The sequence below is a fragment of the Hyla sarda genome, chromosome 1, assembly GCF_029499605.1.
Source record: "Hyla sarda isolate aHylSar1 chromosome 1, aHylSar1.hap1, whole genome shotgun sequence".
Classification (NCBI taxonomy): Eukaryota; Metazoa; Chordata; class Amphibia; order Anura; family Hylidae; genus Hyla; species Hyla sarda.
In genome coordinates this window covers 134,851,823-135,428,538 of record NC_079189.1, presented here as the reverse complement: position 1 = coordinate 135,428,538, position 576,716 = coordinate 134,851,823, and the positions used below count along the sequence as shown (strand labels likewise).

The window sequence follows — 576,716 nt, the reverse complement described above, 5'->3', positions numbered from 1 at the left end:
AGATTGCTGTTCGCAAGTGTAAACCATCCAAATTGAAGGAGCTGGAGCAGTTTTGCAAGGAGGAATGGGCAAAAATCCCAGTGTTAAGATGTGGCAAGCTCATAGAGACTTATCCACAGCGACTTGGAGTTGTGATTGCCGCAAAAGGTAGCTCTACAAAGTATTGACTTTAGGGGGGGGTGAATAGTTATGCACATTGACTTTTTCTGTTACTTTGTCCTATTTGTTGTTTACTTCACAATAAATAAATAAAAAAACATCTTCAAAGTTGTGGGTATGTTCTGTAAATTAAATTATCTAAATCCTCAAGCAATCCATGTTAATTCCAGTTTGTGAGGCACCAAAATACGGAAAAAGTCAAAGGGGGGGGGGGGCTGAATACTTTTGAAAGGCACTGTAGTTCACTGCAATAAATATCTATTGCAATGAACTGTCAGATTGGCATTTTAGCAGTGCAACCTGCCTTTAACAGGCTGTAAAAGTAATGTCATGGCAGCCACAAAGGCCTTCAGAAGGCCTTGAACTGCCATGACAGCAGATCATCTCCCAACATCATTGAGGGCTAATGGAACCCCAGACATTACAGACATGTTTTGTAACGGTGTAAAAAGCACTGTCAGCTGTGACATCAGCATCTGGATGATTGTACAACCAGCATCAGAACTTGTTCCAATGCCAGTTATAGACCATGTTAAGTGCATTGTAGGTATGGCATGATATATTTTTTCCTATTGACCCCAGCTAAAATCTGGACACAGCAGGGGAGATTTAGCATTGTGTGGCTGTGTGTAGTCATTCCTCCTGCTCTTTTATTTTTCTTTTGTAGTGTGTTTTGCTTACTTTGTTTTGTAGTGTGTTTTGCACAAAATAAAAATCCCCTCAGAACTTGCTGTAGGATGTCACTTTTCTAAGGCAAGGCAGACATGGTATGAATTTGCAGGTTTTTTGGAATGTTTGCATACTTTTTTGCACTTTGCAGGCTTTTAGCTGAGACCCCTGGCTGATGATTCCAGCCTGGGGATGGACAGTACAGAGCGGGATGACGTCACAATCCTGCTCCGATGCTGGTCCCCCTTCCCATGACATACCCATAGGTCCTGGGGAGGGAAGGGGTTAATGAGTTAAGTTTACCTATTGTATAACAGGTTAATTAAAATTTCAATTTTCTTAAAAAAAAAAAGAGAAAAGAGAAAAATTAGTATCATGTTGCCATTTTAAAACAAACATCTTTAAGGGCTGAATTTGGTGTCTAAGGGTAGGTTCACACTATGAAATCTCCAGACGGAAAAATGAGAAAGAAAGGGGAGGACTGTAGTGACCAGATAGGGCAGCAGAATGTGTAAGCATACCTCTGTGTTAAGAATTGTTTCAACAAGAAAGAACTTCTTATGCTGGCTACAGGAAAACACATTTATAATCGAACATTTTAGCACTTTGGGACATACAGATGGATTTGTTGGCTGCAGAAGACATGATGCCATCTCAAAAACTTGTCTAACAATCAACAACAGTAACATTTTGCTCTAGTCAACTTGCAGGCACTAACGTGTAAAATTTTTACTTTATTAAGTTGCAGAACTGCTATATTTTACTCTACTTATAAATATAAGATTTTTAGAGCAGAAACTTCAAAACTGTATAAGCCTTTTTAGCAATGACAAGGCAATCTCCCACTGATGGGTCCCTACATCGACAAAAAAAAATGTCTCCTAGAGCGACCCACCTCTGTGCCTGACCTAAGCTCCTGATACTGCTGACCATATTCCTCTTAGGCTAAGTTTCGACTAGGTTTTTTGTCCTGCACTTTTTGTGTGGAAAAAAAATGCCAGAAAAAACACTTGAAAAAACGCGTCTGGCGTTTTTTCCGGTGTTTTTTCATTTGTGTGGAAATTGCATTTTTGGTACCTTGGCAGTTTTTCCAGCCTTTCTAAGTTGTAATTTCCTTTGTGGAGTTCTACTTAAACCCGCCCTGGCGGATGCATTTTTGGCTTTTTTCTGGTTTGGAAGGCATTGTTTATTCAAAATGTCTGCTCCCAAAGGAAGATTGGTCCCCAATGATGCTGCAAATTGTTTGCTGTTGCTATTGGCACGCAGGATCGAGTTGATGCATAGGGTTTGTGTGTTTTATATATATTTATTTTATGGTGGAAAATTTAAAAAAAATTATAAACTGACTTGTTTTTGTGGGCAATGTTTTTTTTTGTAGCTTATTTCTCGTAGGAGACACAGATTCTGGGTCCATCCTCTACATTGGCGGATGTCTTATGAAGGCAATTTTTCCTTTTGGTACCGGACTTTGAGAAGGCATATCCTTTTTTATTTCTATATTTACCTATGTTTATTTATTTGAACTGTATATATATATATATATATATATATATATATATGAATTATTATTATTATTTTTTAATCAGCAAACCTGTGTACCAACCTAAGCAATAGGAGGTTGTTTCTTTATTTTCCCCCTTTTTTTACGTACCCTAAAAATGTTTCAGATTTTACACGAATGTCAATTTTTTCTTTTATAGTAGTAGAAAAAAAGGCCCCCAAAAAGGTGCCAAGTACATTACACTAGGAGACAACAAAAGTCTCCCCACATAAAGTGGGGGTGAATGGAGAGTCTATAAAATGGCAGCTCACCTGGAACGTATTTTAAATACGCATATAACCTCAATCAGAGGTACAATAGAGGATCCTGTGCAAGCCCGCATGTCTCAGGATATATCCGGATGGAGATCCTGTAGTCAAACTGGATAATGCAAGAAAAAGATGACCTTCATGCAGGCGCTCAGGTGTCCAGAGGAAGCTCACAACCAAGTCATTGAAGTGAATTAAAGTTCAGGTTTATTGGTTCAAAGCAGCAATAACGCATTTCGGGGTGTACAAACCCCTTCTTCAGATTGACAGTTTAATACAGTACACTTAACAAATGGACTTTTTATAAACACACTGATTGAAAAATAAAATGGTGGCAGGGTCAAAGGTCAGAGTAACAATACATAGATATCAGTGTAAAATAACAAATAAAAACGGTATCCTATACTTATATATAATATACTTGCCATACACAAGTATGGGTAACCATAATTAACTATAAAAAGCAGTTTACATTTATTGTAGGAAATAAAAGTTTTTAATTCTATCTGGTGTGAAGGTGGAAAGGAGACTTGATGCACATCTTCTCCGTCACTATTGTGCGTTCCACAGCATGTCAAAAATTGTAGCGTGGTTCGGCCCTGTTTGTAAACAGAGTGAAGGAGTGGCGCATGGGTTGCTAGGGACACATCACTATGAAGCGGGTCCCTGCATGTATTATACTGCAGAGTGAGCATTAATCTGTCAATCTAAAGAAGGGGTTTGTACACGCTGAAATGCGTTATTGCTGCTTTGAACCAATAAACTTGACCTTTAATTCACTTCCATGACTTGGTTGTAAGCTTCCTCTGGACACCTGAGCGCCTGCATGAAGGTCATTTTTTTCTTGCCTTATCCAGCTTGACTACAGGATCTCCATCCGGATCTATCCTGAGACATGCGGGCTTGCACAGGATTCTCTATTGTACCTCTGATTGAGGTTATATGCGTATTTAAAATATGCTTCTGGTGAGCCGCCATTTTATAGACTCTCCATTCACCCCACTTTATGTGGGGAGACTTTTGTTGTCTCCTAGGGTAATGCACTAAGCGCCTTTTCTTGGGCCTTTTTTTTTTTTTTTTTTAAACTTAAATGTTTATTAAGAGTTTATCATAAATGAACAATACAGTCCAAAATATCAAACATAGATGCAGTTTACAAATATTTATAGATACAAATATTTATAGATGCCTTTTTTTACTACTTCTATACAGGTTCTTCATCCGGCACTTCTGGTTTTTGGACTTTGCTGGCAGAGTTTGCCCACTCAGCGACTCAAGACCCTGGGCGACTTTTGCATCTACTACTCGCCTCATCTCTACTACTATGGATTTCAAGAGTGTTTGCCTAAACAAGCGGAATCTTTTCTTCCAGACCTCCGTAACAACCCCAAATAATTTCCCTGCACCTGGAACTACTACACCATGTTAAGGTAACATAATTACATGTGACTTTGAAAATATGAGAAAAACTTTTTTTGAACTAGAGAGACTTTATATTGATGAAATTCAACACCATTTGGACAGTTCTTTTCTCAATACATACATTACAGAAAAAATCATACCAAGAGGTTTGAGGCTCCGCCCAGAACCCTCCTTCAAAAACTATAATATCTTCTGTAATATATGGGATGACGCACTCAACATCTGCTCCACCACACTTCTCATTTTATTGATTGAAAATAGGAATATCCTAGTGGATAATATAGCAGATGAAATAGACACATGCCCCATTGATCTTGACAAATACCATCATCTTAGTAAATTTTCTACTTGGAATAAAAATCTTACAGCTTCAATTCTTAAAATAGAAAAAGATACACAAAATAAAAAACTAGGCAAATTATCCAGAGACTGTGAAGATTATGCAACAAATAATGTATAGTACTGGCTCAAACCAGACAAAACAACCAACCATAATCTCAAATATGCCAATAAATCTAAAAATTCCTCTAATACAACTAATATACCATCCATCAAGAATACACATAAATCTAGAGATTCACACCACAATAAAACCCATTCCGTTAAATCCAACCATAATCAGCCATTGAAAACACAATTCACACGAACTTTCACATCCTCTGTCTGGTCCCAACCAGTACTCAAACCCCATACCCCCATTAACCATCTGTCTACATAAGACCTACCACAGTTTTTTTAGGCCTACCCTCAACCATTACAACCCCTTTTCAATCGAACCACACTCTGACCAAACCACAGCCTCTGCTTTAAGAACAAAAATAAAAAGAAAACTCAGAAAGAGAGGGTGTAGAAGCGGACGAGCTAGAAGAGAAAGAAAATAGAAAAAGAACATTTCCACACAATCAACAGAAATGAGTACAGTTAAAATATTTAATTTATCTTCCCACTCCCTATCACCTCTAGAAAGAATGGTGTTGGAGAAAGGTCTTTCTTTTTGTCCAACCAGCGACTCAAATGATTTTCAACTTTTTCTTGACTAAGGCTGCATTCACACTGCGTTGGAGTGTACGGCTGCCGGATCCAGCTGGGGCAGGGGAAAACTGTGCGCTCCCGTACCCCAGCTGGACCGGCGCCAAACTCCATTGACTTTAATGAGCCGACCGGAGTCAAACAGTGACTCCGGTCGGCTAATTTTTGCCCCATATCCGGTTTTGTGACCTAAAACTGTACGCTCCAACCACAATGTGAATGCAGCCTTACACACATTTAATAGAAAACTCACAATTAAACACCATTTTAATATGGAAGATTGTCCGGGTAACCCCACTAACTCCAAAAACCCTACCCCTTCCAATTCCCTCTCCCCAGTGGTAATTCTCTACTACTCCACCCTTCAACATTAATTTACGGCCGAAATCCAAGTTCTATCTCCTACATCATCAGCGTAATTACGTTCTTTACATTAGTAGCCAAAGACTTTGAAAAACTCAAATCACAGTCTGCAAATTCCAATCTCTCTGGAAAAGAAAACTATGCTCTGAAACAATTGTCTACTAATGATAACATAGTCATTAAACCCGCTGATAAAGGGTCTGGAATTGTCATTTTAAACAGGGATGATTACATCACAGAAGCACTTTTGGGCACTATTTTTTGGACACTATTTTTTTTTATAAACAATTGTCTTTTAACCCAACAAGAAAATTCACTAATGAATTGAAAAACTTGGTTACCACCTTTTATGATAAGGGGCATTTTAACTAAACAAGAAATGGAATATATCTTGACCCCAGAACCTGCCCTCCCTATTTTTATTACCTCCCTAAGGTATATAAGGACCTCATAAACCCACCTGGAAGGCCGATTATATCAGGCATTAATTCCATCATGGCAAATTTGTTGCTTTATATAGACATCATTTTACAAAGGTATGTCATCACCCTAGAATCTTATTTGAAAGATATGACAGATTTTATTTCTTCTATCCTACAATTAAAATAGGAAAAACATTTTCTATTTGTAACAATGGACATCATCATTGTATACAATTATATCTCATCAACTAGGCCTGAATGCCATTTCATTCTATTTAAACAACGAAAATACTATACCTACCGAACAAAGAGATTTTGTTTTAAAAGGAATTTAATTCATTTTAATAAAATAACTACTTTTCATTTTTAAATCATATTTATATACAGCAAAAGGGCACCGCGATGGGTACGTCCTTAGTGCCTAATTTAGCAAATGTGTTTGTTAGACGCTTTGAAGATACTACATTATATACCCACCCACTATTTAGCCACTGTAAATAATATAAACGTTACATTGACAACATTTTAATTATATGGGATGGCTCACCTTCTGATCTTACAGAATCTTTACATTTTCTTAACACCAACGAATTGGGCCTCATTTTCACACATGAATTTTATGCCAATAATGCAGAATTTTTAGATGTTTGTGTTTTTCATACTAAAGACAACCAACTCAACACTTTTTTAAAAATGTGAATAGCAATAGTTATTTAGATTTTAGGAGCTGCCACTACAAAAAATGGCTTCTCAATCTACCGCACGGTCAATTTAAGAGAATTCGCCGCAACTGCACTTTGGAAACAGGTTATGCCCAACAGAGCAAACTACTTACTAGTAGGTTTCAAGCCAAGAAAATACCCTAAACAAGTAGTAACCTCTGCAAAAAATTGTGCCGACAATGTTGTAATTTCATTACCACGTATTCCAATAATAATAAGGATATTACATTTATACTTGCTAAATATTGAAACATTCTCTTGAATGACCTTTTTTTTTTTTTTTACAAAAGAATCCTCTACCTAAGCCAGAGGTAAAATTCTGACGAGCATGCTCTCTTAGGGACATACTCTCTCAAAATAATCTTAAATTATTGCGAAAACCCCACCTCTAATTTCCTTCAAAACAACGGCTGTTTCAAGTGCAACCATTTGCACTGCGTATGCTGTTCTAACAACACACATGGCAAAAGAATTTCACTTGGAAGTCCCTAAAGAAATTTTCACCATCAAATCATATATGTCCTGCAAATCTCAGTATGTAACTTACCTTCTACAGTGTTTGTGCGGCCTTCAAAATATAGGCTGTACAGCACTTTTACTAATCTAGTCTATTCTGGGTATGCTTATAGACCAGCGTATGTGGTAGTCTCCTGTCTATTGTGCTCCTAATTTATCAAAGGTCTCACAGCCCTTGATAAATTCTGTGCTCAGACTTCAGGGTCTACAGCTTAAACTGCATTTAGACCTGCTCCAACATGGTCTGACATTTCAGCGTATTTTGGGCAGATGCGACTTGTCGCACAAAAGTCGCACTTGATGAATTCAGCACAAATGCATTTTCCAATGCATTTCCGTCTAAAATAGACTTGCATGCATCATGTTCTAAAAATCCTCTACAGCAAAAGTCGCAGAAAAGTCACACATATTTAGACTGCGACTTTCTGTGAGACAAATTTAGACAGGAAAAAGCAGTCTAAATCCTTTGATAAATCTCCCCAGTGTCTAAGAAATCGTGTCAGCAAACCCCCTAGTAATGTGATGCTCAAATATCAGTTACATAGCGTGTCATGGCATGCATCTATATATCACGAGGGCATGTTTTCAGACTTTAAATTAATAGCCATCGAACAGATCGACAAAGATGTCCCTCAGCGTTTTAACGTACTCAGACAACGTGAAACTTTTGGATCTTTAAATTGCGCACTTAACAGCCCATGGGTTTAAACAAATTTATTGAGAGCAACCTGTGAATGTTTTTATATATTAGCTCATTTATCTTTTTAATATCCTATTGTATTGGTTAAATCTATCAACATTTCCTTTTTAACTTTACTTCGAATGTAGCCATATTGTACGTAGTTGGATGCAATCATTCATTTACTTCTTATGAATGTCTTGCTCTTCATATTTGTAAGTATATTTATATATATATATATTTACTACAGCTTTTATCTTTTTATTTATTTACTATATGTACTAGCTGCTATATTTATTTTCTTCCATTCATTCATTCATTCATCTAGTCTATTAGGTGGATAGAGCATTCCCCCACCCATGTTATATATTTTTTGCCCACTATTCACTATATTTCTATATATTTTTTTATGAACTGTTTGCCTGTTATTAATTATTGATGAATAATTATTAATACTAATATTATCTATTACTTATCATTCTCTGCTGATAAGTCAGAGATTCGTCTCACCATTTCCATTCTTTCTTTATGAACCTATCCCTAATAACTATTTACTATACATTTACTGAATATGTATGTCTATATATATATATTATATAACTATAATTTTATTATCTCTTATCCATATACTAACACATATGATTAAGTTCCCTTTTCATATAGGCAAATCATGGTTACATGTTTTCCCCACCAGCACCATTCTGCGCATATAGACGAGCTGCCCACTCACTCTGCAGTATTATACATGCACGGACCCGCTTCATAGCGACGTGTCCCAAGGAGCCCTTGCGTCGCTCCTTCACTCTGCTTACAAACAGAGCCGAAGCATGCTGCAATTGCTGACATGCCATGGAGTGCACGTGAGTCACGGAGAAGATGCGCATCAAGCCTTCTTTCCACCTGCACACTGGATTGAAAGAAAAACTGTTATTTCCTACAATAAATTTAAGCTGCTTTTTATAGTTTTCTATACTTGTGTATGGCAAATATATTATATATAAGTATAGGATACCGTTTTATTTGTTATTTTACACTGATATCTATGTGTTGTTACTCTGACCTTTGACCCTGCCACCATTTATTTTTCAATCAGTGTGTGTATAAAAAGCCCATTTGTTTGTTGTACTGTATTAATCTGTCAATCTGAATGAAGTTCATCTTTTTCTGCATGAAGGTCATCTTTTTCTTGCCTTATCCAATTTCTTCTTTTGACAATTTTCTCAGCATCTTGAGGCTCTCGTTGACTCTTCAGGAGACCTACAAGAGGAAGCCAATTCAACCTGTGGTAAGGCTCCTCATCACATTAAGGTATGTATTATTTTAACCCCTTTTTAATGTCTTTGCTTAAATGTGTACTCCGCTGGAAATTAATATTTTGCAAATCAACTGTTGTTCGAAAGTGAACCATATTTCTAACTTACTTGTATGTTAAACTTCTAATATATCCAGTAATTAGCATCTAATGTATGCTCCACAGGAATTTGTATAGTTCTTAACATTCTGAACCCATTGCTCTCTGTTGACACCTCTGTGTGTGTCTCTGGAACTGTTTAGTGCAGGATAGGTTTGTTGTGTTGCATTTTTTATTGCTCTGGAAATTTTGCGACAGAGACACAGGGGGCAGCAGAGAGCACTGTGGTCTGACTTAACAAAAATACCCAAGTTCCTGGGGCGCATACAGGAGGTGATATTTTTTTTTATCAGATATAAGATTACCAAATATGACAATCTTTCGTTGCAAAGTTGTTTATTAATTTTTTTTTCACACTGGAGTAAAACTTTAATGTTTGATGTATTTCTTTTACAATTTTTTTTTCTCTTTCAGATTCCTGGCAACTAGAGAATCTTTTCCATTTTTTTTGTGGGCAAAACTACAATAGCCAATATAGAAGGAGACATGTGCTCTGATTTTGGAGGAGTTGGGACCATCTGTGATGCCGGCACCTACTATTGAAACCTGGCTCCAAGTAGCTGCTGGTTTTGAACAATTAGCAAATTTTCCAAACTTTCTAGGTGCAGTGGATGGTAAAGATATCCGCGTTCAGAAGCCGCCACATTCTGGTTCTTTATATTTATATTTTTCTATAATTCTTCAGGCTGTGGCTGACATTTACTATAAATTTGTGGAGGTGGATTTAGGGGCATATGGGAGCTCATCAGATTAAAGGGTGTTGCAGGCCTCAAAGATTGGGCGTCAACTTCTCATGAACCAGATTTCTTTGCCCCCTCCCAGACCTCTCTATGGAACCTTTGGAATCCAGCTCCTTTTGTAATGGTGTCTGATGAGGCTTTTCGGCTCTCCACCAACCTCTTCAGACCATTTTCAAAGCAAGGCTTAGATTCCAGGAAGAGAATCTTTAATTACCATCTAAGCCGATCCCGAATGGTTGTAGAATGTGCTTTTGCCAAAATGGCAAACAAGTGGAGAGTTCTTCATACTGTAATCTGTTTAAATGTAGAGACCATTGATCAAGTGATCAAGTTCCTCACAACTATGTCCGAGACCATGGTGGTTTGGCGATAGATTTGAAAGAAAATCTTGCATCCTTTCCGACCTCGATCATCTGGAATACATCTGGGTCATATTTAAAGGGGTACTCCGGCGCTTAGACAACTTTAGATAGGGGATAAGATGCCTGATCGCGGGGGTCCCACCGCTGGGGACCCCCGTGATCTTGCACGCAGCACCCCAGTTAAAATCAGTGCCCGGCGCATATTTGCTCCGGGTCTGATTACCAGCGACCACAGGGCCGGTGGCGTGTGACGTCATGCCTCTGCCTCCGTGTGACGTCAAGCTCCGCCCCTCAATACAAGCCTATGGGAGGGGGCATGACAGCTTTAAGTGGCTTACATGTGCAAGTTCGTTTTGCAGATTATTTTTTGAAGGTTTGGTTCCCTGGCAACAGGCGTGTCTTCCTGTGAGTTCATCTTAATGTTTATTTTTTTAATTTTTTTTCTATTTAGTATGAAGCAATGCTAAACAAATTTTATTTTTGGTGTATGTTCTCAGGTATGTCCTTCAAATAAGGATATACCGGCTAATGTCTCAATTTTAAAGGAGATGTCCTGTGCAGACTATTCCTATTCCATCCTGCCCAGGCTGCAAAAAAAAAGATAAAACAAACTTTCATTTACCTTCCTACATTCCCCCGGAGCTCCGCAACAGCTGATTGACCGGGCTGTCTACTTACTACTTCCCTTAGCCTGGGACGTCACACAATGCTTCAGCCTATCACTGGCCGAGGTGGGACATCGCTGTGACTGGTGATAGGCTGAAGTGTTGTGTGACGTCCCGGCCCAAAGGAAGTAGAAAGCAGACAGCCCGGCCGACCGATCAGCTGTTGCAGAGCTCCGAGGAAACATAGAAAGGTAAGTGAAAGTATGTTTTCTCTTTTTTTTGCAGCTCGGGCAGGATGGAATAAGAATAGTCCGCAACGGACATCTCTCTTAACATCATTTTGAGGGTTAGTCATATGTTACTTTTTATCTACCACAGTAGTGCACCTAAGCGTATGTATCATTCTATATGTTACACATCCACACTGTTACGCCGAGTGCTCCGGGTCCCCGCTCCTCCCCGGAGCGCTCACGGCGTCTCTCTCCCTGCAGCGCCCCGGTCAGTCCCGCTGACCGGGAACGCTGCACTGACATGGCCGTCGGGGATGCGATTCGCACAGCGGGACGCGTCCGCTCGCGAATCGCATCCCAAGTCACTTACCCATCCCGGTCCCCTGCTGTCATGTGCTGGCGCACGCGGCTCCGCTCTCTAGGGCGCGCGCGCGCCAGCTCTCTGAGACTTAAAGGGCCAGTGCACCAATGATTGGTGCCTGGCCCAATTAGCTTAATTGGCTTCCATCTGCTCCCTGGCTATATCTGATCACTTCCCCTGCACTCCCTGGCCGGATCTTGTTGCCTTGTGCCAGTGAAAGCGTTTAGTGTTGTCCAAAGCCTGTGTTACCTGAACTCCTGCTATCCACCTTGACTACGAACCTTGCCGCCTGCCCCGACCTTCTGCTACGTCTGACCTTGCCTCTGCCTAGTCCTTCTGTCCCACGCCTTCTCAGCAGTCAGCGAGGTTGAGCCGTTGCTAGTGGATACGACCTGGTTGCTACTGCCGCAGCAAGACCATCCCGCTTTGCGGCGGGCTCTGGTGAACACCAGTAGCCTCTTAGAACCGGTCCACCAGCACGGTCCACGCCAATCCCTCGCTGACACAGTGGATCCACAACCTGTAGCCGAATCGTGACACACACTTTTCATCGGGTGTAGGATGCCGTTGTGGCACTTGTGGTCTACTGCAGGCATCCCCGATTGTATGCATTTTATACTGAGAATTGCCCTTAGCAACGGGCCACTAACGCAGGATCCGCTCCCTCAGCATAAATGCACAATTACATTTGAGGTTGAGCATTTCCTGCCATTTAAAACCATGTTTTTTTTCTTGTTGATTTAAAAATGTATCAAGATCAGGACAGGTACTTAAAGGGTGTATCCACCATAAGGTGATTTTAGTTCATACCTGCCACACAGTAATAGACATGCTTAGGAAGGATCCACACTTATCTTCGGGCTAAATGGATATGTTGTGAGATTACCATAACGCTGAGGCTATCTTTTTGAAAACTGAGTATTTCCTGTTGGATTTCGTTCTCTCAAACTACACATCCCATATTTCCTTGTTTGTAAGTGTGAGGTTACTTTCCTTCCTCCCACATATCAGCCACCCCACCCATTGAAACACAAATGAGCTGCATTCCATTCAAAAGTCCAGTGTTTTCTAACCAGGGTGCCTTCAGCTGTTGCAAAATTATCTCCCTCCCACCCAGTGGGCGCTCTACCCATTCAAGCAGGACAGGCTCCCTTTGCACACCTGTTTAGTGATGTCACATCTCGTCGTACTGCAACCTGGGAAAACCCCAGACCTGAGTAATTTTTTATGCTGTTAAAAATAAATATTAGGGCGAAAATCACCATCACACACATCCACACACAGGTACAGACACTATATTATGAACTACACTAATTTTACAGCTCCTGTAGCATAGTCAAATAAAAAAAAATCCTGGAATACCCCTTTAATAAAGCCTGATAAGCTGTATTGAACAATAATAAATAACAGTTAAAATATTTAACCAAATGGATGTGATGTCCGGTTATTTGTATTTTATGTTTTCTGCTTTTGGTCCTGTTCAGACATTAGGTTTGTGTCTGTACAGTTTCTGTGCTAATTCTCCCTGGTTTGTGAAAAGTTAATCCTTTAGCACTTGGAGGCTACATAAGAACTCTTCAGGTGCTGCTCTCTGGCTGGTAATTAGATCTGTACTCTGACCATGTCTTGTTGATTATGCACCTCATGTTTGTCTGTTTGGACACATGTCCGGAGTTTTAACCATGGTTATCTGTCCTGTTTGATATATATATATAGATTTTAGCCTGCTTTTTGTTTAAGTGCATTTGTCGGGTTTTAGAATTTGTGTATGTTCGTTTTGCAGTTTGCTTTGTGTTGCCTTAATCTCTGTCCACACTGTGCATTATGTCAGTCCTGTTTTGACCTTTTGATCCTGCTACTCCTAGGAAAGAATCCTGTTCTGAGCCTTGCCTTGTGCTATTCCATTCAGCTGGCCAGGAGCCTATTTGGCTTTGGTATTTGTGTCCCTCCATGCTTGAAGTGGGGTGTCTAATGTGTTCCTGGTTCTGAGTCCAGTGTGAACAGTACTCTTTATTCCCTGATCTGTTTAGTGTTCTGACATTCATAGTAACATAAAGGAAGAAGAATGTCCAGCGCACACACGTGTAAAACTGAGCTGCTTTATTGCATAGTTGCCATGGGAAACATCGGACACTCCGGTAACGTGACGCGTTTCGGCCAGCAAGGCCTTAGTCATACACATGTTACAAGCACTTAGATCGTTTATATATGCAGGGTGGAAGTGTCCCAGGCGGGGCTAAGCCCCAAATCATGTGACATCCCACCTGCACATATAATTACAAACAATGTTAAAACGTATGTATCAAATCTTTATTTCAGCACATCTATAACAAAATTCATTGTATAAAAGAATTAAGACATTGGTAAAATAAATCTTATGCACCAGTTGTGTATGTCTGGTTCAAAACCTAGAGAACCAGACTCCATCCTTTTAAGCATATATCAGTTGGTGATACAATACTAGCACTAGGACCCAAAGGATTATAGTGTTGAACTGAGAGAACGGTTATTTAACAGAGCAAGAGATGCAGTTTGTTAAATCTCATGACAGAGACGGATATAAAGAAAGGGGGGGGTATTATTTCAATCATCATCTTTTGTACCCATGCAAACATGAGAAAAGAGGGGGGGAGAGAGAGTGATATACTGAACAGGCGACTGGAAAACGCGAGGCAACTAAGACATGTATAGTAGTATTCGAATTATAATAATGCCACGGTCATAACAACCCACTTATTTAATAGTGCAAGATCGTATCCAGTCTCCTGTTCAGACCTAGCGGTATCCTAGTCTCAAGGGTGAGAATCCAGTATATTTCACGATCCAACACCTTCTGTCTCAGGTTGCCACCTCTCAGTGGTTTGTCCACCCTCTCAATACCTTGTACCACCAGACTAGAGGTATTTCCACCATGTACCTCAGCACAATGCTTACTGACCATTGATACGTGTCGTGCCTGAAAATGTGCAATATCTGATAGATGTTTACGTACTCTAATTTTGAGTGGGTTAATGGTACAACCCACATATTGCACATTGCAGGCGCGGCACGTAAACAGATATACAACACCAGCTGTGTTGCAATTAATGTATTGTCTGATGTTAAATGTCTTATTATTGCTAGTGGATGTAAATGACACTGAATTGTTCATGTAATTACAACAAATACACTTTCTAGATCCACATTTGTATGTACCTTGGCAATTGAGCCAAGTAGAGGCTTTTTTCGGAGAGGTAGAGAAGAGGCTGGGGGATAAAGTCTGGCCCAAAGTTGGGGCTCTCCTGGATACACACCTAATGCCCCCCTTCAATGCCGTCCGAAACTCAGGATCTGTGTGTACAATCGGCATATTCTTTTTAATGATGTTGCTGATTATTTTGAACTCAGTACTGTATTGAGTAGAAAAAACTAACCCCTTCTCCCCTGGTCTGTTGTGGTATGGCCGCTATATCGATGACCTCCTGTTTATTTGGGGGTCCGATATGGCGGTCATACAGGGGTTTGAAGAGTTCATGAACTCAAATGAGCTTAACCTCCATTTTACTATCGGCCTGGGGAGTAATGTGGTTAATTTTTTGGATCTTACTTTGCGGGGTGACAGTGATACCGGCAATATCATTACATGCACATTTAGAAAATCTACTGCAGTAAATTCCATTCTGCATGCCGGTTCCTGTCACCCCTCACATGTAATCGAGAACTTACCCACAGGAGAAATGATCAGGGCACGCCGCAATTGCTCGCTCGATGAGGATTTTTCGAACGAAGTGGTTGCTATTAGCAACAGATTCAAGCAACGCGGCTACCCTGAATGGACTATCAAAAAGGCGCACAACATTGCTATTAAAAAGGGTCATTGTGATCTAATAAAAGATAATACCCATAGCAAGAAAATCCATAGCCTTAGTTCACCTGTGGTTTTTTCTACTCAATACAGTACTGAGTTCAAAATAATCAGCAACATCATTAAAAAGAATATGCCGATTATACACACAGATCCTGAGTTTCGGACGGCATTGAAGGGGGGCATTAGGTGTGTATCCAGGAGAGCCCCAACTTTGGGCCAGACTTTATCCCCCAGCCTCTTCTCTACCTCTCCGAAAAAAGCCTCTACTTGGCTCAATTGCCAAGGTACATACAAATGTGGATCTAGAAAGTGTATTTGTTGTAATTACATGAACAATTCAGTGTCATTTACATCCACTAGCAATAATAAGACATTTAACATCAGACAATACATTAATTGCAACACAGCTGGTGTTGTATATCTGTTTACGTGCCGCGCCTGCAATGTGCAATATGTGGGTTGTACCATTAACCCACTCAAAATTAGAGTACGTAAACATCTATCAGATATTGCACATTTTCAGGCACGACACGTATCAATGGTCAGTAAGCATTGTGCTGAGGTACATGGTGGAAATACCTCTAGTCTGGTGGTACAAGGTATTGAGAGGGTGGACAAACCACTGAGAGGTGGCAACCTGAGACAGAAGGTGTTGGATCGTGAAATATACTGGATTCTCACCCTTGAGACTAGGATACCGCTAGGTCTGAACAGGAGACTGGATACGATCTTGCACTATTAAATAAGTGGTTTGTTATGACCGTGGCATTATTATAATTCGAATACTACTATACATGTCTTAGTTGCCTCGCGTTTTCCAGTCGCCTGTTCAGTATATCACTCTCTCTCCCCCCCTCTTTTCTCATGTTTGCATGGGTACAAAAGATGATGATTGAAATAATACCCCCCCTTTCTTTATATCCGTCTCTGTCATGAGATTTAACAAACTGCATCTCTTGCTCTGTTAAATAACCGTTCTCTCAGTTCAACACTATAATCCTTTGGGTCCTAGTGCTAGTTGTGTATCACCAACTGATATATGCTTAAAAGGATGGAGTCTGGTTCTCTAGGTTTTGAACCAGACATACACAACTGGTGCATAAGATTTATTTTAACAATGTCTTAATTCTTTTATACAATGAATTTTGTTATAGATGTGCTGAAATAAAGATTTGATACATACGTTTTAACATTGTTTGTAATTATATGTGCAGGTGGGATGTCACATGATTTGGGGCTTAGCCCCGCCCGGGACACTTCCACCCTGCATATATAAACGATCTAAGTGCTTGTAACATGTGTATGACTAAGGCCTTGCTGGCCGAAACGCGTCACGTTACCTGAGTGTCCGATGTTTCCCATGGCAACTATGCAATAAAGCAGCTCAGTTTTACACGTGTGTGCGCTGGACATTCTTCTTCCTTTGCATTTCTCTGGATCCAGTCCTGGTCCTGTCCGTGCGCTGAAGCCCAGGGTAGAGCCGGTTCGACTTGCTTGTACCTTTCATAGTAACATAGTAACATAGTTCATAAGGTTGAAAAAACACCAGAGTCCATCAAGTTCAACCTATAACCCTAATAAGTCCCTATTGAGTTGAGTTGATCCAGAAAAAGGCAAAAAAAAAAACTCATACTAGAGGTAAAAAATCCTTCCCGACTCCAAATATGGCAGTCAGAATAAATCCCAGGATCACCCTTCTGTCCCTATAATTCTAGTATACATAACCGGTGATGTTATTACTCTCCAAAAATGCATCCAGACCCTTTTTGAACTCTATTACAGAGTTCACCACGACCACCTCCATTCCGGGAGAGAATTCCACAGTCTCACTGCTCTTACAGTAAAGAACCCCTGTCACGATGCCGGCTGGCAGGTAGTGGATCCTCTGTGCCAGAGAGGGATTGGCGTGGACCGTGCTAGTGGACCGGTTCTAAGCCACTACTGGTTTTCACCAGAGCCCGCCGCAAAGCGGGATGGTCTTGCTGCGGCGGTAGTGACCAGGTCGTATCCACTAGCAACGGCTCACCTCTCTGGCTGCTGAAGATAGGCGCGGTACAAGGGAGTAGGCAAAAGCAAGGTCGGACGTAGCAGAAGGTCGGGGCAGGCAGCAAGGATCGTAGTCAGGGGCAACGGCAGAAGGTCTGGAAACACAGGCAAGGAACACACAAGGAACGCTTTCACTGGCACTAAGGCAACAAGATCCGGCAAGGGAGTGCAGGGGAAGTGAGGTGATATAGGGAAGTGCACAGGTGAACATACTAATTGGAACCACTGCGCCAATCAGCGGCGCAGTGGCCCTTTAAATCGCAGAGACCCGGCGCGCGCGCGCCCTAGGGAGCGGGGCCGCGCGCGCCGGGACAGAACAGACGGAGAGCGAGTCAGGTAGGGGAGCCGGGGTGCGCATCGCGAGCGGGCGCTACCCGCATCGCGAATCGCATCCCGGCTGGCAGCGGAATCGCAGCGCCCCGGGTCAGAGGACGTGACCGGAGCGCTGCCGCGGGGAGAGTGAAGCGAGCGCTCCGGGGAGGAGCGGGGACCCGGAGCGCTCGGCGTAACAGTACCCCCCCCCTTGGGTCTCCCCCTCTTCTTAGAGCCTGAGAACCTGAGGAGCAGACTTTTGTCTAGGATGTTGTCCTCAGGTTCCCAGGATCTCTCTTCAGGACCACAACCCTCCCAGTCCACTAAAAAAAAATTTTTCCCTCTGACCTTTTTGGCAGCTAAAATTTCTTTGACCGAGAAGATGTCCGAGGAGCCGGAAACAGGAGTGGGAGGAACAGATTTGGGAGAAAAACGGTTGAGGATGAGTGGTTTGAGAAGAGAGACGTGAAAGGCATTAGGGATACGAAGAGAGGGAGGAAGAAGAAGTTTATAAGAGACAGGATTAATTTGACACAAAATTTTGAAAGGACCAAGATAGCGTGGTCCCAACTTGTAGCTAGGGACACGGAAGCGGACATATTTAGCGGAGAGCCATACCTTGTCTCCAGGGGAAAAAACGGGGGGAGCTCTTCTTTTCTTATCCGCGAACTTCTTCATGCGTGATGAAGCCTGTAAGAGAGAATTTTGGGTCTCTCTCCATATGATGGAAAGGTCACGAGAAATTTCATCCACAGCGGGCAGACCAGAGGGCAAGGGAGTAGGGAGGGGGGGAAGAGGGTGACGGCCGTACACCACGAAAAATGGGGATTTGGAGGAAGACTCAGAGACCCTGAAGTTATACGAGAATTCGGCCCATGGGAGGAGATCTGCCCAGTCATCCTGGCGGGAGGAAACAAAATGTCGCAAATAATCACCCAAGATCTGGTTAATCCTTTCTACTTGTCCATTGGACTGGGGATGATATGCAGAAGAAAAATTTAATTTAATCTTGAGTTGTTTACAGAGAGCCCTCCAGAATTTAGACACGAATTGGACGCCTCTATCCGAGACAATCTGCGTAGGCAACCCGTGAAGACGAAAAATGTGTACAAAAAATTGTTTAGCCAACTGAGGCGCAGAAGGAAGACCAGGAAGAGGGATGAAATGTGCCATTTTGGAGAATCGATCAACGACCACCCAAATAACAGTGTTGCCACGGGAAGGGGGTAAATCAGTAATAAAATCCATACCAATCAGAGACCAAGGCTGTTCGGGGACAGGCAGAGGATGAAGAAAACCAGCGGGCTTCTGGCGAGGAGTCTTATCCCGGGCACAGATAGTGCAGGCTCGCACAAAGTCCACAACATCCGTCTCCAGAGTCGGCCACCAATAGAAGCGGGAGATGAGTTGCACAGATTTCTTGATACCCGCATGACCTGCGAGATGGGAGGAGTGACCCCATTTGAGGATTCCGAGGCGTTGGCGAGGAGAAACAAAGGTCTTTCCTGGAGGAGTCTGCCTGATGGAGGCAGGAGAAGTGGAGATCAGGCAGTCAGGTGGAATGATGTGTTGCGGAGAGAGTTCAACTTCTGAGGCATCCGAGGAACGAGAGAGAGCATCGGCCCTAATGTTCTTATCGGCAGGACGAAAGTGAATCTCAAAATTAAATCGGGCAAAGAACAGAGACCACCGGGCCTGGCGAGGATTCAGCCGTTGGGCAGACTGGAGGTAGGAGAGGTTCTTGTGGTCGGTGTAGATAATAACAGGAGAACTTGATCCCTCCAGCAGATGCCTCCATTCCTCAAGTGCTAATTTAATGGCTAGAAGCTCTCGATCCCCGATGGAGTAGTTCCTCTCCGCTGGAGAGAAGGTCCTAGAGAAAAAACCACAAGTGACAGCATGCCCGGAAGAATTTTTTTGTAGAAGAACAGCTCCAGCTCCCACTGAGGAGGCATCAACCTCCAATAGGAAGGGTTTGGAAGGGTCAGGTCTGGAGAGGACGGGAGCCGAAGAAAAGGCAGACTTGAGTCGTTTAAAGGCGTCTTCTGCTTGAGGAGGCCAGGACTTGGGATCAGCATTTTTTTTGGTTAAAGCCACGATAGGAGCCACAATGGTAGAAAAATGTGGAATAAATTGCCTGTAATAATTGGCGAACCCCAAAAAGCGTTGGATAGCACGGAGTCCGGAGGGGCGTGGCCAATCTAAGACGGCAGAGAGTTTGTCTGGATCCATCTGTAGTCCCTGGCCAGAGACCAAATATCCTAGAAAAGGAAGAGATTGGCATTCAAACAGACATTTCTCAATTTTGGCATAGAGTTGGTTGTCACGAAGTCTCTGAAGAACCATACGGACATGCTGGCGGTGTTCTTCTAGATTGGCAGAAAAAATTAGGATATCGTCCAGATATACAACAACACAGGAGTATAACAGATCACGAAAAATTTCATTGACAAAGTCTTGGAAGACGGCAGGGGCGTTGCACAGTCCAAAGGGCATGACCAGATACTCAAAGTGTCCATCTCTGGTGTTAAATGCCGTTTTCCACTCGTCCCCCTCTCTGATGCGGATGAGGTTATAGGCGCCTCTTAAGTCCAATTTAGTGAAGATGTGGGCACCTTGGAGGCGATCAAAGAGTTCAGAGATGAGGGGTAAGGGGTAGCGGTTCTTAACCGTGATTTTATTAAGACCGCGGTAGTCAATGCACGGACGTAGGGAGCCATCTTTTTTGGACACAAAGAAAAATCCGGCTCCGGCAGGAGAGGAGGATTTACGGATAAAGCCCTTTTTTAGATTCTCCTGGACGTATTCGGACATGGCAAGAGTCTCTGGGGCAGAGAGAGGATAAATTCTGCCCCGGGGTGGAGTAGTGCCCGGGAGGAGGTCGATAGGGCAATCATAAGGCCTGTGAGGAGGTAGAGTCTCAGCTTGTTTTTTGCAGAAAACATCCGCGAAGTCCATATAGGCCTTAGGGAGACCGGTTACTGGAGGAACCACAGAGTTACGGCAAGGGTTACTGGGAACCGGTTTAAGACAGTTCTTGGAACAAGAGGACCCCCAACACTTGATCTCCCCAGTGGACCAATCCAGGGTAGGGGAATGAAGTTGAAGCCAGGGAAGTCCAAGGAGAATTTCCGAGGTGCAATTGGGGAGGACCAAAAGTTCAATCCTCTCATGATGAGATCCGATGCTCATAAGAAGGGGCTCCGTGCGGAAACGTATGGTACAGTCCAATCTTTCATTATTTACACAATTGATGTAGAGGGGTCTGGCGAGACTGGTCACCGGGATGTTGAACTTGTTGACGAGAGAGGCCAAAATAAAATTTCCTGCAGATCCAGAGTCCAAGAAGGCCACTGTAGAGAAGGAGAAGGCAGAGGCAGACATCCGCACAGGCACAGTAAGACGTGGAGAAGCAGAGTAGACATCAAGGACTGTCTCACCTTTGTGCGGAGTCAGCGTACGTCTTTCCAGGCGGGGAGGACGGATAGGACAATCTCTCAGGAAGTGTTCGGTACTAGCACAGTACAGGCAGAGGTTCTCCATACGGCGTCGTGTCCTCTCTTGAGGTGTCAGGCGAGACCGGTCGACCTGCATAGCCTCCACGGCGGGAGGCACAGGAACAGATTGCAGGGGACCAGAGGAGAGAGGAGCCGAGGAGAAGAAACGCCTCGTGCGAACAGAGTCCATATCTTGGCGGAGTTCCTGACGCCTTTCGGAAAAACGCATGTCAATGCGAGTGGCTAGGTGAATAAGTTCATGTAGATTAGCAGGAATTTCTCGTGCGGCCAGAACATCTTTAATGTTGCTGGATAGGCCTTTTTTGAAGGTCGCGCAGAGGGCCTCATTATTCCAGGACAATTCTGAAGCAAGAGTACGGAATTGTACGGCATACTCGCCAACGGAAGAATTACCCTGGACCAGGTTCAACAGGGCAGTCTCAGCAGAAGAGGCTCGGGCAGGTTCCTCAAAGACACTTCGGATTTCCGAGAAGAAGGAGTGTACAGAGGCAGTGACGGGGTCATTGCGGTCCCAGAGCGGTGTGGCCCATGACAGGGCTTTTCCGGACAGAAGGCTGACTACGAAAGCCACCTTAGACCTTTCAGTGGGAAACAGGTCCGACATCATCTCCAGATGCAGGGAACATTGGGAAAGAAAGCCACGGCAAAACTTAGAGTCCCCATCAAATTTATCCGGCAAGGATAAGCGTATCCCAGGAGCGGCCACTCGCTGCGGAGGAGGTGCAGGAGCTGGCGGAGGAGATGACTGCTGAAGCTGTGGTAGTAACTGTTGTAGCATAACGGTCAGTTGAGACAGCTGTTGGCCTTGTTGCGCTATCTGTTGTGACTGCTGGGCGACCACCGTGGTGAGGTCAGCGACAACTGGCAGAGGAACTTCAGCGGGATCCATGGCCGGATCTACTGTCACGATGCCGGCTGGCAGGTAGTGGATCCTCTGTGCCAGAGAGGGATTGGCGTGGACCGTGCTAGTGGACCGGTTCTAAGCCACTACTGGTTTTCACCAGAGCCCGCCGCAAAGCGGGATGGTCTTGCTGCGGCGGTAGTGACCAGGTCGTATCCACTAGCAACGGCTCACCTCTCTGGCTGCTGAAGATAGGCGCGGTACAAGGGAGTAGGCAAAAGCAAGGTCGGACGTAGCAGAAGGTCGGGGCAGGCAGCAAGGATCGTAGTCAGGGGCAACGGCAGAAGGTCTGGAAACACAGGCAAGGAACACACAAGGAACGCTTTCACTGGCACTAAGGCAACAAGATCCGGCAAGGGAGTGCAGGGGAAGTGAGGTGATATAGGGAAGTGCACAGGTGAACATACTAATTGGAACCACTGCGCCAATCAGCGGCGCAGTGGCCCTTTAAATCGCAGAGACCCGGCGCGCGCGCGCCCTAGGGAGCGGGGCCGCGCGCGCCGGGACAGAACAGACGGAGAGCGAGTCAGGTAGGGGAGCCGGGGTGCGCATCGCGAGCGGGCGCTACCCGCATCGCGAATCGCATCCCGGCTGGCAGCGGAATCGCAGCGCCCCGGGTCAGAGGACGTGACCGGAGCGCTGCCGCGGGGAGAGTGAAGCGAGCGCTCCGGGGAGGAGCGGGGACCCGGAGCGCTCGGCGTAACAACCCCAGTCTGTTCTGGTGTAGGAACCTTCTTTCCTCTAGACGTAGAGGATGCCCCCTTGTTATTGATACAGTCCTGGGTACAAATAGATCATGGGAGAGATCTCTGTACTGTCCCCTGATATATTTATACATAGTTATTAGGTCTCCCCTAAGCCTTCTAAACTAAATAACCCTAATTCTGATAATCTTTCTGGGTTCTGTAGTCCTCCCATTCCCCGTTTTACTCTGGTTGCCGTCTTTGAATCCTTTCCAGCTCCACTATATCTTTCTTGTACACTCGTGCCCAGTACTGTAGACAGTATTCTATGTGTGGTCTGACTAGTGATTTGTACAGCGTTATAATTATTTCCTTGTCGTAGGCATCTATGCCCCTATTGATGCACCCCATGATTTTATTAGCCTTGGCAGCAGCTGCCCGACACTGGTCACTACAGCTAAATTTACTGTTAACTAAGACTCCTAAGTCATTTTCCATGTCAGTCGTCTGAGTGTTCTCCCATTTAATACATAATCCCAGCCTGGATTTTTCTTCCCCATGTGCATTACCTTACATTTATCAGTGTTGAACCTCATCTGCCCCTTCCCAGCCCAAACCTCCAACCTATCCAGATCCATTTGTAACAGTGCACTGTCCTCTATAGTGTTTACCGCTTTACAGAGTTTAGTGTCATATGCAAAGATTGCTACTTTACTATTCAACCCCTCTGCAGGGTGATTAATGAATATATTAAATAGGACAGGACCCAAGACGGACACCTGTGGTACCCCACTAGTGACAGTCACCCAATCAGAATAAGTACCATTAATAACCACCCTCTGTTTCCTAACATTGAGCAAGTTACTTACCCACTTGCACACATTCTCCCCCAGCCAAAACCATTTTATGCACCAACCTTTTATGTGGAACCGTATCAAATGCTTTGGAAAAATCCAGATATACGACATCCAGCGATTGCCCCTGGTCCAGTCTGGAGCTCACCTCCTTATAAAAGCTGATCAGGTTAGTTTGACAGGATCAATTCAGTTAACCTGTTCATCCCCTGTGTCTCCTGGTTTTGTCTGCTGTATACTTATCCTCATTTCTAGTCTTCATATTCATATTATCACATCTGCCATTCATCTTGATTCCGGTTTCTGTACTGTATGTTAATATGCTATATCCTGCCTTGCTTGTATTTAGATATCTGTTTGTTCATTCCGTTATGTTCCTGACTTGTTCCCCGACATGTACAGTTCTGCTTGTTTTGTTGACTTCGACGCCCGTGCACTTTAGCGTTAGGAAGGGACCGGCTCCAAGTTGTCGATCCATCATTTAGGGCGGATAGAGGAAGTAGACAGGGAAAGTATTCTTATGGACAGCTTTAGGGCTCACTTCTCCCTGCCATGACAGTAGAAAAATATGATTATTCAGGAAACCAGTAACACCAGTTGCAAGTAATTGTTCCTTAATAAAGAGAAGGGTAAGATTTTTTTCCTTCATTTGTAGAGCTGTAGAGGAGTAGAGAGGGAAAGTAATTCTAATTATGGATACAGATTATAACATATGCTTGAACATTTAGACATCTCTTTAATGTATGTGACAATCAGCTTCTCCAACTCCTGGGTGATGCTAGGTAATCTCTTTATTTTAATTTTTACAATGTATTCAACTATTTACACAATCAAGCTTAATATATCTGAATTCATATGGGAAATCTACACTGCCCCAGTAATTACATAAAAATATAATTACTCATTTGTATTCATATTTATGTACAGACTCCACTCAATTACAAATGCTGCTAGTATGTAAAGTAATTATGAATTACATTCTTTAAATTAACAATTTAATTATAAAAAAGTTCTTTAGAAAGTATATATAGTTTCTCAGCAATATTCAGTTTTTGAACTTTTTTCATATATCTAAAATTAGATGTTCAGAAACTTTACTGTAATACATTTATCAAATTCTCCCAAGATGTTTTTATACCTAAATTGCCTATAATAATGAAAAATTATAGAAATTAAATGTAGAAAATAGAGCAAGATTATATGGTAATAGAAGACTTTTTTACTTCCCTCTCAACTTTATTTATAATAAAATGAGTGAATTTAACCCCCAGGCTTCCCACCACCTATGCTTTCAGTGCATACATAATCCATTCAGGAAGGGGATAGGAGGGACACAGAGGTCTTCCACACAATCACTGTTGGGCCCCCTTTGCCACAGACCTAATAGCATTTGGGTCGTCTGCCTCTATGGGCAAAATTTATGCAACTGAAAATCCATTGCTTATATTTGAATGTGTTTCTGCAAGTTTTTTCCGCCCAGGAGGAGTAGGAAATTCCTAATTGTGAGCATAATACCCGGTGTATTATGCTACAAGTCCCAGCAATTCTACAAGGCTCCCAAGAGTTACTCTGCATCTCCTCTACTCTAATCTGCGCTGTGAGGATGATAACATCTACTCCTGCATCAGTAAAGACAGTTATCCGTAACCTGGCATCAGTGTATTACTTATTCTGCACCTGGCCCAGGAGAAGCTGCCCTATCCTCGGACCGTGTAGGTTAATGGTGCCCTGGCATCACGAAGTGATACATCTAAACACCCCAAGCCACAATCGTGCACCACCCACGTGAGCACTATTGTGCTATCACACATTTTTAAAAATGCTAGGAAAGACACAAAAAAAAAATGTTTCTCTTTTTCTGGATAGACGGGCCAGAACATTGTGCTGCCTCTATACAAATAGTTTTTCCTTACCCTGGGGATTTTGTCTGCATTTACTGTATGGCTGTATACTGGGAGTTCTTGCAGTCCCTCAGCCAGTACATATATATGGACTAAGGTACAGGTAACTTAAAGTGATGTTCTTCCCTGTGGTGTGGCTGGGGTGCACTTCCTTTGCTGGTAATTAAGTCTTACCTATTTATTCTGATAATGTACAGGGTGGGCCATTTATATGGATACACCTTAATAAAATGGGAATGGTTGGTGATATTAATTTCCTGTTTGTGGCACATTAATATATGTGAGGGGGAAACTTTTCAAGATGGGTGGTGACCATGTCGACCATTTTGAAGTCAATTTTTGTTTTTTCAATAGGAAGAGGGTCATGTGACACATCAAACTTATTGGGAATTTCACAAGAAAAAAAAATAATGTGCTTTGTTTTAATGTAACTTTATTCTTTCATGAGTTATTTACAAGTTTCTGACCACTTATAAAATGTGTTCAATGTACTGCCCATTGTGTTGGATTGTCAATGCAACCCTCTTCTCCCACTTTTCACACACTGATAGCAAAACAGCAGGAGAAATGCTAGCACAGGCTTCCAGTATCCGTAGTTTCAGGTGCTGCACATCTCGTATCTTCACAACATAGACAATTGCCATTAGATGACCCCAAAGATAAAAGTCTAAGGGGGTCAGATCTGGAGACCTTGGGGGCCATTCAATTGGATATGTGAAATTGCTACATGATGATGTGTTTCCCTCTATATGCTCGGAAGCTGGCACTTTCCCTGAGTTTTTCGAGCAAGATGGTGCCCCACCACATTATGGGGGTCAGGTCCGAGCATTCCTAGATGAACAGTTTCCTGGAAAGTGGATTGGTCGCTGTGGGCCAGTTGAATGGCCCCCAAGTGGTCACAAACTTGTAAATAACTCATGAAAGAATAAAGTTACGTTAAAACCAAGCACGTCGTTGTTTTCCTTGTGAAATTCCCAATAAGTTTGAAGTGTCACATGACCCTCTTCCTATTGAAAAAACAAAATTAGTATTTCAAATGGCCGACTTCAAAATGGCCGCCATGGTCACCACCCATCTTGAAAAGTTTCCCCCCTCACATATACTAATGTGCCTCAAACAGGAAGTTAATATCACCAACCATTCCCATTTTATTAAGGTGTATCCATATAAATGGCCCACCCTGTAGTTGCGTGGGAACCATTCTAGACTCTCTATTCACAACTTGTATGCCCCCACAGAACTTCCAAGATGGTGGCGGGAGTCGGATGTGTACGCAGACATGCTTGGTGCTTGTGCTATGGAAAACTCCATTCAGTATGTGGTTTTCTGCCTTGGCTGTTACAACACATGAGAGAACCATGCTCAGTGGTTCTCAGTTGCACATGATGGATTCCGGTCCTGTCTCTTGTTTTTGTTTTTTTGTATTTTTATTTGGTACAGCCCTTACATGTCTCTTTTCTCTTGCAAGTACCTAGCCCACCAAGGAAAAGAAAGAGAAAGGCTAAACACAACACATGTTCTTTCAATCAGCAGCCATTACCAGAGACATAGGACCAGGCTGTGTGAGCATTTTCTGAAATAGTTCAAGGATCAACTAACTGACACTTTTCAGGAAGACAGGTCTGCATTTCCTCACAACCATCAATCTAAAAGACCTAGAGCTAATTCTCCAGCCTCATCATCTCAGTCTGAGGTCCAAGTGTTGTCCAACAATGATATCAGCTCCAGGTACTCAGTCTCAGATATTGAGGCTCCTGAGTTATGACACGTGCTCAGCAGGTGAGCGCACATCATACCGGGTGGGTCCCGGTTGCTATAGGCAACCAGGACCCACTGCTAATGCCGTACATCGCCAATCGGGCTGATGTCCGGCATTAACCCTTTAGATGGGGCGATCAAACTTGATCGCCGCATCTAAAATGAAAGTAAACATTGCCAGTTAGCTCAGTGGTGCTGTTCAGGACCGCCGCTGTTAAATTGCGGTGTCCCGAACAGCTTGCAGGACGCAAGGTGGATCCCTACCTGCCTACTCGCTGTCCGATTGTTGAATTACTGTTCCATGCCTAGGATCAAGGCAGGAGCAGTCGAGCGGCGATAACACTGATCAATGCCATGCTATTGCATGGCAGTGATCAGTGTGGGAAATCAGTGTGTGCAATGTTATAGTCCCCTATGGGGGCTAAACCATTGCAAAAAAATAAAGTGTTAATAAATGTGATTTAATCCCTTCCCTAATAAAAGTTTGAATCACCCCCCTTTTCCCATAAAAAAAACTGTGTAAATAAAAATAAACATATGTGGTATCACCGCATGTGTAAATGTCAGAACTATAAAAATATATAATTAATTAAACCGCACGGTCAATGGCGTACACGTTAAGAAATAGCTTATTTTTGGTCACTTTTTATACCATAAAAAAAAATGAATAAAAAGTGATCAAAAAGTCAGATCAAAACAAAAATGGTACAGATAAAAATTTCAGATCACGGCACAAAAAATGAGATCTTATACCGCCCCTTATACAGATAAATTAAAAAGTAATGGGGGTCAAAAGAGGACATTTTTCCAACGCATTCATTTTGGTGTATGTAGTTATAATTTTTTGCTAGTAGTAAAATAAAATCAAACCTATATAAAGTGGGTATCCTTGCGACCATATTGACCTACAGAATAAACATAAATAAGGTGTAATTTTTACCGAAAACTGCTCTGCGTAGAAATGGAAGCCACTTAAAAAAAAAATTTCAATTTTGCCCCACAAATAATTTTTTTCTGGTTTCGTCATAGATTTTGTAGTGAAATTATTAATGATATTACAAAGTAAAATTGTTGGTGCAAAGAAGAAGCCCTCACATGGATTTTGGAAAATTGAAAATGTTACGACTTTAAGAAGGTGAGGAGGAAAAAACAGAAGCGCAAAAATGAAAAATCGCCAAAGAGGGAAGTCTCTCAAATAAGGATGTTGCTCATAAGTCAAAAAGAGAACAGATTTTTATCTTTCCTGCCAACAAATTTAAAGTGTTTGCCTCTCATCAGATTTTGAAAAAATCTGGCTACAGATTCTATGGCTACAGAAGGGCTGGAAAAGGCCGAAAAAAAGAATGATCTGGAGACAAGTTTGAAAACTGCTTACAAGTTCGACCTGGGGCATACATTAATCAAAGAGATCTGTGTTCCTGTTTGAGAAATCATCCTTGTTGCCAGATCCCAAGGACAGGATGGTAGACACCTTATGGGAAAAAGAGCCTATTCCTCCACTGCATTTGCTACTAAAGTCACTATTTCTTTCATTTCACTGGTCAGAGCTCTTAGTCAGTTGAAGTAGGATCTGGAGGAAGGTGTCTCCAGAGAAGACATTATCAGCAGTTTACCTATCATGAAATCAGCAGCTGATTATTTTGTGTGATATTCCCCTACTAAAAATGTCCTATAAGTCTATAGCCTTTGCCTGAAATGTTTAAATGAAGAGAAAGTAGTCTCTTTTTCCTTAGACCAAGAAAACACTTTCATGCTTGAATATGTAACTAGACAAGGTGTTTGCAAAACTAACAAATAGAAAACAGTTTTAGTTTTGACAATACAGTATTCCCCATCTATTTATGTGCTCACATGAAAAACAGGCATGCTTAATTTTGCAATTAAACAATAGGCCTCATTTGCTAAAGGTAATCTGACTAAAACTATTTTTTTTAAAAAGGCTTGTTTTGATGATTTCCCCACCTATAAATACAAAACTACAAAAAACTGGCACACTTGAATCTGCACTTAAACAACCATTCACCAAAACTGTTCACAAATTTTTTTTCTCTTGACTGTACATCAAACAAAAAAAAACTGGCACGCTTGCAAGGTATTCTGGGCTACCCTGAGGTCATGTGTTCCTCCTTTCTTCTCCTATTCTCACATGGCAACGAAACCAATTTACCAAGTTCGACCGAAGTGAACTGGTCAAAGTTTGCCCTCGCACTGAACCAAACAATTCTTCCGGAAAGCATACATTAATCTAGCCATACCCCCTTTTTGGGAAATAAACCTATGAACATGAACATGTCCATTAAGTCACAAAAACAGTATACATTAACAGTAAATGGCATTAACTTGCTGCACACCAAACGTAACTGGTCACTGGGACAAAAATGTGGTGCATGATAAATATTAAATTCCTTCTAAGTGTAAACCCTGTCTGAGTTCAAAAAAAGAGGAAACTAGGGGGGATGCTGCCCCTGCGCCATTACATTTATACATAGCTCTAAGGAGATTTTAAAAAGTACTGTAAGACTAGCTACACACTCATCCAATAAATTTGTATTATTCTAGATCAAGAAATATTTAAATAATCAAAAATTATTCCTCAGGTTGATTCCATCATGAGATTTATATGTTCATATCTGTAAGCACATGTTTAGTTTTTGATAAGAGAATTCTTTAAAAATGAATATGGGCCATAGAATACAGCAGAATAATAATTTTCTACAATTTATTTATATTGAATAGAATTTTAACACTATGTAACTTTCTGTTCTCTTTTTTTTTTTTTTTTTTTACTTATTTGGTAAGTATTTTCATATTTGGGCTGTTTACTTTGCTAGGGCACTCTGATAAACTCAGAGAGTAAGAGGATTAGAAGGAGAAGGAAAAGTTCAGCAATGGAGGCAGAGAGCCTGCTTTCCCAGCTCCCCTGCCTCATCAATATTCACTCCACGGCCTGGTCCCTTCTGTTGCGGGGATGATGATGAGTGCTCTGCCACTCTGCCCCTCGCTACACCTGTCATCCAGACTTTCTGTCACGTATGGGCAGGGAAGGAGTGCTTGCTAAGCTTATCCGCGCCCCTGTCCCTGCCTACTTGTCCGCCTATCCTTAATGATAGGCCGGCAACTGGTCGACAATCCCTTCTTAAATAAGTGAGGGGAGTCAAATGTCAACACAATAAAATGCAATCCTGTCTGTTGTCAGGAGCAACAGGGAAACAAGCAACTAACAAAGACAATCTAAACATACACACATAAAGTCAATGTCAGTCAAACCGAGTCTAGACAGGAGTGGGAAGAGGTGCCGAATCGCTATAACAAAAGAGAAGTCAGATAGGAAGCCAGAAGTCAAGTTGCCAGGTATACAAGGGAATAAGGAAACGCTAGCTACTCAGGGAATGACCAGTTTCACAGGCATCTTCCCAGTGTCTGATGCCTGGTAATATAGGGAGATGCACATGTGGTCAAATCAGTAGCTAGCCACTCAGACTGCAGGGCGTAACCCGGCAACCTTGCAACAACACCTTGTCAGCACCTGTTAACCCTGCTGGTGCTGACAGTACCCCCCTTTTAAGAGGGGCCACCGGACCCTTAAAACTGGGTCTAGGTGTGTCTGGGTGAGAATCGTGGAATTTCTTAATTAAAGTAGCCGCATGGACAAAAGAGGCCGGAACCCACGATCTCTCCTCCGGACCATAACCTTTCCAATGAACTATGTACTGGACAGAATTCTGTACCCTTCTGCTATCCAGTATTCTAGTGACCTCATACTCGAGCTCTCCATCAACCTCAACCAGAGGAGGCAGACTCGGGACTGGAAACTGAGTAGGAACAGAACGTTTTAACAAGGAGCAATGGAACACATTATGAATCTTAAAAGAAGATGGTAATTTTAATTTGTATCTCACAGGATTAAAAACTTCAATTGCCAGTTTCTTAGACGGCATCTTGAGACCAAGATTTTTCGTAGATAACCACACTTTATCACCAACTTTAAATTTTATGCCGCAAGTACGTCTCTTGTCAGCCGATTTCTTTTGTAGTACTTGGGCGTTTTCCAGGTTCTTCTGAACCTGAGCCCAAACTGTGCACAGTTTACTCATAGTGGTGTTGACCTCAGGGTTATCCCTATCAGTATAGGTAATGGGTCTCTTAGGAATAGATAATGGACACAGCTCCCCTATAGGACGAATCCGAGGAGTCTTTGCTCGGGCATGCACATCACAAGAAGCAACAAAAGCTTTCACATCCCTGTTCAGGGTTGACCACCAAAATCTCTTTTGAAGCAATCTCCTTGTACCATGGATACCAGGAAGACCTGCTAACGGCGAACAATGAGATTCCTAGATTATACGGAGGTGAAACTGATTAGGTACAAAAATTTTGCCTCTAGGAATCTCTGGAGGAACCAAACCTTGATTACTCCAAATTTCCGATGTTAAATCGGCAGATACTGCAGAGATAACCACACCTTCTGGAAGAATAATCTCAGGATTAGAGTCTATAGGCTGAGAAGCGCTGAAACTTCAAGACAAGGCATCAGATAAAAGTTCAATAGCACAGACATAATCTTGGTGTGGGGGCAAAGCAGAGGAGGCCTCCTCAGAAAAAAAACTCACAAAAATCTGAAATAAATTCGGGTTGAATACTTTTACCCACACCGAGAGTAGCAAAAGAGTCGGTAATGCATTTGTTAGAACACTCAGATCCCCACTTGATAAGTTCCCCTGAGGTCCAATCAAAAACAGGGCTATGATTTCTTAACCAGGGTAAACCCAGAATCACATCTACAGACAAATTTTTAAGAACAAAAAAGGTGATTTTTTCAAAATGCATAGAACCGACCAATAATCCCACTTCTGGAGTAGAAAAACTGACACAACCCCCTGACAAGGGTGTATAATCCACTCCAGAAATGAGAATTGGGTCCTCCAACCGTCTCAAATGTAAATTTAAAGACTTAATACATTTTAGATCCACAAAATTAGCAGCAGAACCAGAATCAACAAAAGCTTTACCAAATAATTTTCTCTTTTGAAAACATATTTGCACTGGTAACAAAATTTTTGAAGATAAATTTGGAGGTACCTGTGCGCCTAAAGATCTCCCTGATTGTCATTTAGGCGCTGGCTTTTGACGCAATTCTGGAACCGATGTCCTTCGTCTCCACAAAAGAAACATGTGCTTTTCTTCCACATGGATTTTCTCTGCTGAGGGGAAAAATTCCCTATCTGCATAGGTTTCTCGGCAGAGACATGAGGGACAGGAAAAGATGGAAACAAGGAAGAAGGAGAGTGAGGAACAGAATTAAAAGTCCGCTCTCGCTTTCTTTCTTTCATACGTCTGTCAAGTCGTATAGCTAATGTCATGGCTTGTTCTAATGAGTCAGGTGATGGATAACTTACAAAAGCATCCTGAAAGGCGTCAGATAATCCTAGTCTGAACTGACACCTAAGGGCTGGATCATTCCAACCTGAAGCCGTGCACCACTTCCGAAAATTCGCACAGTACTCCTCTGCTGTTCTCTTTCCCTGCTTAAAGGGTACCTCTCATCAAAAAAAACTTTTGATATATTATAGATTAATGTAAGCAGAATAACTTTACAATTGCATGTTATTAAAAAATATGCTTCTTTCTATTTAATTTTCCACTTTGAAGAAATGACCACTAGGGGTCTCCCTACCAGTCCTGGCAGCAAGCATTTCAGACTCATGCTGGAGTCCTAAACACTACGAGCTGCCAGTCTGCTTTGTTCACAAAGGAGAACACTCAGAGCTGTCAACCTGCTTTGTTCACAGACTGTTTGGCTGTGAACAAAGCAGGCTGGCAGCTCTGAGTGTTTAGGACTCCAGCATGAGTCAGAAATGCTTGCTGACAGGACTGATCGGGAAAAATACAATAGAAAGAAGCGTATTTTTCATTAACATGCTATTGGAAAGTTATTCAACATTCATTAATCTAAAATATATCAAAAGTTTATTTGATGAGAGGTACCCTTTAAGATTGACTAGCTTTGATTCTGCAAAGGCTGCACGGTCTGGCTAATCATAAAGAAGGCCCAAAGCAGAAAAAAAAAGCCTCCACTGAACTTAATTCAGGAGTTGAGGAAGGTAAGGAGAAAGCCCACTCTTGAGGGTCTCCTTGCAACAAAGACAATATAAGTCCTACTCTCTGATCCTCCGTGCTAGTGTGGTCTCAGGCGAAAATATAGCTTACAACTCTCTCTGAAGACAACAAATTTCTTTCAGTCACCTGAAAAACGGTCAGGAAGATTAATTTTAGGGTCACTTGAAACAGCTGGAGGACAGACCACTGACTGACCATTAGCTGTCAACTGAGCCTGAATCCTCTCAGCAAGAAAATGCACTAACTGGGTTACTCCCTGCATTTGCTCTACTAAAGCAGTCATTGCTTCCATCATAGCAGATGCAGGTAGTAGTTTGGGCCTGTGAAAATGTCACGTATGGGCAGGGAAGGAGTGCTCGCTAAGCTTACCTGCGCCCCTGTCCCTGCCTACTTGTTCGCCTATCCTAAATGATAAGCCGGCAACTGGTCGACAATCCCTTCCTAAATAAGTGAGGGGAGTCAAATGTCTACACAATAAAATACAATCCTGTCTGTTGTCAGGAGCAACAGGGAAACAAGCAACTAACAATGTCAGTCAAACCGAGTCTAGACAGGAGTGGGAAGAGGTGCCGAAGAAGTCAAGTTGCCGGGTATACAAGGGAATAAGGAAATGCTAGCTACTCAGGGAATGACCAGTTTCACAGGCATCTTCCCAGTGTCTGATGCCTGGCATATAGGGAGATGCACATGTGGTCAATCAGTAGCTAGCCACTCAGACAGCAGTGCGTAACCCGGCAACCTTGCAACAACACCTTGTCAGCACCTGTTAACCCTGCTGGTGCTGACACTTTCAAGCAAAGCGCTCATCCCCCACTGGCTCTCATGTCACGGAAGGGGGCGCACTGGAGCACAATATGAATAAAAGAATAAAAGCATAGAACTCTGCACAGAAGCCACCAAAAAGAGTAAGTTAACCTTTATTTGAAAGCTCATTACCCACACTATAACACAGTATATTGGATTTAGTGTGGGTTAACCAGCTGTCAGATTCTCTTTAACTATAGTCTGGATATTCTTTTACTCCTGTCTCCTGGTGTCAAACAGGTTCTCAGATGGTGGTTGTAAGCAAATTGTTTTCACAAGGGGAGAGCCCTAGTGACCCCTCAACCTTAAGTCCTCCAACTTCGGTTAGGATGCTCATGTAGGGAACCTGCGTGTCCAAAGGAAGTTGTCTCAATTGTTCAGAGTGCTCCCTTCCAATCTCAGAAAATTAAAGGCCATCATACTAGCTTTGTACCACATCACAAGCAAGTCCAAGTTCAATTGGACAATCTTACAGCTGTGTATTACCTAACCCCTTAAGGACCACGGGTTTTTCTGTTTTTGCACTTTTGTTTTTTCCTCCTCACCTTTTAAAAATCATAACCCTTTAAATTTTGCACCTAAAAATCCAATGATGGCTTATTTTTTGTGCCACCAATTCTACTTTGCAGTGCCTTCATTTATTGTACCCAAAAATCTATGGCGAAACGGAAAAAAACATTAATCAACGAAATTGAAGAAAAACGCAATTTTGTTACTTTTTGGGGCTTCCGTTTCTACGCAGTGCATTTTTCAGTAAAAATGACACCTTTTCTTTATTCTGTAGGTCCATATGATTAAAATGATACCCTACTTATATATGTTTGATTTTGTCGTACGTCTGGAAAAAATCATAACTACATGCAGGAAAATGTATACGTTTAAAATTGTCATTTTCTGAGCCCTATAACTTTTTAATTTTTCCGCTTATGGGGCAGTATGAGGGCTCATTTTTTTGCACCTTGATCTGAAATTTTTAGCGGTACCATTTTTGTATTGATCAGACTTTTTGATCGCTTTTTATTCATTTTTTCATTATATAAAAAGTGACCAAAAATATGTTATTTTGGACTTTTGAATTTTTTTTGCGCGTACGCCATTGACCGTGCGGTTTAATTAATGATATATTTTTATAGTTTGCACATTTACAGGCGGCGAAACCACATATGTTTATATTTATTTTTATTTACATGGTTTTTTATGGGAAAAGGGGGGTGATTTGGACTTTTATTAGGGAAAGGGTTAAATTACATTTATTAACTTTTTTTTAACGCTTTTTTTTGCAATGTTATAGCTCCCATAGGGGGCTATAAGACTGCACACACTGATATTTTACACTGTTCATTGCAAAGCCATAGCTTTGCATTGATCAGTGTTATCGGCGGTCGATTGCTCAAGCCTGCATCTCAGGCTTGGAGCAATCAATCGCCGAATGGATGCTCCGGAGGATGGTAAGAGGAACTCTGCTCTCGTCCTAGCTGATCAGCCCCACTGAGCAGCCAGGAAGTTTTACTTTTATTTTAGACACAGCGTTTAACTTTGAACGCCGTGTCTGAAGGGTTAACAGCATGCGGCCCCGCGACCGCGTGACCCTGCGTTATATCGCGGGAGCCAGCCAAGGACATACATATACGTCCTTGGTCGTTACAGGGTTAAACAAAGAAGGATGAGGAGCTTTTCATTGGAGAAGGAGTGCAACCTGCTAATGAGATGGGCAGAGAGCCTTTTTTTTTCATGACGGCAATTAACTTCTTCCCAAAGAATGAGAACTGAACCTCAGAATATTTGCTCAATTCACCAAGAAATGGGGCCTGCCATTTCTAGATATAATAGCTATGAATCACAACTTCAAACTTTCCCACTTCTGCTTTTATTCAAGACAAGATCTTCCATGGGCAGTAGACAGATTTTCTTTGAGCTGGGAAGAGGTATTTATGTGCATGTTTCCTCCAACTCCCCTAATACCTTGTATCATGTAAGCCAGACAAATTAACAAGCTTCAAGTTAAATAGTGTAACCCTTATCTTCAGATATTGCAGGTGTTTTTTTGTACAATTCTGGCGGAGTTCTTACAAAAAGTGTCATCTGCTGTCAATCTGGACTCAAAAGTTCTGTTGTTCTAGACCAGTCCCAGGATATCTATATAATCCATGCTGGATGTAAAATATCTTGCTACTTTTGTCTAATTTCAGGTTCAAAGTCAAGGTAACAAAGTCAGTAAATATTCATTGGCAAGATGGAGTAAGGATGTGACCATGCAAAATTTTTCGTCTCCTCTTTCTCTACAAGCGTTCGGACTGCAGCCTTATTGGCTGAAAAGTGTTAAGTCCCCATAGGTCATATCTGCAAGGCTGCCATATGGTCATCATCCTCGACATTTATGAAATATTATAGGATTGATGTACTTGCATCTGTGGATTCAGCCTTTCAAAAGAGGATTCACATTGAGCAGGGATAGAGTAAAGCCCTAATCTTGACCTCACCCTCTGTCCCTACCAACTTGCATATCCATCCTAAACAACAGGTCCACAACCACGAGGAAGTTCCCTTTCTATGTACGGAGCCGGCGAGAGACAGAGTCAAAACAATAAAATACAAAACAGTCAGGGAACAGCTGTAGGCACACAAAACTAACAGAAATAAATCTAGACAAAAAAACAGTAAAGCAAGGTCAGACTAGCCAGGCACGAGTCATTACAAAAGCATTCTAAAAGTTGCTGCTATACTCTGACACCACCCATTCATCAATGATTCTGCCACTTGACTGCTCATGCCTGGATCTCAGGCACTGAGCAGTCATTCAGCAATCGGACAGCGAGGAGGCAGGTAGGGACCCTCCTGCTGTCCTGTAAGCTTTTCGGAATGCTGCGATTTCATCGCGGCGATTCCGAACAGCCCCCTGAGCTAATCGGCAATGGTTTACTTTCACTTTAGATGCGGCGTTCAATTTTGAACGCCGCGTCTAATGGGTTAATAGCATGCAGAACTGCGATCAGTGCCGCGCACTATTAGCCACAGGTCCTGGCCATTGCTAGGTGCCGGGCCCGACCCGCTATGGCGCGGGGCCACGGCGTGGCCCCGCGTTATAGACAGGGAGCGGGCTGAGGGCATACAGTTATGCCCTCCATCCCCAAGGAGTTAAACAACATAAAGGGATTTTAGAAGATAATGATTTTTTGGCATCTGCCCAAGCATGGCATCATACTTCATGTGCTATTGCTAAAGAAAGATTTGTAAAAGAATGTAGAGACAAAAAGGAGGTAAGTGACTGTATTTGTATTACAAAGATAAAGACCTATCGCCGCCATATAATGATGATGATCCTAACTGTTGGATATGTCCCCATTGTGGTCAGCAAAAGCTGACCTCAGCAAAAAAACTCTGCTTCCCTTGGCCAAACCCGGCCTTTAAATGCTCCACCTTGTACTACCACAGCCCCTCCCTATACTCCAAAAATGGACCCCACTTAAAATGCACCCGCCCCCCTATATCCCATTCTACCTCCTTCTAGTGGTGGCCATGTTGCTGCACCAACTTCCTGTGCTGTCAGCCATCTTGGTATACCCGAAAGTACTGCTCCACCCACTTCCTATGCTGTCAGCCATCTTGGCTTGCCCAATCTACCTACTCCCTGTAATGGGCCCTCATCCTGTACTACCAAACAGGGTGCTCAAGCACTTCATCTTTTTCCAGTTATGACTCAGGATGGGGGTTACTTTGTGCCCAATGACCAGGTCACTGGCTTATACCCAAACCAACCCCAACCACACCCAGCCCAGTGCCCACCAGAATGCCCTGTATTGGATCCTGCTAATGAATGCTGGTCCACACCAAGAACTCTGAGTCCTCCAGCCCAAGGTGAATCCCATGCAGGGTTTCAGTCTGTTACCAATGATCATCATCATCAGTCTGCCGTCAATGATCGTCATGATCATCATCATCAGTCCCCAGGAAAGATACCACTTTCACCTGTTAATACAATCACACCTACTGTGGTGCAATTTCATGAACCTTTCAATACCTCCAACAGTAACATTTACCATTAAATCAAATATGGTGCCTGAAAAATTTTAACCGGCCCTTGAAACAAACATCTGGAATAGCACCTTACTCCGGGTTGGCATGGGTTCTATGGAAACCCAGCGAGTGCAAGCTATAGTTAGCCCTGCAAATTCATATCTTCAACATAATGATGGCCTTGCTGCTGACCTAGTACATGCAGGGGGGCATAGCATACAGCGTGAGTCTGATCCGTTGGTAATACAGCATGTTGTTGGTCCCAGATATTCCTCTGACCAACATGCCTGCATGGGACGGCTTCAGTCAGCTATACATCGCATTCTTGATTTGGCTGCAAAGAAATACATTTTCACACTGGCCATTCCACCCATCAATTCTGGTCTCTTCGGATTTCTTTCTGATATCTGTGTAATAGTGGCCAGTATTAAACAACACAAGCCAATACCAACATTGCAAGAAATCAGGCTTATCATACAAAACAGCCCAAGCTCTGGTGAAAGCTGTAAACTTGTTCAATCAACCTAACCTCTTGGGTAAACCCCCAATGCTACATGATGATTCAGATGACCTACATCATGGCTTACCTAAATCCATACCATCTAAACTCTTGCCCATACAAACTAATGATTTCAGAGATCTCTTGCATGGTTTTGGTGAACCCAGTCCACCGCAAACTATGCCAGTACCACTTACCCATAGTGGTGAAAATAAAGGGTCTGAAAAACCTCTTTCAGAGACTCTTCATAAATATGTTCCCTTTACCCCAATGCAAGTAAATAATCTCCTAACCCAACTCCCTGACCCAGAAAAACAGCCAATGCCTGTCTACAGAAGAATCAAGCAAATCCAACAAGCCTACTCATCAGTATGGAAGGATTTATATAATCTAGTCTCTATAAGAACTGGAGACACCTTCTGGCCTATCATTTCCACCAGTCTTGATAGCTCTGTTATTGTGGACGAAGAGACATACTCTTCTGGAATCTAATTCTGCCGACAATTACAAACCTGGGCCAGAGACAGACTAGCTTCAAGTTGCACCAATGTCTCTGATGCCTCTCAGGAACCTACGGAATCACCTGAAAAGTTTTTCTCCAGACTACTTAATGTGTTCCAGGATCAAGGTTGTGACCTGGGAACCAAATTCCATAAGACACTCTTCATTAGCACCTTTGTTACTGGTCTCCATGATCCATATGTGGAACTTGAACCAAAACAGCTCTTACTCAAATTGTCAAAGCTATTGAAAAACAAACTGAAGCTGCACCTTCTAAGGGTGCATGCACACTATGTTTCTTAAGATACGGGACCGTATACGGCTGGGGTGAGGGGGGCGGAGAGTCGGGGGCAGGGCAACCGCACGCTGCCATATGCGGTCCTGTATCTAATGTATTTCAATGAGTGACCGGAGTGAAATGCTGCCTGCGGTCGGCTCTGTTTTGGCTCATATACGGTTTCCTGACCGGACCTACAAATGTAGTCAACAGCGTTCTTAGGTCTGGTCGGGAAACCGTATACGGGGCACAACGGAGCCAACCGGAGGCAGCGTTTCACTCCGGACGCTCATTGAAATACATTAGCTACTGGACCGCATACGGCAGCGTGCGGTTGCCCCGCCCCCGACTCTCCGCCCCCCCTCTCCCCAGCCGTATACGGTCCCATATCTTAAGAAACGTAGTGTGCATGCACCCTAAGAAACGCTCAGATGTGGCAGTCTGTCAAGATGCACCAACGATGTTTAATGCTGCAGCGCAATACCCGGTTCAGAACTATGTCCCTCAGTCCCAAACCGTTCCTGCTCAGTATCGTGTTCCGAATTATACCCCTCGAAGACCACCCATCAGAAACATCACCTGCTATAGATGTGGTAAACTCGGCCATGTTGAGCGACACTGCAGAACCAGACTTCCTCCTTCCAACTATCGAATGGATTCAGCCACTGCAAAGCCAATGATGTCACAAGACCGTCATAATATGGACCAACATCAATCTGGACCTCACCCTGGACACCCACACCACTCCAGGATTAATCAAAAATGGACACCCGACAACAGAATGACAGAATCCAGCTAATCATGTCCCATCTAGAAATTATCAAGAATCTGCATCTGAGAATAATCCTCCTCCTACTATTCAGACTTCCAGCAACTACCTTATCGTCCTCTTCAGGACAATGGCAAGCCTGTGCCCACACTGATTTCTCAAGTACCTACTTACACCAACTTTACTAAATCAGGACATACCTCTTTTGTAAATCTTACAGTCAGTGGCAAAACTGTTCCTTTTCTAGTGGACACAGGTGCAGCCAGATTTGTAATTTGCTCCAAAGATCTACCATGTACTTCCCTTATGCAATACTCAATTAACCAATCCAAATATTACATGATGATTTTGATATGATAACTAACCTCCCCTTTATGTCAAATGTAAAAACGAATGTACTTCCGTGTAATAAACAGAACTCTCTCTGGGAATGCTCTGAGAACTCTTGGGAATAGCTGCTGAGTTTCTTGCTGAGAAAGAGTTTTATACAAACTTTTTTGTCTGGTGTATATTTTTTGTGTCAACACTCAGCAGTATACAGCAGCAGTCACGCACATTTTAAGGCCTAACCAGCAGCCATCCTTGACAATACCACACCAAATTAATGATTAGCGCATTTATCGGCGTATAACACGCACTTTTTAGGCTAAAATGTTTAGCCTAAAGTCTACCTGCGTGTTATACGCCGATAAGCCGCTGCAGTTCAATGATTTAAATGGGGCACTTTAAATCAATGAACTGCAGCGGCTTTGCAGGTGTGGAGACCTGCCGTCGCTGTCGGCTTCTCTGCCCCTGCCTGTCCTGGGGTCTAGAGCCCTGCTGCCGGCCCTTCTCTTCCCCTGGCTATCGGTACAACTGCCCGTTCTCTCCCTCTGGCTATGGGGCAGCGGCGCCGACAGACAGGGGGAGAGAAGGGGCAGTGGCACCCATTGCCGGTGCCGCTGCCCCGTTGCCTCCCCCATCCCCGGTTGTAACATTACCTGTTGCCGGGGTCGGGTCCGCGCTGCTTCAGGCATCCGGTGTGCATCCCCTGCATCGTTGCTATGCGCTGCGAGACGCAATGACGTCACTCGTCATTGCGCCGCGCCGTGCAGTGCATAGCAACGATGCATGGGACGCACACCGGAGGCCTGAAGCAGCACGGACCCGACCCCGGCAACAGGTAATTATACAACCGGGGATGGGGGAGGCAACGGGCAGCGGCGCCGGCAATGGGTGCCGCTGCCCCTTCTCTCCTCCTGGCTATCGGCGCCGCTGCCCCATTGCCGGCGCCGCTTCTCTCCCCCTGGCTATCGGCGCCGGCAATGGGGCGCTGGCACCGATAGTCAGGGGGAGAGAACGGGAAGCGGCACCGATAGCCAGCGAGAGAGAAGCGTGCAGCGACGGCCTCTCTCCCTCTGCCTTTCCTGGGGGTGTATCGGGGTATACGCATGCACACACACGCACCCTCATTTTACCAACGATATTTGGGTAAAAAACAAATATCCTTGGTAAAATGAGGGTGTGTGTTATAAGCCGGTGTGTGGTATACCCTGATAAATAGGGTAATTAACATCTACAATATGTCTACTTTATGTTTCCATCATTTGATAAACATTCTTTTACTTTTTTAGAATGTTTGAAGGTTTAGAAGTATAGCAGCAAAATCTGATTTTACAGGGACCAGTTCAATTCTGAAGTGGAATTGACGGGCCTATATGTTAGATACCCCCATAAATCACCCCATTTTATAAACTGCACCCCTTAAAGTAGTCAGAATGACATTAAAGAAGTATATTTACCCTTTAGGTATTTCACAGAAATGAAAGCAAAGTGGAGGCTGAATTTAAAAATTTCCTTTTTTTGCAGATTTTTTATTTGAATCCATTATTTTTCTGTAACACAGTAGGTGTTGACAAAGAAATACAACTCAAGATTTATTCCCTGAATTCTGACGTATTTAGAAATATCCCATATGTGGCCTTTATGCTCTACGTGTCTCTCACACAGGTCTCAGACATGAAGGTGTGCTGTGTGGATTTTGGGGCATCCTTTTAGTTTTTTGGGAGACAAGTTGATGCTTTCATTGGTACCATTCTGGGGTACATGTGACATTCTGATCGTTTTTTATTTTATTTTTTGTGAGGTGGTATACATAAAAAAATCTATTATGCGGTTGTTTTTTATAAAACAAAAATGTAGGTCTTCGTCTTGCAGTATAAATGACATGTTAACTCTGCAGGTTTATATGGTTATGGTGATACCAAATTTCTATACTTTTTTCATTATTTTAGTTCATTTATAGCATAAAAACTATTTTTGTAAAAAAAAAAAATCATGTTTGTTAGTCGCCGTATTCTGTGAGCCATAACTTTTTTTTTTTCACTAATGCAATTGTGTGAGGACTCTTTTTTTGTGGGACGTTTTTGGGGGGACTATTTTTGGGTGTGTTTTGGGGTGTAATACATACATATATATATATATATATATATATATATATATATATATATATATATATATATATGTATATAATTTATTTAATAATTTTTTTCAAATTTTTTTATTTTATTTTTCACATTTTTTAATTTACATTTTTTCCCATTTTTATAAAAAAAATTCACTTTTTCACATTTTACTTTTTTTTTTATTTTTTTTTACTATTATACACATAATTCAATGGAGTACACATCTCTACTCCATTGAATTATGCCTATGTCTGTCATAGACATAAGATAGATCAGTCACTACCTTAGGTAACGACTGAACGGTTGCCATGGCAACAGAGGCTGCTGTCTGTCCTCCAGTTGCCATGGCAACCACCGGCGCTCTGCTTTCATTTTGCGGAGCGCCGATCGTTGACAGAGGGAGCTCCCTTCCTCTGTTACCCTAATCGACGCTGCGGTCACAGTGACCTCAGCGTTTACAGGGTTAAATCAGGATCGGAGCGCAGCTCCAATCCTGAGTGCTGCAGGTGGCATCCCCTGACTGGGCCCCCCTCACCACTGAGGGGGAAGGAGGAGACCCGCACCAGATCCCTGCTATCGGTCCGTCTGTACCGACGGACCAATAGCAGTGATCGCAGGCCGGGGACCTCTGCGATTGGTCCCTGGCCGGCTTCAGGGAGGCCCGGCTGTGCAGCACAGCCGAGCTCAATAAACTGTCACAGTGCGGATTTTCATCAGGTAAATGTACCTGATGTTGCAGGAAGTCACCATTAATCATCAAGTACATGTAGAAGGAGACAGCTCAAGAAATAACAATGTAAGATATATATCCGCAAGGCGGATGGGGTATGCATTTTGATCAAAAAGTGTGTTAAGAGCCTCAATTTTTTGACCAAGAGTGCTGCTGCAACCTTCTTTTTTTGTATATATTATATGTAATATTTATATTTATTAGGTATGAAGTATAAAATTAAAATTATTGTAACAAGGGGCTTCAAAAGCCCTAATATGGTATCGGAAACAGATTTTCTCAGTCAGACAACTCATCTTAAAATGGAGAAACAAAGAATGATGACAGCGCAGCACTCACCCTTGATAGTGGTTTATTCAGATCAACAATGCACAGGAAAGTGAAGATTCACAGTACAGTGGGGTCCGGGGGGGAGGACCCTTGCAGTAATGTTTCGTGGCAAAAACCGCTTGGTCACGCCTTACAGACCAGTGTGCACAGCCAGGTAATATCCTCTTACCTGGCCGTGTCAGAACTACGCCGCGGTGATTGACACTTATGCGCACCAATGGAATGCGAGTGATGCGCTACTAGCTGTCCAACACATCTACGAGTGGAGCAAACGGGTGTCACTGTGAGCACAATGTATGTAACTCCAGCTGTTCGTAATGTGAAAACCTGATGGGCGCACGGCGCGGCCCGGAATCAGGCCATGACATAGCGGCTCCGCTGTATGTCGCAACAGTGGGCAGGGGGAAACCTGATGCCATAGTGGGCATGAGTATGTGACCCTCCAGCTGTTGCAAGCGTGACGTGCAGCGCTCATCTGAAGAAGGACAGTTAGTGTTGCTGACAGGGTTGGAAGGTAAGGATACATGTAATAGAAAATAGATACATGTTTCCCCGGAACATATTCTCCTGTATGGAGACTGCCTAAAAGATACATATTAACCAATTGAAAACACAAATGTATACAAACATTGCTATACAGTGGTGACTTCTGTATGGATCCTGTCCTGTAAGACAAAAAGAGGGAAAGGGAAGACAAGGGAGGCATACGGCAGAAATACGCTTGAAATTGTTAATGTAATCAAAAACTAAGGACCGGGTCAGCAGAAAATATTAAGTTCATTTCTTTCATTGAATCCTGCTGGGCTGATTGCGTTCAGTTTGGAGATACATTTGGCTTCTTTGTTTAATAAAATGTTTTCTTTATTTTGTCCAGAACGAGCTGATTTCACAGTCTCTAGTCCGAAGAAAGATCGAACCGACGGGTCACCTCCATGCAGGTCCCTTACATGTTCGGAAATCCTTGGCACACCAGTACCCAACCTGGTAAGTCTGAAATGTTCTCTGAAACGCACAAACATAGATCTTGTGGTAGATCCTATGTAGTACATTTGACAAGGACATTTAATGTAGTAGACAACATGGTTTGTCCTACAAGTGATGAAGTCTGTGACGTAGACCTGATTGCCCCCTATTTAGTAATTTTTACCTGGGAGAAGAAATTTACAAAAAGAACAACTCCCGCATCTGTAGTTCCCGATAGGACTAGACTCATTCAGCCAAGTTCTTTTGGGTTCTTGACGTGTCTTGTAGGTGCTGCGTACTAGGACATTTTTAATAGTTGTTGTTCTGCGGTATGCCACCACTGGTTTATTTTCTGCAATTTCTTTTAGGCCAGGGTCCTCTTTAATTAAATGCCAATGCCTGTGGATCGCCTGTCTGATCTCATTGGCCATGGGGCTGTATTTGAAAGAAAAGGCGAATTTTTTATCTTCATCCTGTGGTCTGGGTTTTATTTTGTTGAGCAGGGAATTCATATTAAAATGGGAAAACAAATAACATCTTTACTTATATAATGTGTCCTGTGGTTGTTACTGCTCTGAAATGAAGTTTTGCTTTTCCTGTAAAAGAATTTTTACCATGTTATACCATGAGAAGTACAAGATTTACCTTGCCTTATTTGGAGATAAAATAGAATGTTTCTTTGTGAATGTTTTTGTATCTTTTATTTAATACATCCTTCAGAAGAATTGTTCTAACAGTCAGGCTGACAATGAATGTAGTAAGTCATAAGTCATTAGATCATCTAAAAGCAATTAGAATGCAGTGTCACGGTAACAGATTGTGCTTTTTACATTGTATTACTATTAGAAATCTGCATCGCACCAATTTATTTACATACCTGTCTTTCTAGTTTTTACTCTGTGTGCTTGCAGATATATTTGTGAAAACTAGATATCTGGCATTTATCAATATCCAAAGCAAAATTATTCATACCAACACTCCTTTAGAATAATAGATTTACAAGCAGAGAAATACCCATAAAAAGGGTGTAGAAAATAATATCAACAATGCCTCCTTTTACAGAAGTCTGAACATTTTGAAGTAAGCACACACTTTAGTAAATTTTTGACCCTTTAAGGTCGGGTTTACACGGCAGAATTTCTGCACTGAATTCTGCATAAAAATTCAGCATGAATTTATAGCCAAATCACTTCAATAGGATTCCGCTATCCCGTTCACACAGCAGAATTTCTGCTGCAGGAATTCCATTAAAGTGAGTTGGCTATAAAATCATGCATAATTTTCATTCAGAATTCCATGCAGAATACAGTGCAGACATTGCAGTGTGAATCCAGCCTTTGGGCCACATTCACAGCAGATTTGCTTTGGATTTTCAGTTCAGAATCTGCAGGAAGCCACGGTAAACACCTTCTCAAGGAAAAATGAACATGTTGAAGATTTTCAACCCTGCAGTATGCCCATTCTGTGACACTGCGGAAGATTTCCATCACTGATTTTACCGCTTTAGTAGCACAATCAGCATGAGGATCTGTATGTGGAATCGCTTTAACCCCTTCACAACCCAGCCCATTTTCACCTTCAGGACCTGGGCATTTTTTGAACATCTGACCACTGTTACTTTAAACATTAATAACTCTGGAATGCTTTTAGTTATCATTCTGATTCCGAGATAGTTTTTTCGAGACATATTCTACTTTATGGTATTGGGAAAATTTCACTGATATTTGCATCCTTTCTTGGTAAAAAAATCTAAAAATGTCATGAAAACTTAGAAAATTTAGCATTTTTCTAACTTTGAAACTCTCTGCTTGTAAGGAAAATGGATATTCCAAATAAATTACATATTGATTCACATATACAATATGTCTTCTTTATGTTTGCATCAAAAAATTGACGTGTTTTTACTTTTGGAAGACACCAGAGGGCTTCAAAGTTCAGCAGCAATTTTCCTCAAGATTTTCAAAATCGTACTTTTTCAGGGACCAGTTCAGGTTGGAAGTGGATTTTAAGGGTCTTTATTTTAGAAATACCCCATAAATGACCCCATTATAAAAACTGCACCCCCAAAAGTATTCAAAATGACATTCAGTAAGTGTTTTAACCCTTTAGGTGTTTCACAGGAATAGCAGCAAAGTGAAGGAGAAAATTCAAAATCTTCATTTTTTACACTCGCATGTTCTTGTAGACCCAATTTTTTAATTTTTACGAGGGGTAAAAAGAGAGAAATCACCCTAAAATTTGTAACCAAATTTCTCTCGAGTAAGGAAATACCTCATATGCGTATGTAAATTGTTCGGCGGGCGCAGTAGAGGGCTCAGAAGGGAAGGAGCGACAATGGGATTTTGGAGAGTGAGTTTTTCTGAAAGGGTTTTTGGGGGGCATGTCCCATTTAGGAAGCCCCTATGGTGCCAGTGGACCCTCCCACATGTGACCCCATTTTGGAAACTACACCCCTCATGGAATTTAATAAGGGGTACAGTGAGCATTTACACCCCACTGGCGTTTGACAGATATTTGAAACAGTGGACTGTGCAAATGAAAAATTTTTTTTTCATTTTCACAGACCACTGTTTCAAAAATCTGTCATACACCAGTGGGGTGTAAATGCTCACTGCACCCCTTATTACATTCCGTGAGGGGTGTAGTTTCCAAAATGGGGTCACATATGGATATTTATTGTTTTGCGTTTATGTCAGAACTGCTGTAACAATCAGCCACCCCTGTGCAAATCACCTCAAATGAACATGGCGCACTCTCCATTCTGAGCTTTGTTGTGCGCCCCCAGAGCACTTTGTGCCCACATATGGGGTGTCTCCATATTTGGGAGAAATTAAATTACAAATTTTGAGGGTCTTTTTTCCCTTTTACCTCTTGTGAAAATGAAAAGTATGTGGCAACACCAGCATGCCAGTGTAAAAAAAAATTTTTTTATACACTAACATGCTGGTGTAGACCCCAACTTCACCTTTTCATAGGGGTTAAAGAAGAAAAAGCCCCCCAAAATTTGTTAGGCAATTTCTCCCAAGTATGGCAGTACCCCATATGTGTCCCAAAACTGTTGCCCTGATATACGACAGGGCTCCGAATTGAGAGAGCGCCATGTGCATTTGAGGCCTAAATTAGGGATTGCATAGGGGTGGACATAGGGGTATTGTACGTCAGTGATTCCCAAACAGGGTGCCTCCAGCTGTTGCAAAACTCCCACCATGCCTGGACAGTCAGTGGCTGTCCGGCAATACTGGGAGTTGTTGTTTTGCAACAGCTGGAGGCTCCGTTTTGGAAAAAGTAGCGTACCAGACGTTTTTCATTTTTATTGGGGAGGGGGGCTGTGTAGGGGTATGTGTATATGTAGTGTATTTTACTTTTTATTTTAGGTTAGTGTAAGTGTAGTGTAGTGTTTTTAGGGTACAGTCACACGGGCAGAGGTTCACAGCAAGTTTGCTGCTGGGAGTTTGAGCTGCAGCGCAAAATTTGCGCCATCTCAAACTTCCAGCACTCACTGTAAACCTCCGCCCATGTGAGTGTACCCTGTACATTCACATTGGGGGGGACAAACATCCAGCTGTTGCAAAACTACAACTCCGAGCATGCCCTTTGGCTGTCCGTGCATGCTACGTTAGGAAACGGACAATGTTTCCCAACTAGTGTGCCTCCAGTTGTTGCAAAACTACAACTCCCAGCATGCCCAGACTGCCCAGGCATGCTGGAAGTTGTAGTTCGGCAATATCTGAATGATCAGATGTTGCCGAACTACAACTTCCAGCATGCTTTGGCAGTCTGGTATGCTGGGAGTTGTAGTTTTGCAACATCTGGAGGTCCACAGTTTGGAGACCACTGTATAATGGTCTCCAATCTGTTCTCTTCCAGATGTTACAGAACTACAACTCCCAGCATGCCTGGACAGACTGAGCATGCTGAGATTTGTAGTTTTGCAACATCTGGAAGAGCACAGATTGGAGACCATTATACAGCGGTCTCCAAACTGTGGACCTCCAGATGTTGCAAAACTACAACTCCCAGCATACACAGAAAGCCAAATGCTGTCTGGGCATGCTGGGAGTTGCAGTTTTGAAACTCCCAGAGGCAGCGGTGAGATCGCTTTACGGCGATCTCACTGCTGCCAATGAAGATGCCGCCCTGCTGCTGCAAACTCACCGCCGGGACGCACCACCGCCGGGACCGCCTGGAGGACGCCGCTCGCGCCGGGACTGCTCTGGACACCGCATGGCCGGGTAAGTGACGCGGGGGGATGGGTAAGGGACCCTTAGCAGAGTGGTGTGTGTCGCGCTGCTGAGTATTCTCATAGCGAAACACTGCTATCAGCTAGTCAGATTTGACTAGCTGATAGCAGCGATTGCCTGGGGGGGGGGGGGGATGAAACCCCCCGTGGTCGCATGGTAAGATGGCTGGCGATCAGTGATAGCCACCATCTTACCGGGCGCTGCGGGATGCTGCGAGTAGCGGCAAAAATGTTCATGACGTACCTGGTACGTCATGGGTCGGGAACACCTTACCACTCATGACGTACAGGTATGTCATAGGTCGGGAAGGGGTTAAAGGGGTACTCCGGTGAAAAACTTATTTTTTTAATCAACTAGTGCCAGAAAGTTAAACAGATTTGTAAATTACTTCTATTGAAAAATCTTAATCCTTCCAGTACTTATTAGCTGCTGAATACTACAGAGGAAAATCTTTTATTTTTGGAACACAGAGCTCTCTGCTGACATCATGACCACAGTGCTCTCTGCTGACATCACTGTCCATTTTAAGAACTGTCCAGAGTAGGAGAAAATCCCCATAGCAAACATATGCTGCTCTGATCAGTTCCTAAAATGGACAGAGATGTCAGCAGAGAGCACTGGGGTCATGATAACAGCAGAGAGCACTGTGTTCCAAAAAGAAAATAATTTCCTATGTAGTATTCAGCAGCTAATAAGTATTGGAAGGATTAAGATTTTTTTATAGAAGTAATTTACAAATCTGTTTAACTTTCTGCCACCAGTTGATTTAAAAAAAAAAAAAGTTTTCCACCGGAGTTAACTTTTAAGTTATGTGGAGTAAAACGTCTACTGCTACTTAACTTACTATTGGGGCTTACATAGAGATTTTTCTATCAGTGGCATTGTAAATTATGTACTATTATTATTATTTATTTATTTAATCTTTGTATAGAAGCATTTATTCAAGTATTTTTGATATTACATTGAAAAGCCTATGGAGAAAAACACATATTTTATAAAGGGGTCTGATTGCTGGGACCCCTGCGAACTCCGTGCAGCACCCAGCATTCTGAAAAATACTTTCCCAGTGGCAGGAGCCCTGCAATCAGACATCTTATTCCCTATCCATAGTGAAACTATTTAATATTTTACTATAGGCTCCCAACAACCATCTTGCGCATCATTGATGGCAAAAAAAGATGTAAAAAAATCCAATGAAAATGGAACTCAATGTTGTGATTAAAGGCTGTCTTAAAGGGGTTCTCCATTTGTAACATTTCTTAGCATAAGTGACACAATAAACTGGTCGCAAAGTTTTCCCCAATGATGAGCTGTGATTTTTGTGAATGCTTGGTAGTGACTATTCAGCACCACCACAGGCAAAATGAGGCATTGCTCGGGAACTATATTACATTAATGGATGTAATGCAGGGCAGGATAGGAAATGTATTTCAGAGCACACATTGTAACCACTCTTCACTCTGGCCAAGGGAAGAGGATCCAAAAATGAGTACCACCAACCTCCCCAATAAACTAAAATTTACCTAACAAAGTATTTAAAATGGGCTTTCTAAACTGAACAAACCTTTTAAAGAATCTTAAAATAAGACTTAGAAATTGTAGCTTGTCATCAGTGCATTGTAGGGTTCTGGTTGATTGTGTGATATGTGTACGATCTCTTGCTACTAAGTCTAGTAGAAGGTTCTTAGAGAAGCAAACCTGGACTGTGATAAAATAGCATGGGTCTTCTATTGCAAAGCTATAGTTCATTGTATTTTCTTAAAATGCATTAAGAGCTTAAAAAGGAAGCACTTTCCATAGTGATGATAAACTATGGAATGGCTATTTATGTAATTATTATTACTGCAAATAGAATTCAAGTTCACTTGTAAGGTCAAGTTTACTAGGGGGAATTTGATGTCTTTTGATGCAGAAATTAGGAGTAAATAATAGAGGGAGGAAATGTTATTCCTCTGTTGTATTCCCTGCTTTTTTGATAGACATTAACCAATATTAGAAACACTTACAATTGGCTGCATTCAATATTTTTATGTCTGCATGACGCGCACTATATAAACATTAAGGATTGTTTTACGGAACTGTTTACATAAACATTTATGTGATTTGTTGAAATGGTGTTGTTGAATTGTGAAATGTGAACAAAGTATACTGTAACAGAATGCTATGTGTGCTCAGCAGCAGCAAGCAAATGTAAGATCATCGCTTTGACTTGCTGATGAACACCTCAATAAAATGCTATTTTTATCCATATGAATGTCACAATGTCTGCTTAAAATCATAAAACAGGATAATATCAAGAGAATGAGCTTAATCCGACATGTCATTTAAGCAACTGCCTTGAATATTTCAACAATCTGTAAATAGATTAATTCAATCGGGCAGAAATGATGGCAAAATTAAAGAAACTCTATACAGTGATCCCCCGACCTATGATGGCCCCGACATACGATCTTTTCAACATACGATGGCCTCTCAGAAGCCATCGCATGTTGAAGACAGCATCAACGTACAATGCTTTTATACGTCGCATCATCGCATAAACGGCTATCCGGCAGCGCAGACTGTTGCTGCTGGATAGCCGTTTAATGTGCCTTGTGTGTTCTGGTGAGTGTCACTCACCTGTCTCCGATGTTCCAGACCATCCTCTTCATGCTCCGCTGCATGGCCGTCGCTCTCCTTTGTCGTCATTACGGCGCCCCACATGCTGTTCCTTCATCCAATAGGAAATGGCGTGCTCAGCGACGTGATGACAGAGAGCGACGATCCAGGGCAGTGACGGTGGTCCGGAGCGGCAGTGAAGGTCCGGAGTGGCGTGGATATCCCGGGGATGTGATGATGGTGATCGAGAGTGACGATCCAGGGCAGCGGTGACGGTCCAGAGTGGCGGGGACACGTGGTATAACTTTCTATATTATTATTTCATGGATCTCCCAACATACAATGGATTCAAATAACGATGGTTCATTTGGAAAGAAATACCATCGTATGTTGAGGGATCACTGTATAAGGCTAGAAAACTTCTTCACTCTTTTATTAAGTGGAACATTTTACAGAATGTATGTTAAATTAATAGACCTAAGGCTGGAATTCCACTTTTTTTTTTTTTTTCTTTAAACGCCAAGAAAAACGCCAATTCTGCCGCATGGCGTTTTTTCGGCCAAAAATTTTATGTGGCCAGATGTTAGCTGTAAATCAATGAGAAATCGCAAAATTCTTGTCTCCATATGAAAGGAAATTGTCTCTGTAGTGCTACACATACTGTACATATTTTTACTCATTAACGAGCCTTGAAACAGGACTAGGGATTCTAAAGGCCTGTTTTACACAGGCCTATTATTGGCCAAATTAACGTTTTTATATGATCCATGTAAAAGAGTCAGCGGTTTGCTAGTAAAGAAGAAAACGTTCATTAATCTGCTGACCGGCTCTTTTGTACAAGCCTAAAAATCATTGTTATCGGCCCCACACTGCCCTGTGTAAACATGGGATATGTGGCTGACAATAACTAAATTATAGACCACAAGCATGATCCTGATATTGTTGATGATCAGCGAAATCGGTGCTCGTGATTGTGCCCTATTTTACCATTAAAAAGGCCCCCAAACCAAACCTAGACAGCCATATAGTAGAAGTTTTGGAGTTCATTTTCCTACAAAGCAGGACACTAGTTGGCTGGGTGAGATGCCTTGAACACAGCATGTGGCCATATTTGTTTTGGTATAAAGAGTATTAGGCTAGGTTTCCACAAAGGTTTTTTCCGGAGATTTTTTTTTTTTTTTTTATCTTTTCTGAAAGTCCTTCCTTTCATTCCTTTTGAATCCACTTCTGACTTTGGCTCAATAACTGCAGTAACAGTTTTCCAAAAAACGGCAGAAAAAAAAACCTAGCCTAACAGGCTATTGTTACATGTGCTTTACTAGGGACCTGAGAAGACTTTGTTGAAAACTGAGATGGTTAGGTCATGACAGACAAGCAGATTAGTCATTTTCAAGACTGATAGGAATAAGTGGAGAATTAACCACATATAAGCCTAGTTAAAAGTTTACTATAGCAACCGAGAAAATGGTATGAAATGTTTCGAAAATTGTAGAACAGATATAATGATGCATGAGACCACAATAATAAAAATAAGAAAGAAAAATATTTAGAATATGTAAAAAAAAAAAATGCATATTTTGAGTCAAAGCCAGAATTGCAATAAATAAGAAAAGGTAATATAACAAATTGATTTATCCTTCCTCCTTTGGGTTAAAAAAAAACTGCAGTAGTTTTTGTACACAAAAAGTAAAAAAAAAAACTAGCCTTTAAAGCGTACCTGTCATAGTGCAAAAAAAAGAAAAAAAGTGATATGTTACTCAGGACCCAATCCTGATCATGTGCATACAATTTTTATGTGTCTCGGACCAATATATCCAGAGATATAAGCATTTATCTGCTGGTGAGTTACTTTTTCATTGTGCAGGCTGGAGGGGGCGTGTCAGTCTGTCTCCCTCACAGGAGCAACCCTGTGCAGTCAGCCAATCAGTACTCTACTCTGTAACCCTTTCCTCTCTGGTTTTATGCTGTGTCATGTGTCAGAGGAAGATACTTGGAGCTTGCCTGCAGTAATCAGAAGACATTATGGTGAATTCATAACAGGATAAAATGTATAAATATAAGAATAGATCTTTATAAAATTAGTGCAAGGATTTTTTAGCTAAAAGTACAGCATTTTTATGAATACATGTTCTATCTGTTTTATCTTCTCCTAGTAAAGCTGGATGCTAATCAGCATAGCTGTCACTATGTGTGTCATTCATCTTTCACAGACTCCTGAATGTCTGATCAACTTCTTTGTCATTCAGGAGTCCGAGAAAGCTTTGACTATTTCAGCATGCTGAGAGTTGTAGTTTAGTAACAACTGAAGCTGCAATGTTTGTAAATAACTGTGTTAGAGCAGTGTTGCCTCCAGCTGTTTTAAAACTACAGCTCCCAGCATGTCCACACATCCTTTATCTGTAGTTTTGCATACACAATAGAAATCTCTTATACTGGATACCGGCATGCTTTACGGCCGGTATGCAGTATGCTGTAAAATCTAGACTAGTCTGTCTGGCTAAAAGACAGGCGACCCCTAGTGGTGGCTATTTTGAGCTTGAATTTCAGGTGAAAATGTAAATTTTTTTAAAAAGGTGTATATTGTGAAATGTCATTTTATAATATGCAATATGCATATTGCAATATATGAAAAGTTTTTAACAATGACAGTGCCTCTTTAAGAAAGGAAACAAAATGGTTGCTCTTGTTAACCCAATATTTTGTGCAATTCTAAATGAAAAGAACTCTTTACAAGAGTTTTCATCCAAATGAGTATTTGTTCGCTTTCATCTCTAAATATATAGATAAACATCAAGCAAAATTCAGTGTCTGTTCTTTGATCATAATCACAGTCTCTTAGTGACAAATGCAATTATCACATCTGTCAGAATTTGCAGAGAAGAGATTGAGGGAATAAAAGAAAAGAGGACAGCGCCTCATGTGATACCGTAAAATTAAGTAAACCCAGGTGGATCCCCCAGCAGGGTGTGCTCTCACCTGGTGACCCTCTTGGGGGTTGAGCGTGTCTCCCCGTTTGAGGGGTATTGATGAGGTCCGTGCTGCAGCCGGAGGTGCCTAGACCGGTATCCTGGGCAGGAACCCGTAGAGTACTTGAATAAGGAAGGAAAAAGGAGGCCCTTATGTCCAGCGCTGCTCGGTCCAGAAATGGTTCAGGGAGGACGTAGGTTTAAAATGATTTATTTATACATAATAAATAAAACTATTTTTTAAAATGCATGCAGGCAATAACGCATTTCGGGATCAGCATATCCCTTCTTCAGATACATCTGCAATCTGAAGAAGGGATATGCTGATCCCGAAACGCGTTATTGCCTGCATGCATTTTAAAAAATAGTTTTATTTATTATGTATAAGTAAATCATTTTAAACCTACGTCCTCCCTGAACCATTTCTGGACCGAGCAGCGCTGGACATAAGGGCCTCCTTTTTCCTTCCTTATTCAAGAATTTGCAGAGAGTCTGAGACTGTCAACTCCATTCCAGGTACAGAGCGGCAGATCCCGGCACATAGGTGCTAGGGGGATAAAATTAACAATATGTTTAGTTATGCTGATGCTGTTTGTAAAATTGTGACAGTGCCTTTTTCTGTTAGCAGCTGAAGAGTCAATCTGGCAGTGCTGAGCTGCAGCAGCGTGCTTCCTCCCTCTCATCCTGCTTTGACTGATTGGTATACAGGACTGAAAGCAAAGCCTTGTACATCAATAATGCAGAGCAGGGTGGGAAGGGGGAGTGGGAAGGCGTGCTGCTGTAGCTCAGCACCACCAGATTGACTCTTCAGCCACTAAGAGAAAAGGCTATTTTACAACTATACAAACAGCGATCAGCAAAACTAAGGGTAATGTTAATTGTATCCCCTTAACACCTATCTGCCGGAATCTGCAGCTCCATATCTGGAACACTGCTGACATTTTCCCTTTAATGTTTCTAATGCATAAAAAAAATGTTTCTAAGACAGATTTCTTGAACTGGTTAGTTTCCTAGCAGGAATTTCCCCCACAAATGTAACTAGTATAATCAAAATCTTTTCCTTCAGTGTAAATGCTGTAAGTGAGTTGAGCTGCGTTATCCATGTCATTTCTGGGTTAAAGTGACAATTAAGAGCATCATCTTCTTTAAAAACATTCATAGACTACTCAACATTGAAACTGAAGGACAAGCCATTGATAAGGAGACCAACAACACACTAGAATGCCAGCAAGAGGTGCACAGAGACGAGTCTCTGCATGGATACATCATCAGACGAATGATCCATAGTGATCCATTCTGTACTGTGACTGAAATTGGAATTCACAAACCAAGCCTACAACATTGAACAATGCTTACACAAACCCAAGTACATTCAGCATGGAAGAACCTGCCCCAGACAATCATTAATACTGTAATCAGTTCTGCACCATGCAATAAAGGTTTTTAAAGAAAAACAGCAAACAGAGATCTTGAAATTATAAGGAATCAATGAAATTATAAGGAATCGATACAGTAAGTTAATTAGAGAATTAATACTTTTTATGATACAGAAAATAATCTTTTATTTCTAAACCGCTAATCCCTTTTTGTCTGAAGTGATATTTCCTTAAGATCAGTGCACATGACACATCTAAAAAGACAACAAGTAAAGTCCCTTTCAATGGGAAACAATTTCTATTTTGCAAGCCATCCGTGAGACTTGCACTTTTATTTCAGAGTATGTTTAAACAATTATGGATAAACTATGCATGTGAATAAAAACCATGTGTGTTTATTTACACAACCAAGTGTGGTGTATTGGCACAAAACAACATATTTTAGAATATACAATGTTTAGTTGAATATTTTGAATTAGGCTATGGTCCCACATAGCGCTAACACAGCATTTTTCATGCTGCACAAAATGTGCTGCGCAGTGGGAAATATGCTGCATGTTCTGCGATGAACATGCACACAGGGCTATCCAGTGAGTACTGAAATACCCCATATGAGGACGTAAAGTGCTCTGCGGGCGCACTACAAGGCTCAGGAGTGAGAGCACATCATGTACATTTGAGGCCTAAATTGGTGATTTGCACAGGGTTGGCCGATAGTTACAGCGGTTCTGACATAAAAGAAAAAAAACACCCAATGTGACCCCATTTTACGAATCTACACCCCTCAAGGAAGGTAATAAGGGGTGCAGTAAGCCTTAACATTCCACAGGTGTTAAAATTGAATTTGAAAATGAAAAATATGATTTTTTTCACTAAAAAGCTGGTGTTACCCAAAATTTTTCATTTTCACAAAGGGAAATAGGAGAAAAAGCCCCCCAAAATTTGTAACCCCATTTCTTCTGAGTAAGGAAATACCCAATATGTCCATATGTGGACATAAAGTGCTCAGAAAAGAACGAGAGCGATTGGGCTTTTGGAGAGAGAATTTGGCAAGAATTGAAGGCCATGTACATTTACAAAGCCTCCATGCTGCCAGAACAGTAAAGCCCCCCCCCCACAAGTGACTCCCCTTTGGAAAACTACACCCCTCATGGAAAGTAACAAGGGGTTCAGTGATCATTTACACCCCACAGGTGTCTAACAGATTTTTTGAACAGTTGTCCCACATGGTCCCTGAGTTAAATGCACATGCACATGCACATGGTCCCTGAGTTAAATTCCAGCCAAATTCTCTCTCAAAAAGTCCAATGACGCTCCTTCTGCTCTGAGACCTGTAGTGTGCCAGCACAGCACTTTACATCCACATACAGTGGGGCAAAAAAGTATTTAGTCAGCCACCAATTGTGCAAGTTCTCCCACTTAAAAAGATGAGAGAGGCCTGTAATTTTCATCATATGTATACCTCAACTATAAGAGACCTAGTTAGAAAAAAAATCCCATTGTCCGATTTTTAAAGAATTTATTTGTAAATTATAGTGGAAAATAAGTATTTGATTAATAACAAAAGTTTATCTCAATACTTTGTTATATACCCTTTGTTGGCAAAGACAGAGGTCAAAAGTTTTCTCTAAGTCTTCACAAGGTTTTCACACACTGTTGCTGGTATTTTGGCCCATTCCTCCATGCAGATCTCCTCTAGAGTAGTGATGTTTTGAGGCTGTCACTGTGCAACACGAACTTTCAACTCCCTCCAAAGGTTTTCTATGGGGTTGAGATCTGGAGACTGGCTAGGCCACTCGAGGACTTTGAAATGCTTCTTATGATGCCACTCCTTCATTGCCCAAGTGGTGGGATCATTGTCATGCTGAAAGACCCAGCCACGTTTCATCTTCAATGCCCTTGCTGATGGAAGGAGTTTTTCTCTCAAAATCTCATGATACATCACCCCATTCATTCTTTCCTTTACACAGATCAGTTGTCCTGGTCCCTTAGCTGAAAAAAGCCCTAAAGCATGATATTTTCCCTCCCATGCTTCACAGTAGGTATGGTGTTCTTTGGGTGAAACTCAGCATTCTTTCTCCTCCAAACACGACGAGTTGAGTTTTTACCAAAAAGTTCTACTTTGGTTTCATCAGACCATATGACATTCTCCCAAAACTTTTCTGGATTATCCAAATGCAGGCCCGGACATGTACTGACTTAAGCAGGGTGACATGTCTGGCACTGCATGATTTGAGCAGCTGGCGGCGTAGTGTGTTACTGATGGTAGCCTTTGTTACTTTGGTCCCAGCTCTCTGCAGGTCTTTCACTAGGTCCCCCCTCCCGTGTGGTTCTGGGATTCTTGCTCACTGTGATCATTTTGACACCACAAGGTGAGATCTTGCGTGGAGTCACAGATCGAGGGAGATTACCAGTGGTCTTTTATGACTTCCATTTTCTAATAATTGCTCCCACAGTTCATTTCTTCACATCAAGCTGCTTTCCTATTGCAAATTCAGCCTTCCCAGCCTAGTTCAGGTCTACAATTTTGTTTCTGGTGTCCTTCGACAGCTCTTTGGTCTTGGCCAAAGTGGAGTTTGGAGTGTGAATGTGTGAGATTGTGGACAAGTGTATTTTATACTGATAACAAGTTCAAACAGGTGCCATTAATACAGGTAACAAGTGGAGGACAGAGGAAACTCTTAAAGAAGAAGTTACAGATCTGTGAGAGCCAAAAATCTTTATTGTTTGTAGGTGGCCACCATAATTTGCAAATAAATTCTTTAAAAATCAGACAATGTGATTTTATGGATTTTTTTCCCACCTCATTATGTCTCTGATAGTTCAGGTATACGTATGAAGAAAATTACAGGCCTCTCTCATCTTTTTTAGGTGGGAGAACTTGCACAATTGGTGGCTGACTAAATACTTTTTTGCACCACTGTATGGGGTATTTCCTTACTCAGGAGAAATTGGGCTTCAAATGTTGGGGCCTTTTTCTCCTTATACCCCATGTGAAAATGAAAAATTTGGGGTAACACCAGCATTTTAGTTTAGTTTTACGGCGCACTGTTCAATAAACCTGTGAGATGTAAGTACTCACTATGACCCTTGTAATGGTCCTTGAGGGGTGCAGTTTTCAAAATGGTGTCACATGTGGGGGTTTCTGCTTTTCTGGATCCATGAGGGCTTTGTAAACGCGCAACTTAAATTCCAGACCACACATAAAATGCTGGTGTTACCCCAAATTTTTCCTTTTCACATGGGGTAAAAGGCAAAAAAGCCCCCAAAATGTTAAGCCCAATTTCTCCCGAGTATGGAAATATCCTGAATCAGTATATAATTTATTTGGCATGTCCATTTTCCTTATAAGCAGAGAGTTTCAAAGTTAGAAAAATTCAACATTTTCAAAATTTTTATGAAAGATTGGTATTTTTCCACAAAGAAATGATGCAAGTATCGACGAAAATTTACCACTAGCATAAAGTAGAATATGTTACAAAAAAACTATCTTTGAATCAAAATGAAAGGTAAAAACATCCCAGAGTTATTAATGCATAAAGTGACAATGTTCAGATTTGCAAAAAAGGGCTCGGTCCTAAAAGATGTACTCCGGTGGAAAACTTTTTTTTTTTTTAAATGAACTGATGCCAGAAAGTTAAACAAATTTGTAAATTAAGAAAATTAAAAAATCTTTACCCTTCCAGTACTTATTAGCAGCTGTATGCTACAGAGGACATTCTTTTCTTTTTGAATTTCTTTTTTGTCTTATTTACAGTGCTCTCTGCTGACACCTCTGTCCTTGTCAGGAACTGTCCAGAGCAGGTTTGCCATGGGGATTTTCTCCTTCACTGCACAGTTCCTGATATGGGCATCAGGTGTCAGCGGAGAGCACTGTGAACAAGACAAAAAAGAAATTTAAAAAGAAAAGAATGTTTTAGCATACAGCTGCTAAAAGGTACTGGAAGGGTAAATATTTTTAAATAGAAGTAATTTACAAATCTATGGAGCAAAGTAGGAAAGTAGTCAGCTCACCCGGCCACCGCATGGCAATGTAATCCTCCAAGGATAAGAAGAAAGCAGGTAGATGCCAGCGATTATGAAACTTCACCTTTATTGGAACCACGTAAAATCATCGACATGGAGAGACATCAATAGGACAAACATTTAAAATTCCAGGAATCAGCGCCAAGCATGACGCGTTTCAGGTCATGTGACCTTTCATCAGATGCATGGTGGGAAGCAGAAGGGTGGGGGAATAAATCCCAGTCTCCTAATGGAACAGGTGAGTAAAACTTCTATCCTATGAACCAGGGATTAACCCTGCCCGTTCCAAAAATAGAGGCACCCTTCTGCTATACATAACAGGTATAAAATCATAAATCATTAAACACTTATAACTATAGTTATAAAATGAGTGCAAACAATATATATGAAACCTGTATATTTTTTAAGGAGACACAAAATGTACATTTGGAGGAAGAAGGTTGCAAAAACACTAATAATTATAAATAGTGATACAATAAATAATAATATATATAAGGCATCAATTGCAACCTAAAACTATTTAGTAATGAAGGATGATGTCCGATTTTAAATTTAACCCATGTGGTTGAAATGTGCGCAAAGAGTAAATCCAAAAGATTTCCCTGTTGCGTAATGATTTGATGCGGTCTACACCTCTGTCATGTGAACAAACTATTTCAATAACCGAGAAAGAAAAGTGGGCTACATTACCATCATGAACATTTTTAAAGTGTTTGGAAACATTTGATGCGTTAGTGTAAGAACTGCTGCCAATAGCTCTAAGATGTTCTTGGATGCGTTTTTTCAAGGTTCTTTTATTGCTGCCGATATAAGATACATTGCAGCTATTGCAATCTATTTTGTATATTACGTGAGTGGATTCACAGTTAATAAATTGTTTAATCGGCACAGAATTCGAATCAGGAATTGGAATCGTAGAAGTCTTGGCAGCATGTGCACACACAACGCATCTAGGTAAACCGCATTTGAAAACCCCATTTAGTTTAATCCATGAACGAGAACCAGCAGCAGAAGCAAGTGGCAAGGCACTCGGAGATAAAAGATTACCTAGATTAGGGGCCCGTCTACTCGAAAAATGTATGCCATTTTTTTAATATTTATTAAGGATGGTATCCTGACATAGGATAGGTAGAAATTTATTAACCCCTTCCCGCTATTGGACGTATGCATACGTCCAGGCGAATTACACGTTCGCGCAAATGGACGTTTGCATGCGTCCAAGCGATCTCCTGCTCTGCCGCGGGCAGCGCAGGAGATCGCGGGTGGGACTCAGCTGTCAATCACAGCCGGAGTCCCACCGCAGCTGCCGGGGCCGCGATCACGCCGGTCCCGGCAGCATTAACCCCATAGATGCCGTGATCAGTTCTGATCACGGCATCTACGGTGTTTGCAGGGGGAGCGCTCTCCCCCTGCCCATCAATCGCGGCGCCGCGATAAAATAAGGGGGATCGGGGGTGTCCAAGACACCCTCGATCCTCCTTGAAGAGATAGAAGTGAGGTGGCAGGGTTGCCACCCCTCCTATCCCTGCTATTGATCGGCGGAGCGGCCGACCAATAGCAGACTGGGGGCGGGGGGGTTAAAGTTCGGTTCCCCATCGGTGTCCGGGCACAGCGGGGGGAACCGTGTAATAGCGGCGGCGGCGGCAGCGGCGGTCACTTACCCGGCGGCGGCGGCTGTGATTACAGCGGCGGTGGAGGTAAGTATGACGCCGCGTGTCCAGGAGTCTGTTGCCTAGCAACATCTGCAGGGCGACAGTTTAGAGAGTGGTCTCTAAACTGTCGCCCTCCAGATGTTGCAAAACTACAACTCCCACCATGCCTTGACAGCTGTTTGCTGTGTTGGCATGCTGAGATTTGTAGTTTTGCAACATCTGGAGGGCCACAGTTTATAGACCACTGTCAGTGATCTCCAGCCTGAACCCCTCTAAATCTTGCAAAACTACAACTCCCAGCATTCAGGAACAGCAAATGGCTGTCTCGGCATGCTGGGAGTTGTACTTGCGTGCCTCCAGCTGTTGCATAACTACATCTCCCAGCATTCCCTTTGGCAATCAGTACATGCTGAGAGTTGTAGTTCTGCAACAGCTGGAGGCACACTGGTTGGGAAATACCGAGTTAGGTAATAGGTTCTATTACCTAACTCAGTATTTTCCAACCAGTGTGCCTCCAGCTGTTGCAAAACTACAACTCCCAGCATGCACGTTCTGTCAGTGCATGCTGGGAGTTGTAGTTTCCCCCCCCCTCCCATGTGAATGTACAGGTTACATTCACACTGGCGACGGATTACAGTGAGTTCCCTGCTTCGAGTTTGAGCTGCAGCCGCAGCTCAAACTCCTAGCGGGAGACTCAGTGTAATCCGCCGTCAGTGTGAATGTAACCTAAAAACACTACACTACACTAACATAAACCACCACCCCTTCCACCACCACCCCTTCCCCCCCAATAAAAATGAAAAACGTATCCTACAGCAGTGTTTCCAAAACGGAGCCTCCAGCTGTTGCAAAACAAAAACTCCCAGCATTTCCGGACAGCCATTGACTGTCCAAGCATGCTGGGAGTTTAGCAACAGCTGGAGGCACCCTGTTTGAGAATCACTGGTGTAGAATACCCCTATGTCCACCCCTATGCAAATCCCTAATTTAGGCCTCAAATGCACATGGCGCTCTCTCACTTCGGAGCCCTGGCGTATTTCAAGGCAACAGTTTAGGGCCCCATATGGGGTATTTCCGTACTCGGGAGAAATTGCCTAACACATTTTGGGGGGCTTTTTCTCCTTTTACCCCTTATGAAAAGGTAAAGTTGGGGTCTACACCAGCATGTTAGTGTAAAAAAAAAACAATTTTGTACACTAACATACTGGTGTTGCCCCATACTTTAAAATTTCACAAGCGGTAAAAGAAAAAAAGCCTCCAAAATTTGTAACGCAATTTCTCCTGAGGACGGAGATACCCCATATGTGGGCGCAAAGTGTTCTGGGGACGCACAACAAGGCTCAGAAGGGAGAGTGCACCATGTAAATTTGAGGTCTAAATTGGTGATTTGCACAGGGGTGGCTGATTTTACAGCGGTTCTGACATAAGTGCAAAACAATAAATACCCACATGTGACCCCATTTTGGAAACTACACCCCTCACGGAATGTAACAAGGGGTACAGTGAGCATTTACACCCCACAGGTGTCTGACAGATCTTTGAAACAGGGGTCTGTGAAAATGAAAAATAAAATTTTAATTTGCACAGCCCACTGTTCCAAAGATCCGTCAAATGCCAGTGGGGTGTAAATTCTCCCTGCACCCCTTATTACCTTCCGTGAGGGGTGTAGTTTTAAAAATGGGGTCACATGTGGGGGGGTCCACTGTTCTGGCACCAGGGGGGGGCTTTGGAAATGCACATGGCCAAATTCTCTCTCCAAAAGCTCAATGATGCTCCTTCTCTTCTGAGCATTGTAGTTCGCCCCCAGTGCACTTCACGTCCACTTATTGGGTATTTCCATACTCAGAAGTGATGGGGTTACAAATTTTTGGGGGTATTTTCTGCTATTATCTCTTGTAAAAATGTAAAATTTGGGGGAAAACAAGCATTTTAGTGTAAAAAAAATTTTTTTTTTTTACATATGCAAAAGTCGTGAAACACCTGTGGGGTATTAAGGTTCACTTTACCCCTTGTTACGTTCCCCAAGGGGTCTAGTTTCCAAAATGGTATGCCATGTGGTTTTTTTTTTCTGTCCTGGTACCATAGGTGCTTCCTAAATGCGGCATGCCCCCAGAGCAAAATTTGCTTCCAAAAAGCCAAATGTGACTCCTTCTCTTCTGAGACCTGTAGTGCGCCAGCAGAGCACTTTTCATCCCCATATTGGGTGTTTTCTGAATCGGGAGAAATTGGGCTTCAAATTTTGGGGGGTATTTTCTGCTATTACCTTTTTTAAAAATGTAAAATTTGTGCTAAACCAAGAATTTTTGGTAAAAAAAATTTTTTTTTTTTTACATATGCAAAAGTCGTGAAACACCTGTGGGGTATTAAGGTTCACTTTATCCCTTGTTACGTTCCTCAAGGAGTATAGTTTCCAAAATGGTATGCCATGTCGTTTTTTTTTGCTGTCCTGGCACCATAGGGGCTTCCTAAATGCGACATGCCCCCCGAGCAAAATTTGCTCTCAAAAAGCCAAATATGACTCCTTCTCTTCTGAGCATTGTAGTTCGCCCGTAATGCACTTCAGGTCAACTTATGGGGTACCTCCATACTCATAAGAGATGGGGTTACACATTTTGGGGGGTATTTTCTGCTATTAACCCTTGCAAAAATGTGAAATTTTGGGGGAAACACACATTTTAGTGAAAAATTATTATTTTTTTTTTACATATGCAAAAGTCATGAAACACCTGTGGGGTATTAAGGCTCACTTAATTCCTTGTTACGTTCCTCAAGGGGTCTAGTTTCCAAAATGGTATGCCATGTGTTTTTTTTTTTGCTGTTTTGGCACCATAGGGGCTTCCTAAATGCAACATGCCCCCAAAAAAACATTTCAGAAAAACGTACTCTCCAAAATCCCCTTGTCGCTCCTTCGCTTCTGAGCTCTCTACTGCGCCCGCCGAACAATTTACATAGACATATGAGGTATGTGCTTACTCGAGAGAAATTGGGCTACAAATTCAAGTATAAATTTTATCCTTTTACCCCTTGTAAAAATTCAAAAATTGGGTCTACAAGAACATGCAAGTGTAAAAAATGAAGATTTTGAATTTTCTCCTTCACTTTGCTGCTTTTCCTGTGAAACACCTAAAGGGTTAAAACGCTTACTGAATGTCATTTTGAATACTTTGGGGGGTGTAGTTTTTATAATGGGATCTTTTATGGGGTATTTCTAATATGAAGACCCTTCAAATCCACTTCAAACCTGAACTGGTCCATGAAAAATAGCGAGTTTGAAAATTTTGTGAAAAATTGTAAAATTGCTGCTGAACTTTGAAGCCCTCTGGTGTCTTCCAAAAGTAAAAACTCATAAATTTTATGATGAAAATATAAAGTAGACAAATTGTATATGTGAATCCAAAAAAAAAAATATTTGGAATATCCATTTTCCTTACAAACAGAGAGCTTCAAAGTTAGAAAAATGCAAAATTTTCAATTTTTTCATCAAATTTGGGGATTTTTCACCAAGAAAGGATGCAAGTTACCACAAAAATTTACCACTATGTTAAAGTAGAATATGTCACGAAAAAACAATCTCGGAATCAGATTGATAAGTAAAAGCATTCCAGAGTTATTAATGTTTAAAGTGACAGTGGTCAGATGTGCAAAAAAGGTCTGCGTCCTAGAGGTGAAAATGGGCTGTGTCCTTAAGGGGTTAATAATAGATTTAATACTAATAAATTCTAGACTGTAAGTAGTGGTAAAGGTAGGCTTCTATGGAGACGTATTTATCCAAGGGCCTCATTCCTCGAGGCTTACGTCTAAAAAAAATCCCCACCATCAATATAAAGGAGGAACACCAAACAATGTGGAATGACGCTCTGAGTGAATGTTCTGCTAAATTGATTAACGTCCTGGTTTTATCCCAAAAAGAATCACTTGTGCAAGTGAAATCGGATATAAAAAAAACGCAGGACTTTCTTTCTCCCCATGCTGGTACCACCCTGTTGTGTGAACACGACTCTAAATTAAAACAAAACATAGCGAATCTCGAACAAATTATTAAGGAAACCAAGAAAAGCTAATTTCAAAGGGACTTGCAGGATCACCAGTCGAATAAAGTTTACGTTCTATCTTGAAAAAAGGTGATAAACCCGGTTATCACCACAAGAGATATCATTCTAGAAACCAACGGGTCACCTTTAGTTCAGCAGAATCGGAGGCTTCCGATACACAATCCGATGCTTCAGATTTCACGGCTACGGACGACCGTCCTGTTTCTAATTTAAATGGCTCCACCAGTGATTCTAAGAGATCAAAAAACGCAGGCGGAGGGGGGGCCGCAAACACAAATCCAAGAAGGTCCACCAGAGAGTTCAAAAAGCATCACAAGTAAGCCCAAATCTGGATGTGATTGTTTTGTCTCCATTAACTCTTACCTCCTCGCATCTCTCTGTTTTGGCCAAAGGACTGGGTTTCTCACCATCTACCCACTTTAACGTATTTAATACTATTTTGGACATCAACAAATTTGTCAGAACTTTGACTTTAAAGAAACATTTTGATATTGTGGACTCTGTTAAATCTAATGCAGTTCCATTGTCTAGTGAGGTTTCCACGGCATCACACGAGTCTCTTAACAATAATTTTTCTTCCTTCCATGACCAAAATGTGTTCTGTGATTTATTGTCATTGGATTTTGAGACACGGGACATGTGACCACAGTGTCCACCTCACCGTCCTTCAAAATTAAAAATCCTGTATTTTATCCTGTTGGCTCTAGGAGTCCTTACATGGACACCTTTCAAGACATGGTCATGAAAGAGTTAGTTGAACTTAAATCAATTAATCAAAATCTGAAAGAACTGCTCTTAAGGATTTGAGAGGTAACAACAATTGGGTTATTCGATCAGCTGACAGGGGGGGGGGCGTTATATGTATGGATGTAGATCTTTATTGTATGCTTAATAAGCGTATACTAAATGATGAGGTCACATATACACCAATCACATATAATCCCACCACTTTGTTTTCTTCTAAACTGGAATCGTTACTTAGATATGGTTTATCATTAGGGGTACTATCACAAAAAGAGTTTGATTACATATGGGTTTCTAATCCCATTACTCTAATACTTCATTCTTTACCAAAGATTCACAAGGGCCAATTCCCGCCTCCTATGAGACCCATAGTGGCGGGTATTGGTTCCCTTAACGAACCCCTTTGCGAATGGGTAGACTCACTTCTCCAACCCCTTGTCTCTACGTGTCCTAGCCACATTAAAGATTCCCAACACTTACTTTCGATAATGAATCAAATTGAATGGCATACTTCTTACTCGTGGCTCACTATGGACATCGAATCCTTGTATTCTTCTCTCCCTCATTCACTTTCACTTCCAGCAGTGTCGGATATTATTTACAATTTTTCCACTTACAGTGAGGACTTGTGCCAGTTTGTTCTCGAGGCTTTGAATTATATATTAACTCATCATTTCTTTAAATTTCAGGATCAATACTATGTTCAGAGGACGGGTGCCTCAATGGGGGCCAAATCCTCCCCTTCAGTGGCAAATATTTTTGTCCACTGGTGGGAGATGCAATATATATTTTCTGACATCAACCCCTTCTTTTCCAACATTGTTTGGTACGGAAGATATGTTGACGATGTCATCATAATTTGGTCGTCCTCAGAACACAGTGCTTCCTGTTTTGTTGACTACATTAACAATAATCCTCATAATTTGTTTTTTACATCAACCTGGCACAGATCCGTCACTCCTTTTCTGGACATTTTACTTGATAGTAGACAGGGACGTGTTCACACTTCCACATACAGAAAATCGACTGCAGGTAACACCATTCTGCGCGCAGAGTCATGCCATCCAAAACATACGGTTTTAGCCATTCCGGGGGGGGGGGGGGGGGGAATTGACTCGTGCTCGCAGAAATTGTTCCACAGATGAATCTTTTCAAATTGAATCGTATAATATTTTCCATCGTTTGGGTCAGAGAGGTTACCAGCCCTGGTGTCTGAACAGAGCCATACGGAAAGTTTTACAAAAATCTAGAGATAGTCTCCTTACACCAAAACCTAATCAAACATTTTCGAATACGGTATCGAAGCCTACTGTTACGCCGAGCGCCCTCTCGCGAATCGCATCCCAAGTCACTCACCTGTCCCGGTCCCCGGCTGTCATGTCCTGGCGCGCGCGGCTCCGCTCCTTAGGGCGCGCGCGCGCCAGCTCTCTAAGATTTAAAGGTCCAGTGCACCAATGATTGGTGCCTGGCCCAATCAGTCTAATTAGCCTCCACCTGCTCCCTGCTCATATAACCTCACTTCCCCTTCACTGCTTTGCCGGATCTTGTTGCCATTGTGCCTTGAGAAAGCGTTTACTGTGTTTGCTATTACTGTGTTCCTGACCTCTTGCTATCTCCATTGACTACGAACCTTGCCGCCTGCCCCGACCTTCTGCTACGTCTGACCTTGCCTCTGTCTAGTCCTTCTGTCCCACGCCTTCTCAGCAGTCAGCGAGGTTGAGCCGTTGCCGGTGGATACGACCTGGTTGCTACCGCCGCAGCAAGACCATCCCGCTTTGCGGCGGGCTCTGGTGAATACCAGTAGCAACCTAGAACCGGTCCACCGACACGGTCCATGCCAATCCCTCGCTGACACAGAGGATCCACATCCAGCTGCCGAATCCTAACACCTACCTTTACCACTACTTACAGTCTAGAATTTAATAGTTTTAAATCTATTATTAATAAATTTCTACCTATCCTATGTCAGGATACCATCCTTAATAAATATTTAAAAAATGGCATACATTTTTCGAGTAGACGGGCCCCTAATCTAGGTAATCTTTTATCTCCGAGTGCCTTGCCACTTGCTTCTGCTGCTGGTTCTCGTTCATGGATTAAACTAAATGGAGTTTTCAAATGCGGTTTACCTAGATGCGTTGTGTGTGCACATGATGCCAAGACTTCTACGATTCCAATTCCTGATTCGAATTCTGTGCCGATTAAACAATTTATTAACTGTGAATCCACTCACGTAATATACAAAATAGATTGCAATAGCTGCAATGTATCTTATATCGGCAGCACTAAAAGAAAAAACGCATCCAAGAACATCTTAGAGCTATTGGCAGCAGTTCTTACACTAACGCATCAAATGTTTCCAAACACTTTAAAAATGTTCATGATGGTAATGTAGCCCACTTTTCTTTCTCGGGTATTGAAATAGTTTGTTCACATGACAGAGGTGGAGACCGCATCAAATCATTACGCAACAGGGAAATCTTTTGGATTTACTCTTTGCGCACATTTCAACCACATGGGTTAAATTTAAAATCGGACATCATCCTTCATTACTAAATAGTTTTAGGTTGCCATTGATGCCTTATATATATTATTATTTATTGTATCACTATTTATAATTATTAGTGTTTTTGCAACCTTCTTCCTCCAAATGTACATTTTGTGTCTCCTTAAAAAATATACAGGTTTCATATATATTGTTTGCACTCATTTTATAACTATAGTTATAGGTGTTTAATGATTTATGATTTTATACCTGTTATGTATAGCAGAAGGGTGCCTCTATTTTTGGAACGGACAGGGTTAATCCCTGGTTCATAGGATAGAAGTTTTACTCACCTGTTCCATTAGGAGACTGGGATTTATTCCCCCACCCTTCTGCTTCCCACCATGCATCTGATGAAAGGTCACATGGCGCTGATTCCTGGAATTTTAAATGTTTGTCCTATTGAAGTCTCTCCATGTCGATGATTTTACGTGGTTTCAATAAAGGTGAAGTTTCATAATCGCTGGCATCTACCTGCTTTCTTCTTAATTTACAAATCTGTTTAACTTTCTGACACCAGCTGATTTAAAGAAAAATGTTTTCCACCGGAGTACCCTTTTAAGGTGAAAAAGGGCTGCGTCTTTAAGGGTTTAAGTAAACCACCTACAGGGCTTATGCTTTTCTACCAAAATATTATAAAAGAAAAGTAGCTTCTATGTGATTTATAAACTGTGTATTTACCTAATTTTTTAGTTATCTAAGTGTATAAGAAAATCAAAGGTCTCAAACAAAGTGGCCACAGTAACAGTGCTTTAATCTGGCAGTATTCTTTTGTCTTATTTTTAACACTGAATAAAGAGAATTTTTAAATTTCAAGTAGAGCATTGAATTTATTCCAGATGGTGGTAACAATAACAAAAAAATGAATAAACAAGTGGTGACCTTTTTGTTACAGAGAATCCATAAGTAATGACCACTTCATTATTATTCAACACATTTATTTATGTAGCAAGATTCCTTTGTCTCTTTCAGGATTTGGTGCCAGTAAGACTCATCAAGCGGAGACTGATTATTATAGAATTGTAAAACGCTAAGCTGTTAAAGATAATTTTACAATACAGTACCACATACATATATTTTTGTATTATAATATAGAAGGAAAAAATGAGGCTAGAGCTTAGTAGGGATTAGATCAGGGGATCTCAACATATGGAATAGAGGTGTAAATACAAACTTATTTCACACTGGGAGGATACAGACATAGCTCAGCCCACTCCCACCCCTCCTGATGTGCCTTACAAAACAATGAAATAATGAAATAATATAAGGCCTATAATGTGACACATTTCAGAGGTTATGGCCTAATCCATAATCCCCTATATATACATACACAAATTAAATAAACAATAATATTCACCAATGGCAATCCTCCATGCAATAAATACCTTAGGTCTTTAAAAGAGTTAATAGATGTCCTGTATCTTTCAAGTTTGCAGATTGGTTAGTTACAAATCTCTAAAGCTGGTGATCCACATACAGTGGTCCCTCAACATACGATGGTAATTCGTTCCAAATGACCCATCGTTTGTCGAATCCATCGTATGTTGAGGGATCTGTGCAATGTAAAGTATAGGAAGTTATACTCACCTGTCCCCGCCGCTCCGGACCGCGTCCTCACCGCTCCCAATGCTGTCCCAGGGGCTCCCGATGCTGTCCCGCTGCTCCGGTGTCTTCTTCGGGATCCTCCGGCTTCTTCCGCATCTTCTGCAGGGTCCGTGCCTCGCTTTCTGATGACGATATTACGCTGCTGCACCGGCACCGCGTGCGTAGTGACGTAATAACGATGCCGGAAAGCGAGGCCCGGACCCTGGAGAAGATACAGAAGACATTGGAGGATCTCGAAGTGGACCCGGAGCAGCGGGGATAGGTAAACAAACCTGTCCGGGATGCTTAAACTGCTATCCGACAGCAGCTTAAGCATTTTGCGCTGTCGGATAGCAGTTAATGCGATGGCCCCGACATATAAAAGCATCGTATGTCGATGCTGACATCGACATGCCATGGCCTCTGAGAGGCCATCGTATGTCGATTTTATCATATGTTGGGCCATCGCATGTCGGGGGGTTACTGTACTCCAATAAGTTCCCACACACAGAATTCATGATGGCTATTACTAGGAGGTGGTTTGGTCCTTATACTGTAGATCTTAGAAAGAAAATAAAAATAAGGTATACTAGGGTTAGATCTATAAATATAATTATTTTCTCTCTTGAGAAGGCGATGCTCAATAAGTGAGGATGGGCTAGCGCTCCTATGTGTCTGATAGGACAGGAAAGAGTACAGAGGAGTACTTCCAGATAGGAGAGAGCACAGAGGAGTCCTATCAGACAGGAGAGAGCACAGAGGAGTCCTATCAGACAGGAGAGAGCACAGTGGAGTACTATCAGACAGGAGAGAGCACAGAGGAGTCATATCAGACAGGAGAGGGCACAGAGGAGTCCTATCAGACAGGAGAGAGTACAGAGGAGAACTATCAGACAGGAGAGAGCACAGTGGAGTGCTATCAGACAGGAGGGAGCACAGAGGAGTACTATAAGACAGGAGAGAGCACAGAGGAGTCCTATCAGACAGGAGAGAGCACAGAGGAGTGCTATCAGACAGGAGGGAGCACAGAGGAGTGTATTCAGACAGGCGAGAGCACAAAGGAGTGCTATCAGACAGGAGAGAGCACAGAGGAGTACTATCAGACAAAAGGGAGCACAGAGGAGTGCTATCAGACAGGCAAGAGCACAGAAGAATACTATCAGACAAGAGGGAGCACAGAGGAGTGCTATCAGACAAGAAAGAGCACAGAGGAGTCATATCAGACAGGAGAGAGCACAGAGGTGTACTATCAGACAGGAGAGAATACAGAGGAGTCATATCAGACAGGAGAGGGCACGGAGGAGTCCTATCAGAAAGGAGAGAGTACAGAGGAGAACTATCAGACAGGAGAGAGCACAGTGGAGTGCTTTCAGACAGGAGAGAGCACAGAGGAGTACTATCAGACGGGAGAGAGAGCAGAGGTGTGCAATCAGACAGGAGGGAGCACAAAGGAGTGCTATCAGACAGGAGAGAGCACAGATGAGTACGATTAAACAGGAGAGAGCACAAAGGAGTACTATCAGACAAGAGAGAGCACAGAGGAGTGCTATCAGATAGGAGAGAGCACAGAGGAGTCTTATCAGACAGGAGAGAGCACAGAGGAGTACTATCAGACAGGAGAGAACACAGAGGAGTCTATTTCAGACAGGAGAACACAGAGGAGTACTATCAGACAGGAGAGAGCACAGAGGAGTCCTATCAGACAGGAGAGAGCACAGAGGAGTACTATCAGAGACGAGAGAGCACAGAGGAGTACTATCAGAGACGAGAGAGCACAGAGGAGTACTATCAGAAAGGAGAGAGCACAGAGGAGTCCTATCAGACAGAAGAGAGCACAGAGGAGTCCTATCAGACAGGAGAGAGCACAGAGGAGTACTATCAGAGAGGAGAGAGCACAGAAGAGTACTATCGGACAGTGCAAATTTAAGTTCAAGAATAAATCGGTCCAATATCACAAGAGAGCATAATATGCACAGTGTCTCATGACCCCTTGTAAACACCACAATAATAATCCAGACTTATTAGCACCTACCCCTCTGGGAAAAAAAAACACAGATAAGTATAAATTACTCATTACAGAAATGTTTAGAATTTTTGGCATGAACACCTTTTGCCTAGATGGGCTTAATTAGGCTCTAGAACAGGTGTATTAGAAATCATTTATCAATTTATAATTCCTTTATCAATTTATTATTTTCATACCTTTATTGATATTTTATTTATTTATTGTATATACAGATCATTTTATATAGGTCTTATACATATAATGATATTTTATTGCACATTAAAGTTTGCGTATCATTGAAGGTACATCCTCTTTTTATAATATCCTCCTATTTAGATCATATTACTAGGAGGGATTTTTTGTAATAACAATCTGCCTATATATTAATAGTTGTCGTGGTCATATATAACTGTATACACTAATTGCACTTTGTGACCGTTTCTTCGCATGATGCCTGCAATAGGAACTGGCTGCTTAATGCACTGGTTTTCATCCAGAATGCTTAGCATCTGTGGCCAGAAGCTAGCTATGGAATGCATGACATGAGATGGGGGCGTTCCATGTGACATCACCACATGTGGCATTATCTGGGGGATCATTATATGCCTGGAGCAATGCAAACACTTAGTCCAGCGGATTGCAGGGAGGAACACCATTGGTGAATATGATTATTTATTTTTTATATATATACTATCCTTTTTACCATTGCTTATTAATGACAGATGAAGGAGGATTATGCCATAACTTCTGTTACGCATTACATTGTAGGCCACATTTTCTTTTATTGTTTTCTAACTTTTATGGTCTAATAAAATAATAAATTAAAATAATACCATTCTTATAAAGGGCTTTGGGATTTTTAACTTAGATTTTACCTATTGTTTCTTGCTCTACACCTGGAATCCCCAGAGAGTACCCACATTGACCCATAGCACACCTATAGGGGGAAAGTGAGATATGTCTGGATCCCCCCGTGTGAAGTAAGTTTGTATTTACAACTTTATTCAATAAATTGAGATCTCCTGATCGTATACCCACTGAGCACTAGCCCTGTTTATACCTTCTATGTTTTATTGTGTTATTCAGACCTGTTTGAATGGGACCCAGGAATAGGCCAGGGCTCTCCACAGCTTCCAATGGATGATGGGGAAGGATTGCTGACATGATGTGAAATACTCTTCTGGCATATAGGTGTTGTGGTAGAACAATTATATTTTCGAAATCTCAGAATATATATATTTGTCCAATTAAAATGGAAAATATGTTTTTCTAAATAAAATAGAAGAAAAAATCAAGATATCAGTAAATGCTTAGAAAAAGGTTCTTGGTTTCTCGTTTTCTGTCTTTTATGTTTGGTCAAAATTTTTTCAAGACTGGACTTCACTAATGATAAACAAAATTGTACATCAAGTTGATTCCAGCTTTCTTAACTCCTTTCTGACCCATGGTGTCGATTTATGTCATAGGGCGGGTGACAGAGTATGGAGCGGGCTCTGCAGATGACACATGCCCAAAATGACATCAGCGATCACTTGACATCTTGATAGTGTATACAATATCCACATAATTTATGAACACAGCATGCACTACTTTTTGTGAATTAATAGTGTTTAAAATAGGGATGCATCAATATATTAGCCATATGTCAATTTTGCATCCATATATTTAAGTTTTGTCATAAATTATTCAATTCAAAATGAAAGTGTTCTATATATGCAATAATGATGACATATAATCGTAATATGACCTGTAATATGGCCATGTTCTGATCCTTATTCCGCACATTTGTAAATATGCTCACATGATACAGGCCCCTACTTCGATAGTCCTTTACATGATTTAAATGTAAATTGTATAAAGCTTCAATTCCCCACCCCAAACAGTGGATATGTAGGGGAATTGACCACTTGCTTCTGGATCCACCCAAATGTCACAGGCAGGAGACTCTAAGTCACTCTATGATCAGCTTATTGTCAGGGGATCCTTCTAAGGCTATGTTCATACGGTGGAATTTCTGTGCAGAATTTTTTTCATTTTTTTCATCTTATATTTGTATAAAAAAAACTTAGACTAGTGATAAAATGCTATTCACCAATTTAAATATCATATAATATTCTGTTTATTTAAAAAAAAAATCATAACAAGTCTTAATGAAACACAATATCAACATTACGTTATATTTTAATAGGCAGGTTTTTAGAAACCTTATGGCACGTTTCATTTTAAGTAAATAACCCTGCAACTTCCCAGGAACATCATAAATCTACATGAGTACATGTGTTTCTCCCAGAGACCAGTCTGTAGCTTCTGTACTATGGGGTTGAAAGTTAAAATAGGAAAAAGTAATTTCAGGAATATAAATATGGAACAGTGTATGAGAATATTATTTAAGGCTTGACAAGTGATCTGTTGTATGAGGCAATATGCCAGGCAATGTTTTCTCTAAATCTATTTGTTTTTCTTTCACCTTTGCATCATTCAAAAAGAAGTTTTATTTATACTTTCACTTTTATATGTTATTACCTTTAATTTAATTACCTAATAATAATAATTACATCATTTCACAAATGTTGCTATATTGTCTTACAGCAGTCTTCCTCTCAGTATTTCCTAGTCTGAAAGAAAACTGATTGTGTAGTTGTAGTGGTAATTTGCTAGTTGAAGAAGTCATTATTAGTTGACACTTTGGAGATTCTGAGTCTGACGTCACTAGGACCGCATGGACATGTCTGTCCCTATAGAATGCCATGTCTGTGGATCGGAAATCCGCCAGAACCTTGAACAAGTTCAGTGTTCTGGCGATATTTTTCTAGCGGATATTCCAGCAGGAAAGTCCATCTTGAAAACTCTGCAGTGTGCACTGTGCAGTGGAATCCCATTGCCAGTGTGTGTTTTTCTGGATAACCCTTTTAACCCCTTAAAGGGGAACTCCGGTGGAAACAAGTAAAAAAAGAAATGTTTTCAAATCAACTGGTGCCTAAATTTTAAACAGATTTGTAAATTACTTCTGTTAAAAAAAATCTTATTCCTGCCAGTACCTATTAGCTGCTATATAAAACAGAGACATTTGTGAATTTCTTTTCAGTCTGACAACAGTGCTTTCTGCTGACACCTCTGTCCGTGTCAGGAACTGTCCAGATTAGAATCATATCCCCATAGAAAACTTCTCCTGCTCTGGACAGTTCCTGACACAAACAAAGGTGTCTGTGGTCAGACTGGAAAGAACTTCACAATTTTCTCTGTAGTATACAGTATCTGTAGTATACAGCAGCTGATAAGTACTAGAAGGGTTAAGATTTTTTTTATAGAAGTGATATACAAATCTATTTAACTTTCTTGCACCAGTTTATTTGAAAAGAAATGTTTCCACCCGAGTTCCCATTTAACCCCTTAAGGACCACAGGTTTTTACGTTTTTAAACTTTCGTTTTTCCTCATCACCTTCTAAAAATCATAATGATTTCAATTTTGTACCTATAGACTCATATGAGGGCTTATTTTTTGCGCCACCAATTGTACTTTGTAATGACTTCACTCATTTTACCACAAAAATTTGGGGGTCTTTCGATTCTATGCAGTGCACTTTTCGGTAAAAATGGCACCATATATTTATTCTGAAGGTCCATATTACAATAATACCCAATATATATAGGTTTTTCTTTATTTCACTACATAAAAAAATTATAACTACATGTACCAAAATGTGTATGTTTAAAATTGTCCTCTTCTGACCCCTATAACTTTTTTATTTTTCCGTATACAGGGTGGTATGAGGGCTAATTTTTTGTGCTGTGATTGTTAGTTGTTATCAGCGCCATTTTTGTTTTAATGAGACTTTTTGATCGATTTTTATAAAATTTTTTAGAGTATACAAAGTTACCAAAAATACGCAATTTTGGACTTTGGAATTTTTTTTACGTGTACACCATTGACCTTGTGGTTTAATTAATGTTATATTTTTATAGTTCTGACATTTATGCATGCAGCGATACCACATATGTTTATTTTTATTATGTTTTAAATTTTTTATATGGAATTTAGGAAAAGGGGGTGCTTTAAACTTTTAATAAGGAAGGGGTTAATGTGTTTTTGTTTTTTTACTTACGGGATCGCGCTATGGGGAGGGGGCAATCCGCCCCACTGGACCACCAGGGAGTGTTCAACTTTGACAGCGATGATCTAAAGGATTAATAGCCGGCTGCGGCGATTGCTGCATGTCGGCTATTAACGCCAGCCCTCAGCTAAAAGAATCAGCTGAGGGCCAGCCAGTATGAAGCAGGCTCAAGTCAGGAGCCCATACTATACCTGGGCACATGGACAAGTATACACATTCATGGTCGTTAACCAGTTAAAGACGAAGGGTGTACAGGTAAGCACTTGCAATCCATACACTTAAAGGGGTACTCCGCCCCTGGCATCTTATCCCCTATCCAAAGGATAGGGGATAAGATGTTAGATCGCCGCGGTACTGCTGCTGGGGACCCCGGGGATCGGCGCTGCGGCACCCCGCTATCATTATTGCGCAGAGCGAGTTCGCTCTGTGCGGAATGACGGGCGATACAGGGGCCGGAGCAGCGTGACGTCATGGCTCCGCCCCTCATGACATCACGGTCCGTCCCCTTAATGCAAGTCCATGGCAGGGGGCGTGACGTCCGCCACACCCCCTCCCATAGACTTGTATTGACGGGGCGGGCCGTGACATCACGAGGGGCGGAGCCGTGAAGTAACGATGCTCCGGCCCCTGTATTACCCATCATTACGTGCAGAGCGGTCTCGCTCTGCGCAGTAATGATAGCGGGGTGCTGCAGCAGCGATACCCGGGTCCCCAGCAGCGGGACCCCGGCGATCTGACATCTTATCCCCTATCCTTTGGATAGGGGATAAGATGTCTAGGGGCGGAGTACTCCTTTAAGGACTGAAGGTGTACCTGTACGCCCTGGTCCTGCTATCGGGGTTTGATGAGTGCTCATTCAAGTCGAGCATGCTTCATACTCGGTGGGTCCTGGTTGCTATTAGCAGCCAGGACCCACAGATAATGCTGGACATCTCACTTTTCAGAGAAATTATAATTTGAAAATGCTTCTGCAACCCAAGTAGGTAGTCATGGGGGGACAAGATTTCCGTTCTGTCAGCCCTGAATGACATGTTTCTCGTTATCTGTAAGTAGTTCCCTTCCATGACTATTTATCCAGGTTCCAGCAGCATTTTTGAACTATGATTACTCTGATATATCTGAGCATTATTTTGTCTCAGGATTGGGCTGCCTGCTCTAGTTTTAGGATATATTTCCACACAGGAAAACTGCCACTGCAGTTTTTGAGCCAAAGTCAGAAGTGGATTCAATAGGAAGGAAATGTAGAAGTCCTTCCTTTATATTTTCCATTACTTTTAAATACATTTCAGGCTTTGGCTCAAAAAGTGAAGCGGTAGTTTAAAAAAAAAAAAAAAGGGCAGAGAAAAACCTATGTGGAAACCTAGCCTTATACTGCCCTTGGTTTGAGCAGCACTAAACTGGTGACAGGTTCCCTTTAATGCAGATTTACCTTGTAGCAAATATGAGAAATCAACTGGCTGACCTGTTTCATACTGTCTATACTTTCACATCGTAAGTAGTAATTGACTAATTTCTTTGGTTTGTTGGTGAAGTTATAAAGCCAAGCTGACCTTCATCTAGATGATAATTATGTCCTGTTTGCTAACAACATATTTATTTAGTTTCATAAGTGATTAAAATTGCCTATGTCTTGTTTTCTGTGTAAAAAGCACACAAGATTCCCTAATAAATGCGATTAGAGGGAGAATGAAAATTTTGTTTACACAACGTATATATTTAACTGCGTAAATGCAGTTTCCTAGCCCCACACATATGCTTTAGTAACGCAAATTCTTTAAGTCGCATCCCAGTTAATCATTATTTCTGGACTGAAAGGTCTAGTTGACTGAAGACTATTTGGTTGGTAACCTGGAGATTTCTTTATAGGGGAATAAAATAACAGGAGAAGACAAAACACTATACAAATACCATACTTCAAAATATTAGAAACCCTAGGGAAGCATAATAACATTTGTGATGTATGATTGATCTTTATTGGCAGCAGGGTGCATTAGGACAAAGAGGTCATCCTCATAAATGTCACAATGAGTTTGTAGGTGTAAAACAACATTAAAATCAATGTATTGCAATTATAACAAGACGCTGGGCAGTTTATATAACATGTTACAGTGACTAGCCATGACATTAAAACCAAAGAAGTGAAGTGAATAACATTGTGACAATAACATATATGTTAGGCAGCTGGAGAACAGTCAAAAGGAAGCTAAAGGGGCATTTCGGCCATAGACATCTTATCCCCTATCCGAAGAAGGACCCCCATGATCCCCGTGCAGCACTCGCAGCCGGGCTGCTGCTCCAGTCTGGAGAGCTGACGTCACGCCACGCCTTCTCTATGCCTCCTGTAGACATGAATAGAGGGGGGGGGTGGCGTGATGTCACGAGGAGGCATCTCCTGTCCCGGAAACACAGAGGTTTCCAAGACTGGATCAGCAGCCCAGAATAGAATGCAGGTGCTGTACGGAGATCACGGGGGTCCCAGCGATGGGCTCCCGTGATCAGACATCTTATCTCCTATCCTTTGGATAGGGGTAAGATGTCTATGATCCTTTAAAAGGGTATTCCCATTGGAAAAATGTATCCTCTGTCCTCAGGATATGCTATAACAAACTAATTGGTGGAGGACCCAAAACAATCCTGAAAATGGGGATATGGTTGCCACCATAATAAATGTGTGCACCATGTGTGTTCAGCCAGTTCTCTATGCATTATTCCTGGGGCTATAAACATTTTCTAAATATACCAACAGATAAAATTATTGATGTCCCGATAATCACCGATACCAAGTACAAGTACTTTTATTTTAAAGGGAATCTGACACCAGGTTGACAGTTTCTGGCGCTACTAACCGTGCTGATATGTGGGTTCTTGTTGTGTGCAATGGAGGCGGCTGCTGTAGTATGAGCGAAGATCTCTCTATTCTCATTGGACATAAAAGGGAATTTGCATTGGCGGCGAAACCGATGTCTCCAAAGCGATTGTGCTGACGTTCACATGGTGAGCAGCGGTAGAAACCGGGTCACCTGCACTATCTACCTATGAATACAAGTTAGTGCAGGTGACTCTGCTGTAAGATTGCCTTCAATAGTAAGTAGTATCCCCTTGTATGTAGTATAGATAGTAGCAGACATTAGTAGCAGCCCCCCTGGGGACCGCAGGCCCCCTCTTGTAGACAGCAGGCCCCCCCACTTTGTAGACAGCAGGGTCCCCCTTGTAGGGAGCAGATCCCCCCTTGTAGACAGTAGCCTCCCCTTGTAGACAGCAGCCCCCCCTTATAGACAGCAGGCCCCCCCTCATAGACAGCAGGCCAGCCCCTTATAGACAGCAGACCCCCATTATAGACAGCAGCCCCCCTTATAAACAGAAGCCCCCCTTATAGACAGCAGCCCCCCCCCTTATAGACAGCAGCCCCCCCCCCTTATAGACAGCAGGCCAGCCCCTTATAGATAGACAGCAGGCCCCCCTTATAGACAGCAGGGTCCCCCCCTTGTAGACAGCAGGCCCCACCTTATAGACAGCAGGCCAGCCCCTTATGGACAGCAGGTCCCCCCCTTATAGACAGCAGGCCCCCCCTTATAGACAGCAGGGCCCCCCCCTTATAGATAACAGCCCCCCCTTATAGACAGCAGGCCCCCCTCCTCTTTCAGACAGTGTTCACCTGCGGCTGTCCCGTTCTCCCGATCGCATGGAGGAGCATGTGACATACACGTCACTCTGCTTCCTCCGTAGCATTACGCTGGGTGCAGGGGAGCAGGAGTGACGTGTATGTCATATGCTCCTCCATGGAACCCCATGATGCAATCGGGAGAATGGGACAGCGGAGCAGGGCCGCACAGCAGCAGGTATCGGACATGGTATTGGGGGCATTAAACGAGTCCCTGATACCATGCAAATATACTAGTATCGGCATCGGGACATCCCTACTTAAAATCAATGTCATGGTTTTAGATGCTTCTAAGAAGCCAATTGACATTGATGATTTGAGGCAACATGTGGCAGTATTTTTAGTCCTGCTTAGTTCTTTACTTGACATTATGGGGAAATTAAAAGAGATCAGCCAAGACTGATCAATTTTTAACCCCTTAATGACACAGGACGTAAATATACGTCCTTATGTGGTGGTACTTAACGCATTAGAATGTACATATACAATATATATTTACAAGTTTAGGGGGATCCATGGGATTGGCATACTATAGTGACTCTAAAACAAAATGTTGACACTTTGTGGGCAATTTACTTAGACTGTCTTTTCATAACCTGTCCATTACAGCTGGGCAGAATTTATTGAGAACTGTTGGCCTTCCAATAAATCCTATGCACCTGCTGCTGCCAGCATTGCAGCCTAGAAATTTATGCCAGCTACAATCTTACCTGTCCGGGCTCCAGCGATGCATCTTCCATCTCTTCCAGTGAGCTGTGTCAACTCAGGTGTCTGTGACAGTGACCCTGCTAGTAACAGGGTCGTTCCTCACTCTGTGATGCTCCTGTCTAGTCAATCAGGAGATGGGGCAGCTGGGCCAATCAAAGGAGGCATTATCAACCATGCCTCTCGGAGGTGAGATATTTACATTTTTTGTTTGTCTCAGCTATCTTTACTGGTTTTCTGACCTCAGCTTGTTTTAATATTTAACCCTTTGCCTTGCGTTCCTGACTTATGTGCCTGACTGTTTCCATTGTTCGCTTGTCTGATCTTCCTGATGCCCCTGCACTATTCTGGAGTAGGGATTTTTGCCCAGTTGGGAGTCTGCTGTATAAGGCTCCTTGTCACATAAGCAGAACAGAGATTGTGGGCCACTAGGATGGCCCTCTTCTCTGTCCACTTGGCATAGATTTCTATTATGATTTATGCCAGCTACTGGCAGTGTGACAAGCCTTGTGGCCTACAATTTCCAAATTTTTGGCACTTTTATGTCAATCTTGTCCCTTTTCAAAAGCTTTTCTTAGCAGCAAAGTGGTAAAAAAAATTATAAACTTTTTTGTGCAAAGGCACTATTGCTCAAAATTCTTCACCCCCTATATTCTTCATATGCTTTCATTTTTTTATTGACAGCCTTTGTTTCTAACAAAGCGCTCATTGACAAACTTTACACTGTTATCATTAAAATAACTCCAAATAGAAATAGAAAGCTGAATGTTAAACAGAAAATGTAATATTTCACAATGTAAATGAATTGTAAAAAACTCCTTATGGTTCGTACTGGTATAAGCCAATTGTTACGCCGAGCGCTCCGGGTCCCTGCTCCTCCCCAGAGCGCTTGCGGCGTTCTCCTTTCTGCAGCGCCCCGGTCAGACCCGCTGACCGGGAGCACTGCACTGACATTCACGATGGGGATGCGATTCGCATAGAAAGACGCGCCCGCTCGCGAATTGCATCCCAAGTCACTTACCCGTCCCGGTCCCTGGCTGTCATGTTCTGGCGCGCACGGCTTCGCTCTCTAGGGCGGGCGCACGCCAGCTCTATAAGATTTAAAGGGCCAGTGCACCAGTGATTGGTGCCTGGCCCAATCAGTCTAATTAGCTTCCACCTGCTCCCTGTGTATATAACCTCACTTCCCCTTTCCTTCCTTGCCGGATCTTGTTGCCTTGTGCCAGAGAAAGCGTTTAGTGTTGTCCAAAGCCTGTGTTTCCAGACCTTCTGCTATTGCTATTGACTACGAACCTTGCCGCCTGCCCCGACCTTCTGCTACGTCTGACCTTGCCTCTGCCTAGTCCTTCTGTCCCACGCCTTCTCAGCAGTCAGCGAGGTTGAGCCGTTGCCGGTGGATACGACCTGGTTGCTACCGCCGCAGCAAGACCATCCCGCTTTGCGGCGGGCTCTGGTGAAAACCAGTAGCAACCTAGAACCAGTCCATCGGTACGGTCCACGCCAATCCCTCGCTGACAAAGAGGATCCACATCCAGCTAGCCGAATCCTAACAGTAGATCCGGCCATGGATCCCGCTGAGGTGCCGCTGCCAAGTCTCGCTGACCTATCCACGGTGGTCGCCCAGCAATCGCAGCAAATTGCCCAACAAGGACAGCAGCTGTCGCAGTTGACCGCCACGTTACAGCAACTTCTGCCACTGCTACAGCAGCAACCATCTTCTCCGCTAGGTCCTGCACCTCCTCCGCAGCGAGTGGCCGCTCCTAGCCTCCGCTTGTCCCTGCCGGACAAATTTGCTCGGGACTCTAGACTCTGCCGTGGCTTCCTGTCTCAATGTTCCCTACATATGGAGATGTTGTCGGACCAATTTCCTACAGAACGGTCTAAGGTGGCTTTCGTAGTAAGTTTTCTGTCTGGAAAGGCCTTGTCTTGGGCCACACCGCTCTGGGACTGCAATGATCCTGCCACAGCCACAGTCCAGTCCTTCTTCGCTTAAGTCCGTAGTGTCTTCGAGGAACCAGCCCGAGCTTCTTCTGCCGAGACTGCCCTGCTGAACCTGGTCCAGGGTAATTCTTCAGTAGGCGAGTACGCCATCCAATTTCGTACTCTCGCCTCCGAATTATCTTGGAATAACGAGGCCCTCTGCGCGACCTTTAAAAAAGGCCTATCCAGTAACATCAAGGATGTGCTGGCCGCACGAGAGATTCCTGCCAGCCTGCAAGAACTTATCGATTTGGCCACCCGCATTGACATGCGTTTTTCTGAGAGACACCAGGAGCTCCGCCAGGAAAAAGACCTTGATCTCTGGGCACCTTTCTCACAGTATCCTTTGCAATCTACCCCTGTGCCTCCCGCCGAGGAGGCTATGCAAGTGGATCGGTCTCGCCTGACCCATGAAGAGAGGACTCGCCGCAGAGATAAAAATTTATGTCTGTACTGCGCTAGTACCGAACATTTCTTGGTGGATTGCCCTATTCGTCCTCCACGTCTGGGAAACGCACGCACGCACCCAGCTCGCGTGGGTGTGGCGTCTCTTGGTACGAAGTCTGCTTCTCCACGTCTCACTGTGCCCGTGCGGTTTTCTCCTTCTGCCAACTCCTCCTTCTCAGCCGTGGCCTTCTTGGACTCTGGTTCTTCTGGAAATTTTATTCTGGCCTCTTTGGTGAATAGCTTCTGCATCCCGGTGACCCGTCTCGTCAAGCCGCTCTACATTTCTTCGGTCAACGGAGTGAAGTTGGACTGCACTGTGCGTTACCGCACAGAGCCCTTGCTTATGAGCATTGGACTGCATCACGAGAAAATTGAATTTTTCGTCCTGCCCAACTGCACCTCTGAAGTCCTCCTCGGTCTGCCATGGCTCCAGCATCATTCTCCCACCCTTGACTGGACCACCGGGTAAGATCAAGAATTGGGGTCCTGCTTGCCGCAAGAAATGCCTCACGTCTGCTCCCAGTCCCGTCTGTCGGGCCTCAGTGTCTCCTCCTGTGCCTGGTCTCCCCAAGGCCTATCAGGACTGTGCAGTATCTCCTCATAGCCCCCGTCCTGGTGACACTCTGCCCCGTGACAAGCTTCACCCTCTGCCCCCCCTCCCCATTCCCACTTCTTCTGGATTACCGGACGCTGATGTAGCTACCCAGGACTTTTTTTTGTTCCAGAAAGAAACTCAAGAGTTACATAGTTACATAGTTACATAGTTAGTAGAGTTGCCCCCTATGTTCTCTTCTCAGTTAAAGGGACAAGGAGACAAAGAGAGGGGGAGACCTAAGGGGGGGGGGGTACTGTTACGCCGAGCGCTCCGGGTCCCTGCTCCTCCCCGGAGCGCTCGCGGTGTTCTCCTTTCTGCAGCGCCCCGGTCAGACCCGCTGACCGGGAGCACTGCACTGACATTCACGATGGGGATGCGATTCGCATAGCGGGACGCGCCCGCTCGCGAATCGCATCCCAAGTCACTTACCCGTCCCGATCCCGGCTGTCATGTTCTGGCGTGCGCGGCTCCGCTCTCTAGGGCGCGCACGCGCGCCAGCTCTCTAAGATTTAAAGGGCCAGTGCACCAGTGATTGGTGCCTGGCCCAATCAGTCTAATTAGCTTCCACCTGCTCCCTGTGTATATAACCTCACTTCCCCTTTCCTTCCTTGCCGGATCTTGTTGCCTTGTGCCAGAGAAAGCGTTTAGTGTTGTCCAAAGCCTGTGTTTCCAGACCTTCTGCTATTGCTATTGACAACGAACCTTGCCGCCTGCCCCGACCTTGTGCTATGTCTGACCTTGCCTCTGCCTAGTCCTTCTGTCCCACGCCTTCTCAGCAGTCATAGAGGTTGAGCCGTTGTCGGTGGATACGACCTAGTTGCTATTGCCGCAGCAAGACCATCCCGCTTTGCGGCGGGCTCTGGTGAAAACCAGTAGCAACCTAGAACCGGTCCATCGGTATGGTGCAAGCCAATCCCTCGCTGACACAGAGGATCCACATCCAGCTAGCCGAATCCTAACACCAATTTTAACATGTCCTGCTCATTGACTGGTGGATGCTATTTGGTTGGTCTGTTGTCCACCCTTCTGCTTAATCTCTTTCCTTTTGTCAAAGCATCACTTCCTAGACCTGTCCTCTATAGGACCTGTCCCCTACATCTTCCAAAGGGCCTACAAGATCTCAAATAAAATTGATTGACTATTCCAAAGAATGTTCATATTGGTCTAAGTATTAACTTTTGATAATGTATTTATTACAGTAATAATAACATATTTATGTTTAATATTCAATGTTCCACTTACATTTAACAGTGACATTTTCTTTTACACATGTCTAGCTTACTGATTACTCTTCTTTGGAAGTCTTTTATGTATTGCATTTTCCTTTTTTTTTGTCATTCATCACTTATAATTTGCCTATTAATCTCCATCAGTTTTCAAAATAAAGTAAAGCAATTGTTTTGACATACTAGATTTCTTCTTCAGTACCTTTACAGGTATTATTGAAATATTAATCATTAATCATAAAATAATTATCCCTTTCCAAGATAAAGGACAAATGTTTCTAACCCCAACTGATCAATCTCTATCATGACATAAAATAATAAATATGGTTGAATATGTATATCTAAATCTTAGTAATCACAGTTTAACAGATTAGGAAAAAATATAACTTTGTGCAGATCTCTTTATTTTTCAATACTATATTGATCTTGAGGTCCATTTGTGTCTCTACTCTGTATTTATTCATTGCTTCTTGTCACGATTCCGGCTGGCAGGTAGTGGATCCTCTGTGCCAGAGAGGGATTGGCGTGGACCGTGCTAGTGGATCGGTTCTAAGTCACTACTGGTTTTCACCAGAGCCCGCCGCAAAGCGGGATGGTCTTGCTGCGGCGGTAGTGACCAGGTCGTATCCACTAGCAACGGCTCAACCTCTCTGACTGCTGAAGATAGGCGCGGTACAAGGGAGTAGACAGAAGCAAGGTCGGACGTAGCAGAAGGTCGGGGGCAGGCGGCAAGGTTCGTAGTCAGGGTGGATAGCAGAAGTTCTGGTACACAGGCTTTGGACACACAAAACGCTTTCACTAGGCACAAGGGCAACAAGATCCGGCAAGGGAGTGCAAGGGAGGAGATCAGATATAGCCAGGGAGCAGGTGGAAGCCAATTAAGCTAATTGGGCCAGGCACCAATCATTGGTGCACTGGCCCTTTAAGTCTCAGGGAGCTGGCGCGCGCGCGCCCTAGAGAGCGGAGCCGCGCGCGCCAGCACATGACAGCAGGGGACGGGAACGGGTAAGTGACCTGGGATGCGATTCGCGAGCGGGCGCGTCCCGCTGTGCGAATCGCATCCCCGACGGCCATGACAGTGCAGCGCTCCCGGTCAGCGGGACCGACCGGGGCGGTGCGGAGAGAGAGACGCCGTACGCGCTCCGGGGAGGAGCGGGGACCCGGAGCGCTAGGCGTAACAGTACCCCCCCCCCTTAGGTCTCCCCTTCTCTTTGTCCGGTAACTGCCTCCCCTGGGATGAGGACACCGGGAAAGGATGGAGGGATTCCTCAACGGCAGGCAGAACAGCAGGAGTGGGAATGGGGAGGGAGGGCAGAGGGCGAGGCCTGGCACGGGGCAGTGTGACACCAGGACGAGGGCCATGAGGAGGCACCGAGGCTTGCCTGACTGGACTGGGAGGGGGGGAGAGGCACTTCTTAAGGCAGGCAGAGTCCATAACGACCTTAGGGAGACCGGATACAGGAGGAACCACAGGGTCACAGCAGGGAGTACTGGGAACCGGTTTAAGGCAGTCCTTGAAGCAAGAGGTACCCCAGCTCTTGATCTCCCCTGTGGACCAATCCAGGGTTGGGGAATGGTGTTGAAGCCAGGGTAGTCCAAGGAGAATTTCGGAAGTGCAATTGGAGAGGACCAAAAACTCAATTTTTTCGTGATGATTTCCGATGCACATTAGGAGGGGCTCCGTGCGGTAACGCACGGTGCAATCCAACCTGGCTCCGTTGACCGCGGAAATGTGGAGTGGCTTGACAAGACGGGTCACCGGGATGCGGAATTTATTCACCAAGGACTCCCGAATAAAATTCCCAGAGGCACCAGAGTCCAGGCAGGACACGGCTGAGAGGGAAGAGCTGGCTGAAGTAGAAATCCGTACAGGCACCGTGAGACGTGGAGAAGCCGACTTAGCATCAAGAGACGCCACACCCACGAGAGCTGGGTGCGAGCGTGCGTTTCCCAGACGTGGAGGACGGATAGGGCAATCCACCAAAAAATGTTCGGTACTGGCACAGTACAGACAAAGATTCTCTTCCTTACGGCGATTCCTCTCTTCCAGGGTCAGGCGAGACCGATCCACTTGCATGGCCTCCTCGGCGGGAGGCCTAGGCGCAGATTGCAATGGAGACTGTGGGAGAGGTGTCCAGAGATCTAAGTCTTTTTCCTGGCGGAGTTCTTGATGCCTCTCAGAAAAACGCATGTCAATGCGAGTGGCTAGATGAATGAGTTCATGCAGGTTAGCAGGAGTTTCTCGTGCGGCCAGAACATCTTTAATGTTGCTGGATAGGCCTTTTTTAAAGGTCGCGCAGAGGGCCTCATTATTCCAGGATAGTTCAGAAGCAAGAGTACGGAATTGTATGGCGTACTCGCCAACGGAAGAATTACCCTGGACCAGGTTCAGCAGGGCAGTCTCAGCAGAAGAGGCTCGGGCAGGTTCCTCAAAGACACTTCGAATTTCCGAGAAGAAGGAGTGTACAGAGGCAGTGACGGGGTCATTGCGGTCCCAGAGCGGTGTGGCCCATGACAGGGCTTTTCCAGACAGAAGGCTGACTACGAAAGCCACCTTAGACCTTTCAGTAGGAAACTGGTCCGACATCATCTCCAAGTGCAGGGAACATTGCGAAAGAAAGCCACGGCAAAACTTAGAGTCCCCATTAAATTTGTCCGGCAAGGACAGGCGGAGGCTAGGAGTGGCCACTCGCTGCGGAAGAGGTGCAGGAGCTGGCGGAGGAGATGGTTGTTGCTGCTGTAGCTGAGACTGAAATTGCTGTTGCTGTGACTGGAGCTGCTGTAGCTGCGACTGGAGTTGCTGTGTCATGGTGGTCAAGTACGACAGCTGGTGATCTTGTTGGGCGATCTGTCGGGCTTGCTGGGCGACCAGTGTAGGGAGGTCGGCGACAACTGGCAGAGGAACTTCAGCGGGATCCATGGCCGGATCTACTGTCACGATTCCGGCTGGCAGGTAGTGGATCCTCTGTGCCAGAGAGGGATTGGCGTGGACCGTGCTAGTGGATCGGTTCTAAGTCACTACTGGTTTTCACCAGAGCCCGCCGCAAAGCGGGATGGTCTTGCTGCGGCGGTAGTGACCAGGTCGTATCCACTAGCAACGGCTCAACCTCTCTGACTGCTGAAGATAGGCGCGGTACAAGGGAGTAGACAGAAGCAAGGTCGGACGTAGCAGAAGGTCGGGGGCAGGCGGCAAGGTTCGTAGTCAGGGTGGATAGCAGAAGTTCTGGTACACAGGCTTTGGACACACAAAACGCTTTCACTAGGCACAAGGGCAACAAGATCCGGCAAGGGAGTGCAAGGGAGGAGATCAGATATAGCCAGGGAGCAGGTGGAAGCCAATTAAGCTAATTGGGCCAGGCACCAATCATTGGTGCACTGGCCCTTTAAGTCTCAGGGAGCTGGCGCGCGCGCGCCCTAGAGAGCGGAGCCGCGCGCGCCAGCACATGACAGCAGGGGACGGGAACGGGTAAGTGACCTGGGATGCGATTCGCGAGCGGGCACGTCCCGCTGTGCGAATCGCATCCCCGACGGCCATGACAGTGCAGCGCTCCCGGTCAGCGGGACCGACCGGGGCGCTGCGGAGAGAGAGACGCCGTACGCGCTCCGGGGAGGAGCGGGGACCCGGAGCGCTAGGCGTAACACTTCTTGTGATTATGACCACTTCCATTATTCAGCAACAGTAGGCACATAACACGGTTCAAGCAAAACGTTTTGTCACTTGAGTGACACAAGATCCATAGGAAGGCACACCAGACATGTCTAGTGGCTAAGTAAAAAGAAGATAAAATAGACCTAAAAATCAGAATTTCTGGTAGGAAATTGGATAGCACCCAAGGACCTTGGTGGTATAGGACTTAAAAAAATTAGAAATAACCTGTTAAGAGGTAAAAGGTTTGTCAATCCTGACAAACTAATACCTTTTTTCATCAAATAAGTTTTGAACTAGACATGGGTGTTGTAAGTTTAGATATGTTATGTACTATGGTGTTAGGGGTTCTTCAAATAATTTTGCCCATAAGGTAAAAACACATATAAAAATATTCCCAGCTTCCATCGATCCTCTGCTGGTCCCTACTGCTTTCCCCGTGATTTCTGTTGTCCATTCCTTACACATAGAAAGTGTAGAATCACCTCCATTACAATATGTTCACCTATTTGTTTTATTTCGCAGCAAATGCACAAATCACAGAAATGACAAAAAGCAATAATTGCTTTATAGCTAACTATTTTGGTTTCATAAAACACCCTTCAGACAAATGTAAGTTAATTATTTTAGTTACGCCCCTTTCACACTGATGTTTGTGGGCAATTTCTTTTTTTGTGCCTTAATGGATGTTATTTTTGATGGAGCACAAGGGCTCCTGATGGAGGGCACACTGCCATGTCACAATAGCAGTGTGAAAGAAGCCTTAATGGTATATGTTTTTCCATATGAAGTTGAGAAAAAAAATATGGAATTATAAAAAAAAAATACTTTATGTTTTTGTTTTATTTTGTCAGCATCTTGCCTCACCCACTCAGCCCAGGCCAAGAGACTGCAAGAGACTGCCAAGGGGTCTGTTCCTGACAGTCTTCCAAGTCCTCTGACTGGGAACACTGGTGTGTGGTGCTGTGCGGTGGTCATTGCTGCCGTAGCGCCGCGGCTGTGGGCGTGGCACGGCCTAGAGCCTGGGGCTAGGTCAGGCAGCATTGGGTCTGCTCTGACACTGCGCCGTTCCCACTATGGGCACTGGCATTGTTGGTCGCCGCCCAGTGCCCCACCATTTTTTTTGTTAGGGAAAACATTCCGAGACTGTGCCTTGTCATGTACCATTTTTTTTCACTATAAGTTTTTAATCGAAATGTGGACTATATTCTGTACAGGACATCAAGTTGATATGCTTCTCCTGAAGCAAATAATGTTTTGCTCCTTGGAAAGATGCATTATCGTTATAAAAATTAGTCCATCATCAAACCCACTTTCATTTGAAGAAAATGTGACTGAAGCCATAGGGTGAGATTTGTCACTGAGCAGTTTTCTGTGAAATTTTTCAAGACACTTTTGTTGCAGGTTTTTGGCAGACATGCGCATAATTTATCATATAGTTTCAACCATTGCGGTATAATTTTGCTTATTTTTTTTTTATTGCAAATCATAAATTAATGGCCACTGCATCTAAAGTGGGCTACAAAGACAAATTTTCAGAAATCACTTACCGTATATACTCGAGTATAAGCCGACCCGAGTATAAGCCGAGACCCCTAATTTCAACCCAAAATCCCAGGAAAAGTTATTGACTCGAGTATAAGCCTAGGGTGGGAAATACCTCATCCCCCCCTGTCATCATCCAGACCCGTCATTAACATCCTCATCATCCCCTTGTCATCATCCCACACATCCCCCCTTCATCATCCCCTTGTCATCATCCCACACATCCCCTTATCATCCCACACATCCCCCCTTCATCATCCCCTTGTCATCATCCCACACATCCCCTTATCATCCCACACATCCCCCCTTCATCATCCCCTTGTCATCATCCCACACATCCCCCCTTCATCATCCCCTTGTCATCATCCCACACATCCCCTTATCCCACACATCCCCCCTTCATCATCCCCTTGTCATCATCCCACACATCCCCTTATCCCACACATCCCCCCTTCATCATCCCCTTGTCATCATCCCACACATCCCCCCTTCATCATCCCCTTGTCATCATCCCACACATCCCCTTATCATCCCACACATCCCCCCTTCATCATCCCCTTGTCATCATCCCACACCCCCCCCTTCATCATCCCCACCCCCCTTCATCATCCCCACACCCCCCCCCCCTTCATCATCCTCTTCTCATCATTCGCCCTCAGTGGTCTTCAACCTGCGGACCTCCAGAGGTTTCAAAACTACAACTCCCAGCAAGCCCGGGCAGCCATCGGCTGTCCGGGCTTGCTGGGAGTTGTAGTTTTGAAACCTCCGGAGGTCCGCAGGTTGAAGACCACTGCGGCCTTCAACATGCGGACCTCCAGAGGTTTCAAAACTACAACTCCCAGCAAGCCCGGGCAGCCATCGGCTGTCCGGGCTTGCTGGGAGTTGTAGTTTTGAAACCTCCGGAGGTCCGCAGGTTGAAGACCACTGCGGCCTTCAACATCATCCAGCCCCCTCTCACCCCCTTTAGTTCTGAGTACTCACCTCCGCTCGGCGCTGGTCCGGTCCTGGAGGGCTGTCCGGTAAGGAGGTGGTCCGGTGAGGAGGTGGTCCGGGCTGCTATCTTCACCGGGGGCGCCTCTTCTCCGCGCTTCCGGCCCGGAATAGAGCCGTTGCCTTGACAACGACGTATCTGCGTCGTTGTCAAGGCAACGTGACTATTCTGAGGCCGGGCCCGAAGCGCTTAGAAGAGGCCTCCCCGGTGAAGATAGCAGCCCGGACCACCTCCTCACCGGACCACTTCCTTACCGGACAGCCCTGCAGGACCGGACCAGCGCCGAGCGGAGGTGAGTACTCAGAACTAAAGGGGGTGAGAGGGGGCTGGATGATGTTGAAGGCCGCAGTGGTCTTCAACCTGCGGACCTCCGGAGGTTTCAAAACTACAACTCCCAGCAAGCCCGGACAGCCGATGGCTGCCCTGGCTTGCTGGGAGTTGTAGTTTTGAAACCTCTGGAAGTCCGCAGGTTGAAGACCACTGCCGGTGGGGGAGTTCACTCGAGTATAAGCCGAGGGGGGTGTTTTCAGCACGAAAAATCGTGCTGAAAAACTCGGCTTATACTCGAGTATATACGGTATATTGTAAGTAAAAAAAAAAATGTAAATCTAAATGATGCACAAAAAACAAGCAAATTATAGGTTTTCCATTTATAACTTTTTCTTTTTTTGTATACTTGCACTACATTTTTTACATAGCTGGCACATCTTTTGCATTTCCATTTTAAAGGCGCTTTATAATCCTTTCCATTTATTCAGCTGCTCAGTACAGTCTCTAAGCAATTTTCTTTCTAACCATAGACTTGAGTAATGAGGTATACCCTAAGTGTCCCCTTTGGAGTCACTACACATATCCTGAACAGTCCCAACAACAAAATTGCCTGAGGTAGATCATGGCAGAATGAAGGCATTACAAGTCCCTGGTAGATCCCTTTAAAACTTTGGAAAAACACTGTAGGTTGGCTACCAACAGGGCACATTTATCTGGCCTGACAGGAGGTCCACAAAAGGACAGATTGCTAAGGGGCGCTGGAAATTGTCATCCCTTCAGTCTCTTATGTAAGTTTGGAAGTAAGAAGTAAGGCTGAGTTCACTTATGTCCAGCATCCGGCATAGGTGAACTCAGCCTAGATCTGGACGCAACTGATGCCAAAACTGATGACAAGTTGTCATCAGTTGTATGCCATCCGGAATCCATTGTTTTTGGACGGTGGGCAGGGGAATGCTCTCCGGGATATCCAACCATTCTTTATCAAAATTGAGATGCTGGATGATTGAGGGAAACTATGCCGGATGCCGAACATATGTGAACCCAGCCTAAGAAGTTCTTCAGGTCAGGGCAAAGACTTTACACAGGAGTTATACAGAATAGACATGAATGGAGGGGACGTGGAACGATGCCATGACCACGGATGCCCGAAGCCGGCGTTCTGAATATAAATGTTCAAAAAATGCCAAGGTGCTGGGCCGAAGATCACAGGGGGGAGGGGGGAAGAGAGATGGAGATCCCGGTGGCTGGGCCTTTCATGATCAGACATCTCATCCCCAGACATGTTATAGGAGATAAGCAAACAAATGCAGACGGAATGTTTCTTAAATCTAATGGTTTACAATAAAAGCGTATTTACTTGTCCATTGATTCTATTACTTATGGACTATGCAATAGAAATATCTATAATGATTATGGATCTCCTGCAATTTTAAGTGCATGTGGTGGAATAAAGTGTAAAAATAAAATATAGGAGGCTAAAAATATTTAGTATATTCAATCTCAGTTTGAAATAATGCTAAAAATACATTTAAAATGCCCAGAAACGAAATATTTATAATTAATATACATTGTATTTTTAGCATTTTTTATTTTATTTAAAAGCTATGTACACCTTCCCAGTTACCTATTGGTCCACAAATTAGCAAACAGTACACAGGGGTTACAGTACTTCCCCAGCTTTATGTTGTATAGTTGAGCCATAGTGTAATTGAGCTGGCCCTGGCAGTGAGGATGCACCTCCTATTCTTACCTCCGCTCTCATTAACCCCCCCCCCCCCCCCCACACTAACGCCTATCCCCCTACCTTATTGGGACACTGGGTGCCTGCAGCCTATTTTTTTCCTCAAAAAAATTAGTTTCATTCTGAATTTATTTGCAGCGAATCGCTATTAAAAACAGATATTTCTGGCCTACAGAGAGCCTCAATAGCGGTGTAGAACACTTTGCCTTGCTGTAACACGCTGTGTGCTGGGTTAGTGAAATTATACTGTTATTCAGTATGACATGCAGATTCTTTTGGAAATGTCCTTCATGTCATGAGAATGTAGTGACAAGAGTTACCTTCCATTCAGTACTTCTTATCTGTCTTTTATGGATCAAAATTATTTATTTAAATTCTATTAAATTTTATTTCAAAATTTGCAAGTCACTTTTCATGAATTATAAAAAGTCTTTAAACAAAGTATGCAAACTACAAGGCGATCAGATAAGTGCTAAACATTGTTATATGATGTGTACTACAAACAGAGCTGTAGATAGCTCATTTTGCTCCAGAGGCGAGAACAGAAAACTGTGCCCCAGCCACCCACACCTCCCCCCACCCCCATTTTGGCTTGGGGCACCCCTTGGGAAAAAAAATTAGTAGGACACCCAAATAATTGTTTTTATATGTTTTTATGTAGATTACAATACATTTTTATGCAGCAACTCACAAATGACATCGACTCACTGATCAGATTCATTCTCTTATTTTCTTCTTCCCCATCTGGCACAGGACATCTTGATAATCTGTTTCAGCCAAAACTCTTAGGCAGAACCTGCAACACAAACATATTAGTATTAGGCTCTGCACTTTTCCAGCATACATCTTTAAACAAAGTCTGCTAACTACAAGGCTCTTATAAGAGTGAGAAGATAAGTGCTAAACATTGTTATATGATGTAATGTGCATTACAAACAGAGCTGTAGCTAGCTCATTTTGCTCCTGAGGCGAGAACAGAAAATTGTGCTCCCCCCCCCCCCCCATTTTGGCTTGGGGCACCCTTTGGAAAAAAAAATAAGTGGGACACCCTTACCGAATGATCAGAGTCATTCTCTTTTTTTTTTCTTCCCCATCTGGCAGGCTCTGCACTTATCCAACATTATCCTCCCCTTTTCCCTACAAATGACTCCGGCCTCCTCCAAACAAAATGCCACCAGCCTTCCCACAACGCACAAGGGGGGAGATTTATCAAAACCAGTGCCGAAGAAAAGTTGCCCAGTTGCCCAATCAGCTACCTTCTTTCCTTTTTAACAAGGCCTTTGCAAAATGAAATAAGAAATCTGATTGGTTGCTATGGGCAACTGGGCAACTTTTCCTTTGCACAGGTTTTCATAAATCTTGATAAATGTTTCCCCACATAGTGACAGAGGGGTGTACAATGCCTCAGTATAATGTGTGCTGGACCCCACTTGCGCCCCCTTGCAACAGCGCACGTGAGGCGATCGCCTCACTCACCTCATCGGAGCTACAGCCCTGATTACAGAACATGCAATTGCAAAAAATACAAACTTCAAAAAACACTAAAATCTGTTATTAAATTGCTATCAAAAAAGAGGTAGTATTATGTGTGACAAGGTCATCAAGGGTGGATTTAAAACGGGGGCAGTTTTAGTAGTAGAAATTTCTGCAACAACCCTTTCCATAAACCTGAGTGAGGGGAACTCTAAGATTAATGTTAAGCCACCAGTTGGTTTCAAATTTTTTTATCCAGATTTGTAATTTTCTTCTACTTAAAAAATCTTAACACTTCCACTATTTGGAGCCGGAAAAACCATGGCTGCTGGCACCAGACTTGCCCTCCAATGTGTCCTCAAAAAAAGATTAAAAAAAATAAAAATTTTTAAATTAAATTAAATTAAAATTAAATGAATAAATCTCTTTAATCTCTTCAATTATGGCACCATATGGTCTCCCGACCCTGCTGCTACATCCAGACTCTCTGCGGCAGTGATTCTAATAGTGACGCCTGTAATCTGCATGTGATTTATTTATTTTTTACAAAATTTTTAAATAATATTTAATATAATTTAAACAAATAATTGCTATACAACCCACTGACTGTTGACTGGGGGTGTCAGATGTCACTTGGGATAAAGTGGATAACCAAGTTAACCAATTAATGATGGCAGATGGGTTGCTGGTCGAGAAACGATCGCTAGCTGATACCGGGAGCTCATGCCTCTCGCTGCGACTCCTGCTGCCACTCCCCCCTAGTCTGCTTCAACCTCTGCCTGATGAATTTAGGCATCTGCCACAGTATCTAGGACCATTACAGATTAACAGGTACAAAATAGCACACAACTTAGATGTACAGTCAGGTCCATAAATATTGGGACATCAACACAATTCTAACTTTTTTATGAATTTGAAATAAAACAAACAAGATGTGCTTTAACTGCAGATTGTCAGCTTTAATTTAAGTGTATTTACATCCAAATCAGCTGAACGGTGTAGGAATTACAACAGTTACATCCCACTTGTTAAGGGACCAAAAGTAATGGGACAGAATAAAAATCATGAATCAAACTTTCAATTTTTAATACTTGGTTGCAAATCCTTTGCAGTCAATTACAGCCTGAAGTCTGGAATGCATAGACATCACCAGACGCTGGGTTACATCCCTGGTGATGCTCTGCCAACCCTCTACTGCAACTGTCTTCAATTCCTGCTTGTTATTGGGGCATTTTCCCTTCAGTTTTTTCTTCAGCAAGTGAAATGCATGCTCATTCAGATTCAGGTCAGGTGATTGACTTGGTCATTGCATAACATTCCACTTATTTCCCTAAAAAAAATCTTTGGTTGCTTTTGCAGTATGCTTTGGGTCATTATCCATCTGCACTGTGAGCCGTCCAAGGAGTTCTGAAGCATTTTGCTGAATATGAGTAGATAATATTGCCCGAAACACTTGAGAATTCATCCTGCTGCTTTTGTCAGCAGTCACATCATCAATAAATACCAGAGAACCAGTTCCATTGGCAGCCATACATGCCCACGCCATGACACTACCACCACCAAGCTTCAGTGATGAGGTGGTATGCTGACGATCATGCGCAGTTCCTTTCCTTCTCCATGCTCTTCTCTTCCCATCACTCTGGTATAAGTTGATCTTGGTCTCATCTGTCCATAGGATGTTGTTCCAGAACCGTGAAGGCTTTTTTAGATGTTGTTTGGCAAACTCTAATCTGGTATTCCTGTTTTTGAGGCTCACCAATGGTTTGCTTCTTGTGGTGAGCCCTCTGGTGAAGTCTTCTATTGATTGATGACTATAATACACATATAACTCCACAATAGAAGAAAAAGAAAGTGGAGCGCTCACCATTCCGTAGCAAACAGGTCACTACAATAAGATGATCCTTGGACCGAGCATGGATCTGTGCAGGGACTCAGCAGCTGGTAACCGGGGGGGAGCTCAGGCGTCGGGCCACGGACCGTTACACGCCCCTAGACGCTTCGTCAGGCCCATTGTAATTGGGATAGTGAGGGAATAACACATACCTGGACATGGAACAGCTGAGAACATTACTTTTGGTCCCTTAGCAAGTGGGAGGCACATATGAAAACCGTTGCAATTCCTACACTGTTCACCTGATTTGGATGTAAATACCCTCAAATTAAAGCTGACAGTCAGGGGTTAAAGCACATCTTGTTTGTTTAATTTCAAATCCATTGTGGTGGTGGTGTAAAGAGTAAAGTTAAAATTTTAGAATTGTGTTGATGTCCCAATATTTATGGACCTGATTGTAGGTATGTGGTATGCACTTATGAGGGCAGAAAAATGCGCTACAGTATGCCACAGCCATTTTCGCACACAGCTGTGTGCTTCTTCCGGCCGGAAGAAGCACACAGCTGTGTGCAAAAATGTCTGTTAGCCTCTGAGCGCTCTCACCTTATGTCTCCCTGCCGAACGGAGGATCCGTGATTTATCTGACTACAGGGACGGTGAGTGCAAGTTCACTCTTCCTTATTTATTGGATACTCTGATAAAGGACTTGAATATCCATCCAAGAAAAATTGTGTTGAGATTGGACACAGTCTTCTCAAAAATTTGTGGGAAGATTTATCAAATCTCCTCTAGAGAAAAAAGATTGCTTCCTTTATTTTTCAAAGTTCTTTTTTTTTAATTAAAGGAACTGCCTGATTGGTTTCTTTGGGCAACTTTTCCTCTGTATGGGTTTTGATCAATCTCCCCATATGGCTTTTGAAGAGGTTTTATTTTACATTTTGACAACAGATACCTTTCAGATTGTAACAATAGGCAACAAGCTGACAAAGATTAATTCAAGAGACAGAAATGCACAAAAAAAATTCTTAGAAATAACAGTAATAACATTAGCACATTCAAATAATTATTAATGAGTATAAATATACATTCTAAGGTGGATAAAAAAAACTGTAAATACAGACACACAGTGTTATCACATGTTCACATGTTCCCTTTTAATCTGTATTCTCAGCTGTTTTTAGCTCATATGAGGATCAAAAAACCGAGAATGAACACAGATGAACAAAATGGGCCAAGTCTATGCATCCCAAAAAAAAAAAAGCTGTCCAATTAGTCATAAAATACTGTAAATGCATCCAGTACATAAAATGATAATATAGATAAATACCATAATAACACTCTTTGGCTTCTTTCACACTACAAAATCCTCAGTTTTTAAACATCCGTAGGAAGATCCGTGTGAAAATCAGCTGAAAACGGCAGTAACAAAATTCTATACGTCTGTTAGAAAATCCCATTATAGTCTATGGGATTTTCTAATATCCGTATGAATCCGTTATAGTCCGTTATTGATAACGGACGTTAGTTTGTTACGGAAGATAGTTATGGAAGAAATAGTTTGTGAACTAACAAGTGTTATTGTATCTTATTGATTGGATAAGTCTCCTACAAGAAAGTGCTAAAGTGTGTCTGAATTGGGATAAAGAACCTGTGCCGGGTGGAGCTCCCAGTGGACATTGCACTGAACACCCAGGTGTTAATTAGACTGCTCTGCTTTGTATGTTTGAGGATAGTTCCTGATGTAGACTGTTCCATAAATTCACAATTCTTATGGTAAAGAAGGATTGTCGCCCCTGGAGACTGAACCTTTTTTCTCCAGACGGAGGCAGTAACCCCTTGTCTTTTGACATTTATAGTTTCTGGTTTCATTGTCCTAATGTCTTTACATTGTGGATATAGCAATTGAAAATATGGCAAGTTATTAGCAGTAGAATGGTTAAATAAAATATTAAGAAACTTTTGGTGAGATGGGTGGCAGTGATGTTTTGCTGATACATTTACTGCTAATGGAAGAAACTAGGGCTTTAAGAGCATATAATGAAGTAATCCCACTGAGCACTGAGGAAACAATACATGTGTCAGAAACAAGCTGTGTAATTTGATGAAACAGCCATCAAGTTCAAGGTAGACTTAGGTGGGTGTAAGCTGGGCATCAGGACCTGACTGTTCTCTACATGGTGTAATTCCTGGGAATATGTTAGTGTTAATAATATACATCATCAGGAAGCAGAGAGTATAAAGAAAAGCAGAAAATCTTAATAACCTAATTCTTTTAAAAACCTGAAAGCACCATGTGTGATAATTGTTTCATGAGCAAAGGTGAGCACAGACGATTGGGCATCTAGGGAGAATTAGACACTTGATAGACATTCGGATGTAGCTTAAGAACGGCAAGTCAGTTTGTTTTCTAAAATAAGTTTTTGGGGGGAGCAGTTGTGCATATCCACATCTATTCAGAGTGCCTGTTGAATGACTGGTTATAGTAAAAAAAAAAAAAAAAAAAAATATATATATATATATCTAGACAAAGAATAAGTCAGCCAGCACTTTAGTTGATACCAAACTATTAAATGGACCTGGCCTACAGGTGCACGCCAGGTCCATTTAATAGTTTGGTATCAACTAAAGTGCTGGCTGACTTATTCTTTGTCTGTATTGCACATACGGGGGAGTGGCTACCTCCATGTTGGCCTTGCACCCCACCCACCTCTATCAGGTGTGTATATAAGGTGGCTTGGATGTTCCAGATCCTGCCATGCTTACTGAACTGTTCACACAGAGGCATATTCACAGTGTAGGGTCCGTCCCAGGAGGCTACCTTATCGCGGTGGGACGGTCCAAGCTATTTGACCGCCGGCGGAGACAAATTTGCGAGCTAAGTGCCTCACTATTTCATAGTTTCACATTTGCATCTATTACACCATAGCTGTATAGCTCTCCATGTTTTAACTGCATATTCATGTTGCACCTATATCTTTGTGCTGGCAGTGTGCTGCTGCATTCTTCTGTTGCTGTATATATATATCTATATATATATATATACACACACACAGTATACATATATACAGGGTGGGCCATTTATATGGATACACCTTAATAAAATGGGAATGGTTGGTGATAATAACTTCCTGTTTGTGGCACATTAGTATATGTGAGGGGGGAAACTTTTCAAGATGGGTGGTGACCATGGCGGACATTTTAAATTCGGCCATTTTGAATCCAACTTTTTTTTTTCAATAGGAAGAGGGTCATGTGATGCATCAAACTTGTTGTGATTGGTTTTAACGTAACTTTATTCTTTCATGAGTTATTTACAAGTTTCTGACCACTTATAAAATGCGTTCAATGTGCTGCCAATTGTGTTAGATTGTAAATGCAACCCTCTTCTCCCACTCTTCACACACTGATAGCAACACCGCAGGAGAAATGCTAGCACAGGCTTCCAGTATCCGTAGTTTCAGGTGCTGCAAATTGGGCAAAACATAAATTGGAACAGGACCCTCAGTTTACGCAGAAGATTTTGTTCAGTGATGAGCAAACTTTTATGTGAATGGTGAAGTTAACAATCAAAACTACTGCTATTGGTCTGTCACTAACCCACATTGGATAGATCCCTCCAAGACTGTTGGAACACAAAAATTGATGGTATGGTGGGGTATATGGGGTACAAAGATAGTGGGGCCATTCTTCATCAATGGAAACCTCAAGGCAACTGGATATGTGAAATTGCTACATGATGATGTGTTTCCCTCTTTATGCACTGAAGCTGGCACGTTCCCTGAGTTTTTCCAGCAAGATGGTGCACCACCACATTGTGCGTGTCAGGTCCGAGCATTCCTAGATGAACAGTTTCCTGGAAAGTGGATTGGTCATCGTGGGCCAGTTGAATGGTCCCCAAGGTCTCCCGATCTGACCTTCGTAGATTTTTATCTTTGGGGTTATCTGAAGGCAATTGTCTATGCTGTGAAGGTATGAGATGTGCAGCACCTGAAACTACGGATACTGGAAGCCTGTGCTAGCATTTCTCCTGGGTGTTGCTATCAGTGTGTGAAGAGTGGGAGAAGAGGGTTGCATTGAAAATCCAACACAATGGGCAGCACATTGAACACATTTTATAAGTGTTCAGAAACTTGTAAATAATTCATGAAAGAATAAAGTTACGTTAAAATCAACGCACATAATTGTTTTTCTGGTGAAATTCCCAATAAGTTTGATGTGTCACATGACCCTCTTCCGATTTAAAAAACAAAAGTATGATTCAAAATGGCCAACTTCAAAATGGCTGCCATGGTCACAACCCACACTCATATATACTAATGTGCCACAAACAGGAAGTTAATATCACCAACCATTACCATTTTGTTAAGGTGTATCCATATAAATGGCCCACCCTGTATATATAAAATACATTTCCTTTAAAGGAAATGTATTTTCTAATGTTCTAAATGGATGTGTACTCACGGAAAATTGTTATTTCATTGTATGTATGACTTTCATCAGCTTTCAATTCAACATCAAGAATGAATAAGTTATTAGGATAATACAGAAAATGTATAGAAAGAGAATTAAAAATGTACACATCAATATGAGTCCTATTTTTTATTCAGATGAAGAAATGATAAAAAGAAAAGAAGAATAAATATATTTTAACAAGGTTATTTCAACATCTGTATCAAACAGCATGAGTCCATGAATGTCCCTCTTCTGATCTGGGCATTGTTTCACTATTCTTCCTATTATAAACTTGGACAAGTATTTGCAACTGGCTGCTACTAAAGAGAAAATCAGCCAAACTGATATTCTTACATAGCATGGAAACATGTCAGAAGATCTCGTTTGGAGTTCTTAGGCTCTGAAGATTATTCATTTTGAGGGTTCAAGGGCCAGGAAGCTCCTATGTGCATAAACCTCAATGTTAAGACTACATCTGTTTTGTTGTAGGTATTGCATTTAATATAGGCCAGGGTCAGCAAACATTTTTCACAGTGTTCAAATTTTGCAATCATATTCCTGTAAAATTATATTTCTGGAAAAATGTATGTACCCCAAAAACAGTTGTAGGATCCTCAGTGATAGCTGCAGATATTAGCCATAGATTTCTAGTAACAGTCTTTAACCCACCATCATCAGAAGATACCAAGTCTTTTCCTTTTAAGAAATAAAAATACACAGCTTAATTAAGCTCCATTTTACTGATGGCCGCAGGTCCATTTGCCATATATTTCCAAGCAAACATAGTATGTTTTCTCTTCTTCTATTCTAATGGATTTGTATTCACCAGAGCTAGAACTGCTGATGGATCATCCGGGGGGATTCTGAAAAGGTTAAAACCATCACTGATGTCTATACATCCCAGTAGGGCGTATGGACAAGGTTGTCTGAGCAACACAACCTCTTTTGGATCTTAAAGGGGTTATCCAGGGAAAAACTTTTTTATATATATATGAAACGTGTCTCGGGAACCGCCCAGTTTGGAAGCAAATCCCCATAGCAAACCTCTTCTAAACTGGGCGGTTCCCGAGACACGTGTCATCAGAGAGCACTTAGACAGAAAAGAAAAACCTTAACTTCAGAAGCTCAGAAGTACTGAAAGGATTAAGATTTTTTAATAGAAGTAATTTACAAATCTGCTTAACTTTCTGGAGCCAGTTGATAAATAAAAAAACTTTTTTTTTTGTGGATAACCCCTTTAAAGTAGACCTCTCAGCAGGAAAGTAGGGCTGTATATATGCACATGGCTGAATGGAGCTACACATAAGGATTCTGAGCATTCTTTCTTTTTTTTTTTTTTTGTATCACTATTGTCCTTTCCAGTGCTGAGATATAAGCTTTTTTGATAACATGCTAATGAGGCACAAGTGTATAGTGGGAGTTCCCTAGCATGGCAAATGCCTATACCCTTGTCCAGCCCATCTTTTCTTTATCTAGTGGTTTTCAGTAAAAAAATGTAAGTGGACCCGAGCTTGACTTATCTGGGTTCTTGCAATACTGTGAAATGCCTGGGGCACTTGCGCCTCATTTACATATTAATAAAAAGGCTTATATCTTGCTGATGGAGAGGACCATTGGAATAAAAAAGGTATACCATGAGTCATGATGACTAGCCTTATCTAGTCATGGGTTTATTTACACCTCTGTTTTCCTGCTGACAGGTCCACTTTAAAACAAATTTTAATCTCTGGTAAACCAAAGATAATTTAACATTTTTATATTAGGCAACTGCATATATATATATATAGCAGCTCCCTCATGTTATCAAGATTCGGTACAATCTGATAACTTATCGATTAACTTTCAAGCCTACAACATTGTGAAACCATCAGCAAAAGGCAGGTTAGTGTTTCTTTAGCCTATCCTGCCAAATAAATAAGATATCACAGCACACACTGTGTCTGTTGACGGTCTAAAGGGAAGCCTCTCAAAATGTGAGGCCTCTAAGGAGACCATGTTTTCTTATCATCTCCAACTCGTAAGGAAAATGATTCCCAAAGTAGAAACATATAAGAGAATTGCCCTGAATGTCAAAGGTCACCATGCACTTCAAGAAAGCCACTGAAGAAACTGGACTGAACTGTTTTTTTACCACTTGTAAAGCTTTACATAACATGTGATGCTATTAGTGTACCTGGAAGCTGGCTGGTGTACCATGGTGGCATTTGAAGACTATTTGCTTACTAATCACCCTGTCCCTAAACTATGGGATACGTTTCATTTTCATTACACCAGAACAGTAGCGTTTTGTTAAATTTGTTCGTAAGCATTCTTCATCGACTTAGAATCTATTACGGACATTAGGAACACTAGTGGTAGTCAATACTGTACTAAATTTACAACTTTCACAGCACAGACCATAAATAAGAAAAATCTTTCTTCACATTACTCTGGCATTCTCTCTATCTCCTCCCCCTTACTTCTCCCGGTCTTCTCTTTTCTTCTCTCATTCACTTTGCTGTGTGTATGCAGTAGGGTCATAAAAGAGACAAGGAATAAAGAACAATTAAAGAGGTAGCTGAACAAACAGAACCAGAGGAAGCTAGAAGGGAGGGGAGCAGATTGCTGTGTGAGCTCTTGGTGCTGCAGTCAGAAATATTGGATACTAAATCCACTGAATGATCTGCCTTCTAAACATAGGCAGATAGCCTTCCTTCTATTCTGTACCTATTGCCTCACAGATATGCTACCGGGATTCCTTATTTATCTAGCCTGGATTACTGGAATGAACTGTAAGTAAATAAACTATAACTTCCTATATCAATGTACCCATGATCATACAATGAATATCCCTCAATCATAGACTGAATTACCATTTTTTTAGGCACCAAAAATAAACCTAAATGTCAATGGAATATACAAATTAATGTTAGTTTTCTAGCATTGGAATGCCTTGGGAGGATGTATAGAAGAATGCAATTACACGGAGATAACATGAGTAGATTTGGATAGAATTATGTTATGTGCCTCTGTGGCTCCTTTGATCAAAAACAATGTTTTGGGTTTGTCATGTAGTAGTTACATATATATATATATATATATATATATATATATATATCACTGCAGGTTTTCATATATTGCATCATGGGGTAATATGTAGTATTTATTTAGTAAAGCGGCTTAATGTGAATTTTAGAAAGAGGTTAAGTTAATATGCAAATCACTTAATACCATTTTTACATTGCCAGAAGTGAAAACTGAACCTCCTACTAATGGAATAGAAATTAGTGACTGGAATTTGTATTGCTGTTTAGCTTTGTGAACTTCTAGTGCCCAGACTTGCCTATCAGTTATTTGTCCTTTATACGGAGTAATCTGTTGCTATTCCAAGAGATTGCCTTCTTGTATGCAATAATAATAAAAAAAGAAGCTATAAATGCAGTGCTGGAAATGCAGCCCTTCAGTTGAAATTAAATTCTTAGGTGGCATAATATCTGGTGGAAAAAGATCCTATGTCATTTATATTTGTCACAATAGTTAAGTTCATATAATATTTGATGACATGCATTCTTCTCACCTCCACTCCTCTTGGCAATCACAGTAGTAATATGTGTTTTATTAACCCATATTTAACCACTTGAACGGGCTCATCTGCCAATATACATTTTCAGAATGTTTAGTAGATATAGATTTGACAGCTATAAAACTTCTGCTCATTCGGTTGCAACATTTTTTTCTGTGATACCTCAGGCTTCATTTTTAATGTCATTTTTTTAATGTTTTTTAATGTCATTTTTTTGTTGTTCATTTTATATTAAAAGTACAAAGTGACACTAAAATATTTATATTTTATTCAATTGTATCCTCTTTCTGTTATGGTCAATTAAAAAGGGCATGTATATAAGAGGTAAGGCCATAAGACTAGTTTGGGCCATTTTTATGTTTATTTATTTTTGAGATTTTTTTTTAAATTAAACATATATGTATTGTAAGGATTCCTCCTTGGGGATAGCTCTGGGATCGTCCTGGACACTGACACGGGACACGTTTCCACTCAATAAACCCGCAGACAAAGGTTATTCATGCAGGGGAAAAACAAACATAATGCAGGAACAAAATAAAATCCCAGACCGTCTGATCACTGACTACACATATCAGCAAGCCCTGACTACGAACTGGCGAGCTACCCTCAGCCATTTAAACATGTGACTCCTGCAACCTGTTACTCACAGTTCACACCACTTCTTGGACCACTCACAGATTCCAGCTGTGTGCTTCCTCAACAGGGTCTGAGTGTCTCCCCCTACAGCAACATGCTGTTTCCCAGGGAGAGCACAGATTAGACTGAGTCTCCATCTTATATACACCTCCCTTCCCTGCTGCCTCATTACTTAAGAAGTAGGTGAGAGAATCTTCAGGGTGAGCAAAGGAAATATACCCTTTCCTTGTCACCTTATCACAGTATATAAATGGATAGAGATCTATATCTACATATATTTATATTTCACATATTGCACCCTCCATAAGCTCCTAAAAGACATGTTAGCCCCAGTTACAGGGGGGAAATGCAACCCTCTGACACCTTCTGCATAGCTGACCTGGGTCTGATGAGCAACCGCAACTCCTCAAAATACCTGACAGAGGTGTTCACATGATTGCTAGGCCAGGAAGAAATATGGCTTCCTGCTAAACTGTATACACAATGATCATGAAGGCAAGTATAGTGATACACCCTCCTTGCTTTCTCTCTTGAGATCCCAGCTGTCAATGACAGCCAGTTTTATACTCTTGCAGTATCCATGCTGCCACAACACTCTACACAGATATTCTGAATTGTCCAGGCACAGTCAATTGCTAAATGCTTCGACATTTAAAGTCTTCTGGCAAGTAGTTAATTCAATTGTATAATGTTTTTTTATTTTTTTATTTTTTTTTAGTTCATTTGTTCAATCAATCCTTTGAAAGTTAGATGGGAGTTCAATCACTTTGACTGTAATTGCCAATGAGCTCCTCATCCTAATTCTTGACCACAGAAGGCAAACAAACTATAGGTATTCACAGAAATTAAAGAGATTTATGAGAGGATTTGACGCTCATATTCACTGTGAATGAAAACAACAGAAAAAGCCAATTTCTGTCTCAAGAAAGTTGATTATCTAAGCTGCAGGCATTTTGACAATGGTTAGACTGGGATCCAGGGTCTCAGCAATTCCCTGGTTCACATTCTTAAAGGGGTACTTAGGGGAACTAAAACCATAGACCATCCTTCCCCTCTCATCAACCTATTTAATTGCCTAAATATCATTTGTTAGCTATATAGAGCAGTTTCCCCTCTTTGGTTGTCACTCACATGCATGAAGTGAGGGAATGACATTATCTAGCCATCCACTTTGTCTCTGTCCAAATCCCTCATTGAAAGCAGCCCGCACGATCATGAGAGACACAGATCATGTGGTTTTTGCCCTGCACCGATGAGTCATGCTCTCTTTAGTGCCTCAAATTGGAAAGTGTGTGCAGCCTTAACCAATCAGACACTAGACCTGTCTCTGCAATTTAGATTAGAAGAGTGCAGGCTGCACTCATAGAGGGAACTAGCTTGCAGAGCTGCAATGATGGATTACAGGCAACAGATCCAGGTAGTGTGGTGATTTGCATATATATATATATATATATATATATATATATATATATACATACACACAGGGTGGGCCATTTCTATGGATACACCGTAATAAAATGGGAATGGTTGGTGATATTAACTTCCTGTTTGTGGCACATTAGTATATGTGAGGGGGGAAACTTTTAAAGATGGGTGGTGACCATGGCGGCCATTTTGAAGTCAGCCATTTTGAATCCAACTTTAGTTTTTTCAATAGGAAGAGGGTCATGTGACACTTCAAACCTATTGGGAATTTCACAAGAAAAACAATGATGTGCTTGGTTTTAACGTAACTTTATTCTTTCATGAGTTATTAAAAAGTTTCTGACCACTTATAAAATGTGTTCAATGTGCTGCCCATTGTGTTGGATTTTCAATGCAACCCTCTACTCCCACTCTTCACACACTGATAGCAACACCGCAGGAGAAATGCTAGCACAGGCTTCCAGTATCCGTAGTTTCAGGTGCTGCACATCTCGTATCTTCACAGCATAGACAATTGCTTTCAGATGACCCCAAAGATAAAAGTCTAAGGGGGTCAGATCGGGGCCCACGATGACCAATCCACTTTCCAGGAAACTGCTCATCTAGGAATGCTCGGACCTGACACCGAAAATGTGGTGGTGCACCATCTTGCTGGAAAAACTCAGGGAACATGCCAGATTCAGTGCATAAAGAGGGAAACACATCACCATGTAGCAATTTCGCATATCCAGTGGCCTTGAGGTTTCCATTGATGAAGAATGGCCCCACTATCTTTGTACCCCATATACCACACCATACCATCAATTTTTGTGTTCCAACAGTCTTGGAGGGATCTATCCAATGTGGGTTAGTGTCAGACCAATAGCAGTGGTTTTGTTTGTTAACTTCACCATTCACATACAAGTTTGCCTCATCACTGAACAAAATCTTCTGCATAAACTGAGGGTCCTGTTCCAATTTTTATTTTGCCCATTCTGCAGCACCTGAAACTACGGATATTGGAAGCCTGTGCTAGCATTTCTCCTGCAGTGTTGCTATCAGTGTGTGAAGAGTGGGAGAAGAGGGTTGCATTGACAATCCAACACAATGGGCAGCACATTTTATAAGTGGTCAGAAACTTGTAAATAACTCATGAAAGAATAAAGTTATGTTAAAACCAAGTACATCATTGTTTTTCTTGTGAAATTCCCAATTAGTTTGAATTGTCACATGACCCTCTTCCTATTGAAATAACAAAAGTTGGATTCAAAATGGCCAAATTCAAAATGGCCGCCATGGTCACCACCCATCTTGAAAAGTTTCCCCCCTCACATATACTAATGTGCCACAAGCAGGAAGTTAATATCACCAACCATTCCAATTTTATTAAGGTGTATCCATATAAATGGCCCACCCTTTATATATATATAATAGAACAGAGCCAATTCTCCTCACCATTAGATCAGTTAGAATGCAACAAGACAAAGAATAAGCCAGAAAAGTAGCCAGGTGAAGAACAACAAATAGGAAGCAAACAATGCAGAAGACAGGTGTGTACTCAGAAACAAGGTTGGGATCAGTCAGAAGTCAAAATGCTTATCTATATATATATATATATAGATTAGTTAGGAGTAGCCGTATTAGTCCAGTGATGCAAAAAGCAAAATCATCGGTAGTTGCAGTATCTTGTAATACCTTTTTTATTGGACTAACAAGATTTTGTAGAGACAAGCTTTCGGGATTCCTCCCTTTATCAAGTCATAAGCATTTCTGAGCTCACAAGGAGAAAACACAGGTTCTATCTCACAAAATATGCAGGGGTTAAAACAACATTAGTGGAGAATGGACATTAAGTTGGGCCATAAATTGTATAGCAATAGGACGATAGATACAGATAAGGATGAGGAGGGGGGGGGGGGGGCTGGAGAGCAGAGGTGAGAATAGTGGTTACGCTGGACAGACAATTTTACTACAGAACCATAGACTGAAGATAAGACTAGACAGGGGAGGGGGAGCAGGGGTGTGATGGTGTTAGAGCAGGGAGAGGGTAGAGAGTTTAGCAAAGGTTATAGGAAATTTTGATAATGGGATAAGAAGCTTAAATCCACATTAAGTCCTCTGTTCTTGGAGCCAAAATGATAGTTCTTTATGACTCCAAGAACAGAGGACTTAATGTGGATTTAAGCTTCTTATCCCATTATCAAAATTTCCTATAACCTTTGCTAAACTCTCTACCCTCTCCCTGCTCTAACACCATCACACCCCTGCTCCCCCTCCCCTGTCTAGTCTTATCTTCAGTCTATGGTTCTGTAGTAAAATTGTCTGTCCAGCGTAACCACTATTCTCACCTCTGCTCTCCAGCCCCCCCCCCCCCCCCTCCTCATCCTTATCTGTATCTATCGTCCTATTGCTATACAATTTATGGCCCAACTTAATGTCCATTCTCCACTAATGTTGTTTTAACCCCTGCATATTTTGTGAGATAGAACCTGTGTTTTCTCCTTGTGAGCTCAGAAATGCTTATGACTTGATAAAGGGAGGAATCCCGAAAGCTTGTCTCTACAAAATCTTGTTAGTCCAATAAAAAAGGTATTACAAGATACTGCAACTACCGATGATTTTGCTTTTTATATATATATATATATATATATATATATATATATATATATATATATATATATAAAACTCAACGTGTGTGTGTGTGTGTGTGTGTGTGTGTATGTATGTATGTATGTATGTATGCATGTATATATGTATGTATGTATGTACGTATGTGTGTTCCACAAAAACTTTCAAACGGCTAAAGAGATTAACATGAAACTTGGCACACAGGTTACTTATATGTCAACAACAAACATAAGATAGGTAATTTAACCCTTACTCACCCCCATTTGCCAGGGGCGTGGCTTATGTTTAAAGTCCCATGTAAGTCAATGGGAAATATATGTTACTCCATAACTTCCAAACGGCTGGAGATATTTTGATAATACTTGGTCACATGTTACTTATATATCCACTTAAAATATAGGATAGTTAATTTAACCCTTAACTACCCCCATTTGTGAGGGTTGGGGTTTTAGTTTAAAGTCACATGCAAATCAATGGGAAATGTATGTTCCCACATAACGGCTGGAGATATTTCAATAACTGGTACACATATTACGGTTCAGGATAGGAGGTCAAGATAGGAGGTCGGGATAGGAGGTTGGGATAGGAGGACGGGATAGGAGGATGCGATAGGAGGACGTGATAGAAGGACCGGGATAGGAGGTCGGGATAGGAGGTCAAGATAGGAGGTCAAGATAGGAGGTCGAGATAGGAGGACGGGATAGGAGGACGGGATAGGTGGACCGGGATAGGAGGTCGGGATAGGAGGTCGAGATAGGAGGTCGGGATAGGAGGTCGGGATAGGAGGTCGAGATAGGAGGTCGAGTTAGGAGGTAAGCATAGGAGGTCGGGATAGGAGGTGGGGATAGGAGGACGGGATAGGAGGACGGGATAGGAGGACGGGATAGGAGGTCGGGATAGGAGGTTGGGATAGGAGGTCGGGATAGGAGGTCGGGATAGGAGGTCGAGATAGGAGGATGGGATAGGAGGACGGGATAGATGGACGGGATAGGAGGACAGGATAGGAGGACAGAAAAGGAGGACGGGAAAGGAGGATGGGAAAGGAGGTCGGGATAGGAGGTCGGGATAGAAGGACGGGAAAGGAGGATGGGAAAGGAGGATGGGAAAGGAGGATGGGATAGATGGACGGGATAGGAGGATGGGATAGGAGGACAGGATAGGAGGACAGGAAAGGAGGTCGAGACAGGAGGACGGGAAAGGAGGTCGAGATAGGACGACGGGAAAGGACGACAGGATAGGAAGACGGGATGGGAGGACGGGATAGGAGGACGGGATAGGAAGACGGGATAGGAGGACGGGATAGGAGGTCGGGATAGGAGGTCGGGATACGATGACGGGATAGGAGGTCGGGATATGACAACAATATATGAGGACGGGATATGAAGTCAAAAGCTTCCTCCTTTGTTTATTTTCCTCCCCAACAAGGATTAGGAAGGAAAAACTGGGCAACGCCGGGTACTCAGCTAGTATCAATATATAGAGACAGGGACCAAGAAACCTTAATCAACATACAGCATCCTACAGTTAGGGTCCTCTTTAACCTCTTGGGGACGCCCTGCATCCCCAATCCTTAAGGTAATTCCGGGTCAATCGGCTCCCCGGTGACCCGTGAAAAAAGGATGATAGGTGCCGTCCGAGATGGCACCTATCATCCTTTAGCAGCAGGAGGGAGGTGGCACTGGCCGATGAATCAGGAAGCCTGCTGTGGGGGTGTCCCTAACAGCACCCGCTCCGCCCCTGTTCCGGAGGGCGAGAGAGGGTGTTGGGAGTGTGTACCTGAGGCTGGGGCCCCCAATCCCCGGCATTGGCAGCAGGATCGAGGTCCCAGCAGTGGAGACGGCTGCGGCAGGCAGGAACTTCGCGGCAGGCGGTAAGTCTGGCCTCCTGCTGTTGCTAAGCAACAACTCCTAACATGCACACAAGGGCATGCTGGGAGTTGTTGTTATGCAACAGCAGAAGGCACAACTACAACTCCCAGCATGCCCTTTGGTAGTTTGGACATGCTGGGGGTTGCAGTTGAGCAACAGCTGAAGGCACATTTTTGTGCCTCCAGCAGTTGCACAACTACAACCCCCAGGATACATGGACAGCCACGGGAATGCTGAGAGTTGTAGCTTTTTGCAATAGCTGAAGGCACACTGGTTGCAAAACACTGAGTTTGTTACCTAAATCAGTGTTTCACAACCAGTGTCCCTCGAGCTGTTGCAAACTACAACTCTCAGCATGCACTGAAAGACCGTACATGCTGGAAGTTGTAGTTTTGCAACAGCTGGAGGCACACGGGTTGCAAAACACTAAGTTAAGTAACAAACTCTCAGTGTTTTGCAAACAGTGTGCCTCCAGCTGTTGCATAACTACAACCCCCAGCTGGGAGTTGTAGTTTTGCAACAGCAAGAGGTTTGCCCCCCCCCCCCCCACCATGTGAATGTACAGCGCTCTCACTTCGGAGCCCTGTCTTTTTTTAAGGCAACAGTTTAGGGGGGTATTGGGGTATTTCCGTACTCGGGAGAATTTGCCTAACAAATTTTGGGGGGCTTTTTCTCCTATTACCCCTTATAAAAAGGTAGAGTAGGGGTCTACACTTGCATGTAATTGTAAAAAAATATATATATATTTTAACTAACATGCTGGTGTTGCCCCATACTTTTCATTTTCACAAGAGGTAAAAGGAAAAAAAGACCCCCAAAATTTGTAATGAATACGAAAATACCACATATGTGGACGTAAAATGCTCTGCACGTGCACAACAGGGCTCAGGAGAGAGAGCGCACTTTGTAAAGTTAAGGCCAAATTTGGGGATTTGCACATGGGTGGCTGATTTTAAATAAATATCCACATGTGACCCCATTTTCACAGAACGTGAAAAGGGGTATAGTGAGCCTTAACACCCCACATGTGTTTTTCATTAAAGTTGGATGGGAAAATGAAAAAAAAATTCACAAAAATGCTGGTGTTACCCTAAATTTTTCATTTTCACAATGGAAAATAGGCAAAAAGCCCCCCAAAATGTCTAACCTTCTTTCTTAGTAGAGTTAGTAGAGTAGAGTAAGAACATACCCCATATGTGGATGTAAAGTACTCTGCTGGCGCACTACAATGCTCAGAAGAGAAGGAGCGCCATTGGGCTTTTGGAGAGAAGTTTTATCCAGAATTGAAGCTCCCATGGTGCCAGAACAATGGACCTCCCCCCCCCAAGTGACCTCATTTCAGAAACTACACCCCTCACGGAACGTAATAAGGGGTACAGTGAGCATTTACACCCCACAGGTGTCTGACATGTTTTTGGAGCAGTGGTCCGTGAAAATGAAAATTTTAATTTGCACAGCCTAATGTTCCAAAAGATCTGTGAAATGCCAGTGGGGTGAAAATGATCACTGCACTCCTTATTCAATTCTGTGAGGGGTGTAGTTTCCAAAATGGGGTCACATGTGGGGGGTCCACGGGGGGGGTGGGGCTTTGTAAATGCTCATGGCCCCCAACCCTCACTCCAAACAAATTATCTCTCCAAAAGCTCAATGGCGCTCCTTCTCTTCTGAGCATTGTAGTTCGCCTGCAGAGCACTTTGCATCCACACATGGGGTATTTCCATACTCAGAAGAGATGGGGTTACAAATTTTTGGGGGGCATTTTCTCCTATTACCCCTTATAAAAATGTACAATTTGGGGGAAAACCAGCATTTTAGTAAAAAAAAAAATACATTGCCATCTACACATCAGATTTTAACTAAAAGTCGTCAGACATCTGTGGGGTGTTAAGGCTCACTGTAACTCCTGTTACGTTCCTTGAGATGTGTAGTTTCCAAAATGGTATGCCATGTGGGGGGTTTGCTGTTCTGGCTTCCTAAATGCGACATGCCCCCTAAAACCATTTCAGTAAAATTTGCTTTCCAATAGCCAAATGTTGCTCCTTCCCTTCTGAGCATTGTAGTGTACCAGCAGAGCACTTGATGTCCCCACATGGGGTATTTCCATACTCAGAGGAGATTGTGTTACAAATTTTGGGGGGTATTTTCTCCTATTATCCCTTGTAAAAATGAAAAATTTTGGGGAAAAAATGCATTTTAATGAAAAAAAATTTCATTTACACATCTGACTTTATCAAAAAGTCGTCAAACACCTGTGGGGTGTTAAAGCTCACTGTACCCCTTGTTATGTTCCTTGTGTGGTGTAATTTCCAAATTAGTATGCCATGTTTTTTTTTTTTGTTTTTTTTTGCTGTTCTGGCACCATAGGGGCTTCCTAAATGCGACATGCCCCCCAAAAACCATTTCAGCAAAATTCACTCTCCAAAATCCCATTGTCGCTCCTTCCCTTCTGAGCCCTCTAGTGCACACATAGAGCACTTTATATCTAAGTATGAGGTATTTCCTTACCCGAGAGACATTGGATTACACATTTTGTGGGGAATTCTCTCTTTTTGCCCATTGTAAAAATTCAAAAAATGGCTCTACAAGAACATACAAGTGTAATAAATGAATATTTAGAATTTTCTCCTTCAATTTGCTGCTATTCCTGTGAAACACTGAAAGGGCTAATAAGCTTTCTGAATGTCATTTTGAATGCTTTGAGGGGTTCAGTTTCTATAATGGGGTCAGTTATGGGGTATTTCTCACAGAAAAGCCCCTTAAATCCACTTCAAACTTAACTGGTCCCTGAAAAATTCAGATTTTGAATTTTAAGCGAATTTTTTTTATTTGCTGCTATACTTTGAAGACCTCTAATGTCTTCAAAAAGTTAAAACATGTCAACTTTATGATGCCAACATAAAGTAGACATATTGTATTTGTGAATAAATATATTATTTATTTGGAATGTCCATTTTCCTTACAAGCAGAAAGTTTCTGAGTTAGAAAAATGCTACATTTTCATCAAATTTGGGGATTTTTTTTTTTTACCAAGAAAGGATGCAAGTAACAACGAAAATTTACCAGTATGTTAAAGTAGAATATGTAAAAAACAACTATCTCAGAATCAGAATAAAAGGTAAAAGCATCTCAGAGTTATTAATGCATAAAGTGAGAATGGTCAGAATTGCAAAAAAGGCTGAGTCCTTATGGTGAAAATGGGCTGAGTCCCTAAGGGGTTAAATGGGTACTTCACCCCAAGACATTTTATCTCCTATTTGATACAGTGCCACATAAAAGATTGGTGCATAAAATGAGAAGGATTGGGCAGGGGGAGAATGTGTGCAAGTGGGTAAGTAACTGGCTCAGTGATAGGAAACAGAGGGTGGTTATTAATGGTACTTATTCTGATTGGGTGATTGTTACTGTTAAAACCACAGGGGTCAGTCTTGGCTTCTGTCCTGTTTAATATATTCATTAATGACCTTGTAGAGCAGTTAAATAGTAAAGTAGCAATCTTTGCAGATGATACTAAACTCTGTAAGGCGGTAAACACTATAGGGGACAGTGCACTGTTACAAATGAATTGGATAGGTTGGAGGTTTGGGCTGGGAAGTGGCAGATGAGGTTCAACACTGATAAATGTAAGGTAATGCACATGGTGAGTAAACATCTGGGCTGGGATTATCTATTAAATGGGAGCACACTTGGGACGACTGACGTGGAAAAGGACTTGGGAGTCTTAGTTAATAGTAAATTTAGCTGTAGTGACCAGTGTCGGGCAGCTTCAGCCAATGCAAATAAAATCATGGGGTGCATCAATAGGGGCATAGATGCCCACGACAAGGAAATAATTTTACCGCTGTACAAATCACTAGTCAGACCACACATAGAATACTGTGTACAATACTGGGCACCAGTGTACTAGAAAGATATAGTGGAGCTGAAGAGGGTTCAAAGACGGGCAACCAGGGTGATACGGGGAATGAGAGGACTAGAGTACCCAGAAAGATTATCAGAATTAGGGTTATTTAGTTTACAAAAAAGAAGGCTTAGTGGCGACCTAATAACTATGTATAAATATATCAGGGGGCAGTACAGAGATCTCTCCCATGATCTATTTATACCCAGGACTGTATCCATAACGAGGGGGCATCCTCTACGTTTAGAGGAAAGAAGGTTTCTACACCAGCACAGATGGGGGTTCTCTACTGTAAGAGCAGTGAGACTGTGGAATTCTCTGTCTGAGGAGGTGGTCATGGTGAACTCTGTAAAAGAGTTCAAAAGGGGTCTGGATGCATTTTTGGAGAATAATAACATCACCGGTTATGTATACTAGAATTATAGGGACAGAACGTTGATCCAGGGATTTATTCTGACTGCCATATTTGGAGTCGGGGAGGAATTTTTACCTCTAGTATGAGGGTTTTTTTTCCTTCCTCTGGATCAACTCAGTAGGGACTCATTAGGGACTCATTAGGGTTATAGGTTGAAATTTATGGTCTTTTTTCAATCTTATGAACTATGATACTATGTTACTATTTTACTTCAGAAATTCGTACAACGCAAAGCACACCCTCCTTGACCTGCAGCATCAGAATGGCATCCCTGAACATAGTGTGATTTGTGACGTTGTCACACGTTGGAATTTTACCTCTATATGTTGGATCGACTATACAAACAGAGAAAAGCCATCCCCGATTTCGTGATGATCCAAGCGGATAGGGGTACTCCCCTATGTAACTTGAATGTCAACCAGTGGCAGCTCACACGTGACACCTGCCGTTTGCTCAGGCCGTTTGAGGAAGCCACATATTTTGTCAGTTGCCAGGATTACGGGATGAACAACATCATTCCACTGCTTCATCTACTACAACACATGTTGGAAACAATGGCTGGTCAAGGCACTGGAGATGTGGCGCCTATATCTCACTGCCACATGAGCCCTGTGGGGGCTGAACTGGAGAGGGAGGGGCACAGTGGAGCACAGTTTAGGTTTCGTGAAATGGGCGTTTTTTCTAGTCATCTGACAGGAGAGGAGGAGCAGGAGCAGACAGAGGAGCTAGAGGGTTATGAGGAAGGTGAGACAGAAGACCCAGACACACCGTGGCAGTATGCAGTGGAGATGGAGGAAGGGAGTTCCTCTGAGTCCCTTGCATAAATGGCACGATGCATGCTCACTTGCTTGCGTAGTCACCGCGGAATTGTCACCATTCGGCAGCGGGATGACTTTTGGCTCTCAACCTTTCTCGACCCTTGCTTCCTGCACAAAATGGGGGCCTTTGTTACACCCACTGAGAGGGAGGACAAACTGATCTACTACAGAGACATCCTATATACTTAGTTGGCTGATGCCTATTGGCGCCATCATCCATCCTCTCGCAGGTGTGACTCGGGGGGCCCTCTGCGCTCACCTTCCACTGCCATGGCTGCTGGGGAGATGTGGGGTGGCCGGAGCAGTACCTGCTCCATCAGCAGCAGCCTGAGTCTACAGTCGCTGATGAGTACCTTTCTTCACCCGCATAGTGAAGCAACTCACCAGCAGCAGGTAGACCTGGAGCAGGACCTGAACCAGCAGGTGGTGGCATGCCAACACACCTTGAAGATCCACTGGACTTCTGGGCAGGCAAACTTGATTTGTAGCTGCAACTAGAGTTTGCTCTGCAAAAGCTGTCCTGCCCAGCTAGTAGTGTGCCAACAGAGCGGGTGTTTAGTGTTGAGGGGGCCATAGTAACCCTAAGGAGAACTCATCTGTCCACGAAAAATGTGTAGCATATATATAGATAAAAGATAAGAACATAAAGATGGCGCTATCTAAGTGCCGTAAAAAAATATATATGGTAGGAATACGTATTATAATAGCCAGTAAAACTGGTTACGGTGAATGCAGATAGGTAATGCTATCCCACTCACCTATTTGTTTTGCGCTGCAGGCACAGCCCTGTTTCTCGCATGAATGGAATACAATGTATTCTTGCAGTCCTCTGGCAGCCCGGCAGCCAGTCCCGAACAGCAGTTATGTCAGTCTTGAAGGATAAAGAGAAGTGGTTCTTGGGGAGGGCTGCTCCAGCAGTTCCCAGGGCAGGAACAAGGGGATGGTATCCGCGGTGCCTTGAGGGTAGGTGGCAATAAAACAAGTGTCTTGATTGATAGACTACTTGTTTATTCAAATAACACAAACCATAAAAACAGATTCGTTTTTTTTAAAAAGAATAAAACAAACAGAGTGAGAGCAACGCTTTTCGCAGGGTGACCCCCGCTTCGTCAGGCTGATGTGGTCTGATTTATTGTTTGCCGTACTTATAGGAAAGTTCATTTGAAATTTCCCGGGTTGGAAAGTCACTGACGGAATTTTTCTGACGGAAGTGAGGTGGTGGTTGGTATGGTTGGCAGATGCATCTTGATGCGATAATTTGACACATCTTTACTGATGGCATTTTAGACAGACATTTTTCTGTTTGCAATAACAATAGAGCAATACAGCATTAAAAGTGATACAACAATAATACACATATTAATTTCATAATGATTAAAACTAGTGATGATGTTGAAAATGCATTTTTATATACATTTGTAATATAAAGCTAGGGATTCAGTAGCGGTCTGCAGATAGCCAGTGCGGACTTTCATCTATAGGGTATGTATGGTAGGAACAATTTCATTTATTTTATGTTTTGTTTTTTTAATTTCATTTGATTGTTATATAGAATGTTAGACTGCAGGTTTCAGTGTATTCTCTGACTGTGTTTTTTTTCTCCCAGCCAGTCTTGCAGTACCCATAATGAGTATGTTACACTAGCGATCGCAATGTGTAGTTGCGATTGCAGTGTGTATGTTGCAATCACGATGTTTGATGGCAGAATGTTGCAATTTAAATCTGCATGAAGTGGAGGTATTTGGAAGCATTTGTTACTTTTTGTTACTCATATGTGCGATCGCCACACACAGTGGAGGAAGGAGAGAGCATTCAGAGCCATTGAGATTCTGGTATCTTGTAGCATCTTTACATATATTAGAGTTTAGGGAAAATCTTTCAAAAATCAAACAAGCAAACCAGCCATTTCTGTGTGCAATCTAAAAAAAGCTCACAAATTAAACTACCATCCATTCCAATTACCGGAACACCCTATGTATACACTGCATCCCCAGCATTTTGTTTTTTGAAAGATGCTGCTGCTGCCACCTCTAGGCTCTGTCATTGTTCCGCCATGTGTCTCCTTGTTAGACTGGGTTTTTTGGTCATACAGTATTAGTTCTAAGTAAATGCCGGGACATAAAACTTGGGAATATAATATAAATTTTTAATTGAAAAAAAATCGATGTAATCTTTTCAAGACTGAGGCCCTATCGTCATCAATGTCATATTACATGTGGAATTATCACAAGAATCCAATTAAACAGCTTGGAATGATAGCAATGAACCATAACTGATTAAATGAAACACTTGCACTTTCACAGTCAGGGGGACGCTGAGAGGCCGGGGCTGAAACAGATGGTATTTTGCCTGGCGGAGGACCACCCACTCGATGCTCACCAGAATGGGTAATCAAAAAATGTAAATACATTCAAATTAAATTAAATTAAAATTACATAAAAAATCTGCCACACCCAGACGCTCTTTGGCAGTGATGCCTGCAATCTGCATGTCATACTGAATAACAGTATTATTTCACACAGTCTTCCTAAGACTCTCTTTGTGTGTTAGGACAAGGCAAAGTGTTCTACACCCCTATTGAGCCTCTCTGTAGGCCAGAAATAGCCATTTTTATTAATGATTTGCCACAAATAATTTCGGACCGAACAAATTTTTTTTGAAAATCCAATTATTCAGAAATTCGCTCATCTCTATTTAGAACACTGGGTTCCCGCGGTGGGGGTTACGACGTCATGCCACACCCTCTTGTGATATAACACGATTCCCCCTCCATTCATGTCTATGGGAGGTGGCGTGATGGCCATCACGCCACGGGAACTCAGCACAGAGATCACAGGGGTCCCAGCGGCGGTCACCCCATGATCAGACATCTTATCCCCTAAGGATCCAGGAGTCCCTTTAAATAGGTCATTAGGGAACCCTTGGCAACCTGAGTGCCCCATGTGGAGAACATAATTCAGAAGGGCCAAAGCTTATGACATAACACATGGCAATAGATGCAGCTGCCAGTGGAGACTCACAAAAATTAGGAGAGGTAACTGTACACCCCTGCTCAAACACTAATTAAGTGATTCTGTCTGACATTTACTTTGGGGATGGTAAAAAAAAAAAATTCCAGGATATCTTCAATGATTTGGATTATGTTCTCCAGAACTTGGATACAAATAAAATTCTGTGAATAAAGACATTGGTCCTGATTTATCAATCTGTCTGAGATTGAACCTTGAGCGATTTGCCCATAGCAACCAACTATGGCTTAGCTTTCATTTTACCAGAGCTCCTTAAGATATAAAACATGAGCTGTAATTGGTTGCTTGGGAAAATCACTCCGTCTCAGACAGATTGATAAATCAGGGCCAATTTTATTAATGAAAAATATTCATTGCCAATTGTGATATTGTAAGTAAATCAGGTAGTGGGAATCTGAAATTAAAATAAGAACAAGTACAATCACTAAAATATCAGCAAAGTATTGAGTGGGAGGCAAATCATTAAAAAAGTCAACTGAGATATCAACCACCTATAAAAGTGGGAGAGCAGTTCACAGGCATGCTTGTCTCAAGAATGTCCAGATAATGGAGACAAATTATCCCAAGATAACGCTTTGTTGTGGATACCATGAGATACAAGAAATCATTGTTTCAGTTAAGACACTTGTTGAGGCAAGGATACAGTTTACATCAATAACATGCATCAGGTCCTCAGGGAAAAAAAATATTATAGACTTTAAAGGAGAACTCCAGTAATAAAATGAACTTATCCCCCATCCGTTAGAATGGGACCCAGCTCTCAGTGAAGACCGCAAGCGGTAGACATGAAGAATAGGGCCCATCAAGCTTGGCATAGATCTGTGGGCGCACTGAAAATATCCCATATTTTTGTTGTCAGTGAACCTGATGACTAAAAGTTTAACACCTTCCAGGAGATGATTCTTTCATTCAATGTTCCAGTTTGAAACAGTAAATGTGAAACAATGTGAGGAGTATTTCAGATGATGTAGTAATGTGAGGCTGCAAAATCTAAAGATCCGGAAACCCCATGAGTTTAGGTCAACTTAGAACCAAAGAGACTTTATATGGATCCATAGAAAGACCTTTAAAAAATGTAACCCAGAAAAGGAAACTCTTGTTTTTTTAATTGGCATTTATAATAAATAAAGGATAAACTAAAGATATACCAATACATATTGGTATAGACTGCCTAAAAGCCCTAAATATTTCTAGTACCCATATTATGTGTTGAAAGCAGTCTTTCAGTTATCTCCTGCCTTAATCCTGATTAGGTTGTATGGTTATATGTTCCACATAGATCCAATGTGGAGAAATTGACCCCTTTAATATGACCAACATAAGTGAAAGAATATAAGTATTATTTACAATGATTTTATTTAAAGGGGTACTCCACTGATAAACCTATTTTAAATAAACTGGTGCCAGAAAGTTAAACAGATTTGTAAATTACTTCTATTAAAAAATCTTAACCCTTCCAGTACTTATCAGCTGCTGTATGATCCACAGGAAGTTCTTTTCTTTTTGAATTTCCTTTCTATCTGACCACAGTGCTCTTTGCTGACACCTCTGTCCATGTCAGGAATGGGGATTTGCTCCTGCTCTGGACAGTTCCTACAATGGACAGGGGTATCAGCAGAGAACACTGTGGTCAGGCAGAAAGGAAATTCAAAAAGTAAAGAACTTCCTGTGGATCATACAGCAGCTGATAAGTACTGGAAGGATTAAGATTTTTACCAGAAGTAATTTACACATCTGTTTAATTGGAGTATCCCTTTAACTCCTTGGGGATGGAGGGCGTATACATACGCCCTCGCATCAAGTCACTTAAGGAAGGAGGGCGTATCCATACGCTCTCAGCATTTTCGATCATTGCCGTTCGCCGGCAATCCCAGCAGGCATCTCGTGGCAATGCCTAGGGGGGGCCCTGACACCCCCCATGTCGGCGATTGCGGCAAATCGCAGGTCTTATTTTCGCCCGGAAAATAAGAATGACTGGAGCTGTCAGAGACAGCTCCGACCATCCTAAAAGATAGGAGCGAGGTGGTAGTGTTGCCACCCCCTCCTATCCTCTGCCATTGGTCGGTCAGGCTGACCACCAATGGCAGGGGGGGGGGGCGGGGGGTTTAGAGTTCATTTCCCCCACTCTGGCCACCGATCAAAGTCGGGGCAGAGCGGGTGGAAACATGGGTGGCGAGGGGGGGAACATGGCCAGCTTACCCGGACTGGCGGAGGCGGCGGAGGCGACGGAGGCGGCGGAGGCGGCGGAGGCGGCATCCCGGAGCAGCAGCGTCAGCAGGAGGAGCGGCGGACGGAAAGTGCGGCGGAGAAGGCTGCAGTGAAGATCGCCGTAAGTGATCTTCTCTGTGGCCTTCTAAAAGCTGCAAAACTAGAACTCCCAGCATGCCCATACAGACAAAGGCTGTGTGGGCATGCTGGGAGTTGTAGTTTTGCAACATCTGGAGGGTCACAGTTTGGAGACCACTGTGTAGTGGTCTCTAAACTGTGGTCCTCCAGATGTTGCAAAACTACAACTTTCAGCATGCACTGACTGTCTGGGCATTCTGGGAGTTTTAATTTTGCAACATCTGAAGTGGTACAGTTTGGAGACCACTATACGGTGGTCTCTAAACTGTAGCTCTCCAGATGTTGCAAAACAACAATTCCCAGCATGTAGTTCTGCAATATCTGGCCCTTCATATGTTGCAGAACTAAAACTCCCAGCATGCCTGGACAGTCTGGGCATGCTTGGAGTTGTAGTTTTGCAACATCTGGAGGGCTACAGTTTGGAGACCACTACTTAGCGGTCTCCAAACTGTTCTTCCACAGTTGTTGCATAACTACAACTCCTAGCATGCCCAGACTGTCCAGGCATGCTGGGAGTTGTAGTTCTGCAACATCTGAAGGGCCAGATATTGCAGAACTACATGCCCAGCATCCTTGACTGCCAGGCCATGCTGGGAATTGTAGTTTTGCAACAGCTGTAGGCACACTGGTTGGGAAACACTGTGCTAGAGTCTGTTTCCTAACTCAGTGATTCCAACCCATGTGCCTCCAGCTGTTGCAAAACTACAACTCTCAGAATGCACTGACAGACCATACATGCTGGAAGTTATAGTTTTGCAACAGCTGGAGGCACATTGGTTGGAATCACTGAGCTAGAGTCTGTTTTCTAACTCAGTGGTTCCCCACCAGTGTGCCTAGAGCTGTTGTAAAACTACAACTCCCAGCATGTACGGTCTGTCAGTGCATTCCGGGAGTTGTAGTTTTGTAACAGCTGAAGGTTTGGGGTGCCTCCACCATGTGAATGTACAGGGTACATTCACACGGGCGGGTTTACAGTGGGTTTCCTTCTACAAGTTTGAGCTGCGGCAAATTTTCCGCCACAGCTCAAACTCCCAGCGGAAAACTTACTGTGAACCCCCGCCTGTGTGAATTTACCCTAAAAACACTACAATACACTACTAAATAATACAAAGTAAAACACTACATATAAACCCCCTTACACGTCCCCCCACCCCAAATAAAAATGAAAAAAAGTCACATACGACAGTGTTTCCAAAAGAGAGCCTCCAGCTGTTGCAAAACCACAACTCCCAGTATTTCCGGACAGCCATAGACTGTCCTGGCAGGCTGGGAGTCTTGCAACAGCTGGAGGCACCCTGTTTGGGAAACACTGCTGTAGGGTTTTACTGTAGGTAACCTGGGTATGCCCCTATTGCAAATTCCTTATTTAGGCCTCAAATGCGCATGGTGCTCTCTCACTTCAGAGCCCTGTTGTATTTCAAGGCAGCAGTTTAGGGCCACATATGGGGTATTTCCATGCTCGGGAGAAATTGCACTACAAATTTTGGGGCAATTTTTCTCCTTTTACCCCTTATGAAAAGGTAAAGTTGGGGGCTACACCAGCATGTTAGTGTAAAAAAAATAAAAAAAATTTACACTTACATGCTGGTGTTGCCCCATACTTTTCATTTTCACAAGAGGTAAAAGGAGAAAATGACCCCCAAAATTTGTAACACAATTTTTCTGAGTGCGGAAATACCCCATATGTGTACGTAAAATGCTCTTCGGAAGAACTACATGGCTCAGAAGTGAGAGAGCGCTATGTACATTTGAGGCCTAAATTGGTGATTTGCACAGAGGTGGCTGATCGTTATAGCGGTTGTGACATGAACGCAAAAAAAAACACCCACATGTGACCCCATTTTGGAAACTACACTCCTCACGCAACGTAACAAGGGGTATAATGAGCCTTAACACCCTTCAGGTCTTTGACAATTTTTTGTTAAAGTTGGACATGAAAATTAAAAATGTTTTTTTTTCCCCCTGAAATGCTGGCGTTACCCCAAATGTTTCATTTTCGCAAGGGGTAATAGGAAAAAAGCCCCCCAAAATTTGTATATAAATACCCCATATATAAATACCCCATATGTGGAAGTAAACTGCTCTGCGGGCGAACTACAATGCTCAGAAGAGAAGGAGCATAATTGGGCTTTTTAAGAGAGAATTAGGCTGGAATTGAAGGCTATGTGTGTTTACAAAGCCCCCATGGTGCCAGAACAGTGGACCCCCTCCACATGTGACCCCATTTTCGACACTACACCCCTCACGGAATGTAACAAGGGGTACAGTGAGCATTTACGCCCCACAGGTGTCTGACAGATTTTTTGAACAGTCGTCCGTAAAAATGAAAAATGTAATTTTTAATTTGCACAGCCCAGTGTTCCAAAGATCTGTCAAATGCCAGTGGGGTATAAATGCTCACTGCACCACTTATTAAGTTCTGTGAGGGGTGTAGTTTACAAAATAGTATGCCATGTGTTTTTTTTTTTTTTACTGTTCTGGCATCATGGGGGCTTCCTAAATGCGACATGCCCCCAAAAACCATTTCAGCAAAATTCGCTCTCCAAAAGCCCAATGTTGCTCCTTCCCTTCTGAGCCCTCTAGTGCACCCACAGAGCACTTTACATACACATATGAGGTATTTCCTTACTCGAGAGAAATGGGGTTACAAATTTTGTGGGGCATTTTCTCCTATTACTCCTTGTGAAAATGGAAAGTTTTGGGTAACACCAGCATTTCAGTGTTAAAAATCAAATTTTTCATTTTTACGTCCCACTTTAACGAAAGTTCGTCAATCACCTGTGGGGTGTTAAGGCTCACTCTACCCCTTGTTACGTTCCTTGAGGGGTGTAGTTTCCAAAATAGTATGCCATGTGGGTATTTTGTGCTGTTCTGGCACCATAAGGGCTTCCTTAATGCCACATACCCCCAAAAACCATTTCAGCAAAATTTGCTTTCCTAAAGCCAAATGTGACTCCTTCTCTTCTGAGCATTGTAGTTCGCCAGCAGAGCATTTTACATCCTAACATGGGGTATTTACATACTCAGAAGAGATGAGGTTACAAATTTTGGGGGGCATTTTCTCCCATTACCCTTTGTAAAAATGGTACATTTGGGAAGAAAAAAACTGCACTTTAGTGAAATTTTTTTTTCATTTACATATCCGACTTCAACGAAAAGTCATCAAACACCTGTGGGGTGTTAAGGCTCACTGGACCCCTTGTTACGTGCCTTGAGGGGTGCAGTTTCCAAAATAGTATGACATGTGATTTTTTTTGCTGTTCTGGCACATAGGGGCTTTCTAAATGTAACATGCCCCTCAAAAACCATTTCAGAAAAATTCACTCTCCAAAATCCCATTGTTGCTCCTTCCCTTCTGTGCCCTCCACTGCGCCCTCCGAACACTTGACATACACATTTGAGGTATTTCCTTACTCGAAAGAAATTGGGTTACAAATTTTGGGGGCTTTTTCTCCTATTACCTCTTGTAAAAATTCAAAAACTGGGTCTACAAGAACATGCGAGTGTAAAAAAAATGAAGATTTAGATTTTCTCCTTCACTTTGCTGCTATTCCTGTGAAACACCTAAAGGGTTAACAAACTTTCTGAATGTCATTTTGAATATTTTGAGGGGTGCAGTTTTTATAATGGGGTAATTTATGGGGTATTTTTAATATGAAGGCCCTTCAAATCCACTTCAAAACTGAACTGGTACCTGAAAAATTCAGATTTAGAAAAATTTGTGGAAAATTGCTGCTGAACTTTGAAGCCCTCTGATGTCTTCCAAAAGTAAAAACATGTCAATTTTATCATGCAAACATAAAGTAGACATATTATATTTGTGAATCAATATATCATTTATTTGGAATGTCTGTTTTCCTTACAAGCAGAGAGCTTCAAAGTTCAAAATATGCAAAATGTTAAATTTTTTCATCAAATTTGTGAATTTTCACCAAGAAATTATGCAAGTATCCACAAAAATTTACCACTAAAATGAAGTAGAATATGTCACGAAAAAACGTGCTCAAAATCTGAATGAAAGGAAAAAGCATCCCAGAGTTATTAATGCTTAAAGTGACAGTGGTCAGAACTGCAAAAAATGCTCCCGTCCCTAGGGTTATACTGGGCTCCGTCCCCAATGAGTTAAAGGGGTACTCCGGTGGAAAACTTTTTTCTTTTTTTAAATCAAGTGGTACCAGAAAGTTAAACAAATTTGTAAATTACTTCTATTAAAAAAATCTTTAACCTTTCAGTACTTATATTAGCTGCTGAATACTACAGAGGACATTATTTTCTTTTTGGAACACAGAGCTCTCTGCTGACATCATGAGCTTAGTGCTCTCTGCTGACATCTCTGTCCATTTTAAGAACAGTCCACAGTAGGAGAAAATCCCTATAGCAAACATATGCTGCTCTGGACAGTTCCTAAAATGAACAGAGATGTCAGCAGAGAGCACTGTGCTCTTGATGTAAGCAGAAAGCATTGTGTTCCAAAAAAGAATTAACCTATAGTATTCAGCAGCTAATAAGTACTGGAAGGATCAAGATTTTTTAATAGAAGTAATTTAAAAATCTGTTTAACTTTCTGGCACCAGTTGATAAAAAAAAAAAAAAAAGTAATATGTAGAAAGCCTCAAGAATCCTTTTTTTTTTTCTTAATAAAACCCCAACCCCTGGGACGATCAAGATGACCTGAAAGGAATAAATGTTGGGAGAAGTCCCAATATGTGGTGGAATTTTGGTCAGAAGGGTTACCAACCTTATGCAAGTCAGAGCAAGTTACATGAATCTAGGTCTGGAAGACTGTGCTAAAACCATTAAAAAAAAAGCAGCATACAATCTGACCTATCAACCAGTCTATCCATGGACAATGACACCTGAGCCAGGGATCAACAAAAACAGTATACTATTTGAATCAGGGAAGACAAGAAACTAAATCTTTTCTAAATAAAGTGTTCACACTTGATAATGAACTGGATAGGGCAATAACAGACATAACCCTGTGTATATGGTAGCCCACTGACAGAGGTGACACACAAAGGATCCTGAAGGGGCAATAGTTTCATAGCAAAAGCAAAAATTCCACAACTCCAGAATCGACAAAAAACATACAAGACTTGTGAAACATCTTGGAATGTAAAGGTACAGGGATTAGTATCAGGAAAATAAAGAGTTAAGGTAAAAGTCGTCTCCAACATTCACTTTGGCCTTGGGATTTTCTGGTTTTATTGGAATGCAATAGACAGTTAGAATGAATAGTCACTTTTTGCCACAGTAGAGGCCTAGCCTTTGAGTAAAGCAATGTTTATTTATTTTTTATTTTTTTTTATCATGCAGTGGCAGGAACAGAAAAACAATTAATGGGCTCCTATGGTTTTACAATGGAAGAGTTATTGATGGCTTGAGCCAGACAATTAGGTACATTGTTCTTCATAAAACCTATCCAAAAACAAAGATCCATTCTTGTGGCTAGCAAGATGAGGTGGTCAAGAGCTGAGGGAAGCTTTCAATCTGCCAATAAACTATTAATGTGCCAAAGAATGCCAAAGTACTTAACCTAAAGTGGTACTCCAGTGGAAAACATTTTGTTTAAATCAACCGGTGCCAGAAAGTTAAACAGATTTGTTAAATACTTCTATTAAAAAATATTTACCCTTCCAGTACTTATTAGCTGCTGTATACTACAGAGGAAGTTATTTTCTTTTTGAATTTCTTTTCTGTCTGACCACAGTGCTCTCTGCTGACACCTGATTCTTGTATCAGGAACTGTCCAGAGCAGGAGAAAATTCCCATATTCCCAACAGTTCCTGACACAGACAGAGGTGTCAGCAGAGAGCAATGTGGACAAGACAAAAAAAGAAGTTCAAAAAGAAAATATTTTTTTCTGTAGCATACAGCTGCTAATAAGTACTGAAAGGATTAAGATTTTTAAATAGATGTAATTTACAAATCTGTTTAACTTTCAGGCACCAGTTCATTTAAAAAGAAAATGTTTTCCACCGGAGTACCCCTTTAAATAAAGTGACTTACAAATATGAGACAAAATGGAGGGAGGTTGTTTGAAATGACACTGACTGTTTAACCCCGTAACGACCAAGGACGAATGTTTACGTCCTTGGCCGGTTCCCGCGATATAATGCGGGGTCACGCGGTGACCCTGTGACATATCGGGTCAGTCCTGGCATTTAACTGAAGCCAGGATCCAGGGCTAATAGCATGCAGCAGCGATCGCAATGCCGCATGCTATTAACCCTTTAGACGTTCAAAGTTGAATGCCGCATCTAAAACGAAAGTGAAAGCTTCCCGGCTGCCCAGTGGGGCTGATCGGGACCACCGCAGTGAAAAGGCAGTGTCCTGATCAGCTGGGACACGAGCAGAGGTCCTCTTACCTTCCTCCGGCGTGTCCCTTCGGCGATTGATTGCTCCAAGCCTGAGATGCAGGCTTGAGCAATTGACCACCGATAACACTGATCAATGCAAAGCTATGGCTTTGCAGTGAACAGTGTATAAGATGAGTGTGTGCAGTGTTATAGCCCCCTATGGGAGCTATAACACTGCAAAAAAAAGTGTAAAAAAAAAAGTTAATGAATGTCATTAAACCCTTTCCCTAGGAAAAGTCCAAATCACCCCCCTTTTCCCATAAAAAAACCATGTAAATAAAAATAAACATATGTGGTATCGCCACATGCGTAAATGTCCAAACTATAAAAATATATCATTAATTAAACCGCACGGTCAATGGCGTACACACAAAAAAATTCCAAAGTCCAAAATAATGTATTTTTGGTCCCTTTTTATATCATGAAAAAAATGTATAAAAAGCGATCAAAACGTCCGATCAATACAAAAATTGTACCACTAAAAGCTTCAGATCACGGCGCAAAAAATAAGCCACATACTGCCCCATACGCGGTAAAATAAAAAAATGATAGGGGTCAGAAGATGACAATTTTAAACATATCAATTTTTCTGCATGTAGTTATGATTTTTTTCAGAAGTACGATAAAATCAAACCTATATAAGTAGGGTATCATTTTTATCATATGGACCTACAGAATAAAGATAAAGTGTCATTTTTACTGAAAAATGTACTTCGTAGAAACGGAAGCCCCCAAAAGTTACAAAATTGTGTTTTTTCTTCAATTTCATCGCACAATGATTTTTTTTCCCATTTCGCCATAGATTTTTGGGTAAAATGACTGATGTTACTGCAAAGTAGAATTGGTGGCGCAAAAAATAAGCCATCATATCGATTTTTAGGTGCAAAATTGAAAGGGTTATAATTTTTAAAAGGTGAGGAGGAAAAAACTAAAGTGCAAAAATGGAAAACCCTGTGGTCCTTAAGGGGTTAAAGCATTTGCCACATTTTTCTAAAATTATTTTATTTATATAATGCAATGAATTTGTGAGCTAGGATGTTTGCCAAGGTAGTAGTAACCATTCACTGCTTCATGTTTTCAGCTTGCTTGTTGGCATGAACTTTTAAGGCTTTAGGGGATTAACTTTAAACCCAGTCTGGACTCATTATCATAGAGCCAAACTATTGAGGTGTGAGTCAAGTGACAATAGAAATGTACTGAACTTTAAGACTATACAATGTGAATATTTTCTCAAGGTACAAATAATTTAACCAAGCTTCATTTTAATAAGATATTAACCCTTGGTTTTTGTAGTCATACCTTGATTATGTTTAATGTTTTTATTAAACAGCCCATTTGTTCTTATAACCAGTGCCAACTGCTCAATCATAAAAATATCGTGACCTTCCAAAATACTACACTAGTAAATGAAACTCAAAAGGATCATGGTCGCTTGTCTTTTCATAAACGTAAGCTGCTTACTGCAAATATTGCCAAGCAACGGTTTTATTACTGAAGTGAAATATTGTCAAGCATTCTGTACATGAGAGAATACTGTATAGCAGCTTTCACGAGTCCCTGAGGATTGTTTAGAAAGGTTTTTAGTAGAAATTTATTTTAACAATTTTTGGGGAGAAAAAGTGATGTGCATTTTCATAATGATATCATGTGAAGCTCAAACTAAATATTTATGCATAAAAGTCTTTAAAAGTCCATAGTCTATTGTTATATCATAGAAGCTGCCAAGGGAGTTTTTGTGGGACCCCTAGAAAAAGGGTTGGTACACTAGTTTGTGTAAAAATTGGGAAATCGGTAAGTGTCATTGAAAGTGAATGAAAAGGAAAAACATTGGCACTACCCAGTGCTATATCAAAGTCTCATCTATGCTATCTTTCTACAGCTGTCAATTTAGGAGCAGTTATAGTGTGCCTTACATATAATAGGTAAAAATACCCTGACATGAGGTATTTGCTGTTTTTATGTATCCATCGGTCATGCATGTGATAACTAGGGAATACAATTTTTAGATCATAAAGGATAGGGGCTAACTATCTGTTCATGGGGGTCAGAAAAAATTTCCATGTGGATAACCACTGATTTGGATGCAGATATTGGCAGGAATTTTAGCCTCATGAACATAGAAGCAAATCGCCATAGCAAACCTCTCCTGCTCTGGACAGTTCCTGACACGGACAGAGGGGTCAGCAGAGAGCACTGTGGTCAGACAGAAAAAATAAATTCTAAAAGAAAAGAACTTCCTGTGGAGCATATAGAAGCTGATAAGTACTGGAAGGATTAAGATTTTTAAATAGAAGTAATTTACAAATCTGTTTACCAGTTGATTTAAAAGAAATAGTTTTTCACCCCTTTAACAGTTCAATGGCACCAACAGCTTGGGGCATGAGGATACAGACAATTTTCTTTTTTGGGTTTTTATTTTTCCTGCTCTGGCGAATACACTGGCGAATGTCTCAATTTTAACATCAGTGCTGAGGGATTAGCCAATGTCATTGTATACATCTACCACAGTAGTGCACCTAAATTTCTGTATTGTATCTTTTTAAACATACATAACTTTTTGCTTGTCTTTTTGCCTTGTCTTTTTTACAATTGTACTTTGCAATAACAGTTTTCATTTTGCCATAAAATGTATCTCAAAGGAAAAACATTTAGGGCAAAATTGAAATAAAAACCTGCAATTTTGCAACTTTTAGGGGGTTTCATTTTTACATAGTACACTTTATGGTAAAACTGACATGCTCTATGTTGTGGCTAAATATAATTAAATGATACCCATATTTACATTGTTTTTATACTATTTACTACTTTTTTTTAAAGTTTAGACTTTTTTGACAAAACAAGTATGTTTTAAATTGCTCTTTTGTGACCTTTATTAGCTAACTTTTCTGTATATCGGGCTGTATGAGGGATCAATTTTTGCACCTTAATCTGTAGTTTTTATTGGGACTTTCTGATCTCTTTAAAAAAAATTCTAAAATATGAAGTTTTTAAAGATCAGCAATTCTAGGGTTTGGCATTTTTATAAGTGTAAGCTGTTCAGTGTTTGGGTTCATAAACATTATGTATATTAACAAGAAGGACAAAAAAGCTGCACTCACTCACTTAGATGTCTTGTCACTTCATTTATTCAGTTTCTTCATGCAGACAAAATCATGTAGAACAGAGGAAATCCATACAGCGGGGAGCAGATGCAGCAGATGCAGCTCTCACGTGTAGAGGGGGGCGTACCACGGAGGCTAGTTTTGCGTCATGCGTGATGCTTCTTCCTGTCAGATACTCGTCTACCTGTGGTAAGGTGATTACTTATACCTGTGTAAGGTAACCATAGAAACCATAGAAACAATAAAACACCAAAACATACAAAGAAGAGGGTTAAAAGCAAATAATCACTGCACAGGATTGTGATCTTATTTGAACGGGGATAGATCATTTTGTTCATTGAGTCCCAAAGGACCCAAAGCTTTAAGTTTCATAATCCACAGAGCATCTTTTTGAAGCAACTCTTCGTGGCGATCAACCCCATAGGGAACATTTTCTATTCGCTCCACACCTGCAAATTTTAGCTTATTAGGGTTGCCCCCATTTACATCACACATATGATTTATAAAGCGAGTGGCTCCTTTTCCAGTGCGGAACGAATATGTGTTCTCTTATTCGTATACAAAATTTTCTTTTTGTCTTTCCTATGTAAAAATAGCCACAAGAACAAATTATAGCGTACACAACAAAGGATGTTTGGCAGGAAATAAATTGATTCACAAAAATATTTCCTCCTCCTAGAATAAAATTCCTTTTCGCTAAATTATAGCAGCAATAACTGCAATTTCTGCATGGGAAATTTCCTTTAGGACTCAATTTTTCCAACCAATTTTGTTCTCTCTTTTGTACTCTACATTTCTCATTTTTAATGCAATCTCCAATAATTTTTTTGAGTGTCTAAATGTAACAATGGGTTATACCTCAGCTAACTCTTCTAAATCAGGATCATGTTCAAAAAGGTACTAATTGTTAATGATACTTCTTTTTATTCAGAAAGTGAAAAAATTTGTAAATCCAGCTCCAGATGGAGAAAAAATAAATAAAACTTAACGTTTAATAAACCATATTAAAAACTGGTAGTCACGTTAGTGGCAAGTGACATGTCACTCATAAAAACAACAAAAGTGAAACTCCGATGTGTTTTGAGCATACGCTCTTAGTCATGGCACTGACACCATGTCATACAGGGGTTTAAATAGACACTGAGCAAAGTCAGGAACCCACTGTGGGCAAAAACCTCCCCGCCTTCCAGAGCGGGAAATGACGTATACCAGAAGCAAAACCTTCAGGTGCAGAATAATCGAGGTAAGATAGGAGTTAATTAACCCTTTTCCAGCCACGTACAACCCAAGAAATGTTGGTGGGCTGATTTAAAACATTCGGCAATTCGTTGTATTAATATAGAGTTTGTAGATGTTATTACTAATGATGACCTCCTCTTCAGCTTCTACTACATTAGACATGTTACTATGATTCATAATTTAGTATTTTGTGAAATCATATCTTGTACAACAGAAAAAAACACATTAATAGTTGTGCAATGTGAACAACCTTCTAGACAATGTATTAGAAATATATAGTTTGAAATCAAGCATAGTGTCAATAACACATGGAAATTGCACAACATGGAACATTAAAGGGGTAGTCCAGTGGTGAAAAACTTATCCCCTATCCTAAGGATAGGGGATAAGTTTGAGATCGTGGGGGGTCCGACCGCTGGGGCCCCCCGCGATCTCTCTGTACGGGGCCCCGGCTCTCCGCCGAGATAGCGGGTGTCGACCCCCGCACGAGGCGGCGGCCGACACGCCCCCTCAATACATCTCAATGGCAGAGCCGGAGATTGCCGAAGGCAGCGCTTCGGCTCTGCCATAGAGTTGTATTGAGGGGGCGTGTCGGCCGCCGCTTCGTGCGGAGGTCGACACGCCCCCTTCCCGCGGGCTGTCTGGGCTCCGTACAGGAGATCGCGGGGGGCCCCAGGGGTCGGACCCCCCGCGATCTGCAACTTATCCCCTATCCTTAAGATAGGGGATAAGTTGTAAACCACTGAGTCACCACTGGACTACTCCTTTAAAACACTTAGTGGTTGTTCTATCCTACTCTTTTTCTTTTCATAATTTTGATCAAAATTAGTAGACTCTCATGAATAGTTAAATTATATGCGTGTTTAGTAAATCGGGGATTAAGAACACATAAACCAGATAATGTCTCAGTAAGAATGGTTAGGAGACATCGTTTGGTTTTATAGGGCTAGCGGTCCAGTTCACACACACGAGATGATGGAAATAGAAATACAAATAGATGAGTCTTGACTTATGTTTTAGTTCAGACTGTGAAAATAAAAAATGACGTACAAAAGATGTATAGTCCATGTTGAACAAGGAAAGGGCAAAAAAGCACGGGCCTCCAGCTACTCCACTAGAGAGGTGAAAAATAGGTAAAACTTGACTTTTAATCCATCAGGTTAAAAACAGGTTGTTTTTAACCTGATGGATTAAAAGTCAAGTTTTACCTATTTTTCACCTCTCTAGTGGAGTAGCTGGAGGCCCGTGCTTTTTTGCCCTTTCCTTGTTCATTCTATTCTGGGACCCGGCCCGCTGTTTGCCTGCCCTGCTCTCCGCACGTTACAGGAGTTCTGATCTTCCAGCATTGCAGAGTGGTGAGCTGAAATTATTTTTTCCTTCTTCTACATAGTCCATTTTGGTCTAGCCGCTTTGTGTTAGTATGTGGCCACTTTTAATTTAACCACTTTATGCATTAGATATTTTAACTGAGTATTCATATTACATGTTTTAGTCACCACAAAAGATATTGTTACACTAGTTATACCACCTGTTATACCAATAATAACAAACACAAACGGGAAAAGAAGGGAGAGAAAAAAAAGGGCACGAGGTGAAAAATAAATGAAAATATTTAAATGTTCCAATTATTATTGAATACTACTTGTACACTATACATATTACAGTAAGGAGTAAAAATAAATGTTGAGCTTATTGCAACCTCAAAAATTCAAATGAAGAGGGATAATTGAGATTCAGAAGCACACGGCAAAATGTCGCATACCGCACCTAAGTGTGAAATGTGACATAGATGTACCAACCAAGATTATAAGGCTGATATATGAGGAAAAGAAAAGGAAATCATCTTATAAGGTTATATATCACAAAATTCAAAAGATCAGAAAAACTCTGCATATGCAATAAAAAAAAAATAATATATATATATATATATATATATATATATATATATATATATTATAGATTCAGCACCAAGTTTCAAATTTTGTAGAAATACATGAGGTCATTTCTGTAGTTAAGACCAGTGAAGCTCTAGTCTCCATTCTGAGAATCCAAAACGCCTCCCTAGTACAGAGGGCATGCAACCAGTGACCTCCTCGTTTACGAGCGGAAACCTTTTCTATACCCTGAATATATGTTGTTTGACTTTTACCCTAATGCTTCTCTAATAGATGCCTTGTTAGCCCAGACATAGAGGAAAAGCCGAGGTGGGTAGAAAGATGTTTGTAAATGCGTCTCTTCAATTTTCAACCCGTGCATCCTATGTATTGCAATTTGCATGTTTTACATGTAGCACAGCAAACCACGTACTCGCTATCACAATTAATAACATTCTTAATTATGTAGGTAGTACCTGTCACCACAGATGTAATTTGTTGGGATCATGGCATAAGATTACACATATTACAATGAGACCTCCCACATTTATGGCTTCCAGTAGTATGGAGCCATGTATTCTCAAGTTTGTCTGTTGGAAAATTACTGGGGGATAAAATAACTCCCAGTGACTTTGCCTTTTTGGCCACACATCTCACCCCTCCTGACAGTAGGGTAGCCATGTCTTCATCTTGTAGTAGGACAGGAATATGTTTTTTGATTATGGGTTTAATTAGATCAAAATTACGACTGTAAGGAGTGGTGAACGTGGGAACATAAGTAGACTCAGATTGACATGTTTTAGGTGAATTTTTTAAATATTGTTGTCTAGTCTTGGAATCAGCAATGGATTTTGCTCTCTTTAGGAGGGCATTGCTGTAGCCCCTTTGTTTTAATCTTTCAGTGATTATGTCACTTGCCTGTTTGTAGAAAATTTCATTGGACGAGGCCTGTATATATTCACCTATAGAGAGATTTTTAGTGGTATGTTTAGGATGACCACTGCGGGCATGAAGTATGCTGTTCCCCGCAGTCAATTTTGCGAAACATTTTGGTGTAGATTCTGTGTGTGGTGTCATTGCCTATCAGGTTAATGTTCAGAAAATTGATCTCACATTTTTTTTGTATGGATGGTAAAACCCAGATTCATAGCATTGTCATTACAAAAGGACAAAAAAATCATCCTTGTGCTCCCCTAGACCCTGGCATATTAGGAGGAGGTTGTCTATATATCTCCCATACCATATGATGTTACTCTAATAGGGATTGCAATCTGAGAATAGACTTTCCTCCCAATATGCCATATACAGGTTTGCCAGGGACAGGGAGAACTTGGCCCCCATAGAGCAACCAGTAATTTGAAAGAAGAATGAACCATTGAAGACAAAATAGTTAAATTGTAAAATGAAGGCAATTACTTCCAAAATATATTCTCTTAGACAGGCACTGCATTCAGTATACTTTTCTAAATGGTATTTAATTGCCATATTGTGGTATTCAACTGTACAGAGATATCACGTCACACTTAGGTGCGGTATGCGACATTTTGCCGTGTGCGTCTGAAGCTCAATTATCCCTCTTCATTTGAATTTTTGAGGTTGCAATAAGCTCAACATTTATTTTTAACTCCTTACTGTAATATGTTTGGTGTACAAGTAGTATTCAATAATGATCGGAACATTAAAATATTATCATTTATTTTTAACCTTGTGCCCTTTTTTTTTCTCCCTCCTTTTCCCGTTTGTGTTTGTTATTATTGGTATAACAGGTGGTATAACTAGTGTAACAATATCTTATGTGGTGACTAAAACATATAATATGAATACTCAGTTAAAATATATAATGCATAATGCGGTTCCACTACGCTTATATATTATGCACTTTGGACAACCTGGAGCACGATAATACTCCGTTTGTTCGTGCGCATTAGCAAACACATGGGAAATTAAAGGTGGCCACATACTAACACCAAGCTGCTAGACCAACATGGACTATACATCTTTTGTACGTCATTTTTCATTTTATGTTCCTTCTATTATGCACGATGTGGACTATGATACCACTATGTGTATATGAACCTTTTTCACATCATCTCGTGTGTATGAACTGGACCCCTAGCCCTATAAAACCGCACGAGGTCTCCTAAGCATTCTTACTGAGACATACTCATTGGCCCTCATTTACTAAAGTCCAACCGACTCTTTTTCTCGGCTATTGCGCCTTAATTTTAGTCGCACAACCGACACTTTAGAAAACACTCTGAGTGGTTTTTTTTCACTCTGAAATGGGCGTGTTTTATGCAACAATGGGCATTTTACCCACCAAAAATATTTGGAGTACTTCCAAAATCACTCGAGAAAAAGTGTGAGTTTGCCACACAACAACCAACAGTAAAGAGGCCGAGTGAAATTCCAAAAATGGAGTGATTTCTACTAAGGGACTGTTTGCCATTGTGTTTTTTGTGAAAGTAACTTGTTTTATAACCTGAAAACACTTTTATGAACAAAATATTGAATGCTTTTGTGATAGTTAATGTTTATATATATTTTTTTCTTTTTAACACATTTGCAATATTAGGTTTAAATCAATTTAACATCCAAGCTGATAAACAAGGATAATTGTTGTAATGTTTGAAAAATTTTAACACATGAATACTTTTGATTCATGGAAACATTTTTAAACGAACAAGTCTAAATAATTTTCACTCACAAAACTAATTTCTTTAGCTTGGAGTTTGTGCAACACAATTAACTAGTGCGACACAAAAAAACGTGCGACAGAAAAATAACCGACATGTGCGAGAGAATAGTAAACAAGCCTGAAAAAAGAATAAACACTCCACTCTTAGTAAATCAGGGCTATTATCTTGTTTATGTGTTCTTAATCCCCGATTTACTAAACACTCATATCATTTAACTATTCATGTTAGTCTACTAATTTTGATCAAAAGTATGAAAAGAAAAAGAGTAGGACAGAACAACCACAAAACAAGTGTTTTAATATTCCAACACTACTAACACTATGCTTGATTTCACACTATAGAATTCTTATACATTGTCTAGAAGGTTGTTCACATTGCACAACTATTAATGCGTTTTTTATGTAATACAAGATATGATTTCACAAAATACAAAATTATGAATCATAGTAACATGTCTAATGTAATGGAAGCTGAAGAGAAGGTCATCATTAGTATCAACATCTACAATCTCTATATTAATACAACGAACTGCTGAATGTTTTAAATCAGCCCACCAACATTTCTTGGGTTGTACGTGGCTGGAAAAGCGTTAATTAACTCGGATTTTACCTCAATTATTCTGCACCTGAAGGTTTTGCTGCTGGTATACGTCCCAGCCAATGCTTGTCATTTCCTGCTCTGGAAGGCGGGAGGTTTTTGCCCGCGGTGGGTTCCTGACTTTGCTCAGTGTCTATTTAAACCCCTCTATGACATGGTGTCAGTGCCATGACTAAGAGCGTATGCTTGAAACGTGTCGACGTTTCACTCTTGTTGTTTTTATGAGTGACATATCCCTTGCCACTAACGTGACTGCCAGTTTTTAATATGGTTCATTAAACGTTAAGTTTTATTCATTTTTTTCTCCATCGGGAGCTGGATTTACAAATTTTTCCACTTTCTGTGATTACGAGGAGAAGCGACTGCTTTGTTCCGTGCTTCCGGACCCTATGCTGTGGTGTCTACTATATTGAAAAAAACTGTGGTGAGCTGATCTATCTTTCTCCTACCTGTACTCATTTTTTATACAGTTATTCATATTGGTGTTAACAAAGGAAAATACACATGCATTTTCATTTTTCCTCTCTTTTTTTCGTTTTGGTTTTAGTAAATCTTTCCTTGCTCTGCATTGTGCTTTTTGATAAGCTCTTTCTATTATTTTCTGTGGGTACCCGCGGATTTTTAGCCTGTCATTCAAATCTGTTACTTGTTCTTCATACTTGTCAGTATTGTTGTTCACTCTTTTTAGTCTAAGCATTTGACTATATGGGATGTTTTTTTTAACATACGGAGGGTGCGAGCTTGCATAATGTAGCAGAGAGTTTTTTGCAATTGTTTTCTGGAAACCAGATGTTTCCAAAACACCATTGATCAATTGTAGTCTTACGTCCCAAGAAATCTAGGGAACTATCCCCGTATTGACTGGTGAACATGTTTACATCATAGACTGTGATTAAATGGGTAACAAAACTAGAAAAATTCTGTGCTGGTGCCATCCCATACTATCAATATATTATCCACATAGCGCAGGTAATATTTAATGTGTTGCATAAAGGGATTGTCAGAGCAAAACACACACCTTTGTTCAAACACAGTCAAGAAAATGTTTGCATATGTACATGATACAGGCATGACCATGGCTGTGCCATATACCCTCATGAAAAAAAAAGCAGCAACAAACAAAGTGTTACAGTTCCGCTCCGTTCAGACTCGCCGACCGTGAGCGCTTTCTGTCCCCGCTATCGGCGGGGCTGAGATTCGCAGTGCGGGACGTGCCCGCATGTGAGTCTCAGCCCGTCACTTACCATCCTGTGCCCTTGCTCCCTGATGTCCCCACAGCTCCGGTGTCTGTGCCTCTGGCCCCTTGGGCATGCACGCACCGGAGCTCTGTTTCTTAAAAGACCAATACCCAATTAGTCTAAGTGTTTGCACCTGTCCTCTGGTCATTAAGTATCTGCTCCTCCCTGCTTCCTGGGCCAGATCTTGGTTGTCTGTCTTAGTCTTTGTTTGACTTAGCCGGAGTCTAGTCCTGTTCCAGAGTCTAATCTTGTTCCAGAGTCTAGTCCTGTTCCAGAGTCCAGTCCTGTTCCAGAGTCTGTGTGCCTGTCCCTAGTTCCGGCCTGTCCTGTTCCCGTGTGCCTTGTCCTTCAGCCTTGCCAGTCACGTCTTGCCTGCCACGTCCTGCCCACCATGTCCTGACAGTCTGTTTGTGCCATGTCACCCCCCAGCTACCTGTGTGGACGAGTCGTGCCAGGGGTAGTGACTTGGGTGTCACCCGCCGGAGCAAGACCATCCTGCTTTGCAACAGGCTCTGGTGAAGACCGGTGGCACCTTAGACCCCACTCCCTGGCACGGCTCAAGTCTCTATCCACACAGGCCCAGAGGATCCACCACCTGCTGTCCACCTGCAAAAAAAACAAGCAATTTTCTTACTACGGAATCTGACTCTAGTACAACTGATGAGTCAAGTAATACAAAAACTTTCACCAATAAAAATACAGCAACTACCCCCCAATCGAGTACATCAAGTCCTTTAGGAGGCGCATGCGTAGGGGAAGAAGAAGAAAAATGCGAGGTGTGGAAGGGACCAAAGAAGAGAAAAGGAATCACGTGGAAGAATCAGTAACTGTTCCTAACAATGTCATAAATTTAACCAACATACACCTGGATAAGGATTGTATTGCAGTGCTCTTCAAGGGATTGAACTTTGGGTTAAATGAAACTTTCAAGGCAGAACATTTTGAGGTTAACCTGTTTAAGGCAATTCGAATAATTAAAGGAAAACTGTCAGCTTGCTCCCCCCACACTAACCAGCAGTACTGGCTGGTAGTGGGGGGGGGACGCTGATCAGTTTGATGCTTACCATGCCCGGATCCTCCACGCTGTTTGCCCGTTATCTTCTTTCTTCTTGATATGCAAATTAGCTCCTGTCTTCATCTGGCACTGTGGCGTAACCGCTGCCCAGCCTGCAGCATCACCCGGCTTGTGAATATTCATGTTCTCCCTCATCATCTCCCTCTTCCCGCTGATTTCAGGACTCCACTGCGCATCTGCTGGCTTCCTGTCTACACCCGGAAGCCGTTTCAGAAATTCCTTGCATTAGGGTCACTTTCAGGACTCCTGATGCCACCTCCAGGCTGTGCCATTCAGCCACTATATGGTATCCTCATGCTTCAGCCACCTCCAGGTTGCGCCATTCAGACACTATATGGTTTCCATATATTGACTGTAGGAAACATGTGGCTATCCTTGAGTTACTCTACCAGCATTATTGCCATGTTGATACCAGACAAGTAATAAAAGGAATATTGCCAAGTACTAGCAGAAACAGGGGACTGTGGATACTGACCACCGGCTGTTGGAATTGACTGATTATCCCAGGTGGTAGATTTACCTTTTTGAAGTTCCTCAGTTCCAGTAGGCTTTAAGTCGTTCATTCTTTGTTGTGGTTCTTCAGTTGCAGAATTAAAGGAGGTTATTCAGGAAAAAAACTTTTTTTTAAAATATATATATCAACTGGCTCCAGAAAGTTTAACAGATTTGTAAATTACTTCTATTTAAAAAATCTTAATCCTTTCAGTACTTATGAGCTTTCAGTACTTATGAGCTTTTTGTCTAAGTGCTCTCTGATGACACGTGTCTCGGGAACCGCACAGTTTAGAAGAGGTTTGCTATGGGGATTTGCTTCTAAACTGGGCGGTTTCCGAGACACGTGTCATCAGAGAGCACTTAGAAAATAACAACCTAAACTTCAGAAGCTCATAAGTACTGAAAGGATTAAGATTTTTTTAATAGAAGTCATTTTGTATGCTGTTAAAAAAATATTGGGGTGAAAATCACAGAAGAATTGTGAAAAAAATGCCACACACAGGTACAGACACTATATTATGAACCACACTAACTTTACAGCCCCTGTAGCATAGTCAAATAAAAAAAATCCCGGAATACCCTTTTAATGAATTCCCCTCATTATGTGTAAATTACATTGTCTAGGGGGACCTGTTAATGTGTCACAGACCATCATCGAGGTAATCAGCATAAACAACATATTGCATTACATTGTCAGTGTTCACTGGAAGATGCTTTGTCTATAGAAAATAGAAGTGGAAGCACAAAATAAACAAAATGTTACAGTACTATATAGTCCTAAAAAAAACTCCAGCATTATAAGAACAGTATCCACTAGGCATATAGGCTTATTCATAATAAAAAAAAATATTTACAGAGACAAATGTGCTGTTCATGTTCTCTCTCTGACCCTTTTGGCTAATGTGTTAGTAATTTATGGATCCAAAATGCTTTTTATCCTAAAAGCATCTTTTTAAAATCTACTCCTCTCCCAGTTGTTGTTGCACATGCTTTATTATTTGATGTATCAGCTATAATTTAGTGTGTTCCGTTTATCACATTTTTCAATCCCATTCATCTTGGTATATTTTGATGTTGCAGCAAAGATTTTCCTTAAGGTTATAAGTTACCTCTTCCTGTGTATTATTGTCTCATAGCTGATGACAAGCTTCCTAAATATATGCTGAGCATCCATTACAACAGTAGAACCGCCTGTGTCAGCCAGATTTATTATTCTAAATGGTCATTCACTTGGGCTACAGAAACTAAATGTTACATTTTGTGCTTAATAGCAAAATGCAGTATGAAACTTTCAATGTAAAGGACTTGGGGGTATTGGTGGACAGGAAGTTATACTATTGTGACCAGTAGCATGCAGTGACTGCCAAAGCAAATACAATCATGGGATGTATCAAAAGAGACATAAATCACGTAAAAAAACATTGTTTTGCCTCTATATAAATCACAAATTCTGCCCGATTTCTTGCCCCTTTTAATAAGAAAGACATGACTGAACTGGAGTGGGTGCAGAGGAGAGCGATCAAAATAAAGGCTTGGGTAGACAGCAGAACCAAGACTTCAAGCTTTATGCTTGAAGTTATTTATTTTAGAAAAAAGATGTCTTAGGAAATATCTTAATATAAATATGTAAATGGACAGTACAGAGAACTTTCTAGTGATGCTTTAACATGTAGGCCTCTAAAAAAGATCTAAGGCACATTTTCATGCCCTTTTGTAGCCTCAGCTGCCCTGATTCCAATGCTGTTTTTTATTTTGCAGCTACAATCACTAAGTAAAACCATATACAGTGTTTTTCAACATACAAGATTAAAGTAATAACAAAATACAAAGAATCAGACAGACAATACCCTTAGTTTATGCAATCTGGGTGAGCCCAATGCTGTTTGACAGCACAGGTCTGAACACTTCCACGATAACCCTCTCTTTACCCATAGCCATACATGTTGCTGTACATTTAACCTCTTCAGGACATAGGGCGTATGGATACGCCCTGAATCCCGAGTCCTTAAGGACCGAGGGCGTATCCATACGCCCGTGGGAATTCCGGCCCCCACCGCTAGCCGGTTGGGGACCGGAGCCGGATGCCTGCTGAAATCGTTCAGCAGGCATCCCGGCATATCGTCCAGGGGGGTCATTATGCCCCCCCATGTCGGCGATCGCCGCAGATCGCTGGACAATTCAGTCCAGCGATCTGCGGCGATTCCGGGTCAATCGGGTCTCCGGTGACCCGGTGACCCGGAATTACTGGCTGTTCGGGGCCGTCTCTGACGGCCCCGAACAGCCAGAGCCTGCAGGGGTGAGGTGGCACTGGTGCCACCTCACGATCGCCCTGATTCGTCGGCCGGATTACCGGCCGACCAATCAGGGCGCCTGCTGCGGGTGTCACTCCCGCACCCGCTCCGCCCCTCTTCCGGAGGACGTGAGCGGGTGCGGGAAGACGACCCCCGGTGCTGGGGACCCCGATCCCCGGCGCCCCTGTTGGGATCGGGGCCCCAGGAGCAGCTGCGGCGGCGAGGGGCAGTCCTGCGATGAAGCAACAGCAGGAGGTGAGTTATAGCCTCCTGCTGTTGCTTAGCAACAGCTCCCAGCATGCAAAAAGGGCATGCTGGGAGCTGTAGTTATGCAACAGCAGGAGGCAGACCACCACAACTCCCAGCATTCCCTTATGGGCATGCTGGGACTTATGGTTTTGCAACAGCTGGAGGCACATTCTTTCTATGGAAAAGTGTACCTTCAGCTGTTGTCTAACTACAACTCCCAGCTTGCACAAACAGCTAAAGTGCATGCTGGGAGTTGTAGTGGTGCATTTGCTGGTTGCATAACTACAACTCCCAGCATGCCCGTTGGCTTTCGGTGACTGCTGAGAGTTGTAGTTTTGCAACAGCTGAAGGCACACTGGTTGTGAAACTCAAGAGTTTTTTTTTACCTAACTCAGTGTTTCACGACCGGTGTGCCTCCAGCTGTTGCAAACTACAACTCTCAGCAGTCACCTTACACCATGCACCGTACATGCTGGGAGTTGTAGTTTTGCAACAGCTGGAGGCACACTGGTTGTGAAACACTGAGTTAGGTCACAAACTCAGTGATACATAACCAGTGTACCTACAGTTGTTGCAAAACTACAACTCTCAGCAGTCACCGACAGCCAACGGGCATGCTGGGAGTTGTAGTTATGCAACAGCTGGATGTCCCCCCCCCAATGTGAACGTACAGGGTACACTCACATGGGCGGAGAATTACAGTAAGTATCTGGCTGCAAATTTGAGCTGCCGCAAACTTTCTGCTGCAGCTCAAATTGCCAGCGAGAAACTACTGTGAACCCCCGCCCGTGCGACTGTACCCTAAAAACACTACACTACACTACCACAAAAAATAAAATAAAAAGTAAAAAACACTACATATACACATACCCCTACACAGCCCCCCTCCCCTCCCCAATAAAAATGAAAAACGTCTGGTACGCCACTGTTTCCAGAACGGAGCCTCCAGCTGTTGCAAAACAACTCCCAGTATTGTCGGACAGCCGTTGACTGTCCAGGCATGCTGGGAGTTTTGCAACAGCTGGAGGCACCCTGTTTGGGAATCACTGGCGTAGAATACCCCTATGTCCACCCCTATGCAATCCCTAATTTAGGCCTCAAATGCGCATGGCGCTCTCACTTTGGAGCCCTGTCGTATTTCAAGGCAACAGTTTAGGGTCACATATGGGGTATCGCCGTACTCGGGAGAAATTGTGTTACAAATTTTGGGGGGTATTTTCTGCTTTTACCCTTTTTAAAAATGTAAAATTTTGGGGAAAACAAGCATTTTAGGTAAAAAAAAAAAAAATTTTTACATATGCAAAAGTCGTGAAACACCTGTGGGGTATAAAGGTTCACTTAACCCCTTGTTACGTTCCCCGAGGGGTCTAGTTTCCAAAATGGTATGCCATGTGTTTTTTTTTTGCTATCCTGGCACCATAGGGGCTTCCTAAATGCGGCATGCCCCCAGAGCAAAATTCGCTTTCAAAAAGCCAAATGTGACTCCTTCTCTTCTGAGACCTGTAGTGCGCCAGCAGAGCACTTTTCACCCCCATATGGGGTGTTTTCTGAATCGGGAGAAATTGGGCTTCAAATTTTTAGGGGTATTTTCTGCTATTACCCTTTTTAAAAATAAAAATTTTTTGGGAAAACAAGCATTTTAGGTAAAATTTTTTTTTTTTTTTACATTTGCAAAAGTCGTGAAACACCTGTGGGGTATTAAGGTTCACTTTATCCCATGTTACATTCCCCGAGGGGTCTAGTTTCCAAAATGGTATGCCATGTGTTTTTTTTTTTGCTGTTCTGGCACCATAAGGGCTTCCTAAAGGTAACATGCCCCCCAAAAACCATTTCAGAAAAACGTACTCTCCAAAATCCCCTTGTCGCTCCTTCCCTTCTGAGCCCTCTACTGCGCCCGCCGAACATTTTACATAGACATATGAGGTATGTGCTTACTCGAGAGAAATTGGGCTACAAATACAAGTAAAAATTTTGTCCTTTTACCCCTTGTAAAAATTCTAAAATTGGGTCTACAAGAACATGTGAGTGTAAAAAATGAAGATTGTGAATTTTCTCCTTCACTTTGCTGCTATTCGTGTGAAACACCTAAAGGGTTAAAACACTTACTGAATGTCATTTTGAATACTTTGGGGGGTGTAGTTTTTATAATGGGGTCATTTATGGGGTATTTCTAATATGAAGACCCTTCAAATCCACTTCAAACCTGAACTGGTCCCTGAAAAATACTGAGTTTGAAAATTTTGTGAAAAATCGGAAAATTGCTGCTGACCGTTGAAGCCCTCTGGTGTCTTCCAAAAGTAAAAACACGTCAATTTTATGATGCAAACATAAAGTAGACATATTGTATATGTGAACCAAAAAAAAATGTATTCGTAATATCCATTTTCCTTACAAGCAGAAAGCTTCAAAGTTAGAAAAATGCTAAATTTTCAAATTTTTCATCAAATTTACGGATTTTTCACCAAGAAAGGATGCAAGTATCGACAAAAATTTACCACTATGTTAAAGTAGAATATGTCACGAAAAAACAATCTCGGAATCAGAATGATAACTAAAAGCATTCCAGAGTTATTAATGATTAAAGTGACAGTGGTCAGATGTGCAAAAAACGCTCCGGTCCTTAAGGCCAAAATGGGCTCCGTCCTGAAGGGGTTAAAATTAAAGGGGTAGTCTGGCAAAAAAACAAAACACGATAAGGGATAAGTCTTTAATTGTGAGGGGTTTAACGGCTGGGACCCCACGCATTCTCCCGCCGGGCGCCCCGACTCTCTGAGGGGAGCGAATGCGACAGATGGCACCCACTCCCTTAATTCTCTATGGGAGCGCTAAAGAGACCCAAGTGCTGTACTCGTGAATCTCTGATGCTCCCATAGGAGGAAGACTTAACCAATGTGTCATGAAAAACAATGGAAAATAAATAAATTTCTGTCCTGAGAAGTAAAATCAGATACCATAATAGGAAGCCTGTGTACGCCAATGTTAGAATACATTTATGTATCAATTATTCAGCTTATTTTATGGACAACCAACAAGGCTTTCCACGTGGTCTTCAATAGCTCAATTACCCGGTAATGATAATTTGACAGTTTACACAGCATGAGGACTTCTATAATAACCGTCCTAAACAAGCCATAGCTCTTCTACTAGAAACCTATAAATAAACCTTTAAAGGAAACACAGTATGCACAGTTCTGTCTGGAATGCTTTTTATTTCCATAGTACTTACAGCACATATAATGTTATATTATACATTTAATCTACAATTGGGGAGACCATGACACTTGACAATACAACAGCACACATATATTGAATGCTAAGTCATGCAATATATATAGGCTTTTCAGAAACCAAGCAAGCATTTGATCTTATTACTAGATTTATTGGTATAAAAATGTATGAGTGATGCTCTTAATTAGAGATGAGCGAAAACTTCCATTCACAATGAATGCGAATATCACAGCGATTCTATCGCGAGAATCGCTTCATTAAACTCCATTTAGTGCGGTCAAGGCTCCAGGGCATCTAAAATGGTGGATCCACATGTGACGACACGAGGCAAGGAACTCTGGGAAGGCGGGTAGGCAAGGCAGGAAGGCGGGATGACCCTGAATCACATGCAGCATGCAGCCTATCAGCAGCCAGTCACCCCTGTGATGTCACAGCCCTATATAATCGGCAGGCATATTGCAGCTCATCACTTTATTCATCAGACTGCATAGAGATAGGACAGAAAACCTCCTGTGTGTGTTAAACAGATAAGCTTTTTCCAGCAGCGTTTCACCTCCTAGTCACATCAGCGTTCTGGTAGACAGAGAGCAGTGGGGTTTTGTTTCACTGAAAAGGATTTTTACTGCAGGCATTAACCTCACAGTGACTTTCTACAGCATTGTATTACAGAGAGGGGCAGATAGAATATGTTTGCTATGGGGATTTTCTACTACTCTGGACAGTTCTTAAAATGGACAGAGAAGTCAGCAGAGAGCACTGTGCTCGTGATGTCAGCAGAGAGCTCTGTGTTCCAAAAAGGAAATATTTTCCTCTGTAGTATTCAGCAGCTAATAAGCCCTGGAAGGATTAAGATTTTTTAATTGAAGGAATTTACAAATCTGTTTAACTTTCTGGCACCAGTTGATTTAAAAAAAAAAAAAAAAAAAGAAGAAGTTTTTTACCCGAGTACCCATTTAAACTCTCAAGGGCCTAGATACTGTGAAAGACCAGGGAAAAATAATCAACAGCTGGTGTTTTACTAACATAAGTTTTTTAAAGCGTACTGTAACGCATTTTTCTGCCCTCATAAGTAGTGATGAGCAGCAGGGGCCATATTCGAATTCGCGATATTTCTCGAATATATTGGCGATTATTTGTCATCATTACAATTTTTATTCTATATTCTTAATATTCGCGAAATCGCAAAGTGTCTATATTCTCAATAAAAATCTGCATTACGAATATTCGTGCTCAACACTATCCATAAGTGCATATCACATACTTACATCTAAGTAGTGTACTATTTTGTAGCTGTTAATCTGTCAAGGGCCTAGATAGTGTGAAAATCCAGGCAAAAGTAATCACCGGCCGGTGTTTTACTCAGATACTTTTTTAAGCATACAGTAGTGCATTTTTCTGCCCTCATAAGTGCATACTGCATACGTACATCTAAGTAGTGTACTATTTTGTACCTGTTAATCTGTCAAGGGCCTAGATACTGTGAAAGTCAAGGCAAAAGTATTCACTGGTTGGGGTTGTACTCAGATACTTTTTTAAGTGTACAGTAGCGCATTTTTCTGCTCTCATAACTGCATACCACATACCTACATCTAAGTAGTGTTCTATTTTGTACCTGTTAAACTCTCAAGGGCATAGATACTGTGAAAGGCCAGGGAAAGTAATCACCGGATGGTGTTTTACTAAAATAAATTTTTTAAGCGTACTGTAGCACATTTTTCTGCCCTCATAACTGCATACCACATACCTACATCTAAGTAGTGTACTATTTTGTACCTGTTAATCTGTCAAAGGCCTAGATACTGTGAAAGGACAGCCAAAAGTACACACCTGCTGCTGTTCTAGACAAATACTGTTATAAGCGTAGTGAATCGTATTGTACTCCCCTCATATACGCACTAAGTATGTCAGGCAGAGAAGTGCCAGGACGTGCAGAAAGGAGTGGTAGAGGCCTAAATTCATCAGGCAGAGGTCGCAGCAGACTAAGGGCGAGTGGCAGCAGGAGTCGCAGGGAGAGGCCTGAGCTCCTGGTATCAGCTAGCGGTCGTGCCTCCACCAGCAACCCATCTTCCGTCATAGATTGGTTAACATGGTCATCCACTTAATCACAAATGACATGTGATACCCCCAGTCAACAGTCGGTGGTTAGGTAGTGGAACAGGGGTTCCTGGAGACAGCGGCAGTAGCAGTCAATTAGTGTGGACTGTTGGTGGGAAAATTCATCTACTCGGCGGTGTGGCAGTTTTTCATCAAGCAGCCGGAGGAGGTTAACATAGCCACATGCAAGATCTATCGTCAGAAGGTGAAGCGTGACCAGGGTCCCAATGTTGGCACCACGGGCCTTCGTCAATATATGCTGCGCCACCATAAAACGGCCAAAGAGAACCGTGGCTCCGATGTAGTGGTCCAGCCTGTTGCATCAACCAGTGGCATGCCGCTCCCTCTTTTAGCCAGCCAAGGCTCCACCACCTCAGCCGAAGGAAGCTGTGTGTCACGCCATCCTTCTGTCGCTCCAGATGCTCCTGCTCCTCCTACTTTTAGTCAGTCATTCCGCCAAAAATCCATCAGCAAAGCCATGTCCAAGAGACAATAGTGTGCGCCCACTTATGTCGAGCCGAGGTGGAGAGTGCCAAGCCATCATTTCTTTGCGACGAAGGCAGTACCAGCCCTGCACAATTTTGTGGAAGAGAAGGTGGGCCAGTCCTTGAGCTTGCCTGTGTGTACCTAAGTGCACAGCAGCGCTGACATCTGGAGCTGTAACTATGGTCAGGGACAATACTTGTCCTTTACGGCTTACTGGGTGAATGTGGTTCCTGCACAGCCACAACACCAACTTGGACAGGTCGAGCCACTTCATCCTCCACGCTCTCAGGCCGTTGGTCCTGTGACAGTGTGCGACTTTGCCTCCTCATCCTCCACCGTGTCCTCAGCCTCCACTGCCCACACAAGTCTCAGTGCCCCTTCAGCATACCATGTGTGCAGGGCACAGTGGTGTCACGCTGTTCTTCACATGGTTTACCTTGGCGAACGGAGTCACACAGGGGGGGAACTGCTAAAAATTATTAATAAAGAAATCAAATCATGGCTTACTCCACAAAAACTGGAAAGGGGAACCATGGTGACTGACAACGGGAAGAACATCTTGTCTGCGTTGCGACTGGGAAGGCTGAGCCATGCGCCCTGCATGGCACATGTGTTCAATCTGGTTGTTAAGCAGTTCCTGAAGTTTTTCCCCCATTTGCAAGACATCTTAACAATGGGAAGGAAACTTTGATGCACTTCAGCCACTTGTACACCACCAAGCACACCCTCCTTGAGCTGCATCGCCAGAATGGTGTCCCCCAACATAGTCTGATTTGCAACGTTGCCACACGCTGGAATTCCACCCTCTATATGTTGGACCAACTATACGAACAGAGAAAAGACATCACCAGTTTCTTGATGATCCAAGCGGATAGGGGGACTCCCCTGTGTAAGTTCAATGGGAACCAGTGGCAGCTCATACGTGACACCTGCCATTTGCTCAGGCCCTTTGAGGAAGCCAAATTATTAGTAAGTCACCAGGATTACGGAATGAACAACGTCATTGAACTGCTTCATTTCCTACAACATATGTTGGAAACAATGGCTGGTCAGGGCAATGGAGACGTGGTGCCTATATCTCACGGCCACATGAGCCCTGTGGGGGCTGAACTGGAGGAGGAAGAGGGGCACAGTGGAGCATAGTTTAGGTTTCACGAAATGGGCAGTTTTTCTAGTCATCTGACAGGAGAGGAGGAGCAGGAGCAGCCGGAGGAGCTGGAGGGTTATGAGGAATGCGAGACAGAGGACCTAGACACACCTTGGCAGTATGCAGTGGACATGGAGTCCCTCCAAGTCACTTGCACAAATGGCACGATGCATGCTCAATTGCTTGCGTAGTGACCACCGAATTGTCACCATTCGGCAGCGGGATGACTTCTGGCTCTCCCCCTTATTGGACCCTCGCTACTGCCACAAAATGGGGGCCTTTTCTACACCCACTGAGAGGGAGGACAAACTGACCTACTACAGAGAAAGCCTACGTACTCAGTTGGCCAATGCGTATCAGTGCCATTGTCCATCCTCCCGCAGGTCTGTCTTGGGGTACCCTCTGCGCTCACCTTCCACTGCCATAGCTGCTGGAGAGGGGTGGGGTGGCAGGAGCAGTACCAGCTCCATCAGCATCAGCCTGAGTCTACAGTCACTGGTAAGTAGCTTTCTTCAACAGCATAGTGAAGCAACTCCTCAGCAGCAGGTAGACCTGGAACAAGACCTGAACCAGCAGGTGGTGACATTGACATGCCCATGCCAACACACCTTGAATAGCAGCTGGACTTCTGGGCAGCCAAACTTGATTTGTGGCCACAACTAGCAGAGTTTGCCGTGGGAAAGCTGTCCTGCCCGACCAGTAGTGTACCATCAGAGCGGGTGTTTAGTGCAGCAGGGGCCATCGTCACCCCAAGGAGAACTTGTCTGTCCACGAAAAATGTGGAGGGACTGACCTTTGTGAAGATGAATCAGGCATGGATCAGCCAGGATTTCCACCCACCAATGCCTGATGCCATGGTGACACACCAACACTTCACAAATATGGATAGTGCCAAACAGATTTAAGGCGCTGCTCCCCATTTACAAACATTCCTCTGCATCAGACCTTTTTTCACCCACCTTCGTCATCGGATACTGGTATTGCCACCCACCGCACCACTTTGTCACCACTTATGACTCCTGATGCTGCTGCCGCCACCTCCAGGCTGTCTCATTCAGCTACTATATCTTCTCCTCATGCTTCTGCCAACTCCAGGCTTTGCCATGCAGCCACTATATGTTCTCCTCATGCTTCACCACTTCCAGGCTGTGCCACTCAGCCACTATATGGTCTCCTCAAGCTTCAGCCAACTTCAGGCTGTGCCATTCAGCCACTATATGGTCTCCTCATGCTTCACCACCTCCAGGCTGTGTCATTCAGCCACTATATGGTCTCTTCATGCTTCACCACCTCCAGGCTTTGCCATTCAGCCACTATATGGTCCCCTCATCCTTAAGCACACTCCAGGCTGTTACATTCAGCCACTCTATGGTCTTCTCATACTGATGCCACCTCCAGGCTCTGTCATTGTCCCGCCATGTGACATGTGACTCCTTTTTAGATTTGGTCCTTTGTAACCACACGCTGGGCCCGGGACATTCAAACTTGGGAGTCTACTCTTAAATTTCAATGTCAAAATCTTCAATTTCAATTTTAAAATGTATTTTTTAATCTTAGGGATTGTGAAGCTCTATTGTCTACTTATGCTGCCCCTGGCTCCAGGCTGTGTCATTGTGCCACCATATGGTCTCCTTATGCTATTTGCACCTTAAATTAAACTTTTAAAATGTTAATATATCTAAAATCTTCAATTTAAAATGTCAAAAATATCTTTAATCTTCTCTATTGTGAGGCCCTATGGTCTTGCAGGCTGATGCCACCTCCAGACTGGGTTGTTCTGCCACTATATGGTCTCCTCGTGCTGCCACCAATTCCAGATCCTGTGCCAGATTAGGGTCTCCTCATGATGCTGCCACCTCTAAACACCAGGAAATTAAATTTAGGAATCTAATATAAATCTTTAATTTAAATTTAAAAAAATCAATGTAATCTTTTCAAGACTGAGGCCCTATGGTCGTCTATGTCATATTACCTGTGACATTATCACAAGAATCCAATGAAATAGCTTGGAGTGATAAGAATGAATCATAACTGATTAAATTAAACATTCATACTTTCATAGTAAGGGGGGCGTTGAGAGGCAAGGGCTGGAACAGGTGGTGTCTTGCCTGGCGGAGGACCACCAGCTTGATGCTCACCAGAATGGGTACTCAAAAAATGTAAATAAATTTAAATTAAATTAAATTACATAAAAATCTCTTGTCAGGATCCGGAGTGGTATGCGGGTTAGACACAGGTAGTGGATCCTCTATGTCAGTGAGGTGATGGCGTGGGCAGTACCAGGGGAACGGAATCTAAGGGGTTACTGGTTATCACCAGAGCCCGCCACAAAGCAGGATGGACTTGCAGGTAACCCCCAGGTCATTCCACCCGATAGCGACTCAACCTCACTGGCTGCTGAGTAAGGCGCGGTACAGAAGGACTAGGCAAAAGGCAAGGTCAGACGTAGCAGAAGGTCAGGGCAGGCAACAATGGTTCGTAATCAAGGGCAACGGCAAGGGTCTGGATACACAGGCAAAGGACAAACGGGAACGCTTTCACTGGCACAAGGCAACAAGATCTGGCAGGGACAGGAAGGGGAAGTGGATTAATATAGTGTAGGGAGGTGATTGCACTGATTGAGCCAGGCACCAATTAGTTGTGCACTTGCCCTTTAAATTTCAGAGAGCCGGCACGCGCGTGCCCTAGAGAGCGGGGCCACGTGCGCCGGGACGGGACAGAAGGAAGACGGGGCAGGTGAGTGACATAGGGCGCGATCCGAGAGCGGGCACGTCCCGTGCCTCGGATCGCGTCCCCTCCGGTGACACGGGAGCAGCACTCGCGGTCAGTGGTGCCGACCGGAGCGCTGCATGTAGAGGCACGCCGCAAGCTCTCTGGGGAGGCAGCGGGACATCTCTTTATTCTCTTCAATTTTGACACCATATGGTCTCCCTACTGCCACATCGAGGCTCTGCAGCAGTGATTTTAATAGCAATGCCTGTAATCTGCATGTCATACTGAATGACAGTATTATGCGTGTTAGTGCTCTACACCCCTATTGAGGCTCTCTGTAGGCCAAAAATAGCCGTTTTTAATAGCGATTTGCCGTGAATAAATTCGTTCCAAAATGAATTTTTTGGGAAAATCGGCCGAATCAAATTTTTTAAAAGTTCGCCCATCTCTATTCTTAACCTCTTAATGACCACTCACGTAAATGTACGTCCTGGTTTGGCAGTACTTCGCAAACCAGGATGTACATTTACGTCCTGTGTATGACCGCGAGCATAGGTGCTCGCGTCTTACACGGCAGGCTGCCGGTAATGGCCGACTTCCGCGATCGTGGGGATGTCCGCCATTAACCCCTCAAATGCTGTAATCAGTACAGATCACGGCATCTGCGGCAATGCACAAGTTAAAATGGATCATTGGATCGCCCGCAGCCCTGCAGCGGAGATCTGATCATCTGTAATGGTGGACAGAGGTCCCCTCACCTGCCTCCATCCATCTCCCAGCATCTCCTGCTCTGGTTTGAGATCGAGCCGACCAGAGCAGAAGATCACCAATAATACTGATCAGTGCTATGTCCTATGCATAGCACTAAACAGTATTAGCAATCAAATGATTGCTATAGATAGTCCCCTATGGGGACATAAAAAGTGTAAAAAAAAGTTGAAAAATGTAAAGTAAAAAAAGGGAAAAATCCCCTCCCCCCAATAAAATAGAAAATTGTCCGTTTTTACCATTTTACCCCCAAAAAGTGTAATTTTTTAAATAAACATATTTGGTATCGCTGCATGTGTAAATGTCTGAACTATCAAAATATAATGTTAATGATCCCATACGGTGAACGGCATAAACGTAAAGAAATAAAGAAAAGTCCAAAAATGCAGCTTTTTTGGCCCATTTTTCCCCCCAAAAAAATAAATAAAAAATGATCTAAAAGTTTAATATAGACAAGTGTGGTAAAATAAAAAGTACAGATGACAGCGCAAAAAATGAGCCCTCATACCGCCCTATATTTGAAAAAATTTAAAAGTTATAGGTGGTCAAAATAAGGCGATTTTAGATTACTGATTTTGTACAAAAAGTTTTAGATTTTTTTAAACAGTACAAAAATATAAAAGTATCTAGTCATGGGTATCATTGTAATCATATTGACCCACAGAATAAAGAACACATGTCATTTTTACCTTAAAGTGTACAGTGTGATAAGGAAACCCTCCAAAATGTGCAAAATTGTGGTTTTCATTTAAATTTCCTCCCTAAAAATTTTTTGGGGGGGGTTTGCCATACATTTTATGTTAAAATGAGAGGTTACATTACAAAGTACAATTTTTCACACAAAAAACAAGCCCTTATATGGGTCTGTAGATGGAAATATAAAAGAGTTATGGATTTCAGAAGACGAGGAGGAAAAAATTAAAACGCAAACATTTAATTGGCCTGGTCCAAGGTTAAAATGGGCTTGGTCCTTAAGGGGTTAATGGTTGGAGAAATTTGTTAAACTTTGTGTATACATATCAATGTATTATAAATTTACAAACTACAACATACGTATATTTGCATGTTCAAAATGAATCCCATTATCAGCATGGCAGACAACTTGAAAAAAGCTTTATCATACACACTGAATGTAATGAAGTAAGGTAGTGAAAGAGATCCAGGAAGACAATGAGAGAATTTACATTGATTAATTCTTACTTGTTGATAGTTGATTTTAATAGATGTGTCAAATTCATTAAATGGTTACAGAGCATTTGATAAATTTTGTGTAGGTAAACAATTTCTGAAATGTCACTCTTCACATACACCAAAAAGCTGGGCTGGTATAGTTTTAGAGACTTTTCAGTTGCTTTGTGCCTTTTTCTGCCTTTTTGCGCAGTTCATAAAACCTTCCCATATCATGTCTTATGCCAAAATAAGTGGATTGCAACATAAAATCAGCAGAAATGTGTAAACCAAAAGGCAGAAAAAAGGCACAAATAAACCCTGCTTGCGCCTTTTTTGCACCTTTTCTAGGCACAAAAAACTGTCTAAAGACAATGATAAATGTCGGCCATGTGTGCTGTTACAAGTGACGTAGAAGGAGTCATTAATTTTATCCTAATTAATTCATTTGTGTATACATCCGCCAACCTATTCGCCTGTTTCTGGGCATTGCTAAGGAGATAATGGTTTACTAAGTGCAGCCTCTTTGCTCATAGCCACACCTGCTGCACATTGAATACATCTGACATTGCTGCAATGAAACATTCTACATGTACAATGATATTAATGAAAAGCAGTACAATTAGGAAAGTGTTTAGACATTGCCGAGACTTATTTCAGTTCCTTGGTTGTACCAATAGAAAATTTAAGTGTAATTCATGGGATTTTCTATTCCTGGATCACAGTGAAGTCAAAGAAGAATCAATACCATTAAAATTGAAGTTAACTTTCTATAAAATGTAGTATTTTCAGTATTACAACTGGCAGCCTGCTTGGTATACAGAGCATCTAGCAGTACTCAGATAACCAAGAAGTGTCAGAAAGCAAGATTGCAACGAATAGAGATCATGTTCGGGTTTTTTCTTTCCTGTAAGAATTTCCAATAGAATAACAAAGATTATAATTCAGATGGGAAAGTCTTTTAAAAGATTATATCATTTATATTAAATGAAATCTACTAAATTGTTAAACGCACATAAAGAAAGTGTGAATGGCTGTGTGGACTGGGAGAAACAACAACTGATAAGTAATACCTAAAAGTGTTAGTGCAAATACTAAGACAATGGTAAGAACAATAAAGAAGAACACTCATAGATGAGGAGACCATATAGGGGGACATTTATCAATATTTGCTTATGTATTCCTTTTTTTTTAGTTATTTTTTTCTTACGATTTTTTTTGCTTATGTGCGACTTATTTATCAATTGCTTTCAGCCTGTTGATAAATTTCTTTCACGTAAGCAATTTTTCTTTTTTTTTACTTTGGTAGTGGCTTTTTCTGCTCTATGTCTGAGCTGGAGTAAATTTAGTAGGTTTTTTCATGCGATGCGACTTTTTTGCAACTTTTGCACTTGATAAATCTCTGACCACTGCAAGTCAAAAATCACTTTTTGCTTTGGTAAGCAAGATTTTTATTTTTTGCTTAGGACACTGAACATGCAAAAAGTCGCAGAAAAAAGAGCGTAGTCGCACGTGCGACTTTTTTGCGACAATTTTAAGCAAAAAAAAAAAACCTACTAAATGCTTTGATAAATGTCCCCCACTGAGTTTATTGACTTTTATTCCAGTGCCTCTTATTTAAAGGGGTACTCCGGAGGAAAACATTATTTTTTTTAGATCAACTGGTGCCAGAAAGTTAAACAGATTTTAAAATTACTTCTATTAAAAATCTTAATCATTCCAGTACTTATCAGCTTCTGTATAATACAGAGGAAGTTATTTTCCTTTTGAATTTCTTTTCTGTCTGTCCACAGTGCTCTCTGCTGACACCTCTGTTCATGTCAGGAACTGTCCAAAGCAGGAGAGGTTTGCTATGGGGATTTGCTCCTGCTCTGGACAGTTCCTGACATGGACAGAGGTGTCAGCACCTTGACAGACAGAAAATAAATTCAAAAATAAATAATCTTTCTCTGTATTATACAGAAGCTAAGAAGTACTGGAAGGATTGAGATTTTTTTTAATAGAAGTAATTTACAAATCTGTTTAACTTTTACCAGTTAATTTACCCCTTTAATGAATATAAAAGATGTTTACAAGAAATATACATATGACTGTGATGACCCCAAATGAAACCATGACAGCAATGTCGTTCCTATCAAATGATGGACAGCAATGGTGCATGATAGTACCTATTGATTTATAATGGGGTCCATTGGGTTCAATTGTGGGATTTTGGTACAGAAGATAGCACTGTAGCTTACATGCAGCTTTAATACACCCATGTGCATAAAGGCTTAGTGTTAATATACATATAAATGGTGCAGCTTTTGTATATGCGGAATTATAATAATATTCATATCTATGCTTATCATTTGCAGATAAGCAGAACAATCCTCAGGATGACTATCTGTGAAAGTATTGTGAGAACTCATCAGGAAAATTACTGTAAAATGCCAATTTATGAAAAGGCCAGAATACATTATTAGATAATATTATATCTTTAGTTATACAGTAAATATTTAAATACCATGGGAAGATAAGGAAAGCATATTGTTTTAATGTGGAACAAAAGCAAATTTAGCTTTTCCCTGATGTCTATATTTGTGCTCAGGGCTTAAAACGTTTCAACTTACCTGTAACCCCCTTATAATAACAAATAAATACCATATACATAATAAGCGGCTGGGGTGTGCCATAAATGCGAATGAGGACACGCCTGTTAGAGGGAAAAAAGCAAGACAAGTAGGTATAAGAAACATTTGATATACCACAATTACATTGCCAAAAACTTAAACACCTGTGACATTTCAAACCTAAGATTCGGAACATATCTCGCATAACAAGACAAATTCCACCTACCCATTTATTTGATGATATGCACTGGATCCTTGTGCTGTGACACTGCTGAGGCAGCACTAAATCGGAAAGAAAGCCCCGAAAAACAAGTAGAATTATAACCCAATGTTTTAGCTAAAAGTATTGTTAAAGAAAGATTAGAACCTGCACCATGAACCCTTATCTACCTATGACAAGTTCTTAAGTGATACTGACATGCTCCCATGGAAACCAAAAATGCAGCTGGAGCCGCAAGTATTACATCACCCGTGCACTCTGAACACATACCGTAATACCAAACTCAGAGGATTACAACTTGTCTCTAATAGCAACAAGATTACAGAAGGAATCTAATGACCTCTAGAGATGACAGGACTTTGCGGAATCATCGTGCCTGTAGATGTGATGGTGTTTGTGTAACCATATGATCGGGAGACTATCGTGATTAGACAGACATGGTACCATGTGTAACTGCAATAACCTGACTGCGGACCTAGAAAGTGGTAACTATGGTTTTCTGTGTGTGCAAAGAGCACACGCACAAAATCTATCTAAACAACAAGCTACTTACTTATTGTTACCTGGTCCTTACATTGCTTATGACATAGTTAGAGATGAGCGAAGTTACAGTGATTCGATTCGTCACAAACTTCTCGGCTCGGCAGTTTCTGACTTAAGCCTGCATAAATTAGTTCAGCTTTCAGGTTCTCTGGTGGGCTGGAAAAGGTGGATACAGATCCAAATACCTTCTCTAGAAGTAGATGACTGCTTCACCTCAATAACCTGAAATCTAAGTGGCAAAATACAATTGAGTAGGTAGGTAACATAAAGGCTTCCATGAACACCCGATGCCATCCTAGTAACATAGTAACATAGTTCATAAGGTTGAAAAAAGACCAGAGTCCATCAAGTTCAACCTATAACTTTAATGAGTCCCTACTGAGTTGATCCAGAGGAAGGCAAAAAAAAAACTCATACTAGAGGTAAAAATTCCTTCCCGACTTCAAATATGGCAGTCAGAATAAATCCCTGGATCAGTGTTCTGTCCCTATAAATCTAGTATACATAACCAGTGTTATTTTTCTCTAAAAATGCATCCAGACCCCTTTTGAACTCTTTTACAGAGTTCACCATGACCACCTCCTCAGGCACAGAATTCCACAGTCTCACTGCTCTTACAGTAAAGAACCCCTGTCTGTGCTGTAGTAGAAACCTTCTTTCATTTCAATTAAGGTCCCTTTGGACCTAATAGATCCTTTGTGAATATGCGTAACACTGTTTGGATGAACGACTATGCTCCACCAATTCAAGGTTATTATGCATGTTCATATGTAAACTCTGACACACCTGATGTCATAATATGTTATATGTTACTGTCACGATGCCGGCTGGCAGGTAGTGGATCCTCTGTGCCAGAGAGGGATTGGCGTGGACCGTGCTAGTGGACCGGTTCTAAGCCACTACTGGTTTTCACCAGAGCCCGCCGCAAAGCGGGATGGTCTTGCTGCGGCGGTAGTGACCAGGTCGTATCCACTAGCAACGGCTCACCTCTCTGGCTGCTGAAGATAGGCGCGGTACAAGGGAGTAGGCAAAAGCAAGGTCGGACGTAGCAGAAGGTCGGGGCAGGCAGCAAGGATCGTAGTCAGGGGCAACGGCAGAAGGTCTGGAAACACAGGCAAGGAACACACAAGGAACGCTTTCACTGGCACTAAGGCAACAAGATCCGGCAAGGGAGTGTAGGGGAAGTGAGGTGATATAGGGAAGTGCACAGGTGAACACACTAATTGGGACCACTGCGCCAATCAGCGGCGCAGTGGCCCTTTAAATCGCAGAGACCCGGCGCGCGCGCGCCCTAGGGAGCGGGGCCGCGCGCGCCGGGACAGAACAGACGGAGAGCGAGTCAGGTAGGGGAGCCGGGGTGCGCATCGCGAGCGGGCGCTACCCGCATCGCGAATCGCATCCCGGCTGGCAGCGGAATCGCAGCGCCCCGGGTCAGAGGACGTGACCGGAGCGCTGCCGCGGGGAGAGTGAAGCGAGCGCTCCGGGGAGGAGCGGGGACCCGGAGCGCTCGGCGTAACAGTACCCCCCCCCTTGGGTCTCCCCCTCTTCTTAGAGCCTGAGAACCTGAGGAGCAGACTTTTGTCTAGGATGTTGTCCTCAGGTTCCCAGGATCTCTCTTCAGGACCACAACCCTCCCAGTCCACTAAAAAAAAATTTTTCCCTCTGACCTTTTTGGCAGCTAAAATTTCTTTGACCGAGAAGATGTCCGAGGAGCCAGAAACAGGAGTGGGAGGAACAGATTTGGGAGAAAAACGGTTGAGGATGAGTGGTTTGAGAAGAGAGACGTGAAAGGCATTAGGGATACGAAGAGAGGGAGGAAGAAGAAGTTTATAAGAGACAGGATTAATTTGACACAAAATTTTGAAAGGACCAAGATAGCGTGGTCCCAACTTGTAGCTAGGGACACGGAAGCGGACATATTTAGCGGAGAGCCATACCTTGTCTCCAGGGGAAAAAACGGGGGGAGCTCTTCTTTTCTTATCCGCGAACTTCTTCATGCGTGATGAAGCCTGTAAGAGAGAATTTTGGGTCTCTCTCCATATGATGGAAAGGTCACGAGAAATTTCATCCACAGCGGGCAGACCAGAGGGCAATGGAGTAGGGAGGGGGGGAAGAGGGTGACGGCCGTACACCACGAAAAATGGGGATTTGGAGGAAGACTCAGAGACCCTGAAGTTATACGAGAATTCGGCCCATGGGAGGAGGTCTGCCCAGTCATCCTGGCGGGAGGAAACAAAATGTCGCAAATAATCACCCAAGATCTGGTTAATCCTTTCAACTTGTCCATTGGACTGGGGATGATATGCAGAAGAAAAATTTAATTTAATCTTGAGTTGTTTACAGAGAGCCCTCCAGAATTTAGACACGAATTGGACGCCTCTATCCGAGACAATCTGCGTAGGCAACCCGTGAAGACGAAAAATGTGTACAAAAAATTGTTTAGCCAACTGAGGCGCAGAAGGAAGACCAGGAAGAGGGATAAAATGTGCCATTTTGGAGAATCGATCAACGACCACCCAAATAACAGTGTTGCCACGGGAAGGGGGTAAATCAGTAATAAAATCCATACCAATCAGAGACCAAGGCTGTTCGGGGACAGGCAGAGGATGAAGAAAACCAGCGGGCTTCTGGCGAGGAGTCTTATCCCGGGCACAGATAGTGCAGGCTCGCACAAAGTCCACAACATCCGTCTCCAGAGTCGGCCACCAATAGAAGCGGGAGATGAGTTGCACAGATTTCTTGATACCCGCATGACCTGCGAGATGGGAGGAGTGACCCCATTTGAGGATTCCGAGGCGTTGGCGAGGAGAAACAAAGGTCTTTCCTGGAGGAGTCTGCCTGATGGAGGCAGGAGAAGTGGAGATCAGGCAGTCAGGTGGAATGATGTGTTGCGGAGAGAGTTCAACTTCTGAGGCATCCGAGGAACGAGAGAGAGCATCGGCCCTAATGTTCTTATCGGCAGGACGAAAGTGAATCTCAAAATTAAATCGGGCAAAGAACAGAGACCACCGGGCCTGGCGAGGATTCAGCCGTTGGGCAGACTGGAGGTAGGAGAGGTTCTTGTGGTCGGTGTAGATAATAACAGGAGAACTTGATCCCTCCAGCAGATGCCTCCATTCCTCAAGTGCTAATTTAATGGCTAGAAGCTCTCGATCCCCGATGGAGTAGTTCCTCTCCGCTGGAGAGAAGGTCCTAGAGAAAAAACCACAAGTGACAGCATGCCCGGAAGAATTTTTTTGTAGAAGAACAGCTCCAGCTCCCACTGAGGAGGCATCAACCTCCAATAGGAAGGGTTTGGAAGGGTCAGGTCTGGAGAGGACGGGAGCCGAAGAAAAGGCAGACTTGAGTCGTTTAAAGGCGTCTTCTGCTTGAGGAGGCCAGGACTTGGGATCAGCATTTTTTTTGGTTAAAGCCACGATAGGAGCCACAATGGTAGAAAAATGTGGAATAAATTGCCTGTAATAATTGGCGAACCCCAAAAAGCGTTGGATAGCACGGAGTCCGGAGGGGCGTGGCCAATCTAAGACGGCAGAGAGTTTGTCAGGATCCATCTGTAGTCCCTGGCCAGAGACCAAATATCCTAGAAAAGGAAGAGATTGGCATTCAAACAGACATTTCTCAATTTTGGCATAGAGTTGGTTGTCACGAAGTCTCTGAAGAACCATACGGACATGCTGGCGGTGTTCTTCTAGATTGGCAGAAAAAATTAGGATATCGTCCAGATATACAACAACACAGGAGTATAACAGATCACGAAAAATTTCATTGACAAAGTCTTGGAAGACGGCAGGGGCGTTGCACAGTCCAAAGGGCATGACCAGATACTCAAAGTGTCCATCTCTGGTGTTAAATGCCGTTTTCCACTCGTCCCCCTCTCTGATGCGGATGAGGTTATAGGCGCCTCTTAAGTCCAATTTAGTGAAGATGTGGGCACCTTGGAGGCGATCAAAGAGTTCAGAGATGAGGGGTAAGGGGTAGCGGTTCTTAACCGTGATTTTATTAAGACCGCGGTAGTCAATGCAAGGACGTAGGGAGCCATCTTTTTTGGACACAAAGAAAAATCCGGCTCCGGCAGGAGAGGAGGATTTACGGATAAAGCCCTTTTTTAGATTCTCCTGGACGTATTCGGACATGGCAAGAGTCTCTGGGGCAGAGAGAGGATAAATTCTGCCCCGGGGTGGAGTAGTGCCCGGGAGGAGGTCGATAGGGCAATCATAAGGCCTGTGAGGAGGTAGAGTCTCAGCTTGTTTTTTGCAGAAAACATCCGCGAAGTCCATATAGGCCTTAGGGAGACCGGTTACTGGAGGAACCACAGAGTTACGGCAAGGGTTACTGGGAACCGGTTTTAGACAGTTCTTGGAACAAGAGGACCCCCAACTCTTGATCTCCCCAGTGGACCAATCCAGGGTAGGGGAATGAAGTTGAAGCCAGGGAAGTCCAAGGAGAATTTCCGAGGTGCAATTGGGGAGGACCAAAAGTTCAATCCTCTCATGATGAGATCCGATGCTCATAAGAAGGGGCTCCGTGCGGAAACGTATGGTACAGTCCAATCTTTCATTATTTACACAATTGATGTAGAGGGGTCTGGCGAGACTGGTCACCGGGATGTTGAACCTGTTGACGAGAGAGGCCAAAATAAAATTTCCTGCAGATCCAGAGTCCAAGAAGGCCACTGTAGAGAAGGAGAAGGCAGAGGCAGACATCCGCACAGGCACAGTAAGACGTGGAGAAGCAGAGTAGACATCAAGGACTGTCTCACGTTTGTGCGGAGTCAGCGTACGTCTTTCCAGGCGGGGAGGACGGATAGGACAATCTCTCAGGAAGTGTTCGGTACTAGCACAGTACAGGCAGAGGTTCTCCATACGGCGTCGTGTCCTCTCTTGAGGTGTCAGGCGAGACCGGTCGACCTGCATAGCCTCCACGGCGGGAGGCACAGGAACAGATTGCAGGGGACCAGAGGAGAGAGGAGCCGAGGAGAAGAAACGCCTCGTGCGAACAGAGTCCATATCTTGGCGGAGTTCCTGACGCCTTTCGGAAAAACGCATGTCAATGCGAGTGGCTAGGTGAATAAGTTCATGTAGATTAGCAGGAATTTCTCGTGCGGCCAGAACATCTTTAATGTTGCTGGATAGGCCTTTTTTGAAGGTCGCGCAGAGGGCCTCATTATTCCAGGACAATTCTGAAGCAAGAGTACGGAATTGTACGGCATACTCGCCAACGGAAGAATTACCCTGGACCAGGTTCAACAGGGCAGTCTCAGCAGAAGAGGCTCGGGCAGGTTCCTCAAAGACACTTCGGATTTCCGAGAAGAAGGAGTGTACAGAGGCAGTGACGGGGTCATTGCGGTCCCAGAGCGGTGTGGCCCATGACAGGGCTTTTCCGGACAGAAGGCTGACTACGAAAGCCACCTTAGACCTTTCAGTGGGAAACAGGTCCGACATCATCTCCAGATGCAGGGAACATTGGGAAAGAAAGCCACGGCAAAACTTAGAGTCCCCATCAAATTTATCCGGCAAGGATAAGCGTATCCCAGGAGCGGCCACTCGCTGCGGAGGAGGTGCAGGAGCTGGCGGAGGAGATGACTGCTGAAGCTGTGGTAGTAACTGTTGTAGCATAACGGTCAGTTGAGACAGCTGTTGGCCTTGTTGCGCTATCTGTTGTGACTGCTGGGCGACCACCGTGGTGAGGTCAGCGACAACTGGCAGAGGAACTTCAGCGGGATCCATGGCCGGATCTACTGTCACGATGCCGGCTGGCAGGTAGTGGATCCTCTGTGCCAGAGAGGGATTGGCGTGGACCGTGCTAGTGGACCGGTTCTAAGCCACTACTGGTTTTCACCAGAGCCCGCCGCAAAGCGGGATGGTCTTGCTGCGGCGGTAGTGACCAGGTCGTATCCACTAGCAACGGCTCACCTCTCTGGCTGCTGAAGATAGGCGCGGTACAAGGGAGTAGGCAAAAGCAAGGTCGGACGTAGCAGAAGGTCGGGGCAGGCAGCAAGGATCGTAGTCAGGGGCAACGGCAGAAGGTCTGGAAACACAGGCAAGGAACACACAAGGAACGCTTTCACTGGCACTAAGGCAACAAGATCCGGCAAGGGAGTGTAGGGGAAGTGAGGTGATATAGGGAAGTGCACAGGTGAACACACTAATTGGGACCACTGCGCCAATCAGCGGCGCAGTGGCCCTTTAAATCGCAGAGACCCGGCGCGCGCGCGCCCTAGGGAGCGGGGCCGCGCGCGCCGGGACAGAACAGACGGAGAGCGAGTCAGGTAGGGGAGCCGGGGTGCGCATCGCGAGCGGGCGCTACCCGCATCGCGAATCGCATCCCGGCTGGCAGCGGAATCGCAGCGCCCCGGGTCAGAGGACGTGACCGGAGCGCTGCCGCGGGGAGAGTGAAGCGAGCGCTCCGGGGAGGAGCGGGGACCCGGAGCGCTCGGCGTAACAGTTACATTTCTTATGTTTATAAAATTCAATAAAAACATTGTGAAACACTCTAAAAGTAGAGGATGCCCCCTTGTTATAGATACAGTTCGGGGTATAAATAGATCATGGGAGAGATCTCTGTACTGTCCCCTGATATATTTATACATAGTTATTAGGTCGCCCCTAAGCCTTCTTTTTTCTAAACTAAATAACCCTAATTCTGCTAATCTTTCTGGGTACTGTAGTCCTCCCATTCCCCGTATTACTCTGGTTGCCCGTCTTTGAACCCTCTCCAACTCCACTATATCTTTCTTGTACCCTGGTGCCCAGTACTGTACACAGTATTCTATGTGTGGTCTGACTAGTGATTTGTACAGCAGTAGAATTATTTCCTTGTCGTGGGCATCTATGCCCCTATTGATGCACCCCATGATTTTATTTGCCTTGGCCGCAGCTGCCCGACACTGGTCACTACAGCTAAATTTACTGTTAATTAAGACTCCCAAGTCCTTTTCCACATCAGTCGTCCCAAGTGTGCTCCCAATTAATACATAAACCCAGCCCGTATTTTTCCTCCCCATGTGCATTATCTTACATTTATCAGTGTTGAACCTCATCTGCCACTTCCCAGCCCAAACCTCCAACCTATCCAGATCCATTTGTAGCAGTGCACTGTCCTTTATAGTGTTTACCGCTTTACAGAGTTTAGTATCATGTGCAAAGATTGCTACTTTACTATTCAACCCCTCTATAAGGTCATTAATGAATATATTAAATAGAACTGGACCCAAGAGTGACCCATGTGGTACCCCACTTATAACAGTCACCCAATCAGAATAAGTACCATTGATAACCACCCTCTGTTTCCTATCACTGAGCCAGTTACTTACCCACTTACACACATTCTCCCCCAGCCCAATCCTTCTAATTTTATGTACCAATCTTTTATGTGGAACCGTATCAAATGCTTTGGAAAAATCCAGACATACGACATCCAGCGATTGCCCCTGGTTCAGTCTGGAGCTGACCTCCTCATAAAAGCTGATCAGGTCGGTTTTACAGGACCAATCCATCATAAACCCATGCTGATATGGGGTCATACATTTATTTTTTTCAAGATATTCCAAATTAGCATCTCTTAGAAAACTCTCAAACAATTTACATACAACAGAGGATAAACTAACAGGTCTATAATTCCCGGGGTCACCTTTTGACCCCTTTTTAAATATTGTCACCACATTTGCCATGTACCAGTCCTGGGGAACAGTCCCTGTTACTATAGAGTCCCTGAATATTAAAAATAGGGGTCTGTCTATTACATTACTTAATTCCTTTAGAACACGAGGGTGAATGGCATCTGGACCTGGTGATTTGTCTATTTTGATTTTTTGTAGGCGGCACTGTACTTCTTCCTGGGTTAGACAGGTGACCTGTACTGGGGAGTTTACCTTATCTCGCTGTATTTCACCTGGCATTTCATTTTCCTCGGGGAATACAGCGGAGAAGAATTTGTTTAATATTTTTGCTTTTTCCTGATTCCCGTTTGTAATTTGTTCCTCATCATTTTTTAAAGGGCCAAATCTTTCATTTTTGACCTTTTTGCTATTTATATAGTTAAAGAACATTTTGGGGTTAGTTTTATTCTCTTGGGCAATGAGTCTTTCTGTCTCTATTTTTGTGGCTTTTATCTGTTTTTTTACATTTTTCTCTATAGCTTTGTAATGCTTCTTCTCTGCCGTCCTGTTTTAGTAGTTTAAATGCTTTATTTTTGTCATTTATTGCCCCCTTAATGTTTTTATTCATCCATATTGGTTTTCTTTTATTTCTGACCCTTTTGTTCCCATAAGGTATATACATCTTACAGTGAGAGTTTAAGATATTTTTAAAAGTCTCCCATTTAGTGTCAGTATTCTTGTTTTTGAGGAAATTATCCCATTTTATATTGTTAAGGACTTCTCTGAGTTGGTCATACTTTGCCTTCCTAAAGTTCATTGTTTTTGTGGCCCCTCGAGAGATTCCCTTATTGAAGAACAATATTATAATGTATTATATTATTATAATCACTATTTCCTAGGTATCCTTCTACTTGCAAATTAGTTACTCTGTCAGGTCTGTTGGTTGATATTAAGTCTAGTAGGGTGCTGCCTCTGGTCAGGCCCTGCACCATTTGGGACAGATAATTGTCTTCAGCTATAGTCAGAAACCTTTTTCCTTTATGAGATTCACATGTCTCAGTCTCCCAGTTTAAATCAGGATAGTTAAAGTCACCCATTATTATCACATCATTCCGATTTGCTGCCTTGTTTATTTGCCTTAGTAATTGATATTCCGTTATATTTGGTGGCTTATAGCAAACCCCTATCAGAATTTTTTTTTATCTCCATATATTTCTACCCATAATGACTCCACATTATTATTTCCCTCCCATATATCCTCCCGCTGTGTGGACTTCAGACTGGACTTTACATAAAGACAAACTCCTCCCCCTTTCTGTTTTGTCCGATCCATCCTGAATAGACTATAACCCTGTATGTTGACTGCCCAGTAACAGCAAACGTCCAACCAAGTCTCTGTTATACCCACTATGTCATAATCCTCCTCAGACATTATTAACTCCAGTTCGTCAGTTTTATTAGACAGACTACTGGCATTAGTCAACATGCAACTCAATGGTGTATGTTTTTTTTCCCTATGAAGCCTATCCCTATTAACTATTCTAACCCCTCCCTCCACTCCACCCCCAGGTACATTAATAAGTCCCCCCTCTCTATCTACACTATCTTCCCCCTCTATGTTGTAGGTTCCCTCACCCCAGTCCCTAGTTTAAACACTCCCCCACCCTTCTAGCCCTCTTCTCCCCGAGCACAGCTGCACCCTCCCCATTGAGGTGCAGCCCATCCCTAAAGTAGAGCTGGTAACCAACAGCGAAGTCGGCCCAGTTCTCCATGAACCCAAACCCCTCTTTCCTACACCAGCTTCTGAGCAACTTGTTTGCCTCCCTAATCTCCCGCTGCCTCTCTAGCGTGGCTCTTGGTACAGGTATTATTTCAGAAAATCTTACCTTGGAGGTTCTTGCCTTAAGCTTGCAGCCTAAGTCCCTGAAAAATGTTTTAAGGACACTTCACCTACCTCTTACTTTGTCAATGGTGCCAATGTGTACCATGACCAGCCCCCCCCCCCCAGCAACCTGTCAACCCTGTCTGTCCCCCTAATAATTGAGTCCCCCACTACCAATACCTGTCTGGCCTGCCCTGAACTCCTCCCTCCTTACTGGAGCAGAACCCCCCCCCCCCCCTGGCAGTCAGAGGCAGTATCTTGCTGCAGTACTGCTAGCTCTGAAATGACATCCCCCTCATCTGGCAACAGGGCAAACTTGTTGAGGTGTGCCAGATCAGGACTAGCCTCCCTGACACTTTTCCCTCTACCCTGTTTTGTAACTGTAACCCAGCTAGCTGCCTGACTGTCCTACACCTCCATACCACTATCCTCCCCCACCTCTACCCCAGAGAGTACTTGCTCAGTGAGCAGGAGACTCCTCTCCAAGTTGTCAATGCAGTTGCCAGTTGCTCCTCTAGATCCAGGATCTGGGCTTCCAAATGAACAACTCGCACAAATCCTGCACAACAATATGCACCTTTAAACTGCTGTTCAAGGATTGCATACATTGAACAGGATGTACACCGGACTGCATTTTCCAACATGGAGACCATACTAGTTATGGGGATTTCACAGATTAACAGCCAAAAGCAGACAGTAAATATTACAATTTAATTCTCTGTAGACCTTGTGAGTTAAAGTCTCTACAGTGTAAGCAAAGTAATACTCACAGTGATCTCAAACTCCTGCTTTCAAACTCTCAGGTTTTCTAACTCTCAAATTCCTCTCTTCCAAAGCCCACTCAGACAGAGCATGCTCAGACAGAGACCCAAACTAAGATTTAAGCACCTGTGTGTGACTAATCTTCCCCTCCCCCTAGAGGTAGAATGGAGGGGAAAAAAAAGGTGAAAAAGGCTATTTAAACTTATAGCAGTGGTCCCTCTATTTGCAACTTTAAGCACTCACACAATTATTTTTTTTTACTCATGCTCTGATCTGTCTGGTTTTCCTCAGCTCAAATCCACCACATTTTATGTGGAAACCTTAGTAAATATGTTGGGTTTTTGTAAAATTTTCGGGAACATGCCCCTTTTTGGAGACAACGCCCCCTTTCCACAGCAGCCACGCCCCTTTTACGGAAAATGTAGAGTTAGTCAGGGTTTTTTCAATTCTGGCGCAAATTCTGGCCCAAATTCTGGTGCAGACAGAATTTCTGGCGCAATGCGACAGAATCTCGCACACAACAAGACAAAGCATGTCGGGTTTACAATAGTAAATGAGGGCCATTGTGCTAATTATTTTGAAGGCTTTCTGGTGCCGGTTGGCTTTTTTCTATACAGACCTATTATTGACTGAATTTCTACTTTTAAAGGAAATCTGTCATCAGTGTCACCTGCACTAATTGTTCAGTACCGACAGGTAGTGCAGTTGACACTGATGACAACAGTGCTTACCTTGTCCCGTTGCGTGCAGCGGATCTCAGGTAATCTCCTTCGTTAGCTCCAGCTCTGGGCACCCGACTTGGGGCACGGGCGGAGCTTAGTGACATCACCACTACTGTTCTCTGCTGGGTCCCAGGTCCTGGGAACAGCAGCAGTGATGTCACTAAGCTCTGCCCATGCCACAAGTCGGGTGCCCAGAGCTGGAGCTAACAGAAGAGATTACCAGAGATCCCCTGCATGGAGCGGGACAAGGTAAGTACCGTTATCATCAGTGTCACCTGCACTACCTGTCGGGACCGACAGGTTAGTACAGGTGATACTGGTGACAGATTTCCTTTAAAGGGAGTAATACAATGAGTACATGTAAAGGAACAGTAACATAGCAATTAATTTGTACATTTATAAAAACAGTAACATAGCAGCTCCTTTAGGTACTTTGTAATATGAATCCAAGAGCACTACACAGCAACATTTATCAGCGCAAATAATTTTATAGTTAACTAGACTGTCCTACCAAAGTAATACCTCAATGCTTCATCTTCTGTAAATAACTTACTTATCTAACAACAACAAAAACCTTTTTTGTATCAACTCATTAATGGGGTACTCCGGCCCTAATACATCTTATCCCCTATCCAAAGGATAGGGGATAAGATGTCTGATCGCGGGGGTCCCACTGCTGGGGACCCCTGCAATCTGTCATTGGGCACCCACCTTTCTGAGCTCTCCGCAGTGCTGGAGGCTCCAAATGTGTAGCATGACGACCATGGGCCCGGAGTATCATGGTCGTCATGCTACACATTTGGAGCCTCCAGCACTGCGGAGAGCTCACAAAGATGGGTGCGCAATGACAGATTGCGGGGGCCCCCAGCAGCGGGACCCCCCTGACCAGACATCTTATCCCCTATACTTTGGATAGGGGATAAGATGTATTAGGGCCGGAGTACCCCTTTAAGTGAGGAAAACTAATAGTACCAAATGAAACATTTTAGGTTGGATACTTTTATATTGTTTAATACTGTCATCTTGGAGGAACTGTAATATAAATGAAACATTTAATTCATGTAATAATATAGTCAAAAAGATATCTGTCCTTGCTAAAAAGCAAACATCTACAGATTGTAAGAGGTGGTTTAAAAGAATAAAACATTATTTATTGCTTTTGTAATGTGAATTAAATGTATTTACTCATAGATTTTATTTTTCAAAACTGGATTGGTCTGTGTTAGCACCAATCTTAAGGTTTCAAAAAATGATGTATGTTTGCCATTCCGACAGTTCAATAACTAAGGTGACCTCTTTCATCTTTACAACTGATGTCACTGGAGGAGATAACCTTAGCTATTAAACCAAACCACACAGCCAGCCCCCTTCAAGCAGGTCACTAGTCACCTCTTAACATTTAATATGGAGAGGAAGCTGTCTGCTCTGTCAAAATAGAAGAAAAACAAAACTTCTGGAACTGCTAAAGAGTTGTGAATAATTGAAAAGTAAAGTATTTTAGTGAATGTATTTAATTCATGTTAAAAAAATAAATAAATAAACATATTTGTCTGCCATCGGACAACCCCTTTAATGGCTTTGTTTTGCTGGGGAAATGTAGTATTGAAATGAAAGAACATTCATGTAATAAAATGACAGCTTAGGCCTACCAAAGCAGGTGACCTATATGAAGGTCATGTGCTATAATCTGGCACTTGGAAAGGGGTTTTCTTTGTAAGACAATTCCTTTAATAAGTATAGGTTTCCCTAGTGCTAAGCAAACTTTTCAAAAGTTTGGGTTGGTGGGCTTGCCAAATTTTTTGATAATGTTTAGTTCGCAGTGAACAGGTTCTCCATCACCCGACAATGAAATAGGCATCAAAACACGTGTAAAACACTGCCTAGTAACGTGCAGTCACAGACAATGGATATGTAAATTGAGCAGGCAAAAATCTCAGGACCTACAGGACATAAGTAAGTAAGTGACCTCTCGTTGGACTCCTGATCACTTACATTACAACTCAGTATATTGGGTTTGGTGTGGGTGAACAGGCGGACAGCTTTCCTTTAACCCCTTAAGGACTGAGCGCTTTTTTACCTTAAGGACTGAGCCCTTTTTCGCAATTCTGACCACCGTCACTTTAAGCGTTAATAACTCTAAAACGCTTTCACTGAATATTCTGATTCTGAGATAGTTTTTTCGTGACATATTCTACTTTATTTTGGTGGTAAATTTTCGGCGTTACTTGCATCCTTTCTTGGTGAAAAATCCCAAAATTTCATAAAAATTTTGAAAATTTTGAATTTTTCTAACTTTGAAGCTCTCTGCTTGTAAGGAAAATGGATATTCCAAATAAATTTTATTTTTTTTCACAAATACAATATTTCCACTTTATGTTGGCATCAGAAAATGGACATATTTTTACTTTTTGAAAAAATTAGAGGGCTTCAAAGTAGAGCAGCAATTTACAAAAATGTCATGAAAATTGCAAAATCTGAAGGGACAGATGTTACAGAACTACAACTCCCAGCATGCCTAGGCGGTCTAGGCATGCTGAGAGTTGTAGTTTGGCAACATCTGGAGGCCTACCATTTGGGCACCACTGTAACAGTGGTCACCAAACTGTGACCCTCCAGATGTTGCAAAACTACAACTCCCAGCAGGAGTAGAACTTTTAGTAGAACTTTTTGTTTAGTAGAACTTTTTGGTAAAAACTCAACTCATCGTGTTTGCAGGAGAAAGAATGCTGAGTTGCATCCAAAGAACACCATACCTACTGTGAAGCACTTTACTTTCACTCTCATTTCTCCCCCCCCCCCCCCCCACCGTCATTTCCCTACCTGAGCCGTGATCTCCGGTGGATGTCTGCAATGATCGCCGGGATCCACACATCTTCTCCTCAGGTACAGGCCTCCATCTTCTCCTCCCCGTTCTGCCCGACATCAAGGGGTGGGCAGAATGGGGGGTTTCCATAGCAACCCCCTGTCCTGCGCTGCCATTGGACAGAACTCAGTTCTGACTAATGGCAGGGCATAGGAGGAGATCGCAGCACTGTGACCTCACTCCTATCCCTTAGGATGATCGGGGCTGTCACTGACAACTCCGATCATCCCTATTTTCCGGGTGATCGGGTCACCAGAGACCCAATCAGCCCGGAATTGGAGAAAATCGCATGTCTGAATTGACATGCGATTTTCTCCGATTGCCGACATCGGGGGGTCTCAACATGCAACATGCAACTGTAGAAGATGAGGAATCTACTGAGACCTGGCTCAATGTCATATCATCAGGTTCATCCTCCTCCTGAGATGGCCTAAGCAAATGGGTAGTGCCCACAGAGCTGCTACTGCCATCAACATGCTTACTATCAGAGGACATGGCAGGGGTTCTCTTTCCTCTTCCCCTTTCTCTGCCAACCATTTCTTTAAAATACATTTTTATAAAGAGATTTGAAGGTTATGTTTTGGGGTAATTAGGCACTCACCAAGTAGTAGAGTGGCAGAGAAATCAGTTAACTTTCACTCTCAATGCTTTTTTTTTCTGATTTAAGTTTAATTAAACCAAGAAAATACATGTAAATTGGCCTTAGATGCCTATTCTGTGTTCACTATGTTAAATACAGGTAGAAATACTATAAGTTTGATTAAACCGAAATAATACAGGCAACTTGGCCTAAAATGTGTATTCCATGTTCACTCTCAACACTTTTAATGCGTACTTATGTTACACACAGGTGGACACACTGTATAAAATATGTTTTCCATCTTCACTATAAACGCTTTTAATGTGCATCACTGTTAGAAGCACTTTAGCCCTCATTTACTATTGCAAACCCAACATTTTTTTGTCGGGCTGTGCGCCAGATTCTGGCGCATTGCGTCAGAAATTCTGTCTGCATGGTCACCGACATTTTCACAAAAACCCAACATATTTACTAAGGTTCCCACAGAAAATTTTGTGAATTTGAGCTGAGGAAAACACTACAGATCAGAGCATGTGTAAAAAAAATGCTGGGAAAAGTGAAAAATGTAGGGAATACCATGGAAAAAAAATTGTAGAGAATTAAAACCCACAAAGAAACCTATACTCCACTCTTAGTAAATCAGGGCCTATGGCGAGATTTATCAAAGCCTGTGCAGAGGAAAAGTTGACCAGTTGCTCATAGCAAGCAGTCAGATTGAGTCTTTCCTTTTTCAGAGGTCTTTTCAAAAATGAAAGAAACAAGCTGATTGGTTGCTAAGGGCAACCGGTCAACTTTTCTTCTACATAGGTTTTGATACATCTACCTCTTTGTGTTTGATTAAACCCAGAAAATACATGTAACTTGGCCTTAAATGTGTATTACACGTTCACTATAAATGCTTTAATGCATATTTATGTTAAAATACAGATAAGCCCACTGCTTTGCTCAGCTTTATCTGTATTGTAATTTGTGATTTTAAGGTTGGTTAGGGTCCCTTCAGATCCCCTGCAATTAGAAACTTATCCCCTATCCTGCGGATAAGGAGATAAGTTATCTAAGGATATAGTACTCCTTTAAATCACAATAAAATTACACCAATATAAGAACACACATTTTTCAATATACATGTCAATATTGAAAATATTTAGAACAATTATTAACAAAAATATGTTCTCTGTGGTGTCTTGTTCAAGCTAACACAAAATTTCCTTCATATAAATGGTTATTAACACATTATATGTGACATTGTAATGTTTTAAAAGGTATTAGCTAATTTACCAAAATGAGCCATTTGACAGCTTTCACTTGACCTCTGACATTAATATAACTACAAGTGCAAAAGGAAATTGTATTAATACTGAACTGTGATCACTCTAAAAGGTATGTAATAAAAGTACATGTAAAACAAATATTTCTGTGATGACAAGTGAGCAACCTAACAATTCTATAGTTTTGTAAAATTACAACTATCATGGCCGGGGGAATAATACCTATAAAGATGTTTGTTTAAGCTGGCATGCTGGCATGTTTAGTGAAATAAAACATTCCAGGCTGGAGTTCAAGACAGGTTTTATTTATAAACTCATTCAATGCTCAAGTACATACAATAAAACAAACTCAGAAGAACTGTTCTGTAGCTATTCACACATATGGTATTAATGCCAGAAGCCAAAGAAAAGGATTTTATACAAACAGGCTTTTCAAATAGGTTTGCATTAGAAATACTATGCAACCATATTGTACTAAAGCAGTATAAACGTTACACAAAAGCAATGCTATAATATACACTTCTCAAAAAAATAAAGAGAACACTAAGATAACATATCCTAGATCTAAATGAATGAACTAATCATATGAAATACTTTCATCTTTACATAGTTGAATGTGCTGACAACAAAATCACACACAAATTATCAATGGAAATCAAATTTATCAACCCATGGAGGTCTGGATATGGAGTCACACTCAAAATCAAAGTGGAAAACCACACTACAGGCTGATCCAACTTTGATGTAATGTCCTTAAAAGAAGTCAAAATGAGGCTCAGTAGTGTGTGTGGTCTCCACATGCCCATATGACCTCCATACAACGCCTGGGCATGCTCCTGATGGGGTGGTGGATGGTCTCCTGAGGGATGTCCTCCCAGACCTGGACAAAAGCATCTGCCAACTCCTGGACAGTCTGTGGGGCAATGTGGCAATGGTGGGCGGGCCAGTCCATAGCATCAATGCCTTCCTCTTGCAGGAACTGTTGACACACTCCAGCCACATGAGGTCTAGCATTATCTGGCATTAGGAGGAACCCAGGGCCAACCGCACCAGCATATGGTCTCTCAAGGGGTCTGAGGATCTCATCTTGGTACCTAATGGCAGTCAGGCTACCTCTGTGCCCCCCCAAGGAAATGCCACCCCACACCATTACTGACCCACTGCCAAACCGGTCATGCTGGAGGATGTTGCATGCAGCCCAATGTTCTCCACTGCGTCTCCAGAATTTGTCACGTTTGTCACATGTGCTCAATGTGAACCTGCTTTCATCTGTGAAGAGCACAGGGCGCCAGTTGCGAATCTGCCAATCTTGGTGTTCTCTGACAAATGGACTGTAAGCACAACCCCAACCTTTGGAAGTCGGGCCCTCATACCACCCTCATGGAGTCTGTTTCTGACCGTTTGAGTGGACACATGCACATTTGTGGCCTGCTGGAGGTCATTTTGCAGGGCTCTGGCAGTGCTCCCCCTGCTCCTCCTTGCACAAAGGTGGAAACAGCGGTCCTGCTGCTGAATTCTTGCCCCCCTATGGCCTCCTCCACGTTTTCTGATGTAGCGGCCTGTCTCCTGGTAGCGCCTCCATGCTCTGGACACTACGCTGACAGACACAGAAAACCTCCTTGCCACAGCTCGAATTGATGGGCCATCTTGGATGAGCTGCACTACCTGAGCCACTTGTGTGGGTTGTAGGCTCTGTCTCATGCTACCACTAGAGTGAAAGCACTGCCAGCATTCAAAAGTGACCAAAACATCAGCCAGGAAGCATAGAAACTGAGAAATGGTCTGTGGTCACCACCTGAAGAACCACTCCTTTATTTGGGTGTCTTGCTAATTGTCTATAATTTCCACCTGTTGTCTGTTCCATTTGCATAACAGCATGTGAAATTGATTGTCAAGGAGTGTTGCTTCCTGAGTGGACAGTGTGATTTCACAGAAGTGTGATTGACTTGGAGTTACATTGTGTTGTTTAAGTGTTCCCTTTATTTTTTTGAGCAGTGTATATTAATTGACATGAATAAGGTGATGATTAGCACTTAGGATTTAGGATTATGAAATTGTAACATACTTACACCGCATAAAGTTGAGCTGACAACAGGACTGGTTAACCTATCAGGTACACTTGGGCCAATCAGGCATGGGACCATCATCCCATGCTTTTTGAGCTCAGGTTACAGTGTTTCTGGATCTGCTGTGTTCTGATCACCCGGCCTACTATCTGGTTTCTCCTCCTGGTATTGACCTGACTATCCGACCCCTAGTTTGGTGTTTGACCTTTCTATGATACGTGATTCTGCTGTCTCTGATGGTGATCATGCTACTGACTTTTATTCTGTTCCTTACATGCCTCTCTGTTACTGACCTAGCTAGTTGCGGAAGCGGCGCTGTGCTCACTCACTGCACTATACTCCAGCCAGTGATGTGAATACAACATCACTCATTCATATTTTCCACCTAGAGTGGGGATTGGCCGGATGGTGGCAACAAATCACCGCTCTCAGAGGGAATAATTAATGGTGAATGGCCGGCAAGAGTACAGAGCAGAGCGAGCACTGTACAGATCCGCTCCACATCTCTGCAATAGAGAGGGTGCCAGAAGTGACACTTGCTGTGATCTGTCTCTTACTGCAGGTACTACTACTCCCAACATGGAGCACACTCTGCTCCATGCTGGGAGCTGTAGTACCTGCATTAATAGACAGATCGCAGTGAGTGTCTATTAATGACACTCTTCTGACACCTGTTGCAATCTGTCTATTAACCCCTTCCCGACCCATGACATACATGTACGTCATGACTGGGAAGGTTTTCCCGACCTATGACATACATGTATGTCATGCAGATACCTGCCACTACTAGCAGTATCCCGAAGTGCCCGGAAAATGGTGGCTAGCCAGCTATGTTGCCTCGGGACCTAGGGGGGTTTTGTCCCCCCCCCCCCCCTCACAGCGATCGCTCCTATCAGCTAGTCAAATCTGACTAGATGATGGCAGCGTTTCGCACAGAAAAATCCTGAGCAGCGCAGTGTGTGTTTCCTGATCACTGGGGATCGGGACACACACACTGCTTTGCTAGGAGACCCCAGTGTCCCTTACCTGTCCCCCTTCCCAGGTGTCCCTTACCCATACCGACCTGCCGATGCTGTGCCCTCTGTGCCCGCCGCCATGCTTTTGTTTCATTTTCATTTATTTATTTTTTTGTAAAGGAGCTGTTTAGTTGTACAACAGCTCACCCTAGTGTCCTAAACCTGTTACTGCATGTTTAGTGCACTAGACACTAGGGGGAAGCTGTTGTACAGAAGTATAAATAAAAATATATACATATATATGTGTGTGTGTGTGTATATATATATATATATATATATATATATATATATATATATATGTATATATAAGTGTATATATATATTATATGTGTGTGTATATATATATATATATATATATATATATATATATAGTAATCACTCCAAACGAAAAGAGCCAGCAAAGACCCCCTCTGTAAGTGCACGTGGTCAGCCAACTGGCAAGTCAGCAGTCCATAAATATGCAATCTCCACCACAGCACAAATAATCAGAGGTCCAGGATCAAGTAGAAAGGCTTCCAAGTTTATTCACACCATAAATGTGGTAGCGGTGCAACGTTTCGGCAAACTGCCTTTATCAAGCATGATGCTTGATAAAGGCAGTTTGCCGAAACGTTGCACCGCTACCACATTTATGGTGTGAATAAACTTGGAAGCCTTTCTACTTGATCCTGGACCTCTGATTATTTGTGCTGTGGTGGAGATTGCATATATATATATATATATATATATATATATATATATATGTATATATAAGTGTGTATATATATATATATATATATATATATATATATATATATATATATTCAAACTTTTATTGTTCCCCCCAAAAAATTAGATTTTGAACTTTTGTAGAAAGTTTGAAAAAATGCTCATAACAATGCAAGTCTTCTAATGTCGTAAAAAAGTATGTTGGCATTAACAAGTGGCATTAACAAGTGATGCCAGCATAAAGTAGACAAGTTGTGGATGTGAATTAATAACTAAATTTATTTGGCATGACTATTTATCTTACGAGGAGAGAGTTTCAAACAGAGAAATTCACAATATTTTAGAGTTTTTCACAAAAATCGCTTCATGTATCAACAAAAATTTACCACTAATATAAAGTACAATATGTCTCGAAAAAACTATCTCTGAATCACTTTGCCAGGTAAAAGCAGTTCAAAGTTATTACCACTTAAAGAGACACATGTCAGATTTGAAAAAACGGACTGGGTCATAAAGGCCAAAACTAGCTGGGTCATGAAGGGGTTAATGCAGGTACTATAGCTCCATAGCTCCCAGCATGGAGCATATTGTTAAGGAAAGATCACAGCGGATGTCACTCCTGACACCCGCTGTGATCCTCCTGTATAATGTATAGATGCGGGTGGCCGCTCTTCTATGGTCCCCAGAACTGACGTATATATACACCTGTTCATATTTCCCGCAGAGTTGTGATTGGTTGGAACCCTCTGGCCAATCACAGCTCTCTGCGGGAAATATGAATAGGTGTATATTTACGGCAGTGCAGGGGACCATAGAAGAGCGGCCGGCTGCATCTATACATTATACAGAAGGATTGCAACGGTTGATCTGTCAATTAGTACAGGTACTACTACTCCCATCATGGAACAGTGTGTTCCATGCTGGGAGTAGTAGTACAACCTAAAAAATGTAAATAAAAAAAAAGTGAAAAACACACACACTACATTTTTATTATTGTCGGCTATATTTTTTGTGCCCTGCCCGCACACATAAAATGATTCCTGTTTAAAAATGTATATAAAATTTGTTATAAAAAAGATACATTTCGTTAAATAAAATGTTTTCCATCACTACTTTATCTTTTTAATAATAATTTTTTAATGGTACCCTATGAAATTTTATTTAAAAAGGTATCTCCATCACTTTTTTTGGATCACTAAAGTCCAAAAAAGAATTAAAACCGCCTGCAAAAACACAAAAGGAGAAGTAATTTTTTTTAGACATGTAGACCAAAAAGAAGAATAGAACAAAATGATAAATAACCCCCATAGTGATCACATTAGTCTCTGTGACCAGGTGATGGGTTGTATTACTAGCTGTGTGTTAAGGGGGTATTCCAGGAATCGAAAAACAGTCCGTTTTTCTTTCAAAGACAGCGCCCTCCTTGTCTCTACTTTGGGTGTGGTATTACAACTTGGCTCTGTTCACTTCAGTGGAATTGAGCTGCAGAACCACACCCAAACTGGAGACAGGAAGTCTGTTTTTTGATTCCTGGAATACCCCTTATAAAGGTTTGATAAGTACTGATATTATTTTGACTTATTTATTTTTATCAGTGTTCTCAAAAGTTCTTTAACTATCGCTGTCCATATGTTATGAATATAATATTTTATCTTTACATTTCTCAATTGATTTCTAGAATAATTGTTACGCCGAGCCCTCCGGGTCCCTGCTCCTCCCCGGAGCACTCACGGCGTTCTCCTCTCTGCAGCGCCCCGGTCAGACCCGCTGACCGGGAGCGCTGCACTGACATCCCAAGCCACTTACCCGTCCCGGTCCCCGGCTGTCATGTTCTGGCGCGCGCGGCTCCGCTCTCTTATTTACAAAATTCTGATCTCTACCAGGTTTAGAAATAAATTGGCATAAGTATTCAGTCCTATCTGTAAGCAGTACCCTTTTGGATCTGGATATAGATATGAAACGTGCAAGTAAAGAAAATCCTATGGATTATCTGGGAATTAACATCACATCTAATATGGGTCTTTTTAATCTGATGGTTAAAATGAAGAAGATTGATATATGGAATAGACTTCCCCTGTCTTTGGCTGATAGATTAGCATTAATTAAGATGATTTTTCTTCCCCAATTACTTTTTCTTTAACAAGATCTGGATCCCAGATTATTGTGGACTAATAGAGTCACATAGATTAAGATATTATCATATATATATATATATATATATATATATATATATATATATATATATACAATGCATATAAAGTCACAAGGTATAAATTACGATTTGTTGTTAAAACTCACTATATTTTGGACTTTTTGGGAAATGGAGTACTAAGGAAAAAAAAGATATGACTTCAATTTAAAAGATGCTTAGCCATGAAATAAACCAGAATCAACTAGGGAAATTGGTAACAGGGTGGAAAAAAGAATTAGGAGAAAAGTAGGAGGAATATTGGGTGGAAATTATAAAAAAACATAAATATGGTGTCTATAAATAATAAAAACAGACAATTTAAGTTGAATTGGAAGATTTATATGACCCCAGTTGATCTACAGAGATATGTGATGTAATAATTGTTGTAGTTTATAATCTGTGTTAGTATATAGCATGAAAAACAATAAAAAATTCATATAACAAAAAACTTCTGGTGTATCATCTCAAGATGACAACCATTAGAATGATTTTTATAAACTAAGATATAAGTGCTATTGTTATAAGATGCTTTAGACAAACAAGCATGAGTAGCTCCAAATGTTATTCCAATGATTTAAATTAAAGGTAAAACTCACCAATGTACAAGTTTTCATCTTAGAAATTTGACACAAGAAGAATGTACTCTGATGATCAGGAACTTTCCTGTCGCTTGTTGCCAAGTTTTGTCACTAAGTGGTTACTATGGCTTAAAATATTTATGGTGAGAGTGGTTTATAGTGTGTCTTGGGCTTGTGAATGCAGGTGTCTGAAAACTTACAGCTATCCCTTTTTATTTTTAAAGGTCTTATTTTTTTTTTTGCCTTAGCAAGGAGAAAAGAGTAACATGTTTCTATGGGAAAGTTTATTATTTATTATCTCATTCATGCATTTACTTTTTAACCAAATAAAAATATGGTAGGGAAAAATAGATTGGTATTACAGCAGTATGAATGAGCCCAGACAATTTTCTTAAAGGGGTACTCTGGCTCTGAGACATTGTCACGATTCGGCTGGCTGGAGGTGGATCCTCTGTGCCAGAGAGGGATTGGCGTGGACCGTGTCGGTGGACCGGTTCTAAGTTGCTACTGGTTTTCACCAGAGCCCGCCGCAAAGCGGGATGGTCTTGCAGCGGCGGTAGCAACCAGGTCGTATCCACCGGCAACGGCTCAACCTCTCTGACTGCTGAGATAAGCGCGGTACAAGGGAGTAGACAAGAGCAAGGTCGGACGTAGCAGAAGGTCAGGGCAGGCAGCAAGGATCGTAGTCTGGGGCAACGGCAGGAGGTCTGGAACACAGGCTAGGAACACACAAGGAAACGCTTTCACTGGCACAATGACAACAAGATCCGGCAAGGGAGTGCAGGGGAAGTGAGGTATAAATAGGGAAGTGCACAGGTGAAGGTACTGATTAAAACCCATGCACCAATCAGTGGCTCACTGGCCCTTTAAATCGCAAAGACCCGGCGCGCGCGCCCTAGGGAGCGGGGCCGCGTGCGCCGGGACAGCACAGACAGGGAACGGGTCTGGTAAGCGGGCCGGGATGCGCATCGCGAGTGGGTGCGTCCCGCATCGCAAATTGCATCCCGGCTGGGAACATTATCGCAGCGCACCCGGTCAGCAGGTCTGACCGGGGCGCTGCGAATGGGAGAACGCTGTGAGCGCTTCGGGGAGGAGCGGGGACCCGGAGCGCTCGGCGTAACAGACATCTTATCCCCTATACAAAGCATAGGGGATAAGATGTCTCACCGCGGGGGTCCCCGCAATCTTGTATTCGCCACCCACCTGTTTGAGCTGCACGCCGCAGTGCCAGCTCACAAACAGCCGGGTGGCGACCACGGGGCCGGAGTATCGTGACATCACGACTCCGCCCCATGTGATGTCACCCCCCCTATGCAGGTCTATGGGAGGGGGCGTGTCGGCCGTCATGCCCCCTCCCATAGACTTGCATAGCGGGGGTGAGGGGTGACGTCACACGGGGCGGAGTCATGATGTCACGATACTCCAGCCCTGTGGTCACCATCCGGCTGTTTGTGAGGTGGCACAGCGGCATGCAGCTCAAACAGGTGGGTGGTGAATACAAGATTGCGGGGGTCCCCAGCGGCGGGACCCATGTGGTGGGATAAGATGTCTCAGGGCCAGAGTATTTATACTTATAAGGGCACGTTCCCATTTGGCGTATACGCAGTGTCTTTCATGCTGCGTAAAATCTGCAGAAGCAGCTGGAAATACGCTGCGTATCCCTCGCTCACCATTCACACAGGGATTTCCGGCAGCAGCCCTATGTGTGCAGTATGTTTTGGAGGCGGGGCCATGTGTCGGCATGACTGTGATGTGCGGCTCCACCTCCAAAACTCACTACACACTTAGGGCTGCCGTCGGAAATCCCTGTGTGAATGGTGAGTGAGGGATACTCAGCGTATTTCCCGCCGCTTCTGCAGATTTAGCACAGCGTGAAAAGTGCTGCGTAAACGCCAAGTGGGAATGTCCCCTTAATCTACAATATGTAATTTACTAAGCTATTAAGTAAAGTGAAATGCATTGACTGAGAAAAGTATAAATATAAACAATATACAAGCCATCTTTGTAGATTCATTAATAATTCTGAAGTTCAGATGTCCTGGTTTACTCTCCATTTTCAAAAAATTTTTAAATTCTTAAAGGGAACCTGTCAGTAGATATTACCATATATAACACATAGTTTCTCTGGTTGTAATCATGCCCTCTCAGCATGATTGAGAGGTCGGGCTCTCCTCTGTCAGCTTAGGTAGAAGATCGATGATGAGGGCTGTCAATCACGCTGAGGGGGCATGATTACAGCCAGAGAAGACAAGACTAGGTAAGTATAGCTTCCCACCCGGGGGACTACTTACAGGGCAAGCGGGAGAGACTTTCTAAATGCATATCCCCACCATTCCTGCGGACAGAAATGTCTCCCAGGGATGGTAAGAAAGAAGATTTTACCATATATGACACATTGCAATATATTATATATGGTAAAATCTACTGACAGGTTGGCTTTAAGTGCTACCCCTTCTAAATTAATTGAGAGTCGCGTGTCTCTTAATAAATCTCTTAATAAACGTCTGAGGCTGTTGATATGGCAGCCTCAGAAATCTGTGCCAGCTGTATAGATTTTTACTACAATTTATACCTGCTTTCAGATGCAGATTGCTGTGAATTTAGTGCAGGGGGGGGCAGTCCCTTTATACTGTACCACACCCCTTTAACTGCCCACTTTGGGTAGGGAAAACTTGCCTAGATGGTCTGAACATAAGACATTGTGATATACTTGGTATTAAAATTCCTGGAAATGTTAAAATCTGTCTGAAGTCTAGCATTTTGCCTTTTGGGTTTTGAATTGTGGCTTCTTTCAGTCATATTTCAGTCATAAATAGGCTTTTATTAGAATACAGACAGTGGCCCTCATTTACTAACAGGATCGCAACACTTTTTGTCGGGTTTTGCGCCAGAATTCTGTCTGCACCAGAATTTGCGCCAGAATTTACGCCAGAACCTGGCGCATAACCCGACAAAATAAAAATCACTCAGAGTGAAAAAAAAAAAAAAAACTACAAAAGGGGCGTTTTCCCGATAAAAGGGGCATGTTCCCGACAAAAAGAGAAAAAACCCTCCGAGTGTGAAGAAAACTCACAGGAAAACCTGTGAGTTTTGCTTCACAGAAACCCGACAGCTCAGAGCTGTCGGGAAATTACTAAAAACGGAGTAAATCCTGCTACCTGCAGCATGGAACAGGGTCTGTTCCATGTTGGGGTAGTAGTACAGGGGCTGAGGGATTGATCGCACCGGGTCTCACTTCTGAGACCCGTTCTGATCAAAAGTTATTAAGCAGGGGAGCGGGCGGCATGTTCCGATCCCCTGCAATGTACTGCAAACTTTCATTTTTAAATTCCCCACCAGAAGCCCTGAATGGCCGGGACTGAGGAGCCAATCAGGGCTCCTGGCAGAGTTTTAATATAGAAACTCTGTGGTGGGTAAAGATGTATAGAATCGTTGGGGGGGTATATATCTGGCCCCTCCAGCGTTTCTATATATCTTTCCCCCTGCTGCGCTATATCAAACTTAGTGCCCGCTGCGCTTGAATAAATGTACTGCCCCCCCAGCGCTATTATATATCTATACTGACCCCTGCTGCGCATATACTGACCCCCGCTGCGCATATTTATATATATATATATATATATATATATATATATATATATATATATACTGCCCCCCCAAGCTGCGCATAATAATCTTCATGTTCTCCCTCCCCTGGCTGCCAATGAATGAAAACTCTATTAGCGGGGGAGCGGAGGGCTGCCGCTCTCGCTGCTAAGAGTTTGTCATTCATAGCGGGCAGCAGCTGCATATCATGCTATGGGGGTCAGACATATGGATATATGTCTGACCCTCACAGCATCTATATATACAGGTGCCGGCTCACCTCTATGAATGACAAGTAAAGCAGTGCAGGGAGTGGAGGCTCCGCTGCTGCTGCCAATAGCCCCACAGCATGATATGCAGCTGCTGCCCGCTATGAATGACAAACTCTTAGCAGCGAGAGCGGGCAGCAGCCCTCCGCTCTCCCGCTAATAGAGTTTTCATTCATTGGCAGCCAGGGGACGGAGAACATGAAGATTAATATGCGCAGCTTGGGGGAGGCAGTATATATATAAATATGCGCAGCGGGGGTCAGTATATGCGCAGCGGGGGTCAGTATAGATATATAATAGCGCTGGGGGGGCAGTACATTTATTCAAGCGCAGCGGGCACTAAGTTTGATATAGCGCAGCAGGGGGAAAGATATATAGAAACGCTGGAGGGGCCAGATATATACCCCCCAGCAATTCTATACATCTTTGCCCACCACAGCGCTTCTATATTAAAACTCTGCCAGGAGCCCTGATTGGCTCCTCAGTCCCGGCCATTCAGGGCTCCTGGTGGACTGGTGGGAAATTTAAAAATGAAAGTTTACAGTACATTGCAGGGGATCGGAACATGCCGCTCGCTCCCCTGCTTAAAAACATCTGATCGGATCGGGTCTCAGAAGTGAGACCCGGTGTGATAAATCCCTCAGCCCCTGTACTACTACCCCCCAACATGGAACAGACCCTGTTCCATGCTGGGGGTAGTAGTACAAGCACTAATGTAGTCAGAATTTGCAGAGACTTTTTTCTGTCGCACAGAATACATTTTGTGCGACAGAAAAAACCTGTGACAGAAAGAAAGGGAAATTGGGCGACAGATTAGTAAATCACAAGGGAAAAAAAGACGAGTACACTGAAAAAAAAAACCTAACTGACACTCCAGTCTTTGTAAATGAGGGCCAGTGTGTGGATTTTTTTTGCATACATTACAAGGCTAAAAACTGTTCTGATCTGCACATACTTACCAAGTGTGTCCAGAACAAGAGTGGAATCTGAACTGCGGGTAGTTCATACAAGTTCCACAGTCCATAGAGAATATACAGCAGAACTCATCTTAGCTTTTTCTACATTCTATTCCAAGATTTCATGAGCTAGATGTTAATTGGAAGGACATGTGGCTCCCTGCAGCCCAGGGCCAGTTCCTGTGTGTGCTTTTTCAAAGCTGTAGGCTTCTGGGAACCATTAATCCTCCCATCTAATTCCTGTAATCTTGGAATCAAGTGAAAAAAATGTAATGCCTCTGTATATTCTGTTTGGATTGTGGGATTCTGTTGGACTGTCAGTTTACAACATTTAGGCATAGGATTTTTCCACATAGAATTTTTTTGGTGTTTTTTGCAAAACTGCCACTGCAGTTTTTAAACCGAAGTTAGAGGAGTTTATTCAACAAGAATGGGAAGTTTATAGCAAGGTCTTAAATCTCTCCTCCCTCATGGATCCACTTCTGGCTCAAAAACTGTAGTAGCAGTTTTCCAAAAAATGCCAGAAAAAAACCTATGTGGAAACCTAGCCTCACTGTAACCTGACTCCTGATTTTAGAGCAATTTTAGCATGTCTCATGGTTAGTGTTGATGTTGTGACTTATAATTGTGACGTTCACAGAAGTTTCCTAGACTAACATAGCCTACTGTGAAGGTAAAATCAGAACAGGTATTCTGGCAATTATTTACCCATTATTTTGTGTGGTGTACTGTAGTGTTTTAGGGTATATTCGCATTGGCAGGGGTTTATGGTGAGTTTCCCGCTAGGAGTTTAAGCTGTGGCGGAAAATTTGCTGCAGCTCAAACTTGAATCAGGAAACACACTGTAAACCCGCCCGTGTGAATGTACCCTGTACGTTCACATAGGAGGCAAACCTCCAGCTGTTGCAAAACTACAACTTCCAGCATGTACTGACAGACCGTGCATGGTGGGAGTTGTAGTTTTGCAACAGCTGGAGGCACACTGGTTGGAAAACCCTGAGTTAGGTTCTGATACCTAACTCAGTATTTTCCAACCAGTGTGTCTACAGCTGTTGCAAAACTACAACTCCCAGGATGTACTGATCCCCAAAGGGAATTCAAGGAGTTGTAGTTATGCAACAGCTGGAGGCATTTAACTGCAACTCCCAGCATGCTGAGAAAGCCGTTTGCTGTTCGTGCATGCTGGGAGTTATAGTTTTGCAAGATTTAGACGGCCACAGTTTAGAGACCACCGCACAGTGATCTCCAAACTGTGGCCCTCCAGGTGTTACAAATCTACAAATCCCAGCATGCCCAGACAGCAAACTGCTGTCTGGGCATGCTGGGAGTTGTAGTTTTGCAACATTTGGAGGGCTACAATTTAGAAACCACTGTATAGTGGTCTCCCAACTGGCCCTCCAGATGTTGCTAGGCACCACCGCCGCACCACCAGGGATCTCCCACTGCAGATGGTAAGGTACCGATATAGGGGGGTCTCAGGACCTCCTCCAGACATTGTCACGAGATGCCTGCTGAATGATTTCAGCGGGCATCCTGGTCCGGTCCCCGCCAGTCTGGGCAAAATTTCCACGGATGTACCTGTACGCCCTGTGTCCTTAACCCCTTAAGGACACATGACGTACTGGAACGTCATGTGTCCACTCCCGATCTATAACGCGGGGCCACGGCATGGCCCCGCGTCATAGCGGGTCGGGCCCGGCCTCTAACAACGGCCGGGACCCGTGGCTAATAGGGCGCGGCATTGATCGCTGTGCCGCGCGCTATTAACCCTTTAGACGCGGAGTTCAAAGTTGAACGCCGCGTCTAAAGTGAAACCGAAAGCATGCCGGCTAGCTCAGTGGGCTGTTCGGGATAGCCGCGGCGAAATCGCGACATCCCCAACAGCTTACAGGCCCCTACCTGCCTCCTCGCTGTCCGATCGCCGAATGACTGCTCAGTGCCTGTGATCCAGGCATGAGCAGTCATCCGGCAGAATCATCGATCACTTGTTTCCTATGAGAAACCAGTGATCAATGATAAAGATCAGTGTGTGCAGTGTTATAGGTCCCTATGGGAGTTATAACACTGCAAAAAAAAGTGGGGAAAAAAGTGAATAAACATCATTTAACCCCTTCGCTATTAAAAGTTTGAATCACCCCCCTTTTCCCATAAAGAAAAAACACAGTGTAAATATGCACGCAAAAAAATTCCAAAGTCCAAAATAGTGCATTTTTGGTCACTTTTTATATCATGAAAAAATGAATAAAAAGAGATCAATAAGTCCTATCAATGCAAAAATTATACCATTAAAAGCTTCAGATCACGGCGCAAAAAATGAGTCCTCATACCGCCCCATACACGGAAAAATAAAAAAGTTATAGGGGTCAGAAGATGACAATTTTAAACGTATACATTTTCCTGCATGAAGTTATGATTTTTTCCAGAAGTACAACAAAATTAAACCTATACAAGTAGGGTATCATTTTAACCGTATAGACCTACAGAATAAATATCAGGTGTCATTTTTACTGAAAAATGTACTACGTAGAAACGGAAGCCCCCAAAACTTACAAAATGGCGTTTTGTTTTCAATTTTGTCTCACAATTATTATTTTTTCCGTTTCACCGTAGATTTCTGAGCACAATGACTGACGTCATTACAAAGTAGAATTGGTGGTGCAAAAAATAAGCCATAATATGGATTTTTAGGTGCAAAATTGAAAGAGTTATGATTTTTTAGAGGCAAGAAGCAAAAAACGAAAATACAAAAACGGAAAAACCCCCGGTCCTTAAGGAGTTAAGGATCAGGGATGCAGGGCGTACCTGTATGCCCTGCGTCCCCAAGTGGTTAACCCTTCACTTGGTGATTCGGCATTTCTCTAGTCCTCTTGGTTTTGGCTTCGGCTTGTTCACTCTGATTAATCTGTTTGTTTGTCTCCCTCTGTATTAGTTTGTGTGTTTGTATACCTTTGCTATTCCTGACCCTCTACTGTGTTTTTCTAGCTTGTTATTTTGACTTGATGTTCCAGCATTTTAGTTAAGAAGGGACTGTGTTCATGGGTTGTGGATCCATAGTTTTGGGCAGATATTGCAGGACTTTTTTTTATTTATTTTTTTGCCCCACAAAAAATGTTTTGTGGGTTTCGCCATAGATTTTGTGGTGAATTGATTGATGTAATTACAAAGTAAAATTGGTTGCGCAAAAAACAAGCCCTCATATAGGTCTGTCGGTAAAAAATTTTAAGTGTTGAGATTTTCAGAAGGGGAGGAGGAAAAAACAAATAAAAAATAGCCTGGTCCTCAAGGGGTAAATAAAAGCTGCATGAATTGCCTAAACTGGCTAGATTATCTTTCAAAACAAGATCAGCGCAGGCTAACAGCCTCTGAATGCAACTATGAGTGATTACTTTCATAAGCAGCCAGGGCTGCCATTAGAAATTTTGGGGCCCCTTACACCGCTCAAGGCCTGGGATATATATATAAAAAGTTTTTTCCTGGATAGCCCCTTTAAGGGATTATGCAATAAAAGCAACTATTTACAGAGAGGCCTACCCAAACTATATGGGGGCTCCATATAGTTTGGGTGGGCCCCTCTGTTGATAGTTGCCCCCTTATGGTTGTTGTAGGTATTAGAAAGTTAAAGAAATTCTCCTTATGGAGTGATTAGGCATTATTAATGTAAGATAACCTCTTCAAACTTGATTTGATAGCCTAAATGGATACTTATTTACTAATAAATATAAGCTAGGTACTGTATATGAGTCGACAGTAATCGCCTAATGGAATTAGGTAGAAAAGTTCTACAAATCATGTAGGGTGCGTGGGTAAAGTCATGATTAGTTACCAAAACAAGCTACAAATGTAACTATTCTTAAATGGACACTGTCAGATCCAAAAACTTTTTATATGTTGTTACTGATAAAAATTAAGACCTTTTGTAATATGGTTGTTTAACTATTTTTTTATATTTAATAAAGAAAACAGCCCCTGAAAATCTTACCACCAGGGTTCCCCATGCCTACTGGGACACTAACCATTCCTGCAGCAGCATCATGCTTGTCCATGAGTCAAGAGATGACTCATGGACAAAGCTGCATGAGCAGACACACCAATCACCTCCCACCACCACAAGGAAGGATATGCCCTCTTCCCCTGAGAGGATTTCTAACACGGTGAGCTAATGAAAAGAGGGATTTTTATAATAAATATAGGTGAAAGAGGCATAAAAAATTGATGTACATGGTCCGGATTAGGTACTGAGTAACGAGTAACATATTGCCATAATAATTTTTTTTTGTGGGATCTGACAGGTACGCTTTAAGAAGAGCAGCACTTATATTTCATGAATATGTAGCGCTTAGTATAAATGTGCCATTGTTATAAACACATTAGCAAATATCTGTTGTTATTATGTTTGAGATTTCATTCAAATAGAACGAGTCTCCTGCCTCTTAAAGGAAAACTGTCAGCTTGCTCCCCCAGCATTAACCAGTAGTACTGGCTGGTAGTACAGGGGATGCTGAACAGTTTGATGCTTACCTTGCCCGAATCCGCCCCGCTGTTCGGCTGTAATCTTCTATTTTCAGTATATGCTAATTAGGTGCTAACTTGCACTGGCCGGGCTAACTGGCACTCTGATGTCAGCGTTTTTGGCCGCAGCACTGCTCAGCTCATCAATATTCCTCCCCTCCCTCCGCCTCTCTCTCTTCATTACAAAGTGGGGAGAAGAGGGAGAGGTGGAGGGAGGGGAGGAATATTGATGACGTCAGAGGGCCAGTTATCCCGGCCGGTGCAAGTTAGCACCTAATTAGCATATACCAAAAACAGAAGATTACAGCCAAACAGCGGGGCGGATCCGGGCACAGTAAGCATCAAACTAATCAGCGTCCCCGGTACTACCAGCCAGTACTGCTGGTTAGTGTAGGGGGAGCAAGCTGACAGTTTTCCTTTAAGTAAGATCAAGAAAGCAGGAGCGCTATAAAAGGCTTCCCCTTTTCCCTGAGGATAATCTACTTTAAGCAATGAGATGTACGTTATGTTCAGATTCCTTTGTGTGGGAGGAGAGTAAATGAGAGAGGATAATGTTGTCCTTGGGGAAAATCTTTTGGAATAATCTAGGAACTATAGCATATGGAAGTTCCTCTTTGCTATTACTTTCAGCTCAGTTAACCATTAATTTATATGACATTCATGATGACATTGTGGACATTGTGTTTGTTGAGAATAATACAGTGAAATGGTAATAAGGGTCTTCTAGGGGTGGTCTTTTCAAAGAATGCATAATAAATGATGAACTGAAAATCTATCAAAGAAAGTACATTCTAAGTAAGGGGTGGTCTTTTCAAAGAATGCATAATAAATGATGAACTGAAAATCTATCAAAGAAAGTACATTCTAAGTAAGGGGTGGTCTTTTCAAAGAATGCATAATAAATGATGAACTGAAAATCTATCAAAGAAAGTACATTCTGGGTAAGGGGTAGTCTTTTCAACGAGGTGATGTTTATGCAGGCTTCATTATATCCTTTTCACTTATAAGCTGCAGCTTGTTTCTCTACAAAGTGACACATAGCTCCATGTATAGCCAAGGTTTTGATTGTGAATTACTCCCCCTGTATTTCTTCATTTGTTTTTGCTACTTTAAGAAGACATTCAAATTGTTAAACAGCTGGAAACATGTATTAATAGGAAATCTGCGGAGACATGATATTGGCTTTAGTTTTTCAAAAGGAAGAATAAGCAATTTAGTGCTTGTTGTGCATATGTATATACATAGCTCATAGCTTTAGACGTTTAAAGTAATCACTGTAACTTACTTATCACACTAATATATATATATATATATATATATATATATATATATATAGTTCAATGCAGCACTCTAGTAGTAATAAAATGTGAAAAGGTTTTATTCCATCACAATGTGAACAGCATATATATTAATACAATTCTGAATTCTTGTGATGGCTTTGGCTGATTTAATAACATTTATTGTGAATGTCAGCCTTTTAATACCATATAATTGGCATTCTGTGCTGTTATATTTCTTGCGATATCTTCTTACAGATGTCAAAATTCCATGCAAGTACATGCTCCAAGTACACCTTATGTATTAACGATTAAAGCCATGTTTGAATTATATACTGTTTGAAATAGGTATCTGACTAATCTTGAATAAATTAGAGATGACATTTAGGTGAAAGAGAACATCTTAAAAAGTACAAGCCACCATTTTCTAATATATTTTCCTATCAGACTTGATAATAATGCCCCGTTTATTGAAAACCATATACAGTAGTGCAGAATTACTGTATAATCTAGAATTTTGTGGAGGGAATTTCAAGTGAGTTGCATTCCCGACTAATGAATTAAAGGTAGAGAGCTAAAATCTTAAATGGCCACTGTCAGATCCAAGCATATGTGCTTTAGAGTGAAACTACACAAACATTTTCATTAGGCATACCCAGCTTTTATGTATAAGAGGAATGTAATAAGGTGAAACCATGACTCCACATAGTGATGGTATAAGTCAGTTTTCATTTATTCCCCATTGACTTTTTTCTACATTTATTAGTTATACTTAAACTCTACAAGATTCATTTGCCATACATGATTTTTTATTCTCAAGGCAAGATGAGGACCCCACATACTGTATATAAAAGGGGTTGATTGGTTCCTGAAAAAAAAGAGACACAGATGTATTAAAATAAAATATATCACTCACATTTGTAGTCCTCTACCGATTCAGATTTTGTTTACAATCCACCAGCAATGCCGGTTATGTTGTATTTGGGGGCGGGGGGGGGGGGGGGGGGGTTGAATTGAATACGTTTTTTTCTATTCTATACCATGTGTTACCACAAGCATTTTGATGTTATAGCTGTTTACCTGTAGCATTCATTACACAATAATATCCTATATTCAGCAATACCAGCAATTTTCTTTTGTCAAAACTGCAGGTAAACTCTTTTTTAAGCTAAGCTGTTTGCATGAGCTTGAACATAAAAAAGTGTTTATGTAGCATAAATGTTACATGTGTGCCTCACCCTGCTTCAGCAGCTTTTTGTCTTCTATTCAACTCACCCAGAATCTTTTCCCATCAACGGCCTATAGCAGGGCTGTATCTCATGAGTGACATGGCTGGCCTGCCAGTCAGGAGATGTGAGCACTGGTCCAATCAGGTGTTCTTACTGGCAATTTCCTGTTTCTTGTGTTATTTGAGCACCTTGACCAATCTTCTGACACTGCTGATTTTGTACTTTGCCATTGTATAGGTTCAACCAATTGCATGTTTCCTGACATTGTCTTTGCCTTGTGATTTGTACTGCATTACTGTCTAGGTTTGACTCATTGCTTGTCTTGTGTTATTCTGTACCTTATTGCCTGTTTGTTGCTGACCGGGATTGTTTATCTTTTTTGACAACGCTGACTCCCCTGCACATAGGAAATGCCCTACAGTCAGGGCCGCCATTTCGGGTGGATTGTCCAAGTGGCTAAGGACAGGGGTATAGGCAGGCGTCAGTCTGTACTCCTTTCTACTGTAGATGTAACAGTAAAACTGCTCAGCAGTTACTATTATTAAAAATAATCCCTAAATGTTATCACAATAGATTCCATTTATTTGATCCTAAAATGTAAATATCAGCATGTTACACACATTGATGTCTTAAAGCATGTGAAATTTCATAAATGCATTTTCAAAGAAAAGTTCAGGATGTTTTTGTGACAGTAAAATACATGTATTTATAGGTTTCTCAAAATAGCATTTAATTGAGAAAAGAGTGTTCTCTCTAGAGGACAATTTAAGTCAGAATTCAAATAGATAAAGAGATCACTTTTTTTGTCTTAGTCCATCTTGATAGTTTTAATAGTTGTAAATAGTACAAATGCAACATGTAAACTTTCCACTGATGAACAAATGCATAAGTTCTAAGTAAGACTGACGTTCTGTGAGACAGTAAAAACATTATTGAACAGTGCTTAATATCAACTAAAATAATCCCATGAGAGAATTTCAATTAAAACATTTTCAAAAGTGTTTAGAAAAGCTTATTCACTGATCATTCAGGTTTTAATAGTCTTGGATGAATATGAATGAATCGATTTAGAATAGTGTTTCTCAAGCTCAGTCCTCAAGACAGGTCATGTTTTCAGGATTTCCTTAGTCTTTCACAGGTGATATAACTTCGGTGATGCCCAATTCACTGACCATAATTATATCACCTGTGAAAGAATAAGGAAATCCAGAAAAAATGTTCTATTGGGGGGTCTTGAGGGCCGCACTTGAGAAACACTGATTTAGAACTAATATAATTTATTTTAAGTCTGTATTCATCTCTATCTGAAATGTTTGGGATTCCCTTAAGTAATCTATACTTACTGAGCAGTGAGATATATGTTCTTTGCCTGCAGAGCACCCAGCTCAATAAATATGTGCCACTCAGAGGTAGAGTAAATGGCAATTCTGAATGCGTCACTATTTACATTCTGTCACTTACTAGCCTGGATGGTGTTCACTGAGCCAGAGGCAAACATTGTAGGCCTCCTGTTCAGTAAGTAGTTTGTACAGCGCACAAGCAAAGGGTGCCACATAAACTACGTAGAGTAGCTGGGACCTCTGTCATTTTAAGTCCCTGTCATTTTGGTAATTTCGCATGTCACTGTTCTCTAATTTTATTATATTTCCTTGTTTAAGCTTTCAATAATTTCCTTACCCATGCCATTATAAGTTAAAACCACATTTAGCCTTAGAATATCACTAGATGCAGCCAATAAGCATGCACATTTCACTTTTTTTTCATTGCCAACAGGGGATAGCCAGTCAGCTCATCACATTGAGTTGTGTCTACACATAGTATTTAGGCAAAATCAGCAGTGGGTTTAAACAACTGTGTCAATTGCATTCCTGTTTTTAGTAAAAATACTGACCAAAATACTGTATGGACCAAACCACTAAACTTCAGTCACTGATTGATAGTCCATTACCTCCTTTCTTCAGTATAGTGTAATGTGAAATGTATTCTGCATTTTCTCTGTCTGTACATATACTGTACTGCTATTTATCTGTACATGATATACAGTACTGTACTGCTGTCTACCTATACTACATGTGCTTTACTGCTATTTATCTGTACATGATATACAGTACTGCTGTCTACCTATACTACATGTGCTGTACTGCTATTTATCTGTACATAATATACAGTACTGCTGTCTACCTATACTACATGTTCTGTACTGTTCAAACTGTGATACATGTATTATAGCGCTACCTACCTGTACTTTATGTACTATACTATTATTACCTTGTAATTATCTACCTAAATATCTGCAAATATGAATATGGACACAGAGTGTGATATGAAATGTATTTAGCTGTTTATATATTACACACATATATCTGCGACCTTTACCTAAGGACTGTGAAAGTCAAATACCATTTAACCAGTAGATAGAGTACTCCACACAATAAACAGGCTCTAAAATGTCATGACCTTGTCTGCTTTTCTTGTAATAATGTTAACATCATGATGTATCTCTATATTTCTCATCTACCATAGTTTTGTGAAGCTTTATTACAGCAATAACCCTATTAGAATGCAACTGATCAATAAGCTCAGCTGTATTCCTTGTAGTAAAGAACATATTAAGCACAATAAATGTCAAGTATTTATGGTGTAATAAATAATGCAAACTCATTGATGGAGCATGGAGACCATTCTATAGGCTTGTTACAGTACAAAGTCTGTATAACTGCCTTGAAAAATAAGAATTTTATCTAGACAGCTATAAATTTGACATGAATTACATTTTACTCACCTCTGGATCTGATCACAATAGTAACAAAAATAATAAGATAAAAATAATAAACGTATGCATATATACCATAAAATTTCACTATGATGTCATATCCCTGTGTTTTGCAGATGATATACAGTATATCTCAGCAATATCCTTCCCCTATGCCCATGCTGGTCCTTTCCCTCAGCATAAGGGTTTATGCCCACTGGCATGGAGCCTGTATAGTTTTTTTTTTTAATAAAGTTGTACAGGCTTAATGCAAGGCTGTATTGACTCAATTGCTCTTCTGGTGGAAAATGGCCCAAAAGTCTTAGTCCGATCTTGTGATCTTGCCAATTGACCATGGAAGGAAAGACTCTAATGCTGAATAATAAGATTTTTTTTTGTGCTCCAATACAAGCCTAGCCTCCTCATTTCACTGTATGCAGGGCCATTACCAGGACCATCTTTCATTTCATCTTGGGCTCCAAATTGGACAGAGTAAAATGGACAAGGGTGAGAAAGATGTTATAAACATCCCCCCTTTTCTGCAGGCCATCTTTGTGCATGACACAGTTTGCAGGACTCTGACGACAAAAGAAGAAGGCTTGGTTCTTATCTGGCTTCATTCTGGGATGGAAACATTGGGACAACTCCTACCATTACAATTGGGAACCCCCCTGATACTACCAGAATGAGTGAATATCAGCTAGAGGCACTGAAGCACGACTTGTGGAAACCAAAGACTGTCCACAAGCTCATCTGAGCAAAGGATTTAAGAGAGCCTATTCCATGGCTCTCTGAAGCCATAGCTGAGACATTGTGAAAATCTCCTATAGGCTTACCAACTGCCACAGGGTCCTGGCATGGATGGCCATTCAGGAGGCTCTACTCCTTAGAAGTTTCATGCATGCCCGCAGTTACACCAGTTACTGCCTGAGGTGCCTATTTGCTAAGGAAACAACTTTGCACCTCTTTTGGCAGTGCTCATTTTTTTCGGACTCTGTTAAATTCCGTGGAATATGAACTCAGACACTCTGTTCCCAGGAGTAGCCTATTGTATTGCTAGGTCACTTATGGACTATTTCCTGGAGATTGCACAGTTGGGGCAATCCAGGGGGCACGATGCCTTATGAACTGTTGTAAGGGTGCTTTGATGTTTGCCAGGGTGCCTAACCATAAACTTGGAGAGGATGTCTGTCTAGGACTGCTGCAGGCTGATCTGGCGCCTGCTCTAAAACTATTCCATCGGGACCAGTTCCACTAGGTACAGTTAAGACTGTTTCCCTCAAGTGTTTTCTCTCTCAATAAAGTTTTATGTCTGTGATCTCCCTACCTCCTTCTTTTCCAATCCCATGCCCTACCAGTGTCTATTATTCTTTATTTTTGTTTCATAATGTGTGCAGGGATGTTAGTCTAGCGCAAGGTATGATGTATAATGTAGGAACACCTGTGCTGTGTGTTGTACTGTCGAACTGTGTATGGTAATTGTATACATTTTTGGGCACTAAGGAATATGCGGACAGCACCACTGCTAAAAGAAGAGAAACAACAGAAATGCAAAATATAGTAACAGGTATATGGGACAGGCAGAGGAACAGAAAAGTCCAGTGAGTGGTGCTCACATGTGAAAATAAGCAGTATTCCAAAACGTATAAAATACTGGGGGTACACTCTCCTCAAGCCTGAACTGTGGTATACTGTAGTGATCTAACTATATTTAAAATTGCGTAAAATTATCAGTCAGATATAGATCATTGAAAATGTAAAACATTTATTTACATAAAATAAGTTACACCCTGCAGGGCCCTTGCAGGTGAACTTGATCTAAAATTCAAGATTATAATTAGAGATGAGTGAATCAAAGCTGACGAACCCGAATTCGTTACCAATTTTTATGAAAAATATTGCCACGATTCTATAGCAAGACTCACTTCATTAAACTCCATTTAGTGCTGTCCAGGCTCCAGGGCATCTAAAATGGCCGATCCACACGTCAGTACATGGGGCCCGGAAAGCTGGGAAGGCAGGTAGGCAGGATGACCCTGAATCACATGCAGGATGCAGCCTATCAGCAGCCAGTCACCCTGTGAGGTCACAGCCCTATATAATCGGCAGCCATATTGCGGCTCATCTCTTGATTCATTACATTGCAGAAAGATAGGACGGACATCGCTCTGTGTGTGTGTTACACAGAAAACCTTATTACAGCAGCGTTTCCCCTCCTAGTCACATCAGCATTCTGGTGGACAGAGAGCAGCGTCTTTTTCACTGAAAAGGATTTTTACTGCAGCCATTAACCTCCCAGTCACTTTCTTCAGCATTGTATTACAGAGAGGGGCAGATAGCTGTGTGTTGCCTCATACATTTCAACAAGCTGCCTCAACTTCATAAACCTTAGCAGAGGAGGCAGGAATAATTTTTCAGAACAATTCTGTGTCTTTGTTCCACAACAAATCTGCTGGTCATACTACTATTCTAATGTATGTAGATGGTATAATACCCAGCTGTCCATTCCTAATAGTCTGTGAGAGAGTGCAATTTTGGGTTTAGTACACAGCTGTACTGCTGCTGGTGTGCAAAAATATGTATTTTTAAACGTACTGTAGTGCATTTTTCTGCCCTGATAAGTGCATACCACATACCTACATCTAAGTGGTATACTATTTTTTACCTGTTAATCTGTGAACGGCCTACATACTGTGAAAGGATTGCCAAAAGTAATCACCGGCTGGTGTTTTTCTCAAATAATTTTTGAAGCATACAGTAGCGCATTTTTCTGTCCTCATAAGTGCATACCACATACCTACATCTAAGTGGTATACTATTTTGTACCTGTTAATCTGTCAAGGGCCTACATACTGTGAAAGGAATGCCAAAAGTAATCACCAGCTGGTGTTTTTCTCAAATAATTTTTGAAGCGTACAGTAGTGCATTTTTCTGCCCTCATAAGTGCATACCACATACCTACATCTAAGTGGTGTACTATTTTGCACCTGTTAATCTGTCAAGGGCCTAGATACTGTGAAAGTCCAGGCAAAAGTACTCACCGGCTGGTGTTTTACTCAAATAGTTTTTGAAGCATACAGTATCACACTTTTCTGCCCTGATAATTGCATTCCCCATACCTACATCTAAGTGGTGTACTATTTTGTACCTGTTAATCTGTCAAGGGCCTACATACTAAGAAAGGACAGCCAAATGTAAGCACCGGCTGGTGTTTTACCCCAGTGCTTTTTTAATTGTACTGTAGAGAATTTTTCTGCCCTCATAAGTGCATACCACATACCTACATCTAAGTAATTTACAATTTTTTACCTGTTAATCTGTCAAGGGCCTAGATACTGTGTAAGTCTAGGCAAAAGTACTCACTGGTTGTTGTTTTTATACAGATACTTTTTTAAGTGTACTGTAGTGCATTTTTCTGCCCTCATAAGTGAATACCACATACGTAAATCTAAGTAGTGTACTATGTTGTACCTGTTAATCTGTCAAAGGCCTAGATACTGTGAAAGAACAGCCAATAGTATACACATGCTGCTGTTCTAGACAAATACTGTTTTAAGCATAGTGAAGCGTATTGTACACCCCTCATATACACAATAAGTATGTCAAGCAGAGTAGTGCCAGGAAAAGCACAGAGGAGTGGCAGAGGCCTAAATTCATCAGGCGCAGGCAGAGGTCGCAGCAGAGTAGGGGTGTGTGCCAGCTGGAGTCGCAACGAGAGGTCTGAGCTCCCGGTGTCAGCTAGCAGTCGTGTTGCGACCAGCAACCCAGCATGATTGATCGGTTCGCTCGGTCATCCACTTCATCTCAAGTGACATCCAACACCCACAGTCAAAAGTCGGTGGGTTCTACAGACTCAATCCTCAGTTGGCATGACATTCTTGCTGCTGCTGCCACCTCCAGGCTCTGTCATTGTGCTGCTCTATGGTCTCCTCATGCTAATGCTACCCCCTCCATGTTCTGTCATTGGATTGCTCTATGGTCTCCTCGTGCTAATGCTACCATTTCCAGGCTCTGCCATTGTTCTGTCACATGGTCTCCTCATGCTGATGCTGCCACCTCCAGGCTCTGTCATGCTGCTGCTCGATGTTCTCCTCATTCTGATGCTGCCACCTCCAGGCATTCTAATTGTGCTGCTCTATGGTCTCCTCATGCTGATGCTGCCACCTCCAGGCTCTCTAATTGTGCTGCTCTATGGTCTCCTCATGCTGATGTTACAACCTCCAGGCTCTCTTATTGTGCTGCCATGGATATTGCAAAACATAATTAAGGTGCTGGTCCCCAGTTTCAGAAATTCCTCTGCATTAGGGTCACTTTCAGAACTTCTGAAGCTGCAGCCATGTCCAGGCTGTCTCATTCAGCCACTATATGGTCTCCTCATGCTTCAGCCACCTCCAGGCTGTACAATTAAGACACTATATGTCTCTTTGTGCTGCCACAAACTCAAGGCTGTGCCATTCAGACACTATATGTGTTACGATTCGGCAGGCTGAATGTGGATCCTCTGTGTCAGCGAGGGATTGGCGTGGACCGTGTCGGTGGACCGGTTCTAGGGTTGCTACTGGTTTTCACCAGAGCCCGCCGCAAAGCGGGATGGTCTTGCTGCGGCGGTAGCAACCAGGTCGTATCCACCGGCAACGGCTCAACCTCGCTGACTGCTGAGAAGGCGTGGGACAGAAGGACTAGGCAGAGGCAAGGTCAGACGTAGCAGAAGGTCGGGGCAGGCGGCAAGGTTCGTAGTCAATGAGGATAGCAGGAGATCTGGAACACAGGCTTTGGACAACACTAAACGCTTTCACTGGCACAAGGCAACAAGATCCGGCAAGGGAGTGCAGGGGAAGTGAGGTAATATGGACAGGGAGCAGGTGGAAGCTAATTAGGCTGATTGGGCCAGGCACCAATCACTGGTGCACTGGCCCTTTAAATCTTAGAGAGCTGGAGCGCGCGCGCCCTAAGGAGCGGAGCCACGTGCCAGGACGTGACAGCCGGGGACCGGGACAGGTGAGTGACTTGGGATGCGATTCGCGAGCGGGTGCGTCCCGCTATTCGAATCACATCCCCGACAGCAATTTCAGTGCAGCGCTCCCGGTCAGCGGGTCTGACCTGGGCGCTGCAGAGAGAGGAACGCTGCGAGCGCTCCGGGGAGGAGCAGGGACCCGGAGCGCTCGGCGTAACAATATGGTCTCCTCATGCTTCAGCCACCTCCAAGCTTGGCCATTCAGACACTATATGGTCCACTCATGCTTCAGCCAACTCCAGGCTTTGCCATTCAGACACTAAATGGTCTCCTCATGCTTCAGCCACCTCTAGGCTGTGCCATTCAGACACTATATGGTCTCATTATGCTTTTGCCACCTCCAAGCTGTCATTCAGCCAGTATATAGATTACTTATGTTGCTGGGCCTGGGACATTACCTACAAATATTTAATGGTAGCAATAGCTAACTTAATTCTTCAATTTCTATTTTAAAATTAATCTTTTAATCCTAGGGATTGTGAAGCCCTAGTGTCTACTCATGCTGCCGCCTGCTCCAGGCTGTGTCATTCAGCAACTATATTTTTTAGTGATGCTGCTGGGCCTGGGACATTACCTTAAATTCCAATTCCAGGCTGTGTAATTCTGCCAGTTTATGGTCTCCTCATGCTGCTGCCACCTCTATGCTCTGTCATTGTGCCGCCATGTGACTGCTTGTTAGATTGTGCTTTATAGTCATACAGTATTAGTTAAAAGTAAACACCAGGACATTAAACTTTGGAATCTAATATAAATCTTAAGTTTACATTTAAAAAAAAATCTATGTAATGTTTTCAAGACTGAGGCCCTATGGTCATCGACGTCATATGACCTGTGGAATTATCACAAGAATCCAATGAAACAGCTTGGAGTAATAACAATGAACCATAACTGATTAAATGAAACATTCACACTTTTCATAGTCAGGGGGGCGCTGAGAGGCAGGGGCTGGAACAGGTGGTATCTTGCCTGGCTTGGACCGCCAGCTCGATGCTCACCAGAATGGGTACTCAAAAAATGTTAATACATTCTAATTAAATTAAATTAAAATGACATCAAAAAATCTCTTTATCCTCTTCAATTTTGACACCCTATGGTCTCCCTGCTGCTCTGTAGCAGTGATTCTAATAGCAATGCAATTTGCATGTCATACTGAATAACAGTATTATTCCACAAAGAACACTCCCTATGCGTGTTAGAACAAAGCAGGCTGTTCTACACCCCTATTGAGGCTCTCTGTAGGCCAGAAATAGCCGTTTTTAAAACAGTTTTGCCGCAAATATATTCGACCTGAAACAAATTTTCACGGCAAATTTGGCGAATCGGACGTATCAAATTTTTCTAAAGTTCGCTCATCTCTAATTATAATTAAAAGAATATTATTAAAATAATATGATATATACATTGGTATGCTTAACGTCCAAGAGTATAATAGATAATATCTTGTCATATGTATATATATACACTTAATTATCCATGTTATAACTCAGGCAGTACTGAAAGCAAAAGAGCAACAGTTCAAGCCGAAAATTCCTCCTTATTAAATACTGTGTATCTTTGTGCAGGTATATGTGTTATGTGTCAATAGAAGCGAGGGACTGGATACACTGTAGCAAATTAAAATCTTACCAGTCCCGGTGGGGTCCCTCGGCACTCTCACACTTACCCTCTGCGGGCGCACGGACATCTCGTCACTCCGGTTTGTGAGTCGTCAGTGTTAGTGGTCCTGGGGAGGGAGAGATCTGTTGCCAGCGTGATGTCTGTAGCAGCTTGCTGATGGCGGCGTCCTCGTGCGCTATGAGCGCTGCGCCTCAAGCTTTATAGTTGTAGATGAACCGAGTTAATTGCTTGCACCTGAAATACAATGTATACCAGCTGTACGTATGGAGTATAACCATAAGGTATAGGCTAGATGCATTTCGAGATATTCCTCTATCTCTTTTTCGATAGCGAAGTATTCCAAAACGGTAACTCATGTAATAAAAATATAGTATGGGCATTCAACCTATTAAAACTTCACTTTTATTCTTCTTTCATGATTAAATTCCATCCACAAGAGAAACTGGAACAACCACCCCAGCAGCTGCTGGAGCCGCGCACGAGCAATAGACTGTTTCGTGTCTCTACCGCTTCCTATGGCCAGTGAAGTGAAGTTTTAATATGGTGAGTGCCCATGTATTCGTTTTTTTAAGTGCTGCTTCTTATCCTGTGCTGCGTTGCATTTTGCTGTATGTATGTACATGATTATTGCTAATAAAGTTATTTTCAATAAAAAAAAGTCAGACTTTCTGTGTGCAAAGATATTCTCCTCTGTACATACAATACTAGTCAAAAGTTTAGGCACGTCTGGATTCTCTTGATTCAGAGACATTTTGATCTAAAGGTTCTAAGGGAATTTGTCAGGATATTTATGCTGCCAGAACCACAGGCAGCAAGAAATCCCAACAGACCCACTGGGCACTGACAACTATGTACTACTGTGAAACACTGCAGCATTTCAGAGAGGGACATAATCCATGCCACCAGGCATGCTGTCTGAGATATAGGAGGAGATTTAACAATATCTGTGTAGAGGAAAAGTTGACCTGTTGCCCATAGCAACCAATCTGATTGTGTCTTTCATTTTTCAAAGGCCTTTTTAAAAATGAAAGAAGCAAGCTGATTTGTTTTCTATGGGCAACTGGTCAACTTTTCCTCTACATTGGTTTTGATAAATCTCCCCCCACATAGTCTCTCCCATTTTGTGTAAAGGCAAAAGTACTATAAGAAGAAAAGAGAGAAGTGCTTCATGTGCAGAGATACAAGGACAGTGGGGGCAAATACTCCAAACCCCAAGGGGATGCTCTCACCTGGGTTGTTACGAGTGTTGCAACATCTATAAAGGCCTTGTATGAACTGTCCCTGTTGGTCCTGCAGCCACCCTTGCCCTCCAGTGGAATCCCAGTTCAACCAGACCATCAGGATCCTGGCAAAGCTATGTGCTGAATGTTGTGTATGGATAATGAAGAATGGACTTCTCTGCTAAAGCTGGCATCACATATCAAATATGGACAGAGAAGATCTACAATTTAGGGAACTACTTAACGAAATGCAGTTTTATTAAACAACCTGTATATGCAATGCATAGAACAAATGTGTTACGAGGGCAAAATTCCCAGATTCATACACAGCTGTGTCAGTAACATCCTCAAATATTTTATACATGGGCAGAAGTAAGTTTAGCCCTAAAAAAAAAGTGGCATACACTTCCTCTGCCAATACACTACATTTTACATGAGGCTAAGAAATGGGTTAATATAACTTTTATAAATGAAGAGAGAAAAGGTGAAAAAAAGGGCATCGAGATGGAGGAAATATTATTAAACAAACATGAAGATATCTTACCTTTAGTAAAAATGTTCATGACTTGGATGTAAGGTCAAAAGGAGGGAGGTCGGAGTGACATTTTTGGGCACCCTGACTGCCCTGTTTTTTACCTTAAATCCCATGATTCTTGTCTTTCTGATTCTGATTTTCTTGTCTTTATGTGATGTTATGCTCCTTATATTTTAAATAAAGATATATTCTTTTCGCCACGAGAACAGCATTTTTTTTTGTTTTTTTTCAATAATCCTGGTAGACTTGCTGCTGGTTATAAAAAGAAACTAAATCTACAGGATGTAATTGTAAGCCCTTTTTCTTCTGTTCCACATTCATGCTCAAGGGAAAATATAAGTGAAACATCAGGCTATTTTTAAGGTTATAAATTATTTGATATTCTCACAATATTAATCCAACCATTTTTGGTATGATACGTACATATTACATATTTTCCAATGTTTTGCTAAAAAGTTTTTTTCCCCAAATTTGACGTTTATGACATGCCAGTAATAAGCTCTTTACTGTAAATTTTGGAAATTTTAGTATAGGAGCCCTCACAGATTGGAGAGGCATTGCAAACAAGTGGCTACTTCCACAGAGGACAGCACCCACCGTTGGTGGCCTCATCTGCCAAGTTTCTCCTTGTTTTATTCTTATGATATGTCTGATTCACAGCTATACACCAATACACTATATACACTGCTCAAAAAAAAATAAAGGGAACACTTAAACAACACAATGTAACGCCAAGTCAATCCCATTTCTGTGAAATCACACTGTCCACTCAGGAAGCAACACTGATTGACAATCAATTTCACATGCTGTTGTGCAAATGGAACAGACAACAGGTGGAAATTATAGGCAATTAGCAAAACATCCCCAATAAAGGAATGGTTCTCCAGGTGTTGACCACAGACCACTTCTCAGTTCCTATGCTTTGTGCCTGATGTTTGGGTCACTTTTGAATGCTGGCGGTGCTTTCACTCTAGTGGTAGCATGAGTGGTTGTGTGGTCTACAACCCACACAAGTGGCTCAGGTAGTGCAGCTCATCCAGGATGGCACATCAATGCGAGCTGTGGCAAGAAGGTTTGCTGTGTATGTCAGCATAGTGTCCAGAGCATAATTTACTATTGAAGGGTTGATTGTCGCATACGCGTAATCTTGCAATAATATCCTTGTAATATGCATGTATATTATATTATGTGACGGATCACCCCATGTAAGAGATGTCATGACTGTTTAACGCTATGTTATAAATGTCTGTTATGTTTATGTTTTGAAAACCCAATAAAAAGATTGTAAAATAAAACATAGGGGTGCTACCAGGAGACAGGCCATTACATCAGGAGACGTGGTGGAGGCCACAGGAGGCAACAACCCATCAAGGAAGAGCACTGCCAGAGCTCTGCAAAATGACCTCCAGCAGGCCACAAATGTGCATGTATCCACTCAAACGATCAGAAACAGACTCCATGAGGGTGGTATGAGGACCCGATGTCCACAGGTGGGGGTTGTGCTTACAGCCGAACACCGTGCAGGACGATTGGCACTTGACAGAGAACACCAAGATTGGCAAATTCGACACTGGCGCCCTATACTCTTCACAGATGAAAGCAGCTTCACACTGAGCACATGTGACAGATATGACAGAGTCTGGAGACACCATGGAGAACATTCTGCTGCCTGTAACATCCTCCAGCATGACCGGTTTGGTGGTGAGTCAGTAACGGTGTGGAGTGGCATTTCTTTGGGGGGGCCGTACAGCCCTCCATGTGCTTGCCAGAGGTAGCCTGAATGCCATTAGATATCAAAATGAGATCCTCAGACCCCTTGTGAGACCACATGCTGGTGTGGTTTGCCCTGGGTTCCTCCTAATGCAAGACAATGCTAGACCTTATGTGGCTGGAGTGTGTCAGCAGTTCCTGCAAGAGGAAGGCATTGATGCTATGGACTGGCCCGCCCGATCCCTAGACCTGAATCCGATTAAGTACATATGGGACATCATGTCTCGCTCCATCCGCCAACATGCTTTATTCCAGGTCTGGGAGGACATCCTTCAGGAGACCATCTGCCACCTCATCAGGAGAATGTCCAGGCATTGTAGGGAGGTCCTATGGGAACGGGGAGGCCACACAAAATACTGGGCCTCCTTTTGACTTGTTTTAAGGACATTACATCAAAGTTGGATCAGCCTGTAGTGTGGTTTTCCGCTTTGAATTTGAGTGTGACTGTCACGATGCCGGCTGGCAGGTAGTGGATCCTCTGTGCCAGAGAGGGATTGGCGTGGACCGTGCTAGTGGATCGGTTCTAAGTCACTACTGGTTTTCACCAGAGCCCGCCGCAAAGCGGGATGGTCTTGCTGCGGCGGTAGTGACCAGGTCGTATCCACTAGCAACGGCTCAACCTCTCTGGCTGCTGAAGATAGGCGCGGTACAAGGGAGTAGACAGAAGCAAGGTCGGACGTAGCAGAAGGTCGGGGCAGGCAGCAAGGATCGTAGTCAGGGGCAACGGCAGGAGGTCTGGAACACAAGCTAGGAACACACAAGGAAACGCTTTCACTGGCACGATGGCAACAAGATCCGGCGAGGGAGTGAAGGAGAAGTGAGGTGATATAGGGAAGTGCACAGGTGATAACACTAATTGGAACCACTGCGCCAATCAGCGGCGCAGTGGCCCTTTAAATCGCAAAGACCCGGCGCGCGCGCGCCCTAGGGAGCGGGGCCGCGCGCGCCGGGACAGGACTGACGGAGAGCGAGTCAGGTACGGGAGCCGGGGTGCGCATCGCGAGCGGGCGCTACCCGCATCGCGAATCGCATCCCGGCTGGAGGCGGTATCGCAGCGCCCCGGGTCAGTGGAACTGACCGGAGCGCTGCAGTGAGGAGAGTGTAGCGAGCGCTCCGGGGAGGAGCGGGGACCCGGAGCGCTCGGCGTAACAGTACCCCCCCCCTTGGGTCTCCCCCTCTTCTTGGAGCCTGAGAACCTGAGGACCAGACTTTTGTCCAGGATATTGTCCTCAGGTTCCCAGGACCTCTCTTCTGGACCACAACCCTCCCAATCCACTAAAAAGAAGGTTTTCCCTCTGACCTTTTTTGATGCTAAAATCTCTTTGACGGAGAAGATGTCCGAGGAGCCGGAGACAGGAGTGGGAGGAACAGATTTGGGAGAGAAACGGTTAATGATAAGTGGTTTAAGAAGAGAAACGTGAAAGGCATTAGGAATACGAAGAGAAGGGGGAAGAAGAAGTTTGTAAGAGACAGGATTAATCTGGCGCAAAATTTTGAAAGGACCAAGATAGCGTGGTCCCAACTTATAGCTAGGGACACGGAAGCGGACATATTTAGCGGAGAGCCATACCTTGTCTCCAGGGGAAAAAATGGGAGGAGCTCTTCTTTTCTTATCCGCGAATTTCTTCATGCGTGAAGAAGCCTGTAAGAGAGAATTTTGGGTCTCTCTCCATATGATGGAAAGATCACGAGAAATTTCATCCACAGCGGGCAGACCAGAGGGCAAGGGGGTAGGGAGGGGAGGAAGAGGGTGACGGCCGTACACCACGAAAAATGGGGATTTGGAGGAAGATTCAGAGACTCTGAAATTATACGAGAATTCGGCCCAAGGTAGAAGATCTGCCCAGTCATCCTGGCGGGAGGAAACAAAATGTCGTAAATAATCACCCAAGACCTGGTTAATTCTTTCTACTTGTCCATTGGATTGAGGATGATATGCAGAAGAAAAATTTAATTTAATCTTGAGTTGTTTACAGAGAGCCCTCCAGAATTTAGACACGAATTGGACGCCTCTATCCGAGACGATCTGCGTAGGCAACCCGTGAAGACGAAAAATGTGTACAAAAAATTGTTTAGCCAACTGAGGCGCTGAAGGAAGACCAGGAAGAGGGATGAAATGTGCCATTTTGGAGAATCGATCAACGACCACCCAAATAACAGTGTTGCCATGGGATGGGGGTAAGTCAGTAATAAAATCCATACCAATCAGAGACCAAGGCTGTTCGGGGACAGGCAGAGGATGAAGAAAACCAGCGGGCTTCTGGCGAGGAGTCTTATCCCGGGCACAGATAGTGCAGGCTCGCACAAAGTCCACCACATCAGTCTCTAGAGTCGGCCACCAATAGAAGCGAGAGATGAGTTGCACAGATTTCTTGATGCCCGCATGACCTGCGAGATGGGAGGAGTGACCCCATTTGAGGATTCCGAGGCGTTGGCGTGGAGAAACAAAGGTCTTTCCTGGAGGAGTTTGCCTGATGGAGGCTGGAGAAGTGGAAATCAGGCAGTCAGGAGGAATGATGTGTTGAGGAGAGAGTTCAACTTCAGAAGCATCTGAGGAACGAGAGAGAGCATCGGCCCTAATGTTCTTATCGGCAGGCCGAAAGTGAATTTCAAAATTAAATCGGGCAAAGAACAGAGACCACCTGGCCTGACGAGGATTCAGCCGTTGGGCAGACTGGAGGTAGGAGAGGTTCTTGTGATCGGTGTAAATAATAACTGGAAATCTTGATCCCTCCAGCAGATGCCTCCATTCCTCAAGTGCTAATTTAATGGCTAGAAGCTCTCGATCCCCGATGGAGTAGTTCCTCTCCGCCGGAGAGAAGGTCCTAGAAAAAAAACCACAAGTAACAGCATGCCCGGAAGAGTTTTTTTGTAGAAGGACAGCTCCAGCTCCCACTGAGGAGGCATCAACCTCCAATAGGAAGGGTTTAGATGGGTCAGGTCTGGAGAGCACGGGAGCCGAAGAAAAGGCAGACTTGAGCCGTTTAAAGGCGTCTTCCGCTTGAGGAGGCCAAGACTTGGGATCGGCATTTTTTTTGGTTAAAGCCACAATAGGAGCCACAACGGTAGAAAAATGTGGAATAAATTGCCTGTAATAATTGGCGAACCCCAAAAAACGTTGGATGGCACGGAGTCCGGAGGGGCGTGGCCAATCTAAGACGGCAGAGAGTTTGTCTGGATCCATTTGTAGTCCCTGGGCAGAGACCAAGTATCCTAGGAAAGGAAGAGATTGGCATTCAAACAGACATTTCTCTATTTTGGCATAGAGTTGATTGTCACGAAGTCTCTGAAGAACCATACGGACATGCTGGCGGTGTTCTTCTAGATTGGCAGAAAAAATCAGGATATCGTCCAGATATACAACAACACAGGAGTATAGGAGATCACGAAAAATTTCATTAACAAAGTCTTGGAAGACGGCAGGGGCGTTGCACAGGCCAAAGGGCATGACCAGATACTCAAAGTGTCCATCTCTGGTGTTAAATGCCGTTTTCCATTCATCCCCCTCTCTGATGCGGATGAGATTATAAGCACCTCTTAAGTCCAGTTTGGTAAAAATGTGGGCACCTTGGAGGCGATCAAAGAGTTCAGAGATGAGGGGTAGGGGGTAGCGGTTCTTAACCGTGATTTTATTAAGACCGCGGTAGTCAATGCAAGGACGTAGAGAGCCATCTTTTTTGGACACAAAGAAAAATCCGGCTCCGGCAGGAGAGGAGGATTTACGGATAAAGCCCTTTTTTAAATTTTCCTGGACGTATTCAGACATGGCAAGAGTCTCTGGGACGGACAGAGGATAGATTCTGCCCCGGGGTGGAGTAGTGCCCGGGAGGAGGTCAATAGGACAATCATAAGGCCTGTGAGGAGGTAGAGTCTCAGCTTGTTTTTTGCAAAAAACGTCCGCAAAGTCCATATAGGCCTTAGGGAGACCGGTTACAGGAGGAACCACAGAGTCACGGCAAGGGTTACTGGGAACCGGTTTTAGGCAGTCCTTGGAACAAGAGGGCCCCCAACTCCTGATCTCCCCAGTGGACCAATCCAGGGTTGGGGAATGGAGTTGAAGCCAGGGAAGTCCAAGGAGAATTTCAGAAGTGCAATTGGGGAGGACCAAAAGTTCAATCCTCTCGTGATGAGATCCGATGCACATTAGAAGGGGCTCCGTGCGGAAACGTATGGTACAGTCCAATCTTTCATTGTTTACACAATTGATGTAGAGGGGTCTGGCGAGACTGGTCACCGGGATGTTGAACCTGTTGACGAGAGAGGCCAAAATAAAATTTCCTGCAGATCCGGAGTCCAAGAAGGCCACAGCAGAGAAGGAGAAGGCAGAGGCAGACATCCGCACAGGCACAGTAAGACGTGGAGAAGCAGAGTAGACATCAAGGACTGTCTCACCTTTGTGCGGAGTCAGCGTACGTCTTTCCAGGCGGGGAGGACGGATAGGACAATCCTTCAGGAAGTGTTCGGTACTAGCACAGTACAGGCAGAGATTCTCCATGCGGCGTCGTGTCCTCTCTTGAGGTGTCAGGCGAGACCGGTCGACCTGCATAGCCTCCACGGCGGGAGGCACAGGAACAGATTGCAGGGGACCAGAGGAGAGAGGAGCCGGGGAGAAGAAACGCCTCGTGCGAACAGAGTCCATATCCTGGCGGAGCTCCTGACGCCTTTCGGAAAAACGCATGTCAATGCGAGTGGCTAGGTGAATGAGTTCATGTAGATTAGCAGGGATTTCTCGTGCGGCCAGAACATCTTTAATGTTGCTGGATAGGCCTTTTTTAAAGGTCGCGCAGAGTGCCTCATTATTCCAGGATAATTCTGAAGCAAGAGTACGGAATTGTACGGCATACTCGCCAAGGGAAGAATTACCCTGGACCAGGTTCAACAGGGCAGTCTCAGCAGAAGAGGCTCGGGCAGGTTCCTCAAAGACACTTCGAATTTCCGAGAAGAAGGAGTGTACAGAGGCAGTGACGGGGTCATTGCGGTCCCAGAGCGGTGTGGCCCAAGACAGGGCTTTTCCAGACAGAAGGCTGACTACGAAAGCCACCTTAGACCTTTCAGTGGGGAACTGGTCCGACATCATCTCCAAGTGCAATGAACATTGGGAAAGAAAGCCACGGCAAAACTTAGAGTCCCCATCAAATTTATCCGGCAAGGATAGTCGTAGTCCAGAAGCGGCCACTCGCTGCGGAGGAGGTGCAGGAGCTGGCGGAGGAGATGATTGCTGGAGCTGTGGTAGTAACTGTTGTAGCATAACAGTCAGTTGAGACAGCTGTTGGCCTTGTTGCGCTATCTGTTGTGACTGCTGGGCGACCACCGTGGTGAGGTCAGCGACAACTGGCAGAGGAACTTCAGCGGGATCCATGGCCGGATCTACTGTCACGATGCCGGCTGGCAGGTAGTGGATCCTCTGTGCCAGAGAGGGATTGGCGTGGACCGTGCTAGTGGATCGGTTCTAAGTCACTACTGGTTTTCACCAGAGCCCGCCGCAAAGCGGGATGGTCTTGCTGCGGCGGTAGTGACCAGGTCGTATCCACTAGCAACGGCTCAACCTCTCTGGCTGCTGAAGATAGGCGCGGTACAAGGGAGTAGACAGAAGCAAGGTCGGACGTAGCAGAAGGTCGGGGCAGGCAGCAAGGATCGTAGTCAGGGGCAACGGCAGGAGGTCTGGAACACAGGCTAGGAACACACAAGGAAACGCTTTCACTGGCACGATGGCAACAAGATCCGGCGAGGGAGTGAAGGGGAAGTGAGGTGATATAGGGAAGTGCACAGGTGATAACACTAATTGGAACCACTGCGCCAATCAGCGGCGCAGTGGCCCTTTAAATCGCAAAGACCCGGCGCGCGCGCGCCCTAGGGAGCGGGGCCGCGCGCGCCGGGACAGGACTGACGGAGAGCGAGTCAGGTACGGGAGCCGGGGTGCGCATCGCGAGCGGGCGCTACCTGCATCGCGAATCGCATCCCGGCTGGAGGCGGTATCGCAGCGCCCCGGGTCAGTGGAACTGACCGGAGCGCTGCAGTGAGGAGAGTGTAGCGAGCGCTCCGGGGAGGAGCGGGGACCCGGAGCGCTCGGCGTAACAGTGACTCCATATCCAGACCCCCATGGGTTGATAAATTTAATTTTATTGATAATCGTTGTGTGATTTTGTTGTCAGCACATTCAACTATGTAAAGATTAAAGTATTTCATACTATTCGTTCATTCATTCAGATATGGGATGTGTTATCGTAGTGTTCCCTTTATTTCTTTTGAGCAGTGTATTAGACCCTGTGTCCATCTAAGGATTTCCTTTGTTAAAGAGGGATTCCAGCCATTAACAGGCTGCACCATCATGAATTATACAGCAGGTGAAATAAGAACACATCACCATTATCTCACTAAATATTGTTTCATTGAGACAACAGCACCTGCAAATTCCAGATCTTTTTGAAGCTCTCAACAAGTGGTCCTTGGCTCTTGGATAACTCTTCTGGTAGGGGAATATTTATAGTGAACATACAGAAGCTTAAAAATGCGCCTGTAACTAGCTCCATTGTTATTTTCTGTAATAATCAGGTTGTAATGGTCTTGAGACAAATCTTTACTTTTACCCATCATGCAGGGCCGGATTAAGAGCATCATGGGCCTGGTGCTGAGGATTTTGATGGGCCTACAAGTGTCTGTGACCCAACAGCTGGGTTGCGGCCATTTGTGGGTTGCAGTGCAACTCCATTTACTTACATTATGTGCGACACGTACGACAAACATATGACATATGTAGGTAGCCAGGTAAGTAGCTTGCCAGTTGGATTGTTAGCTAACTAGGTAGATAGCCAGATAACTAAGTAGAAGCATGGTAGAGCAACAAATCTGAACAGCGTCAAGGTGATGTGGTTGCAAGCGGGCCCAATCACAGCCCTGGTCGCTGGCGGCAGTAATCGACACAAATAGAAAGCGTCCCACAGCCTCCAATATAAGGTGAAAAGCAGTGTAGTTTATTTCCTCATATGTGGCAAGCAACGTTTCGACTGTCTGCACAGTCTTTATCAAGCATACAAAAGTGACCAGAGTACTATTATTTATGTGTGAACACACACAAAATCAATTACAGGGTAATTATAGCAAATCAAAGTGAAAAGGTTAAAAAAAAAAAAAAAAAATACAATGATCCAGTGTAAAAAAATAAAATACACATACAGTGATCCCTCAGCTTACAATGGCCTCAACATACAATAGTTTCAACATACAATGGTCTTTTCTGGACCATTGTAACTTGAAACCAAACTCAACATACAATGTACAGACAGTCCAGATCTGCGAAACATGTCAATGGCCGGAAGAACCGACCAATCAGAATGGACATTTACTGGTAAAACCCCTGTATTACTGAAGTGCATGCACTGACTGGCTGTCTGGTAGCGCCCCCTACAGTACAGGGAGGTATTACATGTTCTGTACTCTTTACCTGTACCAGGGTTAGCTGCTCCTTTGGACACCAGGTGAGGGCGGCTCCATGATACTTTTTTAGGACACTGTGTACTGTACAGGACCCTGAAGAAGCTCCTGTCCTCTACATAGACCAGTGTTTCCCAACGAGGGTGCCTCCAGCTGTTGCAAAACTACAACTCCCAGCATGCCCGGACAGCCTGTCCAGGCATGCTGGGAGTTGTAGTTTTGCAACAGCTGGAGGCACCCTGGTTGGAAAACACTGAAATAGACAGTGATTACAGCTCCCAGCAGATGTTTCTTATTTATGTGTAAGGATTTGCTTTATCTGTATTAGTTATCTACTTATTTTTATTTAATCCTCACTTTTTCCTATTTTCAGATGACATTTTGGGGCTTCAGAACCAATTACCAGGTTTCCATAGAGTTCTGGTCTCAACATACAATGGTCGTCCCGAAACCTATTAATATTGTAACTTGAGGGACCATTGTATGGATATATGCGTGCAATGAAATACAATGTGTTTAGTGTTATTACATTTACATATCACCAAACCGATCATAGTGAAAATATAATCATGATTAAATACGTATCTACAAGAGAATTAAAAACAATGGCGGAGAAGGGGTTAGGTCAAAAACACTCACCACATGTGTAAGTAATCATGGCAATGTGACAGGTTGTATACAGACGCTCACTGCCTCGTGAACATAGAAAATGTGATGCGGCCTATACACAGACCAGTATCACTAATAACACCACAATACAAGGGACATATAAATCTACCACACCATGACCACTGACTAAACAATACCACCATACTGTATGGAAATAAAAGCCACTATACACAGACCAGTATCACTAATAACACTACAATACAAGGGACATATAAATCTACCACACCATGACCACTGACTAAACAATACCACCATACTGTATGGAAATAAAAGCCACTATACACAGACCAGTATCACTAATAACACCACAATACAAGGGACATATAAATCTACCACACCATGACCACTGACTAAACAATACCACCATACTGTATGGAAATAAAAGCCACTATACACAGACCAGTATCACTAATAACACCACAATACAAGGGACATATAAATCTACCACACCATGACCACTGACTAAACAATACCACCATACTGTATGGAAATAAAAGCCACTATACACAGACCAGTATCACTAATAACACCACAATACAAGGGACATATAAACCTACCACACCATGACCACTACCATGACCACTAACACTGCTATATTGTTATTGAATAAAAACCAGTACAGAATACAAAAGATCAATAACCCTACACAGGAATAGATTTGAGCTGTACACAGGGGCTGCAGACCATATAGGTTATTATAGTTATATACTCACAGGGGCTGCAGACCATATAGGTTATTATAGTTATATACTTACGGGGCGTCTACTCTGTTCGGAGTCGCTCACTTTTCTCTTTCTTCTCCATCTGTCTGAGTCATCATGAAGATTTCTCCCAATCACAATTCGTCTTCACCGAATCTGCCAGACAAACATTTTAGGATTCTCGCTACAGCAAAATCCTCACCTCTATACAAACCCCCTATATGTATTGCACTGCCCCATATAGTAGTTCCTTCTGTGCCCTATATAGTATTAGGCCCCAACATTGTCCTCATACATTATAATGCCCCCTCTCATTGCCCCTATATAATATAATGCCCCCTCACATTGCCCCATATATAGTAATGCCTCCTTACATTACCCCCATAGATTATAATGCCCCCTAACATGACCCCCCCATATATAGTAATGTCCCCCTCACATGGCTCCCACACATAATAATGCCCCCCTTACAGGCCCCCCACACATAATAATGCCCCCCTCACATGGCTCCTACACATAATAATGCCCCCCTCACATGTCCCCCTCATATAATAATGCCCCCCCTCACATGTCCCCCACATATAATAATGCCCCCTCACATGTCCCCCTCATATAATAATGCCCCCCTCACATGTCCCCCACATATAATAATGCCCCCCTCACATGTCCCTCACATATAATAATGCCCCCTCACATGTCCCCCACATATAATAATGCCCCCTCACATGTCCCCCACATATAATAATGCCCCCCCTCACATGTCCCCCACATATAATAATGCCCCCTCACATGTCCCCCACATATAATAATGCCCCCTCACATGTCCCCCACATATAATAATGCCCCCTCACATGTCCCCCACATATAATAATGCCCCCTCACATGTCCCCCACATATAATAATGCCCCCTCACATGTCCCCCTCATATAACAATGCCCCCCTCACATGTCTCCCTCATATAATAATGCCCCCCCACACATGTCCCCCTCATATAATAATGCCCCCCCCCACACATGTCCCCCACATATCATTAGGCCCCCTCACATGTCCCTCTCATATAATAATGCCCCCCCTCACATGTCCCCCACATATAATAATGCCCCCCTCACATGTCCCCCACATATAATAATGCCCCCCCTCACATGTCCCCCACATATAATAATGCCCCCCCTCACATGTCCCCCAAATATAATAATGCCCCTCCTCACATGTCCCCCACATATAATAATGACCCCCCTCACATGTCCCCCACATATAATAATGCCCCCTCACATGTCCCCCACATATAATAATGCCCCCTCACATGTCCCCCTCATATAATAATGCCCCCTCACATGTCCCCCTCATATAATAATGCCCCCTCACATGTCCCCCTCATATAATAATGCCCCCCCTCATGCCCCCCTCATATAATAATGCCCCCCTCACATGTCCCCCACATATAATAATGCCCCCCCTCACATGTCCCCCACATATAATAATGCCCCCCCTCACATGTCCCCCACATATGATAATGCCCCTCTCACATGTCCTCCACATATAATAATGCCCCCTCACATGTCCCCCACATATAATAATGCCCCCTCACATGTCCCCCTCATATAATAATGCCCCCTCACATGTCCCCCTCATATAATAATGCCCCCCCTCACATGTCCCCCACATATAATTATGCCCCTCTCACATGTCCTCCACATGTAATAATGCCACTCTCACATGGCCCCCACATATAATAATGCCCCCTCACATATTAATGCCCCCCTACATGGCCCCCTCACATATCAATGCCCCCTCAAATGGCCCCCTCGTATATTAATACCCCCTCACATATTAATGCCCCCCTCACATATTAATGCATTACTTATATGGGGGCATTACTTATATGGGGGCATTACTATATATGGGGGCCATGTGAGGGGCATTATTATGTATGGGAGGCATGTGAGGGGGCATTACTTATTGGGGGCAAAGTTAGGGGGGCATTACTTATTATTACTTTGCCCCCATATAAGTAATGCCCCCTCACCTTGCGCCCATATAAGTATGCCCCCGTCATTTTGCCCCCATATAAGTAATGCCCCCTCACATAATAATGCCCCCAGCAAAAAAACCAAAAAAAAACTCACCTCTGTCTCATTCCCCCGCAGCTCCTGTTCTCTCCTCTTCTCTCCTGTGCTGACAGCCTCCGCAGAGCCGCTGCCGCACAGGAAGCCCGGGATGGAGTGACAGGACGGAGCCGCCGGCTCCTTCCTGTTACGTCAGCTGCCGCACCGAGCGCACGCTTAACGCTGTGTGCGTCTTAAAGGCGCACTCAGTGTTAAAAGCTGCGGTCGCTCGGAGATTCGGGACAGGTGGATCTGGTTCTGCTCGCGTCCCGGATCCTTGACCTGCTGGCCCAGTCGCAAGGGGAACGATAGGGCCCGCAGGTGAAGCATCCGGTTATGCACATGCTGGGACCGTGCCAGCACCGGTCCCAGCATGTTGCAGCCCTCAGTCTGTGCGGCCGTTTGTGCAGGCCGCCGGGCCTATTTTAACGTAGGGGCCTGGAGCTGCCGCTCCATCCGCCCCTACGTTAATCCGGCCCTGCCATCATGAGATGTGTCTTGTGTGACACCTTGATAATAAGACCTTTTTTTGTAGACCACCAGTTGGGATTGAACCAGCTGATATTAATTTGCACTGACAAGGGGCTGGATTGATTATTGAAAATTTATATATTTCAGCAGTTGTCTTGGCTTTCCATGCTTTATTATGCGAAAGGGTTCTTCATGTGTTCAATACTTTTTCCTTGTGTCATTTCACTTTATTAGACAAAACTTAATTTCTGAGCTTATTTGTTTATTTATTTGAATTTATGGATTACTCGTTTTTACCAACATCTGGTAAACATTTTGTGTCAATAGCACATTTGGAAATATATTCAGTAAGAAAAAAGGTGACATGTTCAATACTTATTTCATCCTCTGTATATGTGATTCCATCACTGCACGTGTTGTGGGAACAATTAGAGAGGAGGCAGCACTGTAGTACATAACTTGCTTTTTGTTTTGTTTTATATAATATTTCTAGTTGTCAATTTAGCAAAAACTGCACCAATAACTTTGCATTACCTATGTTGCTATTGATCTTTGTTAAGCTTACTTTTTGGTGTTTTTTATACATGACATAAAGAGTCAAAATGTTTGCAGGTAGGGCCCTTGACTACCATAAAAAAAAAAAAAGAAAAAAAAGAATGAAAAAAAAATGAAAGAAAAAGAATGCTGTGCACTAGTTATGAGGTAAACAGAGAACAGCCAAAAACAAACATAACATGCTATTCCTTAGACTTCTATTAAGAGCTTATGTAGACTGGCATAGAACCTAGTGAAAAAAGGTGACATGTTCAATATTTATTTCATCCGCTGTATATGTGATATCATCACTGCACGTGTCATGGGAACCACTAAAGAGGAGGCAATGCTGGAGTACATAATGTATTTTTTGTTTTTTATAATATTTCTAGTTGAAAAAAAACATTAAATTTAGGCCACATAGTTTGAGCATTATGGTATTTAAATAATGATAACTTGTTATGTTATAATGCTACTAAATCCAAAGGTGTTATTAATTTATCATTTATCATTATAGGTGTGAGTGAAGCATTTTTCTACACCTTTTTTTTGTGTGTTGGTAATTGGTCACGGAGCATTTGATACATTTTGCGCAGGTTACATTTTCTGAAATTTCTCTCTTTACATGCACCAAAAAGCTAAGCGAAGTCTGGGCTGGTGTAGTTTTAGAGACTTTTCAGTGGCTTTGCGCCTTTTTTGCGCCTTTTTACAAAAAGGTGCAGTTCATAAAGCCCTTCCATATAATATGTATTGCCAAAATCTGTGAATTGCAACTCAAAATCTGCAGAAATGTGGAAACCAAAAGGCGCAAAAAAGGCACAAATAAACTCTGCTTGCGCCTTTTTTGCACCCTTTCTAGACACAAAAAACAGTCTAGAGACAATGATAAATGTCGGCCTATATTCGTATAACAGAGGGTCCGAAGAAGAAGTAACGACTGAAACAGGTCTGTAAATTCCTCTTTTCAAGTTATTGCACTGTCGAACCCTCGTATATACAGAAAACAATACCTACACACATAATTCACAAATTTCTTCAGGGCTTTAATAGTGGTAGAAAAAGAGGAATACGGTCACTCTCAGAAAATAACTGATCAGTTATTCTTGCAAGTAGGTCAATTTTTTTCCTTGGGGACATTCAGAATTTTAAGCCTGTTACATATGGATATGTAGTTCACATGCTGTAAAACACTGGGGAAAATATCCTGGTATAAATGCATCAGATGAGATTTATTCCTAAATCCTTTACATACCCTGCTCAAGTTGGGAAGGGCAAAGTGAGAATGCACTGTTCGAAAAGGAAGGTAGGGATGGTTAAAGGTAGCGTTTAACCAGGAAGGGGTGCGATTGCTGGCGATCGCTAGTGCCGGCAGTCCAGCGCACTTTCCCCAAATCTCAGTGACCACGGGCTGTCTTGGGTCTACAACCTACAAAAGGATGTAAGTAGTATGTAGTGTTTATTTTTTACATCTACATCCTGTGGAGGGGGGCAATTTTATCTTTACTGGGGGGCACAGGACTACATATCGGGTGCACTAGTCTACATACAGAATGCAATTACCTACTGGGGGGCCTGCTTTCTACTACTTACTAAAGGGTCCTGGCTATCTACTCCTGGCTATCTACTCAGGTCTATCTACCTACTTGGCTTAGCACTTGGCTACCTACTGGGAGTATTTCTCTAGCTACTTGGGAACCTGGTTACTTACTGGGGGTACCTATCTGGCTACTGTGGTACCCTTAGCTAACTACTAGGGGCAACTACTTATGTGGTAACCTACAGTATCTACCTACTGATGAACAAATACATAAAATGAGCACCTATCTCCCTTCTAAGTGGCACCTGGCTACCTACTGGAGGGCATCTACTTACTGGGGGAACCTACTTACTAATAGAGGGATTATTACTGTTTGGAGCACTGTGTGTAAGGAAAAGGTAAAGATGGTGTTGGAAAAGTCTGTCCAACAAATTCTGCAGATATACTTTTTAGATGGGATAAGTTGTCAAGGTGGTCTGGGCCAGATGAAGAAGGGAAGGTGAGTGAATGCACACATCACCTGTGAGTCACGAGATGTAAGTACACTGTAATCATTTATATGGCCTGCATAGACTGGGTAGGGTTTATATCTACTGCTGTATGGTCACTGTGTGTGGGTATTTTTGTCTGTATAGGGTGTTCTCTTTAGATACAATATGGTGGTATTATTCGGGCACAATGTTGTTATGCTATGTGGTCAAGGTGTGGTAGTATTGTTGTTGCTTGTTTATTGGTACTGTTGATAATGCTGTTCTTAATGTATTGGTTTTTGATCTGTAACAGTATCATGGTAATATATGGTTATGGTGTGGTAGTATTATTTGTCTCTTGTATGCTGGTATTATTGGTAATATTGGACTTGGTATACAAGAGTTGCTCAGTAAAAGTATAATAGCAATATGTATGGCAAAAATATTTGTCCCTTGCATACTGGTATTATTTTATTATTTAGTGGCTGTATGACTATTATATAGAGGCATGTTATGGTATTAATACACCTAGAACATTTTTTTTTAGCAATGTAGACACTTTTTCAATTCCCTGGGTTATCCAGCCTTTAAGAAGTGATGACCTATCCTTAGGATAGATCATCAGGTTCCGACTCCTGAATCCCACTGATCACCTCCAATTCACTAGAATGTCCTATTTCTTAAAGTTTTCATATATAACGTGAGACAACACATTATTTATGGTAAAATCTTCTTCCTCCCCATTCACGGGGGGTGTTCCTGCCCGCAGGGATGGTGAGGATATATAGTTTAATTGTGTCTTCTCATCAGCTCATAAATAGGCCCCTGAGAGGGGAGCTATACCCTAGTCCCATCTTCTCCAGATGTAATCACGCCCACTCAGCATTATTAATAGCCCTTGTCACCACTCTGCTCCCTAAGCTGATGTAGCAGAGCATTGACATAGGCCATGGTCTGGTTGGCAATCACGCTGAAAGGGCATGATTACAGCCAGAGAAGATGTGACTAGATAAGTACTGCTCCCCCAGGGGCCGGCGGGGAACACTTTCTTACATCTCCCTGGGATGGTGAGGAAGAAGATTTTACTATATATAACGCTTTGTTTTATATGGTAAAATCTGATAAGTCCCCCTTAGACCAAAAAAACAACTTTTCAGCTTATGCTGTTTATATTGGGCATCTGCTGAAAATTCATTGATCTCATGATCAGCAAAGTTTAGAAGTCCCAAAAAATGTGAAAATTTTATCTTTCATCTTTCTTTCAAAAATCTTATACATTACGTAGAACGTACTCTTACATAAAAAGCAATTTGTCACTTTCTCGTGTATTTTTTATTATAGGTAGCCATAGAATATCTCTATATACAAACTGAAACTACATATCTTGCAATTGCCAATAAATATTTCACACTTCATAGTATACAGTTTGTGTACAGTCCATAACAGTTATTTAATCTCCCATAAATGTAATTTATTTTATTTTTATGTACGTTTAGCATCAATGATGTATTTAATTCTTGGACAACAAGTGTCAGGATCCGGATACTGTGAGGATACTGGTGGTGGATCCTCTGTGTCAGTGGGGTGATGACGTGGGCCATACCAGGGGAACGGAGTCTAAGGGGTTACTGGTTTTCACCAGAGCCCGCCGCAAAGCGGGATGGACTTGCAGCGGCAGGTGACCCCCAGGTCGTTCCACCCGATAGCGACTCAACCCCAACTGATGGCTGAGACAGGCGCGGTACAAGGGATTAGGCAAGAGCAAGGTCGGACGTAGCAGAAGGTCAGGGCAGGCAGCAAGGATCGTAGTCAGGGGCAACTGCAGAGGGTCTGGAACACTGGCTTGGGACATACAAGGAAACGCTTTCACTGGCACAAGGCAACAAGATCCGGCAATACTGGGAAGGGGAAGTGAGGTTATATAGAGAGGGCACAGGTGTGAGCACTAATTGGGCCAGGCACCAATCAGTAGCGCACTGGCCCTTTAAATCGCAGAGAGCCCGCGCGCGCGCGCTCTAGGGAACGGGGCCGCGCGCGCCGGGACTAAGCCATTGGGGAACAGGACGGGTGAGGAGACCGGGATGCGAGCCGCGAGCGGGCGCGTCCCGCTACGCGGGTCGCATCCCCACCGGGAACATTAATGCAGCGCTCCCGGTCAGCGGGTCTGACCGGGGCGCTGCAAGAAGGTGAACGCCGCGAGCATTCCGGTGAGGAGCAGGGACCCAGAGCGCTCGGCATAACAACAAGGTTGGCGTTTTCAGCAAAGGGATCACTCCCAACTACTATATAACTCAACTGGCTCTTAATATCCGGGCATACGGTAGATATCACTAAGCTATCCAATATGTTCAAACTCTGGGTGTTACTGAACACAGATGTATTTTATATTTAGCATTAAAGCCACATTTCAAAGCAATCACAATGATTGTTGCCTAGTCTAAAACATAATCTTTAATGTTAGTAATATTCACAATGGATATGATGCTGCATTAAAACCTTCATTTGAAAGTTGCTGCACAGGAGCAATAATTGTCCATCATAAAAACTGTTAAGTGTAAACAGGCTTTAAGGGTACATCTGCTGATAAATGGGGTAAATAGCAAAAAAAAATCTGATTCAATAGATGGCAGTATGTTTAAATATAATATAATAATGTATTCCAAAAAGTGGTCAACTGTACAAAAAACTATCATAACATAATTAGAGGTAAGAGTGGAGTAGTACCATGGAACAGTTATTTTTGGACAATAAACATTTCCATGTCTAATAGAGGCCGAAAACCATCATAGGAATAAAAAAAAAAAAAAAAAACTCAATAAACATAGACAAAAGGTCCTTAAATAACTGGATAGATGAATTAGTATTTTTTGCCATCATAAAGAGTCTAAGCTTTAACATTTCTATCTTCCATGCATGCGTGGAAGTTTAAAGTTCAACTCTTTAGTTAAAAACAATAGCAGTCATCAACATTTCTTTTATGTCTCTAAAAACTGCATCCTACAAAATTGTCCAATCACTGCAATTTATAGCATGAAAATCAATATCTACCATGTGAGACCACATTTATTAAAGCAGCTAAGCTGTGAGACTATATCTATTCCATATTTTGGACTCCTGGGATACACCGTGGATTACACCCAAAATTATTAAAAGAGCTTAGCGGTGAACTCAACCCTCTGTTGCTTGTCACTCAGCCAATGCCTAATCCACTCAACAATATGGGAATCCAAGCTCAATGACTGCATTTTATTGATAAGGCTTCTATGTGGGACTGTGTCAAAAGCCTTACTAAAATCTAGATAATCTAAAATCTAGATACACAATGTCTACTGCCCCTCCACCATATATTATTTTAGTCACCCAATCAAAAAAATCTAAAAGATTTGTTTGACACAATCTCCCTGAAGTAAACCCAAGAAGTATTACTTTACTGAGAGAGTAGTGAATGCATGGAATAGCCTTCCTGCAGAAGTGGTCGCTGCAAATACAGGGAAGGAGTTTAAAGGGGTACTCCGCCCCTAGCATCTTATCCCCTATCCAAAGGATAGGGGATAAGATGTCAGATTGCTGGGGTCCAGCTGCTGGGGACCCCCGGGATCCCCGCTGCGGCACCCCGCTATCTTACTGCACAAAGCACACTCGCTCTGTGCGTAATGACAGGGGCCGGAGCATCGTTACATCACGGATCTGCCCCACGTGAGATCACGGCCCGCCCCCTCAATACAAGTCTATGGGAGGGGGCGTGGCAGCCATCACGCCCCCTCCCATAGACTTGCATTAAGGGGGCAGGCCGAGACATCACGAGGGGGGTGGAGCCGTGATGTCACGATAATCCGGCCCCTGTATCGCCCATCATTACGCACAGAAAGAGTGTGATCTGTGCAGTAATGATAGCGGGGTGCCGTAGCGGAGATCCCAGGGGTCCCCAGCAGCTGGACCCTGGCAATCTGACATCTTATCCCCTATCCTTTGGATAGGGGATAAGATGTCTAGGGGCAGAGCACCCCTTTATGCATGCATGGGATAAGCATTAGGCTATCCTTCATATAAGATAGGGCCAGGGGTTATTGATAGGATTCAGAATATTGGGCAGACTAGATGGGCCAAATGGTTCTTATCTGCCGACACATTCCATGTTTCTATATGTTGTAGCTTCAAATTAATGACCAAAATACAATGTGTGAACTCAGGCCAAGTGTTGTATTGTGCATTAATATATATGCTAAAATTGATCAACTTCATCACTAGGCATGGTAAACACCTTTCTCCTTACATTATAGCTATACAATGGTATATGGCAGCTATTAAGCATTTGTCTTTTGCTATATTTACCCAAATACAGAATATACATAGCCTTATTTAATACATTTCCATCTGTAAAATTTACATTTCACAGCTAAGAGAGAGAACTCTTATTATTTTAAGGTGCAGAAATTGAAGGCATCTGAAACTAAACTCTTGTCCCATCTTATCTACGATCGGAGAGTTTCTATTCTCATATGCTGTGCAGCTGTTCCTGCATCCTGTTATATTATGAACAATTTCCCACAGTATTATGTCCAGCACACATGAGACCTGTTCCAGCATCATAAATCAATGACTTTCTATCCCATTGGATGTGTTGTTTTACAAATCATAATATCAACTGAGGTGATTCTAACGATTTGTAAAACTTTTATTTCAATAGTAAATATAGAATGTATTCTACTATATATATATATATATATATATATATATATATATATATATATATATATTACCTCAGCATCAAAAAATATAAGGAAAGTCACTGCATATGTTAGGGTTTTGACTATTATAATATCTAAGGAAAAATCATAAAAGGGCTAAGGCTCCACAGCAACATTTCATCATACACGATGGCACTGCCACATGACCTTAAAGTTTCCATATGGGGAAAAATTGTGCTAAAATGACGAGAATTGTCACATGCAATCTTTTCATTAGATTTCGTTCACACTATGTCCAGAATCTAGGTCACGCAGTAACTTATGCCATGGTGGGCCCATTCACTTTTATGGACTGAACGTAGTCTGCTAGTGACTATACTTTGTCCACTTTTTAATCATATACAGTTTTTATGTGGACTTGAAGTGGGAGGGGTGTATTAGTGGAATAATTGGGGCATAGGCTACTTTCACACTGCCATTGACACACGGCAGTGCAGCCCACGTGAGAAGGTCAGGGGAGAATAGCAGGAGACAAATTAGTGCAATCGCTACTCCCGCTGAAAAACAACGGCTCACGACGGACCCCATTGGAAACCATTGTTGCCTGTTGTACAGATAATGACCGATAAAGGCAACAGTAAAAAAGACAGCTTAAAGGGGTACTCCACTGGAAAACATTTTAAAACCAACTGGTCCCAGAAAGTTTAACAGATCTGTAAATTACTTTAAAAAATCTTAATCCTTCCAGTATTTATCAGTTGCTGTATACTACAGAGGAAGATCTTTTCCTGTCTGTCTGACCAGTGTGCTCTCTGCTGACACCTCTGTCTGTCTCAGGAACTGTCCAGAGCAGGATAGGTTTGCTATGGGGATTTGCTTCTGCTCTGCACAGTTCCTAAAATGGACAGAGGTGTTAGCAGAGAGCATTATGGTCAGACAGAAAGAAAATTCAAAAAGAAAATAACTTTCTCTGTAGCATACAGCAGCTGATTAGTACTGAAAGGGTTAAGATTTTTAAATAGAAGTTACATGCAAATCTTTTTAACTTTCTGGCACCAGGTGATTTAAAAAAAAAAAAATGTTATCGAGTGGAGTACGCCTTTAACCTCTTGGGGACTCAGGGAATATTTGTACGTCCTGAGTCCCACTCCTGCGATATAACGCAGGGTCACGCGCTGACCCCGTGTTATATTGGGTCGCTCCTGGCGTCTAATGGTAACCGGGACCTGGGGCTATTAGCGAGCATCACCGATCGCAGAGACGCTCGATATTAACCCTTTAGATGGGGCGTTTAAAGTTGATCACCGCATCTATACTGTAAGAAAAAGCATTCCGGCAGCTCAGTCAGGCTGATCAGGACCATTGCAGTGAAACCGCGATGTCCCGATCAGCTAGGATGCGAGAGGAGGGTCCGTTACCTGCCTCTGGCGCATCCATTCAGGGATTGATTGCTCCAAGCCTGAGATCCAGGCTTGAGCAATCCACCGCCGATAACACTGATCAATGCAATGCTATGGCTTTGCATTGAACAGTGCTGTCAATCAATGTGCTGCATGTTATATCCCCCTATGGGCAAAAAAAAAGTGTAAAAAAAAAAGAGTTCATAAATTTGATTTAACCCCTTCCCTAATAAAAGTTGAAATCACCCCCTTTTCCCATAAAAAAAAAAAACATGTTATAAAAATAAATATAAACAAATGTGGTATCGCCACATGTGTAAATGTCCAAACTATAAAAATATATAGTTTATTAAACCGCACGGTCAATGGCATGTGCGCCAAAAAATTCCAAAATTTAATAAAAAGCAATCAAAAAATCAGATCAAAACAAAAATTATACCGATAAAAACTTCAGATCACAGTGCAAAAAATGAGCCCTCATACCACCCCATATGCAGAAAAATAAAAAAGTTATAGGGGTCAGAAGATGACAATTTTAAACGTATCAATTTTCCTTCATGTAGTTAGGATTTTTTTCAGAAGTAATACAAAATCAAACCTATATCAGTAGGGTATCATATTAATCATATGGACCTACAGAATAAAGATAAGGTGTCATTTATACCTGAAAATGTACTGCGTAGAAACGGAAGCCCCCAAATTTTACAAAATGGCGTTTTTCTTCAATTTTGTCGCACAATTATTATTTTTTGTTTTACCATCGATTTATTGGTAAAATGACTAATGTCATTACAAAGTAGTATTGGTGGTGCAAAAAATAAGCCATCATTTGGGTCTGTAGGTACAAAATTGAAAGGGTTCTGATTTTTAAAAGGTGAGGATGAAAACACGAAAGTTAAAAAACGGAAAAACCCTAAGTCACCAAGGGGTCAACGGCCATTCTCGACAGGGCAGAGTGAAATTAGCCATAAGTAATTTTTTTGCACTTTGCGCATATAGAGGGAGCGGTATCAGAAAATGTGTACAGGAGGAGGGGGATCGCTTTTTTAAATAAATCATATGAAAACACATGCAAATTCAAAACCACACTACCAAGTAGTGAAAAATATTCACTGTTGCTCAAAAAGCACAAATGGTGTATTCACTAGATAAAACAGCTCATTAATTGTGTAAATTTTAAATTGAATCAATAAGCATATTTTCCAATGCATATTCACTATCTTCCACTTAATAAATCTCCGTAATTAAAATAACAGTGGACCTTACTTTGAGTCCTGTAAAGTATAAGGATGGATGAAAGTCACAAGTAGACTGCAGGTATACGTCAGCATATCTTTTTTTCAAGTATGCTGATTTATTTTGGCAAGGTGCAATGAGCTCGTATGTGGTGTGAACCAAGCCTGACATTGTCCTCTATAGTGAAACAATGAGGTTAAAATGTGTTGGACATACTGTATGCTGAGGTGAGAATGGTTGTATATCATCAACATACTGTGAAGGGATTATATACGGCAATGGGATCTCACATCACATCACAGAACTACTGTAAATTATATAAGGGGCAATGTTCTGGTAGGGTGCAACTACTATGTATAATGTAAGCCAAATTTTGTGCCCTATACTTTGTATTTTAGAAAGTATGCTGAAACTGAAGTTCAAAGGATGTTTTAATTATGCTAGCCATAGGTGGACCGATATTTAATTCCAATATTTAATTAATCTTGCAATAAAGAAAAAACACATAGGGAAAGTATTCCACATGCTGACTGCACTGTGTGAGGTGTGTTTTTTTTTGGAAAGTTTACACTATGTAGCATGAACTGTTTCCCTACATTAGACCGATGTTTATTCATGGGGGACCGCACTGTCTGAACGGTGCGGCCCACATATTGTAAACCGCATATACAGGAGAGAAGATAAATAACATAACTGCTCTCGCAGTCATGTAACCCATTAATAAAAAATGACTTTTTTGAAACATTAGAAACAAAACTATTGCCTTTATCAATCATAGTGCAACATTTACACCTGACTTTCCCACATGCGATAGTGCCATTATTCTGTTCTGCAAATTTATAAGCATTAGCAACCAAATTCCGCAGGTTCTTTGACCTGCGGAATGTGACACCCGGGTGGTCCGCCAGAACATCCCTCAAAATTGGGTCTCCTTTTAGAATATACCAATATTTGTTCATTATTGTTTTTATTTTTGGTGCCGCACAATTAAAGTTGGTAATAAAATTGTGGCTATAACGGTTATTATTAGGGTTATTTTTGGTCTCTTTTTTAGGTATTAATAAATCCCCCTGTTGGTACGATTTCACTCGATTAAAAGCCTTATTAAGTAAGGACTTAGGATAGTGTTTTTCTTTGAAACGACTTTGCTCGTTAAAATCAAAATTAGAAGTACAATTTTTACGGATTTGCAAATATTGCCCATAGGGCACATTGCGGATCCACTTTGGGTAATGGGAACTGTTGAAATCTAACAGGCTGTTAATATCAACAGGTTTAAAAAAGGTTTTAGTTTTTATACTGCCATCAGAATCCTTACTGAATTGTAGATCCAAAAAAATCAATAGAGGAAGAAGAGCAATGTAACGTGAATTTAAGGCTCCAGGTGTTCATGTTAAGTGTGTCCACGAACGCCTGGGCTTGTAAAGCAGATCCTGTCCAAATGATGAACAGGTTGTCAATATATCGTCCTAGTACAACCTACATCGGTGAGCAATATTGCATAAGTTGTACCTTATTTATTTACGGTATCACACTAGGAGCGCCGTCTTCCTTTGTCTATAGTTGCTGTTGAAGGTCCCTCCCCTTGGATTCCAGAGGAATTGTCTGTGTATACAGCTGCACCTGGCGTGGTATCGGCCATTCCCCTCATGGTAGCCTGCTTGCCTGTCTGATCGGGATACCCGGTGTGGAAGTTTTGCTATTAGTTGTTTTTATACAGTGTTTGTTGTTTTCAATATGGATTTTCTATTGGATCGTGAGTCTGCAAGAGACACTATTATCTCTCAACTTATTGGGAATGTTATAGTGGAGAGAACATTCGAACCTGAGACAAACCGCAATACATTGTCTGAATTGGATCTTAAGATATTGAATTACCTTTTTAAACAATATGTGGATGTTTGTAAATTAGAAATACAACAGAGTATTGATGTACTTTTTCTATCAAGATATGCAGCCAGTAATATTTCTCCCAGAGGACTTCGTCCTCCGATGGAATCTTCTTTTCCAAATGATGTTGTTTTTTCTCGTGATTGGGAGGATTTTCTTGAAACCTGTTCACAAGGAATGATTGAACGTTTGTGTATTAAGAGAAGCAGTTTGTCTAAAAACTATCTGCAGGCTGCACATAATATTAGAGGGTTATTAACACCATTTAGTCAGTATAGCATTTTTAAAAAAATGGATGCTGTTATTTTTAACATGTTAAAAAAGTTTGAATTAGAAATTATTAATAAGAAAGCACATAAATTTAATAGGGATAAGAATGACTACGCCTGCGGCCAAGTCCGCAAATGGCCCAGGTATAGCTAGAATAATTCTAAACAAATGGGATCTCATTATGATCAGGTTGCTGATCCCTCTGTGGCTTCACCTTTGGTCGATATTCCCACTGATGATAATGTTCATCCGACTTTGGTTAAACCAGTTTTGGGGGAAAAAATTGCCAATCCTTGTACGAGTTTGGCCATGAATAAAGCTCTAAATCCTAATCCAGTGGATGTGAATTTGAGACCACAAAATACAGGAGCAGTTACCAAAAAATATCTGAGTACTCATCAGAATAGTTACTCTAATAACGTTAACCCCTCTAAAAATAATCTGTCTAAGGGAAAATACAATTCCAAAAATCATCATGAACGTAATCCTTCTCCGAATGGTGGTCGTATGATCTATAATTCTAGATTTCATAAAAAACATCATACTCCGAGTGTGCCTACAGATTTTCGGCTGCCGACTTCTCCTGTTAAGGTAGCGTCGGTGTCAGATAATCTTATAGTACCTTCGAACTTTGTGACTATGGATGCGATTTCAGATATTGCTACTCCTTTGAACATTAACCAATTTGTAGAAAGAACACAACATATCAATGTGAACGAGACCCTCCCATCTACCCTTTCACTGCCAATTCTGTATTTGGTTCAGGTTCCAGTGTTACACAATAACTCGATTCACGGGTTACCGCAACTTGAATTTGGTCCACACATCAGATCCGACAATGGAAGGATCTAGTTGTGAGGAATCTACTTTAGAGGATAATATATTTAACAGCTCTTTACTTACAGTACATGATATTTCCTCTACAACTTTGACCCAGAGTCTGACAGAAACAAATTCTGAGTCTAGTCTTTTTTTAGGCTCCCGTCCCATAATTGCCAGCACTGTAACACTTCAACAAATGGAAGAAGTTGTAATATCGAACCGCATCACCCAATATTTCCAACCGATAGTAACAAAATCAATAAAAAGAAAATTTGATACCGAGGCTGTAGGGGAGGTAGAAAACATAGATCTAGGAGGTCCCATTCCAGAATTCAAGAAAAACAAGAACCTGTTATAAGAAATCTAGAGCTAGGGACAAATACCCTTGTCAATATTGTTAGGGATGGCGACGGTAAAATTAAGATTTTTAATCTTTCCTCTTATATTTTGGCTCAGAATGAAATTAATTTGTTATATAAAGGACTTTCGTTCTGCCCAGTTTCGTTACCCAATAATTTCCAACTTTTTTTGGATTTAAATAGTTTCATACGGAAATTGACGCTTAGCAGACATTTTTCCTTTTTAAATAAACACAACTCTTTGATAGAAAATGCACAATCGGAACAATCCATTGTGGGCGATCTATCTTCTTCTGATCCCTTGAATGAAACTTTAATTAACCCCTTAAGGACTCAGGGTTTTTCCGTTTTTGCACTTTCGTTTTTTCCTCCTTAAAAATCATAACCCTTTCAATTTTCCACCTAAAAATCCATATTATGGCTTATTTTTTGCGTCGCCAATTCTACTTTGCAGTGACATTAGTCATTTTACCCAAAAATGCACGGCGAAATGGAAAAAAAAATCATTGTGCGACAAAATCGAAAAATAAACGCCATTTTGTAACTTTTGGGGGCTTCCGTTTCTACGCAGTGCATATTTCGGTGAAAATTACACCTTATCATTATTCTGTAGGTCCAAACGGTTAAAATGATACCCTACTTATATAGGTTTGATTTTGTTGCACTTCTGAAAAAAATCATAACTACATGCAGGAAAATTTATACGTTTAAAAATGTCATCTTATGACCCCTATAACTTTTTTATTTTTCCACGTACGGGGCGGTATGAGGACTAATTTTTTGCGCCGTGATCTGAAGTTTTTATCGGTATGATTTTTGTTTTGATCGAACTTTTTGATCACTTTTTATTCATTTTTTAATGTTATAAAAAGTGACCAAAATACGCTTTTTTGGAATTTGGAATTTTTTTGCGCGTACGCCATTGACCGTACGGCTTAATTAATGATATATTTTTATAGTTCGGACATTTACGCACGCGGCGATACCACATATGTTTATTTATTTATTTTTTTACACTGTTTTATTTTTTTTATGGGAAAAGGGGGGTGATTCAAACTTTTATTAGGGAAGGGGTTAAATGACCTTTATTAACACTTTTTTTTTACTTTTTTTTGCAGTGTTATAGGTCCCATAGGGACCTATAACACTGCACACACTGATCTCTCATCCTGATCACAGGCGTGTATTAACACGAATGTGATCAGCATTATCGGCGCTTGACTGCTCCTGCCTGGATCTCAGGCATGGAGCAGTCATTCGCCGATCGGACACCGGGGAGGCAGGTAAGGGCCCTCCCGGTGTCCGGTCAGCTGTTCGGGACGCCGCAATTTCACTGCGGCGGTCCCGAACAGCCCGACTGAGCAGCCGGGTCACTTTCACTTTCGCCTTAGAAGCGGCGGTCAGCTTTGACCGCTGCTTCTAAAGGGTTAATACCGCACATCGCCGCGATCGGCGATGTTTGGTATTATCCGCGGGTCGCAGCCGTTGATTAGCGCCGGGACCGACGCGATATGATGCGGGAGCCGGCGCAGGACGTAAATATACGTCCTGCGTCGTTAAGGGGTTAAACACGTGAAAGTCACTGCTTCCTCTTCGTTTTATCCTATTCATAATGAAGGCCCCTACATTGAGACCTTTTATCAAATTGTGCCTATGGAACTTTGTACATTGCGAGACAACTACAATTTTGGTAATATACAGGATAATTTAACTGTGAATGAACGGCAGGCTGTTAAGAGTCTTCAGGATAATCCCTCTATAATCATCCGCCCTGCTGATAAGAGAGGCGGAGCAGCGGTCCTCGACCGATTCGCGTATATTGACGAGGCTCTCACAATCCTTTCTGATAATGATTATTATGAAATTTTGGATAGTGACCCCTCTCCTCATTATTTTTTGGAATATAACCAATTAATAAAAAGGGCTATTGATGGTAATCTATTAAATAAAAAAGAAAGTGATTTTTTGTTGGTCAAAAACTATGCATTACCTATCTTCTATTATTTGCCCAAATTGCACAAATCTTTAGTTTGTCCCCCAGGTCGTCCTATTATTTCAAGTGTGGGGTCCCTCGCTTGCAACCTATCACATTATATTGATTTGTTTTTGCAACCTTTTGTTATTTCACTACCCTCCTATCTTAAGGATTCGACCCAGTTAATTAGGGAAGTAAGTTATACTATGTTTCCGACCAATTTTCTGTTTCTTACTTTAGACGTTTGTGCACTGTATTCGAATATAGTCACTTCCCTCGGTTTAGGGGCCATTAAAGAGGTCTGTTTGTCAGATAGTAATTTTTCACCCATTCAGGCACTTTTCATTATTGATTCAATTTTTTTTTATTGGAACATAATATTTTTAGTTTTAATGACACCATTTACAGGCAATGCAGGGGCTGTGCGATGGGGACTCGATTCGCCCCCAGTTATGCCAATTTGGTCATGGGGCGTTTCGAGTCCCTTTTCATCGCACAGTCCCCTGTTTTCAGTCAATATGTCGCCTTTTATAGGCGATATATTGACGACCTGTTCATCATTTGGACAGGATCTGCTTTACAAGCCCAGGAGTTTGTGGACACACTAAACATGAACACCTGGGGCCTTAAATTCACGTTACATTGCTCTTCTTCCTCTTTTGGGCAATATTTGCGAATCCGTAAAAATTGTACTTCTAATTTTGATTTTAACGAGCAAAGTCGCTTCAAAGAAAAACACTATCCTAAGTCCTTACTTAATAAGGCTTTTAATCGAGTGAAATCGTACCAACAGGGGGATTTATTAATACCTAAAAAAGAGACCAAAAATAACCCTAATAATAACCGTTATAGCCACAATTTTATTACCAACTTTAATTGTGCGGCACCAAAAATAAAAACAATAATGAACAAATATTGGTATATTCTAAAAGGAGACCCAATTTTGAGGGATGTTCTGGCGGACCACCCGGGTGTCACATTCCGCAGGTCAAAGAACCTGCAGAATTTGGTTGCCCCTAGTGATGGTCTGAGAAGCAATCCCTCTAATGCTTATAAATTTGCAGAACAGAATAATGGCACTATCGCATGTGGGAAAGTCAGGTGTAAATGTTGCACTATGATTGATAAAGGCAATAGTTTTGTTTCTAATGTTTCAAAAAAGTCCTTTTTTATTAATGGGTTGCATGACTGCGAGAGCAGTCATGTTATTTATCTTCTCTCCTGTATATGCGGTTTACAATATGTGGGTCGCACCATTCAGATGGTGCGGTCCCGCATGAATAAACATCGGTCTAATATAGGGAAACAGTTCATGCTACATAGTGTCTCTCGTCATATTTGTCAGACACATGCAGGGAATTTTGATAGTTTAAAATTGAAAGTTATTGAGGCTATACCATCTGCCGTTAAAAAACGCTTCCAGAAATTAATTAATAGGGAGTCCTATTGGATTTTTTCTTTATGTTCCCACTTTCCTGAGGGATTAAATGAGATTATCGAGAACGCGAGCTAGCATGAACTGTTCTCCATCTTTTATATGTTTTACTTGTTAAATATTCATTTTTTTTATAATCTGTATATGTTTTTCCTGTTATTGTGTTTTATGCCAGCAATGTATGGGTCAATGTTTTTGTATAAATATCCCCAGTCCTCCCCTTTTCCCAACATGCCTGATGAAGCTGGTTATCCAGCGAAACGCGTTGCATGCCGGGTAAAATAAATCTGTTTTTACCTTGAAGTCTTGTGCGCCAGCTCTATCCTGTGCTGTCCTGGAGGGATCTGTCCTCATATCCCGACCTCCAATCCTGTCCTCCTATCTCGACCTCACATCCCATCCTCATATCCCGTCCTCATATCCCATCCTCATATCCCGACTTCCTATCTCGACCTCATTTCCCGTCCTCCTATTTTGACCTCATATACCAACCTCATATCCCGACCTCATATCCCATTCTCATATCTCATCCTCACATCCCGTCCTTACATCCCGTCTTGATATCCTGACCTCATATACCGTCCTTATATCCTATCATCATATCCCAACCTCATATCCCAACCTCATATCCCGTCCTTATGTCCCATCCTCATATCCTGTCCTCAGGTGGGACTGATTTGTTATGAAGATATTGTAAGCTTAAAATAGAATTGTACGTGTCTTTGTGGGACTGGGCGTGACCGATGCACAAAAAGGGTAGATAATAAAAGGGGTGGGGCTTAAAATGTGGGCTGTTCTTTGTGAGATGGGGTGTGGCTTGAAAGCCGGATTGACACATTCACTAGGAGATGCAGAGCAGAGCTTGTGGAGTAAGGTAACGGAAGTCCCATATACTTGCATGGTACTTGAAACAAAAAAATATCTCTTATATAAGGGTTAATTTAACTATCATATATTTTTATTTGACATATAAGTAATATGTGTGCCAGGTATTATTGAAATATCTCCAGCTGTACGGAAGTTATGTGGGAACATACATTTCCCATTGATTTGCATGGAACTTTAAACGAAAACCCCGATCCTTACAAATTGGGGGTAGTTAAGGGTTAAATTAACTATCCTATATTTTAAGTGGACATATAAGCAACATGTGACCAAGTATCATCAAAATATCTCCAGCCGTTTGGAAGATATTTAGTAACATATATTTCCCATAGACTTGTATGGGACTTTAAACAAAAACCCCAACCCTGGCAAATGGGGCTGATTAAGGGTTAAATCACCTATCCTATGTTTGTTGTTGACATATAAGTAACAGTAACATGTGTGCCAAGTTTCATATTAATATCTTTAGCCGTTTGGACGTGATGCTGGAACATACACACACATACATACACACACACACAAATTGAGTTTTATATATATATATACATATATATATATATATATATATATATATATATAGATAGACTAGCTGAGTACCCGGCGTTGCCTGGTTTTTCCTTCCTAATCCTTGTTGTGGAGGAAAATCAACAAATGAAGCATTTGACTTCATATCCTGTCCTCATATATTGTTGTCATATCCCAACCCTATATCCCGTCCTCATACCCCGACCTCCTATCCCGACTACCTAGCCCGTCCTCCTATCCCGTCCTCATATCCCGTCCTCCTATCTCGACCTTCTATCTCAACCTCCTATGTCGAACTCCTATCCCAACCTCCTTTCCCGACCTCCTATCTCGTCCTCCTATCCCATCCTCCTATCTCGACCGCCTATCTTGACCTCATATCCTGACCTCCTATCCCATCCTCATATGTCGTCCTCATAGCTGTCCTCATATCCTGTCCTCCTATCCCATCATGTTATCTCGATTTCCTATCTTGACCTCCTATCCTGACCTCCTATCCTGAACTCCTATCCCGTCCTCATATCCCGTCCTCATATCCCGTCCTCATATCCTGTCCTCCTATCTCGACCTCCTATCTCAACCACCTATCCCGACCTCCTATCCCGACCTTCTATCCCAACCTCCTTTCTCAACCTCCTATCTCGACCTCCTATCCAGACCTCCTATCCCGACCTCCTATCCCGTCCTGCTATCCCGACCTCCTATCTCAACCTCCTATCTCGACCTCCTATCCCGACCTCCTATCCTGACCTCCCATCCTGTCCTCATATCCCGACCTGTAATATGTGTACCAGGTATTGAAATATCTCCAGCCGTGAGGAAGTAATATGGGAACATACATTTCTCATTGGTTTGCATGAAAATTTAAACAAAAAACCCCGACCCTCACAAATGGGGGTAGTTTAGGTTTAAATTAACTATCCTATATTTTAAGTGGACATATAAGTAACCTGTGACCAAGTATTATCGAAATATCTCCAGCCGTTTGGAAGTTATGCAGTAACATACATTTCCCATAGACTTGTATGGGACTTTAAATAAAACCCTGACCCTGGCAAATGGGGGTGAGTAAGGGTTAAATTGCCTATCCTATGTTTGTTGTTGGCATATAAGTAACATATGTGGAAAGTTTCATGTTAATATCTTTAGCCGTTTGGACGTGATTGTGGAACATACACACACATATACACACATACACACACACACATTGAGTTTTATATATATAGATGATTTATAATAGCAATATACATGAACATGTCAAAAGTGTATTGCCCACAGTGTACATTAATAGTAAATGATATGTACCTGCTGTGCATCAAACTTTGAAAGGAAAACAATGTGGTGCATGACATTCAGTAAATTCCCTTTCTGACTTGATATGAGCTTAGATTTCTGATATAATTCACACCAGTTATTGGCATGAACTACATTTAGGGTATGTTCACACGTACAGGATCTGCTGCATATTTTTGCCGCATATTTTGTGCAGCTGATTTTGCTACCCATTAACTTCACTGGGTAGCAAAATCTGCTGCACAAAATATTCAGCAGATCCTGGGAACGTACCCTTAAAGGGGCATTCCGGCCTTAGAAATCTTATCCCCTATCCACAGTATAGGGGATAAGATGTCTGATCGTGGGGGTCCCTCTGCTAGGACCCCCACGATCTCAGTGCAGCACCCGGCATTCTGGGCCAGGTGCTGCTCCCAAGACAGAGACGTGCCGTCACACCCCCTCCAATAGACATTAATAGAGGGGGCATGGCATGACGTCACAAAGGGGCGTGATATGACATCATGTCTCCATCTCGAAAGCAGCACCCAGCACAGAATGACCTTTAATCTGTCAGGCCGTGGAGGCTTGCTCCCTTGTATGCAAAGTCAAAATTCTTGTGCAATTTTTTTTTTCCAACTCTTGTCCACCAAAAACAGGTGAACAGGAGTACAAGGGATCCCCCCCATATCTTCACTGTCCTTAGATTTAAGTACAAACTTTGTGCAATATGACTACCGTGCCTCTTTAGAAATGGCTGAAACACTAGAGGGGATCAATCCTTGCATTTCCGAAACGACTATTTAGACATGACAGCAAATGCATTTTCCTAAATCTCCCTTTCTGCTTTTCTCTTGGCTCTTGTTGCATGTAAATTAAAATACTCTTTAAACTAATTGAGAATATTGATCCCAAGGTTTCCATTCAGCTGTCTACCTGAGAATAGAGGTTTGCAGTAGGTGAGCCATTAAGTGCATGAATTATTGGCAGGCATGTGAGGTATGTAACACTGGTTACTGAGCAACTAGTATAACAATGTCCCAATGCATGAATTTTCTAATTTAAAATTAAGTAATTAAGCAATTTTGTAAATAGTGTTTCTCTTTTCAATAGTTTTTTAAATATTGCTCTTATCCAGACGTATATGTCTCCATGGTATCATACTACAAGCAAACTGTGTATCATCTGATCCTTTCTCTTTCCACTTCCTGACAATTACAGATTGTCTCACATCCATTGGGGTCGTATATGGATCATTTAACTATAATCAGAATCATCTGATGAACATTTCCCTCTCTCAAATGCCTTTCTTTCTCTATGATGCCGAGGGTCTTCTCTCCTACCCCTACTCTGACCCTGGAATCATCCACCTATAAGACATATGAAGACATGAACAGTGCAACTCACCAAGGTCACTTAGGAAAGTGCCAGATATTGATCAGTCTAATTCAATGAGGCTAATCTGTGTCCATGCAAGCTAATAAATTATGTGACAAATCTGAGGATAACTAAGAAGTTGTGTAATGTATTGCACAGTGTATTTGTTACTAGAGATGAGCAAACTTTTGAAAAATTGGATTCGATACGAATTCGATCCGATTCGATCTGAATCACTGCCGCAGAGTGGCACAATGACAGAGCCTGGAGGTGGCATCAGTATGAGAAGACCATATAGTTTCTGAATGACACAGCGTGGGGGTGTTGGCAGCATGAGGAGACCATAAGGTGGCTAAAGGACACAGCATGGAGGTGTTGGCAGCATGAGGAGACCATATAGTGGCTGAATGACACAGCATGGAAATGTTGGTAGCATGAGGAGACCATATAGTGGCTGAATGACACAGCGTGGAGGTGTTGGCAGTAAGAGGAAACCATACAGTGGCTAAATGACACAGCATGGAGGTGTTGGCAGCATGAGGAGACCATATAGTGGCTGAATGACACAGTGTGGAGGTGTTGGCAGCATGAGGAGACCATATAGTGGCTGAATGAAATAGCTTGGATGTGGCTGAAGCATGAGGAGACCATATAGTGTCTGAATGGCACAGCCTGGAGTTGGCAGCAGCATGAGTAGACACTAGGGCTTCACGATAGCTAAGATTAGAAGACAAATTTTGAAATTTAAATTGAAGATTTAGGGTGGCTAGTGCTACCATAAAAAATATTTTAGGCCCGGACCCAGGCCCAGCAGCATCAGTAAACCATATATTGGCTGAATGACACAGCCTGGAGTTGGCTGAAGCATCAGGAGACCATATAGTGTCTGAATGAAACAGCTTGGATGTGGCTGAAGCATGAGGAGACCATATAGTGTCTGAATGGCACAGCCTAGATTTGGCAGCAGCATGAGGAGACACTGGGGCTTCACAATACCTAAGATTAAAAAGACACATTTTGAAATTTTAATTGAAGATTTAGGGTAGCTAGTGCTACCATAAAAAATGTTTAGGCCCAGACCCAGGCACAACAGCATCAGTAAACCATATATTGGCTGAATGACACAGTCTGGAGTTAGCTGAAACATGAGGAGACCATTGAAATTTAAGATTTTTAAATTTAAGATTTCGAAATTGAAATTAAGGATTTTGAAATTGAAATTTCACCACTCTGCCTGACATACTTATTGCGTATATAAGGGGGTACAATACGCTTCACTATGCTTAAAACAGTATTTGTCTAGAACAGCCGCAGGTTTGTACTATTGGCTGTCCTTTCACAGTATATAGAGCCTTGACAGATTGACATGTACAAAATAGTACACTACTTGGATGCAGGTATATGGTATGCACTTATGAGGGCAGAAAAATGTGCTACAGTACGCTTAAAAATACTTATTTTTACCTGTGTCCCAGATTTCAAAATTCCTTTATAATCAGAAAATGTCAGAATACCACCTGACATTCAAAATAAGAAAATGATACATATGTTCTCTGAAGAAAAGGATCCTTCATTAGATGACAATATGAGTATTGTGTGTTCCAGTGACATTAGCTCATCGGAGGAACAGGAAAACATGATACAACTTAATTCTGCAACTGGAAAAACCACAAGCCTACTGGAACTGAGGAACTTCAAAATGGTAAATCTACCACCTGGGATAGTCAGTCAATTTCAACAGCTGGTGGTCAGTATCCACAGTTCCCTGTTTCTGCTAGTCCTTGGCAATATTCCTTTTATTACTGGTCTGGTATCAACATGGCAATAATGCTGGGAGAGTAACTCAAGGATAGCCACATGTTTCCTGCAATACATAGTCAATATATGGAGACCATATAGTGGCTGAATGACACAGCCTGGAGTTGGTTGAAGCATGAAGAGAGACCATATAGTGTCTGAATGGCAAAGCCTTGAGTTGGCTGAAGCATGAGGAGACCATAAAGTTGCTGAATGACACAGCCTGGAGCTGCAAGCAGCATGAGTAGACACTAGGGTTTCACGATCCCTAACATTAAAAGATTAATTTTGAAATTAAGCAGCATCAGTAAACTATATATTGTCTGAATGAAACAGCCTGGAATTGGCTGAAGCACGAGGAGACCATATAGTGTCTGAATGGCACAGCCTGGAATTGGCAGAAGCATGAGGAGACCATTGAAATTTAAAGCGTACCTGTCAGATCCATAAAATTTAGCTCACTAGTCTGAATTCCTCTCAAATGGAGGGGGCGTGGCCTCACTGTGCAGGTATCCGCCCCCTCCCTCAGTATGCTGTCTGCTCACATCTCCCCTAGCATTAGCAAAACTACAACTCCCAGCTTGTCCTTACTGACAGTAGCGCGACACAAGCTGACAGTGTGAGGATTTTTCCTCCAGCCATGAGCCCTGTGCTCACAGCTGTCAATCAAGGAAGTAGGTCCATGACATAGGTGATGATGCATGGACACAGCAAGACTAAAATGTGTCCAAGCAGGCGGGGGGGGGCCTGGGGGCAATTGATTGACTGGCTTTTTCAGTATGAAATATTGAAAATGTTCTAATGAAAGAAATAGCTAAACTTTTTGGTTTTGCATGCCTTACAACATATCAAAAGTTTTTGGATCTGATTGATTGATTCATTTAAGATTTTTAAATAGAAATTTAAGATTTTTTTTTTCTTGAAATTGAGGATTCTGAAATTGAAATTTTAACTCCCAAGTTTTAGTGTCCTGGGCCCCGGCGTGTGAGTACAAAGGACCAAATCTAACAAGGAGTCACATGGCAGCACAATGACAGAGCCTGGAGGTGGCATCAGTATGAAGAGACCATATAGTGGCTGAATGACACAGCGTGAAGGTGTTGGCAGCATGAGGAGACCATATAGTGGCTAAATGACACAGCGTGGAGGTTTTTGCAGCATGAAGAGACCAGATAGTGGCTGAAGGACAGAACGTGGAGGTGTTGGCAACATGAGGAGACCATATACTGGCTTAATGACACAGCTTGGCTGTGACTGAAGCATGAGGAGACCATATAGTGGCTGAATTGCACAGCCTGGAGGTGGCTGAAGCATGAGGAGAGACCATATAGTGGCTGAATGGCACAGCCTGGAGTTTGTGGCAGAATGAGGAGACCATAAAGTGGCTGAATGGCACAGCCTGGAATTTGTGGCAGCATGAGAAGACCATATAGTGTCTGATTGGCACAGCCTGGAGTTTGCAGCAGATGAGGAGACCATATAGTGTCGGAAAGGCACAGCCTGGAGTTAGAGGCAGATGAGGAGACGATAGGGCCTCACAATCTCTAAGAATAAAAGATTAATTTAGAAATTTCCATTAAAGATGTATGGTACCTAGAAATACCATAAACATATATAGGCAATGTCCTAGCCAAGCAGCATCACTAAAGCATTTAGTTGCTGAATGACACAGACTAGAGGTGGCAGCAGCATGAGTACACAAGAGGGCTTAACAGCCCCTAAGATTAAATGATGAATTTTGAAATTTCCATTGAAGATGTATGGTACCTAGTGCCACCATAAACATATACAGGTAATGCCCTAGGCCCAGCAGCATCACTAAAGCATGTAGTTCCTGAATGACACAGACTAAAGCTGGCAGCAGCATGAGTACACAAGAGGGATTCACAACCCCTAAGATTAAATGATGAATTTTGAAATTTCCATTGAAGATGTATGGTACCTAGTGCTACCATAAACATATATAGGTAATGTCCTAGGCCCAGCAGCACCACTAAAGCATGTAGTTACTAAATGACACAGACTGGAGCTGGCTGGAGCCTCAGTAAACCATATATTGGATGAATGGTACAGCCTGGAGGTGGTTGAAGCATCTGTAAAAAATATATTGGATGAATGGCACAGCCTGGAGGTGGGTGAAGCATGAGGAGATTATATAGTGTCTGAATGGCACAGCCTGGAGTTGGCAGAAGCATGAGGAGACCATTGAAATTTAAGATTTTGAAATTGAAATTAAGGATTTTGAAATTGAAATGTTAACTCCCAGGTTTTAGTGTCCCGGGCCCTGGCGCGTGGGTACAAAGGACCACATTTAACAAGGAGTCACATTTCACATGGCCGCACAATGACAGAGCCTGGAGGTGGCATCAGTCTGAGGAGACCATATAGTGGCTGAATGACTGCCTGAAGTTTGTGGCAGCATGAAGAGACCATATAGTGGCCGAATGGCACCGACTGGAGATGGCTGATGCATAAGGATACCATATAGTGGTTGAATGAGACAGCCTGGAGGTGCAGCAGCATCAGGAGTCCTGAAAGTGACCCTAATGCAGAGGGGACCAGCACCTTAATTATGTTTTGCAGTATTCGTCGCAGCACAATGAGAGAGCGTGGAGGTGGTAGCATCAGCATGAGGACACCATAGAGCAGCACAATTAGGGAGCCTTGAGGTGGCAGCATCAGCATGAAGAAACCATAGAGCAGCACAAATAGAGAGCCTGGAGGTGACAGCATAAACATGAGGAGACCATATTGCGGCACAATGACAGTGCCTGGAGGTGGTAGCATCAGCATGAGGAGACCATATGGTTGCACAATGACAGAAAGTGGAGGTGGTAGCATCAGCATGAGGAGACCATAGAGCATCACAATGAGAGAGCCTGGAGGTGGCAGGATCAGCATGAGGAGACCATAGAGCAGCACAATTAGAGAGCTTGGAGGTGGCAGCAGCAGCATTAGGAGACCATATGGTGGCACAATGACAGAGCCTGGAGGTAGTAGCATCAGCATGAGGAGACGATATGGTGTCACAATGACAGAGCCTGAAGGAGGTAGCATTAGCATGAGGAGACCATAGAGCAGCACAATGAGAGAGCCTGGAGGTGGCAGGATCAGCATGAGGAGACCATAGAGCAGCACAATTAGAGAGCTTGGAGGTGGCAGCAGCAGCAGCATGAGGAGACCATATGGTGGCACAATGACAGAGCCTGGAAGTAGTAGCATCAGCATGAGGAGACGATATGGTGTCACAATGACAGAGCCTGAAGGATGTAGCATTAGCATGAGGAGACCATAGAGCAGCACAATGATAAAGCCTGGAGGTGGCAGCATCAGCATGAGGAGACGATATGGTGCCTCAATGACAGAGCTTGGAGATGGTAGCATTAACATGAGGAGACCATAGAGCAACACAATGACAGAGCCTTGAGGTGGCAGCAGCAGCATGAGGGCCATGCCAAGTGAGCGTTGAGTCTGAGGAACCCACCGACTGTTGACTGGGGGTGTCGAATGTCACTTGGGATAAAGTGAACCGATCAATCACGGTTGCTGGGTTGCTGGTTGAGACACGACTGCTAGCTGACACCGGGAGCTCAGACCTCTCACTGTGACTCCGGCTGCCACACGCCCCAACTCTGCTGCGACCTCTGCTGCGCCTGATGAATTTTCTGCTCTGTCACTCCACTGTGCACGTCCTGGCACTACTGTGCCTGACATAATTCTTGTGTATATCAGGGGAGTACAATATGCTTCACTATGCTTAAAACAGTATTTGCCTAGAACAGCAGCAGGGGTGTACTATTAGCTGTCCTTTCACAGTACATAGGCCCTTGACAGATTAACAGGTACAAAATAGAACACTACTTAGATGTAGGTATGTGGTATGCAATTATGAGGGCAGAAGAATGCGCTACAGTACACTTAACAAAGTACCTGAGTACAACACCAGCCGGAGAGTACTTTTGCCTGGACTATCACAGTATGTAGGCCCTTAACAGACAGATAACTTAGATGTAGGTATGTGGTATCAGGTATGCACTTATGAGGGCAGAAAAATGTGGTACAGTACGCTTAAAAAAACATATTTTTGTAAAACACAAGCCGGTGATTACTTTTCCCTGGACTTTCACAGTATGTAGGCCCACGACAGATTAGCAGGTAACAAATAGTACACTATTTAGAGATGTAGGTAAGTGGTATGCACTTATGAGGGCTTAAAAACTCCGTATTTTTGTAAAATACCAGCCAGTGATTACTTTTGCCTGGACTTTCACAGTATCTAGGCCCTTGACAGATTAACAGATACAAAATAGTAAACCACTTAGATGTACGTATGTGGTATGCACTTTTGAGGGCAGAAAAATGCGCTACAGTACGCTGAATAAACGTATTGGAGTAAGACACCAGCGGGTGATTATTTTTGGCTGTCCTTACGCAGTATGTAGGTGTTACGCCGAGCGCTCCGGGTCCCTGCTCCTCCCCGGAGCGCTCACGGCGTCTCTCTCCCTGCAGCGCCCCGGTCGGTCCCGCTGACCGGGAGCGCTGCACTGACATGGCCGTCGGGGATGCGATTCGCACAGCGGGACGCGCCCGCTCGCGAATCGCATCCCAAGTCACTTACCCGTCCCGGTCCCCTGCTGTCATGTGCTGGCGCGCGCGGCTCCGCTCTCTAGGGCGCGCGCGCGCCGGCTCTATGAGACTTAAAGGGCCGGTGCACCAATGATTGGTGCCTGGCCCAATTAGCTTAATTGGCTTCCACCTGCTCCCTGGCTATATCACATCACTTCCCCTGCACTCCCTGGCCGGATCTTGTTGCCTTGTGCCAGTGAAAGCGTTTAGTGTTGTCCAAGCCTGTGTTACCTGAACTTCTGCTATCCATCTTGACTACGAACCTTGCCGCCTGCCCAGACCTTCTGCTACGTCTGACCTTGCCTCTGCCTAGTCCTTCTGTCCCACGCCTTCTCAGCAGTCAGCGAGGTTGAGCCGTTGCTAGTGGATACGACCTGGTTGCTACTGCCGCAGCAAGACCATCCCGCTTTGCGGCGGGCTCTGGTGAACACCAGTAGCCTCTTAGAACCGGTCCACCAGCACGGTCCACGCCAATCCCTCGCTGACACAGAGGATCCACTACCTGTAAGCCGAATCGTGACAGTAGGCCCTTGACAGATTAACAGGTACAAAATAGTACACTACTTAGATGTACGTATGTGGTATGCACTTATGAGGGCAGAAAAATGCGCTACAGTACACTTAAAAAAGTATCTGAGAAAAAACACAAGCCAGTGAGTAGTTTTGCCTGGACTTTCACACTATCTAGGCCCTTGACAGATTAGCAAGTTTAAAATAGTACATTACTTAGAGGTAGGTATGTGGTATGTACTTATGAGGGCAGAAAAATGCGCTACAGTACACTTAAAAAAAACATATTTTAGTAAAACCTCATCCGGTGATAACTTTTGCATGGTCTTTCACAGTATCTAGGCCCTTGAAAGATTAACAGGTACAAAATAGTACACAACTTATATGTACGTATGTGGTATGCACTTATGAGGGCAGAAAAATGTGGTACAGTACGCTTACATAACGTATTTTAGTAAAACACCAGCCGGTGATTCCTTTTGCCTGTATTTTCACAGTATTTAGGCCCTTGACAGATTAACAGGTTTAATATAGTACACTACTTAGAGGTAGGTATGTGGTATGCACGAGGGCAGAAACATGCAGTACAGTACACTTACAAAAACTTATTTTAGTAAAACACCAGCTGGTGATTACTTTTGCCTGGACTTTCACAGTATCTAGGCCCTTGACAGATTAACAGGTACAAAATAGTACACTACTTAGATGTACATATGTGATATGCACTTGTGAGGGCAGAAAATTGTGCTACTGTACAGCCGGTAATTACTTTTGGCTGTCCTTTCACAGTATGTAGGCCATGGGTGTCAAACATGCAGCCCACAATGAATATATTTGCGGCCCGGAAATTCTCAGCGGCCCCGCGTTAAGTTTAAAAACGCTGGGGCTGCCGGGAGATAGCGCACGCCGGGACGTCACTGATGTCCCGTGTGCACGCCCATAGCAACAGAGGCATGGAGGAGCGGAACATGAAGGGGGAAGACGCGCGCTGACCAGCGGCACGTCAACTTCGGTGCTCAGACCACCGCTCCTCCGGTCCCGGGACCTACTGCTATGGCCGGACCGGAGGAGTGGTGGTCAGAGCACTGAAGTAAGGCAGTACACAGGCATACAGCCTCCAGCCATACACTGTATATGGCTGGAGGCTGTATGTCTGTGGGGGAATATACTGCACCTAATGTGGGGAACTATACTGCGCCTAATGTGGGGGAACTATACTGCACCTAATGTGGGGAACTATATTGCACCTAATGTGGGGGAACTATATTGCACCTAATGTGGGGAACTATACTGCACCTAATGTGGGGAAACTATACTGCACCTAATGTGGGGGAATATACTGCACCTAATGTGGGGAACTATACTGCGCCTAATGTGGGGGAACTATACTGCACCTAATGTGGGGAACTATATTGCCCCTAATGTGGGGGAACTATACTGCACCTAATGTGAGGAACTATACTGCACCTAATTTGGGGAACTATACTGCACCTAATGTGGGGATCTATACTGCCAACCTTATGTGGGGAACTATACAGCACCTACTGTGGGGAACTATACTGCACCTAATGTGGGGAACTATACTGCACCTAATTTGGGGAACTATACTGCACCTAATGTGGGGATCTATACTGCCAACCTTATGTGGGGAACTATACTGCCAACCTAATGTGGGGAACTATACTGCACCTAATGTGGGGGAACTATACTGCACCTAATGTGGGGAACTATACTGCACCTAATGTGGGGAACTATACTGCCAGCCTAATGTGGGGAACTATTCTGCCAACCTAATGGGGGGAACTATACTGCACCTAATGGGGGGAACTATACTGCCAACCTAATGTGGGGGAACTATACTGCCAACCTAATGTGGGGAACTATACTGCCAACCTAATGAGGGGGAACTATACTGCCAACATAATGTGGGGGGAACTATACTGCCAACCTAATGTGGGGGAACTATACTGCCAACCTAATGTGGGGAACTATACTGCCAACCTAATGTGGGGAACTATACTGCCAACCTAATGTGGGGGGAACTATACTGCCAACTTGATGTGGGGTAACTATACTGCACCTAATATGGGGGAACTATACTGCACCTAATGTGGGGGAACTGCATTGCACCTAATGTGGTGGAACTATACTGCACCTAATGTGGGGGAACTATACTGCACCTAATGTGGGGAACTATACTGCACTTAATGTGGGGGAACTATACTGCACCTAATGTAGGGAACTATACTGCACCTAATGTGGTGGAACTATACTGCACCTCATGTGGGGGAACTATACTGCACCTAATGTGGGGAACTATACTGCCAACCTAATGGGGGAACTATACTGCCAACCTAATGTGGGGGAACTATACTGCCAACCTAATGTGGGGAACTATACTGCCAACCTAATGTGGGGAACTATACTGCCAACCTAATGTGGGGGGAACTATACTGCCAACTTAATGTGGGGGAACTATACTGCACCTAATATGGGGGAACTATACTGCACCTAATGTGGGGGAACTGCATTGCACCTAATGTGGTGGAACTATACTGCCAACCTAATGTGGGGGGAACTATACTGCACCTAATGTGGGGAACTATACTGCACTTAATGTGGGGGAACTATACTGCCAACATAATGTGGGGGGAACTATACTGCCAACCTAATGTGGGGGAACTATACTGCCAACCTAATGTGAGGAACTATACTGCCAACCTAATGTGGGGAACTATACTGCCAACCTAATGTGGGGGGAACTATACTGCCAACTTAATGTGGGGGAACTATACTGTACCTAATATGGGGGAACTCTACTGCACCTAATGTGGGGGAACTGCATTGCACCTAATGTGGTGGAACTATACTGCACCTAATGTAGGGGAACTATACTGCACCTATTGTGGGGAACTATACTGCACTTAATGTGGGGGAACTATACTGCACCTAATGTAGGGAACTATACTGCACCTAATGTGGTGGAACTATACTGCACCTCATGTGGGGGAACTATACTGCACCTAATGTGGGGGAACTATACTGCACCTGATGTGGGGGGAATTATACTGCACCTAATGTGGGGAACTATACTGCCAACCTAATGTGGGGAACTATACTGCCAACCTAATGTGGGGAACTATACTGCCAACCTAATGTGGGGAACTATACTGCACCTAATGTGGGGGAACTATACTGCACCTAATGTGGGGAAACCATACTGCACCTAATGTGGGGGAACTATACTGCACCTAATGTGGGGGAACTATACTGCACCTAATGTGGGGAAACTATACTGCACCTAATGTGGGGAAACTATACTGCCAACCTAATGGGGGGAACTATACTGCCAACCTAATGGGGGGGGGGGGGACTATACTGCACCTAATGTGAGGGAACTATACTGCACCTAATGTGGGGAACTATACTGCCAACCTAATGTGGGTAACTGTACTGCCAACCTAATGTGGGGAACTATACTGCACCTAATGTGGGGGAACTATACTGCACCTAATGGGGGAAACTATACTGCCAACCTAATGTGGGGAACTATACTGCCAACCTAATGTGGGGAACTATATTGCCAACCTAATGTGGGGAACTATACTGCACCTAATGGGGGAACTATACAGCACCTAATGTGGGGGAACTATACTGCACCTAATGTGGGGGAACTATATTGCACCTAATGTGGGGAAACTATACTGCAACTAATGTGGGGAACTATACTGCCAACCTAATGGGGGGGAACTATACTGCCAACCTAATGGGGGGGAACTATACTACCAACCTAATGGGGGGGACTATACTGCCAACCTAATGTGGGGGAACTATACTGCCAACCCAATGTGGGGGAACTATACTGCCAACCTAATGTGGGGGAACTATACTGCCAACCTAATGTGGGGGAACCATACTGCACCTAATGTGAGGAACTATATTGCACCTAATGTGGGGATCTATACTGCCAACCTAATGTGGGGAACTATACTGCCAACCTAATGGGGGGGAACTATACTACCAACCTAATGGGGGGGACTATACTGCCAACCTAATGTGGGGGAACTATACTGCCAACCCAATGTGGGGGAACTATACTGCCAACCTAATGTGGGGAACTATACTGCACCTAATGTGGGGGAAATATACTGCACCTAATGGGGGAAACTATACTGCCAACCTAATGTGGGGAACTATACTGCCAACCTAATGTGGGGAACTATATTGCCAACCTAATGTGAGGAACTATACTGCACCTAATGGGGGAACTATACAGCACCTAATGTGGGGGAACTATACTGCACCTAATGTGGGGGAACTATACTGCACCTAATGTGGGGGAACTATACTGCACCTAATGTGGGGAACTATACTGCCAACCTAATGGGGGAACTATACTGCCAACCTAATGGGGGGGAACTATACTACCAACCTAATGGGGGGGACGACTATACTGCCAACCTAATGTGGGGGAACTATACTGCCAACCTAATGTGGGGGAACTATACTGCCAACCTAATGTGGGGGAACTATACTGCCAACCTAATGTGGGGGAACCATACTGCACCTAATGTGAGGAACTATATTGCACCTAATGTGGGGATCTATACTGCCAACCTAATGTGGGGAACTATACTGCCAACCTAATGTGGGGAACTATACTGCACCTGATGTGGTGGAACTATACTGCACCTAATGTGGGGAACTATACTGCCAACCTAATGTGGGGAACTATACTGCACCTGATGTGGGGAACTATACTGCACCTAATGTGGGAAACTATACTGCACCTAATGTGGGGGAACTATACTGCACTTAATGTGGGGGAACTATACTGCACCTAATGTGGGGGAACTATACTGCACCTAATGTGGGGGAACTATACTGCACCTAATGGGAGGGAACTATACTGTACTATAGTGTTGAGCGGCTTAGGCCATATTCGAATTCGCGAATATTCGCGAATATATGGACGAATATTCGTCATATATTCGCGAATATTCGCATATTCGTTATATTTTCGTTTTATTTTCGCATATGCGAAAATACGCGTATGCGAAAATTAACATATGTGAATATTAGCATACACAAAATTAGCATACGCGAAAATTCGCATATACGAAAATTAGCATGTGCTAATTTTCGCATATGCAAATTTTCGCACGCCAGTCTCACACAGTAGTATTACAGCCTTCTTTACACCACACAAGCTGGAAGCAGAGAGGGGTGATCACTGTGATGTGTACTGTGAAGAAAAAAAAAACAAAAACGAATATTCGTAATTACGAATATGTAGCGCTATAGTCGCGGAATTCGCGAATTCGCGAATATGCGATATTCGCGAATAATATTCGAATTGCGAATATTCGCAAGCAACACTACTGTACTATACTGCCAACCTAATGGGGGGGACTAAACTGCCAACCTAATGTGGGGGAACTATACTGCACCTAATGTGGGGAACTATATTGCCAACCTAATGTGGGGGAACTATACTGCCAACCTAATGTGGGGGAACTATTCTGCCAACCTAATGTGGGGAACTATACTGCACCTAATGTCAGAAACTATACTGCCAACCTAATGTGGGGAACTGTACTGACAACCTAATGTGGGGAACTATACTGCCAACCTAATGTGGGGCAACTATACTGCACCTAATGTTGGGGAACTATACTGCACCTAATGTGGCGGAACTATACTGCACCTAATGTGGGGGAACTATACTGCACCTAATGTGGGGAACTATACTGCCAACCTAATGTGGGGGAACTATACTGCCAACCTAATTTGGGGGAACTATACTGCCAACCTAATATGGGGGAACTATACTGCCAACCGAATGTGGGGGAACTACACTGCCAACCTAAAGTGGGAGCCTTGTATTGACGTTCGCTCACGTCACGTCACGCTCCCAGAATTCAAGGGACGGTGTTACTATGTCCTTTTATGGATGCGGCCCACATAAACTTAAACCTTATTTTTTTTTGGCCATGTTAGCCTTTGAGTTTGACATGCTTGATGTAGGCCCTTGACAGATTAACAGGCACAAAATAGTACACCACTTAGATGTAGGTATGTGGTATGCACTTATGAGGGCAGAAAAATGTGGTACAGTATGCTTAAAAAAACGTATTTTAGTAAAACACCAGCTGGAGATTACTTTTTCCTGGACTTTCAATGTATCTAGGCCCTTGACAGATTAACAAGTACAAAATAGTACACTACTTAGATGTACATATGTGGTATGCACTTATGAGGGCAGAAAAATGTGGTACAGTACGCTTAAAAAATACATATTTTTGCACAACACCAGCAGTACACAACAGCGCTGCAGCAGAAACAAGCTGTGTACTAAACACAAAATTTTATTATGTCAAAGACTATTAGGAATGGAATGCTGGCTATTATACAGTCTACAGACTAGTATAACCAGCAGATGATTTGTTGTGGAACAAAGACACAGAATTGGGTTTAAAGATTATTCCTGCCTCCTCTGCTAAGGTTTATGAAGTGGAGGCAGCTTGTTGAAATGTATGATGCAACAAACAGCTATCTGCCCCTCTCTGTAATACAATGCTGAAGAAAGTGACTGGGAGGTTAATTGCTGCAAAGTCTGTCTGGGCATGCTGGGAGTTGTAGTTTTGTAACAGCTGGAGACACACTGGTTGGGAAACACTCCTTTAAAGGCACAAGCAGATGCATGAACATACATAAACACACACACTCTCACTTGGACTCATATACACTAATCTCTGTATTAACTCATCCCTCTCACTTTGTAGGTCTTCATCCTGGGGCAGATGGCTATAGAGGGGTCAGGGGCACAGATAGGAATACAGCTGAGAGAAGGGGACAGGGACCCACAGCATAGGCAGCTTCGCAGACAAAGCTTTCTTGTCATGATGTGCTGTGTGATCTCTACAGGCTGCCGTGTGGTAAATTCTCCTGCAGTGACTCGTCCCAGTTTGGTCCGAAGGGTTAAACTTTTCCTGGCTTAGCTTGTTTTTGCTGTTGTTTCTTTATTCAATCACATCCCATCTTGCATCCACACCCTGCTAGTACTGGGTATGTAAAAGGGTACTCCGGTGGAAAACTTCATTTATTTTTGTTTTTTAAATCAACTGATGCCAGAAAATTAAACAGATTTGTAAATTACTTCTATTAAAAATTCTTAATACTTTCAGTACAAAACTTAACTTACAAATCTGTTTAACTTTCTGGCAGCAGTTGATTTAAAAAAAATGTTTTCCAGTGGAGTACCCCTTTAAGGATGTTGGAGACCCCGATGTAAAAATGAGGAAGGTCCCTTTCTTCATTAGCTGTGTTATTGTATATGATGCATTGCTAACAATGTGGTATGAGATCAGAAAACATGTCTGATTTCTTCCTGTAACAGTGCTACTCTTTTTGTAAAGGCTGTGTTTAGTATTGCAGCTCAGTCCCATTAAAATGAAAAGTTTAAAGGGGTACTCCAGTGAAAAACAAAAATTTTTAAATCAACTATTACAAAAAAGTTAAATAGATTTGTAAATAACTTCTATTCATAATTCTTAATCCTTCCAGTACAAGCTGCTGTATTCTACAGTACAGTGGAAGTTATGGAGTTATTTTCAGTCTGACCACAGTGCTCTCTGCTGACATCTCTGTCCATGTCAAGAACTGTCCAGAGCAGGAGAAAATCCCCATAGCAAACATATGCTGCTCTGGAAAGTTCCTAAAATGGACAGAGGTTTCAGCAGAGAGCACTGTGGTTGTGACAGAAAAGAAATCCCAAAAGAAAAGAATTTTCTCTGTAGTGTACAGCTGCTAATAAGTACTTAAAGGATTAAGAATTTTTAATAGAAGTAATATACAAATCTGTTCAACTTTCTGGCACCAGTTGATGTAAAAAAAAAAAATTAAAAAAAAGTTTTCCACCCGAGTACCCCTTTAAGTCTGCCAGGTTCATTCACTTGTTGCCTGTGAAAGAAGTAACTTACATAGCTAGCATTCTGTATTGTATCCTTCTTTCTGGTATCCTGACTCTGGATTAACCCTTTGCTTTCTTATGCAGCATCTCTCTAGTTCTGATTTTGGCTTGGTGACTCTAATTTATCTGTTGGTTTGTTTGTCTCCCTCTGTATTTTTAGTGTGTATTTACCTTTTGTATTTCTGACTGTTCCCTGAACCCTTTGACTGTGTATGTGTAGTTTGTTATTTTGACTTGATGTCCCAGCGCGTAGATAGGAAGGGACCATCTGCATGGTTGTGGATCCTTCAGTTAGGGTGGATATGCAATAGGAAGGGATAGGGGCTGTGGGTGAGTGCAGGACTACACTTTTTATGTGACAGTTCCACTCCTGAGAGAAATGGATGGGAATCATGTAGGTCTCAATATCACAGAAGAGTAGGTAAACTATGGTGGGTATTTGTATTCCCATAGCATGTGTTTTACAGTGCTTAGAATTGTGATGATTGACAGATAGAAACATTTAGCAGATTGTAGGGTTATGCAGTTTGAGTAGATGAAGTGGGAAGTCTGCAATGCTATATAAAGTGTAAAATATATATTTAAATTATATTATGCTTACTGGTATGTTGATTTTTAGATGTTTTATTTGAAGTGCATAGCTGACAGGTCAGTCAATTACACAGGTATAGATGATGATGACCCAACTTAAATAACACCCAGGGTATCATGGGAATTGTAACCATAATTAAGACTGCAAATATTGCTATTGAAAATTAGATAGAGGAGTATCTTGAAATGCATCTAGACATACACCAGACACCTGCTTGAACCCCAATACTGGCAAGCCTGACGATTCACACTATCACAAACTGGACCGCAAGGATTAAATAAGAGCATGCTCCTGGGACTGTACATATCTTGCTAGCCAGTGAAAATCTCCCCGGTTGGAAATCCGGCAATCACTCTCATCAGCAGTACTGGTAAGAGGCACAGTGTGCCAAACCCCCAACCCACTCAAGACTTGCATTACCTTTCCCTGTGCCGTCGGGGTAGAGTGGTCCACAAACAGGGGGTCTCCAGCGCTGCAGAGCGCACTAGCCACATACCTCCAGAGGACTGCAGGCAAGAGTCAATCCACCACAACCCCCATTTCACTCACTACATACCATCCCTGCGCTGCCATGGTAGAGTGTGAAACCAACAAGGGGTCTGCATCGCTGCATAGAGCACCTACCTGATAGAAATCAGCTCTACTCAACACTTACAACATCTGCACGGTGCCGCACTAAGTATCTCTACAAGATACTATCTAACAGATTCATTTTTACAATCTCTTTATCACCTGGAACTGTGAGACATTGCACTTCGCTAGGTACAGCACGACCCCGTTCTGTACACATATAGCACTACGAACATATTTGCCAATTGGGGAACTGCTATTATATGAATGGATCTAACCATCTAATTTGTTTTTATCCTTATAATCATGTATTATAATGTATGAGCATTTGCTTAGTAATTTCAATATATCTATAATATTTTCTGTAGTGGTTTGTCTGATGCAATGCCCTGCAAAGGACACCACAGAGAGCATTATCATTTTTTTAAATATTTTTTTTTAAATACACTGGACACTATATTATTCTACATCACATACTGAATACTACCGGTATATCCAAGCCCAGACTTGAGGAAAGTTTCCCCCCCCCCCCCCCATACTATTTACATGACGATAAAATGTATGGGATACACAACTTTTTTCTCACACTAGTACTCGTCTGGCACTATCTATCACTGTCCCTATTGTTGTGGTTGTAGCTACCTATTCCTTAATTCTAAGACTGTAAATAGCCAAAGCTGAAACACATGGGGGGGACATTTATCAAAGCATTTAGTAGTTTTTTTTTTTTAATTGTCGCACAAAAGTCGCACTTGAGACTACTCTCTTTTTTCTGTGACTTTTGATTGTGCAGTGCCCTAAGCAAAAAATAAAAATCTTGCTTACCAAAGCAAAAAGTGATTTTTGACTTGCAGTAGTCAGAGATTTATCAAGTGCGAAAGTCACAAAAAAGTTGCATAATCCAGCTCAGACATGGAGCAGAAAAAGCCACTACCAAAGCAAAAAAAGAAAAATTGCTTACGTGAAAGGCTGAAACCAGTTGATAAATAAGTCACACATAAGCAAAAAAAAAATTGTAAGAAAAAAATAACTAACAAAAGGAATACATAAGCAAACATTGATAAATGTCCCCCATTGGTGCTTCTTATGGTGTTAAGACCTCACAATATATTCATACCCCAGATCATACCAAAAGACCTCTCTTTTTCCCACAGACTGTTCCTCGTGGCCCCCTCTTCCACAGAATCACAGACTGGTTATATGTTTCTTTAAAATGCTACCAGAAAGAAAAGTTCCAGCATACCCTTCTTGGCCAATGCAGATTGGTGAATCATTAATAGATATCATCCAATTCTCCACACTTCATGGTTGCTTCTCTTTAGCCCAATGTTAACTTGTTTTTTCGTGTTTAGGTGCAAGTAGTTGTTTTTACCTGGATTATCAACATGTAAATTCCATTTTAGTCAGCCACTTTAGTACAGTTTTGTCCCAAACACTGACCCGTTTCCTCTCATTTATTTTCCCTTCACTAATCAAAAACTAAGAAAAATAAACAAGCTAAAACATTAACTTATTTAAAATGATTGGCATGAATTCCTCACTAATGTTCCAGAAATACAACAGCAATTCTTGTCAACAGCAAAAACAAACAGATAACTGATAAATAGGACATTAAAGGGGTATTCCAGGCCAAAACTTTTTTTTTATATATATATATATCAACTGGCTCCGGAAAGTTAAACAGATTTGTAAATTACTTCTATTAAAAAAATCTTAATCCTTCCAATAGTTATTAGCTTCTGAAGTTGAGTTGTTGTTTTCTGTCTAACTGCTCAATGATGATGTCACGTCCCGGGAGCTGTGCAGTTCCTGTGGGGATATTCTCCCATCATGCACAGCTCCCGGGACGTGACATCATCATTGAGCAGTTAGACAGAAAACTTCAGAAGCTAATAACTATTGGAAGGATTAAGATTTTTTTAATAGAAGTGATTTACAAAACTGTTTAACTTTCCAGAGCCATTTGATATATAAAAAAAAGTTTTTGCCTGGAATACCCCTTTAACCCCTTAAGGACCCAGCCAATTTTCACTGTAGGACACGGCCATTTTTTGCACATCTGACCACTGTTACTTTAAACATTAATAACTTTGGGATGCTTTTACCTTTCATTCTGATTCCGAGATTATTTTTTCGTGACATATTCTACTTTATGTTAGTGGTAAAATTTTGTCGATACTTGCATCATTTCTTGGTAAAAAAATTCCCAAATTTTATGAGAAAATTTAAAATTTTGCATTTTTTAAACTTTGAAGCTCTCTGCTTATAAGGAAAATGAATATTCCAAATAAATTTTATATTGATTCACATATACAATATGTCTACTTTATGTTTCCATCATAAAGTTGACAATGTTTTTACTTTTGGAAGACATCAGAGGGCTTCAAAGTATAGCAGCAATTTTCCAATTTTTCACAAAATTTTCAAAATCGAAATTTTTTAGGGACCAGTTCTGTTTTGAAGTGGATTTGAAGGGCCTTCTTATTAGAAATACCTCATAAATGACCCCATTATAAAAACTGCTCAAAGTATTCAAAATTACATTTAAAAGGTTTGTTAACCCTTTAGGTGTTTCACAGGAATAGCAGCAAATTGAAGGAGAAAATTCAAAATCTTCATTTTTTACACTGGCATGTTCTTGTAGACCCAGTTATTGAATTTTTACAAGGGGTAAAAGGAGAGAAATCTTCCTAAAATGTGTAACCCAATTTCTCTCGAGTAAGAAAATACCTCATATGTGTATGTCAAGTGTTCGGCGGGCGCAGTAGAGGGCTCAAAAGGGAAGGAGCGACAGTGGGATTTTGGAGAGGGAGTTTTTCTGAAAGGGTTTTTGGGGGCCATGTCACATTTAGGAAGCCCCTAAGGTGCCAGAACAGCAAAAAAAACAAACACATGGCATACTATTTTGGAAACTACACCCCTCAAGGCACGTAAAAAGGGATCCAGTGAGCCTTAACACCACACAGGTGTTTGACGACTTTTCGTTAAAGTTGGATGTCAAAATGATTTTTTTTTCACTAAAATGCTAGTTTTCCCTCAAATAAAATTTTTTTACAAGGCATAATAGGACAAAATGACCCCCAAAATTTGTAACCCCATCTCTTCTGAGTATGGAAATACCCCATGTTAGAACGTAAAATGCTTTGCGGGCAAACTACAATGCTCAGAAGAGAAGGAGTTACATTTAGCTTTTGAAAAGCAAAATTTGTTGAAATAGTTTTTGGGGGGCATGTCCCATTTAGGAAGCCTCTATGTTTCCAGGACAGCAAGAAAAAACCCACATGACATACTATTTTGGAAACTACACCCCTCAAGGCACATAACAAGGGGTCCAGTGAGCCTTAACACCCCACAGGTGTTTGACAACTTTTCGTGAAGGTTGGATGTGTAAATAATTTTTTTTTTCCACTAAAATGCTAGTTTTCCCTCAAATTTACATTTTTTACAAGGGGTAATAGGAGAAATGCCCCCCAAAATTTGAAACCCTATCTCTTCTGAATATGGAAATACCCCATGTGTGGACGTCAAGTGCTCTTCTGGCGCAGTACAATGCTCAGAAGAGGAGGAGCGCCATTGAGCTTTTGAGAAAAAAATTGTTTGGAATGGAAGTCAGGGGCCATGTGCGTTTACAAAGCCCCCCGTGGTGCCAGAACAGTGGACCCCCTCCCCCACATGTGACCCTATTCTGGAAACTACACCCTTCACAGAATTTAATAAGGGGTGCAGTGAGTATTTACACCCCACTGGCGTTTGACAGATCTTTGGAACAGTGGGCTGTGCAAATGAAAAATTACACTTTTCATTTTCACGGACCACTGTTCCAAAAATCTGACAGACACCTGTGGGGTGTAAATGCTCACTGTATCCCTTATTACATTACATGAGGGGTGTAGTTTCCAAAATGGGGTCACATGTGGGGGGGGGTCCACTGTTCTGGCACCACGGGGGGCTTTGTAAACGCACATGGCCCCTGACTTCCATTCCAAACAATTTTTTTCTCAAAAGCTCAATGGCGCTCCTCCTCTTCTGAGCATTGTAGTGCGCCAGCAGAGCACTTGACGTCCACACATGTGTACTTCATGGGTCCTTAAGTACCAGGGTGTCATGACGTACGCGTACGTCAAGGGTCCTTAAGGGGTTAAGGGACTTCTAGGATGAGTATAGACACCAGACTTTCACCCTATCCCTGTACATGTAAGCCCTATACCTAGACAAAGTAATCGCCTTAAGAAGAAAGGCCCTGCACAGGAACCTTGCAAACCCTCTTACCAGCCTAGGTACTAAAAGTTGTCAGCTCTGGCTTAATAGGCCACCTGGGGCCCCTTTTTTGCTGCCTAGGTAATGCCCACTTCAAGGGATGTATATCAATACATCACTGTTGTACTGTTCACAACAACACAACAATGCAGAGTAAACTAATGCTTAGTCAGAGCAAAGGCAGGGACAGCCAAATTGCTGCCTTATCATTAAATACATGAATGCAAATTTCTTTACAATGATAAGTGCAACCTGCAATGCAGCAAATACCACACAAAGGGGGAGATTTATTAAAGAATTTAGACTTTTTTTCTTGTCAAAATTTGGTGCACAGAAAGTCGCAGTCTAAATATGTGCAACTTTTTTGTGACTTTTGCTTTAGAGGATTTTTAGAACATTGTTACGCCGAGCGCTCCGGGTCCCCGCTCCTCCCCGGAGCGCTCGCTTCACTCTCCCCGCGGCAGCGCTCCGGTCACGTCCTCTGACCCGGGGCGCTGCGATTCCGCTGCCAGCCGGGATGCGATTCGCGATGCGGGTAGCGCCCGCTCGCGATGCGCACCCCGGCTCCCCTACCTGACTCGCTCTCCGTCTGTTCTGTCCCGGCGCGCGCGGCCCCGCTCCCTAGGGCGCGCGCGCGCCGGGTCTCTGCGATTTAAAGGGCCACTGCGCCGCTGATTGGCGCAGTGGTCCCAATTAGTGTGTTCACCTGTGCACTTCCCTATATCACCTCACTTCCCCTGCACTCCCTTGCCGGATCTTGTTGCCTTAGTGCCAGTGAAAGCGTTCCTTGTGTGTTCCTTGCCTGTGTTTCCAGACCTTCTGCCGTTGCCCCTGACTACGATCCTTGCTGCCTGCCCCGACCTTCTGCTACGTCCGACCTTGCTTTTGCCTACTCCCTTGTACCGCGCCTATCTTCAGCAGCCAGAGAGGTGAGCCGTTGCTAGTGGATACGACCTGGTCACTACCGCCGCAGCAAGACCATCCCGCTTTGCGGCGGGCTCTGGTGAAAACCAGTAGTGGCTTAGAACCGGTCCACTAGCACGGTCCACGCCAATCCCTCTCTGGCACAGAGGATCCACTACCTGCCAGCCGGCATCGTGACAGTAGATCCGGCCATGGATCCCGCTGAAGTTCCTCTGCCAGTTGTCGCTGACCTCACCACGGTGGTCGCCCAGCAGTCACAACAGATAGCGCAACAAGGCCAACAGCTGTCTCAACTGACCGTTATGCTACAACAGTTACTACCACAGCTTCAGCAGTCATCTCCTCCGCCAGCTCCTGCACCTCCTCCGCAGCGAGTGGCCGCTCCTGGGATACGCTTATCCTTGCCGGATAAATTTGATGGGGACTCTAAGTTTTGCCGTGGCTTTCTTTCCCAATGTTCCCTGCATCTGGAGATGATGTCGGACCTGTTTCCCACTGAAAGGTCTAAGGTGGCTTTCGTAGTCAGCCTTCTGTCCGGAAAAGCCCTGTCATGGGCCACACCGCTCTGGGACCGCAATGACCCCGTCACTGCCTCTGTACACTCCTTCTTCTCGGAAATCCGAAGTGTCTTTGAGGAACCTGCCCGAGCCTCTTCTGCTGAGACTGCCCTGTTGAACCTGGTCCAGGGTAATTCTTCCGTTGGCGAGTATGCCGTACAATTCCGTACTCTTGCTTCAGAATTGTCCTGGAATAATGAGGCCCTCTGCGCGACCTTCAAAAAAGGCCTATCCAGCAACATTAAAGATGTTCTGGCCGCACGAGAAATTCCTGCTAATCTACATGAACTTATTCACCTAGCCACTCGCATTGACATGCGTTTTTCCGAAAGGCGTCAGGAACTCCGCCAAGATATGGACTCTGTTCGCACGAGGCGTTTCTTCTCCTCGGCTCCTCTCTCCTCTGGTCCCCTGCAATCTGTTCCTGTGCCTCCCGCCGTGGAGGCTATGCAGGTCGACCGGTCTCGCCTGACACCTCAAGAGAGGACACGACGCCGTATGGAGGACCTCTGCCTGTACTGTGCTAGTACCGAACACTTCCTGAGAGATTGTCCTATCCGTCCTCCTCGCCTGGAAAGACGTACGCTGACTCCGCACAATGGTGAGACAGTCCTTGATGTCTACTCTGCTTCTCCACGTCTTACTGTGCCTGTGCGGATGTCTGCCTCAGCCTTCTCCTTCTCTACAGTGGCCTTCTTGGACTCAGGATCTGCAGGAAATTTTATTTTGGCCTCTCTCGTCAACAGGTTCAACATCCCGGTGACCAGTCTCGCCAGACCCCTCTACATCAATTGTGTAAATAATGAAAGATTGGACTGTACCATACGTTTCCGCACGGAGCCCCTTCTTATGAGCATCGGATCTCATCATGAGAGGATTGAACTTTTGGTCCTCCCCAATTGCACCTCGGAAATTCTCCTTGGACTTCCCTGGCTTCAACTTCATTCCCCTACCCTGGATTGGTCCACTGGGGAGATCAAGAGTTGGGGGTCCTCTTGTTCCAAGAACTGTCTAAAACCGGTTCCCAGTAACCCTTGCCGTAACTCTGTGGTTCCTCCAGTAACCGGTCTCCCTAAGGCCTATATGGACTTCGCGGATGTTTTCTGCAAAAAACAAGCTGAGACTCTACCTCCTCACAGGCCTTATGATTGCCCTATCGACCTCCTCCCGGGCACTACTCCACCCCGGGGCAGAATTTATCCTCTCTCTGCCCCAGAGACTCTTGCCATGTCCGAATACGTCCAGGAGAATCTAAAAAAGGGCTTTATCCGTAAATCCTCCTCTCCTGCCGGAGCCGGATTTTTCTTTGTGTCCAAAAAAGATGGCTCCCTACGTCCTTGCATTGACTACTGCGGTCTTAATAAAATCACGGTTAAGAACCGCTACCCCTTACCCCTCATCTCTGAACTCTTTGATCGCCTCCAAGGTGCCCACATCTTCACTAAATTGGACTTAAGAGGCGCCTATAACCTCATCCGCATCAGAGAGGGGGACGAGTGGAAAACGGCATTTAACACCAGAGATGGACACTTTGAGTATCTGGTCATGCCCTTTGGACTATGCAACGCCCCTGCCGTCTTCCAAGACTTTGTCAATGAAATTTTTCGTGATTTGTTATACTCCTGTGTTGTTGTATATCTGGACGATATCCTAATTTTTTCTGCCAATCTAGAAGAACACCGCCAGCATGTCCGTATGGTTCTTCAGAGACTTCGTGACAACCAACTCTATGCCAAAATTGAGAAATGTCTGTTTGAATGCCAATCTCTTCCTTTTCTAGGATATTTGGTCTCTGGCCAGGGACTACAGATGGATCCAGACAAACTCTCTGCCGTCTTAGATTGGCCACGCCCCTCCGGACTCCGTGCTATCCAACGCTTTTTGGGGTTCGCCAATTATTACAGGCAATTTATTCCACATTTTTCTACCATTGTGGCTCCTATCGTGGCTTTAACCAAAAAAAATGCTGATCCCAAGTCCTGGCCTCCTCAAGCAGAAGACGCCTTTAAACGACTCAAGTCTGCCTTTTCTTCGGCTCCCGTCCTCTCCAGACCTGACCCTTCCAAACCCTTCCTATTGGAGGTTGATGCCTCCTCAGTGGGAGCTGGAGCTGTTCTTCTACAAAAAAATTCTTCCGGGCATGCTGTCACTTGTGGTTTTTTCTCTAGGACCTTCTCTCCAGCGGAGAGGAACTACTCCATCGGGGATCGAGAGCTTCTAGCCATCAAATTAGCACTTGAGGAATGGAGGCATCTGCTGGAGGGATCAAGTTCTCCTGTTATTATCTACACCGACCACAAGAACCTCTCCTACCTCCAGTCTGCCCAACGGCTGAATCCTCGCCAGGCCCGGTGGTCTCTGTTCTTTGCCCGATTTAATTTTGAGATTCACTTTCGTCCTGCCGATAAGAACATTAGGGCCGATGCTCTCTCTCGTTCCTCGGATGCCTCAGAAGTTGAACTCTCTCCGCAACACATCATTCCACCTGACTGCCTGATCTCCACTTCTCCTGCCTCCATCAGGCAGACTCCTCCAGGAAAGACCTTTGTTTCTCCTCGCCAACGCCTCGGAATCCTCAAATGGGGTCACTCCTCCCATCTCGCAGGTCATGCGGGTATCAAGAAATCTGTGCAACTCATCTCCCGCTTCTATTGGTGGCCGACTCTGGAGACGGATGTTGTGGACTTTGTGCGAGCCTGCACTATCTGTGCCCGGGATAAGACTCCTCGCCAGAAGCCCGCTGGTTTTCTTCATCCTCTGCCTGTCCCCGAACAGCCTTGGTCTCTGATTGGTATGGATTTTATTACTGATTTACCCCCTTCCTGTGGCAACACTGTTATTTGGGTGGTCGTTGATCGATTCTCCAAAATGGCACATTTCATCCCTCTTCCTGGTCTTCCTTCTGCGCCTCAGTTGGCTAAACAATTTTTTGTACACATTTTTCGTCTTCACGGGTTGCCTACGCAGATTGTCTCGGATAGAGGCGTCCAATTCGTGTCTAAATTCTGGAGGGCTCTCTGTAAACAACTCAAGATTAAATTAAATTTTTCTTCTGCATATCATCCCCAGTCCAATGGACAAGTAGAAAGGATTAACCAGATCTTGGGTGATTATTTGCGACATTTTGTTTCCTCCCGCCAGGATGACTGGGCAGATCTCCTCCCATGGGCCGAATTCTCGTATAACTTCAGGGTCTCTGAGTCTTCCTCCAAATCCCCATTTTTCGTGGTGTACGGCCGTCACCCTCTTCCCCCCCTCCCTACTCCCTTGCCCTCTGGTCTGCCCGCTGTGGATGAAATTTCTCGTGACCTTTCCATCATATGGAGAGAGACCCAAAATTCTCTCTTACAGGCTTCATCACGCATGAAGAAGTTCGCGGATAAGAAAAGAAGAGCTCCCCCCGTTTTTTCCCCTGGAGACAAGGTATGGCTCTCCGCTAAATATGTCCGCTTCCGTGTCCCTAGCTACAAGTTGGGACCACGCTATCTTGGTCCTTTCAAAATTTTGTGTCAAATTAATCCTGTCTCTTATAAACTTCTTCTTCCTCCCTCTCTTCGTATCCCTAATGCCTTTCACGTCTCTCTTCTCAAACCACTCATCCTCAACCGTTTTTCTCCCAAATCTGTTCCTCCCACTCCTGTTTCTGGCTCCTCGGACATCTTCTCGGTCAAAGAAATTTTAGCTGCCAAAAAGGTCAGAGGGAAAAATTTTTTTTTAGTGGACTGGGAGGGTTGTGGTCCTGAAGAGAGATCCTGGGAACCTGAGGACAACATCCTAGACAAAAGTCTGCTCCTCAGGTTCTCAGGCTCCAAGAAGAGGGGGAGACCCAAGGGGGGGGGTACTGTTACGCCGAGCGCTCCGGGTCCCCGCTCCTCCCTGGAGCGCTCGCTTCACTCTCCCCGCGGCAGCGCTCCGGTCACGTCCTCTGACCCGGGGCGCTGCGATTCCGCTGCCAGCCGGGATGCGATTCGCGATGCGGGTAGCGCCCGCTCGCGATGCGCACCCCGGCTCCCCTACCTGACTCGCTCTCCATCTGTTCTGTCCCGGCGCGCGCGGCCCCGCTCCCTAGGGCGCGCGCGCGCCGGGTCTCTGCGATTTAAAGGGCCACTGCGCCGCTGATTGGCGCAGTGGTCCCAATTAGTGTGTTCACCTGTGCACTTCCCTATATCACCTCACTTCCCCTGCACTCCCTTGCCGGATCTTGTTGCCTTAGTGCCAGTGAAAGCGTTCCTTGTGTGTTCCTTGCCTGTGTTTCCAGACCTTCTGCCGTTGCCCCTGACTACGATCCTTGCTGCCTGCCCCGACCTTCTGCTACGTCCGACCTTGCTTTTGCCTACTCCCTTGTACCGCGCCTATCTTCAGCAGCCAGAGAGGTGAGCCGTTGCTAGTGGATACGACCTGGTCACTACCGCCGCAGCAAGACCATCCCGCTTTGCGGCGGGCTCTGGTGAAAACCAGTAGTGGCTTAGAACCGGTCCACTAGCACGGTCCACGCCAATCCCTCTCTGGCACAGAGGATCCACTACCTGCCAGCCGGCATCGTGACAAACATGATGAATTCTAGTCTATTTTAGACAGAAAAATGCATTGGTGCTGAATTTATCAATAGCGACTTTTCGGTGAAAAGTCGCATTGGCCAAAAGTACGCTGAAATGTGAGAACGTGCTGGAGCAGGTGTAAATACAGTCTAAATCATAGATCCCAAAGTCTGTGCGCAGAATTTATCAAGAGCCTTGCAACTTTTGATAAATTAAGCGCACAATAGAACAGCCTAACCCTCTGTACGTTGGTCTATATTGATGCGGGAAATAGACGACTTTGATAAATCTCCCCCAAAGTGTATTAAAAGTTATGCTTAATAATATGCTTAAGTTATAATACTTTAAACGTTTTATAATGTTCAATTTTGATTTATACCTGCACCAAATATTAAAAACAGCTGACTGGAAGCAACCAACATCTATTGCAACACTCCATGTTAGATTTCCATCTTGAAGAAGTTTTATAGTAATTTTAATTGTTTTAGATGACAAGTTTCTTGTTGGAGCCATGTTTTTTTATTTTTTATTAAGACCAATAGCTTATAAAGATGTTTTAGCAATTGTCTTTTAACGTGACTAGATTGCATTTTTAAACTTTGCTAGTATTTGTTTTAAAATGTAAATTATAAGGTTGAGTAATTCCATTAATTTCCTTCTACTTAATCTGGAAAAACATATGCACATTAAACTAAATAGTTTATTAAAGTGTTTGATGGACGTTTTACGAAGCCAGTAGCATGTTCAGCTGTTAAATAAACATTGTTTTGAATCATGTCTAATTAGCGTATTTGCTGTAAAGTAAAACCTGCTTGGTAAACATCCTCTAAGGAAGTCAAGGTAATGATTGCTATTTACTCTGGTCTTTTACCTTACTGGCAAACCCACATTTTAAACACAGCTGACTGGGAACAACCAAAATCTTTTGCAACACTCTGATTTTATAAATCATAATTCTTTCATAAATCAGAATTTTGGATGAATTTCAGAGCAAGGCTTAAGAGACTTAGCCATTTTTTTTATCATTATTAATCATTTTCATTTTTAAATGGAGTCCAAAGACTAAAACTTTGTTACCTCAATCAAAAACATATGTTCTATTAAAAAGGTTCTGCATCATAGTTGAACCTCCTTAAGGATACAGCCCTTCACAGTAAAACTGACATGTTCTCTTTATCCTTTCAGTCAATACAATTAAAATGATATCCATATTCATACGCTTTTTAATTATTGAACTGATTTTAAGCCGGCCAAGAGCAGGTGAGTGGAGCTCTGGGCTCCATCTTGACTCATTGGATCCACCTCTGTCAAATACCCAGTTAAACTTCAGATGCCATTATCAGTATTAATCACAGAATCTGAAGGGTTAATGGTGGGCATCAGCATGATAGCAGTCAGGACTCACAAATCCTGCACTTGGTTCCTAGTCCACTAGGGAGTCAGGATATACATGTACGTCCTGGTGCGCCAAATACCAGACAGCTACGTTGTACAGATATGTCATGTGTCCTCTAAGGGTTAAAAATACAACTGTGTGCTATATCTGCTAACAAGTAAAATAAGGTATTTTATACACTCGAGTCTTGATTATTTTTTCTAGTTCAAGAGTTTGAAGTTTGGATAATTATTAGTTCTTTAGAAAAAGTTATTTTCCACATAGCAATAAAATGCCTGTTATTGTAGCTTTTTGGCTACTCCTCTGAATTTGATAATAAATCTTTATCTCTAGTCTCATCATTTGTCCACCCTGTTTATTAAACATGACAGGCTGAAAGCCTTTCTGGTTGGTTCTATTGTTTGTGACATTTTATTCTGTTTTTTAGCTGGTTCAATGCTTTCAATCACATCCATATTTTAACAAGAAAGAACAACATGTAAAAATATTACTCAAGTAATGCCCAAAATAGACTATGCTTTCAAAACTACTCAGCTTCAACTTTCTGTGCAGTCTCCCAAGTTAAGTTATTTGGCTAACTTTGACTAACTATGAATGGCTACCTTTCAAAATACGTAAAAAAAAATGGCTGTACAAAATTACCAAACATTGCTGTTTTGTTTCAGAAAAGATACCTTACAGCCCATAGGTTGTGGCTGGCATTGCAGTTCAGCTCCAGTAAAGAGAATGTGGCTCAGCAGAAACACCACACACAGCCTATGAACCAGTCTGGCACATATTTTTTTATAGCACAGAGCAGTCATTTCTTATAACCCTGAGCCCTATCGGATGTCCAGAAAAATTCAGTTTAACATTTCTGTCAGTTCCCATGTGTTTTAATTTTACTTCAATACATAAAGGTGCTGCATAGCAAAAAAAAAAAAAAAAAAAAAAAAACTGCTCTTTTTGGAGTTTGAACAAGCTCACAAAAGCTATCACATTACAAGCAGAGCAAAGCATTGCTCAGTGGGCTGACCTCAGAGATCTCCTGTCAGCTGCATTACCTTTGGTGCACTATAAATCCCAGCCAGCAGTGAACCAACCCATAAAAGCTATCACATTACAAGCAGAGCAAAGCATTGCTCAGTTGGCTGACCTCAGACAGAGACGTCCTGTCACCTGCAAAAAAAAGGTGTTGTACTACAAATCCCAGTCAGCAGTGAAACAGCCTATAAAAGTGATCACATTACAAATACCTACAAAATTGAGCATGCACAGCAGTGGGCTGACCTGTAGTTTAGCTATACGTTTTTAAAGCAGTATGCATGCTTGTGAACCCATCTAAGGACAAGTTATGTGTATTTTCTGGGTTTAATTGAAAAAAGTATTTTTTGAGGGTTAAACAGAATAATGAGGTTAAAAGTATTGAAAGTGAACATGGCATTGTCATGAAAGTGTCAGTTGCATGTATTTACTGGGTTTTATCAAATAAAATATTTTTGCCTGTTTAACATAACAACACAGTTAAAAGTGTTAAAAGTGAATGCAGCATTGCTATCTAAGTTTTAGTTACATGTATTTACTATGTCTAATCAAACAAAGTATTTTACCTAGGTTTAACTTAAGAACGCAGTTGAAAGAATTGAAAGTGAAAGCAGCATTGCCATCTAAGGAGAAGCTTGAGTGTATTTTCTGGGTTTAATCTAATTTAGTATTTTTATATATGTTTAATATTTAGTATACCTAAAGAAAGGAGAAGAAAGAATAGTCTCTGAAGATCCGTCAATGGATTCTTCATCATTTACATGGCGTGTCTGTCCTACATGGTCAGTTCGTTTATCTCTGCCTTTGCTTCCTCCCCCCCCCCCCCCCCAATTCCTCAATGCTAAGCAGAACAAAAGCATCGGTCACAAAGAGTAGTTGTGTGAGAACAGTTAACCTTTGGAGTGTGTTGCAGAGGCGGTGGAGGTGGACACAGTGGACGAACATAGCACTAGTGAGACTGGTTGGTGTTAGACATGGTGGTGAGATTGTGAGGCATAATGGTGGAGATGCTGTGGGGGATCACATGGTGAGGCATCACAAGGTCTGACCAAAAAGGGAGAACTTTGTTTTATTTTTTCGAAATTTCAAAAAGTGATTTCTCTAGTGTGCACAGACCTGTTGCAACTCTCATAAAGGGAAACTTTTGTATCATTGTTGAAACATTTTTGAATTTATCAAAACCACGTCTTTACTGTCTACAAGTTTACGTTGCAACTCTCAAAAGGAGAATTTTTAGGCAAAAGGGGTAAGAATTCTTCTTGTGTAGGCACCATTTCTGATGTGTGTAGATTAAAAGGCCAATAGCGCTCACTGGGCATTCTGGGAAGAGGAATATGCAAAGCAGCTCAAACACACCACCTTCACAGGTAGCATTCCATAAACATCAGCTTTTAGCTCCAGTTACAGAGTATTAGAAACTGATTGGGATATAATGCCAAGACAGGATTCTCTCCAGAAGGAAAGAGGACCCATCTGTTTTGCGTGGTCTCCACCCCTTTTATGTGAAATTATGATTACAGATGTGTATGGTTATTGAAGTTTATTAGTTATATGGGCAGGGAATGTTTTTAAAGCACTTTTATCACTACGAACACTGTATGGTCACTATATACATGAAATATCATTTATTTATAATGTTTCTATATGTACACTTTTATGATACTTTACACTTTGTTACATGATTACATGATTTATGTACTTTAGGTACCAGTTGATTGGTACCCCTATTTATGGATGGTTGTATTGGTATAATGTGCACTGCTTGATAATGGCTAGGGGAGCCTAGTCGAAACGTCGCTTTTTTTGCTACGGAATAAAACACAAGCTTTTTTTCACATTTAATCCTGTGTGCTGCAGAGAGATTTCTTTTTGATATATATATATATATATATATATATATTTTTTTTTTTTTTTTTGGGGGGGGGGGGGAGTTCACTTTTTTCTAATTGGTGTATATAATATTGGTAAATATATTAAAGGTTATGTTTTACGGCACCTCAAACTTACTAAGATTTACAGTACTAATCCATGAGGTTGTTCATCTTGGCCGACCTTGTGGCCCTTTATTTTTACACATAATCTTCAACTGAATGTAGGGAACCTCTGCCTGGATGGATTTTATTTAGATTAGAACAATGTTGCAGAATATTAATTCATTATGGACTGAGAGGGAAATTGGATGACAGTTATAATTTTTAGTAAAGTTGTAAAATAAAACAAAAGCTATATAAATTGGGTATCATTGTAATGATATTGTCCTACAGTATAAAGATAATATATCATTTTAACAGTAGCATAGAAACGAAACCCCCCCAAACTAGTTTTTAAGGTCGGCCAAGATGAACAACCTCATGGATTAGTACTGTAAATCTTAGTAAGTTTGAGGTGCCGTAAAACATAACCTTTAATATATTTACCAATATTATATACACCAATTAGAAAAAAGTGAACTCCCCCCCCCCCCCAAAAAAAAAAAAAAAAATATATATATATATATATATATATATATCAAAAAGAAATCTCTCTGCAGCACACAGGATTAAATGTGAAAAAAAGCTTGTGTTTTATTCCGTAGCAAAAAAAGCGACGTTTCGACTAGGCTCCCCTAGCCATTATCAAGCAGTGCACATTATACCAATACAACCATCCATAAATAGGGGTACCAATCAACTGGTACCTAAAGTACATAAATCATGTAATCATGTAACAAAGTGTAAAGTATCATAAAAGTGTACATATAGAAACATTATAAATAAATGATATTTCATGTATATAGTGACCATACAGTGTTCGTAGTGATAAAAGTGCTTTAAAAACATTCCCTGCCCATATAACTAATAAACTTCAATAACCATACACATCTGTAATCATAATTTCACATAAAAGGGGTGGAGACCACGCAACACTCACCAGATGTTCCATAATCTTCATTTCATCCTATGCAGTGCGTGTCTGTGTATACGCACGCACTCTCCGTGACGTTATCAGTCAGTATCGGGAGCTATACCTGTTCCACTCTCCTGCGTCCTCACGTCACCCTACGTGTGGCGTGCTGACACATCACCAGATCGCAAGAGTGCGCAGCACATTTGTGCATGTGCACTGTTGTTACCGGGCTCAGCCGCGCCATTTTGACTGAGGGAACTATAGATAATGCCCATTCACTACTGTAACATGTACAGGGCGTATGAAAATACAACCATATCACCAGACCAGCATATTGTAGTAGGATCCTACGTTTCTAATAATTCCCAGGGAACAGCAGCATACCAGCGTCATGTCCCCACAAGCACACACCTTTTTTAGACCGTTTATGACTCTCATTCTATCATCAATAGTAATACTGCCCCGTACATGGAAAAAACGAAAGTGCAAAAACGAAAGTGCAAAAAAGGAAAAACCCTCCATCCCCAAGGGGTTAAACAACCAGTTAGAATTTCTACTACAAAGATATCATTTCTATTAGGGGCCCAGAAAAAATAAGACACAACCGTTCTGAGACTTTATCCAGGACTGGACCAAATAACAGTAACAGTCTGGATCAATAAGAGCAGATATATCAGTCTGGATAAAATAAAGAGTATATATATGAGTCTTTCTCCTAATCGGTTCCCCTGTTTAAGATCTAGCAAAGCTGCGCTCTGTGGACAAAAGCCTAAGAAGGATGTTTTTCCTCCTAGTCTCAAAAACTTTTCAGAGAACAGTTCAAAAGGTGTACAGGAAAACTCCACTTTTGCACATCATTATGTTAAATCTCTGTTACCAGAAAAAGCTGTGGATTGTGCATTAGGCCTGCAGAGTGCCGATAAACTATGTACTGATTCCAGGAAAGGGTCAACAGAATTTTGGAAAGTTAGAGCTTATACATTCCATACAAAGGGGGCATCCTCTACATTTAGAGGAAAGAAGGTTTCTACACCAGCACAGACGGGGGTTCTTTACTGTAAGAGCAGTGAGACTGTGGAATTCTCTGCCTGAGGAGGTGGTCATGGGAAACTCTGTAAAAGAATTTAAAAGGGGTCTGGATGCATTTTTGGAGAATAATAACATCGCTGGTTATGTATATTAGATTTATAGGGATAGAATGTTGATCCAGGGATTTATTCTGACTGCCATATTTGGAGTCGGGAAGGAATTTTTACTTCGAGTATGAGTTTTTTTTTGCCTTCCTCTGGATCAACTCAGTAGGGACTCATTAGGGTTATAGGTTGAACTTGATGGGCTCTGGTCTTTTTTCACCCTTATGAACTATGTTACTATGAGTTGTATGAAGCCATACTAGGGCACCTTTAGACTACTGTTGGGCATTACTGTACATCTGTATTCCTCCTATTATATATATACAGAAAGTGTTGCTGTAAGCCTCATACAACAAAAAAAGAGTATAATAAGATGCATTGCTTCTCTGTTACAGAGGCACCATGTGGGATAAAAGGCTACGTTCACACAGTTAAAAATTAAAAGAAAAAAAGCAGTATAATATGTATAAAAAGCTGTTATTGTTTTCAATCTAATAATGTGCTATCTGAGAGTCTATGGAAAAGCAGCCATTAGTGTACACGTTATAAAAAAAAAATGGCAATAATTCCAATGTTCAAATTACTTCAGGTTTTTATGCAATGTGTGAACAGCTGCTTTTTCATTGTGTTTAAAGGGATTATCCAGGAATAGAAAAACACAGCTACTTTCTTTCAAAAACCACTCCCCATATGTCTCCAGGTTGGGTGTGGATCTGCAACTTAGTACCATTGAAGTGAATGGAGCCAGGTTGTAAAACCACACCCAACCAGGAGACAGACATGGAGCTGTCTTTGAAAGAAATTAGCTGTGTTTTTCTATTCCTGGACAACCCCTTTAAGGAGCACATTATTAGTTGAAAAATTCTGCTGCTTTTTTATACCTGTTTTACTATAGTTTTTTGTTTTGATTTTACAATGTAGGAACCTAGCCCATGGAGAACAAAGTATAATTTGTCCCAAAATTTGTATAATCTGGGCCAATTGTGTGTTTCTAATCATAAAATTATGCTAAATAAATGCTAAATGTTATAAGGAAATCATTGTAGCAATACAGTATTTGTTTATTAATCCTCTGGTACTGTATAAATAATAGTATTAAAGAGTACCTGTCACTAAATAAACTTTTCTAAACTAACTCAGGCTAAGTTCCCTAATTACTCCTAACACCCCCCCCCTGCCCATTTTTTTAAGAGCTTTAAAAAGCTGTGTATCTCACCCTTCTTCTTACTCCGCTTTTCCTCACTGCTTAGGTCTCGGCTTGTCCTCACAGCACAGATTGCCGATTGTCCACAGTGTTCAGATCACCGCCTGTCCTCACAGCACAGAGCCCTGCTTGTCCTCCTTGTACAGGGCCCTGCTTGTCCTCACAGCACAGATCTCCGCTTGTCCTCACAGCACAGATCACCACTTGTCCTCACTGCATAGAGCCCTGCTTGTCCTCAGTGAACAGAGCCCTGCTTGTCCTCACTGCACAGAGCCCTACTTTTCCTCAGTGCACAGAGCCCTGCTTGTCCTCAGTGCACAGAGCCCTGCTTGTCCTCAGTGAACAGAGCCCTGCTTGTCCTCACTGCACAGAGCCCTACTTGTCCTCAGTGCACAGAGCCCTGCTTGTCCTCAGTGTACAGAGCCCTGCTTGTCCACAGTGTACAGAGCCCTGCTTGTCCTCAGTGTACAGAGCCCTGCTTGTCCTCACTGCACAGAGCCCTGCTTGTCCTCACTGCACAGAGCCCCGCTTGTTCTCACTGCACAGAGCCCTGCTTGTCCTCACAGCACAGAGCCCCGCTTATCTCACAGCACAGAGCCCTGCTTGTCCTCACAGCACAGAGCCCCGCTTATCCTCACAGCACAGATTGCCGCTTGTCCTCACAGCTCAGATCACCACTTGTCTTCATTGTACAGAGCTCTGCTTGTCCTTACCGCACAGATCGCTGCTTGTCCTCACAGCACAGATCGCCGCTTGTCCTCAGTGAACAGATCGCCACTTGTCCTCACAGCACAGATCGCCGCTTGTCCTCACATCTCAGATCGCTGCTTGTCCTCAGTGTACAGATCGCCGCTTGTCCTCACAGCACAGATCACTGCTTGTCCTCACAGCACAGATCGCTGCTTGTCCTCAAAGCACAGATCGCTGCTTGTCCTCACGGCTCAGATCGCCGCTTGTCCTCAGTGTACAGAGCCCCACTTGTCCTCACAGCACAGATTGCTGCTTGTCCTCACAGCACAGATCGCTGCATGTCCTCACAGCACAGATCGGTGCTTGTCCTCAGTGTACAGAGCCTCGCTTGTCCTCACAGCACAGAGCCTTGTGGGGTATGTGAGTGAGCACAGCGCTCCCGTCTGTCTGATCCCGTGCTCAGCCAGCGGTCTGCAATTTCAGATTCACTGCCAGGCCGACATGAGTCCGAAATCAATGCAAAATGTTGCGGCCAGTGAATGCTAGGGAGACTCCAAGTGGCCACATTTTCAAAATGTAAAAAGACATACAAGAAAGCATTTTTTTTTATAAAATTAGAAAGTTGTTTAATTAATATGGAATGATCTATAACATATAAAAAAAAATTTGTTTACAGGTACTCTTTAATTTACTGGTTATACCTCATGTGTCTTCAGTATGTTGGATGTCTAGTATACATTGATGCAAAATAATTGCAAAATTCTAAAGCATTTACCAAGTGACAATTAATTATTCTAGGAAACACATTTAACATATTTTGCTATTCTGGTTCAGTGATTAAGGCAGCTGCTTGCTGCCAAATGTGTTTATATTACATAATCTCCCTACCCCTCTCCTAGAGAATAATAATAGCTGTTATGTTTGTGAAATGTTGAATAAAATTTTGTATACAGTTTGTTCTGCAGTTAAATATTGATTTTTACCAAATTCATGGAGGGCGATATTCAAAGCTCGTTGCAGTAAAAAAAATATATTTTCGCACCAAAATTTTGCCGCGGAAAATTCCCGATATATTCAAAACTGTGTACATTGGTTTTCTGCAAGCTTTGCACCGTTCACGTCAAAACTGTTAAAGTGGGCGTGTCAAGGTAATTTGAGAATTTACTATATATATATTTTTTACTAAATGTTATGTTAAAAGCCTAGACAAACAATATATAGCTGTATATAACTATTAAAAGGGATAAGGGATCATTTCTGACCAGCGAATCACTGTTATTTCAGGCTGATTGGGTCTCTGGTGACCAGATCACACAGAAAATAAAGGTGATCAGTGCTGTCTGAGACAGCAACTATCACCTTGAAGGTTAGGAGTGAGGTGGCAGGGGTGCCACCTCCTCCTATCCCCTTCCATTGGTCGGTCGCAAGCAACCGACCAATAGCAGATGTTGGGCAGGGGGTTGAAAGGTTGGTTCCCCCGCTCTGCCCACCCATGATGGTTCCGGGCAGAGCAGGGAGACCCAGTACTGGAGTGCCGGGCATCGACGGGAGCGATCAGCAGCAGGCAGCGATCAGCAGTGCATGAGCACAATGTGGCCTTTCCAATGTTACAAAACTACAACAGCATGCCCAGGCAGCTGTTGGCGGTCTGGGCATGCTGGAAGTTGTAGTTTTGCTACATCTGGAGGTCCACAATTTGTAGACCACTGTATAGTGGTCTGTAAACTGTGGCCCTCTGGATGCTGCAAAACTACAACTCTCAGCATTCCCAGACAGTCCAGGCATGCTGGGAATTGTAGTTCTGCAACATCTGGCCCTTTTTGCAGTGGCCGCACCTATTTTCCATTGTACTTTAAAAAGTGATGCAAAACTTGGCAATTTGGGTACAAGAATTAACATTTTGGCGCAAAATAAATTATTTTAGCATTAAAAAAAAAGGTATTTTCAAAGGGAGACAAGAGCCCAATGAAAATATGAGAAAAAAAATTAAATACGTAATCGTTTAGCACAATGTACAAATACAGCAGTTTTTGAGAATCTCCCCCTTTGTATTAGATTTCCACCAATATTATTAGCATGTGGATTTAAAAGTGATATTTGAGAACTGTCATCAGTATCACCGGCACTAACCTGTCATACAGGTTTGTAGTTCAGGTAACACTATTAAAATGATACTTATCACAAGTGGGTTTGTCGCTCTGTTGCAACGTTATTCGTCTTTTTCTGTTTCTGCAAGTTAGAAGCTTGGGGCATGAATGGGGTTCTGAAGGCTTCCTCAGGCACACTGACACACCACTGCTGGTTAAGCACTCTACCCGGCATATAAATATGTAGATCCTCCCTCTGCCTCCTTGCTTTTTTTTAGTACTACTGCGCATGTGCCACTTTATGGGTACACCAAGATGGCCACGGCTGTGAAGCTTCTCCGCACGCCGTTTCCGGGTGTACCCAGCAGACAGCACATGTGCAGTAGTACCTCAAATACAGCAAAAAATAATAATGTTACACTGGAGCAACAGATCCGCTCGTGGTAAATATCATTTTAATCTGTGTCACCTGCAATATACAAAAGCGTAGATCCCTATCCATCGCAATGCATTTTTTTCATAATTTAAGTCAAGGTGCCTTTGTTTAATGTATGTGTTTTCACAGGGGCGGACACAGACAGCAGAGGGTACCTGTACAAAGAATGTGCCTGCCCCCCCCCAAAAAAAAGTACTATAAAATTGAACTGCAACTCACATTAATCTGCAGCATTAGATAGCAGTTACCCCACATTAGGTTTCAGTTACCCCACATTTAGTAGCAAAGATTCCACACATTAGGTAGCATAATTTCCCCACATTAGGTAGCATAGATTCTCCCCATTAGGTAGCAGTTTCCCCACATTAGGTAGCATATATTTCCCACATTAGGTAGCATAGTTTCCCCACATTAGGTAGCATAGATTACCCACATTAGGTAGCCGTTTCCCAACATTAGGTATCATAAATTCCCCGCATTAGGTAGCATAGTTTCCCCACATTAGGTAGCATAGATTCCCCACATTAGGTAGCATAGTTTGCCCACATTAGATAGCATAGATTCCCCCACATTAGGTAGCATAGTTTCCCCACATTAGGTAGCATAGATTCCCCATATTAGGTAGCATAGCCCCCCTCCCCAACACACAGACAGACACACATACATAGACACACACACACAGACATACACACAGCGACACACACAGAAACACAACCATAGACACACACATAGATACACTTACCTGGCCTGCGAAGTGCTTCTCCTCTCCGGTGGTTTCCCCACATTAGGTAGCATAGTTTCCCCACATTGGGTAGCATAGATTACCCACATTAGGTAGCAGATTCCCAACATTAGATAGCATAGATTCGCAACATTAGGTAGCATAGTTTACCCACATTAGGTAGCATAGATTCCCCACATTAGGTAGCATAGTTTCCCCACATTAGATAGCATAGATTCCCCACATTATGTAGCATAGTCTCCCCACATTAGGTAGCATAGATTCCCCATATTAGGTAGCATAGACCCCCTTCTCCACACACAGACAGAAACACATACACAGACACACACACAGACATACACACAGCAACACACACAGAAGCACAAACATGGACACACACATAGACACACTTACCTGGCCTGCGCAGTGCTACTCCTCTCCGGTGGCGGCCTGACGAGTGACGTAACTGACGACCTTCTGCGAGGGTCTGTGTAGGGACATCACTTGCGTGACGTCCCTCATCAGACCCGGGTCGTCCGGCGCAAGACTCACTGTCTAAAGGCCCGCTGCTCTATTATGTGCCGTGGATGCTTTAGAACAGTGAGCATCGGTGGCGCAGCGAAGGGCGGTGGGCCCCCTGACATGCTGGGTCCCGGTGCAGCTAAATAGGCTGCTCAGGCGATATGTCCACCCCTGAGTTTTCATCCTTTCCAAGAGTATAAATCATATACTGTACATTAAATGTAATTGTGAACCCAGCATTTTTTGCTACAGGAATGCAAGCTGACATAGAGTTCTGCTAAGATTTACATCAGGTTAAAAGAGTAAATCATAGTAAATCAGGACTTATTCAAGCAGAAAGTCCTGGAGTAGGCTGTTGAGGTCTAAAAGGAAAGACTTCACAAGGATAGTGAACAAGCAGGATTAGTCTGTTGGCTGTACTAGAACGAGGGGGGCCTGCATACTTGGGTGTGTATTCAGCTGTGGCGAGCTCTTCTGCACGCTGGTGGGGGGGAGGCTGCACACTGTATAATGCCATCTTCACCTATCTAATGGAGTAGTTTGACAGTCAGATGGGCTTACAAACCCTATATCTCCGTAACTGGGGAGGGAAGGTCGCCATACTTTAAACAGATTTGTTTTTGCCCCCCCCCCCCCTGCTATTATCTCAATTCTACATGGAGACCACAGGTCCTTTTTAACTTACCCTAAAGAAGCTACCCTTATTCCGCCTTACAAGCTATGGAAGAAGTGGACCAGCATGTTAAAATATTTAAACTTTAATTCCTACTGTACTTAAATAGGTTAAACTAGTAAATATATCAAACAAAAATAATTCATTAGTTTTGGCATGGAAACTGAAAATATGCCATATCCTGGATGTGAATTAGAATTAGTTGTTCCCTAAAGATATTCTTCACAGTACCCTTAACATTAGCAGAGCTATACATTAGATTATTATCAAATCCAAGATTGCTGAAACCTCAAAGGGTTGACCATTAGTTCTTCTGCAGTGATATACATATTCATAACTGATTCAACATAGTAAGATTAAATTATTTCTGTCACCAAAAATGTATCTTCTTATCAGGACATATTATAGCCATGTAAATCTCTATGTATTTCAGAACTGGATAATTCTATTTAGTTTCTAGAGTAAAAGGAGAATTGTCATTAAAACAAAATAATACACTCTTGAAAATATATTGTTCTGTTAACTGTAAGCATTATATTAAAAATTCTGTATTTGATATAATACATATATGTGCATATATATATATATATATATATATAGCAAACTTTTCATTACATGGGTTATATAAGATTAAAGAAGGGTCTATTTTTCTTTCCTTGAAACCGTAATACCCTTGCCCAAACACTTTTTGTGACACCTAGTAAGTGTCTTCCTGCACCACTGAAACTCAGAGTCTCACATTTCACACTTCTTTTTTTGGAAAGCTGAATATGACTCCATATTTATATTACATAATTTAAATTACATTTGTGTCCTTATTGAGTTGATCCAGAGGAAGGTTAAAAAAAAATTTGAGGCTAATGCCAACTACCCCATACAAGGTGAAAAAAATCCCTCCCAGCTCCAAATATGTCCCTATAAATCTTGTATCCGTAACCTATTGCCATTAATCTCCAGAATTGCATCCAGGCCCCTTTTGAACTATTTTATGGAATTCACCATGACCACCTCTTCTGGCAGAGAGTTCCATAGTCTCACTGCTCTTACAGTAAAGAACTCTGTCTGTGCTGGTGTACAAATCTTCTTTCCCTTAGAAGTGATTGATGCCCCTTTAGACGTAAGGGATAGCTTTTATTTAAAAAATATAAATTGCAGCATTTAATATATTTTCATCAATCGGAGGAAGCACGGTGGTCCATGCGAAACGGAGTCTGTTGCCAGTTTGTCCCCCCCACTGCACGTCCTGATCCCCCAAGTCTGTGAGTATTTGTCTATGCATTGCTGACGCAAATAAAGAAGAAAAGAATCGTGGTATGTCTGCCGGTCTGATCTTTTGTCTTCATTCTATCATATTATCTGTGTCCCAGCTTTGACCAGAGCACTACCACCCTCATTCACATTCATCCACCTATACCACATCGAGTCCATCAGTGAGAGCAGTGCCGTGCCACTCGTGCTATCTTCTATATTACTATTTCTGCTTAACTTTTAGTTTATTTTGCCCTGTGCAATATACAGAAAAATCTCTCTAGCTATCTGAAACCCATTAGCCAGTGTTTTCTGGTGGAAATTGAGTAGAAATGTTAACTATAAATGCTTTACAGATTGAAACTGTGTTCTGCTTATTGATTCATTACAATGGGCCTTATTTATTAAGAGTGTCAGGTTTTTACTAGTGTGAAATGTTGTTTCAGACTTGCAGGATTCCACAGATCGGGAACAAGTTGGGAACATTTTCTGAGCAGCTTTTTCTAGGTCGAAATTTCCAGTCATGAATTCACAGGGTTGTCTATGAATTCAATCGTAAATAGGTCTGATATGGAAACCACCCTTATCAGGCCGACCACAGGACCTGTGATGATGTTACCATCATGTGACCAGTAATATGATGGGGGCAGAGCTCAGTCGTGAAGGATAAAAGAGATGGCGGCTGAAGGAAGACTTTGGTGATGCTGTTTAGGAGGTGGGGCTAAGCTGGAGATCACATTTCCTGTACAGTCATTGCTGCTGTGTAGTTTGCGTAGAAATCTGCACCTCAGTGACACCCCAGTAGTAATGAGATTACATCAGGAAAAAGTTTGTTACAGTGTGTCACCCCAGTGGTAAGGTAATTACATGAGGAGGAGGTTTCTTACAGTGTGTCACCACAGTAGTAAGGAGATCACATGAGGAGGAGGTTTGTTACAGTGTGTCACCACAGTAGTAAGGAGATCACATGAGGAGGGGGTTTGTTACAGTGTTTCACCCCAGTAGTAAGGAGATTACATGAGGAAGAGATTTGTAACAGTGTGCCACCCCAGAAGTAAGGTAATTACATGAGGAGGTTTGTTACAGTGTGCCAACCCACTTATAGTAAGTAGTATGGTGGGACGTGGCAAAGGGCAGAGTCAAGGGACGACAAAATACAGGGATCATAAATTCTCCATCTTATCATTATGTCTCCTGTGAGGGGTATTGTATGAAACAACAATGAAGTATCTGAGCTATTGCTATGGGAAATATGGAAAGTGCTGAGCACTATTAAGGAAATTGAAAGAAAATTACATTTTCTATTAACTGTTTTAATCTTTTTGTATAAAAGTTTAGAAGTGTGGTATCCCGGTAAACGACTTGGTCCTGTCCCTTTGTCTGGAGTCCCCTCAGCCAGAGTCCCTCCATGCTAATGGGCTCTCCTGGAGGGCTAACCCCTAGTCACCTCTTAATATGGTAATATTTAATGTATATATTTATATATTTAATTAATCTAGGATACCTCTGTATAGGGCCTTAGAGGTCACGTGCCTTTAATTCATGTTGTGCTGTGGTTTAAGGACCTTTCGGTCATGTGATATGCCCAGAGTACCATGGGTCAGGACTGACAGGTTTGGCTATCCAATGAGCTTTGTTCCACCCCCTTAATATATAAGTGGTTGCTGCCACTAAATTCTCTCTCTTATTCCTGGCACTTCAAAGCAAGCACATCAATCTATATCTCATCATCAATTCAAGCTAGGCCTGAAGCCTTATCTTCAGCAGCCACTAAACCGTGAGTTATCCTGCTAAAAATCTACTAAAATCCTGTGTGACTACTGCAACTCAATCATCATAAATTCAGTAGCACAGTGGCTAACAAATCAAAGCTCATTGCACTCAGAAGTCCCAGCAAACCTGTGAGGAACCTGAACTACGGTCCTCTATACAAAGACTGATTTGTTACCTGCAGTTGCATAAAATATGCAGTAAAGTTTATTCCAGTTTTCATCAACATCTGCTGTGGACATTCCTTTATTTTCCCTATCGTTTATGGGACGGTTGGCGGTAGGACCATTACCCTAAGGAAACCTCACCCTGGTGTCACGACAACAAAGGGTTAATACCAATACCCTACACTACCACTCCTCAACAACCCATTTCATCCTTCCACCCTGGCACCACAGAAGCAAACATGATAACTTTCTAAAAAGATTTAGCAAATAAGTGCTATGCCACTCACAAATGCTATGTTATCTGGAGATTACTCATGTAATGGAAGAAAATGTCAAAGTAATCAGTGTATCATTTCATGTCTCAATACTTTCCATCATGTCAAACTATTAGTGACTGATGTTAACTCAGATAATAAATAAAACAATTCAGTTTGGATCCTAACATCCTCCTCTATTCAAATAACAGGACTATTACTATTGCACTGGGGTTCTTTTAGGCTGGGTTCACACTACGTTTTTCAACTACGGTTCCTGCATACGTTTTCTATCAAAAAACGTATGGGAAAAAAACGGATGGAACAGTATGGGAAAAAGTAAACCGTATGCATTTTTAAACAGTATACTGTTTTTAAAAGTGCATACTGTTGCGTCAGTTTTTATTTTTTTTAAAACCATACGTTTTTGAAAATTCTGTCCATTTTTAATGGGAGGGGTCTTGGGTGGGGACTTTAGGATGCAAACGCGCATGTGCAAAGAAAAAACGCATACGGTTTTGCCGTATGGAACCGTCTATATGTGCGTTTCCCATTGACGTCCATGTTAAAAAAAAGGTATGCGGTTGCAATACGGTTTTAAAACTGGAGTCAAAACCATGGTCAAACACTGTTTGGAGTACTGTTTAAAAACGTATTGCAAGCAAACCGTACGCAACCGTATGCATCAGGGTGCATACGGTTTGCAATGCTTTGCCTATGTATACGGTTTTCAATACCGTTCCATACGTTTTCACTAATGAAAACGTATGCGGGAACCGTAGTTGAAAAACGTAGTGTGAACCCAGCCTAGACTCTGTTCAATTCTAGAATCTTAAAATAAATGAAAATAAATGCATTTTTAAATGTCAGTTTTTTTTAGATGATGTTGCAAGCTTTATTTTTTTTTAGATCATTTTAGTAGCCTTTTTGATGGCTATTTTTATTTATTGTCTTTTTGTCGAGAACTTTTTTTGTACAGTTTTTACTGGTGTTTTCCAGTACAGAAACTATTAAACCAAAAAAATGCTTGTCACATACCAAAAGGCTTTGTACATGGTGCCTTTTATAATTCCTCTACTCTGCACATCACACAACCTTCTCCCGTGTTTCCCCCATACACTAGAACTTGCTACCTTGACCCATACAGCCCTCATTTTCCATCAAGACCTTAAAAAGCGATCTAAAGAACCATCTCTTCAAGAAAGCCTATGACATACCATAACCCTGCTGCCACTGTTTTGGGAATGGCTACTTCCCTAACATCTCCCTCACTTACTTCCCCTACCCTTAGATTTTAAGCCCTTGCTGCAGCTAGTGTTGAGCGGCATAGGCCATATTCGAATTCACGATATTTCGTGAATATATGGACGAATATTCGTCATATATTCGCTAAATTCGCATATTTATAATATTCACGTTTTTTCCGCACATGCGTAAATTCGCATATGTGTAAATTCGCATATGCGAAAATTTGCATATGTGAAAATGTATGCACTTTACAGCAAGTATTCCAGTGTAACTTGATAGAAGCAGCAGAAGGGAGGGATCAATATTCGCGAATATTCGCATATGCGAATATTCGCCCGGCGATCTCACACAGTTGTATTAGAGCCTTCTTTTGACCACACAAGCTGGAAGCAGAGAGGGATGATCACTGTGATGTGTACTGTGAAAAAAAAAATAATATTCGTAATTTCGAATATATAGTGCTATATTTGCGAATATTCCCGAATTCGCGAATATGCGATATTCGCAAATAAAATTTGAATTTGGAATATTCGCGAGCAACACTAGCAGCAGGGCCCTCTCTCCCTATGTATCAGTCTGTCATTTACTCTGTATCACATTCACTGTACCTGCGTTTGTGTTATATACTTAAAGGGGTACTCCGCTGCCACAGCGTTCTGAACATTTTGTTCCAAACGATTGGAGCGAGTGGCGGGGGGTCGTGACGTCATGACCACGCCCCCTTGTGGCCTCACACCACGCCTTCTCAATGCAAGTCTATGGGAGTGGGTGTGATGGCTGCCATGGGGCGTGGCATGAAGTCACAAGGGGCGTGGTCATGACATCATGCCACCCACACCCAGCATTCTAAACAATAATATTTGGTGCATTGAGATATCCCAACACAAAACATTGCTTGGTAGGATCTACTTGTTCAAGATGATCGTGGCTACATCTGTATTTAGTTTATATTCTAATTCTCCTTTTGTTAATACACAAACCTAAGTTCTTTTTATTATTGTTTTTTTTTTTTTACTTAGTTGCCTATTCGGAAAGTGAGCAGTCAGAAAACACGTGTCCTCTTGGATTCTTCCCTTGCGGTAATATCACAAAGTGCCTTCCTCAGTTTATGCACTGCAATGGAGTGGATGAGTGTGGAAATCAAGCAGATGAAGAGAACTGTGGTAGGTCAGAGATGGGTTTCTATTTATTCATCTCCTTCTCTTATGTTATATTGTTAGCAGCATGTTAAAGCTAAGGTTTCTTATTATATGGCTACTATTATAATGAACAGGGATCCTGGGGTCACATCATCCTATGTAGGTTTTTACAGAATATGCTGCATGTGCACAACAGGAGGTCCATGCTGAAATATCTTTATGTAAAGGATAAGAACAATGTATATAAATCTGACTTCATGATCCTAAGTACCAATCCTGACAGGGCAAAGCATAACACAGAGATTTAAGAAATCCCAAAGACAGAAGTCATGCAGCTTCTTTATATATATATATATATATATATATATATATATATATATATATATGTATACAGTGGTCCCTCAACATACGATGGTAATCCGTTCCAAATGAACCATTGTTCATGACACCATCGCATGTTGAGGGATCCGTGCAATGTAAAGTATAGGACAGTGGTCTACAACCTGCGGACCTCCAGATGTTGCAAAACTACAACACCCAGCATGCCCGGACAGCCGTTGGCTGTCCGGGCATGCTGGGTGTTGTAGTTTTGCAACATCTGGAGGTCCGCAGGTTGTAGACAGACCACTGTTAGAGGAAGTTGTACTCACCTGTCCCCGCCGCTCCGGACGGTCACCGCTCGTCACCGCTGCCCGGGATGTCGCTGTCCATCGCTGTCGCCGCGTCCCCGGTGTGTCCCCGACGCTCTGGTAAGGCCTATGCTTCCCCGGCATCCGCGCTCTCCGTCGCCGTCATCACGTCGGTACGCACGCCGCTCCTATTGGATGGCGGGACGGCGTGCGCAGCGACGTGATGACGTCGATGGAGAGCGCCGACGATGCAGGGGATCCCGAAGAGGATGCGCCGGAGCCCGGAGGACAGGTAAGTGACCATCACCGGAGCTCATGGGGCATCGTAAACAGCTATCCGGTGGCAGCTGAAGCAGTCAACGCTGCCGGATAGCCGTTTATGCGATGGCCCCGACATACAAAAGCATTGTATGTTGATGCTGCCTTCAACGTGCGATGGCCTCTGAGAGGCCATTGTATGTTGAAATGATCGTATGTCGGGGCCATCATAGGTCGAGGGGTCACTCTATATATATATATATATATATATATATATTGCAAAGCTCCATTTACGGAGTCTCAAAAACTGATTGGGATTTAATGCCAAGACAGAAGTCTCCCCAGAAGGGAAGAGGACCCATCTGCATGCAGCTATTTTGTTTTTTTTGCCCCTCGTCAATACAGGGCAGAGTACACTGGCTTGGCTGGTGAGAGGCCTGTTGCTTGTGGAAATACACCATTTCTGGTGTGTGGAGATTCAAAGGCCATTAGTGCTCAATAGCAATTTTCCCAGAATGCCCATGAAGTGCTAATGGCCTTTGAATCTTAACACACCAGAAATGGTGCAATTTAATTGTTACAGTATCAAACACTGCAGAAAAGAACAACATTTTGCCAAACAAAGCCACTTTTCCCATCACACTCCCTCATCATTCCAATATGCCCCCATTTTGGCCCTTGTAGTATACGTAGATATTATTCAATTTTCCTGCAGTGTTCTTTATGTAAGTATTTTGGGGAAAGAAGAGGTTGTAAATGTTGCAGTCGTCACATCCTGACAACCTTTAGGAAATGTTCACACATTCAGGTTTTTTTTCGAGGACACATATAAAGGAAAAAAAGAGACGTCTCTTTTCAGATTCTGGCTTTCTAGTCAATAATTGCAATTAAATAATAAGTGTGAACTCTCACGTATATGGCATTACCAGCTTCTCCATTGTTACGCCGAGCGCTCCGGGTCCCCGTTCCTCCCCGGAGCGCTCGCCTCATCCTCGTTGCTGCAGCGCCCCGGTCAGATCCACTGACCGGGTGCGCTGCGGTACCGCCTCCAGCCGGGATGCGATTCGCGATGCGGGTGGCGCCCGCTCGCGATGCGCACCCCGGTCCCCGTACCTGACTCGCTCTCCGACGGTCCTGTCCCGGCGCGCGCGGCCCCGCTCCCTAGGGCGCGCGCGCGCCGGGTCTCTGCGATTTAAAGGGCCAGTGCACCAATGTTGGTGCCTGGCCCAATCTTCCCAATTACCAATTAGTGTGATCACCTGTGCACTTCCCTATATTACCTCACTTCCCCTGCACTCCCTGGCCGGATCTTGTTGCCTTAGTGCCTAGTGAAAGCGTTCCCTTGTCTGTTCCTAGCCCGTGTTCCTGACCTCCTGCCGTTGCCCCTGACTACGATCCTTGCTGCCTGCCCCGACCTTCTGCTACGTCCGACCTTGCTTCTGCCTACTCCCTTGTACCTCGCCTATCTTCAGCAGTCAGAGAGGTGAGCCGTTGCTAGTGGATACGACCTGGTCACTACCGCCGCAGCAAGACCATCCCGCTTTGCGGCGGGCTCTGGTGAAAACCTGTAGTGGCTTAGAACCGGTCCACTAGCGCGGTCCTCGCCAATCCCTCTCTGGCACAGAGGATCCACTACCTGCCAGCCGGCATCGTGACATCCATATTGTCTTACAGAATCTTATCCTACTTACAATATATTTAGAGTTTTTCTAAATAAATCTATTGTCATCTATAAGCAGTGTCAGAAAAGTAATAATTAGAGGAAATGTTTGTGAGGATGATCAGTACACAATGGGATCTGTTAAAGAGACTGCAGTGATATATTGTATTATTTGTATGCTGCATGTTCATGCAAAATAATTCTTTGGAATTTGAGGCGCAGGTTTCAGACAGGTTAAAACAGATTATCAGCTCTTAAACCTGCATTACTATAGAAAATATTTAAAGGAGAACTCCAGCAAAGAATTTACTTATCCCCCACCCACAGTAGTGCATGCTGCAGACAGAAAGCACTCTATTCATTACTATGGGAGTGCTGAAAAGACCCCAGTACAGCACTTGGGCATCATTGGCACTTCCATAGAAATTAATGGAGCGTGTGCTGTCTACCGGTAGATGACATGCACTTCTCACCTGGAGAGACGGGATCCCGTCCCAGAGATCACGGTGTGTCCCAGCAGTCAGACCACTAAGGATAAGGGATAAGTTAATTTTTGCAGGAGTTCTCCTTAAATGTTACATTAATTAACTCAAGGGTCATTGGCAGTGTTTTTTTTAATTAAGATTTTCCGCAGAAAGTCTTATCTGTTGAGTGTCACAACAGTTTGATCATAGTGAAGGAAGCTTTGCTAAGTATGCCTAGCTTTAATTAAAATGCACACTAGGTATTCACTTTAGCTTACCTATGCAGTTTTGTTCTGGAAAATTCTCAGTCTCCTAATGTCAGGATTGCTATATGTTAGAGCAAGGCCATTGCTAGGTCTTCAAAAGACCCAGGGCTAGGGCCCATAGCCCAGCCACACACCCCTAGCCACAACCTCTTAACCACTTAAGGATGCAGGGCAAATGGGTACGCCCCTGTTCCCGAGTCCTTAAGGACTCAGGGCGTATCTGTACGCCCTGAGTATTTCCAGACCCCGCCGCTCACCAGGCAGGGACTGGGCTGGGATGCCTGCTGAAATCATTCCACCGGCATCCCGTGATAATGCCTTGGGGGGGTCCTGAGACCAATTCTGAATGGTGATTTGCGGTGATTCAGGGCTGATTGGGTCTCTGATGATCCGATAGCCTGGAAAATAGAGATGATCCGAGCTGTCAGAGACAGCCCTGATCATCCTAAAGGATAGGAGTGAGGTGGCAGGGTTGCCTGAATAGTCCCAGCATGCCTGGATAGTCTCAGCATGCTGGAAGTTGTAGTTTTGCAACTTCTTGAAGAGCACAGTTTGGGGACTAATATACAGTGGTGCCCAAACTGTAGCCCTCCAGATGTTGCAAAACTACAACTCCAAGCATGCCCAGACTGCCCAGGCATGCTAGGAGTTGTAGTTTGACAACATCTGGCCCTTCAGATGTTGCTGAACTACAACTCCCAGCATGCCTGGGCAGTCGGAGCATGCTTGCAGTCGTAGTTTTGCTATATCTGGAGGGCTACAGTTTGGACACCACTACGCAGTGGTCTCCAAACTATTATCCTCCAGTTGTTGCATAACTAGAACTCCCAACATGCCCTTTGGCTGTCTGGGCATGCTGGGAGCTGTAGTTTTGCAACAACTGGAGGTACCCTGGTTGGGAAACATTGTCTTTTTCCTAACTCAGTGTTTTCCAACCCGATAGCCTTCAGCTGTTGCGAAACTATAACTCCCAGCATGCATTGACAGACCATGCATGCTGGGAGTTGTAGTTTTGCAACAACTGGAGGCACACAGGTTGGGAAGCACTGAGTTAAGTAACAAACTCTCAGTGTTTTGCAACCAGTGTGCCTCCAGTTGTTTCATAACTACAACCCCAGGCATGCACAGGCAGCCAAAGGGCATGCCGGAAGTTGTAGTAGTATGCCTATAGCTGTTGCATAACTATAATTCCCAGCATGCCCTTCAGCTGTCACTGCATGCTGAGAGTTTTTGCAACAGCTGAAGGCACACTGGTTGTGAAACACAGAGTTTGTTACCTAACTCAGTGTTTTGCAACCAGTGTGCCTCCAGCTGTTGCATAACTACAACCCCCAGCATGCATGGACAGCCAAAGGGCATGCTGGGAGTTGTAGTTTTGCAACAGGTGGAGGTTTTCCCCCCTCTGCTGCAGCTCAAACTCCCAGTGGGAAACTCACTGTGAACCCCCACCCATGTGAATATACCATAAAAACACTACACTACACCTATACAAAATAAAAAGGGAAACATTACATATACACATACCCCTAACATTCACCCACCCCCCCTCACTAAAAATGAAAAACGCCTGGTACGGCATGGTTTCTAAAACGGAGCCTCCAGCTGTTGCAAAACAACAACATCCAGTGTTGCCGGACAGCCATTGACTGTCCAGGCATGCTGGGACTTTTGCAACAGCTAGAGGCACCCTGTTTGGGAAACACTGTCATTGGATAACTTTGGTATCGGAGGCAAGTGTAATTCTTTCATATGGGTCGATCCCTAGGCAAATCCCTAATTTAGGCCTCAAATGCGCATGGCGCTCTCTCACTTCAGAGCCCTGTCGTATTTCAAGGCAACAGTTTAGGGTCACATATAGGGTATTTCCGTACTCAGGAGAAATTGCCTAACAAATTTTGGTGGGCTTTTTCTCCTTTTACCCCTTATGAAAAGGTAAAGTTGGGGTCTACTCCAGCATGTTATTGTAAAAAAATAAAAAATTTTACACTAACATGCTGGACCAGCATTGCTGGTGTTGCCCCGTACTTTTCATTTTCACAAGAAGTAAAAGGAAAAAAAGACCCCCAAAATCTGTAAGGCAATTTCTTCTGAGTATGGAAATACCTAATATGTGGACGTAAAATGCTCTGCGGGCACACAGCAGGGTTTAGGAGTGAGAGAGCGCACTATGTACATTTCAGGTGATTTGCACAGGGGTGGCTGATCGTTACAGCGGTTCTGACATAAACGCAAAAAAAAAAACACCCACATGTGACCCCATTTTGGAAACTGCACCCCTCACGGAACGTAAAAAGGGGTTTAGTGAGCCTTAACACTCCCACAGGTGTTTGAAGAATTTACGTTAAAGTTGGATGTGAAAATGAAAAATGTCTGTTTTTTCACAAAAATCCTGGTGTTATCCTAAATTGTTCATTTTCACAAGGGGAAATAGGAAAAAAGCCCCCCATAATTTGTAACCCCATTCGTTCTGAGTATGGAAATACCCCATATGTGGATGTAAAGTGCTCTGCTGGCGAAATACAATGCTCAGAAGAGAAGCAGCGCCATTGGGCTTTTGGAGAGAGAATGTGTCTGGAATTGAAGGCCATGTGTGTTTACAAGCCCCCATGGTGCCAGAACAGTGGACCTCCCCCCCCCCCACATGTGACCCCATTTTGGAAACTACACCCCTCATGGAATTTAATAAGGGGTACAGTGAGCACAGGTGTCTGACAGATTTTTTGAACAGTGGTCCACGAAAATTAAAAAATTTTCATTTGCACAGCCCACTATTCCAAAGTTCTGTCAAAAGCCAGTGGGGTGTAAATACTCACTGTACCCCAAAATGGGGTCACATGTGGGGGGGGGTCCACTGTTCTGGCACCATGGGGGCTTGTAAACACACATGGCCTTCAATTCCAGACACATTCTCTCTCCAAAGGCCCAATGGCGCTCTTTCTCTTCCTAGAAACATCAATAGCTCAATGCTACATTAATTTGATCTGGAACCAGTAGTATGGCCCTTTTTCCAATGTTCCTTGAGCTGTTTATCAACTTAACAATTCCAGGCCACATGTTGTTCTATTGTGAGCAGCCTGCATGGCCTAAACATGTGACCATGGCCTGCAGCATCTCTGGACTTGTCCCCAATCGAGCACATCTGGAAATGTCACTGGTTGGCAAAAGTAAAGGGAGCGGCTAGCAGTGGATCTTGATAATTTGTGTGCCCAAGTGCATTTAGTATGGCAAACAATTATTAATAACCTCACTGATAATATGCCAAGGTGTGTACATATGTGTACTCCTGCACTTGGCAATCACAATCAATACTGAACAAAAAGTAGATGTTTTAAATATTTCGTTTTGATTTTTTATTTGCATATAATTTACAAGTCTAGTAATCCAGTTATTTTCATTATTCAGTAACTTTCTTCTTAAAGGGGTACTCCGGCGCTTAGACATCTTATCCCCTATCCAAAGAATAGGGGATAAGATGCCTGATCGAGGGGGTCCCGCCACTGGGGACCCCCGTGATCTTGCACTCAGCACCCCAGGGGTACTGCGTGCAAGATCACGGGGGTCCCCAGTGGCAAGACCCCCGCAATCAGGCATCTTATCCCCTATCCTTTGGATAGGAGATAAGATGTCTAAGCGCCGGAGTACCCCTTTAACGTTGCAATTGTAATATTGACTAGTAGTTTTTTTTTTTGTTTTGTTTTGTTTTTTGTGTTGGTTCTACTTGTGGTTTTGTAAAAACACTGACCAAAATGAGGATCCAACAAAGGCTTTAAAACTGAGTAAAAAAAGTAGCTTGTGACCCTGACTCACTGTGGTTCTACCAAAAGGGAGCAATCTATCATCTTTAGTATTTACATTATTATTATTTATTTGTTTATTTTAAAACACCATTCATTCCTGGGTGCTGTACACATGACAAATGAGTTGAAATACATAAGACAGAAATAGTACAATAAACATAAATTAAATAAATGACAGGCCGGTACAGAGGTAGAGAAGAACCTGCCTACGAGGATTTACAATCTACATCTCTTTCACAATTTTTTAATGCATTATTGTGTCAAGTACATGAATCACAACTAGTATAGGCAATGAATATTAGTCTCTAATGGGTACTACATGTAGAATTACAGTACATATTACACATTATTTTGTTTTGTTTTTAACCCTTATCATTATGATTGTCTTTTCACCGCTTGCTTGTAGCAATAAAGAGGTTACATTTACATATAAGGGGTGGGGCATTCAGAAGGCATTAGGCTTTGATTAAGCTAATTGTAAAGTAAAACGTATGTTGCCTGCTTGTGTCCTGACCTGCTTTTCATAAATAGGAAATCTTACTCTACACTGGTGAGTGATACAGATTCTGTACTACTAATGGAATCTAAAAAAAAAATTCTCATTTTGTGCCTGCCTGATCACTGCATGACAACTACAAACGTGCCAAAATGATAATACAAAGGTATATCCAGGGCTCCAAATGAGAGTTTTTCAAGTGTTAAATTAGCACCTAGACAATACCCATAGTATCGGTCTTGAAAGGATCTGTCATTTGTTCTAAGAGAGAAATCTATTACTGTTTACTGATATCCAAACAGCTGCGAGAGGTGAAATGTGGTGACATTAGTAGCTTTTATGTGGCAGGTAAAATGACATGATAATGACTTCAATCCAGAATATTCCATTGCTTCTCTTATCATTCATAACCAGCTTTCCTTAGGTTTCTGTTTCAAAACAAAATATATCCGGGCCAGAAATAGACAGTCGAATTATTATTTTTTTTTTTAAATCTGTCATTTCGGAAAGGAAATATATATATCAAGTAAAAACAAATTACTGAATGCTTTTTTTTAAGTTAAAATGTAATTTTCTTATGAAGAAATGTAGTTTTTACAGACAGTGTTTCTTTCATATGGTGCAATAATAACTTGCAGTGCGTAAGACAGATAATATAAACAATATAAATAATAAACATTTTTATAATAATGTTTATATAGATATGCATTTTTTCCCCCTACTTGTAAAGCTGAGCAGCTAATTCCAGTCATTAGGAAACTGTACTGTATGTTACAGCAACCAATCAGAAAGCAGCTGCATTGTGTAACGTCTTCTGCTGTAAGGTAGGTTTCACCAATGCCAAGGATGCTGAGGTTATGTGTTTTGCTGGGCTATGGAAAGGGGTTGTACTTAAGAGGTGGAAGGTAGCAAAGATTAATATGCCAGCTGTTTGGTGGAGAATGACCAGCTGCTCAATGCAGCTTGGCATGTAAAAGCACAGGGCATTTGATAAGGCAACATAAAAAAGAGTCACCCAACCATTAAGTAGGCTGTATTTACTTATGAATGGTGTCTCTGCATGCAATGCATGTAGAAACTATTTTCCTATTCGGTTATGGTTATGCTGCTCACCACTCACGGACTGGGGGGGGGGGGGGGCTTAGGGGGTCCCAGGCCTTGAGCTGTGTAAGGGGCTCCACAGAAAATAAATGGAATGGCAGTGCACTTGCTTGACTACCATTTACATAGAGAGACAAGGCCGCCCTGTTCTCGCGATTGGTTAGGTTCCAGTGGTCAGATACTTATCACCTGATTAAGTTTCAAACTTTTGAAAATTACTTTAAATGGTCACTGTCGTTAAAACCAACTTTACATAAATTAATAGTACAAGTCTGTGATAGCCAGGAGGAGTAGGGTATATGGGAGTGTAGCTGTGCTATTACTAAGGGTGCTTGCTTAACCCTTTCTATTCGTGACGCCAGGGTGAGGGCTATTATCTGTATGCTTGTCCTACCGCCACCCTTCCCAAGAGCTATAGGGAGATAGGAAAATAATTGATTGTCCACAACCGGAGATTTGCAGAAACTTGTCGGAACTTTTACTGAAGATTTTAGGCAATAAAGAACAGGAACAGTCCATATAACAAAGTATATTAGAGCTTGACAAGTGGTTGGGACCTCGTTAGTCTATTGAGCTTAAGAAGGTAATTGTTGCGGTGATCCACTGGATTTAGGGGATTATATTTGGTCCAGTAATCACGCTAGCTTTAGCGGGGATTGAGATGTTAACTCACGGTTCGGTTTAGGCTGAGGCCGGCAGGTTTTAGGCCTAGCTTGTCTTTGAAAGTTGCGCAGACCCGTCCTGCTAGTCCGGCATCCACGAGAGCAGCAACCAAAGAGAGCGAGAATTGGCTACAGCTGCCTTATATGGGCAGGAGCAGAACTAAAGCTCACTGGTTCATACAACTGTCAATCTCCTGTACAGAGAGTAATGCGTAAGCATGTGACCCAAGGACCTCAAAAGGTCCTCCAACATACCATAGAGGAATTAACATATCCACATGACCGAAGGTCCTGCGGCGCTAACAAGGTAAGTAGACTAATATACACTATATTAACCCCTTAAGGACTGAGCGATTTCCCGTTTTTGCATTTTCGTTTTTTCCTCCTTGCCTTTAAAAAATCATAACCCTTTCAATTTTGCACCTAAAAATCTGTATTATGGCTTATTATTTGTGCCACCAATTCTACTTTACAGTGAAATTAGTCATTTTGCTGAAAAATCCACGGCAAAAAAGAAAAAAAATTTATTGTGCGACAAACTTGAAGAAAAAATGCCATTTTGTAAATTTTGGGGGCTTCCGTTTCTACGCAGTACATTTATTGGTAAAAATGACACCTTATCTTTATTCTGTAGGTCCAAACGGTTAAAATTATACCTTCTTGTATAGGTTTGATTTTGTATTACTTCAGAAAAAAATCATAAATACATGCAGGAAAATTAAAGCGTTTAAATTTGTCATTTTCTGAGCCCTATAACTTTTTTATTTTTCTGTGTTCAGGGTGCTATGAGGGCTTATTTTTTTGCGCCGTGATCTGAAGTTTTTAGCGGTACCATTTTGGTTCTGATCAGACTTTTTTATCACTTTTTATTCACTTTTTTGTGGTATAAAAAGTGATCAAAAATGCGCTATTTTGGACATATGTTTATTTTTATTTTTATTTACACTCTTTTATTTTGTTACTAGGAAATGCCGGGGGATTTAAACTTTTAATTCAGAAGGGAATACCTGAAAGGGTTAACTTTTTTTTTTGCGAGCTCATAGCTCCTATAGGGACCTATGAGCTTGCAATGGCTGATTGCATACACAGATTGTTGCCTTGCCGTTGCATAGCAACAAGCTGTGTAACTCAGGCATGGAGCAATCAATCAGAGCCGGAACGATGACGGAAGAAGGTAGGGAACTTCTTCTCTCCGGGTAGCTGATCGGGGCATCGCAATTTTATCGCGATGACCCCGATCTGCCCGACTGAGCAGCCGGGAAGCATTTACTTTCACTTTCGATGTGGCGCATCGGAAGGGTTAATAGCGCGTGGCCGAACGATTGTGGCCACGCGCTATTAGCCGTGGGTCCCGGCTATGAATAGGCGCCGGGACCATCCTGCTATAACCCTGGGTCCCGCCGGGACCCCGCGTTATAGACAGGGACCGGACTTAGGACGTACTCATACGTCCTAAGTCCTTAAGGAGTTAAGTATACACATTATTAAATATATACATAATAGCATTATGAAATTAGAGTAGGAGGAGGTGACTAGGCTGTCCCACCTGGGGAACCCTACCCGAACGTAGTAACTCTGACTTTGGGGACAACCACACAAGGTACGGTATGAAATACGGTACCGGGACACCACAAGTCAATATAAGAAGCTTTGCTATGTATAATATTAGGGAACCAGCTTCTGTCTACTCTTTCCTGCTACCCCTCTCCTAAACGTATCATGAGAGACAAAACAAACTCACAGTAACATACTGCCCATACAAATCAATAGAAAGGGGAGTGGGAAAAAGGGAGGAGAGGAAGGAGTAGTTTTAGGGAGATAGAAGCAAACTATACAGAGATTTCAGGAGTTTACAGAATTAGATTTCACCTCAGGGCTTGACTCACAGCTAAAATTGTTTAGTACTGCTCTATAATGTCTGGTGGGATGGGAAGGAGCTGCCAAAGACCAACCGGCTTGTTGCTTTGGCAGTAAGAAAGTGATGCCAGAATTATTTTAATACAAAGCAATTTTGCCACTAATTTTCTTTTTTTTGCACACACATTACTTTGCTGCAGCAATAATACACCCATTTATCAACATTTGTATTGGAGCCAATCATTGGCCTCAGCAATATATTACATGAAGCCAATGGGTGCCAGTGATTGGCTGTAGCACTGATGTGACTGCATAGGCATGTCGTCACTGCAGCCACATAAACAAACCCTGCTGAGGAGGATGAGGATCGCTGTACTGGGAGAAATAGGGGATTTATCTGGTGAGTATAGCCTTGTTTGCTTTTTCACCTCTACTCCTAGTGGTAGTAGAATTATTCCATTATTTTGAAAACGCCTTCAAATTATTTCATAACTTGGAAAATGCCTTCAAAGGACTTACTATTATAATCACTCCAAAGAGTGAGCATCCATTTGTATAAAAATAAATCTTTGTTTAAGGCGGGAATCAAAAGCAATTTAATGCCATGTTCACACAACAAAAGTAGGCCACAAAGCAGCCATTTTAGCCATTTACAACTAAATAAACAGCAGTTTTTTTTTATCGTTTGTGAATATATACCCAAAGACATTTTTTATGTAAACACAAAAGTAGCTAGAAAAGACAGGAGTATTATCTTTCGTGTATAATAATAACTAGTTCTTTGTGAAGCACCAATCTATTCTACAGAGCTTGTCATTACTTGAATCGGCTCCTATTTCCCTTGGGGCTGACAATTTAAATTCCAAATTAACCTATCAGTATATTTACAGTTGTTGCTCATGATGGGATTTGAACTCAAGCCACAGCGTTGGAAGCTACAGTGCCAAGTTCTTTATTTGGACCACTCTTGGCTTCAGCTCAAAGAACTGACCCAAAAATTGCAAGTGTAACTCAAGCCTATGCTGTTTTATCCCAATATGCTGACATTGGTTTTAATTTAACTTTGAGGCAGAATGACTTGATATATTTGCATGCATAACATTATTGGGCCTGATCACTAATATTACAAATTAAAAGGAAATAAAATAGTAATGCTAATTTAGTTCTAACACATATTATGAGTGAAATAGGAGTGAGTGTTAAACAACTATGAGATCCATCAAGTCAAAACATGAAACGGAATGGGATGTAATTACTGGAAACACTGCTTGATGAAAAGATAGTATGAAGCATAGGAATTTATCTTTTATTATCACATTTTACAGTAAAAGCATTGATATGTAAAATATTGTTTGATTTGCCCTGTAGATGAGGGCGCAGAGAACATATTGCTATGTTTTTAGAACAATCCTTGCTACAGACATTTTCAATTTGCTCAATAAATTAACATTATCTTGTGCATCAATCAACGTGCAGAAGTAACCAATGGGATATTGAATTGTAGAGACTCAGCTACAGAACTCAGTATTTGTCAAGTTTCCAGATAAAGTTATATCCCATATACGCATTGAAGTGGCCATCTTTAAACAGTACCTGTCATAATCTTGTCAAATGTTATAATCCTCCCTGTTCACTTCCCCTTCATGATAAACCACCCCCTGCCTTTATTTTTATTATTTTTTTGTTTTCTACCTTGATATTGCTCTGTATTTTCTGCTCAATCCCAGTCAGATTCACAGACTGGGAAGGGGCGTTCTCCAGCAGGCGTGACATCATCTGAATAAAACATAGAAAACTTTTTTACACAAAGTACATTAGAAAGATTTTTTATTTACCATAAGGAGTGCAATAGCAAAAAAAAATGTTAATGGCAGTGCCCATTTCAGTTTAACAGCATTCCAATTATAGACATGCATGGCATAGCCACAGGATATACCTCATTCTTTATTCCAAAGTGGTTAGCAGCAGCTACATACAAAACTTGAGATTAAGTTGTATGTGTGGACTCCCACTGGTCTTGTTGATATTCAATAAATAGCTGTAATCAGATTATTCCTTCAAGAATAACAATATCTTAATTCGGTATAGTAAGGGATATACTAAAATCCCATTGATCTCCTGCTCTGCGCTGCAGGAGACCAGTAGTGTGAGCTGGCTGCCAATCCCAGCTGCTGAGACCAAGATCGCACTGGTCTCGGCAGCATTAAGCCCATAGATGCCGTGGTCAGTACTGACTACAGCTTCTATGTATCAGCGACTCCACAATGCGATCACGGGGTCCCGATGGTTGCCATGGCAGCGGGAGGCAAGCTGATTGCCTCCTGTCTGCCAAGTTTGGCAACCTATGAGGTTCAGGCATAGGCTTGACAGATAGAGTGTCAGGTAATACAGTTAAACTGTGCTGCAGTACAGATGTACTGCAGTATAGTATAACAGAAGAAAAGTAAAAAGTATAAAAGGTTTGTAAATAAATTAATAAAGTGTTAACATTTTTTATAAATGCCCCTGTTCCAATTAAGCCCTGTATTAACACAAAAAAACAAAGCAAACCTGTACTTAATAGGTATTGCCAAATTTGTAATGACTTATACAAAACAAAAGCTATTTTTATGTATCCTGCACAAGAATCGCTAATTTGGGTCCAAAACATGGAATAAAAATGACCAAAAGATGGCATGTGCCACAAAAATGGTACCAATAAAAAGTAAAGCTTGTCCGGCAAAAAATAAGCTCCACACAATGCGGTCGGACGAAAAATGGAAATGATATGGCTGTCAGAACATGACAACAGAAAAAAGAAAAAAGAAAGATTTTGTTGTGAAAAGGAAAAAGAATATAAAACACTAAAATTGGGTATTGCCATAATCGTGCTGACCCACAGAATAAAGATAACATTAGTTGAATTCAAATAGAGAAAAAACAGGTCATCGCCACACATCTGCAAAATGCACAGTCATCCTAGGCTTCTCAGCAAAATTAATTAAACTAACAGGTCGTTAGTGTACCTAATGATCATGAAGTGCAAGCCTGCTAACCACTTCACGGCCATCTGTAAGTAGTGGGTCCCTAACATCCTTAGCATAAAATGGTGCTGCACTGAGCAGCGACCACCACTACCGCAACACTAGTGGCCACAGGGGGAACTACCCACTAGCAGAGCAGTCCCAGTGCCCCCCGACCAGACTCTGGGTTTGCCTCTCTACAGACATGGCGCCGCGGCAGCAATGGACGCCACATAGCGCAGCACCAGTGTGAACAGGTGACAAAACTCACTTATCATGTGCTCCCAGCCCCAGCTACATAGGGCCCTTTACTTTCTGGCAGTCTCCCAGTCTTTGACTGGGAGCACATGGTAAGTGAGCTTTGTCACCTGTTCACACTGGTGCTGCACTGTGCGGTGTCCATTGCTGCCGTGTTGCCTTGTCTGTGGGGAGGCACAGCCCAATGTCTGATTGGCCGGCTCTGGGGCTGCTCTGCCAGTGGGTCGTTTCCCCTTTGGGCACTGGTGTGCAGCGCCATTTTATGCTAGGGATATTAGGGACCTGCTCCTTACAGGTGGCCATGGCGTGGCTAGCGGGTTTGCACTTCATGATCAAGTACACTGATGACATGTTAGTTTAATAGATTTTTGCTGAGTAGCCTTTAGATCACTGTGCATGTTGTAGATGTGCAACCATGTCGTTTTTTTCTCTATTTGAAAAGATAACATAATCTTTACCACACATTGAACGCCATAAAAAAATAATTTAAAAAATGCCAGAAATTGTCTAGTTTTTCACATGATTTTGGAGTTTTTTCACAATGTATCAACAAACATGTACCAATAATATAAATAGGCACATGCCACATTTGAAAAATGGGGCCCAGTCATTAAGGTACAAAAGCAGTTAAAAGAGGATAAAGAAGTTTTCCTCTATATAACTTTCCAAGGACAACTTTTCCCTCTGCGTTGTATTAGCTCACAACAAAAACAAGCAATGCCATAGAGAACAAAAAAGGATCTCTTTAAGAAGTTCTATGGCTTTGACAAGTAGATCTTCTTTGCTTACTACATGGGCCTGTAATGTGGGTGTGTTGGGTGCAGTTATTTATGCCAGGGGCATAAATTATGCTGTGCTATCTGAGGGCAATGTCAAAGAAGTAGGGATAGACACTATGGCTTTAGTGTTGTCTCACCTACTTTATTTCTTGCATTCATTTTTATAAAAACATTTCTGCTCCTGAGCTGCAAAGCACACTGGTCCTACCAATGATGTTTGCAAGAAACAAAGTACATTACACAGGGTTTTGAGCTAAACTCCTGGGCCAAGCCCACTCTATATATATGTGGGTGCCCCTTTTGTAATAGTTCAGTAATAGTGCCCACCACAGAGTATCTATGTCCTCCTCTATACCCCCAGACAGTAATAGTGCATACCTTTGTGCTCAGTACAGTAGTAGTGCCCTCAAACAGTAGTAGTGCCCTCCTTTGTGCTCCTGTCCACAAAACAGTAATAGTGTCCCCCTTTGTTCCCTCAGTGGGAAAGAACTCCAGCCTATAATAATGCCCTCCTCTGTGCCACCAGGCAGAAGTAGTGCCCTGTTTTGTGCCATGAAACACTAATAGTGCCCTTCATTGTGCAACCATACAGATAGAGTGCTCTACCCTATGCCCCAGGCAGTATTAGTGCCATCCTTTGTACCCCCACCCAGTAATATGTCCTCATTTGTGCCCAAGACAGCATATATATTCCACTATGTGTGTGTACAGTGAATAGCAGGGAGCTCAATCCCTGAAGGAAAGTGTCCTGACAGCAGAACTTTCCCCACACATGTCATATATTGGCATACATCCTTTATCCTTTAGTATTCACCATTTCCTGCTCCTGACAGGCTGACCTGCCTGTCCTGACTCCTCTCCTACCTTGCAGCACATACAGAAAAGGGACTTGGACAGGAGCCGGCCACACACTGTCGGGTGGCAGCAGTAACCCTTAGTGTGGTGAGCCTTAGGGTCTATTCACACGGTAGAATTAAAGCACATAGACTTCTATAGAATTCTGCTCTTCCATTCACAATTTAGAATTTCCGCTTGTAGAACTCTGCTAGTGGAAGATCAGAAGTGTGAATGGGAGTGCAGAATTCCATAGAGGTCTATGGGCTTTAATTTGAAGCAGAATTTTGCAAATGGAAATTCTGCCGTGTGAATAGACCCTTAGTGTGGTGATGGTGGCCTGTGTTCAAATGAAACCTGTGTATTTACTCTACTGTTTGCTACTGTGAGTGGGGATCTCTGGGTCTACAGTTGCAACCAGGAGATGTGTCTGTGTGCTTTCAAATGTCCAATGAATGCACAATAGATTTAATTTTTATCCTATTGCTTATATATTTAAAAAAGCAATGTAATACAAGAGGCATTACTGTTCTGTATCCATATGTTTTATTGAATGTAGGTGCAAAGTGGTAATTTGTTGCATGTGTTGATGATCTATCTAATCATATCCATTATTAAAGCCTATAAAGCTGTCCTTTTACTAAGAAGACTAAGAAACAGTATATGTACCCAATATACAACTGTCTGAATCTGTCTTTCTGTTATTTTTTTTGTTTCATGGAATGAACCAAGAGATATAAGAAGTTTTATGTGCCTTTATTCTCCTTTTAAACAATATCATCAGTGAGCTGTGGCGCTACAACTAAAAGGCTGAATGTAAACATTTACATTTTTTCCCATTATCATCTTATTGTGGGGAGTGAATAGTGACCAATGAGTAGTCAGTGAAGATGAAGAACTAAGCAAGCTGAGCACTTTGTCACTTGTCTGTATTACAAAAGTCACATAATAGCCATGGGTGATATGTGTATATACTGTATATGTGGTGTTATGACACGGCAGTGTGACGGGCATCAGGGGAGCCGGCGAGAATAGTGAGAGGAAAAATGACTGCAAGAGCTGTCTTTTTCTCCCGCTATTCCCATAAAAAAAATAACGGGTCCCGGTGGCCCCCATAATAGTAAATGGGAGCCGCGGGGGACTTGTTGTTGCAGTTGCAACGGGGAGCAATGGCAGTGTGAAAGGGGCCTAAAATGGCCATTGAGTCATATATTGTCTGATATTGTATATAGTACCTTTACATCTTCATGAACGATTACAAGTTTTCTATTCCTGTTCTGAAAATCTGCAAATATCGACAAACTCGAATTTTCAGATCTTTTTTCTAGTTTTTGGACCTTTATTTAGCTTTTTTATTGTTTGTTTGCTTCCAGATGTTGTTAGTCGATTTTTTTTCCAGCAAGTGCTAATGTGCCATTTGCAAACCAGTGAAAAATCTGCCCAAAAGATGCCCCTTGTACTGTACCTTATTTTGGCTTTACTTATTACAGATGTACAGATGTAGCCGGTCTAATCTTGATCCCTGGTGCATTTCAATGTCCTAGCATAACACATTGCTATACACAAGATAACCATGGCTACATCTGTATAATTAAAGGAAATCTGTCATCAGTATCACCCACACTAACCTACATACAGGCGAGTGCGGGTGATACTGATCAAAATTATACTTAAGGCATCCGAAACCGCCATGCCATTCCGCCATTATTGCTCGTTTTCTGAGTATGCAAGTTAGGTCCTTGGGGCATGGGCGGAGATTGGACATGATCTCCAGGCACTCTGACGTAATCTTCGGCTGGGCAGGCGCTCCGCCCTGCTCATCCATATGCATAACCCCCTCTTTGCATGTTTGGCCGTGCTACTGTACGGCGCATGCGCTGCTCAGTAGCACGGCCGCGCAATCAGGGGTGGGGTTATGCATATGGATGAGCAGGGCGGAGTGCCCACCCGGCCGAAGATCACGTCAGAGTGCCCCACTCGGGTCCAAGCTCTGCCCATGCCCCAAGGACCTAATTTGCATACCTCTAAAGCGAGCAATAATGGTGGAACTGCGTGGCAGTTCTATCCCATCAAAGTCCCATCAAAATAAAAATACCAATAAAAACTACAGACCACACAAAAAATGAGCCCTCATACATCCCTGTATGCAGAAAAATAAAAAAGTTATAAACATACTAATTTTAAACATACTAGTTTTGGTGCATGTAGTTATATTTTTTTTAAGTAGTAAAATAAAATAAAAACTACATAAATAGGGTATCATTGTAACCGTTTGGACCTATAGAATAAAGATAAGGTGTCATTCTTACCGAAAAGTGCAATGCGTAGAAACTAAAGCCCCCAAAAGTTACAAATGTCTTTTTTTTTTATTTCATCCCACAAATAAGTTATTTTTGTTTTGCCGCAGATTATGTTATAAAATAAGTGATGTCATTACAAAGTAAAATTGGTGACGCAAACAAAAAGCCCTGATATGGGTCTGTAGGAGGAAAAAACGAAAGTACAAAAACAAAAATTGGCCTGGTCCTTAAAGTCAAAATAGGCTTAGTCACCAAGGGGTTAAAGTTGTATGATGTTAAACAATTGTTTATTCACTATAGTATTTCTCCACTATCACCTACCATCTACCACAGAGTGTGTCATTTCTCTATAAGCATTTTTATTTTTATCTTTGTGTATGGTTATGTGGATAGTAAGTATTGTGTTAGCTGATATTTAGCTACTATACAATTTCTCAATTAACGCTTATACAGTAATACCCATTATAGAGTGCGTTTTCCCTTCAACAAGTATGGACTTTATATGGATATGGACTTTAATAGCAATGTTTCTAACTGATAAAACTTTTTTTTCCTTTGGCCTAGGCCAGGGGTCGGCAACCCCTGGCAAGCGGGGTGCTCTTGAGTGGTAGAAAGGCGCTCACTCCGCTAATGGGGATCCCGGACACTTGTCCCAGATGCCCAGACGAGCGAGCGCCACTTTCAGCTGTGTGTGCACACGCACTCACAGCTAATGCCTCTGCCCATCACTCATCGGCGCCTGCACTGTAGCAGGAGAAGAACACAGCCAGCTTGTGCTGCCGAGGAGATCCCTGCCTGGCTATTGGAAATAGGTGAATAAAAGTGCTTTATTAAAATTTTCTTTATCATCCTGGCCTAAGCAGGGGAGGAGAAGTGACGGAAGGGTGTTCATGTGAGGGAGGAGGGGTGTGCAGGGGGTGTGCAGGTAAGGGGGGGTGCATGTGGGTGTGCAGGTGAGGGGTGGGTGCCCAGGTGAGGGGGGGGGTGCAGGTGAAAGGGGGGGGGGATGATGTGGAGGAGGTGAGAGGGGGGTGTACAGGTGAGAGGAGGATGCAGGTGAGAGTGGGGGTGATGATGTGGAGGAGCACTGGCTACTTCCCTACCTGGTTACCTACCCAACTACCTGCTTGGCTACTTCCCTACCTGGCTACCTACATTATTACTTTCCTGGCTTCCTACCTACATAGCTACTTACCTACATAACAACCCAATTACCTAGCTACCCAGCTACCTACCTACATAGCTACCAGATTACCTCCCTGGCTACCTTGCTACCTACCTATGAATTTACCTCCATATCTATTTACCTACCTGCCAGCATTGCTACCTACCTACCTAATTGGCTGCCTATCTGCCTAGCTAGATACCTATATCCAACAACAAAATAGAACCAGACTCTATTAAATATATAAATTCAATTTATTAACCTTTATGCAAAAAATATATGACATACATTTAAAAATGGAAAGAATAAAATACTAGGGTCACTACCGCAGAAGATTGGAGACGGCAGGATGGAGGTCAATACATGGAATACACAGTATGCAGGGAAAGTGAGCACAGTATCTTAGTGATACAAAACATGTGGGACTGGTTACCAAAGGTAGTCAAAGAATAAATAATGTTACATTTCAAGAAGTGAAATCAATATACCACAAAAGTAATGATATAACCTGTGAAAAAACATGGAAAAGCTAACAGATGATAGACAAACCACATAAAATGTCCTCCTGCCATGCAGACACACACCTGGCAGCTCCTACCCCAACGTACGTTTCGCCTGTGCTTCGTCAGTATACAGTGATAGCTATCACGCCCCCTCCCGTAGGCTTGCATTGAGGGGCGGAGCGTGACGTCACACGCCGCCCGCCTTGTAGTCGCCGGGGACTGATTACAAACGGGGTGCCGCGAGCATGATCCCGGGGGTCCCCAGCGGCGGGACTCCCGCGATCAGGCATCTTATCTTAGGGGATAAGATGTTTAAGCACCGGAGAACCCCTTTAAAACGAACAAAAGCAAGAGAACCAATGACCATGCAGACACAGCATATAGCACCAAATGAGTAAGAACCGGGATAGAGATACTAATGAATAAAGGAGGTCCATGCATGAGGTGCTAACACAAAAAAACTATTGAGTCCACAATGCAAAAATGAAAAAAGAAGGAAAGAACTAGTGTTGCACTCACTCGTATGTAAAGCGATGGACCTTGAGATGATTCCATGAAGAATCAATCAACGCATATGGAGACAATCCATCTAGTGGGGTGCTTAGAGACACCGCTCTCTTCAGCTGAGGACATACCACTGAGACTAGTTTGGTGTCAAATGATGTTTCTTTAATGCAAAAGAGAGTGGTACACCCCCAGCAGAAGAGAGCGGCGACTCTCTGCTCCCCGCTCCATGTATTGTCTCCATATGCTTTGATTGATCCTTCATGGAATCATCTCGAGGTCCGTCGCTTGACATACGAGCAAGTGCAGCACTAGTTGTTTCCTTTTTTTTTTCATTAAAACTTATAAAGCTTCTTTTTTTTTTAGCTATTTTGATATGTGTCCTATTAACTATGACATGCTTAATGTGCATAATTCTCTATCTAACAATAGAACTGTTACAGTGTTAGCTGAAAAACATTGTTGTTCTATAAAGAGGATGTTTCTTCTCCTAAATAGGAGAATGTGAAGAAAGCTTACATACTGTATATGGCGGGTTTAACAAAGCACCTCTCAATATGGCTTAAAAAATATAGAGGACTAACTTGAATTTAAGACTATATTTCAAGATTTATTTTTACAAACAGCAGAAATTATATGAAATAACAAAAGATGTGATATGCACCTTACTAGTTCCCTGTCATTCCTATACTAACATTTGTATTCTCCTTCACTGGTCTTTGTTCACCCGACTTCAGTGATGTTACATTGACAATGACAATTGACCACTGCAGCTTGTCGCTGGCCACAGTGTGAACCCAAGTCATATCAACACATGACCACTACAGTAAGTGATTACAGTAGCTGCAATGGTCAAGTGTCAATATGTTATATCTTGTGCCGGACTGAGACAAAGCCCAAAGTACACAGGCCCACTTGTGGGGTGAATAGTTAATCAGAAGGTGTCACTTTTTTTGAAAGGTTTGGTAACCACTTTGAAAAAAGTTGTCATTGCTCCATACCTTCATTCTGCTGCTATCCTGCTTCTTTGGTACATGCACAGGGGCGTTCCCAAGCTCCCCATGTACGATGACATTCATCCAGAATCCACTGCTTTGCACAGAGGAGGCTTTGCACAGAGGATGCCTGCCTGATGTCACTGTGCTCAGGAAGCTTGGGAATCAGTGATGTGCACACATAGGAATCTAAGGGCCCCTTATCAGATGCCCAGTGCAGGGATAATACACAGTGATGTCAGAGTACAGGGATAATACACAGTGATGTCACAGTACAGGGATAATACACACAGTGATGTCAGAGTACAAGGTTTAATACAAACAGTGATGTCCTGATAACAGCACAGGCATATATAAGGAAGTCTTTCTCAGTCACGCTTTGCCTGTGAAAGTTCTTGTAACTGCAACTAGCTATCTCTGTACTTATATTGTCTATTATTTTTGGCTTGGCTTTTGGCTTTTGGCTTGGCTTTTGGCTCTCTGTTATTGTATTCCATTCCCTCCTGGCTTGGACTCAGCTCGTCTACTGCATATTAAGTGTGTGTGTGTTTAGGTTTTTTCTGATAGTTTTGTGTGCATCCAGCTGTTCCCAACCTTTGTCAGTTTTTGTAGTTTATTGTTTTGACCAGTGACTGTCCATCACTTATTAAGGAAGGGACCGGCACTGTGGTTGTGGACCAGCTTCCTAGGGCGGGTATGCAAGTAGGCAGGGACAGAGGGAGTGGGCAAGTTCAGGGCTGCACTCTATATATGCACCTATGAGAAAAAAGTGCTCTTTTTTTACTTGAGCCCCTGCCCTCCAAAATGTCTGTGCACATTCCTGTTGGGAATACTCCCATGTACCGAGCAGATGATTGTGGCAGAAAGAAGGCACTAAGCTGGGACCGGTATGTATCATTGTCTTCAGTGTCACCCGCTCTACAAGCCTATACTACAGGTTAGTGTGGGTAAGTTCACATGGGCACAAAGAAGCACTGTTGTGAAGCACCACACCACGGCTCTCACTGCCATCTCACTTCTTTTCAACTTGTTTCCCCGCAAAGAGATAGCAAAAGGGGAGCAGGGGTTTTAGTAGCAAGATTACGCTATTGTTTGATTAAAACAATGCATAGCTCTTGAAGGATGTAAAATTTAAACACCACAATTTTTTTTTTCAATTTATGTTTATGAAAAACACACTGGTCTAAATCAATCTCTTCTGATGAATCCAATGCATCTGAGGCTGCCCAATGCGGATTATTAAAATATTGGATTATATGAAACCTTTTCACATACAGTATAAATATAAACAAATGGTATTAGTCCTTATCTTTTAATGTAATTACTTTTCTTATTGGAAAGAGATATTTTGTTACTTACATAAAAACATGCGATAAAAACATAGCCTAAGACTACAAAACATAATCAAACACCTCAATTGTGATTGTAGGTCAAGTAACTTTCTTCTTGGGGAAATATTTGACTAAAAAAACACACTTTGAATAAGAAAAGGCATCATTCCTACACATATTCTGAACTTACCCCAACCCACTTATAAGTCAAATCAGTTCACCTGGCTGATCTCTAGCACCAGAAGCCTAATTAGATTAACTGCAGTGATGAGACTCCACCCCCTCTATCTGCAAAGCCAGATGCTTCATGGGAAATGTAGGCAGCACTAGAAAATCTGTTTAGTTTGGCAGTTGAAATCAATAAGGTATTGAAAGAGCTTTATTCGTCATTCAGTCGTCATTACAAGTCATACAATAAATTACAATCACACAAAGCATGACAGTACAATATACAGCACAGGTTCCCTAAACTATACATCGTACCACATACTACAGTCTGTGATTGGGGAGGGGCATGGGATCAAGGGGGGGAGGGCGGATCACAGGGTCAAAATACTGGGCAAATGTATGGGGAGGTAGGGGAAGCAGAGGGGTGTTCATCCTCTTCTTCATTGACGCCTGGACAGTCCAAGATGGAATTGTCTCTAAGCCGGCTGTGGACCAGCCTGCGGCAGTCCTGGATGGACATGTCCTCTCTGTTGTAGATGAGGCGGTTCCTGGCCAGCCATATAGCGTCCTTAAAACAGTTCATAAGGCGCTAGGCCTCCTGGATGGCCTCCATGTCATGAACCCCAGGAAAGAGTCCGTACAGCATAGAATGGTACGATAGGTTGTTCCTGGGTACAGAGTCTCTAAGTTCAAGTTCCAGGGTGTTCAATAAGCCTTGCGCAAAGGGACATTGCCAAATGACATGAAGAGATGTTTCCTCCACATAGGGGCACCTGGGGCAGTACCTGGTTTTGCGCAGGCCACAGAAATGCATAAATGACCTCAGAGATAGTCCCCCCTGAATGGCCATCCACGAAAGTCCTTGTGTTTATTGGCCTTGCAGAGGCTACATTTTGCCCTAACTGAAGCGAAACATGGTCCGGTTGATGGCCCTGCAAAGTGTGGCTAGGGGAGGGCCCTGCCTGTGCAACTCCTGTACTGGGCCACCACAAACTCCCCTTCTTAACAACAGCCGTCCTCGGCGCCCAGTCCTGGAGGGCGGATGATATAAAGTGGCCATTGCAGGCCATGAGATGACAACAAAAACAGTTCCTAGGGCATTTGAACCAATCAGTCCTTCACAGGGCTGATGAACTGTCCATACATATTCAGTCTTTTGGGGTATTTAATCAGGATAAATTGAACCAAATGATGGTGAGGTGTTTCTTACAGTCTGCAGCGTGGATTGCCAGCCGCGGCAAGCATTATCATTTTCTTCTAATGCCAGATTGGGGAGTCTATATCTGGGTAGTGACAGCATAATGAGGATGGGCTACAGCTATAGTAGTGTTCCAAAGGCCGTCTATGTCTAGGTGTTATCAGTATTGAAAAAGCGGATCTCAGAATATCGTATTTATATTTAACCTGTTACCTATTGATTAGGGCGGATGGTTATATGTGGACTGGCACCAATTGTTTTGGTTAAAGGAGCCACTAGTGTTGTTTTCATCTTACACAGGGGATGTTTTTTGCCATATGTTTGGAGGGGTTCCTATATTGGGACATATATTGCTTGTCTCTATAGGTTGCTCCAATTTTTGAACCATTTAGAGGATACACAATTGTCCATAATCTGGAGGATGTGCAACTGAAATCATAGACAAGCAGCTTTAACTCTATGTTTTTGTGTGCTTTTTGCAATCTTAATGTAATGTATTGTGCATATGCTTGCTATATCTAGTTTGTACTGTTACAGGCATCTTTGTAAGTCTGCATTTATGTACATCTGCATTGTATCCTCAGTTTTGTGCTACTATCTGTAACCCATACATTACTCATCTAGGCATCTCTTCTCCCCTTTCTTTTTGTGTGCAATTTTTGTATATTGTAATTAATTGTTGTCCCCTGATGAACCGTTGTATACCATAAGATACACGGGGAAACGCGTTGGGATTACGGGTGTTCATCATAGGAGAACTACTGATTTTTGATTGTGTAATATTTATATTTCGATTGCTTTTGGGATTTTTAAGGACTCAATAAAATATGTATTTTAGCTCTATGGTCTAGTTAATTCTTGTTTAATAATTAGCTAAAGGATACTATTGTGTCTGATTGTCAGTGATATTGTTTCTGTCTCATAACAGCATGATGGTAGATAATTGGTTTCTGATCGGGCTGACTAAGGCTCTCTACCATGATGCCTGTGCTATGGGGCCCTTCGGCTTTAGCTACTTCTCCCCGTAACATTGGACTAGCAGTTATAAATTTTTCTGACAACACATGCAAATATTACATATGTACACAATAGTTCTGCCACTTTACAAGCTACTTACGCCTTTCAGGAGAACTCTCTGGCCACAAGAGAACCCTGTGTACTGTGGACAGGAAAGAATATACATTAGACATTCAATGACCGATGTGGACTGGGTTTATTGACTATTTAGCTAAAGTCCTGACTAAACGTGACTATTTTAGGTACACAAAATATGGTATGTACATTACTGACTAGTTAGACTGACTTTCTGTACTAAAATTAGATACTCTATTACGACTAGACAACAGTACACTATTGACGGATAACTTTTATATACATAGGTACTTTATTCTCCATACCTAATATGCATGGCAATGAGGTAATTGGGTACGCTTCTCCCGACAGGGTCAGGACACCTCCTGTACAGATGCCATAGACAAAAGAACATTAGATTCTATAGACATTTTGTCTAAACATTCTATATACACTTTATAACAAGGTGACCCAAATATTAAATTCTTACAACAAGTATTATAATTGCTTTCACTAGTGCAAGACATTAAACAATATATTACTCTTTAAGTAGTTTGAGAACCGCTCCACAGTTCTGGTAGAGAAGAGTCTGTAGTAAAGAATCACAGCTGTAAGCTGGGCACATAAACTTAAGCAAAATGGTTGCAAAGAGTTCTTGGTTAGTCCACCAGGCACTTTACTTGAACTTTGCAGAAAACCTAGAAAACAACAGCGGTATCTCCACATAACAATGTCAGTCTCATGACTAAGTTAGTAGAAAACAAAGTTATCACATTTAAGTGTTAGCCTGGAAACTTTCCATCCATGCCTTGCCTGTCGGACTGCTTACTAGGCTGGGACATGTAACGGGGACCACGGGACTGTGCCCCCCTAAAGGACTGACATGAATGTTCCAATTTACTTGAGACAACTTGGAATCTGTTATGGTAGAACTCATGGTAACTACCATTTGCAAAGCAGCAGCATGCGCCACTGGGGGACAATGAGTCGGTGCCTGTTGGGCCAGCCAAACCTCCTCCTCACCAGGAGTAAGCTGAGGCACTTTAGCTGGTGCCTTGTGAGTAGGCCAAACCTCCTCAACGACAGGAGTAGACCTGGGCACATCTGTAGATGACTTGGACTGGTATCTCAGTGCCATGATAGGCACCTCGTGCAGGTATCCTTATTCTTCTTGACAGGTGCCCCTGACTTTAGGAGACAGCAAGCCAAATGGGTCCGCATCCCAGTCGTCCGATGGGAAGTAGGCGAAGGGGAGCTGCATAGGATACTTTGGACGGCTCATCGCTGCCGCCCACTCTCCTCTCGCACTGTTGACTGGAGTATATTCCACTATCTCCCCCCTCAGATGTTGGGGGGAGATAATCTCTTCTGACTGCCCTTCTATTTACTAGAATGGTACCCCTTGATTGCAGTCCATGAGGGTGCCAAACTCCCGCACTTTATCACATTTAATGACTGTGGCTCTGCGCCTCTCTAGGGGTGGCTCTCCCTCTCTGGGGTGTTCTAGGATCCTGATATGCAGGGATTCAAGGCTTTTTGTGTCCTTCTGCTGCGCTTGGCAGAAGCATTTGTTTAGGGTCATACTCTTTTCACCTCTGTGCCCTCATCTCTTCCACTATGGCAGCCAACTGGGCCTCTTGCTTAGCCCTCTCTGACTGGGCTCTTGGAACTGGGGGATGGGTGTTCCCTGGCAGGGGCAGGAGGTGCTGTCTCATATACTGGATGAGTTGCGGCTCATCGCCAAATAGCCACCGGGGAAGTGGTGGTGACCAGGGGCATGCTGTGGGCTTCTGGACCTGGGGGGTATGCTCTAGACTGGGAGTAGATGGAGGGGTAGAGAAAGCGGCTTCAGCTGAGGTACTCACTTCCAACTCCTCCATGTGGATCTCCGCCCAGGTCCGGTGGTGTGGGGACAGCCTCACCGGTGACGCTCCTCGGGACAATGCAGGTGTTCTACCTGCCGGAGTTGCTTGACACTTTCTGTCGTCATCGGGCAGCGGGACTTTTAGATTTGGCCCCAATGGAGATCTTCTGCAGCCTTCCAGCTCCTGGCACATCTGAGCCAAGTCTGCTGCAACTTTTCAGGCACTTGGCGCCATCTTAGGACTCTCAGACCTCATGTTTGCTTGCTCTTCCGACATGTTGCTCTATCTGCAGACGTCCGGCAAACTGAAGAGGTCCAGCTATGCTGTTTCTTTTATAGTGGACTTTGGGAAAATTACTGCCGGCTGGAAGTATGTCAGCGATGCATCACTGACTTCTGCTCCCCCAGCAACAAGAGGCAGATCTTTAAGATTTCACCTAGGACTCGGAACGGCCACAGGACTTCCACGCCCAGGGGAGGGACACTGACCAGCGCCAGACTTTTTCGGGTGCTTGTTACGCAGCATAACTTCAGCCGGTATTTTACACATGGCAGGCACAATTCTTTTACTGTCCACAATGGCAGATAGCAGACTTTTCTTCACCTCCCCCTCTATTCCACAAGCGCCTCGCAATAAACAGATTTGACTGACAAAGTACCATACACTTTCTGGCGCAATTTCTTTTCGCATCTGCGTGCAAATTTTTGCCAATACTGAACAAAGTTCAGACTGGGGGGGTACTTTTCGTATAAGGCGCACTCCCGTATCCTGCTCGTGATGCCAAAAGTTGTGGTGAGGGTGTGATGAGGGCAGATGTTATTACCCTAGGGGCACATGGCATTAACCACTTGTATTCGTGATGCCAGGGCGTGGTTAACCTCTGCACCACCCAAGGTATGGCCGCTGGATCCTGGACTATGCACGGGGAAAATAATAACTCCAACGCCAAGTTACGTAACAACGGCAGCTATACTGAGGCAGCCCGATGGAATAGTCTTTACATCTCAGTTAGGCCCAAGAAGGTGACCAACGACTTCAGAGACTTGCGGGCTTGCTGGGACTTGTAGTGGTCTTGGACAGAATGCTGCAGACCCATGCTGAATTTAGACAGACTTGACTGACTTTACGAGAACTGACTAGACTTCACCCCTTTTGTAGCTTACCAGGCTTTGGAATTCACCTGTGGGGCACTTGATGATGGAAGCGTGGCTGCGTGACTGGGCCTTGGGTCTCTTCAGGACACCAGACACTCTCAGGTCTTGACTGGTCCTCAGCATGTACTCAAAGAGACTGAACTAGCTCCTCCCAGGGTTTATATGGGGGAGACTTTGGAGGGGTCCTATAGGTCACCCACAAGTCATCTGGTCACTGACACCTTCCCTGGTTACAAGACATGGTAACAAGATTTAAAGGTATAGACATTAGGAACACACTTTCATGAATAACATAAGGCACAGATTAACCATTTAACATACTCAATAGAAGGGTGGACTCAGGGGGTCACTGCAATAGATTCCGCCAGACAGGACAGCAAGGGTACAGGGGTGCACCTCCTGTACTGGGCCACCACATATATATCTGTATAGTAGTGATCCCTTTGTACCCCATACAGGGATTATGTCCTACTTTATGCCCCCACACAGTGCTGATGTCACCCTTCCACAAGATTTCTGTTGCAACATCTACCGTATTTATCGGTGTGTAACATGTACTGGCGTATAACACGCACCCCCATTTTAACAGGGAAATTTAAGTAAAAAAGATAAAATGTAAAATAAATGACTTGGACTAAATGCCACATCATCCCCCCAACTTCCTTTTCTTCTGCACCTCAGTTTGGTCCCGTCCCCTCCAATGCCCCATCATTCCTTCCCTTTTATCAGTCCCTGTGCCACATTTACCCCTCTCATCGCCACCCCCCATGTTTCATCATTTCCCCCTGTCATAGACCACCACAAGCCATACAGACATTCAGCCTTTAGTGCCTCCCCCACCATCATTTCCCCCTGTTTCATCATCCCCCCACCCTGTCTCATCATGTCCCCCATGATTCCCCCCACCCTGTCTCATCATCCCCCCTCATCCCCCCTCATCATTTCCCCCCATCATCCCCCCCCTCATCATTTCCCCCTGTCTCATCCCCCCATCATTCTCCCCCCTCATCATTTCCCCCTGTCTCATCCCCCCATCATTCTCCCCCCTCATCATTTCCCCCTGTCTCATCCCCCCCCTCATCATTTCCCCCTGTCTCATCATCCCCCCCATCATTCCCCCCCCCCTCATCATTTCCCCATCTCATCATCCCCCCATCATGTTCCTCCTATGGCATCCAGTGGTCTTCAACCTGCGAACCTTCAGATGTTGCAAAACTGCAACTCCCAGCATGCCCGGACAGCCAACTGCTGTCCGAGCATGCTGGGAGTTGTAGTTTTGCAACATCTGGAGGTCCGCAGGTTGAAGACCACTCTTCCCCTTTCCTTACTTGTCTGCGCTTCGGCTGTCTTGCGGGGTCAGTGAAGAAGATGAGTTACGTCCTCTCCCGGCTTCTCTGTGTGGCACGTCACTTTTCGGCGGAGACTACAGGAAATGAAAAGTGACGTGAGTGATGCCGGGAGAGGACGTAACTCATCTGCTTCACTGCACGCAAGACCCCCGCCTGACCTGACCTGCCAAAGCGCAGACAGGTAAGGAAAATAAACAAAACTAAAAAAAAAGCAGGAAAGAGGGAATGATGAGGGAGGGGGAGGGAGGGGGAATGAAGTAAAAGTGAAACTCACTTGTTTTCTCCCGCACTATCCACAGGTACTGGTGGATAGTGCGGGAGATGCTGTTTAAAAGGTAGAGCAGATCCGGGCAAGGTAGGGCTCATTTTAATCAGCGTCTCCCGCACTATCCACCACACCAGTACCTGTGGATAGTGTGGGAGAAAACAAGGGACAGTGCGGGGAGGAGACGCCGCTGGTCATTGATTTAAAGTGCTGTTAATACTTAACAAGCAGTCGCTGCTGCGGCCGCTTTAAATCAGTGACCAGAAGATTTATCGGCGTATAACACGCAGGCAGACTTTTTGCCTTAAATTTAAGTTTTAAAAGTGCATGTTATATGCCGATAAATACGGTAATTAATTTTTTGACAGGTTTCTCACCTTACACAGTTCTAAAGGCCTCTACACCTGCCATGCACAGGCTGTACTAGTAGATCAATGATTAAAGGGGTATTCCAGGCCAAAACTTTTTTTCATATATCAACTGGCTCCGGAAAGTTAAACAGATTTGTAAATTACTTCTATTAAAAAATCTTAATCCTTCCAATAGTTATTAGCTTCTGAAGTTGAGTTGTTGTTTTCTGTCTAACTGCTCTCTGATGACTCACGTCCCGGGAGCTGTGCAGTTCCTATGGGGATATAATCCCATCATGCACAGCTCCCGGGACGTGACATCATCATTGAGCAGTTAGACAGAAAACTTCAGAAGCTAATAACTATTGGAAGGATTAAGATTTTTTAATAGAAGTAATTTACAAATCTGTTTAACTTTCCGGAGCCAGTTGATATATATAAAAAAAGGTTTAGCCTGAAATACCCCTTTAAACACGTGATATACATATGAATCACAATGATCTGTTTGAGAAAACAAAAGTTTGCCTATGCAAGTTCCCTATGGGGACAAAATATACGGTAAACTCCTCAAATAAAAATTAAAGATTTAGATATTTTTTTTGTAACACAAAACTAAAAATATATAACTGTGGTATTGGTGTAATTTTACTGACCCATGGAATCAACTTAACATGTCAGTTTACGAAACGGTGAATGATTGCCCCACAAATATTGTTTTTTCTGCTTTAAGAACACAATACATGGTTAAAAGAAGGGGGCCAATAAAATGTACAACGTGCCCTTTATGGAATAAGCCTTCATACAACTGTCAATAGACAAATAAAATGGATCTAACATAAGAAAGTAAGAGGAGAGGAAAAAAACATAAGTGAAAAATTTAAATTTACCAAGTTGGTGTTAAAGGGGTTATCCAGGAATAAACACAGCTACTTTCTTTCAAAAACAGCTCTCCCTCTGTCACAAGGTTGGGTGTGGTTCTGCAGCTCAGTTCCATTGAAATGAATGGAGCCAAGTGTTAATACCACACCCAATCTGGAGACCAACGGGGAGCTGTTTTTGAAAGAAATTTGCTGTGTTTTTCTATTCCTGGATAACCCCTTTATACTGAGATTAAACTGGAAAAAGTGAAAGTTGAATTTTAATTGGTTGCTATGGGCAAGAAAGAAAGTTTTTCATGTGGAGTTGTTTTTATTTTATTTTATACCTCAATTCTCTAGGTCAGATTCCTAGAACTATCCATCAGTTCAGTGCAGCAGTTCTTGGCTATTTATTGGAAAGTTAGGTAAAAAATGGGAGGGGGGGTCCATGAATATTTAGTTGTTTTACATACAACTTAAACAATCAGATATTCATCTGATTGTCCTTTCATGCTGCACAACACAGGCCTAAAATGTACAATAACACTCCAGTCCTGCAAGTCTCCTCCATAAACCTAGTAGTAGATTTTTCCTGACCTTTTCAAAAGGTTTTATTTTCCCTGCACAATGGTGTTCACTTGAATGAGTCCATACTGCTGCTCCTTTCACTGCCTGGTGGTGGGGGCCACCATGCAGGAGAGAAGTAAAGTTGATATAGTGCCACAGTACGTGTGTCCTTCATTCTCACAATCGGTGGGGTCCTAGAGATCTGACCCCTACTGTCATATCCCAACAATTACAACATCCAGTATGATTGATATTAAAAGGAACATGGAGATGTAAAATTGACTACATTAATAGAAACTAAATAAGATCGCTCCCTTTATAAACTTATCAAGTAAATAAATCAAAATATAATGAATAAAAATATATTTTAGCAAAGTATGTTTTTGGAATTTACGCTGGAGATTTATCCAACCTTTTGGAAAGAAAGAGTGGTGCAGTTGCCCATAGTAGCCAATCAGATTGCTCTTTTAACCTTGAAAAAGGCCTCTGAATAATCAAAGAAGCAATATGATGATTGGATGGTCTATGGGGTCGGACCACTTGTACCCCCCGCAATCTCCATCCCGGCATCCTGGCTCTTCCATGCATGGAGCTACCATTGGTACATGAGTGGACCTGCTCTGTGCAGTGGTTGACATGCCCCCTCCATGCAGCTTCATGGTAGAACCGAGGCGCCGGCCAGAAGATCGCGTGCGGGGGGGGATGCGGATTATACCAGCGGTCGGACCACTTGTGATCAGACACTTATCCTCTATCCTGCAGATAGGGGATGAGTTAAGTACCGGCGTTCTCCTTTAAATGGCTTACTGATTCTGATCTCACCCTCTTAGAATATGTATTTAGGTGCCGCACTAATGCTCTGTTTTCTAACATTTTCTATTTTAGGATCTAAACATTTGTGAAAACATTTCTGACACTATCTATAAACTGATTGCAGTTTCTATTTTTACAACTAATTCTGTTTTTCATTTTCCACATTTTAACGTCTATCTTCTACAATTAGATGTTGTATGTTCCTGCAAGGCTTGCTGATTCAATGTTCTGCCCTGGTGGAGAAATACAATATAATGTTCATCTGAACCTTTATTCAGTCCATGCTCTGTGCCGCCTTGATGCTTTTTCATATTTAATACTAAGAGTGTTGATTTTCAAATGGAAAAAATTGGTCTCAAACTGCAAATATAGATTTATGGTTTTGAATAGTACAACTTTTATTATATCACATTCACTTTATTCAGGTTACACACACATAAGCCACATTTCTGTTTCTGTCACATTTGTGTTCGGAACATTTTGAAGCACAGTTTATAGTGATGTTACTAGAAACTGCCAGGTTAATTAATTATATTTTTTTTAAAGGGGGGGGAGGGGGGTGAGGGGTGAGGGGGGGGGGGGGGTAGGAGTTAAGTGAATAGTGAAGGGATCCGTTGATAGAAGCGGATTGATGTGGGGGTTAGGGTGGGAGGTGGGTGGGAAGACAGCCTGGAAATCGGTCAGAAGTGGAGATGATGGAGTGAAAGTGTATGGGGACCCAGGGTAGCCAAGGAGGTAAAGCGCTAGTTTGGAATATTAGAGGTATTAAGGAGAGAAAGAAAAAAGTAGCTATCATGGATAGGGTTAAAAATTATCTACCTGCAGTGGTATGTTTGTTAGAAACACATTTAACAAAAGAATCTGTCCATTTAATTAAAAAGAAATGGGCGGCTCAGGAATTCCACTCGTTTGGAACAAACTACTCATCAGGGGTCTCGGTGTTGATTCACGGTAAAATTAATATGCAGTTTAAAAGTGCTTGCTGTGATGATAGAGGGAGATTTGTTTTTCTCCACGTAGTGTGGAATATGGTACAAGTTATTCTTGCGTTTGTCTATATTCCTACCCCTTTCAAAACAGAGGTATTGGTTAATCTGGTGAACTTCTTAAGTGATAAAAATTATAAAGATTTATACATTATGGGTGACTTTAACTCGGTAATGGATAACAAAAGGGACCAGAGAGGAGGAGTTATGAGGGAGGGGAGGAATATTCTGACAGACTTTTGTGAAGAAGTACGATGGAGGAATGTATGGAGAAACCTGAATCCTTTGCGAGAAAATTTTTCCTGTTTCAATCTGAGCCATAAAACTGCATCACGTATCGATATGATTCTGGCCAATGATAGCGGAGCAAGGGGTATTAAAAAAATTGTTTATGAACCCAAGGGCCTGTCTGATCACTCCATGGTGGTCTGTAGTTTTGGTTGTGAAGATCAGATTCCCCCCCCCAGAACAAGAATAGAAATATTAATCTGCATTGGTTTGAGGTAGAAGAAGTGACAAACGGTATAGAGGAGGAGATTAAATGGTTTTGGGCCACTAATAAAGGTTCTGCTGATATATTTATGGTTTGGGATGCTATGAAAGCATATCTGAGGGGGATTTTGATCCGAAATATAACCCAGTTTAGGAGGAAAGTAAGGAGGAAAGAAGACAATTTGGTAGAGCAGATAAAAAAAATTAGAGGAAGCTTATGCAAAGGACGCCGGAAATGAGAATTGGGAAAAATTGGAACAAGCTCAAAAAGAATATAAAGAGCTAGTGCTTGAGAAGGCACAACATAGGATTTTTTTTCTGGGGAAAAAAACGGTTTGTGGAAGGGGGGAAATCCAATAAGTGGCTCTCTGGTATAATAAAAAAAATCAAAGGGAAAATATGGAAATGACTAATTTAGAAAATATGCAGCAAATGATAGTAACAGATCAAGAGGAGATAAGGAAGATAGCGATGAAGTACTATCAAACATTATATGAATCTGAGGGGGAAAAATCAGAATCGGAGATTAAAACATTCTTACAAAATTTAGCTCTACCAAATTTAAATGAGGAGGGGAATAGGAAGATGAATGAGGGGATCAGCTTGGGTGAAGTCAAAGAAGCATTGGGAACATGCACGGGGAATTCTGCCACAGGGTCTGATGGGTTCTCATTTGATTTTTACAGGAGATTTCATGGGTCTCTGTTACCCTGCTTGTTGGAGATTATTAATGAATCCTTGGAAAGAGGGGCTATGACCCCTTCGATGTCTGAAGCAGTGATAATATTGATCCCCAAGAAGGGGGGGACAGGGAAAAGATGGAGAATTATCGACCTATATCACTATTGAATACAGATTATAAAATCTTTGCAAAGATATGGGCAGGAAGATTAAAAAAGATTTTGGGTGAGATTATAGGGGAAGAACAGAGGGGTTTTATGGTAGGTAGGAATATGTTTGCTAATATACACAGGACATTCCTTAATATTCAAACACATGGAGGGGACCCCCGCGCCATCCTGTCGTTGGACGCTAACAAAGCGTTCGACAAAGTGGAGTGGGGCTTCCTCTTTGGGGTGGTGGAGAGATTTAGTTTGGGCACTTTACTCTTAAAAGCTATAAAAACGGTTTATTCAGCCCCTACAGCAAAAATTTTTCGAATACGATATTTTTAAAAACAGGTTCAAGACAGGGATGTCCGCTATCACCTTTATTATTTGCACTTTTTATAGAGCCATTAGCAGTCATGGTTAAGAACACGGAGGTCTTTCAGGGGTTTGGGGTACAAGGGGATAGAGAAAGAATGCTATTATATGCCGATGATGTGCTTTTGTTTGTTAGGAATCCGGTAGAGAAAGTACAGGAAGTGATCAGGTTGGTGGAAAAATTCGGATGTTTTTCAGGAATGAAAATTAATTGGCAGAGGTCCGGTCTTATGCCATTGGATGTAGAAATTGAGGTCCCCATTGGCCCTATAAACGTACTAAGAGTTAATGATAGTTTGGAATATTTGGGTTTTAAGATCTCTAGCGCTGTCTCGGATTTTGAGAGATTAAATTTAGTACCTCTGAAGGTGAAGGTAAGGGGAAAGATAAATACTTGGAGGAAAATGAGATTAGGAATGGCAGATAGAATAGGACTGCTGAGAATTGTATTACTCCCCATGATAACGCATTATTTAAGAGCTTCTCCCATATGGATTAAAAATACTTGGTTTAAAAAATTGGAAAGTATATTAAATAATCTTATATGGGGTGGAAAAAGAGTTAGGATCAAGAGTCAAAATCTGTACCACCCCTTAGAGGAAGGAGGGTTGGGTCTCCCTAACTTCCATCAATATTTCATAGCATCCCAACTAACATTGGTTATCCAAGAGCAACAAACATTGTTGGATTATTTGGAAAGGGGGCGTAAGAAATACGGGTCCATATGGGAGTGGTTGGAGAGGGAGAGTTTAAAGAAGGACGTAGAAGATGAGAACACAGCTAAAGAATTATTGGTACAAGTATGGGATAGTATGAAGTCAGCAATAGGGATAACAAGTAGTGTGCGGTGTACCCCCATATGGGAAAACGAGAACTTCCTAGAAATAAAGAAAATCGCTGAATATTTGAATTGGGAAGATAAAGGAATTAGGTTGGTAGAGCAGGTTTGCACAAATGGGAGTGTCTGAGTGAACGCTTTAATTTAAAAAATAGTAATTATTTTAGTTGTGTACAGTTACAGGATGCCTTGGGACAAGAAGAACCGAAAGAAAAATTTAAGGTAGAGTGTTATCACATTACAGAATATATTAAAAATGCACAGGGGGGGAAGAAAATAATGAGTACACTATATAAAATGTTAGGTCAGAAGGGTTGGGAGGACGTAGTAAAACGGTTAGGACAGGCACTTGATATAGGTGGAATTTCAGAAGAAGAGTGGAAACTGGTGTTAAAGAATATTGGAAGAACAACGATTAGTGCAAATAATAGGGTGTCTTTCTTGATGTTAGTATATTGGGCACAGTACTCACCGCAATTTCTCTATAAAATTAAGGCTAGGGAAAATGCACAATGCCCCAAGTGTGGGTTGTAATTGGTTACACATTATATGGAATTGCACGAAGTTGCAAAAATTTTGGAGTGTGGTGTTTAAAACTATTAAAGTTAGAATAGGTGTGACATTGCCCTTTGAACCTAAGGTCCCAATTTATGGACTAGAGATAGTGGGAACTAAGCATACAGATCTTATACTTGGAGTATTAGGAGTGGCAAAGAATCTGATTCTCAGAAAATGCGGTTCCATCAAGGGAAGAATGGTTAGGAGTTATAAATAAGGTTAGAACTTATGAGTTGTTGCTGTTTAAGGAAAGTGAAAGAAATAAAAAAATCGAGAATAAATGGCTACCCTGGGAAAAAGGAGAAAGGAAATAGTGAAAAGGAGAAAAGAGTAAGAGAGGAGTAGGGAAAGGAAGGAAGATAATGGATGTCTTAAGGGGAGGGAGGGAAAAGGGGGGGGGTTTGATAATGCTGTAGGTAATAAAATAAAAAAATAAAAATAAAAAAAGAACGGTGTGCCTCCATTTGTTGCAGACTACAAATCCCAGCATGACCAGATATTAAAGAATGTTCGTGCATTCTGGGATTTGTACTTTTGCGGCAGCTGGAGGCCCACCGTTTAAAAAAAAAAAAAAAAAAAAAAACTGCCAGGAACATGCAATCAAATATTCAAAGATTAAAGGAGTACTCTGGAGCAAAGTTATTTTAGGGCATTGCACAGCTTGCAAGAATTTATATAAGAAAGTCAATTACCTCTGTAGTCTCACTTGCACGCATCCCCGACTTTTCTGATATCCGGAAGTACAGCCTGTCTGGCAGAATTATGAATTTCGTTCAGCCGACAGCAGCCATCTTGTAACGAAACGTCACCGCTCTCATAGTCCTCCCCACTCTCAGCCAGCCCCTCTCGCCACGATCCGGTCACTCCCATCCTTTGCATATTCATCTGGTCTTTGTTTGCACAGCCGTCATTGGCTGGGCTATGCAAACGCGTCAGAATACCCTGCACCTATCAGCGCGATCGGGCCGCGCATGTGCACATACCATCTCCCCGGAATCGGACATGTGATTACTGTAGGCCAATGATATCCCTGATAGTTACTCTGGTTTAACTATCAGGGATATTCTACAAACTACTTAGTAACTTTTGTAGCGTAGCCTCAATTCAGAGCGCATGCGCTACTTGAATACAGTAAAAGAAATCCATTAAAAACTTCTCAGGCACCACGGGAGATGTAGCTATGAGAGCAGCGTGTGCCCGCATAGCTATATCTCCAGCGGGAGCCGAGTGCAGCCGCGGAGCTCCCTTTCATTGGTGCGGGGGAATGGAGGGGGAGGGAGACAAAGATAATAGGGGAGTGTTTAGGGGCATGGGCGGCAGCGGGGAGGGGCATTTTTATTAAAATTAATAGGGAGGGGAGAGCAGGAGGGAGGGGAGTGGTTGAGGAGGAAGGAGGCACGGAGGGACCAGAAATTGTAGCAATGCAGCATGGGGGATGACGATTTTTACGTCATCCTCCACACCACCATGACCAGGAAGTGGTAGAAAATACGGGGCCCCGCACCGGGAGAATGGCAGCACCGATTTCAGAAATAAGTACATGTGCAGAGAGGTACAGCCATGGGGAACATTTGGGGGTTAAACATTTTAAAATCAGAGTACTCCTTTAATGTATTTTTCTACACGTTTTTTCTTTTACGTTAATTATTAATTTACTTGGGATTCTCAAAGACCCCCCTTTTTTGAATATATGGTTAAAAGGTTTTTGTGCCACCTTTTTGATTTTTTGCGCTAAATAGTTACAATTCTGTGCCACTTTGCCGAGCTATGTGCCAAAATTGCAAACTCGGGGGAAGAAGGCGGAGCAAGCTATATCTGAGGAAGAAAAAATAAAATGAATAAATAAAAATGGCCTGGTCTTTAACCCCTTTTTATTTTTGCATTTTCATTTTTTTCCTCCTCGCCTTCTAAAAATCTTAACTCTTAACTTTATATTTCCATCCACAGACCCATATGAGGGCTTGTTTTTTGCGTCACCAATTGTACTTTGTAATTACATCACGTATTTTACCATAAAATGTACGGTGCAACCAAGCAAATATTATTTATGTGGGAAAATTGAAAAGAAATCCGCAATTTAGCGAATTTTGGAAGGTTTTGTCTTCACACTGTACACTTTCCAGTAAAAATGACATGTTTTCTTTATTCTGTGGGTCAATATGATTAAAATGATACTCATGTTATATGCTTTTCTATAATTGTACCGCTTAAAAAAAATCTCAAACCCTCAAACCCTTAACAAAATTATGTTTGAAATTGCCCTATTTTGACAACCTATAACTTTCTAATTTTTCTGTATATGGGGCTCATTATTTGTGCAATGATCTGTAGTTTTTATCAGTACCACTTTTGCATAGGTTTTACTTTTTATAGATTTTTTATAAATTTTTTTGGAATAAAATGTGACAAAAAAGCAGCAATTTTGGACATTTTTATTTCTTTATGCTTACGCCATTCACCGTACGGGATAATTTACAATATATTTTGATATTTCAGACTTTTACGCATGTGGCAATATCAAATATGTGTATTAATTTTTTTACGCTTTTTTGGGGGTAAAATAGGAAAAACGGACGTTTTACTTTTTTATTGGGGATGGGGATTTTTCACATTTTTTTACTTTTTTATTTTACATTTTTTACTTTTTTTTTTTTACACTTTAATATTCCCCATAGGGGACTATTTATAACAATCATTTAATTGCTAATACTGTTCAGTGCTATGCATAGAGCATAGCACTGATCAGTGTTATCGGTGATCTTCTGCTCTGGTCTGCTCAATCTCAGAGCAGAAGACCACGGGAGACAGCCGGAGCCAGGTGAGGGGACCTCTGGCTGCCATGCTGGATAATCGGATCCCCGCAGCAGCGCTGCGGGCGATCCGATCATCCATTCAAAGTACCGCGCTGCCGTAGATGCCGTGATCTGTATTGATCACGGCATCTGAGGGGTTAATGGCGGCCATTACCGGCGGGTCCCTGGCTGCTTATAGTAGTCGGGAACTGCCACGCATGACGCAAGCATCAGTCCGGGGCTCGCGGTCATGGCGGCACATAAATGTACGTCATGGTGCATTAAGTACCACGGCACCATGACGTACATTTATGTCCATTGTCATTAAGGGGTTAAAGGGGTACTAGACCTAGACAAAGGATAGGGGATAAGATGTCTGATTGCGGGGATTCCGCTGCTGGTGAGCTCCGCAATCTTTCCTGCAGCAGCCGTGACTTCACGATACTCCGGCCCCTGTATTGTAAGTAAGCAAACTTAGCTCTGTGCAGTGATGACTCGGGGTGCTGCAGGAGAGTTTGCGGGGGTCCCCAGCAGCAGAACCCCCGCAATCAGACATTTTATCCCCTATACTTTAAGGGGTTAAACTGCTTTTAAGAGTTATATACAGCTATATATTGTTTGTCTAGGCTTTTAACATAACATTTAGTACAAAATAAAAAATCATATAGGTTTTACACCACCTCAGAGCTGATGTGGATTTTACATATTTTTCAAGTATACTGTTTACACAGCCTTTGAAAATATAAAGTAAATTCTCAAATTATGTTGACTCGCCCACTTTAGCAGTTTTGAAGTGAACCGTGCAAACTTTGCAGAAAACCAATGTACACAGTTTGGAAAATGTACACGAAAATGTAATTTTTTACCGCTTCGAGCTTTGAATATCCCCCTCATAGTGAAGTAGTTATAGAGGTTGCAACGGACGCTCTTGTCACTACAATATATGCTGGCTCCTCCTTGCGGTAGCTGCCAGTAGCTGCATCGCTGGGTAACACAAACTCATCAATGGAGCCCTGGTTGGCCAGCAAGGAGAAAAATAGGAGTGACAAAGCAAAAGGAAATGGATGAGCTATGGGAGGGAGCACAGTCTGAATAAATAGGGAAAAAAATGATTAGAGGGGACATAATGTGGATGATGGGGAACATAATAAGGAGAGGGTTACGGTGTGGTTATGCTAGGTGGGGGGGGGTCAAGGTGAGGATTGGAAACATGCTTCGGAAGGGGACATGGTGTGGATGAATAGGGACATGCTGAGGAGAGGGTTAAGGTGTGGATAAACGGGGGGCATGCTGAGTAGGGTGACACGGTGATGATGGATTGGGACATGCTATGGAGTGGGTCACAGTATGGATGGATGGGGGACATGCTGAGGAGGCAGACTCAGTCTGGATGGATGGGGACATGATGAGGAGCAGGAACACATTGTGGATAGTTGGTAGGGGACATGCTGAGGTGGGGGACATGTTGTAGATGGATGGGGGCATTCTGAGAAAAGGGACATGGTGTGGATGGTCCTCACCCTTCCTCCTTTTACCATCTGCTCATGCTATGTTTTGACCCACCATTGGCCACCACCCATCTGGCATTGTTTTTTAAATGCCGAGGGGGTGACATGCTGAATGATGGGCGGGATAGTGTGTATGAATGGGGGACTGTACATGCTGGTGTGGGGAAGGCATGGATGGAAGGGGACATGCTGATGATAATAGACATAGGGGGAGATTTATCAAAACCTGTGCAGAGGCAAAGTTGCCCAGTTGCCCATAGCAACCAATCAGATCACTTCTTTCATTCTTAACAAGGCCTCTGCAAAATGAAAGAAGCGATCTGATTGGTTGCTATGGGCACTCCTTCAACCTTCTAGCCATCTTCTCCCTAAGCACAGCTTCACCCTCCCCATTGAGGTGTAGCCCGTCTCTACGGTAGAGCCAGTATCCAACAGAGAAGTCGGCCCAGTTCTCCATGAACCCAAACCCCTCCTTCCTACACCAGCTTCTGAGCCACTTGTTTACCTTCCTGATCTCCCACTGCCTCTCTGGTGTGGCTCATGGTACAGGTAATATTTCAGAAAATATTACCTTTGAGGTCCTTGCCTTAAGCTTGTGGCCTAAGTCCCTGAAATCATTTTTAAGGACACTCCACCTACCTCTTACCTTGTCATTGGTGCCGATATGTACCGTGACCGCTGGGTTTTCTCCAGACAACACACTGTTCGGCGATCCCGGTCTTTGGGACAGATCGCCCTGTCTGTCCGCCTAATAATAGAATCCCCCACTACCAGTACCTGTCTGGCCTGCCCTGCACCCCTCCTTCCCTCCTTACTGGAGCAGACACCCCCCTGGTGGTCAGAGGCAGTATCTTGCTGCAGTACTGCTAGCTCTGAAATGGCATCCCCCTCATCTGCCAACCAGGCAAACTTGTTGGGGTGTGCCAGTTCAGGATTAGCCTCCCTGACACTTTTCCCTCTACCCCATTTTCTAACTGTAACCCAGCTAGCTGTCTGACTGTTCTGCATCTCTGTCCTACTATCCTCCCCCACCTCTACCCCAGAGAGTACTTGCTCAGTGAGCAGGAGACTTCTCTCCAAGTTGTAAATGCGTCTCAGTGTTGCTAGTTGCTCCTCTAGATCCAGGATCTGGGTGTTAGACTCACCGCAGACGCAGGGGCGTACCTAGAGCATTTGGACCCGTTGTTTGGCACCCCCCACACACACACACACACACGCACCCCCCCTTAATTACACCCCCTCCCTCCCCTCCCCCCAGGGGAGGACTGACAACACTCGGGGCCCCCGGACCAAGAAAAAAGGCAAGGGCCCCTGCTAGGCTCTGCAGCTCGTCAATCTTCTGCCACGCTCCTATTCCACCCAAATCTCACACACAATAAATTAAAATTTATATATGTAAGAAACACTTTAATGTAGGTAAATTTCCATGACCAATAATACTGGTATACAAGGAGTAAATATATGCCACCACACAATAATTGGATAATACCGCCATACTGTACTGAATAAAACCACTATATACAGACCAGTATACTATAAAGAATCTGTATACAATATAAGTGATTATATTAAGGACCATATGGCGGTAGATATCAGCTGTACACAGGATGTGTATACCATATAAGTGATTACAGTTACATTTTGGGACTCAAAATTACATATTTTTTGATCAGCGGCGGCCTCTTTCCTTTTCTTCTCCGTCCGGATAAGACCGCCATGTGGATCTCTTAACATCTGCAGGAAAAACATGTCAGACTCTACATATTTTCAGTGCCCTCCCCTCCTCTACACAATCTTTCCATCTATAGGCCCACAAACTGTAATAATGCCCTCCTTGGTGTCCTCCACAGTAAAAGGGCAGGTAGGTAGGTAGCCAGGTAACCCCTTCTTTCCCATAGGTATATGCAGAGTTACCCCCCTCTCTTTCCCATAGGTATATGCAGAGTTACACCCCCCTCTCTTTCCCATAGGTATATGCAGAGCTACCCTAAACCCCCCCTCTTTCCCATAGGTATATGCCGAGATACAACCCCCCCCCCCCCTCTTTCCCATAGGTATATCTAGGGCTGGGCGGTATACTGCTTCATACCGAATACCGAATTTTTTGGGCTGCATGATATGAATTTTCCCCCATACCACAATACCGGTTGGGCCCCTCTACCTCGGGAATGTATTATCAGCCTAGCACAGCGCTGTCCCCACATCGGGGAACTAATCCTATGTTACCCGCCAGCACTGTTCTGCTCCCCCCAATTAATGATCAGCCCAGCGGGGTACTACTCACATATGTAAAGCACTGCCCTCCTCCGCCGGGCGCTGGAACTCTATACTATACGCCAGTGGTCTCCAAACTGCAGACCTCCAGATGTTGCAAAACTACAACTCCAAGCAGCTGTCCGGGTATGCTGGGAGTTGTAGTTTTGCAACAGCTGGAGGTCCGCAGGTTTGAGACCACTGCTGTACGCTGTATACCTATGCCGGGGCTGCAAAAAATACAGAAAATAAACTTTTAACTCACCCACGTCGGCCGCACGCTGGGGACGGGAATGCCGGACAGCCGTCAGCCTATCACCGGCCGGAGCGATGCCCCGCCCTGGCCAGGGATAGGCTGAGCCCACTGTCATGTATGAAGCCGGCTTCTTACATGACAGTGGTCTCAGCCTATCACTGGCTGGGGCAGGGCATCGCTCTGGCCGGTGATAGGCTGATGGCTGGCTGTCCGGGCATGCTGGGAGTTGTAGTTTTGCAACAACTGGAGGTCCGCAGGTTGGAGACCACTGGCGTACAGTGAGTTTCGTCGCCGGCGGCCCCCAACAAAGAGGAGGAGGGCTGTGCTTGACATATGTGAGTAGTACCCCGCTGGGATGATCATTAACTGGGGGGAGTAGAACAGTGCTGGCGGGTCACATGATTTTGGGGGGGGAGCCGAACACCGCGCGCGGGTCACATGATTGGGGCGAGGGGGGGTTGGGGGTTGCAGAACAGCGGTGGCGGGTCACATGATTTTGGGGGGAGGGGGGAAATACCGTTATATACCGTGGAACCGCCGTAAGTTAAAAAAATACCGTAATACACATATTTGGTCATACCGCCCAGCCCTAGGTATATGCAGAGCACCCCCCCTCTCCCCCCTTCCCTATAGATATTTGCAGAGCACCCCCCCTCTCCCCCCCTTCCCTAAAGGTATATGCAGAGCACCCCCCCCCTCTCCCCCCCTTCCCTATAGGTATATGCAGAGCACCCCTTCCCTATAGGTATATGCAGAGCATCTACCCCCCTTCCCTATAGGTAAATGCAGAGCACTCCCCCCCTCTCCCCCCTTCCCTATAGGTATATGCAGAGCACCCCCCCTCTCCCCCCCTTCGCTATAGGTAAATGCAGAGCACCCCCCTTCCCTATAAGTATATGCAGAGCACCCCCCCTTCCCCTTCCCTATAGGTATATGCAGAGCACCCCCCTCTCCCCCCCTTCCCTATAGGTAAATGCAGAGCACCCCCCCTTCCCTATAAGTATATGCAGAGCACCCTCCCCTTCCCTATAGGTATATGCCGAGCAAAAAAAAAAAAAGGATGCTCACCTGATATCCCACGCAGCGATCTCCTCAGCTGCAGGGCCCGCGTCTTCTCCCCTCCACAGTACAGGCGCCGGATGCGTGACATCACCAGCGCCTGTACTGCTTGCTGCGTGGGGGCGGATGTCATGTCTCCTCTGTGTAGCTGCAGATGCGGCTCACACAGAGGAGACACCTTCTCCTGTATGTGCATGTATCGCGCATACAGGAGAATGTAGCGCTGTCTGCTGGGAATCTGGGACGGACCGCAGCAGCGGCGCCCCCCCCCTCCCTTGGTATGCCACTGCGCAGACGGCAGGCACCCAGGAGGCAGTTGATCCGTAATTCCACGGTGGTCGGGAGCAGGAGATGTAGTAGATCCACTGATCCTGTGGGGCAGATGACGCGGGCCGTACCAGCGGAGTCTAAGGTGCCGATTGTTTTCACCAGAGCCCACGGCAAAGCGGGCGCGTTCCCGCAATGCGAATCCCAGCCCCGCCGGTGGCGGACAAGGACGTGGAGGTGCGCTCACGTCCGGAGCACGGTGCATCACACTGGGCTTCCAAATGAACAACTTGCACACATCTCGCATAGCAGTGTGCACCCTCAAACTGCTGTTAAAGGATTGCATACATCACGCAAGATGTACACTGGACTACGTTTTCCAACATGGAGGCCATCTAGTTATGCGGATTTCACAGATTATCAGCCAAAAACAGAAAGTAAATATTACAATTAAATTCTCAGTAGACCTTGTAAGTTCAAATTCCCTACAGTGTAAGGAAAGTAACACTCACAGTGATCTCAAACGCCTGCTTTCAAACTCCTGTTTTTTTTAACGCACTTTCAGCTGCCTCTCTTCCAAAGCAACACAGAGCACGCTCAAAACTAAGTCCCAAACTAAGATTTAAAGGTGTACTCTACTGGCAAACATTTTTTTCTAAATCATCTGATGCCAGAACATTAAACAGATTTGTAAATGACTTCTATTCAAAAATCTTGATCCTTCCAGTACTTATCAGTACTTATAAGATGTTATATGCTCCACAGGAAGTTATTTTCTTTTTGAATTTCCTTTCTGTCTGACCACAGTGCTCTCTGCTGACACCTCTGTCCATTTTAAGAACTGTCCAGAGTAGAAGTAAATCCCCATAGCAAACCTAGGCTGCTCTGGACAGTTCCTGATGTGGACAGAGGTGTCAACAGAGAGCACTTTGGTCAGACAGAAAGGAAATTCAAAAAGAAAATAACTTACTGTGAATCATACAGCAGCTGATAAGCACTGGAAGGATTAAAACATTTTTAATAGAAGTAATTTACAAATCTGTTTAACTTTCTGGCACCAGTTGATTTTTAAATTTTTTTTTCCAGTGGAGTATACCTTTAAGCACCTGTGACCAATCTACCCCTCCCCCTAGAGGCAGAGTAGAAAAAAAAAAAGAATTGGTTTTACTATTTAAATTAGCAATTAGTAATATGATACTAACGTGAAAATTTGGTAAGACATTGTCCTGGAACTGTATGGTTACAGTTTTTACAATACTGAATTTCTTGCCTCTCTGCATGTGTCTGGTTGATAACATTTTGCGTTGTCTGCATAATTACTACACAGTTTTTTATCGCCTCCCTCAATGGTTGAGGGATTTTCTGTTTGAACAATGTTATTGTTTTTTTTTTTTTTATATCTAAGTATTTTTATTTATTATTTGATAAAAGTTACATTTAGTTTGATATAAGTCTGTGATTCTTAGATGAAATGGTTGTAGATAGCCAAATTGTGTTATTTCCCTTAGAAATTTGGGGAACATTCAGGGATATTTTGATTCCTATTATTGGCAACGATTTATCTGTCCAGGAGAAAAACTGGAGTGAATTTCACATAGCAGCAACCAACCATAGCTTAGTTTTCATATCTTAAAGGGGTACTTTGGGAAACACAATTTAGCCCCTATCCAAAGGATAGCGCTATAATTGTCTGATTGTGAGGGATCAAACCTCTGGGACCCTCACAATCTTACCAGCTCTCGTGCTGAACTTACCATTCAGCAGCTTCTTTCCTGAGCACTCTAGGGACATGCTTGTTGTGATGTTCTGCTCAGCCAATTTCCGTCTGTGACCGGGTCCTGTCTCAGCCGTTGATTTGATGAGTATGCCATCACTCCTGCTCATCTCCAGGGGTGGGGACCGGGGAACTTAGGAGCATGGTAAATTCAGTGCAAGAGCCGAATGCTTACCAGAGTACCCCTTTAACAAACTCTAAGAAAATGGAACCTGATCTGATTGGTTGCTATTGGCAAATCACTCCAGTTTTTGTTTTGGACAGATTGATAAATCTGGGCCATTGTGTCAAAGTTTGGACTCACGTGACAATAAAAAACAATTGTGTAAAAAGCATTGACATATTGCACTGTAACAAGATTATACCATAGGTCACCTATCCCCATTTAGGCTCACAACCTATTTTGTGTATATGTTGGAATGCAATAGTGCTGACCACTTAGTCCACAGAGCTTACTTGAAGCCTGTCTGCCTAGTGTTTTATATGTCTTTCACTTTTTTATGGGCTAAAGGTACTGTAACAATGTTCAACTCTTCACTCCATAAGGATTTATTTCAAGTTTTTTACAACTGACTTACTTACAATTTTATTTTTTTCTTGGCATTTTGCTTTAGACTCCTGCTTGCTTTTCAGCTATTGAAAACATAGAACTACTAAAATTAGCATGAGGTGGGCTAACTGAATAATTAAAGAAAAGCTTACATTATGTACACAGAGGTTTCCGATTTGTCCAGAAATTATTAGTTCAGTTTGTGTAAAGAAAAAACAATATTTTTTTGTTTTGTACAGTGAAATATATCTCTCATATACAATAATGAAAGCATGAACACTAGGAGCACTTCAGTAAAAATATAAAGGATAATGTGCCCTCTAGACGCTAATAAAAAAAACTGGTATTGGCTGTGGCCATATCCCAAAAATGTCCTAAATTTCCTATCAATATTATAAAAATCTAAGTAGAAAATGCCATACCATGCAGAATATTAGATACATTTATTTCATATTTACAGTATATTAGTCTGTAGTTTCCATTTAATATATCCATGGGCCCCTGACACAGGCCAAAGGTAGATGTTGAGAAATCCTCCTGATGTATGCTTTCAATTATCACACAGCAAAACAGTGTGAAAAAACAGCCAATAGAGATGAGTGAACTTACAGTGATTTGATTCCATACGAACTTCTCGGCTCGACGGTTGCTGACTTTAGCCGGCATAAATTAGCTCAGCTTTCAGGTGCTCCGGTGGACTGGAAAAGGTGGGACTTCCATGTGGTGCTTATAGGGATCAGGTGAGGGGTGTGTGTATGTAACTCCCCCTTCTCCTCCAGGTGGGGAGTACGTGACGTTTGTGGAAGCCTCTGCTTCCAGTGGCAGTCTGGTGTTTGAATCTCCCGCAAAAATCTTCAGAGCGGCTGCTCACGGTGCCGAGGCCTCAGTGATCATGAGCCTGGCTTCTGGGGTGCAGGCGCCGCATCCCTGGCATCTCCGCTGGCTGTCTTATAGGGCAGGTATGGTGCAGGCTGGCTCTGCCCACAGCGGTAGTGGGGTCCAGTAGCGGCAAGCAGGTGAATTAAATTGGTGCTAGGGGTGGGGCGGCCTCAGCATCTTGCGCAGCCCGATAGCTGCCTCATGGCGGCATGCGGACCGCCCGCCACCCCCACAGCTACAATTGTCTGTGTTCTTGGGACAGGTTGCGGCAGCTGCCCAGTTCTCTGCACGGCCGCTCGTTAGGTGGTCCTGTCTGCTTGTCTGCTATTGTTAATCTACAGTATATTACAATGCTCTGTGGAGGGTTGTTTCAATATAGCGTTTGCTGTGTACAGTGTGGTGCAGTGCTCTGCAGAGGGTCATTTCAATATAGCATTTGCTGTGTGCAGTGTGCTGCGGTGCTCTTGGGGGGGGGGGGTCCTTGCAGTATACTGTACACGGTACAGTGTAATGCTCTGCAGAGGGTCTCGTTACAATATAACATGTACTGTTTAACAGTATAGGGCAGTGCTTTGCAGATGGTCTTGTTACAATATAGTATACATGATATACAGTTTTGGTGCAATGCTCTGCAGATGGTTTCATTACAATATAATATATACTATATACAGTATAGTGCAATACTCTGCAGATGGTCTCATTACAACATAACATCAATTTTTTACAGTTAGTGCAATGCTCTGCAGAGGGTCGTTACAATATAGCATGTGCTGTGTGTGGCGTGGTGCAATGCTCTGCGGAGGGTCTCGTTGCAACAGTGTGGCATGGACTGTGTTTGCTGTGGTGCATTAGAGTGTCTACTTTCAATATAGCATACTGTATACGGTAGGATGCAATGCTCTGTAGAGATATAACATAGGCTACATCTAATTAAATCATAGTATACACAGCGTAAACAGTTAATATTGCTCACACTCAGAAAAACGCCAGAAAAACGCCAAGGGCAAGAGTGTAACTTGTGGGTTCTTCTCCAAGACTTTCTCTCCTGCTGAGAGGAATTACTCCATTGGAGATCGTGAACTCCTGCTATCAAGCGAATGGCGACATTTATTGGAAGTCTGCTCAGTGTTTGAACCCCCGCCAGTCAAGATGGTCACTGTTCTTTTCTATTTTCAACTTCTTCATTCACTTCCTTCCAGCAGACAAGAACATCAGGGCTGATGCTCTCTTCACGTCCTCTGACATTATTGGTTTGGACTCCACGCCTAGGCATATTATTCCTCCTGATCGTTTGATTCCTGCTGCTCCTGCCAAAATTAAGCAAGTTCCTCCGGGAAAATCCTTTGTGCCCGCCAGATTGAGACTCAAGGTCCTGAAATGGGGTCATTTTTCCTTGACAGCAGGACATCCTGGAATACGCAAAACTCTACTTCTTATTTCCCGGCACTACTGGTGGCCCCATCTTGAACTGGATGTTTCTGATTTTGTTCGGTCCTGTGTAACATGTGCCCGTGACAAAACTCCCCGACAGAGACCTGTAGGACTCTTACAGCCTTTACCCATTCCAGAGACGACCTGATCCCATATCGCCATGGATTTCATCACAGATTTGCCACCTTTTCATAATAACACTGTCATCTGTGTCATTGTAGATCGGTTTTCCAAGATGGCTCATTTCATTCCTCTACCAGGTCTTCCTTCTGCCCCGCAGCTGGTGAAGTACTTCTTGTTGCATGTCTTTCGTTTACATGGTCTTCCTCAGCATATCGTTTTGGATCGAGGTGTGCAGTTTGTCTCTAAGTTCTGGCAAGCCCTTCGTAACCGTCTAGACATCAATCTGGACTTCTCCTCGGCCTACCACCCTCAGTCCAAGGTTCAGGTGGAGAGGGTCAATCAAATCCTTGAGACTTATCTTCGGCATTTAGTTTCAGCTCACCAAGATGATTGGGTCGACCTTCTCCCCTGGGCTGAATTCTCATATAATCATAAGGATTCTGAGTCCATGAGGTCGCCCCCCTTTTTTGTTGTCTATGGACTCCATCTCTGTTCTCCTCTTCCTCTCCAAGTCTCCTCTGATGTGCCTGCTGTTGATGAGCTGGTCCATGACTTCTCCACCATCTGGCAACAGACCCAACAGTCATTATCCCAGGCTTCTTCACAAATGAAGGTGCAAGCGGATAAAGGTAGAAGACCTCCTCCGTCCTTCTCTCCTGGTGACATGGTGTGGCTTTCATCCAAGTACATCCGCTTCAAGATCCCCTGTTACAAGCTCAGTCCCCACTACCTTGATCCCTTCCAGATTCTACAAAAGATTAATCCTTTCTCCTACAAACTCTGCCTACCTGCTACATTACATATTCCCAATTTCTTTCACGTCACTCTCCTCAAGCCTCTTGTCATAAACCTGTTCTCTCAGAAGAATCTTGTCCCCACACCTCTCTCCGGCTCATCTAACATCTACAAAGTTAAACAGATTCTTGCTGCAAAAACTGTGAGAGGTAAACAAATTTTTTTGGTCAGCTGAGAGAGTTACAGTCCTGAGGAGAGATCTTGGGAGCCTGAGGCGAATATCCTGGACCATGACCTTCTCAGGAGTTTTCTCTCTCGTAAAAGGAGGGGGACACCAAAGGGGGTACTGTTACATTATGCGCTCCGGCCACACACGCTGGCCGTTAGCGCATGGTCCCCTTACCTTCTGCTGCCGATAGGGCTGGGACTCTCATCGCGGGACGCGCCCGCATGCGAGTCCCAGTCAGTCACTCTCCGGGTGTTTCTCCTGCCTCTACCTCTCTGGCGCACGTGTCCCTGTCCTCTAAGGCGCAAGCACGCAAGAGCTTTAAGATTTATAAATTCCTACACGTTCCTCAGTTCCCTGCCTGATCTTTGTTGCCTCGTGCCTTTGAGAAAGCGTTCATCTGTATTGCCTTGCCGTGTATCAGATCTCTTGCTCTTGTGACTTGACCTTGCTCCTCTGCCACCTGCCTACTGAACTCCTGCTTTGCTTTGACTATGCTGCTGTGCTGCCTGCCCTGACCTTCTGCTATCAAGACTACAAGTTGCCTTATCCCTCCTGTGCCTAGCATCTCCTCAGCCACCTGTGTGGTCAAGCCGTGCCAGGGGTAGCAACCTGGGTGCCGCCTGCAGCAGCAAGTCCATCCTGCTTTGCGGCGGGCTCTGGTAAAAACCAGCAGCACCTTAGTCTCCGCTCCCTGGTACGGTCCAAGTCATCTACCACACAGGTCCAGCGGATCCACATCCACCAGGATTCCTGTCTTCAGAAACGTGAGTGTTACACACACCTTCAGAGCAATAACATCTGGACTCATAGATGGTTGTTTACCCGTTGGTGCCTGCCACGTCTGCAGGGGTCATGTCTTCAGAGCAATAACATTTCAAGTTTTTATTTTGTGTATACTGTTAGCAGGTTTATTCTGTATATACGGTTAGCATGTTTCATGCTGTACATACGGTTGCCTTATTCTGTGATTGCGGTTGGCATGTTTATTAGCAAGTGGTATTAGCATGTCTACTCAGTACACGTGTTTTATCACATGTTATGGTATGTTTTTTATTTTGCGCATACGGTTAGTTATTCTGTGCATGCAATTAGTATGTTTATTAGGTGCATACGGTTAGCTTGTATGGTTCACAAAGACCTGTCACGTCTGCAGGCACGCTGGTTTCACAAATAACTGTCACATCTACAGGCACGATGGTTTCACAAAGACCTGTCAGCTCTACAGGAACGATGGTTCACAAGACCTGTCACATCTACAGGCATAATGGTTTCACAAAGAACGATCACGTCTACAGGCATGATGGGTTCACAAAGACCTGTCACGTCTACAGGCATGATGGTTCACAAAGACCGGTCACGTTTACAGAAATGATGGCTCACAAAGACCTGTCACATCTATAGGCATGATGGTTTCCCAAAGACCTGTCACGTTTACAGGCATGATAGTTTCACAAAGTCCTGTCACGTCTACAGGAACGAAGGTTTCACAAAGACCTGTGACGACTACAGGAACGTTGGTTATGCAGGTAACTGTCATCTGCAAAGGGTCATCACTCCTGAAACCAGTGGGGTCAGAATTTTGGCAGTGTAGGTATGTCTGACTATACAGTCTAAGTCGTTAGGTAAGGTGCTTTCATGAGCCTTGTTTTGGTGGACAGGCAATATGACCCCACACGGTCTATCATGTAGATAGGTTTTTGCTTGTCATTTACCTGACAGTTTAGTTTTGCCTCTCAATAGCAGGGATTGGTGCTTGTCAGAGCTGCCATGGAGTTATCCCTTCAGTGTCCATTTGAAGTGATGTCACAAGTAAGTATCTTAATAGGTATAGTTGTTAGTACATTTGTCGGGTCCTGTTGTCATCCTCAGGTCGTTTCTTTTACAAATGGACATTACCACCACAGTTTCTCAGGTATGGTTACCGCCTCTAGTATTCACTAGTTGGTTGAGGCTACTCTTTCCGGCACGCAATGTATAGTCTACTTAGGGTATGTGAAGCTTGATGCTGGGTTTAGTCTGTGTTATTTCATGAATTGCTATTCATCCTATTATGGTTGTTTTTTGCCCTCTATAAGCGTGCCTTCCTACGAGGTTATGGCACACCTCTGACCACTATACTAAGTTAAGATCTTTGTACAGGTAGGTATGCAACATTTTCAGTCACTAGTACATGTCTGGAGCCCTGAGCACAAGTTTTAAGCCCATAGGGCTGTATTTGTGCGAGGGGGCGTAAGTATTTCTCGCCCCCTGCACTTCCAGGTGGTGCTTATAGGGATCAGGTGAGGGTGTGTGTATATAACTCCCCCTTCTCCTCCAGGTGGGGAGTATGTGACGTTTGTGGAACCCTCCCAACCCTCCCTTATTTTAGTCTTTTACTATAGGGTAAGCCCTCTATAGGCGTGCCCTCCTACGCGGTTATGGCACACCTCTGACCGCTATACTAAGTTGAGATCTTTGTACAGGGATGTATCAATGCTTTAAAAACTAGTGTAAACAAAAAGTCACAAACTTTGAAGTAGTCTTTTCTGTAAAAAATAAATAAAAAAATCTGCTTCTTCAGTGTTTTGGGAAAACATTTTAAGAGTTGCACTTTAGCAACTTTTAGTAGTAACTTTTTTACACCAGTTTTCCAGTGTCAAGTATTGATAAATCGCCCCCCCCCCCAAAAAAAAAAAAATATATATATATATATATATATATATACTGTATATATATATTCTTTTTCCAATTAAGGACACAAAAGATCGTGAGTATAGGCTGCTGCCACTAGGAGGCAGGCACCAAGCACAAAAACTGAACAAGGTGTGGATGGAGACCAAGTAGCAACCCTGCACAGCTGTAAAGCAGACCCTAATGGCATGCTAGTCATATGGTCCCACATGTCTGATGGAATAAGCTGTGAGTCAAAAAGGGAGAGCTCTGACTTTAACACAATGTACCCCAAAAAGGCCATTCTGATCACAAAAAAAAATTTGTAGCCATAGATGGTGTCCGGGAAGATAAGACAAGAAAATCGAAGCAGCAGTATGAGAAAAATAGGTTCAAGAGCATTTCCTAGTATAAGAAGAATTCCCTTTGTCTGTAAGTAGAGAACTGGTTAAAAAAATGTCAGAAACGACTGCAAAACCTGAGACACATTGGATAAAATTGACAGTCATCAAGAAAAAAAAAATCAAAAGAGAGAGAAGATGAACAATAGGATAAACTGATCTCTGGATACAGAGTATCCAGTCCATAAGTCAGAAATACCTTTGGGGTATATATGTTGTAAACCTATCAACAATTTTATGACCGGCCCCTGCTTTACCTGTGATTCCTGGCATTGTATCAATAGAAATGCATGCTGACACCAGAAAATTTGATGACAAATTATATTTCGCTTTGTCCTTGTTATATCTACACGTCACTTGACTACAGCAGTGCTTCCGACCTCTGTTCTGTGCATCCGGCTTCTCCTGTCATCCTGACAAGAACTCTGCACATTGCAGGGCCAATCATTAATGAGTGAAATGGCCAGCTGGCAAATCTGTAAATAGGGACACTGGGACAATCAGCTCTGCACTGGCGCTCACACCTCCTGGATGCTATTTAAACTGGTTGCACCATCCATTGTTACCATTTCACTAGCATTCCTTGTTCCCTGTTATTCTGTGACCAGACCTGTGTATCCAGACCTGACTATTCTTTGCCTACAGACTTTGTACTACACTGCTGTCTAGACTTAAGCCATTGCATGTACTGACTCTGTCTCTAGTTTATCATTTTGTACTTTCCTCTCCTCTTGGTGACTCCTGCTCTTTCCCTGGTTTACCCACAGCCTGTTGATTTTGTACTGCTATGCCTCTGTGTTGCCGGCCTAGTTTGCCTGACTACTGACACCCCAGCCCTTATTTCAGTATAGGGACCTAATTGGGGGTCACCATTCATGCAGGATAGTCCAAGTAGGTAGGGACAGGTATTGGGGTGAGATCCAACTGTGCACTGTTCTCTACCCTGTACATGGCCCTCCTAAATCTATGCTTTAAGTTTATCTGGGGCATTTTCTATTTGTGTGAATATACCTGACATAGGGTCAGTCTTTTTTTCTTTTTTTTTTTTTTAAACCGTAGTATCCGAATTGAATACTTGTCTATAGCTTTCTTTTTTGTATGTGTTGAGGCTTTATTTTTTAATAGATACACTAAAGGTTATTTAGATTGTTTGTACACCTCCTGTGATTTTCTAATAATCTGAAGCAGTACTGTAATTTTATAAAATATGAATACTTAATAAGTCCCAGAAATCACAAGCATAGTTGTCTCTGTGCCTAACCTCCCACAGCTTGCATAACTTGGTTTGCCTTCATGATCTGACCTCCGCATTTTTAATATATTATCTGTGACAGTTACACATTTGGCATCATAAGTAGAGATGAGCGAATTTTCAAAAAAAAATTGTTTCAATATGAATTTATTTGCGGCAAATCACTATTAAAAATGACTATTTCTGGCCTACAGAGAGCCTCAATGGGATGTAGAACACTTTGCCTTGCTGTAACATGCATAGGATGTGTGCTGGGTTAGTGAAATAATACTGTTATTCAGTATGGCATGCAGATCAGAGGCATCGCTATTAGAATCACTGTCGCAGAGCGGCCCAATGACAGAGCCTGGAGGTGCCATCAGCATGAGGAGACCATATAGTGGCTGAATGACACAGCGTGGAGGTTTTGGCAGCATGAGGAGACCATATAATGGCTGAATGACACAGTGTGGAGGTGGCGGCAGCATGAGGAGACCATATAGTGGCTAAATGACACTGCGTGGAGGTGGCAGCAGCATGAGAAGACCATATAGTGGCTGAATGACCCAGCGTGGAGGTGGCGGCAGCATGAGGAGACCATATAGTGGCTGAATGACACAGCCTGGAGTTGGCGGCAACATATAGTGGCTGAATGACACAGCCTGGAGTTTGCGGCAGCATGAGGAGAACATATAGTGGCTGAATGACACAGCCTGGAGGTGGCAGAAACATGAGGAGACCATATAGTGGCTGAATGACCCAGCCTGAAGTTGGGGGCAGCATGAGGAGACCATATATAGTAGCTTAATGACACAGTCTGGAGTTGGCGGCAGCATGAGGAGAACATATAGTGACTGAATGACACAGCCTGGAGGTGGCAGCAGCATGAGGAGAACATATGGTGGCAGTATGAGAAAGCTTGGAGCTGGCATCAGCATGAGGAGAACATATGGTGGCAGAATGAGACAGCCTGGAGCTGGCATCAGCATGAGGAGAACATATGGTGGCAGAATGAGACAGCCTGGAGGTGGCATCAGCAGGAGGAGAACATATGGTGGCAGAATGAGACAGCCTGGAGGTGACAGCAGCATCAGGAGTCCTGAAATTGACCCGGTGATAGAGTGGTAAGGTGGTTGGCAATATCAGTACTCGGTGACGAAGGTGGGTAAAAAAAAGGAGAACTTGGTATAAGATGTGTGGCATCAGGGGGGTGGCAGGATCAGAATAGTAGCTGAGGCAGGTAGGCAGAAGAAAACAGTCGCTTTTGTAAAAATGTTAGTGTGTACAAGTAAGTATTGAGGATATGCATTAAGTAAAACTTAACTTTTAATAATATGCTTAGGATAAAATATATGGACTCACATGTTTTTTTTAAATAAAAAAAAAGGAAAGGTGTGAAAAAAATAGGGAGAGGTTCCTGTGTGGGGCCACCCTTTTTAGGGCGAGTAACACTTGCCAAGAAGGGAATTAATAATGCGAGTGTAGGGCCTTACAGGGGAAGTTTTTACCCCCACCGGTTACAATGGACCATACGTTGTTCCCTTCCACCTTTTAGAGGCCTTTGCATCACATCAATACTTGGTGGTGGAGGTGGCACATGTTTTTTTTTTTTGCACACCCTTCCTTTTGTTTGATTTCAAACAAATTTTGGGTCCACATATTTTATCCTAAGAAAAGTTAAGTTTTAGCTAATACATATCGTCAATACTTATTTGTGGTCTGATGCGGAGGAATTTCTGTAACTGGGGAGCAGCACCTTAAATATGATTTGCACTATCCAAATTTGTGAAGTCTTGGTGTGGCACCATGGTCAATCTACTCTGATGCATCAGGCATTGGTGGGTGGAGGAACCCATAGACTGTTGACTGGGGTGTCAGATGTCACTTGTGATGAAGTGGATGACCGTGTTAACCAATCGATGACGGCAGATGGGTTGCTGGTCGAGACATGACCGCTACCTTATACCGGGAGCTCAAGCCTCTTGCGGCGACTCCTACTGCCACTCGCCCCTAGTCTGCTGCGACCTCTACCTTGATAAATGCACGTCCTGGCCCTTTTCTGACATACTTAGTGCATATATGAGGGGAGTACAATATGCTCCACTACGCTTTAAACAGTATTTGCCTACAACACCAGCAGGTGTGTACTTTTGCCTGACCTTTTACAGTATCTAGGCTCTGAAGACTTTAACAGGAACAACATGGTACACCACTTAGATATATATATGTAGTATGCACTTATGAGGGGAGGACAATGCGCTCAAGTACGCTTAAAACAGTATCTGTCTAAAACACCAGCAGGTGTGTACTTTTGGCTGGCCTTTCACAGTATCTAGGCCCTTAAGACTTTATCAGGAACAAAATAGTACACCACTTAGATGTACATATGTAATATTCGCTTATGAGGGGAGGACAATGCTCTCCAGTACACTTAAAACAGTATTTGTCTACAACACCCGCAGGTGTGTACTTTTGGCTGGCCTTTCATGGTATCTAGGCCCTTAAGACTATAACAGGAACAAAATGGTACAGCACTTAGATGCACGTATGTGGTATGCACTTCTGAGGGGAGGAAAATGCGCTTCAGTATGCTTAAAACAGTATTTGTCTGCAACACCAGCAGGTGTGTACTTCTTCCTGGCCTTTCACAGTATCTAGGCCCTTAAGACTTTGACAGGAACAAAATGGCACACCACTTAGATGTACGTATGTGGTATGCACTTATGAGGGGAGGACAATGCACTCCAGTACGCCTAAAACAGTATTTGTCTTCAACACCAGCAAGTATGTACTTTTGGCTGGCCTTTCACAGTTTCTAGTCCTTTAAGACATTAATAGAAACAAAATGGTACACCACTTAGATGTACACACAGGTTACACTTTATAGAGGACAATATGCTTTTAGTGTTCTGTTCACCCTAACTGGCTGGCTACTATTAGCATTTCATTTGTTGTACATGCCAGTGCTGCAGCACACAGTCGCTGTGTACCACACCCAAAATTGAACATTCTCTCTCAATCTCACTCCCTTCTCTATCAATGCCTCTAAGCTGGATTTGGGCTTGAGGTGAATCACTTCTGTAAAAAAAGCTTCTCTGTGCAACACACTGCTCTTTGTCCCTCTCTGCAATAGATCACTGATGTGACTGGGAGGTGAATCGCTGCTGTAAAAATGCTTTTCTGTGCAACACACACTTTTGTCTGTACCTCTCTCTCTCTCTGCAATAAAAGGCTGAAGTGACTGGCTGCAAGATGGCTGCCGATTATATAGGGCTGTGCCATCACAGGGGTGGCTGGCTGCTGATAGGCTGCATGCTGCATGAGATTCAGGGTCATCCTGCTGAATCTTGTTCCTGCATTCCCAGGATTCCTTGCCCCATATCTTCACATGTGGATCCGCCATTTTAGATGCTCCTGAGCCTGGACTGCACTAAATGGAGTTTAATAAAGCGATTTGCGCAATCGAATCGCGGCGATATTCGCATTTATTGCAAATCAAATTTTTCCTGAAATTCGTAACTAATTCGGATCCGTCAGCTTCGATTCGCTCATCCCTAGTCATAAGAAAAAACTTTGGACTACAAATCTTAATCATATTTAACTGAAAAGTGAATTCTGTTAAGTGTGACACCACAATGGCGTGTCTCCGCAAATACAGAAAAGGGTTACAACAAGCTCTTATCAATGAAGAAGCCCTGGGGCATATGATATTACAAACGTGTCTGTTGAAGAACACCATGTTCCTCCAGAGATAAGTATAATAATGTAGCATACATCTTTTACTTGCCCAGATTATGTCAGGGTCCAAATCCCTTCAGTGTTGTGCATAGCTACTGGAATTATTCTCAATACAATCCAGTTAAACAAGAAAAAGCTTACAATGTTAGAAATGACAAAACATGTGATTTGTTTTTGTAACCTGAACATTAATATACTTTCTCTGTATACTGTATGTCTTACCATTCTCATCTAAAGAAGTCCTCACTATAATTGTCTGTGCAAAAATCCGTAGTGATTATACGAAATACAATCCTGTTGAGAGAAAGTGTCTTCTCCCTCATATTCAAGCCTGTAGTTCCTCTTCCCCTGCCAGCAGATTGTATGTACAGAAATCTTCTCAGTCACCTAAAAAAAGTTTAAAACCGTAAACAGATGACAGGGAGGTACATGTATTCACTCAATCTTCAGTGAAATAGAGATGAGGAGAGAGAAAGCGGTCGGCACAACCGGGGTCTTGAAAGGTGTATGTTGGGCAGTAAGGCTACGGGTGAGGGCGAGTTAGGTGAACCAGTGTAGGTGGTGCTCAATCTCTGGCATAGAAATGCACATAAGCATTGTGACAAGCATGTGAAGAAGGATGAGAGGCCACTCACCAAATCCGTGTTCCAAAGCTTTATTCTTGAATGTTCAGTGCAGAAAAATATGCCAGCAAGACGGGGTTAGACGCCTGGGTGGCTCTGCAATTACAGCGGCTGTTTCACACGATTACGTGCTTCATCAGACTGCATGGTGCACCTGTGTGAGGGGGAGGTAAAAAAGTCTTCCGACCCACGTGACAGGTGTATCATGTGAACATCTACATAGATGAACAACATTAACAATGTATTAAAAAACATAAAACGCCATCCATTATCCTATTCATATGAACATGCTAAGATCAGAGCGATCATTTAAGCCGAGAATACCTAGTGCTCCGGTGTCAATGATCCATCTTGCTTCTCGGTGGAGGAGCAACTTGCAGTTCTCAATACCCTGAATGGGAAACACCCTTTCGATGCCGCACATCTTTAAGCAAGAGGGATCATTGTTATGCGCTTCTTGGACGTGTGTTATAAAACGTGGCGAGCCCTTCTTCGTTTTAAGGGAATAGATGTGTTCCCTAAAAAGAGTGTTTAGAGATCTGATAGTGCACCCTATGTAAAAACGCTTACAAGAGCACACTATCACATACACAAGGTTTTTGGTTCTGCAACACACCATTCCATTTAAGTTCACCGGGACACCTCCAATGCAAACGGCTTTATTCGTATCCATATGGCTACACCAGGCACAGGAACCACACTTGTAGTTCCCTGCTGGGAGCGATCTTTGTAACCAACTTGCATTTGGATTTGTTCTGGTGAACTTACTGCATACAATGGAACTGCCAATGGTTTTCACTTTTTTAAAAGAGATAACTGGTTTCTGGCTACTAATGGCTTGCAAATCAGTATCATTTTGGATGATGCACCAATGTTTCTGAATAATAGATTTATTATTCACTTCACTTTCACTTCAGTGAAATAGCATGAGGGGAGACAATAAGGTGAAAACAAAAAATATTTACAGCTGACAGTTTGGGTCATCAGAAACACGGTCAGGCCAACTTGTGTCCAAGACACGGATGCAAAGATACACACGTAACATGCTCGTGTGAAACCGACCTTATAAACAACAAATGAGGTATGTTACAGTGCATAGTGAAAGTATACAGGCCCCTTGAACTTTTCGACCTTTTGCCACATTTCAGGCTTCAAACATAAAGATATAAAACTGTAATTTTTTGTGAAGAATCAACAACAAGTGGGACACAATCATGAACGAAATTTAATGGATATTTCAAACTTTTTTAACAAATCAAAAAGTTCGATTTTGGTTTCATCTGACCAGAGCACCTTCTTCCACATGTTTGGTGTGTCTCCCAGGTGGCTTGTGGCAAACATTAAACAACACTTTTTATGGATATCTTTAAGAAATGGCTTTCTTCTTGCCACTCCTCCATAAAGGCCAGATTTGTGCAGTATACGACTGATTGTTGTCCTATGGACAGAGTCTCCCAACTCAGCTGTAGATCTCTGCAGTTCATCCAGAGTGATCATGGGCCTCTTTGCTGCATCTCTGATCACTCTTCTCTTTGTATGCGCTGAAAGTTTAGAGGGACGGCCAGGTCTTCGTAGATTTGCAGTGGTCTGATACTCCTTCCATTTCAATATTATCGCTTGCACAGTGCTTCTCCACAACAGTATCATGGACCGGCCTGGTTTGTTCCTTGTTCTTCATGATGCTCTCTGCGCTTTAAACGGACCTCTGAGACTTTCACAGTGCAGGTGCATTTATATGGAGACTTGATTACACACAAGTTGATTCTATTTATCATCATTAGACATTTAGGTCAACATTGGATCATTCAGAGATCCTCACTGAACTTCTGGAGAGAGTTTGCTGCACTCTGGAGAGAGTTTGCTTCCACTTCATGATTGTGTCCCACTTGTTGTTTATTCTTCACAAAAATTACAGTTTTATATCTTTATGTTTGAAGCCTGAAATGTGGCAAATGGTGGAAAAGTTCAAGGGGGCCAAATACTTTCACTATGCACTGTATTTAATTAATATATGCAAAAGCTTTTGAAAAAAATTAACCAATCAGACATAAAATTTATCCGGGGGGGGGGGGGGGGAAGGTTGAATTATTATGATGCAGGGTATTCTAGGAAAGGCAGAAAGGGCCTCTAGCACCATCAATTACCACCAGCCTTTCCCAAACAGACCCAGCAGTAAGTTTATAAAGACAGTATAAAGCACATGTTTAGCAATATATGTTTGAATATTAGAGTTAAAGGGGTACTCCGGTGGAAAACTTTTTTTTTTTTTTAATCAACTGGTGCCAGAAAGTTAAACAGATTTGTAAATTATATAGATATAGAAAAGGATAGGACTCACCACCTCAAATTTCTTTGGATATAGTTTCTTTATTGCATGATGATCCAAAAGTTGCGGCATGTGGTGGACAGCATAGGTGCAGTGGGTGCGGACGCCGGGACGCTCCCAGCAATGATGACAGCTGTTTCGTGGGATACTCCCACTTCCTCAGGTCTGATGACTGATTTTTCCCAGGTTGCAATGCGGCCGAGACCTGACATCACTAGTCAGCTGATGACAGGGAGCCTGTCTGCTTCAATGGGTGGAGGGATCAATCTGCAACTAATGCAACAGCTGTAGGCACCCTGATTGAAAACCACACTTATTTGAATGGATACAGCAAATTTATGTTTCAATGGGTGGGGTGGCTGATGTGTGGGAGGGAGGAAGATGGAATTGTGGGATTTGTAGTAAAAAAAAAAAAAAAGTCAAACAGGAAATACCAGTTCACAAACAGCAAGCCACAGTGTTATGGTAATCTCACAACATAGCAATGTAGCCCCAAGACAAGTGCAGATCCTTCCTAAGCATGTCCATTACTGTCTGAAGGGTACATACTAAAATCACCTTATGCTGGATAACCCCTTTAACTTTCTGGCACCAGTTGATTTAAAAGAAGAAAAAAAAAGTTTTCGACCGGAGTACCCCCTTTAAAGTTCCTTTCTCCTGGTTCCATTCCTGATTAGAGGAAATCTGATGGCCTGATAAGCTTTATTGACATGGAGAGAGGCATAAGAAGCATTGATCTCCTTAATGAACAATGGATTGGATATGTTAAAATCCATACTTGGTTAACCCAACAGCAAACAATGAAGGACAATGAGGTTTCCCTGATACACTACATTACATTATCTTCAGATCCTATTGACATCAGTGGAATCGCCCAGTAATTAAATATGTTATGTAAAACATAAGTTAAAAGGGTTGTTGTATGATATCAGAAGTAAACTTCATACTTTGTTTCATGAACAACATATTGTTGAAATGTGTATGGTATTGCAGCTTAAAGGGAAACTGCGGTGGAAAACAAATTTTTGCTAATCAACTGGTGCCAGAAAGTTAAACAGAGTTTTAAATTACTTCTATTTTAACATCTTAATCCTTCCAGTACTTATCAGCTGCTGTATACTACAGAGGAAGTTGTGTAGTTCTTCTTTGTCTGACCGCAGTGCTCTCTGCTGACACCTCTGTCCAGGTCAGGAACTGTTCAGAGCAGGAGAGGTTTGCTATGGGGATTTGTTCCTGCTCTGGACAGTTCCTGACATGGACAGAGGTGTCAGCAGAGAGCACTGTGACTGAAAATAACTCCACAACTTCCTCTGTAGAATACAGCAGCTTGTACTGGAAGGATTAAGAATTATGAATAGAAGTTATTTACAAATCTATTTAACTTTTTGGTACCAGTTGATTTTAAACATTTTGTTTTTCACTGGAGTACCCCTTTAACTTTTCATTTTAATGGGACTGAGCTGCAATACTAAACACAGCCTTTACAAAAAGAGTAGCACTGTTACAGGAAGAAATCAGACATGTTTTCTGATCTCATACCACATTGTTAGCAATGCATCATATACAGTAACACAGCTAATGAAGAAAGGGACCTTCCTCATTTTTACATAGGGGTCTCCAACATCCTTAAAGTACTCCAATGGAAAACATTTTTTTTAATCAACTGCTGCCAGAAAGTTAAACAGATTTTTAAATTACTTCAATTTAAAAGTCTTAATCCTTCCAGTACTTATCAGCTACTGTATACTACTGGGGAAGTTCATTTCTTTTTGAATTTCCTTTCTGTCTGACCACGGTGCTCTCTTCCGACACCTCTGTTCATTTTAGGAACTGTCCAGAGCAGGATAGGTTTACTATGGAGATTTGTTCCTACTCTGGACAGTTCCTAAAATGGACAGAGGTGTCAGCAGAGAGCACTGTGGTCAGACAGAAAGGAAATTCAAAAAGAAATGAACTTCCACTGTAGTATGCAGCAGATGATAAGTACTGGAAGTATTAAGATTTTTTAAATAGAAGTAATTAACAAATCTGTTTAACTTTCTGGCACCAGTTGATTTAAAAGAAAATGTTTTCCAGTGGAGTATACCTTTAATCTAAAACTATTGCTGGGCAGATTGTATTGGTTGCAGGAGCGATCCATTGATGGCTCATGTGGCCGTTCACTCTGCGATGGGCTGTGTGAAAGATGGTTTTAGGGAATCCAGATTGGTGTAAAAGCAGCCTTTCTAACTTTCTTGTGTTTTTTTTTTCTTTCTTGTTTTTCTTATAAGACACTTATAATCACAGTTTGCTCTTTTTCAAACCCACAGGAGACAACAATGGGTGGTCTCAGCAGCTTGACAAGCACTTTGAGAAGCACTATGAGAAGTTTGGTGTGAATATCTTTGACTCAGAGATGAAGGAGGCAGAATGCTGTAAGTCATCATTTAATTATTCTAAATATAAGTGCAAGTAGCTTATCTAGCAGTACCCCTAAATGTTAAACCTTTTACAAGGAATCAATAACGCATATACTTATAAAAGGATGTGGCAGTATCTTGTCTTACTATTAAAATTCACTCACTTAAGTCAGAAGAATCAGCCTGCAAAGATATTTTTGTAATGTTAAAAAGAACAATACAAAAAAATGATTCAATGACGCTCACAAAAGCGAGTGCACCCCTCATCGGACCACAGGACATGGTTCCAGTAATCCATGCCCTTAGTCTGCTTGTCTTCACCTAACTGTTTGCAGACTTGTTCATTATCTTTAAAAGAGGCTTCGTTCTGACAGTCATGCAGACCAATTTGAGGCAGTGTACGGCAGATGGTCTCAACACTGACAGGCTGACCCCACATCTCTTCAACCTTTGCAGCAATGCTGTTAGAATTAGCATTTTCTCTATTTTCTAAATACAACCTTTGGATATGATGCTGAGCATGTGCACTTAACTTCTTTGGTAGACCATGGAAAGGCCTGTTTTTAATGGGACCTGTCCTGTGAAACCCCTGTATGTTCTTGCCCACTGTGCTGCTCAGTTTCAGAGTCTTGGCAATCTTCTTATAGCCCCGGCCATCTTTATGTAGAGCAATGATTCTTTTTTTTCCCGGATCCTCAGAGAGTTCTTTGCCATGATATGCCATGTTAAACTTCCAGTGAACAGTATTAGAGAGTGTGAAAGGGATAAGACCAAATTTAAAACACCTGATCCCTATTCACACCTGAGACCTTGTAACTCTAACAAGTCACATGATACTGGGGGGGATGTCTATTTAGGCCCAATTTCTACATTTACACTTTGGGGGGGGTACTCACTTTTGATGCCAAGGTTTAGGCATTAACCTGTCCAGGACGAAAGGCATCCTTGCATTTAAAGCGTACCTGTCATAGTGCAAAAAAAATAAAAAAGTGATATGTTACTCAGGACCCAATCCTGATCATGTGCCTATAATTTTTATGTGTCTCGGACCTATATATCCAGCGATATAAGCATTTATCTGCTGGTGAGTTATTTTTTCATTGTGCAGGCTGGAGGGGGCGTGTCAGTCTGTCTCCCTCACAGGAGCAAGCCTGTGCAGTCAGCCAATCAGTACTGTCTACTCTGTAACCCTTTCCTCTCTGGTTTTATGCTGTGTCATGTGTCAGAGGAAGATACTTGGAGCTTGCCTGCAGTAATCAGAAGACATTATGGTGAATTCATAACAGGATAAAATGCATAAATATAAGAATAGATCTTTATAAAATTAGTGGAAGGATTTTTGATAAAAGTACAGCATTTTTATGAATACATGTTCTATCTGTTTTATCTTCTCCTAGTAAAGCTGGATGCTAATCAGCATAGCTGTCACTATGTGTGTCATTCATCTTTCACAGACTCCTGAATGTCTGATCAACTTCTTTGTCATTCAGGAGTCTGAGAAAGCTTTGACTATTTCAGCATGCTGGGAGTTGTAGTTTAGTAACAACTGAAGCTGCAATGTTTGTAAATAACTGTGTTAGAGCAGTGTTGCCTCCAGCTGTTTTAAAACTACAGCTCCCAGCATGTCCACACATCCTTTATCTGTAGTTTTGCATACACCATAGAAATCTCCTATACTGGATACCAGTATGCTTTACGGCCGGTATCCAGTATGCTGTAAAATCTAGACTAGTCTGTCTGGCTAAAAGACAGGCGACCCCTAGTGGTGGCTATTTTGAGCTTGAATTTCAGGTGAAAATAGTTTTTTTTTTTTAACTGGTGTATATTGTGAAATGTCATATTATAATGAGTCCTGCAATATATGAAAAGTTTTTAACAATGACAGTGCCTCTTTAAGGGCCAAGGGTGTACATGTATGCCCTGGTCCCGTTAACAGGGTTTAAACCATTCTCATGAGCAGAGAACACTTTTTGGGGCAAGCAGTTATCATTTAGTAGTAAAGTAGTAAAGTAGTAAAATAAAACCTAGAACAATTGGGTATCCTTGTGACTGTGTGGGCCTACAGAAGAAAGATAATGTGTCATTTTTACCAAAAATTGCACTGTGTAGAAACGGAAGCCCCCTGTTTTTGTTTGTTTTTTCAATTTAACCCCACAAATATATATTTTGGGGTTTTGCGGTAGATTTTGTTATTAAATGATTGATATCATTACGAAGTACAATTGGTGGCACAAAAAACAAGCCCTTATATGGGTATGTAGGTGCCAAATTGAAAGCATTGTGATTTTTAGAAGGGGAGGAGGGAAAAAAAAGGAAAGTGCAAAAACGAAAATTGGCCTGGTCTTTAAGGTCAAAATTTGCTTGATTCTTAAGGGGTTAATGGCTGTGTGTTGAATTATGTTGAGGGAACACAACATCAAACACAGGCTGTGCACTAACTACTTTACATTGTAGCAAAGTGTCCTTTCTTCAGTATTGTCACATGAAAAGAATTCGGGCAGAATTTGGGCAAATTTTTCGAATGCATTTAGTTTTTTAACTGGACTGAAAAGTGCAGCAGATTAGGGTTCCAAAAACAGGATATGATCAGAAAATGAGCCATCCAGAAAAACTAGTTGTGGTTATTGTGCCCTGTGGCGGACATTGTTGCTGTGATGCTTTGGCTGTGGGGTGGTGTGGACCGGAGCCGGGGGTTTGATCAAGCAGCAGTGGGACTGCCTGGCCACTGGGTCATTTGCCTGGTGGGCTTGGTGTCACGGAGGTAGAGGTCGCCGCCTGGTGCTAAGCCAGTGTTAGGTTGTGGACCCACATGGCGAATGGGCTTGTACTTTTTGATCAAAATGTATACTAGCAACCTGTTAGTTATTGAAATTATGCTGAGATGCAAATAGATCAATATGCAAATTGTGGATGTGCAGCAATGTTTCTTTTACTCTATTTTTGTTTGACATACATTTTTACATTTTCAAAACTTTGTGCCTAAAGTGCATGCTCTATATATCTCTCATGCTGCCATGTGGGATCTATATGGTGCAAGTACACAAGAAATACCTCAATTTTCTGCCAAAAAATAAATTGTTTTACATTTGTACCACTTTGTGCCCAAAGTGAAGGCTTTTTAGAACCATGAAACAGCCATATGGAACCTATGTGGTGCAAATACACAAGAAATAAGTTCATAAAATGACCAAAGAGAAACCATTTTGCAAATAAATAATTATTGAGTAACTTGTATTGCTTGCATGGAAATGCTCCTCTTTTGAAAGGCTGCAAGCTGTCTCACACTGGTGAAAGCTGGCTGATACACTGCACTGAGGGACAGCATGGAGTAGAGCAGGGGGAGAACCACACCCCTCCCCCTCCCTTCAGAAAAATGGTCCACCTAGTTGCTAGACCAAAAGAACTAGGCACCATTTTTTTAAACCACTTTTTTTTTTTACATCTTTAGCATTCAAATTATTTTAAAAAGTATATTAGGAAAATGCTAAGGGTTCAAAGGGGTATTCTGCCCTTAGACATCTTATCCCCTATTCAAAGGATCATGGGGGTCCCGCCACTGGATCTCCGTGGAGCACCTGGCATTCTGCGCCGGGTGCTGCTCCAGTCTCAAAAACCCTAGGTTTCGGAGACATGATGTTAGGACACGCCCCCTTGTGACGTCACACCACACCCCCTCCATTCATGTCTATGGAAGGGGGCATGACAGGACTAGCTGCTCATTTGGACAGCAGGTTTCATTTTGTTTCTCAGGTAAACTGTGCATTATTTACCCTAAAGATGCACTTGCCCTCTGTGTATAAAGTGATTTATAGCTTCCAGCATTACATTTCATTTTTCTGTATACAAAAAAATAGTAAAGTAGGCTATTGTATATGCCCCAAAAACACATACAGGTTACAGTCTGTTTCTTTAAATAATGTAAGTCAGTGGAGGGATGGTATACGGCAGAACCTGTTTTTAGCATCTATTAATGTATAAGTAAAAAAAACGTATATGTTAAATAGAAAAAAAAAGGCATTGTAAACGCTCCCCTTATCTGTATTGCTTAGTAATTAGTTCATTGGTTTTCCATAGAGTTATGGGGAAGAAGTTATCATAGTGTGTGTGATGTACATGTTTTTTATTTTTTTTCCTTGCGCTGTATTTGACATGGCTGGGACTTATTTATCAAAATGTCACACAGCCTTACATGAATTGTATAAAGAATCATCAGTGATAGTGATGACTGAAAATATTGCGTGGTACAGACACTTTCACTACGTGCCACTTTTTATTGTGACAGAGCGCATAAATGTGGTCTATTGCACATAAATTAGCAACTTTTTTACAAAAGTCGTAAAAGATGGATTGATGACCACTGCAAAAAAAAAAAAAAAAGTACAGGCAAATGCAGTGGTGTGAAAAATTGCTGTATGTGAAAAGTCGCAAAAAATAGTTAGGGACTAATTTACACAAAACAAAATGAGTAGACACCATGTTAAATGTCTCCTATGGTCCTAAAGGGGTTGTGCGCTGCCCTGACTTTCGAAGCTCCGCTCACAGCGCCCGGCCCCTCGTGACGTCTCGCCCACCCCCTCAACAAAAGTCTATGGGAAGGGGGCGCGAACACTATCACGCCCCCTTCCCATAGACTTTGGTAGAGGGGGCGGGCGTGACGTCACGAGGGGGCGGGCGAGACATCACGACGGGGCGGGCGAGACGTCACGAGGGGGTGGGCGAGACGTCACGCCCGCCGGCCGCGAACACGGAAGCCCGCACACAGCGTTCAGAGTAATGAACTTACGGACGCTGTGAGCGGAGCTCCGAAAGTCAGGGCAGCGCACAACCCCTTTAAGATACAATGGTTTTAACAATATTCATCTTGGAACCAATAATATTGGAACTTTAGGGAGCATTATAATTGCATGTGTCAGAGCTACATGTTCTTCACATCAGGATGTTTTCCCAGTGAACACACTGAATGTTATGTGAACAGAAACTTTGTTTTTGTGATTGAGAAAATTCTTTCTGGCTTTCCCACAGCAACCAATCACAGATTAGCTTTCATATCTTAAAGGGGTTATCCAAGAATAGAAAAACAGAGCTAATTTCTTTCAAAAATCGCTCCCCGTATTTCTCCAGGTTGGGTGTGGTTTTGCATCTCAGTTCCATTGAAGTGAATGGAGCCAAGTTATAATACCGCACACAACCTGGGAACAGACGTAGAGCTATTTTTTAAAGAAATTGGCTCTGTAAATTCTGGATAACCCATTTAACAAGCTCCAGTAAAATGAAAGCTGAGCTGTGATTGGTTGTTAGTAGCAAAATCAAACAGTTTTGGTTTCAGAAAGATTAGTAAAGTATCTAGATTTGTTCAGCTTTAATAACACATGTAGCCCCACTTTAAAATACCTGACATGTCAGAATTTTGGCTGTACATGTGACAAAGTTGTGGTGCACAGCAATTTAAATTAATATCCTGTGTAAGAACAGGAAAATGTATCTCACCTTGAAAATGCACCTTCCTTGCAAGATGTACAAGTCAATACATTAGTCAAGCAGGGGCTGGGAGGTGAAGGCAAGCAGGGCTGATGCAAGGATTTTTGCCACCCTATAGGCAAAAGCTAATTTTGCTGCCCTCTTGGCTCCACCCATTGGTCCGCCCTTTGAAATGCCCCATCCTGTCTGAACAAGTGACTCGGATGCTGGTTGTAACTTTTTTGCAGCAGGCAGAGCGGCACACCCCCCCCCCCATCATGAGGGCACTCTAGGCGGCTGCCTATTTTTCCTATAGGCAGAGCTAGCCCTGAAGGCAAACAAAGAGGTATGCCATGCTGTGGCACTTGAGCATCTCAACCCAACCTTCTTGACACTTGCCTGAGAAATAAAAAGTTCATTTTATAAGTTTGGCCACCCACTCAGCTCCAGGAAAGATACAGTTTGTTTTTATACCCTAACAGCTATCCAACAGTGTCTGCAGCTCTAAGCAGCCAATAGAGCTGAAAGATTAATTTTAAAGAGGCACTGTCATTATTGAAAACGTTTTATATGTTACAGAACTAATCATATGATGGCTTTTTGCAATATAAATTTATTTTAAAAAAAGTTAATTTTCCCCAGAAATTAAATCTAAAAATAGCCACCACTAGGGGTCGTCTGTCTTTAGCCAGACAGACTAGTGTTGATTTTGCAGTATACCAGATACTGGCCATTAAGCAGGCCGGTATCCAGTAGAGGAGAATTCAACTGTATGAATACAGCCTATGCGCGGGCACACACTGCCTGTGAACGAGCTCAGGGAGCACGCACACACAGGCAGTGCGGGATGCAGGCAGATCCCCCCCATCCCCAGGTTCTCAGCTGCGCCCGGTCCTGTGTCCCATTATGCCCCTAACCCCCCCACCCTGTACTCGGCTGCCATTATACCCCCCCTCCCCCGTTCTCAGTGTGAATGCCCCCCCCCCCCCAGTCTGCACAATGAAAAAGTTACTGAGCAACAGATAAATGCTTATATCTCTGGATATAAAGATCCTAGAGACATAAAACATATATGTACACGATCAGGATTAGAGACCGGGTAACATATGGCTTTTTTTTTTTTTAACTATGATAGGTATGCCTTAAGGTGGTGAATGGTTGACAATATGTGGGTAATAATAAAAGGTCAGTGGATATTCATTTATTATCGAGGTAAACAATCGAGGTAAACAGCAAACCTTTATTTTCATAAACTATTTATAGGTTTGGGTGTGAGAGAGAATGTGTGATGAGCGGTATATCTCAGAAACATTTAAAATATTAATAGTATCAGAACTTCAATTTGAGAATACAATATAACATCCAAGTACTGTCAATGCATCAAATACAATAGTCTGCAAGCATAAGCGGTCTGTTCGTTTTGATGGACAGCTAGTATGACAATAAAGAGCATACATACAGTTTGTTGAAATCCCATATTCTGCTTTAAAAACTGTTTGTAGTTTACACATTCAAAAATAAACATAAAAAGTTGTATCTACTCAGACGCATAGACGTGAATTGGTGCGACAAGGTGCATGAATGACCACCACTCCAATCATACGTCTGCAGCCAGATATTAGGTAGTTAGTCCATGCAGTGGTACGGTAACAGTTCACCCAAAGTTCAACCAACACCTGTGCCTGGAGCTGCCAGTCCCTCCCCGGCTTCAATACAGGTACAAGACAGCAAAGAGAATGTCCGGCATCCAAGGTATAATGGTGAAGTAAAATCCGGCTTTATTTCAGGTAACACATACAGGAGAACAAACACGATAAGATCTGATGCGTTTCATGCTAGAAGCTCTTAATCATAGACTGCAGACACATGCTATATGCCATACTTAAATACTAAAAAAAAAAAAAAAAGGGGGGGGGTCACCTGACCTCTTCATTCACAATGCTCTTGGAAACTCCAGTCAGGAATAGGGACATCCCATAACACGAAACAGATTTACATAATGATCCACATGGTGCATCCACATAGTATGTTTTTACAAGACAGCATTATTTTCAACAGCATTTTACTGAATGTATATTCCCTTATAAAAAAGAGAGTGTGGCTGCTGGAAGGAACACCAGTGTACTGGTTCTCGTAATTGGCAGCTCCTATACTCACTTCCACAGCAACACTTAATAGATGAAGGGTCACAAAAGATGCAACAAGGTGTGAACAGGTACATTAATAGATATACAGTGGTCCCTCAACATAAGATGGTAATTCGTTCCAAATAAACCATCGTTAGTTGAAACCATCATATGTTGAGGGATCCGTGTAAAGTATAGGATGTTATACTCACCTGTCCCCGCCGCTCCGGACCGTCACCGCTGCCCTGGATGTCGCCCTCCATCGCTGTCACCGCGTCCCCGGGGTGTCCCCACCGCTCCGGACCGTCTCTGCTGCCTGGGATCGTCGCTCTTCATCGTTGTCATAATGTCGCTGCGCACGCCGCTCCGCACACCGCTCCTATTGGATGATGGGGCGGCGACGTGATGACGGCGAAGGAGAGCGACGGCGATGCAGGGGATCCCGAAGAGGACAGTCCAGAGTGCCTTAAACGGCTATCCGGCGGCAGCTGAAGCAGTCTGTGCTGCCGGATAGACGTTTATGCGATGGCCCCGACATACAAATGCATTGTAAGTTGATGCTGTCTTCAACATGCAATGGCCTCTGAGAGGCCATCATATGTTGAAATGATCGTATGTCGGGGCCATTGTAGGTCGGGGGGTCACTGTACTAGTATGTCATAATCAGATCCAAACACTGTTTAAGGCCCTGAGGAGACCGTGTAACCAGCACAAATATCCAAAAGGTCTCTCTATTTAAAAAGCATCTTCTGTGATGCCCTCCTCTAAGATGATTCTTTGCTTTTTCGATGCCCATGACCTGCGAACGTATCTAAAATGTTGACTCAAATTGGATATGTGGAAGTTGCTGCTGCGGACATCAGATGTGTGTCGTCTAATCCTTGTTTTAAGTGAGTTTATTGTGCAGCCCACATATTGGCACTGGTGCAACATGAAGGATGCTAAACGAACTACTGACTTTGTGTTGCAGTTCACGTAATCCTTCATGACGTGTTTTTTTGTGTGGCAAAGGAGGTAAATGTATTCTTACATTGCATATACTGGCATGTGATACGATTATGTCCGCATTTCCAGTTTCCTGTATGCCTTAACCAACCTTTCTTTCTACTCTTGTTACTACTGAGACACAATCTAGGAGACAGCATTGCTCCTAGTGATGGTCCTCTCCTCGACACCACGTCTATCCCTGACGCCACTAGATCTTTTAAAATTGGATCTATTTCTAAAACAGTGATGTATTTCTTTATGATATTTCTAATGCTGCCAAATTGAGTACTGTATGGCGTAATGAACACTGGTTTTCATTTTTTACCTCAACTATCTTTCATATGCCTGTTTGATTTATCTGTTATTAGCTGCCATCTATCCACATTATCTGCTCTGTCTGATGCCTTTTGAATCACATGATCTGAGTAACCTCTGTCTCTAAATCGTTTTTTGCATCTTCCTTTTCCTTCTGGTATGCACTGTCCTATGGGGAATTATGCTGCAGTAAGCGCAATTGCTCAAAGGGAATATTGTTTATCACATGTCATGGGTGATATGAAGCTGCACGTAATACTGAATTACTTGCGGTTTCCTTCCTAAGGATTCATTATTATTTTGCCATTTCCCAAAGACAGGGTTATATCCAGAAAATTCACAGAGTGCACACTGTAGTGCGATGTAAATCTTAAATTTAAATGGTTATGATTTGTGTATGATACGCAGGGCCGTTTGAAGGAATTTGGGGGCCCCAAGCAAAATGGACATGGAGGCCCCCCCTCCTTGATTTTCACGCACGTCACACTCTAGGGCCGGCATCAGGACGTAGTATCGCCGGCCCTTGAATGCTGGGAGAGCGACATGAGCGAACATCGATACAAGGCCCCCACATTAGGTGCAGCACAGTTCCCCCCACGTTAGGTGTGGCACAGTTCCCCCCACGTTAGGTGCGGCACAGTTCCCCCCCCACGTTAGGTGCGGCACAGTTCCCCCCACATTAGGTGCAGCAGAGTTCTCCCCACATTAGGCTAGAAGTGTTCCCCCACATTAGGTGCAGTATAGTTCCCACACATTAGGTGCAGTTTAGTTCCCTCACATTAGGTGAAGTATAGTCTCCCACATTATGTGCAGTATAGCTCCCCACATTAGGTGCAGTATAGTTACCCCACATTAGGCAGTATAGTTCCCCAAATTAGGTGCAGTATAGTTCCCCACATTAGGCAGTATAGTTCCCCACATTAGGTTCTGTACAGTTCCCCTACATTAGGCTGTAGTTCCCCCACATTAGGTGCAGTATAGTCTCCCAACATTAGGTGCAGTATAGTTCCCCACATTAGGTGCAGTATAGTTCTCCACATTAGGTGCAGTATAGTTCTCCCATTAGGTGCAGTATAGTTCCCCACATTAGGTGCAGTATAGTTCTCCACATTAGGTGCAGTATAGTTCTCCACATTAGGTTGGCAGTATAGTTTACCCCACATTAGGTGCAGTATAGTTCCCCACATTAGGTGCAGTATAGTTCTCCCCACATTAGGCTATAGTTCCCCCACATTAGGTGCAGTATAGTCCCCCCACATTAGGTGCAGTATAGTTCTCCCTACATTAGGCTATAATTTCCCCACATTAGGTGCAGTATAGTCCCCCCACATTAGGTGCAGTATAGTCCCCCACATTAGGTGTAGAATGTTCCCCCACAGACATATAGCCTCCAGCCATACAGTGTATGGCTGGAGGCTGTATGCCTGTTTACTGCCCTACTTCGGTGGTCTGGCGACCATATCAGTAGGTCCCGGGACTGGAGGAGCGGTGGTCGGAGCACTGAAGCTAATGTGCCGCTGGTCACTTACCATGCTGGCCAGCGCATGTCCTGTTCGTTGCTCTGCTCCTCCGCGTTGCTTTCCAATGGGCACAAGCACGGGACGGGGCAATTGCCCCATTTCTCCGCCCTGGATCCGCCACTGCATGCATTATATACACACACAATACGCATTACATACTGTACATGCATGCTTCATACACACACAACATACTGTACACATTACATACTGTGCATGCATCATACACACAACATACTGTGCACATTACATACTGTACATGTATGCTTCATACACACACAACATACTGTACACATTACATACTGTACATGCTTCATACACACACAACATACTGTACACATTACATACTGTACATGCATCATACATACACAACATGCTGTACACATTACATATTGTACATGCTTCATACACACACACATACTGTACACATTACATACTATACATGCATCATACACCCACAAAACACTGTACACATTACTTACTGTGCATGCATCATACACACACACATACTGTACACATTACATACTGTACATGCATCATACACACACAGATAGAATAGATCAGTGTTTCCCAACCAGGATGCCTATAGAGGTTGCAAAACTACAACTCCCAGCATGCCCGGACAGCCTTTGGCTGTCCGGGCATGCTGGGAGTTGTAGTTTTGTAACAACTGGAGGCACCCTGGTTGGGAAACACTGGTATAGATACACACATGCACTTTACATATAGTCATCCACAGTAGTAACACAAACACAGGCAGGGTACATAGACATACACATATGTACACACACTTTTATATCCACACACACATGCTTATACACACAAATATACAAGCAGGGACACCTACTGTAGTCAGGCCCCATGTTGTACAGCCTCTGCGGTCTCCTCTCCTCACAGCTCTGTGCTCTCTCCTCCCCCATCCCCCTCCTCCTGCTCAGACGGCTGAGAGAAGAGTCCGGGGCTTAGAGAAGATACCAAGTGCAGCGGGGGGTGGGGGGGGGGGAGCGTGATTGTGGTGAGGTGAGAAGAACTCCAAAGCTGCAAATGAGTTTATTTATTTTTTTAAATGTCAGACATTCGGGGGCCCTCTTGTTTGACTGGGTGCCTGGGGCCTGGAGCTCAAACTCCAAGAGCACGATTGTTAATCTGTCCCTGGTGATGGGGGGAATTTCCCCGTAGCTACAGGACGGGCAAGCACTGGCTGTGCTCAGGGCCCCCCAGCCAGCTCAGGGCCCCAAGCAATTGCTTGGTTTGCCTGTCCTGTAGCAACGGGCCTGATTATACGAACTGATGAAAATCACTTTCTGTGACCTTCCACACCAGTAGAAGGTCATCTATAAAGCAACCTATCCACTGGATATGGTGGAAAAAGGGGTTGCTCTGATCAAAAAGGAAATGTATCTCCCAGTATAAAGAATCATGTTAGAGGAGGGGGATCACAGAAGACGCCTTTTAAATAGAGAGACCTATTGGATATTTGTGCTGGTTACACGATCTCCTCAGGGCCTTAATCAGCGTTTGGATCTGATTATGACATACAAGTATATCTATTCATGTTCCTGTTCACACCTTGTTGCGTCTTTTGTGACCCTTCATCTATTAAGTGTTGCAGTGGAAGTGGGTATAGGAGCTGCCAATTACGAGAACCAGTACACTGGTGTTCCTTCCAGCAGCCACACTCTCTCTTTTTTTATAAGGGAATGTACATTCAGTAAAATGCTGTTGAAAATAATGCTGTCTTGTAAAAACATACTATGTGGATGCACCATGTGGATTATTATGTAAATCCGTTTCAGGTTTTGGGATTTTCCTATTTCTGACTGGAATTTCCAAGAGCATTGTGAATGAAGAGGTCAGGTGACCCTAAACCTTTTTTTTTTGTATTTAAGTATGGCATATAGCATGTGTCTGCAGTCTATGATTAAACACTTTTAGAGTGAAATGCACCAGATCTTATCGTGTTTGTTCTCCTGTATGTGTTAAGTGAAATAAAGCCGGATTTTACTTCACCATTATACCTTGGATGCCGGACATTCTCTATAAAACATATCGGACATTCAAATATAAAAATAGCCTGAAAGAGAGTGGGGCACATTCACTTTGCAAAGGCACACAAATTCAGGAATAATTTGCATCAAAACATGTCTCATTGCATATACAAGTCCTTCTCAAAAAATTTGCATATTGTGATAAAGTTCATTATTTTCCATAATGTAATGATAAAAATGAAACTTTCCTATATTTTAGATTCATTGCACACCAACTGAAATATTTCAGGTCTTTTATTGTTTTAATACTGATGATTTTGGCATACAGCTCATGAAAACCCAAATTCCTATCTAAAAAATTAGCATATTTCATCCAACCAATAAAAGAAAAGTGTTTTAAATACAAAAAAGTTAACCTTCAAATAATTATGTTCAGTTATGCACTCAATACTTGATCGGGAATCCTTATGCAGAAATGACTGCTTCGATGCGGCGTGGCATGGAGGCAATCAGCCTGTGGCACTGCTGAGGTGTTATGGAGGCCCAGGATGCTTCGATAGCGGCCTTAAGCTCGTCCAGAGTGTTGGGTCTTGCGTCTCTCAACTTTCTCTTCACAATATCCCACAGATTCTCTATGGGGTTCAGGTCAGGAGAGTTGGCAGACCAATTGAGCACAGTAATACCATGGTCAGTAAACCATTTACCAGTGGTTTTGGTACTGTGAGCAGGTGCCAGGTCATGCTGAAAAATGAAATCTTCATCTCCATAAAGCTTCTCAGCAGATGGGAGCATGAAGTGCTCCAAAATCTCCTGATAGCTAGCTGCATTGACCCTGCCCTTGATAAAACACAGTGGACCAACACCAGCAGCTGACATGGCACCCCAGACCATCACTGACTATGGGTATTTGACACTGGACTTCAGGCATTTTGGCATTTCCTTCATCCCAGTCTTCCTCCAGACTCTGGCACCTTGATTTCCGAATGACATGCAAAATTTGCTTTCATCCGAAAAAAGTACTTTGGACCACTGAGCAACAGTCCAGTGGTGCTTCTCTGTAGCCCAGGTCAGGCGCTTCTGCTGCTGTTTCTGGTTCAAAAGTGGCTTGACGTGGGGAATGCGGCACCTGTAGCCCATTTCCTGCACACGCCTGTGCACGGTGGCTCTGGATGTTTCTACTCCAGACTCAGTCCACTGCTTCCGCAGGTCCCCCAAGATCTGGAATCGGTCCTTCTCCACAATCTTCCTCAAGTTATGGTCACCTCTTCTCGTTGTGGAGCGTTTTCTGCCACATTTTTCCTTCCCACAGACTTCCCACTGAGGTGCCTTGATACAGCACTCTGGGAACAGCCTATTTGTTCAGAAATTTCTTTCTTTGTCTTACCCACTTGCTTGAGGGTGTCAATGATGGCCTTCTGGACAGCAGTCAGGTCGGCAGTTGTCACGATGCCGGCTGGCAGGTAGTGGACCCTCTGTGCCAGAGAGGGATGGCGTGGACCGTGCTAGTGGACCGGTTCTAAGCCACTACTGGTTTTCACCAGAGCCCGCCGCAAAGCGGGATGGTCTTGCTGCGGCGGTAGTGACCAGGTCGTATCCACTAGCAACGGCTCACCTCTCTGGCTGCTGAAGATAGGCGCGGTACAAGGGAGTAGGCAGAAGCAAGGTCGGACGTAGCAGAAGGTCGGGGCAGGCAGCAAGGATCGTAGTCAGGGGCAACGGCAGAAGGTCTGGAAACACTGGCAAAGAACACACAAGGAACGCTTTCACTGGCACTAAGGCAACAAGATCCGGCAAGGGAGTGCAAGGGAAGTGAGGTAATATAGGGAAGTGCACAGGTGATAATCCTAATTGGAACCACTGCGCCAATCAGCGGCGCAGTGGCCCTTTAAATCGCAGAGACCCGGCGCGCGCGCGCCCTAGGGAGCGGGGCCGCGCGCGCCGGGACAGAACAGACGGGGAGCGAGTCAGGTAGGGGAGCCGGGGTGCGCATCGCGAGCGGGCGCTACCCGCATCGCGAATCGCATCCCGGCTGGCAGCAGGATCGCAGCGCCCCGGGTCAGAGGACGTGACCGGAGCGCTGCAGCGGAGGGGGAGAAGCGAGCGCTCCGGGGAGGAGCGGGAACCCGGAGCGCTCGGCGTAACAGTACCCCCCCCCTTGGGTCTCCCCCTCTTCTTGGAGCCTGAGAACCTGAGGAGCAGACTTTTGTCAAGGATGTTGTCCTCAGGTTCCCAGGATCTCTCTTCAGGACCACAACCCTCCCAGTCTACTAAAAAAAAATTTTTTCCTCTGACCTTTTTGGCAGCCAAAATCTCCTTGACCGAGAAGACGTCCGAGGAGCCGGAAACAGGAGTGGGAGGAACAGATTTGGGAGAAAAACGGTTGAGGATGAGTGGTTTGAGAAGAGAGACGTGAAAGGCATTAGGGATACGAAGAGAAGGAGGAAGAAGAAGTTTATAAGAGACAGGATTAATTTGACACAAAATTTTGAAAGGACCAAGATAGCGTGGTCCCAACTTGTAGCTAGGGACACGGAAGCGGACATATTTAGCGGAGAGCCATACCTTGTCTCCAGGGGAAAAAACGGGGGGAGCTCTTCTTTTCTTATCCGCGAATCTCTTCATGCGTGAAGAAGCCTGTAAGAGAGAATTTTGGGTCTCTCTCCATATAATGGAAAGGTCACGAGAAATTTCATCCACAGCGGGCAGACCAGAGGGCAAGGGGGTAGGGAGGGGGGGAAGAGGGTGACGGCCGTACACCACGAAAAATGGGGATTTGGAGGAAGATTCAGAGACCCTGAAGTTATACGAGAATTCGGCCCATGGAAGGAGATCTGCCCAGTCATCCTGGCGGGAGGAAACAAAATGTCGCAAATAATCACCCAGGATCTGGTTAATTCTTTCTACTTGTCCATTGGACTGGGGATGATATGCAGAGGAAAAATTTAATTTAATCTTAAGTTGTTTACAGAGAGCTCTCCAGAATTTAGACACGAATTGGACCCCTCTATCCGAGACAATCTGCGTAGGCAACCCGTGAAGACGAAAAATGTGTACAAAAAATTGTTTAGCCAACTGAGGCGCAGAAGGAAGACCAGGAAGAGGGATGAAATGTGCCATTTTGGAGAATCGATCAACGACCACCCAAATAACGGTGTTGCCACGGGAAGGGGGTAAATCAGTAATAAAATCCATACCAATCAGAGACCAAGGCTGTTCGGGGACAGGCAGAGGATGAAGAAGACCAGCGGGCTTCTGGCGGGGAGTCTTATCCCGGGCACAGATAGTGCAGGCTCGCACAAAGTCCCCAACATCCGTCTCCAGAGTCGGCCACCAATAGAAGCGGGAGATGAGTTGCACAGATTTCTTGATGCCCGCATGACCTGCGAGATGGGAGGAGTGACCCCATTTGAGGATTCCGAGGCGTTGGCGTGGAGAAACAAAGGTCTTTCCTGGAGGAGTCTGCCTGATGGAGGCAGGAGAAGTGGAGATCAGGCAGTCAGGTGGAATGATGTGTTGCGGAGGGAGATCAACTTCTGAGGCATCCGAGGAACGAGAGAGAGCATCGGCCCTAATGTTCTTATCGGCAGGACGAAAGTGAATCTCAAAATTAAATCGGGCAAAGAACAGAGACCACCGGGCCTGGCGAGGATTCAGCCGTTGGGCCGACTGGAGGTAGGAGAGGTTCTTGTGGTCGGTGTAGATGATAACAGGAAATCTTGATCCCTCCAGCAGATGCCTCCATTCCTCAAGTGCTAATTTAATGGCTAGAAGCTCTCGATCCCCGATGGAGTAGTTCCTCTCCGCTGGAGAGAAGGTCCTAGAGAAAAAACCACAAGTGACAGCATGCCCGGAAGAATTTTTTTGTAGAAGAACAGCTCCAGCTCCTACTGAGGAGGCATCAACCTCCAATAGGAAGGGTTTGGAAGGGTCAGGTCTGGAGAGCACGGGAGCCGAAGAAAAGGCAGACTTGAGTCGTTTAAAGGAGTCTTCTGCTTGAGGAGGCCAGGACTTGGGATCAGCATTTTTTTTGGTTAAAGCCACGATAGGAGCCACAATGGTAGAAAAATGTGGAATAAATTGCCTGTAATAATTGGCGAACCCCAAAAAGCGTTGGATAGCACGGAGTCCAGAGGGGCGTGGCCAATTTAAGACGGCAGAGAGTTTGTCAGGATCCATCTGTAGTCCCTGGCCAGAGACCAAATATCCTAGAAAAGGAAGAGATTGGCATTCGAACAGACATTTCTCAATTTTGGCATAGAGTTGGTTGTCACGAAGTCTCTGAAGAACCATACGGACATGCTGGCGGTGTTCTTCTAGATTGGCAGAAAAAATTAGGATATCGTCCAGATATACCACAACACAGGAGTATAACAGATCACGAAAAATTTCATTGACAAAGTCTTGGAAGACGGCAGGGGCGTTGCACAGGCCAAAGGGCATGACCAGATATTCAAAGTGTCCATCTCTGGTGTTAAATGCCGTTTTCCACTCGTCCCCCTCTCTGATGCGGATGAGGTTATAGGCGCCTCTTAAGTCCAATTTAGTGAAGATGTGGGCACCTTGGAGGCGATCAAAGAGTTCAGAGATGAGGGGTAAGGGGTAGCGGTTCTTAACCGTGATTTTATTAAGACCGCGGTAGTCAATGCAAGGACGTAGGGAGCCATCTTTTTTGGACACGAAGAAAAATCCGGCTCCGGCAGGAGAGGAAGATTTACGGATAAAGCCCTTTTTTAGATTCTCCTGGACGTATTCGGACATGGCAAGAGTCTCTGGGGCAGAGAGAGGATAAATTCTGCCCCGGGGTGGAGTAGTACCCGGGAGGAGGTCGATAGGGCAATCATAAGGCCTGTGAGGAGGTAGAGTCTCAGCTTGCTTTTTGCAGAAAACATCCGCGAAGTCCATATAGGCCTTAGGGAGACCGGTTACTGGAGGAACCACAGAGTTACGGCAAGGGTTACTGGGAACCGGTTTTAGACAGTTCTTGGAACAAGAGGACCCCCAACTCTTGATCTCCCCAGTGGACCAATCCAGGGTTGGGGAATGAAGTTGAAGCCAGGGTAGTCCAAGGAGAATCTCCGAGGTGCAATTGGGGAGGACCAAAAGTTCAATCCTCTCATGATGAGATCCGATGCTCATAAGAAGGGGCTCCGTACGGAAACGTATGGTACAGTCCAATCTTTCATTATTTACACAATTGATGTAGAGGGGTCTGGCGAGACTGGTCACTGGGATGTTGAACCTGTTGACGAGAGAGGCCAAAATAAAATTTCCTGCAGATCCAGAGTCCAAGAAGGCCACTGTAGAGAAGGAGAAGGCAGAGGCAGACATCCGCACAGGCACAGTAAGACGTGGAGAAGCAGAGTAGACATCAAGGACTGTCTCACCTTTGTGCGGAGTCAGCGTACGTCTTTCCAGGCGAGGAGGACGGATAGGACAATCCCTCAGGAAGTGTTCGGTACTAGCACAGTACAGGCAGAGGTTCTCCATACGGCGTCGTGTCCTCTCTTGAGGTGTCAGGCGAGACCGGTCGACCTGCATAGCCTCCACGGCGGGAGGCACAGGAACAGATTGCAGGGGACCAGAGGAGAGAGGAGCCGAGGAGACGAAACGCCTCGTGCGAACAGAGTCCATATCTTGGCGGAGTTCCTGACGCCTTTCAGAAAAACGCATGTCAATGCGAGTGGCTAGGTGAATAAGTTCATGTAGATTAGCAGGAATTTCTCGTGCGGCCAGAACATCTTTAATGTTGCTGGATAGGCCTTTTTTGAAGGTCGCGCAGAGGGCCTCATTATTCCAGGACAGTTCTGAAGCAAGTGTACGGAATTGTACGGCATACTCGCCAACGGAAGAATTACCCTGGACCAGGTTCAACAGGGCAGTCTCAGCAGAAGAGGCTCGGGCAGGTTCCTCAAAGACACTTCGGATTTCCGAGAAGAAGGAGTGTACAGAGGCAGTGACGGGGTCATTGCGGTCCCAGAGCGGTGTGGCCCATGACAGGGCTTTTCCGGACAGAAGACTGACTACGAAAGCCACCTTAGACCTTTCAGTGGGAAACAGGTCCGACATCATCTCCAGATGCAGGGAACATTGGGAAAGAAAGCCACGGCAAAACTTAGAGTCCCCATCAAATTTATCCGGCAAGGATAAACGTATCCCAGGAGCGGCCACTCGCTGCGGAGGAGGTGCAGGAGCTGGCGGAGGAGATGACTGCTGAAGCTGTGGTAGCAACTGTTGTAGCATAACGGTCAGTTGAGACAGCTGTTGGCCTTGTTGCGCAATCTGTTGTGACTGCTGGGCGACCACCGTGGTGAGGTCAGCGACAACTGGCAGAGGAACTTCAGCGGGATCCATGGCCGGATCTACTGTCACGATGCCGGCTGGCAGGTAGTGGACCCTCTGTGCCAGAGAGGGATGGCGTGGACCGTGCTAGTGGACCGGTTCTAAGCCACTACTGGTTTTCACCAGAGCCCGCCGCAAAGCGGGATGGTCTTGCTGCGGCGGTAGTGACCAGGTCGTATCCACTAGCAACGGCTCACCTCTCTGGCTGCTGAAGATAGGCGCGGTACAAGGGAGTAGGCAGAAGCAAGGTCGGACGTAGCAGAAGGTCGGGGCAGGCAGCAAGGATCGTAGTCAGGGGCAACGGCAGAAGGTCTGGAAACACTGGCAAAGAACACACAAGGAACGCTTTCACTGGCACTAAGGCAACAAGATCCGGCAAGGGAGTGCAAGGGAAGTGAGGTAATATAGGGAAGTGCACAGGTGATAATCCTAATTGGAACCACTGCGCCAATCAGCGGCGCAGTGGCCCTTTAAATCGCAGAGACCCGGCGCGCGCGCGCCCTAGGGAGCGGGGCCGCGCGCGCCGGGACAGAACAGACGGGGAGCGAGTCAGGTAGGGGAGCCGGGGTGCGCATCGCGAGCGGGCGCTACCCGCATCGCGAATCGCATCCCGGCTGGCAGCAGGATCGCAGCGCCCCGGGTCAGAGGACGTGACCGGAGCGCTGCAGCGGAGGGGGAGAAGCGAGCGCTCCGGGGAGGAGCGGGAACCCGGAGCGCTCGGCGTAACAGCAGTCTTACCCATGATTGCGGTTTTGAGTAATGAACCAGGCTGGGAGTTTGTAAAAGCCTCAGGAATCTTTTGCAGGTGTTTAGAGTTAATTAGTTGATTCAGATGATTAAGTTAATAGCTCGTTTAGAGAACCTTTTCATGATATGCTAATTTTTTTAGATAGGAATTTTGGGTTTTCATGAGCTATATGCCAAAATCATCAGTATTAAAACAATAAAAGACCTGAAGTATTTCAGTTGGTGTGCAATGAATATAAAATATATGAAAGTAAAATTTTTATCATTACATTATGGAAAATAATGAACTTTATCACAATATGCTAATTTTTTGAGAAGGACCTGTATATGTATATATATATATATATATATATATATATATATATATATATATATCTCAATGTATCTATCTATGAAACTTGCTACACATGTTACTTCATCTGTCAACTAAAAATAAAGTGGAGTTGAATAAATCTTAACCCAGACCCTTATACGAGGATGGAAGTTTTTTGTCTAAAATGTAATGGAAGTCTATGGGACAAATGGTACATTTCCTAATCACATTACTCTTGGGCTGCAAGGTTTGCCTGGGACTTTTAAACATCCTGCCAACTGTCCAGCAGGCAGGTGCAGACAATAGTTAGTGTGGGGGACGGGATTTGAGGTCTGGATATGAGGACAGGATATAAGGATGGAATATGAGGACGGGATATGACAACAGTATATGAGGTTGGGATATGAGGATCAGATATGATGAACGAATATTAGGATGGGATATGAGGGCAGGAAAGGAGGCTGGGATATGAGGATGGGATATGAGGAAGAGAGTATCATTGTTGGTTTTCCTCTCCAACAAGGTTTAGGTAGAAAAATTTGGCAATGCTGGTTACTCAGCTAGTTTATTATAAGTTCTAGTAACTTTTCAAACACTTTTCAATCTCTTTAAAAAAAAAAAGCCAAATGACTGCTATAAAAAGGGCTTTGCTTTGCTCAAAGGGCATGCAACACCATGCACCAAAAATGTGGCACGATTCTGGTGCAAATATCTGGTGCTATTTAAGCAATCTAATAGTTTAAGCAATCAAATAGTGGGTCCTAACAGTCTAAGAATGCAACAGCTTTATCAAACAGTCTAATAACCACTGTGATTAATTTGGCTTTATTATACTGTCTGGTCTAAATTTATACTGTTTAAGAATTGGTCATTGTTAATAAATCTGGACCAGTGTTTTACTTTCTGGCATTTTGGTGGTGTTTATAAAAAAAAAAAATGTTCCGCATATGCTTTTAAAAAAAACAAAATGCCCAAAACTCGTGTACAAAATGAAACATTACAACTGCCTAAGAATAAGAATGCTTCAATTTAAAATGTGCTTTTAGATTTGTAAATGTAACACTGTATGGCAGAGACATGGTTCCTCTTAGAAGATTTAGTCAGAGAGAAACATAAGGGACTTACAAACCAATACATTCCTGTGGTCTAGCAATGGTCCAGTGACAACAGCTGTGATAATCCTTATATATTGCTGGCATTACTGCTTGGTAAAATCTTAGTTCCAAATGTCAGTTAAGGTCAATGTCTGACACAGTTATAATGTATAGGCTTTAATTTTATTATCCTGATATCTGTGCTAAGTACAAAGACACGATGACTACTTTTGTGTTCTTCTTATAGCGAAAAAAAGTGCAATCATTGAACATTGAACTGCAAACGGAATGTTCCTGTAAACGTCCCCTAATAATGACAGACGTCCAATTAAATACAGTCCTTTCAAAACAGCACAGAAAGAATAAACCCATGGGTACTATTTGTTACAGATTGTAATGTTTACTACCAAGACAGAGCCTGATAACACATCATACAAATCTTTGTCTTCTCTTGCACAAAGCATTTTGCAGTTTATATATAACATTTTGCATAATTCTCGGGGACATTTGGAAAATAACTTAACATTGTTCCCTCTGTAGAGAAATTAATAGGCAGCGTGTTTGCAATGATTACTATATGGTAACAAAAATAGAAGACTGAGTATTTATGCAGCCGCTACATAACAATGATTTGTTGGGTGATTATTCAGGACTTCTTAGAAAAAAGGTTCTTACATAAATATTCTTCACTTTTAGCAACAAAGAGAGAAAAGAAATCTAGAATAAATCTGTTTTTCCATCTATTTGTTCCATGGATATCAAATGATACAGGACAGGACATGCTAATCTTTGCATAATATATCCAAGTTTTTAAATGGTATAACACCTTCCTAAGACTATTTAGATTTCACACTAAAATCCAAGAAGTTTGTATTTATTTGTGTCAATAGAGTGAAAGGGATACTCCAGGAAACATAACGTATCCTCTATCCAAAGGATGGTCTGAACTGGGACCCTGTGCAATCTTCTGGCACTCAACACTCAACTTAACAGATTCCTGAGTGCTCCGGCCCCCACTTTTGGAGACATGACACACCATGTGACCATCTGGAGTAATGTAGTAGCAGACCTAACTCTAAATGAAGTAATTGAATAAAAGACCTAAAACATAAGCATAAATATACCAGGACTTTAAAAAAATTGATGAATAACCTTTTGGGTAGGCCATTAATGCTCAATTGGTGAGTGCCTGATCCCTGGGACCCACCCACCCAACCAATAAGTAACCAACCAGAAAACAAATATCACCACATGTAATGTCCACCATATGCTTATATGTAAAACATGGCTGCAATATTTTGCACCTCTGGTTTCAGCCAATGGTCCAACGTTTTTTTTGCATTGCTTAACCTTCTGGTCTGCAGGACACAAAAGCAAAGATAATGGGAAGCTGGTATTGGCATTCTACCAATTAGAAGTCAGGCTTTTGAAATGTATTTGGATATTTGGTTAGCCAACAGATTTTACTGTGCAATACTTTAACAATTTGTTCTAGACTTCACCATTTTCTCAAATAAAATTGAATTGCTGCTACTGACAATAGGAACAATTATGAAGTCCTTTATTAGCAGAATATACTGCTATCTGACCTTTCTTTTCCACTCTCTCCTCTCATGTTTCTATTTCTTTTTACTCAGTGCTTGGGGAAGTGCCAGCTCAGTGTTTGTGCCGTGAATTAGAACTTGACTGTGATGGAGCCAAATTACGAAGTGTCCCTTCTGTCTCCTCAAATGTGACCATGTTGTGAGTAAAGTTGGACAGTGTGTTTAACTAGATGAGAAAAACAATCTATGCTTCTATGTATTTGCTTACTATTTCTATGTGAAAACTTTAAAAAGAATGCTGTAAAATGAATTGGAGAACTCAACATAAATCTATAGTTTTTTTCATCAATTCATTCTTCATGAGTTACCATTCCCAGTACAGAAAATAAAAAATGTTTGCAAATGTTTTCGATTTCCCAAAAGAAACTGTTTCCCTCAGCCCCAAAATACCCTCAGCTGACTAGCTTTTACTCTGTTGTTACTGGTTATTACCTCCAGTAGTTCTCTTAACCGAACAAAAATACATTGTGTTTTTCTTCTGGGTATAGTATATCTGTTTATTTGTTATTATACAAAATACAAATCATAAACATTTATTGATTTCACAGGTAATCTTTTATTTTGTGTAATAAACTGTATGTGTATAAATTGTATATAATATTTTACTTGCTAACGACCCATTTTCTTTTATTTTTGAAATTGTCTTGAGAACCTCCATTAAGAACCCATTCCTAGCAAAATTACTGTATTTTTCGCCCTATAGGATGCACCGGCGTATAAGACGCACCCAATTTATAGGTGCACAATCTAAAAAAATAAAGATTCTGAACCCAATAGTGGTCTTCAACCTGCGGACCTCCAGATGTTGCAAAACTACAACTCCCAGCATGCCCGGACAGCCGTTGGCTGTCCGGGCATGCTGGGAGTTGTAGTTTTGCAACATCTGGAGGTCCGCAGGTTGAAAACCACTGCACAGGAGGTAATACTCACGTGTCCCCGCCCCTCCGGACCCGTCACTGCTGCCCTGGATGTCGCTCCATCGCTGTCGCCGTGTCCCCGTCGCTCTGTAACGTCAGGGGATCCCGGCACGGAACAGACACCGAGGAGGCAGGTAAGGTCCCTCCCGGTGTCCTGTAAGCACTAACCCGGCTGTTCAGTCGGTTCGGGACCATCGCGGTGAAATCGCTGCGGTCCCGAACAGCCCGACTGAACAGCCGGATTAGTGTTATTTTCACTTCAGACGCGGCGGTCAGCTTTGATCGCCGCGTCTGAAGGGTTAATACAGGGCATCACCACGATCGGTGATGTCCTGTATTAGCCGAGGGTCCCGGCCGTTGATGGCCGCAGGGACTGCCGCGATAGGGGTGTATTCGCCGTATAAGACGCACCAACTTTTCCCCCCCAGTTTTGGGGAAAAAAAAGGGCGTCTTATATGGCGAAAAATACGGTAAGTGCCAGGCAGAAAAATACAACATCTCATTCAAAAACGACAATTGTTATGTCAATAAAAATTACTGGAAATGTCTTACTTTCTATCAAAATAATGGCACTGAATAATGTCGAACAAACAGAGGCTAACAACCATCTGATACTTTTCCAGTCGAGCTGCTTAATATTATCGAGCATTTTCTTAAAGGGGCTTTCCGGGCATTTTATTAGATTGATGGCATGTCCTTAGGCTCCCCCATCAATCAGTTGGTAGGCAGAACCACAAATCCAGCTTAGAGATAATGAGGCAGATGGCTCTCTTAATTGGGTAGGGGTGGCCCCAAGTTACTACAGCATAGCTCCCATTTACTTCAATGGTAACTGAGCTGCAGTAACCAGGCTCCACCACTACACAGTAAATGGTACTAACTGCTTGCGGCTGTTCATGGTGTAGGTGCCAGAGAAGCAGATCTGCCAAACAGCTGATCAATAAGGGTCCCAAAAAACTGTGGATGATTAAAGGGGTTTTAGGCATTTAACAATGATGGCCTTATCAGTGTTAAATGCCCAGAAAACCCCTGTAATCATCTATTTTCCTGTAAGCAATGCATCAAATGGAAACACTACAGGGCACTGGTCCAGAGCTGATCACTGTCAGTGTTTACGTCAATTATTGTATGACTCTATCTCACCTGTCATTATGTAGTGTAGTAATAACAGAAGTATACCTTCAATATCATCTTTGGGAATTGGCATTGATAATAACATGGTACCAGATATTACTACACATTGGCTATTCCCATTTCTGGCACATCATTGAAACCTGCTGGCATTTAGGCCTCATGCATATGGTTGTTGTCACCCATAGAAATCTATGTGCCCATGCTGTAAACATGATTTAGATTTACACATGCCTTGTTATGGAAGAATTCTCCTCTTCAATCATTGCATTTTAGAGGGTATTATGTGTAGCTGCCATACCCAGTCAGGTGTCCAATGCTTCATTAATACTACTTTGATGAAAAATAATTTGCTACAGTGTAGCTATGTAGACACTATCATCCCTAGACCACTTGTCGAATTTTTTAATGTCTGCCTCTGTGGAGTAATGGTGACGTGAATACAATATTAAACAAAAGCTGTATTATTTCTCATTTACAGGTCATTGCAGCATAATCTATTAAAGAAACTTGGCTCAGATTCATTTTGCCAGTATCCAGACTTACGTTACTTGTAAGCATGTCTTCTCTTTTCATTTCCTTAAAGGGGTATTCCGGGCAAAAACATTTTATCCCCTATCCAAAGGGGACCCGCAGCTGGGACCCCCCGCAATCTTCCAGCACCACCCGCATTCTATGCGGGAGTTGCGTCTCCAGTTTCGGAAACCTCCGGGTTTCCGGGACTGGAGACGTGACGTCACGCAACGCCCCCCTCCATTCATGTCAATGGGAGGGGGCATGATGGCTGTCATGCCCTCTCCCATAGACATGAATGAAGGGAGTGTGGCATGACGTCATGTCCCCGGTCATGCCACTGGAGACGCAGCTCCCGCATAGAATGCGGGTGCTGCAGGGAGATCACAGGGGGATTCCATCGGCGGGCCCCCCGCGATCAGACATCTTATCCCCTATCCTTTGGATAGAGGATAAAATGTTTTTGCCTGAAATACCCCTTTAAAACAAGTTTTAGCGTTAACATTTTTAAAAAAAATGTGTGTTTTCGTCTACATTTCCATTTTACTGTCAATATTTTAAAATAATCCTAAAATCTTGCAGTTTTTATTTCTGACCACTAAGATGAGACTTCCTGTTCTGTACAGATCATTTTCAAGTTAGACAGGATTAGTCTATTGTCTCTATGACCATGGGACTGTAAAGTTTATCTCTAAATGCTGTAAATATAGCACCCAATTATGGGGTACTGCGCGCAGGGTGTTTGGATATGATTGGGACGCCAGGGCACCATTAACCTACACGGTCCGAGGTTAGGACAGCTTCTCCTGGGCCAGGCACAGGATAATAAATACACCAATTCCAGGTTAAGGATAACTGTCTTTACTGAGGCAGGAGTAGCTTTTACAATCCTCATAGCACAGATTAGAGTAGAGAAGATGCAGAGTAATCCTTGGGACCCCTGTCGAATTGCTGTGACTTTTACACCCACTTGACTTTACTTGACGTAGGCTTGGAACTTTAGACCTAATTTTGAGGCCTCCCACGCTGACTAGGGTTCTGATCGTGTCCAATTTAACGATACACCACCAGGGTATGAACTAGCACTATGCGACCCATTGACTCACCGACTCTTCCTGGGCGGGGAAAACTTGCAGAATGGCGTGGTCGCCTGCTTGAAGATTTTATTTAGGCTTCCCTTGAATCACCTTAAACTCCCTCTGTCTCTTCTTCACACTGCAGCTCACACTGAGCTATGCACTAGTCTGGATAACTCCTAAACTGAATAGCTCTTCCTCCCTACACTATATATGGCCTTGATAGGGGGGCCTCTCATTGGGAAATCTGGGTCAAATGGGTACTCTGCATCATGCCTCCTAACAAATATCCTTTATATTTCTTAAAGATACAGTGCAACACAATATAAATTAACAAGCAAAGACCAGAATGAATATTAAAGCATCACCTGAGCAGCAGGGCCTAGCGCAGGCACCTGAAGCAATGTTTACCTGACAGTATGCACTCCAGTACTGGGATGCCACACATACTTAAACTTTAAAATCTCTTCTTCAAAAGAATAAAAAGTAGACAAATACTATACAGATAATTTGTGCAATACACAGTCACATTCTACCAATGCAGCTTAAACGAATGTGCCGACATTGATTTACTATATGCAACTCTTTAAAAGTTTGTTTTACAGTGAAACTTCTCAAAAACACTTCCTTCATCTAAACTTAATTTCCATTGACAGATTTCAGTTTCATCATATACTATGTATACGTTTCAGTGCATCTTTGGGTATGTGATATACTAATTTATGTAGTTTTATCAAAAATGGTAAAACAATAAACAGAATCAAAGAAGTTATGTTTGGAAGGATTTTTTTAATTGGTAACATTACTTAAAATTCTCTTGTGTTATTCCTTTTTCATAACTAGCCCCCATATTAATTATCAAAGGGAAACTGACAGCAGGTTCACCCACATTAAACCTTGTAGGCTCTCTGTTGGTATTTAAAGGGGTTATCTCCCATAAGGTAACATACCTGGCAGGCAGTAATGGACATGCTCAGAAAGGATCTGCGCTTGTCTTGGGGCTAAATGGCTATGTTGTGAGATTACCATAATACTGTGTCTAGCTTTTTGTGAACTGGTATTTCCTGTTTGACTTTTCTTTTTTTTACTACAAATCCCACAATTCCATCTTACTCCCTCCCACACATCAGCCACCCCACCCATTGAAACATAAATGAGCTGCATCCATTCAAAGACCTGTGGATTTCAATCAGGGTGCCTACAGCTGTTGCATTAGTTGCAGATTGATCTCTCTCCCACCAAGAGATCCCTCCACCCATTGAAGCAGACAGGCTCCCTGTCATCAGCTGACTAGTGAGTCAAGTCTTGGCCGCATTGCAACCTGGGAAAAATCTGAGACAACAGTCATTTTGTATGCGTGTAAAAATAAATATTGAGGTGAAAATCACATAAGAATTGTGAGAAAACCGTCACATACAGGTATGGACACTATATTATGAACTACACTAACTTTACAGCCCCTGTAGCATAGCCAAATAAAAAAAAGGTGGCTTGTGACCATTTTGGTAGATTTGTGATTGTCCACTGCTCCCTACACGCTTTTAGTTTTCTCCTGGTGTCCGTGTATGTCCCGTGTATGTCCTGTGTATGTATTACATCTAAATCACGAACATTTCCTTCTCTCCCCGTTCTTATCATAGGCGATTTTAATGCAGTTCCAGATCCAAGTGTTGATCACACTGGTGTGGTGGGTTCTGGCTCTTCTGGTCTTAATGCCTGGAGCTCATACACCACAGGGACGTCACATACACCACTAGGAGGATCTATGACCACGCAGCTCTTCTCCTCACCCTATGTTTGGGCCCTAGTTGTTCCTCTAAAATTTGGCACATGCACCCCGGCTGGCTGCAGGAGGAAGTAGTGGTGGCCTCATTACTTGAAGCACATAATTATTTTTGGGAACATAACAGGTCTCCCCCTGAAAAATTAGTGCAGCTGGATGCTTACAAGGCTCATGTTAGGGGTGGATTTATGGCAGGGGTTGCGGGGCAGAGGATTGCTTATTCTGCAAGGGAGAGGACATTGCAGTTGGAGATTGGGGTTTTGGAGGCAGAGATGGTGAGAAACCCTTCTCCCGAAGTAGAGATTAGAAGACCCAGAGAGCTTTACTGATTAGTCAAAAGGAGAGAATTCAAAAGAGGATGGAGGATAGGGAGGTGACCCTTTTTGAATTTGGAGATAAAAATGGTAAGCTACTGGCATATTTGGCTTGAGAGAGTAGACCGGTGGTATCTATTCCTTGTATTAAGGGAGAAGCTGGGATGTTGGAGACGGACCCGTTGGTTATTAATGATGTTTTCCGGGCCTTCTATAGTAATCTATATACCTCCTGCTTATCGGATGTTCTTGAGGGCTTAGTCTCGTTTTTAAGGGAACTCCCCCTTAAATCCTTAACTGAGGTGCAGGCAGCTGCTTTAGATGCCCCCTTCTCTGCAGAGGAGGTCCTCTGGGCTATTACTTTGCTGCAGGCAGGGAAGACTCCAGATTTACATGGTATGATTGGCGACTGGTACAGGGCAAATGAGGAGCGGCTGATCCCTATTTTGCTAAATATCTTTAGCATTGCCGCGCAGACTGGGAAACTTCTGGACTCCATGAGTGAAGCCCTTATTTGGGTTCTCCCCAAGCCAGGGATGGATCTGACTCTGCCAGATTCTTATCGACCGATCTCGCTCCTTAATGTAGATATTAAACTTTTGGCTAGTCGCCTGAAAGGGGTCATAGCGGCTGTCATTCATCCTGATCAGACAGGTTTTATGCCAGGGAGAGCTACAGACATTAATGTTAAATGTTTACATCTTAATATTGCTGCTGTGGAGACTGATGCTTCTGTGGGCTACGTGGTCAATCTTGATGTGTATAAGGCTTTTGATCCAGTAGAATGGCCTTATCTTTGGACTGTGCTGAGGATAATTTTGGTCCAAGGTTCAGAGGTTGGGTGAGATTGCTATTTGATAATCCGAGGGCTAGAATATGCACGAATCTAGATATCTCTGACTCTTTTCTACTGAGTAAAAGTACAAGACAGGGGTGTCTGTGAAACAGAGCTTCACATGATATCCATGGGTTATGTAGGGGATCCCTTGAAGAGAAGGTCTTCATATATGCAGATGATACTTTAGTTTATTTAGCAGATGTCCGTGGTTCCCTGGAGGCATCATTTGATCTCCTAGATAGCTTTAGTTCCTTCTCAGGCCTGAGGGTTAACTGGGCAAAATCTTCCTTGATGCCTATGTCGGTGGTTTCTGATCCTCTGTCCTCTCTTCCCAATGGTTTACAGATGGTTACTCAATCTAGATATCTGGGAGTGGAGGTGACTGCGTGTCTGGGGTATTGTATGGCGCTGAATCTAGATCCTGTCCTGGCCTCTACGGCTACTAGATTGCAATCCTGAACCTCCTTGCCTCTTTTGTTAGCAGACAGAATTAATATTTTCAAAATGGTATATATCCCTAAGTTTCTGTATGTTTTCCATTCGTCCCCTCTTGTTCCCCCTAAGAGGTTCTTTGTGAAGTTGGGTGGTGTTATGAGATCCTTCTACTGGCAAGATAAACCTCCAATACTGGCTCAGGCGCTGCTCCAAGCGTCGAAACAATGGGGTGCTCTTGCTGCCCCTGACATGCATAACTATTTTCTAGCATCTCAATTAGTGTACGCCGCTTGGTGGATCGACCTGGATCTTGCGAATGCAGCTACAGCACTGGCAGGAGCTAACATGGGTTCGTATGAGACTCTTACTAACACCCTGTATAGATACACTCCCTCTTCTAGGTTACCTTCCTCTATTAAAACTATAGCGGAGGTGTGGTCGGTGGTCTCCAGATGCTTCCTGTTGCTGGCAATGTCTCCTGTGGGGAAATCCTCACTTTGAGCACCTACGGGAGTATGAGGCGGCTGGCTTCTGGAGTGATCATGGGATCAAATTTGCCATGCATTTATTTGGGGAATTTTCTTCCTTCCCTTCTTTTCATGAACTATGTGAGCGCTTTCATGTTCCACGGAGTACCCATTTTCGGTACCTCCAGTTGAGACATGCGATTGTGGCTCAGTTTGGCTCTCTTGATGTGACTCCTGCATTTTCTGAAGTGGACCTGCTGCTGGGTACTACCGACCTCACCATATCCCTAGCACAGGCTTATGCATTACTTCAATCAGTGGGTCCAGATCCCTTTGATTTGGCATGTGTGAAGTGGGTGGTTGATATGCCAGAGTTGACGGAGGACCAGTGGCAGGAGGTTGTAAAAATGTATTACCTTACTGTAGTAAGTGCTAGGGATATGCTTGTCAGGGCAAAATTAATACTGCGTCTATGCTATACTCATGTTAAGCTGTTCCATATAGGTGTCTCCTCTTCTGATACTTGTTTCCGCTGTCAGTCAGATGTGGTCTCTCTTATCCATGCATTGTGGAGTTGTCCGTGTGTTGAACCATTTTGTGTTTTCCCTGGTGGTTTGTTGGTTGGGAGTCATTAATGATCTGGAATCTGGTTCACATACTACTACTTTTCTTACTGTTTTGTGCGCGTAAAGTTGTGATCATGGTGTGGAAGGACACTCACATCCCCCCTATTTCTCGGTGGTTTAATTTAGTTAACAATAACGTCCCTTTATATAGAATGTTATATATTCGTCACTGATGCCCAAAGAGATTTGATAAAGTTTGGATGCCATGGCTGATTTTGGGAGAGTCGGTGGTCCCTCTGGAGCTGGTTAGTTGCCCTCATTAATGCATTTCCTCCCTGTGAGAGGAAGCTGGGTGGGGGGTACTTCTCTGGGTGTGTGAATGGGGTGTGTATGGGTGTCCGTGTGCTTTGTTACTGTGATGCCTAGCGCTGGGCTTCATGGTTGATCGATATTTTATGCGACTGATGAATCTCTTTAGTGCCTCTCCTTACTGGTCGCAATGCTTGGTGGAGCTCTGTTTATTATTTGGGAAAAAAATATCAAAAAGTTCTAAATAAATACTTTAAAAAAAAAAAAACCTTATAGACAGGATTGTAGTGTTGGTGAACTAGATAAAAATCATGTATTACTCACCCAGACTACTGCTGCTGTTCCAGAGATATTCAATATATTAGACAGCATTTCTAATAAGTTAAAGGGGCTATCCACCATAAAGTGATTTTAGTATTTACCTTCCAGACAATAATGGACATGCTTAGGAAGGATCTATGGGGCTATATGGCTATTTGGGGTCTTGGGGCTATATGGCTATTTTGTTATTCCACTATAAAGCTGCTAATTTCTTTTTGTGAAAAGGCTATTTCCTGTTGAAGTTCCCTCCCTCAAACTACACGTCCCAGAATTCCTTGTTTGTAAGTGTGCGGTCACTTTTGTTCCTCCCACGCATCACCCACCATGCACAGGTGAGCCGATTTCCATGCTCTGCTGTGAACAATAGACTGACCAGGGTGCCTCCAGCTATTGCAAACCAACAATTCACTGCAGAATGATCTCTTTCCCACCCAGCAGTCTCTCCTCCCATTGAAGCAGTAGGGCTCCTTTGAACACCTAATCAGTGATGTAATGTCTCGGGCCGCACTGCAACCTGGGAAAACCTGAGACGACAGTCATTTTGTATTCTGTTAAAAAATAAACATCTGGGCAAAGATCACATAAGAATTGGAAGACTGCCATTAAACACAGGTACAGACAATATATTATGAACTACACTAGAAAACCCTTTTAATCGCCAGCTTTGCACTATGGAGGTGGGACCCGGCATACCCAGCATCCCTATCTCTGTTCCTTCTGCTCCGATATGCATATCCACCTAATGAATATTCATAAGATCCCCTTTGCCCATGTGAGTGTGAGGTGGGTAGGCATATTGAAGCAAAGAGGAAGGAGGCAGGGATGCTGGGTATGTCAGATCCTGCCTCCATTGCGCAAAGCTGTCAATTAACATATTAGCATTGTGGCTAATATATTGTATACCTCAGAAATGGCGGCACCGATCCGGGTGAGTAATACAGGATTTTATTCTGGTTCACCCGCACCATAACCCTGTGTAAAGCTGTCAGTTTCCCTTTAATTTCATGTCTATGCATCATCAATGCTCTGTTTAAGGAGAGCATATTATGCACTGTGTGAAAGGCTTTAATGTGCATATTAATATTCATTAACACAATGTTTCACAATTAGTAACGCTTCCTCTCTCTTATTGACTTAGGTTGACTCAGTCGCTCTTTCTCTTAACCTATGCTAAACGTTATTATGAATTCGTCTACGCTTCATTATTCTTTAGAGAGTGTCAGCATATAACAATGCATGGAATGAAACATGCTTATTTAATGCTCAAGTCAAGGCAATGAAAAATTACAAAAACAGTAAATTAGAAAAAAACATATTTTACAACTTTAAAAAACATAACTACTGCAGTTTGAACTTATAGAGGCAGAGGCCTTGTCTGCTATGGAGCCTTTCGAAAGGAGAATTAGATTTTATAGGGTGTATTTTATATCATACTAGTTGAGTACCTGGCTTTTCCCAGTTTTTCCTAACTAATCCTTGTGGGGGAGGAAAAGCAAGAAAGAGGAAGCTTTTGTCCTCGTATTCCGTCCTCATATCCTGACTAGTGTTGAGCAGCATAGGCCATATTCAAATTTGCGATATTTAGCGAATATATGGACGAATATTCGTCATATATTTGCTAAATTCGCATATTCGTAATATTCGTGTTTTATTTTCGCATATGTGAAAATTTGCGTATGGGAAAATCAGCATATGCTAAAATTAGCATATATAAAAATTTGCATATGCAAAAATTCACACGCCAATCTCACACAGTAGTACTAGAGCCTTCTTTACACCACACAAGCTGGAAGCAGAGAGGGGTGATCACTGTGATGTGTACTGTGAAAAGAAAAAAAAATGAATATTCGGAATTACAAAGATATAGTGCTATATTCGCAAATATTCGCGAATATGCGATATTCGCGAATAAAATTCGCATTGCGAATATTCACAAGCAACACTAATCCTGACCCCAAATCCCCTCCTCATATCCCAACCCAAACCCCCTCCTTATATTCTGACCTCATATCCTGTCCTCATATCCCAACCTCATATTCTATCCTCATATCCCGTCCCCATATACCGACTTCATATCCTGACCACATATCCCGTCCCTATATGCAGACCTCATATGCCAATCTCATATCCTGACCTCATATTCCGACCTCATATCGTCCTCATATCCCATCTAGAAATCCTGTCCTCATATTTTGTCCCCATATCCAGTCCTTATATCTAATCCTCATATCCTGTCTGTCACGATTCGGCTGGCTGGAGGTGGATCCTCTGTGCCAGAGAGGGATTGGCGTGGACCGTGTCGGTGGACCGGTTCTAAGTTGCTACTGGTATTCACCAGAGCCCGCCGCAAAGCGGGATGGTCTTGCAGCGGCAGTAGCAACCAGGTCGTATCCGCCGGCAACGGCTCAACCTCTCTGACTGCTGAGATAAGCGCGGTACAAGGGAGTAGACAAGAGCAAGGTCGGACGTAGCAGAAGGTCAGGGCAGGCAGCAAGGATCGTAGTCAGGGCCAACGGCAGGAGGTCTGGAACACAGGCTAGGAACACACAAGGAAACGCTTTCACTGGCACAATGGCAACAAGATCCGGCAAGGGAGTGCAGGGGAAGTGAGGTATAAGTAGGGAGTGCACAGGTGAAGATACTGATTAGGCCTGCTGCGCCAATCAGTGGCGCAGTGGGCCTTTAAATCGCAGAGACCCGGCGCGCACGCGCCCTAAGGAGCGGGGCCGCGCGCGCCGGGACAACACAGACGGAGAACGGGTCAGGTACGGGAGCCTGGATGCGCATCTCGAGCGGGCCCATCCCGCGTCGCGAATCGCATCCCGGCTGGGAGTAATATCGCAGCGCACCCGGTCAGGAGGTCTGAACGGGGCACTGCGAATGAGAGGACGCTGCAAGCGCTCCGGGGAGGAGCGGGTACCCGGAGCGCTCGGCGTAACACTGTCCTTATATCTAATCCTCATATCCTGTCCTCAGGTGGGGCTGAGTTGTGATGAAGATATTGTAAGCAGAAAATAGAAGGGGGCATGGCTTTGTGGGACTGGGCGTGATTTGCAAGCCAGACTGATACACAAAAAGGGTAAAAAAATAAAAGGGGTATGGCTTAAAGGGTTGGTGTGTCTTTGCAAGATGGAGCATGGCATGCGGGGAGGGTATGGCTTGCTAGCCAGATTGATGCATTCACCAGGGGATGCCGATTGGAGCTTGTGGAGTAAGATACCAATAGTCCCATATACTTGCATGGGACTTTAAACAAAAACCCCATTCTTCACATAAAGGGGTAGATTAGGGTTAAGTTAACTATCCTATATTTTTATTTGACATATAAGTAATGTTTACCAAGTATTGTCAAAATATCTCCAGCCATACGGAAGTTATGCTGGAACATACATTTCCCATAGATTTACATGGGACTTTAAAGGGGTACTTTGCCGGTAAACATCTTATCCCCTATTCAAAGGATAGGGGATATGATGTCTAATTACAGGGTTCCCACTGCTGGGGACCCCCGCTATCTCCGCTGTGGCACGCCAGTCATCCAGTGCATGGAGTGAAATCCACTCCGTGCCGAATGACTGGTGACTGCAGCCGCCAAGGCCCCCTCCGTTCATGTCAATGGGAGGAGGCGTGATATCACAAACACAAGCTTCCATGTTCTGGACATTGCAGCTGCCAGCCCAGAGATAGTGGGGGTCTTCAGCGGTGGGACCCCCATGATCAGACATTTTATCCCCTATCCTTTGCAGCAATCACCAATGACTGGCACGTGTGTAGGATCAATAAGAGAGTGCAAACAGTCTCTGAATTTCTCTCTAGTTAGTATAGTTAGTAAGTTCTTGCTCCGTAAATGCATCAGATTACTGGAACAGCCCAACTGTATGGCAATTGTCTCCGAGTGTGTAAAAGGTGATGTCTGTGTTTCCCTCAATATAAATGGCTTTGTACACCAGGACCTTTTTGTTTGGTCTGATCAGTGCAGACTAGCTGAGAGCTTCTGTTGTCCCCTGGTACTCACAAGGACTGCGATCTCCACTGGGTCCTCTGGTATCAGATCATCTATTCTTCTGCAAAGAGTCATTTCTCTGTCTGCAGACTTGAAATTATCAAAACATATAAAAACTCTATTTTTTGGACTCGCCACAGGTCTTCTTTAACCCCTTAAGGACGGAGCCCATTTTTACCTCTAGGACGAAGCCCTTTTTTGCAAATCTGACCACTGTCACTTTAAACATTAATAACTCTGGAATGCTTTTAGTTATCATTCTGATATAGTTTTTTCGTGACATATTCTACTTTAACATAGTGGTAAATTTTTGTGGAAACTTGCATCCTTTCTTGGTGAAAAATCCCCAAATTTGATGAAAAAATGTAAAAGTTTGCATTTTTCTAACTTTGAAGCTCTCTGCTTGTAAGGAAAATGGATATTCCAAATAAGTTTTTTTTTTTGGATTCACATATACAATATGTCTACTTTATGATTGCATCATAAAATTGACGAGTTTTTACTTTTGGAAGACACCAGAGGGCTTCAAAGTTCAGCAGCAATTTTCCAATTTTTCACAACATTTTCAAACTCGCAATTTTTCAGGGACCAGTTCAGGTTTGAAGTGGATTTGAAGGGTCTTCATATTAGAAATCCCCATAAATGACCCCATTATAAAAACTGCACCCCCTAAAGTATTCAAAATGACATTCAGTAAATGTTTTAACCCTTTAGGTGTTTCACAGGAAAAGCAGCAAAGTGAAGGAGAAAATTCAAAATCTTCATTTTTTACACTCGCATGTTCTTGTAGACCCAATTTTTTAATTTTTACAAGGGGTAAAAGGAGAAAATGTATACTTATATTTGTAGCCCAATTTCTCTCGAGTAAGGACACACCTCATATGTCTATGTAAAATTTTCGGCGGGCGCAGTAGAGGGCTAAGAAGCGAAGGAGCGACAAGGGGATTTTAGAGAGTACGTTTTTCTGAATGGTTTTTGGGGGGCATGTCGCATTTAGGAAGCCCATATGGTGCCAGAACAGCAAAAAAAAAAAACATGGCATACCATTTTGGAAACTAGACCCCTTGAGGAACATAACAAGGAATAAAGTGAGCCTTAATACCCCACAGGTGTTTCACGACTTTTGCATATGTAAAAAAAAAAAAAAAAATGTCACTAAAATGTTGGTTTTCCCCCAAATTTCACATTTTTTAAAGGGTTAATAGCAGAAAAGACCCCCCAAAATTTGTAACCCCATCTCTTCTGAGTATGGAGGTACCCCATAAAAGGACCTGAAGTGCACTGCGGACGAACTACAATGCTCAGAAGAGAAGGAGTCATATTTGGCTTTTTGAGAGCAAATTTTGCTCGGGGGGCATGTTGCATTTAGGAAGCCCCTATGGTGCCAGAACAGCAAAAAAAAACACATGGCATACCATTTTGGAAACTAGACCCCTTGAGGAACGTAACAAGGGATAAAGTGAGCCTTAATACCCCACAGGTGTTTCACGACTTTTGCATATGTAAAAAATAAATAAATAAATGTTTCACTAAAATGTGGGTTTCCCCCCAAATTTCACTTTTTTGCAAGGGTTAATAGCAGAAAAGACCTTCCAAAATTTGTAACCCCATCTCTTCTGAGTATGGAGGTACCCCATAAGTGGACCTGAAGTGAACTGCGGGCGAACTACAATGCTCAGAAGAGAAGGCGTCATATTTGGCATGTCGCATTTAGGAAGCCCCTATGGGGCCAGAACAGTAAAATAACCCCCACATGGCATACCATTTTGGAAACTAGACCCCTCACAGAATGTAATGAGGGGTACAGGGAGCATTTACCCCCCACTGGTGTCTGACAGATCTTTGGAACAGTGGGCTGTGCAAAATTTTTCATTTTCACGGACCACTGTTCCAAAGATCCGTCAGACACCTTTGGGGTGTAAATTCTCGCTGCACCCCTTATTACATTCCGTGAGGGGTGCAGTTTCCAAAATGGGGTCACATGTGGGTGTGTTTTTTTTTTGCATTTGTCAGAACCGCTGTAACAATCGGCCACCCCTGTGCAAATCACCTCAAATGTACATGGCGCACTCTCCCTTCTGGGCCTTGTTGTGCGCCCCCAGAGCACTTTGCGCCCACATATGGGGTATCTCCGTACTCGGGAGAAATTGCATTACAAATTTGGGGGGGCGTTTTTCCCTTTTACCTCTTGTGAAAATGAAAAGTATAGGGCAACACCAGCATGTTAGTGTAAAAATTATTTTTTTACACTAACATGCTGGTGTAGACCCCAACTGTTCCTTTTCATAAGGGGTAAAAGGAGAAAAAGCCCCCCAAAATTTGTTAGGCAATTTCTCCCGAGTACGGCGATACCCCATATGTGACCCTATTATGTTGCCTTGAAATACGACAGGGCTCCAAAGTGAGAGCGCCATGTGCATTTGAGGCCTAAATTAGGGACTTGCATAGGGGTGGACATAGGGGTATTCTATGCCAGTGATTCCCAAACAGGGTGCCTCCAGCTGTTGCTAAACTCCCAGCATGCTTGGACAGTCAATTGCTGTCCAGAAATGCTGGGAGTTTTTGTTTTGCAACAGCTGGAGGCTCCATTTTAGAAACACTGCCATACAATACGTTTTTCATTTTTATTGGGGAAGGGGGGTGGTGGGGGGGCAGTGTACGTGTGTATATGTAGTGTTTTACTCTTTATTTTATGTTAGTGTAGTGTAGTGTTTTTAGGTTACATTCACAATGGCGGCGGATTACACTGAGTCTCCCGCTAGGAGTTTGAGCTGCGGCGAAAAATTTCCCGCAGCTCAAATTTGTAGCGGGGAACTCACTGTAATCTGCCGCCAGTGTGAATGTAGCCTGTACATTCACACGGGAGGGGGGTCAAAACTACAACTCCCAGCATGCACTGACAGACAATGCATGCTGGGAGTTGTAGTTTTGCAACAGCTGGAGGCACACTGGCTGGAAAACCTTGAGTTAGGTTCTATGACCTAACTCAGTATTTTCCAACTAGTGTGCCTTCAGCTGTTGCAAAACTACAACTCCCAGCATGTACTGATTGCGGAAGGGCATGCTGGGAGATGTAGTTATGCAATGGCTGGAGGCACGCCAGTACAACTCCCAGCATGCCAAGACAGCCTTATGCTGTTCCTGAATGCTGGGAGTTGTAGTTTTGCAAGATTTAGAGGGGTTCAAGTTGTAAATCACTGTCCAGTGGTCTCAAAACTGTGGCACTCCAGATGTTGCAAAACTACAATTCGCAGCATGCCCAGACAGCAAACTGCTGTCTGGGCATGCTGAGAGTTGTAGTTTTGCAACATCTGGAGGGCTACAGTTTGAGACCACTTAGTGATCTACAACCTGAACCCCTCTAAATATTGCAAAACTACAAGTCCCAGCATGCCCACACAGCAAACAGCTGTCTGGGCATGCTGGGAGTTGTAGTTTTGCAACATCTGGAGGGCCACGGTTTAGAGACCACTGTAAACTGTGGCCCTCCGGATGTTGCTGGGCAACAACTCACCTAGCAGGACCCAGAAGTAATGCTGCCGCCGCCGCCGCACCTTCGGCGCCGACCTTCCCTGGACGGTTCCCCCGTTTTGCCCGGACACCGACAGGTGGGCAAAGCGGGGGAACCGAACTTTAACCCCCACTCCCCCGGTCTGCTATCGGTCGGTCGCTCGGCCGACCAATAGCAGGGATAGGAGGGGTGGCACCCCTGCCACCAAACTCCTATCCCTTTAGGGGGATCGAGGGTGTCTCGGACACCCCCGATCCCTCTTATTTTCCGGGTCACCGGGTCACCAGTGACCCGTATGACCCGGAATCGCGCAGATCGCAGGTCTGAATTGACCTGCGATTTGCGCGCATCGCGGTCATGGGGGGGTCTCAGGACCCCCCTCGGCGATGTGCCGGGATGCCTGCTGTTAGATAACAGCAGTCATACCGGTCCGATCACCGCTACTGGTGACGCGGCGCTCCCGGAAGTGACACTTTGCGGCGCCGTACATGTACGTCGCTCGTCGTGAAGGGGTTAAAGGGGTACTCCGGTGGAAAACATTTTTTCAACTGGTGCCAGAAAGTTAAACAGATTTGTAAATAACTTCTATTAAAAAATCTTTACCCTTCCAGTACTTTTTAGCAGCTGTATGCTATAGAGGAAGTTCTTTTCTTGTTGAATTTCTTTTTTGTCTTGTCCACAGTGCTCTCTGCCATCACCTGATGCTCGTATCAGGAACTGTCCAGAGCAGGAGAAAATGCCCATTGCAAACCTATGCTGCTCTGGACAGTTCCTGACACGGACAGAGTTGTCTGCAGAGAGCACTGTGGACAAAACAAAAAATAAATTAAAAAAGAAAAGAATTTCCTCTGTAGCATACAGCTGCAAACAATTACTGGAAGGGTAAAGTTTTTTTTTTATATAAGTCCTTTACAAATCTGTTTAACTTTCTGGCACCAGTTGATTTAAAAAAGAAATTCCACCGGACTACCCCTTTAACCCCTTAAGGACACATGACGTACTGGAACATCATGTGTCCACTCCCGATCTATAACGCGGGGCCACGGCGTGGCTAATAGCGCGCGGCATTGATCGCTGTGCCGCGCGCTATTAACCCTTTAGACGCGGCGTTCAAAGTTGAACGCCGCGTCTAAAGTGAAACTGAAAGCATGCCAGTTAGCTCAGTGGGCTGTTCGGGATAGCCGCGGCGAAATCGTGGCATCCCGAACAGCTTACAGGACAGCGGGAGGGCCCCTACCTGCCTCCTCGCTGTTCGATCGCCGAATGATTGCTCAGTACCTGAGATCCAGGCATGAGCAGTCATGCGGCAGAATCATCGATCACTGGTTTCCTATGGGACCTATAACACTGCAAAAAAAAAGTTAATAAACATCATTTAACACCTCCCCTATTAAAAGTTTGAATCACCCCCCTTTTCCCATAAAAAAAAAACACAGTGTAAATAAAAATAAACATATATGGTATCGCCACATGCGGAAATGTCCGAATTATAAAAATATATCGTTAATTAAACCGCACGGTCAATGGCGTTTGCGCAAAAAAATTCCAAAGTCCAAAATAGTGCATTTTTGGTCACTTTTTATATCATGAAAAAATGAATAAAAAGCCATCAATAAGTCCTATCAATGCAAAACTGGTACCGTTAAAAACTTCAGATCACGGCGCAAAAAATTTGCCCTCATAACACCCCATACATGGAAAAATAAAAAAGTTATAGGGGTCAGAAATGACAATTTTAAACGTATTAATTTTCCTGCATGAAGTTATGATTTTTTCCAGAAGTATGAAAAAATCAAACCTATACAAGTAGGGTATCATTTTAACCATATGGATCCACAGAATAAATATCAAGTGCCATTTTTACCGAAAAATGTACTACGTAGAAACGGAAGCCCCCAAAAGTTACAAAATGCCGTTTTTTTTTTTCAATTTTGTCTCACAATGATTTTATTTCCGTTTCACCGTAGATTTTTGGGCACAATGACTGACGTCATTACAAAGTAGAATTGGTGGCGCAAAAAATAAGCCATAATATGGATTTTTAGGTGCAAAATTGAAAGAGTTATGATTTTTTAAAGGCAAAGAGCAAAAAACGAAAATGCAAGAACGGAAAACCCCCTGGTCCTTAAGGGGTTAAATATTGTGCCTCTTTGACAGTGCGTAGTCCACCATTGCTCTTTCAACATTGTTATTTAAGTTAATTTGCCAAAAAGTATAATTCCGTTTCTTCATGCCTTTGTACTGGTAACAATTGATTATTTTTCCCCACTGCATGTAAAAAACAAGCTTGGACAACAATAGTCTGTAAATAACTCACTGTGCACCCTTGTCAATCAATAAGAACTATTAAGACTTACACATCTTCACCACCCACACTAAAACCTCTGACTTTAAGTGACTGAAGCAATTATAGTAATACAAAATGAATTCATGTTAACATGTTTAAAAGCAAATCCCATTTATTTCAAGAGAAAAAATAGAATAGAGAATAAAGAAGTCTACTATGTACTTTACCACCCATAGTTTAAACTAGAGATTCACACAATAAACATATGAAGGATGTGATCAATTGTCATCCATAGAACCATTCTAAAGAAGCCTCTTCAAACATTTTCAAGCAAATGGATGAGAAATTAACACATTTTTAAATCAATAGCATATACCCATCAGCCATAACATTAGTTAAAAGGGTTGTTCAAGGTTAAAAAAATGTATGCACATGTCACTATAGGAATCAAAAAAGAAGTGATCCCCCAACCTCCTGTTCTGTTTATGTTTATCCACTGACAACCACTTAAGAAGCAAGCATTTTTCAGTTTTTGCACTTGTTGTTTCTTGTTGTTTTTTTTTGCACCACCAATTCTACTTTGTAATTACATCAGTAATTTTACCCAAAAATCTATGGCAAAACGAAAAAAAATAATTGTACGACAAATTAAAGAAAAGGCGCCATTTTGTTAATTTTGGGGGCTTCCGTTTCTACGCAGTACATATTTCGGTAAAAATTACACTTTATCTTTATTCTGTAGGTCCATACAATTAAAATGATATCCTACTTATATAGGTTTGAATTTGTCTTACTTCTGGAAAAAATCATAACTACATGCAGGAAAATAAATACATATAAAATTGTCCTCTTCTGACCCTATAACTTTTTTATTTTGGACTCATATTTTGCACCGTGATCTGAAGTTTTTATTGGTACCATTTTTGCTTTGATCGGGCTTTTTGATTGCTTTTTATTCATTTTTTTATGGTATAAAAAATGACCAAAAATACGCAATTTTGGACTTTGGAATTTTTTTGCACGTACGCCATTGACCGTGTGGTTTAATTAACACTACTTTTATAGTTCGGACATTTATGCACACGGCGATACCACATATGTTTATTTTTATTATGTTTATATATTTTTTATATGGAATTTGGGAAAAGGGGGGGGGTGATTTAAACTTTTAATAAGGAAGGGGTTAATGTGTGTGTTTTTAAACTTTTTTTAAACCTTTTTTCTTTTACACTTTTAGTCCTTTAGGGGACTTTTAGGAGGAATCATTGGATTCCTCATACAGATCAATGTGGTTCCATAAAACCACATTGACCTGTGTGCTCTGCTCTTGATTGATAAAGCCTGGTCCTGCCTGCCTGCTACCTCAACAGTGGATCTCCCCCCCCCCCCCCCCCCCCCACCTCCGCAGTCATGCTGCTATGTTGGCTATGTTGTATGATTACCATATCGCTGTGGCTATCTTTTTGTGAACTGGGAAATTTCCTGTTGGAATTGGGTCTCTTAAACTACACATCCCATAGTTCCATGTTTGTAAGTGTGAAGTCACTTACCTCCCTCCCACAGATTAGCCACCCCACCCATTGAAACACAAATGAGCGGCATTTCATTGAAAAGACAAGCGTTTTCTAACCTGGGTGCCTACAGCTGTTGCAAAATGATTCCTCTCCTGCCCAGAGCTCGCTCCACCCATTGAAGCAGGACTGGCTCCCTTTGCACATCTAACTAATGATGTCATGTCTCAACGCAGTACAACCTGGGAAAAATCTGAGACAACAGTCATTTTGTATGCTGTTAAAAATAAATATTGGGGAGAAAATCACTGAAGAATTTGCGAGAAAACCGTCACACACAGGTACAGACACTATATTATGAACTACACTAACTTTACAGTCCCTGTAGCAGTCAAATAAAAAAAATCATGAATAGTGACAGTCCTTAAAATTGTTGCTTTGGAAGCAAGAAAAATTGACATTAAATTATTGAATACCTTTGACTAAAAGCCAAATTGTGATGGCTAATCAACTGGATCATGGCATCTAGAAAACAGTTACATTTTTGTGATGTTCCTACTGCAGTTGTTAGTACCTACCATAAGTAGTCCAAAGAGGGACAACTCGTGAACTGGTAACAGGGTCATTGGCCCACAAAGCACATTAATGCACGGGGGGAAAATAGGCTAGCCGTTTGGTCCAATCCCTCAGAAAAGCTACAGTTTTGCATAAAATGTTAATACTGGCTATAATAGAAAGGTGTCATAACACATAGCACATTGTAGCATGCTGTGTAGCCACATATAGCCATGCCAACACCTGAAAAATGGGAACTTGAGCATCAAGAACTGGACTATGGAGTAAAAGAAAAAGTTGGCCTAGTCTTATATATAATATTTTCTTTTGTATTATGTGGCCAGGTCATTGTTCATCACTTTAGCAAGAGATAGCACAAGGATATATTGTAGGAAGAAAGTAAGCCGGTAGAGGCAGTTTTATGTTCAGTGCAATGTTCTGCTGGAACAGTTTACAAAATTATTCTGTAGATTCAGGCATTCATGTGGATGCTACTTTGACATGTACCACCTACCTACACCACTTCATGGTAACAGTAATCTCTAATGGCAGTGCCATCTTTTAGCAGGATAATGTGCACTACCACACTGTAATTGAATGGTTTGAAAAACATGACAAAAGAGTTCAAGGTACTGACTTGGCCACCAAGTTTAACAGATTTTAATCCATTAGATCAAGCGTAATGGACTGAAAATTCAAGCAAGCCCATAGAAGCCATACTGTAAGAAGATTCCTCTTTGCACAGTCCAAAACAGACATTCTATATCCGAGAATAACTTCACCAGATTATATAATAATATAAAGATAATTTATTTGTACAAGTTTAATGTTTTAAACAATAAATAAATAAATAAAAACTTCATAAAGAGAACAGAGCCATATGCCAAAACCAATCCAGTATACCAAAACCCGAATAACCAATAATACCACTATACAAGGGACACATAATTACTCCACACTATGACCACTAACATCACATAGTGACTGGATAATACCATTATACATTAATTAAATAAAATCCATTATATACAGACCATTATTCCCTCATATAATGATCATATAGAGGTAGATAGGCTCTATAGAACATATAAATCATTCACTTTTCTTTTTGTTCTCCATTGAGCTTAGGGCATCATGAAGTTGTTCTAAACTAGAAGCATACTTAATAAAGGGTTCTGAACCAGAAACATTTTGTGAAGTGCTATTGCCTGTATTTTTATGAATTTTTCTTAATAAATCAACTAAAGTTGAACAAGTGCATAGTTTGGATCATCTTTTTGCCCCTTCTATTGCCCATATAGTATTAGTTCATTACAGTGTCCACATATATTAGTTAAGACACCAACACTGCCTCATATAGTAGTTATGACCCCCACACTGCCCCCATATGAGACAACATAAAACACAAAACAAAACCACTGCTCACCTGTCACATTGCTCCCCTGCAGCTCTTCTGTATTCTTTACACATATATATATATATATATATATATATATATATATTTTTTTTTTTTATTAACCCCTTAAGGACTCAGCCCATTTTGGCCTTAAGGACTCAGACAATTTAATTTTTACGTTTTCATTTTTTCCTCCTCGCCTTCTAAAAATCATAACTCTTTTATATTTTCATCCACAGACTAGTATGAGGGCTTGTTTTTTGCGTGACCAGTTTTCCTTTGTAATGACATCACTCATTATATCATAAAATGTATGGCGCAACCAAAAAACACTATTTTTGTGGGGAAATTAAAACTAAAAACGCAATTTTGCTAATTTTGGAAGGTTTTGTTTTCACGCCGTACAATTTCTGGTAAAAATGACATGTGTTCTTTATTCTGACGGTCAATATGATTAAAATGATACCCATTATTATATACTTTTATATTATTGTTGCGCTTAAAAAAAATCACAAACTTTTTAACCAAATTAGTACGTTTATAATCCCTTTATTTTGATGACCTATTACTTTTTTATTTTTCCGTATAAGCGGCGGTATGGGGGCTCATTTTTTGCGCCATGATCTGTACTTTTTTTTGATACCACATTTGCATATAAAAAACTTTTAATACATTTTTTATAATTTTTTTTTTTAATAAAATGTATTAAAAAAGTAGGAATTTTGGATTGTTTAAATTTTTTTTCGTTCACGCCGTTCACCGTACAGGATCATTAACATTTTATTTTAATAGTTCGGACATTTACGCATGCGGCGATACTAAATATGTCTATAAAAAATGTTTTTTACGCTTTTTGGGGGTAAAATAGGAAAAAACGGACGTTTTACTTTTTTATTGGGGGAGGGGATTTTTCACTTTTTTTTTACTTTTACTTTTACATTTTTTTACATTTTTTTTTACACTTGAATAGTCCCCATAGGGGACTATTCATAGCAATGCCATGATTGCTAATACTGATCTGTTCTATGTATAGGACATAGAACAGATCAGTGTTTTCGGTCATCTTCTGCTCTGGTCTGCTCGATCACAGACCAGAGCAGGAGACGCCGGGAGCCGCACGGAGGAAGGAGAGGGGACCTCCGTGCGGCGTTATGAATGATCGGATCCCCGCAGCAGCGCTGCGGGCGATCCGATCGTTCATTTTAATCGCGAACTGCCGCAGATGCCGGGATCTGTATTGATCCCGGCACCTGAGGGGTTAATGGCGGACGCCCGCGAGATCGCGGGCGTCGGCCATTGCCGGCGGGTCCCTGGCTGCGATCAGCAGCCGGGATCAGCCGCGCATGACACGGGCATCGCTCCGATGCCCGCGGTTATGCTTAGGACGTAAATGTACGTCCTGGTGCGTTAAGTACCACCTCACCAGGACGTACATTTACGTCCTGCGTCCTTAAGGGGTTAAACAATTTTCAATAAACAGTAAATATAAAACAAAATTATACAGTGGAACCAAATGCATAAGAGCATAGGTAGAGAACACAGCATAACAGAGAATGTAAAGAGCGCATAAAGCTTCTTCACCCGTGACAGGTACCATTTTCCCTATAATTACTCGCCCCCTCCCCCCAAATGGAAAGTAGAAAAGAACATAGCGTTGCAATGTCCATGAAGGTGCACTAAGGCATCATAGAATAAAGGGATATTGTTTACCACGCTGACATCTTCAAGTAAAAATTGAGATAGGTATCGTCGATGAGGAGACAGATTTATCACCCACCTCCCTTTACCCCATACCATGTGAACAAGCAAAAAGTGTGACACCTGCAATAGCCTCACTCAATACCTGCGGGTGCTCTTCTGACTCCCAGGGGATCCGAACCGAGAGCCACAGTGCTCATAAGAAATGGTCAGCCCGTATTTAGTATTACATATTCAGTAGTCTTAGTGCCCCTAGAGAACCTCTCAGAGATTCCACATTTTACCAAATGGTGTATCTAAATGGTCACACAATCTCAACGATCCCCTGAGATCCCCTGTCAAAGTGAGTAACAATAAAGGATTTTCATTTTTGAAAAAACGCTTAGTGCCAGTTTCTGAATGCCTCTCGGCATCCAAGCGATCTACTTCTAGAAACTATTTCAATTGGGTAATCAGGATAGGCAAATCCGGAGTGGTAGTATCTAACAATTTAGCAAATAGACAACACATGGCAACTAAAAGGATTATGTGGACAAACCTAGGAAACCTCTCCTCCCCTTCCCCTCCTCTCTCTGGTGGGCGCCATCGGTGAAATAGCGATTGCAGTGTAAAAGGGACCCGTGTCTTCCAATAATCCCATATGTACGATTGTATAAGATGCCAGTATATCGCTGAGTGTGAGCACTCCCAGATCCTGTGATACTGTTTGTGAGTGGGGTATTACATTTAGGGCAATGAGTGATCCTATCTGGAAAGTTATGCAAGGGCAAGATGTTGAAGCCATATAGGGCAGCATGGGCGACCTTGAAATATGCCTCCCTCCACCTCTCATTGATGACATTTTTCCGTACAGCTGCCCACCCGCAACACAATGTTAGTAATGTCTGTGTCCCCTGTCCATCTTTCCCATGTCTGGAATACATGTTTAGGATCAAGTTTTAGGAAACAGTTACGGAAGGCCGCATACAAATCATATATTGAACTTCTCTGGGGTAAATTTCCTATAATGTAATCTAAAATGTTATTTGGGGCTTCTTTCGACAGATTTCGCAATCTAGACAAACAGAAGGCAGGTACCTGATTGGCATAGAGAGTGTGGGACGGGGGGAGGTCGCACATGCGGAGCACTTCTCCCGGAGTGAGCCATCTACGGTCGTCATTATGAATCAGTCGCCCCACCATCTGAACCCCTCTAGAAAGCCACAGTCGCAACCACTGAGAAGATTTACCCTGCGGGAATTCTGCATGGTCAAGCAAAGGCATTCTTTTGGAAACCAGAAACAGAGGGCCAAAAACTTTTCGCACTTTCTTCCAGGTCACTATGGTGTCTCAGTTGCACTGAGCCCTTGATCCCCACCGGAAGTTTTGCATATGAAGTGTGAAGCAGTTCCGGTAGAGACCAAGGGGTGGCCAGCGCTGTTTCCACCGCTAGATTGGAGAAGTAATCCGAGGAGTGCAGCCAATCAAGTGTGCGGCGAAACAAACAAGCCAAATTATAGCCCCTGATGTTTGGGAAATTAACTCCCCCCTCAACCTTGCTAAGCATGAGCTTCTGTAGAGCTATACGCGGGTGCATGCCCTGCCAAAGGAAGTGTTGAAAGGCTGTGTTGAGGCATCTAATGTTGTGGGAGCGTTTGCAATGGGTACAACAAGCAAAGGAAACTGATCATTTTAACGAGATGGCATCTACCCTGTAAAGATAAAGGTAAGGGCTCCCAGCGCTTCAACTCCGCCATAATACGCTGAAAGAGTGGTGTATAGTTGAGGGAATAGAGCTTGTGAGGAGTCTTTCCTATGCGAATGCATAGATACGTTATTGAAGAAGAGGCCACTGTAACCTCCAGTGCATTTGCATCAAGAAGCCACCTGGGAGGAGTCGCACTCATAGGCAGTAGCATGCTCTTGGCAGCAATGACCCTGTAGCCTGTGAAGCTTCCGGCATAGGATAAAAAGTTCTAAATTCTAGGGACAGCCTCCGTGGGGTTCGTTAGGTAAAGTAACACATCATTGGCAAACATGGATAATTTAACCTCCTGGGTACCCACGGCTATACACCTATAGAGACCAGAAAAGAGCAAATAGTGGGCCAGAGGTTCAATCGCCAGATCAAACAATAAAGGCGATAAGGGACAGCCCTGACGTTTTCCTTTAGATAACTGGAGGAGGGTGGACCAGATGCCTGGGGTATGTACCCTTGCCATGAGACCATCATATAGGCCACCTATAAAGGAGTTAAATTGACCTTTAATCCCAAACTTTGTCAGGACCAGCCTCTGACAGTCCCATCGAACATTGTCAAAAGCTTTTTCAGCATCCAAAGTGAACAATGCGGGTTGGGTTGCTTTCTAGGACTGGCCCCGAACACTATCCAGGACTGCCAGTGCTCTCCTAATGTTCGTGACCACTGAGCGAGTCTTCACAAATCCCACTTAATGGTCACCAACAAGGGAAGGTAAAAATCGAGCCAGATGATCTGCCAGGATCATAGATAGTAACTTCACATTCCGGTTGATCAGAGATATGGGGCGATAGGAGCCAAGTTCTAAAGGGTCCTTGTTAACCTCAATATATGCCAGTTTTGCAGCCGTAGAAAGTACGCCTGTGTCGAAAATTTACACCGTTATGGGAGCAACAACCTGCTCAAGCAGGGGTTTGAAGAACTCCATCTGGCAGTGGTGCTTTGCCATTTGCATAAGCGCGAATACTAGGAGCTACTTCTTCCGTTGTAACATCCGCATTGAGCTCCTGGTGCTCTTCAGATAAAGATGGTAGGGTGAGCCCCTCCAGAAACCATGCCCCTTCCTCAGTAGCAGCAGAGTGAGAGGAAAAGAGAGCAGCATAGTAGGAGCCCAAGACGCCATTTACTGAGTACGGCTCATAGGTTGCCTGCCCCAATGAGTCCCGCAACACCGGTATATGCGCAGGCACGCGCAACCCCTTCGCTATACGCACCAGTAAACGTCCCGCCTTATTGGAATTCCAGCCACCATCCCCTGAGAAGACTGAGAAAGGATTCATCTTGGTGGCCTGGATGCCGAAGTGAGCAAACATGCGCTCTAGGAGCTCCTGCCGCTCTATACCCCTGAAAACGTACCCTTTTCCTGCCGTTCTTCTTGCCTTCGGTTCCTTTGGGGTGCAAGATAACATGGTGCTGCTGTTGATCCAGCTCCGGTGGCTCTGAGTGGTGCGGGTGGTCTCCGGTGGAGTGTGGCGGAGGTCCCGAGCTGGTGCGGACTGGTGCAGAAGGTCCTCCGCGTCTGGGCTGTGTGGTGGTGAGCTGTGGCCTCCCCTGGATCTTTTGCTCTTCTGGACCCTCGGCTATCCTAAAGAACGGGCGCCATCTTTGGCCTTGTGGGCGGGGCATTCTTTACTGGTGGCCATAGCAGCTCCCGCCGGAGGGCAGGTCCAGCTGCCGACGTCAGACTGCAAGACCGGGCTGGAACCTCCTACTCTCCTCTGCTCCTGGCTGCCAGCTACTGGGGGTTGCTGAGTGAGTACATCTATGCCCTGGCTGGGCTCCTGCTGGGACTTGTGGTGCTTGCACTGGCTTCTGGGGTCTGTTCACTTCATACAGTACCCCTTACTGCTTGCAATCATCTAGTGATTATGGACTGGCTGGCCCTTTGTGGAGCCCCAACTTCAGACCCTATATCACTAATGCCCCTCTGCCTGCTCTCTGTGAGGCCCTGACCTGCTTGGACTTGTTGTGCTTCTTCTGTCTCCTGTGGACTGCCTCATCCGCTGGGGTGCTACCTCCTGCCTGCACGGTATACCTAGTGCCTCTCTACCTGTTATCTGTGTTGCCCAGGTCTGCTGGGACTTGTGGTGCTTCCGCTGCCTTCTGTGGACTATCTCCTCCGTTGGGGTTCCCCCCTCTGACATGAGCTATATACCCAGTGCCTCTCTAACTGCTCTCTGTGTGCCCTGGACTGCTGGGACTTGTGGTGCCTTTGGCCTGATATATTTATAGAGGTGATCTGCACTCCTTGGACTGTGTTTCAGGTGCCTTTCTGCGTGCTCTGTGTGTGGCCCTGTCAGTCATGGCTGGCTCCCAAAGCAGGAACAAGAAATCCAAACTATATGCTGAAACTTCTCGGCCGATCTCTGATGAGGAAGCCTCCTCTGATGATGGGTCCTCCCGCTCCAGTTGCCCTTCTCAATGGGATCTTGGTGCTCAGACCCCACTTGCTACCAAAATTTCAGTGTGTGCAGGCGGCAAAAGCGCTCAGTCAGTTCTCCAGACCCCAGGACCGTCCTAGCGCTGTTTCTCCTGATCCGCCTCTGTCACTGTTTGAAGGGTCTCCGACTCCCCAGCAGCAACAGTCCCCTGAAAGGCCTGTCTATGATGCTACATTTATGGATCATCAGTTCTTGGAGCTCTTGGCTGCCTTTACCTCCTTTCAATCTGTTATGGTGAGTGACTAAAGTCGATGAACTGCGGCAGGAGTTTGTTATTCTGCAACATGAGACCCAAAAGATAAGTGAACGCACTGAAGAAGCATAGGGTCTCTGCGGTGGAAGATACTTTACACCCTCTGCCAGAGCAGGTTGATTCACTGCAGCGCCAGTTTACGGGGGTTCTGAGTCGCATGGATGATATGGAGAACCGTTTGAGGCGCAATAACATTCGCCTTGTGGGCCTCCCTGAGAAAGTGGAAGTGAATGATCCTGTGCTGTTCCTTGAAATCTGGCTAAAGGAGATTCTTCCAGTGGACAAATTCTCTCCTTATTTCTCTGTTAAGCGGGCCCACTGAGTTCCGGCTCGGCCTCCTCCTCTTGGTGGTCCTCCACACCCCATCCTGGCCAAACTTCTCCACTTCAAGGACAGAGATGCTATTCTCCGGGCAGTGCATATCAAGGGTAAGGTCATTTGTGATGGAAGCAGAGTGTCCTTTTATCCTTATTTTTCTGTGGAGCTACACAAGCAGCGGGTGCAGTTCACGGAGGTCCATGCGAAGCTGCATGCCAAGGGCTACCGCTACTCGATGTTGTATCCTGCTTGCCTGAGAATGGTGGATGGGGCCTCTACTAAGTTCTTTACTTCTCCTTCTCTTTACTGGGTGGATGCCGCCCCCCTGTCGGTCCTCCTGATTGAACTGTTCTGGCCTACCTTAGTAAAGACTGCACTCCGTGAATGTCTTTAGATAGTGGTCAGGGAGGTAGATTTGTTTAGGGCCTCCATAGGTTCCAATCTCCCTAAGGTCTCTCTGGATAGTTTTCCTTAGTTACCGGCCAATTTAGTTTATGGTGGGGTGGTGGGAGGGCGTTTTTTTCCTAATAGTTTTAGACTTGGCGTTCTTTTAACACCCGTAGCAGTGGTATTTAGGGTCTAGGTCTGCACTGTGTTAGGGAATAGATGTTTACTGTGTCCCATTTAGTGTTAGACAGTGTCACGATGCCGGCTGGCAGGTAGTGGATCCTCTGTGCCAGAGAGGGATTGGCGTGGACCGTGCTAGTGGATCGGTTCTAAGTCACTACTGGTTTTCACCAGAGCCCGCCGCAAAGCGGGATGGTCTTGCTGCGGCGGTAGTGACCAGGTCGTATCCACTAGCAACGGCTCAACCTCTCTGGCTGCTGAAGATAGGCGCGGTACAAGGGAGTAGACAGAAGCAAGGTCGGACGTAGCAGAAGGTCGGGGCAGGCAGCAAGGATCGTAGTCAGGGGCAACGGCAGGAGGTCTGGAACACAGGCTAGGAACACACAAGGAAACGCTTTCACTGGCACGATGGCAACAAGATCCGGCAAGGAAGTGCAGGGGAAGTGAGGTGATATAGGGAAGTGCACAGGTGATCACACTAATTGGAACCACTGCGCCAATCAGCGGCGCAGTGGCCCTTTAAATCGCAAAGACCCGGCGCGCGCGCGCCCTAGGGAGCGGGGCCGCGCGCGCCGGGACAGGACCGACGGAGAGCGAGTCAGGTACGGGAGCCGGGGTGCGCATCGCGAGCGGGTGCTACCCGCATCGCGAATCGCATCCCGGCTGGAGGCGGTATCGCAGCGCCCCGGGTCAGTGGATCTGACCGGAGCGCTGCAGTGAGGAGAGTGTAGCGAGCGCTCCGGGGAGGAGCGGGGACCCGGAGCGCTCGGCGTAACAGTACCCCCCCCTTGGGTCTCCCCCTCTTCTTAGAGCCTGAGAACCTGAGGAGCAGACTTTTGTCTAGGATATTGTCCTCAGGTTCCCAGGATCTCTCTTCTGGACCACAACCCTCCCAATCCACTAAAAAAAAGGTTTTCCCTCTGACCTTTTTGGATGCCAGAATCTCTTTGACGGAGAAGATGTCCGAGGAGCCGGAAACAGGAGTGGGAGGAACAGATTTGGGAGAGAAACGGTTGATGATAAGTGGTTTAAGAAGAGAAACGTGAAAGGCATTAGGAATACGAAGAGAAGGAGGAAGAAGAAGTTTGTAAGAGACAGGATTAATCTGGCACAAAATTTTGAAAGGACCAAGATAGCGTGGTCCCAACTTGTAGCTAGGGACACGGAAGCGGACATATTTAGCGGAGAGCCATACCTTGTCTCCAGGGGAAAAAATGGGAGGAGCTCTTCTTTTCTTATCCGCGAACTTCTTCATGCGTGATGAAGCCTGTAAGAGAGAATTTTGGGTCTCTCTCCATATGATGGAAAGATCACGAGAAATTTCATCCACAGCGGGCAGACCAGAGGGCAAGGGGGTAGGGAGGGGGGGAAGAGGGTGACGGCCGTACACCACGAAAAATGGGGATTTGGAGGAAGATTCAGAGACTCTGAAGTTATACGAGAATTCGGCCCATGGTAGAAGATCTGCCCAGTCATCCTGGCGGGAGGAAACAAAATGTCGTAAATAATCACCCAAGACCTGGTTAATTCTTTCTACTTGTCCATTGGATTGAGGATGATATGCAGAAGAAAAATTTAATTTAATCTTGAGTTGTTTACAGAGAGCCCTCCAGAATTTAGACACGAATTGGACGCCTCTATCCGAGACGATCTGCGTGGGCAACCCGTGAAGACGAAAAATGTGTACAAAAAATTGTTTAGCCAACTGAGGCGCTGAAGGAAGACCAGGAAGAGGGATGAAATGTGCCATTTTGGAGAATCGATCAACGACCACCCAAATAACAGTGTTGCCACGGGAAGGGGGTAAGTCAGTAATAAAATCCATACCAATCAGAGACCAAGGCTGTTCGGGGACAGGCAGAGGATGAAGAAAACCAGCGGGCTTCTGGCGAGGAGTCTTATCCCGGGCACAGATAGTGCAGGCTCGCACAAAGTCCACAACATCCGTCTCCAGAGTCGGCCACCAATAGAAGCGAGAGATGAGTTGCACAGATTTCTTGATGCCCGCATGACCTGCGAGATGGGAGGAGTGACCCCATTTGAGGATTCCGAGGCGTTGGCGTGGAGAAACAAAGGTCTTTCCTGGAGGAGTTTGCCTGATGGAGGCTGGAGAAGTGGAAATCAGGCAGTCAGGAGGAATGATGTGTTGCGGAGAGAGTTCAACTTCAGAAGCATCCGAGGAACGAGAGAGAGCATCGGCCCTAATGTTCTTATCGGCAGGCCGAAAGTGAATTTCAAAATTAAATCGGGCAAAGAACAGAGACCACCTGGCCTGGCGAGGATTCAGCCGTTGGGCAGACTGGAGGTAGGAGAGGTTCTTGTGATCGGTGTAAATAATAACTGGAAATCTTGATCCCTCCAGCAGATGCCTCCATTCCTCAAGTGCTAATTTAATGGCTAGAAGCTCTCGATCCCCGATGGAGTAGTTCCTCTCCGCCGGAGAGAAGGTCCTAGAAAAAAAAACCAAAAGTAACAGCATGCCCGTAAGAATTTTTTTGTAGAAGGACAGCTCCAGCTCCCACTGAGGAGGCATCAACCTCCAATAGGAAGGGTTTAGATGGGTCAGGTCTGGAGAGCACGGGAGCCGAAGAAAAGGCAGACTTGAGCCGTTTAAAGGCGTCTTCCGCTTGAGGAGGCCAAGACTTGGGATCGGCATTTTTTTTGGTTAAAGCCACGATAGGAGCCACAACGGTAGAAAAATGTGGAATAAATTGCCTGTAATAATTGGCGAACCCCAAAAAACGTTGGATAGCACGGAGTCCGGAGGGGCGTGGCCAATCTAAGACGGCAGAGAGTTTGTCTGGATCCATTTGTAGTCCCTGGCCAGAGACCAAGTATCCTAGGAAAGGAAGAGATTGGCATTCAAACAGACATTTCTCTATTTTGGCATAGAGTTGATTGTCACGAAGTCTCTGAAGAACCATACGGACATGCTGGCGGTGTTCTTCTAGATTGGCAGAAAAAATCAGGATATCGTCCAGATATACAACAACACAGGAGTATAAGAGATCACGAAAAATTTCATTAACAAAGTCTTGGAAGACGGCAGGGGCGTTGCACAGGCCAAAGGGCATGACCAGATACTCAAAGTGTCCATCTCTGGTGTTAAATGCCGTTTTCCATTCATCCCCCTCTCTGATGCGGATGAGATTATAAGCACCTCTTAAGTCCAGTTTGGTAAAGATGTGGGCACCTTGGAGGCGATCAAAGAGTTCAGAGATAAGGGGTAGGGGGTAGCGGTTCTTAACCGTGATTTTATTAAGACCGCGGTAGTCAATGCAAGGACGTAGAGAGCCATCTTTTTTGGACACAAAGAAAAATCCGGCTCCGGCAGGAGAGGAGGATTTACGGATAAAGCCCTTTTTTTAATTTTCCTGGACGTATTCAGACATGGCAAGAGTCTCTGGGGCGGACAGAGGATAAATTCTGCCCCGGGGTGGAGTAGTGCCCGGGAGGAGGTCGATAGGACAATCATAAGGCCTGTGAGGAGGTAGAGTCTCAGCTTGTTTTTTGCAAAAAACATCCGCAAAGTCCATATAGGCCTTAGGGAGACCGGTTACAGGAGGAACCACAGAGTCACGGCAAGGGTTACTGGGAACCGGTTTTAGGCAGTCCTTGGAACAAGAGGGCCCCCAACTCTTGATCTCCCCAGTGGACCAATCCAGGGTTGGGGAATGAAGTTGAAGCCAGGGAAGTCCAAGGAGAATTTCAGAAGTGCAATTGGGGAGGACCAAAAGTTCAATCTTCTCGTGATGAGGTCCGATGCACATTAGAAGGGGCTCCGTGCGGAAACGTATGGTACAGTCCAATCTTTCATTGTTTACACAATTGATGTAGAGGGGTCTGGCGAGACTGGTCACCGGGATGTTGAACCTGTTGACGAGAGAGGCCAAAATAAAATTTCCTGCAGATCCGGAGTCCAAGAAGGCCATAGTAGAGAAGGAGAAGGCAGAGGCAGATATCCGCACAGGCACAGTAAGACGTGGAGAAGCAGAGTAGACATCAAGGACTGTCTCACCTTTGTGCGGAGTCAGCGTACGTCTTTCCAGGCGGGGAGGACGGATAGGACAATCCTTCAGGAAGTGTTCGGTACTAGCACAGTACAGGCAGAGATTCTCCATGCGGCGTCGTGTCCTCTCTTGAGGTGTCAGGCGAGACCGGTCGACCTGCATAGCCTCCACGGCGTGAGGCACAGGAACAGATTGCAGGGGACCAGAGGAGAGAGGAGCCGGGGAGAAGAAACGCCTCGTGCGAACAGAGTCCATATCCTGGCGGAGCTCCTGACGCCTTTCGAAAAAACGCATGTCAATGCGAGTGGCTAGGTGAATGAGTTCATGTAGATTAGCAGGGATTTCTCGTGCGGCCAGAACATCTTTAATGTTGCTGGATAGGCCTTTTTTAAAGGTCGCGCAGAGGGCCTCATTATTCCAGGATAATTCTGAAGCAAGAGTACGGAATTGTACGGCATACTCGCCAACGGAAGAATTACCCTGGACCAGGTTCAACAGGGCAGTCTCAGCAGAAGAGGCTCGGGCAGGTTCCTCAAAGACACTTCGAATTTCCGAGAAGAAGGAGTGTACAGAGGCAGTGACGGGGTCATTGCGGTCCCAGAGCGGTGTGGCCCAAGACAGGGCTTTTCCAGACAGAAGGCTGACTACGAAAGCCACCTTAGACCTTTCAGTGGGAAACTGGTCCGACATCATCTCCAAGTGCAGGGAACATTGGGAAAGAAAGCCACGGCAAAACTTAGAGTCCCCATCAAATTTATCCGGCAAGGATAGTCGTAGACCAGAAGCGGCCACTCGCTGCGGAGGAGGTGCAGGAGCTGGCGGAGGAGATGATTGCTGAAGCTGTGGTAGTAACTGCTGTAGCATAACGGTCAGTTGAGACAGCTGTTGGCCTTGTTGCGCTATCTGTTGTGACTGCTGGGCGACCACCGTGGTGAGGTCAGCGACAACTGGCAGAGGAACTTCAGCGGGATCCATGGCCGGATCTACTGTCACGATGCCGGCTGGCAGGTAGTGGATCCTCTGTGCCAGAGAGGGATTGGCGTGGACCGTGCTAGTGGATCGGTTCTAAGTCACTACTGGTTTTCACCAGAGCCCGCCGCAAAGCGGGATGGTCTTGCTGCGGCGGTAGTGACCAGGTCGTATCCACTAGCAACGGCTCAACCTCTCTGGCTGCTGAAGATAGGCGCGGTACAAGGGAGTAGACAGAAGCAAGGTCGGACGTAGCAGAAGGTCGGGGCAGGCAGCAAGGATCGTAGTCAGGGGCAACGGCAGGAGGTCTGGAACACAGGCTAGGAACACACAAGGAAACGCTTTCACTGGCACGATGGCAACAAGATCCGGCAAGGAAGTGCAGGGGAAGTGAGGTGATATAGGGAAGTGCACAGGTGATCACACTAATTGGAACCACTGCGCCAATCAGCGGCGCAGTGGCCCTTTAAATCGCAAAGACCCGGCGCGCGCGCGCCCTAGGGAGCGGGGCCGCGCGCGCCGGGACAGGACCGACGGAGAGCGAGTCAGGTACGGGAGCCGGGGTGCGCATCGCGAGCGGGCGCTACCCGCATCGCGAATCGCATCCCGGCTGGAGGCGGTATCGCAGCGCCCCGGGTCAGTGGATCTGACCGGAGCGCTGCAGTGAGGAGAGTGTAGCGAGCGCTCCGGGGAGGAGCGGGGACCCGGAGCGCTCGGCGTAACAGACAGGGTATTCTTTGGGAAGTTTTGGTTATGCTTTGTTGCCTTTGCCTACATGTTTTGTGTCTGTGCCCTGTTTGTCTTTCTGTTGGTTGTCTGTGGTATGTGTCTCTGACCTTCTCTGTCCTGGTCCTCTTGTGGTTTTTCCTGTTCATATACAGTATTTTTTTTCATGATAGGAACCCTGAAGGTGGTTAGTTGCAATGTTCGGGGGCTTAATTCTAAGTTCAAGAGGGCCTTATGTCTAGATTTTGTGAAACACCAATCTCCTCACATTATTTGTCTACAGGAGACTCATATTACAGGTCAGAAAGTTCTTGCCCTGAAAAAGGCTTGGAGAGCGTGGGGCTACCGTGCATCCTACTCCAATTTTGCCAGGGGTGTCTCCGTGTTAATTACAAAGTCCCTGCCGTTAGCGATTTTACAGACAGCTTGTGACCACTTTGGGAGATGATACTACATTGTTCTCTGGGTTCTTTCTCCTTTGTTCTTGTCTCTGTGTATGTGCCACCTCCTTTTCAGGTCTCTGTGCTGGAGTTAATTACTAACAAACTGTTGTCTTTTCCCTCTGATCCTATTCTTTTCCTAGGTGATTTCAATGTGGTTCCTGATACACTGCTTGACCACACCACTGCTGCTGACCCTGGTTCCTCCTCATTTAAAACCTTGCGCTTGGCGTTGGGCCTGACCAACCTTTGGAGGTGGAAGTACCCAACTGCCTCTTCCGTTTTCTTTTAATCTGCTGCCCATAGGTCATTCTCCCGAATTGATCTCACTCTGGCATCTGAGGACCTCCTTAAGGTAGTAAGAGATGTTTCCTACACCACTAGGGGGATCTCAGATCACTCTGCTGTACTGGTAGTTCTGCACATAGGCCCTAGTCCCCCATTCCCCTATCTGGTGCATGCACCATTGCACCCTGGCTGACTGCAGGCCGAGGCGGTTGTGGAGGGTCTGGGGGTTGCCCATACTTAGTATTGGGAGAATAATGCTTCTAACCCTGACCCCTTAGTTCGATGGGATGCATACAAAGCCACGGTTAGAGGTGCCTTTATAGCGAGGAAAATTAGGTCGGCAATGGAGTGCAGGCTGTTCCAGGAGGTGAGTGTTAAGGAGGCATCATATATTAGAAACCCAACCCCTCAGAATGAGAGGGCATGGGCCAGGGCTCATAGGTCTCTGTTGGTCGTTCAGAAGGATAGGGTCCAGTTGCGGTTAGCAGGTAGGGAGGCTGCCCTGTTTGAATTCAGAGATAAGAATGGTAAACTGTTGGCGTAGTTGCCCTGCTGCATTTGTCCCCTGTATTAAGGGCAGCGATTGTTCTCTGGTGGTTGACCCCCATTTGATTCACTCTGCCTTTAGGGACTTTTACTCCTCTTTGTATGCTGCCCCTTCTATGCCCTGTCAAGGGGAAATTCTATTTTTCTTACATGACTTATCCCTTCCCATGCTTAGTTTCGCTCAGGCAGAGGCGTTAGAGGCCCCCTTTACAGTTGAAGAGGTGGAAATGGGCATAAGTGATCTTCCTCATGGGAAGACCCCCGGTTTAGATGGGTTGATAGGCGATTGGTATAGGATGAATGAGGAGTGACTGGCCCCTATACTCCTTAAATTGTTTCACTCCATAGCTGCTGCAGATGCTCTTCCAGACTCTATGAGGGAGGCGTTGATTTTAGTGCTCCCCAAGCCTGGAAAGGACCCGTGGCTGCCTGATTCTTATAGACCTATTTCCCTTTCGAATGTTGATATTAAGATCTTGGCTAGAGTGCTGGCTGCTTGCCTGTATGGGGGTCATTAACGCTATCATTCATCCTGACCAAACTGGGTTAATGCCGGGTAGGGCTACTGATGTGAATGGGAAGCGTTTGCAGCTCAACAAAGCAGCGGTAGGGGAGGGCATTCCTACAGGTGTGGTGTTTAGTCTGGATATTTACAAGGCCTTTGACTCAGTGCTGTGGCCCTATCTGGGGAGGTACTGGGTGCATTTGGGTTTGGTCCCCAATTTTGTGCTTGGTTTCGCTCGCTATATGATAGTCCTACGGTTCACATTCGCACTAACTTGGATGTTTCTGCCCCCTTTCTCCTGGGTCGTGGGACGAGGCAGGGGTGCCTGCTATTTCCCTTACTTTTTGCGCTGGCGATGGAGCCTTTGGCAGCAGCCATCCGTAGGGACCCTGCTATCTGTGGTATTCCAGGGGGTCTATTGTAGAGGTTTCCCTTTATGCAGATGACACACTGGTGTATTTAGCAGATGCTGGGGGTTCTCTCATGTCACTTATTGGCCTACTTGATCTGTTTAGTTCAATTTCGGGCTTGCGGGTCAACTGGGCTAAGCCCTCCCTAATGGCACTTTTGGTCTGGAGTCCCCTCCCCTTCTCTCTTCCGGCAGGGGTGCAGGATGTTTCCCATTTTAGATACTTCGGGGTGGAGATAACTGCTTCCCTGATGGACTATCTGTCCATGAACTTGGAGCCGCTTTTATGCTCTACTGTGGAGCGGTTCTCATTTCCTCTCTCCCTTTCTGGCAGGATCAATATATTTAAAATGCTTTACCTCCCTAAATTCCTTTATATTTTTCATTTTTAGCTCCCATGATCCCCCCTAGTAAATATTTTATTACGTTATGTGGTGCTCTGGGATCCTTCTTTTGGCAGGGAAACCTCCCAGACTTGGCCGGGCTCTTCTCCAGGCTCCTAAGCGGAATGGAGGCTTAGCTGCCCCTGATGTCTATAACTATTTTCTCGCCTACTAACTTGTCTATGCAGCGTGGTGGATCGATCTGGATTTGTCGAACTCAGCGACGGCCTTGGCTGGAGCAATTATGGGTTCCTTTGAAGCTCTTACTAATACTCTCTACAGATATCACTCTCGCTCTTCCTTTCCTATTCCCATTCAAACTATAGCTATATAGCTATAGCTAGTGTGGTCCGTGGTGTTGAGTAAATTTCCGCAGTCTCTGGTATCTCCTAGTTGGGTTACAGGCGGCCAGTATCTGGGGTTCTCATGGAGTCAAATTTGTGATCCACTTGCTTGGGGAGGATCAGATTTTCTTATCCTTCTCGGACATGAAGGAATGCCTTCCCTGGAAATGCCTTTTCTAATGTGGAGCTTCTCCTGGGCACAACGGATCTTTCTAAACCCCTTTCTCAGACCTATGCTCTCCTCCAGACATTGGGGCCTAGCCTTTTTTCACAAGCCTTTCATAAATGGGTGGCTGATATCTCGGATATGTCTGTCAGTCAGTGGAAGGAGGTTGAAGGCTCTTATTATTCCACTGGAGTTAGTATTAGAGGTTTTGAGGTTGTATTATACCCCTGCTAATCTTAAGCACATTGTTGTTTCTCCGTCTGATCTGTGTTTCCCTTGCTCTTCGGAAATCAGTACTTTTTTGCATGCTGTGTGGGAGTGTCCCACTCTCTTCTGGAGGGAGGAGATGGGGTTTATGGCTGATAATCTAGACTTCCCTTTCTTACTCACCCCTGTGGAATGCCTGCTGGGAGTCATTAATGAGGTGGTAACTGGTTCGCATAGACGCTTACCAATTCGCTTCCTGCTATTTTGTGCCCGTAAGGTGGTAGTGAGGACCTGGATAGACACCTCCCCTCCCCTGCTGTCTCGGTGGCTAACTTTGGTTAATAAATATGTCCCGTTATATATGTGAGTCGTAAGTGCCATAAAAAATTCGACAAGGTATGGACCCCCTGGCTTTTGCTGGATGTGTCAACGGACCCCCCGACTAGACTAGTGTGCTGCGGTTCTTTATGGGAAGGGCTGGGTTGGGGGAGGGTTGGGGTTACCGGGATCAGTGCTTGTGTGTGTGTGTGTGTGTGTGTGTGTGAGTGTGTCTGTCTGTGTTGGGCTTCTTACAGTTGGGTCTCAGATGTGCCCTTCTGTTTTACAGAAGTATATTTTTGCATACTCTGAATCTCTGTCTGTGTGCTAGAGCCGGTCTCTCGGACCTACGTAGTCTGTTGTATATGTTCTACCTTGTTCAACCTTGTTGGTGGTGTTTGTTAATTAAAATTCAAAACTTTAATAAATACTTAAGAAAAAAAAAAAAAGGAAGGATTCATCAGTAAGATGGAAACCACCACAAGATGTCAGAACCCTTTGAGCATGATGGCAGGAGCTCCAAGACCACCGGAGCATGATCTGATATGACCAGGTCCCGTATCTCCCAGGTGAGAGCACACAAGGGGACTGACTAGGAAGTGGTCAATGCAAGACCATGAACCGTGTACGTGTGAGAAGTACGTGTACTCACGACCATCCGGTCGTAAGTGCCACCAAGAGTCTATTATGTACTAGTTGAAATGAGAAAAACGCCCCTCATCATCTCTTTCATGTTAGAGAATGTGGTGTGAGAACGAATTGTGAAGCAATGTTACCACTCCAGATTTCCTGTCCGCTGCTGGGCTGCCAAGCACCTTGCCCACCCACAACTTCTGCATTCTCTGTTAGATGTGTTTCCTGAAAAAGGACTATGTCCGAACGCAGGCATTTCAACAATTGCAGAATGTTCATGTGTTTTTGTGGTGAGCGTAAACCTTTAACATTCCATGTCACCAATTTACACGTGATATGCTATTAACCCCGGGGGACAAGGGAGAGTAGAGGGGAAGTAAACCCTTTACTGAGAAAACAGTAGACATGTAGGCAAGGAGAGCATCACAGACAGGACCAAAGGTGGGTGAATGCGAAGAGGAGACATCAGGTGGAACCAGAGATACCAGGAAGGTAAAACAGGAAAGGATCTGACATCAGGAGAAGAACAAAGGGGGGGGGGAGAAGGGAGGCAAAAACACAGAAACAAACAAAGACAACCCGGAAGAGGGCAAATACAAAAACAGAAAAATCCCCAGGGCAGACCCACACCCAGAATAGAAAAAGGGCGGCTATAAATTGGGTAAGGACTCCACTTTTTTTCGGACATGTGGGTGGCTAGAACTCCCACCTCAGACTCCTGACATAAAACAGCCAACTGGGCTTAAAGAACAGGGAAAGAATACATACTCAAAGAGGAGACTCCAGGGGAATCCTATAGCAACTATAACTAGACGAGTTCCTATAGGAAGGGGATCCCTCAGTGGAACTTGGGGAAACAAATGACCGGAGGAGATTATCAAACCACCACCCTGTAACAGCAAGTGGAGTACATAATCGAGCAGTCTTTTGAAGGAGCCGCCGAGGTGAGGTGTAACAAAACCCTTGGCACAGTAAAAACTCTTGGCTTTACATACAGTACAATGACGAATAGATGGCAAATGACAATAAACCCCTAAAGCACAGTGTAAAACAATCCCCTGGGACATTTAAAGAGGTGCCAATTGGATAAACAGGAATGGAAACTATGCAAGAAAGACATATCCCCACATTAAGAAAATTTGGAGAGACAGCCATGTAGAGTATACTCAGTCTGGAGACGATGAACGACTGCTCCTACTCCTCCTGCGTCTCCCCGCCAACTTGCGCCGTTTCTTTGAGTCAACCAGAGATCTTGTGTGGATGGTCCTGTGTCTGGAGGAATGATGAGGAGGGCCACCCCTTTCTCTGGGAGAAGGAAAGTGACGTGATGGAGAGCAGGTGGCATGAGCAGGTTCCCTCAAGAGCTCTGGTAAGGCTGCCTCCACTGCGGCCGGGGTCTGGTAAGAAGAAAAGGAGCCATCTGATCTGAAAACTTTCAAAATGGCTGGGTACTGGAGTTGAAAGCACTGTTTGGCTTTGAACAGTTATGAGCAAATTTTAATATAGGCCCTCCGTCGTTTGGCAACCTCCGCTGAAAAATCCTCAAAAAGCAAATATTTCTTGTTGCGGAAAGTGAGCGGGGAGGAGCGCTTCCTATAAGCCCTCAGGAGCTCCACTTTATCATTATAGTCCAGCAATTTGAATATGATTTGCCGGGAGCACGAATCCTCGCCCTGTCGAGCCTGGGAGGGACCTGATTGAAGCCTTCCTACTCGATGTGCTCTCTCCACTCTGCATTTATGCCTCAGACCAAACACTTTCGCAAAAGTCTTGCATGTCTGAAGGAGGGAAAGATTCACTAATCCCCACTATTCGTAAATTGTTGCGGCGGGATCTGTTTTCCACATCCTCCAGCTTTTCACTGACATAACAGAGGTCTGTTTCAGTTTGGCGAAATCTGGTAGCAAGACCACTATTTTCATCCCCCAGTGCTACAATACCAGTGCTTCTCTGCCTCCTCCGGATGACCCGCTTGAGCCCCCAAGTCCATTTGCAACTGTGTTAACGTGGAGCGCATGGTGTTTTCCAGGGTCGTCTGTATAGTAGGAGTAATTAGCCAGGGTAGTCACCAAGGTCTGAAGATCAATGGGGGAAGCAAAGGAGACCTCCAAGGCCCCAACCAAGGGAAGGATCTGAGGCGGTACAGATGACGTCTGGGCGCCCTCCTCAGGGGTAAACAATGGTTGGCTGCTGACGACCTCCATATTATCAGGATGGGGCTGAGTTAGCAGCTGGGGCTGTTTGGAGTGCAGGTATAGTGGGGGGGTGCCACAGCTGTGGGACCCACCCATTGGGACCCTTTGTTGAGATAGCGGTCCATGAGTGATTGGTACTGGATCAGTAAAGGGGGCACCGTCTGCAACTTTAAAAGAGAGTAGAAAGAGTCCCTGGATGCCCTCAGAAGCTCCTGAGTAATACTGTAGCCTGCACTGTACTGACTTTGTGCAATGATGGAGGAGGCTGCAGGGGTGTCTGTGCTGCACAGAGAAGCTGCCCGTTCTTCTATGTAGCATGGTATTCTGGCAAATAGAGCAGCCCCTTATTTCTCCTGGGGTTAGCTAATGAAGGGTAACCTGTTGCAGCCCCTGGTGTCTGATCCCACTGTGTACCATCATAAGTGTTGGTGGCATGCGGGAGGTTCACTGCAGCCTCCGCTGTGTCCCACAGTGCAGAAGAAGATGGCGTCCCCTGCTGTGAGGCCACGTGCGGCCGCCGGAGCTCCACGATTCCTGCTGCTGGCGGCAGAGAAGCTGCATGCTCCCCGAGGGCTCCGGAACACCTGAGGGTCTGATGAGTGGGGAAGGACCCCTCTTGGCTGTCGGTACGGCATGGGTACGAGGTTCGGGGTGCTGGAGCTCCTGCTCTGCGCTCCTCACATGCCCGCGCTGGGACCGGAAGTCCCTTCTGCATTCTCTTGATGCTCCAGTCTCCTCTTAGATAGAAACTTAGATTTAAAAGCTGTGCTTACCCAGGGATCCAGGATGTGTTTTCCCAATCCCCGGATGAGCCCCCCTTTCCCAGTGGCTGCAGGGGATGATTACATTGATACCAGGCAGCGGGGGGAGCCTGTTTAAGAAGGATTGTGGGGCCTGGAACTGAATCTTCAGTAGCTCCAATGATAATCTGACCCTGGCAGCGGCGTGTGAAAAAAAAAATCTTGAGCGGCAAAGAATTCACTCGGACCAATTGTAGGTCTGGCGCTGCATATAAGGTAGAGGGCAACATACAATACAAAATGATATTATTTTTAGTGCATTTAAATTCCTGCATAAAGGAGTATTTATTTTTAAATAATCAGTACTTTGATATTATTACCTATCCCCAATCTACCGCGGTTCCTGCTTCAGTTCTGGTTTTCTTCTGATCATCTACTGCTCCTGTCTTTACCTGCTTCCGGGAGGAGAGATCTCAGTAGAACCTGCCAACTCAGCCAATCAATGGCCGTTAAGGGACACTGCTGTCACCAGTGATTTCCTGAGCAGGTAGGTCCTGCTCTTAGCTCTTAGCTTAGATCTTGGAACAAGTCAGAAGAACACTGCAAAGGAAACCAGAGTAGCAGCAATACCTAATTTTCTACAGCTGATTTTGCTACCCATTCACTTTAATGGGTAGGAAAATAAGCTGCAAAATATGCAGCAAAATACGGCACATGTGACCCTTCTCACAAAGGGATGGGAACATACAGCTCTATCCATTGTGTAGTGGTATTTCTGGTCTGGGTTACTACTGTAAATCTTAACTCCCATTTACATCTTTAACTACTAAATACCTTTTATTGTTAGAAACAATAATGAGAACAAAAAAGTTGAGATCTTTTGGATGCAAAAGTATTCATACCCTTTAGTCAATACTTGGTTGAACTCCCTTTTGGGGTATTTCTGTAGCAGCTTTGAACTTCTAAAGATAGAAATGTTTGTCTATTCTTCCTGGCAAAAAAGGCAGAAGCTCAGTCAGATTTGATGGAGACCGTCCGTGAAGTTTTTCCATAGATTCTCAATTGGATACAGGTCTTGACTTTGACTAGACCATTTTAGGACATTAAGATCATTTAATCTAAAATATCCTATTGTAGCCCTGTCTATATGTTTAGGGTCCTGGCCCTGCTGATAGATGAACTTGCCTCCCAGTCTCAAGTCATTTGCAAACTGCATCAGATTTTCCTTAAAGGGGTACTCCGGCGCTAGACATCTTATCCCCCATGCAAAGGATAGGGGATTAGCTGTTTTTGCAAAGATGTTTCTAAATTGTGGTAAAAAATTACACATTTTTACCATATTTTGCACAATTGTGGTATAATATTTACATTTTTGCTATGATTTGAGGAAACACAGCAAAAACTGAAAAAAGTTGCAGAAATGAAATGTGTAAAGTCTTAGGGGAGATGTATATCTTCTATAGTACCGATATATAACCTGATAGTGTAGAGATAGCACATGGAGCTGGGAGGGGTGGGATGGGGGTGATGTCTAGGAGCTAGCAGGAGGGATATGGTAGGTGGTGATGTCATCTTGCAGTCCACAGGAAGTCATAGTCTGACATTCTGTTGTAACCTTTAGGCACTGAAAGATTTGGAGAATCAGACTTGTCATCATCACATGACCAAATCAGAGTAATAAAAAACATGAATGCAGCAGCGCTGGAATAAAACAAATGGAACTGTAGGGTCAGTGTGGATTAGTGTGCATGATATTGGCAAAAAAAAAACTGGATTGCTTCTTTAAGAATGGTATTTCTGGAAAAGGATGCTGTAAAGAAATGATCATTTAAGTCTACTTTGGAAAGACATTAAAAAAACAGATTAGTAAAGAACAATCTTTCATAGCAGGGCAATGGCAAAAAAATTAAAATCCATAAACATAACAGAACTAATAAAAAAAAAAACTCAACTTTCCTAACACCTATTAAACTGTCTTGGGGGAAATCAAGCCATTTAAGGAATTGCAGTGGGAAAATAGGAACAATTACAGTGATTACTCAATTTTGGCAGGAAGTGTTTAGTATAGTAACAGCTATATGTGGATGAACATTTCCTCAGTGCCATAACTAGTGTTGTGGAACACAGATGTTGACAAGTTCCTTATCCCAGTAGAAGGCTATCTATATTTTTACTGAATTATAATACTGTATTATAAAACACTGAATATTTAACCCTACCATGATATGCAATCTGAATCTCTAATGACCCACAATAAAATAGACATTGCTCTATTACATATATCATCATTTTTAAGAAATTATATATAATATGGAAAATAAGGGGAAATTTTATTTTATTTTTACTTGTTTCTTCCCCATCTTTGTTTAAGTTTTTGTGTTCTTATTTGATTAAAGGGGTACTCCCCTGGGAAACATTTTTTTTAAATCAACTGGTGCCAGAAAGTTAAACAGATTTGTAAATTAAAAGAGGAAGAAATATGTGCAGCTCACAATTATTTCACCAACCGAGGACAAATGGGTAATGCACCTATACCTATGGTGCCAATAATAAATATTAGAAAAAGAGACAAAAATACCCAGACCTCAAGCAAGCTAAACTATATGAATACAATTGAAGGAAACAAGGATCGTGCTTCAATTATAATAGGATTTACAGATTTTATTAAAAATTGATATAAAATATTCCACCTCACAAGGGGCCCCTTGTGAGAGGAGTATACAATAACCTAAAATAGACTATCACTGGTAACTAATTAATATCACAGAATGCACAGAATCAAACTGGAACAGTTATAGACAAATTGCACTGAAGGCAAAATATGCTGATATGGACTGAAAGAGTTAAAGACCCTTGAATTGCCGGAAAGTCTCTTGGAAAACAGTCCTTTTCACTAGAGAGATGATAATGTAATATTGTAACAAGTTCCTCTTAATGGATGGCAATGAAACAATGTTTGGTGTGTTAACCCCTTAAGGACCGGGGGTTTTTCCGTTTTTGCATTTTCGTTTTTTGTTCCTTGCCTTTAAAAAATCATAACTCTTTCAATTTTGCACCTAAAAATCCATATTATGGCTTATTTTTTGCGCCACCAATTCTACTTTGTAATGACATCAGTCATTGTGCCCAAAAATCTACGGTGAAATGGGAAAAAAATAATTGTGAGACAAAATAAAAAAAAACTCTGTTTTGTAAATTTTGGGGGCTTCCGTTTCTACGTAGTACATTTTTCGGTAAAAATGACACCTGATATTTATTCTGTAGGTCCATACGGTTAAAATGATACCCTACTTATATAGGTTTGATTTTGTCGTGCTTCTGGAAAAAATCATAACTTCATGGAAGAAAATTAATACGTTTAAAATTGTCATTTCTGACCCCTTTAACTTTTTTTATTTTTCCGTGTATGGGGCGGTATGAGGGCTCATTTTTTGCGCCGTGATCTGAAGTTTTTAACGGTACCATTTTTGCATTGATAGGACGTATTCATCGCTTTTTATTCATTTTTTCATGATATAAAAAGTGACCAAAAATGCACTATTTTGGAATTTGGAATTTTTTTGCGCGCGCGCCATTGACCGTGCGGTTTAATTAACGATATATTTTTATAATTTGGACATTTCCGCATGCGGTGATACCATATATGTTTATTTTTATTTACACTGTGTTTTTTTTTTATGGGTTAAGGGGGGTGATTCAAACTTTTAATAGGGGAGGGGTTAAATGATATTTATTCCCTTTTTTTTCACTTTTTTTTTTGCAGTGTTATAGGTCCCATAGGGACCTATACCACTGCACACACTGATCTTTATCATTGATCACTGGTTTCTCATAAGAAACCAGTGATCAATGATTCTGCCTCTTGACTGCTCATGCCTGGATCTCAGGCACTGAGCAGTCATTCGGCGATCGGACAGCGAGGAGGCAGGTAGGGGCCCTCCCGCTGTCCTGTAAGCTGTTCGGGATGCCGCGATTTCGCCGCGGCTATCCCGAACAGCCCACTGAGCTAACCGGCATGGTTTCAGTTTCACAAAGTTGAACGCCGCGTCTAAAGGGTTAATAGCGCGCGGCACAGCGATCAATGCCGCGCGCTATTAGCCATGGGTCCCGGACGGGCCCGATCCGCTATGCGTTATAGATCGGGAGTGGACACATGACGTTCCAGTACGTCATGTGTCCTTAAGGGGTTAAACTGAAGAAGTATTAAAGTTCACAGTTGCTAGTTTCACTGTATCACTGTGTCAGGACAGATAACAGGCAGCTTGGTGGTACATTACCGGTCCTGAGAGCGGAAGACTCCCGTGAGGCTGGATGGATCTAGCACTTGGATGGTCACTGCAGGTGGGCTACCTCCGAGTCCCGGCGCTGGCAGGTGTCGGGGATGGACACTTTCAGAGATGGCACTTGCTGGTGGAAAAGTCCTGCCGTGGAGACCAGGTCTGCAGCAGACCGGTAGTAGATGCCTCTGCCTCGTAAGGGTGGCGTGTGATGTCAGTGCCAGCACCTGCAGGATGTGCTTTGATTCCACAGCTCGCTGAAGATCCTCTCAAAACTAGATGTAAATTATGGACCGGAGTGGCAAGATCAACAGGGTCGTCTCCGGACCGGACCAGCAAGGCCACAGAGGTATGTCCAGATAAAATTTAAGTGCCAAGTACAGTCAGTGATAGTCCGCAAACTGACTAGATGCGTTTCAGGGTATATGAATGGACCCTTTCTTCAGTAGTCAACTCGGAGTTAGCCCACCTGCGGTGACCATCCAAGTGATAGATCCATCCAGCCTCACGGGAGTCTTCCGCTCTCAGGACCGGTAATGTACCACCAAGCTGCCTGTTATCTGTCCTGACACAGTGATTTACAGTGAAACTAGCAACTGTGAACTTTAATACTTCCTCAGTTTAACACACCAAACATTGTTTCATTGCCATCCATTAAGAGGAACTTGTCACAATATTACATTATCATCTCTTCAGTGAAAAGGACTGATTTCCAAGAGACTTTCCGGCAATTCAAGGGTCTTTAACTCTTTCAGTCCATATCAGCATATTGTGCCTTCACTATTTCAGTGCAATTTGTCTATAACTGTTCCAGTTTAATAGTGCATTCTGTGATATTAATTAGTTATCAGTGATAGTCTATTTTAGGTCATTGTATACTCCTCTCACAAGGGGCCCCTTGTGAGGTGGAATATTTTATATCAATTTTTAATAAAATCCGTATAAACTATTATAATTGAAGCACGATCCTTGTTTCCTTCAATTGATTCATATAGTTTACCTTCCTTGAGGTCTGGGTATTTTTGTCTCTTTTTCTCAGATTTTTAAATTACTTCTATTAAAAAAATGTAATCCTTCCTGTACTTTTCAGCTGTTCTATGCTCCACGGGAAGTTTTCTTTTTTAATTTTACTTTCTGTCTGACCACAATGCTATCTGCTGACACCTCTGTCCATTTTAGGACCTGTCCAGAGCAGGATAGGTTTTCTATGAGGATTTTCTCCTACTCTGGACAGTTTCTAAAATGGACAGAGGTGTCAGCAGAGAGCACTGTGGTCAGATAGAAAGGAAATTCAACAAGAAAAAACTTTCTGTGGAGCATACAACAACTGAGAAGTACAGGAAGGATTAGGATTTTTTTAATAGAAATAATTTACAAATCTGTTTAAAGGGGTTATCAAAAAAAAACTACTTTTTTATATATATCAACTGGCTCCAGAAAGTTAAACAGATTTGTAAATGACTTCTATTAAAAAAATCTTAATCCTTTCAGTACTTATGAGCTTCTGAAGTTGAGTTGTTCTTTTCGGTCTAAGTGCTCTCTGATGACACGTGTCTCGGGAACCGCCCAGCTTAGAAGAAAATCCCCATAGCAAACCTCTTCTAAACTGGGTGGTTCCCGAGACATGTGTCATCAGAGAGCACTTAGACAGAAAAGAACAACTCAGCTTCAGAAGCTCATAAATACTGAAAGGATTAAGATTTTTTAATATAAGTAATTTACAAATCTGTTTAACTTTCTGGCACCAGTTTATTTAAAAAAAATTTTTTTGCCTGGATAACCCCTTTAACTTTCTGGCACCAGTTAATTAATTTATATATTTTTTCCCCAGGGGAGTACCCCTTTAATGTGTCACCATTTAATAAAATGAAAATAAAAGCATAAAAAAAGTGAAATGGATACATTTCTGCTCCACTAACAAACTGCAGCTGCCTCAGCTGTCCCTTCATAGAAGAAATCAGTGATGGGGGGGATTTATCAAAACCTGACCAGAGGAAAAGTTGCTGAGTTGCCCATAGCAACCAATCAGATCGCTTCTTTCATTTCTCACAGGCCTATTTAAAAATGAAAGGAGCAATCTGATTGGTTACTATAGGCAGGGCCAGCCTTAGGTGTTCAGGCGCCCTGTGCAAGCTAACCTTGTGGCACACACTGTACCCTGAATATAATACTGCTTTACACTGTATCCACTAAATATAATCCTGCCACACACTGTACCCTGAATATAATACTGCTATACACTGTATCCACTAAATATAATCCTGCCACACACTGTAACCAGAATATAATACTGCCATACACTGTACCCTAAAGAAAATACTGCTATACACTGTACCCACTAAATATAATACTGCCACACACTGTACCCCCTGAACATAATTCTGACATACATGCATACACATCATATATACATATACACCCCCTCTTATCCTTTGTGTCCTCATCACCCCCAAAACCCCTGCCAAACCCCTTCTATCACTATTATTACCCCCTCTCCTCATTACCCCCATAACCCCCCCTGCACCTCTCATCCACTCCATAACCCCCCTGAACCTCTCATCCACTCCATAACCCCCCTGCACCTCTCATCCACTCCATAACCCCCCCTGCACCTCTCATCATCCCCATAACCCCCTGCACCTCTCATCACCCCCATAACCCCCCTGCACCTCTCATCACCCCCATAACCCCCCTGCACCTCTCATCACCCCCATAACCCCCTGCACCTCTCATCACCCCCATAACCCCCCTGCCCCTCTCATCATCCCCATAACCCCCCTGCACCTCTCATAACCCCAATAACTTCCCCTGCACCTCTCATCACCCCCATAACCCCCTGCACCTCTCATCACAACCATAACCCTCCCTGCACCTCTCATCACCCCCATAACCCTTCTGCACCTCTCATCACCCCCATAACCCCCTGCACCTCTCATCACCCCCTGCACCTCTCATCACCCCCATAACCCTCCCTGCACCTCTCATCACCCCCATTACCCCCCTGCACCTCTCATCTACTCCATAACCCCCCCGCACCTCTCATCATCCCCATAACCCCCTGCACCTCTCATAACCCCAATAACTTCACCTGCACCTCTCATCACCCCCATAACCCCTCTGCACCTCTCATCACCCCCATAACCCCCCTGCACCTCTCATCACCCCCATAACCCCCTGAACCTCTCATCACCCCCATAACCCCCTGCACCTCTCATCATGCCCATTACCCCCTGCACCTCTCATCATCCCCATAACCCCCCTGCACCTCTCATAACCCCAATAGCTTCCCCTGCACCTCTCATCACCCCCATAACCCCCCTGCACCTCTCATCACCCCCATAACCCCCCTGCACCTGTCATCACCCCCTGCACCTCTCATCACCCCCATAACCCCCCCTGCACCTCTCATCACCTTCATAACCCCCCTGCACCTCTCATCACCCCCATAGCCCCCCGGCACCTCTCATCACCCCCCTCCTCCTGCACCTCTCATCACCCCCCCCCCCCCACACCTCTCATCACACCCCCCCCCGCACCTCTCATCACACCCCCCCCCCCCCCCCGCACCTCTCATCACCCCCCCCCTCACACCTCTCATCACCCCCCCCCTCGCACCTCCCATCACCCCCGCACCTCTCATCACCCCTCACCCCCGCCCATAACCCCCCTGCACTTCTTATCACCTCCACAACCAACTTACCCTGCCGGGGATCGATGCATCGGCATGAGGCGGCTGCTCCTGTCACTGCACGGGGGGAGGATGAAGAAGATCGCGCAGAACGTAGGCAGGGACAGGTCAGGTGATTGGAGTAGATGTGCGTGCCTGCGCGGGGCACGTGATGTCTCTACTCCAATCAGCCCTTGGCCTGTCCGGCCCTGCAATGATTCTTAAGGGGACTATGAGACAAGCCAGTGAAAAAAGGCCGGCCCTGACTATAGGCAACTCAGTAACTTTTCCTCTGGACACGTTTTGATAAATCTCCCCCTTGCTGCAATAACTGAGCCGCACAGACAAGATAATTAAGCATGACAATAAAACTTTTCACTCCTGCTGTGGTATGTTCTAGAAATGAGCAAATCGAAGCTGACGAACCAAAATTCGTTACAAATTTCAGGAAATATTCGATTCGCAACTAATGCGAATATTGCCTCGATTCTATTGCACGAATCACTTCATTAAACTCAATTTTACAGCATTCCAGGCTCCAGGGCATCTAAAATGGCAGATCCACATGTCAGTACATGGGGCAAGGGACGCTGGGAAGGCGGGAAAGCAAGGCGGGAAGGGAAGTAGGCAGTATGACCCTGAATGACATGCAGGATGCAGCCCATCAGCAGCCAGTCACCCCTATGATGTCACAGCCCTATATAATCGTCAGCCATATTGCGGCCATCCACTTTATTCATTACACTGCAGAGAGATAGGACGGACAGCCTGTGTGTGTGTGTGTGTGTTAGGCTAAGTTTCTACTTGGTTTTCTGTCCTGCGTTTTTTGGGTTGAAAAAAAACCCAAGAAAAAACACCTGAAAAAACGGCAGTGCAATTTCCTGCGTCTGGCGTTTTTTCTGGCGTTTTTGTGGAAATTGCCAATTGCCAGTTTTTTTGGGACCCAAAATTAGTTGGGTATCAAAAAAAAAAAAAAGGATGCAGTAGTGATGGAAAAAAATATGTATTTAACGAAATTTATATTTTTTATAACTAAATTTTAATAAATTTTTAATAAGGTGTATGTGTTTCACTTTTTTTTCTATTTTTTTATTTTTTTAGGTAGTACTACTACTCCCAGCATGGAACACCTGATGCCATCGTCCATAATATAGCAGAGATGTGGAGCGGCTCTATACAGCACTCGCATCTCTGCTCTGTACTCCAGCCAGTGATGTGAATAGAACATCACTCATTCATATTTTCCACCAAAGTTGTAATTGGCCGGATGGTTGCAGCCAATCACAGCTCTCAGAGGGAAATATAAATGAGTGATGTTCTATTCATATCACTGGCCGGGTATAGTGCAGAGATGTGGAGCGCAGGAGAAAGCCGCTCTGCATCTCTCCTATAGACAGGATGATCGCAGCGGGTATAAGTAGTTATACCCGCTGTGATCTGTTCTTACCTACAGGTACTACTACTTCCAACATGGAGCACACTCTGCTCCATGTTGGGAGCTGTAGTACCGTCATTAATAGACAGATCGCAGCGAGTGTAATTTCTGACACCCGCTGCGTTCTGTCTATTAATGCAGATATTACAGCTCCCAGCATTGAGCAGAATGTACTCCATGTTGGAAATAGTAGTACTTGCAGTTAAAGGGTAGCTCCCACCATCTCTGTCCCTGCCTATTTCCCATCTATCCCTAACCTCCTAGCTTCCTAGCTGTGACAGCACTGATGCCTGCTGGGGCTGACTTCCGCCCTTAGTTCATCTACACAGGGTGCCTCCAGCTGTTTCACCACTACAACTCCCAGCTTGCCCTCACATCTATTGGCTGTCAGGGCATGCTGGGAGTTGTAGTGGGGAAAAACTGGAGGCACCCTGTGTTAAAAACAATACATGGCCGCGGCGCAACCCGAACCCTGCTACCCCTCCCCTGAACCCCGCTACCCCTCCCCTGAACCCCGCTACCCGAACACCCACTACCCGAACTTTTTTTGATCGCTAAAGTCCAAAAAAGAATAAAAACCGCCTGCAAAAATGCTAAAGGTAAAACCCACATATCGTTTTTCTTGGAGTTTTTTCACTTCCATAGACTTCTATTGGAGAAAAACGCCATGATTTTGACAAAAAAAATTGTCAGTGGCTCAACATGCTGCGATTTTGGAAGATCACCAAGGAGCTGAAAAACGCCAAAAAAGAGTGAAAAAACGCAAAAAGGATTAAAAAAAAACGCCAAACTGATAAACGCCAAGGGGAAAAAGAATTTTGCGATTTCTCATTGATTTACAGCTAACATCTGGCCGCAGCAGTTTTTGGTCGAAAAAACGCCATGTGGCAGAATTGCCATTTTTCTTGGCGCTTTTCCAAAAAAAAAAAAAAGTTAAAACTTTGCTTTTCTCTGCTTTCCTCCTAGTCACATCAGCGTTCTTGTGGACAGAGAGCATTGTTTTTTTCACTGAAAAGGATTTTTACTGCAGCTGCAGGCATTAACCTCCCAGTCACTTTCTTCAGCATTGTATTACAGAGAGGGGCAGATAGCTGTGTGTTGCCTCATACATTTCAACAAGCTGCATCAACTTCATAAACCTTAGCAGAGGAGGCAGGAATAATTTTTTCTGTGCAATTTAGTGTCTTTTTTCCACAAAAAATCATCTACTGGCTAAACTAGTCTGTAGATGGTATAATAACCAGCAGTCCATTCCTAATAGTCTGTGACAGAGTGCAATTTTGTGTTTAGTACACAGCTTTTTTTGGCTGCAACACTGTTGTGTACTGCTGGTGTTTTACAAAAATACATATTTTTTTAAGAGTACTGTAGTGCATTTTTCTACCCTCCTAAGTGCATACCACATAAGTACATCGAAGTAGAGTACTATTTTGTGCCTGTTAATTTGTCAAGAGCCTACATACTGTGAAAGGACAGCCCAAAGGAATCACCGGCTGGTGTTTTAACCTGTTGGGGACCATGGGCGTATGGATACACCCATGCGTCCTGGTACTTAAGGACCAAGGGCGTACCTGTACGCTCGTGGGAATTTCGATCCCCGCTGCTAGCCGGACAGGGATTGGAACGGGATGCCTGCTGAAATCATTCAGCAGGCATCCTGTGCAAATACCTGGGGGGATCAATTCAGATCAGTCTCTGATGACCCGATAGCCCAGAAAATAGGGATGATCAGAGCTGTCAGAGACAGCCCAGATCATCCTAAAGGATAGGAGCGAGGTGGCAGAGGTGCCACCTCCTCCTATCCCCTGCATTGGCCGGGTTCACGCGGAGACCGAGGACCAGGGGCAGGCGGCTGACAGGAGGCGGTAGGCAAGTTGAGGCAGCGGCGGCGGTTTCCCAGCTGCAGCAGTGAAGATTGCCGTAAAGTGATCTTCACTGCTGTATCTAGTATCTAGTTTCAATACTACAACTCACAGCCTTTGGCTGTCTGGGCATGCTGGGAGTTGTAGTTTTGCAACATCTGGAGGGCCACAGTTTGGAGACCACTCTCCTTCCAAGTGTTGCAAAACTACAATTCTCAACATGCTCAGACTGTCCAGGCATGCTGGGAGTTGTAGTTCTGTAACATCTGGCCCTTCAGATGTTGCAGAACTACAACTTCCAGCATGCTTGGATAGTCTCAGCATGCTGGGAGTTGTAGTTTTGCAACATCTGGAAGGGCACTGTTTGGAGACCACTATACAGTGGTGTCCAAACTGTAGCCCTCCAGATGTCAATTCAAAACATGCCGAGATTGTCCAGGCATGCTGGGAGTTGTAGTTCGGCAACATCTGGCTCTTCTGATGTTGCTGAACTACAGCTCCCAGCATGTCTGTACAGTCTAGGCATGCTTGGAGTTGAAGTCTTGCAACATCTGGAGGGCTACAGTTTGGAGACCACTACACAGTGGTCTCAGAATTGTTGTCCTCCAGTTGTTTCATAACTACAACTCCCAAGATGCCCTTCGGCTGTCTGGGCATGCTGGGAGTTAGTATTGCAACAACTGGAGGCACACTGGTTGGGAAATATTGTCTGTTTCCTAACTCAGTGTTTCCCAACCCAATTGTCTCCTGCTGTTACAAAACTATAACTCCCAGCATACACTGACAGACCATGCATGCTGGGAGTTGCAGCCTTGCAACAGCTGGAGGCACATGGGTTGCGAAACACTGAGTTAGGAAACAGACAGTGGTGCGGAAACACTGCAGTAGTCTACCTAACTCAGTGTTTCCCAATCCCAACCAGTGTGCCTCTAGCTGTTGCATAACTACAACTCCCAGCTTGCACGGTCTTTCAGTGCATTCTGGGAGTTGTAATTCCCCCCCCCCCCACATGAATGTACAGGGTACATGGGCGGGGGTTCACATGGGTGGGCGTTTACAGCTTCAAATTTGAGATGCGGCAAATGTTCCGCTGCGGCGGGAAACTTACTGTAAACCCCGGCCCACGTGAATGTACCCTAAAAACACTACACTACACTACACTAACCCTAAATGAAGAGTAAAACACTGCATGTACACTACACCCTTACACTGTCATCCCCCCCACCTTCCTCCCTACCAATAATAATTTAAAACATCTTGTACGTCAGTTTTTCCAAAACGGAGCCTCCAGCTGTTGCAAAATAACATCTCCCAGTATTACCGGACAGCCAAAGACTATCCAGGCATGTGGTGAGTTTTGCAACAGCTGGAGGCACCCTGTTTGGGGAAAACTGATGTACGCTTACATCCCGGTACACCCCTATGAAAATCCCTAATTTAGGCCTCAAATGCGCATGGCGCTCTTTCACTTCAGAGCCCTGTCCTATTTCAAGGCAACAGTTTAGGGCCACATATGGGGTATCTCCGTACTGGGGAGAAATTGTGCTACAAATTTTGGGGGGCTTTTACCCCTTATGAAAAGGTAAAGTTGGGGTCTACACCAGCCTGTTAGTGGAAAAAAAAATTAAATTTTTTACACTTACATGATGGTGTTGCCCCATACTTTTCATTTTCATAAGAGGTAAAAGGAAATAAAGACCCATAAAATTTGTAACACAATTTCTCCCAAGTACGGAAATACCCCATATGTGGCCGTAAAATTTGCACATTGGTGGCTGCTGGTTACAGCAGTTCTGACATAAACGCAAAAAAATAAATACCCACATGTGACCCCATTTTGGAAACTACAACCCTCAAGGAACGTAACAAGGGGTATAGCGAGCATTTAGACCCCACAGGTGACTGACAGATTTTTGAAACAGTGGTCCGTGAACATGAAAAATGTAAGTGGGGTGTAAATGCTCACTGCACCCCTTGTTACATTCCTTGAGGGGTGTAGTTTGCCAAATAGTGTGCCATGTGGTGTGTTTTTCGCTGTTCTGGCACCATAGGGGCTTCCTAAATGCGACATGCCCCCCAAAAACCATTTCAGCAAAATTCGCTCTCCAAAATCCCATTGTCGCTCCTTCTCTTCTGAGCCCTCTAGTGCGCCCACAAAGCACTTTACATACACATATGAGGTATTTCCTTACTCGAGAGATATTGGGTTACATATTTTTGGGGGCTTTTTCTCCTTTTACAACCTGTAAAAATAAAAAATATGGGTCTACAAGAACATGTTAGTGTAAAAAATTAATATTTAAAATTTTTGCTTCCACTTTGCTGCTATTCCTGTGAAACACCTAAAGAGTTAACAAACTTTCTGAATGTCATCTTGAATACGTTGAGGGGTGCAGTTTTAATAATGGGGTCAATTTGCGGTATTTCTAACATAAAGACCCGCAAATTCACTTCAAAACTGAACTGGTCCCTGAAAAATTCAGATTTTAAAATTTACTTGAAAAAGTGGGAAATTGCTGCTATATTTTGAAGCTTTCTGATGTCTTCAAAAAGTAAAAACATGTCAACTTTATGATGCAAACCAAAATTAGACATATTGTATATGTGAATCAATATATAATGTATTTGGTATGTCTATTTTCCCTACAAGCAGAGAGCTTCAAAGTTATAAAATGCTAAATTTTTAAATTTTTCATGAAATTTTGGAATTTTTCACAAAGAAATGATGCAAGTACCGACGAAAATTTACCACTAACATAAAGTAGAATAGGTCACGAAAAAACAATCACTGAATCAAATTCATAAGTACAAGCATCTAAGAGTTATTAACCCCTTAACGACGCAGGACGTATATTTACGTCCTGCGCCGGCTCCCGCGCGTCTCGCGTCGGTCCCGGTGCTAATCAACGGCCGGGACCCGTGGCTAATACCACACATCGCCGATCGCGGCGATGTGTGGTATTAACCCTTTAGAAGCGGCGGTCAAAGCTGACCGCCGCTTCTAAAGTGAAACTGAAAGTGACCCGGCTGCTCAGTCGGGCTGTTCGGGACTGCCGCGGTGAAATCGCGGCGTCCCGAACAGCTGATCGGACACCGGGAGGGCCCTTACCTGCCTCCCCGGTGTCCGATCGGCGAATGACTGCTCCGTGCCTGAGATCCAGGCAGGAACAGTCAAGCGCCGATAATGCTGATCACAGGCGTGTTAATACACGCCAGTGATCAGCATAGGAGATCAGTGTGTGCAGTGTTATAGGTCCCTATGGGACCTATAACACTGCAAAAAAAATGTAAAAAAAAAGTGTTAATAAAGGTCATTTAACCCCTTCCCTAATAAAAGTTCTGGTCCTTAGGGTCTAAATGGGCTCAGTCCCAGAGTTTTTAGGCTCATTGTAGCGCATTTTTCTGCCCTCATCAGTGCATACTACATACCTACATCTAAGTAGTGTACTATTTTGTACCTGTTAATCTGTCAAGGGCCCACATACTGTGAAAGGACAGCCAAAAGTAATCACTGTCCGGTGTTTTAAAAAAAACTTGCAGGGATTTTAGGTGCATTGTAGCGCATTGTTCTGCCCTCATCAGTGCGTATTGAATACGTACATCTAAGTACTGTACTATTTTTTACCTGTTAATCTGTCAAGGGTCTACATACTGTGAAAGTCCAGGAAAAAGTACTCATCGACTGGTGTTGTACTCAGATACTTTTTTAAGTGTACTGTAGAGCATTTTTCTGCCCTCATCAGTGCATACCACATATAAGTAGTGTACTATTTTGTTCCTGTTAATCTGTCAAGGGCCTAGATACTGTGAAAGGACAGCCAAAAGTCCACACCTGCTGCTGTTCTAGACAAATAATTTTTTAATTTTAAGCGTAGTGAAGCGTATTGTACTCCCCTCATATGCATTAAGTATGTCAGGCAGAGAAGTGCCAGGATGTGCAAAGAGGAGTGTCAGAGGCCTAAATACTTCAAGCAGAGGTCACAGCAGACTAGGGGCGAGTGGCAGCAGGAGTCGCAGCGAGAGGCCTGAGCTCCCGTTATCAGCTAGCGGTCGTGTCTTGACCAGCAACCCATCTGCCGTCATTGATTGGTTAACACGGTCAACCACTTCATCACAAGTGACATCTGACACCCCCAGTCAACAGTCGGCGGGTTCCTCAGACACAACCCTCAATTGGCATGGCCATGGAGCAGTCCCTGTCCTCCCATTTCCTCTGTCCTATGCTGTTCCCTCTCCTACAGAAGTATCTTATGCTGTGGGTTCAGCTCCACTATTCACTGAGGACGATCAAATAGAGGACAGTCAGCAGCTACTGCCCAGCCAAGAAATGGAGGTGACATCCGCGGCTTCCTCAGCTAGGCGGGCAAGTAGTGATGAGGAGAGTGATGTCGGAGGCGGTGTTGCCAGGGTTCAGGGTCCTGAATCAGACACTGTTGAGGAACCTGAGGAGGACATCAGTGACGTGCAGACACTTGTTGATGATGATGATGATGATGATGATGAAGCCGATCACAATTGGGAGCCAGGTGCAGAAGGGGCTTCATCATCATCAGGAGAAGAGAGTTGCAGGTTGCCCATCTGGCAGCAGCTGAGCCAGCAAGGTGGTAGCATGGCTGGTAGACAGCGTGGAGGCAGAAGTGCAAATTCTGGAGCCAAATGTGCCCTGGGGAGACCACCTGCTTCGCGGCAGCCTACCTTCCCGGGAGGTAGTGGAACAGGGGTTCCTGGAGACGGCAGCAGTAGCAGTCAATTACTGCGGACTGTTGGTGGGAAAATCACCTACTCGGTGGTGTGGCAGTTTTTCATCAAGCATCCGGAGAAGGTTAACATAGCCACATGCAAGATATGTCGGCAGAAGGTGAAGCGTGGCCAGGGTCCCAATGTTGGCACCACGGCCCTGCCTCAACATATGCTTCGCCACCATAAAGCGGCCTCGGAGAACCGTGGCTCCAATGTAGTGGTCCAGCCTGCTGCATCACCCAGTGGGACGCCGCTCTCTCTTTCAGACAGCCAAGGCTCCACCACCTCAGCCAAAGGGAGCTGTGTGTCATACCCTCCTTCTGTCACTCCAGATGCTCCTGCTCCTCCCACTTTTAGTCAGCCATTCCACCAACAATCCATCCACGAAGCCATGTCCAAGAAACAACAGTATGCGCCCACTCATCCAACGGCGCAGAAGCTGAATGTGCTCCTGTCTAAGTTGCTGGTGCTGCAGTCCCTCCCTTTTCAAGTGGTGGACTCTGCACCTTTCAGATAACTGATGGCTTGTGCCAAACTGAGGTGGAGAGTTCCAAGCCGTCATTTCTTTGCGAAGAAGGCAGTACCAACCCTGCACAATTTTGTGGAAGAGAAGGTGGTCCAGTCCTTGAGCCTGTCGGTGATTACCAAAGTGCATGGCAGCACCGTCGTCTGGAGCTTTAACTACAGTCAGGGACAATACATGTCCTTTAAGACTCGCTGGGTGAATGTGGTTCCTGCACAGCCAAAACCCCAAATTGGACAGGTCTTGCCGCTTCCTCCTCCACGCTGTCAGCCCGTTCGTCACACAGGGGAGGAACTGCTAAAAGTCATTCGTAAAGAAATCGGAGCATGGCTTTCTCCACAAAAACTGGAAATGGGAACCAAGGTGACCGACAACAGGAAGAACATCTTGGCCACGCTGCGACAAGGAAGGGTGAGCCATGCACCCTGCATGGCACACGAGTTAAATCTGGTTGTCAAGGAGTACCTGAAGTGTTCCCCCCATTTGCAAGACATCCTAAAAATGGGAAGGAAACTCTTCATGCACTTCAGCCACTCGTACACCGCAAAGCACACCCTCCTTGAGCTGCAGCGTCAGAACGGTATCCCACAACATAGTCTGATTTGTGACGTTGCCACATGTTGGAATTCCACCCTCCATATGTTGGACCAACTGTACGAACAGAGAAAAGCCATCACCAATTTCTTGATGATCCAAGCAGATAAGGGTACTCCCCTGTGTAACTTCAATGTGAACCAGTGGCAGCTCATACGTGACACCTGCCGTTTGCTCAGGCCCTTTGAGAAATCCACATTTTTAGTAAGTCGCCAGGATTACGGCATGAACTATGTCATTCCACTGCTTCATTTCTTACAAGACGTGTTGGAAACGATGGCTGGTCAGGGCACTGGTGATGTGGCGCCTACATCTCACGGCCACATGAGCCCTGGGGGGGCTGAATTGGAGGAGGAGGATGAGGGGCACAGTTTAGGTTTCACCAAATGGGTGGTTTTTCTAGTAATTAGACAGGAGAGGAGGATCAGGAGCAGCCAGAGGAGCTAGAGGGTTATGAGGAAGGCGAGACAGAGGACCCAGACACACCGTGGCAGTATGCAGTGGAGATGGAGGCAGGGAGTCCCTCCGAGTCACTTGCACAAATGGCACGATGCATGCTCAGTTGCTTGCGTAGTGACCGCCGAATTGTCAACATTCGGCAGCGGGATGACTTCTGACTCTCCACCTTATTGGACCCTTGCTACTGGCACATAATGGGGGCCTTTTTTACGCCCAGTGAGAGGGAGGACAAACTGACCTACTACAGAGAGATCCTACATAGTCAGTTGGCCAATGCCTATTGGCGCCATCGTCCATCCATTAGCAGGTCTTACTCGGGGGGGCCCTGTGCTCACCTTCCACTGCCATGGCTGCTGGGGAGGGGTGGGGTGTCAGAAGTACCAGCTCCATCAGCAGCAGCCTGAGTCTACAGTCGCTGATGAGTACCTTTCTTCAGCCACATAGTGAAGCAACTCATCAGCAGCAGGTAGACATGGAGCAGGACCAGAACCAGCAGGTGGTGGCATACCTTGACATGGTCATGCCAAAAAACTTTGAAGATCCGCTGGACATCTGGGCAGGCAAACTTGTGGCCGCAACTAGCAGAGTTTGCCCTGGAAAAGCTGTCCTTCCCGGCCAGTAGTGTGCCATCAGAGCGGGTGTTTAGTGTGGCGGGGACCATAGTGACCCCAAGGAGAACTCGTCTGTCCACGAAAAATGTGGAGAGACTGACCTTTGTGAAGATGAATCAGGCCTGGATCAGCCAGGATTTCCACCCACCAATGCAGGATGCATCACAGTAGATTGACCATGGTGCTACACCAACACTTCACAAATATGGATAGTGCTAAACAGATTTAAAGCAATGATCCCCATTTACAAAACATTCCAGCCACCTTCATCACCGGGTACTGGTATTGCCACCCACTGCACCACTCTTTCACTCTGCCACCTCCAGGCTGTTTCATTCAGCCACTATTTTGTCTCCTTATGCTTCTGCCAACTCCAGGCTGTGCCATTCAGCCACTATTTGGTCTCCTCATGCTTCGGCCACCTCCAGGCTGTACCATTCATACACTAAATGGGCTCTCTCATGCTGCCAACACCTCCACGTTGTGTCATTCAGCCACTATATGGTCTCCTCATGCTGCCAACACCTCCATGCTGTGTCATTCAGCCACTATATGGTCTCCTCATGCTGCCAACACCTCCACGCTGTGTCATTCAGCCACTATATGGTCTCCTCGTGCTGCCAACACCTCCACGCTGTGTCATTCTGCCACTATATCGTCTCCTCATGCTGCCAACACCTCCACGCTGTGTCATTAAGCCACTATATAGTCTCCTCATGCTGCCAACACCTCCACGCTGTGTCATTAAGCCACTATATGGTCTCCTCATGCTTCAGCCTCATCCAAGCTGTGTCATTCAGCCACTATATTGTCTCCTCATGCTTCAGCCTCATCCAAGCTGTGTCATTCAGCCACTATATGGTCTCCTCATGCTGCCAACACTTCCACGCTGTATCGTTCAGCCACTATATGGTCTCCTCATGCTTCAGCCTCATCCAAGCTGTGTCATTAAGCCACTATATGGTGTCCTCATGCTGCCAACACCTCCACACTGTGTCATTCAGCCACTATATGTTCATCTCATGCTGCCAACACCTCCACGCTGTGTCATTCAGCCACTATATGGTCTCCTCATGCTTCAGCCTCATCTATGCTGTGTCATTCAGCCACTATATGGTCTCCTCATGCTGCCAACACCTCCACTCTGTGTCATTCAGCCACTATATGGTCTACTCATGCTGCCAACACCTCCACGGTGTGTCATTCAGCCACTATATGGTCTCCTCATGCTGCCAACACCTCCACGCTGTGTCATTCAGCCACTATATGGTCTTCTTATGCTGCCAAAACCTCCACACTGTGTCATTCAGCCACTATATGGTCTCCTCATGCTGCCAACACCCCCACACTGTGTCATTCAGCCACTATATGGTGTCCTCATGCTGCCAACACCTCCACGCTGTGTCATTCAGCCACTATATGGTCTCCTCATGCTTCAGCCTCATCTAGGCTGTGTCATTCAGCCACTATATGGTCGCCTCATGCTGCCAACACCTCCACTCTGTGTCATTCAGCCACTATATGGTCTCCTCATTCTGCCAACACCTCCATGGTGTGTCATTCAGCCACTATATGGTCTCCTCATGCTGCCAAAACCTCCACGCTGTGTCATTCAGCCACTATATGGTCTCCTCATGCTGCCAACACCCCCACACTGTGTCATTCAGCCACTATATGGTCTCCTCATGCTGCCAACACTTCCACACTGTGTCATTCAGCCACTATATGGTCTCCTCATGCTTCAGCCACATCCAAGCTGTGTCATTCAGCCACTATATGGTGTCCTCATGCTGCCAACACCCCCACACTGTGTCATTTAGCCACTGTATGGTCTCCTCATGCTGCCAACGCCTCCACGCTGTGTCATTCAGCCACTATATGGTCTCCTCATACTGATGCCACCTCCAGGCTCTGTCATTGTGCCACTCTGCGGCAGTGATTCTAAAAGTGATGACGGCAATCTGCATGTCATTCTGAATAACAGTATTATTTCACTACCCCAGCACACTCCATATGCGTGTTAGAACACAGCAAAGTGTTCTAAACCCCTATTGAGGCTCTCTTTAGGCCAGAAATAGCCATTTTTAATATAGATTCGCTGCAAATAAATTTGGATCGAAACACATTTTTTCGAAAAATTTGTCGAATCGGACGAATCAAATTTTTCAAAAGTTCGCTCATCTCTATTTATTGGTACCATGTAGGTTTAGGTGGAACTTTTAGATGAATTTTTATGCACTTCTTTCGGCCATATAATGTGATCGAATATCAGCAATTTTGCTATATTTTTGTTTATTTATTTATTTCAAACTAAATTTGTTAATTTTATTTATTTTATTTTATTTTTTTAAATGGGAAGAGTGAATGATTTTAGGTTTTATTAGGGTAGGAACTTTAAAGTCCCTATAGGGGTCTATTATAAGCAATTATTGCATTGTTGCTTATTGCTATGCAACAGCATAGTACTGATAAGTGATAAGTGCTCTGCTAGTATTGTCTGCTGGAGCAAACTCTAATAGCAAAATGGCCTGTGGCCAGCACTAAGGCCTTTAGAAGGTCACCCATTGCGCTATTACTGTTGTGGTTTTAAAAACAATAAACTGACTGTCCAATTCAATGATTAACCCCTTAAGGACCCAGCCCCTTTTTTACCTTAAAGGGGTACTCCGCCCCTAGACATCTTATCCCCTATCCAAAGGATGGGGGATAAGATGTCAGATCGCCAGGGTCTCGGTGCTGGGGACCCCCGGGATCGGCGCTGCGGCACCGCGCAATCATTACTGCACAGAGCGAGTTCGCTCTGCACGTAATGACCGGCAATACAGGCGCCAGAGCATTGTTACGTCACGGCTCCGTCCCTCATGACGTCACGGCCCCCCCCCCTCAATACAAGTCGATGGGAGGGGGTGTGGTGGTCGCCACGCCCCCGCCATAGACTTGCATTAAGGGGGCGGGGTGTGATGTCACAAGGGGTGGAGCCATGATGTCACGCTGCTCCGTCCCCTGTATCGCCCGTCATTGTGCACAGAGCGAACTCTGCCGCATCGGCGATCCCGGGGTCTCCAGCAGCAGGACCCCGGCGATCTGACATCTTATCCCCTATCCTTTGAATAGGGGGATAAGATGTCTAGGAGCGGAGTACCCCTTTAAGGACCCAAGCCTTTTTTGCACATCTGACCACTCTCACTTTAAGCATTAATAACTCTGGGATGCTTTTACTCCTGAATTTGCTATGTAAAAAAATATTCTACTTTAACATAGTGGTACATTTTCGTCGATACTTGCATCATCCCTTGGTGAAAAATGCATTTTAGAAACTACACCCCTCAAGGAATGTAACAAGGGGTGTAAGTGGGCATTTACACCCCACTGGTGTCTGACAGATTTTTTGAACAGTGGTCCATGAAAATGAAAAATTTTGAAAATGAAAACTGTTCTTGCACCATGGGGGCTTTGTAAACACACATGGTCTTCAATTCCAGACACATTCTCTCTCTCCAAAAGCCCTATGGAGCTCCTTCTCTTTTGAGCATTGTAGTGCACTGCAGAGCACTTTACATCCACACATGGGATATTTATATACCCAGAAGAAATGGTGTTACAAATTTTGAGGGGCTTTTTTTTCCTATTACCCCTTGTGAAAATAAAAATTTTGGGATAACACCAGCATTTTAGTAAAAAAAAAACTTTAACGAAAATTCTTTAAACACCTGTGGGGTGTTAAGGCTCACTAAACCCCTTGTTACGTTCCATGAGGGTTTTAGTTTCAAGATGGGGTCATATGTGAGTGTTCTTTTTTTGGGGGGTTATGTCAGAACCGCTGTAACGATCATCCAACCCTGTGCAAATCACCTCAAATGTACATGGTGCTCTCACTCCTGAGCCTTGTTGTGCGCCCGCAGAGGAGCCTTGTTGTGAACCCGCAGAGCATTTTACATCCACATATGGGGTATTTCCGTACTAAGGAGAAATTGCGTTAAAAATTTTGGGGGTCTTTTTTTCCTTTTTTTTTTACGTCTTGTGAAAATGAAAAGTATGGGGCAACACCAGCATGTTAGTGTAAAAAATTGAATTTTTTTACAATAACATGCTGGAGTAGACCCCAACTTTTCCTTTTCATAAGGGGTGAAAAGGAGAAAAAGCCCCCCCAAAATTTGTTAGGCAAATTCTCCTGAGTATGGAAATACCCCAAATGTGGCCCTAAACTGTTGCCTTGAAATACGACAGGGCTCCGAAGTGAGAGAGCACCATGCACATTTGAGGCCTAAATTAGGGATTTGCATAGGGACTGACCCGGATGTTAGAATTAGACTTGCCTCCGATACCAAAATGACCCTACAGCAGTGTTTCCCAAACAGGGTGCCTCCAGCTGTTGCAAAACTCCCAGCATGCCTGGACAGTCAATGGCTGTCCGGCAACACTGGGAGTTGTTGTTTTGCAACAGCTGGAGGCTCCATTTTGGGAACAATGCCATACCAGACACTTTTCCTTTTTATTGGGGGGGGGGGGGGGTAAATGTGTAGGAGTATATGTATATTTCGTGTTTTACCCTTTATTTTGAGTAGGTGTAGTGTAGTGTAGTGTTTTTAGGGTACATTCACATGGGCGGGGATTTACAGCGAGTTTCCCGCTGGGAGTTTGAGCTGCAGCGGAAAATTTGCTGCATCTTAAACTTGCAGCGAGAAACTCACGGTAAACCCCCGCCCATGTGAATGTACCCTGTACATTCTCATGGGGGGGGGCAAACCTTCAGCTGTTGCAAAACTACAACTCCCAGCATGTTCTTTGTGCATGCTGGTGGTGTAGTTATGCAAAGGCTGGAGGCACACTGGTTGCAAAACACTGAGAGTTTGTTACTTAACTCAGTGTTTCGAAACCAGTGTGCCTCCAGCTGTTGCAAAACAGCAGGAGGCATGGCTTTAACTCCTGCTGCTGCGCACGTCCTACCTGTCAATCTGCCACCACCGCTGTCTCCATTCCGGAGGCCCCGATCCTGCCACCGATGCCAGTGATCGGGGCCCCCACTACAGGTACAAACTCCCGTCACCTGCTCTCGCCCTCCGGGGTAGGGGCGGAGCGGGTGCCGCTAAGGACACCTCCACAGCAAGCACCCTGATTTGTCGGCAGGTAACGGCCAATGAATCAGGATGATCGTAAGGTGGCACCAGTGCCACCTCAATCCTGCTACTAAAGGGTTATAGGTGCCGTGTCGGCATGTTTCACCCTTTTTTCCGGGTCACAAATCGCCGATCTTAGGACCCCCCAGGGGTTTGCACGGGGGAGCCTACTGAATGATTTCAGCAGGCATCCCGGTCTGGTCACCGCCTGCTGGTGCGCGGCAGGGATCAAAATTCCCATGGGCGTATAGGTACACCCTGGGACCTTAAGGGGTAAAAGAGGTACTCCAGTAGAAAACTATTTTTTTCTAATCAACTGGTGCCAAAAAGTTAAACAGATTTGTAAATTACTTCTATTTAACAATCGTAATCCTTCCACTACTTATCGGCTGCTGCATACTCCAGAAGAAGGTAGTCTTTTCTGTCTACCACAATGCTCTCTGCTGACACCTGTCTGTATCAGGAACTGTCCAGAGAAGGAGCAAATACCCATTGCAAACCTCTCCTGTTCTTGACAGTTCCTGACACGGACAGAAGTGTCAGCAATCAGAAAAGAACTATACAACTTTCTCTGGAGCATACGGCAGCTGATAAGTACTGAAAGGATTAAGATTTTTAAATAGAAGTCATTTACAAATCTGTTTAACCTTTTGGCACCAGCTGATTAGAAAAAATGTATTTTCCACTGGAGTTCCCCTTTCAGGTTTGTAAATTAACCTATTAATATACCTCTTAAAAAGTGAGCCTTTCAGTACTTTTCAGCTGCTATATACCTGGCCAAAGTCATGTAGTTCTTTTCAAGCTAACATGGTTTGCCCTGCTGCCACCTCTGTCTGTGTCAGGAACTGTCCAGAGAAACCTCCAGACTAAAGCTATGTTCACACCGTGGGAATTCTGAGCGAAAATCCGCCCAAAAATGAAATGCGGTGCAAGTTATGTGCAATGGGATTCCACTGTCCCATTCACATTCCTAATTCCAGATTCTGCTAAATTATAAAACATGTCTTATAATTTTGCTGAATTCCGCTCAATGCCCCAATAAAGTTAATTGAATTCGAGTGGAATCTGTGTTTTTAAATTCTGCTTGAATTCCATGCAAAAGAAGAATTTTCGGTATGTGAATATAGCCTAAGGGGAAATTTATCATTGGTCCTTGTGTGTAGTTGTTTTTATCTGTGTTTTGGTGGTTTTTTTTTTTGCATTACATTTTGTGGAGTTTAGGGACATTTCTTAAAATTTTGCATAAATTAAGCACAAGTACACTGAATAAGACTGTGAGACCCACAAAAGGAAGTTACCTTGTCAGTTGTACCTCACACTTAGCACCATAAGATCAACATTTAAAATAAATGTGGAATATTTTTTCAATACACTATAAATGTTGATGCTAACAATTAGGGGTACCAATAAAAAAGCCAAATTGTCTTTGAGAAAGGGGTATCATTTTTTAGGCCTGTTTCTTAATTATTTCCTGCTTAACTTCAAACTGATAAAAGTCAACCCTATGGCACCCAGGGTGATTACTGTCACAGGGTTATTCTTTACGAAGTGTAATTATTATTTGTATGATGTATTTTATTCTTTAGTAGTAACTACATCATACTATGCTGTATAGTTGGTTTATCATACATCTATTGTTTGAGTATTCTACAGCACCATCTAGTGTTCTACACCAAAGCATCATTCACCATCATCATCAGTGTATGTTCTCCAATTATAATAGATATCTACAGCATAACAGAATTAAGACCATATCTGTGAATGCATTCAGAGGACTCCACAACTTAACAAAGCTGTAAGTACCTGATATTAGTCACCTATATGATCTGTTGTCAGTGTGTCGGATACCTACTCATTGTATGATTACTTTTTATAGTTACTTGAGTCACAATGCAATAACAACGCTGAAACCTGGAGTATTTCGAGACCTTCACACCTTAGAATGGTTGTAAGTTTTCTTTTTTTTTACTTTTCACATTGAAACCAAAGTTTGATAATGAAAAAAATTATTACTTTAAGTATTTACTGAAGCGTTCTTCAGATGTGCAAGATAATAAAGTTTTGCAAAGGCAATATAATAACTGAGTGCATTCAATATTATTGATGTCTTCAAGTGAACGTTCTCTATGTGATTATTTTTCTTTAAGGAAGATTTTGGCTACACATTAATTACATAAAATATTTCTTGTGCATAAATTGCGCCAAACAAATTGAATTACTTACTTGAGTGCTTGGATAAAAATACTGTCCTGAACATTGAGTCGCTATAAAAGGCATACAGCAGCATTATTTTTCCCTGTCGTGTAATTATTACTATTACATTGAGATTGGTATAACAAAAATATTTTTTCATTATAAAAATAATTAATTCTTAGAATTCATTCCAAATTTAAAGGAAAAGGGTCAGCCTGTTCACCCATACTGAACCCAATACATTGGGTTATAATGTGTGTGAACAGGAATCCGATGAGGGGGTCACTGACTAAAATACTTACCTTAGGTCTTGAGATATGTGCCACCAAAGATCTACTGCTATATTCTCTGAATTGCACGCTGGAGGCAGGCAAATCAGCTCAATTAGCATATTCACTGTCTGTGACAACACTTCCTAGTGACGTGGAGTTGCTGGTCACGTGAGTGAATGCGCCGACTGAGTGCTCACGTGAGCAGTGACTCCACGTCACTAGGACGGGGAGTCATAGACAATGAATATGCAAATTGACTGGACGAAGCCCACCTCAGCGTGCAATTCAGAGAATATAGCCGCAGATCTTCGGTGGGATATCTTCGGACCTAAGGTATATCAGTGACCCATCTTTGAACTCCAGTTCACCCACACTATAACCCAGTGTATTGGCTGATCATTTTTCTTTAACTAAAACATAAGCAAATATAAAATCAACATATCATTTATGCTTTTCTGCATGTATTCTACCAACATTCAGAGAACTATCATTATTATGCTATGCAGTAAAAAGTTATATCCAGTCAGGTGTCTCCTTCACAGTATGGTCCAGCTTCTAGAGTATCTGGATACTTCAGACAGTCAGGCAATCAAACGGTTTATGGACTTACTTTAAGGGGGCTATTCAGTGAGTAAGTAGTAAAGTTATTACATTTCCTTGCTCCCTGGCAGCTTGCTTCTAGCTTTTGTCTTGTCTTATCCTTGTAACTTCCTTCTCACTTGACGGGGGTAGGCTCAGATGATGGGACAGGTGCTCTGCTATGGTCATCGTATGTGGGAAAAACATGCCCCCATAAGGTGGCTGTAAAATGTTACCACAACACCATTGAATGTAGGCGTGTTTTCGCCCACATGTGGCAACAAAGTACCTGCTCCACTATCTCAGCCTTTTCCCTTCAAGCCAGGAGGAGGTCATCCTGCCAAGATGAGACAAGGAGGTAAGACCTGGAAGTAAGCTGCTGGGCAGTGTGGAAAGATAATTTCTTTTTCTGCTCCCAGAAACCCCTTTAAAGAAATTACAGAATCCAATTTAACATAGTCTTAAAATTACCATTTAAAGCCAGTTTAAATCTACAATTATGAAACAAAAAATGATAATATTAAATTCAAACATTGTTGTATTTTCTGTTATTTTCTGTTATTTTCAGAGTCATAGAGAACAACAAACTCAGCAGGATCTCTCCTCAGATATTCCAAGGATTAAAATCACTCATACTGTTGTAAGTTACACAACAAATATTTTTGCTGTAAGATTTAAAGAATGACCTCATTAATAAATGGAAGGAAGGGGAAAAAAGGATGATCTTATTGATATATCATTAATTTGGAAAGTATTCAGACCCTTTCACTTTTTTTTATTTAGTTATATTGTGGCCTTGTGCTAAAATAAAATAAAAAGATTTCCGCCATCTAACTAAGTGAAAACAGAATGTTAGAAATTTTTGATAATTTATTGAGAAGGAAAACTAAAATATTTCATTGACATAAGTATTCAGACCAATTACTAAATACTTAGTTGAATAACCTTTGGCATTGATTACAGCCTCCAGTCTTTTTGAGTATGATGCCACAAGGTTTGCACACCTGGATTTTGGAGTTTAACTCTGGGCTTTGGCTGGGCTACTCAAGGACATTCACAGAGCTGCCCCTAAGCCACTTCTGTGTTGTCTTGGCTCTTTGCTTAGGGCCATTGTCTTTTTTTTTTTTTTTTTTTTATCAATTCCTTATTTAAGTTTTGTATAAAACCAAAAACACAGAGGTAACAAATGCAACCAAAAGATAAGTGTGCATCTTGGTGCGTGACAACTGACACGCAGGTCACAAAATTCAAGTTACAAATACGAGCCCAGGGATCACTGGGTAGAACAGCATATAATAGCAACATGGGAAATGGCAGCCAAACTACTAGGTTGAAGATCTACCTTCAGAAGAGTCCATGTTGTGCAAGAATTCAAGGGTACCCTTAGCCCGTAGCTCAATATTCTAGGTACACATAAGATATCAATTCTAACAAACAGTGAAAATAGAAGAAGTGGCAAGGAACAAAGTTGGAAGAGGGGGGGTCGCTAGTTAGATACAAGAAGTGGAAAAGAATGAGAAGTGGGAAGTGGGAAGAGGGAAGAGAGGCCTGAGAATAGACGATTAGAAAGAGAGAAAAGTGTGAAAGTATGGGGATGAAAGCGAGGAAGTAACAAGTAGGGAGCAAAGAGCAAGGGGGTGGGGAGGTCCGGTCCCGCGGGGGGGCAGAGAGAAGCAGGAAGAAAAAAGAGAGAGAGATCTAAGCTAGGGCGGAGGACATGAAGAGGGGAAAGGTGAAGGAGGGGCAAAGTGGGGGGATGAAGAGGAAGAAGAAGAGGAGGAAGAAGGGGAGGGAGAGTCGTGTAACAGCGCCGCAGAGCAAGTCAACCAAGGCGTCCAGATTTTCAAAAAGCTATCATGAGTGTGTGCTCCAACTTGCCAATTGCTCCATTCTGCATACCTCGCCCACCTTCTGATACCACTGGGCCACTATTGGAGGCGAGACCTGTAACCAATGCAAGGGTATCAAGGCTTTTGCTATGGAGAGCAGGTAAGCCACCAGTGACTTTTTATGAAGGGTGCAATCAGCATTAGACAATCCCAAGAGTACCAGAGCGGGTGTCAACCTAATCTGTCTGCCAAGAACAGTGGATATCAGTCTAACAATATCCATACAGAAGGAATGTATGGCTGGGCAGAACCACCAGATATGGGAGAATGTGCCCCTGTCTGCCCGACATCTTCAGCATCTGTCTGTCACCGCCAAGCCCCAGTGATGCAATAGATCCGGGGTGTGATACCATCTAGTAAGAAGTTTGTAGTAGCCCTCCTGCAGCCTGACACACCTGGAGAAGCCATAAGAGTGTCTCAGTATTTCCTGTCGCTCCTCCGTCGTTAAAGATATGCCCAGTTCTTTCTCCCAAGAGAGCAGGAACAGCGGGTCCGTGGACTCCATCCCCTGAGCCATATTAGAACATATCATGTGTAGAGTAAGCTCTGAACGAGGGGCCGTCAAGGCCAGCCTCTCCAGACAGTGTAGGTCAGCTCCCAGGATGCACACCCGGAGCATCGCCGCACATGCCCTCCTGATTAAATAGAGGTGAAAGAAATTGAGTGCAGCTGTTGGTAACAACGTCTGGATATGCCCAGGAGATGGAGGGGAATGTGCAGGGCACAGGTCTCTAATGGGGATGTGGTCCAATTGTGCCCATATATCATCTATGACTATTGATTGAGGGTGGGTGACATAAGGGACAAGGGAACTAGGCATCGCTGGGGAAAGGGCCCTACAGTTGTGCGTACGTCAGAGCAGTCACAGTCATACGTCTGTTTAAGGATGAAGGTCGCTTTCGTCAGGGGGTCAGTCACTGCCCTAAGTGAGTGTGTCGAGGGAAGCCACATAGCCCTAGTAGCCAGACCCATCACCTGTGCTAAGTGTTGATGTTCCAATGACCTGTCAGAGTCAGGAGATCCCAATACCCCTACTAGTTCCGCCCATCTCTGTAAGTGTACATCCTTATATAAATGGGAGATTCTGAGACTTCCAGACCCCCCGCACCCCTGCTCCTAAGGGGAGAATAAGGCAAATGTGTTTTTTTACCCGACCACAAAATGTGTGGAACAGCCACTTCCATTGATGGAGATAGTGAGTAGGTAGGTGTATGGGGACCATCCGCAACATATATAGTACCGATGGTACAATGTAGATTTGCAACAAATTCTTCCACCCCATCCAAGAAATATATGGTAAGTTGTAGTGAGCTATCTGTTCCCTTACTCTGGTAAGTAGAGGCAAGTAATTGGCCACAAAAAAAGATCATCCAAGGAACCGGGTATTATGACACCCAGGTACTTAATTCCGGTCTGAGGCCAGCAGTACAGGGACATTGATTTCATGTAAGCTGCCATGAGCGGAGGGAGATTGACATGCAAAATTTTGGACTTGGCATAATTAACCTTAAAGTTGGACAGAACCCCATAATAGTCTATAAGGGACTGAATTTTGGGAAGTGATTGGAGCGGATTAAAGGTCATGATCAATAAATCATCTGCGAAAGCCATGAATAAATGTGACGGCCCCCCTACCGTCAGCCCCCTGATATCACTATCCTGGCGTAAGGCCTGCAGAAGGGTCTCCATAACCAATATGTACAAGGTCGGGGAAAGAGGACAACCCTGTCTCGTCCCATTCCTGATCAGGAAGGAAGGAGACAAGGTGCCATTGATCCTGATACAAGCCCTCGGGTCTGAATAGAGAGACATTATTGCCTGGACAAAAGAAAGTGGGATGTTGAATTGAAGCAGCGTGTGGTGCAGATAGTCCCAGGCGACCCTATCGAACGCCTTCTCGGCATCAGTCCCTAATAGCAGGAGGGGCGTTTTAGTGTGTCTAGCATGATGAATTAAGTGACGTACCCTATGTGCATTATCTCTACCCTCTCTGCCCTTGACAAACCCCGTCTGATCAATGTGTATGAGTCCTGGTAAAAGCCGTCCTATTCAGAGGGCTAAGAGTTTGGCCCAAATCTTTATGTCTAAATTCAGCAAAGATATGGGCCTGTAACTAGAGCAAAGCGCAACATCCTTGCCCTCCTTGGGGAGCACAGTGATTTATGCCTCCAAAGCCTGGGGCGGTAGAGGCGTCCCAGACAGCAACGCATTGCACCACCTTGTCACATGTGGGAGTAGAGTGTGTCTGAATGTCTTGAAGTAGGGTAGACTAAAGCCGTCCAGTCCCGGGCTCTTTCCCACGGGGAAGGAAGAAAGGACCTTTCCCACCTCCTCCTCCGTACAGGGGTCAAGGAGCGAGGAACCCTCCTCGGCAAAAAGACCCGGGAGATCGAACGTATCCAAGAAGGATCTTATAGCTTGGTCCCTGCCTGAGGGTGAGGTATCAGCAGATGGGATATTATACAGAGAGGTATAATAGGCAGAAAAAGCCGATGCAATAGCTGCCGTATCTACACAATGACTCCCGTCTACAGCCTTTATAGAGTGTATAAATGTGTGGGCCCTCCGCTTCTTAATCATTGCAGATATGAACCTTCCTCCTTTGTCACCATGAAAGAACAATCTCTCTCTAAAGCGTGTGGCATTCCCCGCATATTTGCTGTGAAGCAGCTATTTCAGGTCCTCTCTCAACCGCGTCAACCTCCTAACAGTCTCTGCATCAGATTGGGAATGGTCCTTGTTCTCCAGGGTGGAGATTTCCGTCGAGAGCGAGTCAATGGCCCTAGACCTGTCCTTATTAAACCTAGTTGCTAATGCTATCAGGAGTCCCCTCATGTAACATTTATGCGTCTCCCACACAGTCAAAAAAGGCCTGTAGTTGGGCATCTAGAGAGGCAACAGTCCTCACATCATCCAAGAGCGTATCATTCAATCTCCAAGTCCAGTCTCTATGGGACAGGTGTAAAAAGGTGATATCTGCATGTATGGGGGAGTGGTTCGACAATGTACGGGGGCCTATGGCTGTAGAAGCAACACATTGGAGTAAACTGTCATGACATCGGAGATAGTGCAGGCGTTGTGCCGAGTCATGTGGTGCGGAGAAGAAAGTGTAGGAGCGGTCTCCCTGGTGCAAACACCGCCAAACATCCACTAAGCCCATGAAGTGGAGCTTATTTCTCAGGGTGCGGAGGGCCACCAAGGAGATAGCGGAATGCCTCGAGGACGTATCCCATTCAGGGTCAAGTGCTATATTGAGGTCTGCCCCCACAAGGACTGGGCCCTCAGCGAAAGCACTCAAATCCTCCATGTCCCTCAGCAGCCAGCGAACTGGATGCTTGTTGGGGGGATACAATGATGCCAGTGCGTACGTCCTGTAGCCAATCCTACCTTTCAAGAGCTCTGCCATCTGCTGAATCATGTTGGTCCAGGAGTTGGAAGGGAACATCCTTGTGGAAGGCAATGGTGACGCCCTTGAAGGAGGAGTTCACGCTCCCACTGTGATACCAAAGAGAGAAATAATCAACAGGCAATTTAGGTATGCAACATTTCTTAAAATGCGTCTCCTGCAGGAAAGCCACTGAAACCTTTTCTTTTTAAAATCATTTCACATTATACATTAATAGTTTCAGTGAGGCCATAGACCAGTGTAGGGAAGGAGCCCTGAGTAGGTGCAGAATAGAGAGAAGGACCGGACCAAGGGGTTAGAGGGAGAAAGAAGGAAAGCAGCAGGGGAAGTAGAGAGCAAAGAAAAGAAGGAGGCCTCTAGAGAGGAAGAGAGGGAACAACCAAACAGAAAAAGAAGAAGTAGTGAGGAGGGGTAGAGAAGGGGTGAGAGAAGGAGTAGAAAACCTGCAGCAAGTGAGCCAAGGCAGGTGTAGAGAAGAGAGCAAAGACTCACAAAGAGAAACTTAGTGCAAAACAGATTTTTTGCACTTGATGGGTGCGGTAATAATCCTGAACCGACAACCTACCTAATCCTGCAGAATCCAGCTAGGTGCCACAGGTACACCTAACTTGAAACAATTTGATAATACATGGCCTTGTAACACCCAAATAGCAACTAAAACATATGGTAATGGTAAAAGAGGGAGGGTTTATGGAGAGGACGGTACAGGGGGGGGGGGGAGAAAGGAAGGGGGAGGGTAAGGAGGGGGGGGAAGTTGAAGGAAGAGGTGCAGTAATGGAAAATAACATATAGGAGAACAGGGAGAGATCTGTGTAAAGAGGCATCCGGGGCAGGCAAGTGGAATGTAATGCATGAGAGACATAGCAACGCCTAACCTGGTCAGTAAAAGACAATAAAGTACACCCCCCATACCTCCCAGCAGCAATCATGTAGGGAAATGGTCAATTGCACCAGTACAGTATGGCGAGCAAACTGAGACACCCCATCCGTGCAAATAAAAGATTAGGGTAATCCATACGAGTAGTGATGATGGGCAATGGCCAAAAATAAGACGGAAGATGGCAAAAAAAAATTACAAGAAAGTTCCTCTCTGTGTCGCCCCTATCCAGGGAACATGGCGAGCTCAAAAGCTATGCAGCAAAGACAGAGTAAAATATAAGTGAGTCACCTCAGGCTGGTTCTTTTGGCCGTAGGCCCTGGTTCTTATGCGCGGCCCTCCGTGCCTTAGGCAATTTCTGCTTCTCAATAGTGGACCAGGCTGACAATTTTGGCAGCACAGTTAGGCGATGGCTCATCTAGACCGGTAGCCAGGATGTTGATCGGGGGGGATGCCCAGGAAAGTCCAGAGTTCCTCAAGGTCCTCAGAAGAGCGGACAGCCAGCCGCTTGCCTTCCTTCACCCCCTAGAGACCAAAAGGGTAAAGCCAGGTGTAAGGGACTTGCATACCCTGTAACTGCTGCAGCAATGGATTCAAAATCCTCCGTTTGGCCAAAGTTGCAGGGGAGACATCCTGGAACAAGCGCAAAACATGACCTTAAAAGCGCACCTCCTCAGCCTCCCTGTTGGCGGCCATCACCGCGGCCGTGTCCACATAACTAAGAAGGCCGCAGATCACGTCACGTGGAGGATCCTTAGGAGAGGGTTTCGGGCGCAGCTCCCTGTGGACCCTTTCAACAACAATGGTCGCAGCCCGGTCTGCACCAAGGAAGGAGGCAAAGATCTGAGGAGATACCGAAGGCAGGGCCTCAGAAGCATAAGATTCAGATAACCCCTTAATTCGCACAATCTTCCTCCTGCTGCGGTTCTCTTGATCCTCCAGTAGCAATAAAGCCCTGTTGAGCTGGTCTTCCTGGTGCCGCAGCTGGTGGGTTGTCTCATCACAAAACGACACCATCTCGGTAATGGCACCTTCTAGGAACTCGGTGCGGTGGCCTATTTGTCGGACATCCGCCTTGATTTCTACTAGTTCCTGTAGAGCTGGGGTCAGGGCTCCCTGTAGCGCCTTAGCTATGGGCTGGAGGACCATATAACCGATCGGGAAAGGAGGCTCGGAGATTCCTCGCCCCCCAAGTCCACACGGGTGCTAGATTCGCAGCTGCCGGCGACATCTTGGGGTGGGCGCCGGGCTCTGGGCAAGCATTTTTCCGAAGTATTGTGCGATGTCCGACTGGTTTCTATTCGGTTTCGCCTGACCAGAGGATTCCCCTGTCTTTAACTTGTCTTTATTGCCCATAATCAGCAGGCGTAGAGGGCTCAAATCAGCAGGATCAGGTTCGGCTGTGGAGAGCAGCTATCTCAAGCGGCCATCCAGCTCCGCAGTCAGGTTCCGCCCCCTCATGGCCATTGTCTTGTTGTAAGGTGAGCCTTCAGCCCAGTCGGAGGCCCAGAGCACTCTGCATTTTTGATTAAATATATATCGGTACTCTCCTCCATAAAAATTTTCCAAAACCCTGATCTGTCTTCCTATCCTAAATGCGAAAAAACACCTCCACAGCATGATGCTGCTCCTACCATGCTTTACTGTAGAGATGGTATTGAGCAGGCACTGAGCAGTGGTTGGTTTTCTCCAGACATGACGCTTAGAAATCAGGACACAAAGTTAACTTTTGCTTCAGAAGACTAGGCAATCTTTTTATAGTTTAGCAAACTCCAGACGGCTTTTGTGTGTCTTTTATTTAGAAGAGGCTTCTTTCTTGTGGTAGTAATGGTTGACCTTGAGAAAGTTTCTTCCATCTACACCAAGTATCTTTGGAGCTCAGCCAAAGTGACCATTGGGTTCTTGTCGTCTTACCAAGACCCTTCACCTACATAATTTAATGGGGCAACCAGCTCAAGGAAGAGTCCTGGTTATTCCAAACTTTTTTTATTTAAGAATTATGGAGGCTGCTTTGTTCTTGAGAACTCTCAGTGCTGCATCCATTTTTTGGGGGGACAAAATGGGAAAAAGTTAACTGGCAAATGCTTTATTTATTTCATGAAAAGGACAAAGGCATATTGTTTACAGGTAGAGGAAAGTCAATTTAAACTTCAGTATGGAAAATAGTTCTTTACAATTAGAGCTAAAAAGTATTATACCATACCCCAAGACATAGTAATGGCAGATACAGTTACTGAATTCTGAATGTGCTAGGTGTTTATCTAAATTGATTACAAAGGGATAGTCGGGGACTATTTACTGAGCTGGCACTTCCTTGTGTCAAACTCTAGACCAACACCAGGAGGTGCTGAACAGAGGAATCTGGCACTGTCAAATTGGCAGCAGGATGAATAAATACAGATTTGTTTTTCTTTTTTTTACCACAGCCTGGGCATATCTACTTAAATATAGTCCATAGACTAAACCTTTAATTTAAAGGATCCCTGATGTTTAGAGAAAAAAAAAAAACATTTGACATGTCACAGAGACATGTAAAATGTTTTGATTGGTCAGGGTTTTAATGCTGAGACTCCCATGGAGTAAATCACATAACAGCAACCTTTTCCCACTTATTCTAATGATTGTGGGGGTCTCAGCAATGAGGCCCCAACAGATATTTTTTTTTTTTACGTGTCGCCGTCCATTTTTATTTTTTTTTTGGAAGCTGAGACACTTTAAATTGTTAAATTTCTCATGACATATAAATGATCTAGGAAATTTGTCCATGACAGTTGGCCAAAGGGTTTATTTTCTACTTTCCTCAAATGACTATACTGCATTACTGTAATCAGACAAGAGGTAAAATGTTATGATTTACTCTATTTTTCAGAGTCATGCTGAACAACTTTTTGGGACGACTGCCAGATAAACCTCTTTGCCAGTACATGCCAAAACTAAACTGGTTGTAAGTATGTTTTTACGTAAGAAGAAATGTGTTTCATTATTCATAGCACATTAAGTCTGCAAACACTAGTGTTATAAAAGAAATGTATGTGTTGGCAACCAAGGCACAAAACTATAAGGGGTGTAAGAACCTGCTCTATCCGCTATCTATGGTACAATGTTCTTTAGCACCGATTTGATATTTGCAGCCAGTGGTTTTGGCAACTTGAGCCATTGCCCTAAAAGATTACCCTAGGTACCTGAGTAATAGAGATTGATTGCAGATGGCCACATATTTCGATGCAGCTGGCTACTAGATCGCACTGGTTCTTAGTCAAAAAACTCATTTTAGGTCATCTACATAACTTGATAAGGTATATGGATTTTTTTAAATTAGAAGTAAGCAAAGTTCCTATTGAATTACTGAGAGCAGAGATCTTAAAAACCACAACTGAAATAGAAAGTATATGGGAAAATGTTAATATTTTTATTTTCAGATATAACATTCATTGAAACAACAATGGCTACCGCCTTCAATAGTTTTTAAATAATATATATATATATATATATATATATATATATACATATATATATATATTTTTTTTTTTTTAAGTGTAGCCTAGTTAAATTAATTTAATATAAAACACTACATAACATTTTTAAAATGTGCAATTCAGGTACCAATAGAGGGAACTCATTTCCATTATGTTGTTTTGGTTATATGGATTAAATAAAAATAGCACAGATAGATAGATATACAGTATATGTTTAGCCATACAGTAAATCATTTATAACACACCTTACAGGGTTAATATGAAGTGTCTGGTTCATGTTTTTACTTTAAAGTACTACAAACAAGTAAGCTTATAATGTCATTTTGCTTATTCTTGATATGCGATATTTGCCTCATGCGAACTGTTGTGGATTTTATTTTATAGAGATTTTGAAGGCAATTACATCCCCGCCCTAAAGAACACAACATTTAGCTCCTGTTCTACATTAACTGTTCTGTAAGTATTTGTTTTGGCTTTTCATTAAAACATGGCCTAAAATAAAACAATGCATAATGAATGTAAAGCACACTATGTCAAAACATTGTAGTAAAGTATGTCTAGGACTATGACTGCACCGTCACAGTGTTGCAACTGCATGTAAACATTTCATGTCAGAAGCTCAGTCTTGTTTTTTTAAAGATTTTAAAATATTCTTTTTAAAGAAAGAAGATAATGAAATATTTATGTTACTAGTTGTATCACCCCGTGTTTGTCACTAACCACTAATAGACTACAATTAATAGACAACATTTTAACAAATTACAGAACTATAGCGACAAAACCAATAGTGAACCTTTAGATTTGAAAATTAATTGCGCAAAAAAAATGAATTTACAGTTTGGAAAGTGGAGAAAGAAGTGTGGGAGACACAGGCATAGAAAAAAGGAATGAAAAGTCACCACATTTCTCCAAGCAACCAAAGTTCAGAAGAAGAAAAAATATCTATGGGACAGTTTTTAACCATGGATGAAACATTATCACTAAAAACAAGACTTGTATAAAAAATAAACAAATAAATACCAGAGAGGAAAGAAAGTGTCATGACCAAAAAAGAAAAAGTTAAAATGGCTGACCAGCAGACAGGATTATCTCAAGTTGAAATTGGGATTTATCACATTGCTTAGTTATTTCACAATCACGACAAAGAATGATACATGGATATAGGAGGATATTTTTTTTCCTTCATGGGCCCGGTCTGACACTGACTGTCTACATGGAGATACCAATTCATGTAAGAAATGTGCTGGCGCCTTAATTTCAAGATGTAAATGTACAGCAGTTAATTCTCTATTTTCCATACAAAGTACATAATCAGCACATGGTCGCCTGAAATCGTATTATTTTACATAATGAACACTAAGATTTTTTTAGTAGTGGATTTTCCCTCTAAAGAGAAGTATAAAATAATCCTGCAATATATAAGGGATCTGCATAATCAGTATTCTGCATACTCTTCACTTTTAGCCACTTAGTATATTCACTACATTATGTGGCTGCCAATCTGCTTATTGCATATCCTATTTTACAGATTAAGATATAATATTTGTGGACATAGCAAAACGAAATAAAAATGTTTTCTCTACATTGCTGTTCTCACTATTGCTGTTAGTTGTCACATCATTGTACAATCGGAACGCAGGAACCGAAGGGTGGGGAGGTCTGCCTGCTGTAAACCCCTAGAAAAAGTGTCAGCAGTGCTAGAAAATGCTGTGATCCTTTTTTACCTATTTGTACTAGCAAAGAGAATGACAAAGAGAACCTTTCCTTCAATAATCCTTCAACAATACTTCAAACAATTTCCAAAGACACTTATCGTGTAGAAGGGACATTTCTTATTACAAATTATATCAAATTAGTTTCAATATTTGCAGTACACGCCGTTTTGGGCATGAATACTAGATACAAAGTTAAAGCAGCAGAGTGAAATAAACAATTAAAGGGAGTCTGTCAGCCATATTGGCTGCTAAGAGCTGCAGACACTGTTGATAGCCAGTAATGTATGAAAGCAAACTGTACCTTTCCCGGAGCTGACGGTGGTTGTCACTCTTCTAAAACTGCCTTTTAATTTCTATGCCAAGTGTCAAGGAGGCGTATCCAAGCCGTTTAAGTTCCACAGCCTGGCACACCTCCATGCTTGCCCTCACCTCCTAGCCTCTGACGTGCAGGGCTCTGTACTACGAACCATAGCTAGTCCAGAGAACACATGTTTGTGAACATATAGTTTGTACAGTCACAGTTCGTAGATAGCCAGCACGGCACTACTTCCCTATTTGAGTGTAGAACAATGATGAAATGGCAGACTTGGACTAGGAATGCTGGAGGTGGTGCTCTGATTGACAATAGTGCATGAAGACGTTTCAAAGAAGCAGGAAAATAATCGGCAACTCACCGCAACCAGCTGAATAAATCTTCTTTTATTTCATACTCACAAATATGTTACATGGGAAGAGGGTAGTGGGGGGACACAGGATGGCGACCACGCTCCGTTTCGCACTTTGATCGTGCTTCCTCCGGCCATGGCCGGAGGAAGCACGATCACCGTGTGAAACGGAGATTGGTCGCCATCCTGTGTCCCCCCCACTACCCTCTTCCCATGTAACATATTTGTGAGTATGAAATAAAAGAAGATTTATTCAGCTGGTTGCGGTGAGTTGCCGATTATTTTCCTGCTTCTTTGAATAGTTTGTACAGTATTTACTTACAGTACCTGCTGAATGTCTGTTTTGAATTGGTATGTTTGTTTTGCAGAGTTTTGCGGAAGAATAAAATCCTTGCAATAAGTGACAACACTTTTTCATCCCTCTCTAGATTGGATGAGTTGTAAGTATTGTAGAATCTCACTGAAATTACCGCTGGGGTTCAATATACTATCTGATAAGACATCTGCAACCATAAAGTGAAAGTCCTGGCACTCGTATTTCTTTCAAATGCTTTGAGTTTATTAGAGAATATTCCTTTGGTCCACATCCATAGCAACGAACAAATGGGTGCAGACTTCATAGTATAATCTTTGTATCCAGTCATAGGACTGCTTTGACAAACAGAAAGTCTATTGACAAGAATACTCAGTATAAAAATCTGTAGTATATTTTGCCAATCATTAATAATCTTGATACAAATTGGATTACACATTGTTTTGGATTATACACATTCCTAGAAAAATACTGTATGTAAAATGGAGTAGAGAAGCTAAAGGAGAAAGTATACAATGGAACGCTAGCCTAAAAGAAGCAGTTATCACAAATATAATATAATTGCTTAAAAAGGAATAATATACTAACCCTTGAAAATGTTGTATAATCATAATAAACACAGGCATTTTTTTGTTGTTTTTTTACAGAGACTTGGCTAATAACAGAATTGAAGCATTTTCTTCCTCTTTACTGAAGGACATGAAGGAATTATCACAACTGTAAGCCTCTGAATGTGGTTTCAGTGTTCTGAATGCAACATAATCCCAGTAAATACCAACTGTAATAAAATATATTGAAAATCTACATAAATACAGCGGGGAGAATAAATAAAGACGGAAAACACCAACTGTCGGGTTTTGTCTATAACAACCAATCACAGCTCAGCTTTATTATCTTTACAAGCTCTGGTAAAATGAAAACTGAGCTCTGATTGATTGCTATGGGCAAAACTAGGCAGTTTTTGTTTTTACCATTTTTATTAATTTCCCTAGTGAAATTAATAAAAATGGTACAGACCAAAAGTTTGGACACACCTTCTCATTCAGAGTTTTTTTTTTATTTTCATGACTTTGTAAATTGTAGATTCACATTGAAGGCATTAAAACTATGAATTAACACATGTGGAATTATATACATAACAAAAAAGTGTGAAACAACTGAAAATATGTCATGTTCTAGGCTCTTCAAAGTAGCCACCTTTTGCTTTGATTACTGCTTTGCACACTCTTGGCATTCTCTTGTTTCTCTTGTTTGAGATTCAAGAGGTAGTCACCTGAACTGGTTTTCACTTCACATGTGTGCTGGTGTGGAGGAGGAGGTGTGATGGCGTGGGGCTGCTTTGCTGGTGACACTGTTGGGGATTTATTCAAAATTGAAGGCATACTGAACAAGCATGTCTACCACAACATCTTGCAGTGGCATGCTATTCCATCCGGTTTGCATTTTGTTGGACCATCATTTATTTTTCAACAGGACAATGATCCCCAAACACACCTCTAGGCTGTGTAAGGGCTATTTGACCAAGAATGAGAGTAATGAGTGATGGGGTGCTGTGCCAAATGACCTGGCCTCCACATTCACCAGACCTGAACCCAATCGAGATGGTTTGGGGTGAGCTGGACCGCAGAGTGAAGGCAAAAAAGGCCAACAAGTGCTAAGCATCTCTGGGAACTCCTTCAAGACTGTTGGAAGACCATTTCAGGTGACTACCTCTTGAAGCTCATCAAGAGAATGCCAAGAGTGTGCAAAGCAGTAATCAAAGCAAAAGGTGTCTAGAGCCTAGAATATGACATATGTTCACACTTTTTTTGTTATGTATATAATTCCACATGTGTTAATTCATAGTTTTGATGCCTTCAGTGTGAATCTACAATTTTCATAGTCATGAAAATAAAGAAAACTCTGAATGAGAAGGTGTGTCCAAACTTTTGGTCTGTACTGTGTATGTATGTATATATATATATATATATATATATATATATATATATACATATAGTGTATAAGTGAAAATAATAGGATATAGCAGAATAAATTGTCCTTGTCTGCTCAATCCTCAAGGTTTTTTTTTTTGCCAACTATAGCGGTAATACTTTTATGTTATTAGTCTGGGTGGTTTAAAAGACCTGATGGCTTAACAGCTTTCTTTTCCTTCCCTCAAACACTGGCATTAGAAGAGAAAGCCACAGCCAGAAACTTCTGGTGGTGGTTTATATCAGGGGGCAACATTAGGATGGGGTACTGAAATTCAAAATGTCCAGTCCTTTCAACTGACCCTTATACACATTGTCCCGTTGAAATCGGCATTATCAGCTGACTTTTCTCTAATGCGTATGATGGCCCTAGTGCTATACCATATTATTATTATTCCTCCTAGAAACTTATGAATAAGCTGCTGTTACCATTCACCTTGTCAGCAGAGTGTGTTCATATACATTCTGACACTACCAGTACAGATTGCTGTAAATAAAGCTGTTTTCATACTGACATCATCATTTACAGTAAATAGTAAAAGATAGAACAGTTGTGGCACTTCTAATCCATAGTGCTAATTCAGACACTGTGTTGCGGAAACTCTATAAGCACCAGTCTCATGGAGCGGACAAGGTGGTGCTACACATATTAGCCTAAGTTGTCTAAAAACATGACTTGAAAAACAGAAGAAAGTAATGAAGCACTCACCCACTGTTCCTTATTATACCTTTATTCCAACTATGAAAACAGTGTAATATACAACGAGACAGGTGCAGGGGAGCAGATAACAATCATGAGGCAGGGGAGATTGCATCCAGAAGGGCTACAATTGTTTCACACTAGATCAGCACTTCATCTGGGCCACAGTGTGATGAGGCACTGACCTAGCGTGAAGCCCTTCTGTGTGTGTTTTCTGCCCTTCTGTGCTTGCTTGTCATCTGCTCCCCTACACCTGTCTTACACAGTTTTTTTTTAATCATTGGAATAAAAGTATCATAAGGAACAGAGGGTGAGTGCTCCATTACATTCTGTTTTTCAAATAATAATCTACAATAGCCATCACCAGATTTACGTTTGTCTTATAGGGAAGAATAATGCAGCAGACTTTGCTATTCTGGCAATCTAGGTGCCGCAGAAAACTGACTGAACAAACACACAATTATAAAGACACCAGTACACATGAGATTAAAGTTGATTAAAATAGATTATTTCATCTATAAAAGTTTATCAAGTAAAATTTAAGGAATAATCTATATAGATGACCAATGTCACCGCGTCACATGAAATTTATTCACATGTGTTTGAGATGTTCATCCGATGGTCTCTAATCCAGAACATTTTTGAAAAGATAATTCATCCTTCGCCCTGTGTCATTGATCATGTATGGCCAGTGTGAATGACTGTAATGTATATATGACAGCATCGCCAGACAATACTTCATTCAGCGGTTGCTCAACCATCAGCCAGTGTATGGCAACTGTCATATTATTGAATATATTTTCCTGCAACCTATTCTTTCTACAGCAATTTGTCAAGACAAACATTACACTAGAGTAGATTTCATCAATGAAATCTAACACCTCTATTTTCTACTTTCATATACCCAGAAATATTTCCTACAACCCATTACAGAAGATTCAAGTGGACCAGTTTGATTATGTACCTACCCTGAAATCCTTGTAAGTATTGCAATAAAAATTGTTCAGAATTGTTCAGAATGTTGTTTTGCAATATATATTGATATATATATATATATATATATATATATATATATATATATACTAGCTGAGTACACAGCGTTGCCCGGTTTTTCCTTCCTAATCCTTGTTGTGGAGGAAAATCAACAGAGGAAGATTTTGACTTCATATTCCTTCTTCATATGTTGTTGTTATATCCCAACCCCCTATCTCGTCCTCATACCCTGACCTCCTATCCTGTCCTCCTATCCAGTCATCCTATCCAGTCCTCCTATCCCGTCCTCCTATCCCGTCATCCTATCTCGACCTCCTATCCTGTCCTCCTATCTCGACCTCCTATCCCATCCTCCTATCCCGTCCTCCTATCCCGTCCTCCTATCTCGACCTCCTTTCCCAACCTCCTATCCCGATCTACTATCCCGACCTCCTATCCCATTCTCCTATCCCGTCCTCCTATCCCGTCCTCCTATCTCGACCTCCTATCTCGATCTCCTATCCCGTCCTCATATCCCGTCCTCATATCCCGTCCTCCTATCTCGACCTCCTATCTTGACCTCCTATTCCAACCTCCTATCCCGACTTCATATCCCATCCTCCTATCTCGACCTCCTATCTAATATCAAATTACAGATTAGACATTCTTATAATATGTCATCAAAAGTTAGATTTTATTTCCATCATGTACACTTTCAAAATAACAGAAAACAAAAAAATGGTGTCTGCAAAAGTTTGGGCACCCTGCAGAATTTATAGCATGCAATGCCCCCTTTGCAAAGCTGAGAACTGCCAGTGTCATGGATTGTTCTCAATCATCATCTGGGAAGACCAGGTGATGTCAATCTCAAAGGTTTTAAATGCCAAGACTCATCTGACCTTGCCCCAACAATCAGCACCATGGGTTCTTCTAAGCAGTTGTCTAGAAATCTGAAACTGAAAATAGTTGACGCTCACAAAGCTGGAGAAGGCTATAAGAAGATAGCAAAATGTTTTCAGATGTCAATATCCTCTGTTCGGAATGTAATTAAGAAATGTCAGTCATCAGGAACAGTGGAAGTTAAAGCAAGATCTGGAAGACCAAGAAAAATATCAGACAGAACAGCTCACAGGATTGTGATAAAAACAATTCAACCACCACGTTTGACTGCACAATCCCTCCAGAAAGATCTGGCAGACACTGGAGTTGTGGTACACTATTCCACTATAAAGAGATACTTGTACAAATATGGTCTTCATGGAAGAGTCATCAGAAGAAAACCTCTTCTACGTCCTCACCACAAATATCAGTATTTGAACTTTGCAAATGAACATATAGACAAGCCTGATGCATTTTGGAAACAAGTTCTGTGGACCGATGAGGTTAAAATTGAACTTTTTTGCGGGAATGAGCAAAGGTACGTTTGGAGAAGAAAGGGAACAGAATTTAATTAAAAGAACCTCTGTCCAGCTGTTAAGCATGGGGTGGATCAATAATGCTTTGGGGTTGCATTGCAGCCAGTGGCACAGGGAACATCTCACAAGTAGAAGAAAAAAGGGATTCAATAAAATTTCAGCAAATTTTGGATGCTAACTTGATGCCATCTGTTAAAAAGCTGAAGTTAAAGAGAGGATGGCTTCTACAAATGGATAATGATCCTAAACATACCTCGAAATCCAGGGGGGATTCAATCAAGAGGCGTAAACTGAAGGTTTTGCCATGGCCCCATGGCGTCACAATCTCCTGACCTCAACATAATTGAAAATCTATGGATAGACCTTAAAAGAGCAGTGCGTGACAGACAGCCCAGAAATCTCAAAGAACTGGAAGACTTTTGTAAGGAAGAATGGGCAAAGATACCTCAAACAAGAATTGAAATACTCTTGGCTGGCTACAAAAAGCGTTTACAAGCTGTGATACATGCCAAAGGGGGCAGTACATGTGCATGATGGGAGAATATCCCCATAGGAACTGCACAGCTCCCGGGACGTGAGTCATCAGAGAGCAGTTAGACAGAAAGCAACAACTCAACTTAATCAAAGTAATTTACAAATCTGTTTAACTTTCCGGAGCCAGTTGATATATAAAAAAAAGTTTTGGCCTGGAATACCCCTTTAACTCTGCAGGGTGCCCAAACTTTTGCACACACCATTTTTTTTTGTTTTCTGTTATTTTGAAAGTGTAAATGATGGAAATAAAATCTAACTTTTGTTGACATATTATAAGAATGTCTAATCTGTAATTTGATGCCTTTTGGAGATTTTTCCATCTTTCCTTGGCTTCTTTATGCATATTAATACATATTTTTACCTGGGGTGCCCAAACTTATGATCCCCACTGTATATATATATATATATATATATATATATATATATATATATATATAATCAAATCTGCTCTTCCTCTTTGCAGATACACTGCCCAGAAAGTGTGGCAAAGGCAGAAGTGGACCAGCTGGAAGGGAGAAGAACACCTTCCATTATATTTCTCCTTTAGCTGCATCCACTTTTCCTTTTGGCGCATTTCTGCTGCAAAAAATCTGCTGCATATCTTTAACATGTGTTCCTAGCTTGACTGCGATTGCTCGGTAGATTTATCAACATATATACAGATTATTACTGGAACGGTCCTTTATATAATAATATGTATGTGCGGAAACAAGGCCATATATATCTGATCCCGATGCAACTTATATAGTACAGTAACATAATTTATTGTGTAATTTACTATGCTATCCATTTATATGGTAGAGAGTGGTTGGGACTTTTTCCGGCATACAGGCCCTATTATATTGGGTGGTTATAGACCAAACTGATATTGCCCTGTAATGGGGCCAGAAATTAGCCGACAAATGTGCAAAGGCTTGTTCGTCTGCTGATATTTGACAGGTTAAAAAACCATTGTTCATTGGCCACACATTTCAATGTGTAATAGGGGAGGTGTGGCTGACACATGATGGAAGGAACAATGAAAGTGCCATACAAATGATCCAGCCATCAATAGTCAAGTCTTGTTATATGCTTTTTAAATTAGCACCATCCATACAGCGCTGATGTAATTGGGCCCTATGGGGGAGATTTATAAAACCTGTTCAGAGGAAAAGTAGATTGCTTCTTTTTTTTCATTTCTGAAAAGACCTCTCAAAAAATAAAAGAAGCGATCTGATTGGTAACTTTGGGCAACTTAGCAACTTTTCTTCTGGACAGGTTTTGATAAATCTCCCCCTATGCATCTACATGGGACTGCACCCCTAGCTACTTCCCTGTATGTAGAAAAAGACTTCACACACTTATGAGCTTTGTGTTATTTTGTGCTTCAGAAGTCTTGAGGGAATTGAAATTCCAAATATTCAAAGAAGAATGTTTATGCCCCTCAAAAATCTCACCCACATGTAAGTATTTTTTTCCCACTGAAATAGAATCTGTTTCTGCTGTTATACACACCAGTATATTTCCACATCCAAATGGTCTCATGGCACATAAAATAAAATCAATGCTCTTCATTCTGGTTCTCATTGTTGGCTGCAAAGATATAGGGGAGCAATATTTTTACTTTCATGTGAGTGCAGTTAGGAAACATCAGTCACAATTATGGTCACAAGAAAAATATCAACAACTGTGACTTTTTTGAATTGCTGAAATATAAACAACTGGGCAATTCATATGATTTGGGCCTGACATAAAAATTTACAAATCTTAAAGGGTTCTCCGGAGCTAATACATCTTATCCCCTATGCAAATGTTAGGGGATAAGATGTATGGTGGCGGGGGTCCTGCCGCCGGGGACCCCCGCAATCTGTCCTTGCACACCCAGTTTTGTGAGCTCTCCGCAGAGCTGGTGGCTCCAAGTGTGTAGCGTGACAACCACGGGGCCTGAGTATCGTGATGTCACGACTCTGCCACAGTGTGACATCACGCCCGGCCCCCTTAATGCAAATCTATGGGAGGGGGCATGACAGCCGCCATGCCCCCTCCCATAGACTTGCATTGAGGGGGCGGAGCGTGACATCACACGGGGACGGAGTTGTGACATCATGATAATCTGGCCCCATGGTCGTCACGCTACACACTCTAAGTATTAGGGCCAGAGTAACCCTTTAAGTTATTTTACATAAAGCCACTTGAGTCGTTGCAATTAGTATAACACAGGACAGGAATGCATGCAGAAATAAATAATTTATTGTAGTAGTAGTAATAAAAAGCCATACAGAAATTAAACACAATGGCCCTCATTTACTATTCTAAACCCGACTTGTTTTGTCGGGTTTTTTTGGCGCATCTTTGTCTGCGACATGTCGCAGACATCGTGCGCCAGTCTGCAACACGATGCAACATTTTTTCCCGACGGACCCGATGTGGATTCTCCCAAACCCGAAAAAGGGGCGTAACCCGACATTTCTGAGCTTTCCCACGTATTTACAAAGGTTTCCAACCCGAATTTGTTCAATTGTTGTGGATTTTTTCCCGACAACTCAGAGGAGTTGGAAACCAAAACCCACGTGCGACAAACAGGATGCGACATAATAATAAATACCAGGGGAAAAAAGCAGTCGGGTAAGAAAGCAACATAGACTTACAACCCGATTTTCGAAGTAAATGAGGGCCAATGTGTTAGCATTATCTCACTACATCACCATAGCTACTAAGTAACATAGAAACCTCAATACTACATGGCAATCAAACAGATATATATGTATGACGCATGAACAACAGCAACACATCAGACCATATGTATTATAACTGCTGAATGTCTGCCCTGAATGAGAGTACCATGACCAATCTACTGACACTTTGGTAATAAAAACTCAATATGGAATTACTCAACAAGTTACCAGCCTGAGGCCACTTTCACACTGCCGTTGTGCCCCATCAAGAACGGCTGTTAAAACCTCTTTTTTTTGTGCTTTTAACTGCCGTTCTCATGATGGGGCACAAAGGGCAACATCGGGTCCCGATGGCTCCCATTTACTCTTATGGGGTCCGTCAGGAGACATTATTTTTTGGGAATAGCGGGAGAAAAAGACTCGCAAGCAGTATTTCTTCTCCTGTTATTCCCCCCGGCTCCCCTGAGGGGCATCATCCTGCCATTATGAAAGGAACTGTTATGCCGAGCGCTCCGGGTCTCCACTCCTCCCCGGAGCGCTCGCAGCGTATTCCTGTTCGCAGCGCCCCGGTCAGACCCGCTGACCGGGAGCGCTGCGATAATGTCTCTAGCCGGGATGCGATCCGCGATGCGGGAAGCGCCCGCTCGCGATTCGCATCCCGGCCAACTTACCAGACTCGTTCCCCGTCTGTTCTGTCCTGGCACGTGCGGCCCCGCACCCTAGGGCACGCGCATGCCGGCTCTCTGCGATTTAAAGGGCCGGTGCGCCACTGATTGGCGTCTGGTTCTAATTAGTGTGTTCACCTGTGCACTTCCCTATATTACCTCACTTCCCCTTCCCTTCCTTGCCGGATCTTGTTGCCATTGTGCCAGTGAAAGCGTTATTTGTATGTCCCAAGCCTGTGTTCCAGACCTCTTGCCGTTGCCCCTGACTACGATCCTTGCTGCCTGCCCTGACCTTCTGCTAAGTCCGACCTTGCTCTTGCCTAATCCCTTGTACCGCGCCTATCTCAGCAATCAGAGAGGTTGAGCCGTTGCCGGCGGATACGACCTGGTTGCTACTGCCGCTGCAAGACCATCCTGCTTTGCGGCGGCTCTGGTGAATACCAGTAGCAACTTAGAACCGGTCCGCCGGCACGGTCCACGCCAATCCCTCTCTGACACAGAGGATCCACCTCCAGCTTGCCGAATCCTGACAGGAACCTTACAATATTGCTACAGTGCTTTCACTCCAAAACAGGGGGCACTTCTTTACTATGTCAGCCAGGATTTCTTAATAGAGCTGCAATATCTATTGAGAAATTTCAAGTGACAGGACACTATAATTGACATCCGCAACCAGACGGGTAAATTAAGTAGAACCTGGGACAGTATTACGCCTAATAATAATTTTCAGAATGAAGAAATATAAGTAATCTTATACATTACCAAAGCCCACCAAAGTGTCAGAGATATGTGGTCCAACACAAGGATTATGCTAGCCCCAAGGAATATCTCCAGAAACAAAACCAAATTGTTTCTTGCTGCCTTCCCTTGTGTATATCAACATGTGGTTATTACCAAAATCTTATCAGTAGGAATACACCTCCTAAATTGTAATTTCCCAATGAATGTAGACTGGGTGTGTGCGAATGCAAATAAATAACTCTGCCATTTTTGTCCATAAATGTGCCTTCCTTCCGGTTGTTATCCAGGTACCACATCTGCCAGGGGACGCTCTAATACAAGTAATCAGGTTCCTTATCAATTAGCCATTTAAGTGTTACATATTTTAAAGCTAATTCCAGGCTGTCAACTATCAATCAATGAGGAGCTCTATATCAAGATAAACCTGACATCTTAGCCGTGAAAATGAGGGTCTCTATAGACATCCTGGAACCAGTGTGACTTTTATGACCCAACGATTTATGGAAGACTTCTCCCCACCACACATGTATCTACACCATTGTTAGATGCCAGTTAGTGGTGGTATTACCTACACAGCCTGGCACAGCATGGAGCCTAATGTCAACAGTTCACTCTAGGAATCTTACCAGGCCCCAGAGTCTTCAATTCTGCATACAACATCAACTGAGAATATAGCACTACAAAGTAGATATAGATAACATAACTATAGAGCATGTAACATAAAATATGTAAGCTATAATGTCACTCTAATATTATGTGACAATAATGCATGTCCTCTCAGATTATTTTATGTTATATGTAATATTCTGAAGCAAATTTCCAATTATATCAGAATACCCAAACCTTTCTTTAGTCTATCTCCGTCTCCCTCATATCCTCCACCTGTCTCGGAATGTACCATGCAATGTCGGGGAGATATATATATATATATATATATATATATATATATATATCCTATTAATTGGTATATAGAGAGAAACCTTGAATTTAGTCAAAAAGTTAAACAATTGCGAGTGACCCTAACTTGAACCTGCCCGGACATGTTTGTAACACATCTAGGATGTCTACTACTTCAAATACGTTAAATTATATAAAATCCATTACACAATATAAAATAATAAGTCCTGATCTTCCTGCGTTTAAGCCCTGACACATCATAGCTGCTATTCTCAACATACAAGCTCAAGGGCAACCGAAAACTAGAGATGGAGCCTCAGTGAACAATTTTGGTGAAAAACACCATAATTTATATAATATCCAAAGATGACAGCTTATTCCGGAAAATTAAATGACATTTCAAGTACTCATTAACATCAGTACTTGCTAAGTGCAACATTTGGCCTCATGCATCAAATATAGTCTTGGTGCCTATTGTGACCAATAATAAATAAACGTTTATTTATTAAGCTGCTCAGGAAAAATAAAACATTGTTTCTGATTGATTGATTATTATGTCTTATATGATATGTTGTTCCTTTATACTCATTTGATATGATTTAACCAGTTGTGTTCTTCTGAACATCCAGATTAGACTATTCACTTCTTGCATTTATGGCTCTCCTTTTTTTTTTTTTTTAGATATTTTAAGAAATTTCAGTACTGTGGCTTTGCCCCTCATGTGCGGAATTGCAAGCCAAACACAGATGGCATCTCTTCTCTGGAAAATCTTCTTGCCAGTATAGTACAGCGGGTCTTTGTTTGGGTTGTTTCTGTGGCTACTTGCTTTGGGAACATCTTCGTCATCTGCACACGGCCATACATCAGATCCGAGAACAAGCTACATGCTATGTGTATCATTTCTCTTTGTTGTAAGTAAAATTATGTGAAATTCCTGGTAATTGGAAATTTTTCTCTAGTACAATGTGTTCCAGCATTAAAGGGGTTATCCAGGAAAAAACTTTTTTTTTATGTATCAACTGGCTCCAGAAAGTAAAACAGATTTGTAAATTACTTCTATTAAAAAAAAATCTTAATCCTTTCAGTACTTATGAGCTTCTGAAGTTAAGGTTGTTCTTTTCTGTCTAAGTGCTCTCTAATGACACCTGTCTCGGGAACCGCCCAGTTAAGAAGCAAATCCCCATAGCAAACCTCATCTAAACTGGGCGGTTCCCGAGACACGTGTCATCAGCGAGCACTTAGACAGAAAAGAACAACCTTAACTTCAGAAGCTCATAAGTACTGAAAGGGTTAAGATTTTTTTTAATAGCAGTAATTTACAAATCTGTTTAACTTTCTGGAGCCAGTTGATATATAAAAAAAGTTTATTTCTTTTATGCATTTCCATTTACACCAAAATGTCCTACAGGTTACAGAAACAGCAAAATCCAGGCAAATAAGAACAGCAGGAAACTTGGAAGAAATAGACTTATAATTCAGACATTTGACAGATCTGGAAATTAAAGTGTACCCATGTTTTTATATTTTTTTCATACTGAGTATAAAAGAAACGGAACTATGTAATATATCTCATAAAAGAAAATACTTTCTTTTCCACCTACTCCTGTACTGTGTATGATCTGTAACAGTATCTCTGCACTCACTGAAAAAAACAATACAATTATGATACATTAAAGTGCTTAAAGGGGTACTCCGTTCGTGGACATGATATCTAACAGATGTCACGTGATGTGATGTCATGCCACGCCCACTCCATTCATGTCTATTATAGGGGGCGTGACTACTGTGGTGAAGGGATGGGGCGTGGTGTGACGCTACAGCCGCAGCCACCCGAACCCAGCGTTCTGAACAAAAATGTTCAGAACACCGGGGTGCTGCCCAGAGATCGCATGGGGTCCCAGCAGCCGGACCCCCATGCTCTTTTACAGCAATTTAGCACATGTAAGGCTAGGTTCACATTGCCATTCAGGGCCCATTTGTCGACCCGTTAAGGGTCCATTCAGCTCTTTTTTTATTTTATTATTTTTTCTTAAGCCAAACGGACCCTGTAACAGGTCGGATGCAAACGACTACTGCTGGGTTCTGACTTGCATGGGGTCTGTGCTTGCACTATTTTTTTCTCCGCTAAACTTGATGAAACTGCCAACGGAGCTCCACAAAACGGAGCCCGACGTCAGTGTGAATGAGCCCTAAGTCATCTGGATGTATGCAGAGTACTGGTAAATTGTTGGTAGCCCACACACCATGGGGGAGATTTATTAAACCTTGCACAGGGTAACAGTTGAGCAGTTGCCCAAAGTAACCAAACAGATATCTTAATTTATTTTTAAAAAGGCCTTTGAAAAATGAATGCTGGAAACTGATGGGTTGCTATAGGCAACTGTGCTCCACTGTTCATTTGTACAAGGTTGATAAATCCCCCCATATAAAAACAATCCAATAATTCAACATACATACCCTGTTTCCCCAAAAATACACCCTACCCCAAAAATAAGCCCTAGCTGGATTATCGGGGTGGGCTGCAATATAAGCCCTACCTCGAAAATAAGACCTAGGGCCAGGGGTACTCAACTGGTGGACTGCGGCCACCAGTAATGCGATGCGGTGTGGAGGATGGGGGGGCTGCAGGAGTGTGGAGGATGGGGGGCTGTGGGAGGATGGTGGCTGTATAGCAGTGTGGAGAATGGGGGCTGTGGGAGGATGGGGGGCTGTGGCAGTGTGGAAGATGGGGGAGATGCGGCATCCTCCACACTGCTACAGCCCCCCATCCCCCCCCACAGCCCCCCATCCTCCACACTCCTGCAGCCCCCATAAATAAATAAGCCCTACCCTGAAAATAAGCCCTAGTGTGTTTTTTGTGACTAAAATTAATATAAGACCCGGTCTTATTTTCGGAGAAACACGGTAGATGTAGATAAAGAGATAGATAGAAGCTGGCTGACCAGACACCATGTTGTTTCGATGAACATATCACTATTTCAAAAACAGTGTAGAAATAGGAAAATTATAATTCACTTTATTATTTGACAATGCAATGAAAATCCTCTAAAGTGCCAGGAACTAGGTGTCTCACTTCCTTTCAAATTGCTGTCTGTTGCTCAATGTCAGGAAAAATCTGGGTCTTCAGGATCATTTGAAGGATCCATGCTATGATTCTGCATGTTCTCTCCCATCTGTCCAAAAAATTACCGTCATAACAGGCCAGGCCTCCATGTGAGGGAGGCGCTATGTATGATTCTAAGTAATGAAAAGGAAGTGCCAGCATGTATGGTGCCAGCAGATATTACAGGCTGTAACATGCTCCATGAACTTAATTGGATGGTCAGAGGCTGCGCAATGGGATAGGGCCCCTCTGAGGGGAAACAAATGTTATAACCAGAAAAAATACTTTGGAAACATTCAGAAGCCTAAAAACTAAAATTACATCCTTTTATTTAGGCTTTAATTTTTTTTTTTTTATAAAACAACAGGTTCTTTTTTATGTTTAATAAAGAACAAACTATTTGCTCACATGGTTATGGAAATAAAAATGTACCCTGTTTTACCCTAGTTTTATGATTGGATTGTGTGATATAAGCATTTCTGTAAGTAAGAATTCACTTTGGGCTCACCAAGGACGAGCTTACGATTACATTATATTAATGTGTTTTATGGATCTCATATTTATCATCTCCAATTGCAGTGTACTCTTAATTAGCTTCTCAATTGAATTACTGTTTCTATTACAGGTGCCGATTGTTTAATGGGAATCTACTTATTTGTTATTGGATACTATGATGTAAAATACAGAGGTGAATACAACAAGAATGCCCAGTCCTGGATGGACAGTACACAATGTCGTCTTGTTGGATCATTAGCCATACTCTCTACGGAAGTCTCAGTCTTACTCCTTACCTACCTGACTTTGGAAAAATACATTTGCATAGTGTACCCTTTTAGGTATCTGAAACCAGGAAAATGCAGGACGATAATCACCTTAATACTTATTTGGATTATTGGTTTTATTATAGCTTTTATACCCCTCAGCAATGAACATATTTTTCACAACTACTATGGAACAAATGGAGTCTGCTTCCCACTACACTCAGAACAACCAGAAACGACTGCGGCTCAGATATACTCAGTAGTCATCTTCCTTGGTAAGACTCCCAAAATACATTGTTGTATCTGCCACATATTATGATGATGGCTATTATTTTAACATATGTAGATAAATATGAAATTAGTTTATTTATTTTTTTTTTTTTTTAAAGCAGCATTCTAGGGTGCTGTATATTTGAAAAAGTGGGATTAAATACATAACATTAGATAATAAAACGTACAATAAACAAAAACTAAAAATATGGGGCAGGTACGTGAAAATCATGGAGACATTTTTGTGAGCATTAGGCTGGATTCACACCACGGTTGCAGCGCACAGCTGCCGGATCCAGCTGGGGAAGGGAAAAACCGTGCGCTCCCGGCACCCAACTCCATTGACTTTAATGAGCCAACCGCAGCCGACCGGAGTCAGGCAGTGACTCCGGTCGGCTCATTTCTGCCCCGTATCCGGTTTTGTGACCGGACCTAAAACAGTAGTAAAGTCAATGGAGTTTGGCTCCGGTCCAGCTGGGGTATGGGAGTGCACGGTTATGTTCACACGGTGAATTGTCCAAGCTGAATTCCCATTAAATTCCCATTAAGAGATTTTGCTGCACTGTTTTTTGAAAACTGAATTTTTTACGTCAGATGTTTCTGCCACGGTAAACCGGATTACGGATTTTGCTTGGAAATGCACTGCCACGTATAAGATTGCGCATTTTCGAGTGGTCCTAGCACCTGCTGAAACTTTCAACTGTCCGGAATATGTGCTCGTGTTTCCTGGGCGGCAATTCCACACATTTTAGTGATGTGTGAACAGGGCTGGTGCAAGGATTTTTGCCAACCTAGGCAAAAGCTAATTTTGCCTCCCCCTGACTATGCCCATTGGCTCTGCCCTTTGACACGCCCCACCTTACTACTGGGGTGACACACTGTACCAAACCTCCTCAACATGTAATCACCTTACTAGGGTGACACACTGCAACAAACCTCCTCATCATGTAATCACCTTACTAGGGTGACACACTGTAACAAATCTCCTCATCATGTAATCACCTTACTAGGGCTGTAAAAAAAATAACACTCCTTATGCAATCTCCTTACTACTTAGGTAACACACTGTAATAACCCTCATCCTCATGTAATTACCTTACTACTGGGGTGACACACTATAGCAAACCTCCTCCTTATGTAATAACCTTACTACTGGGGTGACATGGTGGTGCTGGCTGGGAGGGTGTTTCGGGGGTGCTAAAGCTTCGGATGCTAGCTGGCTACTAACTTTCTTGCAGCGTGCAGAGTGGCGCCCCTATCAAGAGGGCACTCTAAGCAGCTGCCTATTTTGCCTATAGGTAGAACCGGCCCTGCGTGTAAATATACCCTTAGGCTTTGTTCACAAGGCAGAATTTCCATATAGAATCCGGAGGAAAAATGCAGCTCAGAATGGAATTGGAATTTCTGCTGTGTCTCATTCACATGACAGATTTTCTGCTGCAGAATTTCTGTAGCGAAAATTCAGCATTCTGGATTCTGCAAAAACATTGAACCTGTCTTAGAATTCTGCCGCAAAGTCCTATTAGGCCGGCTTCACACACCAATTCACTTCAATGGAATTCCCGCAGCGGAAGTTTTGCAGCAGAAATTCTACTATGTGAATGGGACAGAAGAATCCCATTGAAGTGTATTGGCTATACATTTTATGGTGGGTCAGAGACTCATTTATTGGGTTTTTGAATTCCACAATATGGGGGATTCACAGGAGAAATATTAGAGATTTTTGTCTGAGGAGCAGACAAGGGGATAGAGGTCTTGTGAGGATTGGTGGTGGTATCAGGTGATGATGGAGAGGACAGGATGTGGTACGTCCTTAAATGTCATTGTTAATAATGTCAATTTGGTGGCCAATAAGTAGCCAGTGAAGGGACCGGCAGCTGGGAAAGGCAGAGGAGGAACACGAGGAGAGGTTGATTAATTGTAAGTCAAAGTTGAGGGTAGGTTGGAAGAGAACTTGAGAGTTAAATGGAGGGGCATATAAAAGGAGTGGTTAAGGTGGGAGATGACGAGTGTGTGCACTACCATGTTGGTTGAGTCAAAGTTTTAAAAAAAATCCAACTCTTTGACTTGATTTTTGGCAAGCAATATCCTCCATGGACCCAGCACACAGTGTACTAGGGAGAGACTGCATTTATGGAGTGACAGTATTGAAAAGTCTCCTCCATGTTCCATAGCGTTATTTTAGCTAAATAAATCACATTATTTGAGGGGTCTCTTGTACAACCAAACCATTGTATGAAAAAATATGTACTATGGATACTACCACAACACTGCTTTGGGAACTTCCACGAATATTCCCTTTTAAAATTTTGCAGGTACATTTTTGCTGCACATATTCTCCTGTGAGCTTTCATAGCTAGAGCGTTCTGCCTGTGCCAAAATGATAAGGGGGTCACAGCTGTGTTCTCTATCAGGACTAGCCCAGTGCTTCATGCGCTTCTCCTAAAGGCTTAGCAGCTTCACTTCTGTAGTCAAGGTAAAGCCATAAGCTTTATAGTAACTTTAAAAGAAATGTATTGATCAGGATCTGGATTCCTTATCATAGACACTCTCGGGAAAATATCCCTACAGTCTGACAGGCTTGGGGTGGGATTATATGGTGGGAGAGATAACAAAAAATTTCATATGTTAAACAGAGATCAGGTATAAAAGTAGAGAAATTAACCTCTGGTTTTATCAGGAGAGCACAGGTAAGCCGGGCGCCGCATATCATTAGTAAGAGTGTGCATTTCAAGGAGAGAACTTTTGCAATATATGCTATGAAAATATTGAACTAGACACATTTTTATCTTTATCTTTCTTTTTTTGTTAATATCTTGCTTCTGTTTATCATATCTAATACTAGACAAACACCTGGTCTTTTGATCGACAGCTTTTTTTTCTGTTCCTTCCTATAAACATGAATACTTGGATTTGATTTCAATAGGAAGAAGGAGGAAAGCGGCTGCCAAACACATCTGACAGTGCTTATCTTTAGAGGGAACATAACACTGTGCAAACTGAAATCCAACATGCCTAATCTTGTCTCATTCAGGGAGCTGCACAGTAGGTTGTCTTGGTGTATAGCTAGCTTAGTAAGGGTGCATGCACACCACGTTTTTGCGATACAGTTCCTGTATACGGTTTCAAGTTAAAAACCGTACGGAACCATATAGAAAACCGTATGCATTGACATTGACCGTATGTGCGTACGATTGCATCCGGTTTGCACCATACGGTTTTTGACTTTGCACAGTTTTTTTCTTGGAATTTAAATCAAACAAGTGAAACTTTATTCATAATGGAGTGTAAAGTTAAAAACGTATATGTTTTTTTCTTAAAAGACGGATGCAACCGGACATCATTTTTCAAACCGTATACGGTTTTTAACCATATACGGGTTGAAATTTGTACACACGTTTTGATACAGTTTAGTCACGTTTTGAGGAATCCGTTTTTCATCAAAAACCTGATACGGGAACTGTATTGCAAAAATGTGGTGAGAATGCACCATAATAATAGTTGATAGTATATACAGTGGGGCAGAAAAGTATTTTGTCAGTTATTAATTGTGCAAGTTCTCCTACTTAAAAAGATGAGAGAGGCCTGTAATTTTTTATCATAGGTATACCTCAATTATGAGAAACATAATGAGAAAAAAATCCATAAAATCACATTGTCTGAGAATTTATTTGCAAATTATGGTGGAAAATAAGTATTTGGTCACCCACAAACAAGCAAGATTTCTAGCTCTCACAGACCTGTAACTTCTTCTATGAGAGTCTCCTCTGTCCTCCTCCTGTATTAATGGCACCTGTTCGAACTTGTTATCAAAAGACACCTGTCCACAACCTCAAACAGTCACACTCCAAACTCCACTATGGCCACGACCAAAGAGCTGTCGAAGGACACCAGAAACAAAATTGTAGATGTGCACCAGACTGGGAGCTTGGTGTGAAGAAATCAACTGTGGGAGCAATTATTAGAAAAAGGAAGACATACAAGACCACTGATAACCTCCCTCGATCTGGGGCTCCACGCAAGATCTCACCCCGTGGTGTCAAAATGATCACAAGAACGGTGAGCAAAAATCCCAGAAACACACAGGGGGGGCCTAGTGAATGACCTGCAGAGAGCTGGGATCAAAGTAACAAAGGCTACCATCAGTAATACACTACGCTGCCAGGGACTCAAATTATGCAATGCCAGATGTGGCCCCCAGCTTAAGCCAGTACATGTCCAGGCCTGTCTGAAGTTTGCTAGAGAGCATTTGGATGATCCAGAAGAGTACTGGGAGAATGTAATATGGTCAGATGAAACCAAAGTAGAATTTTTTGGTAAAAACTCAACTCGTCCTGTTTGGAGGAGAAAGAATGCTGAGTTGCATCCAAAGAACACCATACCTACTGTGAATCATGGGGGGTGGAAACATCATGCTTCGGGGCTATTTTTCTGCAAAGGGACCAGGACAACTGTAAAGGAAAGAATGACTGGGGCCATGCATCGTGAGATTTTAAGTGAAAACCTCCTTCCATCAGCAAGGGAATTGAAGATGAAATGTGGCTGGGTCTTTCAGCATGACAATGATCCCAAACACACCGCCTGGGCAATGAAGGAGTGGCTTCGTAAGAAGCATTTCAAGGTCCTAGAGTGGCCTAGCGTGTCTCCAGATCTCAACCCCATAGAAAACCTTTGGAGGGAGTTGAAAGTCCGTGTTGCCCAGCGACAGCCCCAAAACATCACAACACAGAGGAGATCTGCATGGAGGAATGGGCCAAAATACCAGCAACAGTGTGTGATAACCTTGAGAAGACTTACAGAAAATGTTTTACCTCTGTCATTGCCAACAAATGGTATATATAACAAAGTATTGAGATGAACTTTTGTTATTGACCAAATACTTATTTTCCACCATAATTTGCAAATAAATTCTTTAAAAATCAGACAATGTGATTTAATGGATTTTTTTCTCATTATATCTCTCATAGTTGAGGTATACCTATGATGAAAATTACAGGCCTCTCTCATCTTTTTAAGAGGTAGAACTTGAACAATTGGTGGCTGACCTTTTTGCCCCACTGTAGCTGGGATATGCCATCAATATGTGTTTGTTGTTGGTTCAAATACTGACACTAATAAATAGAATGAAGGGGGCTACTGTGCTAACACATCAACTTTTATGAGACAGAGCACCAGTTTTATCCATGCGCCATGTAATCCGGACAAATTTATGCCCAAAGGATACTCTTTGGTATATGTTTTCCTCATAGCAAATTACCTGAATTGTTCAACATTTCTAAAGTTACTTTTAGTACATTATGCATAATGACCGAAATATTCAATACATAATGTATTTTCCTACTACTAAAAGCTTTATTATCAAAGTAACAATGTGTTGTGCATTGTTCCAACAGGTGTGAACTTGGCAGCGTTCATCATCATTGTGTTTTCCTACAGTAGTATGTTCTATAGTATCCATCAAACTGCAATTATGGCTACTGAAATCCACAACCATATCAAGAAAGAAATGACCTTAGCAAAGAGGTTCTTCTTCATTGTCTTCACGGACGCTCTGTGCTGGATTCCGATTTTCATACTTAAACTCCTATCACTGCTTCAATTTGAGATACCAGGTAGGTAAATATGTCTTAGAGGTACCTGAGTATTCAGAAGTAACCATTAGTGGATTTCCTTCCAAACCATAGCATAGAACGGTTCAAAAAAGACATTTGCCCATCAAATTCAACCAAGGAATTGAAGGGAAGGGGTATGGTTGGATGAAGGGAAAGGAGGTGATTTTATATTTCTGCATAAGAATGAATGTTATATTGTTATAGGAATGTATCTAACCCTGTTTTGAAGCTCTCAACTGTTCCTGATGTGACCATTTCCTGAGGTAGCCTGTTCCATAAATTCACAGTTCTTATAGGAAAGAAGGCAAGTCACCTTTTTTTTCTCCAAATGGAGGCAGTGCCCCTTTTCCTTTAACCCCTTAACGACGCAGGACGTATATTTACGTCCTGCGCCGGCTCCCGCGATATGAAGAGGGATCGCGCCGCGATCCCGCATCATATCGCGTCGGTCCCGGTGCTAATCAACGGCCAGGACCCGCGGCTAATACCACACATCGCCGATCGCGGCGATGTGCGGTATTAACCCTTTAGAAGCGGCGGAACGCCGCTTCTAAAGTGAAAGTGAAAGTGACCCGGCTGCTCAGTCGGGCTGTTCGGGACCGCCGCGGTGAAATCGCGGCGTCCCGAACAGCTGACCGGACACCGGGAGGGCCCTTACCTGCCTCCTCGATGTCCGATCGGCGAATGACTGCTCCGTGCCTGAGATCCAGGCAGGAGCAGTCAAGCGCCGATAACACTGATCACAGGCGTGTTAATACACGCCTGTGATCTGTGTAGAAGATCAGTGTGTGAAGTGTCATAGGTCCCTATGGGACCTATAACACTGCAAAAAAAATGTTAAAAAAAAGAGTTAATAAAGGTCATTTAACCCCTTCCCTAATAAAAGTTTGAATCACCCCCCTTTTCCCATAAAAAAAATAAAACTGTGTAAAAAAAATAAACATATGTGGTATCGCCGCATGCGTAAATGTCCGAACTATAAAAATATAAATATAAAAAAATATAAAAATTCCAAAGTCCAAAAAAGTGTATTTTGGTCACTTTTTATACCATTAAAAAATGAATAAAAAGTGATCAAAAAGTCCGATCAAAACAAAAATCATACCGATAAAAACTTCAAATCACGGCGCAAAAAATGAGTCCTCATACCGCCCTGTACGTGGAAAAATAAAAAAGTTATAGGGGTCAGAAGATGACATTTTTAAACGTATAAATTTTCCTGCACGTAGTTATGAATTTTTCCAGAAGTGCGACAAAATCAAACCTATATAAGTAGGGTATCATTTTAACCGTATGGACCTACAGAATAATGATAAGGTGTAATTTTTACCGAAATATGCACTGCGTAGAAACGGAAGCCCCCAAAAGTTACAAAATGGCGTTTTTTTTTTCGACTTTGTCGCACAATGATTTTTTTTTCCGTTTCGCCGTGCATTTTTGGGTAAAATGACTAATTTCACTGCAAAGTAGAATTGGCGACACAAAAAATAAGCCATAATATGGATTTTTAGGTGGAAAATTGAAAGGGTTATGATTTTTAAAAGGTAAGGAGGAAAAAACGAAAGTGCAAAAACGCAAAAACCCTGAGTCCTTAAGGGGTTAAGGGGGTTTAACCTGGAACGGTTTTTCCCCATATTTTTTGTATGGGCCATTTATATACTTATGTATGTTTATCATTTCCCCCCCTTAAACGTCTCTTCTCAAGACTAAACAAATGTGATTCTTCTAATCTTTCCTCATAGCTAAGATGTTCCATGCCCCATATTAGTTTAGTGGCAAGTCTCTGTATCCTTTCCAGCTCCAGAATGTCCCTTTTATGAACTAATGCCCAAAACTGAACAGCATATTCCAGGTGAGGCCATACCAATGCTTTATGAAGGGCTAGTATTATGTCCCTGTCCCTTAAATCCATGCCTCTTCTGATACATGACAATATCCTTCTGGCCTTAGAAGCAGCTGCCTGACACTGCATGGTATTCTGTAGTCTATGATCTATTCTGTAGTCTGTGATCTACAAGTACACCCAGATCCTTCTCTACCAGTGACTCTGCCAGTTTACCCCCCCCCCCCCAACCCGCCAAGATATACAGTATGATGCATGCAGGTTTTTTGTACCCAGATGAATACATTTACATTTATCCACATTGAACCTCATTTGCCAAGTGGACCCAGACACACAGTGTGTCTAAGTCATCTTGTAACTTACGCACATCCTCTATAGACTGTACCCTACTACAAAGCATGGTGACCAACTCTTTTAAAAAGTGGCCTGTGGATTTACTAAAAGTACTGCCGAACCACAATGAACCTCCTTTTTAAAAGCATACTGCGCACATGTTGGTAGTGTTGCTAATTTTCCTTTCCTATTACAGATGTTTGTTTGTTTTATATTATGTTGTAATGAAGACACTTATCTTTTCACTGTCTAATCTTTTATCAGTCTCAGAACCCTTTGCGTAAGAAAGTTTTATGGCATAGCTGAGACCTCTGAGTTTCCCCAGCTGTTCCATATGAACTTACGGATGTGAAATGAGCAGTAGTTTCTCTCTGATGGGAACAGGACTATCCAATGAGGTATCTGAAGTGGTTGCCAGTCTTTACACAAGAAAAGATAAACATCCTTTATATTATGCTGTTTAACAGACTAGTGCAGCAAACCAGCAGAAACTCACAAATTCATCAATATAAAAACCTTTATATCAATCCCTGATTAATAGTAACAGTAATAGCTTGAATAGAAATAAGTGTATTTGATCAAACCTATTTACACTTCTAGCAGGCATTCCATAGCTCTTTACTTTTAAAAGCATATTATTACCTTTGGACAGCATTTTGTTTGCTTATAAAGTTAACTTTAGTATAAAAAGCTGAGTAACTACTTATCCTAACCTAAAACCTGCCTTGTAGTTCACAGGTGCACGGCAGTGCTTTACACATACGTTTTTTCTTATAGCATTGTAGCCTTTTTGTAGCTAAATAGAACCTGTCAGTGGTTTCATGCTGCATAAAGCAGAGATAGGCTCACATATGCGCTCACACCAATGTGTGGTGGACACTCAGGTCCCCAGTGCATGCGCCCTCTGTCGGTTTGTCGTGTCCACAGCAAGTCCACACTCTCTGGTGAACAGGCTTTCTACCTCTAGCATTACACATGTACTGTGAGATGACAGTCATCAGGAGAGAGTGCTTGCTCTCAGGCCCGTCGCTACAGTACAGGCAAACCAAGCAATTGCTTGGGGCCCCGAGCTGGCCCGGGGCCCCGAGCAGAGCCGATGCTTGCCCATCCTGTAGCGACAGGGCAATTCCCTCCATCACTATTAAGGACATCCCTGTGTCCCGAAAGATGTTTTCAAGACACAGGGATGCCCCCGTTAACTCTCTGCAGCCCCGCGTTAAGTTTAACTCCTTGGGGACGGAGCCCATTATAACCCTAAGGACGGGAGCATTTTTTGCAATTCTGACCACTGTCATTTTAAGCATTAATAACTCTGGAATGCTTTTACCTTTCATTCTGATTCTGAGTCTGTTTTTTCGTGACATGTTCTACTTCGTGTTAGTGGTAAATTTTTGTCGATACTTGCATCATTTCTTGGTGAAAAATTCCAAAATTTGATGAAAAAATTTTGCATTTTTCGAACTTTGAAGCTCTCTGCTTGTAAGGAAAACAGACATTCCAAATAAATGATATATTGTTTCACATATACAATATGTCTACTTTATGTCTGCATCATAAAGTTGACATGTTTTTACTTTTGGAAGACTTCAGATGCTTCAAAGTTCAGCAGCAATTTTCCACAAAATTTTCTAAATTGGAATTTTTCAGGGACCAGTTCAGTTTTGAAGTAGATTTGAAGGGCCTTCATATTAGAAATACCCCATAAATTACCCCATTATAAAAACTGCGCCCCTCAAAGTATTCAAAATGACATTCAGAAAGTTTGTTAACCCTTTAGGTGTTCCACAGGAATAGCAGCAAAGTGAAGAAGAAAATTCAAAATCTTAATTTTTTACACTCGCAGGTTTTTGTAGACCCAGTTTTTGAATTTTTACAAGGGGAAATAGGAGAAAAAGCCCCCCAAAATTTGTAACCCAAATATCTCTTGAGTATGGAAATACCTCATATGTGTATGTCAAGTGTTCGGAGGGCGCAGTAGAGGGCTCAGAAGGGAAGGAGCAACAATGGGATTTTGGACAGTGAATTTTTCTGAAATGGTTTTTGAGTTGCATGTCCAATTTAGGAAGCCCCTATGTGCCAGAACAGCCAGCCCGATGCGAAAAATTGTCCTGGGCCCCCCTACCCCTCGACGACCCGCTTCCCCAATCCCTGACGAACTCCTTACCCAGCCTCGACCGCACAAATATAATAATGAAGGACAGGCAGGGCCGTACTGGGGCCAAAAATAAGCTCAGGCATTTTAAAATAAGCAGCCCATTTTTATGGTGGGGGTCCGACTGCTTAGACCCCCACCAATCACCTTGGTTCAAGTGGCTCTCCAGTTGTTATAAAGCTACAACTCCCATGGTGTCTAGAGATCCTCAGGCATTATGGAAGTTGTTGTTTTGCAACAGCCGGAGAACCACAGATTGGGTCAGACAGAACACACAATGATATCAGTGACCTGAGTGACATCTTCTCTGTTGTCTTCTCTTTCTCATCTTGTCCGGGCACCAGGTCTTCTTCCAGCTCCATCTTCTCTGCAGAGTCTGACATCCGGACATCATTGATTCCTCAGCTTGTCAGCAGATCCTCATTCTCTATATAAAGACATTAATCATTATAATCCTGCCAAATACTGTGTCCCCTGAATATAATACTGCCAACCACTGTACCCCCTGAATATAATACTGCCACCCACTGTACCCTCTAAATATATTATTGCGACACACTGTACCCCCTGAATATAATACTGCCACCCAATGTTCCCATAATAATACCGTCACACAGTTTTTCTTCTTAGTCCGGCTGAATCCCACTCCTGAATTGTCCTCCTCCTGGCTTTTCAGCCCCCTAAGTCTTTACCTAAGTCATTACCACATACACCGCCACCCACGACCCCCCTGGCACACCATCCTCAATCTCCTTCTCATCACCTCATACACCGCCACCCAGCCCCCCCGTACCCCATCCTCAGTCTCCTCATCACCTCATACACCACCACCCAGCCCCCCCATACCCCATCCTCAGTCTCATCACCTCATACACCACCACCCAGCCCCCCCATACCCCATCCTCAGTCTCCTCATCACCTCATACACCACCACCATGCCCCCCATACCCCATCCTCAGTCTCCTCATCACCTCATACACCACCACCCAGCCCCCCTACCCCATCCTCAGTCTCCTCATCACCTCATACACCACCACCCAGCTCCACCGTACCCCATCCTCTGTCTCTGCATCACCTCATACGCCACCACCCAGTCCCCCCATACCCCATCCTCAGTCTCATCATCACCTCATACCCCACCACTCAGCCCCCCCATTACCCCATCCTCAGTCTCCTCATCACCTCATACACCACCACCCAGCCCCCCCCCCCATACCCCATCCTCAGTCTCCTCATCACCTCATACACTGTCACCCAGTCCAACCCCCAGCACCCCATCCTCAGTCAATCCCCCGAGCACCCCATCCTCAGTCTCCTCATTGTTAGGTACCCCCACCATCCATGGTCTCCTCATCAACCCCCCCCACCCCGACTCATCAATGAATAACCCCCACACCCCAAGTCTCATCATCAGTCAGTCAATCAATCAATCAGGCTCCTCCCGCCCTCCGTCTCCTCATCAATCACCCCATCCTCAATCTCCTCATCAATGAATAAAACATAAAACAAACACACACACGATGTCCTCATGAATTTATCACCCCCAGCACCCCCCTCCGGCAGCCCGTCCCATGTCTCCTCACCTTCTCACTGCAGCGATGTGGGGCGGGCGGCTGCACCTGCCTCTGCCTGGTATTGATAAAACAGGGTCAGAGGCAGGGATGCATCAGGGGCTTTGAGCTGACGAGCTGACGTGCGTGCCTGCTACGTCTACTCCCTACTCCGTCTACTCCCATCAGCCCCTGGACTCCCATCATGCCCCTGACCCTGCGCTGAGTTTTAAAGGGCCGGCTCTCAGGTAAATGAAAAAATATATAAAGATTTCTGGCAGCGACGGGCCCGAGTGGGAACCTGTTGCTGCAGCTGCACAGTGTAGTTGCATGGGGCCCGGTTGCAATTGCGACCCCTGCGACCTCTATAGCTACACCACTGGACATAGATAGATAGACAGACAGATAGATAGATAGATAGATAGATAGATATGAGATAGTTATGAGATAGATAGATAGATAGATAGATATGAGATAAATAGATAGATAGATAGATATGAGAAAGATAGATGGATAGATGGATATGATAGATAGATAGATGGATATGATAGATAGATGGATATGAGACAGATAGATAGATATGAGATAGATGGATATAAGAGATAGAGAGAGATAGATATGAGATAGATAGATAGATGGATATTAGATAGATAGATAGATGGATATGAGAGATAGATATGAGATAGATAGATATGAGATAGATAGATACAGGGTGGGCAATTTACATGGATACACCTTAATAAAATGGGAATGGTTAGTGATATTCACAACAAAGGAGAAATAAGTGTGCACTCACCGCAGGGAACGTCAGGCAGTACCGGAGTCCGGGTCTCAAGCAGCAGGTTACCGAGGATGCATCACGGGAAGCGCTCAGAGGCGATGCCGGCCTTTCACATGATAGAGCGTGCTTCTTCCGGCCTCGCTCTATCCGTAAGAAGCACGCTCTATCGTGCGAAAGGCCGGCATTGCCTCTGAGCATTCCTAGATGAACAGTTTCCTACAAAGTGGATTGGTCATTGTGTGCCAGTTGAATGGCCCCCAATGTCTCCCAATCTGACCCCCTTAGACTTTTATCTTTGGGGTCATCTGAAGGCAATTGTCTATGCTGTGAAGATACGAGATGTGCAGCACCTGAAACTATGGATACTGTAAGCCTGTGCTAGCATTTCTCCTGCAGTGTTGCTATCAGTGTGTGAAGAGTGGGAGAAGAGGGTTGCATTGACAATCCAACACAATGGGCAGCACATTGAACACATTTTATAAGTGGTCAGAAACTTGTAAATATCTCATGAAATAATAAAGTTATGTTAAAACCAAGCACATCATTGTTTTTCTTGTGAAATTCCCTACAAGTTTGATGTGTCACATGACCCTCTTCCTATTGAAAAAACAAAAGTTGGATACAAAATGGCCGACTTCAAAATGGCCACCATGGTCACCACCCATCTTGAAAAGTTCCCCCCTCATATATACTAATGTGCAACAAACAGGAAGTTAATATTACCAACCATTCCTATTTTATTAAGGTGTATCCATATAAATGGCCCACCCTGTATATAAATATATTTATTTAATAAGTAAGTCTTAGTTCTCATTTAAATAAGATCAATCATGTACTTGTCATCTAAGGCTGGGTTCACCACGTTTTTCAAATACAGTTACCGTATATGGTTTTCCGCTAAAAAACGTGTGGCAAAACCGTATGCAACCGTATGACTCCAAATACGGTTTTTCCCCGTATACGGTTCCAAAACTTATGTACGGTTCTATCCATTTGCATCCGTTTTTGCCAACGGTTTTGCTATTTTATTGGAATTAGTTTTCAAGCAATTTAATAAAGTTACTATTGTTCTATTGAAATTCCTTCTGCGCATGTGTCAACTCCAAAAACGGATTAGAAAAACCGTGTGCAACCATATTCTGAAATTCTGTGTATGGTTCTCATAGACAACAATGTTAAAAGAACCGCATACGGTTCGCATACGGTTTTCCAACCGGAGGCAAAAACGTGGTCGACAGCGTGGTCGACAGCTTGTACGGTCGTATAAGTTTTTTTGCGGAAAACCGTATACCGTTGCCGTATTTGAAAATCGTAGTGTGAACCCAGCCTAAGGCTGCTTTCACACTATAAAATTTCATCTATTACAAACGTCCATTAGAAAACCCATGTTAAACGGCCATTAAACAATCCCATTAAGTCTATGGTAATTTTTTTATTATCCGTTGGGAAGCGTTATAGCCCATCATGAATAACGGCCGTTAGTTGTGACGGAAGAAATAACGGCATATGCACTAATTTTTCTTCCGTCACAAGAAACAGGTAAATTAACGGTCGTTATTTTTAACATTGAAGTCTATGGCAAACGGATGAGCCTTTATGTCATCCGTTTTTACCCAGTTTATAATATCCGTTATTACTTCTGAGCATGCTCAGAAGAGGTGACATCAGCAGACTCCTGCTGTGCTGAGGGACTACTACTACTCCCATCATGAAACAGACTTGTTTCCATGATGGGAGTAGTAATTCCCTGGCTTCCGGAGTCTGCAGACAGCTGGGGAGGCTACATTAGTGTTTGTACTATTACCCCCATCATGGAACAGAGTCTGTTCCATGATGGGGGTTGTAGTACAGGGGCTGAGGGATTGAGCGCAACAGGTCTCACTTCTGAGACCCGATACGATCCGAAGTTATTAAGCAGGGGAGCAGGCGGCATGCTCCGCAACCCTGCGATGTATCGAGTGTTTTATTTATTTATTTATTTATTTTTTTTATTCTTTATTTCTATTTTCAAGCATTACATAACATACAAATCAACCTACACAGCCTACACAACCTACAGCCATTCAGGGCTCTCAGCTGGAGATTTCAAAATGAACGTTGTGAGTAGCAGGGGGGCCATATCTATATTAAAAGTGCATTAATAAATATATACCCCCGCAGTGCATGTATAATATGCCCCCCCCGCAGTGCATGTATAATATACCCTCGCAGTGCATCTATATTCATATGCCACTGCAGCACTATATGTGAAAAGCATTCTAGCAGCAGCATCGGCCGGCCCGATGCTGCTGATAGAAATACTTTTCATACATAGTGCTGCGGCGGCATATGTATATAGAAGCACTGTGGGGCAGATAACGCTATATGTCTGCCCCCCAGCTCTTCTATATACATATACCCCTGCAGCGCTATGAATGAAAAGTATTTCTATTAGCAGCGCATAGTGCCAGCAGACGGACGGTGGGGGGTATATTTCTACAGCGCTTTTAATATAGATATGGCCCCCCCTGCTACTCATAATGTTAATTTTTAAATCTCCCGCTGAGAGACCTGAATGGCTCCTCAGTACCAGTCATTCAGAGCTCCCTGTGGGGGACTCTAAAATGAAAGTTATAACACACGATACATCGCAGGGTTGTGGAGCATGCCGCCCGCTCCCCTGCTTATTAATTTTGGATCGTGTCGGGTCTCAGAATTGAAGAAGTGAAACCCCGTGCGATCAATCCCTCAGCCCCTGTACTACAACCCCCATCATGGAACAGACTCTGTTCCATGATGGGGGTTGTAGTACAAACAGTAATGTAGTCTCCCCAGCTGTCTGCAGACTCCCGCAGCCAGGAACTACTACTCCCATCATGGAAACAAGTCTGTTCCATGATGGGAGTAGTAGTAGCCCCGGCTGTGGGAGTCTGTAGACAGAGGTGTTCGGCCAAACATGAGGGATAACGGGTCTTAACGAATAAATATTTATTCAGCCGCTAGTACCCGTTATTTCTTCCGTTATTGTACATCCGTTTTTACACAGAAAACGGATATTTAATAACGGATGAATGCTCATAGTGTGAAAGCTAAGAGTTAATTAACTAACCTAACTTAATTCTTGCTTTTAATGGACAATTTGTTCATTTTAATGCATGAATTGTTGTAAATGAAAGTCCGTTTAAGAAATAACATTTTGTACCCTCTAATCTATCAATGACCAATCTGAAATTCTAATTTAAGTAATTTTCTTAAATGTGTCGATGACTTTATAGTTTATGTATAAGCCGCCATATTTAATCTCAAATCCAGAGAATTATTTGAATATTAAAGAGATAACTAGCAATGACTTGAGTTGTGCTTTATGATAGTGTTTTATCTAGAAAGCTTCCAGGTGGAATAAATTAAAGTTAATATTTTAATGTGGAACAGCCATGCATAATATGGACTCTAGTAGCAAGATAATGTGCTAATGTGAAGTGGGGTGATGAGCTGGCAAATAAAAATGCTTGATACATTATTTTGAGAATGCTGACTGTGATATCTCCTGGAGTTCAACGTCTGCTTGTCCGCAATATTATGTTCGAGGCAAAAGTGTTCTATATTAATAAATTTAAATGTTATTATTGTAACAAAATATTTTTATTTGTATATACTTTATAAACATTTTATATGTAACCAAATACTCATTAAATCTATGAATGACATCCATGAAGCCTTATACTGAAGTAACCTTTCATATCATGGCAATGTTGTTCAGTCTACCTGTATTATGTTAAAGAGAATGCAAAGCTAAGCACATTATATATACAGTGGGGATCAAAAGTTTGGGCACCCCAGGTAAAAATTTGTATTAATGTGCCTAAAGAAGCCAAGGAAAGATGGAAAAATCTCCAAAAGGCATCAAATTTCAGATTAGACTTTCTTATAATATGTCAACAAAAGTTAGATTTTATTTCCATCATTTACACTTTCAAAATAACAGAAAACAAAAAAATGGCATCTGCAAAAGTTTGGGCACCCTGCAGAGTTAATATCTTATACTGCCCCCTTTGGCAAGTATCACAGCTTGTAAACGCTTTTTGTTGCCAGCCAAGATTCTTTCAATTCTTGCCCATTCTTCCTTACAAAAGTTTTCCAGTTCTTTGAGATTTCTGAGCTGTCTGTCACACACTGCTCTTTTAATGTCTATCCATAGATTTTCAATTATGTTGAGGTCAGGAGATTGTAAAGGCCATAACAAAACCTTCAGTTTACGCCTCTTGATGTAATCCCCCGTGGATTTTGAGGTGTGTTTAGGCTCATTATCCATTTGTAAAAGCCATCCTCTCTTTAAAGGGGTTGTGCGCTGCCCTGACTTTCGAAGCTCCGCTCACAGCGCCAGGAAGTTCATTACTCCGAACGCTGTGTGCGGGCTTCTGTGTTCGCGGCCGCCGGGCGTGACGTCACGCCCGGCCCCTCGCAACGTCTTGCCCGCCCCCTCAATGAAAGTCTATGGGAAGGGGGCGCGACCGCTGTCACGCCCCCTTCCCATAGACTTTGGTAAAGGTGGTGGGCGTGACGTCACGAGGGGGCGGGTGAGACGTCGTGAGGGGCCGGGCGTGACGTCACGCCCGGCGGCCGCGAACACGGAAGCCCGCACACAGCGTTCGGAGTAATGAACTTCCGGACGCTGTGAGCGGAGCTCCGAATGTCAGGGCAGAGCACAACCCCTTTAACTTCAGCTTTTTCACAGATGGCATCAAGTTAGCATCACAAAATTTAGATTTTATTGAATCAATTTTTCCTTCTACTCGTGAGATGTTCCCTGTGCCACTGGCTGCAATACAACCCCAAAACATGATTGAACCACCCCCATGCTTAACAGTTGGACAGAGGTTATTTTCATTAAATTCTGCTCCCCTTCTTCTCCAAAAGTACCGGCCAAAACGTTCAATTTTAACCTCATCGGTCCACAGAACTTGTTTCCAAAATGCATCAGGCTTGTCTATATGTTCATTTGCAATGTTCAAACGCTGATTTTTGTGGTGATGACGTAGAAGAGGTTTTCTTCTGATGACTCTTCCATGAAGACCATATTTGTACAAGTATCTCTTTATAGTGGAATAGTGTACCACAACTCCAGTGTCTGCCAGATCTTTCTGGAGGGATTATGCAGTCAAACATGGGTTTTTAATTGTTTTTCTCACAATACTGTGAGCTGTTCTGTCTGATATTTTTCTTGGTCTTCCAGATCTTGCTTTAACTAACATTGTTCCTGATGACTGCCATTTATTAATTACATTCCGAACAGAGGATATTGACATCTGAAAGTGTTTTGCTTTCTTCTTATAGCCTTCTCCAGCTTTGTGAGCATCAACTATTTTCAGTTTCAGATTTCTAGACAACTGCTTAGAAGAACCCATGGTGCTGATTGTTGGGGCAAGGTCAGATGAGTCTGCGCATTTAAAACCTTTGAAATTGACATCACCTGGTCTTCCCAGATGATGATTGAGAGCAATCCATGACACTGGCAGGTCTCAGCTTTGCAAAGGGGGCAGTGCATGCTATAAATTCTGCAGGGTGCCCAAAATTTTGCAGACTCCATTTTTTGTTTTCTGTTATTTTGAAAGTGTAAATGATAGAAAAATCTAACTTTTGTTGACATATTATAAGAATGTCTAATCTGTAATTTGATTTTCCATCTTTCCTTGGCTTCTTTATGCACATTAATACAATTTTTTTCCTGGGGTGCCCAAACTTTTGATCCCCACTGTATGTATATATATATATATATATATATATATATATATATCTCATTATTTTTTTGTTATTGATTTAAATACTGGTTCTTTGTGAGCTCAGAAGTCCACTGGGCGGCCTCAGTCAATGATAGAAAGTCTTCCCGGTATGACTATGAATACAGAGAATGGTATTAGCCACATATTAGGACCACTTAGTGAGTTGGCACACTAATAGCATGTATCTCTTGCCACAGAATAGGTGATAAATGTATGACTGCCCCCAACAATAAGGAAAACAACAATCACCGTGTGCCCACTTGCATGTTCTCTGCTCCATTCATTGTCAGTGCTACAGCGATGAATAAGGTGGTAGCCATACAAGTATGCTACTGCTCCATCCACAAGGGAAATTGGAGACCACTGTTCTCAAGATCAGTGGGGGACCAAGTGGTTGGACTCCCAACATTCACACATTTATCACCTTGTGTATAGGTAACATATGCTGTTAATGAGTCAATAACTTTAAAATGGAACCTGACATATTTTACTGTAAAAGTGCAGTGCAGCAAGAAAACCAACATTTTATATACTGTAGATGTGTAATTTTGAGTGTTTATATAACAAGCTATTGAGAATAATGGATCTCCTTTTATGTTTTTCAGGTTCCATCAGTTCTTGGGTGGTGATCTTCATATTGCCAATAAACAGTGCTCTGAATCCCATATTGTACACCATAACAACTAGACCATTTAAGGAAATGATCTGTCAGATTTGGAACAACTACAAACAACGACGTTCGATTGGGAACAAAAGCAGACCAAAGGTTTACTCTCCATCCTTTTTCTGGGTGGAGATGTGGCCACTACAAGACATTTCTGCAGAAATGATGAGACCTGGTCTTTATACGGACTCTGAAGTGTCAGTAGCTACTCACGCCACAAGACTAAGCTACACATAGTAGCAGATAACAACTTTGCATTATTATTTTTTTTACAATTCAAATAATGCGGGTAAGCAGACAATCTGAAAAACAATCTGTTTCTGAGCTTCTGACTACTGATTGACTGAATTCCAGCAATGAAACAGATGACTGTGCTTTTGCCTGGACACACGGCTGAATGGTCTTTAATATATATTATGTTGATAATTTTCTAGATTTTTTTGTATCTTCGCTGTTATAAGTCAACATGCTCACAGCAAATTAATTTAATACCACAAACCCTGTGTGTAAGTAAAGCACAACTTAAGCTTTCACCCCACCAAGCTTAATTTTAGGCCAAAGGTGTTTACCTATGAAAGTAAGGACAGAGATTGGGTGAGAAAGAATGTATTATGACAGATATTATCTGTCCAACATTTTCTTTATCTTGTATAGTAAAAATGAATTGACAGACTCACTTTGACTGGACTTCTTCTTAAGCCACATTCACTCAACTGAAATGAATATTGGAAAAAAAAAAAAAGCATCCAAGCAGAGGCTGTGTCTGTGAATTTTGATGCAGAATTTCCACAGATTTACGCACAGAATTTTAAGCACCCAAAGCCAATCTGTTGGGTATTTGTTGTGGATTTCTCTATATATGTCACAACAAAAGCTGCATGTAAAAAAAGTGAATTTTGATCCGGATTCACTGTGAAATTGTACCTACCCTTAAAGGGGTACTCCACCCCTAGACATCTTATCCCCTATTCAAAGGATAGGGGTTAAGATGTCTGATCTCGGGGGTCCCGCTGCTAGGGACCCCCGCAATATAGCATGCGGCACCCACCTGTTTCTGTTATCCTATGGAGAGAGGATAAGATGTCTAGGGGTGGAGTACCCCTTTAAGACCCCCTACAACACAAGAGATCTGTCTCATTTGCTCCAAAACAAAATATCTTTATTGATTGTAGTAGAACTGGTGTCCATAAATTGTGAATGCCTCTCACAATGAGTTAATCTCATAATCATAATCTCATACCAAATTCAATATGTAGTAGAGCTGAGTTTGGCATACTTTTTTTAAAAAATTAACATAGGTCTGTGGATAGTTATCACAGTGCACAAACAATGCAACCCCAAATGGCTATGACAAAGTCAGCACTACTACATCTGTATTTCTATAGTAAAGGTTTGAGGTGCCCAATGTAGGAGATGGGGTATTCTTGGGGAGGCACTGTTTTCTGTAGTGATCCTGTGCAGTTCTCTCCGCCTGATCCACATGCCGTTCTCTGATTTAGGTCTTTCACATGAGGAACATTTTTGTGCCTTTATTACTGCCGTAATTCCTGTCTTACTGTGGGTCTAATGACTTGAAAATTCAGTATCATAGATAACAATGATGCTGACAGTTTATGTCATTAGACTCACATACAGGCTGGGACTTAGCCAGGATTTCCAACTAACAGTTTTTTGGAGAACTGCCACTGCAGTTTTTGATCCAAAGCCAGAAGTGAATGCAGCAGGAAGAAGAAGTATAAGTCATTCCTTTATATTTCCCATTCCTTTTAAATCAAATGGCTCAAAAACTGCTGTGGTAATTTATCAAAAACCTGCCAAGTGGAAACCCAGCCTAATGGCTGTAATATAGGCACAAAAATGTGTCCATATTAGGCCGGTGTGGAACCAGTACTAGACATATAATCGATTCATTATGTGCCTATTTTACTGTTACACTGGGTTGAGGAGTAAAATAAAAGATACCGTACCTGTCAGATCCCCCCCTAAAAAAAACTGTTTTATGTTGCTCAGTACCTCCTCCCAATCATGTACATCTAATTTTTATGTGGCTACGACGTATATTTCTCTCAGAATTACCTTTATTTACTTGCCATCATTGCTCAGTGAGGTTTCTGTCCATGCAGAGAATTGGGGCGTGTCCCTCTCATCTCCTCACTGTGATGACTCCTCCCCCTCCTCTGACTCGCAGAGGACCAGGAGCAAGCACAGCAACTCTGGACCTGCCTGCAGCCCTGTCAATCACTCATGGTGTCCATGACGTGTCAATTACCTCTGGACACTGCAGAACTGTTATGTGTCCCAGAGGCAGGGGGACACCTAGTGGCCACTTTTTTGACAGGCTTTTTCAGTATGAAATACTGAAAATTTTCTGATGAAAGCAATTGCAAAACATTTTTTTTTGCATAGTTTATAACACATCAAAAGTTATTGTATCTGACAGTGCCAATTTAAAGTAGTTATCTGGTGAAAACTTATTGGTTATGTGCCAAGGCTTGGTCCATAGCTCACAGTACTTCTCTGCCAATCACTGACTGAAGCTATGTAAGCTGCAGATGGTACACTCTACAGTTCCAAGAAGCTAAGTTTTAGCGGCTGCAGATGGAATCCTCGGCTAGTGCGAAGTGAGGGAAGTATGTATAAGCTTTTTTTTATTTATTTTATTACCGAGTACATAGCATAATTAACCCCTTAAGGACCGGGGGGGTTTCCGTTTTTGCATTTTTGTTTTTTGCTCCTTGCCTTCAAAAAATCATAACTCTTTGAATTTTGCACCTAATAATCCATATAATTGCTTATTTTTTCCACCACCAATTCTACTTTGTAATGACGTCAGTCATTTTGCCCAAAAATCTACAGTGAAACGGAAAAAAAAATCATTGTGCGACAAAATTGAAAAAAAAAACGCCATTTTGTAACTTTTGGGGGCTTCCGTTTCTACGTAGTACATTTTTTGGTAAAAATGACACCTTATCTTTATTCTGTAGGTCCATACGATTAAAATGATACTCTACTTATATAGGTTTGATTTTGTCGTACTTCTGGAAAAAATCATAACTACATGCAGGAAAATTAATATGTTTAAAATTGTCATCTTCTGACCCCTATAACTTTTTTATTTTTCCATGTATGGGGCGGTATGAGGGCTCATTTTTTGCGCCGTGATCTGAAGTTTTTAACGGTACCATTTTTGCATTGATAGGACTTATTCATTTTTAAATGATATAAAAAGTGACCAAAAATGCACTATTTTGGACTTTGGAATTTTTTTGCGTGCACGCCATTGACCGAGCGGTTTAATTAATGATATATTTTTATAATTCGGACATTTCCGCATGCGGTGATACCATATATGTTTATTTTTATTTACAGTGTTTTTTTTTATGGGAAAAGGGGGGTGATTCAAACTTTTAATAGGTAAGGGGTTAAATGATGTTTATTCACTTTTTTTTTCACTTTTTTTTGCAGTATTATAGCTCCCATAGGGACCTATAACACTGCACACACTGATCTTTATCATTGATCACTGGTTTCTCATAGGAAACCAGTGATCGATGATTCTGCCACATGACTGCTCATGCCTGGATCTCAGGCACTGAGCAGTCATTCGGCGATCGGACAGCAAGGAGGCAGGTAGGGGCCCTCCCGCTGTCCTGTAAGCTGTTCGGGATGCCGCGATTTCGCCACGGCTATCCCGAACAGCCCACTGAGTTAACCGGCAACTTTCACTTTCGCTTTTAGCCGCGCGGCTCAGCTCTGAGCGCGCGGCTAAAGGGTTAATAGCGTGCGGCGCCGTAATCGGCACTGCGCACTATTAGCGGCGGGTCCCGGCTTCACTATGACGCTGGGCCCGCCGTGATATGATGCGGGGTTACCGTGTAACCCTGCGTAATATCACCGGAGCAGGACCAAGGACGTATCAGTACGTCCTTGGTCCTTAAGGGGTTAAAGGTTTTAACCAGATAATGCCATTAATTTGTATAATTTACTCTGGCCTGAAGTTTGAACCCCTGTGTAAACATGTTAAGAAGACTGAGAAGTCCCAATGGACGGTATATTTATTTAGACCCATAAATATGATGAGGAATTGTATCAGAGAGATCTTTATACGTGATGTAATTATTACACTCGTCATGTTTTGTGTGGCTCCTTTTATTTATTTAACATCAACAAGAAGAATTAAAGAAAAATTGCCGCTGTGCTTTGTCCCATTAAGGGTCTGTTTGGCTCCTTTTTTGCGACAAATGGCCCCAAAAATGGGTTGGAGCACAACGGACTCCACTGGGTCACCATCGGGTTTTGACGGAATCCATTGACTTGAATGGAGTCTGTCGGACATCTGGTAGTTTACCGAAGAAAAAAAAATAATGTATGCGCTTTTTTTTTCTCCGCTAAAATTGACAGAATTGCCAACTGAGCTCCATATAGCAGAGCCCGACGACAATGAGAAAGTTGCTTAAGCAAAATCACAGACACTGGCCCAGATTTACCAATCTGTCTGAGGACAAAAACTGTCTGGATGACACATTACAGTCAAAGCTCAGCTTTCATATATTAACAAGCTGAACTGTGATTGGTTGTGAAAGCGGACAGTTTTGACCTTAAACAGACAGATACATCTGTGTCAGTGTGTGCTGTTGGGTTATTTGTGGTCCCTCTTCTCCACCTTTACCTCTGTGGGTTCTCATGGTTTCACTATCGCTTTCAGTATGTCCACTGGTAGTTACTGCTATTTACATATGCTCGTAAGGACAAAAATCCTCTTCTATCCTTATCTGACTAACTAGGGATAGATAAGTATAGGTTTTTCTTCTATTTTCTAGGACCCCAGCAGGATATGAATTTTGGCAAAATGCTGGATAACCACTCTAACAGCAACTCCCTCATATTACAGCATGTCATCATTTTATTTCATATGGATACCATAAGAAAATAGTAGAGTATGGTTCTGTACCAGTCTAAGGGGGAGATTGTGCAGAAAGAAGTTGACCAGTTGCCCATAGCAACCAATCAGATCACTTCTGAAAAATAAAAGAAGCAATTGGTCAACTTTTCCTCAGTACAGCACTTGATGAATCTCCTCATTTGAGTATCATATATATTAGGAATCTTTACATGACAGCATGGATGAGTTCTAAGGTTTATCTTACTTGGTGCATTATAGTCTGGGGTCAAGTCCTGGGAAAAAAAGTGTGGGAACTCATCCAAGATTTCCACGCAATGGCTGGTGCTGCAGGACTCCTGCTAATGGGAATGGTGTTCCTGCTGTGGAAAAAGTGCAGGAACTCTGTACTATAGTACTATATTGTGACTTTTCAATGCGTCTTACCTCATAACATATATTGGGGGAGATTTATCAAAACCTGTGCAGAAGAAAAGTTGCTCAGTTATCCATAGCAACCAATCAGATTGATTGCTATGGGCAACTTTCTCTCTGCACAGGTTTTGATAAATCTCCCCCATAATGCGTAGCATAGTCACACACAGCCAGATGTCTCAAAGATACCTCCAGACTGTCAGCTGTGGTACTGGACATACAACAGGAGCTCGTGACATCATAGCCCCGCCCCCTCAATGCAAGTGTATGGGAGGGGGCATGACTTATAATATCCTGCGCAGGATTTGAAGCTGCAGATTACAATGTAAACAAAATGACTGAAAACAGCTTCAAATCATATGCATTATATATGTGCCCACCCAGTGAGACGCTCCTGCCTGAATGTTCGCTCTGCTCCTTAAAATGATGGAATTTAATGGTTTGGATATGAAATAAAGCTACATTCTTTTCATCTGGAGGGTGCACCGATCTAACTTTTTACTATTGATATATGTGCAGTATACTGTACGTGTGAATGCACCCTAAGGGAAGGGTCACAAGGAGGACTGCAGAGCGAGCTTCCGGCTGCGGCCAGATAGCTTTGTTGTGTCCACTTATAGGGGCAGATTTCCCATTGTAGAAACCCGCCGCTATGAGCGGACACACAGAGCTACCTGGCCAGCTTACTCTCCAGTCCCTCTCGTGACTGCAGTCGGCAGCTTGATATGCGATACAGATGTGCCCCGTGTTTCCTTGTCCCAAATAGATATAAAAGACCTGGACAACAACCCTGTCATAGTGTTTTTGTAATTATTTCATTGATCAGTGGGGGGCACCAGTGGTGGAGTTGCTCACTGAAACTGGGAAGAGAATTTCCAGAGGTTTAAAGATTTATAGACTAGAGATTGAAAAGGTGCCTAAATGGGAATGCTGGAGGCTGGGAAAGGTTCTAGATAACAACCCATTTGGTCTATAAGCAAACCAACTTTGATATGAGAATTTTAAAGAGAAGATAGGATTTAAAGGGGTTTTCTTGCCAGGACAAGTTGTTTGTTTGGCTGTTAGACATTTGACCATCAGCTAATACTAGAGAGGGGCGCTGACAGTACTTTTTCCCCTGCAAGAACAGCAAAATGTGGGCAGGAATGCGGCAGCCAATTAGCACACAAGTATTCCGGCAAGCTAATGCAATGATTGGCTGCCACATGTGGCCACCGACAAATCTCTCTTTGGAGTTGTGTATCAAACATATCACTTATACTTGTAAACTGGTCATATGTAAGAGCCTGTATCTAGTGTCAGTTCTTAACAAGATACTAAAGTGTACAATGCTTTAACTTGCCATGTTTCATTGGTAATCTATTTCTATAAAAACGACTAGTTATATTATCTGCATGTTTCACTGGTTCGGAAGTTATAGTGGACATCATAAGGTTAATTGTTCCCTCTAAAGACTGTTTTAGATTACAGGACGAGCTGTTAGTTTTACATTTTAACAGACATAGGACAGCAGAATTACAATCTTACACATGATGGGGAATCCTGTGCTTGCTTTCCAATGAGATGTGAATTGTAAATGTTGGGTCTTATTTATCAAACCTGGTCAGAATTTGGGAAACTAAGACACTGGACCAGATTTATCAAACTTTGCAAGAGAAAAAAAAATGGAGTGATTTTCCCACAGCAACCAATCACAGCTCAGGTTTCACTTTACCAGAGCTTGTTAGCTGAGCTGTGATTGGTTGCTGTGGGAAAAATCTTAATTTTTTCTCTCACATGGTTTGATAAATCTGGGCTACTGTTATGTTTAGTTGCAAGAAAAGGCAAGCAAACCCTGTGGAATTACCTTGATTTTGGCTCTGATAAATAAAAAATTATGTAAATCACAATTCAGAAACTAAAAACTAAATGATTAAAACACAAACAGTTGGACCATTCAAGTCTTTAATTGAGCACAGTGCGTAAACATCCACAGTGCAGGGAAAAAGGTAAGTTAACTTTTTTAATGACTTCAAGAGCTTATTAGCAAAAAATGGTGATGTCGATACTGGAAGTTTAAGGGACTTGAACCTCCTGCCCAGAAAATAAAGGCAAATAAAATGTGGTTACTGACAGAGAAGTTCTTCTCAAGAAAGAATGGTACAAACAACTTCAGGGGTGTGGAAATTTGAAAAAAAACTACTTGTCCAAGGGACTAAAGCGGAACACAATCTACTTGTCCCTCAAGAAAATCCACTTGTCCTGATAGATGAAATAATTTCAACCAAAATAGTACGATCCCCCCACCCCACTAGACCACCAGGGATGGATAGAAGATCCCTTTAGACACTGCTGTCAACTTAGACAGTGGTGATCTAATGGTTTAATAGCGGCCACAGTGATCGCAGCATGCCAGGATATTAGCGGCGGGAGAGCTTTAGCTAGCTCCTTTTACACCCAAGGCAAGCCCCCCCATCTGACCCCTATAACGCCAATTTTTCCATATACAGGGATGTATGAGGGTAATCTTATGTGTCGGGATCTGTAGTTTTTATCGGAACCATTTATTATCAGAAGTTTTATTAGGAAAGGGGCTTATTCTCATATATACGCACTTTTTAAAATATTTTAATCACTATTTTTCAGTCCTCATAGGGACCTATACACAGAGTCTTTTGATTGGATAACAGTAAACGCCGCTGTGTTACGGGGCGGGGGGGGGGGGGGGGAAGGGGGGTGTTCTGCTTCTCCAGTTCATGTGCTGCATTTTATTTACTCTAATTTATGTGTCAGAAAATGCTGGAAGTTGCATTTAGTTAGTAGATAACTACAACTCCAACCATGCCCTGATACAGCCTATGGTTGTGTGGGTGTTGCAGCATGTTGCACTGTATAGTACAGTTAAGGTTATTGTGTAACATGCTGGAAGTTGTAGTTTTGGTTTGTGTCAGCTGCAGAGCCATAGGCTATGTCAAGGAATACTGGGAATTGCAATTAGTAACTACAACACCCAGCATCCCCTGATGCAGCCTATAGCTCTGAAGCTGACCCGAACCAAAACTACAACTCCCAGCATGTTACATTTTATAGTTCTACAGTTCAGGTTATGGTGCAACATGCTGGAAGTGGTAGTTTTGGTTCGGGCGTGTTTGTGTGCATCCGTGGGGCTCTTGGTTGGCGGGTGAGTATGAAGGGGGCGGGATTCTGGGGGTGCAATTTAGTGCGGGTGACCAGAAGCCACTAAAAATAAAAATAAAAAATTAGATAGCACAACTGGCAGCAGCACTTGTCAGTCCGTCCCTGTACAAAACATACATACACTGGCCACTGCCCCCTATATTATACAGTATATACATACATCATACATAGACACATCATACATACATACACCGGCCACTGCACCCTATATTATACAGTATATACATACATCATACATAGACACATCATACATACATACACCGGCCACTGCCCCCTATATTATACAGTATATACATACATCATACATAGACACATCATACATACATACACCGGCCACTGCCCCCTATATTATACAGTATATACGTACATCATACATAGACACATCATACATACATACACTGGCCACTGCCCCCTATATTATACAGTATAAACATACATAGACACATCATACATACATATATACACCGCCCACTGCCCCCTATTTTATACAGTATACACATACATAGACACATCATACATACATACACCAGCCACTGCCCCCATATTATACATAACACACACACATCATACATAGACACATCATACATATACATACACCGGCCACTGCCCCCTATATTATACATTACATACATACATAGACACATCATGCATACACCCGCCGCTGGTTCCCCTTCATACATTACATACACACATACACAGACATCATACACATATCACACATACACCATACATATGCACACATCATACATACACCCGCTGCTGATACACCCCCCCTGTCAGGCCCAAGGCCTGATTATGGAAACATACCTGTGTTTTATTATTGCATCTGTGTATAAACTAAGACCTGGGGGGTGAGGGGTCATTCAGACCGTTTATACTGTGTCTTTTGTGTATTGCAGTTTATTGAGGGGGCCTGGCTGGTTGTTTGTTTGAAGTCAGGAGTTTCTTTGAAGCGGCAGGATGGGAGATAACAGATGCCCCTTGGTGGGATCAGAGGGGAGGGGGAGTGGAGCTTCCCTACAAAAAACAAGCAGATATGATATTTAAACAATGCTAGACTCAAAGTTGGTTGTTAAGATCTGTGCCCCAAGCTGACAAGACCCTCCTAAGAACAGCTGGAGACCCACTCTCGTGGACTGCTATAATATCATGCTGTAAGAACTTTTACAGTTTTACAGTTTGCTTTCTGAACTTTGCTAAACTCTTTTATATATTTTTGTAACTGTATGTCATTTGTTTCTGTATTTTTATATAGTCAGCACTGTGATACCTTTTATCAGATTAAAGGTTTAATTAATCAGCTCTGGTCTTTGATCTCTAAATATATGAGCTCACCTTTCTGAAGGCAGCTCTGGTGGAAACACGTTTATCTAAGGGTTAATTTGGTGACTTGCTGGGACTAGTAGTGGATACCCAGAGGTCAGGCGGCTTTAACCCTTGCACCATCACACTCTCTCTAGCATCTTGGCTGGACCGATAGGGTGTGATCGTGACACCCCCTAATTATACATTACATACACATACAACCACCCTTCCCGCCGCCTGTATGCTCGGCCTCCTCACCTGAGCTTCACACTCACTTGCTTCTACATTACACAAGAAGCAGGGGGAGAGCGAGGATGAACACAGCTCCGTACACAGCTCCATCCCCCTCCCCCTGATTTGTCTCCACAAGACCTCATCTACCACGGAGTGGCTGCAAGTTTGCACGGGGAAAACACAGAGCGGGGGGGGGAGGGGAGAGAGGATGTCTGTGCACAGCTCCTGACCACCATAATGACTGTTGTGTGTGACGAGGACCGACTGCACTGCACGGGGCTGAGGATTTCTGTGTGTGAGGAGGACAGACTGCACTGCACGGGGCTGAGGATTTCTGTGTGTGAGGAGGACAGACTGCACGGGGCTGAGGATTTCTGTGTGTGAGGAGGACAGACTGCACTGCACAGGGGCTGAGGATTTCTGTGTGTGAGGAGGACAGACTGCACTGCACGGGGCTGAGGATTTGTGTGTGTGAGGAGGACAGACTGCACTGCACAGGGCTGAGGATTTCTGTGTGTGAGGAGGACAGACTGCAGTGCACGGGGCTGAGGATTTCTGTGTGTGAGGAGGACAGACTGCACTGCACGGGGCTGAGGATTTCTGTGTGTGAGGAGGACAGACTGCACTGCACGGGGCTGAGGATTTCTGTGTGTGAGGAGGACAGACTGCACTGCACGGGGCTGAGGATTTCTGTGTGTGAGGAGGACAGACTGCACTGCACGGGGCTGAGGATTTCTGTGTGTGAGGAGGACAGACTGCACGGGGCTGAGGATTTCTGTGTGTGAGGAGGACAGACTGCACTGCACAGGGGCTGAGGATTTCTGTGTGTGAGGAGGACAGACTGCACTGCACGGGGCTGAGGATTTGTGTGTGTGAGGAGGACAGACTGCACTGCACAGGGCTGAGGATTTCTGTGTGTGAGGAGGACAGACTGCAGTGCACGGGGCTGAGGATTTCTGTGTGTGAGGAGGACAGACTGCACTGCACGGGGCTGAGGATTTCTGTGTGTGAGGAGGACAGACTGCACTGCACGGGGCTGAGGATTTCTGTGTGTGAGGAGGACAGACTGCACTGCACGGGGCTGAGGATTTCTGTGTGTGAGGAGGACAGACTGCACTGCACGGGGCTGAGGATTTCTGTGTGTGAGGAGGATAGACTGCACTGCACGGGGCTGAGGATTTCTGTGTGTGAGGAGGACAGACTGCACTGCACGGGGCTGAGGATTTCTGTGTGTGAGGAGGACAGACTGCACTGCACGGGGCTGAGGATTTCTGTGTGTGAGGAGGACAGACTGCACGGGGCTGAGGATTTCTGTGTGTGAGGAGGACAGACTGCACTGCACGGGGCTGAGGATTTCTGTGTGTGAGGAGGACAGACTGCACTGCACGGGGCTGAGGATTTCTGTGTGTGAGGAGGACAGACTGCACTGCACGGGGCTGAGGATTTCTGTGTGTGAGGAGGATAGACTGCACTGCACGGGGCTGAGGATTTCTGTGTGTGAGGAGGACAGACTGCACTGCACGGGGCTGAGGATTTCTGTGTGTGAGGAGGACAGACTGCACTGCACGGGGCTGAGGATTTCTGTGTGTGAGGAGGACAGACTGCACTGCACGGGGCTGAGGATATCTGTGTGTGAGGAGGACAGACTGCACTGCATGGGGCTGAGGATATCTGTGTGTGAGGAGGACAGACTATACTGCACGGGGCTGAGGATTTCTGTGTGTGAGGAGTATAGACTGCACTGCACGGGGCTGAGGATTTCTGTGTGTGAGGAGGACAGACTGCACTGCACGGGGCTGAGGATTTCTGTGTGTGAGGAAGACAGACTGCACTGCACGGGGCTGAGGATTTCTGTGTGTGAGGAGGACAGACTGCACTGCACGGGGCTGAGGATTTCTGTGTGTGAGGAGGACAGACTGCACTGCACGGGGCTGAGGATTTCTGTGTGTGTGAGGACAGACTGCACTGCACGGGGCTGAGGATTTCTGTGTGTGAGGAGGACAGACTGCACGGGGCTGAGGATTTCTGTGTGTGTGAGGAGGACAGACTGCACTGCACGGGGCTGAGGATTTCTGTGTGTGAGGAGGACAGACTGCACGGGGCTGAGGATTTCTGTGTGTGAGGAGGACAGACTGCACGGGGCTGAGGATTTCTGTGTGTGAGGAGGACAGACTGCACTGCATGGGGCTGAGGATTTCTGTGTGTGAGGAGGACAGACTGCACTGCACGGGGCTGAGGATTTATGTGTGTGAGGAGGACAGACTGCACTGCACAGGGCTGAGGATTTATGTGTGTGAGGAGGACAGACTGCACGGGGCTGAGGATTTCTGTGTGTGAGGAGGACAGACTGCACTGCACGGGGAGGATTTCTGTGTATGAGGAGGACAGACTGCACTGCACGGGGCTAAGGATTTCTGTGTGTGAGGAGGACAGACTGCACTGCACGGGGCTGAGGATTTCTGTGTGTGAGGAGGACAGACTGCACTGCACGGGGCTGGGGATTTCTGTGTATGAGGAGGACAGACTGCACTGCACGGGGCTGAGGATTTCTGTGTGTGAGGAGGACAGACTGCACAGCACGGGGCTGAGGATTTCTGTGTGTGAGGAGGACAGACTGCACGGGGCTGAGGATTTCTGTGTGTGAGGAGGACAGACTGCACTGCACGGGGCTGAGGATTTCTGTGTGTGAGGAGGACAGACTCTGTGTGTGAGGAGGACAGACTGCACTGCACGGGGCTGAGGATTTCTGTGTGTGAGGAGGACAGACTGCACTGCACGGGGCTGAGGATTTCTGTGTGTGAGGAGGACAGACTGTACTGCACGAGGCTGAGGATTTCTGTGTGTGAGGAGGACAGACTGCACTGCACGGGGCTGAGGATTTCTGTGTGTGAGGAGGACAGACTGCACTGCACGGGGCTGAGGATTTGTGTGTGTGAGGAGGACAGACTGCACTGCACGGGGCTGAGGATTTGTGTGTGTGAGGAGGACAGACTGCACTGCACGGGGCTGAGGATTTCTGTGTGTGAGGAGGACAGACTGCACTGCACGGGGCTGAGGATTTCTGTGTGTGAGGAGGACAGACTGCACTGCACGGGGCTGAGGATTTGTGTGTGTGAGGAGGACAGACTGCACTGCACGGGGCTGAGGATTTGTGTGTGTGAGGAGGACAGACTGCACTGCACGGGGCTGAGGATTTGTGTGTGTGAGGAGGACAGACTGCACTGCACGGGGCTGAGGATTTGTGTGTGTGAGGAGGACAGACTGCACTGCACGGGGCTGAGGATTTCTGTGTGTGAGGAGGACAGACTGCACGGGGCTGAGGATTTCTGTGTGTGAGGAGGACAGACTGCACTGCACAGGGGCTGAGGATTTCTGTGTGTGAGGAGGACAGACTGCACTGCACGGGGCTGAGGATTTGTGTGTGTGAGGAGGACAGACTGCACTGCACAGGGCTGAGGATTTCTGTGTGTGAGGAGGACAGACTGCACTGCACGGGGCTGAGGATTTCTGTGTGTGAGGAGGACAGACTGCACTGCACGGGGCTGAGGATTTCTGTGTGTGAGGAGGACAGACTGCACGGGGCTGAGGATTTCTGTGCGTGAGGAGGACAGACTGCACTGCACAGGGGCTGAGGATTTCTGTGTGTGAGGAGGACAGACTGCACTGCACGGGGCTGAGGATTTCTGTGTGAGGAGGACAGACTGCACGGGGCTGAGGATTTCTGTGTGTGAGGAGGACAGACTGCACTGCACAGGGGCTGAGGATTTCTGTATGTGAGGAGGACAGACTGCACTGCACGGGGCTGAGGATTTCTGTGTGTGAGGAGGACAGACTGCACTGCACGGGGAGGATTTCTGTGTGTGAGCAGGACAGACTGCACTGCACGGGGCTGAGGATTTCTGTGTGTGAGGAGACACAGACTGCACTGCACAGGGCTGAGGATTTCTGTGTGTGAGGAGGACAGACTGCACTGCACGGGGCTGAGGATTTCTGTGTGTGATGAGGACAGACTGCACTGCACGGGGCTGAGGATTTCTGTGTGTGAGGAGGACAGACTGCACTGCACGGGGCTGAGGATTTCTGTGTGTGAGGAGGACAGACTGCACTGCACGGGGCTGAGGATTTCTGTGTGTGAGGAGGACAGACTGCACTGCACGGGGCTGAGGATTTCTGTGTGTGAGGAGGACAGACTGCACTGCAAGGGGCTGAGGATTTCTGTGTGTGAGGAGGACAGACTGCACTGCAAGGGGCTGAGGATTTCTGTGTGTGAGGAGGACAGACTGCAGTGCAAGGGGCTGAGGATTTCTGTGTGTGAGGAGGACAGACTGCAGTGCACGGGGCTGAGGATTTCTGTGTGTGAGGAGGATAGACTGCACTGCACGGGGCTGAGGATTTCTGTGTGTGAGGAGGACAGACTGCACTGCAAGGGGCTGAGGATTTCTGTGTGTGAGGAGGACAGACTGCACTGCACGGGGCTGAGGATTTCTGTGTGTGAGGAGGACAGACTGCACTGCACGGGGCTGAGGATTTCTGTGTGTGAGGAGGACAGACTGCACTGCACGGGGAGGATTTCTGTGTGTGAGGAGGACAGACTGCACTGCACGGGGCTGAGGATTTCTGTGTGTGAGGAGGACAGACTGCACTGCACGGGGCTGAGGATTTCTGTGTGTGAGGAGGACAGACTGGGGCACGGGGTGGGTTCTCTGAGCAGCGGCCCCTGGCTACTGAAATCAGCTGGGGGCCGCCGCCGCCCCCTCCATACACCCTGAGCGCGGGTGTGAGGTGAGATTTCCGAAGTCGGTCCGGCCCTGCTAGCCCCATACAGGGCTAAATCTATGAAAAATTCACCTGCCCGGCGCCCAAAACTACTTGTCCCGGGCGTCGGGCGATAGGATTCCCACATCCCTGAACTTTTAGAAGACCACAGCAGAGGTGTTAGAGACTCAGGAAGTTGAATCTGTGCGCACATAAATTCACGATTAAGCACAATCTACAAGCAGAGAAAATACAGTCCTGTTACTCTCCATAGATCATGCCAACACAGCACAAATGGCTATCCTGAATGAGGTGAGAAAGAAAAGTGACAGCAAAAGACCTACCGAAGACTCTACAAACTGCCAAAGCCTACTTTAATGTGCCTATTAGAAACACAAGAATTGTGTTCATGAAAGAACAGCATGAAGAAGCTGCGGTTTTATAAAAAAATAAAAAGAAAAAAGAAAAGGGGTTGTCCAGTGAAACACAATCTAGTGAACTGGACCCTGGCTTCATGCTACAGGTGGCATGCGCTCCATTTCTTTCTTTGGGTGCTCTGGAGGTGCCCGAGTACAGCACTCCGGTCTCTTCGACACTCCCATAGAAATGAATGGAGCATGTGCCGTCTGCAAGTGCTCCTTACAGAGAGCCGGGTCCCATTGAGGAGATCATGGGGGGTCCCAGCTGTAGGACCCCTGCGATCAGACTCTTATCCCCTATCCTGTGGATAGGGGATAATTTGCCTTTTACTGGACAATCCCTCAAATACAAATGTACAATTCTATAGACTTCTAAAAATAAAAGCTGAGCTGTGATTGGTTCCAGTGGGCAAAGCAAAAACAGACACATTTTTGTTTCATGCAGGTTGATAAACCTGGGCCAATGTATGGTGTGAAAATAATGCTGCCCACCAAAACGTAATCTTAGCTGTGGAACATAGTGGAGAAGGCATCATGCTTTGTGGCTGCTTTGCTTTCTCAAGGCCTGGGTGACTTGCAATCATCAAGGTATCATGTCTATGAAAACATAATACAGTCCTCACGCAGAAGAAATGTTGGGTCTCTTTCGCCATGGTCTAAAAAATAGGTTGGGGCCGAGCTGTGCAAACCTTTCCATGGCATTAGTTTTCACTCGTTCTTAAATAAAACAACCAACATCTGTCCTTGAGATAAAGTCTGTTCATAATATGTATATGGGCGACTAATGACTGTCCATTGATGGCAGATGGCTAGGAAAAGAGGAATTGGGATGTTGATATATAACATATCCAACACTTTGGGGGAGATTTATCAAAACCTGCCCAGAGGAAATGTTGCTGAGTTGCCCATAGCAACCAATCAGATCGCTACTTTCATTTTTAACAAGGCCTCTGCGAAATGAAAGAAGCAATCTGATTGGTTGCTATGGGCAACTCAGAAACTTTTCCTCTGGACAGGTTTTGATAAATCTTACCCTTTGTTCCTACAGGACCGACCTGGCAGCAGCTTTTTCCTTTCTCTCTATTGAAATAAACTTGTATAATCAGCTATGTCACATATCTATATCAAGTGTGTGGCTGTCTCAATGGGACTCTCTCTCTCTCTTTCCCCCCCCCCCCCCCACACACACACCAATTACAGTACTACTAGTACTATTTAATGGGTATGTTTAGGATATTTGATTAATCCAATAAAAGCATCTGATAGAAAAAAAAAAGCTTCCCTACTGTATTGTTTCCATACTCCTAGTACAGTGACCCCCCCCCCCGACCTACGATGGCCCCGACATACGATCATTTCAACATACGATAGTCTCTCAGAGGCCATCGCATGTTGAAGGCAGCAGCAACATACGATGCTTTTGTATGTCGGGGCCATCGCATTAACAGCTATCCGGCAGCGCAGACTGCTTCAGCTGCTGCCGGATAGCCGTTTACGGTGCCCCGTGAGCTCCGGTGATGTCTCTTCCCTGTCCTCAGGGCTCCGGCGCATCCTCTTCGGGATCCCTGCATCGTCGTCATCACGGCCCTGCGCACGCCGTCCCGTCATCCAATAGGAGCAGCGTGCGTAGCGACGTGATGGCGGCGATGGAGAGCGAGGATGCCGGGGAAGCAGAGGCCTTGCCGGAGCGTCGGGGACACGGCGACAGTGATGAAAGGCGACATCCAGGGCAGCGGTGAGGGTCCGGAGTGGCGGGGACACATATAGTATAACCTCTAATACCAGTGGTCTTCAACCTGCGGACCTCCAGATGTTGCAAAACTACAACTCCCAGCATGCCCGGACAGCCAACGGCTGTGGTCTTCAACTCCCAGCATGCCCGGACAGCCAACGGCTGTGGTCTTCAACTCCCAGCATGCCCGGACAGCCAACGGCTGTCCGGGCATGCTGGGTGTTGTAGTTTTGCAACATCTGGAGGTCCGCAGGTTGAAGACCACTGTCCAATACTTTACATTGCACAGATCCCTCAACATACGATGGTTTCAACAAACGATGGTCCATTTGGAATGGATTATCATCGTATGTTGAGGGACCACTGTACTTTTGAGGTGTGCTTTGTCTTACACCAAACAGGTTTCCTTATGGACACAGTGTTTCGCCTTTCCATCTAGAAACAGCTAATTATTTCCTTACATGTGATGACTGATATTAGGGGTTGAGGTCTCGTTTTTATAGCCAATATCCATCCACAGTTTTGTCTATGCAGTCCAAATTGTGTATATAAAAAATTTAAAAAAATTAAATTAATGTAGAAAATTATTTATTTTAAGCTTGGTAGTTAATACTGTTTTACACAATGGAACATTTAGCCAACAAGCACCGTGACCACTGACAACTTTTCTAAAAATGTAACAAAAGAAATAGCATCAACATGAAGCAACACTTAAAGTGCATTGTGCTCTGGAAGAATAGCAGTCATCCAAATAGTAGCAATATATATATATATTTTTAATTAGAACCAGACAGAAAACGTGTTTCTAGCAGATGAAAGATATATTTATTTGTGTAGCTGAGCTGCATGTCCTTGGACCCACCACAGTCAGTAGAAGGCTATGTATTGGGCTGCAATGACTGATATCCTTCCTTCAAAAGGTCTCTCCAAGCTTTCAGAAAGCGAGCATTCTCTTTGCATTTGGCAGCAAGTTCTTCAACTTGGGATGATACGGCAGTCGTTGCTTCAAGTAACTTTGTCAGTGAGAAGGCCGCCTGCAAAATAACACAAGTTGTCATTTCAATTAGATATGAGCGAATTTATAGTAAATTCGATTCGTCACAAACTTCTCGGCTCGGCAGTTGCTGACTTTTCCTGCATAAATTAGTTCAGCTTTCAGGTGCTTCGGTGGGCTGGAAAAAGTGGATACAGTCCTAGGACACTCTCTCCAAGGAATGTATCCACCTTTTCCAGCCCACCGGAGCACCTGAAGGCTGAACTAATTTATGCAGGAAAAGTCAGCAACTGCCGAACCGAGAAGTTCGTGACGAATCGAATTTACTGTAAATTCGCTCATCTCTAATTTCAATTCCAATTCATACACCACAGGCTAGGGCTGCACGATATGGGGAAAATGTGTGATTGCGATTATGAGCCGAAATATTGAGATTTTGATATGCGATGTGATATAATAAATAAATTGTGAAATCCCCCCATTTCACATCTATCCACCTATTTTATGCCCACTGCCCATTTCACATTCTTCTCCCATGGTCACATTCTCCCTCCCACCCCCCTGTCACAATCTTCCCCCATGTCACATTCTCCCCCAGCCATATTCTCTCCCATGTCACAATCTTCCCCCATGTCACAATCTCTCTCCCCCAGCCATATTCTCTCCCATGTCACATTCTCCCCCCCGTCACAATCTTCCCCCATGTCATATTCACCCCCCGTCACATTACACCACCCCCCGCCACATTCTCCCCCAGTCACTCCCCCCCCCCCCCCCCCCCCCCGTCACAATCATCTCAAGAGACAGGCCGGCATCTGCAGGGACTGGGAGTAGGTGAGCAGAAGGTTTTATTTTTCTCCCTGTGCCCTTTTACTTAGCTCAGTGTTTTTCTACCAGGGTGCCTCCAGCTGTTGTGAAACTACAACTACCAGCATGCCCGGACAGCCATTGGCACCCTGGTTGGGAAACATTGACTTTTAGTATTTAAATTTGTTTTTACCTACTGTGGCCGGCCCCTACCTGCAGCAGCACACGGGAGCCGGCCCAAGCAGATAATTGCAAGTTTTCCCAGGGGGCCATATGGCAAAAAGCAAAAATCGCAATTCGACTGCTTTTGCGATATATATAGTGCAGCCCTAGCACAGGCCATGAACACTGTATGTGGCTCTGAGATAAAGGGATTTTACTATTAGGTTGATTATCTGTACTTTTCCCTGAATGTTATTGTAAAAACCCTCCTGTACATGTATCACAGCACCCACGGGCCCCCCCCCCCCCCAGCACCCACGGGCCCCCCCGCGCCCAGCACCCACAGGCCCCCCCCCCCCGCGCCCAGCACCCACAGGCCCCCCCCCCCCGCGCCCAGCACCCACAGGCCCCCCCCACCGCGCCCAGCACCCACAGGCCCCCCCCCCACCGCGCCCAGCACCCACAGGCCCCCCCCTGCGCCCAGCACCCACAGGCCCCCCCCACCGCGCCCAGCACCCACAGGCCCCCCCCACCGCGCCCAGCACCCACAGGCCCCCCCCTGCGCCCAGCACCCACAGGCCCCCCCCTGCGCCCAGCACCCACAGGCCCTCAACTGTTCAGGTAAGGAATCTAATCTGTGTGGTTCCAACATCCAGCGCCCCCCATTCCATCAGTTGTACGGCAGAACCACTGCACCCATATGTACATAGTGGGGGAGATTTATCAAAACCTGTGCAGAGGAAGAGTGGTGCAGTTGCCCATAGCAACCAATCAGATTGCTTCTTTCATTTTCCACAGGCCTCTAAAGAGGCCTGTGGAAAATGAAAGAAGCAATCTGATTGGTTGCTATGGGCAACTGCACCACTCTTCCTCTGCACAGGTTTTGATAACTCTCCCCCATTGAGTGGAGCTGGAAGCAGACGCTTTATTCTCAGTATAGTGGTTGTGTTTGTTTACTGCAGCTCTGCTCCCATTTACTTCATTGAGAGATGATGTGCAGTATGTAGCAGTGCTCATGGCTGCGTACTGTGCACATCGGGGTGCAGCGGCTCTGTTGTAGAGCTGATGGGGGACGTGCTGGGTGTCAGACCCACATACATCCGATACCTCTCCTGAAATAGGCCGCTAGAAAATCCCTTTAACTTTGTCTAAGAAATACAACACCAAAACATAATGTAGAGACTGCTGAAGAATCCTGAAGAGACTGCAAGAGTAAGGCTAGGTTCACACTGCGGAATCTCCAGATGGAAAATTTCTGCCCGGAGATTCCGAGTGAATCAGTCGGTGCTAGGACCACGCGGACATTGCAGTCTCCGGTAGACTGCAATGTGTTCCGCAAGGATATCCGCCTGAAGAATGCGCAATGACATTCTTCAGGCGGATATTTTAAAGCGGATTTTCCGTTAAATTCCGCTTCCAAAACTCTGAAGTGTGAATTTGTGAACGGAAAACCCATTCACTAGGCTTGTGCATTTTAGCAAGCAGAATCTCTGCCGGCAATTTCAAAGTGGAATCGCAGGCAGAAATTCCGTAGTGTGAACCTAGCCGTAGCCGGATACATTACAAAACAATTCCAGCAGGAAAAAGGCGCCAATGTGTCTAGTATCTTACCGGAGAAAATGTCAAAGAAAAACTGGAGAGATTTCCCCCCAGGCCTAAGGCTCTGTTCACATGTTCAGGTTTTTATTTGCCGTAATTCAGCAGAAAGTCAGAGAAAAGACTGATATTTCTTCTTGTCAGATCTATACCAGGCTTTGTATTACTAAACAATCGCAATAAAAAACATGAAGGTGTGAACACTGCTGATGCGGCTTCTTAGACGCTGTTCCTGCACCTCTGGCAGTAGGTTTACGCATCGTGGGCAGCAGGTTCTATTAAAATCAATGAAGACCTAGCCCCTGCTGCAGCGTTACCCACCAAAACTGCAACCCCCATCATGCCCGGACAGCCTTTGGGTGGGCGTCATGATCTTTCAACAGCTGGAGGCACACTGCTTGGAAACCACTGCAATTCCCGCCATGCTTACATCGTCTATTTGTAGCTCCACTTCTTCCAGCATCTCCTGCTGGTCCCCCCGCGCCCCCTGCACCGGATGAGCCATGGCCCGGGATCGGGATCGGTGTGAACGTTGGCGATTGGCAAAACTACTAGGACTTCAAACCAGGCGCGAAACAGACAGCGCTCTTCTGCTGCAGCCAATCACAGGGCTGGATTTTCTCAGCCAATAGGAGTAGTTTTCTCGTGGTATTTTTTTTTTTCTGAACTAACTTTTTATTATACTAATAAAAACAATTCACAAACTAAAAAGGAACCGACGATCGGCTCCGACCTCATAGCCTTTTGCTGTTTTCCCCTAGTAATGACTGACGCGCGCCCTGTGCCGTCTATCAGCCTGCGCATTGCCTCACTGTGTCCTAGCAGTAGAGGGCGCTACTTGTCATCCTCACCACTTATGATTCTCTGATTAATGGTTTACATTGTAATACGTCCGCACTACATTTCCCGACGGGCCGTGCGGTGTGTTTGCGCAGGCGCAGTTGGTGACTTCTTGATCAGGGCAGTAGTACGTAGTTGAGATTAGATAGTGGACTGTAAGCTCTGTGCCCCGGTATAGTGACCTCATCCTCCGCTGTCACCATGATGTCTGCCTGCAGGTATACGAGGCAAGGTAAGCAGATGGCTGTCGGGCTGCTTCGTGTCCAGCAGCTGTCACTGCCCCTGTCACTGGTGAGCACTACAGATCCCAGAATGCACCACTAGCTTCTGGTTTCCGAGGCATGCTGGGACGTGTAGTGTCAGTATTTACAGCTCTGTGCAATCTGGTTACATATGAGTGCGGGGGTTACATAAGAGTGCAGGGCTGTGGAATAGTACTAGTACCCGGGCTGTGTCCTTGTCTCACCATGTCTGTGTATAGATGCGGCTCTGTCCTGCCCCCTAGTGGTCACACAATCTAGGGGAAAGGTCGCAGCATGTGTGTGCTATGTCTGCACCCTCTGTATTATAGGCGGCTGTGTTTACTGCTCTACCTCATTTATGGAGTCAGTAGAAGTTACACAAGAGCTGGGTATCCTCTCCCTCCAACCTGATCTCTGCACCTTACAGGAGACTACTACAGTCTATGTACATATAGATTATATATGATAGGGGTAGTAGTTACACAAGAGCTGGGTATCCTCTCCCTCCAACCTGATCTCTGCACCTTACAGGAGAGTATTACAGACTATGTACTTATAGATTATATATGATAGGGGTAGTAGTTACACAAGAGCTGGGTATCCTCTCACTCCAACCTGATCTCTGCACCTTACAGGAGAGTATTACAGACTATGTACTTATAGATTATATATGATAGGGGTAGTAGTTACACAAGAGCTGGGTATCCTCTCCCCTCCAACCTGATCCCTGCACCTTACAGGAGAGTATTACAGTCTATGTACATATAGATTATATATGATAGGGGTAGTAGTTACACAAGAGCTGGGTATCCTCTCCCTCCAACCTGATCTCTGCACCTTACAGGAGAGTATTACAGACTATGTACTTATAGATTATATATGATAGGGGTAGTAGTTACACAAGAGCTGGGTATCCTCTCACTCCAACCTGATCTCTGCACCTTACAGGAGAGTATTACAGACTATGTACTTATAGATTATATATGATAGGGGTAGTAGTTACACAAGAGCTGGGTATCCTCTCACTCCAACCTGATCTCTGCACCTTACAGGAGAGTATTACAGACTATGTACTTATAGATTATATATGATAGGGGTAGTAGTTACACAAGAGCTGGGTATCCTCTCCCCTCCAACCTGATCCCTGCACCTTACAGGAGAGTATTACAGTCTATGTACATATAGATTATATATGATAGGGGTAGTAGTTACACAAGAGCTGGGTATCCTCTCCCTCCAACCTGATCTCTGCACCTTACAGGAGAGTATTACAGACTATGTACATATAGATTATATATGATAGGGGTAGTAGTTACACAAGAGCTGGGTATCCTCTCCCTCCAACCTGATCTCTGCACATTACAGGAGAGTATTACAGTCTATGTACATATAGATTATATATGATAGGGGTAGTAGTTACACAAGAGCTGGGTACCCTACACTATAAAGGATAGTATTACAGTCTATGTCCATATAGATTATATATGATAGGGGTAGTAGTTACACAAGAGCTGGGTATCCTCTCCCTCCAACCTGATCTCTGCACCTTACAGGAGAGTATTGCAGTCTATGTACATATAGATTATATATGATAGGGGTAGTAGTTACACAAGAGCTGGGTACCCTACACTATAAAGGATAGTATTACAGTCTATGTCCATATAGATTATATATGATAGGGGTAGTAGTTACACAAGAGCTGGGTATCCTCTCCCTCCAACCTGATCTCTGCACATTACAGGAGAGTATTACAGTCTATGTACATATAGATTATATATGATAGGGGTAGTAGTTACACAAGAGCTGGGTACCCTACACTATAAAGGATAGTATTACAGTCTATGTCCATATAGATTATATATGATAGGGGTAGTAGTTACACAAGAGCTGGGTATCCTCTCCCTCCAACCTGATCTCTTCACCTTACAGGAGAGTATTGCAGTCTATGTACATATAGATTATATATGATAGGGGTAGTAGTTACACAAGAGCTGGGTATCCTCTCCCTCCAACCTGATCTCTGCACCTTACAGGAGAGTATTACAGACTATGTCCATATAGATTATATATGATAGGGGTAGTAGTTACACAAGAGCTGGGTATCCTGCCCCTCCAACCTGATATCTGCACCTTACAGGAGAGTATTACAGACTATGTACATATAGATTATATATGATAGGGGTAGTAGTTACACAAGAGCTGGGTATCCTCTCCCCTCCAACCTGATCTCTGCACCTTACAGGAGAGTATTACAGACTATGTACATATAGATTATATATGATAGGGGTAGTAGTTACACAAGAGCTGGGTATCCTCTCCCTCCAACCTGATCTCTGCACCTTACAGGAGAGTATTACAGACTATGTACATATAGATTATATATGATAGGGGTAGTAGTTACACAAGAGCTGGGTATCCTCTCCCCTCCAACCTGATCTCTGCACCTTACAGTAGAGTATTACAGACTATGTACATATAGATTATATATGATAGGGGTAGTAGTTACACAAGAACTGGGTATCCTCTTTCTCCAACCTGATCCCTGCACCTTACAGGAGAGTACTACAGACTATGTACATATAGATTATATATGATAGGGGTAGTAGTTACACAAGAGCTGGTTATCCTCTCCCCTCCAACCTGATCTCTGCACCTTACAGGTGAGTATTACAGTCTATGTACATATAGATTATATATGATAGGGGTAGTAGTTACACAAGAACTGGGTATCCTGCCCCCTCCAACCTTATCCCTACACCTTACAGGAGAGTATTACAGACTATGTACATATAGATTATATATGATAGGGGTAGTAGTTATACAAGAGCTGGGTATCCTCTCCCCTCCAACCTGATCTTTGCACCTTACAGGAGAGTATTACAGACTATGTACATATAGATTATATATGATAGGGGTAGTAGTTACTCAAGAGCTAGGTATCCTCTCCCTCCAACCTGATCTCTGCACCTTACAGGAGAGTATTACAGACTATGTACATATAGATTATATATGATAGGGGTAGTAGTTACACAAGAACTGGGTATCCTGCCCCTCCAACCTGATATCTGCACCTTACAGGAGAGTATTACAGACTATGTACATATAGATTATATATGATAGGGGTAGTAGTTACACAAGAGCTGGGTATCCTGCCCTTCCAACCTGATCCCTGCACTATACAGGAGAGTATTACAGACTATGTACATATAGATTATATATGATAGGGGTAGTAGTTACACAAGAACTGGGTATCCTGCCCCTTCAACCTGATATCTGCACCTTACAGGAGAGTATTACAGACTATGTACATATAGATTATATATGATAGGGGTAGTAGTTACACAAGAACTGGGTATCCTGCCCCCTCCAACCTTATCCCTACACCTTACAGGAGAGTATTACAGACTATGTACATATAGATTATATATGATAGGGGTAGTAGTTATACAAGAGCTGGGTATCCTCTCCCCTCCAACCTGATCTTTGCACCTTACAGGAGAGTATTACAGACTATGTACATATAGATTATATATGATAGGGGTAGTAGTTACTCAAGAGCTGGGTATCCTCTCCCTCCAACCTGATCTCTGCACCTTACAGGAGAGTATTACAGACTATGTACTTATAGATTATATATGATAGGGGTAGTAGTTACACAAGAACTGGGTATCCTGCCCCTCCAACCTGATATCTGCACCTTACAGGAGAGTATTACAGACTATGTACATATAGATTATATATGATAGGGGTAGTAGTTACACAAGAGCTGGGTATCCTGCCCCTCCAACCTGATATCTGCACCTTACAGGAGAGTATTACAGTCTATGTACATATAGATTATATATGATAGGGGTAGTAGTTACACAAGAGCTGGGTATCCTTCACTATACAGGATAGTATTACAGTCTATGTCCATATAGATTATATATGATAGGGGTAGTAGTTACACAAGAGCTCTATATCCTGACCCTTCCAACCTGATCTCTGCATTTTACAGGAGAGTATTACAGTCTATGTACATATAGATTATATATGATAGGGGTAGTAGTTACACAAGAACTGGGTATCCTGCCCCTCCAACCTGATATCTGCACCTTACAGGAGAGTATTACAGACTATGTACATATAGATTATATATGATAGGGGTAGTAGTTACACAAGAGCTGGGTATCCTGCCCCTCCAACCTGATCCCTGCACCTTACAGGAGAGTATTACAGACTATGTCCATATAGATTATATATGATAGGGGTAGTAGTTACACAAGAGCTGGGTATCCTGCCCTTCCAACCTGATCCCTGCACTATACAGGAGAGTATTACAGACTATGTACATATAGATTATATATGATAGGGGTAGTAGTTACACAAGAACTGGGTATCCTGCCCCTTCAACCTGATATCTGCACCTTACAGGAGAGTATTACAGACTATGTACATATAGATTATATATGATAGGGGTAGTAGTTACACAAGAACTGGGTATCCTGCCCCCTCCAACCTTATCCCTACACCTTACAGGAGAGTATTACAGACTATGTACATATAGATTATATATGATAGGGGTAGTAGTTACACAAGAGCTCTATATCCTGACCCTTCCAACCTGATCTCTGCATTTTACAGGAGAGTATTACAGTCTATGTACATATAGATTATATATGATAGGGGTAGTAGTTACACAAGAACTGGGTATCCTGCCCCTCCAACCTGATATCTGCACCTTACAGGAGAGTATTACAGACTATGTACATATAGATTATATATGATAGGGGTAGTAGTTACACAAGAGCTGGGTATCCTGCCCTTCCAACCTGATCCCTGCACTATACAGGAGAGTATTACAGACTATGTACATATAGATTATATATGATAGGGGTAGTAGTTACACAAGAACTGGGTATCCTGCCCCTTCAACCTGATATCTGCACCTTACAGGAGAGTATTACAGACTATGTACATATAGATTATATATGATAGGGGTAGTAGTTACACAAGAACTGGGTATCCTGCCCCCTCCAACCTTATCCCTACACCTTACAGGAGAGTATTACAGACTATGTACATATAGATTATATATGATAGGGGTAGTAGTTATACAAGAGCTGGGTATCCTCTCCCCTCCAACCTGATCTTTGCACCTTACAGGAGAGTATTACAGACTATGTACATATAGATTATATATGATAGGGGTAGTAGTTACTCAAGAGCTGGGTATCCTCTCCCTCCAACCTGATCTCTGCACCTTACAGGAGAGTATTACAGACTATGTACATATAGATTATATATGATAGGGGTAGTAGTTACACAAGAACTGGGTATCCTGCCCCTCCAACCTGATATCTGCACCTTACAGGAGAGTATTACAGACTATGTACATATAGATTATATATGATAGGGGTAGTAGTTACACAAGAGCTGGGTATCCTGCCCCTCCAACCTGATATCTGCACCTTACAGGAGAGTATTACAGTCTATGTACATATAGATTATATATGATAGGGGTAGTAGTTACACAAGAGCTGGGTATCCTTCACTATACAGGATAGTATTACAGTCTATGTCCATATAGATTATATATGATAGGGGTAGTAGTTACACAAGAGCTCTATATCCTGACCCTTCCAACCTGATCTCTGCATTTTACAGGAGAGTATTACAGTCTATGTACATATAGATTATATATGATAGGGGTAGTAGTTACACAAGAGCTGGGTACCCTGCACTATACAGGTAAGTATTCGTCTATGTACATATAGCTTATGAGAGCTGGGTATCCTGTGTCCCCTCTACTCTGATCTCTAGAGTACTACAGTCTATGTACATATAGATTATATATGATAGGGGTAGTAGTTACACAAGAGCTGGGTATCCTGTTTCCCCTCTACCCTGATCTCTAGAGTACTACAGTCTATGTACATATAGATTATATATGATAGGGGTAGTAGTTACACAAGAGCTGGGTATCCTCTCCCCTCCACCCTGATCTCTAGAGTACTACAGTCTATGTACATATAGATTATATATGATAGGGGTAGTAGTTACACAAGAGCTGGGTACCCTGCACTATACAGGTAAGTATTACAGTCTATGTACATATAGCTTATGAGAGCTGGGTACCCTGCACTATACAGGTAAGTATTACAGTCTATGTACATATAGCTTATGAGAGCTGGGTACCCTGCACTATACAGGTAAGTACTACAGTCTATGTACATATAGCTTATGTTTTGTATACTGGATTGATAACTATGACCCTGAACTTCTCACTGCTGAGAGATTTCTTGCAGTTGGATCCAGTGTAGACCATCCTGGGATCTAAGGCTATGTTCACACATGGTAAACTGAAGAATAACATTTTATGCAGTTTTGACAAGAAGATCACCCATCACCTCTTGATCAGATCGGATGTGGGGCACAATGCCAAAGTGCAGCAGGATGATCCCTCACAGGAACCTCCTCAGGAATGGACATTAAGTATTTAAAAAGAATACTGTGTGTCCAGAGTCACAGGTTCCTGTTCAAATGAATTGAAATTTGGTTCCTTACAGATTTTACAAGGATTTATCAGTGCAATCCGATTGAAAGGGGGAGATTTATCCACACGTGTAGAGAAAAAAAGTGTCAGTCCCACCATCACTTACTGGACTTTGTCCCTGCCTGTGCTTCAGCTTGTACAAAGATGAGCCCTGTCCAAAAGCATTCTCTTAAAGGAAATCTGTCAGTAGTGTCACCCGCATTAAACCTGTTACACAGGCTTGTAGTGCGGGTGATGCTGATTAAAATGTTACTCACATTGTGTAGATTCGCCCAGCCGTTCTGCCACAAATTGCGTTCTTCTATATATGCTAATGAGGGCCTTGGGGCATGGGCGGAGCTCTGATCCGAGCTTCGGGCACCCTGACGTCATCTTCGCCTGCGACCGCTGTGCCCGGCTCATCAATATTCATAATCCCCCCTCTCTGCTCCTTCCTCCATGTTATAGTACTGCGCATGCGCCACTTACTGTGCAACGACGTCTGCAGCTGTGAAGCCGAGGGTAACACCGCTTCTGGGAGGACAAAGTGAGCGGCGCATGCGCAGTACTATAACATGGCCGAAGGAGCAGGGAGGGGGTTTATGAATAATGATGAGCCGGGCGCAGCGGCCACCCGTCGAAGATGACGTCAGGGTGCCCGAAGCTCGAATCAGAGCTCCGCCCATGCCCCAAGGCCCTCATTAACATATATAGAAAAAAGCAATTTGTGGCGGAACAGCTGGGCGAATCTGCACAATTTGAGTACTGTTTCAATCGGCATCACCAACACTACAAGTCTGTGTAACTGGTTTAGTGCGGGTGATACTACTGACAGATTTCCTTTAAGTTCTGATATTTAGGGCCATTTTAGATGGCCCCTTCCCTTAAATGAGCACTGATCTTGTTATTGGATAAAAACTGACTCTGGGGTCTGAAAGTTGTTTTTATTCTGCCTAACAAAAAGTAAAGAAATATCTAACATAGAAGAGGGCATCAGACGAATACCATGGAAATTGACAGGCCATTTTATGTAAAGAAAAATGTACTAAAGGAGCACTCCACTGGAAAACCATTTCTTTTAAATCAACAGGTGCCAGAAAGTTAAAAAGATTTGTAAATTACTTCTATTAAAAAATCCCAATTCTTTCAGTACTTATCAGCTGCTGTATACTGCAGAGGAAGTTCTTTTCTTTTTGAATTTCCTTTCTGACTACCGTACATGCTCTTTGCTGACACCTCTGTCCATTTTAGGAATTGTCTAGAGTAGGAGAAAATCCCCATAGCAAACCTATCCTGCACTGGACAGTTCCTGACATGGACAGAGATGTCCGCAGGGAGCACTTGTGGTTAGACAGAAAAGAAAATTCAAAAAGAAAAAAGGAAATATAGTATACATCATCTAAAATGTACTGGAAGGATTGGGAATTTTTAATAGAAGTAATTTACAAATCTGTTTAACTTTCTGGCACCATTTGATTTAAAAGAAAAGGTTTTTCAGTGGAGTACCCCTTTAAGTTGTTTATAATTTTTGTTGCCTTTATTTTACATCAGGCACTAAAGTGATATTAAAGATTAGCGGAGCATCAGTATTGCTGAAGCGGCACCCATGTACTTACCACAGTATTCCCTAACAAGTGGCTCTCAAAACTACAACTCCCATTATGGCCTGACAGCCTTCAATTGTCAAAACATGGTGGGAGATGTAGTTTTGCAATAGCTAAAGAGCCACACGTTGTAAAAACAATGATTTATGAAGTGCTTCTTCTTTTGAAGGCTGGGATGTGCCCTCTTATTGACATCTAAGTGGGATTTGCTTCGTATTGTTCATATATATATATATATATATATATATATATATATATATGCTTGAAAAAAGCTCCATTGAGGGGCTGAAACGTCGCACTGTTTGACATGTGGAATAAATAGTTATTTTTTGGATATTTGGAGTGCCGCACCATTTTTGAAGTTATATATATATATATATAATTACCGTATATACTCGAATATAAGCCGAGGCCCCTAATTTCACCCCAAAAACCTAGGGAAAGTTATTCACTCGACTTTAAGCCTAGGGTGGGAAATACATCATCCCCCCCATGTCATCATCCAGACCCCCGTCATCATCCAGACCCCCGTCATCATCCAGACCCCCGTCATCATCCAGACCCCCGTCATTAACACCCCCCCCCCCCCTTCATAATCACCGCCTGTCAATCCCTTCATCAGTGGTCTTCAACCTGCGGACCTCCAGATGTTGCAAAACTACAACTCCCAGCATGCCCGGACAGCCATCGGCTGTCCGGGCATGCTGGGAGTTGTAGTTTTTAAACATCTGGAGGTCCGCAGGTTGAAGACCACTGCGGCCTTTGTCATCATCATCCAGACCCCCCTTTAGTTTTCTACTCCCCTCCCCTTGGTGGGAAGGAAGGGTGAGCTGGTCCGGGCCATCTATGCTACAGGGACCATCCGGTGGGGAGGGTTAGTCGTTCCGGGCTGTCCATCTTCACCGGGAGGCCCTCTTCTTCTCTCCGGGCCAGCCCCAGACTAGTGACGTTGCCTTGATGACGATGCACAGGGACGTTCATGCGCAGGAACGGCGTCGTCGTCAAGGCAATGTACTAGGCCGGGGCCGGCCCGGAGCGGAGAAGAGGGCATCTCGGTGAAGATGGACAGCCCAGAACGACTAAACCCTCCCCACCGGACGGTCCCTGCAGCATAGATGGCCCGGACCAGCTCACCCTTCCTTCCCACCCTTCCTTCCCACTAAAGGGGGGTCTGGATGATGATGAAGGCCGCAGTGGTCTTCAACCTGCGGACCTCCAGATGTTTCAAAACTACAACTCCCAGCATGCCCGGACAGCTGATGGCTGTCCGGGCATGCTGGGAGTTGTAGTTTTGCAACATCTGGAGGTCCGCAGGTTGAAGACCACTGAGAAGGGATTGACAGGCGGAGAGTTCACTCGAGTATAAGCCGAGGGGGGCATTTCAGCACGAAAAATCATGCTGAAAAACTCTGCTTATACTCGAGTATATCCGGTATATTATTCACAGAAGACTGGTATTAGTCACATGTCTGGTACATCAGACCCTTCTCGTCCACAATTCTTTAGTGTGATTTGGTGCCTGGTTTATATCCATTTGTGTCTGTACACATGGTAACAGAATCCTGCTGTGAGACCTGACATCACTGTAAATTGGTTATCTGTTTAATAATACACACGTATCTGGTATCGTAAGGATTGTAATAACCTTTAAGCTTTACATTTATAAAATGTATAACGTGGTTTATGATCATATGATTTTATTCAGCATTTGCCAAAAATTTTACAATAATATGTATATGTGCAAAGCATGGCACATACAACTTGTCCTGGCTCCAGGAGACACACACACACATAGGGTTAATAATAGACCATTTAAAACAAATGTTCTTTTTTTTTTTTTATGTGTCCACGCAGCACATCAATGCTTACATCACTTGACACCAATAAAGACGTGTGTGCCAGCATTCTGCATCAAGAGATGGTCGTCCTCTACTGTGCCACGAATCACCACACATTATTCCATCCACCCCCGGGACAAGGACAACAGATGGGAAGGTATTTGACTTTTCCTGGACCTTGTTTTTGTAGATCTGTGTGGTCAAGTGTTATTGAAGGGGTCATCCAGGAAAAATAATTTTTTTATCAATCAACTGGCTCCAGAAAGTTAAACAGATTTGTAAATTTCTTCTATAAAAAAAATCTTACTCCTTTCAGTACTTACGAGCTGCTGAAGTTGAGTTGTTCTTTTCTCTCTAAGTGCTCTCTGATGATCCCTGTCTCGGGAACTGTCTAGAGTAGAAGCAAATCCCCATAGTAAACCTCTTCTACTCTGTGCAGTTCCCGAGACAAGCAGAGATGTCAGCAGAGAGAACTGTTGCCAGACAGAAAAGAACATCTCAACTTCAGCAGCTGATAATTATTGGAAGGATTAATATTTTTTAATAGAAGTCATTTACAAATCTTTTTAACTTTCTGGAGCAAGTTGAGATATATATATTTGCCTGGAATACCCCTTTAATTTGTACTTTACAATATGACAACGCAGTATGTATACTAAGAAAGAGATTATCTGCTTACCCAAGAGGCCCCTCTGTGTCCTGGGCAGTGCTAGGCATCACTTTGGAAGATCACAACAAATAGAACAATTGTCTGGCGCAGATAAGGTGCAAATGTTTGTCTTTTATTATATAAAAACAATTAAGTGAGGTACAAAAAGTAACACGTTTTCAGTGTCGGCCACTCTAATTTATACCAAATAATGTATGAATAAGGGTGGCTGACACCAGAAACGTGACTTTTTGTACCTCACTGTTGATGGTTTTATAAAATAAAAGAATCGAGTATCTGCATTTTAGCTGCGCTGGACAATTGTTCTGTTTGTAATAGCGTATGTAGGACGCAGTAATGCATGAACCACCCCTGCCTGGCAGACTTCAGAAGTGTATGCACCTTAGTCTACCTTTTGCTAGATGCCTTCATTTAGATAAGGTACAAATGTCCATCCAACCCCAGGCTCTTTAAATTGGCCATTCACATTAAATAGCTGTAAGCTGGTTGTAGGTTATGGCTATCTCTGCCGACTCCATCATACACAGGCATGTTTGGCTGAGCAGAGCATATGTTTTTTAATGGAGAGTGGAGGAAAAGCCACTACCGGAATTATGATAGCAATCCTTATCTCCCCTGATATGTGCCATCAGAGGAAAGGAGTTGTCACATGTCAGGGGAGACAAGGATTGCTATCAATAGTCTAGCATTGGCTTTTCCCCCCACTCTCTAATAAGAACAATTGCATGCTCGAGAGCAGTGTTTCCCAACCAGGGTGCCTCCAGCTGTTGCAAAACTACAACTCCCAGCATGCCCGGACAGCCTTCGGCTGTCCGGGCATGCTGGGAGTTGTAGTTTTGCAACAGCTGGAGGCACCTTGGTTGGAAAACACTGCTCTAGATGTATAATGAGTGGGCTGCTTGCCTCAATAAGGATATAAAACGGATTCCCCATTACATAGGGGTCTTCCGCCATAACATGTTTTACGCAGCAAGCAGAGCAGGGTTATTGGTAGGAGTGCTTCTCAGTGTCTAGTCATTTGGTGAAGCATTATATAATACTGAAAAATCAGAAAAAGCATCTAGCCAAGGTTTGTAAGTGTTAAAGTGTACCCGTCAGATCCCAAAATTAAATTTTTTTAATATATCGCTCAGTACCTAATCCTGACCATGTACATCTAATTTTTATGTGTCTAGCACCTTTATTTATTTTTTTATTACACTTTTAGTTTAGCTCACTAGTCTGAATACCTCTCAAAGGAAGGGGGTGTGGCCTCACTGTGCAGGTCTCCACCCCCTCCCTCAGTATACTGTCTGCTCACATCTCCCCTAGGATTAGCAAAACTACAACTCCCAGCTTGTCCTCACTGACAGTAGCGGGACACAAGCTGACACTGGGAGGATATTCCCTCCAGCGGTGAGCCCTGCACTCACAGCTGTCAATCAAGGAAGTGTGTCCATGACATAGGTGATAATGCATGGACACAGCAGGACTAGTATGTGTCCAAGCAGGCAGGGGGGGGGGGGGGGGGCAGTTGTTTGACTGGCTATTTCAGTATGAAATACTGAAAAATTTCCAATGAAATCCATTCCAAAACCTATTGGTTTTACATGCTTTACAACATATCAAAAGTATTTGTATCTGACAGTGCCCATTTAAGGTCACACATTTCTGTGTGTTACAGAAAATATTTATTACATTTAGGTAATATTTATTCCATAATAATAAGTAATTGTTTTAGGCTCCTTTCACACTATACTGTTGCTCCATTTTAAAGACCTGTTACAATGTCCCATTTAGAAAACCATTAAAGGGGTATTCCAGGAAAAAAAAGTTTTTCGTTTAGTTTTTTTTTTATCAACTGGCACCGGAAAGTAAAACAGATTTGTAAATTACTTCTATTAAAAAATCTTAATCCTTCCAATAATTATTAACTGCTGAAGTTGAGTTGATCTTTTCTGTCAGGCAACAGTGCTCTCTGCTGACATCTCTGCTTGTCTCGGGAACTGCACAGAGTAGAAGAGGTTTGCTATGGGGATTTGCTTCTACTCTGGACAGTTCCCGAAACAGGTGTCATCAGAGAGCACTTAGACAGAAAATAACAACTCAACTTCAGCAGCCCATAAGTACTGAAAGGATAAAAAAAAATAATAGAAGTAATTTACAAATCTGTTTTACTTTCTGGAACCAGTTGATAGAGATATATATATATATATATATATATATATATATATATGTATGTATGTGTGTGTGTGTGTATATATATATATATATATATATATATATATGTGTGTGTATTTTTCCTGGATAACCCCTTTAAAAATGTCCGTTAAATAAATCCCATTCAAGTCTATGGTATTTTTTGATTATCCGTTCGGGTGAGAACGGATAATCAAAAAATCCCATAGATTTGAATGGGATTTTTTAACGGACCTTTTTAAGGGTTTTCTAAACGGGACATTGTAACAGATCTTTAAAACGGAGCAACACTATAGTGTGAAAGGAGCCTTAGATGGTTGACCTTCTCTGAAAATTCTATTGAGGTTCTGTTTATCTATTTATTTATTTTGTAAAAAGATGCAAATGACAAAGTGCTCGAAGTCCAATATAATGGTTGACTTTCTGTCATGCAAGGTGTCAATATGGAGAGGTTCGCAGAGGAAGCTGATGTGGTAGTGGTTGGCGGTGGCCCTGCAGGGCTCTCTGCAGCCATACGGTTAAAGCAACTTGCGGCTGAGCATGATAAGGAACTGCGTGTTTGCTTAGTAGAAAAGGCATCCCAGATCGGGGCACACACCCTCTCTGGGGCCTGTGTGGAGCCAAGAGCCCTGGAGGAGCTGTTCCCTGACTGGAAGGAACGTGGGGTATGTACTTGTATATACATTTATTGTATTGACTATGAAAGTAAACTGATAACCCCATTAATATGTAATGTCAGGGGGCTTACGGGAAGAAGATAGAGGTGGTCCTTTGCAGAATGTAGGGAGACACACATTCTTACTACTACCCAGTCTATTAGCGAAAATAATGAATCCCTATGATGATAGATCATATACGGATTAGAAAACCACCATTGGAAGCTGCCATTCTGTAGGTTATCCAGGAGGAAGAATTATGTTAAGGTTTTGTTAAGATTCTACTGGATGTTCACAGGTCATACAATGTACATTCATCATCTGTCACAAATAGACATTTTCTTAGTTTCTGCATGTGTTCTGCCTGATATGATTTTTACCAAGATGACAACAGGTCCCACTGTGATGTCCTGTATTTTAAAAGCAAGTAAAGGTGGCACAACAGTTGGCAATGCCACTTGGCAAAAAAGTAGCTACTCTATAAGTCAGTGTCCAACCATTAAAGGGGATAATCAGGAATTAAAAAACAGAGCTAATTTCTTCCATACAGCACCACATATGTCTTAGGGTTGTGTGTGGTATTACAACATGGTCCATGATGGATTGGGGCTAATATTACTCACAAAATGAATTTCTATTTACTCACAGGCCCCACTGCACACGAAGGTGACTGGCGATAAGTTTGGAATCCTGACAGAAAAACATAGAATACCCGTGCCTATACTCCCTGGTAAGTGGTGTGTGTATATATGTGTGTGTGTGTGTGTGTATATATACAATCCCTGTGAGCTTTCCTACAAGACACACATTTATTTCCATCGGTGCCACACCTTCAGGAAAGACAAGGCTGTGTAAATCTATGGCCGAACAAAGTCCATAAAAGGTCAGGTGTGACTGTAGATGACTGCAAAATCCCCTTGTAGGGTCCCCAAAATGCCTTTTGTTGCCTATCTTTCCATGACTGTTTTTATGTGGGCATTTTACAGCTTCCAAAAAAAAAAAAACGTCCAGTCCTGGCAGCATTAACCCCACAGATGCCGTAATCAGTCCTGATCACGGCATCTATGGTGTTGACAGGGGGAGGGTGCTTCCCCTGTTCACCAACAGCGGCGCCGCTATACGATCATGGGTCGCCGTTGGTTGCTATGTCCAATAATGTCCGCCTGCCTGCTACGGTAGCCTGTGAGATCCAGAAAAAAAAAAAGGTTTTCAATAAAAATGTGAAGTGTTAAAAAAAAATATATAAATAAAAAAAAACTTTCCCAATAAAAGCCCTGTATTATCATCAAAACAAAAACACAAATCATATACATACTAGGTATTGCCACTTCCGTAATGACGTGTACTATAGAGCTATAATGTAAATTATCCTGCACAATGAAAAAAACTAATCTCAGAGTCGCTCCACTCAGAAAAAGCATTCTAAAGTTATTACTAGAGATGAGCAAATTCGATTCGTCACGAACTTCTCGGCTCGGCAGTTGATGACTTTTCCTGCATAAATTAGTTCAGCTTTCAGGTGCTCCGGTGGGCTGGAAAAGGTGGATACAGTCCTAGGAGACTCTTTCCTAGGACTGTATCCACCTTTTCCAGCCCACCGGAGCACCTGAAAGCTGAACTAATTTACGCAGGATAAGTCATCAACTGCCGAGCCGAGAAGTTCGTGACGAATCGAATTTACTGTAAGTTCGCTCATCTCTAGTGCCAGAGATTTGATGATCTTTTCTTTGTGTATATATAGGACTTCCAATGAATAATCATGGCAACTATATCGTAAGGCTTGGGCACCTTGTCAGCTGGCTTGGTGAGCAGGCGGAGGCTTTGGGTGTTGAAATCTACCCTGGATATGCGGCAGCAGATGTATGTTTGTCACTTTTTATAGCACCTTATATTTTCTCCTGTAATATAATATTTCTAATTAAACAGGTACAATTATATGCTCTATTTTAGGTACTTTTCCATGAAGATGGTAGTGTTAAAGGAATAGCAACAAATGATGTTGGCATTCACAAAGATGGCTCCCCAAAGGTAACACTGAGGAAGTATTTTGCACAAACAATTTATTCCATAAATAACAAAAGATATGGGGGAGATTTATCAAAAACCTGTCCAGAAGTAAAGTTGTTGAGTTGTCCATAGCAACCAATCAGATTGCTTCTTTCATTTCTAAAAAGGCCTCTGAAAAATGAAAGAAGCGATCTGATTGGTTGCTATGGGCAACTCAGCAACTTTTCCTCCGGACAAGTTTTGATAAATCTCCCCCATGGAGTATGGATCTTGGTAAAACCTACCGTATCTTTCGCCCTATAGGACGCTCCGGCATATAAGACGCACCCAATTTTAAAGGAGGAAAATCTAGAATACAATGTAAAGTATAGGACAGTGATCTTCAACCAGTGGACCTCCAGATGTTGCAAAACTACAACTCCCAGCATGCCCGGACAGCCGTTGGCTGTCCGGGCATGCTGGGAGTTGTAGTTTTGCAACATCTGGAGGTCCGCAAGTTGAAGACCACTGGTATAGGAGGTAATACTCACGTGTCCCCGCCGCTCCGGACCCGTCACTGCTGCAATGAATGTCGCTCCATCGCTGTCGCCGTGTCCCCGTCGCACCGTAACGTCTTTGCTGCCCAGTATCCTTGCTCTCCGTCGTCGCCATCACGTCGCTACGCACGCCGCTTCTATTTGATGACGGGACGGAATGCACGACGAAGTGATGGCGACGAAGGAGAGCGCCGGCCATGCAGGGGATCCCGGCACGGAGCAGACACCAAGGAGGCAGGTAAGGTCCCTCCCGGTGCAGCCGGGTTAGTTTCACTTTCGCTTCAGACGCGGCGGTCAGGTTTGATCGCCACGTCTGAAGAGTTAATACAGGGCATCACCGCGATCGGTGATGTCCTGTATTAGCTGCGGGTCCCGGCCATTGATTGCCGCTGGGACCGCCGCGATTGGACAGGGTTTTAATGTGTATTCGCCGTATAAGACAAACCAACTCCCCCCCCCCCCCCTGCCCCCCCCCCCCCCCCCCCCCCCCCCCCCAGTTTTGGGGAAGAAAAAGTGCATCTTATACGGCGAAAAATACGGTAACTGCTAGTTAGAAAATGTGGTTCTTGCTTGACTCTTCTGTCCTTCAGTAGAACATCACGTGTGCTTTATTCCTATAGTCCACATTTGAACGTGGCCTGGAGCTGCATGCCAAGGTGACCATCTTTGGAGAGGGCTGCCATGGGCATCTTGCCAAGCAGTTGTACAAGACATTTAATCTTCGCGAGAACTGTGAACCACAGACCTACGCCATTGGGCTGAAGGAGGTAAAGTTGTTGTTGGTTGTGTGCCACGGGTTACCTGCTCTAGTAAGGTGTACTTAATGGCAGAAATTGTGGTAGACTTTGAAAAAGATTAGTTGAGAGGAATTTGCTAATACTGTCTGAAATAGTCACTGTCAGATATAAACACTTTTTATATGTTGTACATCTTGGCAATACAGTAGTTTTTCTAATACATTTTTATAAATTTATTTTTATAAATTTTTCACATTTTATTAAAGAAAACTGCCATTGAAAATCCCACCACAAGGGTCCCCATACCTCCTGGGACACTCATGAGTCCCACAGCAGCGTCAGCGTGTCCAAGGATCATGGACATGAGATGGCTGATTGACAAGGCTGCAGGAGGAACACAGTCTGCAGAAACACTGCTGGAACACAGAGTTTTACTAAACATGTGCCTCCAGCTGTTCCAAAACTACAACTCCAAGCACCTGGACAGTCAAAGGATGTCTGGGCATGCTGGGAGTTGTAGTTTTGCAAAAGCTGTAGGCACACATCTGAAAACAACACTGCTGCAAAAAAGAGTTATTTAAACACTGTACCTCCAACTATTCCAAAACTACAAGTCCCAGCATTACAGGACTGCCTAAGGATGATACACATGAATGACATAGTAACCTATATAAAATGTATGCATAACAAACAAATGTACTTTTAGCACCAAACCTTTGCACTAATTTAGGAAGATGTAAGTTATACACTCACCATATTGTCTTTGGTGGTAGAGTACAGGCAATCTACATTAATCATTGTGTGTGTGTATATAGCATAAAACCAGAGAGGAAGGGGTTACAGAGCAGGACTGCAAGACTCTCTCCCCCGAGTGCAGTGAGTCAGCAGAGTGAGTGAGGGGGAGGAGTCATCACAGTGCAGGCAAGAAATGGACACACCCTTTCCCTTCCTCCCTTTGGGAAGACGGAAAAGACATTCAACAGCTGTAATGCACAATTTTTTGTGAAATATTGGTGATAGATAAATCTTTTTCTTTTTGTGGGATCTGACAGGTACGCTTTAATTTTTAGACGGTGGAGATGCATCGGATTTATCACAGTGGGTCAAGCTGGTTGATAAACCTGGCATATCTGTAGGCTGTCTAGTCCAAGTTAAGAATAACTCTAATATCAGCCTACTTTACACCAGGGTCATGTACCAAAATTTTGATGCATTGTTGGCTCGTTTAGACTATGCCCTTTAGAGCGCCTTATCCAATGAGACGAAAGGTGTCTAAAACTCATAATAAATGTGGCGCAAGTCATGTCAATCATTTTTGGCACAAGTTTTTATCATATTTTTGCCTTAATGTCAGAATGCTAAGTAGATCTATGTAAGATCATATACTATATTGGCAAAAAGGTTATTTAAAGGGATACTCCGTCCCTAGACATCTTATCCCCTATCCAAAGGATAGGGGCTCTGTGCAGTGAGGACAAGCGGGGCTCTGTGCAGTGAGGACAAGCGGGGCTCTGTGCAGTGAGGACAAGCGGGGCTCTGTGCAGGGAGGACAAGCGGGGCTCTGTGCAGGGAGGACAAGCGGGGCTCTGTGCAGGGAGGACAAGCGGGGCTCTGTGCAGGGAGGACAAGCGGGGCTCTGTGCAGGGAGGACAAGCGGGGCTCTGTGCAGGGAGGACAAGCGGGGCTCTGTGCAGGGAGGACAAGCGGGGCTCTGTGCAGGGAGCACAAGCGGGGCTCTGTGCAGGGAGGACAAGCGGGGCTCTGTGCACTGAAGACAAGCGGGGCTCTGTGCACTGAAGACAAGCGGGGCTCTGTGCACTGAAGACAAGCGGGGCTCTGTGCACTGAAGACAAGCGGGGCTCTGTGCACTGAAGACAAGCGGGGCTCTGTGCAGTGAGGACAAGCAGGGCTCTATGCTATTTCAGCCAATAAAATGTCAGGAAGGCAATGATAAATCTCCCCGTGTGTTTTCTGGTAATTGTATGTCTTATTTTTGTTTTATTACTGTAATAATTTTTGCTCATTGCATCACTCCAGTAGAGTGCACTGGGTGGATTAACATATGGTAATTTTTTCACTCAGCTATGGCTCATCGATGAGAAGAAGTGGCAGCCGGGTCTTGTAGAGCACACTGTGGGTTGGCCTTTGGATAGACACACTTATGGTGGATCATTCCTTTATCACCTCAATGAGGGAGAACCACTTGTAGCTCTTGGATTTGTGGTAAGTCTAAGAATGATACATCAAAGGAAACAGTTTGTTTGGAATTGGTATGCCACCAAATTGACCACCACGGTCTATAGACTAGAGCACCCATGGAAAACTATCCTCCTTCGGTAATAATAGACTTTGTAAATGTCTAAACTTTTATACAACGATTCCTTTGGCTGTAAACGTGTTGTTTTATTGCAGATTGGTTTAGATTATCAGAACCCATACATAAACCCATTCAGAGAGTTCCAGAGGTGGAAACATCATCCGTCTGTGTGTCCGACACTGGAAGGTGGAACTCGAATTGCTTATGGAGCACGAGCACTAAATGAAGGGGGTTTTCAGGTACCATACCTCTTTATGCTGCTATTACACAACGTTTATCTGCTGTACCATACCTATGCTTTAGGGGTGGGGAACCTTTCTTTTCCTCTACCAAGGGCCATTTGGATATTTATTTGATCTAATATTGAGGCATTATTGGAATTTCTTTATCCTTTAGCATCAGGAAGTGTCTTTCTACTCACTTATAAAATGTTACGTTGTTTTCAGTCCTTGCCAAAGCTGGCGTTCCCTGGAGGTGTATTGGTTGGATGCAGCCCTGGCTTGTTGAATGTACCAAAGATTAAAGGCACTCACACAGCAATGAAAAGTGGGATCCTTGCAGCGGAATCAATCTTTAAGCAGCTAACTGATGAAAACCTCCAGTCAAGTACTCAAGGTATCTAGTACATTTTATTGTTGCAGTAATGTATCCTCTCATATGTGCACAATCTCATAAATGCATTATTTCAACCTTGAAACCTGTATTTAGGTCTCAGTGTTACAGAGTATGAAGAAAACTTAAAAAAATCGTGGGTGTGGAAAGAGCTTTATAGCGTAAGGAATATCAGACCTTCCTGCCATGGACCCCTGGGATTGTATGGTGGCATGATATACACCGGTCTCTTCTACTGGATACTTAGGGGAATGGAGCCTTGGACATTGAAGCATAAAGGTACCTGTGTGATCTATGCAGTTCACTATTGATTACTGTAGGCAATGGATCATACTGGAGTGAAATAAATATAATGTATAAATGTATTAATTCATACACTATTTCTGATTTGTCAAGTAAGGCTCGTGAGTCTGTACCCCTTGTCCCATTTGCTTCAATGTACATACAACAATTGAGCCATAATTATGAAATCTAATAACCTTTTTCTTAAACTATCGCTGACATAAAAAAAAAATAACTTTTGACATGTCAGAGGCACGTCAAAAGTTTTAACTGGTCGGTGTAAGCAACAAAACAAGTGGGAAGAAGCACACGGGGGCATAGTTCACTTTCCAACTCAAAGCGATCCATGTCCTACTTCACAGGACAGCCCCATGGAAGACTTATAAAGGGGCCGTCCAGTGAAGCAAAATGAAGATACTGCACGCTTCCGGCTCTTTCTAAAGCTTGTGGGGGTATCAGCATTGAGACTTCAACTTATCATAGCTTTTGACGTGTCTCTGTAATTTGTCCCAAATTTTTTTTTTTTTAAATGACGGACACTTTGAAGTCTAATCCCAGTTCTAAAAATAAGTGATGGTCTTGTATCAAAGATATCCATGCCAGTCAGCAAGCCTCTGCTGTGAAGCACATGCTATATTAAAGGGGTATTCCGGGCTAAAACATTTTATTCCCTATCCAAAGGATAGGGGATAAGATGTCTGATCGCGGGGGGCCCGCTGCTGAGGACCCCCGAGCTCCCCCCTGCAGCACTCGCATTCTATGCCGGTGCTGAATCTCCAGTTTCAGAAACCTCCGGGACTGGGGACATGACGTCACGCCACGCCCCCTCCTTTCATGTCTATGGTAGGGGGTGTGATTGCCATCACGACCCCTCCCATAGAGGTTTCCGAAACTGGAGATTCAGCACCCGCATTGGTGCTGCAGGGAGATTGGGGGGGGTCTTCATATTCGCTCCAGGTGAGCGGCCATTACTAAAGGGCCAGCAAAGCCCTTCCCTCTACCTTATTACCTACAGGGTCTAAGTGGTAATACACTTTTAATATGGAATGGGTTAATGGGTGTTTTTTTTTTTTTACTTTTATTACTTTTTTTTTTTTTTTTTTAAATACACGTTATTAGGAGGAATCATTAGATTCCTCATGCAGATCAATGCAGTTCTATTGAACTCCATTGATCTTTGTTCATTTGGTAACAAAGATCAATGGTTCATCTGCTCAAGGCAGGCTCAATCAAATGCAGATTCACAGGGGCAGCTATGAATGCAGAGGTGAGCCCTCCGGCTACCTCTACAGTGGATCACGCCACTGCAGGGGGACAATCCACCCCACTAGACCACTAGGAATGGTTAACAGGTCCCTTTAGATTCCACTGTCAACTTTGATAGCGGCGATCTAAAGGGTTAATAGCCAGACCAGGCCATTAGCGGCAGCCCCCGGCTACTGAAATCAGCCGGGGGCTGCCGGGTACGGAGCAGGCTCCAGACTCCGGTGTGATGTGCAGACTTGCGTCCCATGCAAGTCTGCTTCTGCTCCTCCCGTCCGTCTGCACCTCACGTTGGCGTGATAAAAATAAAGGGGAAGTCGGTCCGGGCCTGCTTGCCCGATACAGGGCTAAATGCATGAAAAATTCACCTGCCCGGAACTACATTTCCCGGGCATCGGGCGATAGGATTTCCACATCCCTGAACCTTATGATGTGACTTTCATCCATTTCATATTCCTGTCATTGTTCGCTTTAAAAATATAAATCAAAATAAACATACAGTTTAAAAAAAAGTGGACCTTTAGTTAAGGTTGGTTTCACATAAGGGTGTTACACGCCTATTTTTACAAATGCAGGGCCTGGCCTGGCCAGGGGTCTGTTAACCCAAACTAAGAGCTGTCAGTTCGGGCCATCAGACCCACTGTCAGGCTGGGACTTACGTTGGGAAGGCCATGTTTACACGCTGGAATGTCCACGCTGAGAATCTCCGTGCAGACATTCCGGAGAGTGCTAGTGCTAGTGAGCATTCCGTGCAGTCTCCGCACAAAGAATGAATGTGTTCATTCTTTGTGCGGACACGGAAATCGGAATTTCAATGCTGGAAACATCTGGCACGGAAATTCTGCCGTGTGCACAGAGCAGCAGAATCCTGTTGAATTAAACGGAACTCTGCGGGCGTGGAATCTCCATGCCGGATTCCAATGCGGACTCCGGTACAGAAATTCCAACGTGTGAACATGGCCTAATAGACATGCAAAAATACCCATTTAACACCCTTAAATCCGGCCTTATGTTGCTTTCATTGGACAACCTGCTATATTTTGTTGTATTCTTATTCTAGTTACACAGAATGCTAGATTAACAATGTCATATTTTTCCAATAGGTTTGGATAGTGACCAGCTAAAACCAGCCAAGGACTGCACACCCATTGAGTACCCCAAACCTGATGGCAAGATCAGTTTTGATCTCCTCTCATCTGTGGCTCTAAGTGGTACGAACCATGAACATGACCAGCCAGCACATCTAACATTACGTGATGACAGTATACCAGTCAACAGGAACCTGGCTATATATGATGGCCCAGAGCAAAGATTCTGCCCAGCAGGTGAGTGGTCTAATGGTGCTACACTTCTCACTACTGTTCTGTTACAAAGGGAAAGGTGATGTTTATCTTGGCACACTGCGTCCTAGACAGACTGCTTATGAAACATGGCTGTTGTATATGTACATTTATACAAAGGGGACATGTCTGATGCAATCATTCAGGAACTTTTGCGCAATTCTCATAAAAAAATAAATACATAAATAAAAAATAACCCCAAAACTTGTTGAAATCAAAATTCTATAAAGGAATTGCTAATTATCATATAAGGGAAAATCCTAGGGGTTTTGGTGTGTTTTTCTTCCCTTTTTTTTGTTGTTCTTTTTTTGTAAATTCACATGTGCTTATTTTTCGATACAATTCTTGGTCTGATAATGGTTACATATGAATTAGTACACCTGGAAGCATAGTTGGTTACAGGAATACAAGAGGACCTGTCAGTTAGTTTCATGTAGCCCAAAGCTGACAATGCTGTAGAAGGGAATTTATTAGTGCTGTGTATTTTGTGCAAAAATTTTATGCACAAAAATATGCAACTTTTTCTCCTTTTTAACTCTGCCTGCTCCAGTTTTTCAAAACATGTGGAAAATTTAGCATAAGTTATACCAAAAATCAGTCCCATAGATTAAGTCAATTTCTAAGTCTATTAAACAACAACCTTGGGGATATGCATCCCCTCAGGGAAACCCTGAATAGAGACCCTCTGCGGTCTAAAACTTAACTTTTAATAATTTCAAATAATAATTTTTTGTGTGCTCAAAATTTCCACTAAGTGGCAGTGTATGCTAAAATTACAGTCCCTATTTGTAATGATTTTTATTGCATACTATGCATGGATGAACCTGATCACGGGGCTCTGTTTGCAGCGCTCTGCTCTGACACAGTCTACAGACGTAGTGTCACAGTGTACCGTGATCCATCCATATTTGCATGGGGACTGAGCTAAAATCTCCTCCTCTGGCTCAACGTTTCGCTAGGTAGACCTAGCTTTTTCAAGAGTATGAAAAAGCTAGGTCTACCTAGCGAAACGTTGAGCCAGAGGAGGAGATTTTAGCTCAGTCCCCATGCAAATATGGATGGATCACGGTACACTGTGATCTGTAGACGGTGTCAGAGCAGAGCGCTGCAAACAGAGCCCCGTGATCAGGTTCATCCATGCATAGTATGCAATAAAAATCATTACAAATAGGGACTGTAATTTTAGCATACACTGCCACTTAGTGGAAATTTTGAGCACACAAAAAATTATTATTTGAAATTATTAAAAGTTAAGTTTTAGACCGCAGAGGGTCTCTATTCAGGGTTTCCCTGAGGGGATGCATATCCCCAAGGTTGTTGTTTAATATATAAGGGCCCGTAGACCCTCTAGGGGGTATTTGTCAATTTAATTTCTAAGTCTGGCGCAAGGTGAGAGATGCGCCAGGCTTGTGCCTTTTAATACACCTGCTGCATGTTATGCCAGCCTTCATTTACCTAAAGGGGTACTCCAGTGGAAAACCTTTTTTATTTATTTATTTTTTAATCGGTGCGGTGGGGGCGAGGCATTATCGGATTATTGGCAAGGTAATTGCCGATACCGATAATGCCCAAAATCATGATTATCAGCCGATAATATTGGCCAAACCGATAATCGGTCGATCCCTACTGGAAGGATTAAGATTTTTTTAATAGAAGTAATTTACAAATATGTTTAACTTTCTGGCATCAGTTGAGTAAAAAAAAAAAAAAATTTTCCACTGGAGTACTCCGCTGCTCAACGTTTGGAACAAACTGCTCCGAACGCTGGAGCCGGCACCGGGAGCTTGTGATGTCATAGCCCCGCCCCCTCAATGCAAGTCTATGGGAGGGGGCGTGACGGCTGTCTCGTCCCCTCCCATTGACTTGCATTGAGAGGGTGGGACATTATGTAATGAGGGGCGGGGCTATGACGTCACAAGCTCCCGACTCCAGCGTTCGGAACAGTTGGTTCCAAACTCTGAGCAGCAGAGTACCCCTTTAAGACTAGCGGTTGGGAATGGGGCTTTGAGATACCAGTCCCAGCTAGTTTCTTCTTGCCCACACCAACAGCTTAGATTGATATATCTATCTTAAAATACTAGATTCACACACACAATAAATAAAGGATAGGGGTAGCTAAGTAAACTATTTTGGAATAAAAAATCCTTGTACATTATCTTCTAGGACCCCTATAAAAAGGGAGATGTGGGGTTTTAGACTTTAAAAAGGTTGCCCCACATTGTTGGGAGGCTTTTGTATTCACAGACATGCGCAGGATTTGAAGTTGCAGAGTTTCATGTAATGTAAATGACTGACCACAGCTTCAAACCCTTTGCATTAAAGGGGTTATCCAGGAAAAAACTTTTTTTTATATATCAACTGGCTCCAGAAAGTTAAACAGATTTGTAAATTAAGCCACTAGAGAGGGAGAGAGCACACCGTGCAGCTTAAGCATGCAGATATACGATACCACTGGTATACATTGGCAGCCTCCGGACCCGATAAGTAACGACGCAGCACCTGCGGGGTGCACACACTAGATAAAGTATCAGACAATACAATGAAAGAGAGTAGCGTGCACTCACCGCGGGTAAACAGCTGCAGGCCCGAGGTCCGGGATCACTGCGGCATAGACAAAGACGGTAAGGGGCGCTCAGAGGCTACGCCGGCTGTTTCGGACGTAGGAACGTCCCTCTTCCGGCCTTGGAGGCCGGAAGAAGGACGTTCCTACGTCCGAAACAGCCGGCATAGCCTCTGAGCACCCCTTACTGTCTTCGTCTATGCCGCGGTGATCCCGGACCTTGGGCCTGCAGCTGTTTACCCGCGGTGAGTGCACGCTACTCTCTTTCATTGTAAGATTTGTAAATTACTTCTATTAAAAAATCTTAATCCTTTCAGTACTTATTAGCTTCTGAAGTTAAGGTTGTTCTTTTCTGTCTAAATCCTCTCTGATGACACCTGTCTCAGGAAACGCCCTGTTTAGAAGCAAATCCCCATAGCAAACCTCTTCTAAACTGGGCGTTTCCCGAGACAGGTGTCATCAGAGAGGATTTAGACAGAAAAGAACAATCTTAACTTCAGAAGCTCATAAGTACTGAAAGGATTAAGATTTTTTAATAGAAGTCATTTACAAATCTGTTTAACTTTCTGGAGCCAGTTGATATATATAAAAAAGTTTTTTCCTGGAATACCCCTTTAAATATGTGCAGGAGGAGTTTTTTTAGGAAAATATAAAACTTTCTTTACTGCCTCCCTGTGCATTAAAGAGGTTTACCAGGACTTTCATTAAAGGCCTATTCACAGGATAGGCCATCAATAGCTGATCAGCCCCTTATACTATACAGTGAATGAGGCCAGAGGCCCTGTGCTGTTTGTTTTATAGTGGTGGCGCCATTGAAGTGAGTGATCCTGTGTATAGGCCATCAATCTTACATTCCCAGAAAACTCCTTTAGGGTAGGGTCACACGGAATGGATCTGCAGCTGATGACGGACCCTACAGTGTATCTCCAGCAGTGCCTGCTCGTAGCAGCTACATATACGCTCGTGTGCGCCGTATACTTGCGCGCACATTGCGGCTGCTCTTGGCCTAGCTCAGGGAGCAGCTGGAGTGCCCGCGATGTCTGCAAGTACACTGAGCATGCGCTCGGCAACTCAAAGATCGCTGTGTGTCTGCTCTTAGCGGTGGATTGCTACTACGAGCAGGCACAGCTGGAGGAACACTGTAAGGTCTGTCGTTGGCAGATCTGCAGCATAAAATATGCTGTGGATCTGTTCCGTGTGACCCTACCCTAAATCACACGAGCATATGCTTACTTCCACTGCTCCACTGTCAGATATTTCAGTCCTAATCTTGCTCAGCTGACTTTCTTAGGATAAAATCCAGCACCTAAACTAAACAAAGATAATCTGTTCTCTGATACATATACTGTCTGCCTGACTTTTACCGTGAAGCATTGGGATGTAAATTTCAGTAAACTCTTTCTTGCTTTCAGGTGTTTATGAATATGTTCCTCTAGAATCAGGTGAAGGGTCCCGGTTGCAGATCAATGCTCAGAACTGTGTGCACTGTAAGACCTGTGATATTAAAGATCCAAGTCAGAACATTAACTGGGTTGTACCCGAAGGTGGTGGTGGACCTGCCTACAATGGACTATGAGTAACCCTGCAGAGCAGTGTTTCCTTATTCAGGACTAATACCAACCACTGACACCAGAATGGCAAATACTTTCAGGTTTTAATGTAATGTGAGACCAGGGCTGTGGAGTTCCACTATTGCTGGTGGGATTGCACTAACACTAATATAGAACAGCCATCTGATTGCTGCTTTGGAAAATGGTTTATTGTGCCAGTGAATTGCCTTACTGTATCTGGTGGAATGAAAGACTGCTACGAGGCTATGGACATTGCCTTATTTATGCATATAATGGAAAAGAAAAGCTTTGTATGTTCCACATTTTTATGTGAATAAGAAAAACATTTTTACAAAGTTTATTTTCTGTTTTTAATGCATGGATCACTTTACATGAAGTCGTCACATTAACAAAACTACATCCACCCTTTTTATTTTTAAAGGGGTTCTCCAGCGCTTAGACATCTTACCCCCTATCCAAAGGATAGGGGATAAGATGCCTGATCGTGGGGGTCCCGCCGCTGGGGACCCCCGTGATCTTGCACGCAGCACCCCAGTTAAAATCAGTCCCCGGAGCATGTTCACTGTCACGCCCCCTCCCATAGGCTTGCATTGAGGGGTGGAGCGTGACGTCACACGCCGCCTGCCCGGTGGTCGCCCCGGAGCGAACATGATCCCGGGACTGATTTTAACTGGGGTGCTGTGTGCAAGATCACGGGGGACCCCAGCGGCGGACCCCCGCGATCAGGCATCTTATCCCCTATCCTTTGGATAGGAGATAAGATGTCTAAGCGCCGGCGAACCCCTTTAAGGGGTATCTTATCTATGGATGCCTTTATTTCAAGGTCTGTCCAAATAACAGATTGTTCATTATTCCCATAGGTGTTAAGGATTTACTGTTTAGGGTCTTTTCACACAGGTCAGATAAGATGCAGCCATTAAAGTGCCAACAATGGGACAGCCTTGGAGAAATCTTTCACCTGCTGCATAAAGTCCCCATGGAGTCTGTATGTAAATTGACATATGATGCATTTTATGTTGCAGTTTATTTTCATTGATTTCAGTGGGAAAGTCAAACTTTGAGCAAGTCCTGAAACCTTATTGTGCATTTTGCTGTGGAACCAGAAGCATTTTTCATTAACCTATTAATGCAGATGTACCTATAAACTGTTTTGGCCCTTCCATCTCCAACACTATATAGGGGCTAAGCATGTTCTTTAAAGGGGTACTCCAATGGGAAAAAATTAATTAAAAAATCAACTGGTGGCAGAAAGTTAAACAGATTTGTAAATGACTTCTATTTAAAAATCTTAATCCTTAAGGCTGTAGCCCTCCGATGGATGGACCCGAGACCTCCTACTATGGCTAAGTGGTGAGAACTGAATTGCTTTTATACCTTTTTCTCACCTTGTTTATAAAAATAGGAAATGCCCAGCAAACTTTCTATTGGTGTGGGGTGCACGGTGCTCTTTCCTTTTGACCCTCTGTTTAGAGATGAGCAAACTTACAGTAAATTCGATTGGTCACAAACTTCTCGGCTCGGCAGTTGATGACTTATCCTGCGTAAATGAGTTCAGCCTTCAGGTGCTCCGGTGGGCTGGAAAAGGTGGATACATTCCTAGGAAAGAGTCTCCTAGGACTGTATCCACCTTTTCCAGCCCACCGGAGCACCTGAAGGCTGAACTAATTTACGCAGGATGAGTCATCAACTGCCGAGCCGAGAAGTTCGTGACGAATCGAATTTACTGTAAGTTCGCTCATCTCTACCTCTGTTCATACTCCATGACTAGCCACTGGAATCTTTAAAGGAAATGTGTCAATTTTTTTCAGGTTAATGTTTTTATATTTTTGGAAATATCTAAAAAAAAAAAAGTCTCAAAATATGAAATGTTATAACTTGTCATATTTCCCACTGTTGACCAGCAGAGGGAGCTAACATAAGGAATCTGGGGAAGGAAAGCAACTTGTGAATACACTGCTGAAAATCTGGTGGTGGGGGGCGGGGTTATAGTCTTTTCAGTTCCACTGTGTGCACCGTTTTGTTGGTATCTAGAGTGGTAAAGAACAGAAAACTAGATGTCATCTCCAGAGCTGGGTCATTGCAGACTAGGGATATGTTCAAGCCACGGAATATCCGCACGGAGAATCTCTGTGCGGACATCCTGCAAACTGCACAGGAATACGCCGGCCCATAGACTGTTATGCGTTGTGTGTGGACTCGGCAGAAAGAAAGAAAACACGTTCATTCTTTCTGAAAACGGAATTTCCGTGCCGGAAGCATCCACCACAGAACTTCAGATGTGTGAACATAGCCTAAGACATGTAGTAAAAGCGGAATAGGGCCAAGAGTCATTAGACAGAGTTTTAATGCCACACAGCTTTTCCAGGCTTCTGAATGGCACATGATCTGACTAAGCACTGACCAATTCCTTGCCATTCAGAAGCTATTGGAAAGTTGTGTGAGACAGTCACACTTATGACCCCCCCAAATGAATTATCAGCCCGGCGCTGCGCTATCCCCCACATTGGGGAACTAATGTCACAGACCCACCAGCCTATCACTGGCCGTAGCGATGTCCTGCCTCGGCTGATGATAGGCTGAGCCCACTGTCATGTAAGAAGCCGGCTGGCTTCTTACATGACAATGTGCTGAGCCTATCACAGTCATTTCTTTTTGAATTTCCTTTCTGTCTGACCACAAGTACTCTCTGCTGACACCTCTGTCCATGTCAGTAACTGTCCAGAGCAGGAGGTTTGCTATGGGTATTTTCTTCTTCTGGACAGTTCCTGACAAGGACAAAGGTGTCAGAGAGCACTGTGGTCAAGACAGAAAAGAAATTCAAAAAAGAGAAACTCTTCCTGTGGAACATACAGCAGCTGATACGTATTGGAAGGATTTTTTTTTTTTTTTTTTTTTAATAGAAGTCATTTACAAATCTTTAACTTTCTGGCAACAGTTGATTAAAAAAAAAAAAAAATCCACTGGAGTACACATTTATAGTATTATCGAAGGCTCCTATGTAATGTTCAGAAAGGTCTCCTTGATCCCGTAGCATGATAGCACTATAAATTAGAGGAGGGGCCTATTAAGGATATAATACACCTTGTAAAGTATTATACAACAGGAACTGGTTTTGGTACCAAGAGCCGATTACTTCATACGATTGATATTGTCAAAGACAAAGTAGGCAAATGTGAATTGTAAAGTGGTGCTATAAATAATTATACGAGGAACGTCAACACAAGCCATTACTGTCTCTAGCAAAGTCACAAACCAGAGAGTTGCCTGGAATGCAAGTTAGTCACTTACTCAAAGTATTCTTCCACCTAGGTGCACAAAATCTGAAGGGGAGATTAGATAAGATTCAGAAAAACTACTGCAAAGAAAAAGTAAAGGATACAAGCTTGAGGTGACTTAATATTGTGAAAGGGGCGATTTAAAAGGGATACTATGGTTTCGTGGAGAAAAAAAAAATTATCTAAGAAGGTGTGACCATTTAGACCCGGTGCCAGGACCACTCGGAAAAGCACCATCCTCAGACTGCAAAGCATTTCCTAGAGGAATCTTCAGAAAGAAGACATGTCTGTTTCTGTGGACACCAGAATCAATTTCCTGCTCCACAGGAAGTTCTTTCCTCTGTCCATGTCAGGAACTGTCCAGTGTACAAGCAAACCCCTCCTGCTCTGCACAGTTCCTGTCACAGACAGAGGTGTCAGCAGAGAGCACTGTGGTCAGACAGAAAGGAAATTCAAAAAGAAAAGAACTTCCTGTGGATCATACAGCAGCTGATGAGACTTCATCAATCCAGTACTTAATAAAATAAAGGGGACTCACCTGCCTCCAGTCATGGTCAGCGCTTCACGCTGTTTGGCAGCAAATCGCTGGCCACAGAGACATCCCATCTTGACCGGCGATAGGCTGAGCTGCAGTGTGATGCGCTGACCACAGCCAGAACAAGATACCAGGAAGGAAGTCCAGACATTTTGGACTTTTGTTTTTCTAGGTAAGATCTCCTTTATTAGTGAATATCGGTGATAGGCTGGATTGTATAGTCCACATCTCGGGAATGGAAGGGTGTACCAAAAACTGCTGTTTTGAGTTGTTTGATCAGGACAACCTAAGCTAATATATAACAAAATCTACATTTTTCTTGGTTGGCTGCAGCTCCAGGACTGATAGCAGAAAACATATGCGTATGATGTGCCAACATACCATCCTCCAGGGGTGTCTCTGTGCACTCTAGTAGGAAACTAAAGGCTTTTTTCACCTTGGAGTAATACTTGAACGGTTTGCAGTTTGGTTCAGTTATGGACAAGACATTAAGAGACAGTAAACCAATTTATTTTATGCTCAAGTTTATGAAAGACAAAACAATAAGCCATTATTACACAGGATTGTTGCTCCTCTTGCAATACACAGAACATGAGCCTTGCTTGAATGGTAGACATGGGGCACAGCTAATGTCAGTAACAAAGGCCACATAATAGCAGTATAGCTTCCTGCAATGTCATCTGACAGCCACATCACTGACAACTTAGAGGGGCATTCCTATATGGGACATTTACATGTACAGGATCTACAGCTGTCTTCACCTATTAATTCGTATTGATTCAACAGCAGATCCTGTACATGTGAATGTACCGTTATATATCCATCTCCAGGAAGCACATGGTCAGGAAACCAAAAATAGTAGCATGGGCTGTTATGTAGCTTACAACTGTCTATTGAATTTTTTTTTTTATATATACACAGTATAGTACTGGAAGCAACAGCGTTTCCATAAGGCGATTGGGCTTTTTTTTGCCTCAGAAGTTGCACAACCAAAAGTTACCATGTTGCACTGCAGTGATCATGCTGGATCATAACTAAGGCCAGATAATGGGTTTAGATTCATTTATGCCAATTGTTGGGGCATAATATTAGCCACTTGTAGGTCATAGTTCAGTTTTCTTATCCCTCACAGCAAGTTTTGATCACCTGACCATTCTTCCGTGCCGTAAGTGTTGGCCTGGGAACAACCCTTTAATACAAGAGCACGTGGTCTTAGTGCATCTACAATAGTACAAGGCAAGGATTTTACTAGAGATACAGTTGTTTGAGTTATGTCCACAACCTAAGCTGTGCAGCCCAAGTCTTCCTTACAAAGAAATACAGTTCTCACTGCTGGAGACCAATTGAAGCCTACCCACAAAAAACAAACAAAAATCTAGAATAAAAGAAAATACACTGCACATCACACTAGTTGCATAGTTCATGCAGTGTCACAGGCGATAAAATAAAAAAAATAAAAAACTGAAATTGTAAACCGTTCAAAAATACTTAGGCGAGATCTCACACCTGGGTTCAAAATCTACTTTTTTTTTCTCCTTTTTTGGTTTAATATCAGACAGGTTATTCTGCAGTTTTACTTTGCGCCCAGATGCTCTAAGTGACAGCATAGTGCAGTGGTCTTCAGCCTGTGGACCTCCAGATGTTGCAAACTTCCACTCCCAGCATGCCCGGACAGCCGTTGGCTGTCCGGGCATGCTGGGAGTTGTAGTTTTGCAACATCTGGAGGTCCGAAGGTTGAAGACCACTGGCATAGTGCATGCCAACTGCAATGTAAACATTTATGCAAACATCTTTGCATACACGGCTTTCTCCTTTTCCTTCTGTTCTTTAATCCTCTGCTTGACCCGCAGGATCTCACTGCTGATAGCTGGGTAGGAAACATAAGATGAAGTGAGCTCAGGACATACTACAGACCACCACAACTATGTCCTGACCGGCATATAAGTAGCATAACACCGAGCAATGCTATGTATAACACTCATGTAGCCTTGTGCTAGGAAGCAGAAATACAAGCCCCTGAATACAAGCCATTGAAACAAGTAAGAACATTAATTTGGACAGAGTATGTTTACTGCCATAGGGAGAAAGGGCGGCTGCTTATCTCCTGAGCAAACAAGGGATTTTGATTAAAATCCAACTATCAATATCCCCTAAAGCAGACAGTGGAGAACAGTCACAATGCACCAGGATCCATTAATAATTTCCTAGTGTCATTGCATCGCCTCACCCTAGCAATGGGCATATTTATTATACTGACAAATAACAGACTTATGAAGGAGATGAACACACTGTCTGGACTATACTAATGTATATAGTAAAATTAGAACATTTTATAGCAGCCGCTTCAAACAGTCCTACTGGAAAGCTCTGTGATGGGAAATGGCTTAAAGGGGTACTCCAGTGGTAAACAACATTTTTATAAAAATAAAAAAATATAAATCGACTGGTGCCAGAAAGTTGAAACAGATTTGTAAATTAATTCTATTTAATAATCTTAATCCTTCCAGTACTTAACTGCTTGATGCTCCACAGGAAGTTGTATTTCTTTCTGGAGTTCTTTTCAGGCTGACCACAGTGCTCTCTGCTGACACCATGTCAGGAACTGTCCAGAGCAGGATAGGTTTCCTATGGGGATTTGCTTGTACTCTGGACAGTTCCTGACATGGACAGATGTGTCAGCAGAGAGCACTGGTCAGACAGAAAAGAACTCCAGACAGAAATACAACTTCCTGTGGAGCATAAAGCAGCTGTAAAGTACTGGAAGGATTAAGATTATTAAATAGAATTAATTTACAAATCTGTTTAACTTGCTGGCACCAGTCGATTTAAAGGGGGTAGTCCAGTGCTGAAAAATTAGCCCCTATCCTAATGAAAGGGGATAAGTGTCAGATCGCTGGCCAGATAGCGGGTGTCGACCACCGTACGAAGTGGCCCCCCTCAATACATCACTATGGCAGAACCAGAGATTGCCGAAGGCAGCGCTCTGGCTCTGCCACAAAGTTGTATTGAGGGGGGCCCCATACAGGAGATCGCAGGGGGACCCCAGCAGTCTGAAACTTATCCCCTATCCTTAGGATAGGGGATACATTTTTCAGCACTGGATATCTCCTTAAAAGCAGTGGTCTCAAACTGTGTCCCTCCAGATGTTGCAAAAACCAACTCACAGCATGCCCAGACAGCATGCTTTTGTGTCTGTTTTTTGTGGGAGACCGGTTGTTTCACTGTCTGGTAAAAATGACAAGTCGACTTTATTCTGCAAGGCCGTACAATTATATTGATTAGAGATGAGCGAACTTACAGTAAATTCGATTCGTCACGAACTTCTCGGCTTGGCAGTTGATGAATTTTCCTGCGTGAATTAGTTCAGCTTTCAGGTGCTCCGGTGGGCTGGAAAAGGAGGATACATTGCTAGGAAAGAGTCTTCTAGGACTGTATCCACCTTTTCCAGCCCACCGGAAAGCTGAACTAATTTATGCAGGAAAAGTCAATTACTGTCGAGCCGAGAAGTTTGTGACGAATCGAATTTACTGTAAGTTCGCTCATCTCTACGTAAAGTTTTACTTCCTCTCCTAACTGAAATTTTTTTTCGTGTCGCCATATTTTAAGAAAAACTTTTTTTTGCCAGGGATATACTGTATTTTATCGGTACTGTTTTTTTCTGTAATCAATAGTCAAAGGGTTTTTTCCTTAATATTTGTTGTCTATGTATTTCCCATGCCTGTTCAGTAACTGATTGAAAGGATTAAATGCTACCCACAAAGCTGAAACTACCCAACAATTGCAATGAGAACTTGTCTTTTTACCTTTGTCTTCAGGTGCCAACTCATGGGCCTTTTTAAGATCCTCCTAAAAGAGAAAACCATCACATTAATATAAATATATAGTTTAAAAAGGAACATGTTCTGTATCAAAAAAACTCACCAGTGCTTGCTCATAATCCTTTAAACCTTGCCGTCCTTGGGCTCGCCTGTAAAGTGCTTTCGTATTCGATGGATCAATTTCAAGAGCCTACAAAAACAATGTAACAAAAGCAACATTACCCATCTATTTCTGTTAAAAGGGTTTCTCGGCAAGCTTTGTTAGATCTCTGCATGGACAAATGATCACTTACCTCATGGCAGCTCTCAATAGCCGCTCTGAAGTCAGAGGCTTTGAGCTTACAAGCAGCAATATTCAGGTTGCAGCTTACTGCAATTGGATTTAACTTTGCGATGTTGTCATCTCCAGTTACATCTTTACAGCTTTCCACGTATCTGGGGGGGGGTAGAAAAGGAAATTTAAAAAAATATGTAATTATGCTATTAACATTTCTATTTACATGTTTCCAAAGTTTTTTTAAAAAGGAAAACTGTCAGCTTTCTCCCCCCACACTAACCAGCGGTACTGACGTGTCCCCCGCACTATCTGCCAGTACCACTGCGCTGGTTAGTGCGGGGGGGGGGGGGGGGGGGGGAGAAAGAGAAGCAAGCTGACAGTTTTCCTTTAAAATGTCTTAAATTACTTAGCACAGTCCTTAGCTCATTGGATGTAGTATGCACACAAATCTTATGGATGTATCCTGAACAGTGTAAGGAATCACCTATACAAAAATATGTGGTACACACCCCATCTACAGGAGCTGTTGCAGAAACTGGCACTTGGGGACCTAAAGCAAGTGTGAATACAGTCTGACAATACGATGGACTGTGATTAGATTGCTCCATAAAGGTTATAAACTATTGTTGCAGTCCTAAAGTCTAAAGCAACTAAGCACCTTTTAAATCATTGTGAGTAGGAGAGTAAGGCTATGTTCATATGATGGAATGTCACCACGGAAAATGTCTGTGTGGACATTCCACAGACCGCAGGTAGAACACGCCGGCGCTAGGGCCGCTTGGAAATGTGCCATCTCATAGATGGCAATGCATTTTCTTGCGGAATCTGCAACAACGACAAACATGTTTAATTTTTTTTTGCGGATGCTGGAATCAGGATTTCCACGGCAGATGTTGCTGTCACAGAAATTCTGCTGTGTAAACAGAGCAGTAGAATCCCACTGAAAGCAAAGGGACTGCTGCTGCGGAATGTCCAAGTGGAAGATTCATGCAAAATTCCCCACGGACATTCTGCCATGTGAACCCGGCATAAGAACTACTGAAAGAAAAATGGAGCCTGTTGCTTACATTTACCAAATGGGTTTTGAAAAATCAAAATTGGACTGGCTGTTATGTGAACCTTTTACACTTAAGTAGATTTGATCAATCTAAAATATTTTAGCATATTAAACTGTAAACTATATGTTATGTCAAGAACAGTTACAGATAGGATTATGTGCTGGAACTTGTGTTTTTGGTAGATCGTCAATTCCCAAGAGTAGAAGGAATAAAGCAGGTTTTACATTAATATATAAACAACACTAAGAAACACAAGTTCCAGTATGTCATCTTTGTCTTTCGACAAATCAGTAAAGAGTAAAAAAATATAATGCTGAAAAACCACCATGAATTGTTCCTAGGAAGCTGAAAAGAGAAGTGTATTAACAAATGGAAAAAGTGGATAGAGAAATACAACCAAATTCAATACATCTTTGTTTATACTCAGAATGAGGTAAAGAATGCCTGATGTACTTATCCAAAAAAAGCAAACAGACCGCACACTATAGAGAGCACACCAATAATTTATAAGTATTCCATAATTTTATTAAGTACAAAAAAAGAGAAAAGCACATAAATGTAATACATGTACAAAATAGTGGACAAAGCTCTAAAACCAATTAAAAAGGCTCATTTTGGAGCCACAACACAGTCCTAGCAAGGGGCCGGCCATGAACCCCCTAAACTAGTAGGCCACCGTCCCAAAATGTGGAGTAAATGTAAATGACATGTACAATCCGTTTCACAATGAGTTAACACTATATGCAGGTAGGAAGGTATGATGTAATTATGCAGTCTTGCAAAATCAATTCATAAATAATGGCTAGATATATAAACCAATACATAACCCTGACCATACATGCATCCTACCAGTATATACAACCTGTGTGTAAACATATGGAAGCGACCTGCATGGAAAAGATCAGACAAATGGAACAGGACGGTGCCACGGAGCCCCACGCGACTTCCTCAGGGAAACGCGTGGTGCTCCGTGGCACCGTCCTGTTCCATTTGTCTGATCTTTTCCATGCAGGTCGCTTCCATATGTTTACACACAGGTTGTATATACTGGTAGGATGCATGTATGGTCAGGGTTATGTATTGGTGTATATATCTAGCCATTATTTATGAATTGATTTTGCAAGACTGCATAATTACATCATACCTTCCTACCTGCATATAGTGTTAACTCATTGTGAAACGGATTGTACATATCATTTACATTTACTCCACATTTTGGGACGGTGGCCTACTAGTTTAGGGGGTTCATGGCCCCTTGCTAGGACTGTGTTGTGGCTCCAAAATGAGCCTTTTAAATTGGTTTTAGAGCTTTGTCCACCATTTTGTACGTGTATTACATTTATGTGCTTTTCTCTTTTTTGTACTTAATAAAATAATGGAATACTTATAAATTATTGGTGTGCTCTCTAATATAGTGTGCGGTCTGTTTGCTTTTTTTGGATTATAGTGTTTTTTTTGTACACTTGTAGAGCACCCATGTTATGCATCGTATAGGTTGAGCCCCCCCACCACCTATTTGATGTACTTAAACATTATATTTGACCAATTCCAACATAACATGAGGATGTTGTGATGGAGGAGGAGTCACCCCGGAGCCAACATTAATATCCTAACTAAGGCTAGGTTCACACTGCAGAATTTCTGCTGGAGATCAAGCCAGCGGCTCTAGGACCGAGCAGAATGCATTGCTGCCCCCCATAGACTGCAATACATTTCTGGGTGGATCTTTTCGGAGATCTGCTCAGAAATGCATTGCCATCTAGGGGGATGGCAATGTAGTCCGTGCGGTCCTAGTGCCAACAGCTTGATCTCCAGCAGAAATTCTGCCCAGAAATTCCACAGTGTGAATGAACCTAGCCTAAGATATAAAATATTCAGGTAAAGTTATTAAAAGAAGTTCTGTAATCCTTTACTAATTATAATGAACAATTCACTGAAAAAATAGTTACAATGAAAAGGAGTACTGCAGCGTTAGACACTTATCCCCTATCCCCGCAGGATAGGGGGCAAGTGTCTGATTGCGGAGGGTCCGACCTCTGAGACGCCTGGGGATCTCCCATACAGGGACCCAGCATTGCCGCAGCTAATGCGCTCATTGAGGTTAATGGCAACTGACTATTGCTTTCTATAGTTTTCCATTGTAATAAAATGTTTATAAGCCATAACCTTGAAACAAAGTTCAGTGATATAATGCTATGATGTTGCATGTTTGTCAGTTGTAAAACCAATAAAAAATGATTGTTAAACAGGATAATGTAGCGGAGCGCTTAACCTAAAATATTTAAATGTACCTTAAAGCCTTGTTATACTTTTTTATTGCCATTTCCCAGTTCTGAGATTTGAAGAAATTATTTCCAATATTCTTGACATCTTCTGCTATGCTTACAATCTTTTCAACCTGTTAATATATGTACATTGTTTTTATACAGAACAAGAATTACAGGAACATCTGTGCAGATGTTTGTTAAGTCTATAGTTAAATATAAAATGTGCAACACAAAAAGAGAAAGACAGCCGCACATCCACCATTTGTAATTTGATCGACTTGCTTTTCAGCATAATTTCAAAAACTAACAGGTTGTTAGTAAACATTTTGTCTGTGGGGTGGAGTGGCCCGGAGCCAGGGGCTTGGTCGGCCACTGGGTCACTCCCCCAGTTGGGCATGGGGTCTCGGAGGCTGTGGTCGCCACCGGGGGCTACGCCAGTGTCAGGTTAGGGACCCACTCTAACGAGGTGGCCTTGAGGTGGAGAGTAGGCTTGTACTTTTTGATCAAAATGTTTACTAACAACCTGTTAGTTTTTGAAATTATGCTGAGAAGCAAATAGATCAAATTACAAATGGTGGATGTGCGGCGGTCTCTTTTTGTGTTGCACATTTAAATCTAAAACGTATGTTTAGGATATTTAAAATTTTGCATCATAAAGCAGGTAAAAAAAACAAAAAAAAAACAGGTTTGAAATGCATAGTGTGTGCAGGAGGCCTAAAAATGACTTATCACTAAAAATAAATAAATAAATAAAAAAAAAAAACTTTAGAGCTATTTTATATTGCTACTACAATTTGAAATAAAAAAAAAAGTATACATTTAAAATCTAGTGGAATCTCTTACTAATGTATGAGTGCAATACCTATAAGGTGCTTACATCATTTAATTCAACGTCAGAGTCTTCTGGAAAGTCAGGATGGGTGTCTCCAGAACCATCCCCAGGCGGTATAACCCCTTCATCGCCATCTTTCAGCTCTCCACATTGTGATATTGCACATAACTATATTAAAAAAAAAATATATATATATAAAAAAAAAAAAAAGGCAGTATGTTACAAAATACAAATTATGCTCTTACACATTACTGTGGATGAGGAGATTCTATCATTTTAATACCAATCATTTTTACTGATCACAAAATAAAATACACCACAACACTTACTTTAGAAGGTATCTCCCCCTTAACTTCAATATTTTCCAGCATTTTCACAATGCCAAAGCCTTTAAGAACTTGGCCAAACACCACGTGTTTTCCATCTAAATGGGGAGTTGGGACAGTTGTGATGAAGAACTGAGAACCATTCGTATTGGGTCCAGCATTGGCCATACTGAGCAGACCTTCCTTGTCATGCTGCAAGAGAGAGAAAGTGACCAGCACTAGTAAAGAACTTTAATAAAGACCTAGAAATAGCCCAAAAGTTACTAACAAGACATGACTGACTATATAAAACCCTTACAACTTTATCCTAATCATGATCTTTTCTGAAGAATAGCAAAATTGGAGAGTAAAGTTCAAGGTGACACTATAGGCAAGGAGATGTACAACCTTGCCAACAACAACAGTCAACCTATTACAGTAGGGTAAGTGCTGCTGGTGCTAGCATGTTGTGCCTTGTCTCTGCCCCTCCCCAAAGTGGTGATCGGAGGAGTGTCCAATGTTAGCCACTATGCCTATGTGCATATCATGTTTTTCCCGTACACTTAAGTTATACATTGGCAGCCTATCAAAAAAGGTTTTATGCTGTAGTGTACTGACAGTGGACCGAACATACCGTATTTTTCGCCCTATAGGACGCACCGGCATTTAAGACGCACCCAATTCTAAAAGGTGCAAAATCTAGGAAAAAAAAAAAAAGATTTTGCAGCCGCTGGCTGTCCGGGCATGCTGGAAGTTGTAGTTTTGCAACATCTGGAGGTCCGCAGGTTGAAGACCACTGGATAGGAGGTAGTACTCACGTGTGCCCGCCGCTCCGGACGCATCATCGCTGCCCTGGATGTCGCTCCAGCGCTGTCGCCGCGTCCCCATGGTGACCCTGACTCTCCGAACGTCTTCTTCCCCGGGATCCACGCTCTCCGTCATCACGTCGCTACGCACGCCGCTCCCATTGGATGACGGGACAGCGTGCGCAAAGACGTCGAAGGAGAGCGCCGCCACGCAGGGGATCCCGGCACGGAGCAGAGATCGAGGAGGCAGTTAAGGTCCCTCCCGGTGTCCTGTAAGCTGTTCGGGACACCGCGATTTCACCACGGCGGTCCCGAACAGCCCGACTGAGCAGCGGGGTTAGTGTCACTTTCGCTTCAGACGCGGCGGTCAGCTTTGATCTCCGCGTCTGAAGGGTTAATACAGGGCATCACCGCAATCGGTGAGGTTCTGTATTAGCTGCGGGTCCCGGCCGTTGTTGGCCGCAGGGACCGACCCGATAGGGGTGTATTCGCCGTATAAGACGCACCAACTTTTTCCCCCCCAGTTTTGGGGAAGAAAAAGTGTGTCTTATACGGTAGGTAACTAATGACCACGTCAAGTCCATTTTCCAAGTGTACACATTAATTTTTCACAGAAAAAAAAAAAGAAATGTTTTCAGTCTCAAAATAAATTTGGAAACTTGACTGAACATAGTCACTAGATGACTGTTTGGTCCATTAAAAGCAATAGGACGTTATCGGTACACTGCAGTATACATTGCCAAGCATTTTTGAGAGGCTGCCAATGTATACCCCAAGAGTACAAGGGAAAACAAGATGTGCACATAACCTAACAGAATTTAACTTTAGGGTGATTAGCAAACTTTTAAAGGGGTACTCTGGTGGAAATAAAAATGTATTTATTTTAAATCAACTGGTGCCAGAAAGTTAAACAGATTTGTAAATTGCTTCTATTAAAAAAAAAAAAAAAAAAAAAAAGTCTTAATCTTTCTAGTACTTATTAGCTGCTGAATACTACAAAGGAAGTTCTTTTCTTTTTGTAACAGAGCTCTCTGCTGACATCATGACCACAGTGCTCTCTGCTGACATCTGTCCATTTTAAGAACTGTTCAGATTAGGAAAAAATCCCCATAGAAAACATATGCTGCTCTGGAAAGTTCCTAAAATGGACAGAGGTGTCAGCAGAGAGCACTGTGTTCCAAAAAGAAAACATTTCCTCTGTAGTATTTAGCAGCTAATAAGTACTGGGAGGATTAAGATTTTTTTTAATAGAAGTAATTAAGTAATTTACAAATCTGTTTAACTTTCTGGTACCAGCTGATTTAAAAAAAAAAATTTAAAAAATTTCCACCGGAGTACCTCTTTAAAAAAGGTAAAATTGGAGCAGCTGTGTATGGCTACCGAGGAGGATGTTATGCAGATGAATAGTAAAGCTTCACCAATAAGGACATAAATACCTTGTAATGGAAGTTCTCATCCTCAAACTTCTCTCCATATATACTTTCACCACCAGTTCCATTTTGGTTTGAAAAATCTCCACCCTGGATCATAAACTTTTTAATAACTAAGAAGAAAAAATTAAGGATAAGGACATAAACAGTATGCAGATCCCAGGAGTGTACAAGATGTGCTGGCACGGCTTTCTATTGGACACAGAAATATAACAAATGCCGACAAGCACCACTTACTTCTATGGAAGGGGCATCCTTTAAAGTGAAGAGGCTTCCCAGTTGTCTGTCCTAAACCTTTTTCGCCTGTGCACAGTGCTCGGAAGTTTTCAGCAGTTTTAGGAACCACATCAGCAAATAATTCTAGTACGACTCTGCCAACTGCAATAATAAGATGCAGGAAAGTTAGATGCAAGGAAGAGGTAACAGTCTTTATGATAGTAGTATTGTTTTAGTACGCTAAATACCGTATTTTTCGTCCTATAGGACGCACCGGCGTATAAGACGCACCCAATTATAGGTGCAAAATCTAAAAAAAAAATAAAGATTTTGAACCCAATAGTGGTCTTCAACCTGCGGACCTCCAGATGTTGCAAAACTACAACTCCCAGCATGCCCGGACAGCCGTTGGCTGGCCGGGCATGCTGGGAGTTGTAGTTTTGCAACATCTGGAGGTCCGCAGATTGAAGACCACTGCATAGGAGGTAATACTCACGTGTCCCCGCCGCTCCGGACCCGTCACCGCTGCCCTGGATGTCGCTCCATCACTGTTGCTGTGTCACCGTCGCTCCGGAACATCTCTGCTGCCGGCCATCCTCGCTCTCCGTCGCCGCCATCACGTCGTTACGCACGCCGACGCACGTACGCGATGACGAGGAAGGAGAGCGCCGGTCATACAGAGGATCCCTGAATGGAGAAGACACCGAGAAGGCAGGTAAGGTCCCTCCCGGTGTCCTGTAAGCACTAACCCGGCTATTCAGTCGGGCTGTTCGGGACCGCCGCGGTCCCAACAGCCCGACTGAACAGCCGGGTTAGTGCCACTTTCCCCTCAGACGCAGCGGTCAGCTTTGATCACCGCGACTGAAGGGTTAATACAGGGCATCACCGCGATCGGTGATGTCCTGTATTAGCCGCGGGTCCCGGCCGTTGATGGCCGCAGGGACCTCCGCGATAGGGGTGTATTTGTCGTATAAGACGCACCGACTTTTCCCCCCCAGTTTTGGGGAAGAAAAAGTGCGTCTTATACGGCGAAAAATACGGTACACATTAGTGGTCTATTCACACGTACAGTATTCTGTGCAGATTTGATGCGCAGGATTTTCTGCTGCAGATTTCAATGTAAACTGAATGACTGAACACAGCTTCAAATCCTGTGCATCAAATCTGCGCAGAATACTGTACGTGTGAATAGACCCTAGATAGCAGTCTGTGGAATGATCACTCACCCACTGCTCCAGGATCAGTGAGCGCACATGGGTCGGCCACCTGAGACTGAACACGCCTGATCCTTCTCCTGAGTAGGTGACCACCATAATAGAAGGTCTGCATTTACAAACTTCTGTGCCTCCAGCTGTTGCAAAGCAACAACTTCCAGCATGCCCAGATAATAGATGGCCAGCTGATATTTATCTAACGTGTACTGCCAAGGGATTTGTTCGGGTCCACTGATCCCAATCTTGCAGGCATGATATTGGCAGAGGGAACTAATCTCCATCTGACAGGTAAGGACACAGATTCATAGGTAGGTTTAGGATCCACCAGCAGATAAGATGAAAAAAAAAGCATCAGTTATTGCATCAAAAGGTATTTACTCCCCCACCCCCGCCCCACAGAAGCCGCTTCAGATCAATGATTTAATGCAGGCGCTTCAAATCAATGAACTGCACTGGCTTTTGCGGAGCCAGAGACCGCCGCCCACTTCTCTCCCCCTGCCTGTCCTGGGGTTCTGAATCTTCCCCCCCCCCCCCCACTGCCTATCCTCTGGCTAGAGACTGCCGCCGCCCACTTCTCTCCCCCTGCCGATCCTGAGTCCAACCACCGCCGCTGCCCCATCCCCGGTTTTATAATTACCTGTTCCCGGGGTCCGCGCTACTTCTGGCTCCGGCGGCGTCCTGAGCTGTCACTGTGCGCACTGACAGTGACATCGCTTTGAGGACGTCACTCATCATTGCGCAGGGCGCAGCAATAGCGCAGGACGCCACAGGAGCCAGAAGTAGCGCAGACCCCAGGAACTCTAAAACCAGGATGGGCAAGGCAATGGGGCAGCGGCGGCGGGGGGTCTCTGGCCAGGGGCTTTATCGGCAAGGTAATTGCCGATAACGTCCAAAATCGTGAATAATCGGCCAAATCGATTATTGGTCGAACCCTAGTGAAATGTAACCTGGAGGGGCACAGTATAAAGCAGTGGTCTCCAACCTGCGGACCTCCAGGTGTTCCAAAACTACAACTCCCAGCATGCCTGGACAGCCGTTGGCTGTCCGGGCATGCTGGGAGTTGTAGTTTTGCAACATCTGGAGGTCTGCAGGTTGGAGACCACTGATATAAAGCATGTACAGTACTTCTTGGCACAGTAGTATATCGCTGAGTTCCTATTTGTCTCCTCACAGAGATGATCACATGACTCCCCATGTGGTGACACACTATCTCCCACAGCATTCAGGACGGGTATGTCCATCTCCGGGGCCCCACACACCTATATATGTGGGCAGCAGTACCCTCCAGTGACATCACTATACCAGTCTATGCCAGCAGAGCCTGCCCACTCTCCAACCATAGGCGCCCCCACAGGGCGAGCACATCTTCCCCGCACCATTCATTCATGTGCCGCCCCACTCACCCTGCTCGCCTCCCACCTCCACATCAAAGAACACTCGCGGATTGTCCGGATTGGACGGTCTGTTGTTCGGAGCCGGGTTAGACATAGTCTCTCTGCGGACAATTCCCTATAACTGTTCACCGGCTTCTCACACCTGGGCACACTTCCGCTGCGGTGGGGAGGGACATCCGGTGTGTTACGCCCCGCCCCTCTGTAGTTCTGGATCGTTCTGGAGAAGTGCAGCACGTGACCGCGACTATTCCTACCGTGTGATTGCAGATCGTGCGCGCGCCCCCCTGTGGTTGTTGGTTGTGTTTACACTTCACCATTAGGTCACCTGGGTCACCAGGACATTTATTTTACAGGATTCAATTATCCATAAGACTGTTTTTCATTTACAGGACATTTATCCATAGAACATCCATTTCATACAAAGCTTTTCTTGAAAATCAAGGTTATCATACAGCTATTTTTGACAGGGGGAACGTCTATTATTTATGGTGCACAGTAGACACACTTTCAATTTGACAAGTGTGCCATTATATGTAAACCATAGCTGACAGCTATAATAGTTGCTAAAGTGTGTCAACATATAGCTAACAGCTGTAATAGATACATTGGTTACAATATTATTTGAGAATATTACCCATGTTCGCTCTGTAGTGCAATATCCAATTGATTTTATGCATTATATTATATTTTTCTAACCATTTGTGTGCTACTGTAGGGCCCTGCGGGAAACACATTTATAATTCATTTTTTATATAATAAATTGCACAACTTTTTTTATCAGTCATTCTTTTTGTTCTTTTTGATACCAGACATCTACCATTTCATTTTTTTTTTTATATTGAGCTGAGGACTAATAAACCTATTTTGTCACTTTTCTCAACTCTCTGTAGGGGAGAGGTTTAAGTTAACCTCGCTCATTTATTGTGGTTGAGCTACACACAAATACTCCCATTTAGATTTTTATATCACTTCTATTAAAAATCTTAATCCTTCAAGTAGTTTTTAGGGGCTGTACACTAAAGAGAATTCCAAAAAAGAAATGCATTTCCTGTGATGTCCTAACCACAGTGCTCTCTGCTGACCTCTGCTGTCCATTTTAGGAACTGTCCAGAGAAGGAGAAAATCCCCATAGCAAGCATATGCTGCTCTGGACAGTTTCTAAAATGGACAGCAGAGGTCAGCAGAGTACACTGTGGTCATGACATCAGAGGAAATGCATTTCTTTTTTTGATTTCTCTTTAGTATACAGACCCTAAAATGTACTGGAAGGATTAAGATTTTTTTTAATAGAAGTGATTTACAAATCTGTTTAACTTTCTGGCACCAGTTGATTTAAAAAAAAAAAAAAAGTTTTCCATTGGAGTACCCCCTTTAACCCCTTAAGGACACATGACGTACTGGAACGTCATGTGTCCACTCCCGATCTATAACGCGGGGCCACATCATAGCGGGTCGGGCCCGGCCTCTAACAACGTCCGGGACCCGTGGCTAATAGCCACGCTGTGCCGCGTCTAAAGTGAAACCTAAAGCATGCCGGCTAGCTAAGTGGGCTGTTCGGGATAGCCGCGGCGAAATCGCGGCATCCCGAACAGCTTACAGGACAGCGGGAGGGCACCTACCTGCCTCCTCGCTGTCCGATCGTCGAATGACTGCTCAGTGCCTGAGATCCAGGCATGGGCAGTCATGTGGCAGAATCATCGATCACTGGTTTCCTATGAGAAACCAGTGATCAATGATAAAGATCAGTGTGTGCAGTGTTATAGGTCCCTATGGGAGCTATAATACTGCAAAAAAAAGTGAAAAAAAAAAGTGAATAAACATCATTTAACCCCTTACCTATTAAAAGTTTGAATCACCCCCCTTTTCCCATAAAAAAAACAGTGTAAATAAAAATAAACATATATGGTATCGCCGCGTGCGGAAATGTCCGAATTATAAAAATATATCGTTAATTAAACTGCTCGGTCAATGGCGTGCGTGCAAAAAAATTCCAAAGTCCAAAATAGTGCATTTTTGGTCACTTTTTATATCATGAAAAAATAAATAAAAAGCGATCAATAAGTCCTATCGATGCAAAAATGGTACCATTAAAAACTTCAGATCACGGGGCAAAAAATGAGCCCTCATACCGCCCCATACACGGAAAAATAAAAAAGTTATAGGGGTCAGAAGATGACAATTTTAAACGTATACATTTTCCTGCATGTAGTTATGATTTTTTCCAGAAGTATGACAAAATCGAACCGATACAAGTAGGGTATCATTTTAACCGTATGGACCTACAGAATAAATATCAAGTGTCATTTTTACCAAAAAATGTACTACGTGGAAATAGAAGCCCCCAAAAGTTACAAAATGGCGTTTTTTTTTTCAATTTTGTCTCACAATGATTTTTTTTTTCGTTTCACCCTAGATTTTTGGGCACAATGACTGATGGCATTACAAAGTAGAATTGGTTGCGCAAAAAATAAGCCATACTATGGATTTTTAGGTGCAAAATTGAAAGAGTTATGATTTTTTAAAGGCAAGGAGAAAAAACGAAAATGCAAAAACAGAAAAAACCCCGGTCCTTAAGGGGTTAATTGCTTACCCTCCTAATACTGGTCTTTACCCTGTTTGGTTGTGTTTACACGTCACTGAGCAGCGTGGGCCCTTGTGTACTTATTATAGTGCTACCCACTGAGGACACATGAGCACAGATTATAATCCCACCCTCAACTCTTGGGGACCCATGGTCACAGATTATTGTGCCACCCACAGCTCCTGAGGGCACATGGGCACAGAGTATAGTGCCACCCACATCTTGTGAGGACACATGAACACAGGTTATAGAGCCACTCACAGCTCCTCAGGATATACAGTCATGGCCATAAATGTTGGCACCCCTGATATTTTTAAGAAAATGAAGTATTTCTCACAGAAAAGGATTGCAGTAAGACATGTTTTGCTATATACATGTTTATTCCCTTTGTGTGTATTGGAACTAAACAAAAAAAGGGAGGAAAAAAAGCAAATTGGACATAATGTCACACCAAACTCCAAAAATGGTCTGGACAAAATTATTGGCACCCTTAACTTAATATTTGGTTGCACACCCTTTGGAAAAAAATTACTGAAATCAGTCGATTCCTATAACCATCAATAAGCTTCTTACACCTCTCAGCCGGAATGTTGGACCACTCTTCCTTGGCAAACTGCTCCCGGTCTCTCTTATTGGAAGGGCGCCTTTTCCCCAACAGCAATTTTAAGATCTCTCCACAGATGTTCAATGGGATTTAGATCTGAACTCATTGTTGGCCACTTCAGAACTCTCCAGCGCTTTGTTCCCATTAATTTATGGGTGCTTTTTTATGTATTTTTGGTGTCATTGTCCTGCTGGAAGACCCAAAATCTCGGATGCAAACCCAGCTTTCTGATACTGGGCTGTACAGTGCGAGCCAAAATCTGTCGGTAATCCTCAGATTTCATGATGTCTTGCACACATTCAAGGCACCCAGTGCCAGAGGCAGAAAAACAATCCCAAAACATCAATGAACCTCCACCATATTTCACTGTAGGTACTGTGTTCTTTTCTTTGTAGGCCTCATTCCGTTTTTGGTAAACAGTAGAATGATGTACTTTACCAAAAAGCTCTATCTTGGTCTCATCTGTCCACAAGATGTTTTACCAGAAGGATTTTGGCTTATTCAAGCTCATTTTGACAAAATGTAGTCTTGCTTTTTTCTTTTCTTTCATTCTCTTCCAGATCTCATTATAGAATCGGATGCGAATCTTCTCGGTTGGGGAGCTTGCTGCGGTCCATTGTCCCCAGGAGGCAAATGATCCACAGACGAATCTTTATTACATATCAATTCTTTAGAACTCCTGGCAGGATTTTTGACTTCATATCCCGTCCTCATATATTGTTGTCATATCCCAACCCCATATCCCGACCTCCTATCTCGTCCTCCTAACCATCCTCCTATCCCAACCTTCTATCCCCACCTCCTATCCCAACCTTTTATCCCATCCTCCTATCTCGACCTCCTATCCCGACCTCCTATCTTGACCTCCTATCCCGTCCTCCTATCTTGACCTCCTATCCCTTCCTCCTATCTCAACCTCCTATCTCGACCTCCTATCTCGACCTCCTATCTTGATCTCCTATCTTGACCTCCTATCCCGTCCTCCTATCCCGACCCCCTATCCCATCCTCCTTTCCCGTTCTCCTATTTCGACCTCCTATCCCGTCCTCCTATGCCGTCCTCCTATCTCGACCTTCTATACCGACCTCCTATCCCGACCTCCTAACCCGACCTCCCAGCCCATCCTCCTATCCTGTCCTCCTATCTTGACCTCCTATCCCGTCCTCATATCCCGTCCTCCTATCTTGAACTCCTATCTCGAACTCCTATCCCGACCTCCTATCCCGTCCTGATATCCCATCCTCCTATCTCGACCTCCTATCCCGACATCCTATCCCGACTTCCTATCCTGTCCTCCTTTCCCGTCCTCCTATCCCGACCTCCTATCTCGACCTCATATCCCGACCCGTAATATGTGTACCAGGTATCGAAATATCTCCAGCCGAACGGAAGTTATGTGGGAACATTCATTTCCCATTGATTTGCATGGGACTTTAAACTAAAACCCCGACCCTGGCAAATGGGGGTGAGTAAGGGTTAAATTACCTATCCTGTGTTTGGTGGTGACACATAAGTAACATGTGTGCCAAGTTTCGTGTTAATATCTTTAGCCATTTGGACGTGATGCTGGAACATACACACATACACACATACAGCTTCTAGCTTCAAAAATGACGGACTTCCATACAAATTTTCAACCACTTTTTCACCCCCTTAAGGGTTGAATTTCAAAAAATCCTTTCTTATTCCTCGTCTACGTCTTAAAAACAACACCTGTGAAAAAATTCAGGTTTCTAGGTCCAAGGGTTTAGGCTGAGCGTTGATGAGTCAGTGAGTCAGGCCTTCTCTTTTTATATATACAGGGTGGGCCATTTATGGATACACCTTAATAAAATGGGAATGGTTGGTGATATTAACTTGCTGTTTATGGCACATTAGTATATGTGAGGGGGGAAACTTCAAGATGGGTGGTGACCATGGTGGCCATTTTGAAGTCAGCCATTTTGAATCCAACTTTTGTTTTCTCAATAGGAAGAGGGTCATGTGACACATCAAACTTATTGGGAATTTCACAAGAAAAACAATGATGTGCTTGGTAACTTTATTCTTTCATGAGTTATTTACAAGTTTCTGACCACTTATAAAATGTGTTCAATGTGCTGCCCATTGTGTTGGATTGTCAATGCAAACCTCTTCTCCCACTCTTCACACACTGATAGCAACACCGCAGGAGAAATGCTAGCACAGGCTTCCAGTATCCGTAGTTTCAGGTGCTGCACATCTCGTTTCTTCACAGCATAGACAATTGCCTTCAGATGACCCAAAGATAAAAGTCTAAGGGGGTCAGATCGGGCGACCTTGGAGGCCATTCAACTGGCCCACGACAACGAATCCTCTTTCCAGGTTCATCTAGGAATGCTTGGACCTGACACCGATAATGTGGTGGTGCACCATCTTGCTGGAAAAACTCAGGGAACGTGCCAGCTTCAGTGCATAAAGAGGGAAACACATGAAGTGGATTGGTCGTCGTGGCCCAGTTGAATGGCCCCCAAGGTCTCCCGATCTGACCCTATTAGACTTTTATCTTTGGGGTCATCTGAAGGCAATTGTCAATGCTGTGAATATACGAGATGTGCTGCACCTGAAACTATGGATACTGGAAGCCTGTTGTAGCATTTCTCCTGCAGTGTTGCTATCAGTGTGTGAAGAGTGAGAGAAGAGGGTTGCATTTACAATCCAACACAATGGGCAGCACATTGAACACATTTTATAAGAGGTCAGAAACTTGTAAATAACTCATGAAAGAACAAAGTTACGTTAAAACCAAGCACATCATTGTTTATCTTGTGAAATTCCCAATAAGTTTGATGTGTCACATGACCCTCTTCCTATTGAAAAAAACAAAAGTTGGATTCAAAATGTCCAACTTCAAAATGGCCACCATGGTCACCACCCATCTTGAAATGTTTCCCCCCTCACATATACTAATGTGCCACAAACAGGAAGTTAATATCACCAACCTTTCCCATTTTATTAAGGTGTATCCATGTAAATGGCCCACCCTGTAGATGTTGCCTTAATATGATTGGCTGTTCACATATATTGTCCGCATGATTACACTAAGTTTTTGTGCACTACACTATGGTTTTTCTTTAACCCTTTGTTTGCTGCTATATGAGCTAGTAAAGAAGTAGTAGCATAATTGTCAGGATCCGGGCTGGTAGCTGGTAGCGGAGGCTGGTGGTGGATCTGCTGTGCCAGAGAGGTGAAGACGTGGGCCGTACCAGGGGAACGGAGTCTAAGGAGTTACTGGTTTTCACCAGAGCCCGCCGCAAAGCGGGATGGACTTGCTGCGGCAAGTAACCCCCAGGTCGTTCCACCCAGTAGCGACTCAACCTCTCTGGCTGCTGAGATAAGACAAGGTACAAGAGGATCAGGCAAAGGCGTAGTCAGACGTAGCAAATGGTCAGGGCAGGCAGCTCAGGTTCACAGGCGGAAGTCAGTAGCAACGGGAACAGCAACAGGCAGGGTAACACAGGAACAAGGAATGCTTTCTCTCAGGCACAAAGGCAACAAAGATCCGGCAGGAGGCTGTATGAGGAGACGGTACTTATAGGCAGTGCACAGGTGAGGCCTAATTAAATCCAAACAGCACTCCCTCTCACAAAGCTTAACCCTTAATGAACCACTTTGGACCAGGCACCAATCACCTGTACACTGGTCCTTTAGATCTAAGAGTCACGGTGCACACGTGCCCTAGAGAGCGGGGATGCACACGCTGTGACGCCGGTGCGCTGTCTGGGGACACACGCTGTTAGCGCTCTGAGGCCAGCAGGGGGCCCGGAGCGCTCAGCGTAACAATAATATTCACCTCCTGTCTTTAATAAAATCTATATTTTCCATCATAAAGACTAGGAAAATCTCCAATTACAGTGAAACTCACAGCTCCTGAGGACACATGCGCACAGATTATAGTGCCACCCACAAATCCTATGGGTATAGATTATAGTGCCACTCACATTGTTTTAGGACATATGAGCAAAGATTATAGTGCCACAGTTTGCCCTCAGAAGCTAAGGGTGGCACTATAACCTGTGCTTATGTATCCTCCAAAACAGCGGGTGGCATTATAATCTGTGCTCATGTGTCCTCAAAAGATGTGGGTGCAGGAATACAGATGTGGAGAGGTGGAAATCCCCGCAGGGGTTTCTTTCCTTCCAAGGAAAATCCAACTTGGGCTGATAGCGCTTCACCGATATGATGACACAGTAGTCAGGTGTATGGATTAGGTTCTTTTATTGTACAGAACATATATATATATATATATATATATATATATATATATATATATCTTCCGAAATGCGTTGTCCTTACCTTCTATCCTGTAATTTATTATACCCCAAAGCAAAATTAAGGTTCTGAATATGAACCATGAACAATTGATCCATCAATCCAAAAAGGGACCATCACCCTCTAGGATTGCATTTGTTTCAATTTACAATTGTAAATCTGAGGCAATAGCTGGAGCAATTTGGAAACACTGGCCAGTAGGTAGAGAATGTTTCCCTGATATTACCGAGTTCCAAATTCCCCCCTTCATGCTGTACAGAAAACCCACGAGCTTGAGGGATAAACTTGTGAAGACAGACATTTCCCATAGTGAGGGCAATCATTAAAAATACCTCACGGTGAGTCGGAAAGGATCTTTTTCATGTAGGTCTTGTATTAACTGTCTGCGGATGATGAAGGGCTCAACCTTCTGTCATCCACAGGAATACAAATTGAAATTCTACTTAACATATACATCTGATTTTGTGGTTTATGTATTATCCTGCACATGCCATTATCTCTACTTTGGAGAAACTACTTTAGATTTCTGGACCCGCCTCAAGCAACACCGGTACTCCATCCGCAAATCTCGGATGGATCTACTGGTGTCGAAGCATTTTGTCGAGGCAGGTCACGCGGAAAATGACCTACATTTTATATTGATTGATCATGTCCCCATGTCTAAAAGAGGCGGAGACCGCATTAGTCGGTTGAAGAAGGAGCTTTTTTGGATTTATGAGTTGGGCACTTTACACCCACAAGACCTTAATGTTGAATTTTCTGTTACTCCATCTATTTATTGTGCCTAACATCATAAAAGTTTTGTAATGATTTTTCTCTGTCTTTTTTTCTATGTGATATTTATTGCTCTTTTTTCTTTATAACTATTAACTATATTTATAATTATTTGGATATATTGATATCACTGAGTGCTGTGGATACCCCTTTGCAATATTTTGTATTTAACGTGATTGAATACAGCTTTAATTTTCTGCAAGATATTAACTAGAATAAATAAGAGATTTATCTGTACTTTATTAGGATTTTTTTTTTTTGTACTGCACTGGGCGACATCTATATTTGATGATTTTAATTGAAACAACTTTTGTACACTTAGGAGGCACACATGCGTCACTGATACAATACTAGAATAATGTATTTTTTTATAATATTTTTAGATTTTCTATAAAACTAATTATATTTAATACATATATTTCATATAGCTAACTTTTCCACACATATATATTTTACACATACACATTTATAATTATTCAATACAATGGTATCAATATTTTTTGTATTATCTTCATGCCACTGTTCACAAATATTTATATAATTGTATGCGTTTTTTCTGTTATTTTTAGTTTTTCAGCTTTTTGACACCTTTGTTGTGCTTCCTTTTACGATATATTCTGTCTAATTTAGGATCTATCACAGTTCTTGTGTGCTATATAGCTTGATATCTTTATCTTTAAATGTATATGTGGTGTCAGCGGGGTGCAATGCAGGGTAGCTGTTATAACCCTAGGGGCAGTTGTTATTAACCCCTTCTTGTCGTGACACCAGGGCGTGGTTTAGCCTTAACCAACCAAAGGTAATACCGCTGGTCCTGGGCTAGGCACAGGGGCAATGGAGACGCCGATGCCAAGTTACAGACAACGGTAGTCACTGTGTCACTTTTTGCATGTTGTGTGTCCAAAGGATTATTAGGATGCGGTAGCCCTTCTGGGTGTCCCTCCTAGCAGTCTAGAGGAGGTGTGTGTGGCCATTAGGTTCGGCACCTCCCTGCAAAAACCCTGGGTACTCCTGCATGAGTAGGGTACCGACCGTTAACGGCTCTGTGGGCAGATAATTTGGCTAATGCCAAGGGAGATGCCGGGAGCATTTATGGTCCCTTAGTTGCTTTAGTGAAAAGGGACATCGAATCTGGAACCTCACAGGTACCTTTTAGTCTGGAGGCGAAGGGTAAGGTTTATTGGGGGGGGGGGGCCTCTCTCCTGTCGGAGAAGGGCTTGAAATAGACCGCATCCTTTGTGTATTTTTTTTTAGTATAACACGTTTGCACTTTTTCTTGCACTTTGGGTGATTCGAGAGCACATTCCTTGAAAAAAAAAAACAGCTATTAAACAAACAGCACATTTTATTATACAGTACAACTTATGACTTTGCCTGACAGGGCAGGAAAAGTACGGGGACACACCATCCTGCACTGGGCCACCCCAAACTCCCCCTCTTTAATGGAGTTGTCCTCGACGTCCAGTCCTGGAGGGCAGAGAACCGGTATGACCACAGGGGCCACAGACAGTTCCTGGGGCATTTCAAACAAAATCTATTTCCAGGTCTGATGTAGATGAACAGAGGAACACAAGAGTCCATGTAGCATAAAATGTCCTTACACGCTCCAAACATGTGAGGGTTATTAGACCTAGTAACTAGACCTAGTAACAGCTTTAGGAATATGTCTATAGGACAATATTCATAACAATATACATGACTTTTTTGGATTGGGCTGCTGGAGGCTTTTTACCCAATGCCTTGGCTACTGGGGTCTCTCGGTTGGACACACTTCCTCCAAGAACTCTATATACATCACTAAACAACATTAGTGTTACCTTTTTACTGTACATGTGCTGTTAGTTACCAGGAATACCTTCTGGCCAGTAATCTATCCTGGGCATGTGGACACAAGAAAATATTAGACATTAAACATTATAAACATTTGTGGACTGGTATTACTGTAAATGCTACTGCCCTAATTTAGATAAAGACATATGTACATTAGGTAGTATTATTTAACTATGTGTGGCAATTAACTTTATGTGGTACTTTAATCTTTATGCGGTGAGGTAGTGGCTACGTCCGTCCTGACCAGGTCAGGATACCTCCCTTACAGATTGCCAGATACAAAAGACACTGTATACTTTGACTTCACTGTACAAACAGGTTATGTACACTTTATTACGTTATACTATAACAATTATAGTACATGAACACAGGTATTTACTCTTGCAAATTAGTGAGCAAAAATATATTACTATAACAATATGTAAACATAGGTCCATTGTACCGCTCTACAGTCCAGGTACATTATAGAGTTCTTGGCGAAAAATCTCGGCCAAGAGCCGGGCACACACTTACGAAATTGCTTGAAACAAAACCTCTTGACAAGTCCTTCAGGCGCTGTACTTAAATGTTGCTGCTAACCTGTAACAACAAAAAGGGTTCTCCCAAAAAATTCTGTTAGTCTTGTCGACCATAGTGGTAAAGGTAGTTAACAAGATGCTCCTCAATACGGCATCTTTCAATCCCAGCCTCGCCTGTCTGTTTGCTTCCTAGGTTGTAACATGAACCTAGGGCCACGAGACTGAGCCTCCTCCGTGGGGTTGACATGTGTGTTCCATAAGACATGGGACAAATGGGACTCTGTGATGGTTGGACTCACAGTGACCACCACTTGTACCGCAGAAGCTTGCGCCACTGGGGGATGAACAGTTGGTTCCTGTTTTACCGGCCAAACCTCCGCAACAGCTGGAGTAGGGCGAGGCACTTCGGTTGGTGCCCGCTAATTAACCCCTTAAGGACCAAGGACGTACCGGTACGTCCTTGGTCCTGCTCTCCTGATATAACAAGGGGATTACACAGTAACCCCGCGTCATATCATGGCGGGCCCGGCGTCATAGTAAAGCCGGGACCCGCCTCTAATAGCTATTAACCCTTTAGCCGCGCGCTCAGAGCTGAGCCGCGCGGCTAAAAGCAAAACCAAAAGTGGCCGGCTAGCTCAGTCGGGCTGTTCGGGATAGCCGCGGCTAATCGCGGCATCCCGAACAGCTGACAGGACAGCGGGAGGCCCCCTACCTGCCTCCTCGCTGTCCGATCGCCGAATGACTGCTCAGTGCCTGAGATCCAGGCATGAGCAGTCATGCGGCAGAATTGTTGATCACTGGTTTCTTATGAGAAACCAGTGATCAATGGTGAAGATCAGTGTGTACAGTGTTATAGGTCCCTATGGGACCTATAACACTGCAAAAAAAAGTGGAAAAAAAAGTGAATAAAGATCATTTAACTCCTCCCCTATTAAAAGTTTGAATCACCCCCCTTTTCCAATAAAAAAAAAAAACACAGTGTAAATAAAAATAAACATATATGGTATCACCGCGTGCGGAAATGTCCGAATTATAAAAATATATCATTAATTAAACCGCTCGGTCAATGGCGTGCGCGCAAAAAAATTCCAAAGTCCAAAATAGTGCATTTTTGGTCACTTTTTATATCATTTAATCATCAATAGGTCCTATCAATGACCTATTAGGTCCTATTAAGGATCAATAGGTCCTATCAATGCAAAAATGGTACCGTTAAAAACTTCAGATCACGGCGCAAAAAATGAGCCCTCATACCGCCTCATACACGGAAAAATAAAAAAGTTATAGGGGTCAGAATATGACAATTTTAAACATATTAATTTTCCTGCATGTAGTTATGATTTTTTCCAGAAGTCTGACAAAATCAAACCTATATAAGTAGGGTATCATTTTAATCGTATGGACCTACAGAATAAAGATAAGGTGCCATTTTTACCGAAAAATGTACTACGTAGAAACGGAAGCCCCCAAAAGTTACAAAACGGCATTTTTTTTTCAATTTTGTCGCACAATGATTTTTTCCGTTTCACCGTAGATTTTTGGGCAAAATGACTGACGTCATTACAAAGTAGAATTGATGGCGCAAAAAATAAGCCATCATATGGATTTTTAGGTGCAAAATTGCAAAAAACGAAAATGCAAAAACGGAAAAACCCCCGGTCCTTAACCCCTTAACGACGCAGGACGTATATTTACGTCCTGCGCCGTCTCCCGCGATCCCGCATCATATCGCGTGGGTCCCGGCGCTAATCAACGGCCGGGACCCGCGGCTAATACCACACATCGCCGATCGCGGCGATGTGCGGTATTAACCCTTTAGAAGCGGCGGTCAAAGCTGACCGCCGCTTCTAAAGTGAAACTGAAAGTATCCCGGCTGCTCAGTCGGGCTGTTCGGGACCGCCGCGGTGAAATCGCGGCGTCCCGAACAGCTGATCGGACACCGGGAGGGCTCTTACCTGCCTCCTCGGTGTCCGATCGACGATTGACTGCTCCGTGCCTGAGATCCAGGCAGGAGCAGTCAAGCGCCGATAATGCTGATCACAGGCGTGTTAATACACGCCTGTGATCAGGATGAGAGATCAGTGTGTGCAGTGTTATAGGTCCCTATGGGACCTATAACACTGCAAAAAAAAAGTAAAAAAAAAGTGTTAATAAAGGTCATTTAACCCCTTCCCTAATAAAAGTTTGAATCACCCCCCTTTTCCCATAAAAAAATAAAACAGTGTAAAAAATAAATAAAAATAAACATATGTGGTATCGCCGCGTGAGTAAATGTCCGAACTATAAAAATATATCATTAATTAAGCCGTACGGTCAATGGCGTACGCGCAAAAAATTCCAAAGTCCAAAAAAGCGTATTTTGGTAACTTTTTATAACATTAAAAAATGAATAAAAAGTGATCAAAAAGTAATATCAAAACAAAAATCATACCAATAAAAACTTCAGATCACGGCGCAAAAAATTAGTCCTCATACCGCCCCGTACGTGGAAAAATAAAAAAGTTATAGGGGTCAGAAGATGACATTTTTAAACGTAAAAATTTTCCTGCATGTAGTTATGATTTTTTCCAGAAGTGCGACAAAATCAAACCTATATAAGTAGGGTATCATTTTAACCGTATTGACCTACAGAATAATGATAAGGTGTAATTTTTACCGAAATATGCACTGTGTAGAAACGGAAGCCCCCAAAAGTTACAAAATGGCGTTTTTTTTTTCGATTTTGTCGCACAATGATTTTTTTTTCCATTTCGCCGTGCATTTTTGGGTAAAATGACTAATGTCACTGCAAAGTAGAATTGGCGACGCAAAAAATAAGCCATAATATGGATTTTTAGGTGGAAAATTGAAAGGGTTATGATTTTTAAAAGGTAAGGAGGAAAAAACGAAAGTGCAAAAACGGAAAAACCCTGAGTCCTTAAGGGGTTAAGGGGTTAAAGGACATCTGCAGTGCTCATACATAAAAAATAAAAAAAAGTTTACCTCATCTAATAGCTCTTTCAAAGACCTTTCCAACGATACCTCATTTGTCAAATTTGTCCCAGCCATTCTCTTGTAATTGCCACCTGTAGCAGTAAGCAGCCATGTCATAAAGACTACATTTCTCATGACTCCCTGCGCCAGCTTCGTGTTAGCTGCTGCTCTCCCTCCTCCCCTTCGCTCTCCGAAGTTTTCCGAAGGTAGAGCGGGGAGGAGCGAGGGCAGAGGCCTCTGCAGGAGATAAGCCATGCCCCTTGTCTGCAGGACATAAGCCACGCCCCTTGGGTTCGGAAATCTCACTTGACACCCTCTGCTCTTACATTACACAAGAAGCAGGGGGAGAGCGGAGATGTATACTGCTCTGTACACAGCTCCATCCCCCGCACACAGCTCGGAACACAGCTCTATCCCCTCCTCCTGCTCTGTCTCCCCAGGACCTCATCTACCACGGGGAGGCTGCAAGTTTGCACGGGGAAAACACAGAGCGGGGGAGGGGAGAGAGGATGTCCGTGCAGAGCTCCTTTACCTCCATAATGATGTGTGAGGAGGACAGACTGCACTGCACGGGGCTGAGGATTTCTGTGTGTGAGGAGGACAGACTGCACTGCACGGGGCTGAGGATTTCTGTGTGTGAGGAGGATAGACTGCACTGCACGGGGCTGAGGATTTCTGTGTGTGAGGAGGACAGACTACACTGCACGGGGCTGAGGATTTCTGTGTGTGAGGAGGACAGACTACACTGCACGGGGCTGAGGATTTCTGTGTGTGAGGAGGACAGACTGCACGGGGCTGAGGATTTCTGTGTGTGAGGAGGACAGACTGCACTGCACGGGGCTGAGGATTTCTGTGTGTGAGGAGGACAGACTGCACTGCACGGGGCTGAGGATTTCTGTGTGTGAGGAGGACAGACTGCACTGCACGGGGCTGAGGATTTCTGTGTGTGAGGAGGACAGACTGCACTGCACGGGGCTGAGGATTTCTGTGTGTGAGGAGGACAGACTGCACTGCACGGGGCTGAGGATTTCTGTGTGTGAGGAGGACAGACTGCACGGGGCTGAGGATTTCTGTGTGTGAGGAGGACAGACTGCACTGCACGGGGCTGAGGATTTCTGTGTGTGAGGAGGACAGACTGCACTGCATGGGGCTCAGGATTTCTGTGTGTGAGGAGGACAGACTGCACTGCACGGGGCTGAGGATTTCTGTGTGTGAGGAGGACAGACTGCACGGGGCTGAGGATTTCTGCGTGTGAGGAGGACACACTGCACGGGGCTGAGGATTTCTGTGTGTGAGGAGGACAAACTGCACTGCACGGGGCTGAGGATTTCTGTGTGTGAGGAGGACAGACTGCACTGCACGGGGCTGAGGATTTCTGTGTGTGAGGAGGACAGACTGCACTGCACGGGGCTGAGGATTTCTGCGTGTGAGGAGGACAGACTGCACTGCACGGGGCTGAGGTTTTCTGCATGTGAGGAGGACAGACTGCACTGCACGGGGCTGAGGATTTCTGTGTGTGAGGAGGACAGACTGCACGGGGCTGAGGATTTCTGTGTGTGAGGAGGACAGACTGCACTGCACGGGGCTGAGGATTTCTGTGTGTGAGGAGGACAGACTGCACTGCACGGGGCTGAGGATTTCTGTGTGTGAGGAGGACAGACTGCACTGCACGGGGCTGAGGATTTCTGTGTGTGAGGAGGACAGACTGCACGGGGCTGAGGATTTCTGTGTGTGAGGAGGACAGACTGCACGGGGCTGAGGATTTCTGCGTGTGAGGAGGACAGACTGCACGGGGCTGAGGATTTCTGCGTGTGAGGAGGACAGACTGCACTGCACGGGGCTGAGGTTTTCTGCATGTGAGGAGGACAGACTGCACTGCACGGGGCTGAGGATTTCTGTGTGTGAGGAGGACAGACTGCACTGCACAGGGCTGAGGATTTCTGTGTGTGAGGAGGACAGACTGCACTGCACGGGGCTGAGGATTTCTGTGTGTGAGGAGGACAGACTGCACTGCACGGGGCTGAGGATTTCTGTGTGTGAGGAGGACAGACTGCACTGCACGGGGCTGAGGATTTCTGTGTGTGAGGAGGACAGACTGCACTGCACGGGGCTGAGGATTTCTGTGTGTGAGGAGGACAGACTGCACTGCACGGGGCTGAGGATTTCTGTGTGTGAGGAGGACAGACTGCACTGCACGGGGCTGAGGATTTCTGTGTGTGAGGAGGACAGACTGCACGGGGCTGAGGATTTCTGTGTGTGAGGAGGACAGACTGCACGGGGCTGAGGATTTCTGTGTGTGAGAAGGACAGACTGCACGGGGCTGAGGATTTCTGTGTGTGAGGAGGACAGACTGCACTGCACGGGGCTGAGGATTTCTGTGTGTGAGGAGGACAGACTGCACGGGACTGAGGATTTCTGTGTGTGAGGAGAACAGACTGCACTGCACGGGGCTGAGGATTTCTGTGTGTGAGGAGGACAGACTGCACTGCACGGGGCTGAGGATTTCTGTGTGTGAGGAGGACAGACTGCACGGGGCTGAGGATTTCTGTGTGTGAGGAGGACAGACTGCACGGGGCTGAGGATTTCTGTGTGTGAGGAGTATAGACTGCACGGGGCTGAGGATTTCTGTGTGTGAGGAGGACAGACTGCACTGCACGGCGCTGAGGATTTCTGTGTGTGAGGAGGACAGACTGCACTGCACGGGGCTGAGGATTTCTGTGTGTGAGGAGGACAGACTGCACTGCACGGGGCTGAGGATTTCTGTGTGTGAGGAGGACAGACTGCACTGCACGGGGCTGAGGATTTCTGTGTGTGAGGAGGACAGACTGCACTGCACGGGGCTCAGGATTTCTGTGTGTGAGGAGGACAGACTGCACTGCACGGGGCTCAGGATTTCTGTGTGTGAGGAGGACAGACTGCACTGCACGGGGCTCAGGATTTCTGTGTGTGAGGAGGACAGACTGCACTGCACGGGGCTCAGGATTTCTGTGTGTGAGGAGGACAGACTGCACTGCACGGGGCTCAGGATTTCTGTGTGTGAGGAGGACAGACTGCACTGCACGGGGCTCAGGATTTCTGTGTGTGAGGAGGACAGACTGCACTGCACGGGGCTGAGGATTTCTGTGTGTGAGGAGGACAGACTGCACTGCACGGGGCTGAGGATTTCTGTGTGTGAGGAGGACAGACTGCACTGCACGGGGCTGAGGATTTCTGTGTGTGAGGAGGACAGACTGCACTGCACAGGGCTGAGGATTTCTGTGTGTGAGGAGGACAGACTGCACTGCACGGGGCTGAGGATTTCTGTGTGTGTGAGGAGGACAGACTGCACTGCACGGGGCTGAGGATTTCTGTGTGTGAGGAGGACAGACTGCACTGCACGGGGCTGAGGATTTCTGTGTGTGAGGAGGACAGACTGCACTGCACGGGGCTGAGGATTTCTGTGTGTGAGGAGGACAGACTGCACTGCACGGGGCTGAGGATTTCTGTGTGTGAGGAGGACAGACTGCACTGCACGGGGCTGAGGATTTCTGTGTGTGAGGAGGACAGACTGCACTGCACGGGGCTGAGGATTTCTGTGTGTGAGGAGGACAGACTGCACTGCACGGGGCTGAGGATTTCTGTGTGTGAGGAGGACAGACTGCACTGCACGGGGCTGAGGATTTCTGTGTGTGAGGAGTATAGACTGCACTGCACGGGGCTGAGGATTTCTGTGTGTGAGGAGGACAGACTGCACTGCACGGGGCTGAGGATTTCTGTGTGTGAGGAGGATAGACTGCACTGCACGGGGCTGAGGATTTCTGTGTGTGAGGAGGACAGACTGCACTGCACGGGGCTGAGGATTTCTGTGTGTGAGGAGGACAGACTGCACTGCACGGGGCTGAGGATTTCTGTGTGTGAGGAGGACAGACTGCACTGCACGGGGCTGAGGATTTCTGTGTGTGAGGAGGACAGACTGCACGGGGCTGAGGATTTCTGTGTGTGAGGAGGACAGACTGCACGGGGCTGAGGATTTCTGCGTGTGAGGAGGACAGACTGCACGGGGCTGAGGATTTCTGCGTGTGAGGAGGACAGACTGCACTGCACGGGGCTGAGGTTTTCTGCATGTGAGGAGGACAGACTGCACTGCACGGGGCTGAGGATTTCTGTGTGTGAGGAGGACAGACTGCACTGCACAGGGCTGAGGATTTCTGTGTGTGAGGAGGACAGACTGCACTGCACGGGGCTGAGGATTTCTGTGTGTGAGGAGGACAGACTGCACTGCACGGGGCTGAGGATTTCTGTGTGTGAGGAGGACAGACTGCACTGCACGGGGCTGAGGATTTCTGTGTGTGAGGAGGACAGACTGCACTGCACGGGGCTGAGGATTTCTGTGTGTGAGGAGGACAGACTGCACTGCACGGGGCTGAGGATTTCTGTGTGTGAGGAGGACAGACTGCACTGCACGGGGCTGAGGATTTCTGTGTGTGAGGAGGACAGACTGCACGGGGCTGAGGATTTCTGTGTGTGAGGAGGACAGACTGCACTGCACGGGGCTGAGGATTTCTGTGTGTGAGGAGGACAGACTGCACTGCACGGGGCTGAGGATTTCTGTGTGTGAGGAGGACAGACTGCACTGCACAGGGCTGAGGATTTCTGTGTGTGAGGAGGACAGACTGCACTGCACGGGGCTGAGGATTTCTGTGTGTGTGAGGAGGACAGACTGCACTGCACGGGGCTGAGGATTTCTGTGTGTGAGGAGGACAGACTGCACTGCACGGGGCTGAGGATTTCTGTGTGTGAGGAGGACAGACTGCACTGCACGGGGCTGAGGATTTCTGTGTGTGAGGAGGACAGACTGCACTGCACGGGGCTGAGGATTTCTGTGTGTGAGGAGGACAGACTGCACTGCACGGGGCTGAGGATTTCTGTGTGTGAGGAGGACAGACTGCACTGCACGGGGCTGAGGATTTCTGTGTGTGAGGAGGACAGACTGCACTGCACGGGGCTGAGGATTTCTGTGTGTGAGGAGGACAGACTGCACTGCACGGGGCTGAGGATTTCTGTGTGTGAGGAGTATAGACTGCACTGCACGGGGCTGAGGATTTCTGTGTGTGAGGAGGACAGACTGCACTGCACGGGGCTGAGGATTTCTGTGTGTGAGGAGGATAGACTGCACTGCACGGGGCTGAGGATTTCTGTGTGTGAGGAGGACAGACTGCACTGCACGGGGCTGAGGATTTCTGTGTGTGAGGAGGACAGACTGCACTGCACGGGGCTGAGGATTTCTGTGTGTGAGGAGGACAGACTGCACTGCACGGGGCTGAGGATTTCTGTGTGTGAGGAGGACAGACTGCACGGGGCTGAGGATTTCTGTGTGTGAGGAGGACAGACTGCACGGGGCTGAGGATTTCTGCGTGTGAGGAGGACAGACTGCACGGGGCTGAGGATTTCTGCGTGTGAGGAGGACAGACTGCACTGCACGGGGCTGAGGTTTTCTGCATGTGAGGAGGACAGACTGCACTGCACGGGGCTGAGGATTTCTGTGTGTGAGGAGGACAGACTGCACTGCACAGGGCTGAGGATTTCTGTGTGTGAGGAGGACAGACTGCACTGCACGGGGCTGAGGATTTCTGTGTGTGAGGAGGACAGACTGCACTGCACGGGGCTGAGGATTTCTGTGTGTGAGGAGGACAGACTGCACTGCACGGGGCTGAGGATTTCTGTGTGTGAGGAGGACAGACTGCACTGCACGGGGCTGAGGATTTCTGTGTGTGAGGAGGACAGACTGCACTGCACGGGGCTGAGGATTTCTGTGTGTGAGGAGGACAGACTGCACTGCACGGGGCTGAGGATTTCTGTGTGTGAGGAGGACAGACTGCACGGGGCTGAGGATTTCTGTGTGTGAGGAGGACAGACTGCACGGGGCTGAGGATTTCTGTGTGTGAGAAGGACAGACTGCACGGGGCTGAGGATTTCTGTGTGTGAGGAGGACAGACTGCACTGCACGGGGCTGAGGATTTCTGTGTGTGAGGAGGACAGACTGCACGGGACTGAGGATTTCTGTGTGTGAGGAGGACAGACTGCACTGCACGGGGCTGAGGATTTCTGTGTGTGAGGAGGACAGACTGCACTGCACGGGGCTGAGGATTTCTGTGTGTGAGGAGGACAGACTGCACTGCACGGGGCTCAGGATTTCTGTGTGTGAGGAGGACAGACTGCACTGCACGGGGCTGAGGATTTCTGTGTGTGAGGAGGACAGACTGCACTGCACGGGGCTGAGGATTTCTGTGTGTGAGGAGGACAGACTGCACTGCACGGGGCTGAGGATTTCTGTGTGTGAGGAGGACAGACTGCACTGCACGGAGCTGAGGATTTCTGTGTGTGAGGAGGACAGACTGCACTGCACGGGGCTGAGGATTTCTGTGTGTGAGGAGGACAGACTGCACTGCACGGGGCTGAGGATTTCTGTGTGTGAGGAGGACAGACTGCACTGCACGGGGCTGAGGATTTCTGTGTGTGAGGAGGACAGACTGCACAGGGCTGAGGATTTCTGTGTGTGAGGAGGACAGACTGCACGGGGCTGAGGATTTCTGTGTGTGAGGAGGACAGACTGCACTGCACGGGGCTGAGGATTTCTGTGTGTGAGGAGGACAGACTGCACTGCACGGGGCTGAGGATTTCTGTGTGTGAGGAGGACAGACTGCACTGCACGGGGCTCAGGATTTCTGTGTGTGAGGAGGACAGACTGCACTGCACGGGGCTCAGGATTTCTGTGTGTGAGGAGGACAGACTGCACTGCACGGGGCTCAGGATTTCTGTGTGTGAGGAGGACAGACTGCACTGCACGGGGCTCAGGATTTCTGTGTGTGAGGAGGACAGACTGCACTGCACAGGGCTGAGGATTTCTGTGTGTGAGGAGGACAGACTGCACTGCACGGGGCTGAGGATTTCTGTGTGTGAGGAGGACAGACTGCACTGCACGGGGCTGAGGATTTCTGTGTGTGAGGAGGACAGACTGCACTGCACGGGGCTGAGGATTTCTGTGTGTGAGGAGGACAGACTGCACTGCACGGGGCTGAGGATTTCTGTGTGTGAGGAGTATAGACTGCACTGCACGGGGCTGAGGATTTCTGTGTGTGAGGAGGACAGACTGCACTGCACGGGGCTGAGGATTTCTGTGTGTGAGGAGGATAGACTGCACTGCACGGGGCTGAGGATTTCTGTGTGTGAGGAGGACAGACTGCACTGCACGGGGCTGAGGATTTCTGTGTGTGAGGAGGACAGACTGCACTGCACGGGGCTGAGGATTTCTGTGTGTGAGGAGGACAGACTGCACTGCACGGGGCTGAGGATTTCTGTGTGTGAGGAGGACAGACTGCACTGCACGGGGCTGAGGATTTCTGTGTGTGAGGAGGACAGACTGCACTGCACGGGGCTGAGGATTTCTGTGTGTGAGGAGGACAGACTGCACTGCACGGGGCTGAGGATTTCTGTGTGTGAGGAGGACAGACTGCACTGCACGGGGCTGAGGATTTCTGTGTGTGAGGAGGACAGACTGCACTGCACGGGGCTGAGGATTTCTGTGTGTGAGGAGGACAGACTGCACTGCACGGGGCTGAGGATTTCTGTGTGTGAGGAGGACAGACTGCACTGCACGGGGCTGAGGATTTCTGTGTGTGAGGAGGACAGACTGCAGGGGAATAAATATCATACTGGGGATGAATTATGTGTGTGAGGGGGGGGGGACTCCTGAATGACACATGCTGGGAGTTGTAGTTCCTGTTATGTGTGTGTATGCCAGTGTTTCCCAACCAGGGAATGCTGGGAGTAGTAGTTTTGCAACATATGGAGGCACCCTGGTTGGGAAACACTGGTGTATGAACTACAACTCCCCGGAGACTACTGAGATACAATATAGGTGTTGATGAACTACAACCCCCAGGAGACTACTGAAATACAATAGAGGTGTTGGTGAACTACAACTCCCAGGAGGCTACTGAGATACAATAGAGGTGTTGGTGAACTACAACTCCCAGGAGACTACTAAGATACAATATAGGTGTTGGTGAACTACAACTCCCCGGAGACTACTGAGATACAATAGAAGTGTTGGTGAACTACAACTCCCAGGAGACTACTGAGATACAATAGAAGTGTTGGTGAACTACAACTCCCAGGAGACTACTGAGATACAATAGAGTTGTTGGTGAACTACAACTCCCAGGAGACTACTGAGATATAATAGAGGTGTTGGTGAACTAAAACTCCCAGGAAACTACTAAGATACAATAGAGGTGTTGGTGAACTACAACTCCCAGGAGACTACTGAGATGCAATAGAGGTGTTGATGAACTACAACCCCCATGAGACTACAGAGGCAGCATGCTGGTGTTATACCACAGACTGAAGACTCCTGAATGACACATGCTGGGAGTTGTAGTCCCTTTTGTGTGTGTATGCCAGTATCCCAACCAGGGCTGAGTTATATTAGTGTGCTGTGTATAACTCTGCACAGGCTGTGTGTATATATATATATATATATATATATATATATATATATATATATATATCAGCGTTATACACAACACACTAATATATATATATATATATATATATATATATATATATATATATATATACAGCCTGTGCAGAGTTATACACAGCACACTAATATAACTCAGCCCTGGTTGGGATACACTGGCATACACACACAAAAGGGACTACAACTCCCAGCATGTGTCATTCAGGAGTCTTCAGTATAACACCAGCATGCTGCCTCTGTAGTTTCATGGGGGTTGTAGTTCACCAACACCTCTATTGTATCTCTGTAGTCTCCTGGGGGTTGTAGTTCACCAACACCTCTATTGTATCTCAGTAGTCTCCTGGGAGTTGTAGTTCACAACACCTCTATTGTATCTCAGTAGTCTCCTGGGAGTTGTAGTTCACCAACACCTATATTGTATCTCAGTAGTCTCCTGGGAGTTGTAGTTCACCAACACCTCTATTGTATCTCTGTAGTCTCCTGGGGGTTGTAGTTCACCAACACCTATATTGTATCTTAGTAGTCTCCTGGGAGTTGTAGTTCACCAACACCTATATTGTATCTTAGTAGTCTCCTGGGAGTTGTAGTTCACCAACACCTATATTGTTTCTTAGTAGTCTCCTGTGAGTTGTAGTTCACCAACACCTATATTGTTTCTTAGTAGTCTCCTGTGAGTTGTAGTTCACCAACACCTCTATTGTATCTCAGTAGTCTCCTGGGAGTTGTAGTTCAACAACACCTCTATTGTATCTCAGTAGTCTCCTGGGGGTTGTAGTCCATACACCAGTGTTTCCCAACCAGGGTGCCTCCAGATGTTGCAAAACTACTACTCCCAGCATGCCCTGGTAGGGAAACACTGGCATACACACATAACAGGGACTACAACTCCCAGCATGTCATTCAGGAGTCGTCGTCCCCCCACCTATATTATATCTTAGTAGTCTCCTGGGTGTTGTAGTTCACAAACACCTATATTGTATCTTAGTAGACTCCTGGGAGTTGTAGTTCACCAACACCTATATTGTATCTTAGTAGTCTCCTGGGGGTTGTAGTTCACCAACACCTCTATTGTATTTCAGTAGTCTCCTGTGGGTTGTAGTTCACCAACACCTATATTGTATCTTAGTAGTCTCCTGGGGGTTGTAGTTCACCAACACCTCTATTGTATCTCAGTAGTCTCCTGGGAGTTGTAGTTCACCAACACCTCTATTGTATCTCAGTAGTCTCCTGGGAGTTGTAGTTCACCAACACCTATATTGTATCTCAGTAGTCTCCTGGGGGTTGTAGTCCATACACCAGTGTTTCCCAACCAGGGTGCCTCCAGATGTTGCAAAACTACTACTCCCAGCATTCCCTGGTTGGGAAACACTGGCATACACACACATAACAGGGACTACAACTCCCAGCATGTGTCATTCAGGAGTCCCCCCCCCCCACCTATATTGTATCTCAGTAGTCTCCTGGGAGTTGTAGTTCACCAACACCTATATTTTATCTTAGTAGACTACTGGGAGTTGTAGTTCACCAACACCTATATTGTATCTTAGTAGTCTCCTGGGAGTTGTAGTTCACCAACACCTCTATTGTATCTCAGTAGTCTCCTGGGAGTTGTAGTTCACCAACACCTATATTGTATCTTAGTAGTCTCCTGGGAGTTGTAGTTCACCAACACCTCTATTGTATCTCAGTAGTCTCCTGGGAGTTGTAGTTCACCAACACCTATATTGTATCTTAGTAGTCTCCTGGGAGTTGTAGTTCACCAACACCTTTATTGTATCTCAGTAGTCTCCTGGGGGTTGTAGTTGACCAACACCTCTATCGTATCTTAATAGTCTCCTGGGAGTCGTAGTTCACCAACACCTTTATTGTATCTCAGTAGTCTCCTGGGGGTTGTAGTTCACCAACACCTATATTGTATCTTAGTAGTCTCCTGGGAGTTCTAGTTCACTAACACCTCTATTGTATCTCAGTAGTCTCCTGGGGGTTGTAGTTCACCAACACCTATATTGTATCTTAGTAGTCTCCTGAGGGTTGTAGTTCACCAACACCTCTATTGTATCTTAGTAGTCTCCTGGGAGTTGTAGTTAACCAACACCTCTATTGTAACTCAGTAGTCTCCTGGGAGTTGTAGTTCACCAACACCTCTATTGTATCTTAGTAGTCTCCTGGGAGTTGTGCAAGATAAATCTAATGTTTCTTCTAACCACTCTGTTTCCTCCAATCCAGCTACACAGGATTTTTTAGAGTTTAATCATCATCTAAACGACACCCCACCCGACAAGGAGGTCAGCGCCATCGGCAACACTGTAAAGACCAGAGGGGCAGCAAGCCCCCAAGGAGCCTTCAAACAAGTAAAACCAAAGTGGTAAATATTTCTTCGATTGAACCAACTGATTCTCAATGAAAACTTCTTGCAAAAGGTTTAAGTTTTTGCCCGACTAATAATACTAACTGGTTTCAATTAGAACTTGATTGTATGCAGTTTTTTAGGAAGTTGAAATTAAAAGTATGGTATGCTAACAAACCTGTTGATCGATGTAAACATACATGAGACAAATGAGCCTTTTGGAGGATTCACTGCCTCGGACTTTGATTTAAAGGTCCCTAGCAGTTTCAATCCTCAAATTAATTCTAGTGCGATTAACACATTTTGCATGTTGGTGAAACTTGAAAAAATTTGAACTGGCGACCAGGATTACATGCATCCTAATTTGACCAAAGCACAGTACTTGGCTCTGAACCAACTTGTCCATGACCACAACCTGATCATCAAAACCGCCGATAAAGGCGGGGCGGTTGTGATCATGTACCGATCCATGTTTCTGGCTAAGGTCAACCGTCAGTTAAATGATCCGCTGACTTATCAAGAATTGAGGTTTGACCCCAGACAAAATACTGAAAAAAAGATACAAGAGGTTTGACTTTTGCTCTTAATGAGAGGTTGATTGACAAGTCTTTGTCTGAATACCTGACTGTGAAACATCCTACTACTCTATTCCTTTACATTCTACTGAAAATACATAAGTCCCTTGAAAACCCTTTCGGTTGACCAATTGTCTCCGGCAGGGGGTCCGTTACTAGTCACATCTCGATTTTTCTTGACGAAAAGTTGAGACGATATGCAACTGATTCAAATTTATTAATTTGTGACAGTGGATTTCTAGAGAAAGATTGGGTCAATCAACATCCCTACTAATACCATCCTTGCTTCTTTGGACGTTACTTCCTTGTACACCTCCATCCCACACTCAGCCAGGTTGGAGGCTGTGTGAAAGGCAATCATACCAGATTTTTCACCTGAGAAATGTTCACTTATTTTATCTTTGTTGAATATTGTACTTAAGAATAATTATTTTATGTTTAATGGAAAATGTTATTTACATTTGTCCGGGACCACCATGGGCACAAACATGGCGTCCACTTACGCCAGGGTGTTCATGGCGGCCCTGGAGGAGATGGATGTCTATCTGTGCCACCACTTAAGCCACATGCTGGGGTGTGGCACTACATCGACGACGTCTTCCTCATTTGGACTGGTACTGACATGCAACTTGATGATTTTCTGACTTTTTTTTTTTTAATTGTTTTTCAAAATTACATACATACTATCACCGTTATAATGTAAACACAATCGGATAAGAAAAAAGAAATTAAAAATAAAGAAGGACAAAAATCAAGAACCAAACTAGCTGTTACCAAAATAAAAAGCGAATACTCATACCAGGTTAGTTTAAATGTATAGAGTACTTCTTACTACCCATACGGTAGGTATTTTTCCCAATTGATTATATTAATTATAATACTTTATTGTTTATAAATATTTATATTATTTATATTACCGCTTCTTCATTTCTTAAGACCGTTTTCTAGACCCTTGCAGGCCCTTGCAGACCACCATGAATCCATCCCTCAAACAGTTATTTGCTCATCTGCCAGGGGCTTATATGCCAACCATTTTGACCACAAGTAGGCAAAACTTAAAGTACTGTTTGAGAATTTAGATATATTATACTCCATCCTACAGGTTTGGTGCATTAAGTTAATTAAGTTACAAAGACTTGGGAGTTCTGATTGTCTCCATTTAGTTGCTATTTTATTTTTTGCAATTGCTACAAAGTTTACAATTACTACCAAGTCAGGAACTGGCAAGTCTTCCAATCGTAACAGTAAGAGTGCCACTTCTGGTCCCCATGGGATTGTTACTCCTAGTATGTTTTTTAAAAACAGCTCAATCTGTTGCCATAATCTGTTTAGTTTTTTACAATCCCACCACACATGGAAAAGGGTGCCCTCTTTATTGCCGCATCTCCAACATAGATTGGACTGCTCTGGAAAAATTTTAGATAGTTTTGCTGGGGTGAGGTACCATCTATAAAGTATCTTCCTGGTGACCTCTATAAAGGAGTTACACTTAGAAGTCCGTCTAGTTAATGTGTAAGTATAATCCCACTGTTGTTTCGAGAATGTATGAGACAAGTCTGCTTCCCATCTCGCACATTGTGGAAGTTTTCCCATTTGTGGTGTTAACTCCAAATAGAATAAAAATAAGCCTTCCTGTAAATGGGAGTTATTAAAAAAGAGATGACTCATGTGGGGAATAACCGTCACTGAGGGTAAGTTTATAGATGTTGTAAAGGAGCGAAGTTGCAAATACTTATAGAAATCCCATTTGGGAATATCATACCTCTCCCTAAGTTCATCAAAGGAGAGAAGACCATTCCTCCCCTTGATATCCCCATATGTTCTTATTCCATTCTTTACCCAATTAGAGAAGTTCGAATCTGGTATAAGAGTTTGTATTACTGTTATCGGGAATTTATCCTTAGATAATGGTATGTGTAGTCTTGTTTCTCTGAGGTTCCAGGTATGTAATGTAGCTGCAACTGTGGGGAAATTTTGGTCTATCGGTTTCCTATGAATCCTATTAATCCATAATGTTTCTTTTAAAGATGTATCTCCGACTAGTTCTGTCTCGATTTCCACCCACTGCTTTGTTTCATCCTCGTGCCACCAATGACATGTAAAGTCAAGTATTGTTGCATGTAAATATCGGTGTATATCAGGGCAGCCCATTCCCCCCTTATTTACTGGGAGACACATTATTTTTACTGGGACTCTTGCTTTTTTTATCCTGCCATACTAGTTGCATAATTAATTTTTGTAATTTCTGAATTTCTCGGTAAGGGAAGGGTACCACTAAATTGCGGAAATAGTGTAAAATCTTGGGTAGTAGAGTCATTTTTATTACAGCAATACGGCCGGCCCATGATAATGGTAACTTTGTGTAGAAAGATATATCTCGCAAAATACATGAAGTCAATCTGGAACAGTTTATTTGAACTATATTAACTAATGGGTATGTAAGGATTATTCCCAGATATGTAAGCTGGGGTCCCACCCATTGGTATGAGAATTTTATTTTGAAGTGTTTTTTTTAAAAGGGGCGGTATTGAGATGTCCATTATGTTTGATTTGTCTGGATTAATTTTATAATAGCTGATCTTCCCAAAATTTCCCCAAATTTTCATTACCCTAGATAGAGATTTCATCGGATCAGCTAAACTTAAGATAATGTCATCCGCAAACAATCCCAATTTATACTCTCTTTTTCCTATCTCTATCCCCTTTATATCTGAACAGTCCCGAATAGTTTGTGCCAATGGCTCCATTACTATGGCAAAAATTATTGGGGATAGCGGACACCCTTGTCTTGTGCAATTTGTCATTGGAAAGTCAGTCGATCTAGTCCCGGAAATGTTTACTGATGCTGTTGGTCCCTTATATAATGCCATCACCGCTGCTCCAATAGGTCCCTCAATCCCAACCTTTTCCAATACTTGCGCTATATATTCCCAGTGAACTCTATCGAACGCCTTCTCTGCGCCCAACGTGAGAAGCAGAGAAGGCGTTCCTTTTTTTCCATTACTGATGAGATATTTATTGTTCATTATACATCGCTAGCTTGACGCCCTTTAACAAAACCAACTTGGTCGTTTTTAATTAGTGAGAGCAATAATTGGTTTATTCTTTTGGCCAAAATAGATGAATATATTTTTAAATCTGAGTTTAACAGGGCTATTGGTCTGAAGTTGCCCGGAATATCTGAAGGTTTTCCAGGTTTTGGAATTGCGACAATCAAGGATTTTAACATTTCTGCGGGGAAATATCCTTGTTGCATGGCTTTATTAAAGGTTCTTTTCATGTAAGGGATCACAATAGATCCACAACATTTATAGTATTCATTGGACAAGCCATCCGGACCCGGTGATTTATTCATGTTTAATTTCTTAATTACTTGATAAATCTCAAATTCAGAAATTGGTTCGGATAGGTTGCCCAACTGAGTAGGAGAAACTTTAGGCAAATGCAATCTTTCTAAAAACGACGTGATTTCATTTGGACTAGGTTGATACGTTTTAAGATCATCCTTTAGGTTATAGAGGGAACTATAATAATCAGCAAATACGTCGGCAATACCCTTAGGATCCATTATTTTTATTTTGTTCTTGTTATAAATAAATGGGATTTGGGTTTTCCCTCTTTGCTGTTTAATTTGACGTGCCAGTAGGGCACCTGTTTTATTTCCCTGCCAATAATGGTCCAATTTTAAATGCTTGGCTGCTAGTTCATATTTGTAATACTGAAGGGAGTGCAATCTATCTGTAAGGGTCGATAGTTCATTCGCTTTTTGCGTATCATATTTTCCTTTGTTTGCTGCATGCAATAGTACTAGTTTATGCTGGATTTCCTCAACTGTTTTGTTTGATT

General features: G+C 43.3%; 4 protein-coding genes across 7 annotated transcripts; 2 read left to right on the top strand and 2 right to left on the bottom strand.

The window, feature by feature from the left end:
- Positions 1-103,695: 103,695 nt before the first annotated feature.
- On the top strand, positions 103,696-483,051 carry RXFP1 (relaxin family peptide receptor 1). 4 transcript variants are annotated; one of them, XM_056561796.1, is made up of 18 exons: positions 103,696-104,003; positions 281,869-282,016; positions 345,719-345,823; positions 368,329-368,434; positions 370,825-370,896; positions 435,131-435,202; positions 435,284-435,355; positions 437,020-437,091; positions 445,493-445,567; positions 446,484-446,555; positions 448,848-448,919; positions 449,440-449,511; positions 452,371-452,442; positions 455,754-455,825; positions 460,022-460,251; positions 463,069-463,479; positions 468,868-469,086; positions 482,110-483,051. In XM_056561796.1, exons 2-18 carry the CDS (start codon positions 281,968-281,970, stop codon positions 482,403-482,405), a joined length of 2,139 nt encoding a protein of 712 aa, XP_056417771.1. In that variant the 5' UTR covers positions 103,696-104,003; positions 281,869-281,967; the 3' UTR covers positions 482,406-483,051. The 4 variants fall into 4 exon arrangements, with proteins under 4 accessions (XP_056417771.1, XP_056417779.1, XP_056417764.1 ...); XM_056561789.1 differs by lacking the exon at positions 103,696-104,003 and adding an exon at positions 218,286-218,345 and having other exon boundaries at positions 281,869-282,012; XM_056561781.1 differs by lacking the exon at positions 103,696-104,003 and adding an exon at positions 236,588-236,670.
- Positions 483,052-499,675: 16,624 nt separating this feature from the next.
- On the bottom strand, positions 499,676-503,303 carry C1H4orf46 (chromosome 1 C4orf46 homolog). Its single transcript, XM_056561771.1, has 2 exons — positions 503,094-503,303; positions 499,676-500,138 (listed from the first exon to the last, which is right to left on the bottom strand). Exons 1-2 carry the CDS (start codon positions 503,166-503,168, stop codon positions 499,983-499,985), a joined length of 231 nt encoding a protein of 76 aa, XP_056417746.1. The 5' UTR covers positions 503,169-503,303; the 3' UTR covers positions 499,676-499,982.
- Positions 503,304-503,558: 255 nt separating this feature from the next.
- ETFDH (electron transfer flavoprotein dehydrogenase) lies at positions 503,559-530,851 on the top strand. Its single transcript, XM_056561763.1, has 13 exons — positions 503,559-503,735; positions 513,718-513,858; positions 516,985-517,214; positions 517,854-517,935; positions 518,947-519,065; positions 519,156-519,233; positions 520,369-520,515; positions 522,568-522,708; positions 522,898-523,041; positions 523,249-523,417; positions 523,511-523,693; positions 526,063-526,284; positions 530,272-530,851. The coding sequence occupies exons 1-13, from the start codon at positions 503,705-503,707 to the stop codon at positions 530,433-530,435; spliced, it is 1,851 nt and encodes a 616-aa protein (XP_056417738.1). The 5' UTR covers positions 503,559-503,704; the 3' UTR covers positions 530,436-530,851.
- A 3,883-nt stretch (positions 530,852-534,734) lies between these two features.
- On the bottom strand, positions 534,735-548,037 carry PPID (peptidylprolyl isomerase D). The gene is made up of 11 exons (XM_056561748.1): positions 547,867-548,037; positions 545,271-545,411; positions 545,040-545,146; positions 542,822-543,010; positions 542,538-542,660; positions 541,685-541,791; positions 538,352-538,493; positions 538,162-538,248; positions 538,044-538,086; positions 536,002-536,107; positions 534,735-535,908 (listed from the first exon to the last, which is right to left on the bottom strand). The coding sequence occupies exons 1-10, from the start codon at positions 547,949-547,951 to the stop codon at positions 536,019-536,021; spliced, it is 1,113 nt and encodes a 370-aa protein (XP_056417723.1). The 5' UTR covers positions 547,952-548,037; the 3' UTR covers positions 534,735-535,908; positions 536,002-536,018.
- Positions 548,038-576,716: the final 28,679 nt, after the last annotated feature.

Coding starts and splice junctions, on each gene's coding strand:
- RXFP1 (XM_056561781.1), top strand. CDS start 236,647: ATGAATTATTGGCAGGCATGTGAG. Junction 236,671..281,868: donor ATTATTGGCAGGCATGTGAG/GTATGTAACACT, acceptor TTTTTTACTTAG/TTGCCTATTCGGAAAGTGAG. Junction 460,252..463,068: donor GTGTATCATTTCTCTTTGTT/GTAAGTAAAATT, acceptor TTTCTATTACAG/GTGCCGATTGTTTAATGGGA.
- C1H4orf46 (XM_056561771.1), bottom strand. CDS start 503,168: ATGGCTCATCCGGTGCAGGGGGCGCGGGGGGACCAGCAGGAGATGCTG. Junction 500,139..503,093: donor TGGAGCTACAAATAGACGAT/GTAAGCATGGCG, acceptor GTTATTTTGCAG/GCGGCCTTCTCACTGACAAA.
- ETFDH (XM_056561763.1), top strand. CDS start 503,705: ATGATGTCTGCCTGCAGGTATACGAGGCAAG. Junction 520,516..522,567: donor ACGCCATTGGGCTGAAGGAG/GTAAAGTTGTTG, acceptor TTTTTCACTCAG/CTATGGCTCATCGATGAGAA. Junction 523,042..523,248: donor TAAATGAAGGGGGTTTTCAG/GTACCATACCTC, acceptor CGTTGTTTTCAG/TCCTTGCCAAAGCTGGCGTT.
- PPID (XM_056561748.1), bottom strand. CDS start 547,951: ATGTCTAACCCGGCTCCGAACAACAGACCGTCCAATCCGGACAATCCG. Junction 545,412..547,866: donor GGAGGTGGGAGGCGAGCAGG/GTGAGTGGGGCG, acceptor TTATTATTGCAG/TTGGCAGAGTCGTACTAGAA. Junction 538,087..538,161: donor AGGATTATGAGCAAGCACTG/GTGAGTTTTTTT, acceptor TTTCTCTTTTAG/GAGGATCTTAAAAAGGCCCA.